The 408,700-nt window shown below is 40.6% G+C and overlaps 1 protein-coding gene across 2 annotated transcripts; it reads left to right on the top strand.

The window, feature by feature from the left end:
* Positions 1–92,699: 92,699 nt before the first annotated feature.
* Positions 92,700–350,369, top strand: LOC149312404 (LHFPL tetraspan subfamily member 3 protein). 2 transcript variants are annotated; one of them, XM_089524564.1, is made up of 4 exons: positions 92,700–93,485; positions 247,975–248,211; positions 298,325–298,372; positions 349,293–350,369. In XM_089524564.1, the coding sequence occupies exons 1-3, from the start codon at positions 92,918–92,920 to the stop codon at positions 298,339–298,341; spliced, it is 822 nt and encodes a 273-aa protein (XP_089380690.1). In that variant the 5' UTR covers positions 92,700–92,917; the 3' UTR covers positions 298,342–298,372; positions 349,293–350,369. The 2 variants fall into 2 exon arrangements, with proteins under 2 accessions (XP_089380690.1, XP_089380689.1); XM_089524563.1 differs by lacking the exon at positions 298,325–298,372.
* The last annotated feature ends 58,331 nt before the right edge of the window (positions 350,370–408,700 follow it).

Below are 408,700 nucleotides of genomic sequence, written 5' to 3'. Positions count from 1 at the left end.
CCAACATCTCCTCAGTAACTTCCAAGCCTCTTAGTTTTTTACAGAGTTGAGCTTCTGGGCAACACATTTGCTGGTGCCACTGCTGTTACCAAGATGATCTGTTTTTAAATTCTAATTTTGCAGCCTTTTAGTTTCCAGATTTCTAAATTCAAAGACTGTTTGGCTGCATCCGCACTGCAGAAATAATCCAGATTGATAGGCCTTAAACTGCTATGGCTCAAGGCTATGGAATTGAATTGAAGTTTTGTGATCTATTTACCCTTCTCCGTCAGAGAGTTCTGGTGCCACCACAAACTATCAGTCCCAAGATTCCATATGATTGAGCCATGGCCATTAAAGTGGTGTAAACCTGGATTATTTCAGCAGTGTGGAAGGAGCCTGTGTGACCTTTCCATGGTACTGACCTATAGCTCCTTTGCAGTTAATCAAAAACTAGGGTTGCTGCCACCCTGCAGAATTAATGCAGTCTGATGTCTTTTTAAACTATCCTGACTCCATCCTATGGACTCCTGCGATTTGTTGTTTGTTGTGAGCTCTCAGAGGGCTAAATATCTGACAAAACTATAAATCCCAGAATGCCATAGCATGGAGACATGGCTGCTGAAGTGGCATCAACCTGCATTAGTTCTGCAGCGTATATGCAGTTTAGGGAGTACCACACTTTGCAGCTTCCCTGGTTTAAAAGGAGAGGAAGATAAATACTAGTGTATTACCTCAAGACACCTTCCAGCCTTTCATCATGGTAATAAGACTCATTCCTGTTTAGCTTCCAAAATTAAATTGGAAGTGATATGTTCAGTGTGAAAAAGTCACTTCAAAGGGTTACTTAGCTGCTTTAATATATATAAATATAGAGACTGTTTCAACATTTCCATTGGTATGTTAAAATTTTCTAAACAAATTTTCTTATTTATTTATTTAGTTTTATTGAATCATTTTACATATACGTATATCATATTACAACAACATACATCATTATCTTTACATATTCAGATTTATCCCATATTCCCTTCCTTTACAAACAATTTGTTTGCTTTCATTATTATGTTTGCATAATGTTGTTCTGTGTTCACCTTGAGATATCTCATCCATATGAGCTTACACCTTTTTTCGGATGAAGAGTACTCTCTCTGGTTGAAAACAAAAAATAATATACTCATCCCTCCATATTTGCGACTTTGATATTTGCGGATTTGATTATTCACGGATTTGATTCATATGTTCTCTCTAGGAATATCTAGGTCCTCCAGTGCAACTCTATGGTCAACCTTAACTAAAAGTTGCACTGAAAGACCTAGAGATTCCCAGAGAGAATACTCTACTAGGCATTTGTAGCTCCTCTAGTGCAGTTCTATGATCACTGTCTGTTGCATGTTGACCACAGAGTTGCAGTGGAGGATCTAGAGATTCCTAGAGAGGTGTCCTCTCAAGTAAAAACATGGTGCTTTTGTTATTTGCAGTTTTTCCATATTCACAGGGTCTTGTGCCCTAACTCTAGTGAATATGGAGGGACAAGTGTATTTTCCTTGGTGACCCTAAATCAGGGTTGTAGTGACAGGGAAAACTTCCCTCTCCTGTGGATAGAATGAAATGTTAATGTAGAATTTTAGGAAGCCCATATCTGATAATGTGACAAGGCTATTGCCTGTTTCTGTTTGCAGAAGGAGAGAGAGAGAATGGGGAGGAGATTTCATGCCCTATCCTTCAATTTTTCTTGTTTTACTGTGACTTAGAGGCCTCAATACAACATTCCCACAGCAAAGCATAAAAATCTGTGTTCGGACCTATGCTACACTGAACCCTGTACCCCTTGGCTTACTGCAAAGCCCTTGAAGCCCCAGATGCCACTTGGCCATCCTGTGCTTCTTGGCAAGCAGGCAGGATCAGAGAAGCATCTGACTACCGCCCCAGAGCCAGATTTGAAATGATGGCATGAATGTTGAGATCTGCTGGTGTCTTCTGCAGTGTCTCAGTGCTGATGTAACCATTGTGCATCTGGCTACAGGGAGGTAGCCAGATGGTTCTCCAGCCCTGCCTGCTTGCCGAGAAGCACAGAATGGTAGCTTCAAGGGCTTTGTAGTAAGTTGGAAGGGTTTTTGCCACTGTAGAAGGAAGGGATACCAACCACACAGTGTCCTAAAAAGGACATCTGTACACATAAGGGACACTAAGGTAAGCATAGCATTACAGAATTCCCACCATAATGTGTTAACCCTGACCACTGTATTAGACTGCTTTGTAAACATTACAGCTTTGAGTCTACTCAAACTATTTGCTTTAAATTATTTTTACTATTATATTTCTATATTATGTTTATTTAAAACTTACAGTTTTAATTTATCATTGCAGTAAAAAATGAGATAATCTATTGTAAATAATGTTTTGGAGATATACATTAAAAATGTTCCTTCTGATGTACAAGAATCTGATAAAAGATTAATGCAAGTAGATGTTTATGTGTATGTAGACAAACTTCTTGCAACAGTTTAGTGGCTCAGTGTCAGGCTGCTTTTCATGTACATATCAATCCTGTATATTGCTGCAAGTTTATACTAAGAGCATAAAAGACAGTTGAATTTCTGTACTTCATCCTGAGATGAACAAACCTTTGAAATGCAGAACAGATAGTCTTTGTTGCAGTAGCATATAAAGCCTTAATATGGGCATCACTTCCCAATTTACAAAACTTGTTTTTAAAAAAACAGCCAAATTTTACCCAGGGCTGGTAAACTGCTTACTGAGACTAATATAAAAATCCTGTCAGCCACTCAGCTTAATCCCTTTCCTCAACCTATTTTCTACAGATATGCAACTATGTCAGTCTCAGGCCTACATGTCAGCAAAAATAAACCTGGCGTATTATCAAAGGAAGAAGAAGAACCAAGAAGGAAGATGTTATTTTTCTGGCTTTTCTCCTTCTTAAATCCTACCAAAGAACTGATGAATGATTTATAAATGGCAAGGATTGGAACCCTTCATTAATTTAGCTGATACACTGTACACACTCCTGTATAAGTCTAGAAATTTTAGTTTACAAAACTGATCCTAAAAAAATCCTTAAAAAATGAGTTAACTTATCCACAGGTCAATGCAAGTACTGTACTTTCCTTTACTTCATCCTTTAGATCCTTAGTTACATGCCCCTAGGTTTTGGCCCCAAACCTGTCCTCGACTTATACATGAGGTCGACATATAGTCAAGTATGTACCGTAACTGATCCATGTAAAATATATCAATTATACATTTAAATAATGAGTTTGCTTGAATAGTAAGGAATGAATGTGTGGTAAGAGACCAAAACATGCTCTCAAACACTTCCAAAATTTAAACATGGAAAACACTAGTAACATCTTTAGTCTTGTACCAAGCAACAGTGACCACATGACACTAGCACTGCCAGTTGCCAATGCCTCACTATGTCAGTGGCATAACTAGGGGGCGCGGGGGGATGCGGACCGCAGCAGGTGACACCACTCCTAGTCAAACACCTACTTTTGGGCAGAAATGGGCTGTGACAATTATCTGCTTCTCTTTAAAATGCTTTAAAAGATGTGGTATTGGGGAGAAGCTCAGTGGGAGGAGAAAGGAAAGGCCAAAGAATTGTTTAAAATTCAAATTTCAAATTTTTAATTTTTGAATTTTTTTAAAAAAATGAAATTTAAAAAAATATTATTTAATTTTTTTCTTTAAAAACATCAATTTTTAACCAAATCTTCACTATGTAAATGTATTTAGGTTGTGCATATGATATTGTAATTTGAAGGTATACTTTGTTTACTCTTATTTGATTTTCAGTAGAGTACTATCTAGGCCTGCTGACTCTCAGTTGTTCCTTCCATGTAAACTACTCATTGAAACTTATGACCTTCTCATGACTATGCAATAAAAGCATAAGATCAGTAGTTGTGGGTAGGCAACAAATGCTTCCCCTTCGTTATTATTATTCACACTGATGAAACCACTGGTAAGTTACTGAGGTACTTCCAGGTACCCAGGAAAACAATGGAAGAAAACCTGCTCTACACAATTAAATTTAATGCCAAGCAATACTAGCTGTGGTAAATTCTTCCTCCAGTTTCTTTTCCAGTATATCTTTGATGGCTGCAATCGACTTCCCAGTTTTATAGTGAGAACTGCCCTCCTGCCTCACCTTTCTCTATGAACTGTTTGGTCTGTCTTTCTAATACCAGATCCAGATTCCATCAAAGCAGCTGCTCACAATGCAGCTTGCTTTCATTGCCTTTTTAAAATCTCAAGTCTAAGTTACCCTAGTAAATCCTGAAGACTACTAAGACAATTTTCATTCTTTCCCATTAAGATTCTACTAGGTTTTTTGCTGCTTATCCTGTAATTGTTACAGCATTTATTCTTCAGGAACTTTATAACTGGCTTTAAATAGATTTATTGCCAGGCTGCATTTAGACATTTCTTCTACTACATGGTATTGCTACTAAAAATAAAAAAGATGTATCTTACAATTGAGGGATAGTGTTGAGCCTTAGCTCAAATGAGGTCCTTGGTACTACCTAGTCCTACAGCAGAAGTGGTGTGATCCTGTCCAGTTTACAGATTCTTTGAAATGCAATACCAGTGGTATGTGAAAACAGCATTTACTTCCAAAAGGCTTATTCTGTCTCTAAATGATTGCAAAGGTGTATAGAAAATGCGTTGCCAACTGGAAGAGCAAGAAGTGAGAAACTGCTTTAGTGTATATAAATATGTCAGGAGTAGTGAGGCAGCATGGCGTGGTTGGACTACAAGTCTGGAGAACAAGGGTTGAATCCCTGCTTGCATGTGGAAACCCACTGGGTGACTTTAAGCAAGTCACACTCTCTCAGCCTCACTGGAAGTCAAAGGCAAAACCTCCTCTGAACAAATCTTGCCAAGAAAACCTTGTGATAGGTTCAACTTAGGGTAACATAAGTTGGCAATGACTTGAAGTCACACGACAACAAAGGTCAGCTGTATTTCTTCATTACCAGGAAAGGCCATAAACTAGTCCAGCAAATGAAACTGTGCTCTAACAGATAACCAGGGTCTCCAGTGGGATGGCACCAGATGCTTTTCTTGTTGACATCAAACCCATCCTGTGTTTTGCTCCAAACTCTTCAAATTCCATTGTGGGCCTAAATCTGCCCCGGCATATACCGCCTGGGCTCCATCTGCCTTTCTAAGCCTGCTACCTGAGTCTGATACGAGGCTCAGTAACTATTTTTCATTCTTTTTACATCAAAAAACATAATTCAAGCTTTCTGTTAAGAAGATTCTGTGTCTCGTGAACTGTAAATACAAATTACTAATGTGATTTACGTTCAGCAAATTCTTTCCATCCTTCTTGGGAAAAGCTCCATTTTGATTTGGGATCCTTTGATTACAGAAATGCATTAAAGCCTAATTCCTATCTTCTGTTTTTCTTTAAGTGTGTGTCGGTAGCGTTTGCTTTTAACTCTACATCAGACTGCCTCAAAACATGCCAGTAACAGAACACCTAAAACTATTCTCCATCTGTACTTTTGATTCTGTCTTATTATCACCTGACAGCATGGATTGATGTCAGCTACTGGTCACATGCATTGGCAGGGCTAACTGAAGTTATATGGCTGCCTGAGGCATGACAGCAACTTTTGCCTCCCTTCCCAAGTCAAAATGCATAGTATGCAAAGGGGGTGGGGGGGTGGGGAGCAAGTATGGTGCCTCAAGCAAAGCAGCAAATGGTGTTTTCCCTCCCAAATCAAGATGCACAGTAGACTAGTCAATTTATTTTTGGACCTGAGGCAAAAAAACAACCTTCTCACTAGCACATCTCTCCACTGACAGTAAAAACAAAATCATTATAAATAAAATAATTAAGATTTTTCCCCCCTGCTCTTTCATGGCATCTCACTTTGCCTTATGGTAGGGCTCGCCTTGGGTATCAGAATACACTGAAAACATTGAGGTTTTCTAGTATCAGAACCCAGAGGCAAGCTCATTATGTACATCCTGTTAATCTTGGAGGTGAGGGAATGAAGTAGATAATTTATAAAAGAACATTGAGATGTGTTCTGGCATGATAAGTTTATTTTTATTTTTTTATTTTTATTTTTCCTTTGCTGTGATTTCAGCAAAATGGAGGAGCACTCTGAAAGAGAGAAAGCTGAGAACAGGGAGTTAATAGAAAATATGGTGGAGGGCTGGTGCTCAATAATACCCGTTATTGTTCATAGCTGTTTAATATTTTTATCATAACAGAACTGAATAGAAGCCTAATCCATAGGAAAGTTTCCTGCTTTCCGTCTTTATAATCCCAGACAAGCTGCAATTTAGGTTTACAATGCACATGAAATTGCACTGTTATATACATCATCCATTTCTGAGTGGCATTTCAGAGGATGGATAGAATGTTTGGATGGTAGTCAGCAGTAGGAGAGGCTAAAGAATGTTCTATGGGAAGGAAATAGCCTTATTAATCCAAATACACTTTGAGGTCCCATTCCTGATATCCCACTCTTGGATTTAAATAAGGCAGCATTTGACAGCAGAAGCCAATGTTGACTTTCTGTCCCCTTGGTTATTACAGCTACATACCATTCCTGCTCACCATCCAAACCTAAAAAGTCTCATCTCCTTGTCTGTTTCCATTTGATCTTAACTGTAATATGTTTTTCATTATAGGAAATGACCAAAAAACAATACCAGCCTAGCTGAGAAGGTGCATTGTAAATACCACCAGTTTACTGTACCTGTACACTGTACCTGTCCTTGAAGTTAACTATCCATCAACTATCTTCCAGATTCACAGGTGGGAACAAGTGTCCCTCCAGATGTTACTGTACTACAACTCCCCCATTATTCATGATCACTGTCTGTGCTGGCAAGTGTTGATGGGAGTAGCAGTCCAACAATGTGGGGCCACACTCTCCTGTGTTCTCCCTTTTTTGAACTGAGCTTTGGATCTACATATTGGACTCTTGTTACCTGGAAGTATCTGTGACCAGGTAGTTTGTCCATCCATTATACACAGTTACATAAAAAAGAGACACAAAAGAGAAACAAAGAATGGGGCAATATTTCTATCAAGACAGAAGCAAGCGTATAACATGCTAAATGTTTGATACTTAGGAGGTGTGTTTGATATTTAGGAGGGGTATGGAGTGCAACATCATCCCCATCTCCTGGGCCTCGTCGTGCTACACAATTATAATGTTATGATTCCACTAACTGCCATGGCACCAAGCTATGGAATCCTACCATCTGCAGTTTAGGAAGGGATATTTAGATTTCACAGCCAGAAAGCTCTAGTCCCCCTCCCCACATTGCAATATTTCATAGGATGTTGCCATAGGGGTTAGAGTGGGATACAATATTATAATTCTGTAAAGTAAAAGTTCTCCCATATCTAGTTTCCAGAAAGGTATTGTTGATTCTTTCAGCTGCATAGTCTGAATGTTTCTTAAATGACTATTTTGCTGTTACTTAATCTACAGATAGATGAAAGGCCTTGTACAGCCAAGTCATTAACAACATCCTGACTGAAACTGCTTCTTGATGGAATATCAGCTTTGGAAGATGAACGTAATTACTCTCTCGTCCCACATTTTATCCCCTATTCAGTACTGATATATTAGCATCTATAATCTTGTTCTTATGGTTTCCCCTCTCATGTTTATTTACCACTACATGTCAGAAGAACTCAACAAAGTTCTCACACCCTCCAACTGTCCCAGTTTGGCATGGACACTGCCGCCTGGACAGTCCCAAATTAATCTTCTGTTCTTCCTCTTTTTCGTCTGCTTTTAAAATGTCCCAATTTTTCTCTTATCATCCCATTTCCCCCTTCTGTTCTGATCTTATCTCAGTTGCTACAGGCTGAGTTCAAAGTGATACAATAGTTTGCACTCCCTTAACTCAGTCGGGAGGACCAGAGAGGAGGGAGTGGAATCTTGCCCTTTCTACTAAGTTCAGGCAAAAGCAAACTGCTGAGCCTCTCCTCACTCTTGTGTTCTTTGCCGTTAATAACTTTTGTCCTCTTAACCACCCTCTGATGTTGCCTAGTCACATGTGTCCCACTTTTCATCTATAAAAAGTTGGAGAGTATGAGTTCTTCCTATGGCAACTTCTATCAGCAATCACTAATTTGATGTTTTGATTAAAGCAGTACTGCTGCTTAAAACGTGCCTTCTCCAGTGCCCTTGTGTTCTTTGCTTGTTCCAAGGCAGACTGAGTGCTCTCAGTCACTCGAGAAAAGATCAAAGAAAAAGAGGGTTAGCACCCATGTAACTTGCTTATGAATCAAGGTATTATGTGACATAAATATTGCAAGGGGTGAAAAGGAAATCCTTGACTGTAACTCAATTAGACACCTGCATCAGTCCCGAAGCCAATGTATTTAAAAGCTCAGCAGGGTGGTGGTTCTTTTTTCATGCCCCTTTTGTGACAACTCAGAGGTTGTTGCCAGAGAACAAGATTTCATGTGTTCCCTCACAAGCACTTCGGGCTCTCAGAGGTTCAGTTTCGTCTAGAAAGATCCAGTGAGCTAGGACGAAGTACATATGCAGCTTTCTACCATAACTGTCTCTTGAAATGGATTAAGGGAGTGTCCTAGTCCTTTGTGCAGTGGCACACAACCTCCTGGAATCATTAATGCTCAATCTAACCAAAGCAACACCACATCACCTGAAAGATAGCAAGATAAAGACTCAACAAATGCAAATGAGAAATCTCCCAGGATCAGGGGTTTCCCAGCAGACAATGAGCAATAATCAAGCAGACATTAATCCTCTTGTGCAGACCCTCACACCCTGAGGACTGCCATTAGCAACAAACAATATACATGCAAATCATCCTGCCTTTCCAGGTCACACAATATATATAGCCAAGTCCTTTCCAGGCACCTGTATAGGGCCTTTGTTTACTTTCAGGGTTTTTTCTTTCCTGTTGAAGTTGTCTAGATGTTTGTGGATATTTCTTTTTATTTTACACAGTTTACAGACCAGAAACTGGAATCATGACCCATAGCTGCACTAACACTTTAACTTTATGAGGATACGTCCAGCACAATATACAAGCCCTATTGGCCTAGGGATAGAATAATATGCATGCATATGTATTTTTAGACATGATCTTTAGTACATCATGGTCAGATTAAACCAAGAACCTATTTTCAGCCTTTGCCTAAATCTCATTTATCTATATAAACAACAAGAAATGAAACAATAGCTTAATATATGTGCAGCCAGAATGCTTTACTATTGTGAGGTTTATACAATCAAAACTGACTTTCCCATAAAAATGTTACATTAAATAATGTTTGCTTCATGAATTATTTTGTGTTTGAAAGGACCCATTCTTTTTGACAGTCAGTGAATTAAGCTGACAGCTTGATATGGATGCACATTAACACATGGTAGGATTTATGGGAGTTTAAATTGCAAAATCTAATACTGCTTCTTTCACAATTGTCCTTACTTGTCAACAGGAAGACAAGATCAATCATAGTTCTTTTTTTAAAAAAAATTCAGACATTTTCTCTTCCAGAATCTTTGGCTGAATCCACACCTGCAAAATAATTGTCCATACCTTGATCCTGGTTCTGTTTGAACATACAACATTCCTCCGATTTCAGAGTGAAAGCACTTCTTTTACACACTTAAGGGCTTTAATGCAATTTTAAAAGAACCACAGACTCAGCAGTTTCTAGGAAAAAACAGTTTATTGTAATGTTCTTGCTCTCCAAATTGGGATCAGGGTGGAATTAGAGGGTGGTTACATGGCACTGAACACTATTGATGGTATTTATATTTGTGTAGATTTAGGAAAGAGTTGTGCATTAGACATACCATTGCCCTCTATGTCCCATGTACAAGTGATCTTGCACTAAAATCTGGACTGTTCATACCAGAAGGAATTTAGCCAGTCTCAATAAGAAGAATAGCTTCAGATAATTGCAATCAAAGGCAATACTGTAGCTATTTATGAAGTAATAGTATTACTTACCACATTTTCCATATATGCAAACACTCACACACTCCACTGGAAGAATGTCTGATTGAACTCACTGGGACTTATTTTGGAGCACAGGGGTGTGGAGAGTTTGCACTGGGTTGATCTTGGCCATAAACCCCTCACTGAACAAAGTGTGACTTATCCCTGTGTAGAGCCACTTTTTAAAAATAGCTTGTCAGAAATGAACCATAGTAAGGTACCAACACATTACTTTCAGGTAAGATCTTCTCTGGTTTTAACATTGTGGCTGACAACAAGAACTGGGAGAAACTGCCTGGTTTTGGGGTTTGTTTTTTTAAATTACATAGCTGGCTGAAGGATTCTGGGAGCTGTAGTCTAAAAAAGAGAGGACCTTGTCCCCAGTTTTGCTGAGGAATCAACTTACTTGAGATGGGAACCAACCTTGAGAGGGAGGTGTTTTCAAACCATCCAGTGGGAATGCAGGTGGCTGGTAAGACTGACAGGAAAACAAGAAAGAGTATTGATTGATATGACTATGTGGATATGTGTATTTTCACATGCATGCCAGGAAGAAAATAACCCACATCTCTGTGGTTATGTTACCAAAAATAATCCAATACAGTGAACACATGAACATGGTAGAAATGCCCCTTTGTAATAGACATCAGGTGAAGGAAATGCATGGCTTTCAAGAACAATTTGAGATTGGATTAAAACAGGTAAGTGAGATGTTAACAGGGTCAAACTGGGGCAAGATACTGCATACTTGAGTAGGGATACAGCCCCCATGTGATTTCGGCCTATGTAAATAGTGTAGATTCAGTTTGATTTCAAGCACTGGGTATCTATATATATATGCCATTGGTACGTGAGAAAGTCAATTCAAATTCAAAATCCTCTGTGTATGGAAATGAAGTAGCAAGTCAAATTTTAACATTGGACATTAGTGAACAAAGACATTGGGAACTAGCCAATGTGTATGGAATTAAAATTCAAGACCAGTTTGGCTTTGGTCTCACATACCAATGGCATATATATGTCTGTCCCTGGTTTCCACTCTACTACATGCATTTGAGGAAGTAGACTGAAATCTACAAAAGCTCATGCTGCAAACTTCTTTATTTCTGTTAGTCTCAAAGGTGCTACAAGATCTTTCTATATATTATTTCCTCACGCCAAAGCAACTATGCTGTATTATCTTGTTATTTGTGTTATCTATTTACTGATTGAGAGTGAAGCATGGCGTAGTGGTTTGAGTGTAGGAGTATGACTCTGGAAATCAAGGTTCGATTCCCTGCTTGGCCATGAAAACCACTGAGTGACCTTGGGCAAGTCACATGTTCTCAGCCTCAATTGAAAACCTCCTTTGAACAAATCTTGCCAAGACACCCCCCCCCCCGCCATCATGATAAATTTGCCTTAGAGTCTTCCTAAGTCAGATATGATTTGAAGGCACACAACAACAACAATTTACTGATTGATATTTATGAAGCACCACCATGATATTTGCTATTCCCCAGTTCAATCATCGTGTATATTTTGATATGTGTATTTAATAAATTTACCTTTTATATATTTCTGAGTAGATGTAGGTTATCATCACCAATGTATCTGAGATGTACTACAGCTGAGGTTAAAAGATCTCTTACAGGAATGTATACACAGAATATGTAGGAGTTCATGCATGTGCTCTGAGAACACACCTGGTAACAAGTCCAACAATATCTGGAGGTCCACCATTTATCTACCCCCTGAAATAAGGTTTAGAAATGTATCCCATTTGTGCTGTGCAGTTTGGATGGGAAATTCACCTGCAACCAGATGAATATCACAGTGTAACTACAGCCCATGCCCATGCTATTATGCTTCCTGGCTGACTGTTTTAATTATAGTGCTCATGTATTTGTCACATCTTTATTACGGATTGTGTTTATTATCTTTATGTCATATATTTTGATAATAGTACTGTGTATTTCCATGTTCCCAGAGGGCGGGATATTCCAGGAAAAATTCTACACTATTTAATTTTCTTGGATGCGAATGCACTGGAAACACATGGTGTCTTTGTTATATTTGTTTCATGTATAAATGTACAAGCAGAGCACTGTGGAAGTAAATTGGCATTCCTATAGCAGGCAGTAAATCTCCAAGCAGTCATTTGTTCAGCTTTGCCAAAGCTGTAATTCTCATTCTGTTTTATAATACATAATTTGAAAATGTCACTACTTGCACTACAACTTCTAGAATCCATGGGTGCAGCTACACTGGAGAAATAACAAAGTTATTTTAGGAGCTGAAGCTCCACTCTATAGAATCTTGGGATTTATAGTTTTACAAGGTCTTTAGCCTTCTTCACCAAAGTGTGCTGGGGCCCCACAAAACTACAAATCCCAGGGTGGATTCTGTAGGGTGGAACCATGGTAATTAAAGTGGTGTCAAGCCATTATTTCTACAGAGCAGATGCATCCCCTGATACAGTATGGAGCATTATGAGAGCTGCCATCCAGAAAGTAACTATCCTAAGTTCTATTGTAAATATTCTTTGTACCTCTGTAGTCCCTTCCTGTTTTGGGAAGGAAGTAATATTTTTAAAATCTAGTGAGTATCTTGTTCTCTCTAGACACATCCTCAGTTATCAGACCACCTCATTATTTATTCCCGTTGTCAATGAACCATCACTGAACCATAATTGATTATTCTTGATTCAGAATGAACAAGCAATGAATGTTTACTTAGATACAATTTTGAAGAGATTAAATGCTGCTTATTCCAATTCTGCATAGGAATGGAACATTAATATATTAATGTTTTAATATATAATGAAATTAATAAAATGAAAAGCAACTCACACACACAAGTACAAACACACACACACCATTCACAAAGTGACTTTTTAAAAAAGGTCTACAGTATCAATACAACAATATCAGGACACAATGCAAAATCTTAAGCAATAAAATAGCCATTTCCCAACAAAATTAGTAACTGATTGACCTAAAAAATCTGGGCAAATAAGAGGTTCTGCTCCCAAGAAAGAAACAGCCTCTGGTTCAAAGCAACGTTCCCAGGATGGAGTGTTCCTTCAAAGGCTTGACACCACAACCAAGAAGGCCACCTCTCTGAACACCACCTGTCTTGACTCCAATGACAAGGGGACACAGAAAAAGCCTCTGAGGATGGCTTTACTATCTGTGCAATATAACGTGGGAGACAGATATGGTAACCATCAATGTGATATAAAGAAATGGTTTGCCATTATCAATAATAATATATCTCTTTTGCGATTTGTGAACCCTGTGATGCATCACTGATTAGGCAGAAAATAAATTAAACAAATATGAAAAAAGAGATCCATTTATAAGCAGTCTTTTGTGCCTGCTGTTGATTTCCTATTGCCTTTGTTGTATGTGTTTTTTGATGTGAAGGGGAATACGACACATTCACATCCAGGGGCACCAATTGTGACATCCTAACTGTCCACAACGGCAACAGGACCAAGGCCAACAACTCTAATTGGCAATTAGCCTTGGCTGCAGTCCTAGGCAGCAAAAGCATGGGCTGGGGAGTAGCACACACAGCCAGAAGCATTTTTACATGTTTTCACTCCAGCTGATCACTTGGCTGTGAAAAGAGTAGAAACGGGATTAATAAAATATGCTCCGGTTCAAAATTGTATTATAAAACTAGCAATGTAATCTTCAGAATCACTCTGACTGTTTTCAACATGTGACTTCTTTTTCTTTTGCAAAATGTCCCCAAGAAAAAAAGAAAGGACTCAAATCAATTCAAAATGTCCTTATACAGATTATGGTGGATTTTATGGGTTTTTAAAGTCTTGCTTTAGAAGTGATATATGAATTGTTGGTGGGCTGAGATACATTTTTCAAGAAAATTGTTTTGCTTCCTGCACTTCCTACTTCAAAAAAAAGTTATATCTATGCTCATTTCAATGCATCAAGCGTAAGTATTGTTGCGAACCTCTCTGGACTCTTAGAAGGAACAATGGGATATAAAATAAACAAGTAATAAAAGACCATCATCCCCTCCACTTTTATGATTCAGTGAAATTACATGGCCAGCATTATTATTACCATTCCCTCCAACATTTCACATATGAAAACTGGGACGTACGTGGCTGGACAACATCAGAGTATGGTCAAAAGGATATGGCCAGGCAATAAAGGGGCAAAAATTTACTAATGGGAAAAAACACACAAATCTACTATTTTAAATAGAAAAATCCTAGGATTTATGTACTGAGTTTAGGAAAGTTTAGAAAAGCCTGAAAAAAAGAGAAAACCCAAATTAACAAGACTGCCTTCACCCTCCAGATGAATTAACTGAGTATAAACTAGAGAGCTTATCACTTGAATATTAAAACTGGCTCACCTCTATCTGGTTTAAAGCTTATTTCGGGTGGCATTCTGATCTTATCAGAAGGTTTTTGCCATCAAATTTCCAGCCTAAATACAGCCCGGGTCCATCCCCATTTCCAGGAGTGCTTTGCTGGCCACTTTCTTAAATCAGAAAATATCCGAATCTGAAAAGAGCCATGCAGAGCACTCCGGAAGTGGGGATGGATCCAGGTTGTATTCGGGCAGCAAATTCGGCAGCAAAAACCTTCTGCTAACTGGAGGGAGGGCTCTGCTTCCTAGAAGGCACTTGGAAGGCAGAGGTCCAAGTAGCAGTAGAACCAGCAGCTTCCTCTTCCCCCTGGCCCCAGATAGTCACTATCGTCCTCCCATTTTCTCTGCTGGGGTGTTTTGCAACAGATCCCTGTCAGGTCCTGGTTTTATAGATCTAGCAGGCAAAGCAGCTGTGAGTGATGGTAAACACTGTGCCTACTGAGTCAGGGGTTCAGTCCTGAAGAGAGAGGAATCCATTTGGAAGGCAGAGGTCCAAGTATCAGTAGAACCAGCAGCTTCTACCTCCCCCTCGACTGGATTAACTGGGACCATCCCTGCTTACAATGGGATAAATGGAGGGTGTGGATTCCCCACCTTTTACAGAAAACAGGATATAGAATGGACTTTATTTTACTTCAAATGCATTCTGAGCATCAGATTTCTTCAGAGGTTCATTATGTCCTTGTTTCCAATGGCACAAATAAAGAATGAACTCAAGAAACTATGTTGTCTTTTAGTACTGCAAACTATGCATGTTGTGTGCTTTCAAATCATTTCCGACTTATGCTGACCCTATCACAGGTTTCTCTTGACAAGTTTCATCAGAAGGAGTTTGCCGTTGCCATCCTCTGAGTGAGCAAGTGTGACTTGCCAAGGGTCACCCAGTGGGTTTGCATGGCTGAGCAGGGACTTGAACCCTAGTCTCCAGAGTCACAGACCAATGCTGTTACCAGTACATCATGCTGCCTTTCTTAGCTGAAAGCTGGAATGTGTAAAACCAGAATCCATTCCTACATTGCTTCCTTTTCTTCACGCAAACACTCATGCATTTTAAATGTGAAGAACCATAAAATAACAAGTCTTAGTGAGATCCCATATCACCAGCATGTTTCTATTCTTCCTTAAGCATGTATCCAATAAACTAGAATTATACAGAATGCAAAGTGTCATTGTTTGTTTATTAACCTGTGCAGCACAACACTTGCAATCTCTCTGGTGCATCTGGGATTCTTCTCTAACAGTCTTAGCTTCCCAGCTTGAATAATTGGATTTGTCTGGGTTTTTCCCCCTTTCATTCTCTCCCTCCACTCCCATTTGTTTGGTATGTAATCAAATGGAAGAAGCTTGAAATTATTCATTTTTAGATGCTTTTTACACTTTTGGTTGCTGAGTAAAGCAAATATAGGAGATTATCGCACTGCGTTCTGAGAACGTTCCTATCATCACGTGATGAGAATGTTCCTGGAACAGATATTACTGCATTAGTAAACTAGAACGTGATCAGAACGTGATCAGAACTGCATTTTACCGCACAGCGATTCCTTTTTCTTGAAACTGTTCTCAGAACGGTTTGCTGTATTACGTTTTGTGGGCTGTGTTCTGATGACGTCGCCACTCAGAGGTTGGACGGCTCGGGAGAGGCGCTGCTCCCAGGAAAGAGGAAAAAGGGAGGCTTGGCTTACTGAAATCCCTCGCCTCCCTTCCCCATAGGAATCAATCCAAAAACGGAGGTTAAAAAAGAGCAGAGAGCCCTTATGGGTCTTCATCTGAGGAGGCAGAGCTTGCTTGGCTATGGGGATGTCCTGCCATCTCTCCCTCTCCCCTCTTTCCCCATAGAAATCAATCCAAAAACGGAGCTTAAAGAGCAGTGAGCCCTATGGGTCTTCATCTGAGGAGGCAGAGCTTGCTTGGCTATGGGGATGTCCTGCCATCTCTCCCTCTCCCCTCTTTCCCCATAGAAATCAATCCAAAAACGGAGCTTAAAGAGCAGAGAGCCCTATGGGTCTTCATCTGAGGAGGCAGAGGTTGCTTGGCTATGGGGATGTCCTGCCATCTCTCCCTCTCCCCTCTTTCCCCATAGAAATCAATCCAAAAACGGAGCTTAAAGAGCAGAGAGCCCTATGGGTCTTCATCTGAGGAGGCAGAGCTTGCTTGGCTATGGGGATGTCCTGCCATCTCTCCCTCTCCCCTCTTTCCCCATAGAAATCAATCCAAAAACGGAGTTTAAAATCTCTCCCAGATGCAGACCCAAAGGGCTTGCCTCTGCTCCTTTTAAACTCAGTTTTTGGATTGATTTCTATGGGGAAGGGAGGTGGGGGATTTCAGTAAGCCTAGGGACTCTGGCTGGGAGAGTGCTTCTCAGCCTCACTGAGAAGTCTTCCCTCCGAAGATTCTCTTGGGAGGAAAGGAAGGCAAGCATCCCCCCCTCCCATCTTGTCTTCCCTCCGAAGGGAGTCCTGGGAGGGAAGGAAGGCAAGCCCCTATAAAACGCTGGGGCTTCATATGCTGGCATATGTTTGAAGAAAATAGGATAAAACTTATGTAACTTGATGGGCCAAGGGCAGAGTCCCCTCCTTGGCAGCCTGGGCTTTAAGGGAGCTCCACGGAGGTCCCTTCAAGCGGAGGGAAAGGGAGGGGACTGGACCAAGGGGAGAGCCCCTGCAGCCATTGCAGCTCTTTAAACCGGTTAGAAAAGAAGAGTCCTCTGCTGTCATCCCATTTCCTCCTGTGTGTGTGCATGTAATGTGTGCCTTCAGGTTGTGAGCTTCCCTCCCCGCTTTAACTCTTGTCTGGCTCTTTGCTATGGAATTCTGGGAGTTGTTTGCTTGCTTTTGTGTGGTGCTCCAAACAGAGGAGCTTTTGTGGGTTCCCTCCTGGAGGGAAGGAGGAGAAGGTCCTGGGCATCCCTGCCTCCTGCATTGTGACAGCACAGGAGCCCCACTGGACATGACACTAGAGGCCCCCGCAGAAGCAGCCAGACCCTCTCCCTCTTGCTCTCTGCCCTGGCCCCCTGTTTCCCTCTCTCTTTCTCTCTCTTTCCCTTCTTTCCTCTTCTCTCACTTGTCCCAACTTTCCTCCCTTCCCTCCCTCCTTCTTTCCCCCCTCACACACACACACCTTCCCTCACTGCAGTCGCTCGCCTGCCTGCCTCCCTCCCTGCCTGTCATTCTTTCAGCCAATCAGGAGACGGAGGAATGAGAGAACAGATTTGAGAACAGATAAGAATATCGCACACACCTCTGTTGGAACGTTCTCATCACGTTTCAGCTCTCTGGGAACACATTCATATCTGTACCCTCCTGGAACACATTTGGAACACATTTAAGCGTTCTGAGAACCCGATTGGAACACATACGTGCGGTATACTCAAATGCGTTCCGTTCTCATCACGGGATGAGAACGTTCTCAGAACCCAGTGCGATAATCTCCATAATCTGATACCAAATGGCAGGAGGCAGTGATTTCCTTGTAAGAAAAGTTTTCTTGTCTTGAGAAAACTTAAAGTTGATGGTAGCCTACCCTTAGCACACAAATGGAAAACAAAAAAGCTAATTCTAGGCCCTATACAGACAGGTCAAAATAAAGCTGCTTCAGGTCACTTTGGAGGTATGGTGTTTCAATTATGCATGTGTCCTAAGAGTCTGGAAGCTGCACCAAAGCAGCTTTATTTTGGCCTGTCTGTATCAGGCGCTAGTTAAAGGCATTTTATTTGAGCACTTCATTTCTAAGGATTACCTGGCCCCTCACCTCCCAGAATGCACAGGAGTTCACCGATCCTGTGACTGGCGAATGGAGTACTAGTTCAGGTGCTCTAAAAGCAATCTTGTGAGGAGGACCAACCCAGAACATTTTGCTGCCTGAAGCATAGTACATGATGGTGCCTCCTCCATTCCATATACAAAACCTCAGCCGAATGGTAGTTCAATCTCATTTCACAATCGTGTCAAAACAGCATTCTCCACTGTACCCGAGGGCAGAAAGGCAACTTCTTCATAGGGAAGGGGAGGATGAATGGAGTGCAAATCACATGGTAAATAGGGATCTACTGTCTGTTGTGCCCTTCAGTCTCTGCTGCCTGAGCTGCTGCATCCCAGTGTCTCACAGTCATAACTCATGTGATGTATGTGAGCACAGTGGCCATAACACATGGTGAAATGCTGAGTTTATTCCCTCTCTGTAACTGCATCCATGAGATTATTCCATGTAGAGATTATTTTTGTGTCTGTGTTTAAGAGATTTACTGTATATACTTATGTATAAGTCTAGAAATTTTAGTCAAAAAATTGATCCAAAAAACCTGAGTCGACTTATCTATGGGTCAGTAGAAGTACTGTACTTTAACTCTTATTTAAAAAGGAATCATCCTCTGGTGAAAGGCAAGAGTGTAATCTGTCCTGGAAGCACTGACTTTACTTTCTCATCCACCCAGCTATTAGGGTGAGCACAAACAGCCTGCTGGAATTTTGTAAGTTCTTTGGTATCATTTTCCTTAAGATACTTTGGCCTTCTCCAGAGGGGTCTTACGTGACGTCCTCGTCACATGCTAGGATCGGCTCAGGGCACTCTGCCCACATGAGGCCTAACTGTAGCACGTGACAAGGGTGCAATCATGGTGGCCTCCCGTCCACACGGGGGCCACCACAATTATATCACACATGCACCGCCTCCATTTTGCCGCTTCTCCCTGGTTCCGAAAAGTGCCGGATTGGGGCACTGGCCCCAATCTGTGCTTCAGTGCAGTGGCTGCAGGCAGCCCCAAAGGGGCAGTCTGTATCCCGCCTTTGTTACATGCAAATTTTACCCTAGACTTATCCACATGTCATGTCAAAATCCATTATTTTGGCCCCAAAACCTGTCCTCAACCTATACATGAGGCCAATTTACAGCCAGGTATATATGGTATCTCTCATCTCATCCGTTCTCTAAGTGGGTTGCAAAATTTAAAATAGCAATAGTTCATTCATAATGTTGAAAACATAATTTAAAAAACAAGACATGGAACAAATATGACAGACTCAAGATCTTCTTGGTCCAGAATTTGTACGGCAAAATTCTGAATGAGCACTATAAAAAGCCTTCCTTCTCACTTGCCCCATACTGCTATGTAGTATGCTCTACAGAATGCTGCTCTCCAACCCAGCAACCACTCTTTCCCCTCTTCATCTATCTGCAGTTCAGTTGCTCTTACAAGATGTCACAGCTTTTGACAAAGAGGGCCTAACAAGGCAAAGCAAGCCTTAAGCCTCAAAACTACAGTCTTCTGTTGTCATACTTTCTACCCTCAACTGGTGACCTGTTATGAGGAAAACAGCCCACCAGATGTATGGTGGCAGTCTCCCAGGGTCTCCATCAATCTGTTCCTGCTGCCTGCAAAACAGAAGGGAGGTCAAGGTACAACTGGCTGTTAGGAGCTATGTTCTGTTTACCTGGCAAACTGCCAGTTGAACAGACCTACTCTATTCCAGGTATACCTGGCCTAGTTTTAAAAATGGTGCAATAAACCTTACATTCCAGCAAGGGCTTATCTATAAAAGGAGAACCACTATGTCTGAAGCTTGCTGAGACTGAAAGTATCACAGTCTGAGATGTAATCAATGTCACTTAATTTTTCACAAGGGTGAAAGTGGCACTGGTCACTTTTTTCTGGGGCCATTCAGACTACCTTTTATACCAAATTGCAACCGAGTTTAAAAGTGGGAAGTTCTGACTGGCGCCGGGTTTTGCACACCTGTATTGGGGTTTTGCACACCTGATCCAGGGCAAATCCCACTCAGCACAGGTTTTCTGAAAGCGGGGTACTGTTACTTGATCAGTCTGTCCAGTTCTGCCCACCTCTGCCCTGCCCCAGCTTTCTTTCTATAGTAGCAAACTGGAAGACAATTGAATTTTATTTCAGCACTGAGAATAGGATAATGTATTATGCAGTTTCAAACAGCAGCAGGCTGATATGGCAGAGGCAAGACATGATGTATGAAAATGCTTTTGCCTTTCTATCAAGTATCATTCAACAGAGAGGAATTGGGAAGGGAGGGGTAAGGAGAAATGGCTGCAGGTTAGCAGTACTTTGTCTCCAATGTACCTAATGATAGGGCTGGCCCTGATTATTATGTGACAGTGATTACTTGGTAGAACGAAGAAAGTGCTCTATACATGCTCATTAACAGACAATATTTATTATTATTTCACAGGAACTCTGATGATTTCATACACTGTTTGTCCCTCCCTTACCTTTTGTAATGCCTTCATTGGCTACTACCTGAAAGTTACATAGAAGCATACATTTGACTGTGTTTGGTGGGAGCTGGAGGATGGGATCTGTAGACTGAAATAATCCACTTTACTCTTCTCTCTATAACGTGAGCACTGGAGGAAGCTCAACAGGCAGCATTCAACCATCTGTTGTTCATGATTTTACTCACATTCCCCAAAAGTGACTTGATTAATTTTCAATCAGTGCTTCAAATAGCCTTTTTTTAACAAGAAAAATGAACTTTTCTTCAGTCATTGCCCATAAGGCCTACCTATTCTGCATCAACACTGATGTTTTATACTGTTAATAGCCATTTTTATATTCACTCCCGAAAATACAGATTTGCTGTGTGGGCAAAGGTTGATTTTAGACAGCTTGAGGGTGCACTGAGGAAATTAAGCCATTTGGCAGGAGTGAAGAACTTGTTGAGTTCTCATTAATTGCAGGAAGCATGGTCAATGGCTAAGGAAGATGGGAGCTATAGTCCATCAACATCTAAAAGCTAGAGCTTTCCCAACCCTGGCTATGTAATAAATGGAGAAAATTTGATATCGGGAAGGACAACTTCCTTTCTCTTTTCTATTTCATCTTCAAAGATCTCCATCAGTGGTCTCCAAGAAGATCCACTGTAAATTCCTATGCCTTAATGATCCATATCAGATTTAATAGCACAAATAAAACAGTACGTTTTAGTACAAGACATTTGCTTTAAACCAAATATGTGTTCATACAAATCAGTTGTTCTTGTGTGTGTTCATTCTTTGATGACCATATCAAACATAAAGTCAATCAAACATAGACTTTAGGGGTGAATGACCACCACAGTCATCACACCACAGATAGAATAGTATTACCATCTCAGAAACTGTATGGATGGAGACATGAGTTTGTTTTCTTTTTCCTTCCCTTTTTTCTTTCATGTTGTGTCTTTCAGATTGGAAGCCTTCAAGTAGAGACAGTTTCATTTGTTATAGATTTCATGTAAGCCACTTTGGGAACCTTTTCACCCCCAGAATGAAGTAAAAATACTATTGATAAATCATAAACACAATGAGAAGCTGAAACAAAATGCAGTCAAGTCCAGTGTGCAGAAAACAGGGGCCCATTCACACTGCACAGTTAGAGTGCTATTATTCCACTTTAGCTGTCATGTTCCATCCTATGGAATCCTGGGATTGGCAATTCGATCAGAGGCATGAGATCACTGCCTGAAAATACTAAAGGCACTTCCCTAAATCCCAGGCTTCCACGAGATGTTGCCATGGCAATAAAAGCAGAATGTAGCACTATAACTGTGTAGTGTGAACGGTCCCTGGTGATATACTGATATGGATGGATAGATCATCAAATGCTGAGCAATGAGATACCAACAGAGACTGGTATATTATAACCAACCCCCTCACTGTTATTGTTGTTGTACATCCTAAGCTAGCTGGATATTGTTACATTGTTTGATTGTATTTGATGTTTTGCTATTTTAATGTATATTTGCTGTGTTATTGTGTTTTATCTTGTAATGGCACTTTTTGTAACCTGCCTTGATCTGTGGAAAGGCGGGCTATAAATAAATATTTTATTTATTATTTATAACTATCAAACCCATCAAGTTCAGTGCTCCCCTTGTGTGTACTCACAGGCAAGCAAACAAGCAAAGCACCTAATGGCATGATTTACTCAGCAATTTCACTTCCAATAGCTTGCCTCAGGGAATAAAATTTACATGCAGCTTGGATGTTTAATGATAATTGTTGGAAATGCAAAGTGACCAAATAAGGTTCACTAGGGCTGATGTACCCAATGCTGGACTGCAGCCACAGAAGCCAATTAATGGCTATGTGTTAACAGACGCTTCAATTCAGTTTTACCTAGCGCTTCTCCCCCATCTCAAATTAGAAGGCTGCTTCTACCTTATCCTTCCCTCCTCCTTGACTGTGGTTTCATGCCTCCATAAACAACATGTTGAAACATGCATCTTTCACTCCCTCTCCCCTGACTTAATATCAAACACCTCATCTCCTTCATCAGAAACATCCCTGCAGATCTCAGCATAGATTCTCTTTATGAAAGATGTGCTCAAAAGGAAGAGAAATTCTACAAGGACTACTAGAGCATTTTACAACCAGCCTTCAGTGACAAATCCTTCTCAAACTCTCTGGGGAAATTTACTGGCCTTTGAACGCTACACTGGGATGGGGTACAACCTCCTGGGACACCACTCCCCCTCTCCATTCCTGTAGATTGTTTCTAAATAAGGTTTCCATGTGGATCTTGGGAATTGGTTTTGCAGACAAGCTGTCACTATTTCTCACCTTGCGCTATTGTCATTCTCACCATTTTGGCTGCAAAAATGGCAAATCACATTTCGCTTTGGGTTCATTCTCTTTTGTGTCTCACTGTAGGAAATATGTCTTCAGATTTCATTTTGGAACAGGAGCACTCACCAGATTTCCCTGGGGCAGCACAAATTCTAGCGAGGGTGCTCATACCTCAAGACTATCATCAGAGCATTTCTGAGTAGTCCTGATGTAGAGTCCATTTTGTTTCCCAGTGTTTCTGGGTAGGGGTGGGGATTGCCGCAGCAGCAAATAAATAACTGAAATGTATTCCACTTTCCGGTTTTACACTATCCTAAAGGCAAAGGTTTTCTAAGGCTAAGGGTTGAAAAAAGGTGAGAAATTATACAAAGGACAACTCCAAAGAAAGATGGATAATACTGTTTTTCCTTTGGACAAGCTTTGTCAAGTGGAAGCTATCACATTACACTACTAACCTATTCTGGTAGAAAAGCAGAATAACAGCTGATCCATTCTGTCTACTAACTGGAGTATTGAATTTACTCTGGCTTCTCACTTTTCCATAAGGAGAGTGTGCTGGAATAGTCTTCAGAACTATCTATGGAGGCCTTTGGTGTGATACAAACTCTTTAGTATCCTGGTTTATTTGGCAGCTTTTTTTTAAAGTCAACTCTTTTGTGATTTCTAATTCTCACCAACCCCAGTCCACCAGAAAACCCAGATTAGAAAGCTGGGCAAAAACTACAAAAAAAGTATTTCAACAGGGAGAAATGTAAGATACTACATTTAGAGAGAAAAAATGAAATGCACAGATATAGGATGGAGCATATCTGGCTTAATAATAGTACATGTGAAAGGGATCTAGGAGTCCTAGTAGACCACAAATTGAACATGAATCAATAGTGTGATGTGGCAGCTAAAAAGGCCAATGCGATTCTAGGCTGCATCAATAGAAGTATAGTGTCTAGATTGAGGGAAATAAGTGTCACTCTATTTTGCTTTGGTCAGGCCTCACCTGAAATACTGCATTCAGTTCTGGGCACCACAATTCAAAAAGGATGTTGAGAAGCTGCAGCATGTCCAGAGGAGGGCAAACAAAATGATAAAAGGTCTGGAAACCTATAGGAGAGACATAGGGACTTGAGAATGTTTATCCTGGAGAAAAGAAGGTTAAGAGGTGATATGATAGGCCTGTTTAAATATTTGAAGGGATGCCATAGTGAGGATGGAGCAAACTTGTCTTCTGCTGCTCCAGAGACTAGAACCTGGAGCAATGGATGCAAACTACAGGAAAAGAGAACCACCTCAACATCAGGAAGAACCTCCTGAGCTTGAGCTGTTGAACAGTGGAACACACTCCCTCTAAGTATGGTAGAGTCTTCTTCTTTGAAGGTTTTTAAACAGAGGCTGGATGGCTTTCTGTCGGGGGTGTTTTGATTGTGTGTTCCTGCATGACAGTGCATTAGAATTAATGGCTCTTGAGGTCTGTTCCACTATATGATTCTATGATTCTTTGATTCTATTAATCAACGCCAGGACTACAGGATCCCTAATAAGTAGATATCCCTAATAAGGAGGCATCCAGCACCTACTTAGAAACCTTCAAGGAAGGAAAGTACATTACCTTAAATGGCTATCTGTTCAACTGTCAAAGAGCTTGTACCAGCAGGGAATTTCTAATGTTTAGTTTCAATCCTTTTTCTTCTAATTCAAATGCATCATTGATATTTAAAATATGTTGTAATCTGAACCTGTTGGTTTCAGCTCTACATTCTGAAGTAACAAATTCAATGCATTATAATTTTGGATTCTCTGTCCCTCTCCCCACTGCCACCATTAGACACACTTTTTTGGTGTAGAACAAAGCAAAAGAGCAAAAATTGCTGATGTATATGCGAGCATTTCTTCTTTAAGAGGGCACCTGAAAACCTTCATGCTACCACGCCATCTAGGGTGGGGTGGGGTGGGGGACACAAAGATATTGGAGTTTATCGCATTGCCTTTGCTTCCGTAATAGATGTGGGATATAACTTTAAGAAAGTAGATCCTATCACATTTCTCCATCAATGGGCAATATGCAACCTGGGCTTCTGCCACAGCTGTTCAAGAATGGGAAGATCCCATTCTTGAAAAGATGTGAGAGAAGCCCAGAGAAACCCAGGTTGCATAGAGGCTGCATACTGCTTGGCGACAGGAAAATGCGATAAGATCCACCTTCTTAAAGTTACATCCCACATCTGTTGTGGGAGCAAAGGTAATGAGATAAACTCCATTGTTTCCATTCTGGGCAGAAGCTAAGAGGTGGTGCTCCCATTGGTGGTCTACATGAAGAAAGATTACAGTGTTTCATGCCTTTTGGAGAAAATAAAAGGGAGAACATGATAAGGCCATATAACATGTGTGGTATGAAGAAAATGAGTAAAGACAGTTTTTCCTCCTTTCTGTCATAATACTGGACTTGGAATCACCCAGTGAAGCTGAATTGTGGGATATTTGAGACAGATAAAATTAAATAGTTCTTCACTTAGCACATAGTTGAACTGTGACATTCACTGTCACAAAATGCAATAACAGCTACCAGCTTGGACAGCTGTAAATGGCGTTTAAATAAATTCATGGTCCAAATGTGGTTGCAGAGTCATGGTGGCTCTGTATCATTCCCACCATCAGGACCAGGATGTCTATGAATACCAGTTGCTGAGGAACATGAGTGAGAGAGACATACTTGGAGTTTTCCCATGGCCATCAGGTAGCTGCTGTGGGATCAGAATGGCTGACTAGATAGACATATTATTTTAGGTTCTTTCCTTATAGGTTTTCCTTATGTTCTTATGAATTTCTCCACATCTGTGTATTACATCCATAATCAGCAAGCTGTAAATCTGAGTTGGCACCAAAGACTGTGTAATGCAATTAAACAGCGCCACCGAGTTTGTATGGGGACCTCTGTGTTTAAATACCTACTCAGCTTTGCTTCTCTTGGGGGGGAAACTGGTATAATTATCAGCTTCATCTGCCTGACAGGATAGCTGAAAAATTAAAACAATAACATGAGCTCCCTGGGGAAGGAGATGGAAACACCACTCTCTTTCTCTCATACATATACAGATAAAAGGAAGCCAGTGCAGAAATTAAAGATCAGGTATACCTGGGTAAACAATCAAGTCCCTGAAAGAACCCCAGTTCCTGAATACATTAGATAACACAGCAGCTAGCTTCAGCAAACAGTGTATTTGTGTATGTGCCTTCAAGTTACCTGTTGATTTACAATGGCCACATAAATTTCAGGGAATTTTCTTAGGCAGAGAATACTCAGAGACGGTTTTTCTAGATCCTTTCTCTGAAATATACCCCACAGCACCTAGTATTTGTTGGTGGTGTCCCATCAACAAACAACGCACAGTAAACCAGCCTTGGAAAAGGCGATATGTTGATCAACATTTTAAAAATCCTCCTCCATTAGTAAAAGGCAGAGCCTTGTAATGTTTCACAGGCAGCACAAAGATGTTCTGGTGAACAAAAAGTTGTATTTGTTGATGACACCAATGAATATCAATATGACAACTATGCTGGGAGAAGGTGATAAGACATACAACTTAAAGTTAATTCAGGAGTCAGTACAGTTGGCCCTCCACATTTACAGTGTTGTCTTTTGTGGATATGATTATTTGTGGTTTTGATAAATATGTTCTCTCTATGAATCTTTCCAATGCAACTTTGCCAGAAGTTGACCATAGAGTTCAGATGGAGAATGTAGAAGTTCCTAGAGAAAACAGTTCTCTAGGCATTTGTAGGTTTTCCCAACGTGATTCTATGATCACCTTCTGTAGGTGTTGCACTGGAGGACCTGGAAATTCCTAGAGAGATGTTCTCTTAGAAACAAAGAATAGTTTCTTTTATTTGCAGTTTTTCCACATTCACGATGTCCTTCACCCTTAACCCCAGCGAATGTAGAGGGAACACTGTAATCCCATAGTGCAAGAGATTATACACCAGTTTGATTAATGTTATTGTTAGCTGCCCTCGAGTTGACCCTGATTCATGGTAACCCTGTGGATGAGATATCTCCAAGACTTCCTGTCCTCCACTGCTTTGCTTATGTCCTACAAATTCATGCCTGTGACATCTCTGAGTCTATTCATCTAGCATGTGGCCTTCCTCTCTTTCTACTGCCTTCTACCTTTCCTAGCATTAATGTCTCTTCTAATGAGTCATGCCTTCTCATGATATGGCCAAAGTATGACAGCCTCAGTTTGGACATCTTGGCTCCCAGGAAGTGTTCAGGCTTGATTTGTTCAATGACGTATTCCTTTGTCTTTTTGGCTGTCCACAATATCCTCAGCACACTTCTCTAGCACCACATCTCAAGTGCACTGATTTTCTTTTTATCTGTTTTCTTCACTGTTCAGTTCTCAGAACTGTACATGGTAATGGAGAATTGCACAATTCTACCTTTAGTGCATAGTGGTACATATTCCTCGCTTAACCTTCCTTAGTAGTTGTTCCAAGTCTATGATTAATACAATGAATAGTATGATGAATGGTCTACAATAAAAATTTCTTCCAGCCACTGGGAGGTGCACAGCTGTCTGAGGTTCGCACACCCGGTGACTAGTTGTTCAGCATCTCCTATTTAAGCTTTTGAAAAAGGCATTGGTGATCATGTCAATACCCTGTCTGATCTCTGGAATAGGGAAATGGCCAAGGCAGTGCACACAATCACTCCAAAGCATCTCATCCCACAGAGTGGAGGCAAGTAAGCCCTCTGGTTCACTAGGAGGCTGGTGGTGATGAAACAAGTGGGACAGAGACTAATATCAGTGGCAGAAAACTCAAAGTGAGTCTGATCAAACACAGATTAGGGTTCATTGGAAAGCCTATTCCATGGCAGTGGTAACAGCAAAAAAAAAATCATTATTCTCTGCTAATACTGCAACTGCATGGTGACATCCAGAGTAACGGTCAGGGGGCATTTGTGCTCTGCCCCACAGGAACACCATGCAAAACACTCACTAGCCTGATGTGATGAATTCACACAACACTATGGATCCACTATGACTTGGATGCTGTGGTTGCTATGGATGTAGCCTTTGGCATCTGTTTGTCCTTTTTTGTTGGATTCCTTTCAGTCTGTGCAGCCTGAGGATGGGGACAGGACCCTTGAAGAAGTGAGAGCTACCACATGTACACTAGATCTTTGCCTTTCCTGACACATTAAAGCATCCAGAGAGGACTGGCTGAATGGGTAAGCAGAGTGGTGACTGTCTCACTGCAGTAAGGCAGTATTCTGTCCTGAAAGAAGCTGCCTTTCCTTTACAAACTCTCCCTGAATTCTACCTTATTAGACAATTTTTGGCCTATTTCTAATAGCCCCTTCTGGGGGGAAATTTCTGGAACATATTGTGGCTTCCCAGTTCTAGAGGTTCTTGGATTAAACTGATCACTAGACACATTTCAATCTGGCTTAAGGCCTGGGTATGGGACAAACAGCTTTGGTTGCCTTGGTGAATGATCTATGCAGGAAGCAAGGCAGAGGGAGCTTGTCTCTGTTGGTTCTTCTGGATCTCTCAGCAGCTTTCAATATAATTGGTATCCTTCTGGGCCACCTTGCTGCGATGGGACTTTGGGACACTGTTTTATAGTGGCTCCCAGAGACATAAACTCAGAAGGTGGTGCTGGAGGACTTCTGTTAGGCATCCTGGTCATTAGTCAGTGGTGTCCCTCAGGGCTCTATTTTGTCCCCGCTCCCCCATGCTATTTAACATATACATGAAATCACTGAGAGACTTTGTCCAGAGATCTGAGGATCAGTGTCATCAACATGTGAATGACAATTGACTTTATTTCTCCATTCAAACTAAGGAGGCTGTCACAGTGCTAAGCCAGTTGTCAGTAATGGACTGGATGAGGGCAAACAAATTCAAGATTAATCCAGATAAGACAGAGGCAAATCAGGAAATATGGATTTAACCAGTTACACCCCCCCGCCCCCGCCCCCCCTGAAATCTCAGTTTTGTAGCTTGGGCATACTATTGCACTCATTCCAGAATTTGAATGCCCAGATTTTGGTGGTGGCCAACAGTGCATTTGCACAATTAAAACGTGTGACAGCTGCATCCGTTTCTCGATAACACATGCCTTGTTTACATCCTGTTTGGATTACTATAACACACTGTACTTGGGGCTCTCTTTATAAACTATTCAGAAACTTCAGCAGCTTTGAAAAGCTGCAGCTAGACTTCTGATTGGGGGTGGTTATAGAGAGCATACAGCTCCCTTTCTGAGACAGCTTCTGGCTGCTGGTTTGTTTCCAGGCACAGTTCAAAATGCTAGTTTTGACTTATAAAGCTGTATATGGCTTGGTCCAAACTATCTGGAAGGCAATATCTCATCATACAAATCTGCCTGTCTTACGATATTTGGGGAGGGCTTTCTCTTCATCCCACTCCTCTCCCATTCTCACCTGGTGAGAACACCAGAGACTAGCATTTTAATTGAGTGTACTACTTAATGCTTTTTAAACTTTTGTACTTCATATGGTTTTAGCCGTTCTTTTTTATTTATACTGTAAGCCATTCTGAATCTCATTCAGGAAAAAGCAGGATATAAATAAAATAAATAAGTAAAGCAAAATAAAAATTGGTACTTCCTGAACTTGTGTTTGGCTTTATGTTGTTCTGCAAATGAAGGTGGCCTTTCCTTCATGTCCATCTGCTCTGGCTGACAGGGGACATAGTATTCTGAACGTTTTCATCAGCTGTGCCTGTCTAGGTTTAGAGAAAGAGACATAATCAGGAGATGGAGGCCCTTCCAGGTCTGAATCCTTTGAGTTTGGTTTCTCAGGATGAATTACAACGGTTACAATCCTCCCCTCACCAACAACAATCTCTTACTCAAGCAGCAACTACCTTAGAAGAAAATTGATTTTTTTTCTCTAAACCTAATTTTCCCTGGGGATGGTGATGGAGTAATTTAAGCAAAATAGTACCAGTGAAAGATTTAACTCTAATTAATTATAAGCTGTGGTCACAACAATAATTGTCTCCTGTGCCTACTATCAAACACAAAAAGGTCTCTAGACAACACTATATACTGTATCCATAGTTAGGCAATGACTATAGTCATACTTAATAGTTTTATTTTACAGTGGAGCCCATCAAAGTTAATGAATATTATTGTTGACATATGAATGGGGATCATTTTACATCTGACTGGAAATATATACAAAGTCCAGTGCTCTGGGGGTATTAAAATATGAATGTTCAGAAATATTTATGAGATAGTTGACCATTACAAGAATATCTCCAATATTTAGCCCCAAGTAGAGTAGACTCATTGAATCAATGGGTTTTATATAAGAAATTTTATCTGAACTTAAAGAATTGGCTGTGCAAGTTGGCAAGCAAATGCTGAATTATGACATGGTCCATACAGCCATCACTTGTTAAAAGCCATTTACAGTGGGCCATTTCCCTATTGCAAGTAGAGCTTTTGGTACAAGAATGTATTCACAGGAAAGAACACAGCGTCCACTCAAAGAAAGAGCCAGGAGCAGTGGAAACATCTTCAGCAGGTCCTAAATCCTTAATAAAGTTCACATGCTGAGATGCTTCTATTGCTGGGCCAAAAAGCACTGTGATGATATTAAAGTTCTTTAGGAAGAGATGCTCTTTAAAGAAAGTACACAGGCAGAAGAAATCAAAAAGCAACTGAGCTTAAAAGGGGGAAAGTATTGATCGAACAGCAAGTACACAATAGATAAAAAGTGCCACAGAGTGCTTTTAAAAACTGAAAAATTGCCACTAAAGCAAAAACTGAAAGGAGGAGGCAATAACAATACAAAAATAATCTCTAAAGCCTTATGATTCTGGAAGAATAAGGGATCCAGGAATGGTGTAGACTACAGAATGTACAGAAAAGTAGCCAGTGGGGAAGTGCTATATGTGAGCAGGTTAACAAATCACATGGAAAGTTCCTGCCATAAGGGGAAATAACTAAATACAAGAAAAGTTCAATTTGTAGTTAAATTGTATTTGTCTGTGTGTGCTGTGTGCCTTCAAGTCATTTCCAACTTATGGTGACCCTATGGCAAACTTATCATGGGGTTTTCTTGGCAAGATTTGCTCAGAGGAAGTTTGCTTCCCCTGAGGCTGAGAGCAAATGACTTGTCTAAGGTCACCCATGGGGTTTCATGGCCAAACTGGGAATCAAACCCTGGTCTCCCAAACCATAGTCCAATGTTCAAACCACTATGGCATGCTGGATCTCAGTTTAATAATTATAAACTACTCTTGATAAAAGTTAACTTTTTTGTTTTTTCAGATTTCTTTTTCATATCTAAGCTACATTCAGAACCATCACCTGCTAAAAAGGAGGTGAAGACGGTGGAAGCCCATGTTCTCCCAAGAACCACGTGGCTTCAAAAGTGGATGGTAAGATGTTTCCCCTGCAAGCCTTTTTTTGGCAGCAGAGGGCATTTCCTTCATATTCCAGTAAAATAAATGTTTCCAAAATAGAGATTGAAATTTGAAACATCATAAATTATAATTTACAAATGGAAGGACTTATTTAATCCATACAACAAAACAAAGAAAACACATCTATGGTCTGGTACACATGGGCCTATGGGACGCCCTCATCATGTGCTAGGGGTTGGCCGAGGGTGCTCCGCCCACACGTGCCTCAACCCTAGCACATGACGAGGGTGTCAAAATGGCAGCATCCTGTACAGATGGGCGCTGCCATCGTTACGTAAGTGCCGTGCGGCATCCGCCACTGGCACACTCGTTACGCCACTACCTCAGCAGAAAAAGAAACCGCTTTTTGCGGGTTCTTTTTCCTCTGGTGGGAAACCGCGCGGTTTGTCCACTGTGGAAAACTAGCCACCGGCAGACCGCCCTTTTGGGGCGGTCTGTATTGGGCCTATATCTGTATAAAAGCAGCCTTGTGTCTACATTTTATCAGTTAATGCAGGATCACTGAAAAGTTCTGCTTCTTTGCAAAAAGGAACTCTTGAGAATTCAAGTTTGACCTACACTCTGATGGGCCACTCTATCTTTGCCAGTGTAATGGTCCACAAAACCTAATTACTCTTCAGTTTTCCCCCTAGCCTGGATTGTAACTGTTAGAAAACTATTGCGGTTAAAAACGGTAAGCTTAGTTTAGCAGCAGTAGCAGCAAGTGTATACCGTATTTTCCGGTGTATAAGATGACCGGGCGTATAAGACGACCCCCAACTTTTTAAATAAAAATATAGAGTTTAGCATATACTCACCGTATAAGGCTACCACTCCTCCTGAGAAGCCGGCAGCCGGCCGTGCATGCGCCCACCAGCTTCAAGGGGCCTCCGGAGGCCCCTTAGAAGTCAACGTGGGGCTGCAGGCTTCCCAGGCTTCCAGAGGCCTGAGAAGCTGGCGGCCGAGCATGTGTGCGCTGGGCCCCCGGGCTCAACCCAGCGTATAAGATGGCCCCCAACTTTTGACCCAATTTTCAAGGGTCAAAAAGTCGTCTTATACGCCGGAAAATACGGTACTCCACACGTATATAGCAGAGGGCTAGATCTGAGCTTCTGGTATATAAACAGGATACATAGGTAGGTAAAAAGGGACTTACTTTATTGTTACATCTAGGTTCTACAAAAATAAATAATCAGTAGAAAAAACCTATACTTGGCAGAGGAGTCCCTAGAGCTGACTCTCATGAGTGTAAGTAAGAAAAAAAAAAAACATATTTAGAAGAGAGAATCCTGTGGCTAGTCCATGCTGGTTGAAAGCAGAGAGAAAAGAGGGTGAACAAAAGGCCTCCCCACAGAGTCACATTGAGCAAATGACCATAGATATAATCAGTGGTTCCTGTAAGAAAGACATCCCCCTTCTCCCCAACAGAATATAGAGTTACAAACAAGCATTGATGTCAATCCTCCAACACTAACATGGGCAAACTAAGATATACAGCCATCATCCCTAATTCATTGGCAACTATGTTTCCAAATTCTTGTTTCACTCAGATTTTGAATGCTGCTTCAAGTTTGCAAGAGCTAATACCCCACAAAATAAATTGTTTGATTTATGTATTATAAAACCCAGGACCTTATCGCACTCACAATTTTCAACGTTTTGGGGACGGAAGGAGGAAGGTAATCCGTCAGGCAAAAATCACGCCCGTCAGGCCTGGATGTGAATGGGTGCGCGCCGGGGGGCAGAACGGGGCCTCTTGGAGGACATCTTCGTGTGCGATAAACTCCATTTTCTGCAGCATGCGCGCGCACACAAGTGTCCTCCTTCCATCCCCAGAACGTTTAAAATTGTGTGTGCGATAAGGTCCTACAACTCCCATTATTACCTGGCAAGGGTACTTTCGGGCTCTGAGTTCAAAAGTAAATATATGCTGTATAAGTATATACAGTTGTTGATGCATTGAGATGGATCCATAATGACAAACGCAAAGCCACTATTAAGTTGACCCATTTTTTTTAAAAAAAAGTTTTCTGACCTACTTGTTAAAAACACTTAAAACATATTTTCTTATGGTACCACTCGCTGGTTCCCATTGTGTTGTTGAGCTCTGTGGAAAAAATTAAAGAAGAAATGGTCTTTGGTCTGACAGCTTTTTTGATTGATCAGCTCTCTGGGGCACATCTGAATGACATCCCATTTTCTCTTTCCATCCCACCCCCTGCCATTTTGCAGTCTGGGTTGAAAGAACTGCAGCATGTTCTTGCTGACCCAGCAAGATAATTCTTAAGGAGGTTCAGATTGCAGAATGTTTTGCTGTTAACGTCGTGCCAATGGCAAAGACTTCAGATCAGTGTCTACATTCAAGAGCTTGGAAAGATAGCTTTAAAAAGAAATTGTTTACAGACGGAGTTGCAAGATCCAAAATGGAAGTAGATAGGTTATAGTATGATGTTGTTATGTGCCTTTATGCTAACTCTGAGTGATGGTAACCACCTCCTAGGGTTTTATTGGTAAGATTTATTCAAAAGAGGTTTGCTGTTACTTTCCCTTATGACTGAGAGACTGTGCCTTGCCAAAGGTCACCAAGAGGCTTTCCATGGTTAAGTGAGGATTCAGCTCCTAGTCTCCCAGACTCCTAATCCAACCTTTAAACTAGAACACTATGTTGGCTCCTTAGTTACATTTTTTTTAAAGGAGCACTTTTATTTTATTTCCCCTTTCTCAGAATAACTTAAATGTTAAACTTTAAACATTTAAAAAAACATTAATTTTTTTTAATGCAGCCCCAGCCTGCAATGCATGTTTCTCCCTTCTGCCTTGTCACATCAGTATACACAACACAGTATAAAAAGCAGCACCAGGAGCTGCACAAGCCAGGCCTTGAATCACGTGATGTACATCGTTCACCATTAAGTGAGGTTATGCATCCAGAAGTGTAAAAGAAACCTTTCAAACTTACAATTTAACTGTGGGACATTACAGTTATAACTTAATATAGTAATCATCATCAACATCATCAACCATATATACTCAACTATAATTCAACCTCATGTATAATACAAGGGTAAATTTGGGGGACAAAATTAGGAATTTTGCTACGGCCTATGGATAAGTTAAGGATAAAATTTAGAGGCACATAGCAAAGGATCTAGGGGTGAAGCAAAGCAAAACAATGTCAAAGAACTTACAAAATTCCAGCAGACATAACTCTTTGTGCTTACTCTTAAGACTGGATGCATGAGAGAGTAGAAGGGGAGTTCCTCACATATTATACTCTTGCTTTTCACCAGAAGACGATTCCTTCTTTTAAATAAGAATTAAGATACAATACTTACATTGACCCATGGCTAAGTTGATGCAGGTTTTTAGGGTCATTTTTTTTAACCTAAATGTCTAGAGTTATACATGAGTATATGTAGTACTGTAGTTATATCTAAGTTCTGCTGTATTCCAGGTTGGATTTCTAGAGTACTGGAAGAAATATCAGTTAAATAAAATATTATTTCTTAACTGAACACAATTCTCAGGGAGCTGGCCATGGTGTAGACACTATGAGAAGGAGGTAAGAGGAGGAGGAAGCAGCAGCAGCAGCTGCAGTTGATCTGTGTGAATCTGAACAGCAAAACTAGTTGTGCCATGGTTAAATGCCAGTACTGCAGCCACTCACAGCCACAAGGTTGTGAGTTAGATGCCAGGCAGGGCCTCAGGGTCCGCTCAGGCCTCAATCCTTTTGTAGGTTGGTAAAATGAGTACCCAGCTTGTTGGGGGCAATTAGCTTACACATTGTAAACCACTTAGGGAGTGTTAGTTCATTGATAAATGATATAGAAATATACTCACTATTGCTATTGCTATAAATAAGACAATAAATTAAAACAGCTGCGAAAAGGTAAACAGCATAGCACATATTAAAATCACAGTAGCACCACCATCAAAAATGTAACACATTATATGGAACAAAAAGAACTACAGTTTTTGAGAATAAAAAGCTCTTCCTCAGCACTAGAAAGAACAGGATAGGCACCAGGTAAGCCTTTCCATGGAGGACATTCCACAGGGAGCCACTAACTGAAGCCTTCTGTACCCAGCTTCCTCTTCATCTTATATACACTGTTTTTCATAACACAGGAGAATTCATGTATACTCTGTGTATATGCCACAGGGAACTATGACACACAGATAAACTTTAAAGCACCAAGCTGTACTTCAAACATGTTGTTCTGGATCCCCCAAGGATGCTGTTATCACTTAAAGCACACATTTATTAGAGTAACTAACAACCCTGTACCATTCGAGTGTTAATATTGAAACATATCTCAGCTTCTGTTTTGTTCAGCTGCTCTGGATCAAAACTCTTTGGTTTAGAGAAAATGAAGAAAGCAGAAGCTGAAATGTTTCACTGTTGAAAACGTCAGTGTTTCTGTTTTAATAGTCGCCTAATAAGGAGGGGTTGGCACTTGGATGAGAGATCGCCAATGAATACCAAACTGTATTTCAGAGGAAGACAATGGCAAAACCACCTCTGAGTATTCCTTGCCTAACAAGAAATTCATGGGGTTGCCATAAATTGACAGGAGACTTTATAGGGTGGGTGAGAGGGAAAGAGAACACATAATACATTCTGGAGCACACCATGGTGTGCATCTATTAATTTCCTGAAGCTATGAAGTAACTCTTAACAGACTCAGAGAAAGATGGGCCACCTGTTGGCTTTTCTTTTATAGGGGTTAATTGGTGGTCCTTGCCAGCACCTATCAGGCAGGTCTATTCACCTCAGTAGAGGCACTGTTAATCTTACATTTAAGAGTTTAGCTGCCAGACACTGTTTTCTGACTATAGGTCTCTGGGGCTGAGAGATCAATTTTCTATGTAAAATTATTCTCAGGCTGTTTCCACTTGATAGGCATCAGCCACCCCACACAGATAGTAATTGAGGTCATGCCTTCCCTTTCAGCACCTTCGCAGCTCTGGTGGCTGAGAATAACATTTCTGTCATTGCCAATGAAGTGTTTATCACGGCTGTATCTTCAAGAGAACATAAGCCTTGCACCAGAATTGCTTTGTTATGACTTAAGGGTAAACACTGTCACTCGCTCAAGGAGCCTGGGCTGCTCACCTTTCCTCCTCTGAAAAAGACCAGAACATTCTTCAAAGTGCATACACTGTCAATAATAACATTTGTATTTTACACATTGCTTTCTGTTACTTGGCTTTGGGTTGCCAGGAAGCTTGAAACCATCCCCTGGATATAACCCAGAAATGAGAAAGAAAAGAGAAACGTAGTGATTTGGAATATACAGACTAACAGGTGTTATTCTCAAAAGTCATAGCAATCTCAAATGAGGTAGCGATCTCTTGTCATTTCTCAACTATGGCCAACTGGCACTCAGCAACTTGGCTGCCTGAATTCATAAATAAATTATCAGCCTTTCAATCCTAAATGAATCATTTCCAAGACCAACAATCTTTTTATCATGTTCACATTTGAAAAATCTTGTTAGGATTTGTTGCTTTTGATACCGTAACCTTCATAAGACGTTTATGGCTACTTTTGATATTTATGCCATCAAACTCAGAGAAAGCAAAGGCAGACCTCTCTCTGAACCAATCTTGCCAAGAAAACCCCATGATAGGGTCTCTATAAGTCAGAAATGACTTGAAGGAATACAACATCAACAACAACAACAACAAATTTGTTTTACTGTTTTTCAGCTTGCATTTATGTCCATTGTTTTAAGAGCCTTGCTGTAAGACAATTCAGAAAATGGGTATAAAATGAATACAGCTTCTAATGTACTGGAGCTATGTTCACTCGAGGAAAAAAAAAATGCAAGGCCATGATAGTGTTGTGGTAGAAGCAGAGCATTCTGGGTTGAAGCAACAAGACGTTTTCATAAACAGGGACAATAATGCCATACACTATTCCTTTTGCCACTGAGTTTAGCTGCAGGAATCACAGTAGCTGGAGAAGGATGGAGATGGGTTTTCCTGGCAAAAACATATAGTTGTGAACTATTACTGTTGCAGTGAATCATTAGCACCCGCTTCTGGTAGAGAGGAATACTGCTAGTCTCTTCCAGAGTCCAAGAGGCAGAGCTGTGCTGCTTAGGAATATGGAGATCTGATTTCTCAATAACCATTGATTCCTTCTTTCCTAAAGCCATCTAAGAGAAATATTATATACTGAATGCAATTTTGACTGGAGAAATAGAGAAAAGTGTGCTTAGCCCATTTCAGCCCAGCTTTTTCCAAGCCCCAAATGCTATCTCACCACCCATCCAGCTATTTCTTTTTCCCTTACAGGTTCCCAGTTGCATATTTATGGAGGCAAGCATACATCTGGAATTCTGCAGTTGTTAGAAAGAAAAGCTGGATTGATATTATTTTAAAAAAATCAATGCTACCATGAAAAAGATTAAGCAACTTCTTCCCTATTCAAAATTACAGCATCAAAATGCAGGAGCAGGCAACCTTTGTTCATGAACTACCTAAATGCTGGTATGAACCAGATGTAGATCATGGAGAGCCCTCTAGATGTTGCTGAACTGCAATTCTCAGCAGCTCTAGCCAGCATAGCCAGTGGTGAAGGATGATGGGTGTTATAGTTCAACAACATGTGAGGAGCCTTGTAATAAAGGTTTTAAACCAGTGGCCATAAAATTCTGTAAGTTTATTTTCTCTGGTGTGAGAAAGTAACTTTTCATCTTGGATCACCTGCCACTCAGTTTGTAATGTTACAGGGAGAGGAAAGGAAGCCAGAATTAAGACACATCAGCCATATTAATTTCAATCAAATTAATATTTATTTCCCAGAGAAATAAACAGGGTTTTAGAAGTTATCTTTGGCTTCACTGGGAAAACATTATATACATAGACACTCATGCAAGTGAATAAACGTACTAGCTACAAGGGCATCCTTGTGATTTTTAAACAAGTAACTTTTTTCAAAAAGATAATTGCTGCAACAAAATCCTTCTGGAAGTTGCAGCGATTACTTGTAGGGTTGAAATTACAGTTAAAACATGAAAAGGATGTTCAGGATGTATGCTAAAGTCCAATCACTGCTTCAGGCTTCAAAGGCTCAAAACAGCATCTGGGGTGTGTGTGTGTGTGTATTTAAATGCCACCCAAGTGCTAAATGCTATAAAGAAAATGCAAGATGACATTAATTCCTGCTCCAAAGACTTTTTTTCACCCTTCCATTTGAGAAGAGATGGGGAGGAAGGAAGGCAGGTGTGACGGCAAGACTCCTCTCTCACTCAACTACATTCTTTTATTGTGGTAACCCAAAGGAGTTTTCTTGTTCCTTCACGGCTGCCAAATTGACACAGACCCTTTTAAAAATCATTGTTTTGAAAGGTCTTATATCAGTAGCGTGGATATATATATTCGACCGGCAGACAAGCTTTTATCAAAATAATAACAAAACTTTATTAAGCAGATGCTTCAAAGAAATTTCAGATACTTAGTACCATGTGAATAAGACATTTGTTCCTTCATGTATTTGTATTATTTGGGCCCAAACAGACAGACCAAAATAAAGCTGCTTCAAGTCACTTTGGAGGTATGCTCTTTAAATGATGCATGTGTCCTAAGAGGCCAGAAGCTGTGCCAAAGCTACACTCCAGTCCTAAGGACTGGGGCACAGCTTTTGCGCAGCTTCTGGCCTCTTAAGATGTGTGTGTCATTTAAACAGCATACCTCCAAAGTGACCTGAAGCAGCTTTATTTTGCCCTGTCTGTTCAGGCCCATTTGTTTCATTTGGAAGTTTTACTTTCTTAAATTCAACTTTGTTACAATAACAGTTTCCTCTCCACCACTCCCCTCAGAGATTAAATGTTACTGTTCCCAAAGACCCCCACACGTCTCTCTGGCTATCTCTATACCACATGATATTTCCCTACAATAACTCCCTCACTTGGAGTTCTGTATGGGTTTTAAGTCCCTCACTCCTAGACTTCAACCCCATATATGGGGATAGAAATCAACTTTTCATGTATTTGCATTTTGCTTTTTTTTTACTATACTGTATTATTTTAAACTCAATGAAAAAACAAAAATCAATAAAAATAATTATCTTTTGCTCTGGGTTTTCTACAAAACCCAGAGTAAAATGCCATGATGACAGGTGGCTACTTTCCCTTGTGGCCCCTGTGAGTTGCTCTGTGGGCATGAGTCACTCTGAGGTCACAACAAGGCTGGGCACCTTGTCCTGACCTCAGAGGATTTATGCCAACAGAGGCAGTGCCAGCCAGCTCTTAAGGACCACTTGGGAAGACAAATGCCCATTGTTGTGGCATTTTATTGCAGCAGGTAATGGGAGGTGGATTTGAGTTGAATTCTGGCAAATGTAGGCAACCCCTAGGACTGAGCAGCAGCAGCCAGAGATTACCTTTTCATAATAACTTCTTATCAGATCCTATTGTAGCTATGAGATCTAGGAAGTGATTTATGGAGTTGTAGATAGAGTGGAATGATCTGTTCTTATTTCACTCTGCGATATTTTCCTGCAATGTGGAGTTAATGGAAGGGAGTATTTGTCCTGTATTGAATAGTAATAGTAATAGTGCTTATATTTTTACACTGCTTTATAGTGTTAAGCACTCTCTAGCAATTTACAATGTGTTAGCCGATTGCCCCCCAAAAGCTGGATACTCATATGGTTTAGCAACAACTCATAATGTTTTTCAATAACTAGCTGTACCACTGACATACCAGGAGATAGCCAACCATGCTTCTCTGAACATATGGAGTATATATAGTACTGGATTCCAGGATCCAAAATATGGGCATGATGCCCTTCTCATTGCAGCCTTCTGACTGCTAGGGATGTAAATCCTTGACCATTTTTTCCTCACATGTGAGGATGAATAATTAAAGTAGTTTTTGCCTCGTGGCAGGAGAAAACAAGTATTCCTCTGTAGTATTCTCCCTGTATTGAAAAATCCCAAAGTGCCATGCAAGAATCATTCCGCAGAGAAAAATATGTTTACTCCACAAGAAACCCCAACATGAAAGAGAGTATAGAGTAACATATGCACTACTAAAAATGATGAAAGGTAAGAACAGTTTGATTCCATCTCATACTTCCTGGATAGGAGGGTATTCAAAAGGAAGGTGCCCTTTTCTTTTACCTTCTTTTTGATATTGTGGATGTCATTTAAAGAAATGGAAAGACAAATTTAATAACTAGATAGACAACAACAACAAAAATGGGGCGGGCTCTCCTGTTCTTAAGTACACTAAAACATAGCAACAACAATACTTATGGGCCTCTCACTTCAGATAGGAAAAATATGTTGCGTTACTTAAGTTAATGTTTTAAACAGGTTTTCAAAAAATGCTGCAATTTCATTGTTGTAGAAAACACATCAGATAGATGCTTAACTCACCATGAATTATAGCACAGTTTTTGTCAGGGAGGTAATAGAGTTTTATTAAAAATGCACAATTCCGCCCACAACCCCACTTTCCCACCTGTCTCCAAATGGAATTTAACACAATGGAAGAAACAGCCAGCATTTCCTTAATGGCATAACTTTCTTGCAGCGCATGACTTTCATTCTGACATGTGCTGGTCAGTTGCTTTTGTTCAAATATTATGTCTTGCACAGCTGAAATGAGGGTTTCTTTTCTGTCTCTGGACGCAGCAGCAGAACCATCCAACTCTCCTTCTAATAGTTTCCCAAAACTGAAAAGGACTGTCATGGCATTGTCCAGCTGTTAACATCATTTCTTTATTTCTTGGACTTCTTGCCCACCAAATGACCACATTATTACAAGTGTAGAATGATACTTTAGAGGTGCTGGATGAAATGTCCTACTAAATTAATTTTAAATTTTAAAAGTCAAGCTGCAGAAATGTTTTTAAAGTGCTTTAAAAGTCAATGGATCGCCAATTTTTTGAACTCTCCCCCCAAGCTGTTCCCTTAAGATCAGTTTGAGCTGTGCCAATTAGCATATGATAACATGCCAGGCATGGTATGAAAAGCTCACCTTTTGATTTTTGGCACATCAGAACTCTGTTAAGCAGCTGGTCTGCTTATTTTTGTGTTCCAGCCAAATAACAACCTGAGCCATTTATTAAAGTAGGTTTGGTCTCCTCCAATTGTTTATATCTGAGGTTCATCGCTGGAAGTCATGGTGGAACAGAATACCAAAGCTTGGAATTAATGTGTTACAAGTAATATACTGTAGTAGCCTGGAACAAGTTCTGTTTGTAATGAGGATGCAACAGAGGCCTCATTCCCACTAGTTTAGTTTAAACCGGATTGTGATTCAATACGATCTGGTTTAAACGAGCATGGTACCCACTTAATCCAAATCGCTGAAGTGATTCAGAAAGGGGGGGGGGCATACTTTTGACCCATTTAACCCACGTCAAAAATGCGCTGGTCTTTTGGGCTGAATTGATTTATTCTGGAATAAATCTATTCAACCCAAGTGAGAACCAGGTGGATTCCAATTCCCCCTGGCAGCCTGGCTTCCCTGGCTTCTCTGCCCCAACCATGCCCCCCTCTGGTCCTCCAGCCTGCCTCTCTGCTGTCCTCCTGGCCTGCCTCCCCATCCTTGAGCCTGCCTCTCCATCATGCTCCCAGCCATGCCTCTCCGTCCTCCAGCCTGCCTTTCCGTCCTCCGGCCTGCATCTCTGCCATCCTCCCAGCCTGCCTCCCCATTCTCTGGCTTGCCTCTCTGTCCTCAGTCCTCCCAGCCTCCTTCCAGGACAAAAGTAGTGGGAACCATGCTCACTGCTGGAACTGAATCAAGAAATCGGTTCAGCAGCAATTAAAAAGGTAAGTGGGAATGAGGCCAGAGTTACAGTCATATGTAAAATAAGGACATTTTAAAAATGTGTTTTGTTGTTACTTTTTAGTCACATCATAATGGATGTATAGGCCTTTTAGAGGCATTCTGAGAAGAATTTCAAGTTTCATGCCATTTGTTTTTCAATCCTGTTTTTTAAAAAACAAAACAAAAAACCACAACAACAAATGAAAGAATAATGAGTAATACAAAAACTAATGCAACAAGACACTGAATTTTCTTTGCTGGTTTCCAAGCTCTGTCCGAGATCCACTAGTTTGTATTTGAGACAAAAAGCAAAATAACAAGGCACCTCTTCTCAAAAGATTTGAACCCATTTATCATTTGTATATTGCATACTTAACTCTACAAAAATTGCTTTTCCCCATACAGCTGTGGAAACTGTAGATTTGCGAAGAGGGGGTCTCAAAATCTCTTACATAAAATTCTCAGTAATCTTACCCATATATCCTACAGGAAATTCTGTTACTTGGGGAAGGAGATGATGTACACTATAGTTGTTGTTTTGTTGTTGTTTTCCACCAAAAATAGTGCTTGAGGCACCAATGTTTAAGGTAACAAACCAGCATAATTCCCCACCCCACCCCCCAAAATAAGCAAGAAAACCATTAAATAATTATTCCACTCTGTAAACATGGTCTAGATCTGTATCTGCCACTATATATTCATAATCAAGCAAGCTATCATATATGGAAAATAATTAGGGTGGAACAAGATTAAATAAAAATCAGGCCCAGGTCTGAATCTATATTTGTCAAAGATTGTACAGCTTGGAGATGGAGCAAACTCTGATGCAGTAATAATGTTACGTACCTCTAAAGCGCTGGGGCTCATTATGTTGATTGGGTCAACAGATGGGAAATGTAATTCAATGCAAAGTTGTAGACAATAATTAGTCTAGGATCAAGGAAGCATTCTTGAGAAGTGCATGCTTACCGATAAAAGGAATGATCATGTTATAAGGGAAAGGTTGGCAACTACATTTGGTGTGTCGTATATAGTCAAAAACCATCAGTACAGTCTAAGCCTGAAGCAAAGAAGTAAACACAAAACAAGTGTTGGGAGGGAGAGGTGATGCTGCATTCGACAAGAGCCTTATGCAACCATTTAAAATACTGCAGTCAGTACCGATCCCTGTAGCAGAAAAAAAGCAATCATTACCTTGAGGATACTGTTTAGATCTTTAAAATAAAACTTATGAAGAACAATTTATTTTTCCCTCTGAAATTAAGATAAATTTGAGGGACACATTTATTATTAGATTAACACAGTTTTTAGAAGGGTTCATATTGATCGTGTGTGTGTGTGTGTGTGTGTGTGTGTGTGTTTTAGAATAAACCTGATGCAGAATTCAATGTTACCAGCATGATTTATGCAATAGTTTTCTTGCTAAGATAACAGGTATAAAGGAGCAAGATTTTATGCATTAAAGAACTTTCTATCTTTGACTTCTTTGGAATGCAGTTATCGTCTTAGAGAATACAAATGAGTCAAGAGGCACATGTTTAGATTTCAGTGCAGAGACTGAAAGAAAATGGAGGGCAGAATTATAATTTGAGGTCTTCTATTACAAAACAAAATGAGCCTGAGTGCATAGATATGTATAAAAGCATTATGGATATTGGCTATTATTTTTAGTTTCTTACTTAATGCTCCCCAACATGAAATTTGTTTTCACAACCACCAGTACTAGTTCAAGATTTTCATCAAGCAGAACCAGTGTGGTGCCATGGTTTGAGTGTTGGACTATGACTGCAGAGACCAGGATTCGAATTCCTACTCAGCCATGGAAACCCACTGGGTGACCATGAACAAAGCACACTTTCTCGACCACAGAGGAAGGTAGTAGCAAACCCCTCTGAGCAAATCTTGCCAAGAAAACCTCATGATAGACTTACCCTATGTCAGAAATGACTTGAAGACACACAACAGCTACAACAACAGAATCTCATGATCCCTTTCTGGGTTAGTCCCTTCAGATCCCATTGGGATATATGCCCCATTGCATATCATTTTACACTTCCTTACATTTGCCATTTTATTACACATTCTCCCAGTTTGGAGAAATAGTTCTGGATTTCTTAACTTTTTCTTTTTCTTGTTTTCTGCTGCTCCAGAGACTAGGTCCCAGAGCAATGGATGCAAGCTACAGGAAAAGAAATTCCACCTCAACATTAGGAGGAACTTCCTGACAGTAAGGGCTGTTCGACAGTGGAACACACTCCCTCGGAGTGCAGTGGAGTCTCCTTCCTCAGAGGTTTTTAAACAGAGGCTGGATGGCCATCTGTCAGGGATGCTTTGATTGAGAGTTCCTGCATGGCAGGGGGTTGGACTAGATGAACCTTGCGGTCTCTTTCAACTCTATGATTCTATGATTCTGTGAACCACCCTAAAAATAACTGGTCTTGGCAGCAAACTTGGCCACCTCAGTTCATACTCCTTACTCAGTTTATGAACAATTTTAAAAAGGGGATGATCTCAATGCCAGTGATGAACCAGATTTTATCCTATAGATATTGGCTTTACTGCACAATCTGAATTCTGTAGATATAGCAGAATGTCTATCTGAAGGCATTTTCTGTGGGTCATTCAAATGTGGCAGGATCCTCCTACAGAACAAGCAGCCTATAGAACCTACCTTCAAATTTATATTAGTATAGGATAGGATAGGGTGGGCAAAGTGTGGCCGTGGGCCATATGTGACTCTCCAACTCTGCCTCCAAGAGTGAAAATTCACCTTTTTAATGAACTGATTGCCCACCTTTGGTCTAGAATATTCATGCTGATTGTGGATTCAGGGATTTGTAAATAACTTTCATAAGCTCTGGTCTTTACCTGTGCCAACCATGATTACTGTCCAGCCTTTACTATACTCTTTACTCCCACCTACTACAGCAGTTTGCATAATTTCCATAGTGTCATGGTTTCTTCATTTGAAATCTGTTGCTGTATTTCAGATTTCAGAGAAAACCAGGTTTCATTGGAAGAAAATAAACTGTTCTGGCATAATTAACCATATATTCAATGGCACTGAGACAAAACAACAAATAAATTGACCCTTATTCCAAGCCAGGAGTGAAGTATTGTTTTTTCTGTTGCTTTGCATTTTTAACAGTTAGCTTTTCTACAGAAGGCTCCTCTTCCTGTCATTTTGATATCCTTTAGCATAAAAAGTAAACCTTTACCTGTAAAATGTCAGCATATCTGTCAGGATGCTTTTAAGGGCGCAGTGGCAAAGAAAGAAAGAAAGAAAGAAAGAAAGAAAGAAAGAAAAGGTAACCCTGTGTCTTCCATTGTTCCACTATTATTCCCTTGCAGAGTGATCTTTTGCATGCTTACTCTAAAATGTCCCACTCCACACACAGTGAGTGGGCACAGCTTTGTCTTAGTCTTAGTCTTAATCTTAGTCTCCATGAACAATGCCTGTTCAACATTTTCAAATTCTTCAATATAACACCAAAATGTTTCCAACAAAAGCAATTAAGACCCAGTTAGGAGGGGGGACGTTCACAATTAACCTGATCATGGTAAATCAAGAGGGATTTCTTTCAAGATTAGAAGCTCCTTCTGTTCGTGGCAGAATCAAGATGCATTTCTAAAGGCGACACTCTCTTTCAAATTCACTACACTTGTTTGTAAATTGAAATAAATGAAACTGTTGGCCTCATAATTCTGTTGTGATATATACAGTCACGTTTACCTTGGCACAGCCCATGCGTTCACCAATCAGCTAATCAAAAAGCAATACATCTGCCAGCTGTGTTTATTTCCTAACCAGCGTACATAAAGCCATTTTCAAGAGGGTCAAAGCAAATAGTGCGACTAGATGATTCATTTATCACACAGGAATTACAGCACCACCAGATCCAATTCGTATTAATTAGGTGGCCGCACTTTCAGAAATTCGTTTCAAATAGGTAATCACAACAGCCAGCTCCCCCATTCCCAGTCACCCTTCTGGAGATAATCAAAATAGATGGCTCTCGTCAAACTTTCCTGCTTTCCCGCTGGCAGCATATTTCTAGATATATTTTATTGTAAAATAGATCATTTGTTTACTGAGTTGATAGTGATGGTCTCCTTTTCAGCTCAATAATCTTGAATGCCCCAAAGGTCCACCTGCAAGACCTTGAGCACATATTATGGGTCATCATGGCAATGATGCTGAAAATGGCCTCTCTGTGTTGGATTGTCCTAATTGTGGCTGCCAAACGTTGCATTAGAGCACATCCTATAGCGATTTGGGGCTACCATATTGTGAAGGCTTCAAACCTCCTGCGCTATACTTCCTACGGTTTCTGAGAGGTGAAAAATTCTAACTTATAAGCATTTATAAATATGCATTTCTAACTCAATTTATGGCGTTTTTAATGCAGAAGCTCTCAGAGTGATTTACACACTGGCTGTAAACAAAAGATAGTCGCTGCCCTCAGGCTTACATTTTAGATAAGACACACACAATAGGAGAGGGGGTAGGATGAAGAAGATAAAGGAAATCTTTTATTAATGATTTTTTAGCGTTACATGAAAGTACAACCAGAGTTCTTGTTGTTGTGTGCCTTCAAGTCACTTCTGACTTATGATGACCTTTAGAAAATGGGGTTTTCTTGGCAAGATTTGTTGCCTTCCTCTCAGGCTGAGAGAATGTGACTTGCTCAAAGTCACCCAGTGGATTCCCATGACTGAATAGAGATTCAAAGCCTTCAGAGTCATAATCCAATACACAAACCACTACACCACACTGGCTTTCTACAGGAGACTGATCTGTCAGAAAAAAATAACATCTGTGGCATCATGTGCATGTGTTCTTGAGCTGTCAAACTGGGCAGTAAATTGGCATCTGATCTGAATTTGAATTCTTTTTTTTTTTTTTTTTTTTTTTTTTTTTTTTTTTTTTTTTTTATAATTTTATTTATTACAAATAAAGTACACATACATAACATGTAACATATAACATATAACATAAACCAATAACATTCGTCTCTATCGTCCCCTTCCCTCCCCCCTCCCCCTCCCCTAAACTTAAAATACCTTCCATACTCCTCTTCATACATTCCCTAGACTAGACAACACAAAACTGACTTCCTTGGTCTGAACCCTTACCGTTTATTTTATTGACTCTAATTGTCTATCTTTTTGTTAGTAGTAACTGATTTTGTTTTGACTTCACCTATAATGCTTTTGACTTTCCTGATCTTAATTCATTCTCCTTGTTTATATTACTTTCTTAAACGTTTAATTTTCTTTTAAACTGACTTACCTACGTAAGTACCTTGTTAGATTTTGTCTTGTATGTTAGGCCATTTTCCCCTTATATAACTATACAATTTTTCCCAGACCTTTCTATCCTGCTTCCTTTTTTCTTTAGCTTCGGCATTTATGGCTAAGTTATCTCTTAATCCTTCTGAGATTATATCTATTTCCATCATTTCTAACAATTTGAGAATCCATTCTTCCAACATAATGTCTTTCTTTTTTTTCCAGTATTTTGCATACGTTAATCTGGCAGCTGTTAACATGTAGAAAATTATTTTGCCGAATCTTCTTTCTATCTCATCCTCCAACATATTTAATAACAAAATTTCAGGTTTGTGCTTTAACTCTATATCCAATATTTCTTTAATTCCTTTAACTATCATTTTCCAAAAATTTTCTGCATATATACAATTCCACCATAAATGATAAAACGTACCTTTCTCCCTTTGACATTTCCAACAATAGATTTGACCATTACCATAGATTCTACACAGTTTTTCCGGAGATAAATGCCATCTATACATAATTTTAACAAAATTTTCCTTTATATCCTGACTTACAGTATATTTCATTCTTTGTCCCCACGAAATTTCCCATTGTCTTAATTCCAATGATTTTTTACAGTCTTTCGCCCATTTGATCATGTTTTCTTTAACTAGATCTCCTTCCATCTGAATTTGAATTCTAAAGTGTATGATCCATGAACAATTCCCTCTCCCCACATATAAAATCAATGCCACACACATCTCAGGACAGCAGCAGAAGTCTCAGGCCCCATTCACACTACATTTCAAAGTGGTCTCAAAATCGGTTTAAATTGGGGTCATTCACTTGAGCTGGGTTTTCTTTACCCAAATTAGGGGGTCGTTCACACTTGCGCTGGGGTTTTCTGACCTGAATTAGGGGATCATTCACACTTGCCTGGGGGTTTTCTGACCTGGATTGGGGGGTGCGCGGTGCAAATCCCACTTAACCTGGGGTTTTTTAATGGGATTTCTTGTGGTTCCTCTACCCCACCACCTCCATTCTTCTTCTTCTTTCTCCCCCCCAGCCAGGATCGAATCTCTCCTCTCCATGGCATTTTATACCATTGCCAATGTGAACAGAATCAGGGATAAAATGCCACGATTGTGGCAAATGAATGCCACGGAGAGATTCAATCATGGCAAATCGTGGAAATAATCCAGTTAGCACACTGGGTTATTTCTAAGTGTGAAAGGGCGAAGGTGGTGAAGGCCCTCAGAGAATTGCTGTCTTTTCTGGATCTTCAGGCAGGGACACAAATCACAAGGCAAATTATGCTGAGAGGAGAAAGTCCACTTTTATTCCAGACTACTTCCTGCTGTAATTATGAGCAAATGAATATTATTCTGTAGACAATTTTGGTAGGTATGACATTGCTGGAAATCCATAATCTGTCAGTTTTAAAGGATCTGATTTCAGGCAGATACATTCTATCGTTCTAGGAAATAGAAACGTAAACAAGTTCACACAAGAGTCCCACTCTGATGGTATGAGAGTCCTGCCCTGTTGTCTCTAGAAAAGAATGCAATCTTTTTGTTGATTAAGAAATATGGGCCTGCCAAGGAATTATTTAAGATGAAAAATATTATAACTCAAGATGACACTGCTAAGGGGTTTCATGGAAGGATTTATCAGTTATTCCATTTGTTAAAAGAGACTACTGAGTTTACTTTTGAGAGAAACCTGGAGAGATGCTCAAATATCTTCAAATACCTGCTCTTGCATTTCCTGCTAATCTGTTTTAAAGATGACATTGCAAGGAGGAGGTTGATCTAGATAGCATCATTAACAGTGACAAAGACAAATACTATGCACTATTAGAAAACACAACAGTTTTGATTTTTCAGGATCTGGGATGCTGCTAATTCATACATTATGTATGATTTCCCGAGGGCTGTGTAACAACTAATAATTTCTCAAATGCTGGTCTTTACTCACTTTTAGAATGGCATATATTGTTATAACATAAGTCATTTTATTTTGGTCTCAGTTAAGTATGAGCTTTAGGCTTATAGAAATAAAACTAAATTCAAACAATTCTGGTATTTTAGGGACTTGGAGGCAGAGCCCTCTAGGTTAGGAGTCAAAGCTTATGAAATCTTTCAGTAGGTGATCAGTAGTGGGCACATAACCTATAGCCCTAGGGCCATATATGTTCCTTAGATGCTCCCTGTATATCTGCTCATGTGAGCTGTGAGGCAAATTGTTGTTTCCTGGAGATCACTGTTTACCTGCATCCCTTCCAGTTGTCTCAGTTTGGCAGGGACAGTTCCCATTAATCATCTGTCACCTCACATTTGCAGTTCCCATTTTCTCTCTCTTGTTCCACATTTCCTCTTTTGCTCCCAGTTTATTCACTTGCTGCAGTCTGAACTGAAAATGCAAATATAGTTTGTACTCAATTTGTTCAGCAGGGGGAGAGGAGAATGAGGGGTGAAATCTTGCCTTTCCCAGTTGGTTCAGGGAAAAGCAAACTGCTGCAGCCTCTCCTCATTTCCTCATTAATAACTTTTGCCCTATTGACCACAGTCTGATGTTACTTGGCCACATGCATCTTGTGAAATGTTGGAGGTTATGTACCTGTTGCAAGTCGTCTAGACTCAAAACTAGATTTCTATCCATGAGGGCAACAATCGCCTTAAACACATGCTCGCTTTGTTGTTAAAAGCAGATTCTTTATTCACCCAACCCCACACTTTAATGTAAAGTAAACAGACAAATAAGTAAACTACAACTACAGACAAGGTGTCATATTTTTGAATGATGGCTCTGTATGACAAAACATTACCTTTATGTGGAAAACTAGCCATAACAGAAAAAAATTGCATATCCTTAATGTGCTAACTTATTATGTACAGGGGGATATCTATTTTACACAGAACAGCATTCGAAAATATGATATGCACCCTCTTGAACACACAAATACAGATGTGCTGTTTGAAATATTACATTCTAAAATTAGATTATTATGAAATAAGTTTTAAGACAGTGAGATAATCAGCTTTTGGGCATTGCTTGGCTGATAACTTAAAGTCCCTTTCTAGTTGTAGGGAGGTATAGATTAAAAAATAGTCAATGAATGTTGAACACATGATGCAAGATGTTCTTATTCTGAGATCCATCACTTTTTTTTACTGATGCATTCTTCACCTTGAATGCTCATTTAGCAGCAGAAAGAAAAATAAATGAAATGAAATTACAGCAAAAGTACCTCAATGTCACAAGCTCATTGCAGAGGTGTTACTAGGAAGATGTGGTGTATGTGGAATAATGCATCAGGTGACACGCTAAGGGTGGGTGGTACCACTGATCCCCAAATATCTGCCTTTTGGCAGAAAGCATTTGCCTTAAGATGCTGATGAGAAGGTGTGAGAGGAGATGAGGCTCAGTGGGAAGAGAAATGAGAGGCCCCAGGTTTGGTTTTCTTTTTAAATTAAATCAATAATCTTTTTTAAAACATTAATATATAAATTTTAAAAATTATTTTAAAATTTTCTTTAAAAACATAACATCTTACCAAATTTTCGCTTTAACCACATGAAACTTGTATGTACATGTAAATATATTTAGGTTGTGCTCGTGATATTGTAATTTAAAGGTATAATTTTAATGTTGCTAGTTGTTTGTGTCACAACTATTGCCACTACATTCAGTTATGTACAGGAATTACAATTTATGACTAACACTAGTACAAAAACATCACTGTGGATTCTGTATGATGTGGTACAGGACGAGATCAATGGCGGTGGTGACACCTGCCACACTGGGTGACACAAACCTTAGTGATGCCACTGCTTCATTGTATAATTGTACTTAATTCGTTTTTTAATGTTACAATTTGTTCAGATCTGTTAGTTTGGTTCTTTCTTTCTTTTTAGAAGTTGTACTTCTATTTTTTAAATCTTATGTGCTGCTCTTAGTCTTAATTTAGAGAGAAAGGTAAAATATCAATCAAATAATGATGAAGACTGTTCTACTTTTGATGTTTTGTTTTGTGCTGGCCTATGGCAGGAACAAATAACTTCTTTAACATAGTATCAGCTACAGGCAGCCACAGAGTACACAAGAAATCTGTTCTGGGACCCTTTGCAGAATACAATTTTAGTGTAAAATCTGGAACTCTATTTCTCTTACCTGAAAATAATGGCAAAGTTTTCTCTCTATGCATTTTCTAGGTACGCCAACAATATTCTATGGTATGCTTCCACTCAAAGTTGACAAGAAGTTGACTGGAAGATGGAGTCAAGCTGGAGGACCTACAAATGCCTAGAGAAGTATTCTGTTTACGACTCTCCAAGTCCTCCAGCACACCTTTGTACATAGCCTCCAGCAGCATACCATAGAATCTTCCTGGAGGATTAAAAATGCTTGGAGAGAACATTTTTCTGAGATGTGAAAGTGAACCTGTGTTATATGAAATTGAGTAATACACAGCCGACCTGTACATCTATGTCTGGATATAACTATGTACAAATCAATACTTTTGGTTACCACAAAACTATTCAAGACATGCTTTACGGTTTGTTTTGGTGGAGGAGGGGTATGAGAAAATTCAAACTTTCTTTCTTCCAGGAGCATCAAAAAGGTTGGTTAAAATTTAAGGATAAGACCAAACACCACCACCCCCCCAAGCCACAGAACAGGTGACATCCGAAAGCTAAGTGTAGCCTGAATTTGACTTGCTACTGGCCAAATTAGTGCTCAAGTCCCTTTCATAGTATCCTCACTCACTTGCTTTAATCAACTCTGAGAACTTTAAAAGATCAGGCGACAGCCAATGCTTCCTCACACTGAAAGCTGGTTGTTGGACAGCATTTTGACATGATGTTCACATCCTCACTTCTGCTATTTGCCGCTCACTTATCTTTGAAGACTAGGAGAGCTCAGGTAACAGAAACAGCTTGTACACAGGAATGAGTCACTTTAAAGTGTTCTTGAAGTCAGCTGGGAAATCTCATGATACCACCGTTTGGTATTTCATGCTCATGTGTTTACTGCACCACTCCAGTGTGATTTAACCCTTTAAATCTTAAAGTTTAAGGCTTGGACAGATTGCCTTGCAATAGTGTAGATAGATTTGTATTTCACAATATGCTGTTGAGTATTTTCCACTTGATGAATGATGGGTTAAGTTTCCTTTAGATGACACAGGAATGAAGATTTTAAAACAACTATGCAAGCAGTACATGCTAGAAGCAAACAGATGTTCAGTTAACAGACAACAAAATTCAGAGAGCCACTAACTCAAGCTAGAAATGCATAAAGCAGAGTAAATGGGATTAATCCAAATCATGGTGCAGGTTATCTACAGCTGGCCAAATTGTTCTGGCACCTACGGCAGATAAATCCCACAAATCCCCCCCCCCCAGGTGTTACAAAAATACATTAAAATGTAGTCAAGTTGTGCTCTCATGACACCCTAATATAACCTTTTAAAGAATGACAGTGATATGATGACTAAACCAGCTCCAGTCAGAAGGATGGTCCCAACATGAGGTCAGCCTCATGTTGGTCATACCTCATCTACTACATTTCCAAGACATAGGAGATGACTACATGTGGCTTTTAAACCACAATTACAGCCAAACCCACCACCCCCAGCTTTGGCAATATTTAACACACAACCTCTCTGACACATAGTTACTGTGTCTTCGAAGTGTAGTTAGGGCATCACTTTTGATGAGATTGATGAGATGTGTGATGATAGTTGCTCTGAAACTGGTATGTTTCCATTTTTATTAACTGATGTGATTAGAGTGAGAACAGGGTTTGTGTGATAATGTCCATAAAGGCCAAGTATTGGTTGCTGAGAAGAGAGTGTAGCTGCTGATACACAGTGATATAACTGCAGAGAGGCTATCAGCACACAGCTGTCGCTTAAGACTGAAGAAGTGTGCATGCGCATTTATGCCATCTTCTTTATGCCATGGTTCTACAATTTGTATCTTTCCTGACACTACTACCATTATATCAGAGGGGGTAGATAGCTGCCTCAGGCAGTTCATGTCGGACATTATAAAAGAGTAGGAAATGGTTGACAATTTGATGGAATATTATTGCATTATATCTACTGCCAGGGAAGGAGAGACATATTTGTGGAACTGGCTTCCTTAAGTGATACATTAACTCATCTAGCTTTGGGCAGTATGTACTTTGACTTCTTTGCATGTGAGTTTGCATCAAGGATAGTTCTTCTCGTGCAGCAAAATGCCAAGCCTGGTTCCTGCTAGAAAATGCAAAATGGGAGAGCAAAGATGAATTAATATCTGCCTGGTGGGCTAGAGGTATGAGGAACAGGTGTGGGGAAAACTGGAGGGCTGGGAGCCCTTAAATAATTGACATTTGCCCAAGGCAAAATGCTGTACAAGCCAGACTAAGACTGCCTCCCTTTCATTATTAACAATCCTGACATGGAGTTGTACTTATATTGCCTGCCCTTTGGAAGTATGTTGTTTTGCGGTCTGCATTTTAAGTGTATGACATTACTCTTGTTAAAATGAGTAGTTCAGAGGCCTAGACATCCTCCATAACAGAGAAGAATTCACCAATGCAAGGGATGTTTTGCTTCACAGAAAACAGGCAGCAACAATACTCTGAAACACACCCCACCTACCCCAACTCCCATAAGATGCATAAAACCATCTGCTGAGATCTACAAAGGAGTACTTAATCAAGGAAGTTATAAAACAACCTTTTAGGAGGTGACTGTAAAAATCACTCTCCAGTACCAGATGACATTTTAGTCTACTTATTGAAGCCCTTACAGTTCCTCCTTTCAAAGATAAGAGAAACAATAATCAAAGTCTTGTAAAGTTCATTCTGGTCTGTGACAGCCTCTCCAGCAACTAGTGACATTAGATGAGGAGCGGTATCTCTGTCTCAAAAATGTACACATTTTTTTTTAAAAAAAGATTTTTGGTAAGTAATTTGGTATTAATATAGAAGTATATTCAGAAACATTCCAAAAAACAGTGATGGGCAATACCTTTATTGGACCACTAATCTATCCTCTATGGCCTAAATACTAAAGGCACCAGATCCTGGCTGATCTTGGAATGCTAAGCAGGGTCTGCCTTCGTTAGTACTTGGATGGGAGACTGTGAACAAATACAGTGTGCCCGTGTCATATGTGGGCAACCTTTACGTGGCTTCCAGCTGAAAGCCACGCAATGGGAGAATGAATTGCACGCCCATGGTGCACACACCGCACCACACGTCATGCCTGAGCCCAATTATATTCAATGGGGCTCGAGCATACGCGCTATTTGCCTTATGCAGGAGAGTCCGGGCCGGATCTCCTGCGTAAGGCAAGGGCGCACTGTACCAGATGCTGTATGCTGTATTTCAGAGGGAGGAACTGGCAAAACCACTTCTGCCTATGAAAACTCTATGAAGTTCATGGTATCATTATAAATTGGCAGGCAACTTGAAGGCACATACGCACACAATACAGCCTTCTAAAGCTGATCTGTAGAAAATACCACAAATGCTCATCCAGGGCATGTTGTAATACCAGCAGAAGGAGATTTACTACTATTAAAGAAGGTCTATACTAGACTGAGGATTTCATTTTCCTGTAACTACTACATTATACCTTGGCTTTAACTGACCATTTTGGCCTTTGGTGCCACCAAAAGGTATTCTCCAGTCTTTCAGATGTGAGAATTGCCATGATTTCTGGTGCTTCTGCTCCCAGCCAGCATAGAAACTGTATGCTAGAGCATGTTCAGAGTTCACTAAGTATCTCTCCAAAGATGAAGAGCTGAACTGATCCAGGCTGGCAATTTATGCAGATTTGTGCCACGCTATTTTATGTCAAAAAATGATGCTGTTTAGAACTTCGTGCTTCCCCATTTATGGGAATTTATGCCGCACTATATCAGAGAATGTTGCTTTTTAGCACTTCTTCATGCTTCCCATTGAAACACTCATTTTGCTCCATGCTTTCTTTCTGTTTCTGCCCACAAATGCCTCCCTTTGATTTTTAATTATTTAGCAGCATTATAATTACATTATAAGTTCCAATTATGTTTTTGCTGTCTTGAGATAGATCAGACCCACTCCCATCAGTCTTGCACAAACTCACTTGACATAAATTAGGGACTGTGGCTGAGAAATATAAATTCAGTTTTGCAACACCCAAATAACAATACAGTCTCATGGCACCTTAAACTGATCAGGGAGTCTTATAGACAGGCTTCCTGGCCCACACCGTTCCTCTCTCTGGCCCAAAAAAGATGGGTCAAATGATGCAGTTTCTGGCCATGTTTGGGGTGTAGCATTTCGATGATGCACACCCCAAACATAGCCAGAAGCTGAACCAAGACCATGTTTTTGCAGAAGAACTGGGCCAAAAAGGAGGGAACAAGATCTGCTCCGTCTGTTGACCCAGTTCAGAACCACAGTGGTAGCCCAGATCAGGGCCAGGTGTGTGCAGTCACCGTGGTCCTGCAGTAATTGGGACAGGAGGGGCCTCTGGCTGCTCCTTTTGCCTCATCTGCTTGAGGCCTCTGGCATTGTCTATCTCCTCCATGGGTTGGAAAATAGTTCTTCTAGAATGTTCATAGCTCCTTAGCTTTGGGGTTTCCATAACCTAAGAGCAGCCACTGGGAACCCTCTCCTTCATGACTTTTCCAGAGGAGCATGGTGATGGTACCACTGAGAAACAGCCCTCTGTTGAGCTTACAAAAGTCTTACTGATATGAGGACTCTCAGTCCTCATATGAGGACTGGCTTTCAGACAGACTGGGCCTAAGGCATATAGAACTTTATAAGTCGTAATCTGCATTTTGAATGTTGACTGTAAATGGACTAGTAGCCAATGAAGAAGTGTCAGGATTCTGGCAGATCCTGTCATAAGAAGTGTTTTGCTGTTGTTTTGATAACTAAGATTCTTTCCCCTTTGATACTGGAAATGTACATATTTTATAAAAGTGTTTGATTTAAATATAGACATGTTAAAGATATTATCAACTGGGTTTAACATATAATAGAGGCTTGGTAGTTTAGCTGATGGAAGTTGTAGTGTTTGCTCTGGGGAAAAATAATTGCCTGGCTAAAGAATGCAGAGACATGTGTGGGAAGATACTATCATCTATGTTGGTCTTCTGAGAAACCTGAGACAGCCTAAAGTGAAAGTGTATGAGAAGGCCAAGTAAACAAGCAGGGGTGCAAGTATATTTTGACTTATGAACAATTCAAGGTAAAGCCCATGACTTCACAGGGCAGGACATTGCTTATTCTATGCTTACACTTGGGGACTGTGGTACTTCTGTCTACAGAAGGTCATATTATTAAATTATTTCTCCTCATTAGTGAAATGAAATGTTGCTGTTGGAATACTGAAGACTGGTTTACTAAGCCGAAGAGAGTGGGCAGTTCTCAACAGACAGAACTCCCAACAGAGTTCTTCTCAATAAAAAAAATGCATTCAGAACAGGACATCTTATTCTTAAACATTAAATTATTAATGGAAGAAATCCTGAGGAGTGATCTGGGAGCGGCTACTGCTGGTGAGCTGGGAGCCTAGGAGCCAAGAGTAATTCCTTAACAAAGCCTGGCAGCCACTTCCCAAACCTTCTACACCTTGGTCACATATTACTATGGATTTTATCACTGATTTCCCAGAAAGCAAGGGGGAAATGAGTGTCTGGGTATTCACTGGTCTATTTTCCAAGCAAGCACACTTTGGGGCATGTAAGTCTCTGCCCAGCAATTGGCAACCCTATGTTGTGTACATTTACATGTTACATGGAATATCCACCAAAATCATTTCAGATCAAGGTACCCAGTTTACCTCCCAGTTGTGGAAAGCCTCCACAATACTTTCCAGTAATTTTTCCACAGAGCCAATATGGTGTAGTGGTTTAAGTGTTAGAACATGGCACTGGAGACCAGGGTTCAAAACCCCACTCAACCATGGAAACACACTGGGCAGCCTTGGACAGGTCACAGTCTCAGCCTCAGAGAAAGGAAAAGACACACATACCCCCCCCCCCCCAACAAATCTTGGCTAGAAAACTAATAGGTTTGCTTTAGGCTCAATGTAAATCGAAAAAACACACAAGGGTTGGTATTCCTCAGAGTTATTATAGCAGCACCTAAGAACAGTCTTGATTTCAGATTAGGCTGTAAAGAAGCTAAATTAAAAATATTTTCTTTTTTACATCCTCTCAAGATTAAGACTGATGTCTCATACATGTCTATCTGGGATTAGGCCCCACTGAATACACTATGTCTTGCAGTCCTAGGTCACAGGCTCATTTAAATTTTTATAACAATAGTCAGTGAATAAAAGTTGTGAGTTGGCAAGAGCTGCAAAATAATGACATACAGTCTGAAACATTTGGTAGACAGTTTTCACTCCAGCCGTCCCGGCACAGCACTGCTGTAGTGAAGATGCTGTAAAATAAGCGAAGAAGAGAGAGGGGATTAACACATGACAAAGATGCTTAATGTGGCTGAAATTAGAAATTCTCATTCTCTGCACTGAGGAGACAAAGACTTATTATGCACTTGAGAAAGTGTATAGGATTTTACAGTGGACATTTTGATAAAACAGAAGAAGCAAGTTTAAAAGCAGCCTTCAGATATCTTTCAAAAGCCAGGCACATAGCACAAGAATGCATGAATAAGTAATTTGAGTAAAATAGAAGTGGTGTTAGTACCAAGGAAAAGCAAGATAGAGTGTTTGCAACCATTACAGAAAACAGGTGAGCTTCAAGCTCAGGTCAGCTCAGGAAATACAGTTCTTATGGAAATAATGGAGGAGTCACTTTAATAATAGAAAGGAATAAGCTAAAGTGGGAGAGTATCTCAACTACTCTGAAAAGGATTCCTTCCAGTGGGGCTGAAGTGCAAATGATAGCTAAAGCTAAAAAGTGTGTTTCACTAGAAAATAGTAAAAAGGATCATGTTTATGCATATAATAAAGGTTTTTAGGATCCTGGTTTGTTTGCAGTAATAGATAGTTATTAATTTGTCGGTTATTAAGGTGATAGTTCTTGCTGTAACACATTATTACATGTTGGCCATTAGGGTGCTCTTTTTGCTGTAACCACCACCTTGGGAAGAAATGTAGAGAAACACTTCTGCTCTTTAGATCTGAAAATAATCAGCCTTTGCTCTTTTTTACCTCCATAATTTATCAAGAGTGTTTTCATCCTAAATGCAAGGTGAATTACATCCTTGCTGTTATCGGCAAGAGCACTAGCTTAGCGGTCACATCTGTACACTCGCCTAGGTTAGAGCCCAGAAAAGGATCTTTTGGGACTACAGTTCCCAGAATCCCCTTGACACCATAGGCAGTGAATTCTGAAAGAACTCTTCGAAGAAGGAGGAGGAGGGGGTGCTTTCCCAAGCTCTGCAAGATAATCTCAATGCCATTTTGCATCCCAGAGATCGCACCACTTTCTCAAATTTAGACTTTAAAATGGCCAGTTGTGATTGGTCATTTCATCTATATTCAGATGACACAGATATGTTTTAAGCCCACTAGATTCCCCACTACCACCAAGGAAACTGAAAGTGAATGGCAATGGACTAGTTGTAGGCGCTACACATGAAATGTCCTCAACCAGGGGAGTTGAAAATGGAGGACAAGGAGGGTCTGTATCTTCTGGGTGCTGGGATTGGGTTGCTCCTCTCTGTGCACCAGTGAGGATGACAACAGAACTTCTTAAAAAGCTGATGGACTCTGTCCCACTTGAAGACTTCAGGCAAAGACTAGACAGCTATTTTCTGTGGAACTGTTAGGGCTGGATTTCCTACACTGAGCAGCAAAGTAGACTGGAATCTATTGGACAAGAGCAAGATACCGCTGTTTTAAATAAATAAACAGAAAGGCTACAAGGCCCGCTCCAACAATTGTATGCCCTTTACACTTTTTGAGTAAAATCCTCTTAATTGTATTCAGGAAGGGAGACAACTTCCCACTGATTTCAATGATTGAGAAAGGCAGAGGAAGAGTCTATATCACCCCCTTTAACAGATGCCTCTTTCCTCTTAAGATGTTTCTGTTCCTTCACTTACTTATCATCATTGTTGCCTTTCCTTTCCTGTCTCCTCCACAGCTGATGAATAAGTGGTTTCAAAGTATGATTGAGGCATTCAAGGGTATATTTAAGTAGATTCATAGTATATGCTGATTACAATGTGCCACTTTAAATTTAGATTACTTTAAACCTAGAGGGATCACGAAACAAAGCAGAGGCTGACCTTGTTGATTCAGAACATAGCTATGTGACAAGAGGCAGGCAAGAAAAGAAAGAAAAAGAAATGGCAAATGCTGATGACTCCCTAGTTGAGCAGAAAAGAAAATATGTGACTTTGGGGTAAGATGTTCCAGCAGAGTGCGGTTTCTAGGCTGAATTACAATGTACCATTATATTTGTTGTAGGATTTCACACTAGACAGGTGTTGAAAGAACCTTAAGGTCCAATGTTGTTGGGTACTGAATCTGTTCCATGTTTTACTCTGAACTTAACAGGAGAAATCTTAGGTGCTGAACGTATTTTGGCATGGGGCTTAGTAGCATGAGTAGTTTAGTACTTTTAAAGTTTGGACTGAAATCTGGAGCAGATTCACCAACCTACTGACATCAGAATATCCAGTGGCCCTTGATTAAAGGAGAAAGGAAATACTGGTACATGATTTATAAAATGATTTAGCCTCTTGGCTAAACCTGAGCAGGGCTTCAAAGACTGAAATGTGTTAACATAAAGTTGTTAAATAAAACTGATTCAAGTTAAAACAGGATGAGAAATTCAAAAATTCATTTGCTGTACTAATCAGTAGTAAAAAGTTGTTAATTGGTAAATTAATTAGGTTAACATTCATTTAAAAAGTACTAAAATGGCCTCCAAAGGCCACCCTCAAACTCTCCTCAAAGTCACACATTAAAATACCATGAAACATTACTATTTTTCACCCCAGTGACACTTCATTAAAAGAATAATTTTCAAATCCAGTGTTGAAAAATCTAGTAAGTACCGAAACACTGAATTAATTTTGAACTATTTGTAAACTCCATTCTCACCTCACCTGATGGTAGCACACTGGCTTACAGAAGGGATAGATTACCCCCAGATGTTGCTGTACTACAATTCCTAGCAGCCCTTGCCAGCCAAAAATGGAATTCTGGGATGTATGTCAAATTGTCATAATTTCCCCTAATCTCCTAAATCTCTACTTGTATTAGTATTTACTATAGAAGACAGGCATCTATAGATTTCCTGTACTAAAAAGCTGGATCCAGTTTCCAATGCATAAAGGTGCACTTTGTACGTCTGGATTGTTGACCTTGCAACCTAAGCAACTCAAGAGTTCAACTGAGTTGGCAATACAGTGAAACATTATCGATCCCATGCCCATGGGATGGAGTGAGAGTCTATCAGCCAATACGTAGGTTGCTGGCCAGTAACACAGCTGCTATGTAAAATCATCATCATGGGTTGTACTGTTAATAGCTCCTGTACATATTTTTTAAAAGGTGAACACCAACTTCATTGCCATAGAGCAGATCATGGATGATATGCCCAAATGTTTGGACCACAGCTCCCAGAATTCCTAAATCAAATTGGCTGGGAAATTCTTGTAGCTGTAATCCCAAAAGTTAACTTGTTCAAAATGTTAACTTATCCAGAGGCATCAATGCATGTATAAAGTGGTTAGTGAGAGAAAGCTCTCGACAGCATGGCTGCCCTTTGTTTCACCTCTCTGTTTCTTTTTTTAAAAAATCTATCTACTCAAGCCTTTTTCTGTCCTTCCTACCTGCAGAGGTCACTTACCCCTTCTTCCTAAAACTAGGGCTGATATATACCTGCGGGAAAGGCCAGACTGGACACGGCCTGTTTTCCCGCAGAGGGACACTGCAGCAGCCAAACTGTGGCATCTCTCTGCCCCAAAAAGAACCTGGAAAAAACAGATTCTTTTTGGGTTGTTGCGCACATTTCACAAGTGCGCTATTGACGCACTCATGACATAAGTGATGCGCAGCAACATCTATACTAGTGGTGGTAAACTTATGGCATGCACGCTGTATGGGACACTCAGAGCCCTCTCTGTAGGCATGTGCATCATCACCCCAATAGTGCACCACATGGGCAGTCTGTTGCTGCTGTTGTTGTTCTGTGCCTACAAGTAATTTCCATCTTATGGTGATTCTAAGCCAGCCCTATCACAGTGACCTACCACATCTTTTTTCATGGCATGGCAAGGAGCTGGATTTTCAGTAGTGAAAACTCACTACTGGAGAGATCCGGATCATGTGGGAAATTGTTTTGAAAATGGAGGCACCTTGTCCTAGGGTTCCAGAGCATGTAGATGCTGCGCGCTCCGGAACCCTACTTAGGCCCTAGTTAGATTTTTGTTTTCCTTTGTCTGGGAAAGGAGCATGCATTAGGCCAGTGGCTCTCAAATGTTTTACCCTTGTGATTTCCCTTTACATCTACGTCTGGATGTCTGCCCCTGCCCCCATTTGACGTAGCATATGAATAAAAATATTTTGTTGCTTTAGTGTACCTATTTTCAATCACACTTTCATATATATTCATATTTAAACATATTATAAGGAAATAGCTCTCCTCCTCCTCCTCCTCCTCTTCCTCCTGCTCTGGCAGAGATAACAAGCAACCTCCTTGCTTTTCTCTTCCCCTTCAAGGAAGAAAAGGCTTGGGATTGGGAAGGAGAGGAAGAGGGGAGATCATGGCCTCCAAATCTCACATTCCCTTTGGGTAACTCTTGCACACACCTGGAGGTCCCACCCCACAGTTTGAGAACCATTGCATTAGGCTTTTGCCTCAGGATGGCTTACATCCATACATGAGGGTCAGCTTTAGGGGCTCTTCTACTGAAATCTAGTAATTTCATTTTGTCTATTTACTTCCTATCCCAGATAGATTTCCTGAAACAATAAATATAAGACTTGCTTTATTACTTTACAACAGCAGCATGAATATTTTCTCTTTTTCTTTGTTTAATCACGAGCTCATATTGCACTGGCTAAGCTGCACTTTGCTTGATATAAATACCAAATAATGCTGCAGAAGAAACCCACTCATGTTGAAATGTTTGATTTTTTTTAAAAGTGGTGGTTTCCTATTTGTGGCAAAGATAAAAGATTAAAGATTTAGATGTCAATGACTATCACAAGGAAATTGAAAAATAGGAAATGTGATTTTCCTGGTGATGACTTGTTATCACATCATTACAGCAGCTAAAGCTGCCTGGGAATTTGGGAAACAATAGAAGCCATTACATGACTGTCAAAAGGTGCCCAACAATTTTTTCCTTGAACTTGGGTTGCAGAGCTCTCAGAATGACAGTGTTAGAGAAAGATAATGGAGTTTGAAGGTGGCCTGTTTCAGGTACAGCTTACTTATAATATGGTGCTGTGTATAATAAGCAGCATGAGGCAGAGCACAGGGAAGAATGAACAACAACAAAAATCCTTGTTGATAAGATGCAATCATCTCAGCAAACAATCAAGGATGGTTTAATTTCAGTTTGACCCATATTCCTAATTAATATTTTGCTTTTATAAGGGACAGCAATATTGATCAAGGGCACAAAGATGTGCTCCTTTGTACTTGAATGAATTTGCACATGTGTAAAAGACAGTTACTAATCTTATTCAAATCACTCGAACTCAGAGACCCAAATACTCATCTCTCTACTATAGTGGATAAATGTTGCATGTTGCATATTGCTTCTTTATCTTCCCCTGACATATGGCTGCTGATGCTGTTTTATCTTTGCCGCAAACCAATATGATCATCCTATTGGTGCCAGACATATCTCTATGGCTGTACTGACACTGCAGAAATAATCCAGGTTGACACAACTTTAACTGCCATGACTCAGTGCTATGGAATTCTGGGAAATGTAGTTTTTCCTTCTCTGTCAGACAGCTCTGGTGCCATAATAAATTCAAGGCATTTGCTTTTGTTCTTATTTGCCACCATGTGGATTGACCTATGGTGATCCTAAGAATCAGAGATCTCCAAAAATTTCAGTTTCAACTGTTCTGCTCAAGTTGTGAAAATTCAGGATGGTGACAATCGTGATTGAATCAATCCACTTGTACTATGATCTGCCTCTTTTGTTACTTCCTTCCACTTTGCCAAGCATAGTCAACTTGTCAGTGAGTCATGTCATCTCATGATATGTCCAAGATATGGCAGCCTCAGGGTGCATCTAGATTGATGGAAAGGTGCTAGATATTATGCCTGTTATGTCCACTGGGTTAAAGTAAGCTGACCTGGGGAACTAATATAAAAAGTCTGATCAAACTGGGAGCTGACAGAAAGTATTCTGGGATTTTTAAGAACCATGTATGGATCCACAAAAGAAAACTGGAAGGAATAGGAACAAAATCTGGGACTTTCTGGACTTTTTAATCAGTCTAGATGCTCCCTTAGTTTAGTCAGTTTCACTTTTAGTGAGAGTTCATGCCTGATTTGCTCTAGAACCAATTCATTTGTCTTTTTAATGATCCATGGTATCTGTGAAACTCTCCTGCAACACCACATTTCAAATGAGCTGATTTTCTTCCTGTCAGCTTTCTTCACTATCCAGCTTTTCACACCCATACAGGAAACATTCAAGGAATAGGTGCAATCTTTCACTGTGGCTAATTTTATAAGGATTTGTTTTTATAAGGAAAACCTTTTCCTGTTCTTATAAAAGAAGCAGTTGTAAAAAGCTTTTCTCATTTCACAGGTTGATTGCACAAGAATAGCTGTAAGTGGCATTTGTCCTCTATTCTAGTAGTAAAACTGCTCACTCATGTCCATTAAGCAGGCTTCATATCATCATTGTGTTGCACTTAATAGTCCTTCCTCATGCTTTCCCCTATCAAAATGATGGAGTAGATAAGCTCAGCAGGGATGCACTACTGGAGAACAGACTTTATGACAAGCTATATCTCCACTCTTGCATAGACATATACCATAAGTACCATAGTGCTACAGAGAATGGGCTGCTGTCTGAATGAAGCAATAAAGTGTTCCATTGCTCCAGCACTGTGACTAACAAGCAGCATGCTATACGTATCCACTTAGATGTAAGTCCTATTGAATATTCCCAAACACTTCCAGCCCTTTCCCATTTAATCCCACTTCATTCTGCTTCTATCAACTGAGTGGAAGACAGTGTTGTCACCATTTCTTTTATCTGTTCACATCTCAGAATGGTAGAGAACAAAATCTTGGTTTACTTCTGACGTACAAAGATCACTTACTACTATTTCTAAGAAACCTCACATTTAGCTTCTTTGAATTGCCAGAAGGATGGAACTGTTTTGCTAAAGTAGAAAGGTTGGATTTCCTGTCATCTTTAAGAAGTTCAATCAGAAGCTTTTACCATAAGAACATGGTCTCTTTGGAGCTGCATTCTTGTTGCTCATTAGGAGGAACCACTGACGGTTATAGGTCCTCTGACTTCCAACTTTCATGCTCCATGATGGCTATGCCCATGTGGAACCAACACTGGGGATGGAGACGTAGTAGGGACATGAAATCTGAAGGGTTGACACACAAATGGTTTGATGACCATTGCATTTCTATATACACTTGCTCACACTATTAGAAACAAAAATATTAAGCGATTAATACAATATATTACCATTAAAGCAATATAATGAGACAAGTCTTTAAAATAGTTATGAAAATGGAAAAATCCAACAAATACCTTTGTAACACATATGTGGATGTTAAAAATAAATAACCATTTCTCATTAAAAAAAATGATAGCTTATCTGAATAAGAGCCTGAAAGTTGTCTAAGAAAGTAAAATGATGAACTTAAACGATGGGGGCAGTGGGGTTTTTCCCCCCTTTACATTTTATTTTATTTGTTTAACTTTTGTTTTGCTTTGAATCCATTTAGCCTCAAATTTAGGCCAGAATCCAGCTGGTTAGTCCCAACTAGAATAGACCTATTCAGTTAATTGTGGAACGGTGAGTCAAAATGTAAATTAATCCTATTGGGTGGACTCTGTCAATGGGTCTGCTCTGTTTAGGACTGACAGATCCTGAAGAGAATCCATTTTATCACTGTTGTTGAACTGGTATGGCCAACTTCTGTAGGTGAAATAGAGAGGCACCATTTAGTAGTCCTTCACCTGAGGCAATAATATCTCCTAACCCTATTCATTCAACCCCACATTTTGATTGTGTGACACTGTGCATCTTATTTATGTATACATACCTGCATGCATGCATACATGCATACATATAATGAACAATCCTGATATTAGCCTGAAGAGAATGATAGGCTTCTGTTATTAGGAATATCGGCTCCTCCGTCCTGGCTATCTTTTTGTTATGACTTTGGCTTGCTAATCTTCTACAGTTTCTATGAATTCCTACATGATATGTATTTATGAGATTTGTGGAAAAGTTTGAAAAAATAAAGAAAGCTTCTATAAACTTTAGAGGAACTTTTTGATCTTTTTGTTGGTGTCCTGTACCATCTGTGGAACATTTTGTGATAGTTTTCTTTTAAAGCCTGGATAGGTCTCTTCTGGAAATGCTTTAACTGGAGATCCTGCACTGAGAAGACAGTTAAATAAATAAATAAATAAATAAATAAATAAATAAATAAATAAATATTTATACCCCGCTCTTCAGCCAAGCCTATCAGAGTGGTTGGACTCAGTTACCCATAAGGTCCCTTCCAGCTCTATTTTTCTATGATTCCATGACATTATGTTTGCTTGGGTTCAATAAAGCTTATTGCTAACGAAAAGTGAGCATATCATTTTTCACTCTACAGAAGATTTGCTGTTTCCAAATCTCTTTTGTCCTTCACAGATCTATTTTCCTCACCAAATCTGTCATTAAAGAAAAGTGCCTTGAAGAAATGCTTTTTCTTGTACACGTACCTAATCTTTCTCTAACTATGCCTACTGCTAAATTTATAATGTCTGCTGAAACTCCCTGCTTTGTTGCTGTTGACAGATAGATCCCTGGAAATGATTTGAACTCTCAGAGATAGCACTATTTCTCTTGTTGCCGTTAATACGGTTGGTGTTATTAGTCCTACAAATCAAAAGGCGATAATATAATTAGGTAGGATAGTTTGCTGTCAATGTAAACACTACTAGTTGGAGACAGAACTTAGATGTAATAATGTACTTTCTATTAGTTAGGATGCAAATTTGCCTAGAATATATCTCCGGGCTTCACTGACTCTTTTCCACATTAACTTATAACGTCTGAATTGCATACAATACAAACTGTGTGTTATCTATTTCTCTTAGTTTTCTTAAATTAATTATAGGTCAGTTTTTTTAAAAAAAGGAATTACAAGTGTAGAATACATGAAGAGAGCAGGCTTATCCCTTTGCTTTCAAAATGTGCCCCCAACAGCAATGAATGATAGAAGAAATAATCCAGTTTGAGACTACTTTAACTGCCCTGGAGCAATGCTAGAGAATTCTGGGAACTGTCGTCTTGTGAGACATTTAGCCTTCTCTGTCAGAGAGGTCTGGTGCCACCAAAAACTACAGTTTCCAGAATGCCCTAGCGTTGAGCCAGGACAGTTAAAGTGGTCTCAAACTGGATTATTTCTGCAGAGTGTTTTGGACCTCTGCCATGCTTCTAACGAATCCAATGACTTTATCACATGGGGGGAAATCGTGGGTTTAAAAAGGCATTTTCCTGGGGCATTTGCATGATCACAGCAAAGATTTTCCCACACATTGAACTTAGAGAGGACTTATCCTGGGAAGAACCAGGAAAGTTCCAGCAACAAATCAATCATGGGAATAATTTTTTATCACTATGACTAAAACACCTGTGTTCCACCAGTAATGCATGAAGCAATGCTTCTTAGGGAACCACCATCTTAGGGTCACCTGATGCTCATCTGCAGATGGCCACTTAACAAGAGATCAGTAGTAATGGAAAAAGCCAATTTGTATGGAAGCTGGTCAATTGTTCAGATTCTCTAAATTCAGAAATATTTCCAGTGGTACTAATAGTGTTCTGAAAACCACTGCTCCAAAAAGAGACACGAAGAAAAGTGAAAATGGGGCTCATGCCTAAAATGGGGCTCAAGTCTAAATGTTTCACCAGGAGAATGGTATCAGTGCATCAGTCTCTTAGAATTTTTTAAAAATATCTTCAGTTATTACATTAAAACTTCATGGAAGCTTGCTTGTGTTCTCTACCATTGCCTCCAGTCCTTTTACATGGGCAGGAAACCGCAGAGTAATTTGGCCACGTCTTTGTATTAATTAGCTTTGGTTGCTCTTGGATCATTCCCAGATAAAGTTGCATAGTGCTCAAGGTCCCCCAGGTTAAGTTACATAGTGCTCAAGCCCAGCCAAGTTAATTTGGCAATTGCAAGGAGAAAAATCCCACAAATGCCTTCCCTTCCTTGGCAGCAAATTTAAAATTGAAATATTAATAACTAAGCACTCAGTGCCTTTTCATGCATTAAAATCTGTTGTGGGCTAAGAACCTATTGGGTTTTGGTGGACTGTAATGTTCCACTGGAGAGCCAGCATGGTGTAGTGTTGTGAACATTGGGCTAGGACTCTGGAAATCAGGGTTCAAATTCCTGCTCAGCCATGGAAACCTACTGGGTGATCTTGAGCAAGTCACACTCCCTGGGGCCCCATTCCCACTGGAGGTTTTGCTCCTGAAGGAACTGGGCAGATTCGGGGGGGGCTCCCAAATCTCTCCGTAAGCGAGTGCCCACTACAAATCAGGGGCATTTAAACCCGAATGCCTTCTTCAGAAATCGGGTTTAACATGAAGGCGCCTGATGTCAATCAAGCGATCGTCATAGGTGACGTTTGCAGCACTCATTGGGACATTGGAAGTGTGCTTCCCCCCACCTTTTTTTTTAAAGAGCCAGGCACAAAATGCACCAAAATACGCACATTTTGTCAAATTTAAAAACCTCTTTTTATGTGTGTGTGTGTTGTGGGCATTTGGGTCAGTGCATGTTATGATCTGCCCTTGGCCCCATTTTCAACCCCAAAGTGCACGCTAATGCATCCTGTATCCCCCACTTCTTGCCACCCCAGAATGCCTCTTGCACATGTAATAATAATAATAATAATAATAATAATAATAATAATAAATTCCTCACCTCAGAAATGCCAGAAAAGGATGCGATTGCCATGCATTGTTTTTTTGCTTTTAAAAGCAGTTCAGGGCTACTCCTTAGAGACAGTAGCAAAAGCATGTATCATTTTGCCAATTTGCCAAATTGACAAGAGCAACAAATGTAACATTCGAATTGTAGCATTCATTCGCAAGTATTGCCCTTTGCAACATTTCCCCTTTGCTGGAAGCCAGCAAATGAAAGTGAAAGGGAACAAGCAGCTAGCTTCTATCCATCTATATATCTGCCTCAAGAAAAAATAATGTGCATATTTTGTCAAAAATAATTTTAAAAAATAAAAAAGGGGGGAAGGTGCCTGATGGGAGCTCCGTTGGTGGCCTGCCTTTGACCTGACCTGACCTGACCCTTTTCCTCCTGCTTACATTCCTTTCAGAGGAGGTTTGCCATTGCCTTCCACTGAGGCTGAGAAAGAGTGACCTGTCAGTTCCAACTAAAGTAGACCCATGGAATCAATTGGGAATAAAAGGGAAATGCAGCGCAAGCATTCTGACTGTAGCGTCCTCATATAACACTAATAATAATAATAATAATAATAATAATAATCCAGGAACAAGAGGAAATGAAAGTAGCACAAGCAAGCACACAGACATGTCACCCAAAAAATCATGTGTATAAATTGTCAAAAATAAAAGAGATTCCCTCTACAGCCTGATTTCTCTACATCCCTCCTCCGGCTTGGCCCCGCAGCCCAATTTCCCTTGGCAATCCTCTTTCCTTCCGACCCTCCCCTCCCTCTGAGCTGCCCTGGCTCCTTCATCCTCCTCCTCCTGCTCCGTTATAGAATGCCCTCCATGGTTCCCTTCTTCCCATAGCTCCCTCCTCCTCCTCCTCCTCCTCCTCCTCCTCCTTCTCCTTCTCCTCGTCCTCCTCCTTCTCCTCCTCCTCCTCCTCCTCCTCCTCCATCACTTTCTCCACTTCCCCCCTCCCTCTGACAGCCCTTTGCAGCCCCCGTCAGTCACCCTGATTTCCCCTTTTAGCCTTTGCCTCCAGATTCCCCTTTTTCCTTTGGCTCTTTCCTCCTCCTCCCCCTCCCCCCCGATGAAGGGAGGGAATTCTCTGACCTCTACCCGCCCTCTGACTTTAATCCCTCCCTGAATTTGCCCCGATCATGATCGGGGGCAAGTTCCTATTTTGCGGAACCCGAGTCTTTTCAGAAAAGATGGATTTTAGCCTGAATCTCGATACCCCGCGCTAAGGGGCATTTCCTTGTGCATGCCTCGACATGGATTGTGACAGAATCGGGCCCAATATGAACTTCACGTGGAAGAATCAATTTCAAAACCGGGTTAAAAGGTAATGTGAATGGGCCCCCAGCCTCGAAGGAAGGAAGGCAATGGCAAACACTTACTTGGTGTCTTCAAAAATCCAGATATCCAGAACCAGTCCTTGTTTATCCCAAAGTTCATTGCATATGGAATACTTCTGAAGTTACTCTTTTTAACTGAGCAAAAAAATCCAAGGCTGAAGTTAGTTAAGGGGATTGCTAATTTGGGATGAGCAGGCATATAAATAAGTGCTGAGTTTTTGAAGAACAGGATGGCCTAATTTTTAAGAGTATGTAAGAACTACTAGTTGAACTGTGATATACTGTGTGTCTATCATGTTTAAGTACAAATCCTTAAGGTTCTTTGTCATGTATTTTTAATTACGTAAAGTTTGTTTTCTGAAAAAACTTAGATGTGCACAGATTGTAACTGCTATCTTTCCATATTTGTTTTATTTTAATCCTACCCATATTTGCTTTATTTTAATCCGTCATAAAGGAATTAATCCTCACAACAACCTCATTTTGTCCTCACAACAACCCTCTGAGGTAGGTTCAAACAAATTATTTTCCATGGCATGCAGTTTTCGATGTAAAAGGATTTTTTTTCCTTTTTAATGAGGAGGCATCCAGTCAGATAAGCTTTCACGTGCACAATGGCGTAACCGTGACCTATATCATCACTACCTCAGTGAAATTAGACAAAACATAGTAAAGAAAGTGAAGTTTTTATTACTGGAAGTCTCAAATCCCTCAAAACCAGCATGGTGCAGAAGTAGCCTAGATTGGACCTGTTCAAATCCAAAACCAGTACCTTTTCCAGACTCTGAAATGAACCCACATACTATCCCTCTGAAAAGAAATGCAAAAATCCCTAGAGAGCAGGATAAAATAAAGTTATGCATTCAAGTTTCATCTCTCAGAAAGCAAGAAGGAATGAATGCCAAGTCCAACCTATCCTTAAATTAATGCTTCGTGAACACTCTGAGCCAGTAGGTGCCAATGTTTGACAGTTTGTCTAAGGCACTTGCCATTTCCAGTTGTCAACTCTGGAAGCCAATCTATAATTTCCAGGGGAAACTAATCAGTCCAATACGCAAAGGAAAGGCTGAGTTATGCTTAGGTTGAGCATGCAAAGACTTTGTAAGTGGATCAGCACTTTCAACATTTGAGGCAATTCTGAGATGCCAAGCTGTGTTAAAGAAATATCCAATCCACTGCATTCAGGCAAAACAATCACCACAGATGTAAAAGAGGCATACAGTCAGCTGCATGAATTGGATTTACGTATATCAATTTTCAACAAACATTTATGACAAGTGTGTATTTATTGTCCAGTGATGCAAAATAGCAGTTATATATAATGTCACACCTAAAGAATATAGGCCAGTATGATATCTGCAGAGGGATGATTTTGCCAGATTGTCTCTGTGTGTGAGATAGAGAGAGGTATTTTCCTTGCAGAAACCACCCATACAGGAAGAACTGTATGCTCTCCACTTCTCACATAACCTCTTTATAATCCATATTAGCCATATTCACGAGCTGGTTCATGACTAGTTTTAATAAGAGTCTCAGATTTTTCTGGCTGCATTTTAATTGAGCTAATTTTAATTATAATTAATTAATTTTAATTAAGAGATTTAATTAATTTAAACCTGTAACAGTTTCTCCTTTTCCGTGTCTGCTTGTTGTAGTAGGTGTTTGTGCATGTGTGCGCATGTGCACATTTTCAAGTTATCTGTCATCCAGGGGCATAGACCTCTCAATTTCCCCAGGGGGAAGAGGGCATAGGGCCGAACCTAGACAAGAGGGCTATGTTTATTTGTTTACATTCATGTATGTATATATTTCAATTTCTAGAAGCCATTCTTCATCAATATATCCTTGAGTGTTCAAAGCCACATTAAAATAACAAGCACTCAACAAAAATATTAAATTTTAACTATAATATTATGAGAGTTTATATAATACCACACTATCCAAAGGCCAGTGCAATATACCATCCAAGTTGTAACCCATGATAAAAATCAACAAACCCTTTTCATGGATTTAAATAAAGCTATGATAACTAACCAGAGGGAGTACTGAAGGGTAGATAACCAAAAACACAGCACAAAGCAGAAGAAAAATATTCAGGATATGGACTTCTAGGCTTCTTCCACACTGAATGTATTTCTTCTGTTTGGTGCTGCCTGAATGAACACATTGGCTATAATATTCAGATACATTTCCAAATTGATTTCTTTATGTTCAAGCAACCCAAATACATTTTTCCTCTTTTATGGCCTGCTTACATAATGTTTTAGCTTATGCAGGATTTCTCCCATAAAGGAAAGAGAACTCAGTTCTTTGCTACTTTTTGCGTTGATAGGAAGAGGTCCTCGCTCTTCCCAAAGCTGTTCTTCTTCACAAACTTTGATTTTTTATATACTCTTGATTTTACCCTGTTCTCAGAGTTCTTTAAGAACCTCTAAAGTTGTTTTCGCATCTTTGACCTAATTTCAGAATATAGGAATAAAATTGCTGGATCAAACCAAGCACCAATTGAATCCAACATTCTGCTCACACAGTTGCCAATAAGAAAAGCATCAGCAGGGCTGCATCTGCACTACAGAAATATTCCAGGCTGACACCATTTTAACTGCCATAGCTCAATGCTACAGAATTCTGGGAATGTTGTTTGGCAGGGCACCAGAACTCTTTGACAGAGAAGGCTAAATGTCTAACAAAACTACAGTTCCCAGAATCCCATAGTACTGAGCTATGGCAATTAAAATCTTGTCAACCACATGGCAGGAAACTTTGCAGCGTTCCGGCGGCACAGCCTTTAGATGCTTTATACCGCAGGAGTGCTGCAAAGCCTCAGCGGCAGTGGAAAAGCCATCATTTGCTGGCTCAAAAAGGAGAGGCTTTCTGTCACTTCTTTTTGCGCCAGCAAACAACTGGGTTGAGGGCACGACGTGTGGTTGCTGCAACCGCAACCAGGCTTCAAAGGGGTGGCATCAAGCCGCCTTTAGGGCCATCTGTTTCAGCTCATAGTCTTGTCTTTCTCAGCAACTGATACATAAAAGCATGTTAAATCTGATACTGGAGATATATATATATAGCTATGCTAGTAGCCATTTATGGCTCTATCTTTCATGAATTTACCTGAATCCCCTTTAAAGTTGTCCAAGTTGGTAGCCATTACTACTATCACTAACTCTTGTCTGCCACTCTGTACATGCTAAGATATTTTACAGCTTTTGTTCTTGTCCTTGAGGCAGATGTCTTAGGATATTATGTGGGCCAGTTCTGCATTCACTGAATAGACTCTATACATTTTCCTCTTTGCTTGATATGTTGATTTTACATTTCAATCAGTTTTATAAAATATAAAAGTCATTTATTATTTATTTTGTCATTGCCTTCATGGTAGTCACAGTGTTAACTGCTTCAGTTGTTATATCATCATTCATCATCATTATTATTGCTGTTGTTATTTTAGCACATTTCATTTGAAGCCTCAGAGGGTAGGGTCAGATCTAATAGTGTGAAGTTACAGAAGGGCAAATTTTGAATGCATATTAGAAGGATAGTGCTGGATCTCATATCCAGAACTCCCCCTGGTCTGTAATAAGCAGTCTAAGATTTACATGGAGTACCCTCTTTGCTATACTGTAAAAGCACTATAAAATTACTGTTAAATGCCAAACTTAATGTACAAATCATGTACCAGAACTTTTCCCTCCTACTGAACAGTGGAGTATTTGCTAACTCCATTGGAATTCCAAGTTCCTGATTACTATTATTAGTGTTACGGTTAAGCAGTTCAACATACATGTCTCAGATTTGTCAAACTCACTGAGGTTTCCAGTTTCCCCTCTGAGTGAAGTTACAAGGCTAACGGAAAGAAGGGGTGAGTATTCCTGGTGTGGAGGCTCATAGCTAGTCTACAAAATGCACCCGGTTTTCTTCTAATTCCTCACTGAGCATTACCTTCTCAGATTGGAAAGGACTCCAAAATCCACTCTCTTGGTGATGAAGCACAACATACTCCAAGTAAATCAAGCATTCCTCCCAATGAATTAATCAGGCAAAGGTAAACTAAGGATGCCCTGACTGGCTTGCCCTTCAGTATCCTCCCACCATTTGGCACGAAGTCAGGGGATCGATCTGCCCGTTATCCAAAATCGCAGTACCTTCTGCAGCAGCCTAATGATATCTCTACCAGCCTGCCAGAGCACTCTGCAGCATCATAATCTGGGTGTTTTGTTTTGTTTTTAAACTGATAGCTCTTGGGTTGTTGTCCTTATGAGTCCTGCCTCTCGTTGCCTATTCAAGTGTTGTACCACAGTTCAAGTATGATGTGGGAACAACAGATATACCGTAATTTCTGAGCCAAGTGTGAGAAGAGATCCTAGGTGGCCCAAGTAGCAAAATTCGAATCTCGCCTTTGTGAAGCCAAGCAATTGCTTTCTCCCACTTTCCCCTCATTCTCTCACCTTCTGTTCTAAAATTAGAAGTGAGCAGAAGTCTAGTAGAAACCATATGCTGCATCTTAATTGGACTGTCACTAGGGTTCTACTTCAGTCAGCAACTAGTCACCTTGCTAGCATCTGTAAGATGTCTGGGTTTTTAAAAGATGCAAAGATAGGAAGCTGTGACTGACACTAGAAATGTGCAGCTTTGAAGAAGGAATCCTTATGAATATATTTATTTTTACAAAGGTAGCCTTGTTTTCTGCGAATAAAAAAAATATTATAGTTGAATAATGTCTTTATTACAACCAGCCAAGATGGCACAAAGCACTGCAAGCTTTTGAGTTCGCCAGAATTCTTTATCATGATGGGTAGTAACAACAATTAGGGGGATATGGAAGAAATGAAAAAGTTTGCAGAAAAAAGGAGAAAAGACTGCAGTTTTCATTTTGGGATTGGGTTTAGCTCCAGACTTCACGGCTGCAACATCTGGCCCAATTTGGGGACTCTTCTGTTTCTTCGCCACCCTTAATCCTTCAGCCACTTCACCTGATGAAAATTTCTAGAGCATTTTAAAGCTTGCATGCTTTTGTGTCATTTTGGCTGGCCTTAATAAAATGGTAAGTTTTGCAGTATTACATAATGCAGTATTTCAAGTGAGACAAAAACATTTTACAGCATAATTTTGTTCTGAACTGTGTGAGATACAGCATTCAGATGTCAGATGCGTCCACTGTCTAAGAACGTGTTACTCAGTTATTCTCTTAGAAGATGCTTCCAGACAGTTATTACTTCAGATGTAGTATCAAAAATGTAGTTTTATGGATGATTTTTAAATCACAGCCTTAGCTGGGGAAACGTAGGGGGGCAGAGTATGAGTCACCATTTGGAAATCTTTGGTCCAAATTTCTGCTCAGCCACCAAGAACAACACCAGTTTCTCTCAGATTTAGTCCCTTCTGGGTATATGAAAGAACAAAAGAACTTTGTTTCCTCACAGGATTGTGTCAATGATTGAAGAAAGTGTTATTTCTGACAATCATCATCATTATGAATGCTTGCCAATAGCTCCGCAAGAGCTCCGTTTAGAATATAATGACCAGCCTTATGCTAAACATTAACTAATTTTTTCTTGACTTGTTTGGAGAACACCCCCACATTATCCATTCTGCTTTGTAGAAGATGTCAGCTTACTTTGGAGATGCAGGTCATCTCAAAATCAAATACCTCCCATCTCCAATATCTCCCCATCTCTTTCTTCTATTATCTCACCATCTTTTTCACTGGCTCTATCAATGTCATTATTCTCCTTTAAAGGGTAGCTTTTAATTTCATATAGGCTTTGATGTTTTTGTTCTTTCTTTCTTTCTTTCTTTCTTTCTTGACCCTTATTTCCTGTGCTTATCAATCCTCACCATCTTTCATTCTGTTCATGGAAATTATTTTTTTGTTTGTGTTCAGATATAAGCCAGTGAAATGTAACGTACCATTAAATTAACTTAAGCTCAGGGTGCCAGTCAAGTCAAGGCTTCACATTGCCATTTTAAAAAAAAAACAACCATCTCTGGACATTGAACTATCACCTCTCCAGCACTGAAATCACAATAGCAATGATGGCACATTACGCTGACATAGTAAATAGCAATTTTGGTCATGTTGTTGGTAGCACAACAGAACCATTATACAAAAGCAAGCAGAGATGCCAATTCTCATCACTACAAAAAAAAATCTCATCAAACATGCCCCTTCCTTTAAACAGGAATGGCTGAAGTGCCAGAAAACAAAAGTATGATTTACAAAAGGGCTGAGTGGGAAAGTTAAGGTTTTTTGATAAACAGCAATACCACATCAGTGGTGCTTTTCTGTTGCTATGGCAATAGGAAGATCACTTAATGGTCCTGTTGTCTTTTTACACTCTTATTGGTCCTTAATACTTTGTTAATACACAGGCTTGAAGGATAATATTCTGCTGTTTATGTGTAGGTGGCATTCAGTCATGTTTATAACTTGGTTGTTTTTGGCACTGCAAAGACCCGTTTAGATTTGCAATAGCAGGAACAGCAACAGCAGCAACAATAACAGCAACAATAACATCTGGTGCACACTTATATCCACATTTTTTAAGACTAAAATTACAGACAACCACCAATTGAACCAATGCCAGAACATATCAAATCTGATCAAGGTTCAGACATAGGACATTACAGAGAAAACTTTCTGAGGCTTTGCCATAGAATCCGTTTTAAACATTGAGTCTTGTTTCTAGCATCTGAAAAACCAGAGAAACGAAGAAAGGGGTTAAGTTTGTACAAAATGTTCCTCACAAATGATTAACCATAGTTATGTCTTGTAGAAGTTCCCAAACATAGTTTTCACAAGCATGTTGTTTCTGAGGTGGGCAACTGTGGGATGTTGGCATGCTACATTTTAGCTCCCAGGACACTTAGGAGGGCCAGACCCTCTGCTGTACCCCTGCCAATAAAATAAAATAAAATGAAATATTTTCACTTTGTTGAAAAATCTTGGTCTAGACTGCTAACAGCCTCTCTAGAAAATGATGCAAAATCTTTGTGGCAGATTATGTCTGTCACTCTTCGTTCCAGTGCACAAGATGCCATCTCAAGTTTGGGAGGAGCATTTTAGATGCATCTTTACCGATCCAAATATCACTCATTCAGCTTGTTATAATTTGTTTTTTTGTTTTATTTATATACCGCTATTCCAAAGATCATAGCGGTGAACAGCAAGTAAGCTAATTAGCAAGTAAGCTAATTTGCCCCCAACACTCTGGGTACTCATTTTAGCGACCTCGGAAGGATGCAAGCCTGAGTCGAGCTTGGGCCCTTTTGCTGGTCTTGAACTCGGAACCTTGTGGTTTCGAGTGAATGGCTGCAGTACAGGCATTTAACCACTGCGCCACCAGGGCTCCTTTCCCTGAATGGTATTCTCTCCTCTGTATCTCTATGGGAACCAGTAACCACAGATGAGGTTAATCCAACAGCTTAAAGGGGCTAAAGCTCCAGGAATTGATTATATCCCAATTGAATTCTTAAACAAATAAGCAACAGTGGTGGGCCTTTCTTTTAGCAGCTCTTTTTACAGCTATATATTGCTCTGGTAAAATCCCTACTAGCTGGAAACATGTCATAGTGGTACCAGTTTATAAGAAAGGTCAACAGATGAACCCTGGCAATTATAGATCCATTGGTTTATTATTTATTATGGGTAATATTTATGCAAGACATTTATGCAGTAACTTATCTGCATCCCTGGAGTCAAAAATGTTTTTTCAGAGGCTCAAGTAGCTTTTAGGCAAGATCTTTCTGCTATGGATCATTCTTTAAGGGCTTGGATAGACCAACTAGCTTCCAGGCAGTTTGGGGGCATGGCATTTTGACGACGTACAACCCCAAGACACATGGAAGCCACCCAGTAAGTCAGATGGGGCACCTTCAGGACTGCAGGAAACACGTGTGTGTTTGTCGTGGTCCTGAGGCATCTTTGTCCGGGGGAGGGGGGGCGTCAAGCCACTCCTTCATAGCTGTCTGTTTCTGCCCTAACTTTTTAGTGGAGAAATACCTAAAACATTTACAGAACAAATTGTTGCATTTATGGATCTAAAGTCAGCCTTGGACTCTATCTTTTTATTTTTATATTGGTCGATGACTGAAATAAAATTTGTTGTTGACTCTATCTTTAGACCCAAATTTTGGGATAAATTGTGTAGCCCTGTGGAAGATAGCAGGCTTTTTATTTATTTATTTACCTTATCAGGGCCCTCTACTATAGCAACAGCTGGCTCCAGGTAAGATATGGGAGTCAAGGCCAACTTTCCAAGGAAATTTGTATGGCCAGAGGCATTAGGCAGGGCTGTATTTTAGCACCAACTCTATTTAACACTATTTAACCTGTTTAGCCAGCTCCTCCTACTCCTCCTCCTCCTCTTCCTCCTCCTCCTCTGTCACTTTCTCCAGTCCCCCCCTTCTGCCCTCCCTCTGACTGCCCTTTGCAGCCCCCGTCAGTCACCCCGATTCCCTCTTTTTGCCTCCTGTCACCCTTTGCCTCCTGTCAAATTCTCCTTTTTTCCATCCTTCCTCCGACTCTTTCCTCTCCTCCTCCTCCTTCACCCCGATGAGGGGAGGGAATGCTCGCCCTATGTCCTCCCTCTGACCTAAATCCCTCCCCTGAACTTGACCCGATCATGATCAGGAGCAAGTTCATATTTGGCAGAACCCGGGTTTTTTCAAAAGAGACGGCTTTTGCCCCGATTGCAAATGACCTACGCTAAGGGACATTTGATACGAAACGCTTGTGCAAGCCTCTGATTCGCTTGTGGGAGATTCAGGGCCAATATGAACTTCACGTGAAAGAATCGATTTCTGATCTGGAGTAAAGTGTAGTCTGAATGGCCCCTTAGTTTTATTTCCTATTATCCCTGGTAATGTAGTTTATTGTGACACCATTGATCTGTGACAGAGAGAGCTATTGAGCCAAGGCAGTTAAAGGGGTCTCAAACTGGATTTTTTTTTCCTGCAGTGTGTTTTGGACCTAAATTAGTCAATTATTCTAATCACATCTGAAGAGACATAGGGGCGAAACAGACCAGCATAAAAAGCTGGCTTCCAGACAGCTTGGGGGCATGGCATGCAGACAACAACCCCACCCCCCAAGATGCCCAGAAGCTGACTTCAAGCTGCCCAGCCGTTTACATGGGGGCCGACCTCTGGGTGCTCCAGCAGCGCAGCATTTATACATCATATGCCGCCAGAGCACCTCAAAGCCAGCTTCCTGCTGTGGCAGGGCAGAAAAACCAGCTTTTTGCCAGAGCAAAAAGGAGCATCTGTTTACTGTTCCTTTTTCAGTTGGCAAAAAAGGCGGACTTGGGCCGTGGTGCGCAATTGCCATGACCCAATCTAGCTTCAGAAGGGGCGGCCTGTTTTGCCCCATACTTAGCCTACTTCTGGCCAATGCCATCAGCGTATCTTGTTCTCTGATTTATTATAAACATGTTTTTCCTGCCTTTGCACTGAAAGCATCCAAGGCAGCTAGCAATGAAATAAAAACAAGAACTAAAAAGCACCTAAAAAGCAGCAGTTTAAAAAAAAACATAAAACAGTACAGAGAGCTAAAACAAATTTTCAATAAAACACTAAGAAAGAAAATAAGATTAAGTTCAGGATGATTCTATTGGTCCTACTTTGCAGGATGGCAAAAGTGTTGTTACATCGATACAATCCTTTACTCTCACAGCAATAAGGCAGGAGGCACACCAATAGATGTAGAAGCAAAAGTTGACATAGTGACACCAACAGGCACTTCCATAGGTGTTTTTTGCAACCCTGATGCAACCCACTATCTCAGTATTGTTTTCTGAAAATGTCAGTGATATCACACTCCCACTGATACTGTGTCTCTGTCTCATGCACTCATCAACATGCTTCCAGGAAAAGATATAGATGTCTTCCTTACTAGAATTTTCCCATGGGTCTAGTGTGAGTAAAGCAGCAACATGCAGTCCATGGCTTTCTCCAGACAAGGATCTGAATCCTCCAGCAGCCCTTGCAAATAGTTCACCAACACACTCAACTAGGGATTGGCAAGAGTGACTGGCAGAACTCAAAAGATTAGAGACTACAGAGCCTCTATAGCCAGGATTCAAGAGGCCCTTTCACACTACCCAGTTATGGTGCTATGATTCCACTTCAACTGCCATGACAACATCCTATGGTGTTCTGGGTTTTGTAGTTTGCAGAAACATGATAGCTTTCTAGCTGAGAATTCTAAATGTGTATATGTACCTTCAAGTCGCTAGTTGACTTATGGCAACCCCATGAATTTCATAGGATTTTCTTAGGCAAGAAATACTCAGAAATGGCTTTGCTGGTTCCTTCCTGTAAAATATTGCTTACAGCACCTGGTACTGGCAGATTTCCATGCAAGTACTAACCAAGGCTGACCCTGCTTAGTTTCCAAGATCAGACAGGTTACGGTGCCTTTAGGCAGTGGCGTCACCACCCCTGGTATCACCCAGTGCAGGAGGCAGGGCTTCATGAGGAGAATGAGGTGATGGCACCGAGGGAGGGGTGCATTCGTCTCCTTGGGTGCTGCCTTGTCATTCTCTTCACAAGGAGAACAAGGCAACAACACCAAGGTTGGAGGAGGTGTCACCCCTCTTCTGTCACCCCCCCCCCCCCCCGTGATGCCACTGCCTTTAGAACAGGGTGACTAGATCTCCTAACTGCAAAGGAGGACAAGGCACTACAGAATGGATGACATTCAAGAGAAAGGCATAGCACTACAAAATAAAAGCTAAAAACACTAATAATAATGTAAACTCATGCTTTTTAGTCAAAATGCTCAAAATAAAGGACATTTTGAAATTCCTTCTGGACAGAAGGTTGAAATGTTCTAGAAAAGAAGATATCTGGTCACCCTGCTTTAGGGTATTGATGCCCTGGAATTCTAAATTCTAAGGACCGTCTCTCCCCATACATTCCGCCCTGCACCCTCAGAATTTCTGGGCAGCAATTACTCAGGGTTCCTGGGGCCAAACTCTCCTCTACAATGAGAAGGACGTATTCCATCGTTGCCCCGACCCTTTGGAACACGCTGCCCACAGAGCTCCGCTCGGCCACCTCCCTGGCTCAGTTTAGGAGGGATCTAAAGACCCTCCTATTTCGAACTGCATTCCCCGAGTGAAGTCCTAGATGGCCTCTCTCTCTTTGCTGACGGCAAGTTGGAGGGCTGACCGGGGGTTTTATGATTGTTTTAATTGGTTTTACTGTATGTATTATTTTTATTATGTTGTTCACCGCCCTGATCAGTGGAAGGGCGGTATATAAATAAAAGTTTTATTATTTATTTATTATTAAATACCCCTTCCTAAATGGCAAACCTTAAGATGCCATAGGATGCAACCATGACAGTTCCAGTGGAATTGTAGCATTGTAACTGTGTAATGTGGAAGTATTCCTGACGTGGTGTGGGGAAACCAACATCTCTATTAGCACCATGTAACACCATGGCCCCAATTCCCATCTCCTCTGGTGGTTGCTTTGTTTTTAAGAGGCCTCCCTACCATTTTATTGACAGAATGGATAAAGTCAAACTGACATACTGGCATTACCAGTCAACCAGAAAGTGAATAAGAAAACTTAAGAAAATGGTTGCTGGAGGCACTTATTGTTATCCAGTAAAGTGCCAATCCAACTGCTGTCATTGCCTCTGTGTCTTGATGCTTCTGGTGCTATTGCCAGCCACAAGTAATGATAAGTTTTCAGGGAAACCTGCCAAACTAGACTTCTGCCAGGCAGAATGTAAGTCAAAGAGAAACATGTGGCCAAGGGGGAGGGGGAAACTAAGAAACCACTTTGGGAAAGAACTGCACTATTCTGTCCCTTTTAAAGTCACTGTGGTGAGTGCAAATTTAAGCATAAATGCTAAGACTGGTTAAAAGGCTAAGGGAGGTTTTTAAAAAGTAAAGCAATTTACTGTCAATGAAATGAAATTGAAAACCTAACATATTTAGTTGTTGAGTAAGCCTGTGCTGCTTCAGAGAGCATGGTTCTCAAAAGACCAATTTGTAGTGATTGCTTTACAAAAAATAGTTTGATGTTGTGTTATTGTGTACCTTGTGTGTTCCATGCATTTCTTAAAATCTGCTGTGAATAGACAGGAACGGATAGTTGTGTAGTTATGATCAATACTCTTTCCTCTTGAACAGACAATCAAACCTGCTCCAGAAAGAAAAATATGCTTTTCAATTGATCTAACCCCATATAGTAGTGGATTATAATTATAATTTGCAGCAAGCAACTGATAAACCAGAATGATTCCCATATCCACACATGGGTTGTTCACTGATACTACTTTAATTAATCTATAAGCAGTGATACAAAACATAAATTACATTATGCAAGCTTTCCAAACTTCACTGGACTTTTACTAAACTTAAGTAAATCTCAAATGGTATATTAGCTCCAATGTAAATAATGAACAACACTAAGTCTTGAAATAATAGGGGTTCCTGCATTTGTTTGGGTTTATTTTTGTTTTGATTTTTTGCACTGAATCACCATCAGAGATCCACAATCATCTGGTAGTTATGGTGATTTCTAAACTTGAGCTCTCCTAATATGATACTCAGTGTAAGACCAGTGTAATAAAACCATCACATCATGGAACCATAGAATTAGAAGGAGGAGTGGCATGCCTGTATAGTAATCCTTCTATACTTAGAACACCACCACAAACATCTTGACATCAGGCCTGTCATCCCCCCTCTCCACCTGTATTATTTTTAACATCTTAGCCTGATGAAGAAACCAGTGGAGCTTCAAAAGCCTGTGACATATATTTTATGCATTTTTGCTAGCCAATAAAAGTACTGTTTTGTGGATTTTGAATGTTGTACTTTATTATCATCCTTGTTGCCCTTCTCTGAACCTGCTCCAACTTGTCTATATCCTTCATAAAATGAGGTGGCCAGAAATTAACACAATATTCCAGATAAGGTCTGATTAGTACAGAATATAGTGGGACTCTTACATTCCATGAGTTGAAAACAATGGTTCTTTTAATGTAGGATAAAATATTAGTTAACTTTTTTGCTGCAACATCACAGTGCTGACTCATATTCAATTTAATGGTTAACAATAATCCCTTTGTCCTTTTCAGATTTACTACTGCTAGGTGCAGTATCCCACATACTATACATAAGCATTTGGTTTTTATGTCTGAAATTTAGAATTTTGCATTTTTCTTTGATTAATTCCGTTCTATTAGTTTCAGCTCAGTTTTCTAGTTTATCAAGTTCTTTTTGAATTCTGTTCCTATCATCCAGTGTGTAACTCACTCCCAGTTTTGTATCATTTGAAAATGTGATAATGATTCCTTCTATCCCATCATCTAAAATAATTGATAAAAATGTTTTTATATTCCAATCCCGGGAGTCATCCTGTCAGGTCTCCTAGATTTATAAACTCATATTTAACTTCGTGCACTAGGACTTCAAGGTCATCTTGTTTGTCTCCCAAACTCTGTCAATTGGTGTATCTAAAGCCTTGTTTGTTCTTGCTAGTAGTATCATGTGACCTTTACTATGGAGCATATCACATGAACTTTAAAACCAGCTCCAGCCTCCGGAGCTGGAGTTGGGACATGAGATGGAGTCGGGGATTATTGCATGGTAAATCACTGCCTAACTGCCGTCCGCCATCAGCCTGGGTCCCAGCCACACTCCGCCAGCACTTTTTAGAAACCGGAAAGCTTCCGACTTCAAAAAAGTGCTGGCAGAGTGCAGCTGGGACCCTGCTTGGACCTGAGCTGATGGTGGACAGTGATTAGGTGGTGATTTAGCATGAGATAATCCCTCCTTTCATCTCGTTTTAAAGTGATAAACTCCTATGTAATCCCATTCTCTCCCTCAGCTTCTCCTGTAGATTTCACATCCTTGTGTTTAGAGTTTGCCTTGGGATAGACACTTGAGCTATTCTCTTCAACCCCCCAATCACTTGATTAGATTTGCCATGCTACTTCCAAAGACATTCTTCCTGGTCTTTGTGATGTGCTGCCCATATAGCCAATAGTGCTCTGTCTAAAAAAGTTAATAACATGATCCCAAAAGCAAAACTTCTACTAGTGGCACCAACTCCCAGCCATCCCTGTGTGCCCCTACATCTTTCATTTGCAAAACTGGAGTGAATACCATCTGAGTCTCTAAACCCTTCACCTTCCTGCCCAGAGCTTTACAGTCTGAGGTGATCTCAAGAGTGTTCTTGGCAGCGTCACTAGTGCCCACATGCATAAAGAGAAATGAATACTGATCTGTGTTCGTAATTAATTTTGGCAAGTTGTTAGTGACATGCTGGATACAGGCGCCAGTGAGACAGCACACTTCCCATTTCATCTTGTCAGTCTGGCACTAAGGTCCCTCTATATCCTTGATATAGTCCTCAACCAAGAGCACTTTTCTTCTTTCTGCAGTTGGCAGTTACACTGACTCCTTCCTTAGTATTCAGTAAGCCTTGTTCCTGGCTTCTGTTTGAGCAGCTTCACCATTGCTATCCTCTTGAAGATCTAGGAGGAGGTTCCATAGTTGAAGCAATTCTGAATCCCTTACCAATCTCTTCCTGATGGTAACTGTCCTCATGGTAACTGTGGTATTTCCTCACTGTTATAATCTTTGTTTATTCTTGACAGTTTCTTCCTGTTGGTTCTGTAGAATCAATTCTCCTTGTGTTCTGTCAAGAAAGTCCTTGTGCTCTTGATGTATTAAAGAGCTACAAGTCAAAGCTGTAGTGCACTGACCTTCTCTTGCAATTTGCATTTTGTGTAGGTGTAGTCAGTGAGGTTTCCAGCAAGAGGACAAACATTGCACATACATTGGAGCAGATGACTATGGATAGCTCTGCCTCCATCACTACCACTATTTTTCTCCCCTTTCTTAATGTAATCCCTGTATAGTACTTAATGCATACCCCTTAATGACATCATTAGGGGCTGTCCCTACATCCCAGGTTTTAGGTTTTGCTCCAGAAACTTTAGGACTTGGAATGACCCTGAAGTGATAACCTAAATGTTATAGAGACAGGGTTTAAGCTCTGCTCCCTACTCCTAAAGGCTGTAGGGTATCTGGGAAGAAAAGCAATAAAATAAGGCAATAAAATTTATTTTTTCCATTCTGGAAGGTACAGAATATCTCAAGCAAACAATATGCAGATGTGTGACTCTAACCACTTTTCTTCCCCTGTATGATGTTTTACCATATTTATCTGATTTTTTATCATTTTTACCAGGTAGACTTCAAAAACTAGTGTAATGAATCCTGTGTCTTCTGGTTGGCCCAACAAAGTTATCACCGCAATGCCATAGATTTTGAATTTATGATAAACATGGCTACTTCAACATATTATGAATCCATTATGCCATTGTAAGAAATTCCAACAGTGGTTTATCAGTTTTTGATGAACAAACAAATGGAAGGAGGCATCAGAGAAGCTAGGAAGACTTATTTATTTTTAGTCACACTCCCATCATCTATTCACATCATGTAATACCCTGTAATATCTGGAGATTGTTGCAAAGCTCACATTCAAGGACTTTGCAGTAGTAGAATTCAGCCAAGAATTGTAGGTCATGGAGAAAGAATTCTGCAGTATACCATATGATATTGTCCACAACTTCAAATACAATTCTATTATGCTTTTGAAATACACATTATTATACTCCTTTTTTTAAAAAAATGTCTATAATAATGATAGCAATACTAAAGAAAAGGGACATGGAATTGTCCAACAAATGAGTAAACAAACCATTTTTCCATTTCTGTTCTGTTCTGCCCTGTTCCTTTTGTCAGCTTGTTTCAGACTGGGCAGTTAGGGAAATAAGTCAAGAGAAAGCCATGGTTCTGGGTTCATATATACCGTCTGTGTGTGTGTGTGTGTGTGTGTGTGTGTGTGTGTATTTAAAGCAATGAATTGAACAAGCCAGATTTCACAAGTGAAGAACAAATTGTGGAATCTAACTGTAGTATGCATGTCTTAAAACCCCTGATTTTTTTTTATGGTAACAGTTTTGGAGACAATCACAAGCCATAACTTGATTTATTGTTATGTTTGATTCTAATCAATGAAAATAGAATAGGTTATCTCTTATCTATGGATCACAAGACACTTTTGCTGCTAGTCTGTGATACAGAGATAACCTTTCTACAGTATACATTTTTACTAGGGACCACATGTGTTCATCATATCACATTCAACTAAGCTTATGCATTTGACTCTCCATCTGAAGCCATGTCACTCAACAAGGAGTCAAAAGAATAGCACATTGTTACTGATGCTATTAGATTTCCCAGTGAAAATCATCATTCACTAAAAACTTTGACAGGCCAAGTATTACTACCACTATCACTTTCTAAAAGCTAGATATATACAAAGCAAGAATATTCTTGGCTAGTGTAACTAATTATTCTCCATAGTTGTGTGCAAGTAATTTGATAAGCTGCTCCAGAATCTTTGTCTGACTAGACAGTTTTCAGATTCATCCAGAAAGAGAGGTGAAGGTCCTTAAACACTCAGCAAAACTTTAATTTATGGACATGTGTGCACTGGTCTGGATTTGCACCACACCTACCCAGGAAATTCTGCATTGAGGTCACATTGATGTCCACACCTAAAATCTGGATTGGGGCCACATTTTGCTGTCCCTTTGTCCTTGGAGCCATTGCTGCTGACTTCCTGGGAATGGGAAAGAACACACTGGTAAAGGCCTTATGGTGACACTGCATTCCTTCTGTTCTCACAAGGAGAAGCCTAGCCCATGTCATCAGTGATAAGGGCATCCAAGGAGTCTCCCATGGTTAGGACTAACCAATAGGATTCGGACCCCAAAGTTTCCCAGTTAAGAAAGCAGTAACATGGGAAAAGCTCCCATGAAACAGCTCTTTCACTGCTGGAAGTCTTCTCTTTCAACATACTACATAGTGTTGTTGTACATATTCTAGTTCCAGTGTTTGTTCATATGGAATAACAGTGGGATACAACAGGACACTATTCCAAATTAATTTATCATGCTTCTACAATGTGTTCCCTAAATTATTTGAAATGCACTGAGGTTCCATGTCAGATATAGAGAAACCTCAGTAGGAAAAGGTTTTCCAGGAGGAACATTAGAAAACCACTGTTTCTCAGGATGCTTAAAGCTCACTTTAAAATTCCTGATTTAGCAAAGCATGGCTTGTGGGCTGATACCTTAAATGACTTAACAAACAAGTGTCTGCTGACAGTTATGGACTGATGAAGATGAAAAAGAAAAGGAATTTTAATCCAAACAAGACAAAGGTGGATTTGTGAAAAAGCAGATCAGAGAATAAGAATTCAGCCTATGTTGGAAGGGGTTATACTTGCCCAATTAAATCCTGCAACTGGATGTCTAGGTTTCTAATGTGGCTGGCAATGTATTTGCACAGTTAAAGCTAACATGCCATCTGTGCCTCTTTCTGAAGACACATGGTCTGGTCTTGGTGAAATATGCCTTATTTTGCATCCTTTCGGGCTTCCTGTAACGCACTTGTGTGGGTCTGCTTTTAAAATATGCTCAGATGTTTAGCTAGGCCATGGCCACACTGTTCATGGTGCCAATTACAGGAAGCATGTAATGGCTTTGTTACAACAGTTTCACTTTATTTTTGTCTTTTTCTGGACACAAATCAAACTACTTGTTATGGTGAATAAAGCCGTATATGGCTGGCATTCAGGCTACATGAAAGAACATATCCTCCCGTACAAACTGGCCTGGGCTCTGAGACCTTGGGCTCGAACAGACAGGCCAAAATAAAGCTGTTTTGGGTCACTTTGGAGGTATGCTATTTAAATGATGCATGCGTCCTAATAGCCTGGAAGCCGCACCAAAGCTGTGCTCCAGTCCTTAGGTCTGGAGCATGGCTTTGGCGTGGCTTCCAGCCTCTTAGGACGCATGCATCATTTAAACAGCATACCTCCAAAGTGACCCAAAACAGCTTTATTTTCACCTGTCTGTTCAGGCCCCCTTTTAGGGAAGCCTCCTCCCACTAGCAAGTTTGGTGAAGAAGCAAAAGAGAGCCTTCTTGGTGGCTGCTCCCAGATTGTGGGACTTCCTCTCAAGAAAGGCTACCTTGTTCCTTTCTGCATTGCTCTTCCATGATCAAGCAAAGACCAGTGGCATAACTACCTGGCGTGGAAGGTGTCACCCAGGAAGGGCATGTTTTTGCCCCTTCTGCTGCTCTGTTGCTGGGCTTTGTCCCTGTGATGGAGCAGCTGGGAAGGGTGAGCATTCGTCCCTCCTGAACTGAAGGGGACCCAACCAGGCATCACCCCTCCTCTGGAGTGTCACCCAATGTGAACCACATCTCCTGCACACACAACCCTCTGTGATGCCACTCACAAAGACCCTTCTATTCACGTGGGTTTAGTGACTAACTTTGTGCTGATAAAGGAGTTTTTAATGGATTAATGCTATACTTTTAAAATAGTGTTTTAACACTGTAATTTAATTATGTTTTAGCATTTTAAACATCTGTTTTAATCTGTTTTATCTGTACCTGTTTCAATTGGCTTTGAGTTCCAGTTCTATGTCTATAGGCTATAAGTTAAACAAACAAGCAAATAGGCATTCATTGAACAAACTCCTAATTTTTTAAAAAATTCAGTTATTCAAACAAGCTTTAAGTGAAGCCCCATTTGACATATGATGAAAATTGCAGAGCTTTTTGGTAATCAGCTGATTCACATGCTCTTATATCATCAATGATGGTATTATATTTCTGAATCTCTTTTAAACTTCTGGTTTAGTAGGATTATTAGTCTTTTGATGGATTACTCTGTAATAATCCATAAATGCATTAGCCTATTTATATGCTACAGGGAATAACTCTGTGTTTCACAGCATTCAGCTCATGCTTATAATGCATGCATATTGGCACATTTGGGCACATAGAGGTCCAGGAGCCAGGAATTAAGTACAGTAGCCTGGAGAGTTGGGGCAGGAGGAACCATGGGACAAAAAAGAATGACTGAAGAAAATGGGCATCACCTATTTCCCAGTAAAAGCTGTTGGTTGATCCAACAGAGGAAAGGGGGGAGACAATGGAGTTTATCAAATGAGAGGGATCCCATGAAAAAATGGGATTTAAAGTGGGGAAAAAACCCACAAAAGCAGATTTATTATCAAACGACATCTGGGTTAACCCAACATTAACCCAGACAGAAAGTAGAAAAGATGCGCAAAAGCACAATTGATTTTCAGATGATGTCGTTGATAAGATGCATTAATGCAACATTAACCTGGCTAGAAAGTAGACAAAACAGGATAATTTTTTCTTCTGGAAAATCCTGAAAGTGAAAAGCATCGCATTTTGTTGACTTTCTAGCCAGTTTAATGTTGCATTAACCCCAATGTGTCTGAAAATCAATCACATCTTTGTATGTTTTCTTAGTTTTTCCCCCCAGGTTTTAAATCCCATTTTAAATCCCATTTTTGCACAGGATGCCTCCTGTGTGATAAACTCAAATCTTTCCAACACTGAGGCAAGCACAAAGATCAGAAAAGTTACTTGTCAGAACTACAGCTCCCAGAATCCCTTCATTAGAATTGCTATATGAAGAGGATTAAGCTGTTTGAATCTGTTGAATTGTTTTTATATTTATTTTGTAAAATTCCTTGTACTGTTTTGTTTTAAACTGTTTAAATTGTTTTTAACTTGTTCACCACCTTGAGATTCCACAATACAGAGTAGTTTATAACTATTTAAACCAGCCAACCAATCTTGTGACGTTTTATTGACAGGACATTCTGTAGCCATGTTATCTCTGTTCTAGAGTGTTCATGCATTATGGTACCCAATTTCTTGGTACATGTGTGGCATGACTGGATGGCGTATAAATGCTAGAGTTGCACACTCAATGCACTTAGAAGTTTTATTTCTCTCCTTCTTGACTCCAACCATCATTTTACCTTTCCTATGTTCACCAATGCAAGAAGATCTTCTGTGTACACCTACTGAGCTACTTCTATCATGTTCCAGTGACCAGATAGATGTGAAGTAGTTTAATCAAAGATGGTCCCTCAAATCCATGATCTAATTCAACCAACCATTCTTGCTTTAGTACATTCTGATAGTCATTCAGAAATTCTGTGTGGTGTATCACAGAAGACAGGCAACTCTGGTGGTGCAGTGGTTAAATGCCTGTACTGCACCCACTCGCTCAAAACCACAAGGTTGCGAGTTCAAGACCAGCAAAAGGGCTCAAGCTTGACTCAGGCTTATATCCTTCTCAGGTTGCTAAAATGAGTACCCAGATTGTTGGGGGCAAATTAGCTTACAGTTGTAAACCACTTAGACACTGCTTAGGCAGTATGAAGTGGTATATAAATGAAGCTTGTTTATGGCCCTCCAGATCTTGTTGGACTGCAACTCTCAGCACAACTGTGGGGTTGTAGGACCTGCAGTCCAACCACATCTGGAAGGCCACTAGTTGTCCAACCCTGTCCTCTGGCCAGTAACAAAGAACTAGGTTATTCCAATGGTTGGTTGCTGTTGTTTTAAGTGATGAACCCATACAGCAGCTGTGTTGTTGTTGTTGTTGTTAACTGCCCCTAAGTCAAGTTTGACTCCACCATCCTCAACTTTTCTGCTCAGGTTGCAGGCCCAGGCCCCTGGTTGGGCCTAACTATCTGGCATGTTGTCTTCCTCTTCTTTTACTGCCTTCCACCTTTCCTAGCATCATTGCTTTTTCTAATGATTACTTTTTCCTCATGATGTAAGATAGACTCAATTTAATCATCTTGGCTTCTAGAGAGCATTCAAGCTTGATCTGTTCTAGGCCCCATTTGCTTGCCTTCTTGGACATCCATGGTATTCTCAGTACTTTTCTCTGGTTTGTTGTCGTTTTGTGTCTTCGTGTATTTCCTCCTTATGGTGACCCTGGGGTTTTCTTGGCAAAATTTGCTCAGAGTAGATTTGCCATTGCCTCCCGCTTGGACAAGTATGTATCTTGTCCAAGGTCACTCACTCAGTGGGTTTCATGGCTGAGTGGGGAATGCAACCCTGGCTTTCAGAGAGGTAGTCCAGCACTCAACCCACTCTGCCATGCTGGCTCTCTCAAATGAGTATGCAAAGGGACCTTGCAGCACCTCTGAGACTCACTGAATGATAAATGTTGATAGCATGAGCTTCCATAGATTTGATCCTAGATACTATCAATTTCTAGATACCTCTGAGGAAGTAAGCTCAGGTCTAGGCAAGCTGATGATGGCCCGGTACATACCGGCCTTTCAGGCGCCCTCATCACGTGTGAGGGTTGCCTGGGGGGTGGAACGCCCACACACCCCACACCCCTCGCACGTGATGAGGGTGTCATCGCTGTGTGGCGCCGTATACATGGCGCGTGTAGCGATGACGTCCAAATGGAGCCGTGCAGCAGTTATGTGTTTGTGCCGCCGCAGGCTGCTTGCAGCTGTGCAAAAAGGAGCCGCTTTTCAGCACTCCTTTTTTGCCGTGTAACAGTGCCGTGCAATTTGGTTGCTGTGGCAAGGAAAGGCAGCCCCAGCCTGCCCTTTCGGGTGAATGTGTACCAAGCCTTAGTTACCTGACAGTTTATCCAGCCCTGCCTTCTAGATACCTCTGAGGAAGTAGGCTCAAGTCTAGGAAAGCTATCAACTTCTAGATACTATCAACATCTAGATACCTCTGAGGAAGTAGACTTAAGTCTAAGAAAACTGATGCTATCAATTTCTAGATACCTCTGAGGAAGTAGGCTCAGGTCTAGGAAAGCTCATACTATCAACTTGTAGATACCTCTGAGGAAGTAGGCTCATGTCTTGGAAGGCTCATGCTATCACCTTCTAGATAGCTCTGAGGAAGTAGGCTCAAGTCTAAGAAAGCTCATGCTATCAACTTCTAGATACCTCTGAGGAAGTAGGATCACCTCTTGGAGGACTCATGCTATCAGCTGCTAGATACCTCTGAGGAAGTAAGGGCTGTTGGACAGTGGGACACACTCCCATGGGGTGTGGTGGAGTCTCCTTCCTTGGAGGTCTTTAAACAGAAGCTGGATGGCCATCTGTCAGGGATGCTTTGATAGAGACTTCCTGCATGGCAGAATGGGGTTGGACTGGATGGCCCTTGTGGTCTCTTCCAACTCTATGATTCTAAGTATGCTCAAGCCTAAGTCTCTTAGTGTAAGTCTCCAATGTACCCCAGGGTCCCTTCACAGTCAGAGGCCCCACCCTAACAAGCTGAGGCAGCCTCCCACCCCTCCAAGGCCCTTTTCTTCCCTCTCTAGGCCCCTCACCCTTAGAGGGCCAAAACGTGGCTTGTTGTCTCCGTCCAGCATTCTCTGAAGATGGCCAGCCACAGCTGCTGGCTAGACGTCAGAACAGACTCTTCTAGAACAGGGCCACATGCCCCCCCAAAAGAACTAAGGGGGGGGTCTCCCCCCCAATTTTAGGGGCGTATGCTCTGAGGGAGAAGAAACCCAGCTCCACCTGTTGCCTCCCCTCGAGCCTCTGTCTGCCTGAAGTACCCCTCGGGGCCTATATTATTCAGGCTGCCTCCACAGTGGGGACATAACTAGGTTTAGCCCCGCTTTGTCTCGGCTCAAGGCTATGGAATTCTGGGAGTTGGAGTTTGTTGTGGGGCCCAGAGCGGAGCCAAGACACTTAAAGCGGGACCAAACCGGGTTATGTCCCCACTGTGGAGGCAGCCTGACTGTTTTTCCCCCTCAAGGCTCCTCCTCAGCGCAGGAGGGGCGGGAAAAGAGGGGGGCTTCCCAGCAGAGCAGGTGGCCTTCCCACAATCCCTCGTCATCCCTCAGTCCAATGTGAGAGAGAGGAGGAGGAGGAGGAGGACCAGAGGCGGCACATTAGTCCTCCTCACTGCGCACCAGCAGCAGCATCACCAGAGAGAGAGAGAGAGAGAGAGAGAGAGAGAGAGAGAGAGAGAGAGGCAGGGGCTTGTTCCAAGGGGCCCGGGGCTGCCTTCCTTCCTCCTGTGCTGGGGCCTCTCTGGAGGCTGAGAGGGGGATGCCCGGGCTGCCTGTGTGAGGGGCAGAGAGAGGAGGATGCCCGGGGCTGCCTCTGCTGCCAGTGCTGCCCCTGCTGGCCCTGCTCCCTCCCCGGGGCTGGCCTCCTCCTCCTCCCCGTCCCGCTGCTGCCCTCCTCCTGCCGCCCCTCCTGCCCTGCTGCTGGGGGTCCCTGCTGCTTCTGCTGCTGCTGCTTCTGCTGCTCCTTCGGCCGAGGAGGCGGCCAAGCTCTACCACACCAACTACGTGCGCAACTCCCGGGCCATCGGGGTGCTGTGGGCCATCTTCACCATCTGCTTCGCCATCGTCAACGTGGTCTGCTTCTTCCAGCCCTACTGGATCGGCGACGGGGTGGAGACCCCCCAGGAGGGCTACTTCGGCCTCTTCCACTTCTGCACCGGCAGCAGCGCCTTCTCCCGGGAGCTCACCTGCCAGGGCAGCTTCACCGACTTCGCCAGCCTGCCCTCGGGCGCCTTCCAGGCCGCCTCCTTCTTCATCGGCCTCTCCATGCTCCTGGTCCTCGCCTGCATCGTCTGCTTCGTCCTCTTCTTCTTCTGCAACACCGCCACCGTCTACAAGATCTGCGCCTGGATGCAGCTCAGCTCCGGTAAGGGCTCTTCCTCCTCCTCCCAAAAGCAGAACAACAAAACTGGGATGGTTGACTTTCCCTTGGAGACTGCAGTCAGAGGGAGATGGAGGAAGGGGGCCAGGAAAGAACTAGAACAGATCCCCCAAAGGCAAAGATTTACAACTGAAAAGAGAAGGTGAAGAGGTGATATGAAAGCCCTGTTTAAATACTTGAAGGGATGTCATATTGAGGAGGGAGCGAGCTTGTTTTCTGCTGCTCCAGAGACTAGGACCTCAAACAAGGAATGCAGGCTCCAGGAAAAGAGATTCCACCTCAACATTAGGAGGAACGTCCTGCTGGCAGTAAGGGCTTTTGGATAGTGGGACATATTACCTTGGAGAGTGGTGGAGCCTCTTTCCTTGGAGGTCTTCTTTGGATGGCTTTGATTGAGAGTTCCTGCATGGCAGAATGGGGCTGGACTGCATGGCCCTTGGGGTCTCTTCCAACACTATGATTCTGTGATGAAGAATGGAGAAGGTAGCTAGGAAAGAACCAGAAACCGATCCTAAAATGCAAAGGTATACGACTGAGCACAAAAGTTAGACTCATACAAGCCATCATATTCCCTATTGCAATGTACGGATGCAAGAGCGGGATAGTTAAGAAAGAAGACAGGAAGAAAAGCCATTCATTTGAGATGTGAATCATCTATAGAATCATAGAGTTGGAAGAGACCTTGAGGGCTGCCAGTCCAACACCATTCTGCCATGCAGGAACTCTCCATCAAAGCATCCCTGACAGATGCTTTGAGGTGACAAAGCATCACCTCAGAAATCAGCCTAAACATCTTACTCTGCTTTGTGGGTGGGGACCTCCCCCTTGACATGGAGGCCAATGAGCTGCTCTCGGACACCAGTGAAATCAATGCTGACAGATGTCCATCCAGCCTCTGTTTAAAGACCTCCAAGGAAGGAGTGTGTTCCACTGTCAAACAGCCCTTACTGTCAGGAAGTTCCTCCTAATGTTTAGGTGGAATCTCTTTTCCTGGAGCTTCCATCCACTATTCTGAGTCTTATTCTCTGGAGCAGCAGAAAACAAGCTTGCTCCCTCCTCAATATGACATCCCTTCAAGTATTTAAACATGACTATCATGTCACCTCTTAACCTTCTCTTCTCCAGGCTAAACATTTCCAGCTCCCTAAGTCATCCCTCATAGGGCATGGTTTCCAGACCCTTCACCATTTTAGTCACCCTCCTTTGGACATGCTCCAGTTTGTCAACATCCTTTTTGAATTGTGATGCTGGAAAAGAGGGCTGATGGTCCCATGGGTAGCTAAAAGGACAAACAAATGAGTCCTACAGCAGATCAAGTCAGATCAAGACAGGGGGGTTTGCAGATGTCTCATCCATAAAGGTCACCATGAGTCGAGATCCATTTGAGGGCAGTTAACAATGCATCCTTTGCAGGGTTCATTTCGAGACTTCTCCATAGAATGGAAATTGCAATGACCTGGGAAGGCTTTCAGGGTTCCTCCATGCCAGAGAGTCTACTTTTTGTTTTATTTTGTGCAAGAGGGAAAGGATGATGAATGTGATGTTCAGCCCATCCCTGGCTTTTCAAGGGTTCAACACCTTTGGGGCTGGAGGTGGATGTGGACAAAGATTTGGTAGTTTTGCTGGGGAAAGGTTGGGGGCAGGTGTAAGAGAGAGAATGGTCCACCAGAAACTCATGGGTGGATTAAGGAGATGGGGTTCAAAGCTGCCTGTGAAAAAAGAGGACCTGTGAGACACATGGTGCAAATGCCTCTGTTAGCATTGTTCACTTAGATTATCATGTCTTTCTTTCTGGGTGGTGTATCTGTAGCATCTTATGGAGTCACCTGTGTTGGACAGCTTGTACCTGCTTCTGTCTCCAAAATGGAAAAAGAAGCTTTTGTGATGCAGTATTTTAATGTGAAGCTGAAGCCACAGATGCTGGCGAAATGTCAGGGATAAACTCTTCCAGAACATGGCCACATAGCCTGAAAAACTCACAAAAAACTACAGCATCATTTTAGCTTGGGGTGAGGGGAACCTGTGCCCTGGCAGAGATTGGTGCTTGAGTAAAGAACATGGAGGGACGGGAGTGAGATCCTTGGGGAATGCTTGAAACAAACCCCCAAAGTCAAGGCAAATCTATCCTTGAGGTGCCTTTGGTTCACCTCTCAGTGCCATTTGCAGTGGTGAATGTGAGTGCCTAATCCCAACATGGGTGAGGTCTCGGTTTTGCATGCTGAATTGTTATGTGGCCAGGATCAATAAAGTCTTAACTCTCGTCTATGAGGATTGACTTCTCAATGTGTATGAGAAGCCAGGAGTCTTGCAGTCCAGTCCAAGCAATGTTGACTCAGAGTTAAATCCTGTTGTATTCTGCTTGGTGCTTAGTCCCAGACGATAAGTGTTTGTAGGACCAGTGGCTTAATCCAGATCCCTGTGTGTGATCTTTAGTGGCTCCGTGAGGAAATTCAAGGAGAAGATGTGCACAAATGCTGTGACTTGAATGGATTCTTAAGGAGCTTTTAAGTGTTCTGTTCTCCCTTTTTGAGTACAAATAAAGCTTAATGTCAGTTTGCCAGAGGAGGAGACACCTGTGTTGCTGTGAGAAGAGAGGGCAAAGGAACTGTTTCAACATCTAAAATAGAAAGAAAAAAAAAGGGGGGGGGCTTTAAGTGTGCTGCCTTTTATGTGAGAAGGTCTAGGTCTGGGCCTGATCTTGGTTATCAGGGTATCATTAATATCAGATTATTGTGACCCACACAGATGCTAACCAGCTTCCAATACACACAAGGTAAGTTTACTAAAATGTAAAGGTATGTAACTGGCTTTTATCTAAATTCCAACTAACCAAAAGGAGGGAGGAAGCATGTGGCACTGAATTTGCTGAGTGCTTTGGGCATATTTTCAAAGCAAGTGGAAGAGGGAGAAAAGAAATCAAGGGCAAAGAAGGCCATAAACCCTTTTAGTGAATAGCAAAGGTGATTAAGTTGATGTAAGACAGGTACATAAAATACAAGTAGAAATCCAGTTTGACTGTCTGCCAGGAAAAAAAGAAAGAAACAAATACATACTAAACAGACCCCTGAACATGCAGGCTTTTGCTGCAGAAATAATTGGTTAAAATGAGAAGGCATTATCCCCAGAATAGGTGTTCCTGAGTTATGTCTTGGAAGTTAAATACTGTATAGTTGCTATATTTAGTCACATAATAGCGATATCTTCAGAGCTTTGTGCTCTTCAGGATTAGGTTGTCATTCAGAAAAAAATCCTGATTAGAATTTTAATGCAACTGTATTTATAGGGCTGTAAATACATTTGTTGGTTTTGATCTCTTCAAGTGATCCAAAACACTTTAAAATTTTAGATGGAGTTTCAGTTGTAGGAAATAAAATAATTTTTATGTACCTAGAGAAACCTGTGTAAAAGACACAACTATTATTATTTTTTGTATTTGTAAGATGTTTAACTTTTGGAAAGAATAAAAAGATGTAATTGCCACTTTTTTAAGCTTTCCTAATATGTAACCAGAGATATAATCTCACATGGAATTTTTTAGTCCGTAATGAATTCAGTGGATGTATACTTTTCTTATAATGGGGTAACAGACCAGCATGGACACTCTTGTCTTCATTACTACACACCCACAGGCTTCCAAGAGGCTGGTATGTTAATGTGTACAGTTTTTACTTAATACACGTTCACAAAAATCATGAAAACATCCTCCTTTGTTCCTTGATTCTAACTTCTTCTTTAGTGGGTTTGACGAAAGACCGACAGATTTCAAGAAAGATGTCAATATTTTTAAGCCGATATTAGGGAAGTGCTAGATATAACTTATCCCACTTCTGATCGGTTCTGCAGTGAGACTGCCAATTAATTGTATTGTTTTGAATTAAATCTTGTGCCTCAGTTGTGCGTTTTGTATTTGGTAAATAGATGGATGCGTCTGTGCCAGGGCTGTTTCCTTAGATTATACTGGTTTACCTCAGTTAACAAAACCTTTGACAAACAAGCACCTTTTTACACCTTCTTAGCCTCCCTTTTCCTTCTTGTCTTTTGTCTAATGGGAACATTTTTAGCGGCATTGCCACTGTGAGGATGGTAAAGGAAAGCTGGAGAAACGTTTAGTGTTAGGTTGCAGCAGCATATTTGCAGAAAACAATGCAATAAAGCTTGCTTTGAAAGAATGAGGGTTACTCTAGCCAATCCTACTGTTGCTGCATGTGCCTTCCTAGAACAGGGAAGGTAAACAGCAGCTGTCTCCAGAATCCCTTACTGAGTATGCTGTAAATGGCAAAACAGAGAGGGAGAGAAAAAAGGAAAGCATACGAAACAAGCCTCAGCATGTACCCCCCATCATGTTCTTTTAGGGGGGAAAAACAACTCATACATCTGTAAATTTGGCCAACAAAATGGAAATCATTAGAAAATTAGAGGTCAATGATATATCTCCCAGGATTAATTTTGGAAGAAGCTGTCAAATAATCTCTAGAAATTTCAAAATATTTGAGATTACTTATACAAGGCTTACCTGACCCAGTTATTTCATTTTATATGTGCATGTTGTTAGTTTTAGATTTTTTAAAAGTCTGAAACATGTTGAAATGTCCTTTTTTTTTCCTTTCCTTTTCTTTTTTTATGCTACAACCTACCCTGATTTTCTTCCATGTTATTTCTCTCTCTCTGGCACCAAATTTTCTGTTAATGAGGTAAAGCCCAGAAATGCATCTAGTTCATTAATTTCCATGTACTGAAGGATTACAAATGATTTTACAAGACTTGCTAATGACTTTGAAGAAGTTCAGTATGGCAGTTTGTATTGGAAGTATGTGTCTGAAGCATTCTCAAGTGATCTCAATCTTCACGCATTGTTCCTGCTCTCTCAGTGCATTGAAGGAACAGTATTGTGAATGAATACAATATTGTGGACCATAAGAGTTGCCAAAATAATTAAAACTGTGGCTACATTTGTATTTGCAACTCTGTTATTAACTCTATATCAAATGAGGTATACATTTTTAAGTCAGCTCTTTTTAAATATCTAGCTTTCTGTTCGGATAAATGTTATCAAAGTACCATGTGTTTTCAGTGACTAAACAGTAGGGATATAAATTCTTGTTTTGTTCTCTTTGGCAAGAAGAAATAATTTCAAAAAAAATCCTGCTGCACGTAATTACAAGATTTTTCATGCTTTTTTGTCTTTGTTGTATAATTTTGCACTTTGGGATGTTTTGGCAAAAATATTTTGTTTAAATAATGTGTTTTTCACAAAATACATAGCTTTTTGTTCAAAAATCAATCTTGGCATTTTGCACAAAATCTGGGATTTTTCCTCCCACAAAAACTTTTTATTGGTGGTGGTGCAAATGAATTTTCACAATAAGTCCTTGAAATCTTAAAAATATAGTTGCAATGGTTGCCCATTTTTCATTGAACATCAGAAAATGTGTGACGATTCTTTGCAATCCTACTGGACAATCAATAGTGGAACTTCAAAAGCAAACAAACAACATACATGAAAATATACATTTGGCTGATTTTTCTTTTAAAGAGAGCACACAGTACTATGGCCTTACTGTTTTCTCTCTCAGAATTATAGCAGTTAAGAAACAAGAAGAATATTGCTTAATTTTTGTTGGTTGAATTGGTTAATAATTCAACCATTCTTCATTTTTATTATGTTCCTGCATGCAGTAGATCCTGTGAAGAAATGCACATTTTTAGGACTTAAGTGTTCAATAATATGGGAGGTGGGATGAAGCATAGCTATGCAGTAAGTGTATAGGTAATATTTCAATATTGGCTCTTTAGGATGGGCTCTAATAATTTTCCAGCATGCTGTATTAGGTTTTCAAAATTGAGCTCTTATAAGACCTTGTGTCACTATATACATTTTAAAAACATAGCTGAAAATCTATATACACAAGCATCCAGTCTTGCCTCTTTCCAGATTCCTCCACTAATCTGCAAGTCATAGTGTGGAATATGCAATACTTACATTATTCAATTTAGCAAAATAAATCAACATTAAAATCTCATGGACTCTTCTTAGGTCAAAGATTGAGAACTGTTAGGCCCCAGATTCTGTTAGACTGACGTTACTGTCACCCCTGACCATTAACTCTACTGACTGGGGCTGATGAGAGTTGAAATCCCCCAAACATTTGGAGAACCAGAGGTCCCCCACATCTGCATTAAAGAAATGGCTAGGCTAATCAGCTAAGCTTCTGTGACACAAGAGCACTGATGATTCCATGGGCTTATGTTGATTAGACCTTTATTACCAAGCAGTTTATGAGCCTACCAGCTGACACATAAGAATAGCCAAGGATCATCCTGATGCTGATAAAGGTGAGGAGGAGAATGCAAGACCGGCAAGGAGAATGTTTTTCAAGTATGAGAACAGTTCCTCTTATTATTTTTAATTGTGTGCCTTGAAGTCATTTCCAACTTATGGCAACCCTAAGGTGAACCTATCATGGGATTTTCTTGGCAAGATTTGTTCAGAGGGTATTTGCCTTTTGCCTTCCTCTGATGGTGATAAATAATAATAATAATAAAATTTTTATTTTTATACCGCCCTTCCCATGATCAGGGCGGTGCACAGCGTAGTACCAGTACAATACAATAAAAACAGTAAGAATAACAACAATAGACATTAAAATTACATTAAAACCAATTTCTGGCCAGCCAGCCACTGCTGCCAGAGGAGGAAGCTAACCAGGACCAGCGTCCGGGAATGCTGATAAAAATAAGAAGGTTTTGAGCTCCTTCTTAAACTGGGCCAGGGAGGTGGCCGAGCGGAGCTCTATGGGCAGCATGTTCCAGAGGGTTGGGGCCGAGATGGAAAAGGTCCTCCTTGAGGTGGAGGCTAACCTTGCCACTGGGACCCTCAATAGCTGCTGCCCAGATGTTCTGAGTGTGCGGGGCGGATTGTATGGAGAGAGACGGTCCTTGAGGTATCCTGGGCCCAAGCCATTTAGGGCTTTATAGGTAATGACCAACACCTTGTATTGCGCCCGGAAGCGTATAGAGTGTGACTTGCCCAAGGTCACCCAGTGGACTTCCATGACTGAGCAAGGATTTGAACTCTGGTCTCCAGAGTCATAATCCAGTTCTCAAACCATTTCATCATGCTGGCTCTTCCTTTTAGTTGGAACATCTGCTTTTTGTGCAGAGCTAAACGTGATTATGAAAATATAATGGTCACTATTTTCTGTCAGCAGAGAGACCAATTTTCTCTGGCTTTAGTTCTTTTTTTGGATGTGCACATGATGTTCAGTGTCAAGGATTTGATATTTGGCCTTTGAATGTACAGTTGCTTGTTGATATTGTTCTTATGAATTATTATTTATAAAGTGGTGTGGACACCAGGCATTACACAATAAGGAATCCTTTGGGAAGTACTGAAGACTCGGGATTAGCATTGATAATTATGGACTTCAGCCATACTGACTTTACCCATGTAATTCAGAGAGAGGAGAATAATTTGTCAAGCTGTTTTAATTAATTATGTATTACTCATTCAAATGGAGGTCAGAGAATGGACCAGCAATATCATGGTTTTCAGAGAAAGGCCCTGTGAACCTGTTCTTTATCCATAGAGATGAAATGTAATATAAAGATTCAAAATTATTTTGTAAGCTCACTGCTTGCTAGTTAAACCTTCCTGACTTGCTGATTGAGAACTCAATGCAGAAAATACTATATTTTTAAAAGAATCATTTTTCAACAGTAGTTGCAAATTACATGTCTTGGTGTTATGCTTTCATTGGTTCTGCAGTCAGATATGAATGGATGCAACACAATATAGACAGAAAACTCTGATTTTTTGGTGCATTTTCTGCCTCAATTTGACAATAGTCACATGCGGCACAAGTAAGGCAAGAGAGGCCTTAATATCACGTGTGAGAATAGCCTAGGGATGTGATTTTAGATTAAAACATAACTCTGTGCATATTCTGATTTGATGTCTTAATACTGCAAGAGGGACAGTGGAGCCTTGGCAAGAGAAGCATGAAGTGCTTCTTTATAGTTAAGATATTTACAAAGCTGCCAGATACAAACTCAGGCAATGTGTCCAACCTACCTGGTATATTTTGACTGGCGTAGCTTTCCCAGGTTTTTGCTTTTTGCCTTTTTCAGCCATGCTTTCTAAGATCTGTTTCACTGGAGATGCAAGGGACTGAACTATCTACATTCAAAGCATGCACTATAATGTAGCCTTGCCCCTGATACTTTAAAGAATACCATGTTTGTTTGTCGCACCTCTACTAATGCAGATTCTGTTGTACTTCATTGTCATTGTACAGTTTTATGGCCAGTTTATTGGTGGTGATCAGCCTTCTGGTGGAAAGCTTCTCTATTGAGCTAGGCTAAGTGCAAACCATCACTCAGGCCATAGCTGAAGCCTTACTAACTTAGGAGGCCTACCAAACATTGCCATCAGCTGTCATACTGTTCAAAGAGTACAGGGTCAGTTCCATGTGGGATGTCACTATATGGAGATCTGCCTTTAGGATTAAAGAAAAGAGCAAGTCCATATTCTGTCCCCTACTGTCATGACTAGGAAATGGAACTTCTGATAGCGCTAGGAAGAGCAAAAGAAGACTTGATTCTCAGTGGCTGGAAACATTACAGTAGTAGTTGGTTTGGTCTGCATTTCAAAGATGTCCTCACATTTGAGTCAAATTCTGAATAGCAGCCAATGAAGAGAAAGTGGCATACTTATTATTATTATTAACCTTTATTTATAAAGCGCTGTAAATTTACTTGAGGGCACATGAGAGCAAACCCTGCTCAACCCTCAGTGAGAGGGAACCTTCAAAGGTGTGTGTGCGCGCGCCAGGTTTTTGTACATGGAAGTGCAATGCAAGTATTTGCAACTTACAACTTTTCATAATAATAATAATAAATTTTATTTCTACCCCGCCCTTCCAAGAAATGATCAGGGCGGCTTACAAAGTTATAAAAAACATTACAATACAGGTAAAATTCAATCAACAGTTAAAAACCATTATTACAAAAACCGGAACAGGAAGACGATAAGTAAAAAATACATCTATCAGGGGCAATAGAAAAATGCAAAAACAATCATCAATCCAGGGTCAGAGGAAAAAAAGGGGCAGGAGAAATAGACAGACAATTTAAGGTGGGAAGGCCAGCCGAAATAGATATGTTTTCAGCTGTTTTTTAAAAACATCTAACGAGGCGGCGGAGCGAAGCTCTGCAGGGAGCTTATTCCAAAGTACAGGGGCAGCGGTGGTAAAAGCCCTCATGTACTATTTGCTCATCAAACTATCACCTTGAGTAGTACATTTCCTGCAAATGAATGTGGGAACTCCTTGTTTCAGCATAATAACTAATGTGGACTAAAAAGTATTGTACTTCTGTGAGAAAAAAGAAAAGAAAGAAATTGTCCTTTCAGTATAAGCAGCTAATCTTGTATAGAAAAGTGTGTCTGAAAATACTGAGGCTGACCTCTAATCTAGGAAGAGATTAAAAGTTAATTCTATTTTGCAATTACCTTCTTACGTATGTCTTAGACTCATGAATAGGGAAATGATTGGTCTGTACTTATAGGATGATGTGTGGGTTTCTCTTCTCCCCCATTTTTTTTTAATTAGTGGATTTCATACATTTCACCAGGAACAAAGAGAACATATTTTGTTTGAAGTGCTTTTGTGATTCCTTCATGTGTCAAGGAAAGGGCTAACCTGGCTTCACACTGTGTTAATAGGCACCAACAAGGAGAGGTATGTGAAGCCAGCATGAGGCTTGAAATGCCGAGATGGTCCTGGCTCACAGAAATGGAAAATGCCTGGCAAAAGCTGTAGAGATGAGAAGGAGAGAATGCATGTTATCACAATATTGTCAGCTGAACCTACTGGCTGTGTTTGGATGTTTGTTCACGACTTTTTTCCACCATGGTGAATGAGGCTGGTGATGAATGCTATGCTGCTCACAGGTTCTCTACCTTCTATTCTCTCATCCCCTTGTTTAACAATTTTGTAATGGAGATTCTGGCTTGCATTAAGACAAGAATTCTCTTTTACAAGCCTATCATAATCCTTAGTCTGCTACTTGTTTAAGGACACATAATTAAGTAGCGCCTCTTGGCTCAGCCTTCCCCATCCCCCTTAAGAGCCATCCACAAATGAGGTCCATTGAGCTGCTGATGTGGGAACAAGGAGGAGGATGCCCTGCTTCTGATGATGTAGGCTTCCCACGTCCTGCTTCTGGTGGTTACAGGCTTGCTCAGTAGTGGGAATGGTTGGAAATATCATCCTGCTTGTACCCCATTACCAGCTGAAAGGATCTCCTTCACTCAACCTAGTAATTGACTTTTCTGGTAGACTTGGGGCTGCTGGTTGTTAAGGTGTACTGTGACTATGTAGGATTAGTGAATACAAAGCAGTAACAGATCCTTGACGCTAGGTAACAAACCTGTAACAGCAATATTGAACACCAGCCATTGTCTTGATTTATTAATTGCTGTTAAAACAGATGAGACAGAAGAGGGAACTCTGGCTGAAGCTGTAGCAATAATCTCGTTTAACATCACTTTTAAGTGCTGTAGCTCCATCTTGTGGAATCCTGGGATCTGTAGTTTTACAACATCTTTAGCCTTCTTTGCCAAAGAGTGCTGGTGCATCACAAACCTACAGATCTCAAGATTCTGTAGGTTGGAGCAATGACAGTTAAAGTGGTGCCAAATTATTTCTGCAGTGTAGATGCTTCCTGAATGCAGCTAAGGATCTTACCTGAAGCCAGCACAGAGTGAGAAATAGAGAGTGAGTGCATATGCAACCACAGTACTGACCCATGGCTTCATAAATTGTGGTCTGTCGATGAACATTCAGATGTGATGGGTCAGTAAGAATTAAACTGTACATGTTAGAAATCTGTGATTAGAAATCTGGGCATCTGTCTCTTTCTCTTTAATGAGAAGCAGTCCAGATACTCAAGGAGTAGGGCATGATCTTCAAATTCATTGTTTTCTTACTTTTCATGATGTGTGGGTATGTATTTTAACGAGTCCATTGGATGAGACAGAATCTTAGTTGATACAAGTGAGGACCATGCAATGGGAACACTTTTATTTGGAATGGGAGTGGAAGAGGGTGCAGAAGGAAGTGGGAAAAGCTTTTACTAACTCAGTAGCCAGAGTGCTTGTGATATGAAGGAAGGGAACTGCAAGGGTGATGGCACACAATTTGGCTAGTGCCTGGAAAGTGGTTCTAACAGTCTAACTGTATGGTCTAGCTGTAAGTTCTTGTGATTTAAATTGTCCACTTTTGGTCTTAGCCACATGGTGGTAGTGGGGGGAATATATAGGTCTTCTGTAAAATTAAGGAAGGTTTTAGTGTAGGAAGGCTAGATTGAGAATCTAGTACAAGAGAAAATAGTTTAGCCTCACTCGCCCATTACCTTGGTTTAACCAGAATCTCTTTTTCATGCACATCCTCACACACCTACATACACACTCTTCACAAATAACAGAACGTAAATGCTTATTATGACAATGCCTTTGACATGGTGTTAGGTGTGGTCTAAAGAAGAATATGGTAGTAGAGTCCAGAAACAGTAAATAGGATTATACCACTCAGAACTGCAATGTGCCACATTTAATGGTTCTCAATCTTTGGTGTTCCAGATAATTTTTAATGTCAACTCTCAGAATTCCCAGTCATTGACTATGCTGGCTGGGGTTTCTGGGAGGTGAAATACAAAACATTTGCAGGACAAGTATATCTCATTTAGTGAAGAAGAGGTGTTCCTGGGCATTATTTATTTAACAGAAACTTTGGTACCAGAGGCAGAAATAACATGGAAAGCACAAGGGTAGATTTCTGCACCACAGAAAGAAGAGCAACTTGAACATATTTCAACAGACGTTGTTGTTGTTGTTGCTGCTGTTGTTGTTTTGTGCCTTCAAGTCATTTCTTACTTATGGTGATCCTAAAGTGAACCTATCATGGTTTTTTTTTGGGAAAGATTTGTTCAGAGGAGGTTGCATTCCCTTGAGGCTGGGAGTATGTAACTTGCCAAAGGTCACGGCACCCAGTGGGTTTCATGACTGAGTCAGGAACCGAACACTGTTCTCCAGAGTCAAAGTCGAACACTCAATCCACAACGCCACTCTGGCTCCCCAGCACACTTTTTACTCAGAACGAAAGATATGCACATTTAAAATGAAACAACCAGTTCAGATAAGCCTTTCACAAATTAACAAAAACACCCGAATATTGCAAAGACCAAGGCTTCTTCCAAAAGACATTCAAGGAGTAATTTTTTCTTTCGCCACTCTCCACTTTTCTTATGATCTACATTTTGGTGGCCAGATTTATAGATATATCTTATTTTAATGTGTTGGGAGTAGTTGATGAAGCAGGTGTATCTGCTCTCCCCTTTTTTCTCTGTTTTGATGTTCACACATGTTCAGTAAGTGACTCTGGAGGCAACTGCTGTTTTCCTTGCCTGTTGTAGGCTGACATACACAGCTACAGTAAGATTAAATAGAATAAATCCCATGCCTTCCCAGTTCAATTTCAGACATGCTGTGGCTGAAAATCTGTATTTCTCCAGCCCTTTTTCATCATCTTCCCAGTACTGATGCTACTAAAAAGCTTCCTAGCTAGAAAGAGGACAAGGAGGAAGAGGGGCTCTGCAAGCATAAAAGGACTTTGTAAAAAGAAGTTTCTTTCTCAGAGGCTTTGTTGGCTGAGGTATGTCTGTATAGGTCTCATCCTAGTTGCAAACCACTAGTATAAGCGACTGGCTTGCTAGGAAGTTACAGTACAGTATTGTGGTCACATGACTGTCTGTCCTATGGTTTAGAAAAAGCAGGTCTCAGGATTAAGGCCAGAGCTGGATGAGCCTAATAAAAAAACCTTTAGATTTGTTTTTTAAAAGCAAAACTATTTATGTCTAATATTTCTCCCAATGTGGGACCAGATTAGCTGATAACATAGACTAAACCTGAATACAGCTAATCTTTTGAATCTTAGTATTCAAAAAATTACAATTAAGCTATTATATTAAAAGCAGCACCTTTACACTGAAAACAGTTTGAAAGCCCTGAAAACATAACATATGAAAGAATAGCACCTATCATTGATTCAGTTCTTGGTAGCATTTTCTACCAGTTGACTAATCCCAATAAAATCCAGATGAAATAAATTTGAGAATGTGTTAGCTTTGTAGAAAACCTTTGGGGAAAATCTTACTGTGCTTTGAAAGGCTATCAAAAAAAGAAATATTGTCTCTTTTTATAGCGAAATAAAATAGAAGTGGTTCAACCATGAAGACTAGGTCCAGCAAAATCTTTTCAAAATGAGAGTATAGTAGCTGATTTCGTGTCATGAGTGTATATGTACTTAGATTCTAAATCCTGAGCTCAACAGCACAAACGAATCTTTGATATGAAGAAAAAAAATAAAGATGGCTTATATCAGGAATGAAAATCTGTTATGTGATGAGATGCCATGGATGCAATATCAGAAAACCAACGACTCCCACTGTGAAAAATAGCAAGGTCACAATATTGAGAATGATACAAACCAAAAAACTTGTTTTCTCTCCAAAATGGGGGGAGATATGTGAAAAGGCTGGAGAATTTGCTACCAACTGTTGGCATAAAACATAGATAGAGTTATGGATGGCTAATGCATTGCTTTGTGAAACATGTATCAGTTCCATTTGTTTTGGAAGAAAGTTAGCTGTAATCTTTAAATAGGACAGCAAAATAGCCTCCAAAATCCATTTATTTTCAAACATTAATGGCCATATTTGAAAGGACTAAAAAGTGTTCTGGAGCCATGTGCACAAGGTGAAAGAGACAGTTCACAAGAGTTACATGTTGTTGGAAAGTTGAGTAACTGGTTTGGTAAACATTATTTTTAAACAGTGAGAAGTTACTTTGCTACAAGTGTTGTTGTTTCTGACTTAAGTTTATCGCACAGGAATTGGAGAACAGGAACGGAGCAGAACAGGAGGGGGACGGAATGGGGGAAAACATGTGTTATTGCATGGAAGAATGCCACCTATGCCACCAGGAGTCCCCAATCCATTCCCCAACTGTTCCACAGCAGCCGATTTTGAAGGACTGTTTAGAATCATTCTTCAAAATCAGCTGCTGTGGGATGGAAGGGGAACTGTTTGGGGACTCCCGGCGGCACGATAACATATGTGTTCCCCCCATTCCCTTCCCTTCCTGTTCCCTTCGTTCCACTCTGTTCTCATTCTCCAAGTCCTGTGCAGTAAACCTATAGGTGACCCTAAGACAAACCTTTCACAGAGTTTTCTGAAACTGAGAATGTGTGACTTGCCCAAAGTTACACAGTGGGTTTCCATGAGTGATTGAAGATTGGAATTCTGGTTTCCAGAGTCATTGTCCAACACTCAAACCACTGTGCCACACTTCCTTTGAAACAGGCTCATTGAATCAACTGGATTTCACTACATGTTGATTCATTGTTCAAAATGTTAAGAATGGACTTTTTTTTAGGAAACAAAATTTCATTGTTGCAAAATTTCTAAGGTGAATCTTGTTTGTGTTAAGTTCAATGTAGGAAATACCTAATTACAGTATGTGGCAATTTGCTTTTTTAACAATAGAAATGTTTGATAGGAAATTGTGTGAGAAAAAAGATGTTCATTGGTAAAGAAATTTCACAGAAGTCTTTGGCTGCATCATTATGTTTACTTACCTGTGAGGATGTCAATGGAACTCACACCTTTGTAGACCTGCTAACATTGTTGACCTGCTGGGAGAGTAATGCTAATACTCACCCTGTTTCTCTGATGAAGGGTTGGTTTCCTTTGAAAGGGGCCTTATTAGAGCCTTGTAATGGTTCCACATTTATTTATTTACTGAAACTATTTTAACCAACCAGAGGATTCCAGGGCAGTGTTCAAAAATGTTAATAATATAATTCATAACATCATATGATACAGCAGAGCAAAAACAGCAAAGAACCATAACACAATGCAACATAACAATTAAGTATAATAAAAATGAAATTACAATGCAGCTCTATGCACATCTTCTGAGAAATAAATCCTATTAATTAATCAAGTGTTATTAATTACCCCCGGATGAAATTGCAACCTAACAGCATAATTGTTTACAAATATGCAAATTGGGCATCAGTAGAGGTACCACCTAAAAATGTCAGCAGTTGGCTGAAGCTTAGTGCTGTGAGGCAGAAAGCATCCAAAATGCTGTTAGCCTATGGAGCCCAATACAGCTCTCTGTGTGCTCCGTTGGGCACATCTACACTGGCTGCTTAAAACAGGCCAGTCTGGAGCTTTAGGCCTTGGACTGGCCCCAAATCGACCATGACGGCAACCACATGTACCAAGCTGAATCTGGACCAACACTGCATTGTTATGCACTCTGACCAGCTGAGTCAACACTGCATTGAACCTGCTGGCCCATCCCCAGTTTTCAGCACCTCTGCTGCTGCTGCTTCCTCTCAGGCAGGAGCTCCATGTAAAGCCCGCCCAGCATGTGGCCACTTCTGTTGAGGACAGAAATGGACACCTGGAGATGTGATCAACAAGTAGTCTGGGCACCCATTTCTGTCCTCAGCTAAAGCAGTGACATTCCAAGCAGGTTTTACAGCGTTCCTGCCCATGAGGAAGCAGTGGCAGCAGCTCAAAATACAGAAAATCCCCTTTCCCTGCATTGCTTAGCACAGGGAAGGGGAATGATGCAATTCTTCATATGTGCACAACAGACTGGGCCAAATCAGACCCGATCTAGCTGTCCACATGCCAAAAAAACTTGAGGTCACTCTGGGATTTTCCCGGAAAAATCAGGATTATTCTTGAGTTTGCTTAGTTTGGAGCAAAGTCAAGTTGAGGACAAAAAGACCACTGATCCTTCCTGGAAGTAGCTGTACATCATCAGCACTTCCTGCATTGGCTTCTGGGTGAGTACAGTGTTTTTCACTGGTGAAAATATGCTTGTAGTCTTTCTTCTTATGCAGTGCTCACACCTTCCTTTTTTGGACTGTGGGGAGAGACATATTCCCCTTTCAAATATTGGTAGCTTTCGAAAAGAATAGCAATAGGATAGTTTCCTACATTAATATGGGCCATTGGGGTTCCACCTATATCAAGGTTACCAATTGAAATTTTCTCAACTGAGGTATAGTATCTATATTTAGCCACATTCCATCTCCTAACACATAGAGGGGCTCAGGGATTCTGTACCCGGTGCGACAGTAGAAATTGACTAGAATTCATTATTGCCTGCTTTCCTTTAGCAGCTGTTTCATATATTATAGTGTTATTCCATCCCTTCAAGCCTAGGGTGATCATTGCTTTCACTCGCCACTCCTTAAGCTTCTGAATTCTCATCTCCAAGAAAGACTGGAACCACTGCATAACGATTCAGCCAAGTCCCATCTCAGAGAGTCAGTCCATAAGGATATCATGGTTGATTGTATAGAAAGCTGCTGAGAGCTCCAATAAAACCAATGGGAACACATTTCTTCTGTCCAGTTCCTTCTGTAGTTCATCCACCAAGGTGACCAAAGTTGTCTCCTTCTCATACCAAGGCCTGAAGACAGATTGAAATGGATCTAGGTAATCCATCTCATCAAGAAATCCCGGGAACTGGGAGACCACCGTTACCTAATGTCCTATGTCACTAGGTTCCGTGTGCTCCATAATAATGCCCCCATCCATATTATTAGTTATTAAGAGGCTTACAATTCTTGTGGGAGTGTTGGTGTTTGTGCATATAAGTTCATAGTAAGCTTACTTGATTTATTCATGCAAATGATGTCACTTGGAGTAACTGGCAACATAAAACATAAAACAACTGTTCTTAGATTTCTACCAGGAGTTTGTCTGCTCAAATGAAGCAACTAAATCTTTGGTTATTACACCCCCAGAGAAAATAGAGCACTGTATATTCTCAAAGAAAGTTTGTAATATAGATTTCTGAAGTGTTAATTCAAGATTGTAAGATTAAATCCCAGAGAGGGAAATTATGGATTCTGTCTCTTGGCAAACATCAGTTTGGGGCTAAACAGACTGGCATAAAATGCTGGCATTGGGCTGGAGTGGGGGCATGGGGACTGCATGCCACATGCCCTGACTCTGTCCTGATGCCGGCGTCATGCTGAACACCCGACCAGACAGTGGGCAGCATCACGCCATTTCTTTGGCAGAGTGTTTAGACATGCTGTGTCGAAAAAACACCAAAAAACCACCGCCATGGCAGCAAGGACAGCCTTTTGCCATTCTAAAAAGGAGCGGCATTTTGCTGTTTCTTTTTAGATTGGGGCCGCGGTGTGTGGTTGCTGCAGCCCCGATCCGCCACTGAAAGGGACAGTGGTACACTGCTCTGTTGGGGCGGTCTGTTCAGCCCCATAGGCCCTGTGCAGACTGTCACTTTGCGCCGGCTTGGGGGCAAAGTCAGGGCATAGGATTCTGTAAGACATGGGAGTTAAAGTGGTATCAAATTGCTTTATTTTTGCAGTTTGGATGCATCCACACCCACACTTGCATAATGAAAACCTGTTCTTAGCCCAAAGTAGGAACAAAATAAAGTTCCTTAATGGCCACTTTGGGATGGCAACCTTTGGCCAACTTCTAAAGAACAAGCTTTGTTTAATGGCCTTCTTTTTCTGGACTTTCAAAACAAAGGGCTTATGCCTGGACTCAGCTGGAAAGCCTAATTGAACTATAGCAGATTGCTTTTTTGGCAAGATGTAGTTCATTCCTCTCAGAAATAAGGTTAGGATGCTTTTCTAGGAGCTAGTGTGCTGCAGCAGGCTAGTACTGTACTGAAGATTGATTCTCTATAACAGCAACTGCTTAATGGTCTAATTGATAGGAAAATACTGATGAGCCATTATTTTTTTTCAGAGTGAAATTGGTTCTGGCAGCAAGAAGGACACTGCAGGAAACATATAGCAAGTTTCCATATATGGTTGTCAGTTTCTCCCTCTCTTCTTAGTCTGGTGATAAAGTGCTTAGAAAAGGCTAGGGGGCTCTTCATTTGATGGAATAGTGTGGATTAAGCCCATGAGTTATTAATCACTGTCTTTGTACACTTAAAAATAAGCAGGTGTAAACAAAGCAGATGAGGCTTAAGGGGGTTTTGTTTTGTTCATAAACATTACACAGATTATTGCATAGTTTGCTTGTCTCTTTCAGCATGGTTTGTCTTTCTTCTTCAAATCAGCATAACTACTCTGATGCTAGGCTGCTGTGAAATCTAAGTTCCAAATAATGAAGTTATGAGATAGTTGTAATCATCCTGACTAGTTGATGTTCAGTTTGTGTTTCTTGTGAAATGCCTTCCAGACATTTTTGACTTATGGAGACCCAAGGGGAACTTGTCACAGGGTTTTCTTGTCAGAATTTGTTCAGATAGGCCTTTCTCTGAGGCTGAGAGTGTGTGACTAGCCCAAGGTCACCTGGTAGGTTTTCATGGCTGAGCAGGGGTCCAAACCCTTGTCTCCAAAATTAAACCACTACACCACACTGGTTCTCCAATGTTTAGTTCATCAGAGTCCTTTTTATTTTTATCTGTGAATACAGACCATTTGGAAGGCCTACATTTCAGCTTATAACTGTCAGGTAGGCAAAACTTTTGAAAGAACTGGAAGAGGATTATTTTGGATCAAAATGACACATCTAAGACCTTGTTACCATTGAAGTTTTAAAGCTTTTTCTGGGCTGAATGTTCTGCCACATCAAAAGTCCTTTTACTCTATGTGCTAGGACATTTTTTTTTGTAAAGGGTCATTCAGTCAAGCCATCCCCCTGCTTGTTGCTCAACATGCTATTTTCTAGGCACAAGACTTGCCTAAAACATGGTAACTAGATGTCCTCCTTTCTCTGAACATTTCCTACATTTCATTCTTCTATCCAGGAGGAATTTTGAAATCTGCTCCATTTGGAGCATGACTAAGAAGCATCTATTTACATTTATAATATTATTTTCAGCTTTTATATTGTAATGCCCTACATTTTTCTTGAATGTCCTACATTTTGTGGTGCCTCATCATCCTTTGCAATAAGGATATCTGGTCACCCTAGCCTAAAGTTATATCTTAACCAGATTCAGGTGTCAACAACATGTTTGTTGCTGTTGTTAGTTGCCCTGAGTCGTCTTAGACTCATGGCAACCATGTGGATGAGACATCTCCAAGAATCCCTATCCTCCACTGCCTTGCCCAGATCCTACAAGCCCTTCCCCATGACCCCCCCATTGAGTCTTGTTTGTCTTCTTTGCTGTCAACAGTATCCTAAGTACTCTTCCCCAGCACCACATTTCGAATGAGTTAATTTTCTTTCTGTCTGCTTTCTTCACTGTCCAGCTTTCACATCCGTACATGGTAACTGGGAATACAATGGCCAGAACTATTCTGACTTTAGTGCTCAGTTGTATGTTTTTGCTCTTCACTACCCTTTCCAGTTCTTTTATAGCTGCCCTTCCCATTCCTGGTCTTCTTCTTATTTCCTGATTGCAAAACTGGTCAATGTTTGATATGGGAATTCTTTAACTATTTCAATTTCCTCATTGTCTAGATTGAATTTGTGTATTTTTTCTGTGGTCATTATTTTTGTTTTCTTTCTGTTCAGCATCGGAGCTATCTTTACACTTTCATCTTTAACCTTCCTTATTAACTGTTCCAATTCCTGAGTGTCTTCTGACTCCAATAGGATATACGTAGGAAACAAACATTTCCCAGTCTTTGCAAAAGTTTTGTTTCAAGCATTTCTCCTTAATCAGAATTGTCAGTTTGTCTTTTTCAGCAAATTCTATCTTCATCAACCAATCTTCTTGAGTTGTCTGAGCATAGACAGTTCTCACTACAGTAATCATATACTGTAAAATCGTTCTATAATTCTTCTCCAGAACATCATCCAACAGTCCATGCAAGAAAGTCTCTGGCTTCCACTGAATCTTCCAGCATTTGTGTATCAAAGTCTTGCATTTCTGTGCTTCATTACAAGTCCACCTCATATATGAAAAATGTTCCAATTTTATTCTTACATTTCCAAGAGGCATTTGAACCATTTTTAAAAGTGTCCAATAATCTTTCAGGAGATAAATTCCATCTATACATCATTTTACAGAAGTTCTCTCTCAAATCATAACTCAATGTAAATTTCAAACTCTTTGTCCCCCCCGCCCCATTGTTCCATTAAAATTTGGGATCCAATATTTTGAGCCCTTTAGCATTACTTCTATATTGTGTCTAACTAGGGGGGCATTCACACTCATACCTTTTTTTTTGTCCTGAAGAGATGCGGATCATTGCGCTCATTCGTATTGGGTTTGTTGTTCTCATTTTGTTTTGGATCCGCAAATCTCTTTGAGTCATTGTAACCTCTGTGTTACTCACAGATGTCATCATTTCTGGATAAAATGGAGCCACCTCCATTCCCTTGAATGATAAAGAGTGATCTGAATAGATTCAGAAGCTTATTCACATTAGCGAAGATGCAGATCAATGTGGATCTTTCAGGAAAACTCAGGAAAAGCCCAGTATTGAATATCCTGGGTTAAGTGCATTGAGTTCATTTGGGAGGAATGTGAACAACAAGGATTCAACCCTGATTATTTTTGTAGTGTAAATGGGGCCTAGGATTGCTTTGCAAGCAGGGCTTGCACATCATCCTGAAATCTTGACTGAAGCTAATTCTGAGTAGCGGTAGCATTAACCTGTATCAGTCCTATGTATGTTTGAAGCAAACCTCTTGAACAGAGACCAGAGGATAAATACACCCATGAAGTTTTCTCTATAAGAGTAATTCTTGCTTAAATACTGTCTAGTAAATAAGAGGGAGGGGGAGTTTGCTTCCGTGTAATGTATGAAATGAAGTCTGTTGAGGACCGTAACTGTGGTTACTTCCTTGACTTTTCTTCCTTGACAAGATCTGTGCCACTAACAGCTGTAACAAACAAATTCAACAGGTGCAGCTATTTCCATGAAAATTCGTTTTAACCCCAGCATGAAAGCATAGAGAAAGTGATCTTGCATTACCCCTTGAAATGTTCAAAAGGCACACATCCTTTTATCAGAGAAGTATCTTAATTCTAACAACTGATACAGTGGCATACCTATGTTTAAAAGTGATTTCAGTGGCATGAAAGCCTCAGGCAGCATTGATTCAGCAACCTCTGTGTTTCTAAATCACCTCAACGCAATCTGGTAGCAGTGATAGAAATCATACCTCTCTCTTTTGCTACCTGCAATCCAAGCTATATATTTCTTGCATAAATGATGGATTATTGTTATTTTAATATCCCAGTACAGGAGGAAGACATATTTATGATGACAGTGTAAACTTGTTGTTATGAAATCCAGTTTCATCAGTTAACAAAGGACGTTAAGTTCATTCAGTGTATCATATTCCACAAGTATGTAGCTGGATTAGGATATAGGTTTGTACAATAATAAATGCTCTAGTGCTGGATACGCCGAAAAAATGCAGTGTCGGTAGAATGAGTTGATTAGTTTGTTGTCAGTACACCCACATTTCTGCATGATGTGAAGAGCTGAGCTCTCACTTTCTCGCTCTATGACAGAAATCCTATCAGTAACTGTACTTTTCCTGCAATAAATTGTCAGGGAACCTAAGTTGTAACATTGACTGTAATGTCAGTTCATCTGACACTGTGTAATAAGGATAACTTGGCACTAAAGAATATAGCTTCAGTTCCATGAAGAATTTCATGAAATGGGCGCCAATGATAACAATACCTGCAATGAAATAAATGTTTGCATCTAAAATGGGGTGGGCAACAGTGGAAGGCCAAGGGGCTGCATTAGTCCCACAAGAAGCCTTGGAGGCCTGTTAACCACCCCACCCCTCCTGCAGAACAAAACAAAAAGTTTATGCACCTCAAAAAACCTCAAGGGAATGTGCGGCTATTTTTGCTATTCTTTATAGGGCATCTTGGTCCATTTTAGGTCCTGGAGAGGCCCTTTTTAAACAGCAAAAAGTGAGTGGACATCACTTCCTGTTTTCATACTGATTCTTAAAAAAGGTCTGGGCCTACATTGGTGGGAGTGGAGCCAAAAACATGGCAGAGTTCCCCATCACATCCCCTAGAGTAGTGATTCCCAAATTTTAGATCTCCAGGTGTTTTGGACTCCAAATCCCAGAACACCCTGTAAACTTGATCACCTGTCAAGAATTCTGGGAGCTGAAGCCCAAAACATCTGGAAGACCAAAGTTTGGAAAACACAGAGCTAGAGGATATTGGGAGCATTTTGGGGCAAACATTTTGAAAGAAGATTTTTTTTTCTTTTTTGTTTTGCATTTGTGAACCTTGGAAGGCATCTGTAGGCCACAAAAATGGCCTTGGGGGCCATATTTAGCTTACAGGCTGCATTTTACCCTCCACTGCTCTAAATAAATGGGATTAGGATTTTGGTGAGAGTCTCTTTCATCTGTTTAATCAATTCCTATTTTAAGCTTGGGAAATGATGTGAGGAAAGAGAAAGAGAAGAATTAGCAATTGGTGCCAGTTCCAGCTGTAGTAATGATAAGCCATGTGGATGCTGGTGGGGCAAGGTCTATACATCCCAGAATTTCCCAGCTAGCATGGCCAGTGGCCCTGCCACATGGGATATTCTGGGATCTGTAGTCCAAAACAACATCCCCAGGTTCTGGATTAGTGAACATAAATGATAGTTTTCTTGAGGCAACATTGAGCCATATCCTCATACTTTACAGAAGAAGGATGCCTTTTTAAATCCAGTCTGCTGTAAGAAAACACTATTCATTGTTTTTACCAAAGAGAGCTGATCCTGCAGTTAGGCAGAGTGCAGCAGTCATCTCAGACTGCAGATTATGGTATGTCCTGAAAGGACAGCAGATCTTTAGTTATTTGTTATTTTACTGACAGGGATGGGGAGGACAGCCTACTGATGGTGCAGCGCTGCCTTTTGTAGTTGTCACTACTTTGGACAGTAAGATATCCTGTCATGTTACCCCATATGCCAATGTTTCTTCTTAACCTGCTTCTCTTCTTACTCTTTCTAAATACTTTTCTCTTATATGTTCCCTGCTGCATTGCCCACCTTTAGAAAAAACCCACAAAAAACTATAGACGCCGGCCATGAAAGCCTTCAACTTCACATAGAAATCGGCTCAGCCTTGCACAATATTTTGAATTTTTCCATTTATAATCATAAGAGTATGGGGAAAATGTGTGCAGCAGTCTCAACTACCTGTTAAAAAGGACTGTTTCAAACCATGATTCCTGGTCCTTATAAATTCACTGGGAAACTTGTTCAATAAATGGAACAGAATATTACAGAAATAAAGTCTTCCAAAAATACTGGTCCTTTGCTTTAGCTTAAGTAATGAGTGATGTAGTGTGTGTGTGTGCAACTAATGCCCTGCAATTACAAGTGAAATTACAAATGAAAACCCAGCATATTTTATCCTTGTACAACATTATGTGCAGCCATCTGCAGCATGACAAGTAATGACACACATATATCAATATATTGAATTGTTATTCAAGACAACATATTCAGTATAGTTTTCTCTCTGCATTAATGAGAGACTCGATTCTGTTTTGACATCTGTCATGTTGTAGTCATGCTATCTCTGTTCATCCAAGAGCAAAATTATGGTCACTTTGGAAGGCCCTTTATCTTGTTTGGAGTGTGCAGATGATGATATAAACTCAATTTTCTCTTATTTCATTCCATCGTTAAAAGGACATGAAAAATGGATGAAGTTAAGTATGGACAAAATTAACCCTGAAAAAAAGTAGTGTTTAGAGACTAAAATGCTACGGACAGTGATCTTGGCAGGTGCAAGAAACATGGAACCTAAGGCCAAAGTGTTGAAAGCTGCCAGAAGGTCTTCTGTTGCTATGCGGCACATGCCTCATTGAGACACAGGACCCAAGCACAACAGCAGACGGTGCCCTCCTCTGCACTCTGTTTCAATTGCTCTGATGTACATTTATGTTTCTTACTATAAAGAGCTCTTGGAGGATGTCTGCAAGAGCCATAAAAAATACCAAGGGTTCATCTCTTCCATTGGATCTGTAATTGCTTTCTAACTTTTCCAAGCTGTCACAAAGCTATTTTTATATGAATTATTTTTACATAAAATAAAAATAGCCCATGAAGATGTTTTACAGCCCCCTGCAAGTCCCCCTTTTCAAAAACTGGAAGTGATCACTTTGAACAAGGAAAGGTATGCACAGGCCAAAGACAGATCCAAGAAACAAAATGACCCAGAATGGTTAATTATACATTCTTGAGGCTTTAGCGAGTGTTGTTGGTCATTTTTGTCACCAGTTTATTTCCCCAGAAAGAATTTTAGAGGTGGGGGAAGAAGGTGACAGTGGGAATGCAGCTCTGCAAGGCTCCAGGGTGTGGACCCCCTGACATTTGAAAATTGCCCATCTATATTGTGCAGAATAACTTTGAATAATTCTTTTGTTTTAAGAATTTACACCCTGCCCTTTTGGTCTTGTTATAGAGGACAACATTATATTTTTCTTTTAGGAATTTATGGACCAAACTGATACCTATTTCTGAAGTGTTCATCACTTTGATAGGATTTTCACCTTTCCCCCTCTTTCCATTGTATTTTATGTCTTTGTAACAAGGATGTAAATTTTCAAGGTATTTATCCTTACAGCCAATAGTTCCTGCAGAATTCTCCCTGCTGAACGAGAACATGACGATTTATCCACTTTTCCATTGCTGTGTGTACTTTGGGAAATATTTTTTTGTGTAGAAGTACATGGCTTTTTTTTTTCTGCACAGAAAATACATTTTCTCAGGAGAAAACACATTTTCTCAGCATACTTTCTGAGCAGAAGTACCCATGGGTTTTCTGTGTAGAAAACACATGTATGTCTGTGCAAATACATCCCAAAGTGTAAAGCATCTTGAAGCAGCCTCATCATCGCTTGTGCTCTCTTCCCAGTAGAATTTCAGAAAATCTTTTTTTCATTGGGGAAATTAAGAGCTGAGCAAATGAATGCTCTTTCCATGCCTACATCTTAAGGAGGTTTTTTAATAGTGGTCTAGGAGCCTTCTGTTTCACATATGCTGAATTACTATATCAGTCCACAGGGCCACTTCTTCCACCTGTTGACTTTCAGATATTTTAGGCCAAAATGCCCACCATCCCAGGGAAATGCTGCCTTAGAACTAAGGATAGAAGAGAATGTTTCCATCTGTGAGGTATTTGTTCTGAGGACTGTAGAAGTGAACCATAGTTTGGTAAGAGAAAAAAGGCTTGTCATAATTTGTCACTCTGGTACAGTGGGAACTCTTTGAACTTTCTGCACCCCAGTCAGCTTTATACCATCTATACATGTATATATGTATATGCAACTGAGCATATGTTAGAAACTCCTTTTTAAGAAAAAGACAGAAAGAAACAAGAGAACACCAGCAATTCACTAGTCATATTCAAGAACTAGTGACCTGTAAGCTGTGTAATTCAGCTGCCTGCTAAATTAGGAAATCAACTAGACTCACAGTGGTCCCCAAACTGTGCCCTTTAAGAGATTTTGGTCTTCAGCTCCCAGAAGCCTCACTCATGTTGGTCAGTAGTCTGGGATTCTGGGAGCTAAAGTCCAAAATCTCTTAAAGGGCACAAGTTTGGGGACCACTGAGCTAAAGCATTCCCAACTGCTCTCAACTCGAGAAAGAGAAGTTTGATCTTAATGCACCTCCATTAGGACAGGAACAGTGTGATGAGATGTTGGCTTCTCTGTAAATCTGGCAGGCTATTCCAAATTTTGAATGATGCTATTTACTACCACTTACCTCTAATTGAGCATCTTAAGGGTATCCTTAATATTATGTTGACACACAATCTTGTGGCACATTGGAATATCATAAGGGAACTGATAGCAAGCTGTAGCTTAGCCGACAAGCTTCTGCTGTTCCCATATGTCGGCAGAAAATTAATCTCCTTGTATGCTCAGGTTTTCAGTTTCCATTAAAGTGAGACTCTAGAGAGTAGGGCAGAAGACTGATCCTCCCAGTGTATTTCCTCAGAAAGCTTTTCCTAATATATAGCACTCTGGAGGAGCTGAATATTCATAGCCAAAGAAACTGGTAAGTACTTAGCAGGGGAAGGCTTGGAATAAAACTGTTGCTACAGACAAGTCTAGCGATAAGAATTGTCGCATCTGGCTGATCTTAGTATGTGCTCTTAATATGAAAACCACTAGTCTGCTTGGATCTTAATTTAGCCAGGCATAGCAAGTCTTCCAGTCTGCAGGAGCCAACTGTTGGATCTGGCACAGAGGCAACAGAAAACCACACTGGTTAATTTAACAGTTATGCACTTAATCCCTGTTGATTTAAGCATGCTTTGCTCAGTTGCACTCAGCCTATAGATGTTTGGTGGGGGCAAGGAAGCACATCAGAAGCAAGGCAATTATTTGCATTATTGGCAACCTGCTCCTGCTTCTGTGTGAGCTAGGAATGGAGATGGATGGTTGGTGTTTTGTTTGTTTGTTTGTGTACAGCTGAAGGTGATATATGAAAGGCGTGGGCCAGGTTCCAATGGTATATTTCTGCTGATGGAGTCAGTTCTGTCTGTGGAACTTGGAGGGGATAGGTTTGCCTTGTTATAATCAGGTCCCTCGCTACTACATTCTTTTTCTACTTTGTCCCTCAGCCTTCCACACTACCCAAATCTGAAGGTTATCCCAGCCCTTGGAGCAATCCTAAGGGCATGAGAAGGATGTGGTAGGTGGAGGAAGACAGAGGATTTTTGCTATCAGTTCTGGTAACTGAAATCAGCAGAAGATTGCTATAGCCACATACAATCTTTTGGGAAAAGAGGATTCTGAGCTTTACATGTGACAGAGACTGAATTAAGCACCCCCCTCTTTTTTTTTTTCTTTTTTTTTTGGTATATTCAAATAGAGAACTGAATATTATTGCTTTTCTTTCATTGCCTTCCTTAGCAAGCTCATGGCCATTGTGGGTTTGATCAACTTGATCAGCCTGCATGGCCATCTTTGAAACTTACTATCCCATACCATTTTGAAGCAAAGCTACAGATTATGTGACTCTACCAGCATCATCAACTTCCTCTCTCTCTCCTTTGTATATTCTTAAAAAACTATCTGTGTCTAATGAAGAAGCATATATGTGTGGAAAATTTGCACACTGGATTTTGTACCTTTTTAGTTGGTCTTATAAAGATATTACTAGAGTATGGATGTTTGAATTTATATTCTTCCCCTATGATTGCAGTTGTCTGTGGCATACAAGCTGTCCAAGCTTTTAAAGTGTTTTAATAGTGCTTACAGAACTTAAAAGACTTTATTTGACTCGATAGGACAGTGGGGATGGACATCATGCTAAATGATGCCTTTAACATGATCACCTCCTCAAACAAAGAAAATGACAACTGCAAAATATTGCCAGTCATTGACGTAAACCAATTTCTGTTGGCGAAAGTAATTGCAGGGTAAAATGCATTTCAAATCAGTTGTGTTTCTGGAAAGATGTTTGCCACTAGTTTAGTGTTACAAAACCCTTGAAACAGTAGAGCATTTAAGGGTGGTTTTTTCCTTGGAAGTTGGCATCCATGGAAGTACATATAGGTACATTTTGTAGAATGATTTTTCACAGTATAACCCCTCCCTTGTGTTCACAATTAAAGTAAATGAGGCATAGAGGAAGAGTTCAACAACTCTTCACCATTTGCATACAGTAGGAAGCGGAAAACACTGCTTTATATGGCTCCTACGAGATAAAAGTAGTGAGGACTAGCATTAGGAAATTGAAGCCATTCTGAATATTGTTAGGATGAGATAGAAGAGGACAGTAGTCCATTTTTAATCCCTTATTGGCCTGTGAGAAGCTGGTTGTTGGATGGCATTTTGTATCATATTTGCGGGTTTCTTTGAAGCAGTGAACTAGCAATATGGATTAATATTGGTGCCTCTGCAGAACAGAGTCAAGAAATGTGCATGTGTAAAATTTTAAAAAGCAATTTCTGCTAGATCTACCAAACAATCAATAATCCATATACTGTATAAATAAATGCATAGTCAATACAGTGAAGGCTGCATAGATGTGAATGTCTGTGGGGCCTGAATCTTTAACTCAAGGAAATGTGTTTGAACTAGAAAAGTGAAAGAATTCAGACACTGGACACTGATAAGGACAACAATATTGGAACATGTCTAGCTTTTGCTTTATTGAAGGCTTGTTTAGACTTATTATTATGGTTTTAAATCTTCCTTAAAGCTTAATGCCCGATGGACTTTCACTTCTACTGTGTTTTCAGTGCTATCAAATTTTATGGACTATGTATGTATTGTATACTGATTACTGTTTGTTTGGTACTTCTTTTTTTCTCACTTTTGTTTTTGTTTTATTTCCAAGTCCTATGAGTCAAATCTTAGTTCTTTCTTTCTTTCTTGGTTGTATCCCTGCAGAACAGCCTTCAGACACCAGACCAAAGTGGTGAAAAAGCCCTACTGTACTGTGCTAAACACCAACTGTGCATTCAGAACACAAGTGTGTCCTTAGTGTCTGCACTGAGTTTGCATCTGCTCTGCAGAAATTATTCAGTTTGACACCACTTTAACTGCCATGACTCAATGCTGTGGAATTCTGGGAACTGTAGTTTATTGCGGTACCAGAGTTCTCTGACAGAGAAGGTTAAATGTCCTACAAAACTACAGCTCACAGAATTCCATAGCATTCTGTCATGGCAGTTAAAGTTTTGTCAAACTGGATTATTTCTGCAGTGCTGATACAGCCCGAGATGTTTTTGCATCAAAGGCCATTGGGCAAAGAAGGTATAGCCCATGTTTGTTTACAGACCAGGGTTTTAAGAATAGAAGCTATTTTGAGTTGGGATTCAAACCCTAAATGGATTTTTAATTGGAGAATTCTTGGTTGTGGAATTTAGTCTCTGTGTAGCCACTCAGTTTTATTTAAAGAAGGAAGATGCAAAGAGATCAATCAAGGAATCTGCTATTGTCCTTATACCCAAATGAAGGTCAGATGACACTCTTCAGTCCATGTAAAAAGAATTAGGTCAGGCTTATGTGCTGGTCTGAAAGATCCATTTTCACTGGCTCTAGATTGCCTCCTTTACAGGATGTGCATATGACAGCAAGGTGAGCACTTGCCTTGGCCCTTTACAAAATGACATTTGTGTGAATTTGTAGGGGCAAAGGAATTTAGAAAGAGCCCTCTATATTGATCTCTTCTCTCTAAGCTTAGTAACAAAGCAGGGCAGTTGAACCTTTAAAATGATATAAATTCAGCTGAGCTACATGACTTAATCCTTCCCTAATCATAAATATCCTCTCAGCCATTCTCAAAAGCGGAAGGAGATTTTCCATATACATAAAAATAGCTTGACTGAGTGGAGTTTTCAGATTCTAGTTGCAGAGTTATATTTCTGTGATGTCTTTAGAAAGAAGAAAATGTAATATTCTGGAAGATAATATTGATCCTGCCCGTTCTGCCTTAGAAATACAATGGAAACATGAAAAGTTGGTCATTTGTGGTTTGTTGTTGTTAATTGATATCTCATAGTAGATGCGGACTGAGAGAGAAACTAAGTTTGATTCCAGCAAATCAAATGGGGAAAACCTCCTGACTTATAAAGCTAGCAGACTCAGTCTCACCCAATGTACAGATTATATTTCAAGAGAATGTTTCCCAGCTGAGTTTATGAAGGCTTTCACTTCACTTTTGGGGGATGGACTGGGTCAGTGCCAAATGTCAAAGCCTTCACCTTTCTTGAGAACTTGGGGCTTTCTCTCCTATGTCCTCCTCCTCTGAAGAACTCTGGACTGAGCTGGAGGTGGGTCCAACTGTGGTAGGCTTGTTTCGTCTTCTGAAGCCAATCTCTGAAGGTGGGGAGCGTGACAGTAAGTACCAAAGCAACAGGTAGTTCTGTGGGTCTTTTGTTCTATGGCTGACATGAGTCAAGTTTAAAAGAGTAATCTAATCTTTTCAGAATTGGAGAATGAGACCTATATTTATTCTGGTTAGTGTTCTAGAAATCTACTACAGTACTTTGTTTCTACTATAAATTTGTGTGGTGGTAGTACCACTGTTGCCACTGACTCTAGGTCAACTAGTAACCCAGCAGTGGATCCAAATTCTCGATTCTTTGATGCCTAACTCAAGCTCGAGAGTTTCCAGATGCTGGTACTTTTATCGTTCAGAGGTTTGCATGTTGTACGTCAGAGTACAATACAGAGTTGTGGAAAAGTAACTCACTGGAATGGTTTTATTGCTTGAGGTGAATTTATTTTCTTATCAGCCTCCCTTCTGTTCTGGAGAGCATATTTCATTTCTCAGGTTATGGCCAGATAAGGCACTTGAGAGAAACATGGGATAGAGTTGGACTACTGTGAACATAGATCAATGGGATCATGTAGCATCTGCAAGTCAATAGGTTAATTAAAGGCGTAAGTCAGTAGTGATCCCTTTAAAAGCAGGGGTTAATCAGCACTTCCTGCACTGACCTGTTAATCATCTACTCTTTGCAACAAGTGGGGAATTCATTCAAGATATTGAAGGTGGAAATAAATCTTGTCATCTCTCCTGAGCAGCATAGTTAATATTGAGCAAGATTATGAATTCCAGGCTCATGTTTTTTGGATAATGTCCATCATCTCTTTTGTTGGCGAATTCTGAATGGCAGTGGCCCAGTGGAAATGACAGAAAGAAATCGATCTGTCTATGTTATTTATTTATTTATTTATTTATTTATTTATTTATTTATTTAATACTCAGTGAGTTTATATTATAGACAACATTTTAAAGCTCCTTAATATGTTGCATTTTATATAGATATACTGTGAGTCTTTGTCTCCCTGGAACACACTGTGGCCTAGATTCTACCTTGGTGTTTGATAGCTCTGCATACAAGGTTTCATGTTCCCCCACCACTTGGCAACAACCCCTACTGCTTCTGATTATCAATGGGATGAGGAGAGAAGAGGCAACTCAGACCATAGAGAAGTAGTTAGCTCAGTTGGGGGGAGAAATAAGGGTGCATTCTCAAATGGTGTACATCTGCTTTCCCCATTCCCATGAAAGGTTTTTATGGTCTGAATCTTCTTTTCTCCTTTTCCACCAATAAATAACAGGTAGTAGATGACTTTCAGACAGAAGGCACTACAGTAATAGGATGCTGGTTCTGAGTAGTTTTGAACATTGATATATTCCTTTTCCTTATTTAAAGTGTGTGTGTGTGTGTGAGAGAGAGAGAGAGAGAGAGGAAATTAGTAAAAGTGTCACATTGATTTAACTACCTAATTAACTCATATATTCCCAATGTTACCTTTTCTGTTGCATTCATAGATGCCACTGATTCCTCTGAAGAAGATCAAATCATTTGACTCTCCCTCTGCAAAAACAACTTTCTCTCCTTTTTCTTTTTCTCTTTTTACTCCTTCCAGCATGGCTTCTGACCTAAACTGAAACTGATGTTCTCAAACAGAAAGTATTTCATCACTGCCAAATCTGAACCTTGTACCTCATCTATCTTTGTTTTTCTGCTTCTTTTGATGCTGATGACTATTTTCTGTTGTTTGATTCCATTTATGTTCTAGGAGATCTATGACTCAAATGTTTCTTGTCCACCCAATTGTTTCCCCCCCAGTGTTTCTATAGGAGGAAGGGTTTCTCATCCTCTGCATTCCCTTTATCTTGGCCTTCTGCTTATCTCTACTCACTCCTCATTCAGAATTTACCTCTCTCATTGCCCTGATCAAGTGATGCCTACTCTGGCTGTCTCTTTGATTTTCTGTTCCGTAATACTCGTAACTTTCTCTTCTCCGAGTCCACAAGCCTCACTTGGACTGGATGGCCCTTGTAGTCTCTTCCAACTCTATGATTCTATGAGTTATCCAAAGAGCTGCTGCTCTTTGAAATGACATCTCCTTAACTCATTTGCTGGTTCTCATTTACAGGTTGAGTCTCCTTTATCTGAAATGCTTGAGACCAGGAGTGTTTGGGATTGAGTTTTTCATATTTTGGAATATTCGTATGCACATAAGGAGATACCTTGGAAATGGAACCCAAGCCTAAATATGAAATTCATTTATGTTTTGTATATACCTTCTACACATAGCCTGGAGGTCATTTTATGCACAATATTTTAATAATTTTATGCCTGAAACAAAGTTTGTGTACATTAAATAATCAGAAAGCAAAAGGTGTCACTATCTCAGCCACCCATGAAGACAATTTTTGGTTTTTGCAATATTTTGGATTTCAGAATTCCAGATAATGGAAACTCAACCTGTTTTGGTTTTTTTTTTTTAACTTATTTAAGACACTTATTTATTGCTTTTCAGTTCCCTTCTTAGCCCGCCATACACAATGGAGTATTTCAAAACAAACTGAAAAAATACTCCTTAATAATAATTTAGAACCAAACAGTTAAAACAGTCGAAAGAGCTTCAAGCATCAAAGGCCATATAGAACAGCACCATTTTTGCTGTCCCCTGAAAGTTCAGAAGAAATGGAGCAACCCTAATTTCCTTGCCCTTTGTTAGCTCTGTCCAGAATATAGGAGAGTGGTAGTTGCAGTGCCCCAGAATTCACCAAACTTGGTTGCCTTACTACTAGGTTAGGTATGGTATGATTGTTCAAAAAGACTTGATGCTATATGTATTTGGTCTGGTACCAGCTGCACCATAATTGTATCAGTACACAGCCTGCCCCAAACATTGTCTTGGTTTTTTGGACATGAACTTACTGAAAATGTCTTGGTATAGAAAGGAAGGGGTATATAATAGATGCTGTGTTGTGGAAAGGAATCAAAACCTGAATATGAAGGCAGTAGTCTAGCATAGTTATAAATGAAAATACATCTCTCTTTCTCTTTTGATCTGCATTTAGATCTTAAAAAAAACTTCACATTTTTGTTTCTGCAGTAACAGAGGAAATAGGAAGCACTTTGTAATGTGACAAGGATTAAAAGAGGAGCAAATAAAAATGAAAGTGGGGAAAAAAACTTTCACGAAGCTCTTGGTAAGGGCCTCAAATATGATGGAAATACTGCATTACGTTCTTAAAGGGGTAACTGACAAGAAAGCGGTCTGTCAAATAAAAGCTGAAAGAGGACTGATAAGAAACCTACTTTCTATTAAAATCACTCATATGTTTTCAGCACCACTGTGGAATTTCCTTTTGTGGCACTGATGCATCAGCTATTTTAAGGTAACTACCCCTCCAGCTCTGTCCAGAGTAGTATGCAATTAGATATGAGTCAATATCTTAAATGAATTTGAAAGTACTTTGAATAATTTTCATGGTGTTTGGAAAGTCAGATATCAGAAATCATGATTCTCAAGTAAACTCAGGGTGGTGGTCTAGTGCTCATTAATTTATATAAAGAGATTTTTCGGCTGTGCCTGCCTTGGAAACATGTGGCAAGCTGATGCCCTGAGGAGAAACCTATGTGACATCTCATTCTTAATTAGTATTTTATCTAGAGAACCTCCAGCCAAAGCATCTGCAACCTGTTGGAAAGAGGAAGGATTTACTACGAATTTTCCCCCTCCAGTTGACCTATAAGTGAGATTGAATTGTATCAGTTTGACCTGCTTGAGGAGGCAGCAGCTTGAATCTCTTGGTGCAGAGAAGATCTCCAAATTGGCAGTTCATTTAAAAAAAGATATAAACCTTGTGCACAGTCAGCAAACAGCTAAAATCTTTCTTATAGCTTTCCAAGTTAGAAGATATGTTGCTGCAATTCTACAGCAGGTGAAAGTGAGTAGGTGGGGGAAGAGCTAGAAGAATTTACATTTTGACTTAACTTTATATGGCAGAATAACAAGGCAGGTGGACATTTCTGACAGTGTATTGGACAAGAAGCTCTAGATCATTGAAAAAGTATATGCACTCAGGTGCAATAGGCTAACAAAGCTGCATGAAAAAAAAATACAATGTGTTAACAAAGTGTGTTTCTGGCAGTTACTTCAACAGAAACTTTGGTACCAGAGACAGAAACAGCATGGAAAAATTGGGAGAGGTTTCCATGCCTCATAAAAGAATAGCAGTTCATTACATTTCTGCGAACTCTTTTATTCAAAACTAACCAAATATACATTGCAAAATGGAAGAACTAGGTGGAGTAAGACTTGCATAAGTAAAGAAAAACATTCTGAACCTTTTAGAGACCACTTAAAGATTTCTAAAAAGAATCCAGGGTGGTTTTTCACCAGCCTCCACTTTTTTTCTCATTCCCATTTGGGTGGACCAAACCTATAGATCTGTGCTTTTTAAACATGCTAGTTGGTGAGGCAGACTTTATCTGCCTTGTCCTTTGTTTGCTGTCCATGCATGCAAGGTAAGGCATTCTGGAGGCAGTTATTGTTCCTCTTGCCTGTTGTAGGCAAGCACACAAAACTACAGTAGGATCAGCTAGAGTAGAGTCCCACTGTTTCCCTGCTAAAGCTTTGTTTATTGCATTGAAAGTCTGTGTTTCTCCAGCCCTCCTTCACCATCCTCCCAGTGCTTATGTTGCTTTAAAAATCTTACTAGACAAAGGATGTGGAGGAAAGGAGGGATGGGTGGTAGTGGTGTCCCCACCCTGGGTTTAACTCTGTGCATGAGGGGACTGGTGGTGGAGGAGTAATGGAGGGTGGGTGTGGCCCAAAGGGCACACTCACCCTTCCAGGCTTTGTTGTAGTGGCAAAGCCTGGAAGGGAGCACTCACTCTTCTCAACTGCCACAGAAGCAGCCTTCTTCTCAGGAGGAACCCACAGCAACGATGAAGCCTGGAGGGGCATGCTCATCCCTTCTCACACACACACACACACACACACACACACACACAGTGGGAGGAGGGTCTGATCAGGTGCTACCCCTCTTCTCGGGTGTCGTCTGGTGTGGGTCGCACCCCCACCCCACCCCTAGTGATGCCACTGATGGGGAAATGTAAAAAGACTTTTGGAAAAGGAGGTTCATTGTCAGAGATTTCGTTAACCGAGCTATGCCTATAATACAAATGTGTTGTTTTGTTGTTTCATGCTTTCAAGTCATTTCTGACGCATGGAGACCCTAAGCAATCCTATGATAGGGTTTTCTTGTCAAGTTTCTTCAGAGGGTTGAGAGAGTGTGAAGGTCACACAGTGGGTTTCTATGGCTGAGTCAGAATTCAAACCCTGATCTCCAGCATCATAGTCCAATGCTCAAACCCTAAACAATGTTGGTACAACTCACCATAAAAACAATTGATTTCTTTGGCACTTTGTGGCCAAAAAATGCTTAATATTTTAAGAGGGTCCAGGGGAGCCAAGGACTGCATGATGTTCCCTGCCAAGGAGCCAAATACTTTTGAACCAGATACATCCCAATCCAGTCCAAACTGGGATGTGCCAAGGTTAATACGTGCTGCCTATTCACACCCTCTGCATTTAATTTCCAGACATTACATTTCATCACATTCCAGAGCTGTCCTTTAAAAGGACAAAAATAGCCACTCCTAGACAAATATTATTATTAAAAAGTAAGCTTTTAAAAAAAAAGTTAGTAAAGAAAATCAAATGGCTTACAAAATTGCTTAATGGGATAAGGATGACATTTTTAGGTAATCTTTAAAATGAGCATTGTTAAATATAATCCCCCCCCCTTTATTTTTTCTGTTGCTGCCAATGATGTCAACCATTAGTGAAATGATACATGTATCCAAATGATACAAAAGTCATCTTAAAATAGCTAGGGTTGGCATGCCAAGATTTTTAAAATAAACACACACAACTCTCTCTGTGTGAAATTTGAATTGAGGCCTTGAACACCCTAACGCTGTTCCTTTTGCAGACTTTGGTCACAGCTGTGTTGGCAATACTTATGGCAGCACATAAGACATAATGTGTCTCTTCCATCTGAAGATGTTTTTAAGATAGTACAAAATAAACATCTCAGTGTAAAGTCTTTGTGAATGACTAGAAGATAATTAATGTTTGTTTGAATGATGAAAACTGGCAAACGATGAAACATTGATGGAGAACAATGATATATTTTAAAGCAAACACACATTTCAAGAGGACTTTTATTAATTTGATGAATATAGTTTGAAGGACTTTTTAATAAGTAAAGTTAAAATGTAAAAAATGTTAGATAATACAAAAAATGTTGTATGGTTGCTGTAACTAAAAAATCTACATAGACAGACTGGATAAATATTATAGTTGTAGCCAGGATTCAAGGATGCTGGCTTTTCTCTAGAGTTTATCAGACAAGGGAAATTGGAAGTATAATCCAATGGCAATCCAGACGCAATCATGGGGTTTAATGTTATTGCGTGATAGACTACCACACACAATTTAATAAAAGAGTTGTAATAAAATAAAATAAACCTTCTCAGCTTCAGATATAATGCAGGATTTGTCAAACTGAGGTGCAGGGACTAATACAGTAATCTCTTCTTATACATGGATTTTTTTATACACGGATTCAAGCATCCACGATTTGAAAATGTTCCAAAAAAGTATAAATTTCAAATATCAAACTTTGATTTTCCAGTTATTATAAGGGACACCATTTTGCTATGTCATTATATTTAATGGGACTTGAACATCCACAGATTTTGTTATCCATGGGCGGTTTTGGAACCAAACCCCAGCGTATAACAAGGGTCCACTGTAGTGGATTTCACTCAGCTTTCCAGTAGGCTTCCATGCCATGTTCTCCTCACTTGCTCTACTCTAGAAGTGCAAGATGGCCTCTGAGGTAGGCCAATGCCAACATCAGCTATCAATATTTGTTGTCATCTCATTCCATTCGAAGTTGAGATGTATCTCTGAGTGCTTCCACTAGGGCTTGCTTGTGGAAGAATGTGCAACAGATTAACAGATGCACTGGGACATGTCCAGAAACCTTTCTAGAATGAAGGGAAAGGGTAGTTAGAGGCAGAGGGTAGGCAACCTTGCAACATGAGTGTAGACATTAAGCCATGTCTGTTGCTAAAGAAACAAATTCATGTTTTCACTTTAGTAGTACATTGGACCTATTAATTAGTAGTCCTTGTTGCTGCAGAGGTTGATGAGATTATCAAAGTCCAGTGAATACTTTGGTAGGAAGAGGAGAACAGCTATTTCAATTATTGAGGGTGGCGGGAGAGACTCTCAGCTTGATGTGGAAAGTATCATGCAGTAAAGTGCCAATGAAATTTAAATTCCAAAGAGAATGCATTCAAGCAAGGAAGCATCGAATCTTCCATGCAGCCTTTGGATGAGTTATTAAACAGTAAATGGTCTGGGGGAAAAGAAGTAGGGAAAAAACAGACATAAAAGGGAGGATGTGGTAGGAATGGCTGAGCAGCACTCACCCTCTGCTGGTGCCTGGATTAATGCTAAAATTCTTCCTCATTCTTCTCCCTACTTGTATCCTCTATGCACACTTTTTGTTTGGTTCCAGGCACCTACTGATTTGAAACAGGAACCTTTTTAATTAACTTGTAATGTGTAATAAAGTGCAAGGAGCTGTTGGAGTCTCCAGGATAGTGAAATGGAGCACTAGGTATCTTCTGGTCTTATTTGGGTTTTTATGCCATGGGATCCCAACCCTTTCTAAGCCCCACACCTCTAGGAAGTGTTTGATTAATGGTTGCACCCCCTACAACACTAATATCACATTTGAAGATGAAGAGGTATAATTTTTATATCACAGACTGAACCATGCATAATACTGTGGGTGAACAAATTGAATGTAAAAAAAGAAGATTTTAACTCAGTGCATAAAATGCCAATCTAAATTGAGCCACTAGATTCTAATTCATTCAGAAAAATGGTAAACTATAGTAATTTGTAAAATTATCTTCTTTTGATTAAATAAACAATGCAACTACTGTTATTTGACACAGTTATAATTTGACACAGTAGAAATGTATTGTTAAAAGCTAAAAGCCGTCACAATATAAAATATATCCAAACAGTAAATACAAAAACAGAGTTTAAAAAAAAGCATAAAAATCACCAAAAACAACATAGTAAAGTTAATAAAAGAGATCCATCAACAAAAGGCCAATAATACATCATTAAAGATAAAATAATATAACCATAAAACTAGACTGGAACTAGCCATCATTCCCATCAAGAAAGCTAATTCTAATCTTGCTAGCAGCTAAACCAAATTTTGCTACCATAGAAGTGACAAATGCATTGTTGCCAGCCAAAAGGACACAAGTCTGCTGAAAGAATGCAACTACTATCTATGCAACACAACCACCTACTACCACTTCTCAAGGCATACTTTTAGCTGGCTGAGTGATGACTCGTGACTCATCATCATTCAAGGATGCAAGCTTGGTCACACTCCCTGAAATTCTATCTTGCACTCCTTAGGGGTGCAGACACCCCAGGATGTAATCCCCTGGTTTATGTGCATTTTGTACCATATCTGTTTTTTAAAGTTTCTATTACTATTAGATATTATTATTTTATTTTAAGTTATCTTTTAAAGCTACTTTTATGTTTTCAATTATGTCTGCAGTGATGCTGTTTGGTTTTTTCATTTCATGGTCTCTTCTTTTAATCTCTTTTTTTAAAAAATGTTCATTTCTTTGCCCTTGCATATTCATGTGTTGTGGATTTAGATTTCCAGATCACTCACTTTCCTAGTGACTCACCAAAAACTGCATCACATAACATACACCAGACTTCTCCAACATGAAGACCTCCAGATATTTTAGACTACAATTTCTCATCCCAGACAGTTGGTTATATTGTTTGGAGTGATGGGAGTTGTAGTCTAAAACATGTGGAGGATACCACATTTGAGAAAACCGACTTTCAGCTTTCCTCTAATTTGTTTGTTGTGTGCCTTCAAGCTGTTTCCAACTTAAGGTGACTGAGGCAAATCTATTACATGGTTTTCTTTGCAAATTTCTTTAGAGGGGGCTTGCCATTGCCATCGTGTGAGGCTGAGAGAGTGTGACTTTCCCAAGGTCACACAGTGGGTTTCCATGGTTGAGTTGGGATTCAAACCCTGGTCTCCAGAGTTGTAGTATAATGTTAAAACCGCTATACCGCTCTGGCTCATATATTTCTAATTCAAATGATAAATCTAAGTAAATGTATTGTTGTGTGTGAACTGATGTGCATTGGCAAAACCTGGGCCTTATATGCACATCAAAGGCAGGTTCTCCTCTTTTCCAGATATCAAGAGAAGTAGCAAGACCATCTCTCCATGACAGTTTTAATTATACTTCCTAGCTTCAGTTATATTCAGACATGTCCAACACTAGGGAAAGTTATTTTTGCATGCTAGCTACAAGATCCTGAAAGTTGTAGTTTAAAAAACAAACATTTCCAAGACCTATTTGTGACTAAGCAGTTGAATTTGCGTCAAGATTGTGAAGAAGAGAGAGTGGAGCTGTGCTGGCTACAGAGTGACCAGATGTCGTCCTTTTCCAGGACATGTTCTGCATTTCAGCCTTCTGTCCAGGAGGAATTTCAAAATGTTCTTCAGTTTGAGCATGACTAAGAAACATGAATTTGTCTGAGCATTGTTAGCTTTTATTTTGTAAAGTCCTACATTTTTCTCAAATGCCCTACATTTTGTGGTGCCTAGTCCTCCTTTGCAGTTATGACATCTGGTCACTCTGGCTGTCTAACATACTCCATGATTGGGAATGTGTGCCTTCAACAGACCTTGTATCACTGGGGCACATTTTGCCTGGCCTTCCTCTGTAAAACCCTTTGTTTTCTCCCATCCATGTAAATGGCTCCCTTGTGCATTAATGGAAGAATGCAAAGCCCTGCACTTGGCCGCATTTAAATGTTTAATCAATCTTAGAAGTTATTTTTCTTGTACTGGTATCATCCATATGGTGTGATGGATGGTATGGGATTTAGTAAAGGTAGTGGAGAGGCAACATGACACCCCTATAATTGTCTCTTGAATTTGATGCCAATTATCGTAGGTTTCCAAGAATCTGTATTTTGTTTTGTTTTTAAAAATTAAGCAGTATTCATAAATTTACCATAAAGTTTCTGCCATGTGACCACTGATATGAAGCAGTGAAGTTCTTCCACCATGCCAGCAGCATCTCATGTGAGTTGGTACTCCATTTAAAAGTGGGATAAAAATACAGTAAGCCAATCAATCAATCAATCAATCAGTGAACGAATTTGATCTATATATTATTGTACAGAATTCTCCACAGAATCTCACAATAGCCTTCTCTGATCTAATGCCCTCCAGATGGGATGATTTCAACTCGCACCATTTCCAGCCACAAGGGTGAATGAGAGTTGTAGCCTAGCACATGTAGTCTGGAGTTGTAGTCTAGCGTATTTTGGGAAAGGCTGGCATATGAATCTGTTGACGTGTTTTAAAATGTATGGCACCATCTGCCCTTTTAAGTGAGAAGACTGCTTCTCATCACTGCATCTGATCAGAGTGTGAAAATCTCTTACAGTTGGATGCTCAGACTTGACTGTGCTGATACAGAGAAATGATTACTCTATATGGAGTTTGGGCTTGCATGTAAAATTATGTGTTCAGTACCCTTCATTGCATAAAGCAGAAGATGTCAAACCATAACTTAAACTATTATTGGTGTAGTCACCAGTTCTGCTTTTTCATATTTATATTCCTGCAATAACATAAACAGGGTTAGGCTAGCCTCAGAATGCCTTGGAATACATCATTTTGCAGAATGTCGATCTTTCTTCTTGGCAGGCTGCCAAAATAATTGGAATGATGACTTTATAATTACACCATTTTGTAAACAGATACTGTTTAGCTTCTAGCAGTGAATGCTTCTTCAGAGCTGTTACAGATCATCAACTAAATACGTATTTGGGCAGCTCATCTTTGAAAAAAAGTGTATTTAACTAATGGAGCATGGTTGGTTGTCAGCCTGTAGGATGGGGCTAATTTGTAACAGTTGGGAAGACTAGACTGTGACTTCAGGCTCCCCATTTAAATAACCAGATTTACAATGGCTGTTGGATTTCCAGGTCTAAGGAGAACACAAGCAGCCAAGCCATCTGGCATCTCCATTAATAGGAAATTATGTATCCTAGACACACATACACACATTCTTCCTGCCAGTTAAATCCAGTAAACTTTTCTTGCTGGATAATTTTTAACGTTGCATCCACACTGCAGAATTAACACAGTTTGGCACTGCTTTAACAGACATGGCTCAATGCTACAGACTTCTGTGATTTGTAGTTTTGTGAGCTATTTGGCTTTCTTTGTCAGAGAACTCTGGTGCCACAACAAACTTCAAACCCCAGAATTTGGTGGAATGACAGTTAAAGTGATGTTGAACTGCATTAGCTCTGTTGTGTGTTAGAAGCCTAAGTAGCAGATGACATTTTAAAAATAGATAAGTACAGTAAACAAAAAAGTATAGAAGTGTATACAAAAATATACAAGTATACAAAAGCTAGGGATTGATGATAAAAGGGTTCTTCAACTATTCTGGAATAGTTCTTGACATTCCAGCAGGAGATACTGTATTTTCTGAATTTGAAGTACCTGTAATCTATTTTAGAAACTGTAGTTGGAGTGAAAAGGTGGCCAATGCAAGTTAAATGAAATGATCTTAAGGAAGGTAAGGGAACAAGTGGTTCAATCCATCCTGTTTAGTTTGTATGTAGACCTGAATATTTGGGAGAGAAACTGCAGACTGTAATGGGAACCACTCTTACCTGTATATCTCCCTTGTTAAATTGAAATGGTGCTTAACCTACCATGGTACACTGATCTGTCCTTCACACATCTACTTGCTTTTCAGTTTCATACACAAGACCGGGTGAGGTGAAGCTCAAGTATCCACATTAAGCTTTATAAAACATCATCTAGTATTATGAGAGAATGACAGGCTTTGTTATTCTAAAAAGATTAGCTTGTTGAAAGTTTAGGTGTTGAAATTATATTAGGAGCCGCAAAAAATCCTATGAAACTTTGTGCAGAAAACAATGTATTTTGCAGCAACCGCCCCCCACTAAAATATCCAAAATGTTTTTGAGCAAACAATTTTTTCACAAAAAAAGTCCAGAAATATGAAAAACATTGAGGACTGCAATCATGCCCAAGAAGGGGGGGGGATGTTCATATCCTTTGTTAATGTGTTCAAGAATGATATAATTGCAGATTTATACACAGGCTGCTATCTCCTTATTTCCAGTAGTGGAGGGCACTTGGGGAAGAACTTCAGATGCAAATCTCAGTACATGGGTGGGTGCAGAAGATGCCTGGAAAACTGCTGTCTATGTATACATCCCTCTGCATTCAGTTTTTGGGACAGTACAGTGGATGCATATATTTTGTATACAGTGGGGGCAGAGCCTGCTACTACCCAATTCTGTATTTATCTCCTTTGTAGAATAAAGGAAGACCATTCATTCATTCTTTCCTGCCCACCTCTCAGATGAGATGAAACTGCAGGGAAGGGAAGTACAGTTTATTTGTGCTTCCTTTATCTTGTGATTTTTGGCTACATCCTGCAATCCATTTGTAGATCTCTAAGTATGTGTATGTGTCTGCACATGTGTGTGCATACATGTATCTTGGGCAGTTCCTCTGAACTTGTTGCATTATTAGGGGAAGCAATAAGTGTTCCACTTGTTCATTCTATATCAGTTCTGTCAAGTTAAGATTTTAAAATTAGCATGATACCTTGCTCCAAAGTGAGAGCATGTGCTTTGTTTATAGGAAGTAGAGTTAAGAAGGACCCTTGACTGAAACCAAAAGTTGCTAGTGCCTATCAGTATTGACAATACTAAGCAGTGTGGCTCAGGGGCTTGACTTGGTATAAGCCAGTCTCCCATATTTTGGGATAAGAGAAATAGGCAATGGCTTGCTGATGGCAGATGAGCCTGTATTATTATTATTATTATTATTATTATTATTATTATTATTATATTTGCATTTCTTCCTTCTGATTCATCTGGGCATCTTTCAACATCAGAATTTAAACTAACGATGTAATATAAAAAGGAAAATAAATATGATGAGATAACATTTCTTATTATTGTGTTGTCTTTCATTTTGTATTCTTGGTTTCTTTTCTTTTTTTTAAGTAATTTTCAGTTGTAAAATGTTTTGGCAGAACAGAGAGGAATAAATACAGTGAACAAATAAAAAGGATAAAATGTATAAACTCTGATACAGATATTTACTTTTAAATTATTATTTTTTTCGTAGTCCTGAAGACCTCTGTTTCAACAAATACTGATTTTGAGGATCAGCCAAGAAGGCACAAGCCCAACTGTTAAATGTGTACTTGTTTTGCAGTCATGTTTCTGGAAAATACATAAATAGGGAAAAACTGGATCTTTACCTAAAAGGTTTGTGTTACAATTTTAATGTAGAACACATTTTTATAATTGAAACAGAGATGTGAGAAGCGCTGTGCATAATAATTGCGAAAGACCCAATATGGTGGAGCAAAAACACAACTGCTTTTTCAGATCAGAATAACTCAGTGACATTTATCTTCAGTGAGTGAAAAAAAATAGAGAGAAAGGGAATGTATCATTATGGTTCCATGCTCAACTGAGTAATGAATATCTAGGACTGGCTCAAGGTAACTTGCTGCCTGAGGTAGAGCAAGAAATTACAATCATAACCTTGCTATTCCTCCCTTATAGTAATGCCTCACCAACTTTGTCTATCCTTCTCATACTCTACCACCTTCTGTCTCCATCTTTCTCAGAGGCTTCTCCATGTAAACAAACGTGTCCACTTCCACATGTCCCCCATTCAGCCATCTCCACAGATACAGAGATACACATTCGGGAGACCCTCCAAAGTTCCACAAACCTTCAAAGATTGCCCTTCTGCATTTGAAAAGAAATCTAGGTTGAAATATTAAAATATTGATCTTCTTGCTAAGGATTCCATCCCCAGCTTTTTAAAACAAAGCTTAAATTTCCTTCCAGTGTTATTGCTTCATGGGACAGTCCCTTAGAGCCTAAAGAATAGCCCTCCAACTTCAGAGTGCTCATTTCCCACTGTCTGATTTCCCCCTTCCCCATTTCTGTTCAAGTCCTAAAGGATTTTAAGATAAATGCAAGCTGTTTTTGTTGAGATGAAAAGCTGTTGCTGGGCAAACATGTGAGCTGTCCTTTGGCTTTATTCCCAGGGAAGACAAGGAAAGAAGAGATTGTGGCATTCCACTAACTTCTTGTTAAAGATCCTCCAGGAATCAAACGGGGTACCCTATTTTACCCTCTCAGGACTTTATCACATGAGGGTTGAAAGTGGAATTAACACAGGATATTAGGATCTGTGGCCTTACCTTATTACATGATGTTGTGTCTGTCCAGTAACTGGTCTGTAGTCCATCTATTTCTGGAGTGCTCCTTCTGCAAAATGTCATCACTCCTTCCAATCATGTTTCTTTTCAACTTTGATTCATTTGTGATAAGTTCCTTCTGAAGCAGCTCCAATATGCAGGCAGCTATTTGGTGTGAGTGGATGTGGTTATGTTCCTTTCCTCCTTCCCCTTTGCTATTCTCAAACAGGCTTTTCTTTTTCTTCCCCCTCTCCAAATTTCTTCTATTTTTTAAAAACCTAATGGATTGACATGATCGAATTCAAAATAAAAATAAATGCTGATCAAAAGGCATGCTGGAAGGGCAGGAAGGTTGGGCTATGGAGGCCAGTGTGCAGAAGATAAGAGGCTGGAAGAGAAGCCGCACCATGCACCATGGTGATTTTGAAAAGCTTTGCAATAATGACTGTCCTCAACCTGGCATGTTTGCATTTCCTACATTAATGTGATATCATATGAGCCTGGTGTGATAAAGTCCTCTGTAAGTATAAACTGTTATTTTGAGAAAACAAGCCGTCTCTCCCATATTCTCTTCCTCCTACTCCATCCTATTTCCCATCCCATACCTGCCTAAGGTAGAGAGTTGAGAACTATTCTCGATGTGATCCTTTATTAGAAGTAGAATCCAGGCAGACCAAACCTTTCTCCATCTAAATGATTTGTTCCCTTTTATTGTCATTTCTGGCCTTACTGAACTTTCTCCTCCATTAGCATGCCCAGAATTCTGTCTGCATCTCGCAAAATACATTTGCTCTTTTGCTGTAAAATCTAATACTCTGCAAATATTAAGCCTGATTTCCAAGTGACACATTTTTCCATAAATAGTGTGCATTTTGTGACAAGCACATAATTAACATTGGCTAATTAGTAATTGGCTGCCAACACAGCTACAGTATGCATTCCTTAGAATGAAATCAAGGAAATGTGTGGCCTGACAACTTGATGAGAATGTTGGGATGTTCCAGCTTTGGTTATATAATGATTTCTGATTCACAAATAGAGAGTTACCTCAATCAGGTGATTAGAGAGAAAATTACTGAAAGACTGATCAAGGTTGTACAGAGAGGCTGTATCCTTGCAGGTGGGTTGTACTTTTAAGATCCATAAGCATCAGGACTAAAAGCTTTATCTTAGTGAAATGTTTGAGAACCCATTTTTTAAAGACAGGTTGCTACCTGACCATAGTGTGAAATATATTATCAAATGCAGTATATCATTATGATACTTGAGAATCTTAGCACATCCTTTCTGGTGTCCTCTGATGCCCCTGTGATTCTGGAAGGAGGAACCGATATTCCACCATAGCTTTCGCCAGCTGCAAAAGGGGAAAGATAAGTAGAGTATTAATATGGAGATTATTAGCAACAGTATCCCTGGCCTTGAGGCACTGCAGTAGATTTACTTACAGTTATCCTGCCGCTGCTTTTATGATTTCAGAATGGTCTAAATGTGCAGATGAAAGTCTGATGGATGATTTTTACTTAATATATTTCTGATATTAGTTAGGCCGTTTCTCTATGCAGCACCAAAGTGGAATTTTGGTTTTAATGACACATAGTATTTTTCTTTTAGTTAATTGGAGGCATACCAACTGCAAAGAGAAACACCTGTTTTGTTGTGGTTTGATATGTGTGTGTTTTTGCAACAGGCCAGTGTAATTCAAAAGGCAAGTAGTTCAGTGCAATCATTTGTCCCACTCGATTTTCCAGCAGTGAGGTTTTCAAGAAAGGTCATACATCTTAAGCTTTTGGTTCAAGAGCTTTCTGTCTCTCGCTGTCTGTTTGCCCCTGCTTTTTATAATGGGTTTGCTCTGTGTCTGTTAAACTCACCAGGATGACCAAGATGAGATTCTGGATCAGCAGGCTTTTTAAGCAGTGGCTGTAAGGCAACAATCCCCTTCAGAATGATCTGTGTTTCCTTTGCTTTTGGGTTTGTTTGTTTTTTAACCATTATTATTATTTGAAGGAAGGATGCCAAAAGAAGCCAGAGGCTGCAGTGATAATTGAGACTGAGATAATACAGGTAGAATACTGAAGAGAAAAGAGGTGGATACCAAAGAATAAGAATTAAGGAGAAGACCAAATGCAATTATACCTCCAGGGACTTCTCGCTGAAGAGGAGCATAAAACACAATTCCATATTCGAAGCATTGCCACCACTACCACTGCTGCCGCTGCTGCAGCTTCTTCCTCTTCTTTCACTTTCTGTTTTAAAAGCCTGTCTGAATAAAAATGTCTTAGCCTGCCAATAGAACAATAGCAAGGGGGGTGGGGGGTGGGTCCATTCTGTTATCCCTAGAAATGGAATTATGGAGTCTAGGGGCAGCCATTGAGAAGGCCCTCTCTCATTTCCTCACCAACTGTGCTTGAGATGGTGATGGAACTGAGAAGGGCCTCTTCTGATGATTTCAAAGCTGGGCCGGCTCATACGGGGACATACGGTCGGTCAAATATCTTGGACCCAAACCATATAGGGCTGTATAGGTCATAACCAGCACTTTGAATTGTACCCAAAAACAAACGAGGAGCCAGTGGAGCTTCAACAGGGATATTGTGTGGTCTCTGTAACCTGCCCCAATCAACAGTCTAGTTGCAGCTCTTTGGACCAGCTGAAGTTTCCAAATTCTCTTAAAAGGCACCCCAAAGTAGAACGTTTTACAGTAGTCCAAATGGGATGTAACTAAGGTACTTGCCACTGGGGCTAGATGCAGCATCTCAAGGCATAGGCGCACTTGGTGCACAAGCTTTAGATGTACAAATTTACTCCTGGTCACTGCAGAAAGGAATACAGTTGGACCTCGACATTCAGGGGGATTAGGGGTACAATGTGGAAAAATCATGAATATCCCCCCCCCCCCCGAGGAAGCCAGTTAAAGGGATGAGTGGGCAGGGGAAGAGGAGCAGGTGCACACACTCCTCTCCTACATCTGCCCTCCTGTCCCTTTAACTTCCCCATTCTAGGTGGGATAGTCTTCCCCAGGCAGCTATCCCACCGAGAAAGGCACCCACCTTGATGATCCTCTTCCCCTTTTTCCCATTGTGATAGCTACTTGAGGAAGGCAACTAGCCCACTGAGAAAGGGGCAGGAGGGGGGGGTTGATCTTCTCTGCCCCTTTCCTGGTGGGCTATGTGCCTTCCTCAGGCAACTATCCCAGTGGGAAAGGGGTGGGGTTGGTGTGCATACCATTCCCAGCTACTCCCTACCTTTGAGGCTTTTTTCCCTCAAAGGAGGGAGAAAGAGGAGTGTGCACACACATAGCCTTGGCCTCACAAATAATCAAAGCCACAAATGTGGAGGGCTGACCGTACACCCAAACTGCAAACCTGAGTCTTCAGGGGAGTGAAATATAAGATGTATCTCTATTCCATGCTCTGCCTTCTAACTAACCAGAAGCACCTCTGTCTTCTCTGGATTAAGTTTCAATTTGTTTGCCCTCATTCAGTCTGTTACTGATGACAGACTCTCTTTTAGTACCAGGACAGCCTGCTTGGATTGGGGTGGAAAGGAGTAATAGTCATCAGCGTATTGATAACATTGCACCCCAAAACTCTGGATGACCTCTCACAAGAGTTTCATGTATATGTTGAATAGCACGGGGGGGAAACAGAACCCAGAGGGACCCCACATGTAGAGCAGGAGTCCCCCAACACTACATGCGTTTGCCCCTCCAGGAACCAGCATATGGAAGTCTTCTTTTATATAGGGTCAGGCTTTAGCGTTTCATCCACTCCCATCCTTTTGTGTGATGTGGTAAGCAATTTGCTTTCTTTCACCTCTGATGATTCTGGGGCTTAGCTCATGTCCTTTTCCTGTCCTTTGTTTTAAACTGGTTTTCTTTTGTTGTGTTTTTAACCCCTTATCAATCCTAAATGCTGTGTAGGTAGATCTGAGACCTTGAGGAAGAAGGAACACAACCTCCTAATTGCCTGTGGCTGCAAGCACTGTGCCTTTCCTGTTTCATGTGAGATGGCTGTCAAGATACGTGTGATTGTGTTTAGCAGTCTGTGTTTGTGAAGAATTTGCCCACCATCTCACTGATAAAATCACTTGGATTTGCTCTGACTTAGATGCCAGAGTTGATACATTGGTCCCTGTTTGTCCATGGACAAAATGATGGATGCTTTTCACTTTATGCAGAGTGAGGATATGGACAATATTGTTGGATAGGTCCCTATTTCAGAAAAAAGGTGGGATATAAATAAAATAATAATAATAATAGGACAACTCATAGTGTTCTCTTAAAGGCGTTGCTTCTGACTTAAATGGAAGCCTTCTGGAGGAGGCCATATTTTCATACTTCTGTTTTATCTCATTTCTCTCTACCCCGAGTCTCAATTTTAACCCTATGCATACCAACTCTTTATTTATGCAAAGCTTATCAGTTTCCTTCCCTGTTTCTCTTCACCTGACGTGGGCTTGGATGTTTTTTGAATTTCTAAAAGGTGTTTGTAAGGTCATCAATAATTTCAGTTAGAGCAGTGTGATTTTTGCAAATCGAAATTAATTTTGCTAGATTTGTGTCCCACTTTTCCTCTTCTGAGCTTAAGGCAGTATGCATGTCTGCTCTCTTTCACACTGTTATCCTCCTAGCTATGCTGTATAGTAGTTCAAGGTGAGAGACAAACTCATGGACCCATCATATAACAAGGTACCATCTCTGGTGGTTTCTGAATGAGTAAGAAAGAGAAGCCCTACTTAGCTGATGTATCTCTGTTATCCTTTCACCCCTCACTGAATATCTTTCTTTCATAGTCTAGGGTAATTTAAGTTTCCCAAAGCTTCAGCTTTTGTCAAGGAAACAAAAATATTTAAATGTCAAATATAACAAAGCCAAGCCTGTTAGGGTCTAGCTTTAAATCAGCAGAATAGCAGAAATGTGCCTTTGTCTATGCTTCCCTAAGAATTGAGACTGACTTAAAAACTACACAAACAACTTGTAGTTCAAACAAAAGTTTACTAATGGCTTTAATCTCTCTCTCTCTATATATATATGTGTGTGTGTGTGTGTGTGTGTGTGTGTGTGTGTGTGTGTGTGTGTGTCTATCTCTCTATGTGTGAGTGTGTTATCAGGCAAAAAGAAATCTCTATCTCGCCATCTTTCCAACGAAATTTGAGAGAGGAGAAAGATGTAAAATAAACAGTTTAATAGAAAATCATGAGAGACAATGTGTTAGGAGCACAACAGACAGTGGGTAAGGGGTAGTTCTGTGCCGCCCCTTTGTTCACCAGATTGGGGCCTTGGAAACTGCATGCCATGGTCCCAATCTCGTGTTTTTTCAGGCCGAAAAGGAGAGACGAAAAGCTGGGAAAAGAGAATGCAAAAATTTCCCAACACATAGCCATGTCAGTCAGTCAGTTAGTTTTTCAAATAGGGTGGGACAGGAATGGGAATCATGTAGTTCATGGACTATATGCATCCCTCAAGGATATTTCAAGGATACAGCATGTTTCCTGAAATTTGGAGGCAGGAATAGAAAGGGGGAACATGCTTCTTCTTGAAGTTATTATTGTCCTTCTAAATAAGGTGAAATTCCCACCACAGCTTTGAGAAAATTATTAAAAAGTAAATAAAAATGAAAGTGGAGTTCTAGCCATTTCCGTTTGTGTTTTTTTCCTCCCTGTCATTTTTGGACTTTTGGGGATGCTTACATTGCCCTGCCCTGCAAGTTTGTCTGTTGTTATCCAGGGCCAAAAGTATCATTTCTCACAGCGTGGCTTTATGTGCCCTCTGGAATTCTGTGCCACATGAAATTGTGATAGCCAACAATGTCATGACTTTAATGGTGATTAGCCAAATCCTATTGATGGCCCTAAAGCAAAATGAATGTCTCATTGCCATATGATGGGTATTAAAAGCAGGAGTATATTCTGTATGTACAGACTCTTCTCAGTAGAGAAATGTAAACTGAAATAAGTAAATCATGTTAATGAGAGGAAAATGGATTCCACAACTGTATGTCGGAGATAAAGAGCTTAGTAATCTAGTACATTTGACTTCTTTGCAAGCCAGCCTGTTTCCAGCTGGAATGCTTTTCAATAACAGTTGCTGAATTTATTTATTTTTTAAAGGCAGAAATAAGATTCCAGCTGACAAACTTCATCACAGGTACAACTGAGTACATCTATAATAACTACTAATGAAATATAGAGTTTGTGGTAGTAGACAAGATCCCTGGCTCTTGTCTCTGAGCAGATAAAATCACAGAATAGAGCTGGAAGAGACCACAAGGGCCATCCAGTCCAGCCCCTACCATTCAGGAATTCACTATCAAAGCACCCCCAACGGATGACCATCCAGCCTTTGTTTTAAAAATTTCCAAAGGAGGAGACTCCACTACGCTCAGAGGGAGCATGTTCCACTATCAAAACGGTCAGGAAATTATTCCTAATGTGGAGGTGCAATCTCTTTTCCTGTAGTTTGAATCCATTGCTCTCAGTTCTATACTTTGGAACTGCAGAAAAAAAGCTTGCTCTATCCTCAATATGGCAACTCTTCAAATATTTAAACAGGGTTATCATATGGCCTCTTAACCTTCTCTTCTCAAGGCTAAACATTCCCTAAGTCACTTCTCATAGGGCATGGGGAGGGGGGGACAATTCCCCATTACCAACACAAACTGAATAGTTTTTATAGTTGTTGGATGGGGAGACGGATCTCATGAATACATTTCACTTTTATTTGTTAAGCTCTGGACTATATTACCCTTGGGAATCTCTCTTGTGTCTTCCATATCCTAGGGGAGATACACCCCAGTCAGCCTCAGGGAACTGGAGTACCTGTCATGGTACAGTCTGGATAGAATTAGTTGCTTAGGAGTTCAGTTCTACCATCTGCTATCAAGTGAGGCTAGAAACCATCCACTAAAGGACCACAAGGGTTCTTTGCAATTGGCTGCATCATTAACCATCAATAAAGCTTATCATACAAAAGTAATGTGCATCAGTGTTTGGTACCGAACAAAGTCTTGGAGAAACCTAGAATTACAGCCACTTCTAACCAGAACAACATCTCCTGCAGATCATATTAACCAGACTGGTTCATACTGAGGCAGGATGTCATTTAAATATCCTACTCATAAGGGACTTAAGGATCTTAAGGTTAAAACTGACACTTTGAATTAAGCCTGGAAAATAGATGACAATCAGCACAGTTCAAAACTGAAGTAATATGATCCTGGCATCATATACTGGTCTACATTCTGGGTTCTGAGTTTTGTAGCAGTTAAAGCTTTTGGGCATTCTTCAAAGATAGATCCACATAGAGCGCATGGCAGTACAGTAGTCTAAATGTGGTGTGACCAAGAAAGTGAAAAGTTTCACCAAATCAGAAATAATTCAGGAAAGATGGATCCTGGCAGTTGAAAGGTTCCATGTTTAGTTGAACGATTTGAAAAATCTGAGAAAAACTGAACCAGTATGATATCTCAGGTGGGTTACACACCGCCATTAAAGTACGGAGTCAGTCCGTACTAGGGTTAGGAAGGTGCAGTGCTTCCGCACCCCCCTAACCCTAGTACGGACTGAGTCCGTACAAAATGGCAGCCCCCCTTCCATATGGGGGCCGCCATGACGACGTCACGACCGCGCCGCCTCTATACGGGGCAGCACGGACGTGACGTCGTCGGTCTGCGCCAGGGCGCTTAGTGCGCCCTTTCTGCAGACCAGGAAGGAGCTCCGTTTCGGAGCTCCTTCCTGGTTTGCAGCGCCGCTTTGCGTCGCTGGGCGCAGCCTTCAGATGGCTGCGCCCAGCGAAGCAAGAGAGAAAGGAGCCAAGCGGCCCCTTTCTCCTTCTCCCCAGCGCCGCGGGGTGTCCTTGGGGCTTGAAGCCCCAAGGACACCCCTTTTCAGGCTGCAGGGAAGCGGCGTTTTGCCGCTTCCCCGCAGCCTGAAAAGAGGTGGATCGGGGCCTCAGCGGCTGCCGTTCTGGCAGCTGAGGCCCCAATACACTGGAGAAAGGGGCGGGTGCAGCCCGCCCCAAATGGGCGGTCTGTAACCCGCCTCAGAGTGGTTTTCTTCTCTTTAGTGCAGTTCTGGAAATGGGGAACATGACTGAGAGTACAGTGTCCTGGTCCTTTTTTGAAAGCCCTTCATATGCACTATAGACTCCTAGTCCAAGCATCACAGCCCACCGCTCTAACCACTCTATACATTGGCTCTCTCCCAAAGCTGATAATAGTTTCGGGAGAGAAGCTTGCACCAGTATCACTGGAAGCTTTTTTTTTAAGATAATGCCAACTTCAGTGAGAGCAGCTCCTCATAAGGATCATGGTATGCTGAGAAAAGATGTAGTATTCCCAAACCTACTTGCTACCAGTCAACCACCATCCTGCTTTTTAAAGAGAAGGACAACACTTCAAAATGCCTTTACTTGTGTGTGTACTTTGGTTGAGACCCAGTGTGGCATAGTAGTTTAAGCACTGGACTGCAATTCTGGAGACGAGAGTTCGATTCCCTGCTCAGTTATGAAACCCATTGGATGACCTTAGGGAAGGCAATGGCAAAACTCCTCTGAACAAATCTTGACAAGAAAATCCCATGATAGATTCGCCTTCGGGTTGCCATATGATCTTCAGGAAATGACTTGAGGCCATGCAACAACAAGAACATAATATGTCTGCTTTCATAATACAAGTTGAGCACTGTTCTCTCTCTCTCTCTCTCTCTCTCTCTCCCTATTAGTATTACTTTATAATGATAAACCTTCATGGGTTTGTACCATTTTATATCATTGTAGCTATTTGGATTGCATTCAGAACCATGCAAGGCTGCAGGGATCATGTGGTTCCCCTAGTTTCTTTCAACATTTAAGATGTATGTAATGTATTACCATAGCCCCTTTTAAGGTGAAGTTTCAAATTGCAGTGTTCTCAAGTGAGCATGGAGTGAGCAAGACAATTTGTCAACAGAATGCTGAATGCCAGATGGATTTTAAAGGCACAAGGAAAGAAGAAAGATGCTCTGTTTTGGGAATCCAGCCTGACTTTCAATCAAATAACTGATCTGAGATGCCTAGCACAAACTGCATTTCATTTACAAATGCTGCTGGCATGTTCTTGATTGAACACTTTGAACCTGATCAGAATATGATTTCCTTTTGTATAATGAGAATCACTTATATTAACACCTCCTGGAGATCGATAGGAGATTTTAATGCATACTAATAAAAAAAAGCTCTCCCTGTATAACATCTCTTAATTTCCATGAGAACTGCCTTGTTTCATGCTTAACCAGATAATTTTCATTGAACACAGAGCTGTGAAATACAGTAGAATTGTGTTTTTTTTCATATGTTTGATGCTTCAAGATTGTGCTCACAACATTTCTGGGGGCAAAAGAGCCAAGCAGAATTCATGCTAATGTGTTTTTCACAGCCGTTGGTGTAATTAACGAGCGCATGTTAGGCAAAATTCTGGCGGATGATAGTGTCTTTTCCTTGGGCTGCTCTTTTATTTTATTGCTCTTCTGGGTTCTGCAACCACAGGGCTTCTCTTAAATGATGATGAAATTTGTTGCTCTGAATAAGATATCATTTATAATCTTCTCTATATTTTGTTGTAGTGCTGTTAGTACACTCTGGCCTAATATTCTAAAGGGAACAGAACTCATCTGATCTTGGAAGCTAAGCATGGTCAGCTCTGGATAGTACTTGGATGTCCTGAAGTACAACGAGTTGTTGTAGGCAATATTTTAGAGGAAGGAACTAGCAAAACCATCTCCTGGGTAGTTTCTGCCTAAGAAAATCCTATGAAATTAATGGAGTGTCCATAAGTCGATAGTCAAATTGAAGGCACATACATACACTATTAGTACAATTTTGTTCTTTATCCAGGATGAAATCCATTTGGTTTCTTTGAAAATGTGTCCGAAAGAGACTTTTGAAATGATGTTACTGCCAGCTTCATACAAGGGCAGAACTTCTCAGTAGTATGTTGTTGCACTTACAATTTCAGTGGTATCCATAAGAAAACATGAAGATCCCTGCTGGGTTCAGTAAAGGGCCCTGAAATTCAACATTCTCTTTCCACAGTGATCAGCTAGATGACTATGGGAAGCCTGGAAGTAGCACCCCTTTCTAAATGCAGCATCTAACACACACACACACACACACACCATCTTGTCAGGCTGTAAACCCTTTAATTTCTAGTCAGGATAGCCAGTGGTGAAAGATCATAGGAATGCTGTCCCACAACATCAAGAGAACGACCTGTTCCCCATTCTTGATCTGTTAACGAGACTAATGTGTTATGATAAACTTTCCAATTAATTTCTGTTGTTGGGCTCCATACAAATTGAAATTATTGAAGGTACACAACAACAACAACAGTCTCATATTAAGAAGTGGTGCATAACAGCCTTGCTTTGGCTACTAAAGACTGTAAGAAAAACATACAACTTAATTCATGCAATCATTTCATTACTGGTTTTCATTTAACTTTCATTTCACTATTCCATGTGGCTCCCCCTTCCTTTTTCCTTCCTAATCCAAAGAACTACAAGCTCAGTTTTGAACAAACAAATCTTGTAATGCATACTTCAGGGCTAAAATCTTGCCGTCTTTATTCTTTTGTTACTATGGTTACTATCCTAAAGAATCCCTCTATGTGCCATTAAAAGAGTGCAAAAAGAAGTGTGCACATTAAACCAAAGCCAAATAAGAACAGACAGGGAAAGTGAGAGAGAATGAGAGCGGGAGAGCAGTAAGTTACACAAATACAATGCACAAATGAGTGACTTTAGGGAAGTTATTATTTCATATGCTACAGTGATAAATGAGTTGAAACACTTGTGCTGCATCTTCTTTCTGTACCTGCTGGCTGTTTTTATGTGCTGTGCCAGAAGGGCACCCAGGCTTCCATCTGGAAGAATGATGGAAGGCAATCGTCCTAAACGTTTTTCAAAACTGGTATGATCAAAGTGATTTCTTATTTTTGACCGCTGCCTGTCTATAAAACAGCTGCTGAAGTGTAAAGGCCAGAGGAGGCGATGGTAGGAAAATGTACACTCACCTTTCTATTGAGCTACTGGATAGATGGCTTTCTCCCCTTTGCTATGAATGGACTTTGAAATGTTACTGTGGATAGACTATGATGGTTGATTAGGCTCTATACCAAAGTGTATGTCCCCACTAGAATAGACCTATTGAATCAATGAAATCTACATAAGCATTGCCAAGTTTGAATTGCCAAGTTCCCATTGGTTCAATGGGTCTGTTTAAGATGGGACTGACTGCTGGCTTTAGGCCTAAATATCAGCCCTTATTAAGAGATACTAAGGCTGCAAGCTATGTCAAGAGGCTCCCATAGTGTTAGCCGTCCCCCCAAAAGTATATAAGAACCTTGTTTTTTAGTTTTTGATTTTTTGTATTACTGTCTTTGTATGTAGATCTCAGATTCTGAGTTGTAGTGTACTTAGTTTATACTTAAATTCAGCCCTGGACAGGATCACAGATGAAAATGATGGTGGACGGATGAATGGATATGAATCCAAGAAGATTCATTTAAAATGTGCAGCTGGTTCTGAATTGCTCTTTTGCTAATCCTATGTGCAGGATCCTTAGCTTTAGCTTTTGTTTCCAAAAATGGATATCTCTAGAATATCTAGCCGTGGAAAGATAAGGAATAGGAAAGATCTTGGGCATATGCTACCTGTGCCTTCTCACCAGGGCTGGATGCCTTGTGGCCCTCCAGTTTCTGTTGGGATGCAGCTTTCATTAACCCTAGCCAGCATAGCCAGTGATGAGGGTTATGGGAACTGCATTTCAGCAATAAATGGAGAGCAAAAAGTCTGCAACGCCTATTATAAACATTCAGAAAGGGACAGTATAGCATCCAATGACTAAGATGTCTCCTTAGCAATCCAAACAATGTCCTGGGCACTCCCATGCCTTTCCATGTCCTTTTCAGCAGGGCTATAAGTTTTAACTGGTTAATCAGTACAGTTAATTAAGGCTTTAATTGAAGCTCAGAAGTTGCCACTGAGGATTTCAAGGCCTGCTGCCATGTAGACCACACATGTGCATGCTCTTTTGCTCCTCCTTGACTAAAATTTGATGAAAAAGAAACAATTTTTTTTCCTGATTTGTATCCAAGGTTAGCAGCTAGGAAGAATGAATCTATGACGTTTTTAGCAGTTAAAATTACAAGCCATTGTGTGTCACAATGCACAAGTGAGGTTACTGGCAGTACCTTTTTTCTTCAACTGAAACTGTTCATCATGTGCTTTAAAAATATCTGAAATATACGGTATATAAATTTCAAGTGTATGGAATATTTTTTTCTCTCATTTGTCACAGATTAGTACACCCTTATTCTCCCTATGTCTCTTTTGATTGATATATTTTACACATCATGTCAAAGTGTTACAATGTGTAGTTTTTGCATTTTCACACGGATACTTTTCATTAAAGAATAGCATATAGTTTTACCTATAAAGTTAGGCAAATCTTACTTTTAAAATGAGGAAAAGTTTTCATTTTTATTGAAAAGCTTAGTGGAGTCTTCTCTTGACATGTCCCTCACCCCAATCTTTGTCCAGCTTCCCTAGATAAATAAATAAACTAACAAGTCACCCTGAAACATGCAGACTGAATACTCAAAACTGCCTAGTTTTAAGAATACATTTTGATCCAGGATTTGGTCTTGTGATTATGTTGTTGTTGTGTGCCAATAAATGGCAATCTTATCATGGCATTTATTGGCAAGATTTGTTCAGCGGAGGTTTGCCATTGCCACCCTCTGAGTCTGAGAGCATGTGAGTTGCCCAATGTCACCCAGTGGGTTTCATGGCTGACCTAGGAATCGAACCCTGGTCTCCAGATTTGCAGTCCAACATTCAAACCACTACACCATGCCAATTCTAGGGTACTGGTTTATTTTTTAAGCAGGCTATAGTATGTTCATAAATTCATCTTGTTAATAAAAGAAGTTTAATCTGATTTTCAGTAATACTGTATTTCTTGCATTTCTTGCATGTGCACAAAAAATGGCTGTCCCTATGCTTCAGAATTGTATATACTTCTTGTACCGCATGAGTAGAACCTGGAATGATAATTTTTGAGGGAGGACTACCAGAATTTTCTATCCAGTATGGTTAGGAATTCCAGGAGCTGTTGTTGGAGAAATATACGTATGTTTCCACCCTCTGCTTTTGGCCAGAAATGTTATACCTATTGAGTCTTCCTTATCTGGAATTCTGAAATCCAAAATATTCCAAAAACCAAAACGTTTTTCATGGGTGGCTGAGATAGTGACACATTTGCTTTCTGGTGGGTTCAGTGTAGACAAACTTTGTTTCATGCACAACATTATTTAAAATATTGTGTATAAAATTATGGTTAGGCTATGTGCATAAGCTGTATATGAAACATAAATGAATGTTGTGTTTAGACTTGGGTCCTGTCTTGAATATATCTCATTATATACATATAAGCAAATAGAGATGTTCCAAAATTCCCTCCCCCCCAAAAAACAACAACCCTGAAATCCAAAATACTTCTGGTCCAAAGCATTTTGTATATGGGATACTCAGCATGTAGTCACTGAGCACTCCTCAGAGCAGCAGCTGGACCTCTGTTAATGTCTCATTTGAAATCCTCCTTGTGTCAACTGATGTGAGGACAACTCTGCTGGATTCATTAGAGTCTGGCTGATCAGCAGGAGCTGAAGATTCATTCCATCTTTCAAAGAAGGCTCTAATGGTGCACACATTAGATAAGCCTTGGCAATTTATTCCTGTTGCTTTGAAACCCGTATTCACTAAATGGTGGAAGAAAACGAAAAGGGTGCCATTTGTAAAGCTGAAGATTAATGATGGGCTGCTTTTAAAAAATTGCCCATAATGACTAAAAGTAGAACACACATAGAATGGAAAGCAGACTAGTAGAGGAAAAAGTGCCTGACTCCATATACAAGTACATGAAATTATGTGCTATTACAAGTAATCATTTCTCACCTTTCTCCTGCACTGAAGTGAGGATTGTGGACACCTTGATGTGGACCTCAGAGTGGAATGAAGGGCATGTCAGGTCCTGGAGAAAAGTTGTTCCTTTTGTGCTACAAACAGGACGTAGTTGGAGGAAGTGTACCTGGCAGCAACAGCATCTAAGATGTAAAGCCAACACTAACATTTAATAGTCTGGGTCAGTTTTCTGTCTGGTTGCCAGAAGATGAATGCGGTCCTTTCATATGCAAATAACAAGAAGACTATTGTTCTGATGAAACTGTGCAGTAAGCTGAACAGCGCTTCACATTCATATGACAGAGCAATATTCTATGCAAGTGACTAGGCCATCCCACATAAAATGAGTACAACAGCTACATGAAAGTTGCAGCTTGCCCAAACTATAGCAGAGGTAGGAAAAGGGCAGCCCATGGGTCATGTGCAAACCCAAGGCCATTTTGAGACTCCCAAATAGCCCTCCAACTGCAGACATGGAGGGGTCAGTGTTTACCCCCCACCCCCCAAAAATGCTCCATCCAGGGCTTGTAGTACCCTGCAAGTTTCTGTGGGGTAGTACCAGATATTATGCTGTATTTGGTGGCCTTTGCGGGATATGTGTGTGTGTGTGTGTGTGTGTGTGTGTGTGTTTATGTATGTATGTATGAATGAGAGAGACCATTTTTAAAGCCCTGGATGGAGCATTTTCCACACAACAGGATCTCTATGTTTGAATTCTACATAACACACTGTAGCCATTTGGAAATTTTAAGCCTGAGGGATGTTCTAGCCATCAGTACTCAACTAGTCAGCCCTCTGAGACTGGATCCTTGAACATTAGACTGGAAATATTGCCTAGTTCTGGCTAGGCCTGATGAGAGGATATAATGGGCCCAGAAGCTGTGGGAGAATGCCATTTGCTATTTTTAGGACAAAAGAAATTACCCCATTAAAGTGGATCTTCCACAAACACTGGCAGTAGTCAGTTCCTACTGTATAGCATCTATTAAGGCTCTGCACTAAAGACAAGATTCAATTTGGAACCTGCTCCGGTGCTTTGGCAAGCACCGATTTGGATGCTGATTCAGCTAAGATTGCTTTGAGCATCACCACCTTTGAAGCAAAACCTTGCTTCAGCGTATTGGAAATGTCATATACCTTTCCACTGGCTATAATGGGAAAAAATAGCTCTAACATGTTTTCTTTTTCACAGTCCGATTACCAAAAGCATACTGGCTCTTTCTGGGTGTATGATACCTGTCTAAAAATCAGATAAATCAGTGTGGGGGTTCCTATGGCAGGCACCTTTACAGAGTCAAGATACTGATTTTTAAGTGAGACCTGTATATAATTTTTACCATTATTCCTTTGCAGATGTGGGTGAAATTTACAGGCATAGTTGCCTGCCAAATGTCAGACAAAGAAGTGTTTGTTTTTTGGTTTTGTTTTGGTTTTGGTTTGTTGTTGTTGTTATTTTTGGTGCAAGTAGGACCTAAATATCTCAAAGGCACCAAATCCTATCTTATCTTGGAAGCTGAGCAGGGTCAGACCTGGTTAGTAGTGAATGGGAGACCACCAGCAAATACCAGATGCTATAGGCTATATGTTTAGACTTGAGTCACATCTCCAAGATATCTCATCATGTACATATTTCAGAAAAAGGAACTGGTAAACCACCTCTGAGTATTCTCTGCCTAAGAAAACCCTATGAAATTCATGGAGTCTCTGTCCGTTGACAGTGATTTGAAGATGCATGCATACACGCGCACACACTTTACATTCAGATCCTTTTAAAGAGGGGAACAGCCTATGAAGGACAAGAAGGACAGCCAGGGAAAAGAAGATGGGGAGTTAAGGTGCAACTGGTCTGGCTGCTCTTCCCCATTGCTTATTGCAAAGTGATCCATATTACTCTGCACATTGTTAAGTGATGACCTTAGAGAGATGGATGCTCTGAGGGCTTTGCAAGCAAGAAAGGTTTTCTGCCTGCACTTAGGACTCCTCTAACAGTGTGTGTATGCAGTGGCGTCCCCGCACTGTGTGTTACTCACACCCCATACTGGGCGGGGCTCCTGGGGGTGGAGCTTCTAGTGATGGGGCTTCTGGAGGAGGAGTGTGCTCCCTCCCACCATGCTGCCCCATCCTTTTCCTGATGAGGACATTGATGGGGGGAGCACACAAGGGATAGCACAGAGGAGCACTCTTGGGGACAGCATGCAGGAGGGGTCCCCAATTGGGTATCACCCAGTGTGGGTGCACCACTCCACCCCCTAGTGACATCACTGTGTTTATGTGTAGCACAGACTTTACACTATATACACTTATTTTCCCATAGCCAGTCTGTTCTAGCAATGTGGAACTGTTTCAGACTTGACGGTCACATGCAATACAGGTTTAGCTGTTGCGAGGCTTAGAGACTTACCTGTACACACATATACACCACAGTAATTCTTTTTCCTAATGGGAAATTGAAACTCTTCCACTTTGCTTCTGACACAGTTACTCTGCTTGATTCAGATAGGAAAGAACTATCTTAATAAAAATTAATGGTATATTATCAGAGAAAGCAGTGGTCATGTCTCTTTGGGGGGGGGGGGTTCTGGTCCATAGGTTGTGCACCACAATCTCCTTCAAGGATAAAGCACCTACATTTGTGTACCTTTGTTGCTGTCATTTGAACAGAAAACAAAAAAACCAAAACCAAAGGGCAGCTCTGAAACAGTTTTTCATTCGTCGTAACTCCCTAACCCTTACACTTATGCTTCTGATATTATGTTTTTGATATTATCTCTCTGAGGTTTGTGGGTTTTGTACAAATTGCAGGGGGAAAGAATGGGGAGAGGGACTGAATCTTTTCCCCTTTCTCCAGAACTGAAAGATTTCCTTTTCACAAACTCTCCTGCCAGGCTTATGAGACATTTTCAAGTTTTCATCTCCTAAGAAGTGGCAAGTAAGCCTGGAGCTCAGTTCTGTCAAAAAGTGGAAAGGTTGTTGCCAATTTTTCATTCCCCCAAGTATGCCAGGTGGGTGGCATTGGAAACTTAGTTTTTCTGAAGCAATTGTATTATGACCCAAGATGAAGCAGTTTGAACAACAAGCTTTTTGACATGCCAAAAATGGGACCTAAACCATAATCTTAGTTTTTAGTGCGCACTCCTGATTTATTGTACATTTAATCAGAAATAGTTTTTCATTTTGAGGGAACTCTATTTCGTGGTTATTTTTAAAATTCAGGGAAACCAGAATTCATTGTGGTTCCATCTCTCTGACTGTACACAATATTTAGAACATATTTTCCATTTTTAGCACTGTTCATATCTCAAAGATTTTGGCGCAGAGTTTACACATTTACTTTTTTAAAGTAATTAATTATAACACAGCAGCCTTGGAACTGTAATTGGGTTACTGTTATGCATGCTCTTAAAACACTGTACCTATTTACTTTCCCAGTTTCTCAGAATATCAGAACATTAAAAAATGTTAATGTTTTTCATTCAGCAGCACAGACCAAAATGTGAGAACTTAAATCATGTGATATTCCTTCATAGCCCTTACAAATAACCAAAATGTTAGTTACACTGTAAAAAGAGTAATATTATCCCTTCGTATTCTCTCTGTGCCATGAGAAAAGGAATTAATTCCAAGTGCATAACTCACTATTTGTTTTCAAGCTCTGTTTAGTCAGGTTTTTGAATACTGAGTTCTTAGATCTGCACTGAGAGAGAGAACCTAAAGGCCTGTACAGTAGTTTGGTTCCAGGATCCTCCCATTGCCAGTGGATACCAAAATCAATGCATGCTCAACTCCCACTAAATACAAAGGCATAGTAAAATGGTGTCTCGTCTATAAAATGGCAAAATCAAGGTTTGCTTTTTGGAATGATATTTTGTTTAATATTTTCAAACTGGATGTTTTATTTTGTGAATACCAAATCCATGGATACAGAGGGTCAATTGTACTAGCAACAAGGACAATTAAGTACAACAAGAAATATTAGCTGCCCTGCAGTGGCGCAAGTGGTTAATATGTTGATTGCAAGATCAGGAGGTTGGCAGTTTGAGGTCCATGTGCTGCCTGATGGTGTGAGCTCCCATCACTAGTTCCAGCTTCTGCCAACCTAGCAGTTTGAAAGCCATGCAAATACAAGTAATAATAATAATAACAAATTTTGTTTGTATTTCCCACCTCTCCTTGCTGATCGAGGTGGGATTACAGCAAAAATAAAAACCACAATACAATAGTAGATAAATAGGTACCACTTCGGTGGGAAGGTAAACAGTGTTCTGTGCAATTATGTTGGCCACATGATCACACAGTGGTCTCTGACAACACTAGCTCTTCAGCTCAGTAACAGAGAGGAGCACCACCCCCTGCGGTTGAACATGAATTGACAACCTTGTCAGCGAGGAATACTTTACCTTTATAGTATCATCAGCAGAACTAAGCAGGGTTATATCTGTACCTGATGTCAATCCCCTCCTTGGGAGTTCTGAGAGTTAAGCAGATCCACCCGGAAACATCACCACCCCAGATGAAGCTGATTTACCACATCCTGGCCTCCTTGAAATATGGGCTGCAAGGAGGATGGGGCTGAATCAGTGTGCTTTATAAGATGTGGGCTTTCCCTCCAGTTGTTGGAAACAACTAATTTGCTTTCTGAAGTCTGCATTTACAGCAAGACCTGCTCAATGATTTACGACCCTGAACTGTGTCTTGACCTTGCTTTCTGTGAACTGTGCATTAGATTTACAACCCCTGACCTTAGGACTGATTGATGTTTGATTCCATTTGGTCCTCTGCTTTCTGGACTCCTGGCGCCTTGTCTGCCAGTGCAGCATGAGGACAGGACACCTGATGAAAGTTTTCATTCCTTTAAATATTGTTGTATATTTCTTTCAATTTGTAAAATACTTTCAGTCTTAAATTTGACAAAGAGAGTCTTATAAATAAAGATGATGGTGATGATAATGATGATTCCTTCTTCAGCAAAAAAAAAAAAGTCTTAACCTTTTTACCACTTTAAGAGTGTTGGACAAAAGAAACTAGTGCACACTGTGAATAATTTAAATGCTGCTCCTGGGAAATGTCAATCTTGATATATATTTGTAAAAAAACCATGTAAGTTGGGTGGTCAAAGTGCAACTTGAGTGCCTCATGCAGCCCTAAGGCTATTTTTGTGCCCTCGAGTATTCACTGTCCCGAATCTTTATCTGATTTTCCCCTCCGTTGAAACATGGCCCATGACTTGCCAGAAAAGATTCAACAGCTGAATACAGTATCTGAATTTAAAAGAATATTAAATATCAGTCACTTCCACCAGGGTTACCTAGATGATTTTTAAACTGAATTTTAAATGATGAATTTTAAGTATGGGTTGATTTAATAGGTGTATACAGTATCTTGTCCTTTTAAAATTGTAAATGTGTCATTTTAAATTGGCATGTATTTTAGGTGATGTGTTTTAACTGGTGTTAATGGTTGTTGTTCCTCACCTCGATCCATTGGGAGAGGTGGATAAGAAATAGTAGTAGTAGTAGTAGTAGTAATAATAATAATAATAATAATAATAATAATAATAATAATAATTTTCCTGAAACCTTCTGAGGTTTAAATGTCCATTTTGCCACATTTTGTCCTCCCTCACCTGCTGTAGGAATATATGAACCCTTTAAAAACCAGGAAAAGACCAAGTTAGGTGAGGAAATTGAAAAAGTGGTAGCATGGCCAATTGGAGCCTCCAAATAATAATGTTCTATTGTTCTATTGGCATTTTACATAATCAACAGTTTTGTGGGAGAACATTTGAGGAACCAGTGTGGCTCCCCAATCCCTTGCAGTTGTCCATATCTGATGTGAAATGTTTAAATGTATGGCAACATTCACACAACTTTAGGTAACTGGGGCGACAATTTATATTAAGCATGCTACTCTGTGTAGAAGAGGGGAAAAGCTGGAGAACCCACATTTAGTTATGTTTGATAATGTGCTAGCTGTAATTCCCTGTATGCCTAGATCTCAGTTAGTGCAATCCCACAGTTATCACGCAGCTGCCAGTGTACACCTGCAGAGACAATGCGACAGTGTCAAAACTAAGAGAAGCAATGTCAGTACAAATTATATTGCTGTTAAAACAAGAATGGAATAAAACATGGGAAGTTATTAAACTAGCAAAAAAGATGAGCCCTAAAATACATGGAGTAGCTTTCTTATTAGTATAGCTGTGATAATAGTAAGACTGTTTCATGTAGGAAACCTCTCTTCTTTAAACTGCAACTGTGAAACAATGTTATGGAAACAATATACTGAAAAGATGGTCAGAGAGATGTTTGATCTTGTCCAATGGAGCTCATGGGCACAAACATTAGGGAAATACGAAAGATGAAGGCATAGTTGAAGTCCTTCCTTCTTGCCTCATTCCCAGAAACATTACAGGGTCATAGGACAAAGGCCCATTAACTCCTAGCATTCAACACTAGCATAAAATTTTCACAGAGGTTTGTAGAATTCAAAGACATAGGCATGTTAGTCTGGAAAATCAATTAGCAAAGGGATCCTGCAGCATCTTTGAGATTAACTGAAAGATAGAAGTTGGTAGCATGAGCTACCTGGGAAAGTTGGCTTAAGGCTATGAAAGTTCATGTTATCAACTTCCAGGAACTAGTAACAGATAATGTTCCTTATCTGTAGAAAATAAGAATCTCAGCTGGTGTAGGGTGTAGAATTTCTGAAAGAGTTGCTGAGGAGTGATTAGTGGTTGTCATATTCACTCTATACATGTGTGTTATGTGCCTAAGGGATGCCTAACATAGTAATTGGGCATTGACTAGTTAATCAAGCAAGCCTATAGCAAATAATGTTACTCCCAGTAGTCACTGTTTCCCTAGAAGTCCATGCAAGGTCATCTTATGCTACAGAGACTGATAAAAAAAGAAGCCATCTTCAAATACTAGAGAAACTCTTCTTTTATTACAGTGGGGTGACCTTTTCCCCCTTTGCCCCTGAAAGTGTCAGCACTTTTTAGAACAAAGGAGAAAGGATATTTAAAGATCAGGAAAAATCAGACTATTGATCTTGTTCTGAAGGGCGTATTTTCAGCTGTAGCCTATCCTAGTAGTCCATTGGAGTGGTTCCTAGTTCATTTAATCAGACTCCCATGAACAGCAGTTGTGAGGAAGGACAGGTTCAGTTAGTTGGAGGGCTAACTTTGCCTTTGTCTTTTGATTGTTGTGTCTCACTTAACTCTTTTATGTAGTCAATAAATCCATGTTTTGGGGAACCTGGGACTATGGCCTGAAGCAGACAGGCCAAAAGTGCCAGCTTTGGGCCGTGTTGGGGGCATGGCGTTTAGACAATGCACATTCCAATTACGGCCAGGAGCCGGGTGGAGAGCATGCCCAACCAGGAAAAGCTGGCCACAAAAGGAGCGAGGAAAGTCCATTCTTTGCTGGCGTCCCATTCGGGACCATGCCTATGCGATTGCTGTAGGAGGGAGCTGCCCCTGGCCACTCCTTTTGCCCTTCTGCATGACCCTAAAGTTTCATTTTGACAGATCCATGAGCCTTCATTGGGAACTGAGTGGCCCTGGAATTGTTATATATGGTGCTTGCTTTTGGAATGGTGTGACACGGTTGCTCTTTGGTTAATGTGGGTTCTGAACTGGGTGAAATGGACATATGGTTTGGTATGGAGGCTTGGCCTGAGGCAGCAGGGTTTAGTAATGAAAGTTGAGAGCTTTTCAGGATTTCATTTCAGTAGAATTAACAGTCTGAATGCTGTAAGAGTTTATACTGTGGTATGTAAAGCACTACAGTTGAGGGATGAGAAGCAGGTTAACTTAACTAAAGCGGAAGCATGGACATTGACCATTCTGGATGCGTAATTGTAGGAATTGTAGCTTTAAAAAACACCATGTCTAAGTACTGATTAACATCCCATATTCAATCCTAGGAACTTCCAGATAGGTATCAAAAAGATTCTAGTCCAGTTAAGATGGAAGGGGATAAGCTTAGATGAACCAATGGCATAAAATGGCACAAAGCAGCTACATCTCTGGGCAGGGTGGAAAAGGTTAAACAGAAGCGGGTTTCTCTGAATTTCACCATTTTGGAAAGCATATGGGGAAGTCTGTTACTTTCTCTCTCCAGCTTGTACATTTTGTGGTGTATTTGCTTTGCACTGAAATATCCCATACATTTAATAGTTTGAGTGTTAGACTACGACTCTGGAGACCAGAGTTCAAATCCTAGCTCAGCTATGGAAGACTTGGGCAAGTCACTCTCTCTCCACCTCAGAGAAAGGTAATGGCAACTTCTCTCTGAGTAAATTCTGCCCCGAAAACCCTGTGATAGGTTCACATAAGTCAGCATAAGTTAGGAATGACTTGAAGACATACAACAACTGTTCTCTTTCAGAGCAAAGCCTTGTTTAGTTGAAAACATTGGCCAAAAAATAACAATATTATCATTTCATTTCTCTTTTAATTATCTCTCAACCTGCTGCCAGAAGAAAGTGACTGAGAGAGTGCAAGCTATGCAAAAAACAGACAGAGACATCGATTTGAGGCAAATGCGATGACTGATGGAGACAAATGTTGTTTAAATACCAATTCCCTAGCACTCAACTGAGTCATGTTAGTGGGAAATGTTGTGTATGTAGAGGAAGAAAAGGAAAACAGTTTAGTATAAAGGAGAATTTCATGCAGGAGGAAGAGGTAGAGGTGCTTGTGTTTGCAAGCACATGTTTATGCAGAGGCACTGAAAACCAAATATTTAATCTTGGAATTGAATCCAGCATTGCACTAGCAGATAGCAATAGCATTTACATTTCTATACTGCTTCATACTGAACTAAGCAGTCTGTACAACATCTAAGCCAATTACCCCCAACAATCCATTTTACCGACCTACAAAAGGATAGAAGACTGAGTAAACCTTGGAGCCCCTTAGGATTGGACTCACAAGGTTGTTCTGTGCCACCTGAAAATTGGCTCTGGAAGGTTTTCTACCAACACCACCCTGAGCTGTTTTAAAGGATGTTCAGGGAATTGGCTGCATGAGAATCCCCCCCCCCCCCATTCCATCAGTTGCCCCTAGTCATAGTGTCATAGGCAAATACAGTGGAGCCTCCGCATACGCGGTCTTTTTATAGGCGGCTTTGAGCATAGGCGCTCAAAGCCACCGGCACACGCGGGGCGGAATGGGGCTCGAGCATAGGCGGATATTTTTATACGCGGAGGGATCCGGAACGGATCCCCCGCATATAATAAGGTTCCACTGTATTCATTTGGAGGGAATTTGCAAAGAAGATTTTAAAAAAATGTTAGAAAAAAGAGGAAAGGATATCAGCAGAAAAATACATGTAGGAACTGTAGGGATTATTTTGTGCTATTCCAAGCATTGAGAAATCCTCTGTAGTTAAAATAAGGCCAGATTAAATCACGTAACAAAGACTGGGAAATTGAATTGTGAATTTAGATGTAACTCAAGCTTTCCAGATACGCTGAGAATTCACACCACTTTAATGCTGAGTGTTTAATTAATTTATGTTCAATTATCTCTCCCTAAATTGTCCTGTTTTAATCAACAGATTTTTAGTTAAAAGAGTAAGTCTCCTGAGTACACTGTATTCTATTTTGAGAATGGCTTCCATTTAACTTAAACCTCCTCCCAATCAAATAGAAATAAACAGTTGCCCATTAACTCTCAGATTAACAAAGGAAGTGTATCTTAACAAAGGAAATGTATCTTTACATGGATATTCACTGCTTTAACTGAAGCATCTTGACTTTATATCTCCAGTAGCGCTGCCATAGTGGATGTAGACAAAACCTATTTGAAAGCAGATGTGAAACCTTGTAATCCTGTGTGCATCTTTTGAAGTTACTAAAGATGGAAGCCAGTATGTTTTACAAAGATATTAACAGTTATTTGTGTGATGCTTGGTTTCCTCTAGGTGAGTATTTCTTCAGTAGGACGGGAGCAAATATATAGGCAGTCATCTAAGGCCCGTTCCGCACGGGCCTTTGCACTGCCCCCGTCACGTGCTAGAGGTTGGCCGAGGACCTAGCGTCCATACCGGCCCAGCAAGTGACAGGGGCATAAAAATGGCCACGCCCTATACACATGGGCATGGCCATTTTTACATGCCAGACGCTTAGCGTCTGCACGTAGCATCGTGAAAATGATGCGTCAAGTGCGCCATTGGCGCTTCTTTTTAGCTGTGCCGGGAAGCCTCACGGTTTGGCCACTGGGGCTTCTCGGTGCAGCTAATGACGGCGCAGGCAGAGCTCTGCTTTTCAGCGCTCTGTAACGCGCCTCAGTCATTGCAAGGTCATAGACTTTAGGCAAAATTCAGATAGGATGGGCATCCATATTGTGTGTGTGAGAACCACATAACTTTTTCTTTTTTGAGGGAGCAATTCATTTGACATATTTCCACAGGGGCATGCTAGGAAGGTGAGAGAAAAGTGAAACCAGTTTTTTGATTCAGAGGTCTAAATCTGCACTGCAGAAATAATGCTGTTCAGCACTGCTTTAACTACCATGGCCCAATGCTATGGAATTCTAGGATTTGTTTGTTTTGTGAGGCATTTGCCTTCTCTGTCAGAGAGCTCAGGTACCACAACTGCAGAAACCAGGATTTCATAGCACTGTACCAAGGGAGTTAAAGCAGTGTCAAATTGCATTATTTCTACAGTGCAGATCAGACTAGCGATATCTGATTCCTTCCTTGGTTCCCTTCTGTAGTGAAGAATAGGAAATCTTCAGAGGTTTAAGTTGGGGATTTGAGCAGAATCCACTAGGCCTTTAGGCTGTGTTGGGTGAATGTTCTTCCTCCTCTGTCGTATTCCAATGGTGCATCTCTTGAGTAACTCAAGCAAACATCTCTCTCTCTCTACATATGCGTGTTTCTCTGTGTAAAATATACAGCCAGAAGTATCCTCCCTTTACTGTATTTCTATCATGCTCTATTCTATCACAAGCTTCATAATAGATCCCAGGCAGTGTGCCAGGATATGCTAAGGTTCCATGAGAGAATGAGTGAGGTGCAGTTAGAAATAAATTTGTAAAATTAACATATCTTGTGAGTTCAAAGCACTCACATAGGGGAGGCCTGCTGCGTTTGTAAGGTAAACATGAGTAGAGAACACCGGTGGAAGCATAAGCAGTTGGGAAGTAGAGTTAAAATTCATTAGTGAAGCCTGAGCTCACTAAAGGAAAATAATAGAAGATGTGCTGTATTCCAGACCCTTCACAGAAAAACTTAACCCATTCTGAGAATGAAATCCTTTGTCATAATCATCACGGGAAAAGGGCCCCGCAGCCCCAAACCACCAAAATAGTGATAAAAGTAAAGTTACTTAAGAAAAAAAATTCTCCTTGATCCACTAACACCCACCAAATTTTAACTATCTTGTGATTGGTCCCCTTTCCCCCTTATATTAAAATTCAGTTCTGTATTGGCAGATGACCACTGAGAGAGAGAAAAATGGATTACATTGTTCTTTGCTACTTAGAAAGAGTATCCTTTTGGGCTCATCTGCACTGCAGAAATAATGCAGTTAGACACTGCTTTAACGGCCAAGGGTCAGTGCTATGAAATTCTGGGGGTTGTAGTTTATTATGGTATTAGAACACTTTGACAGAGAAGGCTAAATATATCAAAAAACTATAAATCTCATAATTTCATAACATTGAGCCATGGTCATTAAAGTAGTTAAATGGCATTATTTCTGCAGTGCAGATGAGGTCTTTGTACTGGGGCATAATATGACCCTAGTGTCTTATTAGGCACAAAGCCATAGTAAGTAAGCAAAGTATCTAAGGGGCAAAAAGACAGCCCTGAAGGGTGGCATGATGCTGCCCCTAAGAGAGCCAGATTGGGGCCATGGCAACCACACACCATGGTCCCAATCTGTCCAACTTCCGCCCCAAATAGGAATAGGAAAAGTTCGCTCCTATTTAGGGTCGGGGAAAAAACCTGCCCTTTCCACTGCAATGGCAGCTTTTCAACATTTCTGCAGCACATGTAAATGCTGCACCACCGAAACGCCATGAAGCTGGTGCACTTGTGATAAGCCATGCAGCTTTCTGGGAGTGTGGGAGCGGTGTCAGAGCATGTAGCATCTAAACACCATGCTCAGATGCCGCTCCCAAGCTGGCGCAATGGGACAGTCTGCTTCGCCCCTAAGTATATGACTTTGTAGCTCATCCATAGTCTTGTAGTTTCCCTAAGGCTGTCAATAAACAGTTTCTCTTCTTGTCTTTCTTTGTAGTATCCCAAAGGCCCAGGTTGTGAAATCTCTGCTCATTTTTCCAACAGGTAACAATCAACTATACTGTATATGAATAAAAACAAAGAATTCTTCAATTCCATTCTTTATGTGTGGAGTCCCAAAAAAGGGCCTGAATTACTGTGAGACCTTCTGCATGACTAGCATGAGATCAGCCATCCAGAAGTTGTCTTTAACATACCATTAGAACAGGAGTGATGTGACAAACTATAAAGAACTCCAAGCTTTTTTGAAATTCAAGGCAATCTGGATTACTGGCTCAAATATACACTGTCTGGGGATAGTATGTGTGGGTGTCTTGGCATCAACCTGTAAGAGGACTATGAGTAGCCAGCATGTTTTAATCCTAAAAGCCTTCCTGGCAGGCTGATTAGAAATATACATTCCTGTAAGGATGAGTGTGCTGGCAAATGATTACAGCATGTCATACTTTATCGGGGGGAAAGAACATTTGAGGGCATTTCATCTAGGCAGGCTTTCCTTACTTCTTCCTGGAGTGGCAAGGCAAAGTTGCTATGCATGGTAGTCATTTGGGACCTTGATTCATGTCCATAAAGAGAGCCAAGTAAAGCTTCTTTTAAATTAATACAGCTCTCAAGAGTGACTGAGTAAAGGATTAGCAAAGAGTACAGCTAATCAAATTAAAGTGTTTCCTTTAATTTTGTAATACATTCCTTGCACAAAGGAAGGACTGAAAGGTGCTAGTTATTACAGTGGGAATTAAGGTTTCATTATCTTGTGCAATTCCAAACAGAAGAGTTATTTTCTGAGTAAAATGTGTCACTTCAGACTTTTATCACTGCTTGGTAGTGTCTGTTTCTCAATGGCCACTGGACTATAATTGGTGATAAAAAATATAACAACCCTAAAGTCTGTATCATTAGATATTCATATTTGTCTGTATACTTTTCATATGTAGTCAGCATGAACATTGAGGATGCAAAGCTGAAGATGACCAAAAAAATCCTGAGGAAAGTTCCTTTTTTGGATTACAACTCCAGAATTTTCCAGCCAGCATGGCCTCTGCTGGCTAGTCTAAACTCTAAGATTCTTATTTCCTCTTTAGATTGATCTGTTTCACACAGCTGTCACGTTCTTAAGATGTGAACCTGAGTCTAAGAGCCTACTTGAAAAACTGCAAGTCTGAAGTTTTTAGTGTTTGAGAAAGGAGTCTGCTATGTAAAAATAATGGGATATTTACATGTGACAATGTGATGTAACAGTGTGCATATGTGCTTTATTTTTAAAAAGAACAATGTTTTAATATACTGAAAATGTTTGGTTCGGCATGCTGCATCATGTATCAAACCACTTGATAAATGAAAGTACAGTACTTGTGTGTATTTTTAAGTGTTGGATGTTTCAAGGTGTATAGATGCTAGTTACCTTCTCTTAGTATAGTAAAATGCACTCTGGACAAATCCTTATAGATGCCTCACAGTGAACTTTGTCTCTGCTGTTTCAACTATTGAGTTGCAACTACTGTCTGCCTTTCAGGCACTTGTGCACATTATGTGAATTTTCAGTCTTGGTTTAAAAAAAATAAAAATAATAATTTCAATGGATTTGAATCTTATCCAGTTTTTAACACTAACTGACAGAACCAAAGCCCTGACCAACGCAACTGTAGGCCCTGGAGCCAGATCCATGTTGGGATCCCCAGAAAATCACAATTCCTTTACTGTGACACCATTATTTGGTGATTTCCCAGCTTTTGGATGGGATTTCCCAATCTAACAGGATGAAATACTTCTTCTACATTTTAGGCCTTGCCTGCATGGGCAAAGAACCCACATAATCATCCTGACACTCATTTGTCTGTTTCCACAGTGCACAGCAACTTAACTGAACACTTCCATTAGCAAAGTTGCAGAAAGCCCCTGTGTTTTCTTGAAACCCTGCAGCTAGCATAGGATTTTGTGGCATATTAACAGCTGGATTGTGCCTAATTCAGGCGAGCTAACTGTTTATACACTAGCCAGCATGCCATTCCCATTCCCCTGCACTAAACAATACAGGAAAAGGAGATGGCCTGTCCCCACAGAGCCACTGCCTCCATGTCCCTTACCTGTAGGAGCTCTGTGAACAGGTTCCAGGCATACTGCCACTTTTCCAATATATGGGCTTGCCCATGCAACTAATGAGGAGATATGACAGAGGGGGCCCCTGATTACATGGTGGGGGTCTGGAGCATAATGCTCTGGACTGCACCAGGATTTACTGGCCTCTGCAGGCAACACCTTAGTTGTTAGCTGTTAGAGCTTTAAGCTGAAATATTCTGGTATTTTTAGTTCCACCTTTTTGCTTTTGGCATTGTCCACCACTGCTATGCACCCTCCACTAAGCCCCTTCTTTCTTGAATTCAAAAAGCTTTCCCACTTTTGATAAAGGCTCTAACCTGCCTTCATGTACCTTAAGCTTTGTTTTCTTAATATTCAAATGTAACCTGTTTCTGCACTTTCTTCTGTAACTTTCATCAGTATTCATTCCAAGTCTTTGCTATTTTCTGCTAATAATCAGAATGCCTGGGGCCTTTCCACACTACACAATTATATCACTATGAATCTACTTTAACTGCCTTGGTTCCATCCTTGGAATCCCAGGATTTGCCATTTAGGGAAATATTTAGAATTCTCAGTCAGATATAGTACTATAATTATTTTATGTGAAAGGGCCCTAGGACTTGAAAGGGATGCTATGAAGGAACTGGATAAGATTTTCAAATGTAAGGCTCTGTCATTAAATCCCAAAGTCAGAATCATCCATGCCATAATATTTCCAGCTTCTATGTATGGTTATGAAGGGTAGAGAGTGAAGAAAAGCTGATGAGAAAATAAACTCATTTGCTTGAGAAGGGAGTTCAAGAGATACCATACACTACTAAAAGGAAAAACGAATGGCTCCTAGATAAAATCAGGGTTGAACTTTCACTAGAAGATGACCACATTGAGGTTGATATACTTCAGACACATCATGAATTGGGGCATCTCATTGGAAAAGACAGTAATGCTGGGTAAAGTTGAAGACAGTAAAGAAAGAGGAAGATCACAACAAAGTTGGACTGACTCAATCAAGGAAATCATGAATTTGTAAGACCTTATCAGGTCTGTTGATGATTAGGGCTCTTGGAGATCTCTTATTCATAGGGTCTCCAAACTCAAAGCCAAGTTGTCAGCTAATAACAACAAATGTTAAGTGTAACTGAGTGTAAGACCCACTGGAAACAGTAGGATCCTTGTTAGAGTAAATATACATAAAAGTTCACTTAAACATAATTGTCCTTTAAAAAAACAAGAAGCTTCTTTCATGCTATGGTACTCAGGACCGATCATTATTAATCTTTCCAGGGCAGCACTGGAAACATGCAAACAGGTGACTATGCTTTGACGCCATAGTTTTTAGTCATAAGATTGGGTCCCTTTTGGAAAAAAATTCAGAGTGTTAAAGAGAAACCGTTGTGTTTTAATTAGTTGAAGTGGAGGTGTTCTATAACAAAGCCAAGAGCTAAGCTAGACACAACTATCACAGAAAGGATTGCAGGCCCTTTGAAGTACAGAATCAGAATTCAGAATGGCTTTCTGTCAAATAGGAAAATTGAGCTGTGAACAATACAATGAAAATGTTTCCAAGGCTTTTTTAAAGATATTGTGGATAAGAAAGAAAAACGCACATTAAGCAGTGGTACAAAATTGAGATTTGCAGCTGGGCTTTAGTACTGGGGATCTGTATTTGACGTAAATAAGGAGTTTTACATTGCTCTTGTTATATAAAAGTCAGAAGAAAACAGGCATAAATGTGTCCTTTCTGTCTTTTCATAATCTAAACTGAGTTAAGCCCTTAAATGGACAGTGTCACATAAGGTTCTGACCCTTTTGGGGTTCCCCCCCAACTTCCTTTTTACCAATTTCTTCATTTTAAAGAAGCTGTGTCTTTAGAAGTCAAATAGTTACAAATGCCTGTACTGCAGCCACTCACTCAAAACCATAAGGTTGCGAGTTCAATACCAGCGAAAGGGCTCAAGCTCGACTCAGGCTTGCATCCTTCCAAGGTCAGTAAAATGAGTACCCAGATTGTTGGGGACAATTAGCTTACACTTTGTAAGCTGTTTAGGGAGTGTTTAAGTGTACTGATAAGCGGTATAGAAATGTACTTGCTATTGCTATAGTTCTGCACTTATTTGGCCATTAGTCCCATTCAGTTCAACCATGCTCACATCTTGTGCTAGGTCTCAGGAAGTACTAGGTTTCAGGCAGTTATGAGGCTCGATGCCACCCCTTTCCTAGCTGAACCAGGGCCACAGCAACCTCACACCGCAGCCCTGATCCGGCCTTTCAAGGATACCATAGCCACAGTGGTATGACTATATGGCGCTCCTTTGATGCAGCATCATATGGATGCAGCACAGGAGGAGTGTCATGATGCCATACGGAGCGGCGCATGGTGTCATGGCACCTTGGGGGCAGAGTCAAGGCAAGCATCATCTGGACACAACAACCCAATTCCACCCCAGGCCAACCTTTCAGGCCAGAGTCTGTACAGGGACTAAGTTGGAGGCTTCTTCTCTGGCTGGTTCTAGGGCACTGTCATTTAGGATTTCTAAAAATGTTTGTTTTTATGGAAACATACATTTATCCAGCTAGTGTGACCCCCATTGTTATAATATCAAATGATTTTGGAGCCAGGCCATTTCATTTTTTTTCATCTCAAAATCCCTTTGAGCATTCTGATCATGGGAGTAATAGCATGTCTCTAATACTATGTTACTTTGGATGGTTGGTATTGTCATCCATGATGATTCTGTGGAGGAATCAGTCACTTTTACATTTTCTAGTTTATTGACACAATGCCCCCCAGCAAAAAGAGCAACACCGTATCCCTTATGCCTCCCCCCCATGTTCCTATAGAATTAATTTCTAAAGATGGACAGACCCATAAAAAGCTGGAATATAGCAGCAGCACCTTCACCATACTTGGCCATATGGTATGAGTTTGAGAAGGTCTCTCTAACATATCTTTCCTTTAGGTCCAAAACACACTACATAAATACTCCAGTTTGAGACCACTTTAACTGCCTTGGCTCAGTGCTAGGGAATCCTGGGAATTGTAGTTTATTGTTGCACCAGAGCTTTCTGGTAGAGAAGTCTAAATCTCTACAAAACTCCAGTTCCCAGAATTCCCTAGCATTGAGCCAGGGGCAGTTAAAGTGTCTCAAACTGGATTATTTCTGCACTGAGTTTTGGACCTCATCTACAACTCTCAGAGTTTGATATCTTCTTCCCTTAGACATCTAATTAAAATCTGTTTCATAGGGTTAAATCTAGAGTAAGTGACATGCAGTTAGGTCCCACTGAAATGAAATTAGATTTAAGTTACTCCTCATTGAGATAAATTGGACTACCCTGCAAACAACTTAGCCGTAGTTCTAACTGCTGTATATATGTATGTATGTATGTATGTCTAGAAATTTTAGTCAAAAAATTCACACAAACCAAAAAACCAAGTTGACCTATCCATGGGTTAATGTAACTACTGTACTTTAACTCTTATTTTAACAAGGAGCCATCCCCTGGAGAAAGGCAAAAGTGCAACCTGTCTTGGAAGCACACACACACACTCATCCATCCAGCCTTTAGTGTGAGCACATTTTTATGCCTGCTAGAATTTTGTAAGTTCTTTGGCATTGTTTTCCTGTGGTTCATCTTTTAGATCCTTTATTGCATACCCCTAGGTTTTATCCTTGACTTATCTATGAGTCATATCAAAATCCATAATTTTGGTCCCCAAACCTGCCTTAATATATACATGAGGTCAACGTATAGATGAGTATATATGGTAGGTTATGTGCCCAGTTCTCACTAGGCTTTTTTTTTTAACTAATCCACAAAACTCCAATATTAATTGAATATGTTGGTTTTGTTTGCTATGGGAGACCCTCAACTACTCCTCATATCCTTCTATAGCATCATGTCCTTCATCTATTCTTTATTTAATGCTCTTCAGTAAAACAGAATGGGTATCAAGGATAAAATGTTGTCTATGTAGTCTTCTATAGCTGCCGGATGGATTAGCCAACCTTAAATTTAATATGAAATACCACGAGCTCCACATAGTAAAGTTACTTCCTATCAGACCTTCAGTTTGCATTCAGGATGTCACTTGCTACATCTTTGAATTATTTGTAGCAAGAACTCAGGACTATAACCCAGATTAAATTTTATGCTACACATACTAAATTATGCTAATCATCTGATGCTTGTTAAGAAATCAGTTGTTTTCAAATTGTAGTTGCTGTGACTAATTATTCTTTGTGATTAATGGGGCTAAGAATTGAGGATGGTTGCGGATTAATTAGATAATGCTGGTGAAAGATCCTTGAACATGAAAGCAGTCTTTAAGTAATGAGGAGAATTATTAATCACATTTCACTTTCAGGATACTTCTAGGTAGCCTGTGGATCACACTTAAATGTATCTGTACAAATGCTTCTTCTCAAATGCCATTTAAAAAGTAGATAATTCAGTAAAGATGTTGACAAGATGTCAGTAGACTCTGATGAAAGATTTCCTGGTTCAATTAATAAACAGCGCTCCTGATGAATATACCACGTCATATCATAATCTGTTGCATTTAAAATGTATTCCTATACCTGCTCACCTGTATCTCATCTTACCATTGGCAGTCATATGGTAAAGTGTGAGCATTAAAAATGTGTGCAATCTGGATGTGTCAAATGTTAATAATTGGTTTATGTTGCAAGATAAATGTTGCTTAATTTGATCAAGTTGTCAAGAATCCATTTTTATAACAAGTAAGTTAAACTGTCTTGGTTAAAAGACAAAGTTAAAAGAATGTACATCTCTGTCCAAATCCGTTTGGGGGGATAAATTATGGCAGCTACTTCCATATTTCCCCAAAAAGGAGGAAATTAATAAAAATAAACCTAAGGGAAAAATGGTATCGGTTTGTATAAAGTTTGTGAACACCAATTTGCAGATAACAAATTTAGAAATCTAAATAGAGGCACAGTATATCTCAACATAGTGGGGAAAGCATTTGACAAGATTATCTTTGAGCTTGTAAACTCTGTCATCCAGGTATGAAATACAGATGGGCAACTTCAGACACCCTGCTTTCTCTTATCTTGAAACTGGGTGTGAACAGCCCTTCACTTAGAAAATGTCTGCAAATAGAGGGCTGTGCTCTGTGAAGTAGAACAGCAAACCACCCTGGAAGGAATAGCTTGAGAGTTGTATTAGCTGCATTTTAAAAAGTGGAGAAAAATTATTTCTGCCACAATCTAGTTGGATAATCCAGTGGAGCAAAGTCACTTTTGCATAATGAGATTTAGGTGCTGCAACAGACACAAAAGCCATTGGGAACATGTCCAGTGCCACCCTTACTGTGATTCTTAGAGGGGTGCAGCTTCTTTGTTCCATTTTGATGTGCAAGAATCTGGAATTCTACTGGAGTAGAAGCTACCAGATATTAGAACCCTGGAATAATGATAGAATGGAAAGTGATTTATTCCTAGTGACTGAGACACTAGCTGTTTTTGCACACAGACATTTTTTTTATTAACAGAGAACTGAAGAGTGCTAAATATATTTGACTCTTCTCCCTCACCAACTTTCTGCTTTGCAGCTTTGCCAACTTGCTTTTGGAAGCTTATACAGAGTAAGGCTGAGTCACAAAATATTCATTTAAAAAAAAAATGATCTTCATATATTCATATGCAGTTTTCAGCGTGAATAGCATTCTTAAGGAGGCTGCCAAAAATGAAATAAACCCATCACAGCCGTAAAACAAGAGCTTGTAATGACAAAGCCATTTTTTATTTAAAAAGCTAAAATTATAGCATGTTACTTGTTAAAATATGAAGTGTTGATGACTATTTAAACAACAGTAACTAAAGCTATCTCTGTTGAGCGACTCATAAACCTTTTCAAGAACAGGTTAGAAAGAATAAATGAATAGTAAAGGGGTTAAATATCCTCCCTCCTCCCCAAAGTACACAGTTGTCAATTTCCACCATGTCCAAAAATGTTTCCATTAAAAGTTTTAAAAACCCAGTAGCAGTAAAAAAAAACATTTACACATGTTTTTGAGTAATGCGTAGTTAGCCCCACACAGCTTGTTTGGACTGATAAATTAGAGGCTTTGTTAAATAACTGGAATGATTTGAGTAGGCTTAGTGGGAATGCAGCTGAAGCACTACAATGCGTCTATTTTTAAAGGGTTATTTAAAGGCCTTAGATTGCTACCATAAACATCCCCTTAATCTTTATCCACACAAGTAGGTCCATTTTCAATGACAGTCATTTATCTGTCTAGCTATAAACAATAATTTATGATACCCACTTTTGGTTCACATTTACTCCCTTCTAACACTTTGGCAGTGATAAGAAGCTATTTAGCTGCTTTAGCTGAAAGGACTTTGTAATTATCATCTCCATTATGGAGACCAATGTGTTCAAGAAAGCAATGGTTTTGAAGCTACAGCATCTAGAATTTGATTTTGGAAATGTTTGTTTCTTAGAGCTAGGCAGAATCTATACCTGTAAGATAATTCATCTTCATCTTAATCCCAGTCCTGTATGAACCCACTCAGGTTTCAAAATGAAATCACTTCTTTAGATGCCTGAGCACTGCAAACTTCCCATTGAGTTTAATGGAATGTAATGCATACAATCCACCGAGCAGAGAATCTCAGATCTTAAGATATTAGATTATCATGCAATTAAAAAAATACATTCCTTTTCTCCAGAGTTGCTGGCGGGGGGGGGGGGGGGAGTTTCTTTTGCAATGTGTGTCCTTTGCCCTGAATCAGGATCATGGGGGGGGGGGGGGGGGCTGGAGGTGGAACAAGTTGTTGGGTGGTTATCTTGGCATCCTTGTCTGGCAAGCATGGTGTTGCCTTTTAACAAAAACCTTCCAGTGTATGTGTATGGATAACTGCATGTTCAAATATCTTAAGGTCTGAGATTCTCTGCTCAGTAGTTTGTATGCATTACATTTTATTAAGCTCAGTGGGAGTCCCTAGTAAAGATGTCTTGGATCAAGTTCTGCTTCCAAACCCATTTCCTTGGAGGGAGGTGAAGTTTGTTGTCGCAGGCACTTGTGCTCAGCTAAGGCTCAGAAGGAAAACATGAATGGACAATTCTTCTGCCCTTCCATTAATTAATAGTATTATTGCAAATGTTCCTACACAGAAGTAAATCTTACTGAGTTCAGTAGCACTTTAATGAGCACCAGGCAGAGGATTATAGCCTTGTTGGAGAATAAATTCCTTTGAACCCAGTAGGAATTAGATTCAAACAAACATGGGGAGGAACAGGCTGTGATTTTTGCTAGATTGGGGCAAATAGGGTTGTTTGTCCCCCCCCCCCCAGTCCTGTTAACCTTGAGGGAAGAACACGTGGGTAACTTTAAAATGTATGCTAAACTGAATGAGGTGTTAGATTCTCCCCCCAAACACACACACACACACAGAGGGGGTTACAGAGGGGAAAGGAAAGGAAAGCGGCGATATAATATTGCAAGCTCAAGATGGGAGCCAAGACATGCCATCCAGTGGGAGTGCAGGTGTGCAGTAAGATGACATTGTTTGTAGGTAGACAAACACAGCACATAAACAAATGAGTTTTTATATGGCACACCACAAGGTGCCATTCTAGCCCTAATGGTTTTTAACTTCTACACGAAACCCCTGGGAGAGGTCACCCAAAGCATGTGAAGGGGTGCTCTCAGTATGCTGATGATACCCAAATATATTTCTCCATATCTTCAAATACAGCCTCAGCTAAGCTTTTCCCGTTCATGAAAATCTGCTGAAGAAGCCCGGGTTGGATAAGGGCTGTGTACTGCCCAGATTCCCGTCCATGCAATGAGATCCGTTCCCAGTATGGATTTCCTGTGTGATAATCTTAGTCCAGCACTCAAACAACTATACCATGCTGGCTATCACCTACTAAAGGACATACTAATTTACATGTATAGATGTACATATAGAATCAGTACTATACAATGGCTAGAATCCTGTTGGGTTATAAAAATAGTGCAGACCCTGGGGCAGCCAATCATTCTGCAAGCAGAAACACTCTTTTGCTTTTGACTGTTGGGTGCACAGCCAGTCCACTGCAGAACTCAAGAACTTGCAGCCCATTGCACATTTGGTTGTGCAAATGTGGGAACCAGCTTAACTATCTTGGTATAAATTTATGCCATGCTAAAAGTGTCTTAGTTAAAGATTTCCTGTAAAGGATATCAAATATTGATCAGGAAGGAGACTGCAGTCAAGATATAAGAAGACTAGGAATGGGAAGTGCAGTGATGAAAGAACTAGACAAGAACCTAAAGAGTAAAGATATACAACTAAACATTAAAGTTAGAATCGTCCAATCTATTTTCTTCCCCATCACCATGTATGGATGCGAGAGCTGGACATTAAGAAAGCAGATAAAAAGAAAATCAACACTTTTGAGCTGTGGTGCTGGAGAAGAGTGTTGAAAAGACCATGGAAGTCAAAATGACAAATAAATAGGTCCTCGAACAGATCCTACCTGAAGTCTCCCAGGAGCCAAGATGATTAAATTGAGGCTGATGCATTTTGGCCATATCATGAAAGGCATGAATTATTGGAAAAGACAATAATGCTAGGAAAGGTAGATGATATCAGAAAGATATCACTGCAGGCCAGATGGACTGCAGGCCAGATGGCTAGATTCAATTTAGGAAGGTCACAGGCCTGAACCTGCAGAACCTGAACAGAGAAGTGGAGGATTGCAGGACTTGGAAATGTCATATCCATGGGTCACCATGAGTTGAGGTCGACTTGAGGGTAGCTAAAAACAACCAAAAAAGTGTCCATACATCTTTCTATAGTGGCAAAGGCTGTGAAAAGTTGGCCCTCGTGGCTGCTCAGTCTGTTATCCTGAGACTAGCTAACTGCAAATGGACACGTTTAAGGTTTCTGCTCTTCCCTTGTAATGTCTTTGAATTGGATTGGGACAGGACAGTCCATCAGATAGAGAACTTCTTGTTATAGAGGACTATCCTCAGGCTGTCCAGTTAAAGTAGGACACATGATAGGGTAAAGTATAACCTCTGGGATATGTTCCCAGACTTACCATAGAAATGTGAAACTGACTAATAGTGAGCCCTATTAAAATGAATGACTTCTAGTGGAAGTTGACCATAGGGATCTTACACAATCTGATTCTGTGCATGAATAATACATTTACTGTGGTGTCTAACAGTACAATCCTATAATTTGGTTATTCAGAAGTTGAGTTGCACTGAGTTCAGTAAAACCGTTCACCCCCCAAAAATGGATGTAGAATTGTGGCTATAACTATTGTTCTGTAATGTATATAAACTTTATGATCAGTTTTAGCTGATCAAATTGTTAAGCTTCAGATCTATCTGCTGATGCCACTGCAAGGGAAGAAATCTATCCTTTTCTTTTCTTTTTTTTAAAAGAAAGCTTGTTTTACTTTTGAAATTTAATTGAATAACTTTGGAACTGATCAAACACTCCTGTGGTTTCGAAGATAAAATTGAATCCTAGTACATTCGTATACATGAATAACTCTCCTTGACATTTTTCTAGAAGCTAAAAGCATTCTCTGCTTAATTACATCTTGGGATACTGGGCACATGACAATAGGATATAAAAAGTTGAGTGCCTATAAAATTATCTCTCACCCTCCCCCTATATATATATATGTATATAGAAAATAAATTGAACTTTCTCAGTAAACATATTCAGGGGTAGCATGTTGGCCAAATAGCAAAGTACAACAGCCAAAATCCACAATGGAATTTAAATTCCATTAGCAAAAGGAAAAGGTACTTCCTCTGAAATCCAGGATGTCTCTGTCCCTTTAGTGGGGGCAATACATCTGTTTTGTATTGCTAATGAAATTTAAATTTTATCTCCTTTTCCTTTGAATGGTTTGTTCCTAGTGCCACACAACCAGAAGGTGGAGGGGCCTGTCTGCATGGATATCCTTCCACACCATCTCAACTCAGAGCAACACCCACATCTTGACAAAATGCAAGCCAGTGACTAATATCATCATATTTTAAAAAATATTTTTCTCTATAATTGTTAACACCTTTGCCTGATGAAGAAGCCAGTGGAGCTTTAAAAGCTTTCAACATGTATTTTGTGCATTTTTGGTTGGCCCCATAAAGGTATCACTGTTTTGTGGATTTTGGATGTTATTGTACTTTACTTTCTCAGTAGTTAAGCAGTGGGGGAAATGGCATAATTAGTCTTGGGCACACTTAGTTGTGGCTGGCCAATCCAGTTTGGTACAGTGCCTGTTTCTATGATGGTGTGTTTGATCATGCATGATCATGAGGAGCTACAACTATTGCACCCCTGCCATGGGTATATCATCTTTCCACTAGTGGATTGCATTAGGACCACTGGTGAATTATTGACTGGGGCTAGAACATGCTTTGTTTGTTGTTGGTAACTACCATTAAATTGACTTTGATCATTATATTGTCAACAGTATTCATTAAAAAAACTTATTATGTAATCTCATACTATGTCATATATGATAAATCTCTGAGTCAGATTTTCAACTTTTTGTGGAAAACCTCTAAAGATTCTACTCCAATGAGCTTCTTCCTAATTTTTAACTTGAACATTTAATCTGAATATCATTCCATATGAACTAATTGCTGTTTGTTCTGGTGTAGAAGGTAAGGTGAGTTCTCTTCTCTGCATTTTGACAAGTTTGAAATCATGTTATAATTTGCTACTTCCCTACAGTAAAACAAGTATTCAGGCAATTTAACCCTGTTCCTTTTTCACACTATCATTCCTCTCAACCATTTCTGCAATATTTTCCCTCACCCAACAAGAGGACAGACATGGCTGCCCCTCTTGACCTTTTAAAGACACAAAAGACTGATACCTGATGTAAGGCCTAGGGCACAAACATGTGCTGCTATTTTATTGCTATAGAGCACTAACCTTGTTCATATTTCCAGAGCTGCTCTATATTACAGTTGTAGCAGTCAGCATTCCTATGGCACATTTCTCACTACTTGAGCATATCATCTCTTAGAACCAGACTAGGCCATACTTGCTGGACGGTTGTGGGAACCATCATATAAAAAACTGTGATGACAACACATTATATGACAAGGGATAACAAAGACAGTGGATAGGAAGAAAATAAACTCATTTGAGATGTAGTGCTGGAGAAGAGTTCTGCAGATATTGTGGAATTGCTAAAAAATGAATAAATGGGTCTTCAAGCAAATCAATCTGAACTGTAGTAGTCAAGACGACTAAACTGAGACTGCTATACTTTGGACATATGATGAGAAGACACAATTCACTAGAAAAGGCAATAATGCTTAGAAGGCATCAAGAAAAGAGGAAGACTGCATTCCAGGTGGATAGACTAAATTAAGGAAGCCACAGTCCTGAATCTGCTGGACCTGAGCAGGTCAGTGGATGACAGGGTGACTTGAAGATCTCCCATTCATATATGTATATAGCATCTCTCATTTTGTCTCTAATTTTGCTCTGACTTCACAGTAAGCATCTTGCCTCCAGCCACGTGGACAGTTTATATAGACCCAAACATTTAAGATTATACTGTCTGCATCTGAGAATGCATGTTGCAATCCATAACACAGAATGTTTCTCAAAGTGCAAAGAATGAGGAGAAAACTCCCTGTGGAATCTTCCTCTGTGTGTGACACATCTGTCTTGGAGAGGGTACAGAATCACTCCTTTTACAGTTAAAAGATGAGGGCATGTCCATTATTATTTAGGAAGTACACATTCTGTGACATTCTATACTGGTGCTTGATATAGTCTTCTTTAAAAACATTAGGTCAAAACAGACAGGCAGGCAGGCAGGAGCGGCCTGAAGCCACTCCTGGCCTGATCACCCCGGGGCGATGAAACCACATGGCACCACCTCGAGGGCACCTGCTGTCACGGTCCCAAATGGACAGCAGCAAAAAGTGGAAAAGATCCACTCCTTTTTGAGCCATCTTAGTTGGCCCCGATGCAGCCCCAGTGTGGCTTCCATGCGGGTTCCATGCCCCCAAGCTATGCAGAAGCCGGCTTTTTAAGCTCGTCTGTTTTGGGCCAATGTTTGTCTTTTCAGACTAGATAATTGGTTTCCCACACACTCAAAGGCGCATTCATTTTCTTGAGGCTCAACTCAAAATACTAAAATGTGGTATTTTTAGACAAATATATGTTCATTCCTCAGTAGTGTGCAAGCATATTATCGGGAAGCAGTTCTCCCAGTTATGATGGGTTTTGTGGATATGGCCTTCATATCATCCACAAATGGTGCTAGTAAACCAAAGTAATTTGCACATGCAGCATCTGCTGCAGTGAAATCATTCAGTCCTGTTGCCTTCCCCACTGAATACTTCCCCACAGAGTTGACAGTGTAGGCCATTTAATATTTTACTGCTGAAGTCAACTTCTATTTTTGAAAGTGGAGATTTGAAGGATTGCAAAGTACTCTCACACTGTTGTTTTTTATATTCAGCTAGAATTTTCTTATTGCTTGATAGATATATTTTATATATAAAGAAATTCAATACTGTAATCCCAGTTGAAGTGCTAGTTACAACAACCTCACCGCCTTGCAGGCATCGGTACATAGCTCTAACAGTAGAACAAACAAGGTTAAATTGCTGCAGAGGTTTGGGGAATTCACTCCATTGCTGACACTCCCCAGTGGTTGCAAAGAAAACCAAATGCAACATAACTTAGTTTTCTACTATTTTTGATGTTTCTTCAGAAACTGCTGGCATCTGTCAAGGGTTTTACCCTTTACTCAGGTCAGAATTGCATTTTCTTTGCCTTAGTCAGTAACATTTTCCTCTTGGTTTATAGAGTGTAAAATCTGAATGGAAGAATTTGTATGATGTAGAGCAAAAGATAATCAAAATGATATTAAAGATCTTCTCAAGCAATTTATAAGAAACAATCTAGATTTGCCACCATAACTCTACTCAATGGAGAACTGCAATCTTTCTCAGGAATCTTGTTGGTGCCCACTGCCAGTATAACTTTGCTGGCAAAGGTGGCAGCAATGGGGGAAGATGACCATGGGCACTGCAGCTGTGAAGGGAGTGAGGCATTGGAGAAATAGGCTGTATGAAGCTGATAGTTTGTTTTTGCTGCCCTTGGCACAGTTTCATGACCCAGGAAGAGTGCAAGTGCTAGTGCAGAATTCTGTTTAGTGTTTCCACACTCTTCTGCTACATTCACCTTTTTAGGGGGTGCATAGCATTTCTCAACACACTTTCAGCATCAGTATAAATAATTACAGGCATCTTCAGTGAGGATACAAGACTTAAAAGGTCATTGGTAAGCACAGAGGTGTCCCACTCATCCCAATTTGTTTAGAATGGGAGGAAGTTTTGCTAGACTCATCTCTTTCCATACCTCCCCACCTTCATTCCCATGAATGAATGGAATACTAACTACAGTGGACCCTTGTTATATGCTGGGGTTTGGTTCCAAGATCCCCCGTGTATAACAAAATCCGTGGATGCTCAAGTCCCATTAAATATAATGACATAGCAAAATGGTGTACCTTATAAAAATGGAAAATCAAGGTTTGATATTTAAAATGTATACTTTTTTTGAACATTTTCAAACCATGTATGCTTGAATCCGTGTATAAAAAATCCATGTTTAAAAAAAAGGCCAACTGTATGTCATTTGAATCTTTGTATAAACTACAAATACATTACTATAACTGGTAGTCTAGCTATTTTGCATTCAGAATCCAAGTTTTTAATACCTACAGGTGGGAACCAGATTAGTCTGTGAGGAATTAATAGTGGAGAAGCCACTATTAACAAAAGGAAACAAAGGGACTCAGCTGGCTACTGTCTGCTATTGCATCCAGACTCTTCTTACTGTGTCTCGAGTGGTTTCCCATCAGTCTCCATAATGTTTTTTTAATCCATGAGGAGTTTGTTTGTTTTTTGTTTGAACTGGCTGGTACCTAATCTAGTGCACTTTCTGTGCACTCTGTGTACTGTACAAAATACAAAACAATTATGTATAAGATTGTTTTCTTTATGTTAAGTGGCAAACCTGCCTTTGCACCTTCTTCCTTGACCTTCGTCAGTAAGTGTTCCAAGCCCATGATGTTTCTCCTAGTAATATGCTGTCATCTGCACATCTTAGATTGTTGATATTCCTTCCCCCTACTTCACTCCTTCTAATTCTAAGCATGCTCTTCCTATAACATTTTCTGTGTATAAGTTGAACAAAAAGGATGATAAAATGCAGCCTTGCCTGGCCCCCTTGCCAATTGAGAACCCTTCTCTTTCTCCATGTTCTGCTCTAACAAAGGCCTCTTGTCCTTCGTATAGATTTCTGATCAGAACTATCAAATGTAGTGGCATTCCCATGCCTTTAAGAGTGTTCCATAGTTTTTCATGACTGATGTAGTCAAAGGCTTAGCTATGTTCTATAAAGCACATGCTGATTAATCACTTGACTGCTTTTTATCAAGATGGACATGACATACTGCAGTTATTTGAAAGATCCTCCAATTCAAAAATGTAGAAGTGCCTTTCTGGAGCATAGTTGGAGCCTCAGCATTAGTTAAGGGTCAGTTTAGGACACCCTGTTCATATGGCATGTTTGTCTATTTGGAGGTAGCAGCAGTATTGAAACAGTGACTCATGCATGGCTGCTTTGGGTACTTTATGGAGATTTGTAGATAAAATATTTGGTTATTATCTTTATTCTTCTAATTATTTTTACTTCATCTTTTGTCTTCACAAATCAGGACAGATGAGTGACAGTAAAGTCTTCAAAATGATTGCAGCTGCTATTAAGATAAAGCCCTCTGTGATGTTCTATGTTGTAATCTGAAAATATCAATTACAAATTGCTGGTGCAAATATCTACTTGCCTATCGTCTGTCCATCCATCTGTCCACCCAGGAATATCTTTCTTTTCTTTCTCTCCCTCTCTCCATCAATCTGTCCATATATTTTTGCTTCAATTTATTCTAAACTACCATTAAACATCAAGCTCTATGCAATGGAAAAGGATGGCAAGAATTTTTTTCATCTGATATTGATCGTTTTTAATGAATACCGTAGTTACAGATTCTAAGATTCTCCCAACTTCTTTGGTATTTGGTAGAGCACCTCAGAAATTAGCCTGGTAGTGTCAGTTGGAAAACTCTCCCTCCCTCTCTTTCTCTCTCTCTGTCTCTCTCTCTCTATATATATATGTGTGTGTGTGTGGTGGTGAACCTACGGCACACATGCCAGAGATGGCACATGAAGCCATTTTTGTGGCATGCGGAGGGCAGGAAAAAGGACGAACAGGCACATACCAGTTCCTCCCCTTCCTGGCCTTCCTGGGCCTTCAGCTGCCTCCGGAGAGACCACTGAAGGCCTGGGGGTTGGGGAAGAGTAGGAAAAGTGCGCTCCTGTTCTTCCTCTTCCCCACTTGCTCCCCCCCCCCCCCCGGTCATCAGGTGTTTCCTGAATATCCAATCATGGGCATGCTAAAAAAGGTAAGAGACTCTCCATTCTCCTTTCCTTTGTTATATCATATGGTGCTATACTTCTTCCCCCTGCTCCAGACGTCCTGCCCATGGAGGGTGGAAGTCCCACCCTTGGAGGGCAGACATCTTGTCCTGGAAGTCCCAACCCCGGCACCGAGTAACACCCGGTGCCGGTAAGCCTTTTAATTTGAGCACTAAGTCCCTAAAAGTTTCACCCTCACTAATATGTATGCATGTATGTATGTATGTATGGTTATGTCTCTTTTTTCTCACCAAGAGAGTGCGTGTGAGATTTACCTTGACAACCCCATGAATTTCACAGGGTTTTCTCAAGCAAGCAATACTTAGAGGTGGTTTGTGTCTCCCTTTTTCTGAATATAACCCACAGCACCTAGTATTCCTTGTTGTTCCCCCATCCATGCACTACCCAGGCCAATGCTGCTGCAGTATTTTGTGGAGTAATTGTTGCAGTACATATTCTTCTGTATGAATACTGTTAGGAAAGTTTTGAAGGTGAAAAGCTTTGGACCCTTGGAAACATATCCCTCCAAAATTCTCCAGCTTGTGCTTTTTGGGAGGAAAAAAAAATCAAGACTATCTTGAGACTACCCTTTAAGACAGTTCTTCACATATTCATACTACATAGACTTTTATTACTGTCTAATGAAACTAGACTTTAGCTGTTAAGTAGGTTGGGCATTCTCCAGATGTTGGACTACAACTGCCATATTCTGTCATCATAGGCTGGCTAAGTGTGATGAGAGTTACAGTCCAAAACTGTTGGAAGGGCCACAGGTTGCACATCCCTGGGTTAAGTTATTCCTCTGTATAGTTTTACGGCTGTGGTACCATGTGCATGTTGAGAATTTAGAAATTCATTTTGGTTGGGGCTGATTATGAGAGCTAATTCACACCTCTAGCTGTTGAGCACAGGCAATTTCTCTCTGGTGCTTGTGTGAGTATCTTAACATTTGAACTACCCCCAAGATATCTGTGAAATGGAATAATAAAATAGCTGATGCATAGTGCTCCTAGTGGTACTGGACAGCATATCTGAAAGCTGAAAGAAGCATGATTTTTCATTAATAGGAAATAATGAAATGTGACAAAAGCATAATACATATTGCTTAGCTTCCAGGTTATTTTAGAAATACACAATGTCTCCAAAGTTTATTGTGTAAGCCAGAGTGGTGACAAGTATAATAAAAATGTGTTAAATCACATAAAGAGCTTAAGGCTGTCATACATGTTCAGAAAGAAATTAAAGCTCCAAAGAAAATAATTTAAATATAATTCACTTCTCTGGGGGCATTGTTTTCTTCTTGATCTGTGTTCCATTGTATATATGCTTTCAAAAGGCTGAAAGGAAAAGAGTTTTGCTGAGGAATGTTCTCTCCATGCACCCCCCACCTCCTGCCAATTCCTGGTAACAATATGGTTTTGGGTAGGTACTGATTTTTCTCTGCTCTTGTACAACTGAACAGAAAAAGTAGGCTACATTTAGATATGATGATAAGCCATGATTTGGCATTATTAAAATAGAAGGCTTTGAGCTTTGGATCAAGGTACTTCCTCCTCCCTTTCCCTTGAATATGAAAGGAGATAAGAAGCTTCTGTTTGTTTGACATTAAAACAAAGGGAGGAATTTCTCTTAATTTCGAATGAAAAGAAAGTAGGGCCAGAATGTATTCACGTGAATTTGCTAGTTCAGTGAATCTACATGAATTTGAATTGCATTTGAACTGGCTTCCCATTGCCCAAAAATAGCTTGCCATTGCCCGAAATTGCATGTGGTAGTCTATCACACAATAACGTGAAAACCCATGATTGCGTTCGGACTGACTTCCCATTGCTCAAAATTGCATGTGGTAGTCTATCATTGCCATTGGATTATACTTTCAATTTCCCTTGTCTGATAAACTCCATAGTTTGCCATTTCATTTCAACATGTCAATGTATGGATTGTACAAACAAGGATCCCAAACCATGTTTAGATGCTATAGTGTGACATGTGATACTGAACAAACAATGGTTTTGAAAAGTTTGGATTATATGATAAACTCTGGTTTTCTGATAGCTAGTAATCTATCTGTTTGCATGGAGAAAAAGGAAAGAGATGCACAGGTGGGCATGCCTCGCATTAGAAGCTGTTGAAGCTAAAATACCCCAAAGTGGTGAGGTGCTAATGTTTGAATTCAGTCAGAAAGGTGAAAAATTGCAAGGTGGGATTGTCTGGGTGAAGGGAAATTCTTGACTGCACATCTTGCAGGGGTTGCTATGCAAGATACTTCTAAATTATGGGTAACCTTCTCTTCCCTAAATGTATTTCCTACCTGTAAAATATCTCTTAAATAACCTTGCCTAAAACACCATTGAATATTTCCATAAAAGTACTCCATAACCTTTCATTTTAATTTTTAAAAGCGTTTATTTCTCATTGTCTTGGTTTAGCATGGCAGCTTGAATGAAAGTCTTCCTTTTGGTTCATTGATCAATCAATTTCTGTAGCTAATTGATTTAAAGTCTTAAAATAGAACTAGCAGCTTCTTCAGTGGAGTAGTAAAACTGTTCTACATAGCAGCCCAAGATTCCACACAGATGAAAGACTAAAATAGGAATACTTTTAGACTGTAATCATTCGTGCATTTTTCTTAATGTGAATTGTGAAGTTTCAGTAGTCTTTCATGATTTTGAAACATTAGACTTGCTTTCTTATGTTCTAATTCAAAATTGCTTAAACTAGTCATTGCTCAGCATAGGTGAGAATCCTCCTTTGACCAGCACACTCCTCCATTTTAAAGCTCTGTCCAGCTCTAAACTTCACCAACTGCAAGATTTTCACAGGACCTTGTTGTTGTTATTGTTTTATTTTGGCTTTCCATTAGACATCTTCTACTTTTGTAGATTTAGATAATGTAGAAGCAGGGTGCCTTGTTTGTCCATTTTGCTATGGAATTCAAAGCAGCTAACAAAAACTGGAAAACTACAAATTTAGTTGAGAGTAAAAAATGAATTAATTAAAACAATGTAAAAGGCAATGAAAAGCACATTAGCTGTGGAGAAGGGGAGAAAAAACAGGAGCTGCTTGGATTAATATACCTTTTTTTACAGTCCAGTTTTAAGCCTCTTTACAACCCATATTATCATAAAGCAGTGGTTCTCAAACTGTGGGACAGGACTCCTGGGAAGGGGCAGGATTTGCTCAAGGGGAGCAAGGGGGAAACAATACAACATTAAAAAAAATCCAAACAGCTTCATTTATATACCACATCATAATGTGTCCATGCAGTTTACAACTGTAAGCAAATTGCCCTCAACAATCTGGGTACTAATTTTAGCGACCTCAAAAGGATGCAAGCCTGAGTCACGCTTGAGCCCTTTCGCTGGTATTGAACTCACAGCCTTATGGTTTTGACTGAGTGGCTGCAGTGCAGGCATTTAACCACTGCACCACCAGGGCTCTTTTCCAACAGAAAAAGCACAGAAGTGGCAGTATGGTTGCTTACTTGCAGGAATAGTGACAGAGCTTCCTCCTACCCACATTTTCTTGCAACACCTGCTTGTCTGGTGGCTCATTTAGGGCCATCAGCCAGCAACAGATAATGGAAAGGGAAGTGTGTGTGAGTGTGTCTGTATGTGTAAACTGAGTGATCAGTCTGAGGTACCAAACTTTAGAATATGTTACTGGGGTGAAACTCCCCTCACCCTTCAGCATTGGTTAATCTGGTCTGGGCTGATGATTGTAGTTGTCCTGCTCAACTTTACTGAGGGCAGCACAGCAGGGGAATATGCCAAGGAGTAATCCAGTCCAAGGGTCACAGAATACCAGTCAGTCACAGCAAAGGGCAGAGTCAAGAGCATAGTCACAAGGCAAGCCCACAGAGAATCAGATAACTTGAATCCAAGAACAAGGAATACAGACACTACAAGATTGGTTTCTGGCTGCAAAGAACCTCTACAGCTGGAGGTCTTTTAAAGGACCTCTGCTTCTCTCAGCTGAAACTGATTAGCTCTCCTCTTGGCTTCTAGCCTGGAAGCCCTCCTCAAAGACTTTTAGACCTGCCTTCTCTCCACAGGTCCTAGCACCTGCAGTATTGGAAATTGTGTATTGATTTGTTGTTGTTAAATGTCCTCAAGTTGACTTCAACTCATGAACTTGGGGATGAGACATCTCCAAGACCCTCTATCCTCAATTTCTCTGCTCAGATCCTACAGGCCCAGGCCTGTATCCTCCCTGATTGAGTCTAAAACTCTCTCTCCGGCATGCGGTCTACCTCTCATATTACTACCATCCACCTTTCCTAGCATCATTGTATTTTATAATGATTCATTTTTCCTCATGATGTGGCCAAACTACAACAGTCTCAATTTAGTCATCTTGGCTAACAGAGGGAGTTCAGGCTTGATCTGTTCTCGAATCGAGTAATATTTTGGCCTAACCCCTTCTTGGTGTTTGGAGCCCTTTTCTTTGACCCAATTTTTATTTGTTTAGTATATCTTCATCTACATGTGTGCATATAAATTAGCATATGCAGATCCTCATTTTGAGGATGTGGCCACCTATCATCACTTAAGAAGCGAGAAGTGTGGCTATCAAGTATCTTGCTCCAAATTCTTTCAGTCCTCTTTGCTATAAATCTCTTTCCACAAGTATGGCTCTTACAATTTGATTGTAAGTTGATTCTCAGTCATGGCTCTACAGAAAAGTACAGTTGTTATCCTGTTTTCTCTGTGTAGAAAAATGCGTAGAAGAGTTTCTAAGGTCAGAATCAAGTATTTAGTAAAACACTTCAAGACACATAGATTTGCACAAATCAGCACAGCCTTGCAATAATGCATATTCACACAATTATCTTCACATCAATTAATGATTCAACTCAGTACAGCTCAGTTCCCAATTACAAGTAGATCTTTTCTTTCTAACCCAGGCTTTTTTGGTGATATAAAATGTTATTTCTATGGCTGTCATCCAGAATGAGAGCCCTCGTGAACTCCCCACCCCTAAAAATTGTAAATTGCCTCCCTTTCTCCCTACTTCCCATGTTTTCTACCATTTGAATGTTAAATGACCAGTATTGTTTGTGCTTTTTACAACCCTACTTCTGAGACTGGAATTAACTGCCAAAGTTTAAGGACACCTTTTTGCTGCATGCTGTCAGTTTTTCATTATTAAAGGGTATGATAGAGCCAGAGTATTCCCCTGCTGGAGAAATTATCAGCTAATATTCTTTGTTTCTGTTTTGCTTGTTCTCTTGGAGGTATAGAAGAAGCCACTGACCAGCCTTCTGAAGTGGGACTTCATCAGGCTTTGGAAAAATAAACCATCACAGTGTAACCTTGTCCATGTCTACTCAGAAGTGTATTCTGTCAAGATCAGTGTAGTTCACGACAGAGCAGATATAGGATTGCCCATGGGTGCTTGTTAGAATGAAATCCATTGTTGTGTAGTGTTTTGAACTCTGGACTATGACTCTGGAGACCAGGATCAAATCCCCGCTCAGCCATAGAAACCCATCTGGTGACCTTGGGCAAGCCACATTCTCTCAGTTTCATAGGAAGGCAATGACAAATCTCCTCTGAACAATCTAGCTTAAGGTTGCCATACGTTGGAAAAACTTGAACCCACACATCAACAAGAAGTTGTTAAAATTCTTTGTCAACCTAGGCCCGAGACACACCTGCCAAAAGTGGTGTGCCGGCGCCGAAACTAGGGTTACAGACCATGTGGCAACTGCACACTCCGGAACCCTAGTCGTACAGGTGGCGGTGTCATGGCGGCATCCTGGCCACATGAGCGCTGCCATAATGATGCCGTGGTGGCACACCAATGGTGCCCTCGTGACGTATGCAACACACCACAAAAAGAACCTGGAAGAAAGAAAAAGAACCCGCCACAAAAAGAACCCGGGTTCTTTTTACTACGGAGGGATGCCACATGGTTTGGCGGCTGCAGCATCCTTCCGCAGTTAAAACGGGAAACTCCAGCCCACCGTTTCGGGGCAATTTGTACTGCCCCCTAGATATCTCTCTTGTCTTTCCATGCTATCTTAGGCTGCATCCACACTGTAGAAATAATGCATTTTGAAACCACTTTAACTGCCACATTTTAACTACCAACCTATGGAATCCTAGGATTTGTAGTTTTTGTGTCACAAAAGCACTCTGACAGAGAAGGCTAAATATCTCACGAATCTACAAATCCAAGAATTCCAAAGCATCGAGCCATAGGAGTTGTAACTGTGTCAAACTGCATTATTTCTGCAGTATGGATGCAGCCTTAGTAAAAAGGAAATGTATGTTTCAGTCCAGTGTTACTTAAAGTGGTGATCCGTGCACTGGCACTGATCCATAAGCCGTTGGCTGCCAGTCCCTGACATGCTTCAAGGAATGAAAAAACCAATTGCAGCTAATAGACTCAAAGATGGTACTGGTCCCTCACAGGGAGGAAAAGGATCATCCCCCGCACCAGATAGCCTGAGATGTGCTGCTTTAGCTATTTCTAAAAACATCTCTTTTTAAGCATCTTATGTGACGAATCTCTTTTTACCTACTGGATAATGAGATCGTTGATTTAAAATCTCTACATGCTGCTTTTAATGCTTAACAAACATCTTTGGGATAAATGTGATAAAAGCACCTCCAAATTCTTTGAGAACTAAAAGAAAGACATAATCTATATTCAGATAAGCAACACAGAATTAGGCAGATGCATCTCAGCAGAGTACTGAGGAGCCTAGGTTTTCAGTTAGTTCATTTTTTCAGAAGGTTATGACATTGGTTAGTGTGGGTAATATATTTTTGCATTAGTATTTGGCCATGTTGATACAACAATCAATTGTGGTATTTTAGTGCACTATAGGTTTCATTTACAGATTGATCAAAATCTCATTTGTAAACATTCCCTACAAAATAATCAACATCATTTGCAACATGATGATCCTAAGGCAAGCCTATCACAAGGTTTTCTTGGCAAGATTTGTTTAGAGGGTTTTTTTGTTTTGCTACTGCCTCTCTCTGAAGAGAGTAATTTGCCTAAGTTCGCCCAATGGGTTTCCATGGCTGAGCTGAGATTCGAAACCTGGTCTCCACAGTCATAATCCAACCCTCAAATTATTTCACCACACGGGTTATTGCCTTACAATACAAAAAGAAAGATGGTATAGGAAAGTGGAAGATGCGATGTCTGAAACAGGACTCTGCATGTGCCATGTACCCCCTCCCCCCCAAAAAATCAGATCCTTTTCATGCAGGGTTCAAACAACATGCAAGTAGGGGAATAAAGTATGGGAGAGAAGTATGTGCCAGCTCTGATCCCAAAGTTTCCATCATTGCTGGCTTCGTGCCTAACCTTCCCATTCAGAGCAAGAAGGTCTTAAGCAGCCTTCTTCATGGCATCATCTGAATGTGCAAGAAATCCTTGTCCTGTTAAGGAGATTTTAACTGAATGCATAAAGAATTCCTCCTTTGCACCCAACACAGGAAGGTCAAAAATGGAAGTACTGTTGAGATAAGCATGTTGGAGTGGGTGGGCTGGCAGTCACCATTTATTCCCCTTTCTGTTTTTGGACACGCAAATAGAAGATTGATCTTACAGGCTACGTTCATTATTGAAACAACAAAGACAGTCTTGTGGTCTCTTAAAAAGTAACAGATTGTATTTGGCATAAACTTTCACAGGCTGCTGTCCACTCCATCAGATGCAATCCAAATGGAGTGCATTCCATGAAAGCTTATGCCAGCTAAAATTTATTAATCTTTAAGTCCCACAAGTCTCTTTGCTGGTGCAACAAATTACAACAAGATTAAAAAGGTGTTGAATGAATTTTCCTTTTCTAAATGTTTTTGTATGTTACTACTAATAAACATGAAGCATTTACACTCAGTGCTCTCAAATGTTCCCTTATGGTATAATGTAGATACAGCCATTAAAAATAGCTTTTCCTGCTATTGTCAGGAGAGAATATAAAATTTCAACTTTTATTCACTGGGGATCTCGCTTAGTAGCCACTGCTGAATGCTGAAATATCTTCAGTGAAATGGGATTATCAAAAAGAGAGACAAGTGTTATTGTACTGAGAAGAGCACTAATAAATGTTTAACATGAACTGTCCTGGGCCAGAGTTGGTCTTAGTTTTGATGGTCTCAAGGGTCTCAAGCAACACAGGCTTGAGTTGTGTGTCTGCAGTTCTGCCATGATACTGATGTCTAATATCTGTTTCATTGGCGGCAGCAGTTCATCAACCTTCATGTCCATGTCTAAGTTACTACTCGATTCTGGAGTCAGAGCAAAGGGCTGCAAACAAAGAGTAATGAATTCATATATTATTAGATATTCGATGGCTCTGGGTCCTTTCAGTTTCTCCTAAAGCAGCAACACAGGTTGAGTCTCCCTTATTTGGAATTCAAAAATCCGAAATATTCCAAAATCCAACATTGCCCACATGGGTGGCTGACACTCATGCTTTCTGATATTTCAGTGTACAGTACTCAAATTTCAGGGTGAAACAGATGGGCAGGAAGGGGCAGCTTCTGAAGACGGGTTGGGGCCATGGCAACCACATGATGTGGCCACAATCTGCCTTGAAGCTGGTCCAAAAAGAAGTGGCAAAGATCCACTCCTTTTTGGGCTGGAAAAAAGCTGGCTTTTGCAGCTCCGCCACAGCCCAAAACCAGCTTCAATCCACTTCGGTGGTGTGCAGCATGTAAGCACTGCACCACCAGAGTGCCTTGAAGCCCCCCATGTCTGGGCAGCCAGGCAGCTTCACTCCAGCTTCAGGGCATCATCAGAGTGTGTGGCGTGTAAATGCCATGCATGCTCTGATGACACCCAGAAGCGGGCTTTTTTCGCCCATCTGTTCAAGCCCTTTGTTTCATGCAGAAAATTATTAAAATCATGTATAAAATTACCTTCAGGCTATGTGTATAATGTATATACAAAATATAAATGAATTTCATATTTGGACTCATTTTCAAGATATCTTATTAAGTATACGCAGATATTCTAAAATCTGGAAAAATCCAAAATCCCAAACACTTCTGGTCTCAAAAATTTTGGATAAGAGACATGCAACCTACACTTGCATTGAAATCTGATTATCAAAGAATTCTGCACAAGACTAAAAAAATTGCTGTCACTTTGGGAGAGATTACTTAGATCATCTTCTTACAAAAACCTTGGTTGTTTTTCTTCTGTCACCTGACTATACATTTACAAGACTTTTTCATGCAAATTTTTACTCACTTAAGTGTCAGTTTTTATTTTTTTTTTATGTTGTCTCCAAAGTAATTAGAAGAAATAAGAAGTGTTGGTTGTGCTTTTCCCCCCCTGTGCATGTAATTGACAAATATTATCCTAAATTTATGCGTACCTGCCTTATATTACAAAAGGATCTTTGATTGTGCATTTTTCAAAGTGCTGTTTTTTGAAAAGAGCTATGGAAATGTACCATATTGTATTGCTTATGATTCACTGGGCAATAATGTAGTGACAGGCCTCCCAAGTGGTATGTTTGAAGTAAAGGATTAAATATAGAGCATTTAATAGATGTTGATGTAATTTTGAATTGTACTCTTTGGCAGTTTAATGCATTTACAGTAATCTGCTATAATCTGATCCTTGCTTGGGTTCCAGGTGAGTAGTATGGAAGGACATTTTATTAAAATAAAAAGGCTTTGGCAACTGAAACTTGGAAAATAATGTTTCAGTGTGGAATATTTCTGTTACAGTTCTCCACAGGAAAGAGGTTGGGTATGATAGTCACTACCTTTGTATCCAGTGTCCAGCTATTTTTTAAAACATTCGTCTCCCTATTGTCTGTGGGCAGCTCTCAGTTTGGTTACTGGAGACATTAAGAAATAACTTTTCAGTGTGAATGAGGAAATGGCTTATCTATATCATGAGATGGTTCTGGCTGCGCTTTTTATTTCTATATCATTTCCTCCCCGCTTTTTGAGCTATTTCATTCCACCCACACCCACACACATACACACAGAGTTTTCATTGTTCCCTTAGCCTCTCCATTCCATTAACTCACCTGTCAGTGGGTACACTCCTGAATTTTCACTGGGCTTTTTGGGAGCTCTCCCACTGACATTTTTTAAATTAAGTTTTTTGTATCCTGTGTCTGTTTTTGTCTGGGTGTACCTGTATTTATGCAAGACTGGGGAAGCCTGAACTGGTACTGGAAGAAATGATGATTGAATTATATTTGTGTGTCTAGAAAGAAGATGGGAAGACATAGAAAATGTCTGAAGGACAATTTGACTGATGTCAGCTTGTTAACTCATAAGGTGGAATACAGAAGTAATGTGGCTGGATCTATCTATCTATCTATCTATCTATCTATCTATCTATCTATCTATACACACACACACACACACACACACACACACACACACACACACACGGGAATGAGGTGAGAAAGAGATGGAAGAATGAATTACACCACATCAGATTTTAGGTGGAAGATCTCTTTTCTTTACTTAATGCAAGGAGAAAGGGAAGGGCCTTTCTCACATGCTAATTTTCTATTGACAGGTTTTCTTGTGACATTAAACATGTACATCTTCAATCTACAATCCACACATCTATCTCAGGATTCCATTGCCTCAATCTTTTGCATGTATAGTTCCCAAAACAGTTTCAAAAAGACATGTTGTTCAATACAAAGTAATAAATCTTTGTTTGCTGCCTAGTGGGTATTCCTGAGATAGCTGTAGCCAGTCCTAATTCTCTGTATGTTGTCCATATATTAGTCTCATTTGCATGTTGTATTTATTTATTTTTTGGTGAACCCTTAAAAATCTCGGGAGCAAAGGTTCACTCACTCACATATGATATGTAAAGCAGCACTGAATGTTATTTCCTGATTATCAGAAACAATGTCTGCCTCACATAGGAATGTAAATAATAATACAAGTATACCTCACTTAACAAAGCCTCTGACAAAGAAGCACCCTTTTACAAAGTCTGCCTCCTTTTTCTTCTTGTCCTCTCCCTAGCTGGACTTTTGTTTTGGAGTGGGGTTTTTTTTTAGCACCATTGGCAATGGGAGGATGTTGAAGAAGGGCTGGAAAAGCACAGATTTTCAGAAGTTTATCGCACTGGGGTTAAAACATTCCCCAGTGCGTTCTAACGTGCCCGCGAAGAACCTCAGCAGTTGTGAACTACTTCCAGACTTGGCAGTGGTGTTTGTCTTCCTGGCTGGCAGTCCTCTGTGTTTGGAGACAGTTGTACTCCAGCAATAACACCTTCTGGCTTGCCTCAGCCACCACCTCCTTCAAAAAACTGGAAGAGATGCGATCATTGCTATTTCACAGTGTGAGTAACAAAACTGGAATGTGTGAGTGAAGTTGTCTACATCGTTCCACTACAAAAAACTACGTGTGAATGACCCCAAAGCTTGAACTGGGAAAGAGTGGGATTCTGTTCTAGCTAATCTTACTCTAGCATCATCTGCTTACCTACAGCAGGCAAGGTAAACAGCAGGTACCCCTTACTCAGTAGGCAAGAACAACAAACCAGAGAGAAATAGAAAAGCAGATAACCTTGTCTCACCAGCTAACTTCAACAGGTTAAAAATAATATCTAAGTTTAGCTTCCAAAATGGAAATCATAAGAAAAGTGGAGACTGGTAAAATTAAAAAACAACAACACTTGCCTTGATTAATTTTAGAAGAAGCTTTCAAGTCATCACTAGAAGATTCAAAATATTTTGTTTAGGCTAACATGACCTACTGGTAGTTGTTACATTTCACATGTGCATATTGTTAATTTTGGATAAAAAGATTGCTTGAAACATTACATTGCTCTTTTTGTGATTGAGGAACCTTTCCCTATTCTTTCCATGTTATTTCTGTCTCAGGTACTGTATTTTTTGGTATATAAGACTACTTTTTAACCCAGGAAAATCTTCTCAAAAGTCGGCGGTCATCTTATACGCCGGGTGTCGTCTTATAGGGCGGGTGCTGAAACTTCCAAGCTGGACTGGAGAATCTGCGGTCGCCGCATATGGTGGGGGAAGCTCAAAATGGCCATGGCCACATCCCCTCCGTATGTGGCGACCATATGAAAGCAGGAAGGGAGGCGCTGCACAAGTATGGTAGAATAAAATCTTGGAGACAGGGAGGGCTGGGCAGGCAGGGAGAGCTGACCAATCCAAGCAGGCTTTGCATACAACAAGTTTTCCTGCTAAGTACTTGCATGTCATAAGCTTTTTAATTAAAATTAGCATATTGAAATCTAATCTGGTTTTTAAAAAATTTTATTTGGTGTGCGTTGGAAGAGGGGTAGTCTTATACGGCGAGTATATCCCAAACTCTGTTTTAACTGGAAAAGTTGGGGGTCGTCTTATACGCCCAGTCATCTATACACCGGAAAATACGGTACTGAATTTTCTGTTAAAGAAGTACTATGTGGAACACATCTACTTCGTAATTGCGATATATCTGTATAATATTTAGTTGCATTTTAACAATAATTATTATGCTTTTACCTCTGTCTTTGGAAGTGCTTTTAAATGTATGTGATTTAATTTTTGTAATCTCTTGTATTGACCCCCCAGTATTGGGGGGGAAGCCAAGGTTATTTAAATTAATAATAATAAATATACATTAAACTAAATTAAAACCATAATCACTATCATCATCATCACAACTTTTTCTCGTCTTCAATGAATAAAGATAATTTGACACCTTGAGATTCTGTGTCTGAATGTCAAGATTGGGGTGGGGGGTTGGCAAAAAATGTTTTTGTGCAAAATGTTTTGCATAGAAAACTCTATTTTGCAAGTTTAGTGTATAAAATTGTTGTCTTCTGCATGAAAAGCAAGGGCTTTTTTAATATACAAAAGATTTTTTGCAAAGAATTTCCAAAGTGCAATTTAAAAGAAAAAAATCACAAAACTCTTATAATTTGGCCCAGTGAAAATAAAACTTTTGAATTTATTTTGTTCTTAAATTATCCCACAATTTTTTTCCTTTATAGTTTTGCTATTACAGACCTGTTGTCGTATAGTGGTTTGGACTAGGACTTGAGGAGACCAGGGTTATCACCATTCAGCCATAAAAATTCACTGGGTGATCAAGGCACATTCTGTCAGCCTCAGAGTAAGGCAGTCGCAAAGGCAAACATCCTCTGCACAAACCTTGCTAAGAAAAGCCTAAGATAGGATCCCCATAACCCAGAGTTGACTTGAAGGCACACAACATGAAGGAAGTACAGAGCAGGGAAGTGGCTAAATCATGACCTATCACTGCACAACCAGGTTGGACAGTGTGGCTCTTCAGATTTTGTCAGATCACCGTTCCCATCAGCTGCTGTTGGAATTCTGTCAGTTTTGCATCTGATCCTCAGTCCTGGGGATTGTTGGACGTGTCTCCCTTTTTAAAATCTGTTCCCATGTGTTTAAGAACAACCCAATGGAAAGGGATTAGACAAACTAAGCTTCTTGCACTGTTTCATATCCAGGGCACAGAAAACCTTCCTTGCTTAATTTCTTCATCTAGGGCAATTCTTAACTATAGTGTTTTGAGTCAAGAGACTCTGTGATGCAACTGTTTCTAGCAGTGCTGTAGTACCAGGGCTTCCTAAGAAAGGGAGAGGTCCCAGCTGATGCACACAGTAGTTAAAAGGCTCTAAGTACCTCTGGGCACTATCCATTCAAATTTAAATATTTCTAAGCCACATTGATTTCAGTGGAAGAGATTTAACTTGCTATATGATGATCTGAAATCAATGGTTCTTAAACATCATTAACCCTGCTTAGGTGTATCACATTCCTTATTCTGAACAGGGAAACTCTTGTAATGTCTGCTTATAAAATCTCAGTAATCTAGTAGCTCATATTTATCTGCTGTCTTGTTATGAGGTCTGCTTTTGTCTGGCACTTCAGATTCCCCAAGTGATGTGCAGGCTGTGTATCAGAATGAGGTACTTTATGTTATTTTCCATTATGATGCCACCATTCATTTTCCAGAGTGTTGTTATCCTTTGCGTAGTTCCTGTGAAGTGGAACTGTGAAAGCCCAAAGGATGTTTCTTGAAGCAGTTTGGGAAAAGATGAGGGCAAACAAGCTGAAGCTTATTCCAGATAAGATGGAAGTACTGTGTAGGTAAAGAACTGGACAGAAACCAGTGCTGGGTGGAGTTGCACCCCCCAAACCCTAGGACATAGGGCGCGCATCCATGACGAAAGTGCTGCACAGCATCCATATGTTGCTGTGCTGCGCTTGCTTCACTGATGCACCACAGTGTGGTAATGGTGCACTCGTTTTTTTCTGGGTTCTTTTAGGTGCGGAGGGATGCCGCGCAGTTTGGCTGCTTTGGCGTCCCTCGAAAGCAGAAAGGAGTGGCTGCAGACCACCCTTTCAGGGCAGTCTGTATAACCCCTTAGTCTGGTTGCACCTCCCCAGTGTTCCAGACAGAAGTCTTTTGCACACCTACTTGGAGATGCCAGGAATTGAACCTTTTTTTATAAGAAGCACTTGCCTTTGGCTTCTCCCTTCTCCCATACTATGGGACTGAGCAGAATGGCGTTATGCCGACCTCAGGACAGAGTGGGGCGTGGTGTCTGCACAATGCATGCTCCAATGCTGCCCTGATGCTTGCATCATGCCATTCACCCAACCATATGGTGGGTGGCATCACAGTGCTCCTTTGCACTGTGTTCAGATGACAAATGCCAAAAGGGGAACTGGATTGTGCCGCCACAGTGGCAAAGGTGCCTTTCCTGCAGTGCAAAAAGAAGCAGCATTTTGCCATTCGTTTTAGCACCAGGGAATGGGTGGATTGGGGCTGCATTATGTAGTTGCCATGGCCCAATCCAGCGCTGAAAGGGCCAGTGGCAGGTCAGTCCAAAGTGGTGGTCTATTTAACACCTCTTCTTGTAGACACCCCATCACTTTGTCAGTAACCTGGTAGCATCCCATCATTGTCAGTTTGTCAGCTGTGGCACTTTCAAAGTAGAATGCCTTCTAGGGGGGAAGTCAACTGGTCCCCTTATTGTTTTTCTTTCATCTTCTTGTGGCTTAGTCAGGGAGGCTCATTACGCCATGTTTTCTTTGCCCTTTGCTGGATTCTTTCGTTATTCTTGATTTGTGGATTTTGCTGTTTATTTTTCATATTTCCTACTTATTTAGCTGGGTGGTGTGTTTTTTAAAAAAGAGTTTATCATTTACTTGGAATCTATAACACAATCCATCGGGATGTATATTCTAGACAATACCTGCACCATATTCTTCCCATAACTATAAAATCATAGAATTACAATTTCCCTATGGGTACATGAGAAAAAGTCATCAGAACTGAGATAAGAAATAATCTCATTTTATGTCTTCTTAAACATATTTTTCTCCACTTAGCTTATGTTTCCACTCTCCTTGTCTCAGAACTGCTTTCAAAATATCCCTATTGCATTCTAGGTGGATGATAAAAAGAGTTCATTCCTTTCATTTACTTGGTGGAAATAACATCAACATTGCAAAGAAACCCACAAAAGTTAACCGTCCATGGCAATTTTTACTAGTCTGCCTTTCTCTACATTGAAAAGCTCTAAATTATAATTTGACATAATTGAACACATTGATGATTAAAGCCCGAAAGATGGGCAGGAAAGAGAGGCTTCTGGCTGCTCTGGGGATGGGGCATGCAGACAACACATGCCCCAGAGCATCTGGTAGCCGCTCAGAGACCGCAGCTGGCTGGGGAAAATCCAGCCAGAAAAGGAGCGGTCCTCTCTTTGCTAGCATCCTATTCAGGAATTCAGCGGTGGCCCGGATTAGGACCAAGCCATTTAGTCACTGTGGTCCTGTACCAGTCAGGGAAAACCAGGGCTGAAGAGGCCTTAGGCCACTCAAAGCTGCCTGTCTGCATGACCCCAAAGTCACTGATGGTGATGATTACTTAATAAGAAAATAAAGTAGAACTATTGTGTCAATTATATTGAAAAGAGACATTACATTTGTGTATCTGTTTAGTCAAAAATAATTGGTTTCATTGGCTGCATCTGCACTGTCGAAATACTTTGGTTCGACACCACTTTAACTGCCATGGCTCAATGCAATGGAATTCTGCGCATTGCAGTTCATTGTGGCACCAGAGCTCTCAGACAGAGAAGGATTATTTCAACAGTGCGGATGCACCCATTGTTTGTTTAATTGGGCCTTTATCACATACAGCTTTTAAACCACGATTTCAATGGGAGCGATTGTATGACACCACTTCCCTCCCATACTTGTCCCATCTTCCAGCTGTCCCTTCTCATTCACAGGGGAAACCCGTGAATGAGCTTCCAATTGCGCCATGCTGCAGATGTGGAAAGCTATTCCCAGGGCACTTGCGTGATTGACAGTCACAAAGTGTCACTGTCCCCATCTTCCCCCTTCCCCCTTGCGATTTTTAATTTTTCTTGGGTTTTCATGCAATTTCAGAGCTTCAGAGCATCCAGGTGTTCTTGAGAAAGAATTAAAATGTTGAATCGTAGCTGCAGAGCTCCAAAACTGCATGCTTGAAGTAAAAACAAAAAAGAGAAAAAACCTCCAAAGGCATGCTGGGAATGGAGGGAGGGCAGAGTTGAGGGACAGAATGGCAAGGGAGCATGTTGGGGGCAGGACTTCCAGTCGCGCGAAGTGCAGTAAAGGCAGCGATAAAAGCAGTATATTGCCACTTTTATTTTTTCCGTGATTGCGGCAAGAAAAGGGCTAGTGTGATAAAGCCCTCAGTCAGTATTATGGTTCAGTCATTGATGAATTAATTGATATTATTTGTTGATTTCCCTTCTTTTTCTCTCTGTACCTAAGGAGTAACATGGACCATTGGCAGATTTTTATTTCAAGAACCTTTGTTCGGTTAAGAAAGAAAAAGGCTGCATCTCACTGCAGAAATAATCAAGTTTAACACGACTTTAAATGTTATGATTCAGTGCTATGGAATTCTGGGAATTGTAGTTTCTTGTGGCACTAGAGATCTCTGACAGGGAAGTCTAAATGTTTCACAAAATTATAATTCCCAGAATTTCATAGTATTAACCCATGAGAGTTAAAGTGGTGTCAGACTGGATTATTTCTGTGATGCAGATGCAGCCCAAGCTTTCGTAACAAAATCACTCTATGTTATTTTCCTCCTCTCTGTTCAGTTACCTTGGATGTGTTAGTCTTTCTGATAATAATATTTTCCATGTTCTTCATAATCACCCAAGTGTGGAATAGGTTGCAGTTGTTTTCTGGTATTAGATGATCTCTAATCCAGCTCTGATTGATAATTGGATGAGGTTCTTCTAATGAAGATGTGTATGATTTTAATCAAAATTACAAACTACAAAGGATTAGGATGGAGAATGGTTAGACCAGGGAGTAGACTGGCCTTTGGTTTTTTGGTTGCAGCAGATGTTTCTGTTTTTTACTTGTATGTTTTAAACATAATTCGGGTTTGATTGTTTCTTAAGTTTTATATTAATGTCTTTTTAAGTACACTCCTAACGGCTATAAACTACCTTAAATCCTCTGTGGGGAGAAAGGTAGGGAGAATAGGCAAGTCATGTTAGGTCCAAACCTCTTCTAATTTCTTACAAGAAGGTTGAGATGGTTCTGGGTTCAGGAAAGTTTCCCCACAGCTGACCCTTCGCCATCATAGCTAGTTAGGATTGCACTCTCAGCAAGACAGATTGATGAGTTGTATTTAAGAGAGTTTTTAAAATGCCCTTGAAAAAGTTTGAATGTGTGAACAGTTCCATCTTAAATGGGTCAGCAAGGCACAAATATTGTACTACTTCCAGCAAGTGGGAAAAGATGTTAGTCTGCGCAGTGCGGCTTAACTGGGCTTTGCTGTCATCTTTATATAAGCTTCAGTTACCTTCCACTCAAAAAAGTGATTTTTGGCAGCTGCTGTTATTCCTCATGCCTTTCCATTATGTTTCTTTTATGCTGGCTCCAATATCCATCTCCCACACTGTCTTAAGGGTTCTTATTGCTCCACATGTACTGTATGTGCTATCAACAATCCACATGCAGAAACTTATGCCCTAAGGTTTTATTTTGTTTGTTTGACTGCAGATATTCATTTCTAAAAATAGTTAATGACTGGATTCCCTCGCATTTTTAACAAATAGTTTAGAGGCAAAGCTTTGTGTTTGGAGAGGGAGAAACCAACGGACCTTAGGGACCTGCAGTAGTTCTTTTATTCTCTCAGTTCTGATAAATTTGCCTCCGATTATCAGATCTTTTATTCTAACTCTTTCTTTCTTTGTCCATGGCCAAAATGGTAAAGATCTGAGTACACTAGAAAGGGAGTAAGTGGAAAGGTTGAAGGTAGTTGGGAGGTCTTACTCCACTGACTCCAAAATTACGAAGTTGTTATTCAGAAGGTTTTTCTTATAATTCTGAATACTACCTACGATTTAATGGGAAGAAATGTTGAAGTATCTTAGATCAATGATTCTGTGGATGGCTCCATCGATTGATGCCCACAAGAGAAAATTACAGGTTGTTATGAGATTTGTGTGGGATAAATTGTTAGCACTTTAAAGTCACATTAATTGTAGTAGTGAAATATGAATTTGGTGAAATGATAACTGCAAATGTAAGCATGTCTACTCAGATGTAAGTCCCCCTGAATAGAATATGGCTTATTCATAGATAGGATGATAGGGCTTCAGACCTAAACACTGTGACCATAGTTGTGGCAAAGGAACAGCTCGTTAAATGGGGAGAAAATAATTTCTAAGTTTCCCTGCCGTAACTTGGAACTGTTCATCCTCACTGCAGCCAGCTAGACAATAGCTGTTTGGAAACCCTGTTACACTAATGCAAATGGTCACTCAGTCTACCTTGGAGTATTAGATAACAAGAATGTCGGAAAGTTACAAAAATAAATCGTGATGATCCTATAATGTGGTTCCAGTTTTTCAAAATGCAAGAATAACATATGGATAAGTAATGTAAAGCATTTCTCTCTTGTTTTACTTCAAAAACACTCTCTGTGTGAAGTTATTACTGTAAATTGGTTTCTCTGGGAGAAAAACTAAAACTAGCCCTTTTAAGAGTAACACATTAATTGGTTATAAGAATTGCAAGACAGAATGACTGGAATCATGGGTTCATGCTAGAGAACAGTAACTAACAGCAGAAATTGGATCCATTTTTAGAGGCAGAAAAAGAGTCTGCAAAATGCTGTCTTGAAGACTACTGAAATTCCCTTGCTAAAGTTGTAGGAGCAGATCCCATTGCTTGAAACAGGAAAATAATGACTTGCTTGTGAGTAAGATGAGATACTGATGACTTCCCATCCAGATCCACACAATGGTAATTTCTAGTTTGAGGAACATACTTGATACCCTTCCATAATTTGGCCAAGGTCATTGTATCAGCACAGAGCCAGAGCAAAGTGACAGTAGGATCACCTTACTGGTGCAAAATCCACTTTCTTCTTCAGATCCTTAATTATATCTCTAAACCTGTGTCAGTCTACTTTGGTTGTGAAAATCACAACTAGATACTGTCATATAGACCTTAAACTGGGCCTTCAAGATTCTCTATCCAGGACATGGAGGCCCCTTTTGGGAGGTTCTCCCTTCCATATAGCTGGAAGAGAAATGCCCACTGGGAGCAGAGGTAGTAATTATTCCTTTCTGTGTAGTTCTGGACTTGGCCAGTTCCTACAGCAATTTGCCATTCTCACCCTTATCCATACACAGAAGGTAGAAGAGAAAAGAAACCAGATTGCTGGCCATGCTTCCTTATAGCATCCAGCTCATGGAGTGCTACAGATATTGTTCCCTGTCCCTGCAAAAAGTGGTTCACAGTCAACGTGGCAAAAAAAAACCTAACAAAAAAACCAAAAATACTGAAAAGCATAGATAGTTGAGTAAGGGAAAAGTGTAAATTTTGAGAGCTTGAACCTCAAGTATGAAATGAAAGATGTACTGTTATTGAATTAATATGTGAATATTAATAAGGAATCTCATTAAGCATAAAACATCCATACCTTTGGTGACCTATGCTGCCTACAGTGTAAATGCAACATTCAGAGGCTAGTTGCCATAACTAGCCTTATTCAGGATAACCTCTACTTTAGCCTCCATGCCAGATCCCCTGAGAACTATGGAGAAAGTAATGCTCAGAAAACTTCAGACTTAGAAAGAATCACCTTGCATTTGAATGTCTCCAAAAGCCTGGCATGGACACATAAGGTTTCTCTTCACCTGGGCTATTGCCATGTGCCAGAGAATAGAAGGGCAGAGTATCTCCACAGTGGGGAAGAACTCAAGGAAAAGGAGGAACCTTTCACTTAATTTTGGGTAATTAGCATAAGTGATTACTGGAAAGCTATTTGTGGTTCCTTGTGCGTATCCCTTCTTAATGTTTCTGGGTCCCTCTACAAAATTTGACATTTTAAAACAGTAATGTTAATTGCTGCAGTGGAATAAGTTTCCATAGTAAAAATTTGATTCTTAAAAGAGGCCTACTGGGAGGTACCGTCTACTATATGGGTGAAAACACAGCTCTTACTTTGAAAGACGACATTTGAAATGAGTCTGTTTTGGGGTTTATTTTTTTAAGAAAATACAAAAAAGTATCACAAAATAAAGCTGCAGAGATTTCATAGCAAGGTAATAAAAGCTGAAGGAAGTCCTTCAAGTTACATTGCTGAGCTGAGGTTTGCAGTGTACACAGGCTTACTTTGGAGGATATAAAGCTTGAGATGGGAAGTTCAGTTGGTTTTGTATTTCCTTTGCCATGAAAAGGCAGTACAAAAAAGAGGGATGATTTTTTAAAAAATGGAAACACTAAAATTGGGATATTCTCACCCAAGCATTGGTAATTTGGCTAATACTCTATTAAATTAACATGCCACTATATGTATTTTCCAGATGTTTACTCATGAAGTAAAATAAGCATTTATATATAGTCTATGCAATAAATTTACTGAATGGTAGAGTATGTGCTTTGAATGCAAACGGTCCCAGGTGTTATCCCAGCAAACAAGAATTTTAGTTAGCAGGTAATGGGGGAAGACCTCTGTCAGAGACCCTAGAGGCTGACTGCTAGTCCAAATAGACACTACAGGGGAGAAATGGGGAGCTGGTGATGGGCAGCTTTTTTATGTTCCTAACTTTTTCAGTTTCAACATTTTGGATTTACCTGTTTCAGGGAGAGGTTGTCAAACAAAATAAAATGTTATTGCATTCTGTGTGACATTCTAGTGCAAACATAATCCACTGGCACTCCAGATACTTGCTGTCTGCAACATCAGCCCTAGTTAGCATAGCCAACAGTGAAGGTTTAATAGAGCTGCAGTCTGGAAACCTCTGAACAATCCAAGTTCCCCACTTTTGCTTTAAGATGCTTTCACACTGCATATTTATAGCACTGTGATCCCACTATAACTGCCATGTCTGCTGAATCCTGTGTAATGCTGGGATTTGTCATTGGTTAGGTACTAGAACTCCTTGGCTGAGAATTCTAAATACGCCCCTCATACTTCAAATCCCAAGATTCTGTAAGATGTTGTCATAGCAGTTAAAGTTGAAGAATAGCACTATAACTGTGTAGGAAAAAAGTTCCCCTAGTTTGTCCACAAAGTAGAAATTCCTTTGTGTACACTTTTACCTATATAGTCCTATTGCATGAGAGCATATCTTTGGCTTTGCAAGGAGCTGGGAGCATGCTGCTTCCCTGGGGAAACTATATTAATCCATAGTGTATGTCTGGTGTTGTATCAAGAACCCAGCACACTTCTGGCTATGAGAACATTCCACCTACTTGTAAGCTGAAAAACATGTAAGCTCTTTCCTGCCATGAAATACTTGGTGCCTCTATTCATCACCATTACATTTCCTTTTATACAAGTCATTCTGACAGTCTTGGCATAGTTTCAGTTCTAAACTGGAACACACTTGCACACATGCACACAGAGAAAAGCAGTGTGTTGCCTGTTTTTTTAATGTGCCTGCTATGATTTATGCACTTTCTTTTGTAATGATGGGTACATCTCTAAGAACTAACTTTGAAAGCACAACAACAAAACATCTGAAATAATAGGTGACGTTTTGTGAGCTTTTGATAGGGAACTACAGTAACTTGTTTTCTGCTGCTCCAGAGACTAGGATCTGGAGCAATGGATGCAAGCTCCAGAAAAAGAGATTCCACCTCAACATTAGGAGGAACTTCCTGACAGTAAGAGCTGTTCAACAGTGGAACACACTCCTTCAGAGTGTAGTGGAGTCTCCTTCCTTAGAGGTCTTTAAACAGAGGCTGCATGGCCATCTATCGGGGATGCTTTGATTAAGATTTCCTGCATGGCAGGGGGTTGGACTGAATGGCCCTGGCGGTCTTTTCAAACTCTATGATCACAACATATTGCACTGCCAGACAACTTGGTTGCACCATGATAATCTACTGTGTTGATGCCATTGTCCTGGCAATACCCTTCCTTATTAATCACCATACCAACATTTATCCTATTCACCCCTCTGTCCTTACCAACCTGGTGAAGGTGAAGGACTCAAGATCGCTTAGACAGCAGCCTTGTGTAAAGGCCAGTGTAGCCCAGTACACCTAAGATAAATGAAAGTGACCAAAGAAGGTTTTGGGCAGACAAGAAACATTGCAGAATAGCCCTTATCAACTAGCCAGCCACCTAGGAACTTGCTGGAGCTGTTTTACCAACAGTCATTCCTTGTGCCATGCTCAGCCTTCCAACAAGCCCACATATTTCATTTGAGCTTTGAGGCCGACACAAAACAGCAATTATGATAACTGTCAACAGTCAGTTGCAGAGAGAGAAAGAGTGGGGAAGCAAGACAGACAGGGAGAAAGATACATAGATAAGAAATAAAGGGACAAACAGACAATGAAAAACCTGGTATTACTTAGAGAACTATTTACTGCAGAGGTTTCTGCATACTTTCTATTTTTCTTTTCCGGGGGGGGGGGGGGTGCACTTGGTCTTAACCAAAAGATTGTAGATTGTACACTGTTCTATGATGTTCAGTGTCTTTAGACTGAGATCACTAAGTATCCTGAATTAGTTGGAGCTAATAGTATGCTTTCGTAGTTCATTTTCCCTGAAAGAAGACCAATTTCTTATGTCTAGATGTGTTTCTTTGCATATTTCTGGATGAACTGAATTTACAAACCCAGACCAATGCAAGAATGTATGCTCTGTAAAGTCTTAGGTAATCATGCTTCCCTGCTATTTTCTTTTTTTAAAACCTAGTTGTGATGACTATAGTTAGAGAAACCCAACTGACCTTTTTAATATGGACTGTCCAGTACTAGGCAGCTGATTAAAAAATTTCCACTTGAATGGGTTTATATGGAGTAACTAAATGAGACAGAATGAGAATTGCATGAAAAGCCTCCCACCTTCTCCATGGTTTCTGAAAAGGCGTTCTGCAACCAAGCATTCTTGAAGCTTCACCATCTTCTAAAGTAGTTTGGGTGTTCTGGTGTTACTCTGTAATGAAGACATCCAGTTAGAATCCATGTGTTGACTGACTGATGGATTGATTTGATTTGATTTATATTCTGCCTTCCTCCCAAAATGAGACTCAAAGAGGCTTACAACACAAGTTATGCAAACAGATATTGTAACATCTTTGGGACTAACTGTGTAAAAGAAGTTGCAGATAAGCTTTCAAATACATGGTCTACTTCAGATTCACTCCATGCATATGAGGAAATAGAGCAAATCTATGATAGCTCGTGCTACAACTTCTTTCACACAGTTACTCTCAAAGATGCTGCAAGATCCCTTTGCATACTGAATGGCTTGGGCCCAGGGTACTTGGAGGACCACCTCTTCCCATATAATCCGCCCCGCACTCTTAGATCGGTCGGGAAGCAATTGCTAAGGGTTCCCAAGATGAGATATATCGTCTTCTCAAAGGGCATTTTCTGTCTCGGCCCCGCAGATCTGGAACTCCCTTCCCGACAACCTCCGCTCTGAGACCTCCCTTGACCAGTTCAGGAAGAAACTTAAGACCTATCTCTTCCAACAAGCTTTCCCCCATGTGTCTTGACATCTGTTTTCACCCCCGTTATACAGTTGCTATTCAGCTAGTTTGTTTCTCTGGTTTTATTTTTGAAAATTGTATATGTTTTATTGGATGCTTTTTATGATGTTTTTAACTTGGTATGTTTTATATTGTATATTGTTTGATGTATCTATGTTGTAACCCGCTTTGATCTTTGGAAAAGCGGGCTAGAAATAAACAGTATTATTATTATTATTCCAGACTAACATGCCTGTGGCTGCATCTGCACTGCAGAAATAATCCATTTTTGACGCTTTAACTGCCATGGCTCAATGCTATTGAATTATGGGATTTGTACTTTTGTGAGCTATTTAACCTTTTCTGTCACAGAGCTCTGATGCCACAACAAACTAAAAATCACAGGATTCCACAGCATTGAGCCAAGGCAGTTAAAGTGGTGTCAAACTAGATTTCTGCAATGCAGAGGCAACGTATGGAGCTTATCACATGCAGGAGGTAAGTGTCCTCCTCCCATCATTAAATCGTTATTAAATCCTGTTAATAGCATGATCAGGGGCAGATTATCACACCCGTTCTTACCCTGTCTGTAAAGAGTAATGGAGGTGTCATTTGGTATTAACGGGAGTTTCCATTAATGCATATACTGTATGTCTCCCACCATGACAGATCAGACTATGAGCAAAATGGGAGCCTTGAGCCACAAGTTCATGCATTTTAATATGCATTGCCTAATTTCAACTGCTAAGTCCATGTGCTGAGAAAATTTTGTCAAACTAAAAAATTTGATAGAAGTTTTGACTATAGTCTAGGCATCATACACAACCTCCTTTAAAGTAAGCAGCCACCCCCCCCCCATTCTTGCTAAATAACCCATTTCCCAGTCCCTTGGTGTTACAGAGAATGAGATAAACCCTTCACAATGTCAGCTTGTTTTTCTGAAGGAAATTTCCTAAGGCCAAGACACACAATATAAAAGGCTAACAAGCATGTTTCTGGGTTAGCTCATGTGAAGGCATGTTAGTTTCTCCCTCATATTCTTGGTAACAGAAGCTCAGTAACACATCTGCCTTACAGATGAAGCTATCAAGAGAAGGAACACACCATGACTAGGAAACATGACTCTTATCAGAGGACAGCTTTTTTAAATCTGAATAGTAACCCCTCGAAGTAATTTTTTTCCAAGCTATAGCTGACACATATGCTGCAGCTGGGGTTTTCTTTTTTTGGTTCCATTTCATTCCATTTCTCTTCTTTTTGCATACTGGAAGGAAACGTGTATGTTTTAAACCACCACCCCCTTAGGGACGAGCATACAAAGTCTAACTGAAGCCTTTATTACCTCTTCTAAACGTTTGTGCATATTGTTGTATTACTACAGTACTAAGAGATGTAGAAAATTGCTGGGTGGTAAAACACCTTTATTGTGCATGGAAAAATGTGTTAAGTTTTTCAATCAGAATGCATCACTTGAAATTATTCAGTGTGAAATATTAGTTCCTAACTATTGTATTTCCATTTTTTCCACTTGGTCTTTGAGTTGATGGGTTTTTTTTATGATTTTCTTTTTCAAACACTTTGTTACTTTTAAAAAATTATAGGATTGGGAGTCCTTGTTAAAACCTTCCTTAATGTCTTTTTGTGACATGTACAAAAGTTATAAAGTTTGTCAGCCTCAGAGGAAGGCAATGGCAAATCTGAACAAATTGTGGCAAGATAACCTCGTGGTAGGTTCAGCCTAGGGTCACCATAAGTCAGAAACAATTTGAAGGTATACAATAACATCAAAACAGTTATAAAGAGATTATAAAGACTGCAGTTTGGTGCATGTGTAGAACAAAGTCCTATGTACATTTACCCGTATATACTCGACTATAAGTCGATCTCATGTATAAGTCGAGGGGAAGTTTTGGGGCCAAAATTATGAATTTTGCTATGACCCGTGGATAAGTCGAGGGTAAAACTTAGGGCCATATAGCAAAGGTTCTAAAGGATGAAGCAAAGCAAAACAATGTCAAAGAACTTATAAAATGAAGTCTATGTGCTTACTCTTAAGACTGGATGGATGAGAGAGTAGAGGGGGTCAGTGCTTCACATATTATACTCTTGCTTTTCATCAGGAGATGGTTACTTCTTTTAAATAAGAGTTAAGATACAGCATTTACATTGACCCATAGATAAGTCGAGTCAGGTTTTTTGGGTCAATTTTTGACCTAAATTTCTAGACTTATACATGAGTATATACAGTACTCAGAAATAAGATTTCCTGACATTAATGGGATTTATTTCTAAGTAATTGTGCACAGGAGTGCACTCTCACTTGGGAATGTAAAGCTTATGGGACTTGCTTGTATGTAAACTTCATTAGTATTGGGCTGAAAATCCTTTCCGCGTCTGTTTTGGTTGACAGAAGCCTTCAGTGGCTTATCAGTTGATAGGTTTTCTTTTCTCCCCTCAGAATAGTTGTGCTTTCCCATGTGGAAAACTTTGGCTGCCCTGTTGAAATATGTATTCAGTTGAAATGAAAAGTTATTAAATCAGTAGCGTTGTGTGGTGGTGGTGGTGGTGGTGAATTCAGAGGAGTGATCTGTTTGTTATTCTGGAGAAAACAATTTAAAGCACAGTTTTTAAAGCTTGACAAAATGACTCGAAATCTTTCTGACAAACCACCACCCTTTTTCATCTGGTCTCTAAGGATTGAGCTTATCTTTCAGATCTATTTGCTGCAAAACACTGATAATGCACAAATTCCATGAGGCGTTAAATATCCATCTACCAGTGGCTTGCAGAATTAATCAAATTACCTTTTAAAGTTAATGCAGTCGGTGAGAAGAGTTTAATGATATTCAAACCCTTCATGGTAATAATTACAGATGAAGAGGGTCAGTCAGTTGAGAATTAATGTGAAAAGTGCACAGAATGGTAATCTGAATCAGTGTACCAGGCTGTGCATAAAGCATTAGGAAAGTTAGCCATGAAAACAAAAAATGCATTTGTTTCCTCTTGACGCTTGAAACAAACCAAAGTTCATTTGCGTTTGAACACGGAAATCCATTGGAAGGTATTTGCTTACAAAACTGGGGTGAACTGAGTAAAGGAACAAGCTAAGGAGGCTGAGCATGTTTTGAGGCAGGAGCTGAGATGTGGAGATGACAGATTGCATGGAGAAATTGAATGGGTGATCAGAACCCAAAGTGAGAAAATTCTCCTTTCCCCATAATCCTAATAAACACCCCCTCAAGTCCTATTTTCTCAGGAGGGAAGTTTCTGTTGGACACTTCCTTCCTAAGATGAACAGTAGCTATCCAAAACAATTTTGTAATGATGATAATAATTTTCATAATATCCAAGGACAAGGGTGGGAACGCAGCTCCCAAACCTCTTTCACAAAGGAAGAAATTAATTCACCAGCAAAATTTGTCTGTAGGGTATCGAAGTTGTGCTAATTTAAAACTGAAATGGAGAATATCCTTCTCTTTTTCAGCTCAGCAATCTGTTCTTTAATCCAGTAGTGAAGAATTGAAGTGGGAAATTGTACTGGGGTAATGATTCATCAATATTAGGAGATTATTAATTGAGACCAGAGGCTACCTCGGAGCCTTTCCCTTTTTTATCTCAGCAATAGCAACAAAGTTATCAATTAAGTGGGAAATTGGGAGAAATTGAAATTCGAGAAGCAAGCTACTGAACTGAGAAGCAGGGGATTTCAATGGGTATGGAGACTGCATTTTTCTTTTATACTTAAGGAAGAAAGCAAACAAGCAGTTAAACATGGATTAGGGGGCAAATAGTTCCCAAGCATCACAGAGCTTCATGGCTAGCCAGATCCAGAATCCATTTCACAGTATCTAATTATTACCATAATTCCACTGTCATGGTTCTATCCTATAATCTCCTGGGATTTACAGTGTAGAGAGGGGCATTTAGACTTCTCAATTATAGAATTCCTCTAGTGCCTCCCCAAACTACAAATCTCAGGATTCCATCAGATGAAGCCATGACAGTTAAAATGGACTCGGCATCCTAACTGATTAAACCCTAGGTTTCTATGATCACTCCACCAACAATCATAGATATTTCCTAGACATGTTCATAGGACTTTCCAGCTGCATATTGCACTGTTCTCACGGAGTGTACTGTCCCATACCTAAAGAGTTAATGAATGTTGATGAATTTAGTTTATATTAATTCATTTTAACTTAATTTAATACATTTAGTCCTCAATAATAATATAATATTTAATTATATATATTATAAGTAGTTATCATGTTGCTATCCCATTCTCTATTGTTGAGGTTGAGGTGATGATGAGTTAGGTCCACAACACACTGCAGAAATAATCCAGTTATTTCTGCATTATTTCTGCCCTGACTCAGTGCTAAGGAATCCTAGGAATTGTAGTTTATTGTGGCAGCAGAGCTCTCCGACAGAGAAGGCCAAATGTCTCACAAAACTACAGTTTCCAGAATTTCCTAGCCTTGAGCCAGGGCAGTTAAAGCAGTCTCAAACTGGATTATTTCCACAGTGTGTTTTGGACCTTAGACATGAGGAGAGTATGGCTTACCCCCATGGCCTACCAACTTTCGTAAATATAGCTATTGCTTTCCTTGTAGCTTGTCCTAGTTCAGTGGTGGCGAACCTATGGCACACATGCCAGAGATGGCACTCAGAGCCCTCTCTGTGGGCACATGCACCATCGTCCCAACACAGAGTTCACTAAAGTTTGTCCCTAGAAAGCCAGTGGGACCTGGCACTTAAATAAGTGGTTTTTGGGTTGTAGTTTGGGCACTCGGTTCGCCATCACTGTCCTAGTTCCTCCTTCCCTTTCCTTGCAAAATGATTGTTCACTTCAGTTGACTATCCTACTGTATGGACATTTGCCCTTGGGGAGCTTGCATGCTTGTTATGCATATCCTCAGCCAAGTGAGCAGCCTTGTTCTTGTATAATACTACCAATCATAGAATTAGAGGTGGCCTCAAGAATCATGTAGTTTAACCCTCACCATGTATGGAAACACAACTAAAACACTCCCAAAAGATGGCTATCCAACTTCACTTTGAAGACCTCTCAAGAAGAGTTCCTCTAGTCAATCTATTCCACTCTTGAGCAGCTCTTTTTTTCCTTGTAATTTGAATCCCTTTATTATTTAATCCTTGTTGGGTAGACATGCAAAAGAGTAGTCATTTACAGTTTTTATGTGAGTGGGTGTAAGGGGATTTGAACTCCTGAATGCTGAGCTGCTTGGTCTGTCTTAGCCACTCTTCAAAATATTGGCCGCTGAGTATATTCCAGAGTCATCTGTTGCCTGTGGTAATGTCCAAGCTTTCATTTCCATTCTACACACACAACTAAAATATTTATCCAAAAAGAACCTGTAGAATACATGATTAAATCAGCTGAAGCATCATATTGTAAACATGCCTAGAAATCTAAGGCAGTGTTGTTTTTATTGCTAATTGCTGACTGAACTTTCCACTCGCTGTTTTTCAGTTTCAGGCTTCACTGCAGATCAGCAGTTCAGATTCTTATTTTCTGTGTGTGAGGGGATTATCAGATATGCCAGCTCAATTCCCTGTGGAAAGCCTGTTTGCTTATCTATATGGATATGCAGCTGGACCATAAGGGTGTGATATTATCTTTGTTCATAAATATTAATTATGTTGTTCAGACTAGCAGCATCCATTCTAGAATGGCTAGATGCAGCAAATGGCCCTTTGGGTTATATGTTGAACAGTCCCAATTAAAAGTATCAGTGCAATGAGTTGCTTCTATTTTGGCTACCCAGAGCAGGAAATTAGGCATTTTTGGATAGCAAAGGTGTGTGATAGAAAGGACATAAGCTTGTTCTTGGACCATAGGCGTATGCACATTCATTTAAATAATGAACGGGAAAACAAACGAATGCATTCAGTTAGTTTTATATTTCTTATGTCAAGACAAGAAATGAGTATGGAAAATTAATTTGGGGTACCATTTGTTTGCCTTCATTTTCAATGTTATTTTTATTTAACCTGCCTGACATTTGGCAGTTCCAATATGTGAGTGAAAGCATGGCAATGGTAAAATGCCAGCAAATTCCATATTACATGGATAGAAAAGATCATGGTAAAGGCAGCAGAAGAGAAGCCTGGATATCCATCAAAGTTAATAGTGAAATGAAAATAAAACAGGAAAAATGTAAAACAAAACTGATGTAGTTTTGAATATTAAAATCAAAGTAGAATATTTCCTTTGCACTTACCTGTACACTAATTCCTGGCCAGTTTGTGTACTATTAGATATAGGTCTGGGGAAGGAGAGTTTAAGTCCTGAATTTTGAAATAAATGGGAAAGTTTCGTAATACAAGTTTACAAACATCTTACAGCTATTTTTAAAGTATTTACATTGGCATAAATCTAGTTGTTGGTCACAACTAGAGAAGTTCCATTGAATTAATGGAATTTACAAAATTGTTGATTTCCTATGTTCCTATTGTTCCTATTGATTCTCTAAGTCTACTCTAGTTTTTAAAAAAGTAAGAAACACTGAGCTCACCCATAGCATCTGTACTGAACTAGCAAAAGGGGGGCAGCAAAAAACAACAACACCCAAGCTGTCAGAAGAGACAAGAGGGAGACAGGACCATCTCTTCCTGGTTGGCTCTCTCTACCACATTCTCGGAGGAACTTTGTTATTTTATTATTATACCCAGGAAATAGCTTTCACCTGATTAAAAACACCAGTGAAATTGTAAAACTTTCCTTCTGACTGGGAGATGTTTATCTACATTCAAGTATGTTTAAATAAGGCTCCATCTCCAGTGTAAATGTGTTTTTGTGGGAAACCCAACCATCCATCTTAAAACCTGAATACTTCAATTCAGAATGTTCAAGGCTTACTAATGTAACTCTGAGATTGTAATGCACATAACAATGCTAGCCTGTAGAAGCAATGAATTTAGAGATAAAACTTTTTTAAAAAAGGAAAGGGGAATAAAGACACTCTGATGTAATTTTAATGTTATAACTGTACAGCTGGTCCCTGGTTAGGCCAATATAATATTGAGCAAGACTGGATTACAGTATAAAATGGAAGGTTTTCTTTAGATTTAATAAAAACTAGACTGCGGTGTACAATTCAATACTTAGTTTCCCAAGTTATAATTACACTAACTTTTCCCTTCTGTTCTCTGCCTTTCATGTTCTCATCCTTTCTCTCTCTTTCTATCAGATAAATTGAAAAGATTCTGCTAATGTCTTGTCTGTTTTGATAAATACCAGCGCTCGTCATTTGAAGTTGTGGGTCTGGATGTAATACAAGAAGTAATAAAAACTGCAGCAGTTAATCCTAAAATGGAGGGCCAAATAAGTCTATTGTTAAGATGCTGATGATGCCGATGTGATGCTTTTTCTAAGGAACTCAAGGTAGCAGCTCACCTCCTCCCTCTAGTCTCACAATAGCCTGTGAGGCCTAATAGATCAAGTTGGCAGAAGCATGAATCCAACTAGAGTAGACCATTTAATCAATATGATTTACATAAATGTAACCACACCATTTAACAACTGATTCAATAGAGCTACTCTATTGTTGTTAACTGCCCTCGAGTCAATCTCAACTCATCATGACCCTGTGGAAGAGACATCTCCAAGACTCCCTATTCTCCACTGATCTGCTTAGAGCAGAGTCCTGCAGGTTCACACCCATAACTTCCCTGATTTGAGTCTAGACTCTGGCATGCACCTCTGTACTACCTTCTACTTTTCTTAACATTATTGTAGTTTCCAATGAATCATGCCTTCTCATGATGTGGACAAAGTATGTCAATCTCAATTTTTTCATCTTGGCTTCCAGTGAGAGTTCAAGCTTGAGCTGTTCTAGGACCAATTTATTTGTCTTTTGGGCTATCTATTCTAGTTGGGACTAAGCAAGTGAATTCAAGCCAGGCCCAAATGGGTACCAAAATGTGGATTTCCTAAGTCCCCATTGAATACTCTAACCACTTCTTCACACTGGCTCATGTGTTGTTCCAGTGGTACAAAATGTGCATTACTTTACAGGGAAAAGGTCCCTGTTTTAGGCTGTATTAGAATTAGGAAGTAGCCCCTTGCATTTTGAAGAGTGCTGCCATTCAAAAGTATTGGACATCATGGTTCAGTTATTTGACTTGGCTCAAGCTATTATTGCATGTTCTTAGCAGAGTTTAGAATAGTTACTTCCTTTGAATTCAACTACCAGAATTCTCTAGTCAGCATGGATATTGGCTGGAAGATGCAAATCCCAAAAAGTGACTGTTTCTGATTCTGGTTCTTACAAAAATGGAAAGAGTAGAACATTTGGGTACCAGTCTGTAACCACCACTAGATCCATGGATGTGGCTGAATCCAAAATATCTCATTAATTTCTTACTCCTTCTTTTACCATCTCAAAGCTCTGTTCATGATTCTCTCCTCCCTATAATCTTTACAGAGATTTTGTGAACTAGAGTGGGCTCTTCAAGAATTAATGGATCATTAAGGCTGCATCCACACTGCAGAAATAATCCAGGTTGATGCCACTGTAACTGCCATGGTTCAGTGCTGTGGAATTCTGAGAAATGTAGTTTTCTGAGACATTTAGCCTTCTCTGTCATAGAGCCCTTGTGCCACAAGAAACTACAGTTTCCAGAATTCCATAACATTGAGCCCTGGCAGTTAAAGTGGTTCAAACTGGATTATTTCTGCAGTGTGGATGCAGCCATTTGTGGTCATGTGCGGATCTAAATTTGGTTCTTCCTAACTGCTCCTAATTTAACACTAACTCTTGTACCACACACTGCCTCTCGGTGAATCCAAAATGTATGGCTGCAGCAGCATCCAAGAGCCCTTTCACTCTTCACAGTTATAACACTATGATTCCTATGGAATCCTATGGAATCCAGAGATTTGCAGTTAGGGAGGGTCCTTTGGACTTGTCAGCCAGAGAACTCTAGTTCCTCACCAAACTCAAAACCTTGGGATTTTATAGGATGGAGCCATGGCAGTTAGAGCAGAATCATAGTGCAATAACAGTGTAGTGTGAAAGGGCTCCGAGATCTCTGGGCAAAGAAAGTCAATTGCATAAAGGAAGTAAATTGCACAACTAAATATATTTGAGGTGATCCCCCCCCCCCCCTAAACTCAAAATTATTTTCTTATTTGGTTTGGCTTAATTATCCTCTAAATGGTACTTAGATTAAGAGAGATTGGTTTAATAAAGTAAAATGTAAAATGTCTGGGGGGTGGGGGGAGAGCCATTGCTAAAAGCATTAGCACTGATGATTTCTTTAGAATTGTTATACAGACCCCAAATTTCCAGTCATTTCCCAGGCTTCTCCTGTGCAGTCTTTGATAAATAGAATTCCGTTTTTCAATTAGCAATAGTACGGCAGAGACATTTACCCTGCATGTTGTTCCGGTTCCCAGCCATGGATGGATGAACTGTTTCAATTAAAGTGTTGGGGATATTCTATGCTAAGATTTCCCCTGGTGGATAGTTTTAGAAATATGTTGTTCCATTTACCTCTTAAAACTGAATTAGCTACTTCTAAAATTCATTCTAAACCTTGTGGCTCATGTACCTGGAAAATAGAAACAGGTGCCTACATGTCCTCATAATGGCTGCATAAATATTAAACAGTGATATGCAAACTGTGAGAAAATGTTTTACTACGTTTGGAGATAGACATTTATATTCCAAAGGACCATTTTCCAGCTCTATTCAAATGAAGATTGACTATTGTGTTTTTATTTTGGATTAAAAGTCTATTCTGGTTTCTAGTTATGAAAGAGTGTCTGCTTATACAGCAACAACTCAAGTGAGGCCTGTAGAATATAAACTTATTTCAATGCAATAACAAATAGAACACAAACAAATGTGGCAGGTTTCCCTGGAGATGGGATGTGGAAGTATGTGTCAATTTTGGGGTCCTGATGCTTGTCTGTACCATTGCTGTTTGCTTCTATAACTGAGAAGAATTTCAGTTTTTCTTGTATCTTTACATTTTCCTTTTAATACCATCTGTTAGTGGAGCTTTCCCACACCTGAGTCCTTCAAAATAGTTTGAGCAAGATCTCACCACAGCCCCAGCATGACCAGTGATCAGACATTATTGAAGTAGAACCCAAAACATAGGGAGAGATCCAGATTTTGTGGAAGGGGGAGGTGCATTTGTTAATGTGCTTTTTAGGGACCCCCACATTTTATATCTTTTATGTGTGTACTAAGTTACCATTGATGAGCCATTAATTCTAAATGCAGTTACATGTTAGCAGCGGTGTCATTATCTCAGCAGAGCAAGAATAAATTTGCATTCATTCTTGAACATTGCCACATATTTGGTCTTAAGAGAGAATAGCATAAGCCATCTATCTATATTTAGGAATAAATATAGGTGTTTCTCTTTTACAGAATGGGTTTTCCATTCTTAACAGGAGTATACCTGTCCAGCAAAACCTCTGGAATTCTGTTGTCTCTCATAAGATTTTCTAATTAGCTTTCAGTAACAGTAACAGGTTGGAGTCCCTTCAAAGTGAAAAATAAATGAACATTCATTTGTTTGCATTGTGGAATTTAATTAAAGAAAGTCAATGTGTGACTGACAGTGAATTAGATATTTTTGTGATCATATCTTTCTGAGTTGTTTCTCAGTCTGGATATATCCAGACAATCTCAACATGTTAGGGCCGTTGCTGAACCTAGTGGGGTATTAAATATTGACTTTTGGGAATAATATACCAGTAGGCTGTGGCAGAAGTTGTTAAGCAGCCTATCCAGCACTAGTGCCACCAGTTGTGGAGCATTATTTTTGATGAAAAAAGAACTGGCTTTTCAGAAATTTAATCAAACAAGTGAAAAAGAACGAAAAGGGAGTTCTGGAATATTGCATAATAGATTCTCTCAGCCTCAAAGAACAGCAATGGCAAAGCCCCTCTGTAGAAACTTGCCAAGAAAACCCTATGATAGGTTCTCCTTAGGGTTGCCATAAGTAAAAAAAAAATGACTTGGAGGCACACAACAACAACAACAACAACAACAGGCTTCTCTGGTTCTTTTACTATTGGATCTACCATAAACCCCTGTTTAAAAAATGAGACTAGAAGAGATTCTAGAACATAACAGACAATCTGTAAGCACTTGGAAAGAAATGCTGTGATCTCTAAAAGTCAATATGGGTTTCTAAAAAACAAATTATGCCAGACTAATCACCTTTCTCCCTCTCCCTCTCTCTTTCCCCCTCTCTCTTGATAGAGTCACAAGCTTGGTAGATGAAGGGATGTGAGCTGTGGATGTAGCATATCTTGATTTCAGTAAGGCAAGGTCCCCCATGATATCCTTGAAAAAAAACCTAGTAAAATGTGGGCTAGACAATGTGACTTTAGATGGATTTGTAATTGGTTGACCAACTGAACCCAAAGTGTATTCAACAATGGCTCCTCCTCATCCTGGCAAGGAGTGACTACAGGGTTCTCTCCTGGGCCCAGTGTTATTCAACATCTTTATCAATAAATTGGATGGTGGAATGGAGGGGAAATTGGTAGATTATACTAAATTAGGAGTAGGTAATACCCTAGCCTAGAGGACAGGATCAGAATTCAAAATGACCATAACAGAGCTGAGACAAAACCACCAAAATTAATAATAATAATAATAATAATAATAATAATAGTATTTATTTATACCCCACTCTTCAGCTAAGGCTATCAGAGCAGCTTACAATATGTTAATCAGACATTTAATTAATTAATTTCAACAGAGAGAAATTTAGAATACTACACTTGGGAAGAAAAATGAAAGACTCAAATATAGGATGGATAACATCTAGCTTGACAGCAGTACATGCAAAAGGGATATAGGAGTCTTAGAAGCAAAACAGATGGTCTTGAAGAGAGAGAAAGCTGGATTGAGGGTATGGCAACCACATGCTACAGCCCCAATCTGGCCAGTTTCCACCCCAAATAGGAGCAGGAAAAGTCTGTTGCTATTTGGGGCTCCTTTTTGCCAGCTCTGGGGCGAGTGGCATCTAAATGCCACACCCCCAAATCACCTGGAAAGCAGCTGGCGTGCAATCGCCAGCACGGCTTCTGTGTGACTTGGACATGGTGTGACTAAATGTCACATCCCTAAGCCAGCTAGAAACCAGCTTTACTGGGACGACTGTTTCGGCCCTTAGTCGACCTGTATGTGAGTCAGCAATGTAATGTGGCAGCTAACAGTCTGTACAGACCAGCCATACACACACCAACTCCGCCTCCAGGCCAGCAGGCCAGCAGGACACAGCAAACTGCACCACATGGCAGGCGCCATCGCGGCGCTCATCTGGTGGTGCGTCTAGATGACACAGCACCAAAGAAGCACCAAAAAGCCACAGTGCTGGCAGCTAAGGCACCCTTTTTGCAGTGCAGAAAGAAGCCACTTTTGCGGCTCCTTTTTGCACCACAGAAAGGTGAGATTGGGTGTGTGGCGTGCAGTTGCCACAGCCCCAATCTGTGCTAAAACAGGCAGCAGCAGGCCATCCCTTAGGGGCAGTCTGTACAGCCCCTAAGAAAGCCAATGCAGTTCTAGACTTCATTGATAGGAGTATAGTGTCTAGATCAAGAGAAATAACAGTACCACTCTATTCTGCTTTGGTCAGACCTGTTGTGTCCAGCTCTGGTCCCCATAATTCAAGAAGGATGTGGACAAGTTAGAGTGTGTCCAGAGGAGGATGATCAAAATGGTGAAAGGTCTGGAAACCATGACCTATGAGGAGTGCCTTACGGAGCTGTGCATGTTTAAGCTGGGAAAGAGAAGGCTAAGAGGTGACATAATAGCCATGTTTAAATATTTGAAGGAATGTTGTATTTTGGATGGAGCCATCTTGTTTTCTGCTGCTCCTGAGGCTAGAATATGGAGCAGTAGATTCAAGCTATAGGAAAAGTGATTCCACTTAAACATTAGGAAGAACTTACTAATGTTAAGAGCTGTTCAGCAGTGGAATGTGCTCCCTTGGAGAATGGTGGAGTCTCCTTCTTTGGAGGTTTTTAAATAGAGGCTGGATGGCCATGTGTTGGGATTGCTTTGATTGTGTATTCCTTGCATGGCAGGGAGTTAGACTGGCCCTTGTGGTCTCATCCAGATCTATGATTCTATGGTTCTAAGATTCTAAGAAGGATAGGGACAACTGGCAGTAATAGACTGGATGAGGGTGAACTAGTTGAAGTTTAATCCAGCCAATCCTGGCCAGTCAAAAGCCATATCAAGGGTTAGGCAGTCAGCTTGTGCTGGATGAGGTTACACTCCCCTGAAATCTCAGGCTTGCAGCTTGGGTATATATCTGGAGTTAGCCCAGATTTCAACAGCAGCCAGGAAAGCATGTTAAAATTAGTGTGGCACCTCTATTTCTGGATATGTCAGATCAGGCTGCAGGGACACATGTTTTGACTGATTACTTCTTGTTTGGACTACTGTAGTGTACGGTTTGTGGGACTGCCTTTACAAACTTCAGCGGATCCCAAATGCTAATGCCCAGGACTGTTGCCCAGGAGTGGTTACATATAACTTCTTTGTCACAACAGCTGATCTGTTGTCTGAGTCTGGCTGAAAGAAAATTGTCAAGGAAGAGATAGGCTGCAAATACACCTCATTATTGTGTCCATATTCCTATTAAAACTGGATATACAGTCAGCCCTCCTTGTCCACTGATTTTTTACCCATATATTCAACATCCACAGCTTACTTCAAAAATATAGAAATTCCAAAAAGCAAATGTTAATTTTAATATCTTATATAAGGGATACCATTTTTCTATGCCATTGTATTGAATGGGAATTGAGCATCCAAGGATTTTGATATCCATGGCGGGGGGGGGGGGGGTCGGTCTGGAACCAAACCCCAGCAGATAACAAGGGCCCACTGTATACATCTGTTTCAGCGTGATTGCAGCAAGTTGACATTTTAACATATATACATGTCGACTTCTCTTTTGCTTTGGCCCTGCTTTTCTTATAACATGTTTGTTCCTGCCTTTCTATTTTACATTTATATGCTTTTTTGTGACTGGTCACTGGAAAGTTAACATGTGCTTAATCTGGAACTGTTATCACTGAGGTTTTTGTTTTTGAAGAAATTCCACCGTGGGTAACAAAATAGGTTTATAAGCAGGGAAAATGCATTCCTATTAATGTCAACTTTGATCTAAGAACAATACACTACACTAGCAACATAAATACAAGTGCCAGGAATATATGAAAAAACCAGAAGTAGAAAATTAATCAGGCAAACTATGAATTGTCCACATTATGTCAAAGTAGCAAAGAAATGTACAGTGTTCAATGGAGGTAGTTGGTACGGTTTTTTGGCCCCTGGATTGTTTGCTTTGGAAACAGTGCTGTTTAACTGCTTGAATTCTGGTAACACAGGATCTTACTCCTATTTAAAGTTGGTTTAATATCATGGGCTTGTTCTGTGGTGTCTCATCTTGGACAAATTGGGCTGAATGAGGCTGTCTGGGTTTAACTGCTCATTCTGTGAAAAGAAGAAGGGAGGGACAATATGCACCGCCAAAAGACTTTTTCACATTTTGACATGTGGAGGTAATTCTTGTCTGAATATTTGATCCCAGATTTTGAAGATATATGTGAATGAATGCTCTTTTTTTTCTTGCAACAACATTGCTTTTGGTTATAAATATATCAAACATCAGGACTCCTGTGCACCAAAAAGTATGTTAACAATTTAACTTAAATACTCTGTGGCATAGCTGGTTTATCCTAATTTAAATGGATTGATTAGTAGCATAGTCTGGTGCTGAATAATGCTCTTAATGAGCTCCTTTAATGAATGTATGTCTTCCATTTTAGATTCTGGTGACAATACCTTCTCAGCATTTTCCCTTGCAAAAGCAAATTGATTTTCCATATAGTTGTTTTTGCATTTATTTGCATTGGATTTATTCTGCATCCACAAACTGAAACATCCACGGCTTGAAAGTATTCAATAAATAAATAAATAAATCCCAAAAGCAAACCTTGATTTTGCCATTTTATATAAATGACACCATATTACTACCCATTGTATGTAATAGGACTTGAGCATCCATGGATTTTGGTATCAATGAAAGGTGAGGTCTTGGAACCAAACCCCAGCACATACCAAGAAGCCACTATACTGAGTGGTTAGACACTCCAGGTTGCTTATTTAAGTACTGCTGCCAGGCTAAATACTCTAAAGGCATCAGATCTGGTCTGATCTTGGAAGCTAAGCCCTGGTTAGTATTTGGATGGGAGATAGCCAGTGAATACCAGGTGTTGTGAGGTCTGTTTCAGAGGAATGAACTGATAAAACCACCTCTGAGTGATTTTGTTTGCTTAAAAGCACCCTGTGAAATTAAGGGGGCTGCCATAAGTGGACAGATGACTTGAAGGTACACACACAGGCTCAAAGAGTGATGTTTTAGTGTCCATGAACTTCTCCGTGATCTTCTTTGGAAGGGCTGGGCTCAGTAGAAGATGATTTCCAATACAAGCACTTCTTTAGCCTGAAACTAAGGTTTCTCTAGCAGTGGGTTAATCACAGATTATTCAGAGCAGGTCTGACCTTTCACTCTTGGCTCATCACATTCATCTGCATGTGTAGCCATAATTGATCCAATGGCGGGATACAGACAGGCAAAAAGGGGTGTATTCATGACGTCATGAAGGTAGAGCCTTCAGACGGGCCTTACCTGAATGCCGCCATGAACACGCCCCCCACACGCCCCAAGCGGGAAGAGGCGGCATTAAAAAGGTGCTGCTTTTCTCCGCTTCTTTTCCATTTGATGCGCAGCTGCGCAGCTATGTCTGTAAGCTGCTGCACCGGTACGCCAGAATTGCTATGCCGCTAATTTAAGTTGCCCATTTAAAAGCTCCGTGTCTGCTGCGTCGCATAATGAGTCGGGGTCCTGGAACATGCGCAGTTTGCAGTCAGGCTTTAATTGCAGCGTCAGCTGCCATGCAGGTGTGGAAGCTGCAGCACAGCTGCAGCGCATTTTAAGACTCGTAACCCTAACCCTAACCCTAACCCTAACCCTAACCCTAGAGCAACATGTACGCATGCACTGCTTGGAAAGTTTGGACTTTAAAGTGAGCCCCTACACACATTCCTGTGCCATTTTCACCTAACAATAAAAGCCCCTAAAACTGTAAATATTTACATATGTACAAGGGAGGTGATGGGGGATGGCAGGGGGACAGCGGTGGCAGCGGCGACAGCTGTGGCTGTGCATTGCAGATTCAGCAGGAGCGCGGGGACCAAAGGAGAGGAGGCATCCATGATGCTGGTGACACTGGCAAAGTGCAAGCGGGCAAGGATGCCAACACCAGTTGATCACCAGCTGGCAGGAGACCACCATTGTTCTTGGGCAGAGTGGGGGGGAAAGTTTTAAAGGGGCTTGGGCACTTTAAATGTGCACATAGGCTTTCTGCCGCCGCTGCTTAGCGCTGCAGCTGCGCAGCTGCGCATCCGCCAGCCGGCAAAGGGAAAAAAAAAGGCCTGTTTTTGGCCGCCCGTGAGGAAGCTGCCTCTCTCTTTGCAGCGTCCTCCGAGGCGGCAGTTTGGAAACTGCGGGTCAGAAACGGCCCCAGGTGAGGCGTCTTCACTGCCCCCCATGTGGAAGCCCCATCTCCTGAGCCACGCCCCCGGGGTGGGCGGTCTGGAGGCTCCGTATTCAGCAGAATACACCTCCAAGACGTTTTCCCCTGCCCGTTTGTATCCCGCCAATGTCTCCCCAGCAGGTTGCTGATCTGTCATGTATCTTCCCTACTGCAACTATCTCCTAGTGTAACTGGGTCTCCATAGAAATTCTGTTTATTGGTAAAGATCCAAATCATATTAAACGTCCTTCCTTCCCTCACCCCAAAGCTGGGATAATTCACTTTCCACAGGCTCCTTTGCAGTTCTCTGGATAATCATAACTTCCACTTGCGCAGTGCTCTTGTCAATTTGTGATAGCCAGGAATAGGTGGAACATGGAGAAGGGGGTTACTGAGGCAGGGGAAGGGAAAGAGGTTCTTATTTGACAATTCCCTCTGTTGAAGGAAGCAGAATTTAGAAATGCAGTGATCAATAGGTGATCCTTCAGATGTGTGACTACAGTTTCCATTCACAGATATGTAGACCAAAGTTGATGGGAACAGTAATCCAACTACATCTCCAGAGCTACGAACTGCTCATTCCAAATTCCATAGTTACAGGAAACTACTTCCAACTGCATATTGATAGCTGGTGTTCATTGAGTTTAGCACTTAGTCTAACAGTAGGTAATGTAGTAGGTTAGTATAACAAACATACAAGCATAGAAGAGGAGTAATTGCACTAAATACTTGAAGTACATTTTTGTGGAAACATGTATTGCAGTAGTACTCAAACTTTTTAGCCCCCCCCCCTTCAGGGACGTAGCCAGGATTTTAGGAAGGGGGGGGTCCAGACTAAGTGCCACCATTATAATGGGGCTTGGGTGCGGCGGTGCAGCAGCACACACTATTCATTTTTCTAATGGAAGGGGGGGTCTGGACCCCAGGAACCCCCCCCCCGTCCCTGCCCCCTTTTACAGCTACATATAGGCAGTACACCTCTTCTGCTTGATATAGTATATTAATAAAAAAAATTTATTTTAGTGCATGTATTTTTCATTCACACATTCATGTATATTCACATTTTAACATTTTATGAGGAAATAAAATAGTTCAAATTGGAACAATTTTGCTTAAGTAAATTCAATATTTAACTCAACACATATGTACATTTTGCACATAAAAAGTTTGGAAGGAGGAGGAGGGATCAGGGCCTCCAAATAATGCATCCCCCTTGAGCAACTCTTGCACACTCTCTGGGGGTACCACCCCACCATTTGAGAACCACTAATGTATTGTCTTGGGAAATCTATTCTTAGAACAGGAGACAAAGCATGTCCTGGGTTACAAAGCCCCTGATGCTGGCTTCTGTGGACTGGGATATGCTGGCTTATGTGGATTGAGGCTATCCTCCCTCAAACAAAAGCAGTACAAGAACTACCTAGCTTACTTGAACCAAGAAGAAATATGGCCTGAAAGTAGCAACCTGCAATATCCAGCCAGTTGTTATTTTAAAAGGTTAAATGGGGAAAGGTAAAGATGCTCCACCTCATCTGGTCATCTCTGTATTCTTTCCTCACCCTACAGCATTTTGTTGGTTGTTATTTTCTGTCAAGTCAGCTTCAACGTGAATGAGACCCTATGAATAAGACCTCCAAGAGGTGATAGGCTGCCTTGCTCAGGTCTTGGAAACTAAGAGCCATGGCTTCCTTGATTGAATCAATCCAATTCTAATGCAGTCTCTCTCTTTTCCTACTCTCTTCCACTTTACCAAATACTATAATATTTTCCAGTGAGCCACGTCATCTCATAATATGTTCAACACCACATGGAGGTTTGTTTCATGGAAACACTTTGATACTCTTCGTAAAGATTTGAGTGGTTACATTAAAAATGTAATAAAATGTGAATATTTGAATTAATTCAAAGAAATAACATGCCTTTCAGATTCAGAACTGGGGAACCTCAATACTATCATGGTTTTTGGTAAGGCTTTGTCTTAGGAAGAGAGGAAATATCTTTATACAGAATATTGACTCATCTAACCTTGTATTGTCAATGCTGACTGGTAGCAACTGTTCAGAATGAGTAATTTCAGGCAGAATTTTTTCTAGCCCCCACCTGAGGACCCCTGACATTGTTGGTAGTCCTCCATCCAAATATTAACTAGAATTGACCCTGCTTAGCTTGCAATATCAGGGAAGATTGAGCATGTTCAGGGTGGTATAATGGTATGATGGTTAACTCAACAGCCAAATAAATTATTTAGGTGGGAATCAAGCTTTCATTCCTTTACCTCCTTTTATACATAATTCATAGAGCAGATGCATCTGGTGAAGTAGACTGGAGTCCACAAAAGCTCATGCTGAATAAAACTTGCTATCTTTGAGGTGCCACAAGACTCTTCATAAAATAGAAGCAATTTCTATGATGATGAACTACGGTATTCAATTTTGCTCCATCCAGACTGGTCATATATAATATTTCTGACTAACTCGGGAGTCAACTAGACTTTCAGGAAGCTGTAATGAACCTCAGAGTTGTTTCTGATGTGCATCATAAAAACAAGGAAAAAGCACTTCTGGTTTGTTTGAGTGGCTTTTTTTTGAAGACTTGATTCAGTCCCAGCCCTTAAGTTTTGTTTCTGGCTACAGATTATTTGCTGTGGAATGTACCAGTAGGAGTTTAAGAAGCCTGAAGCAAATAAATCCAATTTTTAAGGCTATTTCTTTTCTAAAGTTATCCATGCTCATCAGGCTTGCCAGCCCAGGGCAAGATTAATTAAAATCAATGGAGCAAAGCAAATTAAGCATTTAGAAGGGCTTTTTTGGAGTTGGCAGTAGGGAAGGAATTACCTGCATTTGAATAAGCCAAAATAAACATTTAGAGATATGGGGCTTGTTAGTAGACTGGTTTATCACTCTGCCCACTCATGTATATTTAAAAATGTATCTGACATGACATTAGTTTCTGATTTGCATTAATTCTTGGGTGTTACTTCATGTTGTCCTTGCTCAACATACCTGTCTGGGAAATATATTTGGGGGAGCCTTGTTGTCCATGCAGCAAAATCCACCAAAATCCAAAATGCACAAAGCAATGATATTTTTATTGGTCAGTCAAAATGCACATACATTCTTGTTGTTGTGTGCCTTCAAGTCATTTCTGACTTATGATGACCCTAAGCCAAACCTATCATGGGGTTTTCTTGGCAAGATTAATCAAAGGAGATTTGTCATTGCCTTCCCCTGAGACTGAGTGCATGTGACTTGCCCAGGGTCACCCATTGCCCAGGGAATTGAACCCTGGTCTTCAGAGTCACAGTCCAACAGTCAAACCAGTATGCTACACTGGCTCTCACAAAATGCATCATGCAAGCTTTGGAAGTTTCACCAGCCTCTTCATCAGGCAAAGATGTTAAAAATCATATCCATAAAAATAATTAATTTTAAAATCATATAGCAAAAAAAGTGAGTCACAGACCTATATTTTGTTTCAGATGTTTCTTCTGTTGTGAGTTAAGATAATCTGGAGGGATTTCAATGCAGACAAAAGTGAAGCTTTGAAAGCTTACATGAGGCCTTTTGTGCATTTACCTGCCTGGGTCCCAGCCTGTGGCGAGTCATGCACTGAGCGAATAGGGGGAGCACTTCCCTCTCAAAATGGTGAGGAGGTGGCTCAGCCTGGCTTGGTACATCAATTGCCTGTGGTTCCACTTGAGTTTTGTGATTCGGATGCATTGAAAACATAAACAATAAAGAGGACAAACATCTCTACCAGCCTTATTACTTCTATGTGGCCACTGTCAAACAGGAACAGTGACATTGATTTCTTGGTAATAATAGATCAGTCCTGAGAATTCTGCAGGAATGTCTGCTACTCTTATATTAGCCCTATACTGACATTGCTATTAGAATTTGGGCTTTGCTGTTGTGGAAGTGCACAGAATCTAGAATATATTATGTAGTTGAGTCATAGGATCAGGCTGCCCCTTAAATTATGGGACTGCATTCAGTTATATCGATTCCACATTGGTTCTGGTTGCTGTCATCCGTTCAGTTCAGTTCCTATGAGCCAGTATGAAGTAATCCTTAGAAGCACATTTGGAAGTTTTAGAAACAAGTGAAGAATTTCCCATGATAAAAGGAAATACTGTGAAATGTGTTGGGGACAATATATTGGTGCAACTACCCCCCCCCCCCCAGCCCTTTTGGCTTTTGTAGCTGTTGTTTTCCTCACTCCTTCAATTCCCTCTGCTGAAATATAAGTGGGAACCTAGCTTTTTGCTCTGGTACTGTTTCAAACTCTATATGCTATGGGGTGCATTTAAAATACCATCACCATCATCTCCAAGGTTAATGGAGAGGGGGAAAAACTCTTCATATAGAATTCAGCTATATGGCACTTTTGTTTCCCTTACCATCAGTATTTGTATTTGTGCAGAAGCTGATGTACCTTTGCCAAACATTGTGGCCTGCTCTCTGCATTCTTGTAATTGTAGAGTGGATCTCACCTGCAGTTCAGATACAAACACATTAAATACAAATAAATTAGAAAAACAGCTCTGTTTGGAAGTGATGGAACTGACTGTGCCCCGCACACACTTATAAACAGAGGCCCGATAAAAGAATATTGTTACTAAAAATAACAGGAGTCAATAAAGGTGTGTGTGTTTTGGTGTGTTTTTTTCCTCTTGCAATGCTGTATTGATGTTCTTGACACAATATACTGTATTGCAAAAATATGTTATTTCTCTCTCCTGATCCTGGCTTCAATGAAGCTCTAGCAACACCACTCTTCAGTTTCCTTGGTAACCAGATGACTTTCTGCTATTCATTTGCAGACCTTTGGCATTGAACAAAGTGTCTCCCTTTCTTCTCTGATGCACAGCTAGGAGCCAAAGTTGATATCTATGCTTTTGCTTGAATATAAGAGATCTACATTAACTTCTTTATATTCAGTATTAACCCCTGCATGCTGTAAATTATTCAGAATGGAGCAGGCAAGGTTATAGGTGAGGAGGGGTTAAAACTGGAGGTTGTGGATACAAAATTGGAAGGAAATCCACCTTTGATATGCAAGATTTTTAGGAATGACAATACTCTGGATTCTTTGCAGACTTTTGGCTCCTTTTCAGTATATTAGTAACTTCTCTTAGTTAAAGAAAGTAGTCCTGCAAGGTTAATTTTAAAAGTATTTATTTTATTAAAATATCTTTTATTTCTCTTGCTGTGTGCTTTCTGTCTTTGGGAAGATCCTCAAGAACACAGTAGCAGTAATCCTGTAAAGTGCTTTATTTTAATCATGTACAAAAGCTTCTCAGAATATAGAAGATAAACACAGCATCTGAGAGGATACAGAGCGAGGTTCAAGGGGACCAGAGGCGAGGAATCACCCAAAAACAGATGGTGAGCAGCAATGATGAGTAGGTCTCCAGCAAGATGGAGCAGGATTTCACAGTGGCATCTAGCAATGAGGGGAATCCATAGGTATAGTAGAAGTTTCTGCACACACACAAATCCCTACTGGGCTCTTCTGTTCCCAGTGAGGGCAGGGTGACTAGATGGCATAACCACAAAGGAAGATGAGGCACCATAAAATGTAGGGCACTTGAGAAATGTAGGAGAGTCCAAATGCATGCTTCTTAGTCATGTTCAAAATGGAGGACATTTTGGAACTCCACCTGGACAGCAGGTTGAAATGTAGGACATTCCAGGAAAAGGAGAGCTTCTGGTTAACCTGAGCAAGGGGAACCTGATCAACCCTACTCCTCAGGAATGTAAAGTGGTGTGCTGCTCTGAGCTGGAGATGTGCAGTCTGGTGGGTTTGGATTGCCTTCACATTTGTGCCACTGGTAGGTTAATGTGGACCTCAAGTTGGAAGAGTCTAGACTTTTGCAACAATTTGTTCTCCATTTCAGGAGAGTTTACACTAGGAGCTTATCACACATGCATTTTCAGCCCGATCCAGACACGGTACAGGATCGGGCTGGAACGGTGGAAAACGGCTTTTATTGCACATGAAATTGCTGCTGCACTGCCACCGCCAGACTATCACCTGTCCCCCAGCCACACTTCTCCCAGCAATTTTGGAAGTACAGAAGCTTTTCATATTACCAACGTTTTCTATCAGAGCGCTGCTTGGGGATGGGTGATGGTCAGGCGGCAGCACAGCTGCAATTTCATGTGTGATAAAACCCATGTTCCCCCATTCGAGCCCGATCCCAGCCTGTGCCCGGATCGGGCTGAAAAGTGAATGTGATATGTTCCTTAGTCACTTGTTCTGGTAGAATCAGGGGCTCTGAAACATGTATATCATCTGTATCTCCCAGACCCTTGTTATTCATTTCTTGTTCAAAGGTCATCTTATCGTGCTGTCATTTTTTAACACAATAATAAAGCCAAATGCTAGTGTCATGGAGCTTTGATTTATTTATATTTTTAACCTGTGTCAGATATCAATTTTATTTGAGTTATGGTCTAATCTGGTTCTGGTTTTATCCTATAAATTCCTTCATGGCTTAAGACCTACTCGAAAGCAGTGATATGTGGTAAATCTCCAATGGTGGTAAATCTGTTTGGGGGTTTAATTTGTCTGTTAAAGGAACTATCCAAACTATTGAATCTCATTCCCCCAAATATCTTTTTAAAAGGGGTATAAAATTATGTTTTAAAATAAAATAAATAATACTATCCCCTTGCAAGGACATCATTGACTAACTGTATCTATCATGTGATATTCTATTCTTCAGTACAACTATGGATTCCTGGCATCAGGCTCTAAGGGTGCTTCTGCTTGGAAAGGCATAGTTGCCAAGATTAAGTCTGAGTGATCAGGTGGCTCTGACTTGGTTGATTTTATATCTATTAACTTTATGCCAATAAAGACAGGGCCTCTGAATTTCTTCTCCTTCTTGTTCTTTAGACAGTGCTGGTAGAGATGTTAATCTTTGCCTGTTTTTACTCTTGCATTTCTCACCACTTTTGTCTCTGCTGCATGGGAACATAAGATTTCTACATAGTATTTGAATAGCATAGGAAATGATTTGAGAATCACTTGTGGTTTTTATTCAGAAAGCCTTTACACAGAAAATATGATTTGCACATTTTGTGAAGATCATTTCCCAACACAAAAATTTCTGTGCACACACACACACAATGCAAAGAATCCTGCCACACGCCCAGTTTCTCTGCAGGATATCTCAATGTTTTAAGACATCTTGTATGTGTGTGAGAGAGGGGGGGGGATAAGAAAACATGCACAGGCTCTTTACATCCCTGAAAGTTTTGCCACCTTCCTCTGGCCTGGACCTTTTCTCATTACCAAGGTGGCATGGGAAGTCACGGTGGTGGAGCAGTTTTTCTGCTGCCATCTTAGCAACTGACTTTGCATTCATCGTTCAAACTTGTGCCTGATTAATACAGAGTAAACTGTACTTGCAGGTAATTAAAATGAGGCTTGTTGAAAAGGCTGTAATTCCACAGTATTTTGTCCCTGTTGTATGTTTGTGCTGAAGGCGGTAAAAAGTACAAATGTGAAGAATGAACATCATTTCTGATATTGGTTCAATTTAGTAATAACGTTAAATACCATCATTAGGAAAATCTGTGACAGACCTTCTAAAAACATGCTGTTATTTATTGTTTGTTATAACATATCCATCAACATCTATGGGCTTGTTGTTTCTGAAAACATGGCTTATTGTAATTGATCTAGAGAATGTATTCTTTTCACGTTTCATTCAATTATCCAGTTTTTATTTTTCTAGGCCTTTTTCATGCAGCTGAACAGGTTTAGGATTCTAAGAGAGACCACACAGAGTCTTTGCTGTCAAGAGCAGAAGTGCTGTCGTTGCCACAGTTTTTGATGTTCCCTCATATGCTTCTAACTGTCACTCTATACAACCAAAGTGATTATAATTACAATATCTACCCATTTAGGAGGGTGCTAGGGTGGTGTTTGGGTGTTGGACTAGAATACTAAGAGACCAAGATTCAAATCCCTTCTTGGCCATGGAAACCTACTCGCTGACCTAGGTCAAGTTACAGATGAAAGCAAGAGCAAAAATCCCTCTAAACAAATTCTGCCAGAAAAACACTGTGATAGTGCCACCTTAGGGTCACCATAAGCCATTAGATATCTCGTCATTAAAACTGAAGATGCCAAAAACTGAATTAGGAGTACCTGGCTTCGGCATACAGAATATGCACTTTGTGGCTGATCTTTGCAGACCACACGTCTTGTTTAGGACTGCAGAGGCAGAAAGGATATGGTGATTAAATTATTCGGGAAAATGATCTGCATATATTGAAAGACTCTCAGATTTTTCACATCAAGATTTCTCCACCCTTGATTCATTGACTGGTTTTTGTAATGCTGGATTATAAGTAGTTTCTCAGACTGTTATCACCATTTGGAGATGACTGAAGGCTGGCTCAATTAAGAGGCAATCTCTTTTAGTAGAATTTGAAGGAAAATGCACTGAATCTCTTGCATACCCCCCTGAGATTAACTTTAGTAAATACCTGGCAAAGAGACAGTATTGAGGCAATGTAGTTCAAAACTTTACCAGATGTATTTAAACATACATTCTAAACATATATTATGGTTGTCTAATAAGAGTCAGTTTAGAGTAGAAGAAGAGCCCAGCAGAGTTGGAACTCACCATACTGGAAAAAGGAAGAAAAGAGTGAGAAGGAAGAGAAGGGGCAATTTTATGTAACCATAGGGGTCAAACAGATGGGCAGCTTGATAGGCCAGAGCTGTTCCAGCCCCAATCGACCCCTTAATCAGCATGGGATCTCAGTAACCAGATGCCATGGTCCCAAGCCCAGCATCTGCCGTGGTCTGGAATGGATTGCCACTAAGGAGCGTTTTTTCCTTGTGTTGGTCAGCTTCAGTGTGGCTTCCGGTTGATTTGAGAGTATGTGTCATCTGTAGGATAAGCCCCTAGATTAGTCCAAAGGTGGCACTTTTTGCCCATCTGTTTTGGGCCCTAGACATCTAGGAGTTATTGTGGGCACTAGATGCATTGATTATTGGTGACCATGCATTCTAGTCTATAGTTGAGCAAATGGAATTAGTTTTAAAGAATGTGTGAACAGAATAGAGGCATAAAGGAAAGCATTATCCTACCTAAACCCCATTGCTATAATCGCAAATGGAAGGAGGAGTTTGAAAATACAATTTTATTAGAACAGTATTTTTATCATGTAGATATCAACTTATTGTTGTACTTGCACCAGTGCCTTCCAAATGAAATAATTCACTCCTTATTAACCTTTAACAAACTATGTGTTTGAACAGTGTACAATATGTATCTATTGGTAAGAGTGGAAGAAAAAAAGAGAGATTCAGATGAGTGAATCTCATCATAGGTAAATAAAAAGAGAAAGATAAATAATAACTAGAAACAGTGGAACTGGACTTCTAGATCCACTGTTTCTTGTTATTGTTTATTATACATTTTTCTTAAATAGGCAACCCAATTATTTCCAGGTGTTTTGCACTACATCTTCCATAATCCTCCATCATCGTTCATAACTATTTAGACAGATGGTGTTGGGCTGTGTATACAGTTCTGGGGCCTAGCTAAATCTCTTTCCTCAAATACAGCTGTAGCTTAGTCCGAGCACCCATTTTTAGGTCCAGGAAGGCAAAGAAAAAGTTAATTGGGAATATCACATGGAAAATTGTATGGACCTAAGAAAAAGGTGAGTTAATAAAGCACAAAGCACTGGGAACTTCAGAAAGTCTGAGGAGGAGAAAATCCTGCAAGGTTATAAGTTGGTTCACCTATGCATGTGTCTTGAGTGCTACAGTGCCATGCTTCTTTGGATGTCTGAATAAACTATCACAGACCAAGCTACATAGAGCTAACCTTCATGCCTAAAGCAGGGTGCTTGTATATACTATCTGATGCCAATTATGGAGCACTCAGTGGCCATTTATGGGACGTCAGATGTGTGAACTATGTCTAGGTAGTCCATTCACAAAGCTAGGTTGAACAACTCGGATGAACCTGCAACAGATCACCTGTGCTGTAGATGTTTACTCGTACAGTGCAGCTGCAGAAATACCTGTTGAAGCTTTTTTTTAAAAGGCCAAACTCGTGTATAACATTAAATGTACATTTAGTATGGACAGAGGGTTGTGTTGATTCATTTGTTCAACAGCTACTGTGAAAGGAGGGCAAATCTGCATATCAAATGCATTCATGAATGTAACCTAATGTGGTAGTGAGCACATAATGTTCTCACTTTAGCTGATGTAGAGCAGTCTGTCTGAGAACATCACATCCTGCAGCCAAATAGCTTATCTCCCTAATCTGGGAGGTATCTACTGGCTGTTACAAACATATTATGCTGTGTGCAGTATAGCCTCCCATTCCATTCCCAGGCTGAATCTAATTATTTAGTTTTGCATTCTGAAAGCCTTTTATGGCTTAGGACAAGGATATTGCCTATCTATATATATACATTTAATGTACACATTTAATGGCATTGCATGGAAAACTAAATTGTGAAGGAGAAAATTTCATTAAAGACCTAGCACAGTGCAACTGATGAAATGGGCTATAGGCCATGAAAGCTCATGTTGTAATAAATTTGGTAGTGGTTTGTGTGTGTGTGTGTGTGTGTGGTTTTTTTTTTTAAAGATGCCACAGTACTCTTCATTGGATTTGGTGTGACAGAACAACACAGAATCTTTGCAAGTACACTTTGTATTCTGAGCATTAAAATGTAATCCCTGACAAGCCCAGTAGTACCTTTTAAAAAAAACTTTTACTTCATTTCCACTAAAAACATAAACTGAATCTTATTGCCTCTATCTATGTCTGAAATTCATTGTCAAAGGGTGCATAGCTGCATTTAATTACATCTGTGTCTCCTTGCTTTTTTGTTTCATAGTCTTCCCTTTTTTCCTGTTGTTTATTACCTTTGCTTTACTCATCTCTCAGCCCTTGGGCATCTATTATCTGCCCCATTGTTAACATTGGAAATACCTTGGAACAGAGTGTCTCTCCTTTTGTGCTCAGGTTGCTCTGCAAAGCACTATATTAATGGATGATGCAGCATAAACAGACATGCCCAACCTGGTGCTCTTTAGAAGTTTGGGACGCTAGCTCCCATCAGCCTCAACAAACTTGGCAATAACTGTGGGTTGTGGGGAAAGGCACCAGGCTGGGGAAGACTGATACAATCAGCCAAAATAATACAGTAATGCATTGATGTTTTGATGAAGTATATCAATGTGATACCCCCTGTGTCAGCATTAACAGATCAGTCAAATGGAAAAAGAATACAGGTGAGTAAGCAGGGAATCCACCTAGTAATGTCTTTCACCCCAGGATCGGTTGTGTTCAGGGAGCCTTAATTTCACTTTCAGGTAGACAAGAAAGAGGACAGAACTGTTGCTTCTAACTGCCTCCTCCCTTCTGTTTCTAGTTCATTAATATTGTCCTTATTCATCTCTCGTTCCCTCGGTGGCTGTTGCTGATACTTGTGCGCTGCTAGGTTCAGCAAGGCATGTGCTCTTGAAAGCCAGTGAAATGTCACTGCGTGAAAGTCAGTGTGAATGAAGTGATACTGTCAAGGCACCTCGAGGGCCTATTGTCCATTCTTCCTAATGGAACTGTTTAAAAAATCAGTTAGAGCTGTAGATGAGAGAGGTAAGGAACAGAGTATGACAGGCAGCATAGTCAGGAAGACTAATGTGTGCTCTTCTGGAACACCGTCAGATATGATGCCAAAATCTCTTCCTTTCTCTCGTAAAAGGTAAATGCCCTCTGTCAGAAGGCTGTGCTACTAAGACTGTCATAGTTTTTGTTGCTGATTATATCTCCAGATCTTTGGAATACATGAAGATGTGTGATTTATTTAACAATTGTTCTTCGTTTAAAAAAAAACATTAAAATCCTCATGGTACTTTATATAGTACATGCCAAAATATATTTCCCCCGCCTTTTCTTCTTCTTTGAATTGCCCTGTTCCTTCGCACTTTGCCTGCCAAAATAATTGTCTGTTGCCAAAATACAAATAGTTTGAAAAGAAATAATCCCCCCACTTCCCCATCCTGGTGTCCTCCAGATACTTTGGACCTCAGCTTCTTTCAGTCCTAGCCAGTGGTCAAAAATACTTGAAGCTGATACAAAGAACACTTGAAAGGCATGAGACTGAGAGTGAAATAGTTCAACAGCATCTAAACTCTCTTGCATGTCTTGAAAGAACATTAGTTAAGGAGGGACTCCCCAGTATAGAAACATACAGACCACAAGTACTGTTGCCAAATTTTCAAAATATTAATAGGGGACAGTTGAAATTCATGACCTGTAGGGCTGACAATCAGGAAGCAGCTATTAACTGGTTTGTGTGGTATCTAAATACCAAACAGAAGTGTTGATATCAGTTGACCCAGCCATGTGTTTATCTGTAAAATTAACATATTGCCCACATTAATAAATTACATGATGAAAACATTTCTATCTTTATGAAGAACCTATACCTGTACATCCCAAACCCAGCTTTTGTGGCATCTCATTCAGTCTGTGTACAGTGGGGCCTCACTATCTGCATGCTTGCCATCTGCGGATTTAAGCATCCACGGACGGAAAGCCACATTGTCCCCAGTTGCACCACATGCACACTGTGCTACCATTAGGGACAATGAGATTTGAGGTCCCACATTGTTTGTTATCTGCAGAGTGGGAGTTCAGAATGGATCCCTTGTGGATACCAAGGGCTAACTGTAAAATGAAAAACTTTCCAGACCTCAAATAGTATAACATGCCTTATAATAAGGAATACCTGACAGCACTATAAAAGACAAGCTTTCTGTCCCTTCTTATAATAAGGGCAACCTGGCAACCTTACTCTCCAGCCACCAACATAGAATAATCAGGTTGTTTTCTAGCCAAAAGCCTGAAAGCTGATATGAAAGCTGCTAATACCATAGAGAGGTTTTTATTTTAAGCATGTAATAAATACGTAGCATTCCCTGGCTGATTTTCAATGAAACTTACACTTTAAGGAGGGAAGCAAAGCGATTTTCCATTTTTACTGTATCTGTAGCATTTTAAAAATAGTCAATAGATTTCTCTAGGCATTGTACAGCTCAATTTAAAGTAACAAAACAAAAATAAAATAATAATTTAAAAATCACAAACAATCATTAAAGCAAGAGACACAGTATGAAACAGGTTATAAATCCCAACTACAAAATTTGACATCTCACTTCAGGGCTTAAATATATGCATCTTAAGAACTGAAATATACAAAATGCATATGAGAACATGGCAATGAGGAGTCAACTTTGTAGGTTGTATAGATGAGCTTCCTTAGAGGAAAAGATTCTGACATTAAGAGACCACTGTTAAAAAGTATCTTGTTCCCCCACCAAAACTTGAGAATGATGGAGCAATTGAAGAGCTTCTGTTGGTCACCCTTTGGGTGGTAGCCACATGTGAATCTCATGGTACTACCCTGGGAAGGCCTGGGGCAGCTTGAAGGGTATTGTGGCTGTGGTAGTTGTTATGTACCTTCAAGATGTTTCTGACTTATGACAACCCTATCACAGTATTTTCTTGGCAAGGTTTGTTCATAGGAGATTTGCCATTGCCTTGTTCTGAGACTGAGAGCATGTGACTTGCCCAAGAGCACTCACAGGATTTCATGGCTGAGCATGGAATCGAACCAGAGTTCGATTTCCAGAGTCATAGTCCAACACTTAAGCCACTATGCCATCCTGGCTTTCCTTGTAGTTCTTTGCTCTGGATCCTGTTCTCTGGAGCAGCAGAAAACAAGCTTGCTCCCTCCTCAATATGACATCCCTTCAAATATTTAAACAGGGCTATCACCTCTTAACCTTCTTTTATCCAGGCTAAACATCCCCAGCTCCCTAAGTCGTTCCTCATAGGACATGGTTTCCAGACCCTTCACCATTTTAGTCGCCCTCCTTTGGACACGCTCCAGTTTCTCAGTGTCCTTTTAAAATTGTGGTGCCCAGAACTGGACACAATATTCCAGTTGGGGCCTGACCAGAGCAGAATAGAGTGGCACTATTACTTCTCTTGATCTAGACATTATACTTTTATTGATGCAGCCTAAAATTGCATTGGTCTTTTTAGCTGCCGCGTCGCACTGTTGACTCATGTTAAACTTGTGGTCTGCTTGGACTCCTAGATCCCTATCACATGTAGTCTCGTTCAGCCAGGTGTTCCCCCATCCTATATCTGTGCATTTCATTTTTCTGCCCTAAGTGCAGTTCCTTACATTTCTCTGTGTTGAAATTCATTTTGTTAGCTTTGGCCCAGCTTTCTAATCTATTAAGATCATTTTGAATTTTGATCCTATCCTCTTGGGTATTAGCTACTCCTCCTAGTTTGGTGTCATCTGCAAATTTGATATGTGTGCCCCCAATTCTGTCATCCAAGTCATTGATAAATCTTTAGTTATCTTTAGTTCAGTCAGTTTTTCCTCCTGGACATCGTGACGAATTCTAACAAAGGAAGTCCACATCAAGGCCAAGTCTTTTGTTGCTGCTGCTGCTGTTACTGCTACTATTCTTAGAACTTCATCACATTGCCCCCAGAACAGTCCTGTCGCATTCCCAAAAGGGGGCATGACCAGAACGGGATGGGGCTAAGAACGGATGTTATCACACAGAGAAACACTGCTGCTGCCACTGAATGTTCTCATCACATCCTACATCTGTTCCAGAGGGCGCGGTTTTTGAGAACGCTTTTGAACAATTCTCAAAAATCGCGCCCTCTGGAATGGATGTAGGATGCGATGGGAATGTCCTGCAGCAGCGGCAGCGTTCCTCTGTGCGATAACATCCATTCTTAGCCCCATCCCATTCTGGCCACGCCCCCTTTTGGGAACGCAACAGGGCCGTTCTGGGGGCAATGCGATAAAGTTCTTAGTTGACAGTGTCAGACTTGGATAGTTATGTTTCAAGCAGGCTGGCTTGTAGCTATTTTGCACTGCTGTTGCAGGCATTTCACTCATCTTTCTCACACACCTGAGTGCTGAATCCTTCCAGATCCCACTCTCCCTCCCTTGCTCCCTCAGTCCAGGCCTCCTCTCCTCAGACTGTTGCTGTTGGATTGCAGCAACATGTCTATAGTAATGCAATAAAGCTTGAGCTATTAAAATAATAGGATTCTGCTTGAGCTGTTCCTACTGGAGCTGTGTGTGCCTGGCTGAAATAGGCAAGGTAAACCTCAGCTGCCTCTAGACTTCATTACTGAGCCTGCATGAACAGCAAAACAGAGAAAATGCAGAAGAGCAGATATGCTTGCCTCACCAGCTACCCCCATGACATTAAGAAAGAACTGATCTGTATGTTTGACCACCAAAATGGACATCATAGGAAAAGTGAAGACTGGAGGAAAAAATGATCTTCAGATGCATTTCAGAGGAAGCCTTCAGTTCAGAATTATTTTGTTTACTTGTATAAGTCTGACCTGACCTGGTTGTTTCATTTCTCATGCATGCATATTGTTAGTTTTGAATAATAGTTCTGTTGAAACATGTTGAACTCCTTTCTTGTGGTGTAGGAAACTATCCCCATTCTTTCCATGTTGTTTTTCCCTCTGGTACCGAACTGTCTGTTAAAAAAAAATAATGCCCAGAGACATATCATCTTTATTAACTGACGTCTACCTGTACCTCTCAATTCAGAGTCAGGGAGGGTGAGGAAATGAAAGGGGCAAGGGGAGAATGGCAGGAAGTGTAGAGACTGGGAAGATTCATCACCTTTTCTTAAGAAAAGAACCTAGATGTGGAAAGTCAAAAAGGGGGAAAACAGGCTCCCACTCAGTGGCTTTTTATTTCTTGTACATGCTTTTCTGCTGGGGGTGTGATTGTACTTCCAGCAGGGCTCTCTCCTAGAAAGCCGATGGCAAAAGGACAGAAAGTATAGAGATGGAGAAGATTCCCTTTCTCAACAAAAGACTACATTCTGGGCTGATGAATGGGAGAGTATTGATGAAGAAAGGAGAAGGATGTAAAACTTAGGTGGTGAAGAGAGTCAAAGGCCCCATACAGACAGGCCAAAATAAAGCTGCTTTGGGTCACTTTGGAGGTATGCTGTTTAAATTATACATGCGTCCTAAGAGTCTGGAAGCTGCACCAAAGCCACGATCCAGTCATAAGGACTGGCATGCAGCTTTGGCGCAGCTTCCGGGCTGTTAGGACGCATGCATCATTTAAACAGCATACCTCCAAAGTGACCTGAAGCAGCTTTATTTTGGCCTGTCTGTATGGGGCCAAAGAGAAGGAAAAGCAGGATCCATGTTGTTGCTCTTTTAAAGCCTTTTACTCCTTTCCCTGTTCAGCTGCACCACTACTGACTGCTTGATTTAATCAGGTGACAGGGAAAGAAAGGAGACAGTGAAGGCATCGTATCCACATATTTCAATCAATTGAACCATCTGTTTTAATTCTATTTTGTTTTAACTTGTTTTGTGAGCCACCTTGGATCCCATTAGGGTTGCTAGGTGTATAAGGGATTTCCCTTATTTGAAGACCAAAAAGCTTGCCCCTTATAGGAGTGGCAAATCCCTTATTATAAGGCATGTCCTCTATTTGATGGTTGGAAAGCACCAGTATTTTCAAATGTGGGCCCATGTATGCTTCATGTTTCATGAAGTTGAACAATATGCTAATTTTACAGAGTAAAGCATGGCTATCATCTGGCTATCATTTGGTATTTAGGCAGAACACAGATTTATTAATAACTATAAATTCAAGAGAAGCCCTGTTGGCCATGGAGCAGAATACAACAAAATACAAAATATACCTGGCTTTTTCAATGGATCCAGATGGACAGAAATGGCCTGGTCCTTAGGGAAGTTGTTTTTATTTTTCCTTGCTGGTAGAGTTGACATTTTCTTGTCTGTACTTTGTGTTACTTTGTCCCTAGTCCCCACATGGTCAAGATCCCTCCATACTATCTTGGCTGATGGCAAGGGTGGCATCTGTAGTGGAATGTGGGCCTTGGCATCATTGCTTTTCTTCTCTTGTATGATTTTTGACATCTTTTCCTGGTGAAGAAGCCAGTGATGCTTTCAAAGCTTGCATGATATACTTTGTGCAGTTTAGTTGGCCAATAAAGGCATCACTGTTTTGTGCGTTTGTATTTTATTGTTTTTATGTTAATAGTAACTTCTTGATTTTCACCCCTTCATGTCATGAATTTTGACTGTCTCTTTTTGAAAACCTAGCAACATAGGTCCTATACTGGGGGGAAAGAGGGATGATAATCAATCAATTAATCAATCAATTGACCATTGATCTGGTCCCAAGTTCTGGATACCTCAGCTTAAGCATGTCAGCAAGCTGAAATGCATCAGGAGGATGACAAAGATGGTAAAGCGTCCTGAAACCAAAACTTATGAGGGAAGTCGGAGGCATTAGCTGTGTTTATCCTGGAAAAAAGAAGAATAGAGAGGTGACATAAAAGACATCCTTAAATATCTGACAGGTTATCACATGGATTAAATTGTGTTCTGGATAGGACCCAAACAAATGGATTTAAATTATCAGAAAGAGGATTCTGACCAAACATTATGCAGGCTCTAAGAAACACATATTTAAACCCCAGTTGTATATTCTGCAAGCTGGGAATCTATCCTTTAAAAAAAAAAGTTTCCACAGGAGAGCTGCATCATTAACATTGCAGGGAGCAATGCCAAGTTTAATAGCAGTCTTGGACGTGCATGAAGCCAAACTGACAGCTGAACTGAAGAACAATAACACATCTGCTCAACCAGATTTGGTTGTGGAGAAGAGAGTCTCCAGAATGATTCTTGATGGAGGGAACGTGTGTCACTAGAGACTGTGGTCCTGAGCTTGAGCGCTCAGTGTGGAAAGGCTGACAGCCGGTTTGTTCTGCTTTTCTGCTCTGTTTCTCTCTCTGCTCAATACCATTTCAGTTACATTCATTGCTGCAAAGATAAGTTTGAGTTCCCGGCTAGCGACCAGATACAAAATCTAACACCTGTCTGCCAGATGTCTGCCATTGTCTTTGTCAGTGCTACACCATCTGCTCTGCAGCCCCATAGGTCCTCTCCACTCAATAACTTGGCATCAGTACCTGTCAGTAAGAAGAATGATTTCAAGTTATCACCCACTTTACAAAACCTCATCACACCCTTTCTTTTCAAGTCCTATCTTGGCTTCTATATGTCAGTTTTCCCTGGAATGGTCATTGTTGTAACATATTTTATGGAATGTCACAATGACATTCTCCATGAGTTAAATTCCATTTGCCTCTATGCTCCCTTTGCATGCTTTTTCACCTTGGAATTATTATTTTTTAATACCTATGCTACTTAAACACTACACACACACAGTCTCTGCCTCTCTAATCTGGATACGCACTGCAGAAATATCTTAAGGTTCTTCTGCCTTTAATTAAATACTTACATCTTGTTTATAGAAATAGTTTTATTTTGCTATTAAAAAAGGGAAAGAAAAAAAGAGGGAAATCAGTCATTACATTTCCTCCTCCCAAATAACATTAGAGAAGTTAAAGGGAAAATTAATGGATAATATTGATCACTAATAGCTAACCATGGTTATAAGGAAGACAGAAAGTGGGGTGGAAAAAACATCTCAAGTTGTTAGAAACTTTTGCTGAACGGTACTGACCATATGAGTATATTATTATTATTATTATTATTATTATTATTTAACTTTTATTTATAAAGCGCTGTAAATTTACACAGCGCTGTACATACAATCTTTTAGTTAGACGGTTCCCTGCCCTCAGGCTTACAATCTAATACAATATATCATAGGAGGTATTGGCTGTAAGCAAGACATAGTTTTTAAATAATGTCATTATATCAAATACTTGTTTAAAACATCCATTTTAATTGCATTTCAGCTAACTGTAAACAAATAAAGCAAAATAGGTCAGCAGACACAAATGTGGAAGCAGCCCAAACAGCTTAATAGAAAACATTGCTCAGTCTTCTGACCTGGGTTTCCTTTCTAGACAGAGCTCCCAGCATATGTTTCTTCAATAAAACAGCAGATAAAAAAATGCAAATTCAGGTTTAGTTAAGTGCTCTTGGCAGCAAAAATGCCTTTATTCCTTGTATACCATCTCACTGGTGAGAAGCTATGAATAGTTCAAAATTGTTGGGAAAGGAACATTTCTTGTCCTCTCTTCCACTCATAGCACTCATTGGCTGCATCCACACTGCAGAAATAATCCAGTTTAACACCATTTTAACTGCCATGGCTCAATGCAGTGGAATTTTGGGTATTATAGTTTTTTGTGGCACCAGAGCTCCCTGACAGAATGTCTCATAAAAACTACCATTCCCCAAATTCCATAGCATTGAGCCACAGCAGTTAAAGTGGCATCAAACTGGATTGTTTTTGCAATGTGGATGAAACCTGAGTCCCTTGAAAAGCTTCCGTAGAAGGCGGTGGTGTCACTAGGGGTGTGACCTGCACCAAGTGACACCACAGAAAGGGGGTGACATCCAGTCAGCCCTCTCTCATGCTATCCCCCATGCTCAGTCCCCTGCCGTCTCCCACACTCCATTCCCTGTGCTCTTTCCCCACACTCCACCCCCATGCTTCTTCCCCATGCACACTCCCTCCTCCATGCACCATCCTGTCCTTTTCCTCATCAGAAAAAAGGATGGGCTGGCACAGGGAGAGGGAGTACACACTTTCCCCGGAAGCCCTGCCCTCCATACCGAGTGACACCTGGTGCAGGAACAACACTGCTGGAAGATTGAGAGAGTTCCTGAGCAATTTGAGGTGGAAGCAGGAATAGAGATGGGAAAGCCCAGAGGAAATAATGGAAACATTATTTGTTCTCCCTGATAAAACCTGAAAAAATGAATTGTAGAATATTTTGTTCTGAAATAATTAAAATATTGAAGACGCCTGTTGCAAAATCTAAGAGGAAGACTTTTCTGGAAGACTGTATATAGTATCAGAACATTACAATTACCAGTCTTGGCTTCCTTTTCCCTTTTGCTTTTATGGAAGTGAGTGCGCATTATGTCTGCTTGACACTATAGAGAAGTTGCAGAGACAAAATAATTTCTCCTATTTTACTGATGTTGATGGGTTCTTCTGTCGGGGAGGGCATTTGCCTGCTTTTCACACTGGCAAACCAAAGAGGTTTGTTACTGTTCAGATGTTCCTTAGAGTTCGCAACCTTGTAGCTCCCTTTGAAACAAAAAATTTTTAAAAATTAAAAAACAAACTAAATTTGTAATTATATTATGAACAAACTGTACTTTAAATATAAGAGGCAGTCTAATTTTATACCAAACTAAGTCATATATAATGCATTTTATGTTTCTAAAATAACAAAGTTATTTTCAATCTATAAAAGTTGCTATACTGCATTTTTTTCCAGTTTTTTTTTTAATTCAGTTGTTCCCCAAAATTTCCAGAAATGTTTCATCTCTATAGCAGGAGGCCATTGTGGGAATAGATGGGATCAAAATTAGGCTCATATATTATGACAGCCAGTGGAGATGTTTCAACAGGGGCGTTGTGTAATCTCTATAACCTGTCCCTGTTAGCTGGCTGCAGCTTTTTGGACAAGCTGAAGTTTCTGAACACTCTTCAAAGGCAGTCCTATGTAGAGCGCATTACAGTAGTCCAAACATAATGTAATCAAGGTATATACCACTGAGGCCAGATCCGGTGTTTCAAGGAATAGGCACAGCTGGCGCACAAGTTTTAAACGTGCAAAAATACTCCTGGTCACCACAGACCTGGGCCTCCAGGTTCAAAGCTGAGCCCAGGAGTACCCCCAGACTGTGAACCTGCATCTTCAGGAAGAGTGTGACCCCATCTAACACAGGCTGGATCCATATTCCCTGATCTGCCTTCTGACTGACCAAGAGCACTTCTATTTTATCTGGATTGAGTTTCAACTTGCTTGCCCTCATCCAGTCCATTATGATGACAGACATTGGTTTAGGACCAGGACAGCCTCCTTGGACTGAGGCGGGAAGGAGTAGTAGAGTTGTCATCGGCATATAGACCCCCACACACACATACACATTGCTGCACACCTGGGAGTGACCCGTTGGCAACTGTATTTTGTTATAAGCTTTCAAAGTTCCACTGGCTTCTTCATCAGGCAAATCACATTTGCCAGATGAAGGAGCCAATGGAGTTTTGAAAGCTTTCAACATACATTTTATCCATTTTGGATGGCTCAGTAAAGGTATCACTGTTGTTGTACTTTGCTATATAGCCAACACAGCTACCCCTGGTTGTGTATTTGGTTGAATACTGTTAACAGAGCTCCTGTATAAGTTAACAAAGTAAGAGGTGTTCCTGGGCATTACTTCTTTAACAGAAATTTTGGTACCAGAGACGGAAGTACAGTAACATGGAAAGAATAGGTTCCTACGCCACAGAAAAAGAAGAGTAGTTCAACATGTTTCAGTGAACATTTTATCCAGAACTAACAAAATGTACATATAAAATGAAACAACCACATCAGAGAAACCCTGCCTAAGTAAGCAAAAACATTTTGAACCTTCTAGAAAATCCTTGAAGGCTTCTTCTACAGTGCAGCCAGGGATGACTTTTTTCTTTATCCAGGCATCACATTGCTTATGATTTCTATTTTGGTGGCTCAACGTATAGATGTATGATTTTTTAACATGCCTGGATGGAGTAGCTTATTAGGCAGGCATATCTATTTTCCTTTTCTCTGTTTTGCTGTTCATACATGCTCAGTAAGAGATACTGGAGGCAGCTGTTCTTAGTCTTGTATTTTCTAAGCAGGCACACACAGTTATAGTAGGATTGGCTAGAGCCGAATCCTATTCTTTCCCAGCTCAAACTTTATTGCATTTCTTTTTCTGCAACCCTCCTTTGCCACTCTCACAGTTCTGCTGCTACTAAAACAACTTCCAGCTAGACAGAGGATGATGAGGAAGATTTCAAAGCCTGTTACAAACCTTCAAGCTCAGAGTGTTAAGGTCTGGGAAACTGGTGAGTGGTGGCAACACCTATATGCGTTTCACATCTTTGCCGTCAGCTTAACTCTGTGCTGGGGGCTTCTCTCTATTCAGAATCTGTCACCAAGCAACCATTCTCATTTGAACTTGCAACATAATAATAACACCTAAGAGCATACAGCATTTCTCTGCAAGGAAAGGGAGGCAAAACGATTGCAATGGATGCGTATGCACATTTGGTTGCAGAAAATACTCATGCTGTACTTAGAAATGAATTTTGAACATCACAAAATCCTATGCAGCCAAATGCTGAATCTTAATCTATATCTGGTAGCGGCCCTGTATTTTCAAAGTGTGGCCATCTTCATAACAATCCCTAATAATTTCTTAAAAGGAAATGCAAAAGTTTTGGAATGGGGGAGGAGAGACTAGCTCCATAGTTACTCAGTGTTGTGTGTTTACACATTTTCCCATCATCTGATTTCTTTGGAAGCTCTTTTTTTTAAGCCTTAAATTTCCCCATGATTTTCTAGCATTCATCCTTCCTTGCTTTGACTGCTCCCTAGCACTGGAATTCCTTCTCTCCAGATAGCTACTTTCTTAATCAAAATTAATAGTATTCCTTTTTTTATTGATTATCCCTATAGCAGTTCTTTCAGATTTTCTTCTTCTCACCTCCCTGCCCCATATTTTGATCATTTTAGATAAAATAGTGCTCAGGGCAGGGTGGGAAAACTGTTGCCCTCCAGCTGCTGTTGAACTATAATTCCCATTACCCTGACCACTCGCCATATTGACTGGGCCTGGTGGGAGTTATATCTGTGGGGACATAGGTTTACCATCCCTACTCTAAGCACTTAATACATTTTAAGTTAGAAACTGCACCTGTTTAAAACACTCCCTGTTTGATTTCTAGTTCAGATAGTACAAGACCTGAATTCCTCGCATGAAAATGTGATCAAAACCTCATCAGTGCAGCACCGCCTCTTTTCACCTGGCTTCCTGATTACAAAACAGTTTTAAAAACCAAAAAAAAAAAAAAAGCCATGTACTATTCCTTCATTAAACTGTTGCTGTAGTTGCAGGACCTTGACAAGGTTTTCTGGAAGCTACCATTAAAAAATTCCATCCATGACTAACAGAGAGGTTATAGAAAGTAACAGTGGGCAAATTAACGCTACTTCAGTATCAGACAATGTTTTTGTTCTGGCGAAAAGAATCAAAATGTTAGCACTTTTGTGGAAACTGTCTCACTTAGATGCCAGGCTTACAAACTACACTTCTTCCATTTGTGCAAACTATACCTGTTCTGTCAGCTCAGGCTGTAAAAAAAGCATGAAGAAGTTTCTCTTTGTGCCAGTGTCAAAACATTTGCTGCTATCATGACCATGGAAGAAACTTTTCTGTTCCATTCTTGGCATCATCCATCCCCAAAGCTGATGTCTCAGACTTCCAATCTTGCTTTGATTGATTTGCTTTGGCAGTGACAGCCCTTCTGACCCCCCAAGTCAGCGCTTTGAGAAACATTTGGCAGGCAACAAGACCATAGGCAAATGTGTGTTGTATTTATCATAGCAGATAACAAACACCTCCATCTGCCAGAGGAGCTTGATAGCCTGTTCTCTTCACTGGTGACCAGAGCAGGCCCAGTAGTCAAGTGTCCAGTGGGTACAATGTCCAGTGGCAGCTTGACAAAGTATCAGCAAAGTAACACTGATGTGGATTTTGGTTGTTGTCACTTTGATTGATAATAGTGAATAGTGGGGGCAGGGGTGAGCTACAAAAGAGATTATTTGTGTGCGCCTGTTGACAGAGAAAATATGTTTTCATGCATGGCTTGTTGGGATGCACAATGCCACTTTATTTTTGTAGATGTGTAACTCTGCTGATGTGACACTCACTGCTTCACATCAAGGACTGAGCCAAGTTCAATTTGTTTAAACCAACTCAGCCACACACACTTGTTGAAATACATCATATAAATCATAAATACCAACAAAGTATAAATACCAAATATTTTCGAGTGAAGGCAAGACGAAACACAATTTGAACATATGAATAGCATATATGAATGTAGAAAGTGTAGTAACACATCAAGAGAAAGGGGAAATTCTTGAAAAAGTACAAAAGAAATATATAAACAATATATCTTTGCATGAAATTGTAAACAAGCACACAAACTGAACTGCAGGGTTGCTATAATCTTGAAATACCTTAGAATCCACAAGGTGAGTATAATCCTCAAATATTCTCCAAATGCTGCTCTCTTGGGTTCCTCAGCAGCTGCTTTCTTTCCTGCTCCTCACAATCTTCATGATAGTTCATCTCTTCATCTCAACTTCCAGACTTACTTTTCACTTCAAGGCTGTGTTCAAATCCCCCATCCCACTCCAATAAAACCTTCATAGGCTTGCCTTAAAAATGGGTGAATAAATAGTACCTCATTATCATTAAGGTTGTGTAAAGGTCTACACACTTGTCTAAAAAAGAGTTAGTTAGACCAGTCAGAGGCAGGGTGAAGACCAGTTAGAAATCTTTACTGGTTTTGTTTCCCACAACTGTGTTACATATTTTAAATTAATGTTAAGATCACTGGGATTGTATAAAAATATTATGTAAATATTTTTTATTACTTAAGTAAGGCGGATAGCTGTCTGCATTTCTTTTAGTATGTTTTCAATTCCATTCTCCTTCTTAATTCTCATTCTCATATTGTTCAAGGCTGATAATTAAATAGCTCCAAAAATACTGCATTTTCTTGACCATATTTTGCTTGTAATGAATCTTTTTAGGAGCCCTGACATCAATTTTTCTTCCAAGCAAACCAAATTAAAATTAGAAATGAAATGTGTGCCATTTTTACCTGTCTCTGTTCACTATCACTGACTGCAACAAATCTGTAAAAAAACTTAATTTTGGATTTTTAATCTACAAACCAGTGAGCAACTAAATAAATATAGTAGAGATATCTCATGCTTCAGCCCTTTGTGCTGGGTGTAACATCCATGAAAGTAGTATCTCCTTATTCTAATATTTGCCGGGGAGGAGAAACTTCCCCTTTTATGCTGAAATTTTTGAAAATTGCTAGCAAGGTCTTCATCAGATATGTGAGCAGTATATAATAGGCAGAAATGTTGATTAAAAGATTGAGGTAGGATAGGGTTGTGATGGAGAAGAGTTCCAAAATGTTAAGCCATTCTGCTGTATAACATAAGACTGACTTAACTATCTGTTCTTCTTTGGCCAAGAGAATAGGCAATGCAGAAGAATTCAGGAAGAAATTGACAAAGTGGCTTAAGACTTATTCATGATGTGCTGTCACTGGTCCACATGCAAATCCATCTCTTCTTTGAGGAGCTGGCCACTGAAACCTAATAAATATTCAACAAACTAGGAGTGGGCTGTGTGATTATATATTTCCTCTTGTGTGTAATTCACTTTTTTCATCCTGCTTCAACATCTTGTTTCATTGGTGTTAAATATGGATAAACAAAAAAAAAATCTTCTCTATGCCTGTGAGTTTACTTGAGTAGTTTGACAGACTTTTAATTTAGAGTAAAGTATTTCTATTTGCTCTGTGCTGTCAGTGGATGGACTAGTTTCCCCATTTGGTTTGCAAGAGCGTTCATATAACAGGCTCAGAAATTATGGAACACCAACAAAGAAGTTGTTGAGGGTGCCTTGTTTTAATTGACAGGATGAATGGCTTTAAGGATTGAAGCTAACAAAGCATTTTGCTTACCTTTGAGAAGATCTGCTTATGAAGTCCTGGGTCACAAAGTTGAAGCTTTTAATAACTAAGCATGGGAAAGATGATGAAATTGAATAAATTCACAAATGCATAGTTGTGAAATACAATGAGTACATGAAAAATAGATGTTTTTAATTGTCTTCTCTCTTTCTTTTCTCTCTCTTCTCAGCTGCCTGCCTTGTGCTTGGCTGTATGATTTATCCTGATGGCTGGGATGCCAAAGAGGTGAAACGGATGTGTGGTGACAAGACAGACAAGTACACGCTGGGGGCCTGTTCAATCCGCTGGGCATATATCCTGGCCATTATTGGGATCCTGGATGCCCTCATTCTCTCATTCCTGGCATTTGTACTTGGCAATAGACAAGACAGCTTACTAGCAGAAGAACTCAAACTGGAAAACAAAGGTAGGCCTACTTTGGAAGACCATATTACTCTGAGCTGCCTTTAAGGCAAATACTTTTTTAAAAACCCTCAACCATCTCAATTTTCTTTAGTCATCCACTCCACAGCCCGCTGTCAATCTCAACTTTGCCGTGTCTTTTTAAGAATGCTTTTCAATTCTTAGAAGAAGTCTTTGACTTGCATATTTTTTTCTGCATTAAAGAACATGTCCTTGATATTTTTGAACTTGTCAGAAGACACCCTTCAGTTTCTCCATGTGTCGTTTTTTAATGTCTCCATGGGATTGTCTTCTCTGATGCTCCCTGTATTCAAACTGATTTCATGGTAATTTTAATTCTTGTGAGGTACTACCCAATGAAGCATTTACTTTCCATCAAACAGTGGGGAGGGGGAGAAGTGGAAAAAGTTTCTCCTTTGGACTACAACTCTCCAAATCTTTCAGCTAGCTAGATTCTCACAGTTGTCTGCAGAAGTAGTTTTTCTAAGCTCTGGTAAAGAAAGGCATGTTCAGCAAGAGGATAGGTAATGAGGCAGATGATGGAGTAGGTCACCAGACGCTGGTGGACCTGAGAGAGCTCAGAGCTTGTAGTGCTTGTTCTGCCTAACTGCCGTGCATTGTATTGACATGGACAGGTCTTTTAGATGGTGTCTGGGGGTGTGTGGGGGTGTTGATGAGGGATATTTGTGGTTTTGTGGTTGTTGTGTGCCTTTAAGTCATTTCTAACTTATGGCAACCCTAAGGTGAACCTATCATGGTTTCTTGGTAAGACTTGTTCGGAAGAGGTTTGCCATTGCCTTCCCCTGTGGCTGAGAGCATGTGACTTGTTCAAGGTCGCCCAGTGGGTTTCATGGTCAAGCTGGGAAGCTGACTTTTATTTTGATAGCTCTAAGGAAAAAGTGACATTTTGTTTTTATAAAGTACCCTGTGGACGCTGGATCCCATTTGATCTTGGAAACTAAGCAGGGTCAGGCCTGGTTAGTACTTGAATAGAGGACCACCAAAGAATACCAGGTCCTGTAGGCTATATTTCAGAGGAAGACAATAGCAAACTATTTATGAGTATTCCTTGCCTCAGAAAACTTTATGAGATGCATAGGATTCCAACAAGTCAGCAGACAACTTGAAGGCACATTAAACAAACCAAGAACAAGCAAACTTCTATGAGGCTAATAGTCTGAGTTGCATTGTCTACTCTGTTCCAAACAACTAGTCAGGTAACTGCAATAGTATGTATACAACATAAAGTCAAGAGCTTGTTTCTGCTTTTAGCCTGAGGATGACTTGTGGCCTTGGGCAGTGACTTCTGTCTACAGACTCAAAGGATCCTCTGTTTCTTTATAACACCTGCCAGATGTTTGTGGATTTGTGTTCAGCTGTTGTTTAACTCCCTGACAGAGAATGACAGTGTAGTTTATGCATTCTGAGATGTGATGCTATATCTAATGGTTGGGCAACTTCAGCTTGACTGAGGTGTCATTTTATGCCCCAGAACTCTCTAGGAACCATGCAGACTGCAAAAAAAAAGTGGGGTAGACAAAACAAACTTCATACTGAATGAATGAATATATTGTCCACTTTCTATTTTGTTTTGTTTTTAAATTGTTGAAGAGAGCAAGGGACACCGTATAACCTTTTTAAAAAGTGAAACATCACTCCTGGAAGCTTCCAGAAGAGGCAGCCCATCTCTCTTTTTTCTTTTAGCCAGAGGGGAAATGGTCCAGAGGGGAAATGGTCCAGAACTACTGCAAACTAGCCCTAGGGTCATATGAAGCTTTATGGACATACTTTGCCAAGTCCAGCTTAACTATTGTAGTCTCCAGAATGGAGATGCTTACAGATCCTTGTATTTGAAGGGGTGTGATAATATCTGGGTAGTTTCAGCTTACGGTTTAACTTCATGGGCAGCCTCTTTGTAGCCTGGGGTTATTGCCGTTCCTAATATCGGCCTTGTGCCCATTGTATTTTGGGAATCTGAACAAAACGAATTGCAACAAGAATTCCAGTTTCTGCCCCTAAAGCCAAGACAAACTGCACTGAAAATAATACAACTGCCGTTTAATTTTCCATAGTTTCCATGGCAGAATTTTTAAAAATCAGATACAGTGGGCCTTCCACATTCGCAGAGATTAGTAGCACAGGAGGACCCCCATGAAAGTGGGAAAACCAAAGATTAAAAAAAACAACACTATTTTTGAATACCTCTTTAGTAATCCTTCAGTACAACCTATGGTCAACTTCTGCCAGAGTTTGACCATAGAATCATGCTGGAAGACCTACAAATGCCCAGAGAAGTGGTCTCTTTAATAATCTCTAGATCATCCAGCACAAATCCATCTAGATCATCCTAATTCTGGATGACCTAGAGATTCCTAGAAAGAACATATTAATCAAACTCGCAAATAATCACATCTGCAGAAGTCAAAGCCTCAAATGTGGAAGGCCAACTGTATTGCAAAGTCCCCAAACCTTAAAGTAGTATGATTCAAGATGCTTTTGCGTTGGCTTTTGTGCAAATTGATATATTGCTTCAAATTTATAGCCAGACAAGGTGTTCAAATAAATTCACAAGCAGTTCTTAACTGATAGTTCACTAGGACTAAATCAGTCTTGTATGAAGAGAGATGCAATTCCATTGAAATAGCCAATAATCTCTGCTTTATTTTTTTTCTAGTTCTCATGGTTACAAAGAGATCAGCTTGAAACCATTCAGCTGTTGCCTGCTGAAATCAACAAAGCTTTCAGGGAACGTAAACAGAATTTCTGGGGATCTGAGCAGAGCTTGGTGAAGTTCTGTGTTTGTTTTTTTCAGATCACAGCTCCATACTCTACCAAAAGCATGGTCACTAGGAGAATCTGAGAACTATGGTTCAAAAAAGTAACGTTCCCAGCTGTGTGTTATGATTCATGGCCTTGCATGATTACTTGCTCCTCCCCACATAAAGTTCAAACTAGTTATTCAAACTAATCAAATAGCAGAAGATGAGAAATAAGCATTTAAACTAAGGGAAATCATACATGCCTTGCCATAATACATTTGAAATTCTGTTTCTGAATATAGCATTTGGATTGCTGAGACATAATGTTTTGAACATTTTCTTTTTTTATCATTATGCAGAGGACAAAGAACTCTAGATTGAATTTAAAAAAAATTCATAACACAACCATATTGGACCCATTTTACAGCCCAGTTTTCAATGATTTTATTCGAAGTGGTAGAAAATTCTGACTACACATTTTCCATTTTTACTGCTATAGTTTTGTTGTTGTTGTGTGCCTTCTAATCATTTCTGGCTTAAGGGGTTGCAGAGTTTGTTCAGAGAGCCTTTGCCTTCATCTGAAGCTGAGAGTGTGACTTGCCAAAAGTCACCCAGTGGGCTTCCATGACGGAGCAGAGATTTGAACCCTGGTTTCCCAGTATCCTACAGTCAAACCACTATACCACACTGATTTTGGCTTTAGTTGTCCATCAAATCAGAGTTTGCTGGAGCAGTTTGCTTTTAATTTAAGATGTACTCAAGTCTTCTGTCATTTACATATCAATGCCACTATTCTTCTACTAGTTGTCTCTCCCTGAACTCATCATTCACTGCTAAAATAGTATCTATTAATCACTCAGGCAGGGGCTTAACCAAATAATTGGGATGGCTGCTACTCAGGAAGCCAGTAATTATTTACTGTTGTGTTTCCTTGCTGGTAGCATTGCTGTGTGTGAGTTATTAAGCATTTGAAGAATGCTGTCTCTTCACAAAGGCTATAAATTTTCCTACAAAGCTTTCAAAACAAGAGTTAAGAATGAGCCCCAAACTATAAATATTAGAAGGCTTATTGAGTCTGATCCTGAGGTCTGAATACATCTGAATCTATTTTCAGGTGGCAAATTGTATCATGCCAACTGAATTTGCAAACATTTGAATTGCCCAGGCATTTATTTTTTTAAAAAATGATTTGTAGATGTATAGGTTTGCAAGTATTTAGATTGCCCAGGTATAAAAAAAAATCATGTGTGGAATGGGTGTGTATGTGTAGAAGGGTGTCAGGAAAATAAAACAAGCATACTTGACAGCCTAGCCTACAGCTGGATAATGATGGTTTGTGAGTTTTGCATTATTCTGGAATTGGTCTCCCAGATTTGCTAAGAGGTGGGGGGAATATATGAGTTCATTTGTGAGGATCTTGCTCAAGAGGGTTTTGTTCAAGGCAGGAGATGAGACATGATGATCATCACAGCCATCACCAGGGGATACGGGGGTGCAGACTGCACCAAGTAAAAGCCCAGGGGTTGAACATCTGGTGAGATGGCTGCCTGTAGTCTGTCTTAATCCCGGCACCAGCCAGGCCACCTCTACAAATGGGGTGAAGATGCCCCCTATGACCACTGGGTTACACAGGATTCTTCCCTTGTCTTACCCTAAATAGTTTGAGGCTTTTCTTGCCTCAGTACTATTACTCTAACCTTTGGTCCTCCCACTTACTTCAGCTTCTTTACTATTAAGTGTTTTTAATATTTTTGGTAGCGTGTTTTTGATGTTGTTACTTAATAATCACTTCAAGCCACCCCACTGTGAACAAGAAGAAAGTAACTTTTATTTACAGAAAGAACTTATGATGGTATCTCTTTTGGTAGCTGGTTCCCAAAGCTTGTATTTACAATGTGTACTTAAAATGTGTAGATCACTTCACTTGTTACAAGTTGACTTTGTTCCAGTTCACTCAAAGACTTCAGTTGCACTTCATCTGTGTTTTAATTGTTAAGTTGAAGGCTTTCATGACTGGCATCCAAAAAAAAATTTGCGTGTTTTTCAGGCTCTGAGGTCGTGTTCTAGAAGAGTTTACTCCTGATGTTTCACCAGCAGCTGTGGCTGGCATCTTCAGAGAATGCTGGCATGGAAAAGAGTAGGGTATACAGTAGCCCATCCCAATACGCGGGGAATCCATTCTGGGGAGAAAACACAAAAATGGTGACTTGCAAATATTTGGATCCCATTTAAAATAATGGTGTGCGTGCCCATGGTCCTCCCCGCTTGTTCCTCCTTGCTTGTCTCTCACGTGAAGAGCAAGACCGTGGACTCCAAGTCTGCAAAAAGGGAAGGACAAGTATATATATATTGCTGGTTGAGAGGAAGTGATTTAAATGTTAATCTGTGTATTGTTCTGTGGTTGAACGGCAAGTCTCAGGCTGTCTATTTAATTAATGATCCACTGTCTGCCGAGAAATCCCCCCTCACCCTGGGTGGTTTTCATTTGCATTTGTTGGGTCTTGATTTTGATGTTTTCACTCCTATGGGTTTTTCTAATGGTTAATGGATACTCCAACTCAGATATCAGAAGGGCTGCCAGACCCAGAAAAACCCAGAGGAGTGAAGACAAACAACCAGCCAAAGGGAAGGTATTTTTACCATACACCAAAGGAGTCACAGACAGAATAGGGAAACTGGTGGGGAAATACAAACTCCAAATAGTCTACAAACCAACCAAGAAATCCAGAAAATTCTGCATTCAGCAAAGGACAGGAGAGACCCTGCCATGGCCACAGGAGTTTACAGCATACCATGCAGCTGCAGACGCATCTACATAAGGACCATCAAACTCATTGTTCAAACATGAATCAAGGAACACAAGAGGCACTGCAGACTGGGTCAGGCAGAAAAATCAGCAGTAGCAGAACCTGTTATAAACCATCCTGGGCATAAAATGATGTTCGAAATCATTGAAATTTTGAACCATGCCAATAACTATCAAGTCAGAATGCACAGGGAAACCATTGAAATCCATAAACTCCTAGACAAGTTCAACAGGACTGAAGAAACCCTTAAAGTAAACAAAGTTTGGTCTTGAAAAACACCAAAATCAAGATCCAGCAAATGTAAACCACCCAGGGTGAGGGGGGTTTCCCAGCAGACAATGGATCATTAATTAAATAGACACTCAGAGGCCTTGCTATTCAACAACAGAACAATCCTATGAATCGCTAGCTTTATTGATAAGTTACAACTCCACAGAATAAGGTGGATACAAGCCTTCCCTTTACTGGTTCTCCACTGTTCAAAGAATGCAACACTTTAAACTGATTTCACAGGACATCTTTGTCTTTCTAAAATCTTTCTAACTTACATGGACTCTGAATCCCATCAAGGCTTAACTCTTATTTCCAACTGCATTCCTGGCAGTTTTAAGACACACTCCTCTCTGGCACTGGACTTTCTTTGTCCTTTTGAAATCTTTCTATCTTACATGGGAGTGTGAGTGCCATTAAGGCACATATCCACTTCTAACTGCACTTCTGGCAATTCTAACTGCTCTCCTAGCAGTTCTTGATATGCTTCTCTTTGTTAATGGTTCCTCCTCCTTTTTATAGCCTCTAATCAGGCAGGCCCCCACCTTTTTGCCAGCCCGACTCCGATAGGCAGTTCTGAACAGTTCAGTTTGCCAGTGTCTCTCCGCATCCCTATTGCAGAATATTACCCCAACCTCCTGGTTTGGTTGGGTGAGCAGGCGAGGAGGAGGGAGGGAAGAGAGCTGGCCATTTGCTGACTTGCTCACCTGCCTAGCCAGCTGCCAGGTCTTTCAACAGCTGGCCATGTGAGTGGGTGAGGTGGAGGGAGAGAAGGGGTGAGCATCCACTTGGTCACCTGCCTGTCCAGCCAACCATCTAAGTCTTTCCAGGTTTGGCTGGGTAAGCAGGAGAAATGAAGGAAGGGGGCAAGGCAGTTTGCTGCCAATGCTGTCACCCCACACGAGTGACACCAGCCCTAGTGACACCACTGATGACCACAGGAGATTTTTTTTCCTCAAAAAAAATAGTTTTATCACAATTTTATATGGGCCCCACAGCAGTTTCGCATTTAAGGCTAGAGATAGATAGATCAGTCTCTTGCTTATCCAGATCAATTTCACAAGTGTTTATTCATAAATATATTCTGTCCCAATGCTGTATTAATCTGTGATGTTGACAAATTCACTAAAACATTTTATTTTTAGATACAATTTCTGCTAAAATAGAAGCACACAAGCTGGTTTAATACTAGTAAAAGGCAATGCAAACTATTAGGATAGCCCAAGGTTATCTAACTCTGTCCTAATATCTACATATTTACAAACATTTTAACTTGGAACATGTATTTTCTATGCACTGAGATGCTTTAAAAATATACAAAAAACTGTATCTCAAAATTTAGAGCAAGAGTGGATGAAGTGTGACCCATGGTACACATGTGGCATATAGGCCAGTGATGACAAACCTTTTAAGAAACCGAGTGCCAAACTCAAAGGTCTTCCTGCACTGGGTATCACTTGGTGCCGGGGGGTGGAACTTCTGGGGGACAGGATGTCAGGGGACAGGACTGCTATCTTCTGGGGGCCAAGAATTCCGTGGGACTTTCCTGGAGACAGCTGATATGCACCTGTTCCTCCTCTTCTCTGCCCTCCACGTGCCCTCAAAAATGGCTTTGCATGCCATCTGCACACCAATATGTTTTGTATTTTTGTATTTGTATTTTTAACTTTGTTAGCTGCCCCGATTGTTCTCAGAGGGGCAGGATACAAATTATTATTATTATTATTATTATTATTATTATTATTATCTCTAGCACCTGTATTATAGATTTGCCACCACAGACCTAGGCCCATTTTTGTGGCCTCCAGGATCCCCCAGAGGTAAAGGTAAATACAAAAATATTGGGCTCTCAAATGCCCTAAAATGCACTCTAGGGATGTGGAAGGCATTTCCACCATGTTTGGAAATCTCTTGGTGCTCCAGAAGTAACAATTGTTGCATTAAAAATATTGGCCTGAAATGCCCCAACGTGCTCTCTAAGGAGTGCAGAGCAGATATCCACCACATTTTGTACTCCCCCTGGCAAATATAGGCCCTGGCTTTTAAAAAAATATCAGATGTGAACAGGAAATTAGCTTTGTTCATTTCCTGTTGTTAAAAAGTCCTCTTCTGGGCCTAAAATGTTGCAAGGTACCCCCAGAGCATGATTTAAAATGCCTCCCATACCTTCTCGAGGGTGCTTGGGACCAAAAAAGCTGATTTTTTTTTAATGTGTGTGGGAGCAAGTGTGATGGAGAGATGCAGGGCCTCCAAGATCCTTGGGAGACTAATGTACCCACCTGGCCTTCCACTTTTGTTCACTGCTGATTTAGAGACATTAATAAACTGAAGGATGCATTATTTTTGAAACAGGTCAATTTGCTTTATAAGAAATCTGCAAGCATTTTTATTTGGTGTTTTAGGAGCAAAACAGACTGCCCCAAAACTGCAGAACTGGAGTGTCTTGAAGCCACCCATGTCTAGTTGGCTTCCGGACAGCTTCAGGGTGTGTGGTGTCAAAACACCACACTCCCAAGACCCCTGGAAGCCAGCTTTCCCAACTGATCTGTTCTGGCCCTTAGTCCAGATATCATGCAGTCAGGTCTGTGAAGTATTGTAGACAGGTGTGGGCAACTGCTTAGAGGAATGGGACTAATTCCACCTCCAAGAACCCCCTCAGCACCCTCCAGCAAGCTCAAATAGCTCTGTAGTCCCTCTCAAAATGTCAACTGGAAGTGATATAACATGATATCCTGCCACCATTTTGAGAGGGATTAGAAGCAGATAGGGAGGTATTTGGGAGCTGTCTAGGTGGTGTGCAGATGTTTTATGTTTTCACACATCGGATTTTCTCTGCAGTTTCCATCTTAAAACTACTCAAAAGTCACCATGATTTTTTTAACTAAAGGGGCGGGCTTTAGGGACTTAAAAAGTGGGATCCAGGGAGTGAATGCAGCCCTCAGGATGTTCTCTGGCTAACCCTGTTGTAGAATAATTGCTGGGTCCCATCCTTTTGACATGTTCTTTGTCTGTCCAAGGATTAAGAAACTGAATCTTTGGTGTTAACATGCATCCACATGCTTGAAAATTACTTGCACCTTCTGATTGCTGAACAATTCAGGAGTGCCACCTTCACATACCTTTTGTCTTCTGCAAAAGGTGTAATTCATGTGTCTCAGGTCTTTGTCCCCCCCCCCCCCAAGACTGCTCTACATGTTTCCCCAAATACCCCCAGAGGGGGAAATGGCAAAAATGTTGAGAAATTCCCCCATTGTAGAATCATGCCTCTGGGGCACCTTTCTCCCCTAAAACAAGGAATGCACTCATACACTTTATGTGTGTATTTTTTTGTGTGTTGTGGGGGTTTGTTTAAATTAAATATCATCATCCAGTCACTTCTTGTTTCATCTGAAAGGGCTGGTGTGGCTTGTGTAAGAACCTATCATGAAAAAGTACACTTGGAGGTTACCCTTCCTCATTTTTGCAGTTTGCCATAAGGTCATTCTGTGTGCAGTGTTGCATTTTAAGTATCTCAGGTGGGGTTGGGTAGGGGGAATGAAGTTTTCCCAAAGCAAATTGTTTAATCTTTTATCGCTATTCCCATGAAGGTTTCTGTCTTTTAGAGATGACAAGTATATTGGAGTGCACCTGGAATGACAGGCCATATTTTTTTTTAAGATAGACATTTCAGATCTCTAATTGGGAGTTTCAGCGTTCGAGTCACCGAGTGACATGTTCAGAAAAAGAGACGCAAAAGGGCAGGGCTCTGCTACCATAATAGAACTATGGGAGCTGTCAGTACGGGGTGAAGAGCTGCAGAATGGTTAAGAGATGATCTTCTGAGGGCGAAAAACATGAATTGTTTCATGCTTTACTGCTGTGCTCCTCTGCCATGTCAGAATTACCCTTTGGCTTCTAATTCCTGAATTTAGAGCAATTGTTGAGAGCCTGCTGAGAATTAATTGGCACGTGCCCTTTAGCTCTCCTGCAATAGCACCAGCGGGTAAAGAGCAAGCCTTGCTTCCTTCACTCTGTTTTTTTCCCCTTCATGTTTTCCTCCTGCTGTTCAGCTGTTGGTTGTTAGCTTTATTCAGCAGAAGGCAAAGATGACACATTATATAGAGAAATAAAATTTCCCCACTTCCCCATAGTAGCCTTGTTATTTTCCTGAGGAAGGCTGACAATCTCCTCTTGAATATATGCCTCTTGGGTCTCTGTGAGATGATTAGCTGCTGTAAGTTTGCAGTAGGCTGTAGCACCAGAAACTGTATGGAGTTTAAGGGACTGTGAAACTCCCATGGTCACCAATTAGACTGCAAATCAGTGAGGTTTCAGGTGAAGCTGATCTCACTTGAAAGGAAATGCTTGTGCATGAAGTACACCTTGATTGACCTCCTAGAGCGAAGGTCTTCAAATAGGAAGGGAACAGATGTTTTATACATGCTTGTACCACAAGAGGAGCTGCTAGTCCCTGAGAAAATGACTATCAAAAATGTCCTTTAAAAGTTTGGACTCATACGACTTTTTAAACTCAATTCTGGTGGAATATTCAGAAGATCTAATATGATACCCATCATCAACCATCTGAAGAGCCATAACGCAAAAGGGGGAACAAACCTATTTTTTTTATTGAGTCAGAGAAGAGGACTATAATGAACAGGAAGAAATGGAAATTAAGTCAATTTTGTCTAAATATTGGATTAACTTCCTAACAGTAATGGTTGTTTGACAGTGGAACAGACTTTGAGAGGTATTGGGCTCTCTATTGTTGGAGGTATCTAGGAGAAGGCTGGACAGCCATCTGACAGGAAAGTTGTAGTTGTAAGATTCTTACATTGAGCAAGGGCTTGGATTAGATAACCTGTAAAGTCATCATCATGTCCTGAATCATATAATCCTAGAAGTAATATAGTGTTGACTATTTTATGTGGTGTCTGTTGTCAGCAGACATATGTGAATCATAGCTGACGCAGTCTTGTGTTATTATTAATCTGCCCTTCTTTTTAATAGATAATACAATTGTTACAAATATAGCTACCATGTGCTATAGCAACAGAAGAATACCACTCTAATAAATTAAACCTGGTTTCCGGAAAGAGTTTCCAGAAGTAATCATTTCCAGAAGTATCCATACTCACCCTTTTTCTTGCTTCCAATTAAAAAAAAATGCTTGTTTATTTTCAATGGATCTGTTTTCGCTTTTTAAAAGATACGGAGGCATATCTTGTTTCAGAGAAAAAATGTACATCCTGGAAATGTGATTCTCTCATTTGGGGAGACTCTCCTTCCCCAAATAGGGAGAATTTATTGCTCTCTCTGAGGTTTCAGGGGCCACAAAAATGGCCTTGCAAGACCCACACTTCTCATCCCGCTTCAATAGAAGTGAGGATTTAAGATGTACAAACAACATATGCTTCTGATGGCCAAACTATGTGTTACTTTTTTCCCCCTTAAAAATTTAAAAGCATATAAAAGGAAGAACTGGAGCTATCCTTAAAATGTAATAGTTAGTAAGCGAAAAGCTGGAAGATTCCTGGTGTAAAACTTATGTCAGCAGCCATTTTAGTGGGTGGCTACAGGAGAGTGACTTGCTTCCACACTGTCAGTGATAGGATGAAATAAAAGTTTATAATGCCTTTAAAAGTCCTATTTTGTTAGGTTATTTCAATAAATGATTCTGAACTTTTTACTCTCCTTTGCTCGCATATTGTCCAATAATGAGTCACACCTGAAAGAAGACTTGGTGATTCAATGTTGCCAAATAGAGGAAGTGATCACTTTTATCTTATTTTATTGTATTTGTCATCCTTCTCACGTTAGCCAAAAGATATTCCCAGAGTTGCTGAGATGAGGCCAATAAATAACATAGACCCTTCTCCAGACATTTACAGTCTTACAAGCAAGTGGGGAAAGGGATGAGGAGGGACATGGGCAAAATCTTAATAAAGTTCTTAAAGATTATTATTAATCTATTTCAGCATAAAAAAGGAGAAAAAGAGGGGGAACAGGTGTCTTTAACAGGGAAATTTGAACCCTGGTCTCCCTGAGTCCTAGTCTCACATTCAAACCACTATACCATGCTGGCAGTCTATAGAAATATTAGAGGGGCAGAAAGGGAAAGGTGAGAAGAGATACATACTCCCCTGACTCTTTTAACAAATAATTTCACTAGCATGGCTCATGGTCATGCAAATCAGAGGATTTTTTTTATATTAGTTTAGTTTTGAGGGATGGGTTGTATGTATGAGAGCCACCATGGCATAATGATTTGAGTGTTGGACTGTGACTTTAGAGACCAGGGTTCGAATCCCTGCTCAGCCATGGAAATTCACAGAGTGATTTTGGCCAAATCACACAGTCTCAGCCCCTGAGGAAGGCAAGGGCAAACCTCATCTGATCAACTTGAAGGCACACGCCAACAACAATAACTTATGTAGGAGAAGTGGACTTGAACTCTTCCTGGCATGTGCTGGTGGGAGAGAGATATAGACAGCAGATTGCCTCTTTGTAAGTGATTGGTTGGGACAGTTATTTTCACTGAGGGAGAACAAAACAAAAACCCACTCATTTTTACTCTTCCCATTGCTGAACCCTGTGATGATAACTTGAAGGAGATCCAGTTTTCTGATGCAAATTAGAACTGATGAATAAACAGGAAGTTATAACAAGGGCATCATTCCAAGCATACTTAGTTGAAAGTTTACTGCAGTAAAACCACTGGGGCGCACATAGGTGTTGTATGGGAGGACTGACATAAAATTACACTGTTTTCTCTTTTTCAAAAGTATTGATCAAAGCTGGCCCCTATGGGTGTACCCACAATGCACTTTGGTACCGTGTTCTCACACTTTTATTCAGGTTGCTGCTATTGGGGCTGGGTTGCCTCATGTCATATCCAGAAACAATATATGGTGTCAGATGTTGACACCCGTGAATGAAATGAAACATGTAGTTGAGAGATTTGGGAGGTGGAGGGTAAGCCAGTACCCCAACTTCAATTATCTATGCCAATAAAAATTAAGCATGCACCCATCCCCACAGCTCCACTTTGTTTTCAGCAAATATCCCATCCAAGCTTCTACTCCTTGGTTGCACGACAGTGTGAAAGAACACTGGCCACTGACATACAGAAAGGTAAGTAGAAGATCCTTGGTTGATGAAGCATAGAAGTCAGCGAATACTGCATACTGTCAGTGTCTCCAAAGACAAAGCATGCAGGAAGATCTTTAATCTTGCAGTAGTCTGGCTCATGCTGAAAAGCCTCCACTCATCATCATTATTAATGGTATCTCAGAGTATTAAACTTCTCTCACACAAGTCAGGTAGCTGATACGAAATGTCAGATCGACTTAGTGTTTTAGAATTAACATCACAACTGAAGATGACATACATAGAAAATCTCTCCTCTCTGTCAAGTGACCAAATACCCACAGTACAGTTTTCATCTGGGAGGGGGAAACGATATAAGTACTATAATGTGAACTCTAGAAAACAACATTTCAATTGGTTTTAATGTTCAGTTTCATCCCAAACAGACTTTGCAAGATGTTTCAGTGTAAACTCCCAGCATTTTTGAACACTTGAGCCATACAACCCAAAGTTTGGAAGAGTTCCTTTTTGGACTATAACTCGTTTCCTGTGCTGGAAGATTCTGCGGGTTGTAGTCTAAAATAACAAAAACAACAACAACAAAATTCCAGCACATGGTGGTTGAAAGGTCAGCTTTCAGAAAGAAATCTAGCTATAGGTTCATAATCCCGTCAGACAGCCATTCTGACGGCAAAGCAAGGGAACAGATTGAAACAAGCATGATACCTCACCCCATCTCTTTAGACCACAGGATTGTGGGTTCTTTGCTGTTCACACATCTAGTAGGACAGCACATCTTACATCATATTGGCATCTTATCAAACATCATCATGAAACAGTCATTTGGGCCTGGAACAGATGAGCAGAAAAACACTGTCCGTGACTGTGCCAGTATAATTAACACAGAGCCATGGCAACAACATGTGCCTTGCCCTGATTCGGGCTGCCACTGCCGTTTTGAACCAGGCCAGCAAAAGGAGCAGAGTTTTACCATCCTTTTTGGACTGGTTCTTTGGGGAACGTGCAGGTCCAGCACGGTTTCCCTCCATGTTTGGGGTGTGCATCATCTAAACACTACTCTCTGAATGTGGCCAGAAACCACATTTTTCGGCCCATCTGTTTTGAGCCATAATATCTCAGTTGTATGAAATTGAACTTTTACATGTCTTCTGGATGTTTAGAAACTGGAGCGTGTCCAAAGGAGGGTGATCAAAATGGTGAAGGATCTGGAAACCATGCCCTATGAAGAACTTAGGAAGCTGGTGATGTTTAACCTGGAGAAGAGAAGGTTAAGAGGTGATATGATAACCCTGTTTAAATATTTGAAGGGATATCATATTGCAGAGAGAACAAGCTTGTTTTCTGTTGCTCCAGAGAAAAGGACCCAGAACAATGGATGCAAGTTCCAGGAAAAGTGATTCCCCCTCAACATTAGGAGGAACTTCCTGACAGTAGGGCTGTTCGACTGTGGAACACACTCCCTTGGAGTGTGGTGGAGTCTCCTTCCTTAGAGGTCTTTAAGCAGAGGCTGGGTGGCCATCTATTGGGGGTGCTTTGATTGAGAGCTCCAGCATGGCAGGGGGTTGGACTGGATGGCCCTTGTGGTCTCTTCCAAATCTACGATTCTATGATTCTACTATAGGCCAGTTAATACAGACTTTTTTCTTCCTCTCTCTTACCAGCATTTTAAGGTTATCTACCAGCCAGCAACAGCAACATTAAACCTACTAAAGACAAATCTGACCATGCTGGAGGCTGTGTGAACAGTCTAAGCTCTTGTGTCATAGAAGATAGGCCTTATAACATCTCCAGCATCTATCTGTCCAATCAGAAACACATCCAATTAATCTTCATTAATGTCAGCAAAGATTCTTCCATACAGTGAGATTTCACTGGTCATCTAAATTATCTTCTTTGTTTTGGGTTAGTTGGCTACTGGACTAGCTGGTAAGCTTGTCCTTCTTACACAGACACATTTTGATTTTACTCTATACAGGTACACATATTTCCTGAATATTCAGGTTTCAGAGGTTTAAATTTTGAAAAACATGTACCAGAATAGCACTCCCTCTATAACAGTATAGTCTAAAACTCTGGAGAATACTAGGTTGGGGAAGGCTGATCTATTCACGGACGTATGAATAGTGGAAGTATAACATAACTGATAAGTAGAGAGGTGGGCTTCTAAAATGAACGGCATTTTATTTTATTTTTACTATTTGGAATTGATGGATAAAGAATCTGTGGAAAAGGAGGGCTTATTTTATTTACAAACCCTGGCTAGGATGCTTACATAAGCTGTCTTCACAAAGCACTCACACAACTAAACTTTCTGTCCCTGTCCCTAACTACAAGACGAGTAATTTTGCAGCATCAAAAATCTGAATCTCCCACAGTTGTTATTTTTATATAGCATCTTGCCAAAATGATGACAGCATGGAAAATGAAGTTTCCACTTGAAGAAACAAAACCTTTTTTAAAAACTTGAAATACTTATGACTGTATTGTCAGCATTGAGTGTATCTGTCTGAAACCAGAACAGATATTAGGTGACTGATAGCAGTGAAAAACCTTTCCCAATGTCTCTCTGACCCCACGCTCATTTACCAATAGCTTTCTGTCATGTTCATCTCCATGTGTGAAAAGACTATTGGCAAATCCCCTCCCCATGCTCTTCTGCAATGGGGCCTATATGTAGGCATATCCTAGTGTCAAGGAAGTTGCCTCTTTAAATTTTCCACAGGGCTCTTGCTAAATTCATCTGAAGGACTTGGTGTAAATGGAGGCCCAGGTAAATTGATGCTGTCTATGGGACCGTTGAGCCTACATTCTTTAGAGTCAAGAAAACTATTTTGCAATCTCTCATGTAAGGGGTCTAGACCCAAGTCCAGATTCATTTTAAAAAGAGCAAGTTGGTAGCACTGTGATAGCAAAGATATACTTAAATGTCTATGTCATGGAAATGTGAGCAGCTGAGGTAAAGGACTGAGAAGGATTTCCAATGGTACACTACATGAATTCAATGTCCTACATATTTCCTCATTCTATCACACAAACAGCAAACTCAGATGGTATTAAACACAATTGTGAAAGAAAAATATTATGGGGGCAAATATGTCCTTATATCTCCAACTATATCCATATTTGGTTTCTACACTACAGATCACATAACTGAGCAAAATGTGATGCAAATTTGGATTGCCTTTTTAAAATAGCACATATATAATATAATAATATAATAAAGATTTATTTATAGCCCGCCCAATCACAAAGAATCCGGGCGGGTTACAACAATAAAATACATCAATTACAATAGAGTTAAAAATCAAACCCTAGACCTACATACACACCACCCTGCTTACATAGGCCAACAGGATGTATTTTGAATGCTGTATCTCTCAGTAGGTTACCATATTTTAAACAGCAGTCAGATTAACACTACTTTATATGTAGATTTTACAGTGTTCAGGAGTTTCTAAGACTGAACTTCACAACCCATTTAAATGATTCATAGCCAGTCTTTCAGTTTTTGATTAGCTGGCAGCCCTAACCAAACACCAAAATTTAAAGAAAAATACTTTTTAAAGATTCTACATATCTCTAGAATTTTCATCACATGCCTTGGAGGCATGACAGCTCATCTAGCATGCCAAGGGACTCATATTTACTCATATTTAGAAGACTAGCTGACAAGATCTTTGTCATCTTGGGAAGAACAATCTGCCCTTCAGACAATCTGTTTCCATTCCAGCTGTAGAGCAAGAACAAGAAAATGAGCCTTCAGCCCATCTAGGGTAATACATTTAATAGAAGCCATTATCAATTCAGTACATCTGCCACAGAGCCCGTTTTTAAATTAATCAAATAGAGACTGAAACGGTCCATCCCACACACATGGGACCTACATTCTTAAGGATGAAATCTACCAGAACTTTCATATATATATTTAATCTGTTGCAACCATACACTCCTTTCCACCATATGTGTCTCTCTCACTTCTCCGACTTGATAAGTCAGTTTTTCCATCAAAGCTACAGTTCAGGTCCTAGACCTTCATTTTCCAAAGGTTAGAGAGTATGACTCTTTCCATCCCAAAGCAATTCCCATTTATGCTGCTACCCACAAAAGGCTGATCACTTCCTCATACCTGTCATTTTTCCTCAAGAAAGAAGCAGAGTAGGTCTAGTTCTGGAGAAGCTTGTATTGGTTATTGAGTTATATTTCCAGTTTTCTTGCCATGGAGCAAGAAACCTTTCCTGCATAAGCTATCTGGGACTGGCAATTTGTTTCCCCCCATATGCCAGGGTCTGGCACCATATTTGTGCACATTGACTACAATAGTTTCTTTCTTTCCTAGAAACTCTCCTTTCACTGGCAGCTGATGGTGTGTGGACCAGCACTAGTCCATGGGCCACCTCTTTGAGTGGCACTACAATAGAGGTTGCTGTCTGCTGCATCTCTGTGTGACATCTTGTTTCTGCCTTGGCATCTTTTGCTGGGGTGGGTTCTTCTTCTGCCGTCATGTGCTGAATGTTCATTGGATCATTTTCTGGAATTCAGAGAGGCAGCAGATTATCCAGAATGTGGGTATTGGTTTAGAATCCATGCCTGTTTTTCATGATGTGTTCTGTTCTGTTTTGTAATGAGCATAAAGACTCCATAGAATTTGCACTGGATTTTAGCATTTCATGCTTATAGTAGATGTATGCCTGTGGGAATAGAACATGATTAAATAAATGTGCTTGATTTTATACTTTATATGGCTATACACAAATATGGAGCATAAAAAAACACATGGAGGTCTGAAAATCCACCCTGAAACAAAAGGGGGATACAGACGGGCTACTCCATTCTGCCCTTCTTTGTCCCTTGTCGGTGCCATGCCAATCGCACGGCGTAGCACAGATGCACTCCCTAAAAGGAAGCCGCCTAGCGTGGCTTCTTTTTAGGAGTGCCGTTTGGACACGCGGATGCCATACGTCATTGTCGCATGCCCTGTGTGGGCGAGGCCGTGGCAAGATGGCGCACGGGCTCCGCTAGTAGGGCTAGGCGCATATGGACGCCCAGCCCTCTGGAGCCTTAAAATTGGCCCCAGACTGGTGCCAGTCTATACTGGGCCTAAATTTCCCTTTTATTTCACAGTTTGTTCCCACATCATCTCAATGTGCCTGTTCTGTGAATTTTCACGGAGTAGTATGTATCTTTCAGATCTAGGAGTGGCATCTGAAAATCACATTCATGTGGATTTACAGTCTAGTGTGAAAGGCAGCCCTTCAGAATTCAGGGAATCCAAATTTGACAGCCTCTATGTAACATAGCATACAAAAGATCAGGTAGGACCAGTGGTATAAATTCTGCACCTTTGTTTTCTATATTAAAAGAGTTGGCAATGGGGCTCAGAGAGTCTCCTCCTCCTCCTCCTATGGCTTCCAATCCTAGAGTAAATAATAGAAGGACATCAAGGAATTATGCAAAATAAGATAGGAATATTTGGATGTACTCTCTTATTCTGCACAATTTATTCTGCCTATTTTTGCCATTTTCTATATCCCTCTCCCTCTATTTTTAACCATGAGGTGGCCAAAAATGTTGAAGCACTGTTCTACTCACTGAAATTGTTATTCAAAAATTCTGATTCTAGATTCTGAGTTTTCAGTAATCGCTACCCTCAAGCATGTCTTCTGAAGCATAAGGGCTAGAAAAAGAAGACAGAATAGAGAGCCATGGGCTACATCTCCACTGCAGAAATAATGCAGTTTGACACCACTTTAACTGTGATGGCTCCATCCTGTAGAATCCTGCGATTTGTAGTTTGTTGTGGCACCAGACTCTCAGAAAGAAGGCTAAATATTTCACAAAACTACAAATCCCAGAATTCCATAACATTGAGCCGTGGCAGTTAAAGAGGTGTCAAACTGCATTATTTCTGCAGTTCAAGTGCAGGCAAAGGAGGCTTGATTGTCTACCTATTGCTACATTCACCATTCCTTTTTTACCTTTCCACAAAATAGCAGACAAGACAGCACCATGTGTGGGGGACATTTTGGAATTCCTCTTGGACAGAAGGTTGAAATGTAAGACATGTCCTAGAAAAGGACGGTGTCGGGGCACCCTGTGCTTGGGTCCTCCCACCAACAGAAGCAGCTTTAATACAGACAGGGGCTTATTAACATTGCCTTGGAACCTGACTCTTGGATCTTTGTTTTCCAAAAATGGAGTAAGTATAGGCCAACTTCAAATCTTGTATTCAGACTACTGCTTTTTAGGGAAGTGATAGGCCAGACATACTGTAACACTAACCTTTTCACTCCTGGTTGTTTTAGAAACAGAAATGGCTTCTACTGACAAGAGGAAACAAGCAGAGAAGGAAAGAAATTTCACTGACCTTGCCATCTCAGCACTAGTAGCATTTCCACACCTCTAACAGCTTGTTACAAGTGAATGCACACTACACTGCACATTTGTGAAGCCTATGTTTCCAAGTAGAGAACACTAAACAATGAGTATAATTTAAAATGAAAACAGATAAAAAGCACTGTTTAAATTGTGCTTGCTTTGTTTAAAATACATTTAAAATGCTTCAGTCAATAGAGGAAAATTGCATTAAATTAAATAAGTCATGCAAATAAACACACAAATTAAGAAAAAATGTTTCTTAAAAAATTCCACAAATTTCAGTCTTGCAGGCCATTAAAAAACAAGGATGGGAAAACAAAGAGGTGGGATTTGGGGAAACAAAACTGAGATGGTGTAAAGTAAGAGTGATGATAGAGCAGCATTTCCCAACATCCCTGTTTGTGAACATTAAGATAGGATTTGTTAAAATTCTGGCTTCCCATTTTGTGCAAACTTATCCAGTGTGTTCAGTAGACCTTAATCCCAAGCGTATGGGTAAACTAATGTGCTTTATATTTTTAAGATCTACAGCACAATCCATAGCAAGTGATATAACACAAAGTGCAGGAGCTATGACTCATACTGTACTACTCATATTACAAAACAGAAAATGGATCAATTTAATATATTAGCTAAAAATTAACATTTTTGGAGCTTTTATAACTGTGCCATAATTCATATTCATTCTAGTTAAACTGACAATGAATTCAGGGAAGGTTTCAAATAAGAATGGTAATTGGGACCATGTATGTACAGACAGTACATCGGGCATAATTAACATGTCAACCAGGTATCAAAGACATTCTAATAGCTGGTAAATAATTCCTTAATTACGAACAATAATGGTAGCAGGTACAACAGAAGCACTACACAGCTTCAAGCATGAAGTAATTAGCATACTAACCTGAAATAGGATCTGTGTACAGATAGAGTTAGCCATACTTTTGAATGAGCAGAGCTGCAAGCATATGCTAGAAATATTGAGTTGGCTTCATCAGAACAATGCCAGTAATTAATGTAGTCCTAAACTCTTTTGTGTCTACTTTTGCAAATAATAAATCTTTTATAATACTGTGAAGAAGATTTTAGTACTCAATGGGACCTTCTGAAGCAAATAAGAAATGGTTGGTGAAAATGAATGAGATGGAGTTTTCAATTTATACATGGTTTACCAAAAAAGTAGTGTGCTTATGATTGGGGGGGGGGGGGGCTATATCACTTTAGCGCTGTTGCAAGGAACATTTTGCCTTAAGAAAACAAAACATACATCAAATAAATAGCTATTTGCAAGTTGTGAAGGTGCTTTCACATTAATTAATCTTCCCATAAAAGCTGAAGGAAGGTGCAGTCTTACTGTTATGAGTGTGTGTGTTGTGTTGTGTGCCTTCCAAGTTATTTCTGGATTATGGTGACCCTAAGGTGAACCTATCATGGTGTTTTCTTGGCAAGATTTGTTCAGAGGAGGTTTGCCATTGCTTTCTTATACTTGCTCATCCCCATTATTACAACTAAGTCTATTTTTTATTATTATTTATTTATGTAAAATATTTCCAAGCTGCCTTTTAGGATCAGCCCTTTTGTGGTGGCATTCAACATAATAAGAAGAGTGACATTATACCGTGAAGCATAATAAGAAAAATAATACAATAGAACCTATTAGTTAAGGCCAGATACCACTGTATCTGTCATGGCCCCTTCAAATCCCACTCAACAATGGAACAAAGTTAATAAATGGGACTATAGGGCCTACTTGGAGATATGTAATGATGGAGTCTGACACATATCAGATGGAAAGGAGTTCACAACTGGGATGGAGAGTCACTACCTATAATCTCTGACAGTCATTCCAACTTTGTATTCTCCTTCTCCTTCCACTTCTTTTGGCAAGTTATGACTGCTACAGAATGCATGCTTGGAGCAGCTGGCTACAATAATACAACAATGGCTATAAGAAATTAAATTAAATTAATTTCCATTAGAAATCGGAAAGTTCTCTGAGGGTGCTAGGCTAAGATAGAATGGGAAAAGGAATAAGGGGCTGTCCAGACCAGTCTGAAAGGCCGGCCTGGGGGCAGAGTCGGGGTGCAGTGTCTTGATGACGTATGTCCAGCTCTGCACCCCCCCGGGCACCCTGACACCATGTGTCACTCCAGACAGCACACGGCAGCATTGTGTGCCTCCGCCACTCTGTCCAGATGACGCAGCGCTGAAGGGGCACCATATAGCCACTGCTTTTTGCGGCTCCTTTTTGCACCCTCGGAAGGCTGGATCAGGGCCACGGCATGAGGTTGCTGTGGCCCCGATCTGGCTGAAGAAGGGATTGTAGGTTTCAACTCTCCATCCGGTTTGTACAGCCCCTAAGTTAGTTTTACTTTTGGAGCAGAGAAAGAACAAAAAGGTGGTGGAGAGAAGAGGTTGAGTGATCTCTAAGAATATCAGTCTAAGAGAAATTAGGATAGGGGGATAAGACATGAGGAGATTTTTGGTCAGTTATGAAACACTCATTTACTCTATTATTGCTGTTCTTGCTGAGACACATCCATAAGCACACACTGATGCTCAGAGATGCAAGAAAGGGCAAGGTTGACACTATTTCCATCTGCAACTCTCTCAGCAAGAAATGTGTTATCCTTTCACCTTAACTGCTTAGGTAGTTTAATTGTTGAGGGGGAGCGTACCCACACATAAATTTCCAGTGTGAATCACATGCATGCATTTCAATATGGCTTTTAAGTCAAACATACAAATGCATTTCCTACCTTCCCAGTCATTAGACCCAAAGTAGCCTTGTGCTAGCTGCCTTCTAATCAGAACAAAATGGATTTTCCTTAAACATCGAGCCCCATATACTCTATAATAATTATGGTGCCCTTAAGAACTACTATTACAGAACCATTAGTATTTAATATACAAATCCTTCTCCCTGGGAGGGCTTTCGACTTTGATATATTTATACCCTTTTCTACATTTCAACACAGTGGTGCTTTTAATACCACATGCATGTCTTTTGTTTCCTGTGGTTAAAAAATAGGATTTGTACAACAGTCTAATATTATTACATATTGTAATTACACACCCTAATTACATGATTGCATGTCTTTACACTAATTGCACAATTAAATGCCATTACTGCAATTACACCAATACATTTGAATCAATTAAGTTTGCCTAAAATGCATGGGCAAGTCACACAACAGACACACTGAGAACATGGTAATCCCACAAGAATCCATATAATATAATTTTATTATGTCTGGCTTGCTGAAGTTATGTCTTCCAACTTTATGTAGGAAACTTTCCTTCTGTGGCCCCATTCCCACTGACTTATAAGGCGGATCAAGACTCGGATTATGGGGGCATCGTTTCCATTTGAGCGCGCATTCGATCCTCATTACGCCAATTTCGTTCCCATTGGAATTAGGATCTGATCCCCATGTAATCGAGTTTTCCAGGGAAAACCCAAATCGGGGGGGGGGGGGGGGGGTGTCAAACCTGGGTTAATTTGACTGTACTTTTTCGGAGGTTTTTCCTGCACCTCCCAAGTCTGATTCAGGGCAAATGAATGGGAATGACAAGGGTGTCTGATTTGGGAACTTGGGGATGGGAGGAGCAGTGCTCAAGGGGCTGGCCTTGAGGAATAGGGGTAAACTAGTGGCTGCAGTAGCACCACTGCTGGGCTTCACCTATGCTCGTGCATACCTACACTGCTCAATTACAGTATTTTGATACCAACGGCCATGGTGCTATCCTATGTAATCTTGAGAGATGTACTTTGGTGAGATGGCGCCAAAGCAGACAGCCCGGAAGAAGCAGCCTCTGGCCACTCCTGCCCCATCAGATCAGGACTGCTGGGATAGCACAGCTTGTTCCCGAAGTGGGCTACTGCCATGGTCCCAATCCAGCAGCCATCAGGAGATGGCCACTTTGGGGGCATGTGTCAACTAAACGCCATGCCCACAAAGCAGCTGGAAGCTGCCTAATTTGGCCTGTGTGTTTCAGGCCATAGTTAAGAATTCTTTGCTACAGAGCCCTGGTACTGTGGAATAAAGCTGTCCAGCAGAGAATTCTAACTACTTAACTATACCAAAAGAGAGCTCCCAAGTTTCCATAGGATGGAGCCCTGTCAGTTAAACTAGTATTAAACTGCCACACTTGTGTAGTGTAGATAAACGTCTTGACTTTTTTTTTTTTATTCCACAGTTGACTGAAATTCTTAAATCAATTAGATTTCAACTTCTGGAATGATGGCTTCTTCTTGCATTTTCAGGGATGTGATTTAAACCTTAAACATGCCTTTTCTTATCATGGAGTATAACTGCTAAAAGCTCAATAAACCTGTCTTATGAGAGATGTGTATTACTTTTCATAGAGCAATTTGTCTTCCACTGAAGGTACCAATAAAAGCTTCACTTGAGAAAAAGATGCATCTTCGCTTGACTTGGCTATTGTTCAGTTTAATGCTACTGGTATTCTTTTATGAGATCCTTTTGCAGCTGCAAAATCTGTCTGATGCTAGATGTTTGGATAGAATCATAGAGTTGGAAGAGACCGCAAGGGCCATCCAGTCCAACCCCCTACCATGCAGGAAATCTAAATCAAAGCATCCCCGACAGATGGAGACTTCCTGGATGGTCCAACTTAGAATGAGGCTAACACTACCCCGAATCCAAATTCAGTGGGAAGGGAACAGCACTGAGGTGGTGTGGGAACTAAGGAATTTTTAGCCAGGATAAAGCTGATAGTAAAGAAAAAATTTGCTAGTAAAGAAAATTAACAAATGCTGCACCTCATTTTTGCAGACAGAATGTGTACAATTTCTCAGGACTAAGTTCCACTGAGTTCAGTAGAACCTCTTTGCAGGGACTTCCTTGCTTAAGATTGCAATTTTAAATCACCCATATTTCAGTTTGAGAAAATTTACCTTCCTTCTTTCCATTTTTGCCTTTGCCCTCCACATGGTTTTTTAAAAAGCAGCGTAAATGTTCTAATGAGCTTCTCTGACAGCTTGGCTGTTTCCAAGGTAATACTCATTCACTTTCAGAGAAATTAACTATGATGTTAATCATTGGGACAATAGCACTAGGTAGACCAACACTGGTCCCAATCATTGAGAATTAAATTAAGTGTAGTTAGCCTTCAGAGGTTTTGGAGGGGTGCAAACGTTTACTCATAAAGGCTTATTGAGAATAAGGCTGGCTAGATCTTTCTGCCTTCTGAAATGAAGACAGCTTTTTCCCTAGCGTGAATATGAAGTTAAATTAGGTATCAAATGTTACTGATTGTGGACTGGTACAGCTGGAAATAGGGGGGTCGGGATGGGGAGAAATACAGCATGACTTAGATGGCATTTGAAGGACTGACCTTGGATCTTTTCTAGGTGGTCAACTGTTGTTTAGATATTAACAACCACTGTATATCCCATCATTTATCTGCAGTTTTTTATAATACTTTAAATGCCCAGAAATAAATGCCTGTACTGCAGCCATTCACTCGAAACCACAAGGTTGCAAGTTCAAGACCAGCAAAAGGGCCCAAGCTCGACTCAGGCTTGCATCCTTCCAAGGTCGCTAAAATTACCCAGACTGTTGGGGGCAAATTAGCTTACTTGCTAATTAGCTTACTGGCTGTTCACCGCTATGATCTTTGGAATAGCGGTATATAAATAAAATTAAAAAAGCAAGTGAATCTATCCCTGTATTTTAGTTAACACTCTAAACCATGGCAGGCCAGTTGAAAGATTCAACTCCCGACAATACTTGACGCCAGCTGTGTCTGCATTCAGTGAGATTATTTTCTAAAAAGTAACGGTAAAGGTAGTTCCTGTAGGGGACGGTGCTCATCTCCATTTCTAAACCAAAGAACCAGCATAGTCCGAGGGCTGCTCTGGTGGTCATGTGCCCAGGTGAGCAGAGCTGGGGCAGTATTTCCCCATCTCTGCCAAGCCAGTGCAAAGCTAGTTGAGTCAGTCTGTACCATCAGGGAGCATGATGGAAGGAGAGGAACCACCTCATGGGTTGAAATAAGTATTTTCCCTGTCTGAGTCAGTTATTCCCTTCTTTTTTGGGGAAGGTTCGATCTTTTTCTTTAGGCTCCCCGCTTATTAGACAGATTCGGGACCAGCACATAATGGTTGAACATTTCAACACTTTCCACTTTTTGACACTGCTCTGGTTCCTAAATTGTCAAATAAGTGGGGAGGCCTGTAATCTATATTTATTTTCCAGTTCTTTGTCCATTAAATACACAACAAAACTAGTTCTGGTAACATTACAAAATCTACTTCTCACATTTTTGGATCCACATATAAATCTTAAACCAGTTACTTTTTGACTTTTTACCAATTCACCATATATGAAAAATGGAGCCCTCCTTATCTTGACATCCCCAACATTGCTTTGAAACATTCTGGGATATTTTCGACAGGTTATTCAAAGTTGGATACCATCTATATATCATCTTATCAGATTTTCTTTCAAATCAAATTTTGGGCCCAACTTATCATATGCTCTTTTACAGGCTCATCTCCTTTCTCTAGTTTCAGAAAACATTTATACTTTTTTAAAAATCACATGGTCATCATCTTTATTGTTGTTGTGTGCCTTCAAGTAATTTCTGACTTATGGCAACCCTAACACAAATGTATCACAGGGTTTTCTGTGCCCTGGTGGCACAGTGGTTAAATGCCTGTCAAGAGGCCGCAATGTTATATGTTTGAGGGCTTCAAGGTCAACTCAGCCTTCCATCTTTTGTGGCTCAGTAAAATGAGTACCTAGCTTGTTGGGGGCAATTGGCTTACACATTGTAAACCACTTAAGGAGTGCTAGATCACTGATAAGCGGTATAGAAATGCAATTGCTGTTGCTATTTTCTGGGGCTGAGAGAGTGTGACTTGCCCAACGTCACCCAGGGGATTTCCATGGCCAAGCAGGGAATTGAACCCCAGTCTCCAGAGTCCTAGTCTCTGCTCAGACCACTACACCACACTGACTCTCCGTCATTTTTACCAACACTAAATAAATGCATGTTCTCTTTATGACTGATTTTTCTTGTCTTGATTAAATCTGTTCTCAAGTTGCATATAAGGAAACCAATTAAGATCTTTGTCTTCCTCAAGCATCATCTCTCTTGATTTAAACTTCTAGCTATCTTGTTCAAGATAAGATTGTCTTGTCCAAAAACTCTCTGAAGAGGCCTCATTCTCTGAAGAGGCCAGCCACAGATGCTGGCGAAACGTCAGGAAGAAACTTTTCTGGAACATGGCCACATAGCCCAAAAAACCCACAAAAAACTATGGATGCCGGCCATGAAAGCCTTTGACTTTACATTAAAATAATACAAGTTAAATACAGGCTAAAAATAATACAGGTTAAAAATTGCAGCAGTATTTGTTGTTGTTAAAGTTGTTGTTGTTGTTAACTGCCCTCAAGTTGATCTTGACCCTATGGATGAAACATCTCCAAGAAGCCCTGTGCTCCACTGATTTGCTTAGTTCCTGTAAACTCATATCTTTGACCTCCCTAATAGAGTCTATCCGTCCAGCACATGGCCTTCCTCTTTATCTGCTTCCCAACTTTCCCAGCATTATTGTTTTTCCCAGTAAGTCATGTCTTTTCATGATGTGTCCAAAGTACCACAGCCTCAGTTTTGTCATTTTGGCTTCCAGGGAGATTTTTAGCTTAGTCTGCTCTAGGACCTATTTGTTTGTCTTGTTGGCTGTCCAAAGGATCCTCTCCACTCTTCTCCAACACCACATCTCAAATGAATTGATTTTCTTCCTATCTTCTTTCATAATTGTCCAGCTCTCACATCCATGCATGGTAATAGGGAATACAATAGCTTGTATGGTTATAATTTTTGTGCTGAGTTGTATATCTTTCCATTTTAGGAGCTTTTCTAGTTCTTTCATAACTGCTCTCCCCATTCTTAATCTTCTTCTGATTTCCTGGCTGCAGTCCCTGTTCCTATCAGTGTTTGATCCCAGGTATGAGAATTCTTTTACTATTTCTATTTCCTCATTGTCTAGGTAGAATTTGTGTAGATTCTTTGTGGTCATTATTTTAGTTTTCTTTATGTTCAACAGTAAGCCTGCCTTTGCACTTTCTTCCTTGATCTTTCTCAGAAGTTGTTCCAAGTCAGGGAAGTTTTCTGCTAGTATTATGGTGTCCCCTGCATATCTTAGATTGTTGATATTCCTTCCTCCTAATTCCATTCTTCTTTCTTCTGTGCCCAAGCCTGCTTTTCTTACAATATGTTCTGCATATAAGTTGAACAGGTAAGATGATAAGTTGCAGCCTTGTCTGACCCCTTTGCCAATTGGGAACCATTCTGTTTCTCTGTGTTCTGTTCTGACAGTAGCCTCTTGACCTGGATACAGATTCTTCATCAGGCCTATCACATATAGGGCGCCCGCGTCCTATGCGGATTTGAGCATACACTCAAACCTGTGTAGAGCCACGCAGGAGCACATGGGGTGCAAGGGGCAGCGCATCCCATTTGAATGAATGGGGCGTGCGCCCATGGCGCGTGTGCGTCACCATGTCGCCGCTGCCGCTGCCACGTGCACAAGCCCCATTCAAGTGAATGGGGCTCAAGCATATGCTTTTTTGGGCTTACGCGACAGAGTCCAGAACGGATCCCCCCACGTAAGCCAAGGGCGCACTGTATATTGGTATTCCCGTGTCTTTAAGGGTGTTCCATAGCCTTTCATGATCCGTTCTATGCACTGAAAGGCTTTGCTATAGTCAATAAAGCACGTTATTGGGAATAATTGTGACTAAAACATTTGCATCCTGTTTAGATCACTTCTGTGTCCCACCAGTCATATGCATACCTTTGGTTGAAAGCACCTGCTCTAATATACATGGGATCCACCATGGGCCCACTTTGTTAGATGAAGTGAGTCTGTCCTCTGGGTACCTATCATGCAATTACACAACTATGCCATGGGAAAGTTGTTATGCCAGCATTCACTGCAAGGAGTTAGACCTCTGTGGTGGCACATCTAAAAAAGAAGGATGATTTGGTGAAATGGGGAGAATCCTTGAATCCTTGAGTAAGCCTGATTTCCCTGGGTGCATCTACACTGTAGAAATAAAGCATTTTGTCACCACTTTAAGTGCCATAGTTTCATCCTATGGAATCTTGGGATTTGTAGTTTTACAAGGTTTTTAGTTTTCTCTGCCAAAGAGTGCTGGCGCCTCACAAAACTTAAATCCCAGGATTCCATAGTATGGGCACATAGCAGTTAAAATGGTGTCAAACTGCATTATTTCTACGGTGTAGATGCACCCCCGTCTTCCCTGTGGATCAGTTCATAACCCGTAGAGAAGAATAAAAGGAAGTACATGTAGATCATCTTAAAAGATGTCAAAACGAGAAACGAGTTTGACACTCTTTGTACATTCCCAGTGGGTCACCTGTGACATGATTTCTAAACAGATGCAAAACCAGTCTTTCAGATCTCATAGCATAATTTATAGGTGTCATTAGTAAGCTTTATTGGTGTCATTAGTTAAGCTTTATAGGTGCCATTACTTAAGCTTTAGCTTTAGGAATTACTTGGGCTTTATGTTTCTTTGGTTCTTATTGTTTTGAAGTGGCAAGAATCCAACCCCAAATGAAAATATGTGAGCTTATATAAAAATGAAAATAGCTTGTTTAACCTCATTGATTCCAAGCAGCAAAAGGTTAATATTCTTCCTTTTTTATTACTTCCAGTGGGGATTTCAAAGTAAAGGGGAAATTATTTAGTTCCACTGCCCATGGGCTGATCTAATTTTTATTTTAATTGTGGGAGATTTGATGACAGATCCATCAGGGATGCTAGATGCACTCTCAACTTTCAGCCCAATTATTAGTCTTAACAGTTCCACTGAACAAGTGGAAACTTGCTCTGCCGGTGCTCTCATTGATTCAATGGGTCCAGCTTAATTACTGCTTACAATTAAATTTTGGATGTAATGTTTCTGCATACCCAATAACATAATTAGCCTATATCCTTTTACCTTATACTTTATATTTCTGCTTTTCCGCTTTTAATTTTCTGAGAGATTAAATACCATTCAGCCTGGCTCCTCTCTCTTCAGAAGGTTAATACTTCATTATTTCTTTTGTTTCTCTTAATGAAAAGAAAATGAGAGAATAAAATTAATAAGCGTCTATTGTAGGTAGTTTTTCTTTTTTTAAAAAAAAAGTATGTCTATTAATTTATGATTCCTATTCCTGTGGTGCCAAAGCTATATTTGAGGTTGTGGACTTATTATATCAAATACTGTAGAAATGTAAATTGAAAGAGAGTTGTTCCCACCTTTCCTCACAAAATGGTAAGAAAACCCTTATAAAAAGACATGAATTAAACATTGTCCAGATAACCCAGTAAACTTGAAATGTATCACTCTAGCCAAAGGCCAAAGGAACTCTTGTAAAAAGCATTCCAATCAGACTTTGGGGAGCCCTAAGGAGAGTATGGGAATCTGGAATGAAGAAAGATAATTAATAATGACTAAAAACTAGTGTAAACCTCTCATTCAGAATTGCAAATAGCCACTTGCCTGATTCCTAATCATAATTATTTTCTCTGGATATCAGGGTGGGGACATCTTTATCACAGACAGTTGTGGAACATCAGGAAGCAGTGCAAACTCCAGACTCTATTTTGCAGACACCAGGCTACCTCCTCAACTCCCCTGGGGCCCCCAATTTAACAACAGGATGAAAAATAACCCCATGATTCCCAATATTGCCACAAAATTGCACCAAAATGAAGCAGTTTGCCCCAATACATCTGCAAAACAGGGCAGGTGGTGGACTACAATAGAGTTTGGTTTATCATCAGCCAAAATCAAAACCAGGAGTGACTTCTGGGTGGAAACAATCATGTTCATGTACCCGGCTGGTGAGGGTTTAGAAATGAAAATTTGCCCTTGCCCTTGGGGCAGTTGCCTACCATGTGGTACATCCACAACAAATTTAGCAAGTGTAAATATACCCCCAGCAGAGGCAGACTCAAACATTGAGCTTAGGACAAAGATGAAGCCCTCAGTGTGCTGGACCCAATACCTTTCTCCTCCTCCATGAGCCCCTGGGATCATTCTCTTTACCTGTGACACTCACTTGCTGAAACCATAGGGGGGGATGTTTTGAAAATGATGACAAAAATAGGTGGTGTTGGTACCCCTCCTCCCATGACACCCCTGCTTTAAATTGGCTATGTTAGTCTTTTTGTCAGTATCATACAAATGATTATCTTGGATTTATACAGCGCACCATGGTAGTAAAAATTGAGAAACTAATCACTTAGGGCATACTTAGGTGTTCTTAATTTGATCCTTTGCTCTGCTATGAACTCATTAGCTTGTTGTAGCAATAGCAGCTTTATTCATATACCACTTCACACTGCCTAAGCAGTCTCTAAGTGGTTTACAACTGTAAGCTAATTGCCCCCAACAAGCTGGGTATTCATTTTAGCAACCTTGGAGGATGCAAGCTTGAGCCCTGGCTGGGATTGAACTCACAACCTTGTGGTTTGTGAGTGAATGGCTGCAGTACTGGTATTTAACCAGTGTGCCTCCAGTTAGGCAAATCAAAATGTCCTTCTAAGCTTCTAGATCAGTAATATTGGGAGAAAGATGCTGTCTTATTTTACAATATTATGAGATAGGTTACAAAATGCCAGGTTGAATCCAGACTTAGGGACGAAGCAGTCCACTCCGAAGAAGTGGCTCTGTGCCACCTCTTTGAGGGCCGGATCAGGGGCGCGGCAACCACATGCCAGCCCCTGGTCTGGTGTTTTTCCAGGCCAAAAAGAAGCAGCAAAAATGCCACTTCTTTATGGCCCGGAAAAAGGGAGCCGTGTCATTTTTTGGCACTCTTTTTTTGGCATGCAGCATGTGAAAACCACGCCAAAGGAGCGCTGCAATGCTGTCCACCGTGTGGTCAGGCAGACAGCCTGACGCTGGCACTGGGGTGGTGCCAGTCCATGCATTGTCCAAACGCCACCTCCCATGAGTAGAGCAGAAACCTCATTGAGATATATTTTTAAAGGGGGGGCAGGGGGATGTAGGAATAACGCAGCCAAAGAACACATAGGTGACAGTTATACATGACAACAAACATGACTTATAATGTCATAGGTCCTATATAAGGGCTTGGAATATTCACTTTAAAAATTAGATTGCATTGAGCACTGGGAAATCAAGGAATTAATTCAGTGTTATTAACATTGGAAGGGACAAAATTAATTCATTGCATTCATCATTAATTCCCTCATTCAGGGATTAGGCATTGAAGAAATTATGGGATTTACAAAGAATGGTATGTTTGGTGCTCACCATTTCCCCTAATGGCACATTTTTATTGGTTCCTTCAAAATTAGTATTTGTAGTCTTTTAAAGTTGTCTTCTTCAACCTGGCATTATATAGATGCCTTGGACTAGAATTCCCACAGTTCGATCGACAGAGAGGATGGTGGCAATTGTGCAGTACATTTGGGGAAAGCTGTGCTAAAGCATGGGTTCTAAGAACATGTGAAATTAAGCTTGGTCACTGGTCTGCACTCTCTTCTATTCTTTCTAGAAGTATCATAACCATTTGAATTTCTCGGTTTATTTTTTATTTTTATTTTTTTAGATAGGGAAAAGTCTATAAGAAATGATGCGTTTATTCCAGTTACGTGACACTGATCCACTGTAATATTGAAGTGCAGCAAGAAGTGTCTAAAAGGATCAGTTGATAAATCAAGGGTGGAGAATTCTTAAATATTTTAAGAGTCTCTGAGCATATGAAGGTTTTTTTTTATTTTTGCACTACAGAAAAACTGGACCAAGGTTTCTAGTGGGGTGTGAACTACACCAGGTAACACCTCAGAGGAGGATGTCTGCCTTCAGGTGTGGAGTGTACTGCCATACTTCTCAACGGGTAGACCAGGATTCCCAGAAACTGAAAGTCCTGGGAAGGACCCAGTCCACCTGCCTATAAACAGGAGGAGTTCCAGCCAGGACACTGTCAGCACACCATGGCAAACTCCTGGAGGCCTCTGCCATTGCCGAATGGCACCTTGACACCTTAGATACTTGCAAACAAAGCACACAGGCTGAGACAATGCAGAACATGGACAGTCCCTTTGGGTGCCCCAGGCTACCAGCCATTGAGCAGAAGTAGACCAGAGCCTTTTTCCTCCACAGTGGCACAATGTATTCCTGATGGACCATTGGACTAGCAGCTCTAAGATTTGGGTGACAACATGAGTTGTCATACTGGGGTGGCACCAACTCTAGTGGTGCCACTGTATCTGTGAAAAAACAGGCAGGGCAGGCTCTAAAAGAGTAGGAAATCCTGTTCTACCTACTACTGTGTTTCTCTAGATGGGTGGAAGGCTCCGGTCTCCCGGCTGTGTTCCTCTGTGGGTAGATCAGGGCACAAAAGACTAGTGGTGTGGCATGCACTGCCGTACTTCTCTGTGGGTACACCAGGACTGAAGATCCTGAGAAGGATCCAGTCTACTCACTTGAAGGCAGCAAGGAGGCAACCCTTGATGCTGTTGACACACCATGGAGAACTCCTAGAGGCCTGTCACATCACTGAATGGCCCCTGGAACCCTTCAGCACTTGCAAATGAGATGGACAGAATGGGACAACCCAGGATATGGACAATCTCTTTGGGTGCCCTGGTCCACCATCTATTGGTGGCAATTTGCCTTAGCTTTCCTCTTCCACAGTGGATCAATCTACTCCTTTGGGACCAATGGCCTGGCAGCTCCAAGCCTGAAGGTGACAGCATGAGTTATTGTACTGGGGTGATGCCAACCCAAGTGACACCACTGATTGGATCCTCTGTCTCTTCAGTCACTCAGAATAAAGTTACATGGCCTGTAAAGATCAATGGCAGAAGACTTTTTTCATACAGAGTTCAAGTGGTAAGGTATCTGTGTACCTTACCACTTGAACCTCAATTACCTTCCAAATTACATCACAACCTTTATTTCTTTTCTTTTCTTTTCTTTTCTTTAAAAGAAAAGAATATTTTCTGTCCATATCCTTGATCTAAAAAGAAGACTGGCTTGATGTACTAAGGGAGGGATATCTTGAGGACCTAAAAATTTTTCTGCTGATTCATCTGGGAAGATTTTCTACTGGTTCATCTTGAAAGGAAAAATACACTACTGGTATACTCACCTACTTGGGAGTAGGCGTCATTAACTTAATAAGATTTATTTCCAAGTAGACATGAGCCTATGCAAATGCTTCCTTAGAAATGAAACAAATAGTGACATTGTATGTAGTTCCTCCGTGTGTGTGTGTGTGTGTGTGTGTGTGTAAAATTACATACACATATCTTACACTTTTGTTAGAAGGAGATAGGATAAATGTGGAAAAGAGAACCCTGTTTGTCACTCTGACCTATAAGTTGGAAAGGCAAGGTAAAAATGCAATAAACATTCATGTTCAGCCACCAATATGGTGTCATTGTGGCCTTGTACAGTGGGCCCATAGGAGGAAATACAATCCCTGAACATAAACTCTGGTTGTTTAAGAAAAGTATAGCTTTGTGTCTTTAAATGTGCTTTTAAGACAGCCAGTTTTATTTTCATTACTCACACCAGTCTGTTAAGTCAAGTTCTTAGTTTACACTAAGAGATCCAGCTTGCTGCAGTAAAGAACTGTTTGACATTGGTCTCAGCTTTAAAATACAGCAGCATGATTGATTCACATCCACTGGATATCTAGACAGAAAGCTAATTTTTAAATAAGACTTTTGCAAATGCTTCACTGGCCTCCTTTGAACAGTGGAAAATCACCTCATCAGCAGATGGAGTGTTCTAAAGCACTTCCATTTATTTCCTTGTGTTACTCTTGTTTTATTTCCTTCCTCCAGACTTGTTTATTGCTATGGATGCCATTTCAAAAGCTGTTGTGGCCTGAAGCATCTCATTTTCTGTTCACTTTTACCTTGATTGATGTCCTTCGTATGTTTTTTCAGTGTCAGTTTATTGCATAGCAATTACACTAGAAGATGCCTCATTGTGGGAACCTCATTTGAAGGAGCACCTTTCCTCCCCTCCATACCACACCTGTGCTCATGGAATTTTGTAATGGTGTAGGCATTTTAAACAGAATGTCTAATTAATGTTTTGCATAGCCTTTGTCTGATCATGTGTCCACCGGTTGCTTTGATTGCCTTTAAATCACAATTTTACACTGTAAATCATGGCACTAACAGTATAATGGAGTAGTGACAGAGAGAAAATTTATAACTAGCATGTTTAAAATGAGCAACCTATGGAGCTGTGCATTATATTATTTAACAAATGGAAATTCAGAGGGGAGGGGGTAAATATACCATAGAAAATACTTTTAGGTAGAAGGAGTGAAAACCTATGGTTGAAGCTGACAGTGACTTCTAAAAGGAAAAGCCTGGAATGTCCTCTGTTATAATACAATAATAATTCCCAGAATCCAGGCTAGTCTGGGAATTTAACCCCAAATAGCAGTGTTTCGAAGCTATATTCTAAGCTCACACATGCATGTAAATAAAGTGAGATGGCTGGACGTCTTCTGCCAAAGTTTCCTTGGTCTTTTTCACACTACACAGTTATAGCACATTGATAGCAGTTAAACAGTCATGGCTACATGCTACAAAATCCTGGGATTCGTAATTTGGTGAACACTAATGCTCATTGGCAAAGAATTCTAAATACCTCATCAAACTACAGATCCTAAGATTCCATGGGCTGAAACCATGCCAGTTAAAGTGTTATCAGAGTGCTATACTTGTATAGAATTGAGAAAGAGATGGCTTTATGAGGAGGGGAAATAGTATAGTCAGATTTTGTATATGGGTTAAGAGGTAGTCTTTGAGGGATTCTGAAGATGGGTGCAGTGAGCATTCAACATAGCTTTTTAAAAATTCAGATGGTATTGGAGACAGCTTTATACTTTGAGAGTTTGGTTTTCTGATTGGCTTCCTACCCTCATTTGGATTAAATGGAACATGTACCATAGGAATCTGTAAAACTGGGTTTTACCTATAGTGTCTACAGCTGTAAAATTAGGTTTTACCTGTAGTGTCTACAGCTCTGAATGAAATTCTAGTTAAAAACTTCTTTTTAAAAATACCTTGCACTGTTTCCTTTTTTTCTCATATATATATGTATGTGTGTGTGTGTGTGTGTGTGTGTGTGTGTGTGTGTGTGTATATATATATATATATATCACTGTATTCTTGAAAGGGGGGGGGGAGGCAATGTGGTTTCTCTGCTACCTTTGACAAATCTATTTAGTTTCCCAGGTATCTTGTTGTATCAGCTAGGAGGACAAGTATTCATTATTTCTGGCCCTTTCGCTTCTTCCCAGGGCTAGAAAATAATGATTTGTTCTCTTTGGCACTGTGTTTCTTTTCACAAATAGTAGTGGTATTGGCATGTGAGGCAAGGACTACCTCTCCGAGAGACAGTCCCTGAGTGCAATCAGTAAAGACAGGTTGGTTGTATTTGTCTCTGTACTAACCAGGAATGCATACAAATTGAAAGAAATCAAGCCACTGTTCCCATGCACGCTTTGACCATAGCAGACTGATTTTTTGCTTGTCAAAATGCTGTTGGACATTATCTGAGAAGTCCTATCAGATTGTCAAAGCACAACACTTTCATTGAATTTCTTAAGACATTATTGCAGCAGAAGTAAGAAAAGCCTAAGCTGAATAGTGTATCACAAAGTGGTTATTTATTACCAAGGATAAAATTTTTGGTGTTTCTTGGCAGACATGTACAAACTTCAGTAACTGTTATTTTTCGAATACCTATTCACTAATGCATGCAAACGGATCTTGTAGAACCTATACAGACTGCCCCAAAGGGCAACCTCATGCCGCGGCCTGATCTGGCCTTTGGCCAGGATGGGTAGATAACCATATAAATGGTGGAGGGTGTTTTGGAATGTGGTATGTACAGGCTGGGAACCAGAACAGATATGATAAACTGGCTAAGAGCATACTTAGAAGGCTGAGGTGTTAATCAGTGTTATAATACTTGTAGCGTGCCAACCCACTGTTGATGGATTGGAGTTTGTTCCAGTTCAGCTATTTCTCTTTCCTTTGGAATTTTTTTGTTCAAGGACTGCTATCCTGAGGTCAGAGATGGAATACCGAGGACCATTGAAGTGGTAGGCCAGGGTTTAGGTCCCCACTCAGCCATTGGTGACCTTGGGCAAGTGACACTCTCTCAGCCTTAGAGGAAAGAAGCAATGACAAACTTTATCTGAATAAATCTTTCAGAGAAAACTCTACCCTTGGGCCACCATAAGTCAGAGTCAGTTTGAAGGCACATAACAGCAATCCATATTCCATTCCACATACTCTGTGAACCTGTTCTAGTTTCTGTTCCTTGCATCTTATTCTCTTCATCAGCTAAGATGGTAAGCTCTTGTACTGATTGTTACTAAGACTTACCATAATTTCAAGCAGCACAACTAGTTTGATAGTTGCTGAATTCAGTGGTGTTTTGGGACTAGTGTAAACAGACTATCAATGTTTTTATTCAGCATAGAATAATAGAATCATAGAGTTGGAAGATACCTCAAGGGCACTCCAGTCCAACCCCGTTCCATTCAGGAAGTCACAATCAAAGCATGCCCAGCAGATGGCTGTCCAGCCTCTTTTTAAAGACCTCCAAAGCATTATTTTCAGAACTAGTGCCATATTAAAGAAAACACAGTCCATGTGCAAGACATCTGAGAAGATGGCCTTTAACTGCTCAGTGTTTAAGGAGGGGATTAGTAGACTGCACTAGTACTGTACTATGTGAAATCACAGGCCCTACACTAGGATTGTGTTTGCCTGTTCATTTGTTGAGAATTGGTGGAAGCACTCTCCATCTCTGTCAGGCCCTAACTCATTGCAGATATGACATTCTAGGAACACTGAGTGCCAAGCCCAGCTTGAATCACCTTTCAGAATGGGGCACAGAGCAGATCCCCAGCTTGTTTCCCCCTAAGCAAGCATCCCTGTTTCCTCAGTAATAATGTCTGTCACTCCCCACTCCCCCCATTAAGGACCCGAACTACTGCAAAAAGGGATTTCAGGTTTTGCATTTTTGCATCTAATGTGTTCCTCTTTTAGACAGGATGATTGAAACAGTCAAGCCATGACAGAAGATGAATTCACACTGGGGAAATGTAGGGGCTCAGAGTGGTTACCCTGGTGGCGCAGTGGTTAAATGCCTGTACTGCAGCCATTCGCTCAAAACCACAAGGTGGCGAGTTCAAGACCAGCAAAAGGGCCCAAGCTCGACTCAGGCTTGCATCCTTCCAAGGTCACTAAAATGAGTACCCAGACTGTTGGGGGCAAATTAGCTTACTTGCTAATTAGCTTACTTGCTGTTCACCACTATGATCTTTGGAATAGTGGTATATAAATAAAACAAATTATTATTAATTATTACTAGATTGATGTGAAAAAGAGCAACACTCCAGGATAATGTTCAGTACTGCTGAGTACAACTCCTGCACTGTTGAAGTAACAAGAACAGGCTCTTAGAATTAATTAATTAATTGGAGGACAAGGAGGATTCTGCTTTTCAGATAGCTTTAACTGTTTTCAGGCAAAATCACTGCAAGAAATGGCTTTCTTTTGTTTCTACAAATCTCACTGTTCTGGCACTCATTTTGAATCAACCCTTTTCTGGTATCCACAATGTAAAATAACATAAAGGCACTAGATCCTGTCTGATCTTGGAAGCTAAGCAGGCCCAGCAGTTGTTAGTACTTGGATGGGAGACCACCAGTAAATAACAGGTGCTGTAGGCTATATTTCAGAAAAAGGAACCAGCAAAACTACCTCTGAGTATTTCTTGCCTATGAAAACCCTATGAAATTCATTGTGTAGCTGAAATTGACTGACAACTTGAAGGCACATATACACACACGTATCCCTATTTACTCTGAGCTAATTAATCTAAGACTTTACATTGCAGGAAACCACACTTGGATGTTATATTGACAGCCTACTATACAGAAGGTTGATTATTCTGTGCAGTATTCAAGATATATTACTTATTCCTCTCTTTTGTGAATGATGAATGCTGACAACATGCTACAGATTTTTCTAGGGCACCCATTATAATTGGGAGCTTGAAAGTAAATCTTGAAAGAGAATATCTTTTCTCTCTTTGTTGAGAACTCAAGTAATGGTGAAATACACCGTACCGATTTTGTAAACTTTAAAATCCCAGTTGGACTACTGCCCTTTCAATTAAAATAGAAAAATAAATAAATCTTTAATATCTGCTATTAATACAATTTCACATTTGTGGAAAGCAGCATAATCAATTATAATAATGATGTTTTTCTTTATTACTGTAGAGGTATGAAAAACACATTCATTCAAAGGGAATTTCAGGGCTCCACGTTGCACGGAGAACCTTCACAGACAGGGGAGTCTCTGCTCTTCATATTGCACCCTCCATGTGGAGAGGGATGATGGAGCTACCATACCAGGTGACACTCCACTGCAGTGGAGGGGCGAGTGCACCCCTCGTGCCTTCACTGCAGCCCTGGCTCTCTGCCCAGGGAGGGAGACAAGGCAGCAGTGGATGGGCAAGTTCACTGCTTGTGGTTTTGTTGATGGGCTAGCTTTTTCCCTGAAGAGGGAACCAGGCTGGCACTGAAGCCATGAAAGGGAGCAGCGGGGGTGGCAGGGTGGGGCGGGCTGCTGACACTCCCCTCAGTTGCCCCACTGCACCAGGTGTCGCTACTCGGGGACTCTTTCTTTCACTGAACTGTACATGTTCATCATTAGCCAATAGAACCCATATTTGAGGAAGCTGTTTTCATGAACACCAAACTGAGATTATATTTTCCACTACATATTTTTAGAAGTTATTTTAATGTATTGTTTGGGCAAATGCTTTAACATTGGTTTCTTGAAGCTGCTGTTTTTGGCATGTTGTAATAGTTTGAGACGAAAACCAGGGTTCAAATCCCTGCTCAACCATGGAAATCCACTGAGTGATTTTGGGCATGCTCTCTCAGCCTCAGAGGAAGGCAAAGACAAATCGCCTTTGAACAAATCTTGCCAAAAAAAGCCCTGTGATATGTTCGTCTTAGGGTCATCATAATTCAGAAATGACTTGAAGGCACACAACAACAAATATACCATAGGATGTTGGGCCCAGTCATATGTTTTGAGGCTGTTCTTTGGGGGGAAATAGAATATCAGCTTTTAAATCAAGTAGTGATAGAGTCGTGTTTTATGGTTTGACATGATGTCAAAACCATTATGAATTTCTGACAAATAGGTTTTTTGACAACAGGTCCCAGCAGTACCAGCTATGAGATTTCTGTATTTCAAAAGAAAAACAAATAACTTTCCAATTCTGGAATTACCATAAATCAAAAGTAAAGCCACTGTGGCAAAGGGTCACTGAAAGCCCACTGTGTTTTGAGTGAAGGTTCAGGGTGACTGGGAGCTCAAAAAGTCTAGCCAGAAATACACACATCCTTCCTGTTCCTCAATGAACTTCCATTGAGGCATTCATGGGGAAGAATCTTCATGCCATACATCTTGCAGATTGGCCAACCAGGGTCTCTTCCGAAGTGTAAACTCTTTATCCAGAGAACCATGTCTCATAAGAGGAGAGAGATGCTTTGCAACTGCAGTAGTTGGCAGAGTGAATGGCTTCAGCAGTGGATGGAGCTAACCCTTAGAGCATTGAAAGGTCCTCCATGTATTCACTGTAAATGCAGAGGGGTCTGTTTGCTCCACATGTGCACGCGCGCACATACACACACACACACATATACACAACAGTGTGATGGCTCAATTCTGCTAAATCAGGAAACTTCCGATTACCTTTTCATCAAATGAGACTTTTGGGCTATAAATTGTGCCACAGATTTGTAAAGCATGATACAGTAATAGCTCTCAAAATTAGTTTCTTCTGGGATGTGTCCACATGTCAATGAGTTTATTACACACCTTTCAATGTTATGTTCTGCTGCAGAATGCAGAGAAAGTAAGAACAGTAAATCTAGTTCAGAATTTGCAGAGGTGGTTGCTCAGCTCTGAAGGAGATGCCCTGCAGGTAGTTTAACAAAAAAACACCCTGTTTTTTGTATAGTGAAAAAGGCCACCCAAATATTCTATGGAATTAACTTGTAACCTTGCAATATTTAAACCTTCAAGCTTTGAAGTTGATCAGAGAATACAAGAGACAGGCATCAGAGAGAGAAATTGTCTGAAAACTCATGTAGAAAGTGATCCATTTACATTTTTTTTTTCAGAAAAAGACTTAAAAAGGGGGGAACAGAACATAATTTTAAACCAAGGATTGTATTCCTGTGTACATTTACTGCAAGTCTTGTTGAATTAGTTGAATTAACTGGGACTTAACATGCTTAGAATCAGGCTTGATTAAGCACTTTGTCTGCTATTAAGTGTAGTAGAATTTAGTGGGATATACTCTGGAGTAACCATGCATAGAATCAGGTTATATGTGTGGCTAGACCTGGTTATGACAGATGTGTTCAGTTTTAGGGGCTAAAGTGGCCTTTCCTCTTTCCCTTGTTTTCTAGACTAGACTCGATTGTTATTTATATTTTTTTTAGTTATTTTATACCATAACACATACTCCCAACAGTACCTAGTGACTTCCATGTTAGTGTGGTGGTTAATCTGCTCTGGAGTTTAGTGTGAACTTTAACTGAGCCATCCAAGGCACTAAATTGATTTTGGGTGTCGGGTTCAGTACTTTGGAAAGCAAATGTAAACTAAAGCCAGAGTGAAGACAGCCCCATTGATGTAAGAGCAAATAGTCACCATTAGATACTCTTAAAATGTAGGATTTCTATTAATTTAGCCAATTTCATTTATTTATTTATTTATTTATTTATTTATTTATTTATTTATGGTATTTATACCCCACCCTTCAGCCCTAAAAGGCAGAAGGCATTTTAACCTTGCTGAGAATTTTGCCTTCCTGTAAAGATCCTGTCCCCAGCCCTGTATTTTTGACACCATTTGGGGCCAGTCTAGACTGGATTTTGTCTGTGTGAATGTACAGGTTTTTTTTTCTGATTTCTTAATTTCTTCATTGCCACTAGATACACATAACACTGAGATGCAGTCACTATCCCATCTTCACTTCACTAAATCTGCTTCATTGGTTTATCTCTGTTTTTGTTGTTGTGTGCCTTCAAGTCTACAACAATTTATGGAGACCTTAGTATGTTGTTTTCTTGGCAAGATTGCTTCAGAGAGGGTTTGTCATTGGTTTCTTCTGAGCCTGAGAGTGTGTGACTTCTCCAAGGTCAGTTTCTATAGCTGAGCGCAGCTCTGAACCCTTGTCTTTCAGAATCTGGTTCCAACACTCAAACCATTGCACCACACTGGGTCTCTCATTCCCCTGGGTGTGTGGTAAAAAGTCTCATGCAATAACACTACCCTAGTTTTAATTCACAGCTCTGTTCTGTTTTCTTGGATTCATTAACAGACTCCCCGGTTCTAGTTAAAGTGTCTTAGAAACCAATTTGTGCAAAGATTTTATGAATTAATATCCCCAGAATAAAATTTTAGAAGGCTGTGTCAGAGTATAATATGGACAGATATACCCAGCTTACATAAAAATGAAAACAGAGATTACAAGCATGAGGTTGCTGCATGCAAATCTATTAGGAAGACTAAGTGGAGAAAATTAAGTAACGATTTGTGCTTTTTAATCAAACAAATTGTTTTTTAATTAAGGAACAAATCAGTTTTTAATAGTTTTTTTTATAAATCGGCTATAATGCATTTGTACCAGTCCCTGTCTGAAAACATAGTGATGGATGCTCTGCTTCCTTTAATTATATGAATTAGATAAGCATTATAAATTATCTGGAACATCATAGGCCCATCAGAAATATAAAGGACAAGTCATTCACAGCTTATGTTTATTCAGCCCTGAATTGCTCTCTGTTTGTCATTAGTTTTACTTATTAAAAGTTCCATATTTGAAAATGGTTGTTCAAAGGATTTTAAAAAGCTAATTAAAACAATGTTTATATTTTCAAAGTATCCACTGTTCAGAAGCCATATTTCCTGTTAAGACTATGGGCCAATACTGACCAGCAAAAAACGCTGGCTTTGGGGTGGCGGGGGGGGACATGGTGTATGCACAGCGTATGCCCCAATGCCACCCCCAAATTGGCATCACTCCCCCCTCCCACTGACCACATTGCAGGTGGCATGACAACATTTCTGTGCCATGCCGCAGAAACACCGGAAAGCTGCCACCACAATGGCAAAGGCACCTTTTTCCTGGTGTAAAAAGGAGCAGCTTTCTGCCACTTCTTTTTCAGCTGGGAGAAAAGCCAGATTGGGGCCATGGCATGCGGTTGCCACAGACCCAAACCAGTGCTCAAAGGGGCAGCGTCAAGCCACCTCTTTACAGCTGCCTGTTTTTGCCCTTACTTATTTTATTGAGATGTTTAATTCTCCATCTCCCAAATAATGGTATTTCCCCAAAGCATTACACAAGAAATAATAAAACGAAAACTACATCAACACTGAAATTAATGAACAAGATAAAGAACAAAAAAGAGCAGTACAAGCACAGTAAAATAATGATCTGTTCAGCCAGCCATTCTGCCATAAAATGCCAAAATAGATTCAATAAAGGAAGCCACAGGCCTAAATTTTCAAGACCTGAGCAGAGCAACTGATGACCAGGGTTTTTGGAGGTCTCTCATTCATGGTTGCTATAAGTCAAAATCAACTTGAGGGCAGAGTCCAGTGTTACTAAAATTAATGTCAGCAAAGAGCCTACCATCCACTCTAATTTTTAAAAAATGCTTTTAGGGACCACCTAAAAGAAAACCAAGGGCCTAAATATATCTCATTGGATCATTATATGCAGCTATTTCATGACAGGGCTGGTATCATATTAGGACCTATGCAAGCATAAGGTACACCTGCAGAAGTCATTTTGTTGTTGGAGAAGTTATAATTCTCTGCCTGCCTCATGCAATGACCAAAGTCCCCCCAAAACCCCACCTTTTAGCTGCTGCAGTCTCACCCCATACCAATTTACTAGTTAACAGAGAATGGGTGAAGTTCTTGGGGATGCCTCATTGCTGCCCATCCACCTATATAGGTACATAGCTAAATGCTCTCTACTGCCCATCCACTTTCCACCAGCTAGTAAATGGTGGTGGTGGTGGCCAAAAGTGCTTAGGGGATGAGAGGGGGAAATGTTTCAAATTTCCATCTATGCAGAATTTCATGATATATCTACCAGTATAGGATCATAGTGTTATCAGTATGCAGACGATGCAGAACTGTTCTTCTTGTTTCCACTGTTAATCGCAGGTCTTTTGTTAAAAATTGGATCAAAAAACATTCTTTATAGGATACAAACATAAAACATGTTACAGAGTGATAGAAACAAATAACAGCTTACTTTGTGATTTTCCTGTGATAAACATACCAGTGTAAAAGATGAAAGTGCTAACAGTTGTGTTTTGAAATAGAATAATTTATACAATGTTGAAGCTTCTAGCAGGCATTAACAAAACAACATGTTTTGATTTTTTAATACTTTTATAGTTTATATACTATATTATAATTAACTTTTTAGCAATATAAACAGAATCATATTGTCAACCCACCCTATTTCCCCCGAAAAGACTTTATGGTTTATTAGCAGAAAAAATAAAAGCAAATAAGGAAGGTTATGCTCAATTGTAGGGATACTGAATAGAAGTGAAAACTAATTCCCTGAGGAGGCGTGGTGACCATGAAGATACCAAAAGAGGGAAAGTAACAACACGGCATGATTCTAATCTCGAGGCCTTTGTATCTGACATGGGAGTAAGAAGCACTGTTTTATACTGGTTCCGTTCCTATCTAGAGGGCTGGTTCTAGTGGGTGGCACTGAGCAAATCCCATTCATGGAGATTAAGCTGTGGGGTGCCATAAAGTTTTTCATCTTATCCCTCTGCTATTCAATATCTACATAAACCCACTGGGTAAGGTCATAGGGGAGTTTGGAGTGGGGTGCCTTCAGTATGCTGATGACCCTCAATTTTATTTCTTCTTGTTATCAGCTGGGGCTGTGCACATCCTGGATGCTGCAGTGGTCTGGATGAAAGCCAATAAACTGAATCTGAATTCTGATAAAACAGAGGCTGTGTGGATCGGTGGCTCTCAGGTCCAGCAATTGGGCAAATAGCCAGTACTGGATGAGGTTTCACTTCCCCTGAAGGAGTAGGTACACAGTCTGGAGGTACTCTTAGATCCTTCCTTGTCACTGGAGACCCAAATGGACTCTGTTGCTCAGAGTGCATGGTACCAGCTATGGCCTTTCCTGGACAGAGATAACCTAGCTACAGTAATCCATGCACTGGTAACCTCCCAATTAGACTGCTGTAATGCACTCTATGTGGGACTGCCCTCGAAGAAGACTCGGAAGCTACTAGCTAGTGCAAAATGCAGCAGCTTGACTGCTGACAGGAATATTGTATAGACAGCATATCAGGGACGTAGCCAGGATTTTGGGAAGGGGGGGTCCAGACTAAGTGCCACCATTTTGAGATGCTAAGAGCCCCCCCAAGACACAAAATGTAGGAAAAATGTAGGACATGATGCACGACAAAATGTAGGACAAATTGTAGGATGTTCAAAAATGGAGAACACACCAACTAAAAGCCAAAAACATTAATAAATACAATATAAATTCATGTTTCTCAGTCATGCTCAAAATGGAGAACATTTTGACATTCTTCCTGGATAGGAGGTTGGGATATAGGAGAGGGCCTTCTCAGCATGACATCCTAACTGTAGGATGCCTTTCTCCTGGAAGTCCAACTGGTGCCAACACTCATTTCATTTAGGTGCCACATTAAACTTTGGCTGTTCATCAAAGCTTTGGGGCCTTATTAATTCATCCCAAATATGGTTGTCTATAGTTTTAAAATATTAACATCTTTTAAATCTGTTTTAAACTTATTGTTGTTGTTTAATATATTTTAGCTTATTTAATTTATAGTTTTAAACTGTTTAACTAGTTCTAATATTCTTTGTTGAGAGTTTTGAATAAATATTTTCATATAGTATAGTAGAATAGAATAGAGTAGAGCCAGTGTGGCATAGCGATTTCATTGTAGGATTAGGACACCTGAGATCAGGGTTCGATTCCCTGCTCAGCCATGGAAAGCATAGGGGTGACCTCTCAGCTCCAGAGAACCTTGTGATAGGCTCACCTTAGGGTCACCATAAGTCGAAAATTACTTGAAGGCACACAACAATAGAGTAGTATAATACAGTATAGTATCAATATTTTAATAACAATAGTTGAAAACTCCTTCTACTCTACTGAGGGCAGAAAGATCAAAATTCTGAAAGATTCATCACTATCAGCCATCCTTGGTGTACTGCAGCATTATCCACAATATTTGTCATTGACTCAAGGCTCTTAGCTTAATCTGTTTATAGATTATTATTAGTTGATATATTATCCAAGACAGGAGATACTATCATATATTAACAGATATGGGTGATAATCTAGCAATAAACTTCTAGAAATCTCATTTTGGTTAGTGACATCTCTTGATTTTTTTTCTTTATGGAAGAGTTAGTTGCTTTATTTTTCAAAGACTCTCCAAGGTCTCCTTAAAAGTGATCGTTCCCTGTTTTATTGCTTGAATAATGTATGCACTGAAAGTAAGCCAATAAATATTTTAAGGAGGTCTTTGAGGTGCACTAGATATTCAATCAAAGCTTCCAGGAATTATGGAAATTAAGTTGTGCACTAAAAATAAAGTTTATGTTTTTCCTACCATGAATGTTTAAGAGAAGCAATTTATTGATTGACTTAACCTGCAAGAGTGTTAATAATTTGCTCTGTAGAATCACTTGTTACAGATGGGTTACATTCCCAAACATCTTGGAGGTCTTTGAAAATATTCCAGCAACAGAAAATGAAGCATGGATGCTCTTTCACCAGGGCATGAATGATACACATGTCTTTATTTTAAAACCTTGTAGAAGCATATCACTGTGTCAAAGGGATACAAAAGCTGAAAAAGCTGTATCTAGGATCACATAGCTAGCAGTAGTGAAAGTGTAGTTCACAGGCCACAGGCGGCCCCTAAACCCAGGTGTATGGGAACCCAAAGTCCCCCTTCCCATTTTATTTTTTGGGGGGACAACCTCAGTCATTTTTCTCCCCTTAAACCATCCAGCTCAGTGCACAGACGTGATGGTTTGTCTTCACTTCCCAGAAACCTCCCAATCCCTTTTTCATCTGAAAATTGCAACTCAAAGTTAGGAGGCTTCTCTTCAAGAGCACCACAATACACTGGGACAGCAAAAATAGGGGGGGGGGGGGGAAGCAAAAATAGGTCCACCCCCCAAGCAGAATATATTGGACAGCTTAGTTGGTTACATGGCCAGTATGGTGGAGTACTGCAATGAAGAATATGTGGGCTTCCTGTTGTTTGTTGGACAGCTAAACCCATAATCCCCTAGTCAGCCTAGCCAACAATAATGAATGATGGATGTGCAGTCTGAGAAGATCTGGAGCGCCACAAATTGGTCACTCCTGGTGTAGTGGCTAAAATAATGAACTTCAAACGGGGAAACCTAGGGTTCAAATCTCATTAGGCTATGAAGTTCACTTCAGCAAGTCCTTACTGAACTTGCAAGAATGTTATGTGAGACAAAGCACCTGGTCTGAATTCTTGGAGAGGAATGAAGCACTGCCAGAAGTCAGTCCTTAGCCATGTTGTGAGGTGGAGAAGTAAAATGTATTGCTTTCCATTTTAAAAAGTTAGCTTTTTTGACCCCACCTGGAATTCTCCTATTGAATTCTCCTAGTGGAAATCTCCAAGCAGAACCTGCCTTCAAATATTACTGCTGACTTTCCTTTCTTCTGTTACGCTATGATTATGGTTATGTTTAAGTTCAAGCATCCTTGTAGTGACATTCATATAATATAATGAGGGGATACATATTAGTGTATGATGGGACATATTATGTTTACAAATGGTGGGGAGAGCTATAAATGCCTGGCTGGATAATGAGCAGATGTGTAGAAGAGTAGTGCTGGTTACTAAAAATCACCAAAGTCAGTCTCACAGGAAGGAATGACAGAGGCCTGAGAAAAGAGGAGTACAAGCAGATAGGAGTGGGTGTATCAGTGTTTTGAGGAGTGGGTAAGTGAGAAAAAAGCCCATGAAATCCTGGCAGGGCATATTGTTTTCTGTATGCTAGTAATGCATATGCTTATAGTAGTACTGTCTGCAGAAGTCGTGTTGGTTCTGAATATAAGTGTTGCTTTTATCACACACAAGACTGGTTTACTGGACTGAAGGGAGTAGGCAATATCTGACACTGCAGACAGGTACTAAGGGTTATCTCTTTGTAACGGAGTTTGAATCCACATCCCTTGCTTAATCACAAGGGGCAAATTGAGGGATTTAAAATAGGGCACGCGCCTGTGGGTGCCCACGGGGATGCACCGCTATACCAGCCAATAGGGCTTGAATATCAGCAGATTTCCATTTTCACAGTGGGGGCTGGAACGGATCCCCTGTGAAAACAGAGGGGCAACTGTACTTTCTTGGTACAGTAATCTGGTAACTCCATGCACAATGCCTTTCCCCTGGCTACCCAATGGGAGCTGGGTGGTGCTGAGCACAACTCCATCCCCCTAACCAAAATGTCCAACACTTTGGCCATGGGATGCACCACTCTACTGTCCAGCAGCCAGTCTGCAGCTATGGAGGGAGGAGCAGCTTTCAACCTCTGGACATGCTGAATAAACCGGTTTTCAGCCTTCTCCTCCCAGAATCCTGCTGCCAGCATGGCCAGTGACTGTGCAGTCAATGGGATGATAGGAGTTGTAGTAACATTTTCCAAGCTCTATCTTTTGCCCAGATATTTTAAATAGAGTGCACTATACTGTGCAAGTGGCCATAAATCCACTTTACTGAGATACTGACCAAAACAAAGTGCACTGAGTTGCTAATATTGATGATGAACTCATTGTGAGTTGCCAGTAGATGCATATACAATTCTCTGTTTTGTAGATGAAGGGCCTTAAAACAGCAAATGTAACTTTGGGGAAGTAGCCTCTGGCACACAAAAAAGCCTTTGAAACTGAAAATTGCCCCCTGTGGTAACTGGTTCCACATAGAAAAATGTATATAAATTAGGGTATATTTGGGAATGCTATCCTATCTTATGGTGTTGTGTTATTGTGTTTAAACCTTTGATCAAAATAATTTGCTCTGACTTGTGGCAACACTCTTTTATATGTGTATGTATGTCTTCAAATCTTATGTTATTCATGCTGGCATAGCATTTAAAATGCTGGGGGGAAGTGTTCTTAGGAACCTTGTTTTGCTACATGGAGATTATTATGCAACTGTCTCTTGTCTTTTGCTTGATTCGTTCTCTTGGAACCCTCTCCTCCCCACCCATCCTCAGTATAACATTTGCCCATAATTTGTTATCCCCACTTTTTAAAATTAAATCTGCATTTTGGGAGTGGGAGTAACGATATCCCTGTATAATACATTTCAGCCTCTTCTCCATACTCAGCACTATCACTTCTATTAGTGAAATGCTTGTCAGGAGGATAAAGAAAAGGAATGAAGCTTGGGAAATATATTTTTCTCGACTACAATTGGATGCTGTAGTTTGAAAGAGTAGCTTTTTCAATCTCTGCAGAGGTGTAGGTGATGATGGGCATTTTCTTTCAAGGAGGCACGTGGTTTTTGTCATACTGAAGTGCTGTTCCCAAATGCAGAACAGTTCTGCTTACCCCCACCTCTCAAAAAACCAGCAAATGAGAGCCAGTATGTTCTGTGTAAGAAAGTAAAAGATTGTGCAGACATACCTTAATTAACAAAGCCTCTGACAAAGAAGCTCCTTTTTGCAAAATCTTTTTGCACCCAGACTCCCTTTTCTTCTTTATTCTCTGCCTAGATAGAAGTGTTTTTAGTGGGTTGCTGGTGAAGCAGGGCTGGAAGAACAGACTTCTTGTGTTGGGTTTCAGCAACATGTCTATTGTAAACAATGCAGTAAAACGTGAGATGTGAAAGAATGAGACCTTTCTTAGCTGATCCTACTGTAGCCGTGTGTCACTGCATACAACTGGTAAACAGCAGATTCTCCCATATTAAGCATGTGGGGACAGCAAAAGAGAGAGAACAAAGGAAAACAGGTAAGTCTGCCTCTCCTTAGCATGTTAAAAAAACATGGCTCTATATATTTAGCCATTCAGACACCGCTGGGATGGGCACAAGCCAAGCTCTCCCTGATAACTCTGTGTTCAGCATCATTTGAAGCCTCATCTCTGCAACCTGCCAGATTGTTTTGTCCTAAAACTATTTAATGGCAGATACTGGGAGTTAAACCAGCCATTCTTCCATCTGTCTACATCTGGGTCTTGCTCTTGTAGTGTGAATGGAGCCACAGGCAAAGGGATGTCAATACAAACAGTTCATCAGATGAACCCCCTAAAGTATAAATGTACTCAGTACATAGGCTAACAAGCAACACTGACACACTTGCAGTGCCCGTTGATGTGATAACGCTGCACACAGATGGCTGACACATATAGAAACTGTATTGAAATGGGACAGGCATGAAATGTTTTCCTCAACTAAGTGTATTGCCTCTCTTTCAGACTGTGGTGGGATACAGTACTGAAATGGAAAAGTGTCCTGGAAACTAACTATAAAAGTCATCTGTCTGTAAATTATATTGATTGATTGACAGTAATGAGAATTGTTGAGTCTGTCTTTTTCATTTCTTTATCTTCTGTTTTTACTTCCTGTGCAGATGATGGGAATGCTTAAAACAAGCAAAGGTAGTCTGAAACTGACTAATGTAAGTGCAGCATGGCTCCCACTGGGACATGCGGTGTAGTGTTGTGTATGCTTCTGCCAAAGTGTGCTGCATGGCTTTCTGCTATTGTCCTGTGAATCAAGCAGCATGTTCAGTATCTTATTCCACAGCAATACGGATGTTTATATTCTTCACTTTTCATTTTAAAAATGACCCTTTCCTGCTTTGGTAAGGGCCCCCAAGCCACAGCAATATAGATGTTTATATTCTTCACTTTTCATTTTAAAAATGACCCTTTTCTGCTTTGGTAAGGGCCCTAAAGCCATAAATTAGCCCAGTACTAGTGGCTACAATCTTCCTGCAATCGCCCCCCCCCCCCATTTATATATATTGTACTTATTTAATTTTATTTATCAAATACATTATTATGACACAATTAACATTATATCCTTAGGGTTTCCCCCCTATGTACATATATTTTGTTAATTTACTTTACTTTTACAAACAGGTTTGTGTCACAATAAACATTACGTCTTGGGGGAATATGTTATTTTATTTTGCAAACAGGTTACCCTGTCTTATATCTAGAGTTAACATCCAAGCTAGGAGAACAAAAAGACTTGTATCAGTATGCAGGGATGTCCATACAGTTTCATGCTGCAAAATGGATTCTCTGAAAGGCTTCATGTTTCACAAATATGGTGGAGAATATCAATGGGAGTTTCTTTTGTATTGTAACAATAAAATATATGTACAGTGAAATCTTATATATGCTCAAAAGTAAGTCTCATTGAGTTCTGTGTGGCTTAATTCAAATAGATGGGTATAAGATTAAGCCACAGTAATAGTTCTCTGATAATTAATATCTAAACAAAGTTAGTAATGAATGCCAAGAAAGAAAGAGAGAAAGAAATAAAGAAAAAGAAAAGAAAGGTATTTTAATGGGTCTGACATTTCACTGATAGGTAAGGAGGAGGAGGAGAAACGTCTAGCTCTTATCTTCTCCTTTTAGTCTTGCACCTATCTCCCCATCTCCCTTTTTCTTCCCATTCCCTTTCCATATGCACTTTCCTTTCCTTTCTTTCCTGCCACCCATGTATATGGTCTTTCATGGTAACAGACAGCCCCTGCCAAAGGTTTACAGTCTAATTTAAGAAAAAGGACCAGGAGGGAGAGAAACAGCTTGAAAGAACTCAAAGGCTGGCATTCAGTATTTTATTTATGGATTTGTAGTCTAGAGTTACAGATCCATAACTGCTCTGTCTTCAGTAAGATGACATAGTCTTACTGTAAAACTACATAAATGCTCCTACAGTCAACTTTAACAGCCAGCAGCCGGATTGAGTGTAGGAGGTCTGTTCAGCTGGCAACTGGTCAACAAGATGAATGATGTTTCCAAACTCTTCCCACCAGTGAGTGAGGCTGTGGCAATCAGAAGCAGGACACCTGTCTCAAGTCCTTGTCACAGCCTCAGTTGCTGGCAGGAGGGGCTTGGAAACTGCATTCTCCTTACATACCAATCACTTGTCTGCCTGATCTGGCTGTTAAGGTGGACTAAGGAGGTGTTGGGCCAGGAGATGTCAGCTACATGTATATAACTAAGGCCCAGTACAGATGGGCCAAAAAGGACGCCCTCATCACGTGTGAGGGGCGACGCTTCTAGATGCCCCTCATCCCTCCCACATGACGAGGGCATCCTCGTTGCACAGCGCCGAATAGGCGGTATGTAGCAATTATGTCACTGCTGCGCGGCCTCCTAACTGTTTCAGTGGAGCCTGAGAGTTTGTAAACCCCTGGTTCCCCAGTTACAAGATCAATAGCAGCAATATGTCCTCCATTTCCATTCTGCAATTTGTTGAATACATTACAAAAGTGCATTCTAGTGTTACACACCAGCTGGCCTAGCAAAAGTACAATATGGACTGTATGTAATCCCAAATCTTCTCTCCAAATCCTCTGCTTTCTTTGTGCAGCCCTGTTCATTACTGACCGTATTATTGGAGCTTCCACATGAAGAACCTGCCTGATCCTAGCCAGTGGCGTCTCTGTGGTTGGTCTCACCCAGTACGGGTGCCCAGAAAGTGCTGGCGGGGGGAGGACAGCAGTGGACGGTCCCACTCTCACTCCCTCCTGCTGCCTTGCTCCCTTGGTCCCAGTTGACTGGGTGCCATCCAGCCAGACCACTACTGTGCAGCAGTGCTAGGGCCTCTTTGTGGCCCATTCAGGGTCTGGCATAGCTACTCACCCAGAAGGTGCACCAGACACTGAACAGGAGGCACTGCCTTCCCCAGGAACAGCTACTGCTGGGCAGAAATGCTGTAGCCTAAACCAGGGTCTGACACAGCTGCTGGGTAAGCAAGAAAGGGAGGCAATGCCCTTTCTCACTTGCCCAGCCACCATGCCAGTCCCGCTGGGTGTACCACCCCATCAGATGGACACACACACCCCAGGGTGTCACCCAGTGCGGACTACGCATTCCTCACCCTCCTAGTGATATTCCTGATCCTAGTTTAGGCCCCATTTCCATCTAGACTAAAAGTGTCACTCTGGCAGCACCTTTCCAAGAGTATCAAGCAAGGGTCTTTCACATCAGTCTCAAAGATAGAAGCATTTGAAACCCCTTGCCATAATAATAAAAAAAAAAAGACAACACAGGAAAACAAAATAAGAAACAAACAAAAAAGTGAGACACTATTTCATTTTTTAATGAAACCTGCCATTTAGCTTTTTTCTTTCCGGATGCTCTGTTGAGGAAAAATTTAGCTTCATGCAAAATGTTATAGCCATTCAAATAGTCTTGCCTGGTAAATCAATGGTTGTAGTGCTTTGATTTGTCCAGTACTGATGTCCATAAAAACAGGTTATGAAACTTATTAAAAGTGAGCCTCCCCTCCCTTTCAGTTTGATGTCCCAAGACTAATTGCTCTCCTGGGTAGCTATGTGTCCCTGTGCTTATCACCCCAGCCAAACTGATGCTTGCCCTTGTCTTCTCTCCTTAAAAAAATTATTATGATTAAAGACCTCAAGCTGTGCTGGGGGGTTGATCTAGCTGCCATTGTAATGTCCATAACAGATGTATCAGTCTATCTGTGGAGGACTGTGGGAAATTTAAATAGGGTCTAGAATCAGTCAGCATTGCTCAGAGCACTTGGGATGCTGGTGCTGCTCCTTCCACCCACTATCAGAACTGAGAATCCATTGAGGTCCAGTGGTGAAGATGGGGGCCCAATGAGAGTACATTAGCCATGTTTCCTTCAAAGCTTGAGAAAATGCTGTTTTACCTTGCTTCCTACATTATCTCTGCCAGGGGCTGAACTCATGATGTTCAGTATGCAAAACTCGTATGCTGCAGCAGAATCTAGTGGTGTTTTTCTCCTCTCCTTCCTCCTGCATCTTCCCATGTGCCTTGAAACTTTCCCAGAAACCATGCAAAACGTCGAAAACACACCTCAACAGGGGTGGGGGTGAGGGCTGTAGGGAAGGAAAGCTGCCAAAAGCATAGCATTGAATCAAGCCTAAGATTCCTCAAAACATAACTCAAAAACAACCTTTTCCCCCTTCAAATCATGGTTATTGAGCTTTTGTGTTACCATGATGTTCAGGCATTCCATGTGAGCCCCTTGCTTTTGTTTTTATTTAAAAGTCTGTACAACTGCACATTTTTTCACTACAATGAGCAAAAGGACCAGGGGTTTGGTACAGAAGAAAATCACTCTGTTTGCCTAGAATGCATCTCTAGTGTTCCAGTCTCATTTCTGCACTGTTTTTCCAATTTCTAACCTGATTTTCTCTTGAGTGGACCCTCCCATTCCCATTAAACCTTATCACGATTTTGTGAAATCTGCAAATGAGGAATGGAATGGAACTGCCAACCTCATTTTCGTTATATCCCAAGCTATAATTTGAGACCAGATTGTTTGAGGTGACAGGTCACCACACTGTGCCACTTTGATCTATCTGCTTTTTTCTCTCCATTAACACAAAGAAACCAAATGCAGTTTGGGCTTTACACAGTGGCTCCAGAAGGAAATGTTATTAAGTAAACGCACAACTTCACACTCAGTATACTGTATACATACTGTCAGAGCATGCAAAGTTGTAACAGGCATTGTGTGTTAGCAAAATCATAATGTGACTAACAGCTGAATGATTGTGGCTGGCACAACTGGGCATCAATCTACTGGACATATGGGAAGCTTTCAGGGCCTGTTTATACATTTGGCAGACTGACAGCCAAACTGCACATGATGCTAAATGCATCAATAGAAAACACAACTGGGTTTTATTATTAATAATAATAATATCCTTTCCCTTTTGAGGATCTAAGCGGGTAACAACAGTCCAATATAACATTTAAAAACAGATTTAATAATACATATGTCCCACCCCCATATTAATCAAGTCTGTAGCTGTTGGGATGGATAGTCCTAACTTGTCCCTCCTCACTTGTAGTCCTGGTGAAATTTCCCCCACCCCAAGCTGCTCTTAGGGTGCCTAGTGGCAGCTCCCACCTCCAGATTAACAAAAGTGCAGGGTGGATTTGCATTGGACATACAGAATAAGGAGGGTTGAACCATCATTCCCCAGATGCTGCAGTCTCCATGAAAATTGTAGCATGACACATATTATGAAATCAAAAAACAAAGCCTGGCATCCTTTCTAATGATGCATGTAGCACAGAACTTAGAAAATGTACCATTTCATTACTACATCCCTAGCCACCATGCTGGTGAGAGAATTCTGACAGGTGTAGTCCAAAAAGGTTTTGGAAGTAACTTTCCTTAGCTCTGATTTAGTGTCACTTTGTCCATGTGGTAGCAAAGCATTCTCTGGATTGTTCTGCTTGCAATTGGAAAACTACACATATTAATCTAGAATTTCATGTATGAATGTAAACTAGTAGGTCAGAGAAAAACTTCGCTGAATGTGGAAAACAGGCTAGCACACCAGCAGTAAAGCGTCTCCTCAATTTCATTTGTGGGCAAACCTATAACAAGATCTCTCACAAAGCTGAATATATCAAAGGTAGAGTGAAATGCCAAGTACACACACACAAGTGAGACCTTGAGAAAAATCTAGAAATGCAGCTTAATTCCATTCTTAAGGCCATGCTCTATAATTAAATGGTGATTAAGACCAGCACCAAAATTTCCTAATAACCATGGCTGGTGCAAATGATATGCCATCTATTTCCATCATCAGAGCATAATAATCCTTATGAAGGTGTAATTTGCAGCCTCCTGTTGTTGGCAAGAAAGGAAGGGGATAATATAACTGTTTCTTAACATGGGACCACACAATATCACCTCTTCTCTATTTTAATCATTTTTCCCTGTTCAGTCAGCTTAATGAGAGGAGGAGGCGGGAGAAGAAACCGAGAACAGTCAGCATTTTATTAACCTGAAAATAATTTAAGCTAGCAATTAATTGCATGTGACTGGGTGTAATACTGCAGTGATGTGCACATTATAGAAACTAGCTTGTGTCCAAGGATTGCATTTGCATTTCTATTTGCTTATCATCCAAGTATTCTAATTTTGGAAACATTTCTTCCTGCTTTGGGGGGGCGGGGTGGGGGAGAGATAAGACAATGGTATGCCTGACTTTTGATTTAGAAGAGCATGAATCCTGTATCTGCTTGCACAGCCAGCCATTTTCTTCCCTTGCATTTGCTGGTATGGTTGGGGAAAAGCATGAATTTAGCTACCACACTGGAACAGATTCAAGAAGACCATGCACAGAGAATGGCATATGCATAAATGGGCACATGGAATGAATCATAGAATCATAGAGTTGGAAGAGACCCCAAGGGACATCCAGTCCACCCCCCTGCCATGCAAGAAGACATAAACAAAGCACACCTGACAGATGGGTATCCAGCCTCTTTTTAAAAATCTTTTTTCATGGGTGGCTGAGATAGTGATATTTTTGCTTCAGTGTGCACACACTTTCTTTCATGCACAAAATTATTTTAAATATTGTATAAAATTACCTTCTGGTTATGTGTATAAGATGTATGTTAAAAATAAATGAATTTTGTGTTTAGACTTGGGTCTCATCTCCCAAGATATATCATTATGTATGTATATGCAAATTACAGGTATTCCAACTGCAAAACCCTTCTGGTCCAAAGCATTTTGGATAAGGGCGACTCAGTTTGTAAAACATTTAGCCAGAGGTCAATAAGTGAGATGGATATTAGTTGTTATTTGCTGTTAAGTTGACTTTGACTTATGAGTAAGACCCCCAAGATCTCTGATCATCAACTGTCCTGCTCCAGTCTTGCAAACTCAGAGCCATGGCTTCCTTGGCTGAGGTCCATCTGTAGTTAGGTTCCACTTTTTTCCTACTGCTTTTCACTTTTCCCAGCATTATCATCTTTTTCAGTGAGTCATGTTGTCTCAGTTTAGTCATCTTGGCTTCTAGTGAGAGTTCAGGTTCATTTTGCTCTTAAGACCATTCTAAGACCCATGATACAAACTAATACATCTTGTACACCTTCCTAAATCAGACCTCAGTAGCACCTGGTGAAGGTGGTGCCATGTCTGTCCCTTTTAGTGGCATGACTCACAATAATGTATAGCATTTCTGTCTAAATTATCTTTACAAATATCTGCAAGAGATAGGGAACATATGACCCACCAGATGTTGGGCTACAGTTTTCATCAACCCTAGCTAACGTACAAAAAGTGAAAGCTGATAGAAACTGAATCCTACAGCATTTAGAGGGACCTACATTTCCAGCTATAAGGTTTAAGGGAGATTTTGTGAGAGTTGGCCATGGGAAGCAGTTTAAAGAGAGCCAAGAGACACAACAAAAGTAGTGGAGTTGTTTTTGTTGTTCTTGTTGTTAACTGCCCTTGAGTCAAGCCTGACGCATGGTGACCCTGTGGATGAGACATGTCCAAGACCCCGTGTCCTCTGCTGCTTTCCTCAAGCCCCTGCAGATTCATGCCCATGACTTCTCTGATTGAATCTATCCATCTAGTGTGCAGCCTTTCTCTTTTCCTACTTCCCTCTACCTTTCCTAGCATTATTTTCTAATGAGTTATGCCTTCTCATGATATGGCCAAAGTACGACAGCCTCAATTTGGTCATCTTGGCTTCCAGGGAGAGTTTAGACTTGATCTGTTAAAGGACCCATTTGTTTGTCTTTTTGGCTGTCTATGGTATCCTCAGCACTCTTCTTCAGCACACATCTCAAATGGGTTGATTTTCTTCCTTTCCTGTCTTCACTGTCCAACTCTCATAATTGTACATGGTGACAGAGAATACAATGGCTTGTACTATTCTAATTTCAGTGCTTAATTGTATATCTTCACTCCTTAGGATCTTTTCTAGTTCTTTCATATCTGCCCTCCCCATTCTTAGGCTTCTTCTGACTGCAGTCTCCATTCTCTCCATTGGCTGCAGTCTCCATTCTCATCAGTTTAGTACCACAAATCTGGGGGGGGGGGGGGGGGGATGCAGGGCTGAGAAGCAAATAGGATTATAGAGTATAGGAAGTCAAAGGCCTGTTACAGACTGCCAAAATAAAGCTGCTTCGGTTCTCTTTGGAGGTATTCTATTTAAATGATGCATGGGTCCTAAGAGTCCGGAGGTCGTGCCAAAGCCACACTCCATTCCTAAGCACCGGAATGCAGCTTTGGTGCAGCTTCCGGATTCTTAGGATGCATGCATCATTTAAATAGCATACCTCCAAAGAGACCCAAAGCAGCTTTATTTTGGCAGTCTGTAACAGGCCAAAAGCAGTAATTTAAGATGAACAAAAGAAGTAGGTTAAAAAAATAATTAAGTGTTCAGACTGGGGTAGGAAGATCACGTCCTATTGTGCAATTCTAAATGTTGTCCAAGAAAATGCCTGGCAGAGGAATCAATCCCAGGAAAGCATACCACAACCAGAAAACCTAGTTGGCACCTTGACATGACCCCTTCTTTGCATAACATCTGTATCATCATGTATAATGAGTGCACAATTTCAGTGTGTCTGAAGCTATTTTTCAGCTCCTGAGACCCTTGCAGGGGCACCAAGACAACCCAAAATGCCCCCCGTGTGACCACATCTGATTTTACATTTAAAAAATTAAAAATATTAAGTGATATAGGGTTCCCCTGCAAGCTATTTAAAAACATGCATCCTTGAAACCTCCAGGAGAGGGCGTTTGACCCTCTCTTTGGCCAAAGAAAAGTTAGTCCATGGGGTCTGCTGGACTAAAGAGCTGAAAAAACACCCTGGGGGGGGGTGGCTATTACTGTATCTACAATGAAGCAGACTTTATTTATTTTTTTATTTATTTATGGTATTTATAACCCGCCCTTCAGCCCTAGAGGCTCTCAGAGCGGCTATAGAATCATAGCATTGGAAGAGACCACAAGGGCCATCCAATCCAACTCCTTCCTATGCAGGAAGCATAAAATCCATCAGATGGCCATCCAGCCTCTGTTTAAAAACCTCCAAAGAAGGAGACTCCACCACTCTCCAAGGCAGCCTATTCCACTGCCAAGCAGCTCTTACCATCAGGAAGTTCTTCCTAATGTTTAGGTAAAATATCTTTTCCTGTAGTTTGCATCCACTACTCTGTGTTCTTGTCCCTGAAGCAGCATAAAACAAGATTGCTCCATCCTGAATGAGACATCGCTTCAAATATTTAAACATGGCAATCATGTTAACCTTCTCTTCCCCAAGCTAAACTTACCCAGCTCCCTAAGCAGTTCTTGATAGGGTATGATTTCCAGACCTTTCACCATGTTGGTTGCCCTCCTCTGAATGTATTCCGCTCTTGACAAAGGCCCTGGACAGACGGGCCTTTTAGCACGTAACAAATATGTGCTAGGGTTGCCTCGGGGCGTCACTTACAGACACCCCGCAACCCTAGCATATATTCTTTACATCAAAATGGCAGCGCCCTGTACACATGGGCGCCAGCATTTTGATGCGATGGACACTTAGCGTCCGCACGTCATGGTCCACTTGTGATGTCATGAGTGCGCCATTGGCGCACTCGGGCGTCTCAAGTGTGCTGGAAAAAGAAACTGCTTTTTGCGGGTTCTTTTTGCTGTGCAAGGGAGCCGCGCGATTTGTCTGCTGTGGCTCCCTCACACAGCAAAATAAGGCACTGACAGACCGCACTTTTTGGGTGGTCTGTACCCCACCAAAATCCCTTTTTAATTGTGGTACCCAGAACTGGACACAGTATTCCAGGGGGGTCTGACCAAAGCAAAATATAAGGGTACTATTACTTCCCTCACTCTAGACATCACACTCTTATTGATGCAGCCTAGGATCCTATTGGCTTTTTAAACTGCTGCATCACATTGTTGACTCATGTTCAGCTTGCGGTACTGTACTGTTGTTAAGCCAGGTGCCACCCATCCTGTATCAGTTCATTTAATTATTTTAGGAGCTCTTTGATTTTGCATTCTGTTTTTGAGGATCTGAACCTGTTCTTTTTGCTGTTGTCATTATGCAAGAGCTCTAATCATTTTTGCATGCCAGTAAGCAGCAATTGCAGCTTCAATTGCCTGTTCATTCACAATGATATATGCAATGATTCTTTTCATCTTCGATTTCCAAATTGTATTTTTCTCTTGTTCCTGAAATGTAATACAATACCTGGATCATAAACCTTCTGGAATACATAGAAAAATGTCAGGTAGATGTAACTCCTTGACTCAGCCTGCAATGAAATGAAATGAAATGGATATGTCGGTCAGGGCTGCTGAAGCTGAGGTTTGCTGTTTAATTCAGTATGTTTGGAAAACTCTCCAGTTGACTTCCTGGTTGCCTTAGGCTATTGCTAGGATAAGAACACCTTACTCTCTAAGGCAGGGGTCGGCAACCTACGGCCCGCGGGCCGGATCCGGCCCGCCGAGGCCTTCCCGCCGGCCCCTGCGCAGTCCTGCCGCCGATTGCCCCCGTTTTTCTGCCGCTCCGGGCGCCATTTTGTTTTTCAAAATGGCGGCTGAAGTCTCGCGTGACCTCAGGATGGCAAAGGTCATGCGACTCTTCAGCCGCCATTTTGAAAAACAAAATAGCGGCACCCATCTAGTAGGCCTGGTGCAGCCCCTGGAGCACTCCAACAGGGCTCCAGGGGCTGCAGTGGGCCTGCAACAGACTCCACCTCGCCCTCCGCCCTCCTCCTCCTCCTCCCTAAGAGCAGGGAAAGGAGGAGAGGCAGAAGGAGTGCAGAGCCAGGGAGAAAGGGAGCCAGAACGGCAGCTGCAGCCACAGCCACAGCGAGAGGTTGGTAAGGTTCATTGGGGGAGGGGGTTTGCAGAAGTAAAAACAGTTGAAGGGGAAAAAAGTTGAAAAAAGTAAAAAAAGTTGACACAGTGTGCTTGCTTGCTGCAGTTTATTTTCAATTGCATTTTAGTAATTTCCTTGCTTGTAACTTTATTATTAGTATTATTATTATTACTACTTGCCCTGGGTGTTCTTTCTGCAAAATCCCCTCTCAATGACAAAGAGGAGGAGGAGGAGGAGGAGGAGGAGGAGGAGGAGGAGGAGGAGAAAGAGGGGGAGGAGGTGGAAAGGTGAGTCATTTCAGGTCTGCCTTGGTTTTTTTCCATTAATTTTTAAAAATATATAACACTTATTTTTGTTTTTTTATTTCATTATTTTTATTATTGCTTTTTATTGTATTTCATTATTTTTATTAATGCTTTTGATTTCATTTCATTATTTTTATTATTTATGAAGGTGAGACAGTGTGACTTTCCAAAGTGCTGTAACAAAGGTCTGCTATAACAATGATATTGGTGGTGATGATGATGATGATGCTTCGGTGGAAGCTCCACCCCTGGTGTGTGGCTCCGCCCTGGAGGGTGGAAGCTCCACCCTGGCATGTGGCTCCACCCCCGGAGGGTGGAAGCTCCACCCCCCAGCTTGCCCCCCCCCCCCCAGTTGTCTGAGGGACAACAACCTGGCCCCCGACTCAAAAAGGTTGCCTACCCCTGCTCTAAGGGATTCTTTTTCTTGTTTCTTCTAAGCAGGAAAAATAATATTGCTGCCACCTTATTGGTGCCCAAGGACATTTTCATAGGTAAACCAGAAACACTAGGGAGAAATAACTGAAAAATCTGGAAAGCTGTTTTGCCCAGTCTGTTTGAGCTGCTGCTGTAAAACAAGACTCAGTGGAGATGATATGATTTGAGAAGTTATATCTATTACCAAACTGGGAAATCACTAAGAAGAAGAAACTCTGAATAGAAATAATGCCATGATTTTCAGCCTAGTCATTTAGCTCTCCGTTTTCCCCATTGCACTACATGGCACTTTGAAACGGGTCCAACATTGAGGTTGATTCCTGCCAGTGTACACCTTTGACTCCTTTGACTCCTGCCAGTGTAAAGATCATGTGCAGCGTTTTCCATTTCTTTTGCGTCAACAAAATTAATTGGACTCCAAATCACATAACAAACTGCTGTGGGAGGGCAGTGCCTCTTTCTTGGTCTCCATGAAGAGGGACCAAGTGAGGGTGCCAGCTTGGCCTGATTGGTCAGGCTGTACCATGTGATGGGGGAAACTGCAGAAGCTATTTGAGCCTGTTGCCTCCTAGATTTCATTGGATTTTGTGACCCACCCACCCACCCACCCACCCACCCACCCACCCTATGTGCAGTGTGAGCTCTGTTGGTCGTCTGAGGGCCAGGTAGTAATTTCTCCCCATTCCCTGTGGTTTTTCGCCTATCCCATACTATACCTGTTGGGACTTGGACAATTGGCTTGAGGTGGTGTCATTAAATAGGTTTCCCTTGACAGGTAGCAAGGGAGAAGATTTTAGATCGGTGTACACCTTGGCTCCCCTTTATGGTGGAGGGTTGGTCTCTGGAACTGCCTCCACAGGGCATGAGATCAGGGGGTGGGGGAAGCAGATTGCCCTTGGAACTGATCTAGGGTTTACTCTCCTATATAAGTCATGGGCCTTGGGGGAGAGATCTCCAGGTTTTGGCCTTCCAAAGATGACTGGCCAAGGTAGCAACCAATCTCCTTTGGACTGCTTCATGGTCTGGTTTTTTGCCCAAGGGATAGCTGGGGGGATGTTGTAGAATGACATTTGGACCTGCACAGGTCCACCACCACCATCATTTATCAATTTGCTTAGTACCAGGCTTCAAACAGTTAAATAAGTTTTTAGGTCAATAAAATGGCCCTTGTTTAATCCACAAATTTAATCTACTATTAGTACCTGATCTCGTTATGTCATTGTTGACCAACCATGACATAACGAGACCAGGTACTAATAGTAGATTAAATTTTTGGATTAAACAAGGGAAACATCACATTTCGCATCCTTACTAATAAGGTATCTGTAAAAATAATATATGTTAACATTCTAGTTCCTTGTAATTTTATTACATTTTACATTTATATCCTTCCTTCCATCCTGGAAGCTGAAGGATATGTACATGAAGTTTCTCCCACACCAGTTCGGTTTTATTCTTAGTAGGTTAGGGTGAGAAACAGAGACTGACCCAAAGTTACCTAGTAGGTTTCATGCTTGGCAAGGAACATGATCCTGGATGTCCCCAGTCCTAGTAGCTAACAATTCTACCTTGGAAAGTTAGAATTTGCAGGCCATTGTAAACCAGAACAATGTGAAAGAATTTGTTCAAGTTCCATGCTTCCATATAACAGTGTAATTTGGCTATAGAAACAGATCTGCATTAAGTGTTGACCAGTATTAGGTCTGTAGATCTCTTAAGGAATTGCTATCTCAATAGGAGAAAAAGATAAACAAACAGAAAATCAGATATTAATGACCCAAATTTACAACACATTGGCATGGACATATCAGTGGAGCATATCAATAGAATCTGTTAAAGAAACAGATTTGCATTAAGTGCTGGCCAGTATTCAGTCCATAGATCTCTTAAGGCATTACTGTCTCAGTAGAAGAAAAAGATATATAGGAAAGTAGGTATCAATCATCCAAATTGCTAGCATATTTGCATGAATATATGAGTAGAGATCAGTAAAGTTGGGCACAATATTGCAGAATATTTCTGCTAAGGTCAGCAATGTTTTCTCTTCCTACTGAGAGAGATTATATAATTATGAAATTATTCATACATAGAGATTTTAAATTAGCCAAAAGCTCATCTTATTTAGTGCGGCTCTAGAACAAGTCTCTTTAACTGTGAAATACTTCCTTTTCTTCAGATGTTTTCTGCTGAGAATAAACTATTCAAGCAGAAATGCAAGATATATGATACCTTATGTAATCCATGCTTCCCCAGCAGAAGCTTATCGTAGATTTGTGAGTTTCAAGCACTGCCCTTATCAACAACAGCAATGTGTTAAATCAGTTTCCCAGCAGCCATTGTCCCATCTTCCTGTATAGTGGATCTCCTCCCATTTTTCCTATAGGCAGGGAAACACACACAAAAAAAGAAAACCACGACTGACCCCTATGGGAGGGTCTACCCAGTTTTTCTGCTGCCTATGCTCCTAGCAGGATGCTTTTGTAAGCTGTTTCTGCTTATTTTCATCTGCTGCAAATTTCTTCTTCGGAGATCCCTGGCCTTCCCTTCCCTCTATCCTTGTTTGAGGAGGACTATGAAAAGGTTGGCCATAGAGGAGGCTGCTGAGCTTATCCCTCTCCCAGCCTTTGGACCAAGTTGAGCAGCTGGTCAGGGAGACAGATTTAGAGACACAGCCAGGAGAAGGGTTCACCCTCCTTGTTACTGCAGAGTCTCTGACCCCGCACCCAGCCCGTTTAGGGCCAGGGTTGCTGGAGGCCATGCCGGCCACAGCTGAACCATCAGGACTGGGGGTGAGTACTGCCTTCACTTTCCATGCCCTCCACGAGTCGTCAGATTAAGATTTACATCAAGAGGACCAGTGACTTCAGACGTTCAGACTCTCTCTTCATCTCCTGCTCCCTGGGAAAGAAGGTTTCCGCCTCCACCCTGAGTAGGTGGAACAGAGACTTCAGTGGGGCCTGCTATGAATTGCTGGACCTAACTCCACCTGAGGGGGTGGTGGCACATTCCACCAGGAGCGCAACCACTTCCACAGCCCTGGCCACTAGTGCATCACTAGCTGAGATCTGCAAGGCAGCAACATGAAAATCTCCCTCCACGTTCATTAGATATTACAAGTTGGACATCTTTCAGTCTGCTGAGGTGGCCTTTGGGAGACGGATACTTCAGCAGGTGGTACCGGGACGGTTGGGGCATAAAAAGACGAGCTGTGTCCACTACGACCACATGCAAAGTTGATCCACGTAGGCAGGATGCCCAGAAGAAGTTCTGTGTGAGAAGTCTGCAAAGGCTTCGAGCTGCAAGGAAAAATTTCCTCCCACACAAGCTTCAGCCTTGAGCTCCCAACTTGAAGGAACGAACCTCAGAAAACAGAATTCACCCAACATGAGGGCTTTAATCTTTGTTTCATAAACTATATACAAAGATTATACAGAGTATCAGACAGCCATCTTGAATACTCTCCACAAACAAACTAACAAAGTACTTCACCGACCACTGACCACAACAACCCAACAACGGAGATAGTTACCTTATCCCTTTTCTAGGTGGTCTTCTCAAAGCCATGTGACTTTATGTAATGAAGACTGCTGGACTTCGTCCCCTTCCCCACAACCATTCCCTTCTCCTTTTGTCGTGTCTGCTTAGATTGTAAGCCTGAAGGCAGGGAACCGTCTAATTAAAAGGTCGTATGTACAGTGCTGTGTAAATTTACAGCGCTATATAAATAAAGCTTAATAATAATAATAACAGCCATGCCATCAATGAAACCTTGCGGGTTTCATACCCAATACCTGTTGCACCATAACATTGCCCATGATGCACCTACTGTGCATGTTGCATCTGACTTCCCATGATGCATAGCTCACCAAGTGCTGACTCATGCATCTGCCACTTGAACAATAGTAACCTTGGCTCCAGTTCCTCTTAGTAGCCACATCCATGTCATTTTCACAGGCCAATGTGGAACATGGTCCTGACACGGATCGCCTGTCTTTTAGTCGCACCTCCTACCCTATTTCAGGGGAGCTTTGGTAAATCCCACTATACAGGAGGATGGGACCTTGTCTTCTGGGAAATGGAACATTGGTACTTACCTGTGATACAATCATTTCCAGCAGATGAGGTCCTAGCATCCTGCCCACCCTTTGGTGCTGACAGCAAACCCATATACCACCTGGCGAGTGGTATAAAAAGCTGGTTAGAGTCTAGGATTTTTTTTCTGGTTAATGTGATGTTGGCATCTGTTTTTTAAATAAATATTAGTTAATTTGACAGTTAATGGTTGGCAACATGTTTTTTCCTTTTTCTCTCAATTGGCTGCTATTGACTGGCTTCTTAAGGGGGGTAGACCCTCCCACGGGGGGCAGGTGTGGTTTTCTTTGTGAGTGTGTGTTTCCCAGCCTATAGGAGCAAATGGGAGCAGCTACCCACTATACAGGATGCTGGGACCGTATCTGCTGGAAATGAACATATCACAGGTAAGGACCAACATTCCTTTATAATTAATAAGTGATTCCTGATATTTTTTACAAGAAAATATTCTCAACAGAATAGATGGATGGGAAATGTTCCAAAAATAAAATGTGGAAACTGGTTGTAGTATTAAGAGTGTCAATGTTTATCTCAATGGGTATTTTTGGATGACGTGTTTTAAAAAGTATTATTATCCGCAGATCTAAAGGCATCTGTTTTATTCCGAAAAGTGTAGGAGTATCTTTAAATATCTAGCCCATTTGTTTCGCCATCGAGCGATGATATTTAGCTGCAGTGGTAAACTTGAGGAACTCAGCGGTTGAATTTTAAACAAGAGATTTGTCATGTTTCATTAAGATATTTTTGAAAAAGAAGTGCTTCTATTATTTAAGATAGTTATGTCCTACTCTTATTCCACACATGTAGAAATCTGGAATATTTAAATAATCTTCTTACCCCTATAAAGAAGGTTCAGTTTAGAAAGTGTGACCATCCAAGATCACACTGTCTGATCCTGAGGCCCACAGATAACCCAGAGAGTGGCTGCGGAACCACTGATATTTCTGTAGTAAAAAAAAATGAATTCTACATTGGACATAATAAAAAAGGAATAAAAAAGAAAACGGCCAGTAAAATACCACCCTTGTACAAATCCACAATTGAGCACATCTAGAATAAACTGAATACAACCATTTATAATGGCTTTTAAGTTCCCTAAAAAACAAAGAGGTATTTTAGAACAAAATTCCATCTTTATATTTCACCCAGATCTTAACAGAGAACTTCTAACACTATGATTATTAAAGTCAACCTTAGCTTAAAGTTTATCATACCATAAAAAGCATGACATCCAAATGTTAAATAATTGCAATAATAGATACATGAAGGCCAGGGCAACTTCTTACCTAAAAAAAAAAACAATTACAAGATAACATATGATGTATGTTAAACAGTTTGGAATATTTGGATAAACATAATGAAAAAAGTCCACTTTGATATTTCTAAATGATTAAAAAGCCTTTGATAATGTAAATTGGACATTTATGACAGCACTAATAGAGATAATATATCTTTGCAAATATTTTATTACTTGGACAAATGTAATTTATAAGTCCAAGTGGCTCAAATTTTGACAAATGGTGAAAAGACAATAGCATGTGACATACAAAGAGACATATCGAAGAAGGCTGTTACCACTGTTATTATTTATGTTGATTTTGAAAGTTTTGATGAGAATGATTAGAGAGGAAAAAACTTAAATTAAAATCCAAGGAATTAAAATCAAAGAATCACAATTTAAGGTCAGAGCCTTTGCTGATGACATAGTGATTATCTTACAAAATCCTCTTGGGGTGAATCTTTTGATGAAAATATTAAAAGAATATGGGAAAGTTTCTGGCTTGAAAATAGAGAAAAAACAATGGTGTTCACAGAAAACATGACAAAAGACGATGATAGCCCCTTGATGGAAAAGGCAGGCTTTAAGAAACTGTTGGAAAGTTAGAGGGGGAAAAATATACTTAAGGTCACCCAGACTGATAGTAATACAAAATTATTCCAGAATAACTATTTAAGAGCATGGATCAAATTAGATATGGAGAGATGGAATAGATTAAAACTACCATTTTGGGGAAGGATTTCTGTTATAAAAATGAATGTTTTACTCCAACTGCTTTTGTTATTTCAAACCAGGGGTAGGCAACCTGCGGCCTGCGGGCCGGATGCAGCCCGGCAAGGCCTTGGGACCGGCCCCAGCCTGGTCCTGCCGCCGATTGCCACCGGGGCCTTTGGGGGGCAATTGTCTATAGAAACCTCAGAAACATGCATTTATATTAACATTTTTTAAAAAATCAGCAATTTTTTTCACGTGTCTTCCATTTTTTAAAAAAAGTGTTTTCCATTTGAAAATTTTGTCCTACATTTGTTTATTTATATATTTAAATTTTTAAAAAAATTATTTAATTATTAATTTTGGGCTTCGGCCCCCCAGTTGTCTGAGGGACAGCAACCTGGCCCCCGGCTCAAAAAGGTTGCCTACCCCTGTTTCAAACAATTCCCATTTGGACAAATGTTGTACCTTTTAAGCAATGGCAAGGAGAAATTTCACATTTTATTTGACAAGGAAAGAAACCTAGAATAAGGCTTAAGGTTCTACAAGATAAAAGGCAAAGAGGAGGTTTGGGCCATCCTGATTTGAAAATATATTTTTATGCATGTAGTCTGGTTTAGATGAAAGACTGGATATTTTTAGACAATAAAAGACTTGCAACTGGAGCATCTGAAAATGATATTTCTGAGTGCACAGAAAAGGCTATTTTCTGGACAAAACAATAACATGCAAATATTGTGCACAATTAGTCCCAAACTACAACATTTATTGTAGAAAGGACACTTCTCATCGGGGTTTTCCAACCATTTTTCAAATATTTTTCAAATATTCTTTCCATTCCTACTCAGGATCAGAGTAGGAACCAGGAAAGCTTCATGGCCTCCAAGTGGGGGGTTTGAACATATGTCAGTGCATACCAAGTTCAACCCTAGCAACTGTGTCATCCTAGCTCTATGGCTTACAAATACCAGGTCTGACAACAACCTAGACATCCAACTCCTGTCTATCCTAACTGGCTTTGGTTCTCCTTAGGCGTCAGTCACACTGTTTTGCTACATTGCTACCTGCACTATTACATCCAAAGATGTGAAGGAACAAACTTAGGTCACAGCCTGAATTGTAACCCCTAGGGTAATGTTTTATCATTTTCCAGAGCTGCTTGGCAGAGGAACCCAACTGACAGCTTGAGAATGGATATCCCATGTTGTTGTTGTTGTTGTTGTTGTGTGCCTTCAAGTTGTTTTTGACCTATGGTAACCCTAAGGCAACCGTGTTGGGGTTTTCTTGGCAAGCTTTGTTTAGAGAAAGTTTGCCATTGCCTTCCCCTGAGGCTGAGAGCATGTAACTTGCCCATGGTCATCCAGTGGGTTTCATGGCTGAGCGGGGAATCAAACCCTGGTCTCCACTCAGCTACTACACACCGCTGGCTCTCATTCCATGTGTATTGCTGTAATTTTGTTCTTGCTTTTTTAAATGCACTTGAAATGAGCTGATGTAAAACATATTTCAAGCCAAGTTTATATTCTTAGATGTGACTTCTTTACTGTGGTGCTGTGTTTAAAGTTTGCCTCAGGGGACAACAGCCTTTAGTGCTACTCTATTGAGCTCATTGTATACAGTAAATTAAATCTCTTCTTGGAGGTTTGGCTCAAGGAACTTCAGTGTTTTCAAGTAAGTAGATGCTACAAAGCAGCTTTCCTTGCACTAGCTGGTATAGGGCAGGAGGGAAACTGAGAACACTTTTAAAAATAATATGGTGGATCCTTTGTATCAGTGAGCTGTTGAGCTGCAGATTTGGTTGTCTGCGGATCACCACTCCTCATAGTATTCAATGGTGGCACATGCAAGTGGACACACTGGTGCATCTGCATGCACTTTACTCTCATTGCATGATCTGGGGCGCAACTGTGCATATTTGTTGCCATCTGCACAAGAGTCCAAAACGGAACCCCTGCAGATGGGAAAAGTGCACTGTTTATATTTTGAAGACTGCTACTTTTGGGATAAACTTCACTGAACTCAATTGGTTGTCTCTGACTTCTCCTATTACATCCACACCTCTCACATAAGGGCAGAAGCTATCTCCAAAATATTTTGGAATTGGAGGACGGTATTCATCACCATTAAAGTTAAGATTAAAAGCTGAAATGGACTCTTCACCCCAATGATATAGAAGAGCACAAAAAAGGTGCTCATCGTGGGCAGAAGTCATGTACACAACTTATTTGGAGCAGATCCTATTAAGCTGAATGGACTTTATTTCTGACTAAACTGAAAAGGGTTCAGGTGTTCGCTTCTTTATCCTTAGATGACTTTGCCTATATGTAGCAGACAGTGCTGCTTCTTGAGCTAATACTTTAAAATAATGGCTGTCAGAAATGAATGGAGTGATCTCTTACATCGTCTACAATACTTTGTCACAGTCTTATTACAAAGCACTGAATGACAACTGCCTTTGAAAAGTCCCTAGTGTTTGTTCAGACAGAGGCATGATCTTTTTTTTTTTTTATCACACTCTGCAATAAAGAGAGTCTTAAAGAATTGACAGAAGAACTGCTTTAAAGGGAACTGGGTTGATCCTTCTTTGTGCAAAAGGGACAATTATTTCTCTGGAATAACAAAAATGAATCAGCAGATTTGCCCTAGAACAGCTTCCAGGTCACTGTGTTCCTCTAATACCATAGCATTTCATCTGCATTATAGTTATCAGTTTTGTTCACATACACAACACCTAGATATATTTCTGTATCCTGCTACATGCAAAGAATTATTTTGCTAATGCATCTTTTGAGCTGAGAGATCATCAATCTACCACATAGATTATACACATACAGAGGTTGTTCCACCCACCACTAGAGTTGCATCTCCAGATAACTTTTTCTTTGACTGAAATCATTTCCACACCAGTACTATGCCCACGTAAAAGCTGATTTTTCAGACTTTCTGTTGTAGTTTTTCTTTAAAAAAACAAACTATGAAATGGTAAGATAACTGGAATGAGGGCTTTGCTACCCCATATGTAAAAGGATCTATTTCTATTAGACAACTGGTTGGAGTTTGCGGAATGTTGTAGAAAATTTTGGGAATGTTGTGGACAGGGAGTGACTGTTCAGAAAAAATTGGGAAGAACTGTTCAAACACTACAAATGACAGCAGTGTAGTCCAGGGACGTAGCTAGGATTTTAGGAAGGGGGGGGGGGGGTCCAGACTAAGTGCCACCATTATAATGGGGCTTGAGTGCGGCGGCGCAGCAGCACACACCATTCATTTTTCTAACGGAAGGGGGGGTCCAGACCCCCAGAACCCTCCCCCCCTGGCTACGTCCCTGTGTAGTCCCTTTGTGTTGTTCCTATTATGTGCCCTCAAGTCATCTACAATTTATGGAGACTATCTGAATGTTTTCTTGGCAAGATTCACTTAGAGGAGGTTTGCCATTTATTTTCTTTAAGGCTGAAAGAGTGTGACTTGCCCAACGTCATCACATGGCTAAGCAGGGATTCTAACCCTAGTCTGCCAGTGTCCTAGTCCAACACTCAAACCGTTATGGCGGGCTGTCTCTCAAACTTTTATTAGGGTCCCAGAACTCTCCTTTGATCTGTGTATTCAGAAAATGACATCTCTAGTCTTTATTATGATTTAGTTCCTTTATTAGTTTATCAAATAACAGTGAAACAACATATTTTGTAATTTCCTGATCTGAGAGGGGGTGGAAGGAAAGAATAATCCTTTCTCTTAATATATAGAATGATCTCAAATACAGTACTTGGGTTGAGGAGGACCCAGTGGCAGCTGGTGTTTTCCTATTAGTGAGAAGCTGTTCAAGGTGCTGGACATCCATCCATCCATCTAGCACTTTATTTATATTCCCTTTCTCCTACGATGGGACCTAAGACGAATTACAGAAAGACTGGGAATACAATAAAACATATAGCTTCAGCACCTTGGATAGCACACTAATGTTTGGGCTAAACCTCAGAATGGATTCATTGGCCCACTGACATGGAAGACACCTGGGCCTCAGTTCAGCTAAGCAGAGATAGCAGGGAATTCTTTCTCAGATGGTTGTTAATGTAATTTGCTTGTATGTTGTAAGAATTTTAATATAATCAACTACAATAAATCTTTGCGGTCCATGTGCAGCTCTGCTTCTGGGCACGTTGCCCATTATAAGTCAATTGAGATGTCACTCCAAAATAGGGGCCCCCAGGGGATATGTGAGCATGGAATTCATACTGTGATAGTAAATGGTCACTTCTGTGAGTCTGTGTATTGCCAGAGAATGTTTGAAAAAATAACTTCAAAATATATTCTTTCTTACAGTAAACTTCATCACCAGATGTTAACACTGTGTACATTGTGGTTACAGTCTTGCACACAAGTCCATAAACTTACTGGCCCACAACAGATTTTACCAGCATGATACCCCACCCAAAATTTGCTTTTACTGATTTCTGGATTTATAAAGGCTTCCAGGATTGATCACATGGAAGGGAGAATATTATTTGCCATGCTTGACCACAGGAGTGGCACCTATCAAGTTGTATTAGTTGCTGTAGCATGGTGGCTCAGAGAATGAACTATGGATTAGGTAGTCCTTTGCTTGAGTCTCGCAGCAGCCAGAAATTCACAAGGTGGCTTAATGTAAGTCATCCTCAGACCTTGTATACCATATTGGGATAATACTGCTACCATGTCTTACAGGAAAACCCACCACACCTCTGATTTATGCAGGTATCTTGGCCTGTAACTCTAATCAGCTTCTACAAGAAGTTTAGCTGAAGTCAAAAATTTGATAGGTACCAAGTTGTGGAAGGTTACTTTATAAGGTTATTGAAAGAATTATTAATCTATGTGAGCACCAGAAACTGCTATGGGAATTCCAACAACAAATTTTACACCTCAGATACTTAAACATTCAAATCTTCAACATTCAGTACATGCCCACAAAATGTTAAAACCTAGTCCCCATATCACTTGCATATCATGTGCAAGTGATATGCACTGTTAAGTAGAGAACATTGTCTCTCATAGCTACTATGTGCAATTCGGTACCTAGCAAGTTAGAAACAAAATGGGAGCATGGAAAATTTGGAAGTGATTTCAGGCGAAGATATTGCTAAGTGCATAAGGGTTTATAAATTAAGAGACAATTGCCTGAAACACAAGGGCAAAATGACATGGCTTCAGGCCGTATTGGGGGCATGTCGCTTACATGATGCATGCCCTGAATGTGGCCTGAAGCTGCATCAGGGCCACATCATTTGCAAAGAACTAGGCCAAGAAAGAATGGATAGAATCCGCTGCTTCCTGTGGCTCAGGTTAGGGCTGTGATGGCAGCCTAGATTGGGACTGAGCATGTGTGGTTGTTGCAGTCCTGGTGTAAACAGCTCTGGCACAGTCTCCCACCTCTCTATTTGGCCCATCTATTTCAGGCCAGGGAGACTGGGGAAAAAAGAATGAAAAGCAAATATGGTTTGGAATGTGTGTGCCCATGACTTACCAAATGTTAATATGAAACTGCAGGAGGCAGAATAGAGATGGGGGGTGGAGTAGGAGTTTCATCCACTGGAGCCTACACCAGGCAAGACCACAGGATGGAGATTAACACCCCCTTCAGAATCCGTCTCGCACAATACCGGAATGGATTCTGAATGGGGAGTTAACACACTAACATTATATTGTGGGTTCAACTGTAATAAAGTGCAACACACTTCACTGTTACAGCAGCTTAAACTGCAAATGTGTCATCTTAGTTAGATTCTTCTTAATGGAACATGTAAATAGTCCCCCTGAAAAGTGCTTTTGAATTATTGCATTAGATTCCTGCACTAAAGGTTTTTAATAATAAAGTTGCTTGCTTTGCAAACTATGCCCATATCTGTATCTAGTTTTGTAATAAATGTATTTGGGGGAGAAATGTTATAAACAATAGAACTCCCCTTCCTTAGTAGTCATGCTTCTCAACTTCTTATCAGGAAGCTCAGATTAAAAAATCCTAAAAGGCTTAGAATTGTTACTGGGCTCTTGGTAGAGATTTGAGGGGAAAGGTGGCAGAAGATTTTTTAAAAAGCTGTTTCCAGCAAGAAATGAGAGCAGTCCAGGGCACTGTGAATCAGGCCAAAGCTGAGGCACTGTGTGCAGAAATGGTGGAGCACCAAAAGAGCATTGTCCCTTCTCACATTGTCTTCAAGCTGACCTGTAACTTATCTTAGCCAACCACGGGTGGTAGCTTACAGCATGACACACTAAAAGGAATATGTGTACACAAAGCATGGGCACCTTTCTAACAGGACAGGTTCACCTATATATCCTTTACTTTAAGACTGTAACATTTGAGCCTCCTTAAGAGGTTTAAAGCCTGAACAAGACAAACCCATGAGGCAGGGGACGTGCATTAAACTCTCTCCCCTCCCTTCTTCTTTCATTCAGTTGCCCTCCGCATGTGGAGGGCAAAATTCTAAAGAAGGGAGGCTCCTCTGTGCACAAAAACTTTCCACACAGTTGGGAATGCTTCTTTCCCAGCATTCCTGATTGAATGGAGCGCCTCCATGTATAGAGCAAGTTCTCTTCTTCAGAAATTTGTCCTCCACGTGTGGAGAATGACAGTGATGGTGGCTGAGGGGAATGAAGATAGTATGCTCCTTCTCCTCCTGGGTTTGCTATTAAATCTTCACCACTGCTCTACCAGGCTTCCCGTTATGATTTAGATGTGTGAAGCAGCCATCATAGATTAAACGCGACTAGAGGGAGCTTTCACAAGACATTGTGTCAGCCTCAGGACCTCAGGAAGTGTTCTTTGTGCAGTTCACGTAATTGGCAGGAGGACTTAAGCACAATGTTTTTCTCCATTTTTAACCCCTTCATGTTTTCTTATAGTTGTTGTTAATCCTGAAGGCAGGAAAAATGCCATCGCTGCACAGGTTGGTAGTGTTAGGAGCCATCTGTCTAGAAGCACACTGAGTGATGCATACCTCTGTGATATATACACCACTGGGAGGTAGAAGTATGCCAAAAAAAAATATGCATGTGCCTCACTGGAGTACACAATCCCACCATGTGGAAAGGTAGAGTCATGATGGGTCTGGACTACTACTTATCTCAAAATGGCATCATATGTGATAATGTTCTCCTGAGGACAAGCATGCAGGCTTTTATTGGTTGCTGTCTGTCAAAGGACAGACAGCTTCTCATTGCTACTCTGGACAACACTGACCTAGATGGATGAAGATCTGGCTCAGTGGAATTTCAATCAGACCCCTGCAGAAATTCTCTCTTCTTGTTCTTTTCTAAAAACCAAAAACGTTGTTCTCAAATTAGAGAAGAATATCAACTATATACAAAGAGAAACCACACCCAGTTTGATTAAAGAGATATACCTTTCTGGTGCACTGAGACATCGAAATGTCTCAGGCCATCTCTGCATCATTCAAAACCATGAAGCAAAAGCATCTTCATTTTGTCTGGGATTTCTTTGCACATCATTAGGTATTCCAAAGCTTCTCAAAATCTTTCAGGTTTCCTGGGGCTCCTTCACTTTGTTCTTCTTTTACTTTCACAATACCACTTTCACTGCAGTTCACTAGGTTTTCTGTGACTTATTTCTGTTCTTAGAGTTCTTCTGAACTAACAACATGCAAAGTCCTGAAGGAGGAAGCAGAAGAATCCCCTCCTTTTTTCACCAGACGCTGCGGTGGCTGAAGTAAGAGCAACTTCGTGTTTCCAACTCCCACCGGAGAGTAGCAGTTGCTCCTTTTTACATTGCTGCAGAACTATATTTCCAATAATTAGCCGCTCTGTTCAGAAATGCATATGGCTCGTTAATCTCCTTAAAACAGAGTTTAATATCCATAAAAACCACTCTGTAAACCAAGTCAGCCTAGAATCTCAATTGCAGGAAAGGCTGAGGTCAAACTCAAAAAGAAATGTGATGCATACCAATGAGTTCATTTTGACAGGACTGAATACATTTTAAATAATAAGAAAAAGCAATTTCCACCTTGCTGAATAGTTTGCCTTTTCACCCATCTTAAAAAAAACTCACAGAAAAATACTTGAGAAAAATCATGCTCATGCAGCTATGCTGGTCATATAGCAGTTTAAAATAAATTGTGATCACAAGCCCAAGCCAATCTTATTAAGTGTTAATGCAATGATCACCATTATTTTGTGAGAATTCTAGATTTATCTTCTGTAGTTTTAGAATCAGGATCAGGCCAAGTCCTCAAAAGAATCTATATAAGTAGTCAAAGATCAAAGATACAAGAGGTTAGCTGGGCCTTGTACTTGTACAGCTTGTAAAATAATTTATTCTGTATTATAAAAGAAAATAAACTATTTCTCCAAAATGAAACTAAAACTGCTTTGGGCCTCCCCCTTGAATTTTTCCAGTCCCTCCCCTCAGGTCTTCATATCTCTATTTTTGCTAGAGTACACATCCTGCATGGTCTCTCCAAATGGAGTTTGCACTTGATGCATAGGGAGTTTTTCAGCTCCTAAACTGCTGCTGGGGATTTTGTAAATGTCACTGCCTGTCCTCTGAGAGTTCTTTATCTGAGGCCAGACGTTGTACAGCAGAGAACCACAAGAGTTGCAACACTGGTACTCTGCTCCCAGCCTGTCTGCAAATGCCATAATGGGCCCAAAGGCATGCACTCACCATCTCTCTCCCAAGTCCAAGATTCCTAACCTTTTACTGCATCAACAAGGCACATATGAATACCTCTGAAGTGAGCCAGGGAGCTTTGGACCCAACTGGGAATGGACAGAAATGAGTTTAAAAAGCCCTCACTTACAAAAATAAACTTTTCTTCACCCCTACTGCTACTTGCCCTGAGATTTGTCTCCTTAGAGATTTGTCTCTTAGAGATTTGGAGGAGCAGGGCAATTCACTGAGTCTTTCCCACCCTCTTCTGCAGAAACCAGGGACTGAAACCGGGGCCTCCTACATGCAAAGCATGCACTCTAGTACCGAGCTACATCCTTCTAGGACTCTTCTAATGCACAATAATTAAACTCTAATTCTAAATGACATTCTACATATTATGAAGAATGAGGGAGTGGAATTTTACAATATACCATATGGCAGGCAAAGTGTTACACTTTTAGATGCTCTCCCATCTCCAAAGCCTGTTCATAAAGCAAACCAGCATGCTACAAAGAGATACCCCAAAAGCCTGAAATCACACCAAAGGTACCTGGGAGTAAGCCTCAATGAATTCAATGGGAGACAGTAGGAATCCAGAGGCTTCTACTGTGAAATTGACAAGCTTATAAACTAGGGATGGGCAACTCTGAAAGGTTTGGGGGTCATTTTTGCCCTCCTGATCGCTAAAAGAAAATTGAACCTACAAGAAGCAGTGAGGTATTATGTGGCCTCTAAATGCCATCACCTTTGGAGAGGGGAGTTGGCCCTCTGCAAAAGTCTGTTTAATACAGAAAATGCAATAAAGCTTAATATTGAAAAGAATGAGGTTCTACCATAGATGATCCCAGTGTAACCAATAAAAGCCTGCATGCTTGTCCTCAGGAGAACATTATCACATATGATGCCATTTTGAGATAAGTAGTGGTCCAGACCCATCATGACTCTACCTTTCCACATGGTGGGATTGTGTACTCCAGTGAGGTAAGTCTACAGTATGTGTACTCCAGTGAGGTTATGCTGATGGTAGCACCACTTCTAGCAGGATCTCCCATATTGGACAGGTGCTTGCTGAGGGCCCAGACTACAGCTACTGAGCAGCAGCAGTAGTGAGGTGACACTGGTGGAGGATCTCTCAGACTCAATGACAATGGCAGTATAGCTAACACACGATAGTATTGCAAACTCTGAAACATGAAAACTCTGTGATGAGACAATCCAAAATGAAACAAGAGATAGTGCCCGAAGATAAGACTCCCAAATCAGAAGGCACTCAATGAGCTACTGTGGAAGAGCAGAGGACAAGCATGAGTAGAGCTGTGGCTAATGATGCAACTGTAGTCAAGGCAAACGGACATTCAGATGCTCAGGGGTGAAAGGAAAGTTTAAAGCTACACAACATATATTATGGGAACATGTGAGAAACGTGAATTAGGGGAGGCTAATTCCCCTCATTGAAGAGCAGGAAAGCAGGAACTTGAAAGTGTAAACATTGCATTATGTGAGGTGAATGATCTAAAGTGGACAAGAATGGAATATTTACTGTCAGAAAATTACACAGTGCTTTACTCAGGAAACAAAAATCTAAGTAGAAATGGGTGACATTAATAGAGAAGAGAAATGTAGCAAAAGCACACTGGATATACAGTAGTTCATCCGGATTCATGGGGGATCTGTTCTGGACACACACACGAATATGAAATTTTGCAAATATTCAAGTTCCATTGTCCCCTCCCTCCCTTCCTCCTTACCTGGGCTTCTTCCCACTAGGAAGGCCAGTGCGGCTGAGGCAAGGTTGTGCTAGCTGCCGCAAGGCTGCGCAGCCAAGACAAGGCCAGTGTGGTCAAGGCAAGAGTGCTCCGGCTGCTGCAAGGCCAACACGGCCCTGTTAAGAAAAGAAGGAGGGAAGCGATGGAGGGAAGGAGCGAGAGAAGAGGGAACAAACAGTTGCCCCTTTGAATAGCACGGGCTTGCCATCTGCAAATGATCAAAACTGTGAATGGCAAGTCCACGAATGCAAAGTCTGACTAAATAATATTAATAAGACTTCAGGGAAAATCCATCAATGTAACCATAATCCAAATAGTCTCCAACTACAGAGACAAAAAAGAAAGAAATTAAAAGACTTGGCACCGGAGTCCAGGAGGAAATTGATCACACACCGATGTTGATAATAAAAGGACATGTTGATAATCGCAATGCTGATTAGAACACAAAAGTAGGAAATAGAACAGAACTAAACATTATTGGAGTATGTGGCCTAGAACAAAAAGTTATTCTTTTTTTCTGCAATGATTGTTATAGTAGTTCTTATTCACTGAACAGTTGCATTCAGAGTTCTGACCCTATTTCTGTCCCCCTTTACTTTTGTTCCCTATCTGTCCTTAACTGCTTAAGGAGTTTCATCTGTTATCCTATGAGGAAACATGAGACCTCTTCCACAAGATCCATGATATCAAAGGGAAATGTAAAACAAGAGTGGGGAATGTGGAATACAGAAACATCTCAGCAAACAAACAAGTCTGGGATTAGGGAGTGGGATGGCATATATTTCCAGAGCAAGAAGACACATGCCCTGCAGTGCCAAATACTAAAGGAATTAAGTCCCCTAAGGAATAAGTTTATCCTTGAGGACTCCCCTAGTGATAAGCCTCTTATTTTAAAGCCAGCAATGACTGCACCCTCTGCTTGGCAACACAAAAGAGATTTGGACAAAGGTGCAATAGATGTCTCTTGATATTCAATATAAATAGGTGGAGTCCATCAATGGAATTGATTGAACCTGCAGAGGAAGAGGTGGTTCCTGTTGGGCTATTTGAGGGGGAGGATAGTGCTATGGGGGAAGCAGAGTTTTGCCCTAGGGGAGGGCAGTTTTACACTGCCCAGAGATAGCAACTAGAAGGAATGCTTTGCTATCTTCCCAGGGTATGGAAGTCTCCTGTAATTCAGGAGGCGGACCACACAATAGAGAGTCCAAAGAGCTGTCCTGCAATTATTTGAGACTTTATTTTCTGTGGATGATAAATGTCTTAGATTTAGTATTACTAAATAGTGGAGTAGATGGGGATAGACCTGGGAAATATATTTTTCTGACTGGAGCATCAACCATTGATTATTTTATTGTTTCCTTTGAGCTGCTAAATCTGGTGCTCAGTTTTGAAAGTGCATGCACAGAGAGAGATAATTTCCCTTTAATTACATCTCTGCTCAGTATCAGGTTGTCCATGCAGATTATGAACCACTGTTGATAATAAAGTCAGATATAAAAGAATCTTCTGTGAGATAGTCAGCTAAGGTGGAATATGTTGCAACTGCACTGCTTTACTCAGAAAACAGTCTTAGACTGCAGGAGTAGCTTTTAACATCAAGATTCCCTGAAAAGGTCCTGAATTTATATCAGGAGATAGGTACAACTTTACAAAGGTGTCTTGATTTATAATAATCACATAAAACAGAACGCTTTAGATTTAAATCTTAGTTTGCAATTTTATGTTTAAAGACAGACCAAATAAAATCTGTGTCATCAGCAGTTCTGTGATTGGAAGCCATATGTACATCAGTGGAATTTACTGCATGGGAATAGGTTCTAAGACACTGGTTAAAACTCACCTTTGCGGGCCCAGAAAGAGGCTATGTTAATCTGTTACGGAAGGATTCATATAATCACAGACATTCATAGCAGTCCAAGAGAAGTTCAAGAGATTGGGCCTCTGGGGTAGTTTACTTTGTATGTTAAATTGGACAATGACGAGAAAAATCCTCATACAGAGAATCAGAGAAATTGATACCCAGTATTTATTATCAATTGCCAACACAATCTGTTCTCCCACTAATCTAGGCCTGGCATTTAATCTATAGGGTAGTGCAAATTACCTAAAAAAACTAACAATTCCCAAACATTGCTTGGCATTTACTAAAGCGAGATTTAATTCATTTCCATCTGCAGTAATGGCAGGTTGATTCCAACAAGTTGGATATAAGGATCAATGTGCCAATGTGGAGAAGGATCAGTAGAATCCATATCACATATCCTTCTCACATGCACTTTCTACAGGGATGACAGATTAAGATTAATAGCACTCCATTAGATAAATTCCATGGAAGTTCTCAGGGCTGATACACATTATATTTACCAAAAGACACTGATAAAAAGGTGGCAAAATTCTTTTTTGCAGCAATTAAGACCCTTAGGGTTATAGTAACTACTACAGGTAAAGAGATTATCGCACTTCATTTTTTGCCCAATCTGGGCATGGGCTGAGAATGGGTTTGAACAGGTAAAAACAGGTGTCGTCGCACAGCAAAATGTCGTTGACACTGCCAGGAGACTACAAGCCATCCCCCAGCCACACTTTGCCTGCTCATTTTGAAGTATGGATGCTTTCCATCCTTACAAAATAAGTGGGCTAAGCGCATCTTGGGGCAGCTTATAGTTTCCCGGCAGCATTGGCAGCATTTTTCTGTGTGATATCACCCGTTTTCACCCATTCAAGCCCATTCCCAGCCCGTGCCCAGATCAAGTGAAAAAAGAAATGTAATAATCTTCTAAGAAGCAATAACTGATGTTAGCAACTAACAGTAATGTCTTCTCCTGATCCAGCCCAATCTTATAGTATACAGAATAATGAGGAGGAGCAGTATCTCTTTTATATAATAGATTTTGGTTATGTTCTTAATAGATTAATAAGATAAGAGCTAGAAGGTTTTATCTCTATTTATATTTGTACTTATATTGCAAATTTGCCTTTTTTATATGCTATTGTTGTGTTAAAACTGATTTCTTTTTTAATTCTTGTATTGCCTGAAGATCTGTTGACTGTAATAAAGGTGTTCTTGTTGTTGTTGAGACAGGCCAAATGTCAGTTGAGTTCTGAGCATGTATTCCTACATTAAACTTTTGGCTAAGAATGTTGTTTACTCCAGTGGATTGGCTCCTTTGGTATTAACAGATAGGCTTCATTCTAGGTCAAATAAGACTCTGAATGAGAAATTATCTAAGGTCCAAAACACACTGCAGAAATAATCCAGTTTGAGACTACTTTAACTGCCCTGACTCAATGCTAGGGAATTCCAGGAGTTGTAGTTTTGTGAGATATTTAGCCTTCTTTGTCAGAGTGCTCTAGTGCAACAATAAACTGCAATTGCCAGGATTCCCTAGCACTGTGCCAGGGCAGTTAAAGCATCTGAAATTGGATTATTTCTGCAGTCTGTTGTGGAACTTAATTGGGTTTCTCATGAACTACTATTTTGACAATGCGTTATAGGAAAGAGGAAATCCATCCATGTATTGTAGATAATGAGTTGGAACAACAAGTAAGTGCAGCTACTGCACACCCTGACTTTAGAGACAGTGGTCCATGCTTTTTTGTTAGCTAGCTATTTGAATATTTTAACTCTTCCAATATATAGGAAAGCATCCACCCTAGCAAAATTTAATGTGTTACTCTCAACTTTGTTAGAAGAGAGATATAATAATGTCCCCAATAATGCACTGCTATGCCCTTATAGAGCTGACACAGTGCAGACTGTAGTAGGATATGTATTGTTAACATTGCTCTTTCTATAATGATTACCGTCACACTTTCATCTATCAAATTCTTAGAGGTATTCCTGGAAGAACTGATGAGTTTTATGTATCCCAATGCCTGGCAGACCAATATCCATTGGTGACAATTAAAGTGGCCAGCTTTTGTGCAGCAGCAGTGGCCTGTTGGCATAAAATGGTATTATAACATTTTATAATGCTCAATTTTAAATTTCTGATGAGGAAACCTGATTTCTAAATAATAACATCCACTTTTTATAATTTGATGTTAATTTTTTTGTTTTATTTGCGTTATCTATTGGTTGTTACTAAATAATACAAAATGGGGATGCTGTACAATCATGAGTAGAAATATGATCAAGAACAAATAAAAAGACAATGGAAACAATACACTGACAAACTAGATAAAAGAGATGAAAGGATGACCGATTCATTAAAAAAACATCATTTGAAGATAAGCCCATAATTTTAGAAAGTGAAGCTGAACTCAAATCACCAAGAAATAGATGGCATAGTAGTAGAGCATACCAAACCAGAAACAGATGAAATAAACCAGACAGTGAAGCCTGGCAAGATAGAAGGCAGAAAGAAAAGAGAAAGACTGCACTACAGGTGACTCAATCAAGAAATCCATGACCCTGAGTTTGCAAGCCTTGAGAAGGGCTGGTAATGACAGGGTGACTTGAAGATCTTTCATTCATAGGGTTGCCATAAGTCAAAGTCAGCTTGATAGCATTTAACAACAAAGTGGACTAGAAGTGAGAGGTAGCAGATAAAAGATCTGTCCTCATTCCTAACAACAGCTTTTTCCATTCTGTTTTAGGAAAATAAAATAATAAAAATTAATGTTTTAAATTTGATTTTTTTAAAAAACCTGGGGCCTCTCCTTTCTGCTCCCACTAAACCTCACATCATTCACATCATCTCTTCAGCATTTTAATGGGATGCAGGTGAATGCCACAATCTTTCTGTCTGAAGGCAGATGTTTGAGAAGAAGTGGTGTCACCTTCTCTTAGGGTATCATTTGGTGTGGTCCACACCCCCTTACTGATACCACTGGCGTGTTGGGATGGGACCCCAAAAGATTTGTGCATGGAGATGAACTGGCAAATCAAAAACTAGTTACCAATGCTTTTGTGCACTAACAACCATCATTAAAACTGGACCTGCAACTTCATCTCCATACACAAAGGATTTGTAATTTGAATTGACAGCCTCACATACCAATGACATATCTGTGCCTGGCTTGTACAACTGTGCAACTGAGGAAGTAGGCTGAAGTCTACAAAAATTCATGCTGCCAATTTCTTTCTTTCAGTTAGTCCCAAAGGTGCTACAAGATCTCTCTGTGTACTGATAATACAGACTAACACAGCTATATCTTTGAATTTTCTCATAAACTGTCTGTCCACTGGGGGCGGGGGGAATTGCTGCTCACCAAGGCTGCATCTACACAGCAAAATTAATGCAGTTTGACACCACTGTAACTGCCATGGCTCAATCCTATGGAATTCTGGAGTTTGTAGTTTTGTGACATGTTCAGCCTTCTCTGTCAGAGAGTTCTGGTGCCACAACAAACTACAAATTGCAGGATTCCCTAGCATTGAGCCTTGGCAGTTAAACTGCACTAATTCTGCAGTGTGGCAGCACCTCAAGACTCTGGATCAGAGGTTGGCAGGGTGTGACCCCCAGATGTTGTTGAACTACAGGTCCCATCATCCCCCAGTGTTGGGCTCTGCTGGCTCAGGATGATAGGACTTCTAATCCAGCAACATCAAAAGGACACCACATTCCTTATCTAAGCCCTAGTTGGTACGATTGCTGATAAGTTACTCTGGGAAAGCAAAGTGTTGCTTTATGCATATGATTGTGACTCATCTGAAGAATTTCCCATATGAGATAGGTGAGATTAAGTAAATTATGGCTGTATTTTAAGTGTTCTGTCTACAGCAGAGATGAGTTAAATATAAAAATGACAGTCATGAAATTAGTGAATGTGATTTTGTGGAGAAATTTTAACAGGATTCCTAATAACACACCGTACAGCTGCAGCGTACAGCACCATACAGGAGCCAGAGTGTTTATCTAATATCAAATGCCTTGCAAGTGGAAATGTTAGATTATAAAACATTGTTCCCTTATAGAAGGTTGATTTCTTAATACAATTTAAATTTTAAAAAGATTTTACCTTTAGCAGACTATATAGAACAATGTGGATACAGCTGCCCTCTGCTGGAACAAAGCATAGCTGCATGTGTGTTTTCCATCAGTTATTGGTCTCTCCTTGAGCATCTTCTGCACCAAGAAGGTTTAGACATATCTGTGTTGGAACATTTTAATCTCAAAGCCTTCTGGAGGAGAGGCCATTGCGGTGATGTTCCAGTCACCCTAGAGGATAAGCAGGACTATCAAAGCTCATATCTGTGAGTTAACAGGGGTTAAGTAAGACTATGAAGCCTACACTTGGAAATTAACTCTCTGGCAGTAAAATTGGCTGCTAATGTAAGAAGGAGTAAAACTTTAATCTGTTCATCATTTTAAGTTAATCATTACTTTTTAATTACATTTTAATTAATTAATTAATTTTAAGTTAATCATTACTATTTTAGTAATGAATGGTAATGGCTGCAACTGGGATGAAGCCCAAAATTGTCATCTTTTTGTATTCTTTCAGACACCCCAAATGAGTCGGCTATTTCAGTCATAATCAGAAGATCATGTGGGCCAGCTTTGGATGCTTAAAAGCACTCATTCCCTAGTATATATGAAATCACCCATGGCAAAAGAAGCTGGGATAAATGCCCAGTGGCTCTCACCAACAATGAAATGATTTATCGTAATTTACTGAAGACTTGGAGCAAGTGTTTTAAGACTTCACAAAACAGAACAAAAGGGCCTCCCTGTTTAGTGAAAAGATAACTAACTTAGTCTGAAGATTAACAAGTTTGTGGCTACGTTGCCATTATTGGACCAAGTGCTGCTACTCTAATTTAGTTCAACTCCTTTGTGTATTTAGGAATTGCATTCCACCACATGTCAGTAGGACAAATGAGGGTGGAAGGACCCATGAATTTCTATTGATTACGCTCCAGGTCTGAATGCTCACAGTCCCCCAAATTCCAGACACACACTTTGCTGTACTCTTTGTTCTGGTACTCTATGGCAGAATCCAACAGTGTATGTAAAAGTATGGAGGCTAAGTGTTTTTATTGCTTCATCAGCTGGTGCTACTAATAATACAGTAGCAATCTCATTTGTGCTTTTTGAGAAAGAAGCCCCACTGAATTCAGTGGGGAATAGGATGACATTATAAGTGGTTGTTTCCATGACTAAATGGCTTGTTCATAAATGTTATAGAGCAAGGCATCAGTGGTTGTCAAACCTGGGGCCCTTTCATACTACACAGTGTATTCTGATTCTACTTCAGTTGCCATGGTTCCATTCCTATGGGATCCTGGAATCTGCAGTTTGGAAGGGGGCTCTAGTATTTTTTTCAAACCACAAGCCACAGGGTTCCACAGAATGCAGCTGTGGCAGTTAAATAGGAATCATAGCCCTCTAATGGCATAGCATTGATGAACCCCTGGCTGGAGAATACTAGTGTTCTTCTGGAGCTTCTAAAGAGTATCCTTAACAAGAAGACCAGGAATAGCAGCCTTTTGTTGTTGTTGTTGTTGTTGTTGTTGTGTGCCTTCAAGTCATTTTGGATTTATGGTGACCCTAAGGCAAACCTATAATCAGGGATGGGGAATAGTGGTGATTTTGGGGTTACTCCTTCTATTCTGAAGGAAGATATTTTTTTTTCATAATGTTATTCCTGCTCCTGTAAAAAAACCTCTCACTCCTTTACTCTTTACTCCTTACTCCTACTCCCCAGCCCTGGGGAAAAGCCCCGGTTGCTTTGCAAGGCTGGTGTGTGTGCGCGTGTATGTGTGTGTGTAAGTGTATCTCTTTGCCTCCTAGTCCTTTCCCCGGTGCAATATAATAACATTGGGTTTTTTGGTGTTTGCATGTACAAACTTGCCCAAGGTTACACAGTGTTTTATTGTGCTTGAGTGGGGTATTGAGCCCTGATCTCCAGAGTCATAGTCCACCACTCAAACCACTACACCATGCTGGCCTATCTTTCTGAGTATCAGCTTCCCCATACTCTAGTACAAGAAACTGAGTCATAGAACAACATGGGGCATGTTCTGGAAAGCACTTGCAGATTTCTTGGAGCGATTGCTCACCTTCAGAGACACCTTTGGCCTTCAGTGCAACACTGAATACATGAGCTCATATGTGCCCTGGACTCCTGGGGAGATGCACTTTGGTGCAAAGGGTCATTGTGGAAAAGGTCCCAGGAGGGAAGAAAGAAGGGAAACCATTGCAACCTATAAAACAATGTTCTTGATCAGAATTCCCCCCCCCCCCCCATTTTCTGGGCTATGGTTTGTCGACATTAAGAAAGCGAAGCCCAGCTACAAGATGGTGAGCTTGACACATGAAGTGAGCATTTGCATAAAACAATTTGCCTTTTAAAACAATTTCTTCTTGACTGGGAGCTGTGAATTAAGTCTTTAGTCTAATGCACTATGTAATGAACTGAATCTGAATTATGTTTATTTTTAGCAAATAAATGCTAATATAAGCCTGCTGTTATAAAAAAAAAAAAGATGGTGGCATTAGTCAAGGAGCAACATCCTGAATATCTTCTCCTTGATGATTATTGTGGGGGCTGGAGGGGATACCACCAATTGTATCATCTCTTAATGTCATTCCCCTCCCTGACTCCCAGTTCCCCTCTTCAAGTTGTTACAAAAATAATAAGTCATGTGGTGTCTTTAGAGCCCTCCCAAAAAATGAATTATGACATAAGCTTAGATTCCACTTTGTCAGGTTCTGGAAGCAGTCTAGAAACTTGGTATGTGCACTTGTCCCTCCACATTCTCTGGGGTTAGGGGCACAGGACCCCCATGAATGTGGGAGAACCACAAATAACAAAAATCACTATCATTTTACCTGAGGGAACACTTCCCTAGGAACCTCTAGGTTTTCCTATGCAACTCTGTGGTCAACATCTGCCAGACATTGACCACAGAATTGCACTGGAGGAGCTACAAATGCCTACTGGAGTGTTCTCTCTAGGAATCTCTAGGTCCTTCAGTACGACTTTTGGCTTAAAGTTGACTATAGAGTTGTGCTGGAGGAGCTAGATATTCTTAGAGAGAACATATTAATAAAATCAGTGAATAATCAAATCTGCTAAAGTCAAAGTCACAAATGTGGAGGAACGAGTATATATATAATATGCATGGGAGACTAACAAGAAGAGAATTATGCTCAGTGGTGCCAAAGGCAATAGAAATACAAGAGCCATCAGGCATCAGGGTGATTAGACATCCTCCTTTTCTGGACATGACCTACATTTCAACCTTCTGCCCAGGAGGAATTTCAAAAGGTCCTGCATTTTCAGCACGACTGAGAAGCATGAATTTATGAGTGTTTTTAGGTTTTATTTGGTAATAGTCTTCCATTTGTCTTGAATGATCTACATTTTGTGGTACCTTGTCCTTCTTTGTGGTTAGGACACCCTTCAGGCATATTCCAATCTCATAAAGAGTGCAGAGAAGTTTAGGTAGAAATGGTGAGGAGGAAGAGGGAGATATCTAGCCAAAGGTTTGCTCTAATTCACAAGATTATCTCAAAAACCCTTTTCAAAATTCTAGTACAAAGGTTATTATTGCATTCATGTTAAAGTAGGAGGGGAAGGGACTAAAGGAATGGTAAATTGTCTCAGGTCATTTAGGGAGATTATAGCTGACTTGTGATTTGTTTCACAGAGGAAAGCAACAGAGTATGTTGAAGACTAATATAATTTTGGGAGGGTAAAATTCCCCAAATGCCCCTTAGAGAATTATCTGAGAGTAAAACAAATTTTTAAAAATTGGATGGCCTAGAGGACTCTGGCCTTCTATGAAGCATTATGTCTCTCACATTTCAACTGATAAGGGATTTAACCTCTCGGGCAGAGTATTTACACACTTTTCAGTATATGCTAACATTTCTAATACATTGTATTAATTCAACATAGCTATAATAATTGTTTCAAGAGTATTCTCTCTGGGAACTAGCATTTTAATCAAAGTATGGTAAATTCATAATTCTCACCCTATGTTCTATAAATCTTATTCAGTGTAGCATACAGCATCTTCTGGCTCATTTGTCTAGAGGCAGACTGGAAAAATCTACTAGGCAAAGTACTAGGCATCTGGAAGAAAATAGGCTCAAGTCTACAACAGCTCAGGCTACCAACTTCTTTCTTTCAGTTAGTCTCAAAAGTGCTACAAGATCCCTTTGTATACTGATTTTCCAGACTAACATGGCTATCATCTTTGAAAGTCTGCAATCAACAGGCAATCTATATAGCTGTGCTTTTCTTTGATCTATAGCTCCTTAAAAAATGAGTCAGGGCTCTTGTTTTCACATCTGCTGGGCATCCAGAAATGTTTCCATCTTGTTCTGACTTCTGCTAGGGAGTCAAGACTGACAAGCATGACCTTTCATTTTTGTTTGTTCTCATAAACCTTTTATTTGTTTATACATGTGGTCATTTGGGACTGAGTCCCATCTCTCATCTCTCTGGGTATCCATTTTTGCATGATCTTTCAATTCGGCACTATCAAGAAAGAGACTCCATCACTTCCTCTTTTCTGTTTGGCAGTCTCTTATCTCATCTTGCCTTTATATTTCTGGCTATGTACCCTGGAGAAGAGGAAACCAGACCTGCACATTTAATATTTCTAGCATATCTTCTTACATCCAGACCAGTCTTTTAGACTTTGATTATTATCTTTATTAGTTAATTAGAATGGATTTCTCATGACACTAGGATGGGACTGCAAGACACAGTGATTCTTGGAAGAATAGTATTAGAAAGTGACAGGAAAAATTCAGAGTTACTGGCCATTCCTGTCTCATCCAGTTGCCTCTCAGGTTCCCTTCAATTTTAACTCACTGAGCAACTGCCAGAACTTTCCTTCCTACCTCAGCCTCTTACATAAGTCCCAGTCAGTGCTCAGCCAAAATATTAATCAAATTGAAAGGGGCAAACGTTTTCTCACAGAATCGCCATTACTTGGCACTCCGCACCAATGAACTTCTTTGGAATTTTAAGAAACACATCAGTCAAGCTTAACAAATTTGGATTCCTCCTTCAAACATGAAACCTATGTTCCTGCAATTATTCTCACTGTATATGTGTGTGTATAGTGGATCCTTCCCATTGGCGGGCTGGCAATCCACAGATTTCACTGTCCACAGATCACCATGCCCCATATTATTCAATGATGCGCCTAAGTCCATCATTGAATAACATGAACCATGATCACATCTGCATTTTTTGCCATCTGCGGGGGGGGGGGGGGCTGAACTCCTCACAGACTGCCTGTCAACTATTAGAGACCCCATGAATTTAATAGAGTTTTCTTAGGCAAGGAATCCTCAGAGGTGGTTTTGCCAGATTCTTCCTCTGAAATATAGCCTACAGCACCTGGTGTTCATTAGTGGTTTCCCATTCAGTTACTAACCAGAGATGATCCTGTTTAGCTTCCAAGATCAGACAGGATCTGGTGCCTTTAGAATATGTGGGCCAGCTTATTCTCATAGGCATTTAGTTAAATTTTAACAGTCAATCAACACTATTGATCAACAACTTATCATTCCTCTGATCTAAAAAATTAACATTTTTTTCCTCTCAGTATTCTTTATGGTTTCACAACACATTATTACACACATAACATATTGTTAAATATAGAAACCTAAATCCCATTTTTAGTCTCAACTAGAGCAAACCTGTTGAACCAGTGGAACTTTCATAAATAAGTATTGACTCACCAAGGTCACTCTTGATTCAGTGAATTGGAGCTAGCCATTGGCTTTATGCACTATTAGGAATCATGTGGCTCCCCAGATGGTGGTGGTGGTGATGGTCGTTGTTGTGTGCCTTCAAGCTATTTATGAGTTGTGGCAGCTCTAAGACACACCTATCAAGGAGTTTTCATAGCAGAATTTGTTCAAAGGGGCCTTACTGTTGTCTTCCTCTGATGCTAAGAGAGTGTAACTTGCCCAATGTCACCCAGTAGATTTCCATGGCCGAGCAGGGATTTGAACCCTTGTCTCCCAGAATGCAAAGGGGTCTTGTAGCACCTTTGAGACTAACTGAAAGAAAGAAGCTGACAGCATGAGCTTTCGTAGCATCTGAGGAAACAGGCTCAAGTCTACAAAAGCTCATACTACCAGCTTCTTTTTTCCAATTAGTCTCAAAAGTGCTACCAGATCCCTTTGCATATTGTAATTTGAAATATACCTAACATTACAAATTTACAGAAAACAAAATTATACATAATCAATTTTACCTTCTTAAAGTAACAAAGTGACCGTCAGACTGTAAAAGATGTCAATATTGTTTTTTCCCAATTTTTTTTTAAATCCCCCTGGGGGGGGGAAAACAAGGAATTCCCCCCACACACACACACACACACACACACATGAATTTGAAATATCCAGAGATCTTACATCACTAGGACTGTGCAGATGAAAGTGAAGGTGTAGCTTCAGTTATAGTTTAACCCTTCTGCCACCATCACATTGTGGATATGAAACCTTCTTTTAGCCTGAAGCAAAAGGTGTTTTGGAAGCAACAGCAGTTTTCTTCTCAAGATACTGTAGATGGTTATTTTGGTGGCAAGAGTGGCGGTGGGCATCAGAAATGTGGCATGTCAGAAATATGGCAAGGAGGAACTGTTAAACCATTCCTCCACCTGCATAGTGATCCTGCCTGGAGTGACTCCAGGGGCTGCAATTAAAACAATTTATTGTCATTAACTGCCCTCAGCAATGAGACATCTGGCATGTGGTCTCATTCTACTGCCCTCCATCTTTCTTAGTATTATTGTCTTTTGTAGAGAGTCATCTCTTCTCATGATGTGACCGAAATATGACAACCTCAGTTTAATTATCTTGGATTCCAGGGAGAGTTCAGGTTTGAGCTGTTCTTGGATCAATTTGTTTGCCTTTTTGACTATCCATGGTATCCTTAGCACTCTTCTCCAGCACCTTATCTCAAATGAGTTGACTTTCTTTCTATCAGCTTTCTTCACTGTCCAGCTTTCACATCAATATATAGCGATGGGAAATACGATGGCTTGGACAATCCTAATTTTGGTATACAGCTTGGTAACTTTGCACCTGTCCAGTTCTTTCATAGTTACCCTTTCCAGTCCTAGTCTTCTTCTGATTTCTTGACTGCAGTCTGTATTCTGATCAATGGCTGATCCAAGGTATGGGAACTTTTTAATTATTCCAGTTTCCTCATCATCTGTACTGAATTCCTGTATCTCCTCTGTGGTGATTATTTCCATTTTCTTAATGTTCAGCTGCCAGCCTGCCTTAGCGCTTTCTTCTTTTACTTTCTTTAGTAATTGTTTCAAGTCTTTGATGTTTTCTGCTATTAGTATGGTGACATCTGCATATTTTAGATTATTGATATTATATTGCATTTGGACAATCAAGTGCAATAGTGCACCCATTTCTTTATTATCACTCCATTGTTTTTCATAATCTATGCAGTCAAAGGCTTTGTTATAGTCTTTAAAGCACATACTGATTTTCTTCTGGAATTCCCTAGTGTGCTCCATTATCCATTGTATGTTTGCAACACACAACCTCATACTGAGTGAAGTATCTTATTCTGATTTGTAGTCTTTTTCCTACACAGGATCCCGAGTTATATCTAGAGAGCTCTACTCAAAGTTATTCAAACAACACATTAGTTTCATAGGGATGGATTGGGATGATAATTACATTTGGAAGCTTGAGTTGCACCAAAGTCTTTATCAGGGGGAAGATAATTTTAATGTGTCAGACTTGCTTTTCTTTAAACACTAAGATGGCTCCTTTGTAGTTTTTATAGACTAATATATCCTGATTCCCTACATAAATGGTTTCCTAAATAATGCATTTTCTGACCCAAAGTTGAAGGTACTCTTACCTGGTAATGGGAGAGAAATTAACTGATTTTACATTTTAATGCAGATGCATCAAATTCTCACTTTCAAAACATGAAAGCATGAACTGGAACATAGTTATATAGTGGAGCTGGGCAACTGTAAAGGCCATTTTCCATTCTCAAGAGTATGCATGAGCATGCTCAGTGCAAATGAAAGAGATGTCATGTCATGTTTCATTTTTGGTTGTTTTTTTCTTCATTGGGAGCGGAGTTGCTTCTTTTTCTTTGCTAGGTATGAGAGAGTCTTGAGAGTGGGCCCAAACCACTACATTTTGCAGCAATTTGGGGGCCATTTTGAAGACATGGGGGTGAAAACTCACCTGATTTTTTAAAAATGGAATCTGGTCCCACTGGTCACATGTAGCCAGCCCATGGGCTGCACTTTCATCATCCTCATCATATAGCAATTTGAGGCATAAACATAATCAGACAATTTTTATGTAGGAGAAAAATAGGAAATGATTTGAATCAAACTTAACAGATTCATCAGTACTTCAGAAAGATTTCAATGAAATCCAAGTCATTATGACTGAAACCCCACCTCTGTGTTTCTATATGAGTGTGCCTTCTAATGGCTTTTGGCCTCTTAAGATGCGTGTGTCACTTAAATAGCATACCTCCAAAGTGACCTGAAGCAGCTTTATTTTGGCTTGTCTGTTTGGGGCCTTGATCTCTCATCAGCCTTAGCTAGCATGACCAGTGGTTTGGACTGAAGTGTGGTAAGGTCCAGCAACATTTAGAGAGTCACAGAATGGGGCACTTGGCTTCTAAGGTCATTAGTTAACTTTAAGACACTCATTGTCTCTCAGGTTAACCTTAGCCTACCTCACAGGGTTTTAGTGAAGATAAACAAATAATAATAATAATAATAATAATAATAATAATAATAATAATTTATAGCCCACCCAGTCACAGGGAATCCGGGTGGGTTACAGCAATAAAAATACAGATAATAAAATACAATAAAATAAAATAAGATAAAAGCAAGTGACGTAAGTCACAGAATTCACAGCCAGACCTGATGGAATTGGGCCTGTCTTTTTCACTCCCTCCCAAGTCTGATGATGACAGTTTCCTTTTATCTGTAGACATGACAGTTGAAGGGAGAACCATATATGTTGCTTTTGTTGGCAGAAAGGTAGAATTTAAAGGTAAGAAACATACAGGTAAAATGAAGCAGTGACCAGACACACCAGAAAAGTGGGGGTTTGGGAAAACTATCACTGAAGGGCCCATAAACGCTGAAGCAGCAGGACAGGTATCTGCTTATGCAAGCATTTTACATCCAAGGGCCTGTATCTATTTGACACTTTATTTGCCTGGCCTCCTTTCTCACTTTTTGCACCCTGTATATATTGCCATAATTAGTAAATAATCTCCATTTCACTCTCTCTATCACTGCAATCCCTTTATGTCTGTTAGTGAGGCAAAGAGGAAATTTTGAACATTATTAAAGGGCCTCTTGACAGATAATTGGATGCTGGAATGGCACTGGGCTTGACCTCATCAGAAAAGCCATTTGCTCTCTATCAGTGTCTGGGTAAACCTTTGGAATAATCACAGGAGGTTGGGGGAAAGAGCACCAAGGAATTAACCCTTTGAACATTGACTTTTTAAAAAAAAAATGCCAGTCAATAGGACAGTAAAATGAGTAAAGCAGTATATCTGCCAATGAAGGAATTGAGAGCAATTCACTACAAAGGTTGTTTGTTCCTTCCCAGTAAGCTTAAAGTCTATTATTTGCATGTGTTCAGAGCTTTGTGGGGTGAATCTCATCATTTTGCTGCTCTGAATAAAATGGTGCTGAATACTCCTGTAATATGCAGTATCGTGAATCTTGTAACATCATGAAAATACACTTAAAACCATGGCCTAAGTTGTAAGGAGGGAAATATACCAGATGCTGTGGACTGCATCTCCCAGCATTCCTCACCACTAGCTGGCTAGGGTTACTAGGAGTTGCAGTCCAACAACAGCTCGGGGAGCAGATGATCCCCTCCATAAGCTTAAATCCATTTGTTAACCTCAGATAAAGTAGACCTTGAAGATCTTTCGTACATTTAGTCACTGCAAGTCAAAAGTGACATAATAGGAAATAACAGCAACAAAGAATATGCCCATTGAAACAATAGGGCTTCCATAAGTTTTGACTTGCCATATCCCCTTTGATTTTATGAGCCTGCTCTTGTTGAGACTAACAATTGGAATTAAGTTCATGTCTACAGATAGGGGGAAACTGTCAGTATCTTTTTGAAAAATGCAGGATCTTCGCATAGATTCCTATCTTTTGATTTTATGAACTCTTGGCTTGTAAAAAAAATGTTTGTATCCCTAAGGAGGCATTTCTTTTCCCTTGTAGGAGTACTCCCAATGTAGAGAATCTACATTATAGATCAGGTCTGGGACTTGTGCTACCCTCCAGATGTTTTTGGACTGTGGCTCACTTTAGCTATCTTGGAGGACCACCCAATTTGACCCCCTGTAACAATCCCTGTCATCTTAACCTTTATAATGAAATGTATTTGACTTGATTGTGGATATCTGTCCAGAGAAGGAGGAGTGATAGCAACACGCAGCACAAAACACCAAAACTTAATGCAGTCCAACAAAGCAAACAAGAGAGTCCAAGAGCACAAACCAAAAGAGTTGTCAGAGATGAAGTCCAGCATTCCAGAAAGTGAAGAGACGTGTAGGCAAATCCAAGGTAAAGAAGGCAAATCCAAGGGAGACAAGGCACCAGCAATCCGAGGAGCAGGGTTTTCAGTTAGGAAACAAGGAAGGTCAGGATCAAGCGTTCCTTTGCAAGAAAGCTCAGATAATCTTTGACAATGGGCCTATCGTCCTCCACTTGTTTGTATTCCCAGCTCTCATGAGCACAGGATAGCACAGCTGTTTAGTGATTAGAGAGGGTTTTTCATAAAGCCCCCTCAAATACCAGAGGCACACCCTTTCAGACCTTCTCTGGTTGAAGGTAGGCATGTTGTCGTCGTCCTCCTCCATGTCTCTTGTGCCTGGAATCTCTGCTGTCAGAAGGCTTGGTTGCTGAGCCTTCTGACAGACCACTCTGCTGGAGCCTCCTTGGAGGCCAAAGACTCTGCTTGAGCTGGCAGGGCAGAGCTAGGGCCTGGCTCAGCTTCAAGCTCAGTCTCAAACTGGGACTCTAGCTCAGCCCCCTCTTCCTCTGAGTCCTCAGCCTCACTGGGCATGACAATATCTCTCTTATGTCAGGAGGAAGCATCTATTATCATTGCTTGGAACTTGTTTGTTTGTTTACGACAGCTCTCAAAATCTCAGTAGCTGTGCTTGCTAAGGGATTCTGGGCATTTTAATCCCCCTGTAATAACTTCTTGAAGCCCTGACTATATATCTGTGGTGGTCTCTGTTCCTGGTATCCTGGCCCTCAAACGGTACCAGCCTCCCCCTGTTACCTGGGACCCTCCCTTGCGACATCGGACAACTGTTCATGCAAACATCCCACTATGTTGCCCAGCATAGCCACAGCCATGGCAAGTTGCTCACTCAGAGGTTAGTTTGAAGCAGTCAGCATCAGTCACATGGCAGGGTGCCTCATTCTGACCTCAGAGCAAGTGACTTGCCATCGCCGCCACCACCGCAGGTGGCACAGTGAGATGGGTGTGTGAACGGAGGGCCAGTAAGGTTTTTTACTCTTGTTTTAAGATGGGTATACCCCAGGTTTGGTGCTGAATGGTCTGGACATTGTCAGACTGTTCTCACCAGACTGGGGGATTAGACCTGTTGAATCAATGGAATTTATCTTCGCATTGACTCACCTTTCATCTATTGATTCAATTGACTATGCAGGTTAGACCTAACAAATAAGATTCGGGCTACATAGATGATGTTGTTTTGTGGCTACCAAAGTCAGTAACTGAAAAATCTCATATAGAAGACTATTTTCAGATTCTGCACGTGTGTCTGCAGTTTGTGTGTGTGCATGTGCATGCGTGCTTCACGTATACTTTTGTGTTTGTGTATCTAAGGATGGAGCACCATTCTAAAGTGTATATTAGAAAGAATTATCAAAGAATTCTTGTAACAGAGAGGAATGGGATGAGTCCCTTAAGGCAGTGCATCCTCCCACTGACAACAGACACAACTTCAAATTGAATAGGTCAGCAGCAAGGAATCAACATCTCACCAGGAGCTGAGCATGACAGGAATGCCTTCAGAGCCTCTTAAACAGAATGGGGGAGAATGCACAACACCGGACTAATTTGGACAGTGTGGCCTTCCCAAATGTTGCATTCATTAACAGTGATTGCTGTGACAGTTTTAAAATGTCGTTTTTTTTTCTTTTTGATAAATCATGTGAAAATAAACTTTCAAGGATTCCAGAGTGCATGATGAATTACAAGGCCAGAACAGTGTGTGCAACATTGATTGAAGGAAATGACTTGTTTCTGCAGTGCTTGTTCCTTGTAACATTAACTAGTAGCCTATGACATTTATACAATTCCCTCTTTCATCTACATAACCTCAGTATATAAAGCTTTGCAGGAGAACGGATAAAGCTTTCAGTGTGTTTTGTCCCTGAAATGGGATTTCAAAAGGCTCTGTGTTTAATAAAGCACATTAAAGGGCTTGAGTTTAAAACAGACCATAAACAAAAGCAAAACACAAAGATTCACACAGATACTGTATTTAAATATTAAATATATTTGAATAGTAGGAGGACTAACCGCGGGGGAAAGAGTGATCATGTTTTGTGTGTTGTTTTTTAAGAGCTAATTTGGGATAAAATAAAGTGCAGGAGGTCATGTACCGTATTTTATAAGAGAATAACACCCATTGGAGGTTCTGGAGCCACAATTGCTATTAGGGGTGCTTTTTGTGGTGATGTCTGGACTCACCAATGAAGGGATCTGGGAATGCATCAAAGGCCTTTTGGGGCCTCATGAAGTCCAAAGTGTTAAATAGTTAAAAGGGGATGGAGTATCTGTCACTATTTATTTTCCTTTCTTCAGTTCACCCTTACTCTTCCCCTAGCTATGAGGTACTAGAGAAAACAATAAACATTAAACAGTAGCAGAGATAGGCAAATAGTAGCAGAGGTAAGCAAATGCATCCCCCAAAACATTTTGTGGCCTCTCTAGAATTTTTATTTCTTAAAATGTTGATATCAGAATTTACTGCTGATATTTGGCAGCAAATCACTGAATGCACTGGAGTCATTGGAAAAAGAATGAAAAGCACTGTAGTCAGTGGGGTAGTGAACCTCATGGTAAATCTAGTTCAAAATCAGTCATTAATGTCATATTACTTAGAATCAATTTAGGTACAATTAAGGTTCATTTAGGTATGAACATAAATGTCATGATAAGGAATCAAGTATGAAGGAGGTGATTTTATTTGTTAATACTGAGTGGGAGGAATTTTCATGCTGTTAATGTTATTTAATAGAGAATTATTAATTCCCGCTAACTTAATCCATTTTATATTTATGTTGTTGTCTTGTTATGTGCCTCTAAGATTACTCTGACATATTCAGATAGGTTTTGAAAATACCCTTGGCTTAGGTTGAGAGAAGGGGACATGTACATGCCTTCAATGTTTTTAATAGACAATTATTAATTCTTGCTAATTCTTAATCCATTTTATATTCATGTTGTTGTTACGTGCCTTTAAATTAACTCTTACTTATCGCAACTCTGTCATGCAGTTGTCTTGGCAAAATATATTCAGATAGGGTTTGAAATTGCCCTCGGCTTAGGTTAAGAGAAGGGGACTTGATCAAGGTCACCTAATGGGTTTCCATAGCTGAGCAGGGATTTGAACCCTGATCCAACTCTCAAACCACTACATAACACTGTCAGCTGATCCAGCTTACTCCATATCAGTTACATATGTCTATAATTTAAAAATAACACTTCACACGCACCCTCTTCATTCACTAAAAGAAAACCTTTAAAAGTGTGGCCCTTAATCACTTGGCCAACCTAAAGTGTGGCCCTTCGACTGACAGCAGTTGCCCATCCCAGCTGTAGCGTATGGCAGAAGGACACCAACTTCATTGTCAGTGGAAAAAGTGGAGTTTGAGGAGTGAGTCTGACTTTGTGGTGAGTCTGAGTTGGGTCCAACAGAGTGATTGTCCACATGCACATACATCTTCTCCCTTCTTCTTCATCTCAGGTGATACCAGCAGGGAGACAAAACTAAGGTGAGATAAGGCAGAGGAGGTGAGATAAGTGAGTGACTGACTAACCTATGCACAAACCCACGTACACCACCTTTCTCCCACCATGGCTCCACACAGAAATGAATACAATACAGGTATACCTCCATTAATGAAGTAGATGTGCTCCTGGGCATTACCTCTAACAGAAAAAGTGGTCTCAGAAGCAGAAAAACATGGAAAGAATAGGAATAGGTTCCTATAACACAAACAGCAAGAGTGGCGTGAACTGACCTTTTATTCAGAACTAATGATGTGCATATGAAATGAAACAGCCAGGTCAGGTAAGCCTTGCATGTGTAAACGAAAACTCGATCCGGGACTAGGGTTGCCATATCCCACCGGGGAGGCAGGACAATCCCGGTTTGGGCGGTGCCATCCCGGTCCCGGTCCGGCTTGGCACCCAAACTGGGACGGCCCCGCCCACCGCGGCCACCTCAGCCCCCGCGGCGGCTCCAAGGCCTTGCTGAGGCCTGGGAAGGCTCTCCGCGGTTGGAGCTCCAGCCGCGGAGACGCTCCCTCCCGGGCCCCAGCAAGGCCTTGGAGGCGGCTCTGCGGTCGGAGCTCCGACCGCGGGGTCCTGCAAGGCCTCCGCGAGGCCAGGGAGGAGGAAGAGGCCGCTTCCCACCACGGTGATCGCTGCGATGAGGGGCGGCCCCCGCCTCCTTCCCGGCCTGGGAGCCGGCCGAGGCTTCCTCCCAGACCGGGAGGAGGAGGAGGACGCTTCCCCTCGCAGCGATCGCCGCGATGAGGGGCGGCCCCCGCCTCCTTCCCGGCCTGGGAGCCGGCCGAGGCTTCCTCCCAGACCGGGAGGAGGAGGAGGACGCTTCCCCTCGCGGCAATCGCCGCGATGAGGGGCGGCCCCCGCCTCCTTCCCGGCCTGGGAGGAAGCCTGGGCCGGCGATCGCGGAGCCCTGGAAGGCCTCGCCAGGGCTTGGGAGACACTGTCTCCCAGGCCCTGGCGAAGCCTTGGACAATGTTTTGAAATGTAGGACCTTTTTTTTTTTAATTTCCTGGCCAGGATTTTTTTTTTAAAAAAAAGTCCTACATTTTAAAACATTGTCCTACATTTGTCCCGGTTTGGAGGTCCTCGGGGATGGCAACCCTATCCGGGACTTGCACTACTCAGTTTATTTAGAGGTGTGATTAAGGAAATAATACATAAAGATTTGCTTTCCTTTCTGTTATTAGCAGCCAGATAGGTTATTGCCAGCAACAGGAAAATCCCTATAGCACCCAGTTTAGACCTGTGGTATAAAAAGGGTTGAAATTTAGCACTGTCAGAAAGACTAACATGCCAAGTAAGTCGAGCAAAAGAACAGAAAAATAATAATACCATTGAGGTAACTTGGTTCCCATATATTTCCTATGTAAATCAAATTAATGAGGAAAGAGGTCATATTCTATCGACCTGTGGTTCTGTTTGAAAAGGATTAATCCAATAGAACAAATGATTTCAGGGAGATTTACTTTGCATTTCAAGATCAGGATAACATAATTCATGCCCTATGTTCTGCATAAACATTTGTCAATGTTTTTGTGCTGTTGATCTACTTTTCTCATGTTAATTTCGGTTTTTTTAATAAATACATTTTTTATAAAAAGGGAATCTTTTAGAAACCTTTTTAGCACTTCTGCTAAAGTACATCCTGGGATTATTATTGTTTTCTTTCACTAGTCTCCATTTTTCTAATAATTTGCATTTTGATGATCAAACGTACAGATCTATGCTTTTTAAAAACACACTGGAGATTTGGCAATGGTTATCTGCTCTCCTCTAGTTTCTTTGTTTTGCTGTTCATGCATACTGCATAAGGGGTTCCAAAGGCAGTTGCTGTTTACCTTGCCTTGTAATGTTAAGCACACATTGCTACAGTTGGATTCTTGTAAAATCCTGCTCTTTCCCTACTCAAGCTTTATTGCATTGTTTGCCGCAAACAGCAGATTTGTAGTTTGGTGAGATATTTCCTTCTCAACATATTTTGACTGAGAGCTCTGGTGCCCCACCCAACTACAAATCCCAGAATTCCATAGTATTGAGCCATGGTAGTTAAAACATGCAGGCTGAGTCTATGACCGTTGCTATCTCTTGTGGTTCTAAGAACAATAGATTGAGTGTGTCTGGGTATGTAGAGAAGCATGTTCTTGCTGTCTGTCCTAAATTTACTGCCAGTTGATGCTTTGGGGTGATACCGATTTTTTAGTGGGGCAGGGGACAAGATCCTTTGCATCTACAGTGAGCCCATACCATATGCAGGCTTGCCATATGCAGAATTGATGTCATGCGGATGGCAAGCCCCGTTAAATGAATGGTGCGTGTTCCCATGGTGTATGCATAGCACAGTGTGCAACAGTGCGCTACCATTGAAAGCAACTGGACTTGAGGTCCCATGATATTTCTTTTCTGTGGGGGGGGGGGGTCTGGAACGGATTCCCCCATGTAAATCGAGGGTCCACTTTAGAACTGTTTATGTAATTCATAAGCATGTAACATGTTCCACTTTAATAATTTTTTCTATTCTAAAGGGGAAAAAATGTGCCAATTGCTTAAAATGAGGGTGGAGGGACCTGTGGCTCTCCTGATATGGTTGGATTACACAATCTGAACTGCTTGAGAGCCACTAACATAAGGGATACAATTTCCCATGATCCCTGAGCATTGGCCATATTGATTAGGGCTGATGGAGATTAGAATCTAACATTATCTGGATAGCCAAAGTTTTTCTTTGCCAACTTTAACCTTTTCAAGGTCAAGAACATGCTCCAATCCATCAGTCAATTTGGTTGTCCTTTTTGCATATCTAAAATACCATTTTTGAGACAAGGTCGCTAACTTTATAGACAATGTTCTAAACTTAGCTGCATCATCGATTCTTATAGAGAATCAAGGGGAGAAATGAGGGCACTATGCAGTTGGTGGCTTCCATGTCAGGAGCGTGGTGTATCCACTTTGAGTGGTATTCCCAAGTTTAAATGAGCTATCCAATGTGATAGCTTGGATAGCTCTTTTTAAGTTGCATAGCTATCCCCAAAACAGGTCCAGCACCTTGGACAGCTCTTTCAGCCTAAAAGGTGCCATAAATATACTTTTAATAAATAGATGTATGAACATGCTTCACCTTTTTCTGTCACCCTCTGTCTTCCATTCTGAGGAAGATTATGGACCAAGTGTGTTGGGGGAGTGCTTCTTCCCACCTTTTAGGGGGAAGGCACTGTATACACACAAACCACAAACCACCACTGCTTCCATCTAATTAGTGACTTCTTTTCCCAATGAAACAATGAGCTAGAAATATTAAATAAACAACACATGCAATGTCTTGTTCTGTTCCAGGGATTTTAAGGAAACCCTACGGATGCTTCTGTTAATATGTCTTCCAGCACTAAACTTGCTCCTTCCCCCTCTTTTCCTCTCTCTTTGTTTCTCTTTCCCCCACCACCTCTTTTTTTTCTCTGTTTTGCAGTTCTGCTAAGCCAATCCTCACTAGAATGAGCACAAAACAAAACCGAGTAAACAGCTTTTGTACATCAACATTAAATGAGAAGAAGCCTGGGACGGAAGCCTGTGATGAAGGAGAACGTTGATGAATGTAAAAATGTCTGATTGCCACGAGCTGCCTTCTAAACATAGATCAGCCAGACGTGCAAGTGGTTCTCTGGAGAGAGTTTCAATCATGGATTTATCCACCAGCTCATTAGAAACTGTCGCTGAACCCAACTTTCGGAAAGGCATGCATGAAAAGTCATATAAGGGGAATAAATTTTAAAAGGGGTTGTCATCGTTGCTAGGTAAACACATTAATACATGCATCAAGGCGGTTTGTACACTTTTCTAAAAAAAATTACTTGACTGAAAAGCAGAATATTTTGAAATAAAACATTTCAGAGGGCAGAGGTAGTTAACACAGCGGAGTCCTGTGTTAACCAGGGAGCAGATAAGACATCACGTTCAGCTGAGTGTCTTTGCAAACACAATTCTCTTGTCTCATGCTACAGAGGAAATGATGTAACCTCTGATCTACCATTTTGGCACATCTCATTTGGCCCTCAAGTGTTTGCAGATAGCTAGAAATGCAACACCTCTCAGTGGCTCTTAACCTCTGTATTCTGTCTGCTCTGTAGGAAATGTAAAATGCAGTGGCTCTTTCCAATTTGATTTCTCATTCCACAAAGGTGCATGTGCCATAAGATGGTGGTTCCCAAACTGTATTAGAATGTAACATTTCATTAAGAGGAGAAGAGTTGATACCTCTGGAGAATGATGGATACCCCCATCTCCTTCCATAGTTATTTTCCTACTCACTTCAAGATAGTATCCTTAGCCCAAAACGTATTATACCGTATGCCTCACTCCCTTTGCCTCCCAGCTACAGTGTAAGCGAGGACAGGAATTAAGAAAAAAGAGAGAAGTGGAAAGGTTTTTTCTTCTGGGCCTTAGTCCTGGTATGTTGGCTGCTGATCCATTGGGAGCGATGTCAGTACCAATCTAAGATAGGATCTAAAAGCAGTGATTCACAGGGTCTGAGCTAAGAAAAGGTTGGGGCTGTCTCTTTTCTTCTTTCTTTCTTTCTTTCTTTCTTTCTTTCACTTTTCTCCCACTTTCTTCCTGCCCAGTGGGCTGTTGGAGGAGACCAAGACTGCTCTAGCCACTAATCTGAATCAATTAGATGGAGAGCGCTTTCAGAAGCATATTGAAGGCCCCAGGACATTACAGAGTACCCATCCTGATTTAAGATAAGATCAGGCTAGAGTTTTTTTGTAAGGATGGCAGGTCCAAACCATTTTGGCCTCTCTGGCTGAAAATCCAAATATGTCTTTCCTGTGATTAAAAAAGAAAGGAAAGGAATTATTTCAAAAACAGATCCCCAGTGTAGCTACCTCATTCTGCCTCATGTTTGAGCTAGCCCTAGTTGGAGATAGGGTAAGAATTGTTGGAGAGCTGATACACGCTTGACATAATATTTTATGAAATATACACAGCCTGAAATGTTTGGGAGCCACTACCATAAGGGATACCATTTTGGAAAACATAACACAGCAAGTTCATAAGCAACATGAGGTTTCTCTTGGCATCTGAAATGTAATAATACATGACACTTGTGCAGTTTTCTTGTTCTATGAATAATAAACAAACTTTCTTTTCAAGTAACAATGAAGAGATTCTTGGCTAGACTCAGAGGTCTAGCCTCTTTGGCAAGACTCAAAACAGAAAGTAAACAGAACTGACACAGCTGTGACAGCCACTTTTTTGTGGTATCTGGTAGGCCAAGACATGTTTTTCTATACCTTCTGACTCCACTGCAACATTTGCTGTTCTATAAGGCTACACACCATGCCAGCTCGTTCTGGAAATTGATTTGAATGGGATAAATACATATGAGGAACGAAATGTGATTGTTTAGTAGGTGATTGCCATATATGCTCACTGATATAGAATTAGCTTCAGCAGATTTTAAAGCTCCCATCCTTTTGCTCCAATGCTTTATTTAGAAAACCTGGCTTAAGTGTAATGGAATACAAATTGAGATCCCTAATAACAACATGTACCCATTGCTTAAGATCACTCGAGATTTAAAAATTACTTATACGAAACAGAAATTGGAAACTGTTGGCCATAGATGCCATTCCACAAGATGTTGTTCATTCTTTCTGACTTGCATTCCTCAGTGCATCTAGCATAAAAAGTACACTGTAATAGCAAAACCTTTTTAGATGAACTAGGTTTTACATTTTTACAGTTTTGAATAAATCTGTAGAAAGCGGTTTATGTTTAAAAATCATCATTGCTTGGAAATCGCTTGGAAATGCCCATGGGTATGCAATCAATATATAAATATGGGTTTCTTTTTAAATAAATGACTTCTTTTCTTTCTAGGTATTTCTCTAGCCCTTAGCACTGTAGTATTCCAGTGCTGTTCACTGTTTCCTAGAGGAGGTTGCTGATAACATTGTGATACAACATCAATATTCCTAGCTTCTTTCCACAGTTGAACTGCATAATGTGATTCTCTTCCGAGGTTCCAAGGATAAAATGGCTCATCAAGGACTTGAACCAAAGTCGATGGGAAGCCTTCACTCTTCTTGTTGAACAGCCTGAAGGAGCTCCCAAAATCTCCAAGAAAACCCAAGGGTTAGTTAAAAAGAAATGGTGTGCTTAAAGTCATATACATTAGTGACTACATAGGATACCCTATGAATCTAGATATGTAGATGTTTCAGAATAACCAATATGATAACTATGATTAAGGACATAAACATTGGACAGCTGACAAAAAGACAGCCTTGCACTGAGTTCTCTGTCAAGAGTAGCACAACTTATTCCACATCCTGGTGTTTACTGTTTGTCTACTAACAAGAACCAATTATGTAGAATAATTGTAGAACAGGGGACAAGGAAGCACACAGCATAATGGGTTGGATCCAGATTTAATCATTACAAAGTGGACCGTAGAAATCAGGGTAACAAAGTTTATCTTACTTAGATTAGGCAGTTGAAATCAATGGGACTTAATTTAGTCATGATTAAAGTTCCATTGATTGGTCCACTCTAAATATGATTCAACCTGCATCTAACCCAATTATATGACGACATGACATTTTGATCAAGATGATAGGAGAAAGAGGAGAACTTTCATTGGCAATCCCTGTACTTCTAATAATATATCATTCCATCATCATATTAATTGAATAGTTGTGTGGGCTTTTCTGTCGTGTTCTAATTTCTATTTTCATTTGTCGGCATTGTTATGCTAAAGTCGCCCATTAGTCTCAAATGTTGTAAACAAGTTTTCTATCTGAATGTTTTCCAGTACTGCCCTGATCGTTTCTTTCATGGGCTTATGTAATGTTTCAGGATCATGACAGCCATCATTCTGCTGTAACAGAAGTGATAATAATGTCATGAGAATAAAGGTCTGCATCATGTAGTGCAATCCTAGCCATCTTCTTCAGAAGTAACTAGTATGGAATTTAGTGGGCTTTATCTCAACTAAGTATGCATAGGACTTCATCCTTACAATACGATCCCCTGTGTCTATAGTTGTATGTTCCGTTAGGCTAACTCCCAAATAAGAATTATAGCTTTAATTACTTAGCAAAAATTCTCCTTAAACAAAGTTTAACCTATGCTAAAATAGAATGTCCAGGGTCAGAAATGGCCAGGTGTATATTTAATCAAAGAATGGGTAAGCTAGCACTCTTCAGAAGTTTTAGACTACCGTAATTGCCAATCATTGGCCATGCTCACTGCAGCTTATGGAATTGTAGTCGAAAACATCTGAAGAACACTTGCTTGACTTCCCCTCGTTTCAGGGGTGCAAATCATGCAGCTCTCCTGGTGTTGCTGGACTGTAGCTCCCATCATCCCTAGCCCCCATAACCAGTGGTTAGAGGTCATGGGAGTTGGGAATCCATCAACATATGGAGGGCCATAAGTTGCCTACCCTTGCTTTCTTCAGTCTAACCAACTGCACTGTGAAAGAGACCTCCTTATCCAGGATGAACATGCTGCATTGTTGCAGAAACACTTAGAGGACAAAGAAACTAGTTTTGGATGGTTGGGATATTAGTATGGTCTCCACAGAAAGGGAGAAAAGAACATCAGTCTGAATTGTGATCTGTTGTACACAACCACTCAGGTACTGGGGTGGCTGACCATTCTTGTGAGTACTGTACTCCAGTACACCTCTGGTTTTCCTCCTCACAGGGTATGCTCAGTAGTTCAATAACAAATGTGAGGATTCACTCTCTTATCATATTTTGAATCATATGTAAGATCAGACAATAACACCAAAAGGTCAACTGGACTGCTGTCACGTTAATGTGGCCTGTCAAAGCCTGCTAGTCTTGAGCCTGAAGCCTTTTTATCCTCCTTTTCAGCATCTGCTGTTCTTTTAACTTGTTGGGAGAAAAATGAGAATAGGCCCTGCCCTTTCACTGACTCTGACTTTATACAGGCATTTTCCCTGCTTGTAGCCTCAGCGTGCAAGGAATGAAGAATGCCAGCCCTAGTCCCAGCTTGCATGTTCCCATTGATCTTCTCACATTGAGAGTGGCTTTGTGAAGAGGAGAAACTCATTTATATGCGCCGACTCTCCATGTGATCTGGAACTAATGTGATGAGCCTCTCCAATTAATGGAAAGCTGTCTTCTGCACAAAGTCACTCTCCATCTGAAAAGATTGATGGAAACTCGTGAGGGCTACTATGCTGCCTTTTTTCACATGTTTAGGCTACACAGAAAATGAATACCTAGCTAGGGCTTGTGACTGGTTGCATTCCTTGCTTTCTGTTGGTCCCTGGTGACTCTGGCTAAGTATGAGACCTTTCAGATGAGTGTCTGTCTCTTACGTGAACAATCTCACTATTTGGCTCAGTATTTGTGTTTTTCTACCCAGCACAGCTCTACAAAATGCACTTTTCTCTTTATCTGCCTCCTCCTCAGCCTCCTTCCCTTCTGTACTTTCATCTTAACCTTCCATAAGTGAACTCTTCTACAGTGGCCACTGCCCTTCCATCATGTTTCTGATAGCAACTGCTTCCCTAGCAACTGTCAATGTTCCCACAATGTACATGGGGCATTCCATGTACATTCCAAAGTTCCTATATATCCCCAAAACTGTCAGGCCTCACCATTGCTCATTACCTCGGCCTAAAAAACCATCCATAACTCAGTTTGTTGACACCCAAATGGTGTTGTGATCCTTAGACACAGATCATACAAACAAGCTTGTTGGATCTCTTTAGTACATGTTCACACTTCTTGGTATTCTGTTTCTCACTGTGGCAGAGTAGTGTTTAACGCAAAAACATTGCAAACTGATGTGAATGTTTCCATTGCCATTTGTGTGTAGATATATGTGTGTATATACATATGTGTATGTATATATATATATGTATATATATATGAAGGAAGCAAAGCATTTTAAGTTCATACATCATAAATGTAAGTAGAAGTATGTTTTTAAAGCTCTTAAAATGTAAACACTTCCCCCATGCTCTCATCCCATCATAATGTCAAAAATATGTGGCTTTGGTTTTGTTTGTTTGTTTGTTTGTTTGTTTGTTTAAAAGAAAAATGGTCAACAAATTGTAAAGAAAACTGTTGGAATACCTGACTTTCTGAAGAAACAAAGAACAATAATTTTTGTTACTTTAACGTATGCTTAGTATTATGGTACCTAATAAAGGTCAATAATGAATTTTGTAGCATACTAGAATAAAGTGTGCTAGTGCCTTTCTCCAGTTCCTTCAAGAAGTGGCTATTTCTTTCTTTTTCTCTCTCTCTCTCTCTCTCTCCCTTCTTTTTGACTTCTGCCAGCCTCTTTTCTTGAGACTTTCCCCATATGAAGTATTGTTTCCCTTATAGAAGGTACCAAAGAATGGTCAAAGAAGTACACTATCCATTCGGTCCATCTACAAACATTACATTGAATGTTGAGCAGGGCAATCCTAGAGGTCGAAATGGGGAAAGGTTATTTTTGTTTTGCTTTCCACTTCCATGCAGGAGAAAGATACTTTGCACCAGTTCCAGGACTAGCATAAATCCCTACTTTGGGTTGTGCCAACTGATTTTCTCTTGATCCCACTACCATCACAGTCTTGCTTGGTGAGGACAATAGAGAGAGCCTTCTCAGTGGAGACATGGCTGGGGACTTGGAGCCCTATTTCACCCAGGGATCATCCACCGATCTTGCTCATTTCTACCTCTTTTAACAGCAAAGGAGTGAAGGGCATAAATCTTTGAGCAGGAAGGGGGATCTAAGTTAGCTTGAGGAACCAGTATTTTTTCCCTTAATGTGCCAGGGACCAGTGCCATGTTTGTTCCCCTTGGGTACAACTCTTTCTTTGGTCCCATTTGGGCCACTTTGGAGGTATGCTGTTTAAATGATGCATGTGTCCTAAAAGTCCAGAAGCTGCGCCAAAGCCACGATCCAGTCCTAAGGACTGGAATGCAGCTTTGGCGTAGCTTATGGACATTAAGGATGCATGCATCATTTAAACAGCACACCTCCAAAGTGACCCGAAGCAGCTTTATTTTGGCAGTCTGTATGGGGCCTTTCTTTCCTAGAAACTTGCTGTGGCCTAGCAGCTGATGGCTCACAGACCAGCACCAGTCCACAGACCACCACTTTGAGTAGCAGTGTCATCCGAATTTAGAACTCTTTTCTAACCTTGGTGGTGGTAAGTGGAGATCCAACTTTTTCCATAGTCTCACGGACTAGAGGATTGCACCACAGTACTTTGATCTACAGCACCAACTTCAAGAGTCATCCTAAGTGTGCATTAGGAAAATGTCTATGGCTATGTATGCAGAAGTAAGTCAGAACAGCTGTTCTGTGGTAAGTATGACTAAGGGTGCAACCACAGGTTCTTTCCTTTGATCTCCAGCACACCATTCCTAACTGCTATAATTTGAAATATACAGTGAGCTCGCGCCATACGCAGGCTTCCCTTCCATGGCTTTCAACATATACTGAAGCCACGGTACAATGTAATGAATGGCACGTGCACCCTTGGCGCACGGCACCACAGGTCTGCATACATGCACCCCATTATTTTCATTGGGGTGCGAGCATATGCAATCTTCCCCCTACACAGGGGGGTCTGGAATGGACCCCCTGCATAAGAGAAGGAAGTACTGTAATTTTAAAAAGAAAGTAGACAATGACAGAGTTTCATATTTATATTTATTTATATCATATTTTAAGTCTGCAAAAAAGCTAATATTCATATTGCATAAGTGTATGGTATAAATATTGGCCAGAATCCTATTGGGGAATTACAAATGTGTAACCTAGAGTTACGCATTCATAACTGTTTGGTATTCATGTTTCCTCCATATTCTCTAATTAGGGGAAACATAAGGACCATGAATGTCTCTTTCTCCCAGAAAGGCATCCAAGGCAGCTCACATAAAATCATTTTTAAAACATTACAATAAAAATTTTAAAACAGTTAAAATCATCTGACTGAAAACAGTATAGAATTACATAAAAAATACAAAAGTTAAAAAACATAACTAATACACACACACACCATATAAAAGCCACCCTGACATGCTTATAGATTAAAAACCTGCTTAAATAAAAAATGTCCTTGCCTGCCAGCAAAAGGAAAGCAGGGAGCAGGCCTAGCCTGCCATGGAAGGGCATTCCAGAGGGTGGGAGCATCCACTGAAAAGGCTCTCTCTAGTGTCCTCACCAAGTAAGACTGGGTGATGGGATCAAGAGAAAACCAGTTGGCACACTGGGAAGCATCCACTGCAGTCGATGTGGGTCCATAGCTGTGTTGCTCTGGAAGCAGGTGACTGCATTCCCATCCACTCCCTTGTGCAAGCGATCACTGATGCAAGGTAGAATTTTAACCAGGATCCCGCTTCTGCCTGTCACAATGGAGATTGCTCACAGATCAGGATGGGAACATCAGTCAACAGCTTCCAGAGCCACAAAAACACCTGTCAACTACAGTGGCTATTGTCTCATATAGGTAGCATCTGCTAAACGTGCTATAAAGGAGATGATTAACCATTTAAAAAATTGCAAATAACTCAGAAGTGCAGCAGTTACCCAGTGGGTCTCTCCAGCTACCTGTTCTTGATGTGCTTGCAGCCAGGAGAGCTCAGTAGATGTCATTTTCCAGTGCCCAAAACGGAGCACTTTGGATACACTTTGGTTGGGGCACTGCCAAGCCCGAAAGATGGGTTCAAGCAGGAGTGGCATCATCAGACACACATGCAATGACAGGGCTCCATCATTGTAATTATGTCTGACAATGCAAGATCTCAGCCATTATATTTTAAAAGCCACAGATGCAAAGGCATGCAAGATCTGGAAAATCAGATTTTTGCCAAGCTATTGGAAATCAGTTGCACAGAAGGTGAGGTCTTGCAAAATACTACAAAGGAACTAAATGTCTTGCAAAAGCTATTGTTTTTATCTAGCAAGTTGACACAGCAGAGATCTTACATTTAACTGATAAGAGCATTGCTTAATAACCTCTGAATTAAATTGAAGGAGACTGGAGCAAACCAAATTGAGAGAAGGAGGAACACAAGGAACACTGGCCTTTAAATCTGCTGTGTACTTCACAACTGTCTCCTTGTCTCCTACTTGAATTTCACCCGTCATTATGACACATTGTTAGGAAGGATCTAATTAGGAGAATTTCTTAATTTAGCTCGAATTGCTGAAAGGGAGGGTCCTACCAACACCCTTGCAAGACCGTGTCCTGTAGTGTATACTGGAGGACCAAATGATCCCTTGAGAGATGACACTGAGAGACTGCTCCAATTAAGTCTAGATGTTTATTAAAAGGGAAACAAACACACAGAAAAGGGCACACACATTCGCACACACACACAATTCTCAAAGAAAGCAAAAGAGAGAAATTTGGGAGAGAGTTGAGAGAGGCAAATCTACGGGCGATACTTATTTCCGAAGGCTTCTCCGGGAATCCAATGTCTATGTAGATGATGGAACGACACAGTCGCCGAAACATGGGGGGAAATGGCTGAGGGGGCTAAAATCAGAGTCCAGTCTGACGTGAAGCCAGGCTGTATTCTGACTATAGCACACTGAGATGAGCTGATCTAAAGGTTATGTAGGCAAATTCTAGCTTCTAGCGATGAGTTTAATGGCTTAGCTGCAGCTGAGACAAAGGGTAAGCCAAGGTGAAGAATAGTCTAGCCAATGCACTTGATTCTGAACACAATTGAGGAAGGCAAACAGATGAATGGGTGGCTATTGAATTAATCACTGACCCATCAAGTGTAAGGCTGAAAACAAACAGCCAGTATTGTGTTGGTTTAGGAGGTGATGGCTTTTCTCATCTAGCAACTCCCAAACTTCCTGTGGGGAATTTCTAGTTATGCTCTCTAGGGCTCTTACTCCTTCCTTGCCTACATGACTTCTTCGCATTGAAGAAATGATGGTGCCCCTAGGAGGTCAGCTTGAGGTCAAAGTGAATTCCACACACACTCCAAAATTTAATAAATCTATATGCTCTAACAACATACCCAAAGCAATACTGCATATGGGGTCCTTCCAAATGCTTTACATTACATGGTGACTGATTTAATAAGAGCTGTAGTTAAACTTTCATGTTCACAAAAATGCCACCAAACATGCATATAAATTTTGGGGTGGACCTGTAAACATTGGTTGACATCCTGTTGGGGGCTACAACATCATAAACTGACTTAAGATCACAAGAAATTGAACTGCACCATTGCACATTTGTATTCTCAGGAATCAGCAGAGATGTAGCTATGCCATCAGGATTATTGAATAGGTGGAAACAGCATTATGACCCTCGTGCAACAGTCACAATGTGCAATGCATCCTGGTGCACATGTTCCATTCTGCAGTGGAATCTCCCATCATGTGATGGAACTGCATCATAGGACAAAAAGTTACTGCTCATAGCCTCTGATGCAGGATTTCAGACAATAAGTGCAAACTGATGCCAAATCAAGATGGAATAGATGTGTGCTTGAGAAAAAATGAACATACAGTCCATCCTCGCCTTACGCGGGGGATCCGTTCTGGATCCCTCCGCGCAAGGCGAATTCCGCCTATGCTCGAGCCCCATTGGAAACAATGGGGCTCGTGCACGGTGGCGCGGCAGCGCAGGCGCTCGTGGGGTGCAATGGGTGCGCGCGCCCATTCAATTGAATGGGACGCTCCGCCCCGCGTGCGCCCCGCGGCTTGAGCGCGTATGCCGTATGGCGCGCCTGCGTATGGCGCGGGCGCGCTGTAGTAGAAAAGAAAATAGATCCACCCACTGCTAGTTATAAAGCAAGTGGAACTACCTTACTATGGAATCACTATGTTGTTGCTGTTGTGTGCCCTCAAGTCATTTCTGACTTATAGTGACCCTAAGGTGCATCGATCACAGGGTTTTCTTGGCAAGATTTGGTCAGAAGGGGTTTGCCTTTGCCTTCTTCTGAAGCTGAATGAGTGTGACTTGCCCAGGGTCACTCAAGCCAATGGGCTTCTGTGGCTGAACAGGATTGTGAACCCTGGTCTCCAGAGTCTTTATCCAATACCCAAACAACTACATCACAGTAACTGTCTATGTTATTTTTACTGTCATTTATAGCCTTGGTTTTTACTGTATGTACTATCTCATCAGGTACATAAAATTGTATCCCCGTGTGTGTGCGTACATACATATGTATACATGTACACCAGGGAGGGGTGTTGTAAGTACTAGAGTTAGAAGGAAGTGAAATTCAAAATTTACATTTAGAGATGGTTAAATTAGAGTTTGAATGTATGAAAAACAAGCCCGATATTCCTATACAACACTGAGAGGTAGAAACATCCCACCAGCACTGCTGAAAATTTTGTCTTTATCCTGACCCAAATGAGAGCAGGTAGTAGGACAACATACTAGTACAATTGAAAAGACTTTTCATGAGAGGGTGTGCAGCTTTAGCAAACTGGCAGTGCACTATACTTACTTGAATGCTGCCGTCTGGTGGCTTACTCCGATTGTCACATTTTCTCTTTATTCATGGGATGAGGTTCCCATATGCCAGTTGAAATTTGTATGAAGGAAGTACAGGTCCTGTTGGTCATACTAACATGAAACCTGTCTTTTGTCCTAACCACCATTGCCTTTTCCTGCTTTTTTCCTTTACCTGTGTTTGACATCTTTCAGCTCTTTCACTTTGCAGAAATAAAACTGTCTGACACTGTCATAGCTCCATCTTGTGTAATCCATGGATTTGTAGTCTGGTGAGGTATTCAATCTTGGTCTGTCAGAGAGCTCTGGTGCCTCACCAGACTAAAGGTCCAAGGATTCTATAGAGTAGAGTCATGGTAGTTAAAGTAGTGTCAAACTGCTTTATTTCTCCCATGTGGATACACCCTGTGTATCCTATGTGTTGTTGTTGTTAACTGCACTTGAGTTGACAACCCTGCGAATGAGACATGAACCCCTATCCTCAACCACTCTGCTCAAGTTGTGGGCTCAAGTTTGTGGCCTTCCTGATTGAGTCTAGCTATCTGGCATGATGTCTCCCTCTCTTTCTACTGCCTTCCAGTTATCCTAGTATCACTGCCTTTTCTAATGAGTCACTCCTCATGATATGGCCAAAGTATGATAGCCTCAAATTAACCATCCTGGCTTTCAAGGAGAGTTTTGGCTTGATCTGTTCTAGAACCCATTTGTTTGTCTTTTTGGCTGTCTGTAGTATCCTCAGCACTCTTCTCCAGTACCACATCTCAAATGAGTTGATTTTCTTTCTATCAGTTTACTTCACTGTCCACCTCCACATTCATACACGGTAATGAAGAATACTATGGTTTGGACAATTCTAACTTCAGTATGTAGTGTTATATCTTTGCATTTTATGATCTGGTCCAGTTTTTTCATAGCTGCCCTTCCCAATCCTAGTTGCCTCTGAGTTCTTGACTGCAGTTTCCATTTTGATCAATGCTTGATCTTAGGTATGAGAACTCTTTGACTATTTCTATTTTTATCATTGTCTAATTCATTTAGTTTTTCCATGGTCATTAATTTTTGTTTTCTTAATCTTCAGCATTAAGCCTACCTTATCACTTTCTTCTTTGACTTCCTTTAGTAATTGTTCCAGGTCTTTGTTGTTTTCTTCTAGGGTGGTGTCATCTGTGTATCTCAAGTTGTTGATATTTCTTTGACTGATCTTCACTCTTGCTGCTGAGTCTAAGCCTGTTCTGTGTGTAATATTTTCTGCATGCCAGTTGAATAAATAGGGTGATAGAATGCATCCCTGCCTGGCCACTTTCAGATTGGGAACTATTCTGCTACTTCATATTCAGCTTTGACTGCACCCTCCTGTCCTGAGCACAGATTATGCATCAAGAAAATCAGATGTAGTGTGACTCCTATTCCTCTAAGAGCAAGCCATAGCTTTTCATGAGCTGTGCAGTCGAATGCTTTGGTATTGATAAAGTACAGATTTTCTTCTGGAATTCCCTAGTGTGCTCCATTATCCATCGTATGTTTCCAATGTGATTTCTAGTGCCTCTTACTTTCCTGAATCCAGCTGATACCTCTGGGACGTCTTGCTCCATGTATCGTAGGAGTCTTTGCTACTGAATTTTGAGCATGAAATTCTTGTGTTGGAAATTAGTGCAATGGTCCTGCAGTTACTGCAATCTTTTATGTCTCCTTTTTTGTATATCCTGTCTTCATTTGAATTAATTGCTTTGAACTGTTTTGAAGATTTAAAGGGATGTCATACTGAAGATGGAACAAGCTTGTTTTCTGAAGCTCCAGAGAATAGGACCCAGAGCAATGGATTCAAACTACAGAGAAAGAGATTCCACTTCATCATTAGGTTGAACCTCCTGACAGTAAGAGCTGTTCAACAGTGGAAGACGCTGCCTCGGAGTTTGTTGGAGTCTCCTTCTTTGGAGGTTTTTAAACAGAGGCTGGATGGCCATCAACTGTTTTGATTATGTATTCCTGCATGGCAGGGGGTTGGACTGGATGGCCTTTATGTTCTCTTCCAGTTCTATGATTCTATGAAATTTGACCTCCATCCTTCAGCTGACTTGAAACAGTGACCTGTTGGACTGCAACTCCCAGAGTCCCTCAGCGCAAGTGGCCAGTGAATTCTGAGAGTCCTAGTCCAAAATTTAACTCTCTTGATCTCTGACCTGAGGTTGTCTTATCACCAGGTCCTGGATCAGAGTGTAAGTATAATTTCACTCATTTCTGAAACCCAAAACAAAAATGGGTGTATTCCACTAAGGAAAGAATTAATGAATAATGAAAAAGTCTGTTCTTCATACCAGCAGCCCAGTATACGTCTGAACATAACAGCTTTTTCCAAAGTAGACCTCATTTTTGGCCCCTGTAAGTGAATGAATGAATAAATAAATAAAATTCACAATTAAAAAAATAATTTATAATCCCACCTTCAATCATTGTACAAGAATGGAGGGACATTTTTGCCATGTTTAGGCCCCTGAGCTATTTTAAGCCTAGAAGACATCTTTTATCAACTAGGAAGTAAAGCAGATGTTGAAGAAATGCCTTCCATGGATCTAAAATTGTTGAGAAATGTAAGAGAGAATAGTGGATCTCAATAGCAGAGTAGTCTATTGACAAAGCAGAACATCTAACCGTCTCAATTATTTTTGGTTACGCTTCTGTCCTTCCACTTCTTCAGCTGTTTTTAAAATGGCTGAGTTCCTCTCTCCTCAATCCACTTTTCCCCTTTGTCCTCAGTGTACTTCAGTTTCTGCAGACTGAGTTCGAAGTGCAAAAGTACTTTGTACTCAGTTATCTCAGCAGGGGGAAGAGGAGAGGAGGGGTGGAATGTCGTACTTTCCAGTGGGCTCAGGCAAAAACAAGCTTTTGCAGCCTCTTGGCTTGTTGTGCATATTTCCTTATTAATAGCTTTTGCCATCTTGACCCATTTCTGATTCCACAGTTGTTTTTCATCTGTGAACTGTTGGCAGGTATGACCAAACTGAGGCTGTTGTACTTTGGCCACATCATGAAAAGGCATAAATCTCAAGTCGAGATCAACTTGGGGGTGGTTAACAACAACAACAGAGCAGGGCAGAATCTGGACAAGAACAAGTTGCATATTTCTCACAGAGAGAGAGAATAAGCTTAAACTGCATCCACACTGCAGAAATAATCCAGTTTAACTCTACCTTAATTGTCAAGGTTATGGGAATTGTAGTTTGTTGTGGCACCAGAGCTCTCTGACTAGCTAAATTAAAAGGCTAAATGTCTTCCTAAACTACCAATTCCCAGAATTCCATAGCATTGGGTCCTGGCAGTTAAAGTGGTGTCAAACTGGATTATTTCTGCAGTGCAGATGCAGCCTAAGGCTGAAAACAGACTGCAGAAATAATCCAGTTTCAGACTGCTTTAACCGCCCTGGCTCAGTGCTAGGGAATCCTGGGAACTGTATTTTTCTGTCGCACCAGAGCTCACTGACAGACAAGGATAAATGTCTCACAAAAACATAGGTCCCAGAATTCCCTAGCATTGAGCCAGGACAATTAAAGATGTCGCAAACTGGATTATTTCTGCAGTGTGTTTTGGGCCTCAATCTTCTTTTGAACAACATATAAAAGTAGCTTGACTTACTAAAGCATGTGCGTGAACAAATACATGATCTAATGGAGGAGAGAGAGGAAAGAAGAAGAAAAAGCAGCAAGTTAAAGTGATGTAAGAAGGAAGTGAGTGTGATAAACCAAGCATAAAGGAAGTTGTCACCATACAAAATAGCTATTTGAACAGAAATAGTCAGGGAGACCTGAAAACACATTGATGCTGTACGTGATGCAGCAGGAACTTTTTAGTGATTTTTAAAAAGAAATGGAGGCAAGGCAGGGATACGGCTTCCTCTATCCTTTGGGAAGCAGATGTGCCCCTGGCAGTTGGCTACCCTTGATCTAATTCTAGAACAATAGAAGGAAACATTTGGCCTTGCAAATATTTTGAACTACAGCACCCATCATTTCCAGTCCAGTAATCCATAAGTATTCTGAGAATTGTAGTCCAAAAATCGAAGTGCCAGAGGTTCCCCAGCTCTGATCCAGCAGGAGATGAATATACCATACTCTGTAACTTGAAAGAATTGTATGTCTTCCCTATTTGCCCAGCTTCCTGTTCCTCTTTTCCCCTTGTAGCAAATTTTAGATGGAAAGCACCTTGGGGCAAGGGCCTCTCATCTAGCCTTGCACTCTGTATAGTGCCACGCACATTGATGAGAGCTTAGAAACACTGGCTTGCACCCTGATAGGCAGTCACAATGTTGTAAACTATGCTTACAACCTTGTAACAGTTTGATATGGACATTTATTAATGTGGCACCCTTGCCATGACTGCAAATACCCCCCAAACCCACTTTGAAATCCAGGCATCAGTACCAAGGCATGGAATTCGATGGTGGCAAGTGGGGCACTGAAGGATGACTTCCAGCCCCTCCCAACAGGTAACTGTGATATACTGAAGAGTTGCAACAGGACCCCAGAGAGGTTGCTGCTTCTTGTCTCTCTATCATTCACTGGCAGCAGGTGGCTGGGTGTGTTATACTAACCAGCACCACAGAAGTTTGCCCCATGGCACAGCTGCCAGGATTTTAAAGTAAATTGGGGGGAGGGGGTCAGATTGAGCATCATGGCTATGTGTCTGATGCTTGATCTTGGCCATTACCTTTTTGGAGTACAATTCACACAGTCCTTAAGCCAGTATACCAGTGGCCATATTGGCTGGGGAGCTCTAGTAGTAGTAGTCCAAAAGGTCATGTAGTTATGGTGGTGACAGTGTGATGGTGGGCCCAACTGCATGGACCACCTCCTTCCTTCCAAAACAAGAGGTGGCATTTTTTTTTCTGATTGTAGAACTATTAAAGACATAGCCTCAAATAGGAAAGTAAAGAGTGCCCACTAGTTTAGCAGTCAGACTTGGCTAAATATAACTAACTGAGACCAGTGGCATTCCTAGCATTGATGTCACCAGTGCCAGGGAGGTGTGATGGCGACCTCTCCCCCCTGTAGCCTAGGCACATGAGCGAGGAGCTAGCCTAAACAACAGGGAATGGGGAGGGGGCAGGCATGCACTCACCTTCCTTTCCAGTGGCTTCAGCTAGCTTGCTCAAGCAACTGAGCTAAAGCAACGGGAAAGGGAGTAAGCACGCTCTTACCTTGCTTCCCAGTTGCTTTGGCTATCTTACTTGAGTGAGCTAGTCAAAGCAACAGGGAGGGGGCAGGCATGCGATCACCCTCCACCCTGTTGCTTTGGCTTCATTGCTCAAGCAAGCTAGCCAAAGCAACAGGACAGACACACTCTTGCCTTCCGAGTTGCTTAGGCTAGTTTGCTTGAGTAAGCTAGCAAAAGCAACTGTGAAGTGGGGCAGGAATGTGTGTGCTCGCTCGCTCACTTGCTCTCCCATCCTTCTCTGTTGCATCGTCTCCCATGGCAGAGGTAGCTAGGGCAGCAGATAAATGGCAAGTGCCAGTGGCAGCACCGCACCCCTACACACAGCAGAAGGAGAACCAAACCAGGTGTCACCCCTCCCCTAAGGTGTCACCCAGTGCAATCCGCATCCCTCTCGTCCTTGTAGTAATGCCACTGACTGAGACCCAGTAAACACTGAATCAGTAGACACTGAGACTTTTCCAGCTTTATAAAAATTTCTTTGTGACTGATACAGTACCAAAGATATTTGTCAAATTTATCCTTCAGCGCCTCACATGCCATCACTGAATCCGTTGTTTGCCCAACCTATACTGTAAATCCATTATTATGAAGCTTTCTAAGCCTTGTGTGGAATACTATTGTTTATGCTCGAGCTTCAGTGTGTTACTTTGTCCAGTAGATGGTAGTAAAACCTTTCCTTAAAAAATGGCTAAACAAAATGTTGGAAAATTGGCTGGCTGACAGTTCAAGGAATTGTGCAAGGCTTTGAACTTAGAAATGCAGTGGAGCGGGGTGAGGGAGGAAATTATTTCTGCAACTATATTGAATTACAGTAATGATAAGTTTTCATTGCATGCTGCCTCTAGTGCTGGGAAGGGAACTAGTACTTTATTTTACTAAATTGCAATAACAGCTACAAATGAATGCTCGCTGTAACAAATTGTGGCAGTGTAGAGTGAGCCTGTCTGAGGTGTCAATCAGTCAGCCATGGTCTTTTCCACAGCACTCCATTCTATCTATGCTCAGGACTCGTTATGGCCATGAAAGCATGTTTAGTCCTCTTTCACCCATAGAGTTCCCACAGTTTGGGCAGAGTATCTGTGGTGTGTGTGTGAGAGAGAGAGAGACAGACAGACAGACAGACAGACAGACAGACAGACAGACAGACAGACAGACAGACACACACACACACACACACACACACAGAGAGAGAGAGAGAGAGAGAGAGAGAGAGAGAGAGAGAGAGAGATGTCCTCCATCTTGTATCTCAGTTGCTCCATTTTTATTCTAATCCTGGAGGCATTGGCCAGTTGGCTTTACTATTAGAAACACTAGTGGTGAGTTAAACCTTTCATAGAATATGATCCTAGTGGGCAAAAACTTAGATTAAGCATGTAATGTCTCCCTGTTTTAAAAAAATCCCTGCATGTGAAACTAGGGTGGAATCTGACTTCCTTCAGGGAATGTAATTCCCCCAACTTTCCAGATGAAACATACCTTCCCCCACCTGAACAAATGACTCTGTATTGGGGGAAGAGGGAAGGAAATGCTGTAGATAAAGTAATATAACAGTGCCACAAAATATGTCATTGTAGGTTGCATGGTGCCCATTATCCTTTGTCACGATTCACTGGCATGGCTGCTTATCATGTCAGTGATGTAGCTCAGTTAATAAAGTTACACATTACAGCCTGTGTTGCATAATCTCAGGCCATTGTGGGAAGAGGGAAAGCTGGATTTATCTCACCTTTCTCTTCTGGGTGACTGTAACCGATATCCATCTCTTAAATCCAACTTCAGAGATTTCCCCGCCAAACCACTTTCAGTGCCACTGCTCAGTTACATTCCTGCTCACCCTGTTGTCTAGGGCTTGGGAAACATTGGCCTTCCAAATTTTTTGACCTATAACCTCCATCAGCAGTACTCAGAAAAGCCAATGGGACTGTGGGAGTTGGGTGAGATGAAAGTTATCCAAGCCAATAGCTCTTACCTGAGCTCTCCATGTGTTCAGAAGCTTTGGCTGGCATCCTATTGGGAAGTTACACCATTATAAACTGACTGACAACCACATAAAGTTGAATTGCACCATTGCACAATGTTTATATTCCAAGAGACCATTGGGACCATTGCTCACGTGGAGCCAGCGGTATAGCCATTGTGCAGTGGTCCCAACACACAATATATCTTATTGTGCAATGAGCACAATAGGATATGTTGCAAAACAGAACCTGATCTAGCACCAGCTGATTCTTATCAGAAGAAGGATATGGAAGTATAACTCCCCCCACCCCCCTACCAAGTACTTGCTCCTCTTGACTGCTGCAACAAGCCAAAGTGGATTGCTCAGACCTGGCAGTCTCTGTCGGTCTTCCCTCATCATCACTGTACTGCCCTGGATAAAGTGCAGTTATTAACATATTGCAACAACACAATTCCAGTCACAGGCCAGAGTCCTGTTGGTGACATACTCAAGCTCAAGTTGTGCTTCACATGATGCAGAGCATGTTTTTATGGCAATGTGAAATGGATGTATCCAGCTGATGGTTGTGGGAGCAGAGGTCTGCGCAAAGAACTGTCACAGATACACAATAATATACCTACAGTAATGTGTCAATGCACCACACACATTGGATCCTGCTTCTCTGCATTGTTCATTGTAGGTGACAGCTATACACATTCACTGTTTTTCATGTGTTGTACTGTGGTGGGTTAGGGATAGGGATTTTCTAGTGTTGGCATAGCACACCTGTGCCAGCTGATATTTACGATATTCCGGGACAACGTAGGTTCTCAGTCCTTGTCTCCAGCATGGTACAATTATCTGTTTTTTATGGCTTGTGCGTTGCTGGTTGAAATTAGCAAAAGGTAAAGTACATGTATAAACCCATGAACACTGTCACAGAGATATCCCTGGAAGAGTGAAATTGCCTCATAAAAGATGGAGAGGTGTAGCTCAGACCCATAAGGAGGGCCAGTATTGGAACAAAGACTCACACATCCTGTCCCAATCTTGGACTGTAAAGACTGCTGTGACACACCAGGACTGGACTGATGAGGAGGAGAGGGGGAAAATGGTAGATTCTGTATGTGAGATCAAATTCTTTTATTTTTCCAAAGGAAGGTATACTGGGGCTGCTCATTCAGACATCCAAGAATTTCTCCTTCAGGCTGTTCCTTTATTTTATTAACTTAATTTCATCTAATTTGGCATACAAACAAAAAAAGAGTCAGGTAACATTAAGCTAAGCTCCAACCTAATACTACCATCTAGTGGTTGGAAGAGGAGGGGTTAACATTGGCCATTATCTTTTAGTTTAGAATGCCAGCTATTCTGATATTGGCACAACCTTGCATTTACACACACTAGTATATCCATATACTGGGCAGATTCCCAAACTTTGCACAGGTATGAAAACAAAACAGGAAACAAACACTTCTCAGAACAGTGAAATGTGATACTCAGTGGGAACAGAATGCTATTTACTGCTGGGAAAAGAATTGGGGAGGGAGAATGGAATAGAATAGGTGGGATCCTGATGGGCAGCAATATCACACTGCAATGTTTTGTTGTTCAGCCATTGTTATTCTTGATGTTTTTCTTGTTGTTGTTGTTGCTGCTGCTGCGGCTGCTTTTGCTATGTGCCAAATTTGTTTTGACTTACAGTGACCCTATGAATGAGAGACCTTGACGTCATCAACAGCCCTGCTTTGATCTTCATCATTTCCCACCACTATTGACTTTTCCACTGACCTGTGTCATCTCCTATGTCCAAAGTACGATAGCGTTGGTTTAGTCATTTTGACTTCTAGTGAGAACAGCCGCATCACCGGAGGAGAACACATCACTGATTATTCCAGCAGTGAGAGCAGTGAAGAAGCTCCAGAAGGAAATCTACTGGGCAGCAACAATAGTGTGAGATGATACTCGTGGAGGATCTCTCAGAAAAAACAGAAGTCACTATCCCAGTTACAAATATATAACCTAGATTAAGCATAACTGGTTCACTTTTATGATTCCTATATATTCACTTGTTCAGGGAATATGTAGGGATGATGAAACTCCCCCAATTCTCACCTCCTGTCAATTGAGGAGCAGCTGGCTAACATTCTCACCCTCCTCCTACAAGCAATCTCCAGTACAAGGAGGAATTATGACAGAGATCTTGCTTCTGATGGTCACTCCAGAGGAAGGGAGTGGGAGCATCCGTCAGCTGCTTTCCAATCGACAGGAGAACAGACTCCTGTTATTCACCTTGGCTGCTCCCTGGTAAGTAGGAATTCCAGGGTTCAAGTCAGGAGATGTTAATTAGCAACATAACTAAAATAGTTACTTAGTTAAGCAAATTATATAGAATCATGGCCAACAAGTTTAGCTAACTCTTGTTAGAATTGTGCAGAGGAAGGCAATGGTAAATCACTTCTGAATGTCTTTTACCTTGGAAACTATACGATGAGACAATCAAAAATGAAGCATTCTGTTTATGGGCGTCATAATATCATTTTATAGTACTGTATATTGTTGCTCTATCAAACATGTCAAACATTCTCCAATTGGTTGTTTTTATAGACCTTCCTTCCTTCTGAGGGGAGTGGGGAGAGTCTGGGTGCTTTGCATTCTAGAGAATATCTCTCTTCTACATGTAGGACAGTGTTTATTCCAGTGTAGTTCATCCTTTAATACCTCACCCATTTACCTGCAATAATTACCACTTTTGGAATCTTCTTTTGGATGGTATGCCAATTTACCGCACTGAAGAATAGCATGGCGGGGGGGAGGGGGGGCTCTTAAGTTTTTATGATCTATTTTTATGAATCATATTTATATCCACCCTTTCCTCCAAGGAGCTGAGGGCAGCACTGATAGGGTCACAACAGCCTTGTGAAGTGGGTGAGAAGCAAATCTTTGCTCATGGCCATCAAATGAGTGGAGGCTTCTTCTGACAGGAGTAAAGTGGATATAATGACTGGGGCAGGAGGGGAAGGGTTCCGGACACTGGTGGGCAACAAAGCCATTTTCCCAAAGTCTGGTAACAAGAGGACACAGAATTTGTTGCTTTTGTGATTTTTAAAACTTTATATTTTAATGCTTTTGTATTGTTTTAAATTTGTTGTTAGCTGCTTGGGGTCCCTATATCAGGAGAAAGGCAGGATGAGGATGAGGATGATAACTTTTTAAAGGGCAGAATTTTTTACTTTCTGTTTTTTCCCTCTGCCCTTTTCCTGGGCCAACATCATGCTTGTGACATACACATATGAAATTCTGCCTTATGCTTGCATATGTATTTATTATCTGTTTTGGTTATCAATGAATTTGATATTCCCTTCCTCCCTCTGCAATGACCAAAGCCCCACACATCCCAGTTCACCACATTACTGATATAGTTGCCCCCAACAGCCATTCTATGGCTGGTGGAGAGTAGGGGAGACTGGAAAGTGTCTGGCTATGCTCCCATAGCTAGATGTAGTCTGATGACATCAGTGCTGGGACTCAGGAGGATCCCAGTGGAACACTGTGGATTATGTCCTCGATTTGCATCTGGAACAGAGCCAGAAACTTCTCCAATCGCTTCCATTCTCCACCAGCCATGGAATGGCCATGGGGGATGCTGTTACAGTAACACAGTGTGCCCTGGGGCTGGTGACGGGGGAGCTGTAGTGAAACTCTTGTGCTGTGTATAACCATGTAGGGTCTCAGCTGCAGAGTGAATTTTGTAGGCAGTGTGCAACAGTTGTATCCCTCTGACAGCACCGTAAGTGGCATTTCACAAACAGAACCTCTGCTTATATCCCTCTGATAGCACCATAAGTGGCGTTTCACAAGCAGAACCACTGAACATGCAGAAACACATTAAAGTTTACAGTGCATATCCTCCCACCCTGAGGCCTTTCCATCAACAACAGAACAGAACAATACACAGATTAACATGGAAATCACTCCTCCCTACCCAGGGTCACACAGTGTGTGTGTGTGTGTGTGTGTGTGTGTGCGTGCGTGCGCATGCGCGCGCACGCACACACCCCCTACTCTCTTCCATGCCAGCATTCTCTGAAGATGTCAGCCACAGATGTTGGTGAATACACTCTTCTAGAACATGGTTACATAGCCCAAAAAACCCACACAAATCTATTGTGAGCATTGTCATTTTGCAATAGGATCTCAGCTGTGCATACACATTATGCTATGTTGGTGTTCAGTAGGGGGGTTGTATAATGCAAGCTTAAGGTAACTCCACTGGTGGATAAACAGACAGATATTATGGAATGTAAGATCTGAGCTGACAATATAAACATCAGAGTATTATGGGCTCACCCTACCATCATGTCCTTTTTTCTTCTTGGTTATAAGCAATGCTGGTATTCATTTCCTTCCTCCACCCTTCATTGCTCAGCTGTAGACACTTTTCCTTGTAGTGAGGAAGCCACAACCTATTCCCTTAATGCTGCCCCACCTTTTGTATCCCTTGGAAAATCCGGCCTCTCTCGAATGCCCTTTGGAAGTGTATCAACGTCAACACAAGTGGCAACAATTTGAGGCCACTTCCACTGAGCTTTCTTGCTACCTGTCTTGGTTACAGCTGGGATGGTTTCATCAGCTCCCAAGAGGCAAGTTATTCCCAGGCTATCATATCTTTCTCACAAAACATTTGGCAAACTTGTAAATCCTATCTTATAGCTCTCCGAATTCCTTAGCCAGCATGACCCATGTTAAAAAGATAGCTTTTTACAGGGTGACAGAGAATTTTCTGGGCATATCCTGGAGCAGCCTCCCCAAACCTGCTGAACTCCAGATGTGTGTGACTGCAGCTCCCATTATTTCCAGCCAGCATGCAAGCTCTTTTGTTTGGCTTTGGAAGACTCATGTTGATGACAGCAAAATAGGCTGGAGTAATTCCAGATAATGATGGGAAGTGGTTCTCTTGCCATTCTCTTCCATCACAATTTCCACTGTTAAAGACGCGTCACCTTGTAAGAGAGCTTGTCGTATTACTGATTAATAGATATTATGTGATGGGTGTATCTGCATAGTCAGTTTAGCAAACTTCAGGTTTATATATATTCATTTAGTGGTGTAATCAGCAAACCAACTGATTTTTGCAATGATGTATATGCTTGTTAGAGAAACAAACTGGGAGCCACTTCTCACTTGATAAGGATGATTTTGGTATTCTATAACCACAGCTATTGGCCAGAATCCTGCATGGGAGATACATATGTGCAATGTAGTAAATCTCAGCCTGACACCCCTCCTAATCCTCACTTACCAGGAAGCATCTGAGGTCTATTTCCTTGTCAATTGAGCAGCAGCTGGCTGATGCCCCCACCACTTTGTGCAATAGGTGTAACAGGCAAAAGCGGGACCCATCACAACTCTTCCTCCCACCAGGAACTGCTCATGCAAGGGATGGTGGGAACATCAGCCAGCTGCTTCCCAGTTGACAGAGAAACAGAACTCCATTGATCACAGTGGCTTCTTCTTGGTAAGTGGGGACCTGGAGGACTTTCAGCGCTTCTACAAGAGCCAGCATGGTGTGGTGGTCTGAGCGTTGGATCATGACTCTAGAGATCAGGATTTGATTCCCTGGTCAGCCATGGAAACCCATTGGGTCAACTTGGGCAAGTCACAAACTCTCAGCCTCAGAAAGCCCATGATAGATCATCTTAGGGTCCCCATAAGTCAGAAAAGCCTTGAAGGCACATGACAACAGCAAAGGGATAGTGATTCTAGGTTATGCATTTGTAACTGCCACTGAGGATCCCTGCCTTCTCTAAATTTGTGTGCGTTTCTCTCTGTGTGTGAAATTAGATGTTCTGCTGTCTTAAAAACAATGTGGGGTGGGGTAGCCTATATATTTACTGTTTGTAGTTCTAGCTTTTAAAGAAATACATAGATAAAGAGATACGCATCCCAGGCAGATGTGGATTTTTTTTTTTAATTGGGGAAAAGCTTGAATATGTTAATTTCAGGTAGAGCAAGTAAAATTAGACTTGACCCATAGAAAATATTTCATTACACGGCATTGATTGCATTGGTCCATTCAAAATTTCACATCTCAACTACATCAAGAGTATTTTTAACTGTAAGAAAATTTGCATATTTCAGGAGGAAGCTTGGCAAAAAATTAAACTCTGATGCCATTGTGGACTTTTCAGTATTGCTTCATAGATGTATGTTTCCTTGAGAGTAAAACAACATAGATTTTGCTGTGACAACCTAACGCTCCCATGAGCGAGCAGTTCTTAAAATGGAGAGAAACAAAACAGATTGTGTCCCTACATGACCCCTAATCTAGGAGCCGCAATCCCTATGCGGCTGCAAGTTTAGGGGTCATGTAGGGACCAATCCCCACTTACTGGGCAGTAGCAGCTATAATCAAGGGAGTTCTGTCCCCCGGTTGATCAAGAAGCAAATGACTGATATTCCCATGTCCTCCTCACACTGGTTATACAGGTATTATTCCCACCCCTCCTCACACAAGCAATCACTGGCATAAGGGGGAAATGCAACAAGGATCCTGTTTTGTTTTGTTGCACCAGAGATTGATTATGGGAGGGGATGTAACCAGTAGTCAGCTTCTTCCTGAATGAAAGGGGAACAAACTCCCATTGATCACAGCAGCTGCTTCCCAGTAAGTGGGGACTGGAGGAGCTGGGCCAGATGTCACTGTGTAACACTGTAACTACAGTGCTTATGAATATGTATTTTGCTATATGTATCTCCCATACAGGATTCCAGCCATTTACTTCACATGTGCCCTCTTCTTCTCACACAGACTGGATGTGCATCTGGCAGGAGATGTGTCAGTGGTGGTCAGAGGAGGGCTGTCCCGGGCAGTCCTGTGACTGTATGAGATGAGCCCCATCATGTGCTTCCAATGCACAAGGACATTCATCTGAACCCTGCTATTACTTAAGTCTACTTTCTCATTCGACTTTCTCTGTGTCATGATTCCTTCATTCCTTCCTTCCATTAGGTCAAGTGTGAGGGAACTATGTGATCCTCTGGAGGCTGATGGACTAAAACTCCCACCAGCACATGCCAGTTCAGCCAGTTATGAGAAATGCTAGGTGATACAGCACTGCAACACATAATTCCTATCCCTGTTTTAGCTATACCATAACTAAGTAACTTGGTTCCTACCAAATGTCTTTACAAGGAATTATGGGGATTGGCTGTAATCTAAAACAGGTTGAGGGTACTCGTAGCTCTATCTCTTGGCTACAGTGGATGTCTTTACAGATGAGCTGTATTTCAAATGCACATTGATGAGTTGCCTGTCAGGTCTACCCTCCAATAATATTAGCATCTGTAGCTTTCCTTCATTTTCAGGATTCCCACATCTATCATCTGGTATAGTCTCCACCTCTGTGCTGTTTTAGGAAGAGTTACTGTAATTTGATGCAAGTAAGTGCAAGGGTGGTGTAGTGGTTTGAGCATTGGACCAGGGTTCAAATCCTGACTTGGCCATGTCAACCCACTGGGTGACCTTGGGCAAGTCACACTCTCTCAGCCTCATAGGATATCATGGCAATCCCTCTCTAAAGAAATGTGCCAAGAAAACCCCATGATAGGGCCTTAGGGTCACCATAAGCCAGAAATGAGTTGAAGGCACACAACAACAACATCAGTCGCTTTGCTGAACACTTTTGGGTTCCTTCCACATCTAGGTTTTAGTATGCTAACAAGTCTGGATAAACTGAGTCAAAGAAAAAGTTTATAACACCAGTAGTCACAGAAGATTCCAAGACTGTGCAACCCATCTTTTTTCCAACAGCTGACTGGACCTGAAGCAGATTCCTAACAGGGAGCATGAGATGTGCCCATTTCGAAGCAAGGTCAAGAGCAGCTTCACTGGCCCGGGAGCCACTAATGGCTACTATAATACATTCAAGTTTGTTGCACTGAAAGGGTCCACATAGGTTGTAGTGCCCAGTGGAAACCCTAAAGATTCCTTGAGAAATATCACACTAGCTGTTCCTTGAGAACATCCAAAGAAAGTGGCTTCATAATTTCTCTTGGCTGTGAAGCTGATCTTTTAACAAGATTCAGTGTAATGTAGTGTTGTTAGTGTTGTACTATGATTCTGGAAACAAGGGTTCAATTCCCAGCTTTGCCATGAAATCCGCTGGGAAAGTCACATGCTGTCAACCTCAAGGGAAGACAATGGCGATTCTCCTTTGAACAAATCTTGCCAGGAAAACCCCATAATAGGGTCACCATAAATCGGAGACAACTTGAAGTCACACAACAACAACAAATGTTAACAACTTATAGTTGTCTACCAGAAATTTAAACTCATTGCATCTTTTTTTCTCAACATGGGATATGGTCAATGTCAGTAATTTTCCTTGCATCCTTTTCCATATTTGAGAAATAAACAATTTGCCTTTATGAATTTGCTTTGAAAAGATGTACACTGCCCTTCAGTGTAAGTTCTCAGAACACCATAAAGAGAAGGAAATAATTTTCTCAAATTCAAGAGTAAACCAGTATATTTTTCTGCCACATTAGGGTGCAATGCTACAGCATTTAACTTTACAGACCATGTTTCTGTCTCGATGTGTGTGCGATTTCACTGTTTGTGTCATCTAGGCAAATAGCATTGCTTGCCGTCTAGATGTGTTTTTTGAGGTTGAATCTCTCTTCTGGATGTCTGACAGTTTTAACAATAGGATTAAAAATTGAAAGGGACCATCTGATCAGGTATTCTGTGTGTTGCTGTGGGTTTAATTCCTCAATAAGTATCCAAAGGTCATCATGCAGATTTGAAACCAGAACATCTTATGGAGAGTTGTTTGTGGAACAAATAGGCCCAGATGACTCATCCAGTGAGCCAAGCCACATGCTAAAGAGAAAGCAAATGAAATTAAGTGTGTGTGTGAGATGACATTGTTCACCAGCTAATTTGACTGAGAGGAAATCCAGCATTTCCTTTAAGATATAGTATATGAGGTTGCACCCTGAACACCAAATGATAGCTAATCTGTGCTGAGCAGAACAATGTGCTGTATTCATTGTCCTCTGTAGTAAATAAATAACGATATTTTACAGCATTGTCTGTGTTATGGACATAGCATTCTACAGCATGAGCAAACAAAAGAGGCCTTTCCTGGATGACGTGTCACAGAGAACAAGAGAAGAAGACGGAGAGAAAGTGCAAAGGAGGGTGATTAAAGGCAAATGTTATATGCATTTAAATTGTGAGCCTGTAAAGGAGAAGGATCATTATTTATTATTTCTTAATTGTTATTTCTTAAATCTTTCCTTTTTATGAACTCAAGGCAGCATGCATAGCTGTTCTCCCCACTTTATCCCCCAAAGCACCTGTCTGGTAGGTCATGCTGAGAGAAAGGGACTGGCCCAAGGCCACCCAGAAAATGTTAATGGTTTACTGGAAATTACAATCTGGATTACCCCCATGGCCATGTCCAACACTCTGCAACTCTGCGGCAACACTACACCAACACTACTCCAGCAAGGAGGAAGAGGAGAGTGATATGATAAAGATGAAAGAGGTATCACTGGATTGAGCATTTTCCCTCATGATATGGACACATCACTTAAACAAACAGCTTCATTTATATACCGCTTCATACTGAACTAACAGTGTCTAAGCGGTTTACAACTGTAAGTTAATTGCCCCCAACAAGCTGGGTACTCATTTTAGTGACCTCCTTGGAAGGATGCAAGCCTGAGCCAAGCTTGAGCCCCCTTAGCTGGGAGTGAACTAGCAACTTTATGGTTTTGAGTGAGTGGCTGCAGTACAGGCATTTAACCACTGCACCACCAAGTCTCATGATGCAAGTGGAAGGGGAATGTGGGAACAGGGCTTCCCATTCCAATGGGACAACTGAACCCTCTTCTATCTACCTTCTTCACCATTCTTCCTTTGTTCTCTGTCTGTTTCCGACGTCTTTCTCTTGCTTGTCTTCTCTGAATGGTAATCCCTCTCTCTGCTCCCCTTGGATCCCTTCTGTGTTCCATGCAGCTGCAGCAGCCAGCAGCACAAAGCTCGAGCCAAATCAGTGCAAAGTGTTGGCCAACTGTCCCCTACCAGAAAGACTCTGTTGGCTTAGAATTGCATATTTGTTCCTGCAGGCATATGTCCAGACTCCACATGCACAGAGTGCTTGGTTTGAGCTTGTTGCCACATCAAATACAGGAAGTCTCAGCACACACAGAGCACATTCATCCTGCATTAAACCGCCCATGGGATCCTTAAATCAGCTGGCATTTGGAGGTTGTATGTGCACAGGCTCAGAGCTGCCAAGCCAACATTCCCCCGAGGCTCTGCTCGAAATATAAACGTATAGCTCTCACCTGGACTTCTCCAGCTGAGCCAGGGCACAAACAAGATTTGATCTTTAGTCATGGATGATGTGGATTAATGTAACTCCATTTTCTCTCTCTGTGACCAATCAAATTCCACCCACCCACCCCCCTTTGGTAATGTGAATGGTAACAGAGATGCTGAGATTGGAAACATGACTTCTACAGAAGATCTCCCAGAATGCCTCACCCAATACTTCCTAGGGAATTCTAAGAGTTGTAATCTAAAAAGTAACTTTTCTGAGCATTAGATAACAGCACTTCATGGACCTTAAACATCAGTATAAGAGTCCGTTTTAGAGAACAGCATTTGCATTTTAAATTTAGCCCTAGAGCTAAATACCTTAAGCCATCAAAGAAGACGTAGTTCTGCAGTGGTCTCTCTCTCTCTCTCACACACACACACACACACACACACACACACACACACACACACACACACTCTGGTACTGCTGCTTCTCAAAGTTAATTTTGAAGTTAAATACCAACAGAGGAATAAAACCCTAACTCATAAAGCCCTGTTGGTTGTACAAATACTTTCTACCTGAGTGAAGAATCTTTGGCCAGCCCAGTGTTTTCGCCAACAATTCACACCAGCTCTCCCCAACCTGGCCAGTGGTAAGGGATTGGGAGAGTTGTGGTCCAAAACAGTTGAAGAGCCAAGATTCTCCACTCTTGACTCATCACAGTTGGTGAAGCAAGTGGTGAGCTGAGGGAATCAGAGACTGAAAGTTAGCATTGGTCAAGATGATCATTTTCTACGCAAGGAACCCTGAAGCCACTTAATGGAACTGGCACAGCTTTTTTGGATTGGCTCCTCATATCTCAATCAGGGCTAGCCAATCCTCAGGGTTTTCACTGTCTGTCAATGGCAGGGGCTACCATTGCACCTTCCTTCTCTGTCTGAAGAAGGCTCTGAGACCCAGTTGAAGCACAGGCAATCCACAGGACCTCAGTGCCTTAGGTCCTGGCTTCATGTCAGAAGAGACCTCTACAGCCTTAGTTTTATTGAAAACATTTTCATTTTGGCTGATGAGTCTTTCAAGGGAACTGATGATATGAGAAAACTGACACAGTGTAAACAATAATTTTTAAAAGTGGGGGTGACCAGTGAAAACACTGACTGGAGTGGGGGGCAAAGGATGGGGGAAATCCACTTGCTAGTGTCATTGGCATAATGATTTTTTCATCTTTAAAGGTTTCCAAGGAGTCATTGGAAGACACACACACACACACACACACACACACGAAATCTGCCAGCTAGCAACTAGAGTCGGGCCCCTTCAGATGTTTTCATCCTTGCAGGCTAGCGCATCTCCTCAGCTAAACAGTCTGCAGTTCCTGACTCTCCTGGTGGTGTGACTGACAAAGGCTGAAGCAGGGGCTGGATGGGTGTGAAGATGTAAAATGTCTGTTCCCTACTGTTTCAGCTTCTGCTTTGAGCTGATAACCTTTGCAGAAATGTCTGCGCAGGCATCACGGCTATTGTACATTTGAGCACATGAACACTCTAGAGAGGAGCAGAGAATATACGTAGTTTATAAGCTATTATAAAACTTGCAAGCTGTTACAAAGTGACTATAAGCTACTTACAAGGTATTACAAAACCTTTGGGTTCCTGGGACTTGAACAATATTGTCTAGTCCTATCCATTTTTGCACCAGAGGCAAAATGCCCAACTAAACAGAGCTTAGAAGAGTTAACCTTTTGGAGTACACCTCCCACTATCCTTCATGGCCAACTCCCAGTGGCCATACAGGCTAAGGCATCTTGAGAGCTGGATTCCCCAAAATTGGCCATTCTGTCTGCTACCTGAACTAATAGTTTCATATCACTATGTGTTCAGGCCAACCCTTAGTTATCTTTAGACACATTTTAATATAATTTTAATGTAAAGCCATATTCTTCAACTTTTTTTTTAAATCTACCTTTGGCCTTATTCTACACAGCTTGTAGGCTCACGTCCAGTATTTATGTTGAAATTATTCAGCTCATGGGGTTTAACTTGCAGAGGCATGGTGAGAATTGTTCTTCACAAACTGCCTGCCAAATTACACAATTATCTTTTCTGTACAAACCCAAAGGGAATATTAAATTCTTTCAGGCGAGGCTATGGACTGCATTGTACATGAAACTGCCAAGAGGGTGGTTGAGCAAAATTCCTCCCTTTCTCAAAATTAAACAGTGAAGGAAGCAAACACCATCGTTCCAATGGTTGCTTATTCTCTAGCCAAGGGAGAAGTTGGGCTGGTCACTCTCACTTGTATTCTTATGTGCTTCCTGCTGTTTTGCATTTCCAGGGAACTGACAATACACTTTAGAAATGCTTTCAGCAGCAAGAATGGTTTTTTCTCCTCAGAGCTGTAGCTGTTTTGCCATGTGCATGTGTACACTTATCTAGAGCTTACAAATGCTGACCTTGCTAGTTGGAGGATTCTGGAAGATATAGTCCAAAACGGAGCATTTCTGAACTCTGCAGATGCAAACATTTTGCACACACATGCATAAAAAAGAATAAGGTTAACAAAAATGAGGTGTGTTGATTATGTATGCTCCAGCAGGATATAGGCAAGAACTCGATTGTTTAAAACAAGCCCGCAAAATTTATAACCCATCAACCAAGTATTTTTGTCTTGTTAAGTGCTTGACACCTCACACCTTCTTCCCAAAGGTTTGCAATTCCAGGTGTGATTGCCTTCACAGCAACACAGATAGCACCAATGTAAGAAATTGTTTTTAGTCTTGAAGACACTATTAATGTCTTGACCCCTATCTCCCAAAGAGATTCAGCACCTTCACTAGTTAACAGATTCTCCACTCTTCAGACAGCAGAGCTACCAGTGGCAAATGCACACCAGGTAGCCAGCAAACACAGTGGAGTTTATCACACGACTGAAATTGGAAGTATAATCCAGTGTCATCCTGAATGCAATCATGCGTATTCACGTTATTGCACGAAAGGTTACCACGCGTGATCGCTGGTGCTCCGAATGCACTCCAAACGCAATCACCCGTCAATCCACAGTTAAGTAAATTCGGTGAACTAGCGAAGTCACAAACCCTATTCCTAGACAACTTTGCACTCAGTGCGTTGTTGTTTGGTGTGATGTGCATTTCTCCTTTGGTCCTGGTTTCCTCTCCCCCATTCGGAAGGGGGGGGGGGTTTCCAATGAAGCCACGCTGCAATTCTGCTTCAAATTTGCTTCCGCTTGTCCTTCAGCATTGCTGGGGGGGGGGGGGGGGGCTGCTGCCTGCTAATGAAGAGGCATGGACTGGGAGCTATTGGATAACCATTATATTCACATTTTAACGTGACAAGAATGAATATATACTTGTTTTTAACGTTAATAGAGCATGTTCTTTCAACCATTCTTCCCGCCCCGCCCCAACCTCTTTTGTAAATTATGGGGTTCCTTGGTTCCTCTCTCTCACTCGCCTAAATATGCTATGCTACAGTCATCTGGAGTCTCACTGAGCATGCACCAGGGTACCAATTCGCAATTAAGAACCCACTGATTTGATGGCTTACTTTGCACAGAATCTGGGTTGCGTTCGGGGAGGCTATTACAGCAAATTTAAGGTGTGATAAGTAATCACGTTATTGCATGAATTTTCAAATTGACCTCGCTATCTTCTCTTTCGAAATTGAGAGCCTCCCATCCTGTGTGATATCCTCCAGTATGTTAGTGAATTGTATTTGTATTGGTGTGCCACCCCTTTGTGCTGGTTTGATTGAGAACACCAGCAATATTTGCTGGCTGTTGTCTTGGGAACTAAAACAGGCAGGAGGAGTTGGACCATTGCAATGCTTTGCTTTAGCCACCCACTCTTTCTTAAGCTGGTTCAGGACTAAGTTGGCATATAGATAAATCTCCTGGCACATCATGTGGATAAAGTATATTTTGGGCACTCGAGTGGTGAATTGATTAAGGCATGCCCATTCAAATCATTTGGTGCAGGCCCATTTCTCTTTGCCAAACATTCATTTGCATGCCTCATGGGCACAATTTGCTATTATCTGTCTAAAACACATTTAGCTTTAATCCACTTTATTTCAATAAAAAGGTCCCAGGCAGCATTTCTTTGATTGTAGAAAAGGCCAATGAGACTGAGCTAGTTCAGCATTGTATCTTCAGGTATATGTCTTTGGTTTGTCTGAAATAGAATTAAGCCTACTAAGTTGTTTATTTAGGATATAAGATGAACACCACACGCAAGAAGTAACAACAACCAGACTAACAAAATGAAATTTTCTCTGTTTCCAAGGAAAAATGGACCTTTAAGGAGGAGCAGAAATGCTGTGATGACAAATGACACAACAGACAAAGCCTTTGTAGATAAAGCTGGATCCTGTTCTTCCTAAATGACAATATATTATAGCTGGAAACCTGTATGGGAGTAGCATCTTTGTAAATCGACCTACATGTGCGGCAATAAGAACTGTGAAGATGTGCAACATCCATATCCCATAGAGGGCTGCTGCAGAGTCACCAAACAGGCTGGTGTGCAGTGGGACTGATGTGCAACAAAACCAATGTGCACTACATCAGTTCTAATGAATATCAGGCACCAATGTGCATTGGGCACTCTTGCTGATGTCCTATTACACATCTTTACAAGTCACTAGTTAAGTGTATGCAAATATGAGTGAAAGATCATATAGGATTATAGTGTACATTAATCGCTGTCTAAGCTGATGAAAAAGAATGAGCTCATCTTTGCATCATGCCAGGGACATTTAATCTCACCCAAATTGATGGCTATCACATGAACTTGTCACAGAAAAGTTTGTAGCCTCTAAATGAAGGGTGTGCATTGTGGTAATACACAATTCTACAGAGACAGTCTGTGACTGTATTGAATTGACATTTATAGCTGCCTCAGGAGGCCATCCAAGCATGAATTAAAACTGCTGCTGCATTAGAAACTAAAGCCATGTCTACATAGCAGATTCTCCCCTAGCCAAACCCCAATTTCTTCATTGATTATATGAAAAGGCTGTTATATTACAGCCAGCAGTGGTAGACTTCTTCAACACAGAAGTTGAGTAGAGGCAGGGTAGTCTGGTCTATTCCATAATGTGTCTTTCCCACACATCTATGCTGTCTATTTATATCTGGGTTTCGAGACACTGATATTTCCCTCCAGAGGGCTGTGAGAATAAGATTTGTCAGTTTGCAAACCCACACTAGATGGGTAGACCGAGTTTGCTTTGGCCTACAAAGGCCTGGTGTTATAATGTGGTAATGTAAGAATAGAGGGTGTCACTCATATGTCCCCATATGAGAAGTTGATGCTATTGGTTCTTTGGCATTAAACAAGCAAACAAACATATCTGGAGATGGTGAGATCCATGATTGATGACCCAAGCATTCTATTTTTCATGAGAGCTAATTTGCAGTGTCTTTTGTTGCTCACTATCCAGAATCCCAGGAGGGCACTCTGTCGGCTGTCTTCTTCCACAGGCCTTTTTATCTCAAGGCTGACATGCAAATGGATACCTAGAATGCAGCTTTGCCTCACAAGAAGTGCCAAGCTGGTGAAGAACTGCCTCCTTGTGGTTTACTGTAATGCCTAGGCAATCATTAACCAAGTGTTCTTTTTATTTTATCAAAGGGCCATACCCCAGTGTAATCCGCTGAGTAGATGACATAATTATAGTAGGTGGAAGGCATAATGATTTATTTGCATGCAGTGAAAGTTGCATACTTTGTTGCTGTGTGGTTAAAGTCATTTCCGACTTATGGAAACCTGATCTGATAGTAAATTCCATTAAACTCAGTGGGATCTGTTTCAAATAAATGTGCATTAAGACTGGGCTGGAAGAAATCCATTGTGGGATTCTTCTGCATAAGGGATTTTTCCAATAAATACCAAGAAAGGAGTGGGAAGCGTAATGCTTGTAGTTTCTATGTTTAGGTTGCCTAAGGTATCTGGATACATACGTGCAAAAACACACACACACCACCATATCTGGATATGAAGATCAGTATTGTATAGCTCTTTAGGACACTTTAGTGGAATTAAGTACACTATTAGGAAACTAAAACCTAAACTAAGGAAATGAGGGCTTCCAACAACTTTAAGGTGGCATTGTCCTTGTGCTAAGTCTCTACAACAGGGCTGGAAATGCACGACATTCCAAGATATTGCTGGATTGTAGCTCCCATCATTGGCTCTACGGACTTTTACTACACAAATGGAGACCATGTTTCCAGTCCTCTGGCCTCTTTACAGTTTGGTCCAGAAGCAGCTACAAGGAGGAGAAATATACATGTAGCCTTAGGAGACCCAGTGAGGTAATGTAGTTTGGGTATTGGACTAGGACCTCGAAGAGCAAGGTTGAATCTCCTCTTGGCCATTGAAACCCACTGGGTGACCCCCAAGGGCACACTCTCTCAGCCTCAAAGGCAACGCCCCTCCTGCCCCCCATTACATCTGGCCAAGAAAACCCCATGATAGGCTCACCTTAGGGCCATCATAAGTTGGAAATAACTTGAAGGCACACAACAGCAGCCCCACAAACCTCAGTCAAGAAAGAAAAGATTGACCACTTTTTTGCTCTTCTATTTAATCACGTGTAACAGTTTCTAATAGGTTGTTTTGCTCTTGTATTCATTCCTAAAATATTCTCATTGTCCAGATGTTGTCACAGCATTAATTTGTAACAGAATTCATGAAGTAGAGGAACCTGGACTTTGTGAGAACTCATTACCAAACTTTCATGTATTGCAGTAAGTCCACATTTCTGTGAAATTGTGAAGGAATGTTATTATATATGGGTTAAATTTTGAGCTAGCTAGGTACTGAATAATCACATCTGTGAGTCCTGGACCTTTTGATGGGTCTATTTAAACTAGCTGGGCTACACTAATTTGGCAGTATCAACTGTCCTTTAGTATATGTGCATGGAAATGTAGAGAGAATATATGATTGTTACTGTGACAGACACCTTCTCTGTGTCCTTCAAGTAGAAAACCATGAAACGAGAAAGCCATAAAACTATACATGTTTATTCTCCTTATGCAGATTTATTCTCATGCTTCTGCTTTTGGATAGTTTAAGCTGAAATCCTATCCCCATTTATTTGAGTAAGTCCAAATGAATGCAGCAGGACATACTTCTGCGTAGACATTTGTACAACTGCATTGTTAATGTCTCCATCAGAGTGTTTAATAACGTGGCACACCATGCTAAGCCAATTGCAAGCACAATCATTTATGTACTTGAAATGTAGCTATGAATCTTTTGCACTCTTGAAAACCTGAGTCCCCCTCTTTAGCAGCTAGCAACTGAGAGAAAGGAATGTGAAAACTAATGGCTTGCTACTGCATGCCTTTCTTTTGCTTTGGCTGGAAAGTGCACAGAATTCAGTTCCCGGGTGATCTTTTGCCTGCAGCAAGGACAAAACTTGGCATTTGTTAGCAATTTCTGGCAAGAGATCGAGGTCTTCGACCATTTATGGGAGCAAACAAATTGAGTGTTATTCAAAAAGGACGAAGTAAAAGTAAAGCTGTTTTATTCTTTAGTGAACTTACATACCACAACTGTCATGACATGAAAAGACAAATGAACTGTCCAGGTTTAACATGCACTAGAAGTGTTTGATGTGGGCACCCCTGGTGACATGACAGGTGTCCAGATGGTAGTCCAGTTCTGCCCAGATGCATCTCAGCATGACCTAGGATATCAGTTTCACTGCATCAGAGATGCAATGTCTCAGGTTGCCCACTTTCGGAGACAATGGGAGTAAGTACACAGCATCCTTGATGAATCCCCACAAAAAGAAGTTGCAAAGTGTTAAATGTGGTGCTTGTGGAGGCCAGAGCACTATTGGCAAATCCTCATTTCAAGCATGGTCAATCCCACAACCTGCTAGGGTGGCACTCAGGTATCAGCAAACATCTCGGTGGAAAGGTGGAGGAGCACCATCCTGTTGAAAGACTGTGTCACGAAGATTGTCCTGCAACTCAGGTATAAGCCATTTTGTTATCATGTCTGGGTAGGAATGGCCAGTAATGGTAGACTCGGCCAAAAAGAAGGGATTGTACACTTTGTATCTGCTCATTGTGCCAAACACACTAATTTTGGTGAGTCTCTCAAATACTCCACAATGGCATGTGGGTTTTCTGTGCCCCAGATCCTGATGTTATGGTGATTGACTTTCTCACTGAGGTGAAAGGTGGCCTTGCAACTCAACTATCCTGTCAGTGAATCTATCCTCTGGTGCTGTATTTCAGTTCAAAAGTTACAGTGTTTTAGCTTGTTACCTGATTTTAATGTGTATCTGAGCTGCAAAGTATATACAGCTTACAGGACAGACACTTTAATAAGATACGCCATACTGTTGGTTGTGGCTCCTCCAGTTCTACACCAGCCTGCCTAGTTGTTGTTGTTGTTGTTTACTCCTTTTGTACACAGTTTTGATACTGTCCACTGTCTTGTTTGAAGTCTGTGGGTGGCCCATCCATCCAAGAGCAGCCAGAGGATTCAAACCAAAGAGCAGTGCAGTTCTTATGCAGTGCACCTTTGCCAAATTTGGTCTGAAAGTGTCTCTGCATTGTCTCGACAGCCCCTATTTGTGCGAATTCCATCACGCAAAATGCCATCTCCTGCTTTGAGGCACCATCTTGTACACACAATGCCATTGGTGGCAGTTACCATTCACAGGCAAGAACTTCATGCCTCTGTCTTTCATGTCATTCTGTGATTGATCAGTTACCATTGTTACCTCTCACAACAGGCCTTCAGTTTTGTTCTTGTGTGCTTTCAAGTCATTTCCAATTTATGGCAACCCTAAGGCAAACCTATCATGAGCTTTTCTTGGCAAGTTTCTTCAGACAGGATTTGCCATTGCCATCCTCTGAGGCTGAGAGAGTGTGACTTGCCCAAGATTACCCAGTGGATTTACATGGCCAAGATGGGATTAGAAACCTAGTCTCCAGTCCAATGCTTGAAACCACTACACCACACTGGCTCTCACCATTCCCTTTTGAATTACCCTATAACAGTCACAGGTCACACATATTGTTAATGGCAATATCCTGTGTGTGGAAACAACTGATGCTTTCTCAAGGAATTCTCTATTCTACAAGAATACTATCTATTCTACAAGAATACTACAGTTGCCCCTCCGTTTTTGTGGGGGGGTCCATTTCTGGAATACCAAATGGAAATCTGCCAATATTCCAGACCTATTGGCTTGAATGGTGGTGCACCCCCGCAGGCACGTGCCCCATTTTAAGTCTCTCCATTTGCCCCTTGCGAGTACACGAGGGACACGAATTCAAAGTTCGCACAAACAGAGGGATGATTGTATTGTAGTCTGTTGCCCAGTGGCAAAGCAGAACTTTTCCACACAAAAGGCCCCAGGCACAACATCCAGTATTTATTTCCAGATATGGTTGGCAAAGACTTATCTTAAATCCTGGACAGCTGCTGCCAGTCACTGTAGCAGACAATATCACGCTATGTGAAGTTGAAGGCTTTCATGGCTGGCATCCATAGTTTTTTTGTGGGTTTTCCGGGCTATGTGGCCAGCTTCTAGAACATGGCCACATAGCCTGAAAAACCCTCAAAATATTAAGCTGGATGGACTAGTATTTCGACCTACTCTTCTAAGGTTTTATAAACTGAACTTCTCAAAAGGGGTACTGCTTAGTCACTCTAAATATTTGGAGCTCCAGCACTAGGTTTCCCAGTACATTACTAGACACCCGAAGCCAGCATCTGAATCAGCCAACAGAACAACACACAGAAACCAACCTGAGGCCAGGCCGCAAAAAGGCATTATGTAGGCTTCCCAAGTCTTGCCTAAAGTGTCATGAAATTTCCTCAAGTCTCACAAGATTCTTTGAAGTTTTATGAGAGCTGGTGAAGCCCTGTGAGATTTGGTAATTTTAGCTCTTTCGAAAGATTATGGATGTCTCTAAGAATCTAACACAAGGGTTGACCTCAACATAATCTGCAGGTGCCTACCACCCAGCTAGGAGTTTGCCATAGAGCACATGGCTACTTGCTTTCCCTTTGGATTGAAGTATGTTAGCCTTGCTGAATGACTCCCACCAGTTTCCATAATTTAATCCATACCGGCTGGGTTTGTAATTCCAAAAGAATAACATTTCCAGCTCCATTAACCACTTTCCTAGTATCCTTACCTTCCCATCAAAGAAAACATGAATAAATACAAAGGTACAATTAGAGCCTCAACAGCTGATCCTTTTCAAGTTTCCAGAAATTAAGCAAAAGGAAGCCTCTCTAGTGGATGAAGGCATACAATTCTTTCAGTCCCATGCAATTACACTGAATAGTCGCTCAAGGTCTGGGTTGCTTGGGCTACACCAAAGAGGCCTTTTATTTGCCTTCTGCACTGTTGTTAACTGTGCAAACAAGCTGTTATCTTATTTACAATGGAAATGCTGCACCCTGCTTACGGGGCGAAAAGCTGTGAAGAATGTCTGCTGGGACTCCAATAGTATGTTTCAAAGTAGTCCAGACCTTTCATAGCCGGAACTCACCTTTGATAGCAAGTAAGATAGGAGACCTTTCTTTCTTCCTCTTCCTCTGCCCCTTTAAATGCTTCAGCTGACATGGACTGGGGTAGTAGGATATATAGTCCAGCACATTTTTGGAGTGTGCCAGACTGCTCCAGAGTAATGATTCTCAACCTGTGGTCCTCCAAATGTTTAGAACGTCAAACTGAATCCCTGACCATTGGCCATGCTTGCTGGGGTTTCTAAAGGCTGGAATTAAAAACATTTGGAGGGCCTGCTGCTCTAGAAGTATGTTCTAACAGACCATCTCTTTTATTTGTATATGTCATCTTTAATCATATCCTACCATAGCCTACAACGTAGGTATAATTTCAGCAAAAGGGATAAATGAATAATTGCTAGAAGTTTAGTTCCTGCTGCAGAAGCTACTCTGAGATGTTCAAAGCAGAGTGAGCCATCCCTTTGGGAAAGGAGGGCATCTTCTACAGCAGTGGTCCCCAAACTCTGCTCTTTAAGGGATTTTGGACTTCAGCTCCCAGAATCTCAGACTATTGGCCAATATGGCTAAGGCTTTTGGGAGCTAAAGTCCAAAATCTCTTAAGGGGCACAGTTTCTTGTTTTAATTAGTAATTTAGAAAAAAAAAGAGATGACCTCAGTCCTTTAGAGATGGTGGAAAGTTACCTTTGAAAATAGTTACATTTAGAGTTCTAAGAGTTATTAATTGCTCCCAAAGTCATTTGTTGCCCTGGCAGTCATACTTTTTAAAAAAATCAGTTTTTTGCCTAAGGCGTAAAGTTGCCCCTTGCTAAGTTACTGTCATAATTCAGCATCCTTAATACCTTCATTGTTAGGAATTAATTAGAAATAACTAGTGACTTGTAACTGGTTACATCCAAGAACAAACATGTGTCTTATTCTAAAGGAGTGCTGAGTAGTGCTGGATTAGTTTGTAATATGGATGCAACCCTGGCAGCTTAGTCCAGGGTATTCCAACCCAAGGAGCTCAGTGTGGATGATTCTAGTTCATTCAACAAAGCTATTTCTTAAGATATAGTCAGATTTAGTGTTCTTGTCCATTGTAAAGAAACATCTACATTACGCTATTGGATCTCCACACACTCATATTTTGAATATACTTAGTGAAATCAATGAGGCTTAAAATACAATTACTTTGTGTCCTGTAGTCTATCTAAGCATCTCTAAGTATGATTGAGTCTGGATCCAACACACATTTGTACAGGGATTCTCAAGTCAAATGAGGTTTTTGGTGATTAAATTGGAAGATTACTGGTTATTGTGTTAGATAATTGGATGTACAATATGTCAATAGATAAATTGATAAACACCTGGACAAATGAACACACACAAAAAATGGACACAGAAAAACAAAATGTCTGCCTATAGGCTTACCATTCTAAAGCACAGAAAGGAGAAGGAGAACAATTTATAATAGAAGAGAACAATTTAATATAGAGTTATACAACGCTGAACAGAATTAAGAGCTGATGGGTACCTACACTGAGAATGTGGCAGATAACTCTGTTGAACATTCTGTTAAAACAGTTGCCAAGCATTTGCTTTGTATAGGAAACTTACAATATCCACAGGGATATCCAAATTGTCAGCATATGATTACGCTAGTAATTTTTTTAATTTGGAGAAAGACTGTCCTTCTGTTGTATCTTGTCTTTACTGTTTGTTACATTTGTATCTCTTGCCTTTAATACACCTAGCCTTTTTTTTTTTTTTAAAAGAAAAAGATATCCAAGAAATCAATCAAAGTATCTATCCATTGGGTCAACAAATGAAATCCTAGTGGTCAAAGAACCAGCCCCTGCCCATGCTGCTAATCCTACAATAGAAATCTGAGGGCTTCATTTGTATTTCTTGCCAATAGTAAGGAAACAGTTTTTTAAAATAGGGTAAGCCTGGACAGATTTCAGGACATCTGGGGAATTGTTTTGAAAGTCTGCGAATACGGAAGTAGCTGAAAGGGAAAGGAATGAAAACAAGCAGACTCTTAGTACAGTACAAGAGAATGGCAGGCCACGAACAGCCTCATGTAACAGTGAAATCCTTTCTGTGGTTTTGCTTCCTTGTTGAAATGAGTATGTGACACTCTTTATTAGCTTGCTGGTTAAAGAATAGGGATAAGATTTGCTGGGAAAGCTCACTGAAGGAGTTGTGAAAGGTTCCTGTTGCCCTTTTTATTTCTTGCATTTGTTTTGACTTTCTCTTTTCTCTGCCATTTCATCTCTCCAGTGTGGATAAAACAGGGCTGCTACACTTGACTATTGTGCAATTTCATACTTTTCCAAATATGTCGGAGTACCTCTGGAAAATATCTGACTGAGAAAGCAACCATTTAATCAGCACAGATATAAGATGGGCAACACCTGGCTGAATGAGACTACGTGTGAAAAGCATTTGGGAGTCCAAGTAGACCACAAATTGAACATGAGTCAACAGTGTGATGCAGCAGCTAAAAAGGCCAATGCGATTTTAGGCTGCATCAATAGAAGTATAGTGTCTAGATCAAGGGAAGTAATAGTCCGACTCTATTCTGCTCTGGTCAGGCCCCACCTGGAATACTGTGTCCAGTTCTGGGCACCACAGTTTAAAAAGGATGTTGAGAAACTGGAGCGTGATATTATAGCCCTGTTTAAATACTTGAAGGGATGTCATATTGAGGAGGGAGCAAGCTTGTTTTCTGCTGCCCCAGAGACCAGGACCCGGAGCAATGGATGGAAAAGAGATTCCACCTCAACATTAGGAGGAACTTCCCAACAGTAAGAGCTGTTTGACATGAAACACACTCCCTCAGAGTGGAGTCTCCTTCCTTAGAAGTCTTTAAACAAAGGCTGGATAGCCATCTGTTGGGGATGCTTTGATCAAGATTTTCTGTATGGCAGAGGGTTGGACTGAATGGCCCTTGGGATCTCTTCCAACTCTATGATTCTATAAGTAAGTGCCTGGAGACCCAGCTGCAGAAAGTACAAATGGGTCCCCCTGATGAAGCTGCCAAGACCATCTTGCCTCTGAGAGAAGGCACTGGGGGGCAGAGCATGTGTTTGTAGGAGACCCCATCATTGACTGGAGGTTCACAGTAGGGCCCCTATTAGTCCAATGGTAACTAGACACCAGCATTTCAGGTTCATATTTCCAGAATTTAAAAACACTTCCTTGTTTGGCCTAAAGCTTCCAGCCATGTGAGATTTTGGGAGTTATAAGTCAAAACTTTTGCCATGCTTTAACTACATTCCCAGTTTTTTCTCACAAGAGAACAAAAAAGAGGAACGACAAAACTGACATCATAGGGCAGCTAAACATGGACTTGCTCCTTCGGAGGCAAACACAGAATTTGAGCTCTGCTTTACATCCTTGTGGGACAAATTCGTATTACAATGGGTCCTTGTTATCCACTGGGGTTGATTCCAGGATCCTCCATGGATAACAAAATCCATGGATGCTCAAGTCTCATTAAATATAATGGCAGAGGAAACTGGGGTCCCGTATATAAAATGGAAAATCAAGGTTCACTATTTGGAATTTATACTTTCTTTGAATATTTCCAAGCCTTAGATGCTTGAATCCATGGATGAAAAAATCTGTAGATAAGGAGGGCCGACTGTATATCTGCCCTCCATCCACTTTGCTTTGGTCCCATCCTTTGCTCTTGGTCTTATCCACTTTTGGAGTGTGCCCCACAGCCCTTCCCAAAATGGATTCCATTGTTTTGTTGCTTCAGATTTCCTCCCCTCGGTACTCCTCGACCCCTAGCACCTATCTCTTTGCAGTCTTTTATTCCTGATACACATTTCAAACACCTCACTACTTCTTCTAGTATCTTCTGATGATACCTGTATGGTGCATTTTGCTGCAACTTGTTGGTGTTAATCGCCACCAAATTTACTTTGGCTTATGGAGACTCCATGAATGAGTGATTTTCAAGTCACCCTGTCATCCTCAGCCCTCCCCAGGGCTTGGAAATTCAGGGATATAGATTCTTTGATTGAGTCCATACACCCAGAATGCAGTCTTCCTCTTTTCCCACTTCCTTCTTCCTTATTGTCTTTTCTAGTGGGTCATATCTTATGGTATATCCAAAGTACAACAGTTTAATCATCTTGGCTTCTAGGTAGTCTGTGTTTGATTTGCTCTAGGGCCCACTTGTTTGTCTTTTTGGCAGTCCAGGGTAGCCACAAAACTCTCCTTCAGTACATTTCAAATGAGTTGATTTTCTTCCTATCAGTTCTTTTCACTGTCCAGCTTTCACAACCCTACATAGAAATGAGAAATACGATGGCATGGACAATCCTAACTTTAGTATTCAGTGAGATCTCTTTTGACACTTCAGGATCTTGACTAGTTCCTTCCCCACTGCCCTTCCCATTCCTAGTCTTCTTCTGATTTCTTGACTGCAGTCTCCATTCTGATTAATAACTAAGCCAAGGTACGAAAACCCCCTAACTATTTAAGTGTCTTCATCGTCTACTTTAAAATTACGTAAATCATGTGTGATCATTATTTTTGTTTTCTTAATGTCAGAATGTAAACCTGCCTTTGCACTTTCTTCCTTGACCTTCTTCAACAATCTTTCCAAGTCTCTGCTGTTTTCAGCTAGTAGTAAGGTGTCATCTCCATTTCTTAAACTGTTGGTATTCATTCCTCCAGTTTTCATGCCTCCTTCTTCCAAGTCTAATCCTTCTTTATGTATTATATGCTCAGTGTACAAGTTAGACGGCTATGGTGGTAAAATACAGCCTTGCTTGACCCCCTGGCCAAATGGAGACTGTTCTGTTTTTCTGTACTTCTTCTTATGGTAGCCTCTTGTCCTGAGTACAGGTTATGTATCGGGACATTTAAAATGTTGTGGCAAATGTGGTTTTTGCTATAATGCCAATGTATTATAAAAACCAGATAGTTACTAGTTAAAATACTTTAATCAATGGACACCTTTGGAGAGACTGCTTCTATACGTCATAAAAACTTTGTGTAGTATAATATTTCTCTCATTATTTGTGTATGTGTGTGGTTGTGTGTGCTCCTCCCCTTCCATAAGTGTTTGCTATGTTCTGAGACAAAAAGGAACACTAGAGGGCACCAAAACACCTCGAAATCAATGTGTTTTCCAAGTCGACTTTCTCCTTCCTTTTTGGATACTTTCCAAATAGAGAATTGTGCTTCTGGCAGAATCCCTTCTACAGCCCATACTCTTCAATAAAATGAGTCTCAACATGGTGGCGACTGTTGCATCAAAAGATGGGAGGCCTAAAGTGAAATCAGTCCTTGGCAAGTATTACCACTGGCAAGATTCAAACTATTAACCAGGAGGTAGACATGCTTTTGCCATTCAAAGGATTTGGCTTCCCTTCCAAGCTTTAACAAAGCCACTTAGGAGGAATTGTGACAGCATTGGCTCAAAATATCTGGGGGTACCAGGCTGCCTATCTCTTCATCCCTCTTCTTCCACCTTGAAAACAAGAAATCCTTGTATTGTGTTTATAAAGCAATAAATTCTTGTATCATGTTTATACCCCAACTTTCCTACACTGAACTCAAGACAGTGTATATGTCTCTTCTCTTCCTCTCCTTTCTCCTCACAATAAACCTCGCAGGTATGTGTCAGGCTGAGGCCTCATTCCCACTACCTTTTAAACCGGATCACAAATCAGTTTGAACCAGTTCAAATGACCCTGGTTCACTCTTAATTCAAATCGCTAAAGCAATTCCAAGAGGAAGGGCCATGCTCTAGACCCATTTAACCTGCGTCTTTTTGACGTTGATTTTTTCCACTCCTTTTTTGATACATCAATTCCGCGCAAGTGTGAACCACAAGCAGATTGGAATTGATTCAAATTTCCCCTTTGGCCAGCTGGAACCAAATCATTTTGAGTCGATTCATTCATGAATGGGAACCACAACTGGGTTATTTTGATGCCAGAAAATGTGATCGGGGCAAGTGTAGTGTAAACCACGATCTGATGTCAAATCAATCCATCGCACACTGATTTATCTGTAAGTGGGTATGAGGCCTGAGAGCGTATGACTGGCCCAAGATAATCCAGTGAGTTTTATGGTTCAGTGGGAACTATCACTCAGGTCTCTAAAGGCCTAGTCCAACATCCTTAATCACTACACAACACCAGCTATTTATAAACACTAGATATTACAGGGATTACATAACACCAGCTATTTACTTTCCCCAATATGCAGAGAGGCTTGGCTGGCATCAATTATGATGACAAATGGGTTCAGTCTTCCTTATCACCCAAGTGTTGTCCCAGAATGCATACCTGTTAAGAGTCTAGATCTACAAATAAGAAAACTGGGAAGCAATTGTATTTTCCCCTACAACAATATGGACTATTCATTATTAAGAGAAATGGTAAAGCATGAAAAGGCACAAGAACCTGAGGCTGGACAAGGAAGAGAACAAGCTGGTGGTTGTGGTTAACTCAGTACCATAAAGGTGTTGTGTGTGGAGAAGCATCTGTTGAGTAATTTCTGGGCACCTCGAAGGTGGTTAGGATAGCTGGAGCAGTGGAGCACAGGATGAAGAGAGAAGCTAAGCTCCCTTTTACTGCCCCTATCTTTCTTTTGCTGCCTTTGAAATTTCAGAGCACTTTTGTTGGCAAATAATCACCATGCCAGGGAGCCAGCATGGTGTAGTGGTTTGAGCATTGGACTAGGACTCTGGAGACCAGGGTTCAAATCCCAGCTTGGGCATGGAAACCCATTGGGTGACTTTGGGCAAGTCATGCAGTCTCTCAGCTTCAGAGGATGGCAATGGCAAACCCCCTCTGAAGAAACTTGCCAAGAAAACTCAATGATAGGGTCACCATAAGTCGGAAGCTACTTGGAGACACACAACAAAATAACCATACCATACCAAATATTTTATTACTTGGCATTACCCATTTGCTGCTTTTATAACGGGGTGAGCAAAGTCTGCTCTGTGGGCCATATGCAGCTGCAAGGGCCATTTTGGGGGCCCCAGGGCCAATTTTTGTAAAAAAAAATTGTTGTTCCAGAATGCCTCCAAATGCACCCTAGGGGCACACATATTTAAGTCCAGGAGAGGCTTTTAATAACAACAACAACAACATTTATTTTTTGCCCACCTCTCCCTATGGATTGAGGCACGTTATAATAGAAAAAGTAAAAGTACAAATACAAAAACAATGCCCCTAGGGCATTGGAGGGCAAAATATGTATATAAAAAAGCAGGAGAAATGCAGCACCATTTACAAATCACAACTTGACTTGGATGTGCCAAAGAAGATGATCCAAGTGCTAGTGTTTGAGTATGGTTTGAGTATTGGACTAGGACACCAAGAGACCAGGGTTCACATCCCCATTTGGCCATGAAAACCCAGAGTGACTTTGAGCAAGTCACATTCTCTCGGCCTCAGAGCTAAACCTCATTGAATAAATCATGTCAAGAAAACCCCATGATAGGCTCATCATACATTAGAAATAACTTGAAGGCACCCACCCACCACCACCAATCCTCCAAGTTCTTCTAGGGGGCTAATGCGGGCCTCTAGCCTTTTACAATTGCCTACTTGATTTATAGAAATGAAAGACTTTTGATATCAAATCCTGTACCACTTACAAGTCACAACCTGACTTTAATGTGATAGGGGAGACGGGAAGCTTTAGTGAAGTGGGGTGTGTGTGGGGGTGTGTGTGTGTGTGTGTAATACTAGCTGCATTTGCTTCTTTAAGTGAAGTTAGTCCAGAATTGTATCATGCAAACAAGGTGAACAAATGCACTGCCTCCTATTCTGTCCTCCCTTAAAGGAGCTTTTGGTACACAACCTACTTGATATCTGCATTCTGGCTCATGTTCTTTAATAGTTGCAAGGAGGAAGGGGTCACACATGTATTGGTGGATCATGTATAGTACCTACTCCCCACCCTCAATCAAGGCTGTAAATATGTAGTGAGACAGGATCAACAATGAGAATGTATCATCTCATGCAGTCAAGATTGTTTTTTGTCCCAAGATGGTACCCCACTCCATTGTTGGTTGATTTAAAATCAATGTGTTGGATCAAAGTTTAGGTGCAATTGAATCCATATGAACAGACTGCCATGGCCTCCCCTGTCCACAGCAGTCTCTCTTGGCCTTCTAAAATGTTAGATATGAGGTTAATGTAAAATTATTTAAACAACTGTACACATCATTTCTATGTATTTCTTTGTTACACTGTAGACACAAAAGAGAGAGCAATGCAGAAAGATTGATTTGTCCAGCACATCCAGAGGGCACCAGGTTGCAGAAGCCTGATATGCATTTTTGAGATGGTTATAAAAGAAAGCATTTCCTTAGTGGCAAGAGGTGTGTTAATAACACTGCATATTTCCTGGGGCTGGGCTTGTTTTTCTAGTGTAAGTAAAAGTGCTTGAGTGCACAGAACCATCTGGGTGAAGCTGTCTCATTTCCACCCCTTTCAGGAAGACATTTCAAGCTCTGTAGGAAATCCTTCTGAGCACGACATGTCACACATGAAATGTGTGCAGCTGATCAACATACCCTTTGTTGGCTAGCTCTCAAATCAACACCCATTTTCATTTCATAGGGGGAAAATCACCCTTTTACTGCTGTGAACACTTTGTCAGCTGCACTTTACTGGTTGGGAAGAATGAAGTCTTCAGGAAAATTGAAAGCATCAGAACAAAATAGATGTTGAAAGTGATACATGAAAAGGGTGTGTATGCTACAGCCATAGGCAAATCTGAAGTCTAAAGGGCATAGTGTTTAAGTTACTCATTTACAGGTCAGTCTCAACATCAGGTTTATTTGCACGTCACTTCTTCAAATTAGGCTCACAAGAAGCGTACTGTACATAAATCACCAATATATCATTACAACCAAAACATACATATCCATAAATATATCAAGCACAATTTTAGATACTATATCCTCATCAAGCAGCTAGCAATAATGTTACAATTAACATTTCCTTACGCACAGGTGAGTCTCAATTCATGTTTCCCCAATTTAGGTTTCTCTATAAATAAAGTCTTGCCCTCTATAAATAAAGTCATGCAGGTGAGAACAAGGAAGGTAAGTTGAAAGACTGAGAATGTTTATAGAGCTTTGGCACAGAATTCTGAATGTTAAGAAAAGGCGACTGGACTGGTTTTCTTTTACCTACCTTGCTGGGGGGAGTGGGGAAGGAAGAAAGCAAGTGCACTCTTACTGGAAAGAAGGCATTTTGTTTGCCTGCTTAGAAATGGATAAGTGAGCAGGAGGAAGAATGTGAAATCTTGGACTTCTGGGGTAGAATCTTGGACTTCTGGAGTAGCTGGTAGGGTTTTTCTCTTCTTGTGTAGACAGAAGGTGAGCAACTGGGTTCTGCGTTCTTCACTTGGCAAGCCTGCTGGAGAAGCCTTAGCAGGGCATGTGCAGCACAGTCAGTCCTCCGTATCCAAGGATTCAACTATCCACTGTTTGAAAATATTAAAAAAATATAAATTCCAATAAGCCAACCTTGATTTTGCTATTTTATATATGGGACGCCATTTTATTATGCCTTGGTATTTAATGGGACTTGAGCATCCACAAATTTTGGTATCCATGAGGGGTCCTGGAACCAAACCCCAGTGGATACCAAGGGCCCACTGTACTGCCTCTTTCTTTCTCTCTCCTAGTGCGCTTTCTCCACTTGGGAAGCACAGCAGAAGACAACAGTTCTTACCAGATGCTCTTCATCTGTGTGCTCCTCTGAAGAGGAACAGGGATTTAATGACAAGCCAGTTTACTCCAACTAAGCCTCCTTAGGATCAGCAGTTGCTGCCTCTTCTGGCCCCTTTGGAAAGCATCTTCACATTTCTCTAGCCTGGAAAAGGTAAACTCTGACATTTTGTGCTTTAAACCTCTTTAAAATTAGAATAAGTTGAATAAAATTCCTAGCTTTGTGGCTACTTTAACTTTGATGGAACATATCTTCATGATTCCAGTGATACCATATGGAACTGGTTCCTCTCATTTAAGTCAGTTTCAGTTTACACTGTGAGTACAGGAATGCAACCTCAATGTAAATTGAGATCCCACCTATATATAATTTGTGTGGTGACAGTTATCACAAAAATATCTACATCTAACTAGCAAGCCCTTCACTGACTACTCTGAAACACGTACAGTTGTCCCTCCATATTTGCTAGGGTTAGGGGAACAAGACCCCCGTGAATATGGAAAAAACGCAAATAACAAAAACACCATGTTTTGAAAGAACACCTCTCTAGGAATCTCTAGGTCCTCCAGTGCAACTCTGTGGTCAATGTCCAACATACATACACTGACCATAGAATGGCACTGGAGTAGCTACAAATGGTCTTTCAGTGCAACTTTTAGTTAAAGTTGACCACAGAGTTTCACTGGAGGACCTAGACAGTCCTAGAGAGAACATATTAATAAAATCCGTGAATAATCAAAGCTGCAAATATCAAAGCCGCAGATATGGAGGGATGACTGTATTTCAGTAGCTTAATATGTATCAATATCAGAAAATTACTATTTAAAGATATTTGATCAAAAGTCTACCAAAGTAACACAATAAGCCAGAAAAATCAGAGATAGATTAACTTCAGTCAAAAAAGGTTACAGAAAACCTGCTCATATCTTTTCCCACCAAAAAAGCCATTGATGTCCTGGGCTTCTTTTCCTAATCTCCCAAATTATGAGCTGATCCTCTCAAGGGGCCTCAAAAAACAGACCACTGTGATGTTCTGGACTTCTGTAAAAATGTTATGTTTATTAGAGAAATGAAGGTGAGGTATGAGTATGAGTGTGTGTGGTGTTGTTGTTGTTGTTGATGATGATGATGATGATATTTATTTATATCGTTTTTCCCCAGAATTGGAACACAAAGCGGCTTACAAATTTAAAAAAAATTAAAAACATACAAAAGTACACATTCAAACAGAATTAAGTTAGTACAATATTAAATCATCACTCATTTTAAATATGTAATAAAAAGATAACAGTTCTTAAAAACAAGATATTAAAAGTTAAAAATATCAAAACAATAAAAACTATATACAGTGGGTCCTCCCCATACACAGGGATCTGTTCCAGACCTCTCTGCATATGGGGGGAAATGTGTAAGCTCAAACCCCATTAGTTTCAATGGGGGAGCGATTCTGCATTTGGTGCGGCGCACATGTCCATGGTGGCCATTCATTTTACGGCAGCTTAACCTTCCACGTAAGGTTAAAGCCGGGTATAGTGCACCCATGTATGGCTCGGGTGTTCTGTACACATCCTTAAAGCTTCAAAAACTAGCACCACACAGCATTAAGAGCCCAGCCTCGATTGTTTCTGAAGGCCTGGTGGTACAAAATGGTTTTAGGATGGGGCCATCCTGGCCTCTCTGGGGAGGGAGTTCCAAAGTCTGGGAGCAGCCACCAAGAAGGCCCTCTCCCTTGTTCCCACCAAACAAGCCTGAGAAGGTGATGGGACAAAGAGGGCCTCTCCAGACAATTTTAAAACCTCAATGGGTTCATACAGGGACACAAGTATTAGAAAAATTAAGATAAGTGAACTGTTGGGAGGGGATGAGAGCATTCAATGTTGAAGGAGTCCAGGGACTGTGCATTTGAAAGGGATTTTTAAAAGGCTGGTGTGCAAGATAAGAGATATGGGCAAGTTAGATAAGCATTAGTTAAATTTGAGCCAGTCAGACAGGAATTAGACTCAAGAGATATGAGTTACAGATGAAACAATGCAGAGTAGTGGGAGATGAGACAGTGAAAGGAAGGAGCTAGGTTAGCTAGCTTCATTTGGGATTATGAAAAGATAGCGAGATTAGTCAACTAGGATTCAGATGAGTTAAATAAGTAATAATGACTAAGCCTTGAAAATTTAACTGTATGTTGAACTTCTGTTGAAATTAAATTATTCATGAATGTGTCCCTGGGTATGCTACTGTAGATCTGTTACAGTGGTTAGGTTCTGTAGTGGTAGCACTTATTCAACAGTGGTAATTTAGGCACGTTACAGACGCGCAAAAAGTACGTACTAGGTACGTACTAGGGTTAGGAAAGGGCATCCTTTCCGGATGCCCTAATCATAGTACGTACCTAGTACGTACAAAATGGCCGTGCCCATTCTACATGGGCGCTGCCACTGGGACGTCACGACTGTGCCACCTCCAAACGGAGCAGCGCAGAAGTGACGTCCTGGCGCTGAGCGAGGGCGCCTGGGGCGCCCTTTCCATGGCGCCGGAAGGAGCTCCAAAATGGAGCTTCTTCCAGGTTTGTGGCGCTGGCGCAGCCTTTATAGGGCTGCGCCAGTGACACAAATGAGAAAGGAAGCTTGTGTTTATCAGATAAATTAAGGCAAAGTAGGCATGTATAGAAGATAAGTGATCTGTTGAAAAGAAGGGATGAGAGTATGGAATACTAGGTATAACTGAGGATTAGGTGAATGTTTGAAAGGATGTTTAAAAGGCTAGGTGGATGTCACAAAGTGTGAGCGAAAAGAGTGCTGAAGTTAGAAATATGAGTTGGTTACGATTAGTCAGTATCTGCACATTAAATAATCTGCACATTAAATAATTTACTTTTATATAGAATTTACGTTTGTTTTTATGTACGTTTGTACCTCTGAAAACACGACTGTAATTGGTGTGGAAGAATTCAGAAATAGTACCTGTGGTGGGAGCAGAGGTTCAACTGTGATGGTACCCATTGGTGGGATTATACAGTGGGCCCTTGGTTATCTGCTGGGGTTTGGTTCCAGGACCCCCTGAGGATGCTCCAAGTTTCATTGTATACAGTGGCACAGTAAAATGGTGTCCTTTACACAAAATGGCAAAATCAAGGTTTGCTTTTTAAAAATATTTTCAAGCTATGGAGGGCTGTACCTACCGCACAAATAGTACTTCCCAGGAATCACGGGGGCATCTGAAAGGTCCCCATATTTGGTGCAATATTGATAGGATAAGTAGGCGTCCTCACAATTCATGGGAAAGGATAATAATTCTCAGCCCCCAGAACCAGCACCACCATAAGACCGAATGGTTTAGCATTCCATACATAGCAAAAGCAGCATTTGCACTTGATATTAGGGCAAAACACCAGCTCTTGCTGGACTCAGCTAGTCTTTGAAATGTCCTTCTTCCTATGCCTCCCCATCTGCATTCTCAAGTTGTCCCTGAGCTCTCCCATTTCTGTGTTTTTCCCCTCTTGAAAAGATGGTTGTGAAGCCCAAGGGAAACGTATAAGTGACCATGGGTTACAAGCTCTTCAAATTAACTGTTTATCACCCTGATGGGAGAAGTCTAAAGAATGCCAGTTTTGTTCCTGCAGAAACCAACTGGAAGCCATATGACATCTTCATTCCAACCTAGTTCCTGGGAGCTACTGGTGTTACGAAAGATTATTTATAACCACTCTCCAGGTCAATTTAAATTAACCCAGTACTTTCTGAAATTTCATATATGGTTTACTTGCCTTGTATGTTTCTTACTGTCTGCCATCCTGACATCACATTTTCAATGATATGAGTGGATGTGAGAAACCTATGCTGGGCCACAACTTTCATAACCACTGCCCACCCCAGCTGAGCTAATAGGAATTGGAATGCAACATCTAGCCCTAGACCAACCTTACCTCTGGTGCAGAGTATACTGAGGGAGGCATCAGTACTTGATTGTTTGAGGTCTTGCATGGGAATGGGGTAAGATGTGATTCAAAGAGGAACGGTGCAAAACCAAGTAAAAGGTTTACTTATGTGTCATTCTTTTTAAACCAACCAGTATTCAAGTTTTGAGCATAGTGTTCTGCCTTGTATCATCCATCGACAAGATGAAGTCACTATGACCAGCATCCAGTGATATTACGTTAGTGCAAACATAGGTATCTGGCACTGGCCTACATGCAAGTAGAAAATCCAACATTTCTCATAGCATGCTTTTCTTGGCTAGCAGAGAAAAATGGCTCTGAACACACTTTTATTCTGTTTATCACTCAGGGGATGTAGGTCCATACTGCCTAACCTGCTCCACCACTTCCTTCATTTGGTCTTCTTCTCTACTCTTGTTGAAAGTAGAATTCCGATTTCAGCCAACCACAGGTAGGTAGTAAGACATGTAAAGCAGTGATCGAGATGACCAGTCACTGGAGCTTTTTCCTGTAGTATCAGCTCTAAATGTAGGGATACATTTCCTTTCCAGGTGCCAATTTAGCACCCCAAGAAAAAGCTTATAGGACTTAATGCACAAGGCTGACGTCTGTGCCAATTCCTTATTGTATAGTAGACACTAATCCTGTTGCTATAGTTGGCCCCCCACACTTGGGCTCTGATGGTTCTCTAGGGATCTCCAGCGCAAATCTGCTGGAAGCTGTGACCATACAGTCACACTGGCAAACCTAGAGATTCCTAGTCAAAGCACTTCTCTGGGCATCTGCAGGTCCTCCAGCAACACTCTATGGTCAATTTCTTAGATGTTGTCCATAGAGGTGCTCTGAAAGACCTAGAGGTGGTCTCTCAGGTTAATAAAAAAAAAACCCAAAACCCATGTTGTTTTTATTTGCAACTTTCCCACTTTCACAGGGTCCTGCACCCCAAACCCCAGCAAATGTGGAAGACCCACTGTATTCAAATCTGCTGCTGCAGCAGCAGCAGTATAGAGGCAGTTTTGACAACTAAGAATACATGGGCAGTATTCTTAGCATAAATTAGTGTTACTCAGGAGAGTCTTGAGTTTGTATGCTACATTTGTTTTACAGAACTATGCCGTTTAGCAGTACCATACCCAGTTAGTCTGTTTGTGTACGACTGTGCCCTTCAGGAAGTTCTGAAATGCCTTTCCAATTGCATTTTCCACATGGCCCTTGAAAAATCAGATTAGAAGGCAGAAAAGTAAAGGCATAACAATAGGCATTCCTGTCAGCTGCTTCTGTGGACAGGATGTCTTGGGAGCTTGTGTAATCTAAAGCCTCTCCTTAATGAATAGTCAGGCAGGCACACATATACACACAACAAGTTTATTCAGTTTTATTACAGAAGTTAGGGAGAGTATGTATTTCTAAAATAATTCTCTTTGATGACCAAGTCAGTGATAAACAGTTAAGATTACATTCTGGGTTTACCAGTTCGCAAAGGAGGATAGCCTTCAGTATTTTTAACATCAGAGGAGAGAAAAGAATTTCATTTGCTAGCTTTTCTCAGCTTTTTGGCAGCTAGCCACCCAAATCATGCAATTTCATTTGTGCAACTGAATACATGAACCACTAAGCCAAGACAACATCAGTAAGCTGAAGTTAAACATTCAGCTAATCTTTCCTCACAGTGTAAAAAAGAAATGTTTGCCTCATACCTGTATCTTTTACATTTATATTGACAAAACCTTCCTCCATATCAACATGTCTATAAAAGGACCCTTCATGTTTGAGAATTCTGAGTAGACTGTAGAATCCAACATGTAAAGACAGATCATAAGAGAACTAGTCAATCAGATTTGCAGCCTTACCATTGCTTTCTATACGAACTGATAGCACACTTTGGGGCAAACTCAACATTCAACTAAAGCAACATGGTTTAGGAAGCTAGCAATAGTGACAACATCTGCTCATATTCAAGATCCCCAGAACAATTTGAAAAATACTGTTCTAAAGAATAAAGACTATTCTTGATCTATTATAAGGGACTGTTGTCAAGAACATGCATTATTCGATGACTTGAAGCGGGCCTCCATTGCATATTTTGTTTTCATCTGTTTTATCATTTCTTGATGTTGAATATAAGTGCATGATGGTAATTAAGCCAGGTTTGGTAAGAAAACATATCCAAGAAGTTCCACTATGACCTGACAAACCCACAACAGTGAAAGATGTGGCCTTTATTTCTTCTGCTATACTCCACTGCCTATCCATTTCCCTACCCTAGAGCAAACAGGACTCTTGGTTTGGCTCTACTGCAACTAAAATTGAAACATGGGACTCAGAAAAGTGGGAGAAGTTAACAGTTATAGTTCAAACATGAGACAAAGATTGGCCATCTTTGGACCAAATAAAATCAATACTACTTGTACTAATAAATGAACACTCCTCTCCCTGTACATGGCCAACACAGGGTCTTGGGGCGGGGATAAAGTTCTGTAAAATGGGATGAGTACGTGGGACGACAGTTTTTAAAAATGCCACCACAAGTCACTCACTCATTTATATTCACAAAACTTTGTGAAGCAGGGGAGGCTGAGAAAGGGTGTCACGTCTATCTAATGTTCTCCCATGGAGTTCAATAGCTAAGTAGGAATTTAAACCAAATCTCCCTGCTCTGAGGCAAATATCCTATCCATTACTTGACACTAGTTCTAGTTACATAATTGATATTGACATCCTTAGTCAGTAGAATAGCACATACATCATCACTGTGGTCACTCAGTTTATGACTTGTGCAACTGTCTGCATATGAACAAATAGCAGTACTTATATTATTTTAAAACATTGCTTGTACTTCTAAATAAAGTTAAGGCTATTCATTCTTTCAAGAGAACAGCCAGCTGACTACAGCACTGCCTGATAATGTTACCTCATAGCTGTATAACATATAAACCTCACTATTTTTTTATCAGCTACTCATGATTTCTTCATATATGGATACCTTTTATTACACTTGGATATGACTATTTCCTCTACTGAATGTAACTACTATTTCTGGTAGTATTATTACAAAGAACCAATAAATGAACAGACTTACAATAAAATAATGAAGCGGCTAAAGTCTGAAAAGGGGAACTGCCCAAATTTCAAAATTTAAGATGGCATCCATCTCCTGAAGCAATTTATGTTGATCAACTTTTAATAGGTATTCCTGTAAAATAAGCAGTTTGAGCACTAAAGCTGAAGCCATGTATGTTCCAAACTTGCTTCATTCTTTGGAATTTCCATGTATGAGGTGCAAATTATGAATGCAGCACGAACCTAGATTGTGCCACAAAAAAACACCTCCTGACCCTTTCCAAGAAACAAATTTCTTGTCAAGACAACTAAAGTAGTTGTACTTTGCTGCATGATCACAACGCATCCTTGTAAATTAGATTGAAATTGTACCCAGTTTACAATTATACCATGCAGCATGGACTGCGTGTATGTGCATTGTGTGCCTTCATGTTGTTTTTGACCCTAAGGCAAACTTATCATGGGGTTTCCTTGGCATGTTTCTACAGAGGTTTGCCATTGCCATCATCTGAGACTGAGAGTGTGTAACTTACTCAAGGTCACCCAGTGGGATTACCATGACCAAACCAGGATTCAAACCCTGGTCTCCAGAGTCATAGTCCAGCACTTAAACCACTATACCATGCAGCATGGATACACTCCAAGATAGTGTTTTGTCCAATTAACAAAGACATTGATTCATGAGTAAAACCACAAGAAAACTCCCCCTTATCAGAAAAACTGCACTGCTCTGGTTTCAGATCCCCAGGGTGAATTCATGCTGTGTAATAATAAAAAGATGCCTCTTCCATGAGAAGGGGGTGGAAAGAAGCTCTCTGATTTTAATTTTAGTCAAAAATTCAACAGATGAATGTTTCTATTCTTTCTGATGTGGGAAAGAAGGGGAAAAAGCTGCATCAGTTGAGTTTCTGCCCAAAGCCATCTAAGGGGGGGGGGGGGGGGAAGCAGCCACTGCATGGAAAAACGGAACAGGCATCTTTCCACAGAGCTGTAGATTTGCAGATCTTCTTACCCAGATCTCCCTTTTTAGTTACTGGAATATAATAAAAAGTTTAAAAAATAATGAGTTGTGAATAGAGCACCCAGAGCCTCTGTAAGACTGAACAGGATCTGTACAGCTATCTTGAAACTGCCAGAACTAGGCTGCTACCTACCTGTGGTTCTCCGAAGGGGGGAAAAACCCTCTTTTGAAAGAAAATAACTTTCCCTCAACCCTTCCAATAACATTTTCTCTACATCAGACTGCCATTTCTATGAACTGCATGACACCTTCTGAAAATTCAATGAAATAGGTTAGATTGTCCACCTACGCTGCAAATACTGATGAAAGTTAAGAATATCAGAATGTTGCTGTTCTTATTTAAAGAAATCATGTTAGTAAATTAGACTCAAAAGACAACCACACAAATGCTTTATGCAGCCTTATTTCCCATTTCTGGCTTGGCAATAATACTATAGAGATTTTTTTTTTAAATTAAGAAAATTGCAAGTCCAGCAAATTCTTAGTCTGAGTTTCCTTTTCAGCAAAGGAAAAAAGTTCAATTGAGCTATTTTGAGAGCTTGTGGTGAGCATCTTTAAAGAAACTGACTAAACTCTAAAGCATGAAAGAGGCAATTGAAAAAAATATAAATCCAGACAAACATGTAACAGGGTAACACAGCTCCATTTTTCTACAAAGACTACATTTTCATAAAAGCAGCTAATTTACACCAGCTGTAAACTAAGAACTTCAGATATCTGGGGTATGTGAAATGCATTATCTGAGTTTGCATAGTATTCTAGGTAATCCTGGCTTCCTGTTGATGAGTAGTACATTCAGCACATAATTTGTTCCATTCCTACTTGGTGCTTCCTTCTCACAAGAAACAGGTTTACCTATTGGACAGCGTGGGCAAACTGTGACGCTTAGTAGCTCTGTGTGGTCCATGGAGTCCTATGTGCTTTTCTGCACTGCTCAACCAATCAGCAGGGTAATAGGAAAACAGATTAACAACAACAGAAAACAGCAACCCGGACTGGGCTGTTGGCAGGGAAGCTGTTACGTATTTTTGTCTAGAATGTATGTGTGCTATTTCTGCTCCTGCATTTGCACAAAAAATAATCCTGGGAACTGTAGTTTTGTGAGACATTTAGCCTTCTCTGTCAGAGAGCTCTGGTGCAATAATAAACTACAATTCCGAGCTTTCTCTAGCATTGAGCCAGGGCAGTTAAAATAGTCTCAAACTGGATTATTTCTGCAGTGTGTTTCTGTCTTAGACAGTACACTAAACAATTCCTATTGTAATTTTTTAAAAAAATCATTGTAGATGAAAGAAAAGCTGCAATACAGTACCCTAGATGTTTCTTGGCTGAAGAGAGGATAATAGGTACTATGGACTTCGAAGTTTCTCATCTCTTTCTTTCTCCAGATGGTTCACCACATACAACTTCCTACCTGGAATGTGGATCTCATCCATACTTAATTGTTCATTGTGAACACCAAACAGGACACACACACCCACTCTCACTCTCTCTCTCTCTCTCACACACACACACACACAACATACGTTTTGTAAGCACCTTTTACACAGACAAAGATACGATACTGTGCTAATACCTTCCTCATAAATATAGCAATATCAGTGTGTAAGGTGCTCTGCAAAGTATAAGGAGAGGGTCTCTGTCCAAAGGTGCTTCCAATTTAAAATCTGATAAAGGAAACAGAAGAAAGGGAAGAAATGTAAACAGCGAAATAGATAGGCGGTTCACCTACATGTGCTTCAGCTTGATTTCTGGAACAAGCTGATATGAGAGATTACAAGCTTTGTTCTGTCCCCAGCAATGGCAGGACCTGTTCCCTATATACACCATGCAACAGTAGATAATTCTGACTTACAAGTGACTGACATTTATACACTTCCAACACAAAAGGAGCACCATAGTATCCATTCATGTCTGCAATGTGGCTCACAAAGCCAGGCACTTTCTCCCTACATTCTTTTACATTCAGTGGTGCAGGTTGGGAATTTTTAGACTGGAATCAGCAGCCTCACAAAGGGTGAGGGAAGGTGTGGCTCTCCAGATATGGTTGGACTGTAATGTCCTGTGAGCCTTAACTAGCCAGTGCTAAAGAGACCATGGGACTTATGACAAGATTCTGCAGAAGAAAAAGTGGACTATTTCTCATTTAATCCTTTCTTACTGAAGTTTTAGGTAAAGATTTTAGGTACACCAGTATCTAAAGCCAAGTATCTAAAATACTTGGATGGGGAATATGAGATGTTCTAATCTAGACTATATTCCAGAGGAAGGAACTGGCAAAAACCATCTTTGTCTATCCCTTGCTTAAGAAAACCCTATGAAATTCATGGGATTGTCATAAACTGGAAAGTGACTTGAAGGTACACACACACACACGAGAGAGAGAATGTGTTTTAAAAGGTCATTTTCAGAAGGACCAACACCCTGGGCTTGAAGTCTGTGAAAATAGAGAGAGGGCTGTAATTTTTAAATTATCTACTAGCAACTTGAAAAGTTAGTTCTGTTTAGATTCCTAGAATTAATTCAGCATTGTGCTTGTTGGTTCAAGTTCCAAGTCAATGCAAAATACTCATAACTGCTGCAGGCACTTGTTCCAACAAAACACCTCTTACATTAATTTACATGTTCTTGGCCCTATATTACTACATATGTTTTGCAATTCAATACTGTTATGGC

The sequence above is a fragment of the Sceloporus occidentalis genome, unplaced genomic scaffold (assembly GCF_023333645.1).
Source record: "Sceloporus occidentalis isolate IW3139 unplaced genomic scaffold, rSceOcc1.0.p SCAF_5, whole genome shotgun sequence".
NCBI lineage: Eukaryota > Metazoa > Chordata > Lepidosauria > Squamata > Phrynosomatidae > Sceloporus > Sceloporus occidentalis.
This window is presented reverse-complemented; position numbering and strand designations above follow the sequence as displayed.

Excerpts from the sequence above, each read along its gene's own strand:
- LOC149312404 (XM_089524563.1), top strand. The coding sequence starts at position 92,918 with ATGCCCGGGGCTGCCTCTGCTGCCAGTGCTGCCCCTGCTGGCCCTGCT. Across the intron at positions 93,486-247,974 it reads CTGGATGCAGCTCAGCTCCG|CTGCCTGCCTTGTGCTTGGC; the intron begins GTAAGGGCTCTT and ends CTCTCTTCTCAG. Across the intron at positions 248,212-349,292 it reads ACTCAAACTGGAAAACAAAG|TTCTGCTAAGCCAATCCTCA; the intron begins GTAGGCCTACTT and ends TCTGTTTTGCAG.